Here is a 576716-nt window from a genome sequence, read left to right on the forward strand (position 1 = left end):
TCACTGTAGCTTTGGCTGTGTGTTCAGGAGTGTTTGCCTGCTTTAAGGTGAAGCTCCATCTCTTTGCACTGCTGAGAAATGTTCTTCCAAGACCGTTGTATTTAGCTCAATCTTCCTTCTCATTAACTTTGACCAGCTTCCCTCCCCATGCCATAGTATAAAGCGGAAGGATGAAAGAACAATGCTGCCACTGTCAAGTTTCAGTGTGAGGATGGTGTGTTCAGGGTAATGTGCAGTGTGTGTGTTTTTCACCACACACAACATTTTGCACATAACTAAAAAGATTTATTTTGGTGTCAGCAGACTTGCGCAGCTCCTTCCACATGTTTGCTTTCTCTGCAACATGTCTTGTGGCAAACTGCAGCAGGAACTTATTGAGGTTTTTCTTTTTCTACAACAGTTTTATCTTTGTCAGTCTGACTGTCTTCTATACAGGCCATTTTATGAGATGTTCCACTAACAGATAATTAGCCATTTTTATTACTATTATTATATAGTTTGACATAGCCTGAGTATAAAGAGTGCAATAGAAACGCTATAGAGGGAGTCTACATCTCTTGCCCTTGCTCGATTTATTTAAAATTAACATAACTAGTAAGTCTAGCTAATACCTCATCATACTATGTAATGTATTATCAGAAATACCAATTTTTAGTGCCAACAAACAAACCTCTGAGGCCTTCCAGAGTGAAGAGTAGAAAATTAAGCCTCAGTTTTCTTCCTCTCCACATTTGTGGACTACCTTGTGCAAAAATCCCAATACTTTATGTTGACATTTGTGCTTGTAATGTGACAAAATTTGAAAAAGTTCAAGAAGTATGAATATTTCTGAAAGGCATTCCTTAAATGTTCTTTTCAAGATTTGTGGTTATTTAGTTTTCCTTTTACAAACAACAAAACAGATATGTTTTAGTAATTGTTGATCTCTGGAAAACATAAAACGTTTTATGTTTATGCTTAATGTATGCATTTGTGTAAGTTATACAGACTTAATACTGTAGTGTAATACAGTAAGAATGGGCTTCTCTAGTAGTAGAGCAAACTAGGCACAGCAAAATGTCTGCATACTTCAGAGCATGAAGAAAAAAATTAATCTTCTCGTTAAAAACCCAAGCAACATGTCAATCCCTCTGAGTCCAGACTAGAGCCATGTTAGCCAAGGTTAAGACCGTTTTTGAGCAAGAGAAAGCTTGATTAGCCTGGCACATAAGCTGATTGCCGTTTTACCTACAACAATGAGGGTAATTAAGTGTCACATATTCTAGATGACACAACCGTTGTTGTCGTTCTAAGCCGCCGAAAAGCATCAGGACTTTCAAACAAAGGTGCCAAGACAGAAGAAATATGTCACATGAGGGTTTTAAAAGTGATGCTCTGCATTTATGTTGCTCTGATGGAGCTGACTAATAACATGTGATGGAACAAGGGAGAAGATGCCATCAGAGCAAACTTTAAACACAAGCTGGATGACATGGAAACTGACTGATAGGTTTGTATATGCGCGTTGAAACACGGTTTCCAATAGAAACTAACACAAAGGGACTTGAGGAGAGCAGTAACAGCCCTCTGAGGGTTTGGTCAGACATCTGTGAACAACAATCCCCTCTTCCAGCTTTCCTCAGTGGCGTCCTGTGGTTTGGGATTTCTTCTCGTGTGTGCTGTTAGATTAACATTTTGTGAAGTTGATCCATGTTATGTGAGGATTAACAAAGAACAACGTCTGACTCTTGAGCAGCAGTGCAATGAGACTAAGCTTGTCTAAACAGCAGGCTCGTGACTTTAGCAGCAAAAGTATTTAGGGATGTTTAGATTATTTGACCTTAAGTGGGAGAGTATTCAGTGACAGTTTAATAAATGGGGTTTATTCCCTTCTTGATAGCTAGCATATTGTTATGGGACATGTTTGTTTAAAATATTAATGCAACCAAATCACTAGAGAATATTAGAATAGGGCTAGGCCTAAGAAGTATCTGAGGCAGATTAGCAGAATCTGAAAAGGCAAGTTATAAAGAAATAAGACTTAATCCAACTAAGACCTGACATGGGACTTTAGAAGCTCATGTGGTGTACTGAGCTTTTTAAATTAACATTTTGGTAAGAAAGAACCAGACGATCCAGTTTAATGAAGGTATTTACTATATAATATACTTTATAAATGTGACAACAAACTCCAGTGTGAGAAGATTTTATTGTCAAAAGAAGGAGGTTTGGAGAAAAATATTATTTTGAGGACGAATATTTGTATAATTTAATTGTGTAGACCTGCAGTTTATTGAAGGAAATCATGTTATAATGTTTGAATAACTATAATTTGGAAATGTTTTTTCTACAAGAAATGCCCTTATAAATAATCCTGTTTATAATGAATATAAAATATGAATATGACCATATAATATTATTCCAATCTGTCAGTATGGATTAGGCGAGCAATATTCAAGTAAAGTGGAATTTTTATTAAAATGTAATTGGGTGAGAGATGGAGTCATTGTTGTCCTGAGTGGTTAAGTACAGACATGCAAATGTTCCTGGGCTTCAAAGGTAAGTGGTCAGCCCAGAGCTGTGTGAGAGGGTTCAGCCTGCGATTGTACAGAAAGGGTTTTAATATGTAATTATAATCAATTCTTTCCTCTCCAGCAAGACATTGAATCTAATTAACATCAGCTCCAACGTAAAACTCATTGGGGATAAAGGTCTTTAAGGGGAAGGAATATCAGATTAGACCAAAAAAAAAAAAAAAAACTCAGCTTGTATCTATTTTCCTGATGATTTCTGCAGGAGAGTCTGGATAGCTTGCGATATCACATCAATGCTTCAGCCACTGCACTGGCTCCATGTTTGTAAAATGATAGATTTTCGAATCTTATTACAAGTCCATCAGGCACTAGATGGTCCTGGCTTTAAAAACATTTCAGAGTTGCTTGTCAGGTCCAGAGCCCTCGGGTCATGAGGTCTCTGCTCCTCAGCTTGGGAACCAACTTTCCGAGAACCTCGGATGTGCAGAAAGGGTCTCTTTAAAAACCTAATCTGAAAACTTTACTGCTTACAGCAGTTTTCCCATCAAAGCAAGGGTTTATTTTCATGGTTTCGAGTTTAATTAGTAATGAAGTTGATTTAAAAGCCATGTCAGGTCAGATTTGGTGAAGAGTTATTATGTTGCCACCACTTGCTGACTTCAACAGAAATCTGCTTTACTTGATCGGCATTTTCATGGCTCTTCCCTATTTTGAAGAATTTCTGTGAAAAGTCGACCTGTGTGTCAAGTAACTTTTAACCACGGAGAACAAGAAGTAAAGAATACAGGAAGCAATCAAATGGGGGTGATTTTTTGCTTTGAATAGTTATTGCTTAATGTAGATTCTCCTCCAGTTCCCAAACAAATATGCTCAGAATAAAGGCCAGATTTGTCAAACATTTTCAGTATAAAGTTGTTTTTTGTTGTTTTTACTGTAATGAAAACAGATTTTCCTTTAGGACATTCGATTTAGCATGGAGGGCATTGCATTGAAAGCCACAAAAGGTAATTCCCCAACAATGCATGCACAAACTCACACTAATGGTGAGTTTAGAAACATGCATGGGAGGAAACTGAAGCACAAGAGAGTCTGCACACATGCACATGCAGACTCAATGCAAAAAATGTTGAGCATCAAGTGAAAGAGTCTTCCTAACATACCGTAGTCACTGGACATTTCAATAATGTGAGAGGACAAAAATATTCTAGGAAGATAGGAGTTTGTCTGTGAAGATCTTCAAGTGCTGGCAATAAAACTAAAAAAAACAAAAACAACAACAAACAACCAGACAATAAAACAGGCAAATAAATAAATGAAGCAAGTACAAAAGAGATTTGCTGACATTCTTTGTGTGTTGCTGACACCAACTCACAAAGAGTGATTATAATTAAGATTAGACGTGGTAAGACGATCTTTAATGAAAACTTCAATAATGTTTCATCTATTTGAACAGTTTTCAGAGTCATATTTGTCTTCATTTTCAATTTCAAATAACTGCTTTTAGTTATTCACTGTTCTGAAATATTTCTTCTTAATTATCTTTTCCTTACAGTTTCCTTGTTTCAATAAAGCACTTATTTTCTTGTACATGAGTAGTGCTATAAAACTAAACCAACCATATCTTGCCTACACAGCTTGATTAAGTTAAAATCAGAACAAATCGCAAAAGTGTCTGGCCTGGATGCACTGGACATAAATGTGTGCAGAGTTAATTCAGATCTAATAACATAATCAACTAAAGACCTATAAGTTACTTCAGCTAGGATCAACACAGATGGTATATAGATGTTTATCTTGTCAGAATTAACAAATGCCATTTTTTACTACATTTGGGTTCAGAAATGCATCACTGGTTGGCTGTAATACATCACAATGTCCACTAGATGTAGCAGATGACTGCCTGTAAGCCAGGAGATGCAGGATATTAGAGTCTGATTTGTGTAGAAATAAATTGGACTCGAGAATGTTGACTTGGTTATGTTAAATGGGGAGCCATGCGAACGTATTTGTGCACCTTTTTGGTAACCTTTTTTCCTTTTTGTTTACATTTTGTTACGTCATATCTACTAACTGCATAGTATTTCATTGGGGGCTTATGTAATAGACAAATACACTCATCGTTTTTGGAAATAAAAGTAAGAAAATTGAATTCAGTTCCTTTTACTTTGATAACAGTAAATAAAATCCAGAAACAGAAAAACTTTAGAAGTCGTAGTCAGGTTTGCTAGAAACATTAGGGAATAATCACCATCATAAAACCAAGAAACACTCCAGACAAGTGAGGAAAAAGTTATTGAAAAGTTTAAAGTGGTGGTTAGGTTAAAAAAACAATATAAAACGTTGAACCCTCATCAATCTATGGTAGATACTTCATACCTACTAAAGGCCCACCTGACATTACAGGCCAGAAATGGAGAACTTTAACCACAGAAGCAGCCTGATGTCTTATGGTGTCTCCGGATGACGTGTTGAAATCCACTGTAGCTCAGACGAAACAATGTCACAACCCTACAATTATTATTCGTGGCGGCAGATTCATGAAGTGCTAATGCTTTTTTTCAGCAAGGATAGAGAAGCTGGTCAGAGTCGATGGGAAGGTGAATGAATCTAAATGCTAAGCAATCCTGGAGGACAACCCGTTAGAGGCTGCAAGAGAGTTGAGGTCTCCATTCCCTCATGACAGCGTTCATTCAGCGCAGTCTGGACGGGCTTAGATTGAAGCTTGACCGGGCCTAAATCTAAATGAGAGTCTATTTCATAACTTGAAAATTGCTTTTTACAGACACACTGTATCCAGTCTGGCTGAGTTTGAGTTTTAAAATTATACACAGCTTTGTGTTGGCCTAATAATTAAAACTTCCACCCAAAAAAAACATCATCGTTTGTGGAGTTTGTGGAGCTTTAAGAGTATGAATGCTTTTGCAAGGGATTTTATGTCGAAATACAAAAACAGTACTGCAGACATTAATGCAAGAAGTAAGCAAAGGGGGAAACTAACTGAAAACTTATATGAAAAATAAACTTTAAAACAAAGTTAAAATGGCAAACACAGAAGGAAGCAGCAAGGGAACGGCAAAATTAGAGTTAAAGATGCAGGAAAAATGATTTAGCTGCCCAGCACTGATAAAACTTCCCTTCCCTGCAGCAAGAAAGATGAACAGATTTAACTTCTGAGGCTGCCATTTGTGCATCTTTTTCTTGACTCCAGAGCTGTGCGGTTGGTCCCTCTGGTCTGTGGGGTAATGAATCATTTACACAGGGATTAGGATAAGACTGTGCTCTAACGACCAATTAAAACATTAACTCAAGAGGCCTTTATGTGAAAACCAATATTTTCTTTCCTTGAAAACCACAAAGAGCTGCTGTCCTCACACGGTGTGTGTGTGTGTTTCTGTTTGTTTGGAGTTAAATAGGACTGACTGCAGCCATCTGAGTAATTAAAAGTAGATAAGCAGGATGCGCACCTGCTGGTGAGGAAACTGAAAAGTGATTTACTCCCAATTGAAATACTATGGGGGTAAAAAAAAAAAAAAAAGCTTTGTAAAGATAATTGATGGGAGAAGATTGCCTTACAAATTTCAAAGCTCAGTTCTTCTTTTTAACAACTCAGACAAACGTCACTGTTCTTGCTGGAGGAATGCTTGACGTTGCCAGAGGTTTTTTTTTTCACTGGTGTAACAAGAGTGAAGGGGTTGAACACAAATACACAGCAGACTTTGCTGATTTTTATTTTAGATTTTGTGAAGTCCTTTACCATGCAGCTCATGACTACGCAGTGCATTGTGTTTGTCTCCAGTTGCATTACAGTTTGTAGCATGACAACATGTAAGCGGTAAGAATAGTTTTACAAAAATATTGTCTCTAGTATTAACTTTTCCGAATTTTTTTTTCCTGTAAAAATTGATATGCTTAGCACTCAGTCGTCTTCATGTCTGTAAAAAGCTGTCTGCTTTATTTATCTTTCAATTTGACATGGCTGTCTGCAGCGGTTTGGCCAGCTTTTTGGGAAATGATGCGTACAGAGAGAGAGAGAGAGAGAGAGAGAAAGAGAGAACCTCCAGCTGATGAATCAAGATGCCCACACAGTGATTTTTCCGTGGAGACCAGTGCATGCGAGAAATGCAATGGAAAACACTCATACACAGAAATGTTTCATCCCACACACCCAAACACACCCCGGTACACTATAATCCGTGCTTCGTCATCTGCGGCTCCAATCGATCCAGGCGGGAATGAAAAGAGGGGGAACAAAGCAAAGTAAACGGAGCTCTGTTTTTATTTCTCTGAAAGACAAGCAATGTCAAGATGTTTTGGTCAATACGTTTCAACAACTGTTCGGAGAACAAAAGGCTGTGGAAAAGCCTTGTGATGAATTCGTCCAGCGTTTTGGCACACGCACAAACAAGGAGGCTGCAACTGCGGAAAAGTGAGACATTACTTTAAATTTGCACCAGAATTGTTGTGAAGATAAAATGCAGTCTATCATTTATAACCTTTTGTGCCGCGATGGCATTCGTTGCGTTTAACATTTAGCTTCTCTGATGCCAGACAGAAGAAAGGAACAGTTACACAAAGTGATACGATCTTGGACGGATGGATAGCTGCGATTATAAAGGAATAGAATCATAATGAATGTAGAAGTAAAGACATAGAAAGGCTATCAGAAATAAAGGCTTTGTTGTTTGGTTCCCTATCTCTGGACACACAGATTGTTTGTGGGATATACAGCAGCCGGTACAAGCATTGGCAACCCTTGTCTTGTAAACTGTGTAAAAATACTTCAAATAAATGCATATCATTCTGCAGTAGAGCAATACATCAAACTGTAGCATTTTTGTAAATTGTGTCAAAGAACTTTTAAATAGTAATTCACGACTTCCCGTTCCACTTTTGTATAAATAAGACATGAAGTACAGGCCTAATTCTAACTCACAAAGTTAGATGAAGACCCGTATTTACACATCCAACATGCAGAGGATGGTGAAGAAAGGAATAAAATCTATAAAGCTCTGTGGGAGAACTGCAGAATTAGAGAAAATCTATATTCCAACCAGCTGATAAGGAGGCAAGTCATCAAATAAAGACGCATTTTTCTGTTGCTACAAGCATAAAATATGATCAGTTCTAGTAATGTAGTAATTTGACTGAAATGAAGATCAAGCTTTCCTGCAATAAACATCTAAAGTTGCACTATGCAACTATATAAAAATGTTCTAAAATCTGTTTTTGCATATTTGCTAAAACTGTCACCATGTTGTGACAGTAAAATGTGAGGCAGATAATCTGTGAAAGAACAAACTCCTCCCTCTTCCCTGCGCTGCTATTGTCATCTGAAGAAATGCAATGCTGCCGGTTAAAATCAACCAATCAAAGCCCGGGGGAAGGTCTTAGAGCTGTCAATCACGCTCTTGTACGAGCTCCTCAATGAGTAACAACTTACCATTACAGGAAAACTGTTTATCTGCCATTGTCGGTGGCCATGCTAACTAGCCGGAGCATTCATGGCATGGTCTGCTATCAGGAACACGCTATAGCTTAGAAGTATGTACATGAGCTTGATTGTCAGCGCTAAGACCCTCATCCTGACTCTGATTGGTTGTTTCTGACCGAGTTGTACATTTCTGAAATTTGCACTGGGAGAAGGAGCTTGTATTTTTTTCCCCACATATTATCAGTCTCACCTGTCATGACATGGTGACAGTTTTACCAAATATGTAAAAAAACATATTCTTCATAAAGGTTATGTATCCCAGCTTTAAGGTCTTGTTTCAAATTACATTAATTTGAGGCAAAATGTCTCAAATCCTCTGTTGAATATCGTGCAGGATCTGCGATATTTTTGTTTCTCTTCAGAAATGTTAAGGGAACTTTGATGCAGCACATGGCATCATGAACTCTTCAAACATCAAAACAATTATTTACAGCAGTGGCACTGATTGTCATCCAACAGCTGACTTTGTCAACCACAAATATCTCAACTAACTACTTACCTAAAGTTGTTCATATCTACAGTCTGAGCAATATTCTGAAAAGTTTGAAACATCTGGAACTGTGGCAAGTTGCACCCTGCAAATCTGTTCCCCAAGGGACGCCAATATTTGTTCAGGGTGCTTCGAGCACGATAAAACACATTAAAGTCAGCGCGCGGTATCTCTTAAGTCCTCGCATAATAACTATTAGATATGGGGTAACTGGTGTAGATATGCAACAAGCCGCAGGCTTGAGGAGAGAAGTACCTTTTCACACACATCTCTTCAGGCTCTCAGTGCTCATCAGGGCCTCCATAAATCCAACAGCAGCAGGCGGCGGCAGGAAGCGGTGAGCAAATAGATGCATTTTATTTATGGAGCTAAATCACCAGAGGCAGAAGAAGCACAGCGATATAAACCTGACATGACGGTGACATACAGGAAGAGGCGAGTATTTGTGTGTGTCGGAGCTTAAAGGCTCATGCTGCCGTGTGAATGCTGTAGATAAGCAATGTGACAGGCTGATGATGCACTGGACACAACTTTCCATCTGTAATGCTGGAATAGAGAGAGTTGGATGCAGGCACCGGGAGACAAAAGGAGCAGGTTGGATTAAACTGTAAATCTGATGCGGGCCGTTCATCCTGCCGTCCAGAGGAGACTATAATATCCGCTGAAAGTCGCGGTGATAGATGAACTACAAGCCAGTGGATGCTTAAATCACAGATGAGTTGTTAAACTCATTAGCCTGCGTTAAGACTCTCTGCCCACACAAATTCTCAGCTGCTCAAAGGATTCTCGAGTGCGCGGATGCTAACCGGGCTCTGGGAGAGAGAGAGGAGAGAGGAAGACGCTTCTGGTTCTGTTGGCCAACACGGCCCACCTGCTCGTGTTCACAGTGTCCTGCTACAGTATTGACACTCCCTGATCTGGTTCACATTTTGTCATTTTACAACTACAAAGCCTGAAGGATTTTAAAGTGGATTTTTTTTGTGTGTGTGACAAACACAAATAAGTGTTTCATTTGGAGCAAAGTAAAACCTAGTTTTTAAAAAACGTTTCGTTGGCTTTAGTGGCCTTTATTTGAAAGTAGTTCGACAGGAAACAGGGTAATGAGAGAGGCAAATGTCACCAGGCCGGGAATCGAACCTGCGACCACCGCCACGAGGACTGAAGCCTCAATGCGCGGGTCGTGCTTTGCCCCTGCGCCACAACAGCACCTGTGATACCAGTTTCAAATGTTTTTTTTGTGCCACCAAAAACCTGAAATGTGTGCTGTGAACGTATGATCTGCCCCTTTTACTCTGACACGCCTAAATATTTAGTTATTTAGCCTCTTGTGTAAGAAGAAAAATGGGGTTCATTTTTCAAATATTTTCACCATTTTTTAAATTAATTTCATAATGTCGCAGTTTAGAACTAAAAGTATAATCAGCAAGCTAAATATATACTGAATATATAAATATTTACTAATTTATTTACAAACACAATCTCAAGCTACTTAACAATTACAGTTAATTTCTAAAAGCAACTGGTTGCACTGGATTTTATCTAGGAATATCAGAATACGTGGGGGTGAACACGTATGAAAGCTATGCTGCGTGGTTTCTATTTTTAAATAATAATAATAATAATAATAAAACTTGAATAATTGCTCTTCCACTTTGTAATTATGAGCTGCTTGCATTGATGTACCACAGAAAATCACCCAGAAATACATTAAAAGCTTGTGGTTGTAATGTGACAAGATGTGAAAATGTTCAGTGGGTTTTCTGATTGCATGGTTTTAAAAAAAGGCACTGTATAAAAGAAAACAAAAAAACCAAACAGTTCACTCAGGAGGCTGCCAGCGTGACGGATCTAAACAGCTGCTAAGGTCAAATCCATCAGAGCACAAACGAGACAAACCAGAAGCCCAGAGAATGGACGTTGTTTCCAGAAATGTATTTATAATGAAATAAAATGTCAACATAAAAAAATAAAGCATATAAAATATATAGAAGCACAAACAGTGCCAGCTCTCTCCCGGAGAAGGTCGCCCAGAGTCTCGGTGGGATTTGTTTTAATTCGTACTCCACTGCTCTCCGTGCCTTCAAGGTAATTGGCAATCTCATTCCCACTACGCTTGATTTAGCACCTCTGTAAATGTTTTCAGCATTTAAGAAGTTTGCATTGAGAGCAGAAAGAGCCTTCACACTCTCATCTGCTTCTTAGTAACATTCAGCAAATGGATGAAAACGGCTTTTATAGACCTTTTTAAATTTGGGTCTTCTCTTCTCTTGTACTTACTCATTAATTTGACTAAATCTTTAAAGAAATGTTCGCATTTTACAGTGAATGTTTCTGGAGACCTAAGATTTTTTTTCTTCATTAAACTAATCAATGTAGCTGTCCATGAGAAGGATTCCTGTAATTAAAAAACAAACAAACAAACAAAACACAAGAGTGTACAATGCTGCTCCATTAACACAATAAACGTCAAACAATAATTACTCTTGAAAAAAAAATACCACAATAGACATTTACCAGGAACTGCACTGATTACACTGTATTTACATAACTTTTGTGAGCCAGCTTGTTTGAATTAAAAAAATAACAACATTGGAGCAGATCATGGACAGATAATGTGCATAAAAAAAACACAGAGACATTTAAACCTGACAGATGTTTCGTGAAATGAAACATGTTTCTCTTCACGTTGCTCGCTCTAAAGGAGGAGAGGAAATTCTGACGAGATGGAGGCTTGAAGTGACAGAAAGGTGAATGCTGCACCTTCATTTAAAGCTGTCGTGAAATGGCATCTTGCAGTGCTGTAAAAAAGATTTGAACCCATACGGGTCTAAATATTTCAAAAACTAAAACTAATTTTGTCATCAGACAAAGAAAACCTGAATAAATACAAACTGTTTTCAAGCAACGATTCCATTTATGAACTAAAAAAAGCAATCCAAGCACCACTCACTAGCAAAATAATTGCGCCCTAAGCCTAATAACTGTCTCCTCTTTAAATTGTTTGAATTCAGGCACATTGAGGGATTGCTTCAAGCATAAACTGTCTGTTTAAGGGCATACCAGAGCAGTTCAATCAAATTAGGTCAGGGGTCTTTTCTGACCTCCTGGATGAGTTTTTAATGCCATCTTTGAGTAATTTGGGGAGGTCAGTCACTTCTGGGAAGGTTCACCACTGTTCTATGTTTCTTAATTTGTAAAAACAAACAAAACAAAAAACAATATTTTTGTGGTTCATTGGATCTATCCAGACTGTTTGTCGTATTGCCTGTATTATTTTGTTGGACAGGTTCTATTTAAGACATTTCTTGGTTCTGCAGATCTGGCAGGCTTGGACATGACTCGTTTAAATGAACTCAGCTTTCCATAAGCGCTGTTCGGTTAGCAACAATGTAAGCACGAGTCAACCAAAGTGGGTTACCTTTAAGCCTGGTTTGGATAAAGTTTTTTTTGTACTTTGAAAACATCTTCTTGTATTTAATTGGGTTATCTTTGTCTGGTGGTAAAATGCGTTTGAAGATCTGAATTATTTGAGATAAGCAAAAACAGGGGGAAAAATCTGTAAAACTTCTCACAACAACATGGCATGAGGGTGATTGACAGATTGTGATGTGCAGATTTAAAGTGATGGGCACATCAGCGATAAGGACGGGTCTGCACTGGCAGCCGTCTGCCCTCTGATTCAGTGAGGTTATCATAAAGCAGTCAAAACAGCCACTCAGCCTAAACTCTCATAAGTAACTAAGAGTCCTCCTGGATTCATTTGTAGGAAAATGCAAAAGGGCAAATGTCATTCCAACAGACATTTATAAATGATTTTCAAATCGAGATTTAGGGACTAACACGGCAAACTGTTTGTGTGATTAATTAGATTTGTTTTTCTGCCATCAAACTCTTTGGAAAGGGAAAGAAAAGTGAGTGAATCATTGTTTATATTTCCCCAAGTCACTCATTCCAAAGAACAAATGACTTTTTTCTGCTTCTATAGCTTCAATAAAGTATGAAAACTGTCATAACACATCAGAAGCAAAATACTTCTCCAAGGGGCTTGTAAAACTGAACATTCAACAAAAGCGCCGACGTTTTAACACTTAAAAGAACGGAGGGAAACTGCTGCAGTAAAAGCTTCTTTACCAACAGCTTTTTGGTCGGTCACTAGTTTCATATGAAGGCAAAAATAAAAGAATTATGATTTTAACAGCAGAAAAAGGGACCTGATTTCATTCAGCATGTACAGAACAAAAACCGTGTTCATCACCGGCAGGTGTTTATAACAACTGTTGTGGAAATCTAATAAAATGAGGAACAAATCAAAAATGTTGTGGCACTAAAGGGATATTTCCAGGATGCTGACCTGAACGTTTTTGTCTCCAGAACTAAATTACCCTCAACCTTAAACCTCCCAGGGATTGTTAACCCTAAAAGGTTTCTCCTTGGATCCTTGGGCAGACCAAGGACAAAAAAAGTTTCCTGCATGGACTTACATATATATATATATATATATAAAACCTTGTGATTTATTGTGAGCAATATAACTGATTGGTTCATGTCTTCTATCTATAGCTTTGGCAAAATCATTCCAAGCTTCTCCCAATGGAATAAAACTTAAAAACGCTTTCAAACTAAGAAGAAATTAATTTGCTCCATTAACAGATGTTTAATGAAATTCAACCAACATGTACCAAAAGTCCAGGGGCGTTGTGGAGGTTTTCTCTGCACCTCTGCGAATAAATGCTGTTCGACATTCTCACAACGTCTTCAGTCCCCTGAAAAAGTTTAAACTGGGAGGAATGCAAAAAAACAAAAACAAAAAATGCTGAGAATATTGTTTCAGTCCAAAATACCGAATGGCCTGAATCCAAAATGCTGTTGTGGGTTGGTTCAGGATGGTCCAAAAAGTATGTCTAGCGACCTCCCTAGCAGGGCCATTTTCTGGGGTAAAATTACAAACAAGTCACTTTTACTCCATAGAAGCTGCGGAAAAGAACATGTGCAGAAAAGTAGCACTAGAAAAATGCCTTATTACTCCATCACATACGTGCATTGCATTTCCAGAATGTACAAAGATGATGTCTTTAAGGAATTATTGATTACCAAACATTACTGTTCTATGTAATTTGATCTACAGCTAAGTCAAGTTGCCTCTTTTATAATTTAACTCAGAGAAACCTAAATCAATGAAATAGGTGCTACTGCTACAAAATGTATGAAAATGCTGCAAAAATGTCATAGCACTGACACAATAATATTACTCAACCCCATGTTACATTGTTGTTTTTAAATGATTCTTTGTGCCCTATAAACCTGATATCTAGTTTTGCCATCAGCCTTGGTAGGAACAGCCAGATGTAACTGATTGCATCACATTAGATGGATTTTGGACAACTTTTCTTATTTTAATTCAGCCAAACTAAAAGGTAATTCAAGCATGATGTACTATTCATATTCAACAGCATCTCACTCAGGTTTAACCTCAGTTTTAATTAACTACTCCATGCCAAAACTTAAAATTTTTTTTAAGTCAGTTAAAAACCCAAGTCCTCTCTATCACAAATTCACAACCAGATACTCTCTTTCAGGATCTTCCCTGTTTCATGAATTCATGGTTCCATCAATGATGGCAAGTTGTCCCAAGTCCTGAAGCAGCAAACCAGCTGCAAAACAAGACAACCAGATTTAAATATCGTGTGCATGATGTTCTTTTCTGAAATGCTTTTTTAATGACACACACCTTTTAAGAAACTACTTTTGCCTCGTAAATCCACAGAATATTTTCCAAAAGGTTTCTGGGATCATGAAAATGATATTTTTTTTATTTATTTTTTGCAAATGTGAGACGGATCTTTGTGTTCCTTTCTGCCTGCTGCTGTTTTCCCCTTGGTTGCTGTTCTTATCCTCTCTGTCTCTCTCTGGACTTCTTCAGATGTTGCTTCTTCAAAAGATTTCACTGTTGTTCCAAGTTTTCTGTATTAGAGGAAAATTGCACTGATTGTGGTTCCAAAAACCTTAAATGTGATTTTTTTTAAAAAAATATTTTTGAAACTGATTCATTCATTCCTTTGTTTCTCTTTTGCTCTTGAATTTCTTTAGATCATAATCTGGTGTGTTGGTTTTTCGAGGTCCTTTGGACTACTTCATGTTGTCAGACAGGTGCTAGTTACATGACTTCTTTATTGCACAGGACAAGCAGTAATCAGGCTACCACTAGCCTGGACTTAGTCAATGAAATTAAACTTATTTCATGATTTAACAAGAGCGACAATGATAGCTTCAAATAAGACAATGTTGGTATCGGTAGAATGAATTAAATCACTACTTGGAAACTACATTCTGTATTTTCTCAGGTTACCTTTGTCTGATATTCAATTTTTTTAATTGATCTGAACCATTTCAGCATAACAAAATGCAGATTCCGTTTTACTGCACAGTATAGAAAAACACCCTCCAACCCAATACGTAAGCAAAATCTTTCTTCCATGTTTGTAGCTCTGCAAAAAAGCACTTGTAAAGACACCACTGTATGTGGCGAGACAAGAAAGAGTGTTAGCAGCTTAAGAAAGACGGAAATAAACGGGCATCTTTCTAGAAAATGCTGAAACTCAGTTACCACCTTATATTCTGATCAGAATGTGAATGTGACTGATTTGACCACTCACCAACGCCGCGCATCGCTGTCTTTCAGGGATATCAACAGTTATTTTATTCTATTTTATACAATAGCGTCACTACAAAACGAGCTGATGTGCGTCTGCGTGTTTATTTTCTTGGTTCAGCTGAATTTGTTTGTTTTCTGAAGGCTCTGGTGCTTCGTTTAGCCACAAGGAAACACTCGTGGTTTTTGGCACTTTTAACATAAAAAGGTTTAAAGGATGACTTTGCTTTAACCTCCTACTCCTTCGCAGCACATTGGATGCGGTACATCTTCATACAGGTAACTGTCAGACTAAAAAAAACAAGTGGTTTATTTTTTTTTTTAAGAATAGAATAACAATATTTAGTTATAATAATCAAACAGAGGACAGAAATATAAAAAAAATGAACTGCACATTGATAAATGACTGGAAATACTGCATAGTACAAATGCCCCATAGCTGTTTTTGTCTGTCCTGCTTCACAGGGTACAATGGGCCTCCAGGGACAGACCGCAATGAGACACGCTCATCAGTTCTTTTTCCTCTGACCAAGGAAAACAAAAATCATCCAAAAACATTTCAAAATCTGACTTTAAGTGGTTGCTTCAAGGGCAAAACAAAGTCTGCAGCAATGTCCTGCTTTTCAAGAACAAGCTCAGAATGGCTGGATAAAAATACCACATGGTCTTTGATCCCTGGAAAAAAGAGAGAGGTGTATGTTGGAAAAGTCAGTCTTACTGGATTTTCCTAGTGTTATTCAGGTTCGCTGCTATTTGTGGTTTTGTCCCACTCCATGCTCTCCTCGCTGTGCGTGGGAGAGGGAAGGGCCTCGCCGGCCCCGGCGGGACGCATCCTGAGTCCCTGGAAGCGTCTGCACTCGGGGCAAATCCGGATGTGGCTGCAGCCCCTCGCCACCAGGGCGGCCTCCTGCGCCAGTCTGTGGGAGAGCGGCTCGGGCAGGCCGGTACCTGCGCACAGTTTGCCATTGCTGAGGCTGACGGCGGCGGCTCGCGCTCGACGTTCCTCCAGGGGTAAAGGTCGCGGCCGCATCAAAGACGCCGCCCGCCGGCGCCTCACCTGCAGGCTGTCCCGACACAACACGATCCCGTGCAGCTCCCGCAGCATCTCCTCACACACCGACTGCTGCGTGCGCACACGGGAAGGGGAGAGGAAAATAAGAGAAAAGGGAGGAAAGAGAGAGGAAGAGAAATGGAGAGAGGCCAGACAAGTCACTGACTGACTGACTCGGTAAGGACAGACTGATGGACGTCACGGACACACAGAACACACACAGGTTTCATGGTTATCATTATGACTGGTTAGCAGCAACAAATATTAAGAATCACAACACATTTATACTACATATTAATATGTTAGTATTACTTCTAACATGCACACATGAAGCCACATCAATAATAGTTCTCCACCAGTTTGGGGCCTTTTGACTTTTTTTTTTTTTTTAACATTTAGCATTAAACTAATAGTTCAAAATATTGTATTAAAATTTGATGTGGTAGACAGGACGCACAAATTTATTTTGCAAATATCAAAGGGCAATTTTCTTTAGCATTGTGATATGAAAATTTGAAAGAGAAAAATCCCAAAAGACTTGCAGCTGTCGTTGCGTCAAAAGCATTGAGCGAGGAGGTCTAAATATAAATACAAAATTAATTTTTTTTATATTGTAATTTGTAAAAACTGTTATTCCTCTTCACTTCAGCTTTAAATCCACTTTACAGTATGCTGGTTTCTGTTCTGTCCCCTTAAATCCCAATAAAATACAGAAAAGTTTATGTTTGCTACTTGAAAAAATCTAAGAGGTACAAAGAGTTTTATAAAGTTGTACAGAGCGAATGCAAAGGTTTCTGGGCAAAGGAACAGACATAAAACTGCATACAGGTCTGAATCCATTAATAATTCAAAGCACAAATAATTCACGTTTGGAAATGAATGCTTTCCAAGCCTCTTTCCAGATTAAGCTGCAAATAAGCTTCTAAGGTCAGAAGTATAACTTTGATTTATCCTCTCATACACGAGGAAATGCTTCATCACTGTACACTTTAAAAACATTCCTTAAAAAAGACAGATACCTGTGCTGACAGCCGATTATTAATGCAATGAACTGGGAGCTCAGATGGGAAGAATAGATGCTACACGTTAATGTAAAACCTCACGGCCCTTCCCAAGGGAAGGAAGAAAGTATGTCAAGGTCAAATATGCTTTCCCCACCTCATTTCCTGGGGCCTGTTTTAACATCCAAACAAACTCCAGCACAGCCATGAAGATCGCCACCAGCAGGCCGCACACGAGCACCACGAAGATCCCGCCGATGTTCTCCATACCCAGACCTGAGGAGATGGCAAAGGTCAAGGAAATGAGGGAACAAAGAAGCAAATGGTGACTGATTACACTGAGGATTGCCCTCAAAAGAAAAATGAAACCTTTGGCCCGGTGGTCCTCCTCCTTTGGACACTTGCCACCCTCCCACCAAAACCTCTTGAGAATCTCCAAACGATTGTCCTCCTGAAGTTTGAGGATGGCAAGGTCAAACTCATCGCGGTACACTGACCCTGAAGGACGGAGAAAAGGCAGAACAGGAAAAGTTTCTTACATTGGATGCTTAAAAGTTTCTGAAACCTGCCAAACTTTACGACACAGAACATAATCATATTTTCACACAAGCCTATATCTGTGTGGCTGAAGTTGGTTTGGCAGTTAATTTGAAGATAAAATCAGAGGCAGGCCTTTTGACTGAACAATCCTGCGTCGGTCCACGTTTTTTTCTAAAGGCTCATTGTAGCGACGGCACTCACACCTAGTGGCATAAATTTCAGATTGCAATCAGCTGATTATGCCGCGCCTCTCCTACTCCTTCAGCTGAAAGGGAGAAGGTCCTTTCTGGAACAGTAATATAGCAGATTGCAAAGAGGAGAACTCAATGCATCTTCCACTCGTAGTTTGTACGTCAGAAAACCCTGACAAACTTAATTGATATGCATATTTTTTTTCCTTTTTAACTGTGGTTTCATTATCCCATTCATTTTTTTGCTGCTGCAAAGTGAAACTAGATATTTACATACCATTTAGAAGACAGATAGCAGATATTTTAATTGCCGGCTGAAATTAAATTAGACTTATAAAACTGTAATCGACTAATCACGCTACTTTGCTGATCTGTAAAATCTATAATTTTCACCTTTGACATTTATGTTCGCAGTAAAAGGCGCTCCATTGCTGGCTAAGATTCCCGTCCATCTTTGTTACATTGGCTGCTCTTTGTGCTGTTCTCAGATAGCTGTCCATTTGCAAACAGCTATACAGAGCAAAACTAAAACTTTTAGTTTGAAATGTTTTAAACAAAATGCTAAATTTATCCTCACACAGCTAACTAGAATGGCACTGAAATATGCTACAAGCTGCATTTTCAGCAATTTGTAGCGAAATGGAGAGAAAAGTGTTGTTAGCCTAACAATTTGGCAAATTGAGCTGCATGAGAACTTTGTGAGCAGGAGCAAGGCGTGAGTTTGTGGTCAGACCTTCGTCTGTGTGTGCTTCCAATTCTGAAACCAGAAGTAAAGGCAGATCCTCTCCTTAAGTAGTTTCATCAAACACGTAACATGTTGCTGCGCTGACACAATTTGTCCATGTCCAAATTAGTCGTGATGGATGCATAATGTCTTGTTTATGTATTTAAATGTAAAAGAAATTACAGCCACTGTAAATAGACTGGCGTTCTGCCAGCCAAACAAACTCCTGGACACCATCACCAAGAGACGCCTGATTATGTTACACAGACTGACTGGGAAAACATTATCATCTGTCTCAGGAGGAGTGCACTGTCAGCACAAGTGTTGATTTTTTTACTCTCCTGTAGAACCTTAAACTCGTTAAAAATGCAACTTGAAGCAGCATATTAATGCAGACGTGAAGAAGCTCTTGTTGGGACAAGAATATCTGACATCAAGAAAAACAGAGAACACAGCGTCATGAATTGGTGAGTGAGCAAAGTGTAAAATCACACTACTTTACTGGACTTTGAGTTTAGGCCTGTACTTGAGATTTTATTAGTTTTAACAGGAATGGTATTCAATATCACCGAATTCTTGATCCTACAATACTTTAATTAGTATCTGGTTAAAAAAAATCTTGAGTAGGACATTACTAATAAAAATACTTACAATGATAACACTTATTATGTGTGCATCGAACTTCTCCAAACAGGGTGCAGATTAAAACACTTGCATACCTTTTATAAATAAACTGTTTTTAAGTATTTCTACTTATATATCTTCTGCAGAATTACTGGTACTACTGATACTAGGGTTTGGTTCTTCAAAAGTTTTGCATATGACGGGATGTTTGTACTGTTCTTTTTGAAAATGTGGCACCTTTCATTTATCATCATTAATGTTTTCCTCCTTAACTTGCACTCTTTGCATTCCTGCTTAATGGTTCTAATTTGTATACTGTATTTTAATAGCACCTGCCCGAGGGCTAATGATGGAAATCAGACTCAGATCAGAGTCTGATCTAAAGAGCATCCTGGCTTTAGAGCTCAGTGTGAAACATAAATGTTGAATTGAGAAGGAATTGTTCAGATTTAAGATCAAATACCTCAAATTGATTCCACAGTGCATGTCCAGTGTCAGGTGTAAAACCTAATCCACAGAAAGATTGAATTTTTATCTTGTAAACATCAAAGGATTTCAAATCTTATTTACTAAAGACGTATTCTTTTTCATGCTGCAGGAGATCAAAGTACAAATAAAATCGTATCTAAATTCTCAGAAACATTTCTCTGGAACGATACTTTAAACTCCCTTCCTGTCTCACCTTAGCAAAGAAATTGTTCTGTAAAAGCCCGGCTGAAAGTCTCGCTAGTTTCTCACTTTTTGCATCACTTTGTCCAATAATAGGAGCCAATTGTTTGGCTATGCAGGAGCTTTACTTTTCAATTTAACCCTCCAATGCAACGCTTATGGTCCATTCTTCAACTAATGCTCCTATTCTTCTTTTTCCTTTTCTCGGCTTCACAGTGAATTATACAACACATTTAGGTGAAACTATCAGCCTCAGCCTCTGAAGTTGCCATTTTACGCCAAACCTCTTTCTCCTTTTACTCCACCAATAAATGTCTCTCCCTCTCACCATTCCCCACTCACCCAGTGGCATGCCGATGCCATAGCCCTTGGTGTCGAGCAGTCCTCCAATTTGAGTCAGGTTGCAGTTCCTCTGGCGGTAGTACTCATTCATGGTGCTCTCCAGCAAGTAGGCGTAGTTGGAGTTCAGAACCCGAGCGATGCCCTCCTCTGTGCTCTTCACGAACACGCTGGGCTGCTTAGAGTTCATGAAGTTCCACATGCGTTGGTAGGTCTGGTAGCGAGAGTTCTGCAAGGCGGCACGAGGGCGAGATCGGATCAGAATAAACAAACAGTCGGCTGAAGAAGTCAGGCGGCAAAGGTTTATTAGCTGCAGATAAACATTTTCTGCCTTTGCTGATGTGGAGATGAGTTTTTATTTGTTTTCCTTTTTCATTTTCTTGACTGATGGATTTATTCAAACTCCGATTCAGTGATTCTGCTTCGTCTGCTTTTTTTTTGTTGTGTTTGTTTTTCTCCTTTGGCCGCATACGAGTTTCAATTTGAGCATCTACAGATTTTAGACCAAAGACTTCAAATGATATCGCTGCCTTTCTTACATGTGCTCTTAACCAGTTTTCCCCGAGTTATTCAGGGTCCAGTAAGTGTAAAAGCATCAAGGAGTGTAGGACTAATGTCTCTTTTCTCCTCTATAGCACCGTCCTTCACTGTCACTGCCTTTTTCTGTCTCTCTCTGAGGTCAAATATGCAGCAGATGAAAGAGGTTGGAATGGGATTTGGACAGCTGACTGACCCCTTGAGGAGGAGGATATTGGATGGTGGAGTGGGCAGGTAGGACAGAAATAAAACTTATGGTAAAAGGAGAAAGACAAGCAGGTGATAAGGAGGATCCCAACACTTACTGTCTGACTTATTGATCACAAGAGTTTTGGAAGTCAGAGCAAGCTCAAAGTTAAAATGACAAGTTCACATCTAGTTTTCATGTGCATGTTTCAGATCTTATAGTTAATGTTGGTTATTCATTATTTATTAGATATGTAGATAAGAAAGCAAAGAACAAATAAAATGGATTTTAGAAACAAGAATTCAAATTTGAACTTATTGTGGATTTTCTCGACTGACATCAAGTGAAAATATGCATATAAAAGAAACAAATATACACATCACAATGTATTTTGATAAAACTGAGTGCTCCTTAGCAACATTATCTTTGCAGCTATCAATCGATATGAACTAAATGTTTCAGTATTAGTTTTTTCAATTTGGTTGGTTCTCGCAAAAATACTATTTTTAAGACTAGTAATTAGATTTAAATGGAACTTGAAGATGTAAAATTTGGTGCAGGGGATTTTTGTTCGCCCGTGGCAATGCTAAACTCCTTCGCTGTGAACAGATTCACTGATTTTCCATCAACTTCTAGTTCATCCTTAGTGATTCCTGGGATGTCCTTAATTTCCCATCTATTTTCCTCCAATCTGAGCAATATGATTTGGATATGGCTGAAACTTCTATGTAACTTAATGTTTCAACATGACGATGATACAAAATAGATCAATAAATTAATGGTAAAATTTGGCATGGCATTGAATTTAACTGTACAGAAAGTATCTGAACTTGCCTAAAGCTAAGTTTGTGCCATGAAATCCATCAATTTGGTGTGCTGCAAAAAATCCACCAGTAATTCACACAGGAACTTGTGCACCTAATAATTACTTTTAAAAATCTTTGAAGTTGTAAGTTGTATAAGCTATCCAGTACAAAAAAGGAACCTCTCAAAATTAAAAGCAACCACATCAGGATGAGATTGATGCCTATCTAACCCCTCGACTGGAAATGATGTGTTAAAAAGAAAAGCTACTGTACTATGAGCTCTCACCATAAAGAAAGTCATAGTGGATCCTCCATGCATGGTGCCGTACTCTATCGCTGTCTGATCCGCCAGGTCGTCCACTGACTCTATTGGCACCTCCATCCTTTGAACAGTCAGGAAGGCGGCCAAGTTGGCAGTGTACGAGGAGATGATGATTAATGTAAAGGCCCACCTGTGGAGGAGGGCAGAGATAAAGAACATATGTATCCATCTATGAATATATGCAAAAACAGACTGCTGTATGAAGATAAATTATCGTGGTGAAAGTGAGGGAAGATTAAAATAAACTCCACACCTGAGAGGAGAAAACACGGCAGGAGGTTTCACAGTGGGTGAGGTGCTGGATGGATGAAGGGGGTCGGTGGAAATGGATGGAGAAATGGGGCAATGGTTGGTTAGGATGCAAAAGCAGACATGAAAAGAAAGACAGTGTTTCAAATGTATAAGAGATTTTTGAAAACTGATGTCCTGAAACTCTGGAGTAAACATACCAGAGCTGCCCCAAATCAGAGAAAAATGCTTGAAACAAACAAACAAAAATAAAAACAGAAAGCAACACAAATTATTTCACTTTGTTAGGAAACTAAAGAATTAAGGTTTTTGCTATGTGGGACACAAATAACAAATTGGACAAATTGGATTGTTTAAATGTCATTGCAAAAAGGAGGGAAGTTTATTGTAGATGTAGTTTAACTGTCCTTCAATTCGATTCTGAGCAATTCAGTTCAATTACCCTCATGTCAACAGACAGTTTAAAAGACAAACAGATCCAGCTGCACAGAAATATGCGATTTAATAAAAGTACTTCACACCAACACAACATGCTCATACAGACAAATTAAGATTCAGTGATGAACAGTCCAATTTTTCACAAGTTTTCAAAGACAGTAAGTGTAACATGTCACCACTTTACCAAGAACAGGATGCTACTCAATCATTCAGCATCAATGGAGCTACAGAAATTGTTTGCAAGTGCTCGCTGTGTAATACATGGGATAACAATATCCTACATCTTTATCACCCTAAAACAAAGTAAAAAATGCTTCCCAGCTACGATTTGAAATGGAGGCGTGAAAGTGTGTTCTGTTCTGATGAGTTGGACTTTTTGCCCAAAATTTTGAAAAGTATGTATAAAAACAATACAATATTACCAAAAGAACACCATACCCATGTTGACGCATAGTGGTAGTAGTATCATGCTTTGGGCAAGTTTGGCTTCTTCAGCTGGATTTTGGGACAAAGTTGGAAGGTGTTGGAGGGGTTATTTTGTGAACAGTTCCAAATAGTTAATGTATGTAGAAAACTTTTATGCTTCTGGAAGCTTTTATTGCTTCCAGTGGGACTTCCTGGTTCATTTCTATAATATGTTTGTGCAAATTTATTGTACCTTCTTTCCCGGGTCTTTGTTCTATGCATCTACTTTATGTAGTGCATCACAAAAATATTCCAACATCAAACAATGTTTTTATGTTTTGGTACTTAACAAGTGGAAAGTTTAATTTGTTTTATTTGAATTCTGTTTTATTGGTGTCTATAATAAAACATTCTTCCAGAAGTCAGCTGTTTAGTAAAGCGAGTGCACCTGTGCAGTCAAAGGTGATTTACTTCAGTGTGCTAAATACAAATGCATGCCACACTTTTCAGGTTTTATTTACAAAACATTTACAAAAAACATGAATATTTTTTTCTGCCATTTCACAAATATGCATTCTGTGTTCTGTTACAACAAAAATCCCCCCAAAATCATGAGGTTTGTGGTGATGATGTATCTGTAAAAACAAGATCATGTTAATGGAATCTTAATGGAATAAGACACAGGGGGCATTTATTTGATCCTCTGGTTTTTTCTGAACACTTCAGTTCAGGTCTTAAGTTCTGTTTCAGTATTACGGCCATCATAAAAAAATAATCAGGTGATGGTAAAGCATTTTTGAAGACATGATTGCATTTTAAAAAACGTAGAACTACAACAATTCTTGAAGTGGTGGCAAGGACAGACAAAAGATGAAATGCAATTCATGTTGCAGCAAAAGTAGGTCAGAGCAGAGCTGAATGTGCGTTACATTTGTAGATTTGAAAGCTGGAAAAAATTGCCAGTACTAACCACACTCCGCTGACGCAACGTGTTGACAATGCTCTGGGAGCAATGGTGGATCCCTGCTGCATGAATCCTCCAACAGGGAACCAGAAGCTGTTGCCGAGTGAGTACTGGTTGATCAACAAGTTGCAGCGTCCCTTCAGACAGGGGTGGGGGTTGTACCATTCGTACGGCGTCAGTCTTCAGGGGAAAAAGGAGAAGGTGGAGGTTATATAAACAGTCAGAGTCTGGAGGAATGAATCAGAGTGAATAAACCCAGGCGCTACACAGATATTGAGACATAAAGAGGAGCAAATGACAAGGAGCAAAGAGATTGCAACAACGAAGTGAGCACAAAGTCACCTTGGCTCTCCAGAGAGACAAACAGCTTTCTTTTCAATCCCCACAGTGCAGCTCGCTTTAATCACAGGGAAATCGGCTGTGAATTTTGAATACACAAAGCAACGTGGGACGCACATGAAAAATCGGTTGTGTGCAACACTGAGAGATTAGATTATTTGCAGATATCTTGCTCAAATTTGAACTACTGTGTGATTTGTCTCCAAAACAACTAAATTAGGAAGCTATATGGAAGACCTCTGAGGTTATTTTATAATTCTTGCTGCATATCATTAACCGAGAGCTCTCTAAAGGTTTTATGAGACAGCTGATCTGGGATCACTTAGACTTATCCTGCAGCTTGTTATCCAAAGATAATTTACACTTCTTTTGTTACTAGATCTAACAATAATGGTACAATAATATACATATATCCATTTAACATGTTTGAGCTATATCAAGGTACCATTATCATTAAGATGCTGTTGCTATGTTTGTATTCTCTTATAGTCATTTCCTTTTAGATTTATAAAAAACCCCAATTAGCCTCTTTTTATATTTATTGATGAACTTTCTGTTTGGCTACTGCTGCTGGAAACCGAATTCCCAAGAAATTTGTAAGGTTCAATCTAATCTCATCGTAACACTTCAGCAGCAGATCTACCCGTACTCTCCCTGGCCAGCAGGTGGCAGTGTGGTTCTAACGACCCGTCGCTTAGAGCAGAGCGTTTCCTTTCCCTGTGGTGTTGCAGATCAACCACAAAAACTTTAAAGAAGTGAGGGAACAGACACCTGTTTCCTGTTCTGTGTGTCCCCAAACAACTCTTCTTCTTTTGGTTTTTAATCTCTGTAGTCAACTCTTTGTTCTCCTCTCATACTTTTCTCTCATCCTCCTCTGTAAAGATCAAGCTTACCCTTACCTGGCCACTAGAAAGAGGACGCAGCTGACGGCCAAATAGGCCAGAAGCATGAAGAGCCAGACTCCAGGGGAGAAGGGATCCAGGAAGGAGAAGTAGCCCGGCCGACGTCCCTGAAACACAACAAACACAAATAAGTTACTGATTACATGAATGACAAAAAAAGACTTGAAGCTTCCTCAAATCCAATGACAACTTTCTTTATATATTTAAATATAAAGTAGGATCCCATCTTGTGCTTACAGAGCATTGCAATAGTACTCTAACTCCTCAGATTTAACAACAAATATCTCTGAATGGCCCAGTCAATGTCCAGATGTAAAATCCAGTAGTTAGAGTTTTTAGGCAGATTCATGACCTTCAATAAATTGGTTTGAGTTTAACTTGTTTTGCAAAGAAGAAATGGCAAAGCTGTGCAAAGCTCACTGACACACACCGTGAAAGACTTGCAGCTGTAAATGCAACAACAGTGATGGCACAGTTACTTTGAAAAAGTAACTTTAATCGGATTACTGATTACTCCTTGAAAAGGTAACTTAGTTAGATTACTGACTACTTGATTTGGAAAGTAACTAAGTTACATTAAAAGTAACTTTTTTAGTTACTTTCAGCAGCTGCTAACAACAACGCTGTGAAAATTACATTGATCTTTGCCAATACTTAACTGTAAGCTATTTTATAATGGTAATATCAACAATGTGTCTCCACTTATAAGGTTGAACTGAAGAGGAGATTGTTTAATGGTTACAACAGTACAAACAAAGAAAACTAATATGTGTGGTCCACTGTTGTCTGGAAAACTCTTAAGAAGGATTTTAACCCTCCAGGTTCTGCGTTACGGCCCTGCGTCTGGTGTCAGAGCGCAGCGCACAGAGCTCCTCCTGCAGCTCCACAACTCAGATGGCTGCACAGATTTGTGACACTTATCTTAATATTAATAATTAATATAATTATTGGCAACTACGGACACATTCATTCATGGCTGTTTTCACGTTTATTGCGCTGTTCAAATTAGTCTCGATGTTTGCAGTTTTCAGAGCGCAACGCGAAGCTCGACGTCATTCAGAGGTAATATTTTAACTTGACATTAACAAAGACACAGCGGGACGGATCATCCGGGAAATGATGGGCAGGGAGAGCCTGACTAAAACTACCTTAATGACGGACAAATTCTGGGATTTATTATGAGTCTCTGCTTATTTCCAAGCCCAAATGAGTAAGTAACTTCACGTTCAAAAACGAGCCCAAAAAGGCGCAACCCGCCACTCATTACATTTGCAAGCGACTAAAAAAAATAAAAGAGCCCAAAGCAGCTTACAAAGTACAAAGTAACGCGTTATTGACGTCGGACCACGTCCGGACCACGTCAGTGGTTACTGTACAGTTACTGACATCATTGTGCAACAAAAGGTGATTCTCCGTATTACAAGGATGAACATAAATTCACAGGACTGTTAACAAAAAAACTTTTAAATTCATGTTATTGTAATCACACTTGAAAACTGTACTATTCTCTCTTGAGCTATCCAATAAAATCCCAAAAGCACAATAAAGTTTGTGGCAGCAACATGAAAAAAATGTCAAAACATTCAAAACGAGTATAAATACTAAAACAGTGCAGATGGAGCAAAAAAGTGAACTAATTGGCATTTTCAAGTATCTCTTGAAAATGAACCAGAAGAGTGCCGACTCCCTCGCTTGAGGCCAGTTTAGTTTGCATAACTAACATTAGCTGCTCCCTGCTTTACTTTGGATAAGGCAGAAAAAGGTGACTCCTACCGTAAATAAAGTGATTTCGATGCGATAAGCACAGATTTTCCTGTCCTAAACAGATAACACTGTAATTATGTGTATCTCATTTGCATGTAAACACTCAGATCAATGCTGTATGAAAGCACAAACTCAGCCTCCCATGAAATGTCAACAGAGTGGCACAGAGCTGTAAAGTGATACACCAACAGAGATAAGAGGCTTTGCCTCCCAGAATCTGCTGCTAAAAAACACTTTTGCCTTGCAAAAATATGTATACCTCATGTTAGAGCCACAGACATCTATGTATTTTATTAAAGTTTAATGTGAAAGACCAAAACAAAGCAGTGGAAAATTTGCAAATGGCAGAAAAATGCATTGATTTTCAACATGTACCAATAAAAAGCTGAAAGAATGTGGCTTCCATTTGTATTCAGCTCCCTTGTCTCGGAAAACCTCAAGTAAGATCCAGTGGACCCAACTAGCCCTCAAAAGTTGCTTAATTAGTTAACGGAGCCTGCATACGGCTGTTCTATAAAGCCCTCAAATATTTATGAGGTAAGATCAGCTAAGCTACTTTATGAAGACCAGAAACACACCAGGTCAGGGACAGTTTGCCTTAAAACAAAGTTAAGACATAAGACAATAGTTTTGGACAATTCTTGGGACATTGTTCAGACCATCATTTGTTAACAGGAAGATTATGGCACAACTGCAAATACGCATCATTCAGAGAAGCAGACAGGAGGCCCAGGGTAGCTATAGGAGCTGAACAGATCCACAGCTCAGTGAGGATAATTTGCAAGCAGGATGAGTATTAGTCATGGATGACTAAGGTTTTATATGTATATTAAAAACAGATCACTCTAGAAAATGAGACACCATGTCTCAGTGAGATTTACCTATATGAAAAAAGGTGATATTATAAAATAAACATGCTCTGAAACTTTAAGAGAGGAAAGAAGAAAATCATTGCTGAGGGGAAGGCATGAGGAGCTGTGTCGAAAAACTGCAGTAAGTCATGTAGAGGACAGTGCAAGCATGTGGAAGAGACAAAAAATTGAATTTTTTGGCAAGCAAAACATAGTATGTGCAGGAGCACTGTAAGACAGAGAGATGGTGGCGTCATGCTGTGGGACCACTGAAAAGAAAAATGAGCAAGATGTGCGAAGACAGCACACACATACTCAAAATGTGGCTCAGGTATTGACTTGATAGAAATCAAATGCTCGCCGTTTTTTTCAAATCTATATTCATCAGAAATGATGAAATCCGTGATTTCTTTTTAACCTCTTCGTAATTACTGACTACTTGAACAAAAAGAGACACAAACATAAACTGTTGTTTGTAAGTTATGCATTTGTTGCAGTTTGCCTTACATCGAAGCTACATGATACAGTATAAAGTCCAACCATAAAAACCAAGCGGAGGTCAGAAATATTAAATGAAGTACAGACAACAGGCAGTACTTGGTCTTCCTAGAAGGCAAAATGCTTTACAGGGAGAGGGCTCAGATAATCAACTGAACCATTATGGCTGCATTAAACATAAATTCATTTCCATGACCTATACTTGACTTCCAGCAGGACTGGGGTGAACAGTAGCCACGCTCAGAGGGAAAAAAGGGAAGAAGATTAATAGCTTTGGCTCGAGCAATAAGGCTAGCAGTGCCGAAGCAGCTACAGGGCTGCTATATATCTGTTTGGATTGGTTAGCGGGATATAAAGTAGCTAAAATAAGGTCGGCAGTCAGTGGACCAGTGGGAAGCCAGGGGCTAATTTCTAATGTTTCATTATCCATCGCCAGCAGCTTTTGTCCTCTAAATGAAACCAATTACAGATGAACCGGCATCAGAACGGGTCTGCGTGCATATTCATATGAGTTTGTGAACACTCATACTGCATTTCTCTCCTGCAAATTCACTAAGAGAACATTAGCCGTTTACACACAGTCGCACAATCCACCATCTGCTAACGACCAGGAAATGGAGGTGGCTGTCGGGGCAGGGAGGGCGCTGAGAGAGCGAAGGTGATCAAGAAACTTGACTGCCTGGGCGCTATTAGAAGACAAAGGCATAACACGTCATGTAGAAACTGCTTATTTTCCATTTCAGAAACACTCTGGAGCCCACGTGAACAAGCCTAAATCACTTTTATGGAAATATACTCAATTAAGTGTTCCTACGAGACCTCCCGCAAGCTGGAACAAAATATTGATAGATTTCTGAGGCCCTTCAAAATCAAATTTGAGGCAAAGAGAGGGGGAATTATTTCGTCGGGCGTTTGTTATGCTAAAAGACACATGAAGAGATGGAAAAACTCATTAATGCAACCGTAATCACTTGTGTTTAAGCCTGGTTACGGAAATCAGGGGCAAAGAGTGAGATTCACTAACACTTTGAACAAGATTCAAATCAGTCTGCCAGTCATAATGCGCACCGTTCTATCTGCAAGGGGTAATTGCTTGTGACGATAATGATGATAGGTCTGGAAATAGACGAGCAGAGTGCTGAAGCACACAATGGCCTTCTTGAAGGTAGAGTGCTGCTGAAGGAGAGAAATGCTGCCAAGTCGCCTTCAGTTGGCACCAGAGGTTGTGCTGACGAGAGTCTTCCTGCTTGCTCGTTCGGTTTGGTGCATGCTGAAGAAGCGCTTTGTGAACTGCTGGCCTCTGCGTGCCCGCGTCTTAAGTTCCCACCAAGGTGCTGTTATTACGCTAAAACAGAGCCGAGGAGGTGAGGGACTCCCGTGCTAACAGATGGCAGAGAGAGGGTGCCGGAGAGAGAGGACAGGCGGGAAAGAGAAAGAGATTACAAGGACCAAAGGGAAAACAGCTGGAGATCGTGCTGCTCGGGAAATCTCGAGATTTTTGTGCGCTAAAGTGTTTGCTTTAGGACTCAAACAAAGTTGTGCTTTTCCAGGGCTGAATGGGATCGTCCATAGTGAGGCTGAAGCAGACGCACTAATGAGCACTCTGTGGAAACTGCATAAAATGTTCCTCTTTTCAAAAGCATGTCATGAGTTTTTTCCACAGGAGACATTTTTTCCTTTAAATATGCCATTTTGCGAACATTTAAGCAAACTAGGAGCAGAGAAAGAAACTTTGTACTTTTATAGTTTTGGTTCGCTCTTTGTGCTCTTCCGACTATTTTTTTTTCTCTCCCCTCCAGTTCTGATAAAATAACTCTGCACTCAGCACCAAACAGCAGAGGCATGAGGATAGTGATTGGTTCAAGAAGGCAGCAGGACATTTTGAAGCAGAGTGGTCAAATTTAGTTCAGACTAAAATCGATAAAAGAAGGAGAGCTGGAGAGACTGACGGGAATTTAGAAAGAAACAAATCTCATCTGTTTTGTTGCAATTTCAGCTGCAAAACATCAGAAGACTCACCGATTAATATCAGAGGCACTTGGACGAACTCTGAACAAATGGAAATCTCAAACAGTAGATTTTTAAAGACTGGAATATGTTTGTGATTTGATGTCAGCTGTAAGTAGGGATATGTGGTTTTCAAGTTGTATGAAAGACAGGTGGAAGCATGAAATTATTCAAATAAAACATGAAATGGAGTATTTTGTGGAGTTAACTAATTGGCGGTTGAAATTCAGCTGTTGTGTCTTTACAACAGTGAAGTGTTTGTCTTTTGCTCTGATGTTCACAGTGAAGAAACAACCTGCTAAAGATCCACCTTTAAACCCTCTGCATGCACAGCAGTTCATATCTAAATAGTTATTTTTTTAAAAGACTCAAATTCTGAGTAAAATCAAAGTAAAAAATCATTTATTCATTTCACACTGAAATAAAATAATGATGCAAAACAAGCCATCCAAATTTCTTCAGAGTCACTGCATGTTCTGACTTTTTATTTTTGCACTTTTATGATGTAAAGAACTTTGAACTGCCTTGGTGATGAAACGTGCTATCCAAATAAACATGATTGATTGATTGATTGATATTAAAGTGGATCCAAAGAGGACTCTTATTGTGTTACCATTAATTTTAGAGGCTGCATAAAACTTAAAACTGAGGTACAGGTTTGCCTTCAAACAGAACCCTAAAGAAACATCTTCAGTTCCTGAGAACTACTGCAACCTTTACTTTAGTTGCAGAGAGGCTCCTACAAACCTAAATCAAATATAGAGACGCCTGTAAAAGTTGCCTTTTGCCAACCACAACCTGTATCAGGCAGAATATCTTATTACCAAAGTGTTAACTCGTTATTCTTGGAAGATATATTAGCTAACAAATACTGCATTCCAAACAATGGTTTGCAATGTCAGTGAGAATGTGATAAGGTTAGGGTGGGAAAAATTGAGGTAAAAAAACTTTTGAAGTTGTACAAATACTTGAAAACCACTTTAAAGAAAATCTGATATAATTTATTATTTTACTGTAAAAAAAAAAAATCTATAGCATTTTTGCCAAATTGTCCACCAGTTGTTAGATGATAAGAATCTCGCAGAAATGATTTTTTCAGGTTGCTTAAATCAGCTTCAATCCAAAGCGGAGCTCAACTACTTCATCTGTTTCAGCAGCCCAGTTCAGCAGCACTTCACCGCCTGAAAAATTGTGTTGTCTACCTTTTGCCTCACAAGTACAACCTGTGCTAATGCAAGATCTCACAGGGTGAGGGAGGTTAAAGATACAAAGGCACCTCCAGATGGTCTGGGATTTTGCTCTTTAAACTCTGTTCTTAGAGATGTATGGAAGGAGAATAATATCTTCATTTTATAAGGTTAGTGTGTAACAGATTGTCAGTAGGTGTGTACGTGTGTGTGTCTTTTAAATCTTGTCAGCAGCTGTCTTTGCTGTCAGTCAGCTTCGGCACGGCAGTTTCAGTACGTTCTCGGACGAGCACCTCTGCTCCCCCTGCACAGAGGCAGCAGGTGGTTGACTGCTGACGGGCAAAACACGGCAACCGCAAGCCGTGAGGTAGTAACGGTTCAAGGGGAGATAAACACTCCAAAGAGGCAGGAGGCTGTGGTATTGACAGGAATAGCTGCTTCGGAGCATGAATCAGACTCAGAACGAACCAAATGTGATTTTATAAGGGTTCAGTAAAGCAAGACGTTGCCCCGTCTTCTTACACATAAACATTTGCTGCCATGTATAAACTATTTTTATTAAGGCAGTGAATCATTTTACGCCCGTAAAAATCATTTTACGGGCGTTCATCCCTCCCTTAAGACGATAAGAGGATATGAGGCAAATCAAAGGGTGTGCAAAGATGCAGAGAGAAAAACAAAATCCTTTACGACCTGCTTTCATGAGGAAATCAAAACAAATAAGATAAAAACTGATGCCTTCAACGGTAAGCGTACTCTTGTTTTTCTCTTGGCACACAAATTAGCGAGTTGGACGTTTAACTTTTACTGCCCTTGTTCTCTCGCACCTTCCCATCACCCGTACTCCTCCTCTCTGTGTTCGCCCCGGGGGAGGTGCCTACATGCCAGGAAGGCGACTGAAGATGCTGGTGAGGTTATCCAGTCGAGGTTTTCACCGAGTCATCCGGCCTTTTCGTATTCATACCACACCATCACCCCCGAGGCAACAGAGGGGTTCATCTCCTGAATACTGACTCAATGAAAGAAACTTCCTTTTGTCATTTTACCTCACACTCACCTGCTCGTCTCTCTGCTCTGATTTCTTTGTCCTCTCTCTGCTCAGCTCCTGCCTCTCTTTCCTCCCGTTTCTTCCTCATTCCCTTTTATGTTGTCTTCCTTGCTTTCCCTCCCCGAGCCTCCCTGCCTTGTGTCTTTCACTCGGGGCTCTTTGATGATGTGCACATTGCTAATTGTGTCCAAGCAGATGCTGTCAGATGTTACGCCTGATGAAACGGCCACAGGGGCAATCTCTGGAGAGGACCTGATTTGGCAGAGGTCAAACGGGGTCACTTTCACAGCGGCGTCCTGCTGCCTCCCGAGCTCACCAGGTAGGTCGGCTTCCTGTCAGGCTGGTTTATACAAAAGCGCAAATCTATGTGACCTTGTGTGCCTACAGGCGTTGCAAAAAATGTTTTCACATTAAAAGCTCAAATTTCATGTGTTTTGCAGAGAATGTGTGTCATAGATCAACACAGATTGGCGTGTAAAAGAATATTAGTTTTTCAAACAATTTTGCTTGTAGAAATATTTTTATTTTTGGCTCTAGTGGCTTTTATTTGAAAGTGCTATGACAGGAAAGTAGGATAATGAGAGAGAGATGGAAGACATGTGGCAAAGGTCACCAGACCGGGAATTGAACCTGCGACAGCCGCGGAGGACCAAGGCCTCCCCCATGCGGGCTGTGCTCAATCCCTGTGCCGCCACAGCACACCTGCTTATAGAAATTTTTATTCCGTTTCTTATAAGGTGGCACCAATTCAGTCAATTGCCTCCAGAACAAATCGGTAGAGTCCATTTGTGTGCATTTTATTCTTAGTATCAGTAAAAGTTCAGCTTTCCTGAGAAGGACCCAGAGGTTTGTTAGAAAACATTGAACAGCTTGAACAAGGCAGGAAAGACATTAAATATAGGTGTAGAATACAGTTGTCGGTCTACACTGGAAAGTCTGGGCAAGGAAAGCAATGACTAGAACATCAACTAACTTTGGGGAAGCTGCAGAAATTCACAGCAGAAGTGGGAGAATCTGTAGACCAAAGCTAGCAGAAACACATAAAAACACTTGATGCCACCTACAAAAGAATGCCACAAAAATTTTCCTAAAATACAGAAAGCCATGTATGCTTTCACTTGCCACTTCACCGCTGCGCACCACGTTTTGTTGGTCTATACATAAAATTCCAATGAAATACATAGAAATTTGTGTCTTTGTAATGCGTTTGTAATTTATGCAGTAAATAAAGGTTATGCTGCTGAATCACATGCAGGTTTCATACTCTACATCCTCAATTAACTCCAGTTAAAGTCTAGTTAACCACCACGCTCTCTCCTTTTTTTGCTCACTTACTTCAAGTCTTTTCTTTGCTGACATCTTTGGATCCAAGTTATTTGTTTTATAGATGTTAATGTAAGAGATTTTATTAAAGCTTTATTTTTTCATGACGGTTCTAAAAGGCCTCAGGTGATGTCTGAGCCTATAAATCCAATGCAAATTTCAGTCCTGCAGTCACACGTACGTTACAGGCTCCATATTATGTGATGTATCACATCACATGACAGGCACCTCCATAGTATATGGCACTCACTGACATCGCTCAGGCTGCTGCAAAATTGCCGGGGAGGACAGCTAGAAAACAGAAAGAGGTTGTGCTCTTCCTGCTGCAGACAAGAAGCAGAATTTCAGAAATATATTCAATGTTTTTTTTACATATATAGTGCAGAGTTGCAACCCTCCAGAGTAAACAAGGCAGGAGTATCTCCTCTGGTGAATAAAGACCCTAGCAGGTTTTGTAACGTGGCATTGCTAAATTCACACTCAAGTTTAAGCTGAGCCAAATCAAACAACATATTTTAACAGCACAGTAATCACTAAATATTCTCTAATATAATATGTTTGGTGCTAATATTATCCTAATATGCATTTACAAAAAAGGCATAATATTTATTCTTTTCTAACTTTTTACCATCTCAACTTATCATTATCTGCAATAAAATGTACTTGATCGACATCGTTTTAGTTCGGTATATATAATACATCTGCTTTATATTTATTTTCCTCCTTTACATCCCTTAAAAAGTTTGGTATGCTGAGATGTTATAGTTCTTTGTGCCACATCACATCTGTGAGCTGGTATGTGATCAGAGCTAAACTGATCACATATCAGCTTCTTAAATGAGAGTGCAATAACTTAACCACCAGAAAAAAACTATATTGCAAGTATTATTGGTTCATTTTCAGGTTTTCTGACCACTTTATCATCTACAGGTGGGTGAAATGCATCACCTTAACGTGACACTGGGTCACTCTCAGGAGCTCAGTGAAGTTCAGCATTGATCTGTGGTAGGATGCATCATGTTCAATAACCCCAGTCTTGAAATTTCATCTCTAATAAATATTAGTTAGTGGTGTTAGAATAAAAATGGAAAGGATTTGAAATGACAGGTGGTAGGATGAAGGAAAAACACTGAATGGGGCCAGAAGATTTTGAGGCTCTTTGTGCTAAGAGGCAACTTTTCAGTAGCTAGAGATCTTCTCACATTCAACAGAGCTGATGACAGTGCATAGAGAGGTTCAAGATAGTGGGGTTAAGTAGCTGTGCAGCTACATTCAAGACCTACATCACCAAGCTCAATGCAACGAATCCAGTGGTGGTGTAAAGCATGCTGCTGCTGCTACTGCTGCTGCGCTGTAGAGTGGTGGAGACATGTTTTCTGGAGTGATGAATCACTCCTCTCTGTCTGACAATTCAATGGATGAGTTTGGGTTAGACAGTTCCCTGGAGAACTGCCTGTCTGTCTTGTTTTAAGAATAACATTTTATAGTACGTAGATCAGGCTCTGGACTCCTTAGTTCCAGTGAAAGAAACTCTTCATCCTTCAGTTTGCTGAGATTATTTTGGAGAATTTCAAGTCTCCAACTTTGTGGATATCGTTTGGGGATGGTCTCATCTTGTTCAGACATGACTATCCACCAGTGCAAAAAACAAGCTGCATAAAGGAACACTTTTAAGACGAATTAGAGCAAAGTGAGGCAAACCTTTTCATCTAATAGTGTCTGACCTTAAATTCCTCCTGTGGAAGAATGGTCAAAAATTTACATAAACACATTCCTAAACTTTGCTCTGCAGTGTGTGGAAAACAATTACCTAAAGTGTAATTGAGTTCATTTAATGAGATCTTTTTTGAGTGTATAAGGCAATGGTTGGTTTTATAGTGCCAGATTTCTAACAAGCCGGTCGTATTTAATTTTGTGCTTCTTTCTAGGATCTGTTGTTGGCATAGCATAAATGCTGTTTCTTTACCATCAAAAATCTATACTGGAAAAAACACAGATGTTCAATAATAGAAATAAAGTGGAGAAACAGCATGTGCAGGTGACAGAAACAGGAGACAGAAAGGCAAACACACTGACAAGGACGAGAAATTGAGATTAAATGGTAATTAATAGGTAGCCAGCACTTTCAATTCATCCCATTCACCCTTCCTATTGATCACACTGAAATTTTCATTTAAAGTTTGAAATAAGCGGCAGACCGCCTCTGCAGAAAGCACCGAGCTGCGGATCAATAGCCAGTGGATTAGAACTAAATAAGTGCAGTCACAGAAATTCAAATATCGGATTTCAGAGCATGGCAAGAGACTGCTGGGAATCAGATCTAGAAATGCCCAGGGGCAACCAGAACGTAAAGAGAGAACAGGGAAACAAACGATGCAAACAGAGAGAGTCAAAGGTAGAGGGATGAGGGTCTTTATCACCTCTCATCCCGCTCTATTCTCTTAACCTTTTCAAACGCTGTTATCTCCACTTCTCTTTCACTGACCGTTTTACTCAGAAAATGGGTCAAGTCTGCGCTAGTTTCACTCTATGACTCTGTGCGCCGGGGGCCCTGCGGCAACAGCGGCTCCACGTCGTATCCTCTCGATGTCACCCACCTGCCGGCTTTCCCCCTCTAAGGTCACACACTGCCCCACTGCCCATTTAAGGCCGCAACCTGCTGCAAAGCATTGATCGATTCCCCCCAGCTGTTGGATCGCGCCTGACTCTTTCAGGTACTCGAGAAGTGAACAGGCTGCAGGAAGGAGAGGGATGAATGAGGACGCGCAGGAGGTGGAGATGCAGGATCGAAGAAACACGACTAAATGCCCCTCCGGGATAGCACCGCACCGCGCCGCTAGCTTGCGCACGTGGCTGAACATCTCGGAGCAGATTCTGGCCGGGGCCTCTGGGCCCTTTGGTGTCACCTTGTGTTTTGGTGGAGGACCGGTGATTAATGGGCCACAGTTTCTGGAAACGCTGGCTCGATTCCACCTGCTCTGCTGCTGCTGTTTCGCTCCTCTTTGTGCGTGCGCAGGCCAGCGCTCGTGTGAATAAGATGGCTGAACCATAATCAGAGAGCAAGCAGAAAGCAACAGTGAAACTGCTACATTCATTAAGAAGTTCACACTACAAACCACACCATCTGGTGCTGGCAGAGCGGGCGGACAAAAGAGGCAGAAGGAGGAAACATGAGAACACACAAGAAGGGACGGTAGCTGGTTATTGTTGACAGGTTGATATTGCGAAGAACAAGCGAGAAAGGAATAGATCCAGCAGATGGAGTAAAACAGGAAGAGAAAAAAGCGTCACCTGAGAGGTGAGAAATGCCACGAGGTCTCCAAGCAGCAGAAATTACTTCAGGATTTAGACTGGCAAAAAGAGACACTTGAGAAAAAGAGAATTGAGTGGGTCTTTTACAGCTATTACACATGGCTGACAGCCTGCCGTGTGTGTGGGCGTGCGTGTGTGTGTGGTGGGGGGTAACTCACCAGGTGGACACGGTACATGATGCTGATGCCCAGGGTCATGAAAGGCTTGGAGAAGTCAATCACCTTCTCGCGCTCCGCTGTGATGGTGAGTCCGGCCACTGCCAGGTCAGCTTTCTGAAAGGAGAGTCAGATCACGTCATAAAAACAAACCCAGACACACGTGTAATCCAGTTCTGAGAAATGACATCCTTCTGCGACTAAACTGTTTTAAAAGACGACGAGGATGACTAAAGAATACGACTAATGGTAGCCAAAACCCCCATAATACTCTTTTGTATCCTTTAGACCCTTTGTCCACCAACAGCACTATCTGTGTTGAGGATAATCCAACATTGGCCTTGTGAGTGCGTGTGTGAGTGTGTGTCAGTCGTTGTGAGCATGGAGGGCACCAGAGAGCTCAGGGTAACCATTGTGGCTGGCCAAAGGAGCACTGTCAAGACAAATCACTTGACAAAGCAACGGCTGGCAAAACACACTGCACGAAATAAACACACACATCTACACACGCACACATACGTAGAAATGCTCAGTGCAGCTGAATACTGGAAAGCTTTCTACTAATAATACAGGCCAGCAAAGTGCAACTGCAAGGGATTTTTCATCTCCCTGTGGAGCAAAGAGCGAAAGCAGTAAAGCATTGCTCTTTGTCTGCAGCAGGAGGACTAAGAGGATTGGGGAGATGGAGGAGAATAGCAGGACGAGAGCAAGCGGAGGGGAGCACTGCAGCAGGAACACTTTCTCTTTTTAACAGAATCTGACATACACGGAATTGGATTTAGATTTGATGTAAGAGTGAATTGTAATAGTCAAAGAAACCCTTGGAACAAGTTTGAAATGCCACGTCGAGGAGCGAAGTCGTACCTTAGCTAAAAACGCTCCATTATTCTTGTTTTTACGTCTCCTGGACTCAGAGCCGCCCACACTGAACACTGAGGCCCACAGCGTCTCCTGAAGCCCAATCCCTAGCCAGAGGCTTTGACCCTCTGTCATCAGCTGTCCTATTTTCCCCTCTCTGCTGTTTGAAAGCACTGCTTTCAGCACCGAAAGGAAGGCACATGTAGGGAGCGGCTATCCAGGCAAATTTAACAAAGAAACGTCTTTGAAAAGCAAACAGCAGCTTTAACATCCAATGAAATATTAATGAAAGGCAATAAGATTCCTTTGACTGTCTCCTAATGCAGCTTCTGCTATCACACAATCTAATGTCTGCTGTTAAGCACCCTGGTCTCTGTGTCTAGCTACAGTCATTCATAATATAATCCAGTTAAGAAGACAAAAGGATTTGAATCTGACCTTGGACAAATTAAACTTTTTGTAAGAGCTAAATGTATGCAAACAAGTAGCGCACATTTGCTCCTTTCTTTCCAGCTGTTTTGCCACTGCTATTTGCATGCAATACATGCAAACACAAATACATTCATTAAAGCTGCAGTAGGCAACTTTCATAAAAACATGTTTGTTTTTTTTGCATATGAAAAACATTGAGCTCCCCTGCCTCCTCGTTTCCTGGTCAAAAATGAGAAGCATTGCCTTCTTGTTACTTTTTTATAACACAATATAATTACTCTCTGATAAAGTCAGATGTCATTACAGTTTTGAAGAGTGCAGGTGGAAACTTGGAGCTCTTAGTGAGAAAATATTCCTTCCACTCTGTTTAATCACTTCTGTAATTGTGGGTCACCAGGGGACAACTGTGACCTGAATAAAAAATGGGATTGCTTGGATCTTGATGTGTGTTTTTACAGCTATTTAGAATAATCTGCTTTGTGATATAAATTGAATAGCACAAGCAAATACACAGTGACTTGAACAGCTTTGTGGATTCCCTCCTTTGTTTTTTTAACTGCAGGTTTTTCTAACAAAGCAGAATACACTGCGCTTGGACTCCCCAGGCCTTCTTCTGGGCTAGCACACAGGCTAACACCAGTCAAAGTAATCATCCTCGCTGGGTGAAATATTATTCAGTCAGAACGTTACAGCCAGGGACATGGGAATCTGTTGTCCAGAATATCCTCAGGCTTCTCTCCCTTCCTTCCCTGATGCTGAGCGTGTATTTCATACTGTATCTTCTCAACTTATCTTTTAAACTCGCAGGCGAAGCTGGTCCCACATCTTTTTGCTTTTACGTCTTTCTCTCATATAGCCTCCAACCATACAAGATGAAGCCTTTCTTCTCCCTGTGTCCCGCCCCTCCCCATTCCTCCAGATGAACCTCTGTCCCATGACAAATTCCTCTCAAGCATGCCCTTTTTAATTTCTGCAGCTCTGGGTCTTAGGCTGCCTTCGAAAGACACGTGTTGACTTAAGCTAACCAGTGAAGGTCGGCTTCCCTGGAACAGCTTTCAGTGGGTACGGGTTCTGACTATAACACAGGAAGGCACATCTTGCTTTACATTCTTAATGGCTTTGCCCTCCATTAGCCCACAGAATTAAGACAGATCACCTCTTTGAGTAGACTCACTCATACACTACATCATTTCCTCCTCCTCTGCCCCACCCCTGCCTTCTTTCTCACTTTTTAAAAATTTTTTTACTCGCCTGCTTCACATCTCCTCCTCTCCATCTCATCCCCTCCCTTATCTGGCTGTTAGCAGACACAACATAGCCGTAAGAACGCAGGACCTCACTGCGAGGTTTTACAGCAACAGTGCAGACTGATTCATTGAGGGAGGGAAGGAGGAAGGATGAGAGGCGGCATTTGTTCAGGTCAGTCCAGACAGCTTATGGAAAGGAGCTGACACAAAACGAGCCACCAACGAGCTGCGACCGTTTTTGAAAAATACAATACTTAAGCTGAAAAGGCCAACTGCTCAGTGAAAAAAAACAACAAAACATGCTATGTGAAGTAAAGGAAATTTAGTCACTGTGAACTAAACGAAAGTAGAGCAGTCCAATTTAATTTGTCCGTCTGTGTGTGTGTGTCAGTATCAGTGGGAATTATTCAAGTTGTTGATGTGCATTTATCACCGAATACACTTGATAATTTATCATGCGTCTCAGATGCAGGCCACATGAAAGTCGCTATGCGTTTGCATTTTAACCATGGCAGCCATCTTTTTGGGCACCTCTCAAAAAGATGTGTAAACAAAATTAAATAAATCATTTAAATTAACACTTGAAACTTAATAATACAATAAATGAAACTTAATTTATTGTGGTAGTTGCATATTAATTTAGTGAGGGGGGAAAAACTTAGTTAAGAAATCCGATTTAGTGCAAAAATAACCACCCGAAACAAATCTGAAAAAAATAAAAATGAATAAATAAATAAAGGCAACTTTAGCATTTTTTTTTACTTACAGAAATAGAAATATCCTTTTATTGTCCCACAATGAGGAAATATTTGTGCAGCAGCAGCAAAAGAAAGTCAATTCCTACAAAGATGTGAATATGCAGTATATAAAAACAGAATAAAGAACAACATACTGTACAATAGGGACAAGTTCCTAAGGAATATGAAACTGAGTAGATTAAAAAAATGTGCAAGTGTGGGCATTTGAGCATTAAAAGATAACACAGCATAAACAATGAGTGACAATAAAACTGTGCAGCAGCAGAGATGTGCAGATAGCAGAAGAAATGTTATTCATAATGAGTAAAGCTACCAGGTACTGTACATACCCTGGAGATGAGCTCTCCAACCATTCCAGTCCACGTTCCATTGGCTCCAGGAACGCCGTAGACGCCGTCCCCGACCAGCCGGATGCGATACTTAAACTTGAGGATGTCTGCCAGCTCCTTCAGCATGTCCACGCAGAAGCCTTCGTAGCGGTCATTCCCCTCCAGTTCTTGGTGGTTTGGCCGTAGCATTACGTATGGATTCTCCTGCAAAAGCACAGTTTGCATAGCATTATTATTGATGTTGGAGATGATGAAAAACATCTTCAACTTTAACAGTTTTTCAAATTTAGGAAAAAAAATAAAATCATGCCATGTGTATCTTTAATATTTTATCTGATTGCGTTTCAGATCCAGAACTCCTCAGAAGATTTTACTTCTCTCTGGAGGTCGTGGTTCACATGGGGTTTACCGCCTGCAATGAAAACCGAGATTTTTGGATTTGAAGCAGAGCCAGGTACCAAAACAGGAACACCGGCGTGAGAGCCTTAATCTGCGGTAACCAGCAAAAAGCTGGATAAGAAACAAAAGCATTTCTTCCATCTGATCACACAGACGCACACACACACCTATTTACAACCTGCCTTTTGGAGATCCAAGTCTGTGTTCGACTGCCAGCTTATTTATGTCTTGTTTTGTGAGATAGTTGATGTTGGAAAAAGATTTAAAGAGCAATCCCACGGTGTATTTTAGAGGCCACTTTAGTGCGTTATTTATCAAATAATGCAGTTGTCGAGCTGCTGTGGTTTGGATTTACTATGTCACGATAAAAGAAAAGATATTTGCTGTTGAGCTATCATTTCAATTGACTCATCTGTTCAGCTCATCTGTCATCAACAAGACTTACTAAAAAAACAAAATCTTAAAACTAACGAGCAAACTTCAGATGTATTAACACAATGACTTTGTTTTCCAGTGAGAAAATTCAATAACATTCAGAAAGTTTTGTTTTTTTAAAAAACTGATTGCAGCCATAAAGCCATGTGTGTGAGCCCAAAAAGTGGACTGTGGCTGCATTCAGGAGGGAACAACATAACCACTAATAATGTGGTGCTGAAGTTTGAGGGCCAGAATAAAAGTGAAATTGTTTTGCCATTGCAAAAGCTGTAAATGCTTACATGTGGGGTACATGATCGATTTGCCTCAAGGTTCAATCTATAAAAACAGTTTTATTTATTTTGCAAAAACTTGATGCCCCTCAGGTGGCACGACTTTTACTTGTGAGCGGTCTTGTTCTCGTCAAAGTTAACTGCTTGGTTCCACTTTTAAAGGCAGCAGAGAGCATCGCTTTGACATCGTGGATTGATCGGCTCTGCCTCGTTTTCCCTGCATCGGTGGACAACAGAAACTGCAGCGATGTGATAACCACAAGGATAAAGCAAATGCTAATGGGCTCTGTCTGCATTACACCGCATAAAGCATATGTGCATGTCGATTCAGCTCGTCAAGGCAGGCTCAAAAAGCTTACTTGGGAGACACACTACCGTCTCTGTAGATGTACAGCACCATCTACATTTTTTGGCACCGTAGTAAATATGTGTAACAAAAATTGCAGAGGGAAAATCTGGTGAAATCCAGCGATTAATTTAACAACCGTATTTTCTGGACTATAGGAAACAACACGAAGAAGTTTATGTGATGCTGCGTCCTTGTGGTGGATGCTCCTCCCACCACCACATCGTGTTAGTATTTTTTCTTTATATTACATTACAGTTTATACGTTTAAGTTAGTTATTTCATTTAGACATATATTTTCTAATGGGTGCACACTTTATTTAATGTCTGTCTGAATGGTTTATTTACACTTGTCTTTTGTTTGAGGTGCTGCTGACACAAACCAGCTGGAGGAGGAAACCTGGAGCATACCATTTGTTTTTGAAAGACTGAAGGGGGAAGACTTGTTTCAAGTTGTTTTTATTTAGTTAATTTTGTCACTTAAATATTCACTTATTGTTTCTGCTAAGTAAGAGTTAGTTTTGCTTTATTTATTTCATAGAATGCTTTAGTTAATTTTGTGTTTATTTGTTCTTTTGTTATGTCGTGCCTCCCTCATGTGGTAGATTTAGGTTACTCCACCCCTAGCAGCCTTTTGTTCTTTGTTGGCAGGTCAGTTTTGTTTGTGTTCAGTTAGAATTCAGTTGACCTCAGTTAAATTGGGCCCAAAATTGTTATTTATTCTTTGACTTATTTTTGCATTAAATCTTTATGTTTTGTTTGCTATTTTGGAATAATTAAATTGAATTTTTGCTACTTTGAACAATTTTTTGTCCTCGTTTGAGTCTGGTCCCTCACAGTCCTTGTGGAAAACTGAGAGCAGCGCAGATACCAGCAGCTGATACCCCGGTGCGGTTTATATATTTATGTTTACAGTTTTTTTGTTTGTTTTTTTAAAACTTTGTGGGTGCGGCTTATATTAAGGTGCGCCCTTGATGAGGGGGTATGAGTTTGAAAACATTTCTCCGTCGTGCCTGCTGCTAGCATGTGCTTGTTCTAAATGAAAATCAGCACTTTCTTCTTTTATTTCCAATTTTGACTTCCAATGATTCACTTCCTGCCAAAGAGCCCCCTGGTGGTTGAAGAAAAATCCACAGAAAAGCCGCACCGGGATACAAGCCGCAAGGTTCAAAGCGTGGGAGAAAGGTAGCGGCTTATAGTCCGAAAAATACGGTATATTAATGATCTTCAATGCTGAATTTGATATAGCAATAAATTCTGAATATCTTGCAAATTCATCATTTTCAACAAGATATGATAATCCAATCAATAACATGCAGTATTTGATTGGAATTCATAATCTAAATGAACGACTGACTTTGTCGCAAAACGCTGAACTGTTTACGAAGGCAACATTTTCTGAAGTTTGGATTTTGCTGAAACTTTCTTGACATAACTGTTGGTGTTGCTGTTTCCTAAATTTATGTTTGCCACAACCAGCAAGGATTGAGAAACAAATCACACAAACAGGGGAAATAAAAAATACAACTGGTAAAGATTCAGTAAAAGCATTTTGCTTTCAGTTTTATGTGTTGCACCCACACATGATCTTTTACAGAGTTGATGACAGAGCATTTCTTGGTAGAGCTTCAATCAAGATTATAGCCCAAAGTCTGTGTACACTAAATAATACACACATTTTTATGGTATATACAATATATATAAGTATATCAGAGTATCTGCTGGTGAAGTTGGGGACTGCAGAAAAAATATTTCCAGAAATGTGTCTACATTTTAGAAATAAAAAAGTAAATCCTATTTTCATGCTACATTAATGATGTCTTTTAGAATACAACTTTGCATTTCATTAGTTTATCCTTCATGCTGGATTTCAAACACTGCACAGACTTTCAGTAGCATCAGTTTGAACATGAAAAACAGACATCTTGACTTTGCAGCTCCTTAACAATGGAGCAGTGTCTGTGTTTGTGTGTGTTTAGGTGAAAATGGGAGGAAATATTACCATTTGTATCTCTTATCTTTCTATTCCTGGTTAGACACGCCGAATAAAAATAAACTCTGGAAACATTCAGTAAAGCAAAACCTAGACAGTAACAGAGCGGTCTTAAAACCTTTGTGTTTTCATTTCCATTGATGCCAATAGATTTTGTTAGTGATTTTTTTTTTCTTTTAATCTTTGTTTCAAGTTCATCCTCTGTCTTTAAGAGCGTTGGTAAAAATTGCCATTAAAAGTTGTATGGACCAAACTAACCCAGAGGTTTTAAAAGTTGATCTTAAAACTTTCTTTAAATACTGAAATAAAGTTGTCATAAAACTATTTCTTAGTCAAAGGGTCGCTTAAGTTTAGAATATAACAAAAATAATTTCTTCTTATGTGAAACGTTTACACAGGGGACTGAAGATTGTTCTTTCTGTGAAGAGGAGACCATAAGGAAATTCCTTCTACTTTCTTTAACACACCACAGCCAAATGTAAAGAAGAAAAAAAAACATTGGTTTGAATCTATAAAGCAATGCAAACTTTTAAAACAGTTTCTCAGGCTTTCCTAGCTACTTATTCCCAGGCCGAAAGGAGTCTGGTTCCATACAGATAACTTTAGCAGACGAGGAACATTTTCAGATGTACACAGGCAAGTACACACGTTCATGGAGTCGTAAAGTGCACCGGAGGATGTTCTTCACATTACACTTCACACCCACAATAGAGTTCCTCATCTTAAAACCTCCGCGCAGCCCTTTCTTAATTTCCCCCCCCCGAAGTCTTCTTTTCCCTAAAACAAGCCCTCCAGGGTGCAACAAGATGCCATCTGGGATATTAATTTGTAGCTGTGTTTGAACAGAAGGCAAATTTGATCTAATAGTATTCCCTTAAAATGACAGGCCAATAGGAAATTGGCTGGGGCATAGGAATGGTGAACCTCAAATAAGGCTTTTGCAGAAAAGATTGAGATAAATGAATGCTTAAAAAAACCCAAAGAGAACAGTAGCAGAGCTTGTCTGCATGTGCAAATACATAAGCATATGCCTCAGTGCCTCTGAGCCTGTGTGCCAGAAAATCAGCCTCCTTGTCTGCTTTTATCAGTCAGTGCTGTGTACACTGCTCAATTTTTACCGTTGCATTTGTGACTGGATAAGAAAGCGCTTGGCGACCCAAAGGGAGTCTGTGGGAAGCTAAGGGAGAATATCAGAGGGCAATGTGGTTGATAAAACAAAACAAAAAAACAGCAGAAAATGACTCGTACAGGTGCGACTCGGAGCACGTTTCAAGTATTAAGAACAAAGTGATTGAATTGAGTTTTAGATTTTGAGGCGGTGGGAATTTTAAATAATGGCTGGAATCAAAAACACGTCTGCCAAGGTGAAACCCTGGTGGGATTTAGATTTAAAGTGAGTAACAGCAAAAAGTTCATTTCAAAAATACTTCTGTTTCTTGAACTTTTCCACCTTGAGTGCAGCCATAAACTTTCAAGTATTTGTCTGAGATATTAGATGATGTAAAAGTAAAGTATAATTGTGAAGAATTGGAAAAATGATCAGGTTTTGTTTTTTCAAAATTTCTAAATTCCCTTCGGGGATATCTGATTATCACTGTAACCTCTTATATCTAAAAAGAATCCCAGTTAATTAGCATACAGAGTTCACTTTTAGTCAGTTTAGTCTAAGTATACAGCTCATAAGATCTCATAAGTTCAGTTATGCTCTACTCTGGCCTTTGTTCAAGTCCTGATATATTTAGCTTGTCATAATCATAACACTGCACATCATCCTGAACCAACAGGTGAAATATGATGATAGCAGCATTATGTTATGTAAATGCTTTTCTTAAACTGGACGGGAGAAGTTGGTCAAAATTGACACAAATATAATTGGAGCTAGGTCCTAATAAAAGCTGCAAAGACTTAGGATAAACATAAACATACAGTCATGAGCTGAGTGGGGGAGTTGCGCGAAAAGGGCACTCTGTGGGCCAAAAACTCAGCTGAAGACGGCAGACCAAGCATTTTGGACAGTGCAATGGTTGCCACGGGAGATTAAAGGATCGGCATTAAAAAAATCAAGGCAAGTCTCCAGGTATGTTTTTGATGAGGGAAAAACATGACACAATGTGAAACTAAAAAAGAAATAGATTTTACATAATACTGCCCTGTTAATTGACCCAGCTTGAGCCGTTTTCCAAAGAAGAACGAGGAAAACTATAAACCTCTACATGTAAAAAGCTTTTTCTACCTGTAACTGCTACGTTTTTCCTAGCAAATGTTAAGAAATGAAAAGCATGTATTTCTTCCTTTTTTTCCCCAATTCTGTACTAATTTCTCTTGGTCTGTCACACAAATCACAATAAATGTAATTCATGTTAGTGGTTGTAACATAAAAAATTTGAAAAAGCTCAAGCTGCATGTATCTGTTTGAACGGAATATTACTTTACTATTAGAGGTCTGATTACATACAAGGACCTTATACCTCCTAATACCATTAAATCATTTGCTTGCTAAAACTTTCAAAAATGTTAAAATTAATTATTCTTATTGAAGCATCGCTGTTCACAGGACAAGAATAAAACACATCCACTGCACACAATTTCAACAACACAATCAAAAGAATCTCAGAGGTAAAGATAAGCCCTGTCACTCGCATCAATACCGCCACCAGGCCTGGTAAGGACATTTTTGCAAAGATCTAAACAATGCCTGTCACAAACTCAATCAATGCTCACAAACACATGGCTTGTGGCCTTGCAATAAAGTGATAATCAATTCTGTGGCAGTTTCCGCCCCTAAAGCTATTTGTGAAATTGAAAAGTAAAGGTGACAGCCATGCCAGGGGTGTAAGGAAACTAGCCTCATAAAGGCCGGGCAGATGTGTCTGGAGGGCACACAAAGCCTCAGATTCATAAATACTGCAGAGAACACATCTCCCCTCCGAGCCGGCGCTACAGGTAAGGAATTCTTATGGAGGCCTTCAGCTGAGGCCCGTCTGCCGCCCACAAGCAAGATAACAGTGACATGGCAATCAGACGATGATGAATGAGCTGTGATAGGCACTGAAAATTGCTCCGTGGTGGCTTCCCAAGTTTGGTCTAGGGACTCAATATATCCAAAGTGAAATCAAAGCTCTGTGCTCATCCAATTCTTTTTCTTCTTCTTTTTTTTATATAAACTCCTTCTACAGTGAAAACATTGTTTCAGCTGCAATCAGACCTAACCCAAACACAGACACACACATCCTCAGTCTTACCAGGCACCCTTGTAAAATAAGCCATTTCATCTGAATCCCATTAAGGACCAGCAGAGTGTGCCAATATGCCCTCCCCAAGCCACGGGAATGACGCTGATAAGCGAGCCACTCAGAAAAACACATTAGCACAATTGCCTCTGCTTACAACCCACTTTGTGCCTTATCTGTTTCATCAGCGAGAAGGAGGAGGAGCTGAGTGACTGACAAATCCCCGCGCGTACAGCTGTTTGGAAGCTGTGATGAAAAAAGGCACGAATGACAAAAAAAAAAAAAAAACTGAACGATTTCTTTAAAGGGGAGGAAAAAACCCTCAGAGCATCTTGTAATTAGAAAAAAAAAGATCAATCAATTATGAATGGAGGATTTATTATTGTTAAATAAGTTAATCAAGAAAGTAGATTTTAAATAGTGCTGCATTACTTTTATTGATGCTGAGTGGGTGCAAACTCTACCCAGCTGAATTGGGTCACCCTGCATTAGACGAGAGTGACACAGTGAAAGGTTTCCCTCTCTCTGGGGACATGCTGGATATTTAATATCATTTCAATCAGAACATCATGCAATTAAAAAACTATTGTTCTCTAACAGGTTTCCTTGTTTTTTTTTAATTATTATTCTTACACTTGAATGCTTCAGATCATTGAACAACATTGAGGGATAATCTGAGTAATTTGAAAATGTAGTTTATAAATTACCTCGTTTATTAAGTTGAACCAACTCTACCGTCTTAATCAGGTGTATCAAACTCATTTTCATGTTTGGCAAAAATCTGAATGTTTTTAAAGGGCCAAAATGTATTGATAAAACCCACTAAACAGTTAAAATATCAATAAACAGCTGTTTGTTTCAGTAATCAATGAAACAAAATTTCTTAAAATTAAATAATATTGAGCATCTTTTCACACTGATCAGTCCATCCAAAAATATTTGTTAATGTTTATGTGTGTGTTTTTAAAAAAAATCAAAATCACAAATTTTCTGACGCTAATTTAAAAATATTTGTAAGGAATTTTTTATTAATGTAAGGTGTTAAACTTGACTTTTTAATCAATTGCCGTATCAGTCACAGACTATAACTTTACATCAGGTAAGGCTGAGGCAGCAGTCACTTAAACCCAATGTTTTTGACCAATTTTAAGAAAACATTGCAGTAAAAATCAGAAAAAACTTTGGGAACCGTTGACTTTGTGTGAATTATGCAGACTAACTGATGTAAATTGGAGTCTAAAGGGCCACATAAAAAGCTAAGGCGAGCCAGGTTTGGCCCCCGGGCCTTGAGTTTGACACATGGTCTAAACACTATTTATTCCCAAACCTGTCAACTTAATTGGCCACCCTTGTTCTGTTGCATAAAATAAACACAACCGAGGTTAAGGTCATGAAATAATGGTTGGAAATTCTCCTCTGGGGTTTTTTGATAGAGAGCAGAATTAATTGTTTCTATCACATAAAGTTGTTCTGGTCTTGAAGAGCAAAGCAGCTCCAAAGCGGCACGCCACCACCATGTTTAACTATAGGTATGATACACTTATCCTGAAATGCTGCTAGTTTTACTCTATATGTATCAGGATACACAGCTTTTAAAATGTTCCATGTTTGTCTTTTCTATCCACAGAACATTTTCTCAGAAAATTCTCAAGATGTTTTGGAAAAATTCAGACTGGCCTTTATGTTTTGTTTTGGTCAGAAAGTCTCTCATAGATGTTGTTTTGGTGTAATGTTTTTCTTATTACTGAATCATGAAGACTGACCTTAACTGAACGGAGTGAGACCGGCAGTGCTTTAGATGTTGTAGTGTCTTGACACCAGTTGGGTGAGTTGTCAAACCACACTTTTAGTTATTTCAGTCGACCAGCTGGAAAGGTAGGAAGGTTTTCTACAGTCGGTGCCATTCTGCTTATCGGCATAAGCAGAATGGATGCCAGAATCACAGGTGTCTAAAAGCTTAACAAAAGTTTTTTTCTTCCATAGTTTTCCAGACTGATAGATAGGTAGCTACCGTATTTTTCGGACTATAAGCAGCTACTTTTTTTCCACACTTTGAACCATGCGGCTTATAGCCTGGTGCGGCTTTTCTGTGGATTGTTCTTCTACCGCCAGGAGGCTCTTCAGCAGGAAGTGAATCATTGGAAGCCAAATTGGAAATAAAAGAAGAAAGTGCTAATTTTCAGACGCTAGCAGCAGGCTCGACGGAGAAATGTTTTCAAACTCACATCCCTTCATCATGGAATCAACACGAAGAAGTTCATATGATGCCGCTTTAAGTTGAGGAGTATCGATCTACAGTACAGGAGGGAAACAGCCGCTCGGCGTGAACGAGTCCACGGTTCGGCGTTGGAGTCGCAGGTGCTGCGTCCTTAAAAGCAGATTTATTAAGTCCTTGTGGAAAACCGAGAGCGGTGGAGATACCATAGCCCGGTGCGGCTTATAAATGTACGTTTCCAGTTGTTTTTTTACTTTGTGTTTGCAGCTTATAGTGGGGTGGGCTCTGTAGTTCGGAAAATACAGTATTCTGTTCTCAAGTTTCTTTAGATTCGGGTCTTTTTGTACTTTGTGTTGTCAGACTGGGTCTGTTTATGTGATTTCTTGATTACACAATGTATAGCAGTAATCACAATTTTTTTGTGACCTTAAACAAGTATTTAATTAACCAAATGTTTTGACAGCAGAGTTCAATTTCAAAGAAGTGTTGGGGGGAGGATTACTGTTTCACATAGGGCCAGATGAATAGTTTTCTCCATTAATGAATAAAATCATTTGAAAACAACTTTCTATATTTTTATATGCTTATTAAAATAAATTCCTGTAGAGGAGGCAAATGCTGCAAATATATTTTGTTGACAGTTTTTCATTTAAGTTCAACATTTCTTCTTCTCAGTGATCTGAATCTGAACAACCTTGAATCCTTTTAAGGCATTTCAACCACAACAAACAAGTTTAGGGGAATAATTTGTATCTTTTGAAGTGTTGCAAACACCATCCATCATTTCTTCAGTTCTGTCCAGCCACTAAAACACCATGAGACTAGTAATGATGAAACCTCTCGGTGGGATAATGGGTTTATGCCCCAAGTGATGTTTCCTTTAATGGCCACACCGATTAGTTCTAATGTTACCTGATTACAGCACCTTTTTGTCTGTCTTAGAAAGTCATTAGTAAAATCCAAAAAACCTTTTTTGTTTGTTGCCTAAAGCGAAAGCACAAAGTTTGTTGTGTCTTTAGACAGTTTCATCTGGTAAGTATTTATTTTTTTCCACATTTTTCACAAACCTACGCTAAAATTGGGTTATTATTTCCATTCACAAAAGTCAATAATAACAAAAAACAAAATTTAGTTGAAATTTCTGAAAGTTTTATGTAAAATTTGACATTTCTACCACCTAGAGTCCATCTATTATATCAGCTCTTTAGTGCGTAAACTGTTCCAGGTTTTACCATAACTATTTTTTTTCTTGACCATTTTCCTCATGCTACAGACTTTGCCTCTGCCTATTCTCTGTAAATGTATTGGTTTAGAGTTTTATAATGCTAATACAGAAAACTGAAAAAAATCTGGAAATTTTGAATTAGGAATGTAAATTCTTTAGAATGCATCCATTACAAGTACCATCTCAAAACATTATCAAAAAGTTTCATCACAATGAGATACATTGCCTGGTATGAGATTCCTACTGGATAGTTACTGAATGAAATGGTCTTCCACTTGGCAACAAGTTATTTATCCCCAAATGATGCAATGAGAAACTTCTCATTTCTTAAACAGACGCATCCTAGTTGTGGAAAAGATGTTAGTTTTTTTTTAAGATGGGTCAAATTATTGGTATGGAAAGCAGAGAAAACGTATAAGGAGACCAAAGAAACTACTAAAATTGGGTTAAAAACTGCCCAAAGTTTTTTAATTTTAATCTGAAGCATCTGGTGAACCATCATCTATGTGTTTGAGGGGGGAAAAAAACTGGATGACCACAATCACCACTTAAATGTTTGCAACTTTTTCTTTGGAGCTGAGGCCACTTCAAATGAAACTAAACTAATAGTGGAAAGCTGCTCTGAGGTGTGACAAAAAAATCAAAACTTGAAACTTTTTTGGAAATCACAGATGTGGGAAAAACATGGGCATCCTCCAGGCAAAAGACGAGGGAGACCATCTGGCATGTAGTCAACAGTAAGAATCAGTGATGGAGCAAAAGTGTACAAGGTTTGCAAAGCTTTCACCTCACTGAAGCTGCCATTAACGTTGAAATATATACAGGTTTGGGACCAACATATGCTGCAAGGTATGTGATGTCTTTTCTTTTTTTTCCTTCAGATATCCTGAATGACAATACCAAGCTACATTTAACACATTTTACAACTGGAAAAATCCAGCAGTCATTGAAAACATTTTGTGCACTATAAAATAAAACGTCCAGATGAGGTAGCCTAGAGCTCTTCAGTTTTCACACAAAAAAATAAATAAAATTGGGGGGAAAACTGCAGCAATCTCGGTTACAAACAGACCTGGAATGCACATACTTACCAAAAAACAGCATGTAAGTGTCAGTATTTCATATGAAGTCTTAATCGTTTCAAACATAGCTACTACAAATTGAATGTTTCTTATTTTATTGATATGTTTCACATTGTGCAAATTTATTTTAGAAACGAGGTAATAAAAAGCTTAATCTGCGCAGTACAATTCTGGATTTACTCTCACGGGGGAATCATTTAAAAACTGCAAGAACTTGTAAAGAAGCTATAATGAGTGAAGTTCCTGTTCAATGTGCATTGTTGTGGGCAGCTGATTAAAAATACTTTCAATGGTAGTTTATATCCTTCTGTCTAGTGCAAGTCAGCTCATACCAAATGCAAAACAACTGCTGAAAATAAATTTGAGAAATTCACACAATAACAAAGAAATAAACCGAAGAGAAATTGCATAAATATTAAACACGAGATGTAATGTCAAAGAGACAGAGGCACAAAGCGAATTCCAACAAAGGCTGAAGATGGTTGACGTGGTAAATTATTAGCTTCTGCCGACACACTGTGATATAGCCTCATCTAAGGTACTCGAGTTACAAACAATAGAGCAGCCACAGTTCCTCTGATCCCAGGAGGGCTGAGTTTGGATCTGAAAACACAAAATGGGTTTTTGATATGGTAATATTCTGTCGACAGCAGGATGTCAGCCACATGCAGAACAGCCAGGGACTTGGGCAAACAGAAAAGACACGAACAACCGATGCATGTGTGTCACTCTGTCTATGCATACAGGCCCTTACCAGTATTGTTGTGATTGTAAGAGTTGTGTTGAAGAGGGTGTCTGTCACGTTGATTGATGGAAGAGTTCTCTCCATGGACAGTCCATCTTCAGAGTGCCACAGGCCGATCTGCAAACCGACACACACACGCATACAAACAAAGAATCAGTCACCAAGTCCATCAGCTGGGAAAGGCCAGCAGAAACAATCTGTGCTTAATTTTCTCCCTTCTCACTATCGGAGAATCGGTGTGACCTTCAGACAAGGCGGGAGATCTCTGCGGTGTGAGGCGAGGCGTCAGGGAAACTCGGAAAGAAATGCCGGAGGAAATGAAAATAACGTGCTTGGCTCCTGGAGGCATGTGCACAGGGCATGTGTTCAATCAGAGGCAACAGAATGCATTCATTAAAGCAATTACCCGCAAATCCTGCGGTGCAGCGCCAGACTCTCAGCACAGCTCAAGTGGAACTTAACACCTCTACCTCACAGAGCGTCTTAACTTGCATCCCGGCTCTGTCTGCCATTCATTTACGCAGCTCAGGCTTTTAAATCCAACACACTTTAAGCCATGCTGCTTTTATGTGTATGTTTTTTTAGTTTTATTTACTTAGTCTTTACTTGATCTTTTAATGTTAAGAATAATTTTCCACACAAATCTGTTACAGATTCTGAAGAAATATTGTGTCTTTGTTCAATTGATTAGATTTGCAGTCATGATGTAAAAAAAACTACTTTTTTAAAGTTTTGATCTATTCTGTATTGATAGATAGATGCCATTTCTGTACATGGTTTGTTTCCAACTATGATGGACGCTTATGTGAAGTAGGGTGATTTAAAATTCACCTGTAACTTTCGTAATAATTCATACGATGAAGTGTTAGGGTTCTGTCAGCATTACATACAATAATTATTTATGCAGCTGCTGCAGAAGTTCAGTATCTGTTGCTCACACAGAAACTGTCATTTGAGTTGGCACAATAGATACAAACAAAAGATCAACAAAGCATTGAAACGTGTGACTTTTTATTTTTTTGGTTTTGTGGAACATTTTTATCTCCAGTCAAAATTTCATATGTAAAGACTATTTTCAAACTTTGTGAAATGAAATAATCATTCTCACACTGTTAACACAAAGATAACTGTGGAAGTTATTGCCATACAAAATGCAGCACTTTCAGGACATAACATAAAAAATCATATTGTCTGTAATCTTCCAACAGCTTGAAAAAAAGATCACCTTTGTCTCTGCTTTTTATAGTTAAAAAGAAAACGTTTATCACAATAATCAACACTTGAAGTTTATGAATAAGTGAAGATAATGGACATAAAATATATTATCTAATTTAGACTTGAAGACGGTATCAGATACTCTAATTCTCAAGACTGCTTCTCCATTTACAGGCTTAGAAGGTTTCAGTGTCTGGAGTCGGGCCAGAGAGGGTGTTAAACCACCAATGATTGAAGTGTTATTAAAAAAAAACATGGTCATGGTTTGTTTCACGGCTAAACTGCTGAAAGTGCCGAGAGATTTCGGCCCATTCATGTTGATCTTTGTTGGATTTGGACGCCATTTAACCACTTTTCCAACACTGATGATGAATTCTGATGTGAGCGATATCAAAAAGAGAAGAGGGGAAAAAAAAAAAAAGAAGACAGCTCCCAGAATCAAAGATTTCCTTTGAGAGAGCATGATCAAAAAGATCCTGCCTTCCATTTCCTGTGGTGCACTCGTTGGGGCGAAAAAAACAGCACCTTGCTCACACAAACAGACAACACTGCTCCTCAAACACTTTGCACACCCTGCCACTGATTGCCTCAAGAGGCAAAGAGAAAGAAAGAGAGAGAAAGAGAGGGAGAGGAAATGAGAGAGAAGGTCTGGGAGAGAGAAAATGTGAGCATATTCCGCAGTATGGTCAAAAAAGCGGCCAGTGAAATATGCCGTTCCACAATCAGTGTACACAATCAGCTGCCAGAGCCTGCGGAGGTGGTGGGAGGTGGGGAGTCTTTAGCTTGGCTTGGCGCAGCAGGTGACATGAAAGTCTGAGCATGAGGGTGACTGAGAGGCTAATGGGATGAGGTGGCACCTTGACTCCAGCCAGAGACGAGTAGGTGGAGAGTCAGAGCGATGAGGGAGAGATAGCTGACCCCATGGTAGCCCGCTCGTCACCCTTGTTCGAGATGCGCATTAATAAGAGATCTAATGTTCTTCAGATGCTTCAGTGAAGAGAAGTTATTTCCCAAAGACTGAAAACTTTTCATACTTTAACCATTACTTGAGTCACAGCATCATGCAAAAGCAGTGGCTTGCAAAAAAGTTCATATCCTGAAAAAAAGTTTTCACATTTTGGCGCATCATGACATCAAACTTAAAGTGATGAAACAGCATAAAATTTTAATTCTAGATTTAATTTAATGTTTAGATTCAGCTTTATTTGTGCTCCCGAAGGACAATTCATGTTATAGCAAGAGAAGAAGATGTGAAAAATAAGAGACATGCAATTAAAAGTTTAAAATGATGGGAAAACACAGAGCACTGAAAGAACATGAGCAGCAGCCTGGTCGAGGAAGGGAAAATGCTAACAGCATGTATTCAAAGCTTCTCCTGTGATTACAGCTGCAAATCTATCAGCTTTTCACATCTCAAGACTAAATTTGTTCCTCCATTTTTTCTTTTGCAAGACAGCTGAACATCAGTCAAGTTGGATGAAAAATATCTATGCACAACAATTTTTAAGTTGTGCCACAAATTATTGCTTTGGGTTGAGGTCTGGACTTTAACTTGGCTAATCTAATATACAATTAAGCTTTCATCTGGCCGTTTGTCTTAGCTCCCGCAAAATTTCCACTATCTTGGAACAGTTTTTCGACATCCCCACACCATGATACTCTACAGCCATGTCTTCAGGTGGATGGACGGTACTACTTGGGACACAGAGTGTTTTACAAGTCAGTGGAAACAAGGAATCAAAGTTTGTTTTGATTATTTTTCCTAGAAGAAGAAAGAAAGTGACTAAAGCACCTTCTTTCTTCTATGGGCGACAGTGGAGGAGGAGGTAGGAGTTTGTCCGGTAAACTGTGACTGCAATGTGTGAATGACTGAAAGCGTTTTGGCGTCCTCTGGATTAGATAAAGTGTTACACAGGTACAGGTCATTTACCACTCCACCTGTTTACTGTACAGGGTTGTAGCAAACCGCAAACAGAACCTTTTTTTGGCTTTCTTTCAATAGTTTTCTATTTACGACCAATAACATGTATCCCTCCTGAGTCTTTTTCTTGCCTGAACTTGGGACAGTAGCTCCTCCAGAGTTACCATGGGCTGTTTGATTAATACTGTCCTTGCCCATCCTGTCAGTTTGGTTGAACCGCCACCTGTTGGTGAGTTTGTAGTCCCCATGCTCCTCATTTTCAGATGATGGACGTAACAGTCTCTATAAAGAGTTCAAACTTTGTGATATTTTTATATGAGACTACTTTAACCCTATATTAAATGTATCCAACATGTTCTCCCTGCCATGTTTGTTGGGTTCCCTGATCTTCATGCTGTTTGTTCATCGATGCTCTCTAACAAACCTCAGATGCCTTTGTTGAACAGCAAAGGAGAACTCTATTTTGATTACTTCAGTGGTTAATTGGTTGCACTGGATTTAATTTATTATTATCAGATTGGGATCAAAGGGGGGGGTCAGTATGTACTTGTTAGATGTTTATTTTTTAAAAATCAAATCAAAAATCTAATCAAATTTTATTTGTATAGCACATTTCAGCAGCAAGGCATTTCAAAGTGCTTTACATCATTACAAACACAGAAACACAATGCAAGATAGAATCAACAATCAAAACACAGCATTAAAGTTCCATCAATAAATTTGTAATTGATTACATTTCAAATACAATTTTAAACAGGTGGGTTTTTAGTCGAGATTTAAAAGAAGTCAGTGTTTCAGCTGTTTTACAGTGTTCTGGAAGTTTGTTCCAAATTTGTGGTGCATAGATGCTGAAAGCTGCTTCTCCTCGTTTGGTTCTGGTTCTGGGGATGCAGAGCAGACCAGAACCGGAAGACCTGAGAGGTCTGGAAGGTTGATACAACAACAGCAGATCTTTAATGTATTGTGGTGCTAAGCTGTTCAGTGATTTGTAAACTAACAACAGTATTTTAAAGTCTATTCTTTGAGCTACAGGGAGCCAGTTAAAACTGGTGTTATGTGCTCTATCTTCCTGGTTTTAGTGAGAACGCGAGCAGCAGCATTCTGGATCAGCTGCAGCTGTTTGATTGATTTGTTGGACAGACCTGTGACGCTGTTGCAATAATCAATACGACTGAAGATGAACGCATGGATGAGTTTCTCTAGATCTTGCTGAGACATCAGTCCTTTAATCCTGGAAATGTTCTTCAGGTGATAGAAGGCCGACTTTGTAAAAAGCATTTAAACAACATGGACCCTTTTCCCTCATTGAAGATGGTGCTTACGTTGTGAAAAAATGAGAAAAAGTTTATGGGGCGGTAATACTTTTTGCATCTTTGTGCTGAGGCATCTCGTTCTTTATGAATCAAAAAGCAATAAAGTATGAGGATAAATACTACATATTGGAGCACAAATATGATGAAAGGATGACAGCAAGTAGTCTAAAAGCCGAACTGGCAAACTATAAAACGCTAATTAAGCTGATGAAACATTTATCAGTGAGCCGCACAGTCTGCCATTAATCAAACGGCTCAGATAAAACATCTGTAATCTTCTGTCATTGTCTTTGAAGCACACTCAGCAGTAATGGTGCAGACTTTGTAACTTGTAACGTGAAGCGAATCCTAGTGTGTCACATCAATCTTGGTGAGGCAGAAACAGCAAACCGTCCCATAAAACAAAGGTTATTACAATCACAGCTCCAGCAGAGGCTCTATTTGACTCCTGCTTCTGTCACACAGAGAGGAAGCTGCGTATTTTCAAACAGAAAACCATTTTTACCGGGGTGTCAAACGCTGCAGCTGAGTAAAAGCCTATAGTGTCTCTGACGCAAGCGACAGGTGCTCAAAGGGAGCAGGCGAGAAGGTTGGTGGAGGTGAGTTTGTTTGGGTTGGCGCATGATTAGTGCTTTTCCATTCAATCGATGCACATACTGCGTCACTAAGCTGCATCAGTAGGAACATTTATATCAGAGCAGAATCAGTCTGTGTCAGTTTGTCAATGCCAGGTTTAAATTACAAGGAGGCATGTGGCAGGAAGTTTCTAAGCAGCTGTGTTGATTTTGCTATACTCAGATTTTGTCATATACCAGATGTTTTTCTCCAAGGCAACTCATAAAAAAGACTTAAAAAATAAAATTTCAATCTGTATTAAGATAAGAAACTTTGGCACATAATTAAGAGATAAATCTTTTAAAGGAGTAAAAGTAGAATATGTTCATACGTGCAAAGTAGGTATACATTAGATATTTGATAGCATTATGATAATGGGTATTTTTAGTGTTATTAGTTTAAAATTTAAGAAATTGATGTTCCTGCTCTGATAAAGCTCAACATCATGTTCCACTGCTGTGGAGGTAAGATAAAAGTCAGGCCTGACTAATGCACAGGGAAGACACAACCAGGAGCAGGGGCCAAAGAGAGGCTTACGTCTGCAGATCTGAAATCAAAGAGCCAAACTAAAGAGTTCAAATCCCTTCAACCTCTCACATTTTGTCACCTTCAAGTCAAAAATCGAATTGTAGCATATTCAGAGTTTGTGTGACAGAACACCTGGTTTTCAAAACTTTTAACAAATACAAATCTGCAGAGTAGGATTTTATTCAGCCTTTGGTATAATTCAGTGGTGCCCAAAGTCATTCCTAAAGGGCTAGAGTCTTTCATGGTTTAGATGTTCCTGAATCACATAAATGGCTCAAAGATTTATCTTCAAGCAAGGTAACATGAAGGAAGAAATTCAGGCATTTCAATGAGCTGTTCTTGGTAAAAGGAAACGTCTAAAACTTGCAGGGCTCTGGCCCCTTGGGGACTGGAGCTGGGCATACCTGCTATAAAACTAACTGGTTTCAGAAGACACTTCACTAGAAAGAGACTGTTAGCAAACTGGTGCCAGTTTGTCATAATTCATGTAGAAGAAGGTGCTCTGGTCAGATGAAACTGTTTAACCTACATGGAAGCTCTATGTGAAGGAAACTAAAGCTGATCCCAATGGAAAAAATGGGAGTGGTAGCATTATACTGTGGTGATTCAGATATTCAATAGGGATAGCTGGGAATTTGTGGCACTGATCAAAATATTGTTCTCTAGTCATGAAAAATTAGTAGACACATTCACTCATTTTGGCATTAGAGCATTTCCTTGCTTGAAATTCAAGAGAGAAGTTAGTGATTGGAATATAAGGGACATTAATACTTTTAAAAAGCACAGTAGCCAAAGTTTTGCATGATAGGCAGGTATTTCACTGTACATGCTATTAAAGATGCTAGAACAGCACACTAATGTGATAACATTAACCATAACCGAACATAACACAAAATATCATCTGCAAGGAAAACTCATTGCTTTTGGTTCTAGAAATATGGAAGAAATTTGTTTCAAAAACTTATTTTATAGAAATTATCTGAAAACAGACACAAAATTAAGTGTTTAAGAGGTTTCAAAAACCTAATGGAACAACCACAAAAACAAGAAAAAACTGCAAAAATAAAAAATATCCTGTGTAAGTGCACCACGTCTACGACAAAATTAAAGGTTGCTAAAGGTTGTCACTCCCCAGATCCAAAACCACATTTAAAAATGAGGCTGTTATCTACACAGGAAAAACATGCCTGCCTTGATCGGACATAAAAACCACAATTAAGCTTAAGACACATAAACTAGCTATTGTGCTGTCAAGAAAAGATTGATGTTTGGTTTCTAATAAACCCTTCTATTTGTTTTTATATGTTCAATGCGGCTAGAAAGTCTCAATTTCAGAAAATGTGCTCATTCGTTTGAAAGCTGAGGTTGACAACATGGTATTAAGTGATGCCTTAGGACTGAGAACATAACTTGCCACTAAACAAAGTGCTTAAACTTTGGAATCTCTAAAAAAAAGTGTCATCTTCAGCAGAGAAAAGACAATTACTGTGCATTGAGGAGCCCAATTCAGGCCCGTGTTTAGTACTATTTGGTCTCCAGAGAAACAGACTTGATGAGAGGGGAAAGAAAAGCAGAGGAGCAAAACCGAAACAAAAGAGGAGCAGATATATGTGAGACGAATGTCAGTCACACACTGAGTAGGTGTGGTGAGGCTGGCAAATGGAAAGCAAATCATTGACAAACTATATGGAGGAGTCGGTTAGATAGACAGAACATAGGGTGGAGAAAACCAAAGAAAACAGCAGAACAGAAAGAGAAAGCTTATGGGTAATGCAGATGGGAAATATGTGCAAGGAACAGACACATGCACAAGAAACAGAAAGAGACGGCAAGTGAGACGGAGAGAGTGACAACAAGTGGAACGGTGCGCCCTATGAGGGATTACCCCGGGTTCATTCTGCAACCGGAATTACAGCATGAGGAAAAGATTAAGGCGGTTGACCACTGAAGCGTCAGGATTGGCTGATTTTTTTTCCTCCCCGTCTGTCAGAAAAACATTGTATCCAATACGGTGTAGCAGCATTGTACTGTGACAGGCGCATCCATCATACGTGGGGAAAGCAACAGCTACCATTATCGAGCATAATGTCACATAGCCCACTTACAGTCAAGCCAAGGCATTCAGGTGTCACAGGGACATAAATGAGTTCGAGTCGAGACGGAAATATGCAGCTGCTTAACGCTTGGATGGCTGCTGTCTGTGCAGCTAAAGTAAAGTACCCTCACAAGCCTCTGAGGAAAAACTTTTACTTGTATCATGGCGGCCTCATGGTTTCTGTGTGTGAAGACAACATGCGCCAGTTACCACCAGTTTAATGAACATCTTACCAAGGAAAACAAAACTTACTTTCCCTCAAAGTGAGAGCATTTTTCAAGTGAACCACAGTGTGTATGCAGCTGTTACGTACATTTTCTCTACGGAGCAGTGAGTGGGATAAAGGGCTAACTTTTTAGCAGAAATGCTCTCTGCTGTGACTCATCACCAGCAGCGATGAGACTAATCAGGGTGATGCTGTAGGGAAACTTCAGGAGCTACACAAACACAGGTGGTGGCGTAGGTGGAAAAGGCTGGCCATTACAGAGAGAGGACTGAGGAGAGCACATAGTCGTGACTCTGTTGCCAACGAACAGAAAGAAACTCCAGAGGTTGTAATTCAAGGGCTGGTCAAGAGCGTCCCCATTCCACTCTATGTAACCTCGCTAAATTATCTGACAGCTTCTTGAACCAACAGCAATAAATAAATGTTTCCCTTAACTCTCTCTTTCTCATCTGTCATTAAATGTGACCAACTCCCTGTAATCTCTCTTTAGGCCGTTGCTTTTGTTTTAGGTCTGGGAATATATGGCACTGAGATTCAGTTAACAAGCTTAATGTCTAGTTGGTGTGTAAAGCATGAATTCCTCTTGGTTTTGGTAGTTTTTAGTATTTTTTTGTTTTGGTTGTCATTCTTCTGAGTCCTGTTTTATCTTCCTTTCGCTCACCTTTTCTGCTACTTGAAATCCCTCCCTCTCCATCTACTTTTGCTCTCTGGGTCATTTTCAGATCCTATTGTTGCCATCTACTTATGCCCTGGAGATGGCACAAGGAGATGGGATTTCCTGTGATTTTTCCCCTTTGTGTTATGTCCACCTTTAACATTGTTAAATACCCACTTTGAAATTAACTCGCCTGCCTTCTGCCTAAATTTAGGTCCTAACAAAAGCATGATAGTACTTTGTCACAATAATACACAGATCGATATTACAACAACAACATATCTGTGATGTGTGCAACTCTAATAACAAGGCAAGTAAGTTTGATAATTATTTGACATTATGGTGAACGATGGTGTTAGTCGACGTCTGTCATGAAGCATCAGCTCTGAGTTGAGGGAAAGGTCTTCTGGCTTGCAGAGGCGAATTTCAAAGCGGTGCTTCAAGTGTTGCATTCCCAGCAGAAAACATGATAAACAATGGGTGCCCTGGCAGTAACAGTCCCTGCTCATCACTTGCATAGAGATGGATTGTGTGGTCCAAACAGTTTCTGAAAACATCTGTATGGCTTCATAATCAGCTCGATTCGGACCAGTGTGTGTGACACTGTGTGCAGAACACCAGCAGCAACGAAGTTGCTCTCAGAATAGTATTACAACGATTGTGTGTTTTAATGATCCCAGTCTATGTGCAAACAGGGGCTCGTCGACTATGCAGAAGTCTTAATGATAAAAGACATTTGAAGTTGTGGAAGCAACAACAAACTGTTCTAATTGCAGTTTTGCATGGGAGTGTTTTCTTATTTCTCCCTCCATCAGATTGCAGAAAGCTATTTGAAAACAATCTGAACACTTCCCCACCAAACACCAAAAGATGTTTGTAGAAATTTGCTCCTGTTATTTAATATTTTTTATAGGTTATTTTGCCCCCAAAAATAACTATAAAAAGTAATTTTTAAGCTAATATATTTCGTTCATATTTAATCCAAGAAAAATGTCAAGCTTAAGTTGCCCGTTTGATCAGTCCAAACAACTTTTTAACCTTAGATACCAGTAGACGTCTTCGTTGGGTTCACCATTTATTTTACATCCATATGTTGACAGAAGTTGTCTTTTCAACATACTTCCAGTAAAACATCTTGCTTGGGGCAATGCCCTGCAGCAGATAGTGTTGAGAGGGCAGTTTGGAGTAGTAGGAAGATGGCGGAAATCAAAAAATTAGCTCTAAAAAGAGAGGATAAGCTTCATCAAATTTTAATACGTAAAGAAGAAGCCTCGGTGTTGTACAAATGGTTTACAAAACAGTCAAAATACATGGTAATTTCATGAGATTTTGAAATACTGAAATGTTTTCTCGTCCATTTTAAGTCTGTTTTGCAAAGTGCAACCCAAAACTGATGCAGAATCTGTGTTGCTGGCAGCTTTTGATGCTCCACTTGATGATGATGATGATGATGAATACTTTATTAATCCCCAAGGGGAAATTCAAAGTCCCAGCAGCTTAAGACATTACACACAACATACACTACAGTTCACACAATATATTACAAAAACACTAGATTACCAGATCAACATTACTAAGAGCTAAAAATACTAAAAAACACTAAAATCCTAAGTGCTAAAGAGTGTGGAGGTGAAGTCTGCTGTGTCGATGGCCTAAGCAACTTGAATAACGCACCACTAAAATTTCAGATTTGTGCAGCGATATTCAATAAATTAGAATATTAAACAGCCCAGTCATTCCACTAACTCATGTTTGCAAGGTCAGACACATACATCCACATAGACTGACATGAATGATGATGATTTTCTGCTTACAGCTAATGAAAAGCAAAATTTAAGATTAGAATATCTCATCTGATAAATGAACCTCATCAATGAATATTAAATAATGATCAAAAATCATACATTTTCTCATATGTGGTGACAACTGAAGGTAATAGCAGTCATAATAAAAATTGAAATAAATCTTCCTCCCACCTGCAATTATTGAATTCATCTCCATAAGGCTGTAGTAATTGCTCACATCTGCAGCATGTATATAAGAGTTTGTTTTGGTTCCTGCTGGATCCAGATCTCACCTGTTTAACTACTTGGTCAATTAAAACTCTGTTTTTATTTCAGTTCTTAATTTGGACCTGATCTGGCTAAAGAACATTTATGCCTGCTGCATTAAACAAATCAGTTACCTTCATTGTAGAAATCCAGCATTTTTGTACTGTTTATTAAAGAATAAAGATGTTCAGCTGTAGCAGATGGATTCAGATCTGGCCAAGTTTTGCTCTTGTCATGGAAGTTGGCTCGATCTGACTGTTCTCAGCAGCACAGATGGTAGTTTACATTTATACTAGTGGCACATAAAAGAAATATACATAAATCAGGTAAGATTTTCTCATTTTTGACTCTGCTGGTAAAGACCAGTGATATTAGGCATTGTCTCTGCCAATGGGATTCCTGCTCTCAATGGAAGAAAAACATTAAAACATTAAGATAAGTTATGAAGTGAATGCAACAAGAATTAAAAGATTTCCTCACTTCATCTGCCAGTGGTTTTTATTATTCTTTTATTAAGCCGTTTTGAAATAATTGTAGCTATCAAACAGGAGGTCAAGGCTAAAGCTAAAAATTCACAGGCTGATAATAAAGCTGCTCAAAAGTTATTACACAGGGTTATCTTTATAACCTCTAACCTGGCCTTACACATTACAGATAACAGTGGAAACAGAGAGACGCCAGATGTTGCCTCAGTTCTATATTGCAGATTATTAACTGCAAAGGGATAAAAAGGTCTGCGCCTTTCAGGGCAGGTTTGGTTCTGTACCTAAGAATTAGAAAAAGGGTAAAAGAAAGTTAGCAACTCATCACACCTTTGTGCATTCATGGTGGCCGTGACTTAGGCACAATGCTGCTTTGTAGACTTCAGCTGAACCTGATATTTTCTATTTAACTTAGTCACGGCTCTTGGATCTGCAGATTGCAAGTCAGTCATGTAGAATGATGGGAAATCATTTAAAACGTTAGAAACATAAACAACACCAGCCTGTATTTCTGCTATCAGTTCTAGATGAAGGAGGACTCAAAGCTTCAAAACCTATCGAGGAACCATTGAGAGCTGCATTAGCAGAAACGTTTTTCTTCTTCTGAAGAGTTAGAGATGCAACAGGAGTTAGTTTTTGCTTAACCATAGCACTGAGCAACAGCGTACCAAAACTTTAAAACAATTTGCCCTCCCTAAAAAAGTTGGTACCTGAACTTATCACCCAACTGACCGGGCTAATAGCTAGTGGTGTTGGCTAATAGTTTAATCAAGAGAGTAATTATGCAACACAAGTCACATGTGAGCCCAGCAAATGTTTTGTTAAGTTTGTAACGATTTAAGATGAGTACTGCACATCAAATCGAAACATTGTATTTACTATCGGTAAATTTAAGTTGATCAGTAGACATAAATTGCCTTTAAATAGAAAACACAAATATTTTTAGGAATTTTGCAGATTTTGGGAGAGCAGATAATGCCTAGAAGTAGGAGCAAATGAAACAATGCCTATAGGGTTACAAATCCTCTTTGCTACTTCGACAGCTAAAGTATGGCGCATGGCGAGTCTTAGAAGGCATTCGAGGGTGCACAGTGCTGACAGATAAAAACTAAGACTTAGAGGCAAACTTGTAGGCACAAAGGAACAGAGGCTCTCAGGCAGATACACATAAATTTGCATGTACATGCATATTACACACACACACGCACGCACACGCCGCCAAGGAACACATTCACAGCCTCACCCAGCCTTGAAATCCTTTAAGACTGGGGGATCTGGCAAAACAGCTCATCCATTCTGCTTTTGATCTATTCCCCATCTCCAGCCTGCAAAGTGCAAAGCGAGAAAAACAAAAGAGGAGAGGGGACTGCTCGTCTCTGAGAGACCAAACAAAGGAGAAAATGAGACGCACAGAAAGGATACCGGTGCAGACTGTGGATGTGAGTCTGTGAAATTGACAGATTCAATATGGATTTCAATATGCATTTGTAGATTCACCACAGGGGATATCTTTAGGAGGGCTGATGATTCGAAGGGACTGGATTGATCTCTTATTTGACTTGTTAAAGTTAAATATGCGAACCTTAGAGAAGGCGACAAGGCTCATGTGGCATCGTAACTCAGACTAGCAGAAGAGGCAGTGAACGGACGCATTTAATTTGTTTGGAAAACAGCTTAGTGTTTTCCAAACGTGTCTGTGGATTATGGCCAACTTTACTTTGGTTCAATTTGTGCAAAAGACATTGTTTCAGATCTGTTGTGGGTCTTTCAGATGCAACTTTGCAAACTTATGTTTTTCTGCCATATTTATTTTTAAAAAATTAGGTTTCCCAACAAACCATACTGGTTTGGTTTGCGGTTCTTATGGTGTTTCACTGTCATTTTATGTTCATTTTGGCCAGGAAGCTCCCTGAAGACAGGGAAAACTTGTGGATGGTCTTTCTGCCTGTAGAATGATGAACTGAATTTTGTTTGAAAATGACCCCTAAAGCCAAATTGATCACCAACAACAACTGCTTCTCTGAGATCTGCATTGATGTCTTTCCCTACTGACACAATGTAAAACTTTGCTAGTTTCAAAGACTTTGTCACAATTGCTAACGATTGATAAAAATCAAATGTATTTGATTGGCAGCAGCTAGCTGCAGTGCTCTCTCCGGGTAGGTTTTTCACAGGCACACAAAAGTTTAGGAAATATTTAGAAACTAAAATAAAAAAGTACAAGTTAAATCATTTAATCTGCAAACTTGACAGTGATAGTTGCGCCCCTGCAGCAAATCCATGTTTATCTGCATTTCAGTCTGAGCGTAAATAAAAACCAAGGCAGACATAATTAGTTCATAAAGTCCACGCATGCACATGCTAGACAGATCTAAAATAAAAACAACAACCTTGTCACGTTAGGTCAGACGTTCAAATCAGACATAAAATGCTCCATAGTGGATTGGATTCATGGCTCGTGATCAGTCTTCATACATATTTGGGCAAATTAAATTAAAAAGAGATGAGAGGAAGTCTAATAAAAGTGACTGGAGCCTTTTGCTTGCAGACAAGTTGTGGTTATTTTTTTCAGAATTCATAGCTTCTGTGACCTTCGGGGCTGTCTGCACCACTCAGGACATTGAGCTAATAACAGAGACAGCTATGCGTGCAGTAAACCAGCAGCGACAGAGACGTTCATAAACCAATCTACAGTTTTGTGCCAGATTGTTACAGACTTCAGAGAGGGCGCGAGGCTTTTAAATTCGGAATAAACTGCATACAACACCCGCCGACGAGATATTCCTAGCAAACAAGGTTGACATGGTGATATGATGGAAAAATAAAACCCATCTACAGGGAATAGAGCATCAGAATCCCCACAAAGTTTAAAGCAGCATAAAAAAAGCAAGGACTGATCAGAAGTATAAAAACAAGAATGGATTTTCTTTTCTTTATTGTTATTATATTGAATTCGCACATTTAATTTGAGGGTCTGTGCACAATCTTCACAGCTTACAGTTCTCAGAAAAGCAGAGGAGCGCCTTCAGACCTCACAAAATAATCACTGCGTGGAAATAAAAGAGAGAAAGTGTGTTTAATGGCTGATTTTCAAAACTTAACATGGTCTGACATGCTGCAAGCAACATGCCACAGTTCCAGTGGTTCGAAAAATGAACCACACACAGTTTAACAAAAAGGCACGAGTGGAAATGACACACACACACCCACAAACCACCATGATGTTCAGCTCTGATATGATTTTCTGTATTATTTTCTGTGATACAGATAAAGCGAATGGATGAACCAAAATTGAAATATGAAACTTCTTTCCAGCAAATTTGCAGCCCTTCATTGTGATCCACAAACTGGCTTTGCAACTTTTCAGGGACAAATTTTATGCATGATTCAAATAAAACAGCTGCACTGTATAGTGAAAAATAAAAACAATTTATGTCGTCGCATATTCTTCTCCCCTGTAGGCAGGTAGATAACATTCCCTTATAAGAGACCTGAGTGTAGCAGTGCTCAGACTTTCATCAAACCTTTGGATTCGTCTTTTTTTATGTTCGCAACAGTATGGGTTCTGGCAACTAAACATTTTCTTACACAAATATATTTCGTAAGCATATTTGTACAGTCATTTCGTTGAGGAAAATCACTGAAAACAAACCTCTAAAACTGGCTAATTTTGAGGTAAAATCTGATTGCTTTGAATCAATCTCGTAATCTGTTGATGACAATGACAAATAAATCTTATCTTATCTTAAATAAGTGCAATTACAATCATAAGTCAGTGGCTTTATTGTGAAGTGACATGCATGTGGAGCTATAGACTACATATTTTCACCAACCCATTACTCTTTGCTTCTATAGGGAAAGCTTATAATCACTGATGAAACAATAGTGTCATGGTTGTATGAGCTCATTGTCAACAAAAACATGCTGAAAATATCCTGCTGAAAGGTACGTTTTTGGGCTTTATACCAAGTCAAATTTCAATGAATTCTGCAGCTAAACCAAGAATGATTTGAGCTGCTTTAAGCTGAATAAACACTTCTTTTTTTTACTCTGTATGCAGATTGCACTTAATTAATCATGAAGGAAAAACTTCCACCATGTTTACTGTTGGAATGATGCTTCCATTTTTCAAATACTTTGCTTGTTTCAATAGAGATGTAACAGGGAAATCTCCCACAAAGTTCCATGTTCGTCCCATTAGTGCACTGAAAGCCTTGGAGATCCTGAAAATATTTTTCTGTAAATGTGATTCCCTGGGTGTTTCTTGGTCAGCAGGGGTTTTTGTCCTGGAACTTTATCATGGAAGCCATTGTTGTCCAGTGTCTCTGAGTAAGGTCTGCAGATGCTTTTCTGACCTCCTTATCATTGCCCTTTTAGAGCTATTTTGAAAAGTATGGCACATATTGAAAATGTCTGCTAATGTTTGATACTTTTTTAAATAACTGGCTGTCGCTTTTGTTTCCTGGACTCCAAAAACCTTAGAAATGTCTTAGTAACCCTTCCCAGACTGAAAGATATATACCACTCAGACACTCATCTGAGTGGTATATTTCTGTTTTAGATTTGTTTTTATCCTACTTATTATTATTATTATTATTTTTATTCTACTGCTCAGACATTTTGGGGCTCATGTCCCAAAATGTCTGCATTTGGGACTGATATTATTGTTAAGTTATTAGTTTCTTAGGTACTAACTTATGTAATTATTAAGTTCATTACCATTTTGTTTTCAAATTTTTAACATGTTTATTTCTCTCATAACACAATTTCATTACATAGCTGGTTAGTCACATGGTGCAGGACTAGACATCATCATACAAAGCAAAACTGAGTAAATAAACATAAACTTTACTCCACATAAACCCATTTAATTAATCGCTCACAGAACACCATGAAGACCAAATTAAAGTTCAGTCCCAGAACATACAGCAGTTGCTTCCATTTTTGCAGAGAAACGTTCATCCTGCCTTCAGCATAATTATCAAAACAGACACGTGAAGGAGTGTTGACTTCCATATATAAATTGAGGGAGGTTTACCCACTTTAATAAAATACTTTTTCTTTCCAGCATTAGAGGAGTGTGGATAATTCCTTCCTGAAGAGTCTGGATCCCTTCCAAGCAAGCACAGTAGTGGATGTACCAGCATATGTTTGCTCATTGCTTTGCTGATGTTAGCACGTACCCCCCTCCAGAAACACTGGAGTCTTGTTCCAATTTTGATCTGACGCTCAGGTCAATTTAGTGAAACTCACACTTTTGTAGTTCATTACCAAATCTCAACAGTAATAACAGTCCTGAGACAGTTTTTAATGACTGAACTGGACTGGTTTCTGTGGTGCAACATATATCCTAACCTCACTGGAAGAGACTCGAGTAGCAGCTCTTGTGTATTTAAATCCAGTATGTCTATCAGACCTTGTTAAGACCTAATCATCTGTGCTGAAGCCCGAGGCAAAGAAAGAGATCAAGCCAAGCTGTGGCGTGCTGAGCTACATCACGCTTCTATATTAGGGAAAGGCTCAAGATCTTCTTGAATTTGTTAACCTGCTGAGTTCACACCCCACCTCTACTCCTCTCCTCCAACTACCCTCCGACTCTCCTTCTTTGGTGTACCTGTCTTTTTCATCTGTTCTCTCGCTGCAGCATATAAATTGACCTGAGTACATCTGCATCTACAGCGGCAGCTAGAGTAATGGTGTTCTCACAGACGGTTCAGGAGCAAAGTGAAGGAGAGGGAGAGAGGGGGAAAAAAAGCAACAAAAAAAGAAGCACATTGCTGTAATAAAGGTAGGAGCTGTCCTGACAGGAAATAAATAAATCCAACAGAACTGAACGAGCACATTCACCCTTTAACTGGAGGAAGTCTTGTGTAAATAACATAGCTCAAATCATTTCATGCAAATTGAGGTGATGCCAATTTTCCGTTTGTGCATGTGTGTGTAAGTGTGTGTTCACAACACTGAAAGGCAAAGTGCATGCTAGATGTTCAGCAAACGCCGCATTTCTTTAGATAATAAAAGAAAGTCTTCTTTTGATGAGCTTTTCTACTTGACTTTTTCTCAGAACTTCCAGACACAAGGTCACCTGGAAAGTAAACTTCGCCATGAATGCAGTCTGACAACAAATATTTGGATGCTGAATCATGACAGTGAAAGCGACGCTTAACCCACAGCAGTTTACTGGTCATTTCTTGACAAAAACTCAAGCTGCAGGTGCTCCACAATTTGATAAAAAGTGTAACACCAGAATTTCTAGATGTGTTTTCACAACAGAATACCTAGAACTAATTTATTGTTTAAAAGTATAAATACATAAATTCATTATGTGTTCATAGATGGATGGATGGATGCCTGCCTTGGCAATGTGAGGGTTACGGTTATGAAAAATGCCGACATCCTATCCATATTTTATCTTTTTCTAATCAAGACTACAAAAAAACCCTCTAAAATCAAATTTCCTACTTTGATTTTATTCTGAACTTGTGTTGACTCTGTAAGATCCCACGTTGTAGACTTGAAATAGATAAATAATGCCCAGTATATAAGAAAATGTGCTGCAGCCTGCACTCTCCCCTTAATGCTGCATTTGGACTTGGGTTTTACTTCCCGCTCTATTTCTTGTACAAAGTTAATTTATTAGCAGTACAGTTTAACAATCACATTTCAGCTTGCTGAAACATATGAAAATAGATTATTCTCTCTTAATTGCTAAGATTGTAAAACATTTTTTGAAGCCTAAACGATTGAAATTCTAAGAAAAACAGGAGAGAATGCTTACTGTAAACCCTAAAACAGATTTTATTTATTCTAAATCATATCAAATTTGATATTGTACCAGCATCTACAATAACATGCTGCTCCCAACTGAAGCATCAGCGGCAATAATAGCGCCCTATCTTGTACAATAACAGATCCGTCACAGGGATCACAAGTTCTTTTACTCTGAGATTTTGAGAGTTCACCTCATATTAGAAATAAAATTACAATAATATAACACCCCGTCCTTCATACTCTCCCCTCCCACAGGTGCTACGCAATATCTGTGTGTCCTCCGGCTATGAATCACATTCATGAGAGGTTCAGAAGTTAAGATATCCTTTCTTGCAGCCGTGCATAATGGCACAATGCGAAGAGAACTGTGATGTGCATTCCTTATTGATTTGTTCACGTGTTCTCCAAAACCATCAGTGTGAGGAGGAAACCACCAGAAATACATATGCAGCATAACCAGGTGTAAAGATCACAGCTGAAAGTTTATATCAAAACTCACTCTGCCAGAGACAAAGTGGAAAGCTATAGCTTATTCTAGTTGTACGTCAGTAAACTATTTGGAACTGCTCATTACTGACAGTATAGCATAAGCTTTAAATATTAATATTGTTATTAGCGAGGCATCCATCTACACCCGTCACAATAAACAATTCAATTAATTCAATTAATCGCATGATAAATTAGAAAAACTTCTATTTTCATTTGATTGATCTATCATTTTTCTCTTTTCTATCTCATTTTACCAAAAAACTCAATGATAAAAGTGTTCAGTCTGGTGTTTTGGCCTTAACTATTACATTTTCTGAAAAATAATTTTGTTCACAGAGGCTTTATAATTTATTTTATTTGTTGTTTCAGTTGTTTTCTTTATTTGTGGATATTCCAAATGTTTTCCAGTTCCAGTGTTTAAATGTTCATTAGAATTTAAAGTTGCTTGATCTTTGAGAATGTGTTCTTGCCATTTTTTTTGCCATTGCTACTGTTATATTAGTTGAAAATGTTCTCAAAACAACAACGTAATAGTTTATCGCAATAAGTTCTAGGGCAAGTTATTGTCCATCAAAATTTGTTATGGTGACAGGCCTACACCCATCAATTCGCCAGAGATTGGAGTCAGACAATTGCTCCTTTTAAACAATAATAAAAAAATTTTTTTTTCACCCTATTAAAGGCATCAATGCTAAGAACTTCGTGTGCAGAGTGTACCCCGCCTCTTACCCAATGACCACTGGAAATAGTCCCCCTCTTGCCCTCGCTCCCCTGCAATAAAAAGCTGGTATAGACAATGAATGGGAGGAAAATGTCATCCTCTTATTTTCTGATGCTCAAGCAAATGGGTGCTATAACTTTTATACTTTTTTAAATTCCTAAAGTTTCCCCATAAAAAGTAACTGGGAACACCTTGCACTGTTTCTCAGTACTCTCCATCAGCCATTTAAGCTTTGAAATGGGTCACAAGGGGCGAACGTGACTCGGTGGGATGAGCAGTCGTCCAGCAAATTTAAAGTTATTTCAATTCCAGCTTCCTCCTGCCACATATTGATGTGCTGGAGACGTAACCTCTAGTGGCCGATCAGTCTGTCAGTCATTGTGTGCACGTTTGTGAGCGCAAATGGGTGAATGCGGATGTAGTGTAATGTCAATATGACTATAAAATGCACTATAAATATTGTCCAATCATTAATCGACAAGATATGTTGCCTTTACAATTCAGTTGTTTTATATATTTTACCACTTTCTATAAAATCCACAGTTTTACTCGTTGCACAAGAACATTTTGCTTGCAAGTCTTTACAGTGGGTTACATCACCACCTCTTTATCATTTTAAATCTTTAGCAAATTTTACTTTTCATAAACAATTAATATATATTAAAACATTGGCATTTTTATTTCAGAATACCAATACAAACTTGAATCAGGGTTTACAGTTTTCTAAAAATCCCTTCAGAGTTCAGAAAATCTTCACCCTTCACTGTGCTCCACACTGTTCTCCGCAACAGAGTTTGTCATGAACGTTCAGGCTAGTTGTCATGGTCACCAATGACAGTAGATAAACAGCGCTTACACGAGGTTGATTGACAGTGCTAAGATCTTCCTCCTGGTTCTGATTGGTTGCTTATGGAAGGTAGTAGAAGCAGCACTGGGATGGAGGGTAGAAGCTTGATTTTTTTCCACAGGTCATCTTTCCCATACAATACTGTCATGATTGAGTTATAGTTTAAACAAATATGAAAAAAGTTACATACCGCAGCTTTAAGCAAAGCAAACGTAAAGTTTAGCGGCTGCAGTAAAATGTTTAAACACTTTTCTTTTGGGACTGCTCCGGCAGAGTTTTGCATTTGCCATGTTTGCACTTCTGTTTACGTGAAGGATCTAAATACTTCATCTGTCACCGCATTACTCAAAGAAATGACAACCTCGGGAGATAACTGGCTCAGAAACACTGATTCCAAGTCAGTTAAAGTACGCTTCCTTTGGCACTTCAACTCATTTCAAAGTCTAATAGTCATCACCCTCACAGGCTTAAATAACTCATTATCAATATGGTAGACTTTCTGAGCCAAATCTTTCCCTGTGTACTGACTATTTCAAAGAAGCAATGATTGGGAGCAATTTTCTCTGTCATGCTGCTGTGGGCCTTTGACCTTTTCCTCTTCTGGCCAGTGTCTCCACTTATAGCCTTAAACTGTTTCCTGCTTAGCAGACATGTAGCGAGCATCCAACTGAATCCAAGACTCAGACATTTCTTTCTAAACCCTTCCTCTCTCTCAGGTGGTTTCTGTGCTGAAAGAGTGATTAAGTGCCTCCATTATTAGACTTAATTAATGACTCCTTTCTTACCAAGAACTGGCTGAGAGTTTTCAGAGCGCAGCCGGTCTGCAGCAGGCAGATATGCATATGTGTTAATGTAATGATTTACGGACAAGTACGAAACGAAAAAATAAAATAAAAAACTATGCTGAAAATCTATTAAATCAATAACGATGGTAACCCTTCTAATTTGCGAGTGCATCCTCTTTTGCAGGAAAACATATTGGTCCGTAACAGAGTCCAGCACCTCCGCAGGAAACAGCTTGCCTAATCCAAACTGCAATAATTACTCATTTTACAGCTTCCTCGATTAGTCAGCATGATCCTGTCAATGAGCTTCATGTAGAAAATGAGAGTCCATAGCTAGAGGCCAGGGAGCTGCTGGGAGGCTGGAACGCTTTGTCACCATGGTGGCAAATTTAAACGTGGATTAAAATGTTTGTTAAGTACTAAACAGAAACAAACACAAATTTGTTGGCACAATTTACAGCAAAGTGAGCGTCTCTTGTTGTTTGTTTTATTCATTATATAAATCTGTCCGTCTTGGTTCAGCGTTATATAGAATTGAGAGAAACATGATAATTTTTTTTTTAAAGTGGTATCTTCTTTTAATATTGTGTGACAGAGTCTTTTGCACCAATCACTGCCAAAAAACCGATCTCTGCACTTCACAGAGTGACGCCTGCGTTTGCCAGCCGGTAGTTTGACCCATTCTTCCTGTGCAAACTGCTGAAGCTGTCTCAGGTTTGAAAGGCGGCGTCTAAGCACTGCAATTTTCACATCTTTCCATAGGTGCTCAACAGGATTAAGATTTGGAGTCATGGAGAGCCGCTTAAGGAAGGCCCGATGTTTTTCTCAGCAGTGCTTTTTTAGCTTTGTGTCTTGAGTGCTTATGAGTTTTCATTTTGCCTTGCACCAATTAACGTCACTGAGAGCGGCAAAGTAGCCTCAAAACTAAACTGAGCCTCCTCTGTGTTCCACAATAAAAATATTGTTAGGAACTGAATATAATAACGTTTATTCTCATTGTAAATTAAGGAGTGAAATTGTGAGTTAAAGACATAACAGAAAAGAACTACAAAAGAATACTGGATAAAAAGTATTAGAGTACAACGAAGAGGACATTTTAGAGCCCTAATTAAATGCACTTAAATATTATTTAGGGGTATCAGAGTTAAGAGGCTAAATGCAAAAGCATGCCACCGTTTTAGGATTTTTATTATTCAAAATATATTTAACATTTTTTTAATCTCCTTCTACTGCACAAGTATTTTTAATCCATTGCATAACATCCCAATATATTTGTGGTTTTGGGTTTGAATGCTTTTTGTTAGCCATTGTGTTTAAGGTGCATTGGATAACTGCTTTTAATTGAATTCAGTAGAAATCTGGAGAAATGAAGCTTTGTTTCAATAAGCCATAAATTCACCACCAAATTGTTCCCATCCAAAGAATATGCTATTCACTAATCAAAAGTACTTTGAGCTACATGTATCGTTCCCAATCCACACAAAGACTCAGGATAATTCTTAGGATAATCTGTGTCTTAAAGGCTGTGCAGCCCCCATTTCCTCCAACGTAAACTCAAACAGAGATCAAACAACAGATCAAGCAAATGTGAGATTTACAGTTATGTGTGGAAAATGTCCACAAGCGCTGCGTCAAGACTTACGCATGGTTTCGACAGACACGTGAACCGTTGAAACCTAAAGACAGGCATGCAGATGAGCATGCAGAGGCAAACATCGGCTCATAGAGCAACCAGAACCGAGCGTCAGAACAGATTAAGCGACAGCCGCTGTCACACCGCTGTTCCCCCAACAGCAAACAGAGTGATTTCCTTTGAAGAACGCAGGTAGGCTTTAGAGAAACGTTGGGTCTTTTTATATTCCTGTGAAGAAGAAAGCCGTCTGTGTTCCCCACAAACAGGTTGAGTCACATTAACCATTTGTGTAGCTATCTGGAACGATGCTGTTTTACAGCGTAGCCCTGGTGTTTAGACCATCTGGAGCGCACAGCACCTCAGAAAAGTGTCCATGTTGAAACACGAGCAGATACTTCCTCTTTTATTGCACGCCTTTATCGAGCTCAATACATAGTGCAAGATTCGGAGGATTAAAATCAGCTCCCCATAAATGATGCGATTATTCATTCCAGTGAGAAATAGAGTTGAAGGTCACAATAACACGGGCGTTAATATTAAGCGCGGTGACAGCTAAAGCGGAGCAGATATTACCAAAATATACATGTTTGGCTTTAAATCTTGAGGCTTTTAGTTTTTTAATGCCTCTATTTTCCATCTCATTTATTTGTCAGCCTCTTGTCCTCCTCCCTTCTCTTCTCTCTGGATTATTGCTGGTTACAGGTGCCAGCGGTGTCTTGGCCACAGCACAGACAAAGCCATGCCAAGTTCAGCCTCACTGCTGGCTGACAGGCCTGTCAGTACAGAAGCAGCTGGGAATTTTGATTCACCAGCCAAAAGTGGACAAACAAATATTTTTGCGTGTTCCAGCTTCATTATATCCTACAGATGAGCTTCACTAAGCTTGGCTCCAGGCTTCATGTAATTACTGAAAGTTCAGGTTTCCATTTTTTTTCTAAAACTGTTAATGTAGACAGGAAGGTTTTCTTTTCTTTTTTCGAAACTCACGTGCTGATTTTTGGAATTTCGTGTTGATTGTGTTATGCAGATCGAAGATATTTCCATTTAAAGTAAATTATGCACAAAATAATTGTATTCTATGTTTGAGGAGTGAGGAAATCCTTTCTGCCCTGTAGCGTCTCCCAGAAAATATTTGAGCAAAACTCCATCTGCTGCAAGAGCTCTCTTTGTGCAGCCCAGGAGGGTAGCAGCTGCCACACGCGGTCTCTGGTATACCGTCCTCCTCCTGAGAGTGAACCAGCTGTTGCAGATGTAACCCATAATGTGCAAAGAGTCTGGAGCACGTAACCTCAAGGAAGCCTTAAAACAACCAGCTTGAGAAACACGGCCACTCGCAAACTCTCCAATTTTGAACTTTAGGTGAGGGAGACATAATGTGTGCGATATAAACATAAGTTTAAAGAGTCTATGAGGCAGATTTACATTTGGGGGCAATTTGCCATCTGCTCGCAAATTATAAAGGGTGCCAGTGGGAGCAAAGAGTTCTGCAGGTTAGTTGGAGAAATCGCCCCGCTCTACAAATACAGGCACAGCCAGCTAATTTCAGTAATGATTCTACCTGAACCACCATGAATTAGAACAAGTTGAACCCAGCAGACATGTTGATAATTAAAAATGGCCAAAATGGTAGAAACAGCTTTTCTTCTCGCCACGGGTCACATACACATGAATCTGATTTACTGTGCAGTTATTTAAAACGTGCTTTCTGGCCTAAACCTACAAGGTATATATTGTATATTGACTCTATCAGTTAAATTAAATGTGAGTTCACATACTAATCAGATTAGAGGAGAAAGTATGTCTTACCATCTTCACAGGGACTTTACACTGGGTTTCATTCATTTTGTATTCATTTGTGTAGACTGACCCTGACTGTTACACTTAACCTAACCTAGACTCAGTTCACACCTTAGTCCTAAACTCAACCCACAACCCCAAAAGCAGCACTTCTCCTTATGGGTCCCACAAGCAGCAGTGTGTCCTTACAGCAGTGTATCAAATTCAAGGCCACACACACGCACACCCACAGGCAATTGGTAAGTCGGCAATTAACCTAATATTCAATTAAATTCAGTTTATAGAGCACCAACTCCCAAAAATGTAATTTCAAGATATTTTATGGGACAAAGAGTCAAATTTATCTCAAATTACTTACTATCAAATTCAGTTTAAATTCTGTTCACGACACAATATGTTCCACTCCAGTCTAATCATAAAGTCAAACCCAGCAGAGTCCATTTTTTCCCCCACATTTTGATATATATTGAAAACGTGCATTGCATGATCAATTCCAGCCAATCATATTGTGCAGTTGGTAAAAGTTAGATGTGCAGGGATAACGTAGTAACGAAGGAAAAGCCAGCAAGCCCCTCTAACTGTGAAGCAACAGCGACAAGATAGCGTCCTCAGGTGCAGTATACTGTGTAAAGCAGCTGGTGAGTATCCATATTCATTAATACATTAATAGCTGACAGAATCTCTCTCACACGATTGTGGCTTTCAGAAAATAAAAATAATTGTAGAAATTCTAATTAACCTATCGCAAAAAAAGTTTTAAGCTGATTTAACTTTAGACAACGAGAAAAAATGTGCATGCGTCTTTTTTTCTGTGAACATAAACCTTTGGTTTTAACTGCATGTTTGAATCAGCTGGAAGATGAAATATCTCTGGTTAGAATATAAGCATCACACATGTCATCCTCACTTGGAAAGTTGGAGTCTTTGTTGCCTTTTACAGCTTGATAAAGGAAACAAAAATAATGATTGTCGCACACCAGTAGGAGATAAAGCTTAGCTACTGAAACAAAACTCATAATAATATACTGCATATGCTTCACACTCTGAAAGCCCTGACTAATATTCCCTACAGACCTGGTAGCACATCCAGTGACAGTTCCTCATTAAATAATACAATAATGCATAAACAGCTTACAAGTCAAGCAACAGACAGATCATCAATGGCTGTGTACATAAAGCTTTATTAATCCTATTGTTTCAAAATTAGAAGTCAGAGGTTGGTGAGATGTTGATGTTCATTAGGCTCTTCATGCCATTTTTTTGGCACGAAAAGGTTTTTTTCTTCTTACTGCACATTCTAGTGCCAGATATTGTATATACTGTGATGCTAATATTCTATCTAGACTTCCTGGCATTGCATGGCATCATGTGATGGCATATGAATATTGCTCTTAAATTGGGTTTGTGGGCTGTGAGCCAGATTTTCCTATGTGCCAACGCTCTGCCCCTTCGCTGTCTGCCTGACTGAGGCAGCCCAAACCAACAGCATGTGGGAGGTGTTTTGTTAACAAAGCATCCAACAACCCCGTTCATTGTATCCCCACCGTATAACACCTTGCCTCTTTCCATTACCATTACTGGCATTGCTGTTTTGCAGTAGTTCTGGTTGAAATCATCACATCAGACCTGATAGTGTTATCCTTCTGCTTGAATGGCCCAGTGCCAGACTAAAAAGGGACGTGAGGTGAGACAGACAAGGTTAATAAAAGCGTCGGGCCACTGACTGACGGTTTCACAGGCAGCTGAGAAAAGATGTTGTGCTCTCTTTCAGGGAGGAGCGTTTTCATGAGATCATCCACTGAGAGGGTGAGAACATAGTGAAGCACTGTGAAGCCTTCTCATCCTGTATCTTGTCTAGCAGGTGATACAAAAACAGCTACTTGGAGTGCTCCAGATAAGAAGGCACAAACAAAGCTCTGTGCCATAGCAGGGTGGTGGCAGTTTGTATGATAATTGATGGATAATAACCTGTATAGTGTACATAATGCTGCACAGACAGAAGGGCATCTCAGAAATGCGTGTGGTTTTATAGCTGTCAGGGTGAGAGACAGATATTTCCTTGGAAAATGCAATGTACATATTTTTTTTATGGCCTCATGAAAAGAACAGCACAGATACCGTTTTACATCATCTTTAACCCCTCGGGATGATGTATGAAATCATAAAAATGTGCACTCACACACTCTTTTTACAGCGAGCAAAATTATCTGTCACTTCATGACACAACAGCAGTATTCAAAACAATATCTGATTCTTTTCCCAGGGAACAAATGTGCTACAAATAGTCAATTTTAGTTTTAATGTATGTGAACAATAAAAACAAAATGAAACTGAGAAAAATATCATTTCTCAAAGCAAATGCTTATTTTTTGAGACCAAGAACCAGAAGTTAAGAAGAATTGGACGACTTGGACCAGAAACTCAAAAACCTGCTCTTCTTTAAGTGATCGCAGCATATGATACTTCTTGGTCAAATTGAGAACAAAACTCTGCCGCTTCCAATTTGTTACTGAGTGGATATTCAAAGTTACTTTCATTATCAGTGAGGTGTTTTACAATTAAGTCAGAGGAAGCACAGAGTTGGAAAAAGCCATTTAAATGGAACATGTATTTTCCACCACATGTCAAGCCAGATCTGTGGTTCAGTTAAGGCCTGAGTGAGTGATATTACCAGATGACAAAATGTGTTTTGGAAAGCAAGAGATTACTTACTCCGCAGGAAAAGCAGTCAGTAACGCTAATAGCACAAACTATGCTAACTGTTAATATTTAAATGTAAACATAATAATACTTATTTTGTAGTATTACTAAATCTCTGTTCTAGAATAGCTAATCTCATTTCGAATCAAAATGGTTTCCATCAAAGAAGACCCTGGAGGCGTCGACTATCGACAAGAAAACACAAAAAGCAACAGTGGAATTCAAGTCCAATAGTTTCTGGGATGAATAACCTCTAAACCCAGATCTGTATCCATGTAAACATCTATAGAAATATCTAAAAATGCCATTAGAGATGACATTGTTCAAAGCTCAGAGAGCTTGAGAAGCTGTTTCAGTAAGAGTGGGCTAAACTACTGGCTGGTAAATACATGTGTCTCATTGTGAGAGATCATTTATTGGTGGTGATTGTGACAAAAGCTCCATGCCATTTTCATTTGTTTGATTATGAGATTTAGATTTTTTCCACCACAGAGGTTAAAAATAGTACCAAATCTTTTTTTTCTGTCACAAATTTCTAATTATGTCATTATTTAATGAAACTGAGCTCTTGCAGAAAACGTGGAGACAATTTAGCCCTGACGGTACTGCAGTTGATTGTTTACATTCATCCTGCACAACAGGGCACACTTCTGATGGATATATACTTTAAAAGTAAAACTGCAGGTGAGGCAGATGGGTTTTGACTAAACTGATTAGCAGGCAGCATGTGATGCAGAAAGCATGATATGTAAATCTCTGCGTTATCTTTACAACACACTGCGAATAGCAGATAAGGTTCCTCAATGTGTTGATTTTGATATCATACATATCAAAACACATCCCTGGTAGTGATGAGTGAAAAAGAAAAAACATGTCGGTCAACAAAAATACAAAAAAAAGGAAAATTAGGCAGCAAAACTAACCAGAATACACTATTGTCCATTTGAATGCCTCACAAGATTTGTTGTAACATTCATAAATTATCTCCCCTTCTGGACATGTTACTGAGAAACTGAGTGGGAAAAGGCATAACTTTTGAAGAGGAAGTACATGGAGATTTGTTTTTGCACATGATAAACTATTGTACAGAAGTTTTTAGGATGCAACTGATTGATGTCATGGTAAACTTTGAGTTTAAGGCAAAGTTTCTGCTTCAAACTGCTCAGCATTGGAAAGAACATGCACACTTTTACCATAAGAAATGGCAGAAGAAAATCACTAGCTTGGACAATTTCTAGCCAGTTCAGCCCTGATTGACTGGTTGGAAACTCAAAGATTCTATCTTTTTCCGATGTTTCATTACGCCATAAAAAGTGTGAGCAGTTCACACAACTCGTCAACAAAACTCTTTGGGTTTTTTTAATGACATGGGCTGTGCACATTTACTTTGTTAGCAATCAAATCCAATAAACCTTCAGTGATGTAGTGTATATAGGCATAGTTTACAGAAAGACAAGAAAACAGCATAAAGAATCACAAACTAAAAAGTGTAACATTTATCTAAAGTTTTAGACTCTTCTGTTAAAGCCACGATAACAGCACCAAAAGCCCTCCTTTCTTCAAAGCAGACTTCTCTTTCAATCTAAATTTATTTTCCCCTTTAAGTGTACTTCTTTCACCTTCAAAGAGGCATCCTGAATATTTAATTTTGTCCTCTGGCACATCAGTTCCTCTGCCAGCAGGATAATGGAGATTGTTTGCACCAAGAAATGTCAGCTGAGCAAGTGTTATCACAACTCCCTGTGGTACGATTCAGCGAACTGTACCCAACTACCATAAAGAAAAGTGCAAGATTTGCCAGACGTAGCGCCCTACTGGGAACGGGACTGTGTCTGATCAGCAGTGTGGACAGTAACTGTGATATTAAAGCGAGTGCTTATCAGAAGAGTGATCGGCCAGTCTGTGTTGTTTCACTCAAGCATACAAGGCACATTATACAGCACTTTACATTTTGTATGGGCTTAGGCAAATGATGTCACTAAAGCATTTGAAATTAAACAGTCTTAACCTGTAGCATATAGTTGAAAGTTACTTTACCTGCCTTAGGCCTTCCTTGCTGTTCTGCATGATCCGCAGGGCATAGTTGGACCTCTGACCTTTGCTGTTGAACTCGATGTGTCCTGTTAGGCCTTCCAATTCTACCTATCCAACACAGAGAAAGAAGCTCGTTAGAACGTATTCACCACCACTGTGATATGTGTTGAGTTTATCTATAAAACTCTGTGTCTTAATGCAAAGATGGGATTGTTTATTTATAAGCGGTACACTAAATGAAAAAGGCTAGACCAATTAATTTCTAGTGAGACTACATTTGAACGCACTCTTTAAAATTGTTTACCTAGAATTTTCTTCTTCATTAGCAACAGTACCAACATCAAACATTGGTGGGCAACACGTCAATAAACAGGCGTAAAAAGGCCTGAGGGTAAGTCTTATTTCACTCCTCAGAACCAATTATCCCTATTCAAAACATTTGAATACTCATGTCAAGAGGAAGGTTTGTCCTTGTTATTTATATGTGGAGACAGGGTGAAGGTTCAATGCTGCCTGTCTTTTCAAATTGAGTGGTTTACCCTACAAAAGAACAAATTCACACTGCATAAACAAATACTGTAAACTTACTGTCTTAGTATGTTTTATTCCACCACAAACACTATAATGATTAGTCTGATGTACTGCAGAGGCTGTGTTGTGCACAGATGTTTTCTCATGAGCCTTGTTAACTTCTAGGCGAACTTTACAGCATTTTACATACCTTAACTGAGCACTGCTCTTCCTGACGTCATTAAGTCAATAGGCGAGTTATGAAAAATTGTAAACCCTGAAAGTTAGGGCAAACTTTACCTTCTCTATGCATAAAAGGGTTATGACAATCGTAGACCCATAAACAATGGAGAAACTGTTCCCCAAAGTGGAAAACAGGCCCATGTTAAATCAAAAGAGGGCTGGTATGAAGCACGGACTGTTACAGGTAAAATAAGTGTCAGATAAATCCTAAAAGATTGAACATCTCTGTGGTGTGAGAAGCCTTTGCAAGATAATTGAGGTTTAAGCTGTTTGAACAGATACTTTAGTTGATGTTGCTTATCGACAAGTATAAAGTAAAGCAGTACTCATCTTTCAATCAAGACTGCAGGTTCAGTTCCAGCTTCATGTTGGTTAAGTGTCTTACCAAACTACAAGTTGACTACTGGTGTTTAAATGTGTGCATTTGTGAGTGCAAAGGGTGAATGTGGTTGAAGAGTGAAGGACTTTGAGCTTCCAGTATGACAATATAAATAAAGTATTTTGATGTACCATTGTCTGGTAGAGTAAAAGGAATCAGGAACCATTAGAAGAATTTCAATTTTTCTCAGGCATCTTGCAAAATAGAACCCGGAATTTGTCCATAAAAATGTTTAATTACTTGATTGATGTAAATTAATTGAATAACACAATCATGAAACATCCATAAATTCCTGTAATCTCCTAGTGAAATAATATCAATATTGGAATGATATTATGAATGCGAGTAAGTTTCAGTCTAAAATGTGATTTCACACTCATTTGCTTTCTTTGAGCAAGAAAGACAAACAGATTGATATCAAACACGTGTCAACTTTAAGGATTTTAATCCCATTCAGTCATTTATCTCTATCAAGAAAACCCTTCACTTCGCTGACACCCCGTCTTTATCTCTCCTTCATTGTCCCTCAGAATAATGCAGAGAAACTATAAACTGACTGAGTAAAGGGAGACATTATCCTGCACCATGAAGATCTAAGAGGTAAAACACATATTACATTGTAACAAGAAGTGCAGTAAGAGAGAGCTTCACAAATTTGCATAAAATCAAAGCTACTACTTTGAGCACAGAAGACTTTCCAGAAACTTTGGGGTGTAGGGCCAAAATATTTGCTGATGTTCAACTTACTGAGCAAAAAAAAAAAAGAAAAGAAAGAAAGAAATGGAGCAGTGCACAAAAAAGTTCTAAAGTATTCAGTCGCTGATAGTTTAATACCGAACTTTGAATTGTTACATTTTGCACACAATCTAGCGTCTGGAAAAATCTATAGGCGATATATCAAACGTCACCTAATTAAAGCGCTCACTATGAGGAAGTAGAATGATTTCCATGACCACAGATACAGGCACTAATGTTGCCAGTGCACTCAAGATTAATACCTGTGCACAGGTACAATTACTTGATAAGTTATCAGACTACCGACTGTGCCAGAACCTAAAAAGAAGAATTTTATTTTCTGCATGGATTTAATGTTTGATCAACCACCTAGGTAATAACACGGCCAAATAAAGAAGATAATGTTTTCCTTAAAACTGGAAAGAATTTTTGCCTTAATTTAGCTTTTACCATATTTACTTAAAAACACTGTAGGTCGATTGTCGATGATTGAAGACAACAATCTCTGCCATTTTTATGGTAAAAATATAAAACTCTGTAGAAACAAATGTGGCCTCTTGACTCAATAAAAAGACTGTTAGTCCTATCTTATCTACTGAAAAATAGGTCACTCATTAAGACAATTTGTTGAACACTTATCACAATATCATTGTGTGACAACCAAATTTTCATTATTACTTTCAAATATAAACAAATAAAAATAACAACAGTGATGCAGTTTTTTTCAGCATCGCACACAAGTTTTGAGAGCCTTCACCCTTCATACATTTGGAAAATGCAAAATTTAATGAGTATGTTTTTGGATATTTTTTTTATCATCATCAGAACTAAAGCTGTTGCTTGGTGTTATTGGTGTTGTCATCTCCATTGTAGAAAGAACGCTTTTGATTCAACAACATGACAGCTGTGGTGTTGCAGAGCGGCGACTAATTGCTTTAAAATGTCATCATTATCATGTTTAATCTCGGAAAACGAGTTAAGAAGTTTGCAGTTATTTACTGTGGATGTATCTGACTATTTCTCTTTCTACAAGTCTGTTGCTGTGCTTCATGTGTTGAATGTGAGTTTCAGCCTTGTCTCTTCATTCTTCTGTGGGTCTGTTTGTTGTGCCTTTCTCCAAAGTAAGAAACAACACACCTAATCCAGCTATTTTAAATCAATTACAGGATGAAAACCACTTAATTGGTCTCCTCTCTGCAGCTTTGAAAAGGGCACAAAGAACACAGGCATATAGAGAAACAGGAAGACAAGAAACAATGTGTGCAATTAACAAATACACACATGCAAAAACTTTGAGGTGGCTTATTTGACTCAAAAAAATGCAAAAAATATAAATATATTCCCTAAAATTTCAAACTATACCCTTATAATATGGGTATAGACAGTAGAGGAACTGAGAGTTCCTCTACTGGCAGTTTCATCATTTCCATCAAAGTTAATCTTACCATCCTAAGGTAATTCATGAGGCTTGTGCCGTGCTCCCAGATTTTGGATGACTTGCAGGAGAGCTGAGTAGCGCCGACGTTCTGGCTACGGTTCAACTCCTGGACCGCTGCAACCACTGCATATACCGCATCAAAGAGCAGGGCTGACGAGAGCTGCAGAGGAAGAAGGTGAATCTATTCTTACTACACACACACACACGCCCACCCCAACACATAGAAACCTCCAATAACTCAAAGTGTAACATTTTGGTCAGTGAGGGGTTAAACCGTCTGTAGACTGGAAGTGATATTATTCCATTAGATCATGAGAAAGAGTCTGATATGCTGACAGCGATGAAAACCATCTCTCCCTCTCTCTCTTGCGGTGTTTCCTATTTCTCGGAGAGACTGTCCTTCCTGCTCTCATCACCAATGAAGCTGGCACACCCCGACTATTTCAATTACTGTCTGCCGCTCTCAGCAAGGGCCAAAAACAGTGGGAGAGGCAGCCTTTCCTCTCATCTCCCCTGAACAAACGGCCTCGTCACTGCCGCTCCGTCCGTGCTACATACAGTTAATTAAAACACCTAATGTCTCTCATAAGAAGCTTATTGAGGGGTTGAGCTTCATCGTTCTTCATCTGTTTAATGGAACAGGAGATGAAGTGACCCAAAAGTTGGGGGAGATATCGATAAATGTAAAAGAATGAAAGTAAAAAACATTAAGGGAGTGTGCTTAACTAAAGGAGAACAAGGTTTCAGTAGATCTGACGTATAGTATGGAGATTGTGTTTAATTTTAAGTTTTGGTTTTGCTGTTGCCTTGTTTCATATCTGGCAATATATGTTGGCGTGCTAAAAAAGACCCTAAACAGGTGTTATGTGGAAATAATGTGGATTTGTTTAGAATAACAAGAACTGTCACATTTTTTAAATATTTGTATTGCTTTTGACGCTTGACTGATTTTAGTGGTTGGCCACTGTTAGGGTCAAGGGTATGGTTTCTGGAAAAGAACGGGATTTGACCTCTGAACCTCTGGGGGCAGCAGCCATTTGCTCTAACAACCGAGCCTTTGGAGTACCATATGTGCCAAGTGACCATCTGGGAATTCAACTTCAATCCTCTAATTGTCTGATTATTAGTGGAATTAATCAGAAAGTAGGCCAGCCCGTCACTTCCTCTTTCAGTTTTAAGCATCCTACACCCCTTCATGAATTAATCTTCACAGAGTGTCTGCATCAATGCAGTTTCTTCTGTTTGCAATTGTCAAAATGTTTGCATCTATTTATTCTAACAATCTAAAGTCAATCTAAAGTTGACTTGTTAAACAGGTAACAAAACCATAAATTAATCAGAACATTTTTTTAAAATAATGCCTGACATGCAGTATTTTGACTATTTTCACATATCTGAACTGTAAAATTAAACCTATTTTTCTTGTAGGCTGTATACTCAAGCTTCATTTGAATACTTAAAAAAATGTGTTCATATGAAAATGATTGTATTACATCAATTCTATACATTGCAAAATGTGGAAGCCATTACATAATACTGGGATAATACAGGACAATTTTCTTGAACAATATCTAATATTCTAATCCTAGTGAAAAGAACTGAAACACCATAACAGGTCTCGTTATCTAAATTTGTTAACACTGTAAGTTTTATGCTTATTCAGTCTATAGCTCACAGGTTGCCTATACCCACCTTCACTTAGAAAAGCCTGTATTCTGTTTTTGTCCACATTTTGGCATAAGATGGACTGTCAAAAAACATTTTATTTAGGTATACAGAACTGTTATTTTCCCCTTATTAACATGACATACACCATCTGTCAAAATAAAATAAAAAAAATGTACACATCTGACATAAGATCAGAGTTAGGCTGCTTTATTCCTCACCCCTCTCGGTCTTATTGTCTATTTAAACACAACACCCACTTTGAGTGAAACAAGTGTTATGTCAAAAGGCGCATGCCTTTCCAAAACTTGCGCGCATTGTATGTGGACCCTGTGACGGAGCGGCGACCTGTTCAGGGTGTACCCAGCCTCTTGCCCATTGCTAGCTGGAGCTAGGCACCAGCACTCCTCGTTATCCCACAAGAATAACCGTGTATGATAATGAATGGAGGCATGTGCACCTTTCCTTAAACTGGTATTGTGCCGAAGTAGCTGTTGCCAACTGAACCTGTTTCCTCTGCCATGAAGAGGAAGAGTGCCAAATTTCCACCTTACAATATTTATGCAACGCCCAAATGTTTTTTTTATTTTTATTTTATTTTAACAAAAAGTGGTTGGAATGCATCTTTAAAATCGCTATATCTAACTGGACTGTTATTATAGACTTTTTTAAAAACATTTGACAAAACCTAATTATTTTCTTTTGAACAGTTTTTGATCTTTAAACTTTCAAGCTACCCACCCACATGTTCTCTTTTAAAAATAATGGTGCAGGACTTCAATTTTATGAATGCATTAATGTCTTAGTGAAACACATGTACTGGTAAGGTCATCTGTTAGCGTTTTTTGAAAATGTGCGAGAGTGAATTAAAAGGGTGTAATCACAGTGCATGTCTAACTGGGTTATAATCAGTTTCTTGCTTGGCTGCTGTCAGCTTGTATCCTTGGTGGTTATTTGCTAATTAACTAGAAGTCCTAATTGCCGCAGGCTCACCAAGTATCCAAGTGACCCGCTGTATAAAGAAGACGCTTTTTCAAGCTATGTATGAATTATTCCTAACTTGTTTCACCACACATCTTTAATTAAACTGACGGCTAGTGGGTGCGTGCATAAGACCGGTTTCTTAATATGTATTTTTTTCTTGCTTAAAACATAAAATTATGTTAAAACTAAAGCCCTGAAGCTATTCATCTGCTCTGAATTTTGATCTGAAATTTAATTGAATTTTCTACAATGTCTGAACTTTTTATGATTTTCTATATATTTTCCGCTCATGCTTTTGCTGATTCTTATTTTATTATCTTCACTTTTATTTTCAAAACTGGTGTAAGTGGTTGAGGTATGTCAGCTGCCCACAAATTTTCAATGGGATTTTATGACACCTGCTCCAAAACACAGACTTTGTTGTTGCTAAGCAACTTCGTAATTAACCTGGTGGTATGTTTAAGATCAATCTCCATTTGCAGCTTCAACTTGTTAGGTTCTGAGGTGCTACTTCAATTTTTTCACACAAGGTTCATTCTTTCCTCATGATGCCATTTATTTAGTGAAGTTCACCAATCATCTAAACTTTATTATTTGGAAAGGTTTTAATAAGGATATTGTGTAATGTATACAACCACATGTTTTAAAAATTATTTAAACCAATTCAGGATTAACTAAGTTTATTCTTGAAATGTTATAATGTCTCAGAATGGCATCGTGGACAAGCAGGAAATCCTGTCATTATAGCGCTTTCTTGGTGTCTGAGAACACACATTCACTGTCATAGCTGGCATAGTTTCTGATGTAACACTAAGCTTCTGATTTTACGACCAGGCTTAAAGACAAATGGATGAGAACGCCGGGCCTTCAGGGCCTATTAGAAAGTCAGATAATGCTCATAAATTGTAGTCCCATAAAAAGCAGTTTATGAGGGCAATTTACCATGTTTTATTTGGAGGCTTTAAGAGTGAAAACTCCAATGATCCAGTTCTATAAACTAAGCATAATAGCAATTAAGACACACTGTATTCAACAAATTTTAAATGAATAAGTATATATTTTTAAAAACAAATAGCATTATAGAATATAGTTAATACTAAACTCCTAACATTTTTGATAATTTAGGAGATAATTTAGGACGAGGCATGTTCTGCGATGGGCCGTTAGCAAGGAAGAAACTATTATATAAGTAATAAGGTGGTGCTAAGCAATGCTAATGAGTTGTCTGGGAAACAAGAGCAACACATGATCATTCAGTGTCTTTCCTTGTTAATGTGTGCAACAGAGGTTCAACCCAAGAACTGTTGTCTGTAAAGCTTTAAAAAGTCCTGTGTGGAAATAACACAGCTTAGCATAGTTAGACCGTGACATTCAGAGCAGAAGCCCCAGATGTTCTATGAATGTCCTCTGAATTTATGAGGAACTTAAAATACATAACCATCAAAAATCCTTTAAATAAGATTCAAATTTCATGTGTTTACTTAAAAAACAGATGTAGTCATGTAAGTGCATGCACTTATATGCCAGTTCATTTCCTAAGTCAGCTGAGACGTGTGGAAGAGAAAAAAGGTTCATTTTGTTGCTCAACAGAATCAGGTTGGAAGACAAAATTAATTTTATCCAGCTCAACTCAAAGAGATCTGAAAATGTTTTTGTCATTAATTATAAGATCAATATGATCTTGTGTAACAGCAGATAAGAAAAAGTAAATAGAAAATTATAAAATGTTCAACAAATAAAGTAAAACACAATTAAAAGTTGTAATAAGAACAAATATAAAGATTTGTACACATTTCTGATTATGCTTTGCTTTTGTCCAAAGAGTCAAATGTTTTGTTGGGATCCATTTTTACTCAAGAACTGATCAGACCTAATTCCTAGGCATTCCTTGTGCTGAAGACATCGCTGCCAAAGCTTCCCTTTGCAATAAAGAACTGATCCCTACTACAAAAGCAAGACCTGAATCCCAAATCCTTGACCTCCAACTGAGACACACGAGCTCTGAACATTTTCCTTCCAACCTCCTGGCCTGGAAGAAGATTTATTTCAAAACCTTCAAAATGTTCACTGGAGAACTTTGAAAAAGTGGTCTGTAAACCCCGTGTTTCTGAGTTCCCATAGAGATGAGAAAGTCTCTTGATGAGTCTACCTATGCAATGGCGACATCTCCATTCCTCGACCAAAAGGGTACTTTACCTGGTTTTTCCAACCCAAAGGAATGGAGGTTCTGCCCAGCACCTAACTGGGATTGGCCAGCTCAACCTCGACACCTGCCTGAACATTTTTGGTTTCCAGAAGTTTGATTCCAAACACATAAACAAATATGTTTTCCTTCAAAAGATTACAGTAAATCTTTACTCCGTAACAGAAAACATTGCAACAATTGGGGAAATTTAAAGTTCTGGCAAAGAGGTTGCAGCAGAAGGCGAGCTAGAAGAGCAGTGCAGTGATAAAACATATATTGAGGTTATTTTTCTTTCAAGAAATTGGTTCAGTTTTAACATAAAATAACAAATAATATGTGTTTTTAGCATAGAAGAACAGCAGAGACCATAAACGTTGGAAGTTATAGTGTGATTAATATATAGCTGTATCATTTTTATGATTAAAAGATGGAGGGGATGAAGGGTAAAGTGTTTAATTCATTTCTTCTCAACTAATCTGCTGAGAACTAAGAGGTCACGCTTCATTCTTATGGTCCATCTTTCCTGTATGTGAGATGATTTTATTGGGTCACTAACCGGAGTACCGGCAAAGGGTGCATGGTCACAATTCTCCTGCCAGGAGCGATTGAGGCTTAGCACGAATTCCTGGAAGAAGGGATGCGTTTTATTGAAGACTGAAAACCCGACAATGTTGACCCGCTGGTCAGCCACATCGTCCAGTCGTAGCAAAGTGAATTCCTGTGAGGAGAAAGGAAACAGAGAGGAAACGGTTACTGAAGGCAGGCAGCACACTTTAATTGAAGCGGTTGTTTGCTGCCACCAATTCACCCTCATTTGTTTAAATTACAACAAATGATATATCGAATGGGTGTCAAGGTAAAAAGGGCAAGTGTTCATTAAACAGGTTTACATCCAATTTTATTTGTATGACTCACTTTCCATTAACTTCCATTATTCTGGTTGATTTGACGTGGAACAGCTGCAGCATTTTATGCATTTTCACTATTTAGGCAGACATCGCTGCACAAAATTAAGCATTTTCCACTGCCACATGAATTTCCTCCCGTGGAGGTCACTGTACAAACAGTGCTGAAGATACACTGGGAAGCAAATATGCTGGAATTACCTGCTGATTGATGGAGAGAGACTGTGACAAACTAGAGAGTTGATGGGAAGCTGATAAAGGACACCGAGACCTGCAGATAAATGGGATGGAAATCCATTGCATACCAACGCCTTCAAGGTTGTGAAAAAAATGGGAAATAGAAGCCATTTGTTATTTTGTTCTTTTGCTCTGGGGACAATCTTTGCCTGGGGAAAAGCAGTCAGGGGACAAGGTGAGAAATGAGGGAGTGCAGGAAAAAGAGAACACAGAGGTGTGACAGCAGATGGACGTCTCCTGAAGGTTAATAGAGGTGTCAGAAACCAGTTCCCCCTCAGGTGGCGGCCTTCACCTGTCGTACCTTTTGAGTCGTCCATGTTATGACAGCCGGACCAAGCAAAGTCTAGCTATCTACCTGTTTCCCACCAAGGCCAGGGACTTGGGAGATAAGGGTAGTTTGTGGGGATGGTAAATGTTGGAGAGGAGACTACGATAGAGCTAACACTGTGCAGCGAGAGGTGACATGCGACACTGGAAACAAATTGGAATGGATGAAAGGAGTTGGCTGTTAGCCACTGACATTGTTGTCTGTACAAACCAATAATTCCTCAACTATGACATAAAATCATTGTTTTGTTATTAAATTACTAACATCCACCTTTTATCAGCATAACATCATGTAGTTTTACCACAATAGAGTAAGTTTATCTGCATTGAGTTAAAAGAAAAAGTCTTCTTCAACCTGAGATTTTAGGTCTTATTTCATTGGTAAATATGGAGAACACATGGGGGTTGTTGTCACTCGTAGAGCACAGCTGAACTTTATCTACAGTTCATCAGACTCTACAGAATAAAGAAGACTGAACACTTGAATTGAATCAAATACTTCTTAAAAAGTGGTTTAACAAATATTTATGCCAGCAGATTGTTGCAGCATTTGCAGTTTTTTCTCACTTTTCCCTTTAAGCGGATGCATCTGTTTTTACATCAACCAACAGCAGATATGTCACCCTAAAGGTGAAAAACTGTGAAAAATGTCTGAAATCAGGTATCTTGGTTTCATATTTACATCACAAAAACTCACCTTTATCTCTGAGATGTTTACACTTTTTAGATGCTATATGAAATGTGATGAACAACACATTCTTTTCCATTGATGCAACTTGTTCAGTCTGTCCTGCCTCCATGTGCTTCTTGTCTTTGGTTAGCTGTAATTGATGCGCGAGCTTCAAGAAATGCAACGTGCAGTTATTTAGCTTTCACTTAAAAAGAGATGAGTTCTTATAATGATATTAGATCATCTAATTTGTAGGGATTTTACAGTTTTCAATCAATGCCTTTGAGCTGCCATTACATGCAACTGTGTGCAACAGAAAGCAGAATTTATGGTGCAGAGAGAAAATGAACTCAAACTGGTTCAATAACTGTGCTCAGCTCCCAAGCCTTTAAAATGCTGTGAAATGACCACATACTAGGATGCACCCTAAACTCTTTGTGGTGTTATAATAAATAGCAGAACTTGAAGGGCAACATTAAAAAAAAACAAAGTGAAAAGAGAAAAATTATGAAATGCTAAGATGAAAAATATAAATAAGTAAACCCTGAGAAATCTGAAAACATTACCCAGAAACTCTGCTAAGCATAGAAAGATAATGAAAGCCTACAAAGGTCCGCAATTTCTAATTAGCCGAAAAACATAAACATGAAAAACATAAAAATGACCTTCTCCTCTTTTAGAACTACACAGATGAGGGGGTATTAAGTAAATCACATAAAGGACATTAACAGACAAAGAGTGAATAGGTTCATGAATTAAATAACAGACACGCAGGAAAGGTGGAAAAAAGCTCTTAGACCACAAGAGGACTCGGCATGAGTCACTCCACAGTGGAGTAAGAAGAAGAGACTGAGCTGATACTAACACGGATCAGAGGAGGGCAGGAGGAAGCAGGGAATATTGACTTTGAGTGGGAGGCCTATTATCCCCAGTGCTAACCCCACAGAAACCTGTGAATCCTAAATGTTTAATCATGCTGACAAGCAGCAGAAAATTTCTTGTGTTCATCCAAGGAGATGGTTGGATAGAACTTTATTAAAATGTCAGAGAATGCCGTCCACATGAGAGAAAGGAAAGCCTAGAAAAGATTTAAGATGGAGATCTAAGCCTTTTGAATTGAAGATGAATACATGCAACATGTGAAGGGTGCTTATCTTAGAGAAGCAGGGAATTTCTGGAAATAAAATATAAGGTGTAATTTTAAGCAAAGTGTCTTCATAAACCTGTAATCCGTGTTCATTGGGAAAACTGAACAAAAAGGTGTTCCTTTTGGGGATCATTACAGCAGCCAAATACAAATATTGACATTTACATGATTGAAAGCACCCAGATTCAGTTTGCGTCAATAATAAGAACACTTTCCAGGCTCCCTTTGATTCCCCAGAGTCCTCCCTCCTATGACATCCTGCTGTCACTAAAAGGGTTGTTAGTCTGGTATATTTCTGCCGGGTGAAGTGCACTTGATTTCGGTACTGAACAGATCATTCCCATTTCTGATTGTACCCAACAAAAGGTGAATAGACTTTTACATGAAAAATCGGTGGGCATAGATTTTGGTGAGAAAGTAGCTCTGACCTCTCAATAAAGAAAGATTTTTTTCCCCCCCACTAGGTTTCACTGTGCCTTGAAAAAGTATCAAAGCTTTGGACTTTTTCAAACTTGTTCCCATATTACGACCTTAAACTTCGGTGTATTTAAAGGCATTTCATGAGAAACACAACTGTGTACGAACAAACCCTAAGGACAATTTAGAGACCAATTAACCTAATAGTAATGTTTTTGGTTGTGGGAGGAAGCTCATGCAAACTCCACAAAGAAAGAAGTTGGGATTCAAACCGAGGACCTTCTTGCTGTAAGGCAACAGTGCCACAAACTGTGCAGCTCTACACAGACCCGCTGTCTGTGTAGGTGTGTCGTGCAGTCATAATGCAAACGTACAACTACCAAAACTCAAAATACTACGGATTTTGAAAGACAGACCAACATCAAATAGTATGTGTGTTAGGATCCTGGGTTGTTTTATGGGTTAATTTATTGATTCCAGTTTCATTATTATTCTAAGTTCCTGCTTTCAGTTCATGTTAATCATTAGAGGATGTGGGACTTTTGAGACAGGGTCTTCTTTTCAGCCTGCAACAATAAATCATGAAGTAACTATTAATTACAATAGCTTTAAAATAAACTCTTACTTATGTTATTCTCCAAATCACCAATATTTTGTGAAAAAATTAATTCCACAGAGCAGTTTGAGCCTAAAGGGAAAAAAAAGAGGGCTAAAACAGAGCTTATACGTTCCAGGAGTATCTTCAGGACAACTAAATCCCTGGTTAGACTTCAATCACTTATGTAAACATGTCAGAATACAAGAAAAATCCTTTGATATTGTTTCCTTTAGACTTCCTCCGTGTTAAATGAGCCCTTAAGGGGCCTCTTAAAAGCCTTTTGAGACTGTCCATGTAATTACTGACTAAGTATACTTTCATAGATCATTAAAGTGAAAGCTGTGCAAATGGAGCTATCATTAAGCATGTCCCTGTAGAGGAACTGTATATTGCATATATGCATATTTCAACACGCGTAAGCTTGTATTGCAGTCACAAAATAAGGGGTGTGGCTACAAACATCTAAAAAGAGTTTCAGAACCTGAGATAGAGAAGCAAATGCTAAACAAAATCCAAGGTCACCGAAATATCCTCGAGCTATGCCTGAAAGAAACTAATGTGCTGCATTTGTGGGCTTTCAGGGCTCAGAGCTCGACACACAAGCACATTTAAATTCAAGTGGTGCAGTGCACAAGTACACACACAAGCACATCACATCAGAGGACATTACACTGGTGTGCATTCGTTTTCTATGGACTTAATTATATGCATTCCTTGTCAAATGTGACCTTTACCTTAATATTAAGTCCACACTGGAACTGGCTAAAAAGATTTATGTTCCTGTAGCATGTGTAAAATATGGAGATACAAGAGAAATGGGATTGGACTTTTTTTTATTGTCGCTTCCTGTAGTTAGTTAATTTTCTTTTAAATATATGCACAGCAAGAAGTCTGCCTTAAATAACTTTTATACTGGCTTTTTAGTCTCCGCCATGTGACAGGATCATTTTTATAGTTACTGTATGACTCGCCACCCAGGGGGGCAGTCTGTCATTGGGTGGCACATTTTCTCTCCCTATTCATGTCTGTGTGATCCAGGATATAAGCTTTAGAGGGAATTGAAGGGATAAGTGGAAGGGCAACTTCATCATATGATAACTAAAGTCACAATAGTAAAGTAGCTTTTAAAGACAAGCATATCTGTAAATCTAATTGTGCAATTTTTCCAAATCCTGTCAAGTGAAATTAATACTTACCACCGACATACCTAAGACTTAAATTACACTCTATTAAAAGCTGCTTTGTAAAATACTTCAATATAAAACGGAACTGTCAACATTAAAGTACACTCTTTCCATTTTTGTTATTGTCGTCGCCATAGTGGTCGGTAATTGTAGAAGCATTGTAGTATTTTTAATAATCCCTTCACTCTCTTTTTAACACACAAAAGGCTTTTTGTATTACAGCATGTCTTTGAGGGAAAATACAGTCTCCAACCTAAATTCAATCTTTGTGTTCCTACTGTGTCATAAATCCAACCATAGAAAATACAGCTGAAAGCATATTGTACTTCAGGGGTCTCCCTAGCTCCCATAATCCTTTGTGAGCCCTGAGAACTGCTGAAATCTGCTAAGTCTTGTTAGCAAACTAAAATAAGCAAAATAATGGACATGAGCAATGCTTGCAATGTAAATAAAGGGAAAGAGACGATATATAGGAGTACAGTTCGTTCCCATTGTAGTTAACAAAAACCAGAGGTGGATAGTAAAAACAAACAGCAGATGAACCAACTCTCAACCAATGAACAGGGTATATGAACCGAATAACAATAAGAATACAGAGGGAGGAAAAAATACAGCTGAAAGTTAAATCAATTAAAATAGAGAGGAAGGTGAGACATAAGCTGGCACAAGTCAGAGCTTAAGAAGCAATGGAGGAGTGAAGCAGAGTGACAGAGCAGGGATGAAGGAGGGGTGTGGGAATGACAGCATGGCCAAGGGCCCGTGACACCGGCTGTCACCTGGAGATCAATCAACAGTTTGAACGTGAGCCAACCAAGCAAAAACTGTTGCTTCATCCTCCCAGCTCTTCTCCCTCTGAAAATCAACACAATATGGAAGCCTTAACTTCCATTTCAGCTCCCTTTTCTGTTCTTTAGCAGCCCTTTTATCATTGTAAATGGAATTTCACGTTTGCCCGCCTTCTGGGATGTCTCACTCTTTTCTCATGTCTGCCAGTCATGTGACTGCACACAAACCATACCACTATTAAAGATGTCCAAATATATGACCACTGGTGTTTGGAACAATATAGCCAACTTGAGCAGTGACTAATGAGATCCCACGAGGACTGATTCAGCTGATAGTAGGATCCCAAGTTATAAAGCGTACCTCTCCTTTACCCTGCTGCACTCTTTTCCCATCACACAGAGAGCATTGGTATATTTCCTAGGAGACATTCCTAAAATATACTAAGGGAAGTTCACCCTTTCATGTATTCAATCTCATACATTTCAGTTGCTTAAATGAAAGGGACAAAAACATTGTATGAAAGAAACAATTTTTAATACAATTTGTGAATGAAACGCAACCATATTCCCTGAAACGTGACAATATTTTTAGATGTAATGTTGAGAGGCTTGTATTTAGTATGCACGGTGTGTTTTTAGGAACAAAAGCTGCTTCTATTCACCATATTTTTCATTGTGAATTTCAATGGTCTCTGTATTTCAATGAGCTTGAGTCATCTTAATACTCTCAAGGGAGAAAAAAAACTGTTAAATACATTAAAATTAATGGATTTTGTTGTTGGTGAGAATTATCAGTCATCCGTGTTATATGATGTAAGAAACATGATAATTTCATATTAGTCATAATGACAAGATTCAGTGACGTATGAATCAATATTCTAAATTACCATCCGCCCATCCTTTGTCCTGAGTATTAATTTAGCAAACTCAAACAGTACCACTGAGGCATACTTATTTAGCTTTTCTCATGGTCATCATTGACCATGGTCTGTGTGAATGATATTGAAGCGTGAGTTTCCCCTCTGGGAATTGAGAAAGCGGCTTAGGATAGCACCTGTGAGGGAACTCACTGTCCCCTGCAGGATGTGAGTACTGTCATGGAAGAGGGCATCAGTACATCAGGTGTGAACACTTTGAAATCCTTAGCCAATTCTCCCATTTGCACAACAGCTCTTACATGTTTACATCAATCAGTATAATTGCCTCACACCTCGTCATATTTGTGCGTCAATGTGTGGTACGCATTGCACACTAATCATTCCGGGAGAGAAATGTGATGGTGAGAAAACCTTGATGATGAAATGTTTCACGGACTTTGAGTTAAGATTTAATTTGGTTTATAGGTTGTTTTATTTGAAAGGTTCTCATGTATAATTTTGGCTCACCAGCAGAAGCATAAATAACCCAGCCACTTTGAAAGATTATGTTAAAGTTAATCTATGACCAAAATTTAATATGGTAATATTTAAATGTCTGAAAGAATTACAATGCAGCATAGCTTTAATTCCCCACCTCACCACCTACGTCCAAAACAGCCATACTCATGGGTCAGAGTTTGTGTGAGGAATCACACATCCTCCCATCAAATTTGCTTTTACAGAACAACCTTTGTGTGGAAAGTGACTCTCACCAGTTTACAGCCCTGTTTAGTGTCTACAACACCTTTATAATGAAGCCTCCTTGCCAATGATCGACACCTGTTTGCATAACTTTGCATAACAAAAGTTATGTAAAAAAAAACAACAAAAAAACACACACAAAATGTAAATATTTTTAGCTTATACATTTACTGTTCAGTTATATTTATCCACGCTAAGGATCTGCTATGGACATTACAGATGCTGACAATGCAATTAAACACTAAATTAAAACACTAAATAAACTAAACTTGGAAGCTTGTTTAGAGATCTAAGCAAAATTCCAAAAACGAATCCTCTGTTGACCTCTTCCAGTTATCAGCCTGCATTACATTGCACCATTCCCACCAATATTTTGCATAAAAAACAGAAATTGTTGGAGTGGTTTAAAAGAGACATCTATATCCATTGCTGCATTCTTGGATCTTCAAGCCATTGTTTTCTGCTCTGCAAAATGTGGCTGAGATAAAGACAGAGCTGTCACAGTTGGTAATCGTCAGTGACAATTTGAAAAAGGAAGAAAAATCATCTCTACTCTTTTATCTAGTGTGGCACCACTGTGAGAGAAGACACTGAGTCCAGTAGGCGGTGACGAGTAACATTTCAGTAAATTGCATATTGATTTTCTTAATGATAAAATGCTGATTAATGACGTCCCTTCAGCTTTGCAGAGATGGAAGGTTATAACTTGCTAAAACCTTTCGGCCTGAAGCCGACCCTTGCACAGTTGCAAAATCCATTCCTAGTGGCATGCTGATTATCTGCTAATAGCTGAAATGTTCATGCAGTGTTGTGGGCAATAAGTCATTTCATACTTGTATCAATTGCCGCGTAAATTCAGGCTGAGCTGTAAAGCCTCCTGCAGCCTCTTAATTACAATGTTCTCAGGGAGCGTGGGAGGGGAGGGGAGAGGCGGAGGAGAGAAGGAATATTACCAAATGTCAGACCTGTTATGAACCTGGATGTAATTGAAAAATTGAATAAATGATTTACCATGGGTCTTTCTTTTTTACTTGATGAAATTCATCACACCGCTCTGTATAACTGGACATGAAAACTGAGATTGAAGCTCCATCAATTTCTCACGAGTTGCAGTCGTTTCCGTCTGGATACTTCACAGTGTTGTTGGCGCATGGAGTGAACCCAAGTCGTTTCTCTTGCACAGTGAGATAAATTGCCAGTTACATCATTTCTAGCAGGTCAGCCAGTTAAATTCACTTTGAGGTAATTGTGAAATTAACATATATTAAGCAGAGAGTGTTGGAGCTGACAAACCAACTTTGTCCCAATGCTTTTAGTAGCTGCATATGTTGTTTTTGGAAATAAATTAACATTTTAGATTGTTATATATAGAATTATGTCTGGCCGGTTACAGCAACAGCTGATTTGAGTTGCAGGGACCGTATGGCTGGAATAATTCTTACACTGGCAGAGACACAACACACCATCAAACCTGCAAGCCACCAGTGTTGGTCCTTTCCAGTAAGACACTCATCTTTATGTTTTATGAAGGAACGTCAGTGGAGAAAGCTTCAAAACAGAGATACCGAGGGAAACGTTTTCATATTAACCATGAAGACTTCTTTTAATTTTACTGCACTGCTGTGTCCACATGGAGGAGGTACTTTTCATAAAAATGTGTGGAGGAAAAATTATTAAAAAGCACAAAACACAGCAGGCAATATGAAACTCTGCCTGTTTAAAATTTCTTTTCTAAAATTAGATGTCTTCTATGTCCTTCAATGTAAAGTACAGATTAAAAATAGTTCATAATTCTTGCACTGATATAGAGTAATATTAAATTATTCCAATGCTTATGAATCGGTCATGCTCATAGTGTATCAAATTATATTGTGTATCCTACCTTTTCAGTGAGCGCATCTCTAATTTATGTATAGAATATAAAGCAAAATATTAGCAGTGCAAAAACAGTTTATCTAAATATTAGAAGGCAGGCTTTTAACAATTACACCATCCAAAAGGTTGACCTTATAGTCAAATGTTGAAAGCTGTCTCACATAACACTTTGATAGTATTGTATGCAATTGCATCTATTTCTAAATATTTTAAAGTCATTTGGAAGATAATGCAAGTAAAAAGCATCCGAGCACATTTCCTGCTCTTAAAGGCAAATTAAGTCCGACTACATTTATTCTGTGCTCCGTTTGTAAGGTGCTTTTAGCCTCGCTAGCTAAACTCTGTGGTTGGTAAATGTATAGTGACAGGAGCTCACTGTGATCTTTTGTACTAAAAGGGAGATTTTTTTCTTCCTTTTTCATGTTGTGATTTAAAACTAAGTTGGTTCTCCAACTTAGTTTTCTGCTTTATTATACAACGCAGCGTTCCCCTTAAAGTACGAGAGCACAGAATGCTTGAAGTAGGAGGAAACCTCACACAACCTTAACAACTTGTTGAAGACCAGAATGAGGATGAGGGAGAGACATTGTCCCGTCCAAAAGCTTTCCTAGTCTCATATTTATGTCTTCCTCAGTGATCTTTAGTGCAGAGGGGAGGTGGCAGGGTGTTGTGCAGGTAGTCCTTTTGTGTGGGAGTGGGATGTGGGTGAATGGGTTGGAGGTGGGAAAGTGTTTTTCAAACAGTTTTTACAATTCTGTGATTATTCACCATCTGATTCAACTGCAGTCTCTGAACAAAAAGCAGTGAATAAAATATGACAGGGACATGCTGCTTGCACATCATTATTCATCCAATTGTCCAAGCATTAATCACCTCCTGATGCAATTTACGTAAGAGATGTCCAGTAAACACTTTTCTCCAACTGGTCAACTGGTTTTCTTACATGTAAATACTGATACAGTATCACTCAGATTTTTATTTCTACTTTTGAATGGTGTATAAAAGTACAATATTGTGCTGATTTTGTGTTAAAATGTGTAAAAAAAAAAACAACCCAAAAACCCCTAAAATATACTGTGGTAAAAAATGATTCCAAATCACAAAAGCTTTTCCTTAAAATGCTCTTTCCTTTTGAAGTCCTTTTCAGGGAGTAACAGAGAAAATGTGTGGTTTTCCTCAAAAGCTCCCCTGCACTCTTTCCAATCTTAAAAAGACAAAGTTGCACATATCAAAGGCAGTCATGGCTTGGTTACCAGAGAGGCATTACTCTTTTTTATCTTTCTTTTCAAATTATATCCTTTAATATGTAATTATGAGCAATTCTCACATAAACATTTCAAGAAGCAAGAGGCAACCAGTACAAAATGGTGTCTACAACTTTCAATTACAATTTTCAAAACTTCAAATGCGCCTTTGTCCCAACCCTACCACCAGAGTTAAGAGCGAGGGAAAATTATAGACCTATTGAGCTAACGTGTGTGTTGTTGGGATGTGTGGGACACAGCTGGGGTAAGACACACATGCAGAAACTTCACACAGAAAAACTTCAATTGAGATTTAAAGCCAAAACCTATTTGCTGCAGAGTTAACAACTGTGCCACAATGTGGCCTCAAATTTCAGAGGTACAGTATACATTGTTATACTTTTCCTGTTGATTTTTGATTTATTATAAAACAGTGGCTTGCTTAAACTCTGTCCCTCCCCAAAAAACTCCCCAGGATCTAATTCCATACTTTAGAGATAAACTAAATAGGAAAAAAAAAGAAAAAGAGAAAAGGATTAAGTATAAGAGGGATCGGGTTGGGATGGAGACAGATAGAAAGTTATCACCACAGAAAAGATGTGACATATGAAGTCTGCAAGCCAATTCAACTTTTTATTGCAAACCTGGTAGTAAGCTGACTCAGGCACTAGGATTTGGAGAAAACCACACTGCAACACAATTGTCAAGGCTGAGTCATCCAGACATCAGGCTCTGAGGGAGAGTTAGCTGTAACAAGGCTGACAAAGAGTAATCAATAAACAAGAACTGCTCACACATATTCTGAGTCAAAAATGTGTGATGCCACACTGAATTATTTCCATTTTCTCATGATTCAATTTATTATACAAACATCAAACTAAAATCTGGCAAATCTTTAGCATAAAAAGATACCAAAAGAAGTAGCATGCTTCTCTTATGCTACTAAAAGGATATACATACTTTTAGCATGTATATGCTAAAAGTAGTACGCTCCAAAATATTAATTCAATATTTGGGAGCATAGCCAACGCGAACTGAAAACAGAATTAAGACCAAAAATGCATGCAGACTACCATTCTAAAACAGCGCATCATCTTTCACAACTTTTCCTTCTGTTGGCTGATTGAACCGGTTGAAATTTTATTGAAGGAATCCAAGTCAGCGGGAGAAAGCCCTGATTTGTGAAGCGAGATTAGAATTGAGCAGGAAATCAATGGCGAAGCTACTGCTGTGATGGTGTTCTCAGTATTTTCCTCTAAACATAACAATGGCTATAATGTACAAACACCACATGATGTATCTCCAACAATAAAGGTCTTTGTCCCTGAGTGCAATTGAAAACTACAATCTTGACTTTAGATGTTATTTATAGTAATGCCTTCTTGCTTCTTTTCAGCCTGATGGCTCAGCCATAATGACACCTACCAGCTTCATCCAGCATCTTTACAATGTCTGTCTGCTTATGTTCTGTGTCTGAAAACATGTTCTGCACATATTGTACAAAAGACCTTCCTTCTCCCCGACAGGTATGATGGCCAGACATCCCGATGTTGTGAATACTTGCTTGAACAGATCCACATGGCATCTTTAGGAATCTGAGGTCAGTACCCAAAAATACTTCTCTTTTCTAGATCTTGACTGATTTATTTAGATTTTCTGTGTCGTCACAAAAATAAGCAGTGAACTGTGAAACGTGAACAGAATCATGGAATTTCACAAACAAAATGCAATCCACAGTAAAATGCAGCACTTCACAGCATCTAACAATATATTAAAGTGTTTTGATTCAGTGTGTAAATACTACACACCTTTGGGGTTAATAAATCTTGTTCAATTGGAAAACTTGGAATTAAATAAAATAAAAACAGGAATGTGGAATTTGGAAATAACTTAGGAAATAATAAAATGGAATGCACCAAAATGCATTTGGGGTATAGTTTTAAATACATCCAAAGATAAGTCTTTACTTCACTCTAATGTAGTGAATCATCCGAAGCTCACAAAGCTATAAAAATAAGATGAACTGAAAACATTAACTTAATGTTGCTCTGATAAGATCTGAAACTCTAAATAGGACGTGATAAATCAAGGACAGCTCTTCACTTGCATCTATACATGTATTTGTACCTGAAATTTTAAATACAGACCTTTAGTTTGACAAATGTGCACCAAGGAAACCAAGCAGCATAAGGGGCAAAGTAGAATGTCTATATGCACATCTCTACGTACCTTAACACATAATTTTTAAAAGGATAGAAGATAAAATGAGACTACTGTCAAGTGAATGTAGAGGACAGACAAACAGGATGTAAACATTGGAAATGCTACAGGGTCTGGAAACATTGTTTCTAAGTTAGAGAAAGAAAATTACACAGAACAATAGCTTTGTGTCAATATTGTGGATCAAACTTAATCAATAACTTGAACATCACCTGAATGTACACATTGCTAGTACAAAGCAAAACAAAAGTGTGAAGCTAGCTGTCTGTGGTATTCAAACAGCCCCTTGCTAACACTTTAGATCAAACCACAGCCATAAAAATTATATATTATAATTTTTATGGCTATATATTACTGACACACTCAAAAATGAAAAAGATTTGGAAAGTATTAGAGAAATGTTCTGCCTCGTCAGTATTTCATTGAGCAAATTATAACAGCTTCATAAAAAGCTATAGAAGCCACAGTTGTACTCGACTTATTCAAAGCACCCAGCCATGACTGCTGTTTGCAACAGCAATGTAAATGCAAGAAAATTGATGGTGAATAGTTTGTTTTAAATGCACACTTTAATGGTTGTTTCATTTCCTATGAAACCTGACAAAAACTTGCCTTTAGGACTTTAAAGATTTAAGTTATTGTTTATGTAAAGTGATTACTCAGTAAAAGATTTAAAAGTAACACAAAGTTAAGTAAATTAAGTGACGAAATTAATTGTCTAGAGGCAACAAACAGCTTTCGACTGCTTATGTTTAGATAAATGTTAAGATTATTGAAACAAAGCCAAATCAGATTTCTATTTAGTTTTAAAACTGCAAAGTTAAGCACAAACATCAACAGAGGTCCCTAAAGTTGGAGTCAATTACAGCACCAGAATTATGTGTTTACCTGACTGCAGAAGAGTCTGCGTTTATTTTTAGAACTCTCAATAGCAGGAGCACAATCAGAGCAGACCCTAACAAAGATGACATGTCGTCTCGGCATTAGGAATGAAAAGCGAGGAAACATTATTTGGTGAGACATGCTTGTTGAGACATAATGATAGCATTAGTTTATATTTTGCCTGGATGCAGCTCTCTGTTGTCAGTATTCGTGCAGCTTATTACCTTTTCTATTACTCAGTTGATTGATTCTCAAACTCTGCGTCTAAACAGGGAAATATGAACTTTACATAAGCCGTGGAGGGGAATTAATTAAATCCCAATCATTTTCACAGTCACAGTGGTTGCTCCCCTGAAACTGTTTGAGTGACAAGACTTTTCCTTTTCTTTTTATTTTGGTGACATAAATCTTATGTTCCCCAGTGCATTTAGGGAACAGTAAAATTCAAGTGTTTGTTTCATTTATTTACAGGAACATGTCTGCACATTCACATTTCGGGAAATGTTTTTTTTTTTCTTTCTGAGCAATAAATTCGATGTGAATAAACAATACAATTCAACTGCGCACACCTGGCGAGAAAAGACCCTCTAAAAGAAAAGAGGGAGAAGATTTGGGATGATAAAAGTAAGGAGGGCCAGAAAAAAAAAATGGGTGAAATTATAAAAGGCACTAACTTGCTGTTGATAATTCTTCCTAATTAGAGATGCAAACAATTATTCAACTTAAGATTAATTGTTGGTTAATGATTTATTAGATGAAAATGAGTTCTTTTTAATTAACTAATAGCGTCCATTTAGACGTTTTTCAACATTTTAGTGTGTCCTCCATCCAGAAGAGGGCGCCGCTTGTCATTCTTAAATGAAGCCTGTTGATAAGAGAAATAAAGATGGCCGAGGCAAAGCAAAACAGAAAAGTGAAACAGTCCAAACGGAGTCTGGTGTGAGATGGAAAATGCACTTTACGCAGATCTGTTTTTGAAATATAACAGCGTTAACTTTTCAGCCAAAAATTACTGATATTCTATGAAGACAAATGGTAACATGAGAGAAGAAGACATGACGACGAGAAACAATTGATGTTGTGGGCTGTCATGAGTTAATGCACTTCATGGAGAAAAGTTTTAATATTCCTTCAAGAGCAACCACAAAAAACCTCCTAATAAAAGAAAAAAAGGTGATATTATGCATACTTTGGTTATAACAAGTGATTGACTGAGCCTTTCTGTAATCTTGCACCAGTCTGTCTTTTCCCTCATAAGCAAGGCATTTTCATCCACACAGCCGTAGCTCACTGGACTTGTTTTAAGGACCAGTCTCTGTAAATCTGAGGGACAGTCTTGTGTGAAAATCCCAGTAGATCATCAGTTTGTAAAATACTCAGCGCAGCCTGTCTGGCGCCAACAAACAACCCACATTCCAAGTCACTTATAAATCTCCTTTCCCACATTACCTGTGATACTCTGTTTGAACTTCCGTATTTATGTCGGCCAAAGCTTAAATATATTGAGTTGCTGCCATATGATTTGCTTTTGTGCGATAAGCATTAAACGGGTTCACCAAATAAACCGGCCAGTGAGCACATGTACTTAAATATGAATCTGACTATTTAAAGGGTGTTCAGTTCCTGTCCTTGAGTATCATTGTTTTTATTTTTTTAGATGTGTTTCTGTTTCAATATACATTATTGAAATGAAAATGTCATTAACAGGGATCTGTAGAACTTGATAGTATGCTGGGAAGGCAATGAAACTGTTTGAATTCAGTAAGATGAAGCAATTACATCTAAAATGTGCAGAATATCAGCCTTTGAGGAGGGGATTTGGGGATCCCTGTATGATCAGATCCGATTGTACTGGAATGAATTGGTGTGATATTAATTAAAATCAAACGGAAACAGTTGGGTGGGAATTGCACGTTCTTGTATCCGAAGTGTCTTGAGGCAGGTTTAGTTGTAATCCGGTGCTATATAAATAAAACTAAATTAAACTGGATTTAATTAAAAGTATTTTCAAAACAACACCAAAACGATACAGCTTATTTCCATGAGGAACACATATAGGCAGGCCAAGATGTTACACACTGCTATGAATGAGTGAGGAAAGGGTTGCTGGGTAAAGGGGAGGAGGGAAAGGGCTACGAGTTTATTTATTTAAGTTTTGTCATTTGTGTGTGTGTGACAGCCAGGAAATGTCGGCAGACTTTCAGGCAAGGATGCATGACGACGACGCAGTGACAGGAGGGATCATGGGTGTGTGGAGAGGAAATGGAACATGGAGAACAAAACAAACAGGCGCGGGGTTGAGAATGGAGGAAGGGGGTGGAAAGGACGGCCCCCGCTTTGTAGAGGGGGATAATATGTCAGCCGACGCCACGTGTCAAAGCGTGTTTTTGATTTTTTTGCATGGACTTGATTGTGCGTGAGAGAAAGTGAGCCTGTAAGCCTCACATCAAGGCTCAAAATGACATCACAAAGTGAAAGTGGGCCACACGGGGCGCTGCCAGGCCCAATCTCGTGCTCATCTAACCTTCAAATGACATTAGGCATCCAGTCAACATATGATGAGTCACTCGCAACTTGATGTGATTTTTTCAATCCAACGGAGAGGCTTGGATCGCAGGATACAAATCATTTAGATGAAGGCTGTGGAGTGGAGAAGCTGCGTGCGTGTGTGTGTGAGGGCGGAGGGTGTGTCTGGTGGTGGTGGAGGGTGTAATGATGTGAACAACTTTTTCTCCCAGAGACAAAGTTTTCCTCTCAAAACCCAAAGCTGTAGAAACCCAGTTGAATTTCTCAGTCTTTTAGCTTTTCCTTTTGCCCCCCAAAACTATGTAAGTTATGGATTTATATCTGAACATATTAATCTAACATTAAGTGGTCATTGAGGATCAGATATAGAGATCCCAAGTGATTTATCATATATAACAGAAAATAAAATTTGATACATCCCTAAGAGCTGGCCAAAGTATTTATATCGCTTGAGCATTTTCATATTCTGTCTTTCACAACATTTTATGCATTTTATCAGGGTTTTTTGTTGTTGTGGAGAAACAAAGTAGTGAATGATTATGAAGTAGAATAATTTTTAATTTAAAAAAAAAAAAGAATCTGAAATAAAATCCAGTGCAAGAAAATGCCTTCAGAATTCGGTCTATGGTCTTGAACTTTGTATTTTCCGCCTGCTCACAAATGGATCTGTTCTGTGAAGGCCTCATATTTTTATTACAGAACATTAGAGAACAAACGGCATCATCGAGCCCAAGGATTACACCAGACACAGAGGGAACATTGTGGAGAAGATTACAGCGGGGTTAGATTATGAAATAATAACCCAAGCTTTCATCACATCACAGAGCAATGCTTAATCCATCATCCAAAAATGGAAAGAGTATAGCACACCTGAAAACATACTACGAGATGGATAAATCTGCTTCAAGTATAATTACTAATGGTGCTGCTCTCCAAAAATCTGGCCTTTATGAAAAGGTTGTTGAAACAAAATCAAGGCCAAACCCATAGCAATAGTCCCCTGTGCAGTTTGCCAAAAGCAACTAAGATGAGTACATGTACAAGAAGCCACTTTGTTAATATGAATCTGAAAAGTTTGAGCTACGTGCAAGATGCTTTGTGGGGAAAAACTAACACCCTAAAAACACCATTGTCGCAGCGAGACATGGTCAGAAAGTGAAAAAAATCTGAGATTTGAAACTGAGGCAAAGGTTCACCCTCCAACAAGGTGACATGAATAAAACCAGAGCAAATTTAAAGATGAATTAAGATTCATTAATTTAAACATTAAGATAAAATGTGGCTAACTCTGTGAAATTTTGCAAACAAGAATAGATGAAAAAAAATAGGTTTCTATATGTGCAAACCTGGTAGTGGCAGACTTCAAAGGACTTGAAATTTCAGCAAAGATATTGACTCAGGGTGGCTAAAAAATGCACAAAAAACATTCAGATTTTTATTATTAGGACAAATGTGAAAATAATCCATTGTTCTCTTCCCATTCATAGTTACGTGCTACACTGTGTTGGTCCATCACTTAAAGTCCTAATAAAATACATTGACGTTCTTGGTTCTAATAAGCCAAAGTCGAAAAATGGGGGAAGGAATTCTTCACTTCAATCATCTGTTTGTCTGGAGTTTATCAGCATCATCAAGTAAAAGTAATTTGCAGGTTAAGAATTGCATTTCATTATCCAAGCCCGAAGCCCCTGAAATCACAGAGAGCAGCTAATTTGGTAAAGAGTTCAAAGCAAATCTCAGAGACCATTACAACATGTAACAAGTTGAATTTAACAGCTTTTAAAAAACGATGAGCAGCAAAAAACTATCTTCACTCCAGGGAGCATTGTCTGATGATAATTTGCTCTTTTAATAAGGATCAGAAAAAGATGCTTAACTCTCACCAATCCTCTCCACAGGGACCTCTTCTGAATCCTCACTTGCTTTTTATTTACAATTAAATGTGCAAGCTATAAAAATAAATTTCATGGAAGAAGATGCTGCACAGTACCAGAGTTGTTAGCACTGTTGCTTGCGGCACAAAGGTCCTAGCTCCGAATGCTGGCCCAGGGTCTTTTTGTATGGGCTTTGCATATTCTACCCACTCATGCAAGAGTTCTCTCCAGGTACTGAGGCTTCCTCTCACAGTTCAAACACAGTTAATTGGGATTTCTAAATTGCCTTGAGGTATGAGTGCTTGCATGGTTGTTTGTCCTGAGCATCACTGTAGCCGCGTTACAATCTGTGTTTTTGATGTGCATTTTGAAGTATCACATTGGAAATGTTTGAAGGAAATGGCAAAATTCTAAATAACCTCTTCAATTTTGCAAAAAAATAGTTTTTAAGCTTGCTTGAGGTGGTTTCTGGATTTTCCCAGAAAGAGATAATACGCAAAAGGGGATTTGGAAACACATGTGCCCAAGTTCTGACATCGTGAACTTCCAGCTCCGAGAGTAGGACTCAATTTTTCTGAGATGTGTGGTTCATGCTAGTTTGCAAACTCTACAGCTTATTTATTACAGCCATGAGCAGCATCAACCTCTGAGGAAATATGTACCCTGTTTGATTTGTTCCAAACCAGTACATGGCAACATAACTAATTCACATTTTCATTTTTGCAAAAGTTTTAAAAGTTGGTTCAAAATTCTAGTGCCAATTGGATGGAAACATGGCTTGTGTTGCCATATGAATTATTGGAGACCTTTTGCTCTTTGACCGTTGTACATAGGGCGCCATCTTCCCTGTGATTCTGCACAGACAAGTGGGTGTAGAAAATGGAAGAATGTATGGATAATGGAAACAGGGTGATATAATTGCACATGATGTAGTTTGAAACATGGGAGCACGATGAAAAGAAGGTCAACATTCTGCTCAGTGATGACGGGCGAAACAAATTACCCTTGCTTAACCTTACTTCCTTATCCAGCTCTTCACATCACACTAGTCAGACAAACAACAACAAAAAAAAAAATCAGCTGAAGAAAAATAAGCATTTTCTACTGCTGGAAGTTAAATCTGTTAGTGGGTAAGAGGAAAACCAAGACTCGAGATGGGTGGCCACTTGAAGACACTGATGAGCGTCTTGAGATGATGATTCAGGGGAAACAGATTAGGCAGAGGAGCAGTGTGGCAGATCGTTAGTCAGAGTTGTCAGGACCAGATACAGATGAAGTGTCAGCACAGGAAGACAGGAGTAGTGAATGGCTGGACAAAGTAGGCCGAACAGAATTCAGATATCTGGATAGGGAAGGGAGAGCAAGATGCAAAAAGGATGGAAAATTAAGAATGATTAATGTTTACAGGCCTGAACGATCTGCTAGTCAACTATGAACATCCACAATCAAAAGTTTCTGTAGCTTTACAGCGGTAACAGTCAGTTGCTATGCATCATATTATGACTTATTCTGCTACAAGTCCTTAAATCTTACCTGATCCTCTTTAGAAATTTATGTATTTACCAATAAGTGTAATTTTTCAGATTACAAAAGGCAATTCATATTTTCCTGAAGCAATTTAATGAGGATAAAAGTAATTAATCCTACTAATGATTGAATAAAGCGTACAAATCCTACAGTTCATCACATAGTATGTAGTCAGTTCTGTTTTAAGAAATTTTCAGATATATAAGTTAATTCTTTATGTTAATATATGGAAAATAAATGATTTAATTTATGGCAAACATTCCAAATTGATTTTTTATTCATAAACAAAAATTTGAATTGACAAGTCAAGACACCCTGCTTCCTACTATTTTGTCTAAACTATTTGGCTTCAGTGCTTCTTTCAGCTAAGTGAGGAAAACTTACCTCGCTCCTCACTCTGAGTTGTGATAAGTTGAGGGATTTCTTGCTTGTTCAGTTAGTTTCCAGCTAAGATACAGGCTTAATAAAGCCCAGGAGTTTTCATTTCATAATTCTCAGCCTGTTCTTTGTTGACTCCGTGGTATGTTTTTTCATGTTTCAGCTTCCAGTTCTCCTTTAGCTTCAAGCTTTTTTTTATAAATAGAAATTCATCACCATGAAACAACAATGCAGCATGAGCCCTGAATATCTTAAGATTCAACACCACATAAAATAAATAAGTGGGTACATTTACTTTTACATTTAATTGAAGTTTATTTTTCTTTGAACATAAATGGAGCATTGCAGAACTTCTGTACGTTACATAAAACATTTGAAAATCGAGTGTTTCATTATATTTATCTTCCAAACAGACAAACTCTCCAATATTTAAATTCACAATAAGCATAAGAAATCACAGGTTTTCTAAATATCCATAATATCAACTTTTTCTTTTTACACACCGCTTTTCCCCGCTTCAATTTCTGTTATTGTGGCATGAAAGCAGTGTATAAATCACTCAAGTTATTCCCTTTTCTTTACATGCATCCATGAAATATTGTAAAAATTACAGTTTGAAATGCATAAATAATTTTTTTCCAAAGGGATTCTATATCTACATTAGGAGGCAAACTAAAGGCTGATTTGAAAATAATGTTCAGTCTCTTAATACCAACAGGATAGCATCTTTCCATGCAAACACCTAATATTAGGAACATAAATTTAGAGCACCTTTGAAGCTTAAATAACCAGCAGTTCATTCTTCCTAAAATAGCCTACTCTGAAACGAATGACTACTTTATCATAATTTATCAAAACACAGCGGGACCTCTAATTCACTTTTACCCTCCTGGGATTACAACTACACCCAAAAACTCTTGAAAGCAATTTGGATTGATTAAATGCTCTTTTGATCAGATTACGCAGTGATATGCGGTAACTGTTCAGATCTACGACACGGTTTTAAATGGCCAGCGACTCCAATCTGGAGTTCAGAACTGAACTTTCACTTCTACAAAAATTTAATTAGGTGCCATCTGAAGGTGAAACCGCCTGCCAACACACACTTCATTAAAACAGATCAAGTTCCTGCTTTGATAACACATGGAGATCTGCAAGTTTATTTTAGTATATCTTGTGTTAGCCTGAGATGAGTGGTTTAAAAAAAGGTTATATTGCATCCAGAGGTGTTTGTATTTATGAAAACTAGCGGTATATCTTTCCAACACAGATGAAACATTTTTTTTGCCATAGCCAGCAAATATAAAAGGCTCATAACACTGAGCTTTACAAGTTGATCTTGGATTTCATAACAGAGGAATAATGACAGTTTTCTTTTGAGCAAATGAAAGCATAGAAAATCATGTCACACCGGAATGCTTTAGAAATATAAAGAATGATAAAAAATATTACATAGGGTATTTTCCCCCTGAAATAATAAATAAAAGTATGTTTTATAACAGTTGAAAGTCAATGCTAGATGGACATTTATAAACACAATCTTACCACACAACATTGTAGCTAAAGATGCCAAACTTACACAATTCATCATGCAGATATAGTTGTGTTTATTGTCTCCTAAGATTAAGATCAAATAAGACATATTAGCATGTACTATTCCATTTAACTCTTTAAATATGTTATGTACTACTAATAGATACGATACAAACTGACATTCATTCAAGAATCGAATTTAAATCGTTTTTGTTTTTCAAAATTTTACCTTGCACACAGTTTGTCATGCAAAATCATGAATTTGTGTGAAACAGTTTTTCAGGTAATCTAAAATACATAATGACATATTGATTTTTTTATTATTTGTTTGTTTATTTTATTCAAAAAGTACATTTAAGCTGCAGAGAACTACCAGGAGAAGAGCAAAACACAGAGTAAGTCTGCACCCCAAAAGCAGGTTTTTGTCATGAACGCCACATAAAACCTGTATGTACAGATTCCTAGAACAAAGCAAGATTTGCCTTTCAGGTAAAAAGTATATGGGCTTAATTTAAACAGAACAAAAAGCCAATAGGGTAAAAACATGAAAGTATGCTATAAGATCATCATGTTGGACGCTGCCTGCTCAAAGGGCTTTAAGTTGCATGAAAACATAACAGCTTTTATGAAAAGGATAGCCTGATAAAATATGATGGTGATGTACTTTCATAAGCGGATGGTAAAGCAAACAAAGAATGCAATGTGTTTTGTTCGGAGAAGTACAATTAGTGTTGAAAAACTGAGGGAAGGCACATCCTGAAACTTCCCTTTGTCCTCTTCTGTGTATTTATGTAAGAGCCAGAGCCATTTAAAACACAATAAATAGGATGAGTCACTAATTACAACAACTAAGGAGACAAAAGCTCAGCCGTTTTTAATCTCACAGCTTCTGTATGCAATCCCTGACTGCCAAGGGCACCCAGCTGATCATTAAATAATGTCAGCTAAGGTTATTGTGCTTCACAGAGCAATAGCTGGATTTTTTTTCTTTTTTAGGAAAATGGTGTCACTGAATGGGTGGCTGATGGGTCATTATTTTGAAAGTACAAAGATCTGTGGGCTGTCCTTCAGCAGAAGAAAAGCAAGATTATTTACAATGTGAAAACATGTAAAGTGAGAGAAATAAGCCGACTGAAGGAGAACAGAGAGCTAGAACAGAAGATGGTATTTCAAGGGTTGAGGAGGAAACTAGCATACGCGTAATGAGTCATAAATCAGCTTGATATGAATCCTCTCAGCAGCGCTATTAGAGCAAAGTGTTTTGAACCTCATTAATTTACAAAAAGGAGTAGCTATCTGCTAAGTTTACTGTAGCATCAGATTTTCTCTGAGCCACCATCATCTTTGTCCTCACATCTCACATCTCAACCTAATGCAGATGTTATCCTCGGATCAGTGGTCAGCTTCTATAACTTAACTTCACAATTACAAATATTTTCCAAATGTCTCTCCATCTTAATCTTAATCAGTCTTTTGTTATATAAAATAGAAACATTCGAGAAAACATGCAGAAGGACTTTGTGAAAATCAGTGATAACTATTTGAGTGAGAATGAATTGCTTCAAAAGCATAATTAAGAACTTTCAGTTTTATCTTCAGATCATTCATCTTTTGTTTTGCCTGTTCTTTTTTTTTAACTAAACTCTAATGCACAATTTGAAAATTTTGTAAAACTGGGAGTTTTCATGTGTGAACTCGAACTTTAAGCTGTGTTAAGAGCAGTGCAGCTCTTGCTGGGAAGAACAGAAAATAAAACAAAACACCCATCACCACTGAATAAATACTGTGTTGTAAGCTAAATTGTACCGTGAGATTTTTAGTTTCTTTTGGAAAGCATCTTGTTTTAGTGCCTAATATTATGCAACCTAAGCTAATCTTTGTAAATGGTGTTTGAGTAATAATCTATCAGAAAAAAGGACAGCTTAGACTAGCAGGACTCTCCACTGACACCTTTGAGAACATATTATAAATTTAACAGTGCACTGACATTGACACCAACTTTTGAAGTTTAGCAGTTCACAAAAACTACAGAAATTCATATCATTAAAGATGTTTTCACACCATCAAGTATGCTTTGGGATGAAGCCTATTTTATTCATGCCTCCTGAGCAAAGAAAAAATATGAATCCATATTTATGGACGACACAGGAAGAGACAATTTTATATTTTGTGGATTTGTTCTAAAGGAGAAAGTGTTTTTATTATTTATGAACCCAAGCATTCATACTTAATATTGTTTAAAACAAAGTTAAGTAAAGAATAGCACAATACTTTCACAGGAAAGCTGTGGTAACTCCACAGTTTATATTCCAGTATAAAATGTAATCAGAAAACTGGATGGAATTCAGGACCGACCATATGGTGCAGCGTGTCAAATGTCAAAAGATAAATCAAAACAAGCATCCAGAAAATCTGAGCCCATTAGGACAAATGGTTGTTTATTCTTTTTTTCAATTCACATATCAGATTTGTATTTTGAACCACATGCCCATTCTAGCCAGTCATCCAGTTAAATAAATGACTCGCATGATAAAAACGATACTTATTCCTTTGTTGATTAAATTCTTCAATATCACACACCTGTCTGAGATTCACGACATGTTACAGCTTTCAAGGAGATGTAGCAGGCCAGGCACAAATAAAACTATCATCTGAGGGAAAAATTATTTTTGCTGCTTTCAAACAACTTTTCTCATTTGTCACAATTTAAATGTTCATGTTTCACTTAGTTTAAACTACTGAGTTCACCCCTCTGTGGCAGTATGCTTCTGCGCAGCTGCATAGTCCATGCAGCTGTACAGTGTTAGCATTCAGAACATAACACTGCTGACCTCAAGTCCTCTGAATGCTAAAACATCAGAGACAGAGACCTTTTTCTGAAGTGGATTTGATGTAAACCAACATGAGAAAAATGCCTTTTCGCTCCCTATGGACAAGCACTCAAGTCGTCATCTGAGCCTGTAAAAAATGCAGAGCTGCAACTTGCTTATTCAACCATCAGGACTGACCGACAGGACAGATTAATGGCCAACTTTACACCACTTCGCTGTAAGACAGTTTTTTAAAAGCATGTCATATAAAAGGAACACACTGGTAAGAAGAAGGCATATATTTAATTTTTCCTTAAATTATTTTGTTCAATTTTATTCAAAGTTAAGCTCTTGAATTATGGGGTCTGCTGGTTCATGACATTTTCACATCAAAACTACTGCAGGCGTGACCGTTAATTTTATAAGCTATTCATTCAAATATAAAACAGACAATCAGCAACAATAAAAATGTGAATGATTCAGATAATGTTACCGAATTAGAAAAAAAAGATTCTTGACCAACACTGAACAATTTGTGATCAGTGATGAATTGAGCTTTGAAATATTAGCATTTGATCATGTCCAGGAGAATTTATGTTTATGATTAAACTAATGACTACAAAGACAATGGGATTCTGCTTTAGCTCCAGAAATACAGACAGCATCAAGTCCTTAAGCTTAGTAGGAAATTATCACTGCAGAAAAAACAGAAACAAGCTATGAATATGAAATTATGGCTGTAATCAAGATCATTTTTAGAGGGATTGACGGTAACCTTATGTTACTAAAATCTGAGGATTTAGTCTTAACTATATCAAGCCAGAAAAGAACTAATCTTACTTAGACGACTTTTGGACTGCTGGTTCTTCCTGTTGTGAATGGATAGCCTTCCCTCAACACAGTAAATACTAGACTGCAGGTTCACTGGAGATGGTCAGCTGGCTTCGGCTAAAGAGCGGGTTGGTTGGCCGGGGTAGTCAAGAAAATATATTCACCAAATGTTTTACTTGGAAAAGCTATTAGAAACAGCTTTTGAAAATTGAGTCTTATCAAAAGAAAAGGAAAAGTAATAGTTAATTTTTTAAAGTGTCAGACATAGAGATCCCAACACCGGAGGGATCTCTTAATGTTTACATCCAGTCAGTACAGCCTTCACCCCAATTGTAAGCCAATGCAACTGATGAGTCTGGGAATAAATAGAATCTCTCCTTCCTCCACCCTTTCCCACCAATACTTAGATTTTAGTGCAAACAAGAGAACAATCTTCTCAATTTCCCACACACATTCAAACTTATTGAACTCAAATTTTGCCAGCTGTGTTTCTGAAAAATTGTTAGAAACAATTTCCCTCTATCAAGATGCAGATTTATAGTCTCAGTTTTCTGAAATTAGCTGAAAGATTTATCAAGTGTGGTCTTCTGGTGCTATTCCTTATCTGCATCAAGCTGTGACATGTTGTGCATTGAGAGATGGTTTTAGTCGTACGGTATTTGTTGTAACATGTGTGTTTATGTTGCTTTTCTCTCATGTTGCACCCACCTGCCAAAACTGTCCTCAAAACTGAAGCACACCAGATATTTTGGGACCATTTTCTGTACTTATACAAGTACACAAGCAGTTTCTGAAACACTGAGGTCCCGCTGGCCTGCATCAACAACCATGCTATGTTCAAACTCCCTCTAGTCCTCTTTCCTCTCCATCATCGCCAAGCTGCAACAAATGCTCTTTACAGCCATCTGGATATTTAAATGTAGTAAGTTGCTCTCATGTGATCGGCAGATCTGCCAATAGTGTTAATAAACTGTTGAACAGACTTACTTAATAAAGTGGCTGGTAAATGTAATTGAATAGGAATTGGACTCATTTGTCTGGTTAGGTGCCTCAAGACTGAATCTGTTGTGAATTGATGCTGTATCAATTATTCTTTTATTAAAGAAACAGAGCTCAGTCAACGGATGGAATACACAACATACTATAAATGGGTTGGTATATATCAGGGCAAAGGCAGCAGAGCTGTGAGAAACACAGGCTTGATTATCATAAGATTAGTTACCCAGAAGAGATCATCCAACTAAGATCACTCCCAAAGTTTCCAAAAAACCAAGACGACTTCAAAGAAGCCAGCTTAGTATTTAGACCAAATGAAGAACTCTGATGAAATGTCTTAATAAGTTTACAATTAGAATAGATAATGTGAACAACAGAGCTGCTAAGACTCTGAAATATTTTGGTTTAGAAAGAAATGTTCATTCAACCATGCAAACAAAACCACTACTTTACCAATATTCATAAGAAAATCACAATGAAAAAGAAAGATAACAGTAAAAATCATTCATGTATTCAGTGAGTTTAGTTAACTCTTGTATTCTTAAATGAAGTGTTAACAGCAGCAGCACAAGACGTACTAGCAGCAAAAAACATATTTTTAAATAATTTATTTTAAAGAAGTGGTATTATGTACAGTATATTCCAGAATTGTGCTGTTTCATAGTACAATCAAGTAACTATGTAACCAACAGAAGATAGAAAAATGATCTATACATAAACATACGAAATTTGACGTTGCAATTTGACGTCTTGAAATTGACCCACTTTTAGGTGCAGGTTGTGTACAAAGGAGCCAGAAGTCTAAAACATCTCACTGTGAAACATGTAGCAAGCACAGACGTCTCCAACGGTCATGTCAACGTCCACATGCCTCATTTCTAAGAAAATATTTTTTCCAAAATTACCTCAGTTATCAGGGGTTTCTAAAACGCTTGAAAATTGAATGGGTGTAATAGCACATTGCAACAATCTGATGGATGAATAACCAAATAACAGAAAAAATGATTTTGAATTGAAAATGTTGCTTATTTTGTTGATATATAGTTTTCCACTAAAATGTGATTAATTGAAATTATCTATTGCAGACTACTATTAACTCAATTAAAAATTTAATCAAGCCCCACCACTTATTTATTTATTTATTGCTAAAATGCTCTTCAATGACTGGAGGCACGGTGGCCGCTACAGCAAGTCTCTAATATGCTGTCCAACAAAATGAGGTAGAAAATCAACCTTTTAACTCTGAAATAATGAATCCGTGCCATCAGTCCTCTATATAACCTCTTGCTAATGAAGCATTAATTCAAAGTAGAGTACCAATTAAAGGTTTCTGTTGTAATGCATTACATGAGTGCAGCATTAGATTATTGATGTGCTCCTTTAGGTATGAAATATGTATTATAATTGCCAACATGTCCATGCATTTCCTTACCAGGGAGGTGAAGATGTAAGTGTAGTAGACAGACAACATCCCCAACTCTGATGCCTGCAGGGAAAATGACAAGAAGGGCATAGGGAGAGGAATAAAAAGTGAGAAAAATTAATTATCTACAAAGAGCAGAACAAAATTAAGGAGTCTTTGGCAGAAAAAAAAAAGTGTGAAGTTCAGAGTCAGACACACAAAGGGGCGGAGAAGAACAAAACATAAGGCTCAGAAGAAAAAATAAGGAGGGAGGAAAAAAGTTGAGAGGTCACTGAGTCATGTAACTGGAGCTTCATCTGAGCATGCAGATCAAATCCACATCTTGATAAGCACTGACGCATCATCATCTAACGAAACCTCTCGATGGAGCAATTAATTTCTGAGCTCCATTGGTATGCTGCTCGACACTGTCACACAATCTGATTAAATCAAAGTCGGCGAGGAGCAGCTGCGAAGGGCAGGGCGAACTTTATAAAGATTATTTTCTTAAAACACATGATCTGAACAGAAATTTATTAAGATGGAGACTTTAGTTTAATCAAGCTAGACAGACAAGTAATCTAAAATCCATAAATTTCAACTTCATTTGTAGGTACAAAGGGATTAAATAAAAAAAAAACCCTAATGCACGACTCAGATGTGCCGCATTTGAAGCTTATCCTTGAATATTTCTTTTTTTAAAGCAGAATGTTTTGATATTTTCATGTTCAAAATGTGCATAATGAGCATCTCAAACATGAAAATGATTTGAGGATTTTGTGTCAGTGAAGAATTATTAATGTCTAAGAATGCTCCTGAATTTGTGCTGTTAACATGAGTGCATGTCACTCAGTTATGAATCAAGAATATTCAGACAAGGTGTAAAAAAGAAGATCAGAAAATAAATTTCTAAGAAGTATAACGCTACTAAATATTACAGAAAAGCAGCAAATAAATTTTGTGTAACAGAACTCCAAATAAACTCACCATATCCTCAAACAGCGTACTTTTCTGTGTGCACTGTCATTTTAAAATTACGTCAGCTAAGCTAATTATAGCTTTATGACAGTTATTGGTTGGCATTTACCCTTTAGTTTCACACAAAAAAGCAAAGCTGTAGGATGAAAAACAGTTTTCTTTCTGATGCAGAAAATTATATATAACAATGCGTGACATATTTTCTTTGGGTGACTACCACTTTTAACAACATACTGCAGGGTTCACATCATGATGGATGGTTGCTGCACAGATTTCATAGAGAGAGCGGAACATAAACAAAGCAATCACAGGATGAATAATTAAACCCATTTACTGCCTTTAAATAATGCTTCCTGCTTTTCACAATTCCTTTAGGACAAACCCTAAGGACCATCTGAGATGGGCAGATTTGTAGTGATTCACTTTTGACATGTTTGGCATCTCTGAGCTAAACCACAGATTGGACTTTAAAGGAATCTGCTGCAGGACTGCCTCTTAAAAATATCATATAAAGAGCACTGAGAGTAGTGTATCCAGTCAAACTACAAGCACACATGTTGATGTTTATTTAGGACTTTTGTGACGGACCTACACAAAAGTGCTGCATAATTATAAAGTTAACAGGACATGAACACGTAGTTTTCAGGGATAATAATCTACTACTTCCCCTAAGTAAAAATCTTGTAAAATCAACAGACTTCAGGAGTCACCTATTTAAAAATAGAGTTCACCTAAATGCAATTTATTACAATATAAACAGCTATAAAGGCCTTTGTTTTTTCAGCTGAAACAAGATCTGTGCTTTTATGTAGTCATATTGATTGAACCTGCCAGCTGTATCAATCGACGGATCAGCTGTGACTCACCATATGCCCCCCTCCCCCCCAAAAAAGGTAAACTTTAGGATTTTTTACAGCAGCATAAAATATGACATATTCAGTAGTTTGAAAATAATCCCAATGGACTCACGATCAGCTTGTCCACCAAATCAACTGATAAAGCAGATTGATACAGAGTATATCTGCTTTACTAGTTCACTACTGCCACTTCAAGAATATGCTTGCTTTTCCAACATGTCTTAGGGGATAAGACATCCTACAGGTGAGGAAACCAGTACAGATAACAACATCACAGAGCTGCAGTGATGGGGCAAGAGAAAACCAGGAACAAGTTTCCCCAGGGGGCATTTTGAGTTATTGACATATTTTGAAAGTGTGGATTCTAAGCTTTCTAATGATGTCAAACAAATGGAAAATAAAAAATAAAAAATGGAGGAGATTTGGCCATTTGAATGTTGCCACATTACAAATCAGATTACTGAAAGAACAGCCCTCAAAGCTTCAGAGGAATCATCCCCAAACCTGATGAGATAAAATAGTGGTATTGGAAAAAGGCTGTTCATTTAGAGTATGCAATAACTCCAACCCTCAGCACTGACTGTCAACAGCTATGACTGGGAAGGTGTGCAAACAAAAGTGAGCTTTTGTCTGGTTTATATGTATTTTTAGACATTTTCAGCTTTTGTCCCATTTCCAATAAGGCTGTGAGCTTCTGTCTTGTGAGCCTTTGTCATGGAGTCATCTATGAATAAAACAAGACCTAATACACATTTCTTGAGATTTCCAGAGGCGCTGGTTATGTATATGTTTTCATAAAATATAAAATTTCAAATATAAATGTTAAATACCCCTGTAGTTCTTTACTAGAAGTTTAGAGCATAGCAATAACATTTTAGAGTTATTTGTAATAAAAAAAACATAAATAAAAGAAAAAGATAACAAATAGTGGAGGAATAAAGTTGACTTGAGAATTTTTTTTTCAAAAACAAAAATCCTCTTTTGCACCAGTAAATATAACAATTAAAGCAACAACAAAAACAACTAGTTTGCTAATGAAATGTGATAAAAACAAAAATGTGAACAATGAGCATGCACTCATACCTCCACCTCTTTTTTGTATTGTATTTGTTCACCAAATAAATATCATTTTAAAAATATATATTAAAAAAATACAATAGCTGCAGTGCAAGCAAAGAGAATATAAACAAAGATCAGCTCTCACTGAGCTCCTTTAGTGACAGACCGCTGCATCCTGTGTGCACTAAGAAGAGTTATTGTGGCTCCCTTCTCCCAGAAGCTGTCAGACTCCATAACCATCACTACTCACAACAAACTCAGTGTTTATATGTTTCCATATATTCTGGTATTTGTCCATCTTTGCTCATTCTGAATAAAATTTCTGCTGGTGTCTGCACATCTAAGCTGTTGCACAATTTTTATTCTAACTTACTGACTTATTGTCTTTTGAATGCTAACATACACTTTTTGTACATTTTTATTCACTCCATGGTTTCTATAACTACACAGTTTTTACAACTATACAGTAGTTATGTTGAATTTTTGCCCTTACTGTACAGTATGTTGTTCTTTATTCTGTTTTATATAGTGCATATTCTTATCTTTGTAGAAACTGACTTGCTTTGATTGCTTGGCACTTTGCTTCTGTTGCATTGAAATGTCCCCATTATGGGACAACAGAGGAATTCGTATTCCTACAGTTTGGAATAGAGAGCTGATAAAAAAGAATCAGGTTGTTTGTGTACATCACGTCACTACTCCACGACTCGTTCCTGCGTAAGGGGAAGATAATAATAAATACATGTTAGATTATGTTTACTTTCAGTCCAAAGGTTTGAATGGTTTACATACTTTTAAAGGCACTGTGGGTAAAAAATATACAGCAGAATACAAAGTGAAATTTTGAGGAAGTAACATGAATATATATTGTGTGGAAAATGAGGCAAACTCCAAACAGAAGGAGCAGAGACAAAAACGTAAAAGAGACATGACGGTATGGACTCCTGCTGCTACCAGCACAGTGCTTCTGAATAAAAGAAATGAATAAAATCTTCTCCCTTTAGCCCTCTTTTCTGTCCATTTAATGTTAACTCCTCTCCAGACATCCATTTACTGAGTTTAGGAAACAATGTGGAGCATTTTTCTTTAAAAGGGGAATGACGCTATCACGGCTTCTTCAGAACCCGTGTGTCCATTAAAAGATAGAGGTTCACTTCATGGTGAAATCCTGGGTGTTAGTAATATTCTGAGACAGTAACTACTCATATATTCCATTAGTAAAGAAGCACAAAAAGGTTGCTCATACATAGAGGCAGGAAGTGGACTAACTAATACGGTCTGAAAGCTCTTTTGCTTTATAGCTTTGCATACTGCATTTACATTTTAATGTAAAAAAGGTCCCTTTAGAGTAAGGAACCAACAAATTCATTCAAAGAGCATTTTGTTTCACTTTACATGTGTTTTAACCCTGGCTTTATTCCACATTAGAAAGAGAAAAAAGCCTGATCTATTATGACACAGTCGTCCACAAATCCCCACAGAATTTTTCAAACTTTATTTCTTTGAGTCAATGTCCTCATTTATAATTACTAACTGTAGCTGATTTGTGTAGCACTGGTGTACAGCTCAGTTATTTTTCTAACTTTCTGGGACTAAACCACCAGAAGGTTAATTATTTAATTTTTTTGTCAATCTTGTGATTTAAGACAAAACATACAATTTTGTGGTGAAAATTATATTTACTTTATTTAGAGTGATATTGAAAATAAAGTAAAAACAAAAAAAGCTCTGTGGTTAAAAAAAGGACATGCCTGTTGCAAATAACTTTTTTGGTTACAAAATAAAACGTAAAATTTTTCATACGCCTTGCCATTTCTTTGCATGTTGTAAGAAATATATGTAAAAAGTCAAGTCAAGCATGTAGAGTCACAGATAACATGAACGTTATGCGACATATACTTACCCGTTCTAAAATGATATGTGACATGGTGGCATTGGCGTCCACTATGATGGTGGCCGTCTTGTCATCACGGATCTCTTTCAGGAGGGGGGTCGGGTCCTGGCTATCATCCAACATGCGCACTGACAGGGTTTCCTTGGAGATTAGGAACTGTCTGAGCAGCTGCTCCAAGTTCAACAAGCCTGTCGATGAAGAATACAGAAAACACATATGAGGATCGTATGTCTGAAGATGACAAATATTTAAACATTTCAAACATTAGTTCTGCACTATGTTTCAGATTTATTATCTTTTTCATTCATTCTACTCCTACCTGCTCCAACCAGCTTTCCTTCATTGGCAATGGCAGCTTTTCTTCCAGCTCACTAGTTTAAAGTCAGCCTAAGTACCTTGCTGCTTCACTGTCTTCACTGGGGCGAACAGATGTCACAGTGACATAATGGTGGAACCAAAGGGTACATGAGGGCACCCATAAATGTCAATACACCCTGCACAGTGTTGCAAAGACGACGTCCGAGATGGAAAACTGCCCGAAACAACTATAATAATTGACTGTTTTGCACACAGGACTCTACTTATGGACAATGTCAAAAATTGTCTGCTTTGTCAAAGTCTGCATCTGCACCAAGTTAAATTCTGGTCATTAAATTGGTGTGAATCAAAGGCGACATAACACAAGTCTCAAGAAACTGTGGTGAACTCATTACCCATATGAGGTAAGTGAATGTATCCTAATTAAACTTAACCAAAACAGTCCTGGCAGTCACTCTTACACTAGCAGTTCCTGTGATGTTATTAGTTAATTTTGCATAAATGAGAATAAACAAATTTTTAAGGTGTGCTATGGGAAAAATACAAACTGAACAAGGCTGTCAGGGCCAGATTTGTGGTTGCACTGTTGGTATTTACCTGACCTTGAAATTTGCTCTTCCCATCTGTTTTGTATTCTGGTGCCAACCACAGAGGACATGATGCACAGGTGTGATGTGACTCGCAAACAGGGGGAACCTTTATGTAAATTAAGAAATGCTAATCAAGTTCAATTGTATTCTGATGGAAAATATCCTTCAGCCTCATTGTTATATATGGAAAGTAAAAAAAAAAAAGTGCAGCAATAATAATATGTTGAAATTACTCTTACTGCAAGTGTACAAACATTGTCCCTTTGAAATGTCTTCGGCTTTAGTTTTTTTTGGCCATCCTCAAATGATCCTCAGACAAATTATAATATTTTAAGATAACCTAAGTACATTCAAACTTTTTTCATTTGTTAAGGGATAAAAGCTATCAAAACCGACCTGACTAAAAAGTAATCATTTCGCTTTTCACAGAAACTTTATAAGAACGGTGACTTCCAGACCTGTAGAATCAAGAAATCTAGAAGTCAGGCTAAGAAAGATGAAAGATGACCAAAAGCAACACATCTTAGTCCCCTGTCAAGAAATTCAAGAACAGTTGGGAAACAGCTTTTGACAAATTTTATTATTCTTCAAGATGTTACCAAGCCCTTCAAAAGGCTTTGAAACTCCAAAAGAAAAACAACTGCAGTTAAAGCATTTTTTTTTTTTTTTTTTTACAAAACAGGAAAGGGTTTAACCTTTTCTGGTTCCCTGCTTGGGAACCATCCATCAATAGGTTCAAGAATATCTAAAGCAGTGCAGACCTAACTGGATGTTCTAAAGGAATAAGTCCAAAAGGAAAAACAAAACAAAGCAAACCAAAACATTCACAAAGGGCCCACCTCACAAAACTCCAGAATTTCAGAAAAAGAGCATCATAGCAAGAAACGTATCGGCAGTGTGATGGTCAAGGGCTTTTAAGCTGCCTCAGAACCTTAATGTGTTGGAAAAAGCTTCTTGAATGTGTCAATGGCCAATTTATATATTATGTATAGAGTATTTATCAGCATGTTCATAACAACTAAAGGTGACATAGATACAGTAGTTCACTGTGCTATAAAATGGCAGTATGTCCCTGGAAAATACATAAATTCTGCTTCTCACCAGAAAATCTTTAAGGATAATGGCTGGCTATGAGTTTGTGACTTTAACTTGAAGTTCAAAACCCTGAATTAAAATGTAACGCAAAAAATGTGAACCCAAAAAAAGACATGAATGTCTGGGATCTCAAATGTTTGATGGCAGGATAAGCAGGTGTATACAACAGAATGATGGGTTTGAAAACTGAACATTGTATTCATCTTAAAATTTGTGATGATGTAAATCATACATTGCTTGACAAAAACATTTTAATAATGAACGTATTTCTAAGCAAGCAGATATTTTTTTGAAACTACTTAGTCTGTTTAAGCTGACATTTAAATCGGTGTTTATTAAAGCTGAAGTATAAATGTCACTCGTAAATTAATTGCTTATATTTAAGGAAGCAAACGTGTTGTCATATTAAACCTGCAGGCTGTGATCTGAAAACTGTCTCTTCACACCCATCGTCTGTGTTAACCATCATTAAAACATCTAACAATGACAACACCCTGCTTTCAAGAAACGTATGCTGTGTTTTATGATTAAAAAAGTCATCTGAAGAGCAGTAAAGCACAACATATGTCACAGCTTCACAAGTCTCTCCTTGACAATTTGGCAGATTTCATCACATTCATGCAAAGTTTCCTGATATTGATACAACAAAGTCACTGAAAGGACATGACTTTATAGAAAACTGTTTGCATTACCACAGTTTCCTGCCTCTACACTTTGGCGTCAACAGATATTTATTGTGATTTTCGCCATGGTGACAGCAGAGCAATTTATCCGTCATGGGGAGACCAGTTTTGCTGAGGCGATTTCAAGTTATCAAACTCGTTCCTTCATCTTCTCCAATAAATTAACATCGGCTGGTGGGCTTCTCAGCTACCGACATCATGTCTAAGAGAGTCTATAATTATGTCCCGGTCTGAATGTCTTATGGCCTGTCTGTGTGGCAGTATCTCAGTGTATGTGTGTTTGTTTTTATATAACCTGTATGTGATTACTCCTGAGACATCAGTCCCAGCTGCTGTTGGCTTTCCTGTCTGTGTCTGGAAGCTGTCAATTCAGCTTCCTCTGTTGTATTACACTGAATCACTTTGATGAGCTTGAAATAGCCTCTTTTACGCCGCCTTCCTGGTCTGCCTCCTGTATCCATTGACTACTGTTTTACAGGCCATCAAATACCATTTCGCATTGAGTTTGTGACATTAGATGGTTCCAGAATGCCAGACTGCTCAGCCTATAAGGTACACGCACAATAATAGAGACACTGAGAAGAAAGAACATAAAATGTGCTGGATTCTTGCAAGATGTGTTTCCTGCTAAATAAAACCAAGTGTTAATCAAATGAATGAACCTTATGCCTTTAGATAAAGGGAACATTTATGAGAAAGGTCTTTTTGCAGACACGTTAAAGAAATAATAATAATAATAATAATAAACACTAAAATTGCATGTGCTTTGTTTAAGATAGCTAATATGGTAACACAACATTTCAAAGAACGTCTGTGCATGTCTTCGTATTCTTCTTGTCTTGGACTATATTTTTTGGCTGTACTACAGAAGAAATAGTTCTCAACTTCTCTGACAGATTTATAAATGTTAAGAGTTAAGAATAAGGTCATAAAACCACTTTTTGAATTTAATTTTTATCTGTGTTGAAGTCAAGGTCAAGACTGTAAGGAATTTGAAAGTGGTTTGTACTTTTCTTTAGACTACCTGTTTATTGGAGAAATAATGCAGCTGCTTTATCCTCAGATATAAGAGCAATATCTGCTGCTGTCCCTGAACTACTGCTGTTATTAAAGCCACTATAAATATGAGAAATGGCTTGATCTTGAATAATATTTTCTCCGGTAAGTTGATGAAAATATGATATTCTCTTGCTAGCGTGAAGTGTTATTGTGCATGTACCACAATTTATTAACATGTTGCCAGTTTTTGTTAATTAAGCATGTTTTCTTGCTAGCTGCATGTTAACTGCAGTTAGCTCATTGCTAAGCATGATGGGTTTTAACTTTTTTATTTAAGTCTGCCTAATTCACTGTTTTACAATATCCATTACAGCTTAAATTTTGAAAGTTGATAATTTTGTCAATTTTGTGGCAATTCCAGTTACTGAACTATTTCAACTAGAAAATGTTTAGATTTATTTTCTGTATGATTGACGTGGGTAAGTCACCACGTTATTTATCCTTCATTAGAGACAGCCGCATAAATGGGGACATTGTCATTAACGAAAAACGTGATTGTGGACATCAGTCATTTTTTAAAAATATATTTTTAATTAATCTCTGCCATTTAGGTTACATCTGTAATATATTATTTTTTCCAGAAAACCCTGAGACATTACAATAAATCAATGTTTATGAGGGACTTTAATAAGTGGGGTTACTCATTAAAACTTGCTTTTATTTAGAGCCTTAATTTTTTGTAAAGGTGTTGTAGTAGAGATTAAATCAGTGACACTGGACCAAACTTGAATCAAAAAACCACTTCAGTTTTAGTTTGACTCATATCAATCTCAACAGTTGGTTTATTGCGGAAAACAATACACTTTTGATAAGCGTTGCCACTTCCTAGTCAATTTTGTCCAGCTTGAACACATTAAAACCTTTTAAACCAGATTTTATGTTGCAATTCACTGTAACTTCGTCGACCCCCCCAAACTTGCTCTTAAGAAATCTCCCTGTTTATTGTTCCCCCCAAAAATAAAATGGGATTTCCTCCCTTTGATTATACCATGTCGTGCATTGTTCCTTTAAATATCTTATTGTCCATACCTGGAAATCGTAACATATTTTACTCAATGTTATTATAATATGAGAATCGTATATCAACTCATGCCTATTTGTGACTGTTTAACAACCGTAACTGTGTATGCCTATAATTTTTAGAAAATAGAGATATCTTATATCACTTTAAAATAAAAGAGACTCGTATGTTTGCCAGATGAGATGCTGTACTACTACACCAAAAATCACATTTCATTGCTATAAAACTGTTGAGTTAGAAAACATTATGAATTCCATGAATCTGCTCTGAATGGAAGCAGCAGAAAAGAGAGCTAAACAATAAGACAGAAGGTTGATCTGCGGTTCACACTAAAAATAGTGTTACTCCAGTCATTTGAGTCAGACAACATCAAAAACAGATGCCACAGCTCATTATCAAAAAGGTAAAACACAAGGGGGAGGAAAGTTTGCACAATGCAGTTATTTATTTCTCACAAACTCCTTTTCCAATTCCTGTGAAGCCAAATCAACCCCTCGCTGCTATGCATGCCTCACACTTGACTCCAGCAGTTCAGGCACTCGGCATGTTAATATTAATATGTATGAATAACTAAATCTGATCTAATCAGATTTTCAAGATGAAGTGGTAGAGAAAACTAGCTTACAATTTACATCAGACACTGACAAAATGGGTGGCGTTTAATGGGATGTGATAAATTTTTGTCGGTGGATTGGGAGATAATTAAAGTGCAACTAAAACCTCCAAATCAACTTTTATGCAATCTGTCTAAATAGGTTTTTAAGAATGCTATCTTTATTTTTGTGTGCATTTTTTTTACATTTTCTTGTAAATTAGTTTAATTAGTTTAATTCTGTATTTTGCTTTAAAATGTTGTAAGAATTATGATGGTCGTAGTTCGTCATTTTTACAAACTGAAACCAAATAGTGTTTATAAATTACAACATCAGACAGTGACGTTAATCCATAGCAGCTACGACAAGGAACCTCAAATTAAAACCATCAGGATAGGCATAAAGTTATTCTTTAAGTCTTCCTCATGTCAGATATGATCACGAGCTATGGGTGGCTGATTAAAGCGATGCCTTCACCCTAGAGAATGCATAATATAACAGATGGTCCTGGCAAGAAGAAAAGAGCAAGGCTTTGTGTGTGTTATGTGTGTTAGTGACACCAAACTTCCTCATTGGCATGGACGGCACTTGGCCTCGACTCTCTCAGACACACAGATAAAGGTGAGGCCTGACATTCAACTGAGCCAGCCACTTATTCATCTTTCTCTTGCTGTCACTGCAGGACGCCTGCACACACAGACCAACCCTCCGCCACCCCTAAGTAAATACTGCTGCATCACCAAGGCACGGGCAACGTAAAAGATTTAACATGGGAGCTCTAGACGGCAGGTGACTGTGATTTCCTTGACAGGTGCAGGTGAATAATATATAATAAAGCGCAGTCACGGTCGATGTGTTAACAAAGACCTAAAAGCCCTTTTGACAGTTGTACATTATGTTGAATCATCATGTAGCCTCGAGCTCTAAAGTTTTATGACTCTGGAATACCGTTAGGGCCATTTCAAAGTACAGCAGATAAGTTGAACAGTCAAAATGTGAAATGTAAGTCAGAGTACCGTCCTTGCCAAAGTAATCCAAAAATAACCACAATGTAATACACTTTTTTTTTTTTTTACATCAGGTGAGACCTGAAATGTTTTTGTCACTTTATCACACAGGATTCATATATGGGATCCTCACAAAACCTCTGCATCAATAGGATGCAGAGGTTAAAGGAAAGTGATGAGCATGTACTTCACATGCTCTCAAACGTTTCAAACTGAGACCCCCTTATGTCCAAAGAACATAATTAATTGCACTTCTTTGGCTAAAATATTGTCTTTTCATCATTAGTGAGCTGATGTTTTTTCATACTTCAAACTTGGGACTGAAAGTAAAGTGTAATATACAGTAAATGGCAGTGATTACCAATGCCACAATTCAAGCTTGCTTTTTTGATTTTTAACAGTTAATGTGAAATGCTTGTTTTCCCTTCCGTTTTTGCACTTTCAGAACATGCTTTTTAATAATTCAAGGATTGTGTAGCATTTTCCCTAACATATATTTATTTTACTACCTTAACTCACTGCAAAATGGGACACTTTTATGTAATTTACTCAATTAATTGTCAGAATAGTTGATAGACTACTCGATTACTAAAATAATCATTTACAATAGCCCTACTTCTGTTATGTCAACTTTCCCATCTGGTCCACTTGTTCATCCATACAGTCTGTCTTCATTTCAGCTGGTAGAAAACAAAGAAAGGCTCTCTACAAATAAATACCTGAATATTTGAAATTAATTCAAATAATTAACATACTGGCAGGTTGAAATAAGCTGTAATAAATATTGTGATAGCTGACATGAATTTAGTTGTAATCTAATAGAACGGCTTTAATGCTGCACAGCAATATTCCTTTGTGTGACACATACAGGGACAGCAGAAAATAGAGGTGACTAGGAGTTTAATTGTAAAACAGGGAGCTTTATTCTTATTTGATATGAAGTCAATCATATGTAACAGTTTTTATGCTATGGTAGAATACAAAAAAAAGCCAAAAGGCATTATGCATACAGTTTATTTAAGTCCAAGATTATTCATAATCCTGGTACATTTAGGTTAAATGTAATATTTTAACAAGTTTCTTCTAACTGAACAAAATATTGACCTTTTGAAGTGGCCCAGCCAGAGTCCGAACTTGAATCGGATAATGGACCAATGGGACTTATGGATTAGGGTGATGGCATGGAGGCTTTCCAACCTCAAAGATGTTGGACTCTTCACCAAAGATAACTTGTCAAGATATAAAGCAGCAACATGCAAAAAGCTGTTCAACATGTAAAAAGCATTTGATTACTGTTATGCCATTTTTTCAAGATTTTTCCATTGATCATGTATCATCAATATTGTCTTCAGCTTATCCAAGATAAGCAGGCTGCGGCTTTTGTTTGATTACTTACTACGAAAAGCAAATTGGATATAACTTTGTTAAATTAGAGATTTTTTAGGCTCTGAGATGTGACTGGAATATTTTCACACCTGCATGGGCAAATAGCTTCAGCAGCTTCCACAAATATGCAGAAAGGTTCACACCAGATATGGGTTTTAGCCAACCATTAAAATCCCTGTTCCCAGTTGTGTTTTATAGTCCCTATTCCATCATGAAGGAGGTAGCAGTGCTTAATGCAAAAGGGAAGTTTAAATTATATGAACATGAGCATTTAATAAGAGAGTTTCAGATAAAAATATTTTGCAGACGGCTGATTGTTTAAAGGTGAATGAGAATAAAACTCCACTCAGCCAGCACTACTATTGATGGGACAAAAGAGTGTATTCGGTGTATTTCCATAAAAGTAAATAACAAAATGCAATTTAAGACCATATTTAAAATGTTTAAAGGTATGGCAAAACCAAGGCTTTTTGTGGCTACTTGATACCTCGCAGAAAACATGTAAATAGTTGAAACTGCTTAAACACATGAAAAGAAGGTGACAGAACAAAGGGGTTTTTTTTGTCAAAAATTTGAAGAAATCTTAAACCTACACTAGAGTCTTTGAGCTTCTCCTTGTTCAGCTCAGTGACAGGTGCAGCCATTTATTCATGAATGAAAGAGCAATTCTGTCGCAAACATGGGAAACAATATAATTATCAGCTCTGTGTGCAGAGCTGTGTGCACACCTTGTAGTGTGTGAATAAATCAGCACTTTTCTTGGAGTTTGCTTCAGACTTCACAAAGAGATGAAGCAAATAAAAAAAAACATAAAAGTTAGCAGACATAGTTTCAGCACATCCGGTGCTGCTGAGTTCACATACATCAGTAGTAATGTCTGCCCTGGTGTGCACCAAGCCGTTGGGCACACCTTCCCTCCTGACTGCTCAGCCATTGCTGAAAAATATTCATGAATTGGTCACGCTATATTAGGCTGTCACTGGCTTGGGTGATTAACGATTTCAGCACATGTGGATGAGCCACTGACCGACAGCAGCCCGCCAACCAACCAATTGACTGCAAGAACTCTGGAAAGGAACGCGGCTGCTGGAACAGGATCCAAACTCAAATAGGTGTCAGCTTAAACACCCATAGACTCTGACCTACATTGCTCAAAAATAAACACATAAACACAGACATGCACACACCAACCCAGCCAGGCTGTTATTAGCTCCAGTTTCTGTTGAATGATCACATGACCAGAGTACAATCAAAGCTGCCCTGTCATTTCCTGGACCGTCTCCGGCTTTCTACTGATGTATAATTCCAGGATTGTTACCTTCCCCCACATTTCCTGACCCGAGTCTTTTCACCTCCACACACAAATGCCAAAAGGCATCCTCTCTATTTTCATTTCCGACTTCCCATGGTTTCTCTTATCTACCTCTAATCTCCCTTCATTTTGCTTCTTTTTATTTCATTTCCTTCCCGGTCCACTTCAAGCTTATTGCCACAAAATCAGAAGCTACTCACAGCACCTAACCAATGAAAATGAGAAATATATTGTTAATACACAGACCTGAAAGTCAGAGGGTGCCTAAAAGGTTCATTTATTGTCACAGACTTTTCAGGTGCTCTATTAAGTAGCCCTCTAAGGCAATAAATGCCAAAAGTCTAAGACCTTAATAGATGAAGTGACTGATGGATATTGTAAGAAAAACAAGTACTGATTTACAGATATAGTGCATGGAAGATTATATGAGTGGGTGGCATGACATTTAATTTATTTTACTGTATATTACAGGTAGGGTTGGGCGATGTTGCCAAAGAATAATATCACAATATATTTCTTAAATACCTCGATAACGATATCTCGTATGATTTTCCACATTTTCAGCTTTTTCCTTTATAAAGTCACTACATTAAAAATAATATTTTTAAAGTAGTGTACATACAATACACTACAATATTGTATTGTACATACAAATTCACACAATGCTTAAAGCATCAACAAAAACACAAAATAGAGAAATAGATATGTAAACTCATTTGGCTGACAAAAGACAAAACAGAATGAACAGATGAAACTAGATACAACTAGATACGACATATAAAAACATTTTATTCCAACTGCCAAATGTTATTAGATCACACTAAATCTTGCTAGTATAGGTCAACTAGGACTCCCATAATTATTTCTATTTGCTAAATGTCAAAATCTTTATAGAACTTTCTTCAAATTGAGATGCTTGCAAATGCCATTTCCATGCAACAAACCATTTTGGGAAACTAATTCATGACATTTCGGTTAATGCATGTATTTTAAGGCAATATGTCCAATAAACATCAGTCCTTGTGCGACATCATGGGAAAAAAAATAGCCTTAGTAATAAGGAAGAGAATTGCGGACAAGTCCACAATTCTGGAGACAATTATCAACAATTTAATTAGACATGAAATTTAACCAAAATCAGCTTTGAGCTGATATTGTGAAATTAAAGCCCTGTCACACTCTGTTGTATCAGCTGTTTGTTTTAATTGTGTTGGAAGACATGGTGCTTGCACGTTGCCTTATTTAACACCATACCGTACTATATATATATATATATATAGTACGGTATTATAGTACGGTATATATATATATATATATATATATATATATATATATATATATATATATATATATATATATATATATATATATATAGATAGATAGTATGGTAGTACGTATATATATATATATATAATATATATATATATATTTTTTTCACTACGAAATCGGAAAATACCCAAGCAATATTCTATTGTAGAAAAACCTGTTGGTTTTGTATGCAAATGTTAGTTTTTTTTGCAGCTTGGTGACAAATGGCCTCACAAGAGGTAGTCAGATGGTTGCAACCCACAACTTAGCTCCAAGCTAGTGCTAAATCCTACACACTGTTCAATCGAGCAAACTGTTTTTTTTAATGAAGTAAAGACCAAAAGACATTAAAGGAGGGAGTTAAAAGGCAGAAGAACTGAGTGTGGAGATAGACAGGGTGGGTGTCTCAGAGTAGCTTATTGCCACCTCTGGGCTGTCTGACACATGGCTGATATCTCAAACCTATTTCTTTTCTTCAAAGCCTTCTACTGATTAAAAAAAGGGGCTAGCTGGTGCCACAGGGTCACAGTGTCTTTGTCAAAGGAGTTGTAATTACTGAGCACTGGACCTCAAGAGGGTGGGAACAAACCCAAATTTAATCTTCCTCTCTGTTTACAAAAATAACTTTCATTGGGGAGATTTACAAGCTTTAAGGTCATTTAGTTAAATATCTTTAGAATCTAATAAGGGCCTCTGACAAGAAGGCGGTCAGATCACTGCTGGTTACACCTGCAGCCTCCTTTGTCTTAAAGGTTGGTTTTCTGTCGCAGAATGTGAGAGCGCATGTGGACACATTTAAAGATAGATCAACCTGACACAGCTAAATGTGTTGTCCTAATTTTAAGAATGACAATGCAGCTGGAGCGCGGAAGTGGTTCTGCAGTAAATGTAATTTTAAGTGGGCGGACTGCTGTGAGAAAGTTGTGTGGTGGGGCTGTGTGGAGTGCAGCAGCTGCTTCAGAAGAAAGCATGCCACAGCACTGTGTTTGTTGTCAGATTACAGACGGCGAGCATGCGAGAAGCCTGTGTGTGCTAACATGTGTTAAGGGATAGCAGACATTAGACAAAGAAAGTGTTTGTACTTTGTTGGCAGCTGCAGGGGAGGCAGCTTTGTGAACCTTCTCTGCAGGTGTGTATGTTTATGTATTTTGTCAGGAAGGTGTGAATGTTGCACTCACAGTCAGCCTGGGCACAGATGAGGCAGGAGGCGGTACTGTTAAAGAATGTAAGAAGGCCGGCCACGGCCAAACTGATGTCGGTATTCGTTGGTCTCAAGTCCAGAGTTGTGAAGCGGGGAAACTGCACCTTCAGGATGTCCTCTGGAGCCACTTTGACATACGGTACCTGCACGGAGAAGTTATTGTTAGTTTGCTGTAATTTAGCTATCCACTGTTGAGAGCTGTATTTTTCACCTCTAGCACACGTGTTGATAAAAAGGAGAAAAAAAAATATCTAAAGAAGAACCACAAACAAAATGCAGGGTAAAAATAGTCAGCAAGATGCCGGGTGATGATCAAAAGAATGAATAGCTCAGAAGAAAGATGTTACAGCAAATAGGATAAACTGCAAGCAACAATAACCTCAGGGATCTGTGGTAGTGTGCAAATTCACAATACAGACATTTTTTAAGTTACCAAAGCAGAACTTCAAAACAAGACTGAATGAGGAAACTTATTTTTATTCTCAAATGCAGACAGGATCTTTGAGAACAAATCTTTAGTTAAAAAATAGAAAAATCTCCTTCATAAGAGTAAAAGTAAAACCTTGCGAAATGCTTTTATGAACAATTTAGTAAGACACGAACACAATTTAGCCAAATATGGTGTAATAACAATAGTTTGAAAAAAGAAGAAGCTAGAGGAAGGGGTTTTCATAAGGAAAATACAGAGCTCTCAATAGACAAATAGTCAAAATACATACACAACAGTTATTATATGTATATATACAGTATATATATAATATATTGTATTTCTCTTTTAATAATATCTATACAAGTGGAACATTGCTGAAACAGAGTATATAACATGTACTGCATTGCATGTGTTTTTCCAGAAGACAGGAAAGAGATGAGACACAGTGAGAACAAATATAGGCCACTGAAGCTTTGATTAAAAATCAATAAATACATAATTATTCTATCTAAATCCCACTGGGAGGTAAACAGTCTTCAGTACGACAGTCTGAAGCCTTTTCAATTAGGTTATTTAAGAAAGCTGTGTTCCTTGGTTGCCTTTAATAAATTCATCATACAACTCCCACGGCACAAACAGGCATGTTTAACACTATTCATCTCCCCGGTGAAAACAGAGGTTAAGCACACAACAGTTAACCTTGCAGCCTTAAGCATTCCCTGAGCACAGAAACAAAGCCCCAGTAGCGCTACCTACAAATCCTGCTGAAATGCAAACACTTTTTCAATTTATTTCCCTTAAATAACATCCGTCTCTGCATCAGTAAGATGCATCTGCAAGCAATAGAAAGAAGAAAAAAAAGAGATGCTGACAGTAGGCTACTTTTATTGGGGCATGTGAGGAAACACAGGATGAGGAGGAGTGGACCATGGGGCGGCAGGTGTCATGTCAGTCAGCTGGTGAGGCGTTTCAGCTGTGCACAGTGGGCCTTGAAGGGGATGTAGGAAGACATGCTGAGTCCGAGAGAAGATACAGAAGAGGCAACCTCTTCATCATGGCAGATTGCCTGTCTATGTGTTTCTCTGCACCCATACATTGCGTTCCCCTTCGCACCTATATGCCCACGATGGGTTTTAAATCCCTGCCCATCAGGATGTAATGGAGTCTCTGGGTGTGTGGATGGGTGGAGGAGCAGCCAGCTCTGACAGCCATTCGTTCTTCCAAAGGTGTCTTAAAATCGTGGTAATAACTACACACCACACAGGGGAAATGAGACCCTTTTCAGTTGTGTCCTTATATTCCCTGTTGCATTTCTACAATTTCTCACCATCTCTTGTTCATCTCTTTTCGTTAATACCCCTCACTGTTTACTCTTCTTGTCTCCTTTCCAACGCACTCTTCTCTTCCTTTTCAGCACCGCAGGCTGTGGTGCAACACACCTTCCCACTCACAAACCAGACGCACTTTGGTGGGCTTTTATCAGTGGGGGTTTAGAAGGCTGCCGACACAAACTCCAAGATTCACTTATAAACACAGACAGACACATATAGTCTGTCCTTTTCCATCAGTGCGGTCCTCTGGATTCTTCTGCAAAATACCGCAATATCTCAGGGGAACTACCCGGCTCCAAGTCAAAATTCCTCATCAAACGCCACAGCATGCAGCCGTGACTCATGGAGAAAATACCCGATATAACATCCTAATCCTTTCCCCCATTATAATTTCTGTAAATGTTTTAATGATGCTTCTTTGTTTTTATGAAAAATCACCAAGTTAATGGAAAAAAATACAGTATATATGTATAAACAGACTGCTATTTAGAAGGATCTCAATCTCCAATCTTTGGAAACAACGGTTTGCCAAGTTTCCAATGTGAACGTGCTCCAATGTAGCTAATTTAAAATTGCAAACATGTATCATTTAAACTTCCACATTAACCCAGAATGTGCATTAGCCAATCTCATAGCCGCAGCTCTGTGCATTTAGCCTTCTCAACATGGTGAAAACCCCTTGTTCAAACTGAGTATCAGAATGGGACAGACAGGATTTAAATGACTTTGAAAGTGACATGGTTGATGAGAGTCGGACCAACTGGCTGGTGTGTCTATGTCAGGAACAGCTGATCTACCAGGATTATCTTGTACAACCGTCTCTGTGGCAGACAGAGAACAGTTAACAAAAAGACAGCCGATGCAGAGTGACAGATGTGTAGATGAAAATGTTTATGTTGAAGTAGAATCGGAAGACTAGTTGGAGATTATGAAAGGGCTACAGTAGCTTAAACAACTACTCTTTTAACAAATGTAGACAATATCATCTCTGAACACATAACAACACCTCGAAGCAGACAGCAGCAGCTTTAAACATGAGACAGAAAACAGATTGTGCTGATCAAAATGGTAACAGATTGGGGAAAAAATTTGACAGGTTCACCAAGTCTTGATTTGATGGTCGGGTCAGAAATTGGCATAAACTGTGTCAAACCACGGACCTATCCTGCTTTGCAGGTTCTTCTGGTGGTGAAATGTTGCAGGTTCTGTTTTCGTTCTTTCATCCTATTAATATCAAATGAAAGTTGTTAAAACCACAGCCTGCCTTAGTAGGACATCGTCACAACCTGCTGTTGATTACCATATCTCCATCAATAAATTAAGAGCTCAAGTTAACACTGACTTCCTGCTATGTAATGAATGTAACTGATTTGAGCTGAGATGCAAATGAGTTTACTGCAGACATGTTGCTGGCATCAAAATCTAAATGTGAATAATTGCAAAAATATATAAATATATAAATTATAAGATTATATATGTCTTCTCTGTAATGAAATCAATTGAATACAGGTGGAAAAGGATTTGCAAATCATCATATTCTGTTTTCGTTTATGTTTTACACAACATCCCATCTTCACTGGAAATGGGGTTGTCCAATTCATTGGTTTGACATGAAGATTTGTATGTTCTTGTCAAGGTTGTTCTAAAAAAAATATTAAAAAGTAGAATAAAGAGTCAAAAATCTGAAAGTGTGTTTTAAATGACCTCTGTTCAGTTCAAAGTGACCCAGTTCAGGTTTCATCTGTTACGAGTATTTGAGTCTGAAGAAGGTCATTGACTCCAGATTCTTTGAAAAATAGTAAAATATCTTTTTAGTACAATTTCCCTCTGGGACATCAACAGTCCATGGTGCACAGTCAGATGCTCCTCCAATGCCTATACTGCAAATAGCACAGGTAGGGCGCCCAATACCAAATGAGAGGACATGGAATTAAGTAAAGAGATGATTAAACCTTCAGGTTTTTTGTTTGTTCGTTTATTTGGTTCTGTAGCATTTGTGTCACCCATTAACTCTCAATAAACTCCACTAAAACCCACATCTACTGCAGGACTTGATGACATGCTGGGAGTGTAAATCGCCCATTTCAACCAGTGATGAGCTGGAGATGCTTCTAAACACTGCTGGAGTCAAGAACCATATATTTAACACTACTGAAGTTCATCTATATTTAGCAAGAGGGCTGTAGACTGGAAGTAGTTTAAAACAGGCAAGACAGGATTTTATCTATATATCACTGCCAAACACAATTCCCTTGTCTGCAACACACATGATTAATTGGTTCTTGTACAGTGGCAGTCACTATCTACTTAATGCAACAATGTTGAGCATGAACACTATAAAGAATCTACTCAGAGCAAAAACATCAATCTCCAAAACAATAACAGCAAGTCAGCAGCGACATCAGACTCATTTTGCTCAACTTCTTATCAGAAACCAGCAGCTAGAATCAATCTCTCCGATGACAGATTAAACAAGAAAATAAGATGACAGTAAAATCTCATTCTACATGTGTCTTTGCAGCTTCATGGCTTTCAGTTTAGCTATCCCACTCAACAATATCCTCAAGTAACACTATGAATTTGCCACGAAATAGATGTGACCTGGTAGTTTGCCACCTAACTAACAATAACACAAACATCACATTAAAGAGCATTGGAGGAATATGCTCTTTGTCTGGTTTCTTTTTTCATGCCAGTATCACTAAAAAAAAGTTTCTGTTTTGCTGGTAAAATCTTTTGACTTTACCTCATTTGAAAATAAGGTGTAGGTTTTCAGATATATCATAGCTTGTATTTCCTTCATTCCAAAAATTATCCTGAGATCCTCAATCTTTTTCTGTCTGTTCTCTGGCTTATACCAATATTCCCCCACATCTCTTTTGGCATAATTTATTTTGCTTAAATTATTGCACAAGCAATTAAACATTTACTAAAGTTGCTTAAACATATTTAGACAGAATAAGAGATTATTCAAATTTGTGTAAGCAAGCCGATGAAACAAGTGTAGTAAACAGGCTAGACATTAAAAGTAGACAGACTGCTCTTTTAAAGCCTCTGCTTAGGGCTTTGACACTAATGGTGTGAAACTAATTATATTGGAAAATTATGAGCAGGGAAAAAAAAATCTCTTGCAACAATACAGCCCAAGGTAAATGCTGCACTTTTTAATAATTTGGTAGCTTCACTGTAAACAGAATTTAATACTGCAGTGAGTGCTGTGAAGGACAGATGAGTGTCAGGTGGGTCAGACAGAAAGAAAAATGGAAAAGACAGTAAAGGAGGAACTGACGGTCTGACTGAGAGGAGATGAGAGCGATGGAGTGAGTGACAGAAGAGAGGCTTAGGCGGGGGAATTGTCAACAGAAAAACAAAAACACAACCAGATATATTAGGTGCAAACTGGGAGTGATGAACAGCAACGCAGTCACAATTAGCACTTATTAAGTGTCAGTGAGTTTCGCAGGGCCAAATTTATTCCTGTTGTCAGGGGCACTCTCTTTGTAAGCAGTATAATGGCTGTCAGTTTTTGTGCAAAGGATCCATTTGCCTTGAACAAAATACAGTACTTTGCAAAATTTTAATTCCCCTTGAACCTTTTCCCATTTTACCACTCTACGATCCCAAACCCCTATTTATGTTATTGTCATTGACCGTCACAAAGAAATTAGAGAATAAATGTCTGTACAATGAGCATTTGCAGTCACCCTTTTTACTCTGCTACCCCCAAATATGTTCCAGTGCAGCCATTTGACTTCAATACATAGTCAAATGTGTAATTTAATATACAAATACACCTATTGTATGAAAAATTCTATACTTTGAAAACATACAAAGACATGGCTCATGGTATTTCTGTAGACTTATTCATATTCTTTCACAGCTTTAGTAGCAGACAACTACTGGTATAAAATGTGGCGTTTTTGGAAAATGGCCAAAAAGGAATCAATTGATAACAGAAATCAACAAAAATTGTATTTTTCCACAAGTCCACAGTGTCATTCTTATAATTTGGAGAACCCAAATGTAGGCAAGTGCAGTAGTTTCAAAAAGGTATACTTAATAAATATCAAAACAATCAAAACTACGAGAAACAGAAACACATACTGTAGGTAGGAAAACTCAGGAGGAACAAAACCACAAGTGTGTAATAGAAGAATCCAATGAGGAAAGAATAAGAAAGGAACAATTAGGTGAAGTGGTTACACAAAGCATTGGCAAGCGAGTTAATTAGTAGAATGAATGTCAGCTGTGAGGGGACTGAGTACTGAGAGCCAGAGGGAAACAGCCAAATGAAGCAGAGTTAGCAATGCAAGAGCACCAAGGGGAATAACTGATCAATAGGGAATAATCAGAACTAGAACAAAGCACAAGTAAACGACAAGAAAAACAGAGTTAAATGTAACTCAGTACACCAGAATTGCAACTCAGAAGCCAAATAAAACCAACTACGCGTTGGCATGCATAGAATCATGGCATGTTAAGGAACACAACAAATATGTGGGAGACGGTCTCATGGTCAGATAATAAAGAAATTGAGCTCGTTGACCTACAAACAAAACATAATATGAGGCAGTAAAACCAACATGCATGACACCCCAAAACACCATTAATTCTCAGAAGATGAACCTTTATGCTGTGAAGGCAGCATGAAGATCACAGGTCATATAATCATAAGTCTAGATGTCATTGGCAAAGAACCATTTCTTTGGAAAACAAAGTTTTGCTGGGCAGCAAAAACACAAGCATTTCATGGTTTGAGTGCCAAAATGTTAAATGCACATTCATGACATTAAATATGCATCAGATTTCCAACTATTCAACGAGTCACATCGTTTTGATACCAAGTTGGACAAAGTTGTACACCTTGAAGCAACCCACTGCTAATTCTCTACAACTCTGCCCTCAGTTTTCTCTTTCAGGTCTGTGTTTGAAACTGAAGCTGCTCGGAAAGACTACTTGGATGTGTGCCACTGTCCATTTATATTTGTTTATATCTAAAGATGTGTGTGAGTGTGTGTTTCTTGCAGTGTGACAGAAAGGTTGGCAGGTCTGCAGACAGAGGCTTGACAGGCGTTTAATGAGGAAGCTCCCACAGGACACGGGTTTTGCACACACCTCCACCAAAGCACCACATACACACATGAGTGGCAAAGGAAGAACCTTTTTTTCAGCTGCAAAAAGACCCCAACCCAATTAGATTGGACTTAAGATATGTTTGCCATTACAACACTGAGTCTGAACACTTAAAACGAGGATTCAGGTGAATCACTGGTTTTTCAAACCGACATGTCGACATCAGCTGTTTGCTTTGCCTAAGCTTAGCTCTACCACCAATTTAGCCGTTAGAATTTCAAAACTCACCAAGGTTAGTTAAAAATCTATCAAGGTATTAGTGATGTGTGAGTAAATGTGATATTTTTTTCTCTTCTGCATACTTCAATAAGCTCTAGGTTGCTAATGACAACTTTCCAATTCGTGCAGCAACCTGGACACTGAGAAGGTAACAGGAGGCTGATGGGAGGGTGGGGTTTGAGCAAAAAAAGGGGGCTGGATGTGCAGTGGTGCCATATGGAGAGCTGAGATAATCAGCATCTGCATCTGCCGGCTTGGACTCAGAGGAGCTGCAGAACAAAACAGTTTATTAAAGTATCCCTGGATTTTTATAGGCCTTGGAACGCTTGAGGTGCAGCTGTAGGAAGGTTAGCTTCAGTGTTGCTGTGTTGTGAAGTGACTCATTTACAGCATTACCTGTTGACCTGGCCATCAATTAGTGTACAAAACATGCCTGGCAGAAAAAAACCCCACAATTGTCCTTGAAATCTCTAAGCGCTTATGCCAAGTGGAAAGCAGCCACTCAGTCTGAGTTTACTAAATAGAGGGTTTCTGAAGCCCAGTCCCTTTAGGGTCAAAAAGTGGATATAGCTAATCAGTTTAGAGATCATCATTGAAACAAATCCAGCTGTCAGCAAAGAACAACGTCTGAAGACTGGACTAAAAGTACCAGACTGCAAGCCAGAGAGTTGTGTTGGCGGCTGGGCGTCACAGAGCAGATGTTGTTAGAGACACTGTCCATAAGTCAGAGAGTGGGATGCCAAGGCTGAAATGGTGGAGTGTAGCTGGCAGGGATGGTGTTGTGAGGTTGACAGGGGTAGGAGCACAGGTGGTAGTCTATTATTGCAACCTGATTTGCTTTTGAACCAGGGAGGTTTATGGGGAATTTAGAAGAACCAGCTGTTGGTGTTTAGAATAATAATAATAATAATTAAAAAAAAAGAGGCTAGGTGGGAAAGAGAGAACCAAAATAAGATGCAAGGATAAGGGAGGCAAAGTGTCAGCACCCTGTCATCAATTCCCATCTATTCTGTCTCAGAGCCTCCACCCTGATCTCTATTTGAACTAACACTGAGCCTGAATCAGCTTCCAGGGGTCGGCACAAAGACCGAGCAGTGATAAAGATAAAGTAGGCTGTGGATCCCTTGGTGCCTTTTAAGAAAGTGGAACATTGACCACTAGATCTCTATCTCATCGATCAGGTAGTTTAGAGCAGGAGGAAAAAAGAAAAAAAAAACTTTTTCTCCAGAAGAGCTTGTTCTGTACTCATCTGGTTTATTCAGATTTTTCTTTTTTCTGTGCCATCCTATCTGTGATTTAGAGCAACGAGAATTAAAAAAGAAGGAACTGATTTTATTTGAGGAGCTTAAAATCTTTAAAATCATTCTCTTAATAAATCAGATGATATTTTATCAGTAAATATTTCCTCTCCATTGACAAAAAACCCCACAATAAATAACTTTTCTCAATGGAAAAAAAAAGCTCTGATTATAAGTGTTGTCTCTAATCTCAACAGTGAGATTAATCCTTTTTCTGGGAATCCAGCCAAATACTTGACTTACACCTCCACAACAAAGTGCAGCTCAGGCTCAACAACTTATAAACACAAAGCCAGCAAATGTTTGAGAACAAAAAATGCTGATAGAGCAACGAGAATCTGAATGTTGCAGTGGACTTTCAGACCGCAGAGTAGCAGCAGCTGAGAAACCAATGCAATATGAAGAAGAGGATTATGTATTTTAATGACAACAATCCCAGAAAGCAACTTTAAAAGTTCGGTACTCTTTAAATGCTTGCAAGAATTAATGTTATCCATTCAGTGTGAAGAAAAGCCAATTTACTTTATATCAACCTGGTCAGTAAAAACTACAGCTGTACTCCACCTTAAAAAAAAACCCCTAAAACAAGTTTCACAGAAAATTCCAAATACAGGAATTTATGAGTTAAAAACACCATAATAGAAAATAGTTACTATATACATTGCAGCTACACACAAAGATCCTGTGAGGAATGCAGTGATCAGGAAAGAAAATCTCTCCGCAGGATCAAATTTAAATGACCTGTGAATTGAGCACGACTCTGAAGGAAGCCGTCTGGATTTCAATAAATGTTTTCTTTCTGGCTGAGCCGACGTCTGAAGTCAAACTGTGTATTTTTTATTATCTGCGGTATTTTCACTCTGCACGCTGACAAGCCTGTTAGAAGAGCATCACAGTCAAGTCAAGGTAAGAAATGAATTTGGTCTGCTGGTGTCTGCACCAAGAGTCTGCTGGCAAGCCAGGTCAGATAGGGCTGGTTATTTACTCTGTTATAAAATGTGAAGTAAAACGGCAAAGTCAGCTGCAGGAAGGACAGCTAGTTATTTCTATGGCATCCAGCTTGAGAAGTCAGGCGACAAGTGACAGAAAACACATAACAAAATCCATCCTTAAGAAAAGAAAATGACAACCTAACAACCATTTGATTGTGAGAAGGATACCCCCCACTTCTTTTGAATTAAGGGTTAAAACACATATTGATTTGAAAATTTGATTAATTGACCTCTATGCAGAGGATAATACTGATCTTAAACTTTTTTATTATTAAAAATATCTTCACTGTAAAAGTTGATACCTTGAATCATTGAAGACAGCTTTGTTTCTTTTTGTAGGATGGCAAGTATCAGCTATTCTTTTCATAAATGAATATCCTATCAATGCATTAATCTGACTATAGTTAGAAGTGCATAGACAAATACATGGAAAAGGAAATGTCAAGGTTTGGTTTAGGGCATGATTAACACAATAAAATCTAACCTTTTATGCTAATTTTAGGGAAACTGAAAAGTTCTAAAGGTGGAAATATGTGTGGCTTGATAGAATCAGCTTTGATCTAACTATAAAATATTTACCCCTCAGAGCTGATTTTCTAAAAAATGCTCAGCATAAAGAGTGATACAAAAAAAATACCCAATCAAAAAGGAACCGATATTTTACTAGATGTCTAGTATAGAGAAAGATAATTATTTTTGTGAAAAGGCAACTATTACTCTAAACATTTCCTTTTGTTTGCTTGTTGATAGAAACACTTAGCACATGTGAACAAGTAAATGTGTTGATTTTTGTTATTGACAATTGAAATGTGTTATCTGACTACAACATATATCTTTCAGTAAAAAAACATGTCTAAAAAATGAAGTTGTTGCATCTGCAGAAAGGAAGAAAGTGTATAACAAGTTTCTTGTTATGCAGAAACTTGGTACACAGTTTCTGCATAACAAGTTGCTTCCAACAGACAGTTGCTTCCAACTGTCTGTGACCTTTAGCATTTCAGGAACAATCATCTTTGTCAACTATAGATAGTGGGTCACCATCCAACACATATTATTGGCATGCTAATACCATATGAGCATATCAATGTAGTCATGATATATAGTGAAGCTTACAATTTCACACACGACTCTGAAGGATGTGTAATAACGCTATATTAACGAAGGAGCTGTATTACGCTCCTTTTTCTTTAGGGAGCGTTAACATTGCTCCCTAAACAGCAAAGCATTAATACATCTCCCTAAACGAAGACACAGCAAGCAGCTTCAGAATTAATAAAAAAGATATTTTTTATACTAGAACTGAAGCCAGTGTGGATCTGTTATTACACCAGAGTAGGTTTGGAGACTAATAAGACGAAACCTGCTGCCAAGACAACTTGCACCTAACGGAGAGTCTGAGTTCATTCATTCTGATTTTAAAACCAACTCCTCAGTAAAAAGCTAAAGCATCAGGCAAACCAAGATGAATACAAGAGAGCTATTACCCACTGCAACGCACAGATTCATTGTATGGATGATGGAAGGTCATTAGGGAGAGGCAGAGAGAAAGAGCTTTTTTCAAGCACAGCTCCCCTTATGTTTAGATTAGTTTTCTTAAGAGGACCAGATTGTTACCTGCTATTCATCAGTAACTTAAACGAGTGCAACACAGAAGAAAAATTGTAAAGCAAGACAAAATCGGAACATGAAGGGAAAACTAAAAAGAAAACAAAAAAACATCAGAGAGGAAAGCTAGCGTGAAAATCAACAAAAAATGGTCAACTGGGACTTGTTTCAGGAGAGTAATCGCTGATATTTAGGGGGGATAAAAGCTGACAGCTGGTTTGGAAACTGTCATGGGGAGAAAGAAAATAAGAAAAACAAGAGACATTTCGATATGAAAAAGTGAAGAGTGACGCAACTTCAAAGAGAGCCAAGGTGTTTTTAATAAAAAAAAGTAGTTCATTGAATCCCAGAGCGGATTAAAGTTAATCATTTTAACTTTGTGGGTTAGATGAAAAGCTTTGCTGCAACACATTGTGAAAGACTGTAAAGATTAAACCCGCCTGATTGTGAAGCAAGGAAGCTAAAAGATACTAAATGTGGAAGAAAGTTAAAGATACTTGACTGTATCAGAAATATACAGTCAAGTATCTTGACTGTATCAAGATACAATATCTTGATACAAGGTACTGTATCAGTAATACCCTGCATATTACCCTGGATATCCAGGGTAATATCCTTTAACCCTAGATATTAGAAATACACACTGAAGCAAAGACTTGAAAACATCCGCCTATGTGTAATTAATCTATATAATCTTTCCCTTTGTGAATTGAATTGGTGAAATAAATGAGAATTTACTGGATTTGACCATATAGCAACACTAAATTACTAAAGTAACTTATCAAAGATATTTTAATTCCTTAAGATGCAGATGTGTTTGAGTTTTGACCGCAGAACTTTTGAGTCCGCTAACAGATAAAGATATCAAAAGGAGCATAGTCCAGAAAGAAACAAAAGAACTGCAACTGCTGGCTGAGCAGAGGACAAATTATCAATTACATATAGAGAACAGTGCAGTCACTTTTCAGGCCGTTACCTCTGCTAATATGACACTTAGAGGCTTGTTGCTCAACTTGCTTTCAGTCTGCTGAGAATTGGCAGATATTGTCATTGAGACAATACAATGTACTCACTATCATCAGACGTCTGCCAACCAGTGTATCTTTCAGTCGTCTTACAAGAAACAGAAAACGCCATAGTGTGCAGGTTAGTATGCACCACAAATTTGGAACAAACTTCCAGAAAACTGTAAAACAGCTGAAACACTGACTTTCTTTAAATCTCGACTAAAAACCCACCTGTTTAGGATTGTATTTGAAACGTAATCAATTACAAATTTAATGATGGAACTTGACTTAATGTCATGTTTTGATTGTTGATTCTATGTTGCATTGTGTTTCTGTGTTTGATATGATGTAAAGCACTTTGAAATGCCTTGCTGCTGAAATGTGCTATACAAATAAAATTTGATTGATTGATAGATTAGTAAGACACGAATAGTGGGAAAATTTACTTGTGCGTTATTGTAATTTTGTTAAGATGTACACACAAAAAGGATGAAAAAAATCCAACCAAATGTTTTTGCTCATACAAGATTCACAGGGATATTGTCAATTAAAAGTAACAAGAAAGAAATGAACTGTGGCATATAAAGCATGCCACATATTCAGAGGAACAGTGAAAAGGCTGGTTCAGCTGAAATTGGCTGAACTTTAACACCTAAAATAATTCACTCAGGAAAACATCTAGAAGACAGACTAAAGGCCAGCACAGCCACAAGGAGAATATTTCAACTGGGTTACCTCTAGCCATCACGCCATTCTACTCTATTCTATTTCAAATCATGTGTAAAAGTTGGACAGCAAAATAAAGAGATGTTTTTTGACATCACTTTATATTGATGTCAGAAAACATCAATATAAAGCGATGAATCTGCAGTAAAAAGCTAAAGCAATCAGTCTTTGCAGAATGATTCATTGGTAATGCAGTATACTTCACAGGTCTCCCCCAGTCACGATCATGCAAAAAGAATATTATATAATGAAGCCTAGGCGCAAATTCAAACTGGAAGACTCTTTTATCCCCACCGGGACCCGTTAATTGAAGCGACCTGCCCACAATCGTCGACCTATCAACGCCGGACCAAGCCACGTCACGTCCAATCACCGACCAAGTCCCAGCTGATAAGGACCTTCATCCATGGTGTCCTTCGCTCTCCAGCCGCAAGCCGCCCTGAAGCCACGGCTTTTTATAAAGGAACCAAACCCCCTCATCATCGCCTGGGTCCTAGTCAAGTAGTCGCACGGCACTTTTCAACTAGCCAGCCAAATCAATCAATCAAATTCCTATCGTATAGCATGTCGTAAATGGATTAACATAACTGCGCTTTAAGAGCTCAGGAAACCGTCCGATTCACATTTACCTTGATTGGTTCCTTGTACTCTCAAGCTGCATCAGCCGTTGTCGTAAGAGCTCACGTTCAGCGTTATGAAGTTATCGTTAGAGGCCGTTCAGAGCTGTTTATTCAAGAGACCGGGAGCGGGTCAACGAATAAAAGTAAGTTTTCTCCGCGTTCAAGCAGGATTCGTATATCCGAGCAACTTAAATTCAGGTATGACAATCTAAAGAGTTATCATCACGATAGTTTTTGCGGTTTATTTGTCGTCTCGCTGCCATCCGCTGGTACAAAAAAAAAAAAAAAAAAAAATTAACTCCATAGCGAGTGAAAATAATAGCTTCATTTGTCTCATCTTCCGTATTTCTCGTAGACCGCTCTCAGCTCTATTTAATAAATTTCGAACCAGAAATCTCTCCTCTCATCCCTTACCGGATGCTCGTGGCTGCTGTAGTATTTAAAGATCTCACTCAACAAAGCTTTTTAGCAGCAAGGTGTCTTCAGCGCAAGTGCTTTTATATCATAACAGCTCAAGAACCAAAGTCATGCATAGGGAAGCAACAAACAAAATATATCAAGTCAAGTTCCATCATTAACTTTGTAATTGAGCATGTTTCCAATACATTCTAAACAGGCGGGTTTTAGTCGAGATTAATCAAAGTCGTGTTTCAGCTGTTTTAGGGTCTCCCGGGAGTTGCTCCAATCCGCGGGGTTTAGATGCTGAATGCTCCTTCTCTTTCTGGCCTGGTCCCGGGGTCGTAGAGCGGCTCAAACCGAAAGACCTCATGAGCCTGGGAGGTTGATGCTTTACGGCAGATCCTCATTGTTTCGTGGTGCCAAGTCGTTCAGTGATTTGCAAACTAACAACGGTATTTCAAAGTCAATTCTTTGGACAACAGGGAGCCAGTGTCGGGATCTTAAAACTGGCGTTTCGTGCTCCATCTTCCTGGTTTTAGCGAGAACGCGATCAGTAGTATTTCTGATCAGCTGCAGCGTTCGATTGATTTGTCGGAAAGACCCGCGAAGTCGCGTGGCAGTAACCAATGTAACTGAAGATAAACACATGGATGATGATCTAGATCTGGCGAGTCATTGTTCTTTATTCCAATAAGTGCAAAAAATTTTACATAATTTATATATGGGCATATATATATAAAAATCCCCAGTTCATCTTCAGCATTCTTTTCACGTAATGAGTATCTCTCCTCCGTGTTCGCAGCTTCCCTCAGTGCCAGACGAGCACTGCACGATCCACTGGTGGTGGTTGGTCAACCTCAGGCAAAAGTGCACACTCTTATGCAGCAATCGTGATGCATGTCCTTCCCCTCATCGTCCTTCACACTTTTATTTTCAGGTTCATTCTAGAATGATCTTGTCTTTCGCCCGTTTCCTCTAACGTCACCCTCTGAGTCTGATCCTAGCATCAGCATCCCACCTTCAGTAGCAGGCAGTTATTTTCTCACTCTAGTCTATTCATTCTCCCATCCTCTTTTGCTATCTCACAGCTAGCTTCCTTTCACCAGCTAACATATCTTTTCATAGCATCCACTTTACCTTTGTTCACCTTCATCTACCATCTTCTCGTCTCTTACTTCTATCTCTGCAATCATCTTCTAATTACTCCTCGAGACATAGCCCGTAAGCCCCTAGTTAGCCTAGCCCCTCCTGCCTCTAATTCTGAGCTTCGGCCCCGGCCTCAGCTCTTTTTGGGGGGATTTCATTCTCTATCAGTAATATCACTCCATAGTATCATTATTTCACCTCTACTGGCCTTCACCCATCAGCATTCCACCTTCTCTTGCCCCGCTGTGTCCCCGCTCACCCATAGCAATCACTCTTCTCCCAGCGGCACTTCTCCCTATGCCTCGAACCATTCCCAGCTGTCCTTCAGCCATCTGCCTCTCTCCTCTAATGCCTCGCTGCGCTTCCAGCTTGCTTCTTTTTCTAACCAGCTGCCCCTCATCCCTTGTCCTGTTCCTTCCTCTGCTGGTCCCTTCCATGTCTTCGTTACCTCCTAAGCCCTGCCGCTACCAGCTGGTTTCTTTTTCTAGCCAGCTGCCCCATATCCTTTTCCCTGCTCCATCTCCTCTATTCAATGCATCCCTTTATCTTAAGCCCTGCTCCCTCTATCCTATACCCTGCTTTAGTTAATGCTGGCGTTTTTTAACCAGCATCCCCCCATCATATGCCCTGCTCCCTCTATCCTACACCCCTCTTTAGTTAATGCTGGCGTTTTTCAACCAGCATCCCCTGTCTTATGCCCTGCTCCCCTCATCCTACACCCCTCTTTAGTTAATGCTGGCGTTTTTCAACCAGCATCCCCTGTCTTATGCCCTGCTCCCCTCATCCTACACCCCTCTTTAGTTAATGCTGGCGTTTTTCAACCAGCATCCCCTGTCTTATGCCCTGCTCCCCTCATCCTACACCCTCCTTTAGTTAATGCTGGCATTTTTCAACCAGCATCCCCTGTCTTATGCCCTGCTCCCCTCATCCTTCACCCTCCTTTAGTTAATGCTGGCGTTTTTTAACCAGCATCCCCTGTCTTATGCCCTGCTCCCCTCATCCTACACCCCTCTTTAGTTAATGCTGGCGTTTTTCAACCAGCATCCCCTGTCTTATGCCCTGCTCCCCTCATCCTACAACCCTCTTTAGTTAATGCTGGCGTTTTTTAAACCAGCATCCCCTCTTCTAAGCCCTGCTTCTATCCCTTCATTCTCACCCCACGCATTCCCCGCCGGCTTTCCTATCATCATGCCCTGCCGTGTCCTCTGCCAACTATCGCCAGCCCACGTCCATCCCACTAGTCCCGCAGCATTTCCAGCCGGCTCATCCTCCAGCATCCCTATGCCCTGCGTTCTGCTACTCCATGCCCCGTTGTGTCCTCAGCCGGCCGTCACCTCCCAACATCCCTTCCTCCCTTGTCCTGCCGTATCCCCAGCCGGCTCTCACACCACGTCCCTATGCCCTGTGTTTTGTGTATTCTACCGCCTCTTACCCTGCAGCATTCCCAGCTGGTCTTCACTTCCCGTCCTACTCTCCCTCTCCTTTAACTGTCATGTCACGTCCTTTACGTTATTAACTCGGTAGCCAAAGTCAGCGCAACTTCTTTCCCCCTTTTACTTTCTGCCTTATATTCACGGCCTCGGCCCCGGCCTCGGCCTCTTTTTGGGGGATGACGTTCCTAACAGCATCGGGGATGCTCATCTGAAGCCTATCGCTAACGCTGCGATAACCGTTATCCCCAGCCGGGGCCCGAGCGCCAAAGACTTTAAATTCTGTTTGTCAATAAACTCTTCTAATTGTCTTCTCATCTCCGTCTGAGTCTCTCCAGATTGAAATGAAGCCTAGGCGCAAATTCAAACTGGAAGACTCTTTTATCCCCACCGGGACCCGTTAATTGAAGCGACCTGCCCACAATCGTCGACCTATCAACGCCGGACCAAGCCACGTCACGTCCAATCACCGACCAAGTCCCAGCTGATAAGGACCTTCATCCATGGTGTCCTTCGCTCTCCAGCCGAGCTCAACCCACCACCACCCCTTCTCCTCCATTCGCCCGGTCCTGAGGCCCGCACCCTTCTTCAACCTCCACCACCAGTGCCGGGCCCCGGGGGATGACGTTCCTAACAGCATCGGGGATGCTCATCTGAAGCCTATCGCTAACGCTGCGATAACCGTTATCCCCAGCCGGGGCCCGAGCGCCAAAGACTTTAAATTCTGTTTGTCAATAAACTCTTCTAATTGTCTTCTCATCTCCGTCTGAGTCTCTCCAGATTGAATTGAATATTATTCCTGTAAAAAAAAATTATCTTTAACTATTTTATCCTTTCAGAGTCATGCGTAGAGTGAAACCCGAACCCAGTGGTCGATGGTAGCTATGAGGGCACTCTAAAACAGTCTGAGGTCCATGACAGGGTTTGTCTCCTTGCTCAATTCAGAGATTGTTTCAGCATCTGTGTACAGTAAAATCCAGAGTTCATTCACTTGCCAACCTTAAGAAATCACTCGACTTCAAATGGAAATTAATTCAACCTTGTAAAGACATGAGCCAGAAATAATTTAACCTCCACAGAATTGCTATTTCAAGCAGAAAACAAAACACTGCACTGCAGGAGACTAGAAAGGAGAGGCAAAAAAACAAACAAAATAAAACAAATAGAGCTTCTGTCAGGTGCACCAACACCTTAAGAGTTAAACTAACGTCGCAGTATAATTGCCAAGTAAATTATACTCAAATTGCAAACAGTTTTCTGACTTGATTAAACATTGTCTGTCTGAGTGCCATGGTTCTGCTGACAACATGTGTGCATTATGTTTGCCCATCAGACCTCCGGTCCAGCTCTAAATCCAGCCTGAGCACCGGCGTAACGAAGCTCATCTGGTTAAACTCTATGTACTCCTGCAAGGAGAGATAGTCTCCCCAAGACAGCAGAAAAACCATTAATATTCATGAACTTCCGCTTAGAAAACTGTATTTTGTATTTTCCAGGCACAGTCCCATTTTATAGCACAATCAAGTAACTTTTGTTAGCTTCAATTGTTTTAAAAATACTGTATATATCAAACAAATCTTAGAAAGACAATTAACTTCGCAATTTGGCCTCTCTTTAAAGAAGCTTCTTCTCTTTCCAGCACTCTGCCTTCAGCATGTCATCACAACAACGCTTCTCATTATGATGTTCTTAGGAACATTTGACTGAGAAGTAATTCATATGATAAGCTCAGCAGTCCCAGCAGGTGTTTGTTAATAGCTGCTGCCACTAGTCTGGTGGAGCAAAATGTGGAAGGCTGAGGTGAAGGGTCCTCTGTGAAGCGGATGCTCGGTTAGAGGCCAGCATTTAGGCAACACTGAATGGTTGCCACGGGAGATTAAAGGATTTCTCATGCATAGAAAGAATCAAAGCAATACTTCAAATATGTTTTTGAATAACATTATTACCCGATATAAAGTTTAAATGGATGGATTTTACATAAACCCTCATTTAACTGTAATCAGAAAGATCCTTTCATTCTTAATACTAGATGAAAAAGTAAAAGATGAAGGGATTTAATCAAAGCCTAATTTGATAAACTGTGGCATGCAAACCAAGCTGAAATGGAATGAGGGCTTTATAAAAATGCCTTTTCTAAGAACTAATAAATTTAGATTAAGATATTTAAAAAGCTACTGAGCTAGAATCATAAAAGTCTGTGAAAATCTGCATCTCACATCAGATTTAAAGACTTTTAAAAATCTGAACCACTACATTGGACAATGGTTCGTCAATCACCAGGCTCCTAGAATTACATTCCTCAAATATAAAGCTACTATTTAGCATTTTCCTGGAAATCTCCAATCAAAAGAATTTCTTTTCACACTGTTAAAGGAAACAACGTGATGCACAGTCAACTCCCTCTCTGCGGTGGCAGGAGTTTTCTATTAGTCACCATTAGTGTGAAACCCAGATGGGCTCAGTCCCACTCCTCTGTCTGCATGGCGGAAACCAGGGAGTGATTTATGGAGACTGGAAGATGATGCACTGGTCACCCAGTGAGGTTGTCACAGTCAGTCACAGTATTGCCACCGTTGTCACCGGCAATGACCCGTCAGGGCGCCAGCAGCTTTCATATGGTCACGGTGAATGATTAGGTGCTCTGGGGCAGGTATGCACAACAGTAGGCAATTACATACGGACATGCATGTTCTCACCGGTAGATCCGACTGACAGGACGCCACCTTTTATAAACAAATAATATATCATTAAGAGACTAAAGTTTGGGATCTCAATAGTATTCTGTATTTTCTGCACTTCCAGTGGATTTTTAGTAATGACAATTTATTGTGTACATATGCAACAGCCCAAAAAAGATAATTTTCGATCCCTAGCTATAGATCTCTGACCTGCCAAACTAGAGGTGTTAAGATTAACCGCTTTGTATTAAGTATATGTGGAAGACAATGGTGCATTGGTGAATTAACTTTAAAATGCAGCTATTGTCAGCGTTTGCAAATGTAACCCATGTTATTTTAGCGAATATGAATTATAGCCTGTAATACACTATATTGCCAATAGGTGGCAGTAAATAGCTTCAAAGTAGTCTAAAGCTACAGTGATATGCTACAGGATATGAGCTAGAACAACCAGAAGAAGAAGAAAAAAAACGTTTTGTGGCCACTTTACTGACAAAACTCGGTTTTCTTTTCTATATTTTTCAAGAATTAATTTTCATCTATGGGTAATTTTTGATTCCTGTGTATCTGGATCCGGAAGAAGTTGTTTTTTTAGATTTATTTATTTTTCTTTCTTTCTAGCTTGTGGCTAATCGATAGCTAACGAAGCTAATTATAGCACAGAACTCACCGGAGATTCGCAGCAAGAAAAAGAAATTAAATCTCAAAAAACAACTTCTTCCGGATCCAGATACACAGGAATCAAAAATTACCCATAGATGAAAATTAATTCTTGAAAAATATAGAAAAGAAAACCGAGTTTTGTCAGTAAAGTGACCACAAAACGATTTTTTTTTTCTTCTGGTTGTTCTAGCTCATATCCTGTAGCATATCACTGGAGCTTTAGACTACTTTGAAGCTATTTACTGCCACCTATTGGCAATGTAGTGTATTACAGGCTATAATTCATATTCGCTAAAATAACATGGGTTACATAAATATTACCTACGAGTATTTAAATATAATGTTGGTTTTCTAAAATTGTGTCCCTTGAAAATGGTAAAATATACAGCAACACTGAATTAACAATAACATTAGAATCTGTTTTCTGCTTCGCATGGAGGTTAGGAAAAGTTTCAAGATTTTGCAATTTAGTTTGCACAGTAAAAATGGACATTTAGAGAAACCATGGAAAAACTGATGTCGCAAAAATTTATTTTGTGCCACTGTCCAGAATAAATCTGCATAACATTTACTTGTGGTTAAGAAAAGCATGCAGCTCCAGCCAATAGACTACTCTATGCAGTCAGCACAACATCATTCAATTACGATTTTGGATTTGCTAAAAAAAGAAAGTTGCAACATCCTTATAAGAATGGACAAAGAAATGTGACTTCAGTTTCAAGCGCTCTCAGAATAAAAGTATGCATAGATAAATATAAGAGGAAATAAAAAATAAAAAGGGAAAATTAAGTACACGTATGTGTATTTACAACCATTTTTAATGTAAAGAGAAAAAAAAGGCATATTAAGTTAGTGCAAATATGATTGTTTAGTTTCACAGCAGAGTAGCTGACTACTCAGGCTCTAAAGTGTTTACTGTGTTCATTAAAGAAAACCCTACTGGAAGAAAAATAAGTGGCCTTTTTTTATTGTTGTTGCAAAGAGCGTTTTAAAGCGCTGTTTAGTTTGTGTTTGTGTGGGGTCTGCTGAGATGTTAAAGCTGCACTTTTAAGTGATCTCACACCTGTACAATTCATGGATGCAGAGAAGGTCTTCTCTGCTGACCTGATTGGTCGTTGCATCGTTGTGAAATATTTTTAAGATAATAATAAGAGAAAAAGTTGAAAATCAACATCTTATCCTTCCCAAACACTTAAAAATGGGTGCAGGATCCGTGTTTAAAGTACAAAGTAACGGAAGAGTTTCTCTTTAATCATTAAAAATCTAGAAATACAAATTTTCTAGGCAGTAATTACTGTCCTCCACAGAACAGATTCTAACTCCAAAATATAAAAGTGACATTTTTCAAAATATAGAAGATACTTTTTTTTTTTGTTTTTTCTTTCTCATAGTACTGGTCATGACTTAAAACAGGTTCAGTTTTCTGGTTAGCTTTGCTCTTTCCAATTTACTTTCCCCCCCACCCAAACAGTCCTCAAAAGCATGCTGCACACTATTTGGCTACTGCGCATAGAATAAAGATTTACATTATTTCCCAGTGGACTGCTGATTTCTCTGTTGTGCTACTGAATAAAGCTGAATTTTAATAGTGTTGCAACTCATTAAAGATGACTTTGCCCTTCATGACTGCAGCTCAACGCTTTCTTGCTCAGCAGGGAAACATTTTCTCGATGTTAAATTTTCCTGCATGATGAACCTTCTGTTACGTCTGCCCTGTTCAAGTAGCTCTGTTATTACCAGGGGTTCTCTGTGATTGGTGGTAATGGCAAAGCTGGTGACTCTAATCTAATAAAGAAATCAATTAAAAACACCAAACAGAGCAGTAAATCAATACATGACTGATGGATACCTTTGTGAAAATGACATTGAGATACCAAGGCTCTTTAATTTTCACAGATTCCTACCTCTGTATAATGGTGAAATATCACTGTAGAGTGGATTAAAACCTGGCTATGTTTCTCTCACAAGCTTGATTGTATTCTGTGCAGCAGTCCCTTACCCTGTCACTACTGGTTCCATGCACTAAATAGGGGTGATGTCATTGGTGCATTATCATTATTGACATGATGGCTGCTCTCCATGTTTACTGGCAGCTAATTCGGCCAATTACAGGGAATGCTTAATATTAAGCCACAATCTGTGCAGCCAGTGACAGAATAGGTGAGAAAGAGGTGAATGTGAGGAGAAGTAAATCATTCAGCCGCTTCTAATGTAACAGAAAATCAATAAGGCAATATTGCTCTTCATAAGTATTCATTAATATTAATTAGTATTAATAATAATACAGATCCCTCTCCCCTCTAATTTGAAACACATTGGTCACTGTAGATAGATTTATCAGAGGGAAAAAAAGGCTATGATGATCTTTGCTAAACAGAGGGCCATGACTAAACAATAATCATCCTGATTTTCACACCTTAAGCATGAGCTGGGGAGCCTAACAGTGAGATTAAACAGCTTGGTGTTTATCTGGACACTCTTACCCCTCCACCATCACTGTCAGTGTCACTGTCAAGCAACAAACAGCAACACCACTTTCATTACCTCACAAGAAGCACAAGAGGATGTAGATGTGTGGCTACTTGGCGCATTGAGAGCTAGATGTAGTCCTGGTTAGGTTGTAGAAGTAACATTAGCGTTGGTCTTTCCTTGTAAATTCTCTGTTGACCAAGACATGCAGGTCCATTTGGGCCACACATCATGGATAAGGTGCTACCTGCTTCTCCTTCATGTCACATTCAGGATCCAGAAACAGTGAAGACAAAAACTATTACACCCCTGACGGAATTAGATTTAAAATGATTTTCACTTCAAACTGAAAAAAAAAGGATATTAAGCTGAATATTAATTTTGAAAAAAGTTTTTTTATTTAACTTTCATCAAACAATTTCCCACTACCATATTCAATACAGACCCAAAATGGCAGCAAACCATAGCCAATCACAGTTTACCCATGAAAATGATTTCAGTCCACGATATGATAATCTCCTGTCTAGTGTCCGGGAAATTACATGTCCAAAAAGAATCTGAGCATTTATATCACAAGATTCAGTGTATGATCTTATAGATCTTCCTTCTAATCTCTTAAACTAAATCTAGCTTGATGGTATTTTGAGGTGATAAATGTGTCACATCAACCTATTTCACGCTTTGATACGGCAAGCCATTTTACAGTTCAGAGAAAAGCAGAGAAAACAGACGGCACACATGTCAAAAGGACCTTCTTAGTGATAGCAAACATTTACAGCTCTGTCTGACATGGGAATACTACAAAACGTTCAATAATAAAAAAAAAGAAAGTCAAAGTTGAGGGGAAGTGTAATGGGCTCCAAACTTTAGCTTAAGAAGGTCAATGTGCCAAAGAATGTTTTTCTTCCAAACAATTCAGGACAAAGTTATCCTTTAAAATCAAGTGAAAGTGAGTAGTGGTCCACATTATTTAGGCTGCTAACAGTAGCTGTTTGTAGTAAACACATTAAACAAGGACAACTTAAATAACTCAACACAATATTGTTTTATTTAAGTTAAACATAAAATACCACCTACGATGAGCATTGCATTACTCAGCCTCTTAAAAAACATCTTTACCACTTAGTAGAGTACACGTTTTCTGTTATGACCTTCTTCAAATGCAATTCACTGCCAGACACTGGCGTCTGACAACATTTCCGAGAACTAGTCTTCTCCTCAAGGACAGAGCCTCCATTTCATTGATAATCTTGGATTTGCATGCTGCAACTGTCTTCTCCAAATCCTACCAGAGATATTCAGTAGAGTGCCAGAGAGTCGACTATGACGGTCACTTCCAGGACATTTTCTTGAGCCTTGGTGGGCTTTGAGATGTGCTTAGGATTATTTTTTGTTTGAAACTTCAATGACAATCGTCAGCTTCCTTAGAAATGGTGTGACACTTCTCTTGAGATTTCTGAATTAAATAACTGATGACTTAATCGATCCATCATTTCCTCCGTATTCAGACCAGAGGAAGCAAAGCTTTCCCAAAGTTACAGCCAATTAGAGTCAGGAAGAAGGTTTGCCAATCAAACTCATGTATGGACTGCTTAAGATTGCCTGTTTGCTGCTGCTGTGCTGATGGCAGGGAAACAACTTACTGCTGCAGGAAAACTGTTTATCCGCAGTCATCAGTGGCCATACTTACTAGCCTGTATATTCACAGCAGGCTTTGTTGTGGGGAAAGAGCTGCAGCAAAGGAGAGAGGAAAGGGGAGGGTTGATTGGCAGCACTAAGACCCCCCTCCTGGTTCTGATTGGTTGTTTCTGACCGAGTGGTGTAATTCCGCAGACGGCTGTAGAACCACAAAAACAATTATGAACTTTACAAACAAAAAAAACAAACATATTTGCCATGAGGGCTGAAAGTTTTAGGTAGCACCATATACTTTGACATATCTGCCCAGAAAGTTCTTCAAATTGCAGCACTTAATTCATACTTGACATACAGCGACAGAACAGTTGTTCAAATTTTCTACTCAATTAAAAGTTGACTGTACTTTTTTTTTTAATAAAAAGAGAAGACAAAAATCAAACACTGCTATTTCTATTAGACTGCTCTGATTGAAATTTTACATAACACAAGTGTCATTGAAAAGGGCTTAATGTGTGGTTAAACAAAGCAGGGATTAGAAATAAGTACCAGCAACATAAATACAGGGACTGAGTTATGAATTCAACAGCAGAACTCAAACTGAAGTCCTCAAAGCATCACCAAGAGCAATAAGGATAAAGTATAATACTGCAACCTGACCAATCATAAACTCAGCAATGTGTTTCTATGAAGCTGTCAAGGTATGTATGATAATTAGCTGCATTACTTTCCCTGTGACTGCAGTACAAATAATATTTATCTACTGTTAACTTAAGTAGAGTTGAGTACAGCTCTGGTGTCAGTGCTGCTGAAAATCACTGCTTAATGTCATGTTATACATGAAAAATACAAAGATTAATTTATTCCGACAACAGCAAATCTTATAATCCTGTCACTTTCCCTCAGAAAAGGACATGATTGGCTGAGCTTCCCAGCATTATGTTAATCCTGATGATTACCCCTTTCGTTTACAATAAGAACAGATATGTGAGGATGAAATTTAAGAAAGTGTGGGGAAACTAAACCTTCTGGTCGCATATTAACTCCTCTTTGTTGGATTTTTCTCTTGTGATGTCAACGTTAAATTCGTACAGTGGTAATATGGCAGTCAGTATTTCAAAGCAGCTGGTCCCCTCACTCAGAGCCACCAGAGGTTTTTAGAAACAGAGAGTTCTGGTTTGTCTCCCACTATAGCAGGCTGATGTCTCATTAGACTTCATTGCAGCAAAAGATACTGTTGGGAGGACGTTGGTATTGGAAGCCTGTTTCTACTGCAGTCATATCGGGATCAGATCCACACAGGAAGGAAAGGACAGCTTCTCTGTGGACTAATAGAGTACTGTAAGCTTTATCTTATAGCGTCATATGGGTGAGTCAGGTCACATTTAAGTGACAGAAATGAGATTTAAGACAAAAGTCTCATGAAAAATCTTTACCTGATATGTAGGTGTGAAACTACGTCATTAAATAAACCACAAACCGCAGCTCTGATGCATTCACACCCGTTGAAGGGTGGCCTTGATTTTTTATTTTATTTTTTGCAAGGGATGTTTGTGGATTGTGGGCTGTTGCAATCTTCATGTTAGATACAATTTTTAACAATAGCAACATCAGAGGTGGGGACTCGAGTCACATGACTTGGACTCGAGTCAGACTCGAGTCGTTAAAATCACGACTTGAGACTTGACTTGAAAAAATGCTCAAAGACTCGGACTTGACTTTGACTTTCATGCCATTGACTTGGGACTTGACTCGACTTGAAGCTGTTTACTTGAAAAGACTTGATATTTTTTACTCAAAGTCTTAAAATTTAAAACACATTATTTATAAAGTGGCGTCATTAATTAATTTCACTCATTCCGTATCAATATGCGCAGACCGTCACTATGTTTTTCCTCTCTCCTTATGTATGTATGTGTACGTAGCTGCAGCACAACCAATCAAATTAACAGGATTTGGACGTTTAAAAAAACGCGGCAAAGCTACAGAGCTCAGGGAACGAAATACGAAATAACAGCTGGAATATGCTTCCGCGAGTAATTTCTTTTGGCTACGTAGGTTATGAACTTTCGACTAAAAAACGAACTGCAACTTGTAAAACATGCAAGAAGAGAATATCGGATGGAGATGCCACGACGTCCAACTTTGTCCGGCATTTGAAGCTTCACAGAGATCGGTAGGTGGCTCTTTTCTTTTGCTGTAAGATAGTTGACTTTAGCTAACTTCGTGTTAGCATGTGTACTCCGGGTTAAATTGGTGATGATTTACCATAAATCCGGTCCTTCAAATGCCTCCACAAATAATGTGCACCGTGTTAGCTCAGGAAGCCGGTGGATAGTGAGCGGGGCTCCGGAACAGAAAGCAGATTCTGGACCTGAACACAGGGAACAGAGTCTCTCTGTCCCATCATGATGATGAGCCGGGTCTAGTATCATCTAAGGATGGTTGGTGTATTTGAAGACATCTACGTTGGGAAATTATATTGACAATATATTGTTTACTGCAGTCAGTGCATTAAGTCAACTGTTTTTGACTTAATGCACTGACTGGCGTGACTGTCACATGTCGCACAGAACCCATTTCCAAGTAGTATAGCTTTGCTGGGAAAAAAAAAAAAAAGACCAAATACAGTGACTGTCCCAAATAAATTTTGTGTTTAGAATATCTGTCCCATATTTACGGAGGACTGAAACTAACATACTTAGAAATAAAAGCAGAAAAATAAATGCACCAGACCTTCCTGAGTTTACTTGTGATAACTTCATTTATACTTATTTCATTTTTTGAAAACTATGATTGTTGTAGTGTTGATGTTTATTTATGAATAGAAGGAGTAAACTGAAGTCAAATGTAATTCATGAATGGCTGTAATTTATTTTCTGACATCTGTTTACTTCTGACAGATTTGAAGAATACCAGATGAATAAGAGGATCACAAATGAACCTCAAATACATATTTTAAAAAGAACAAATGGTCTATTATTTGAATTTTATGTATAATTGCAAATTATAAAAAAAAAAATAAAATAAAAACGACTCGAAATGACTTGAAATTAAAGGTTCCTGACTTGAGACTTGACTCGACTTTTGCCTTCTTTACTTGAGACTTGACTCGGACTTGAGGACAGAGACTTGAGACTTACTTGAGACTTGCAACACAGTGACTTGGTCACACCTCTGAGCAACATAGATAGTCATAAAACTGAGTTCAGCACTAACAATTTCAGAGCAAAACATACTTAAATTCCCACAAACATAATTTTTCTCTCTGTGTAATGACAACATTATTACAGAAGGACTACCAGGTCTTCAAAATAAAAGTACTTCCTGTCACATTCATTCAGATTTCTTTCTTTCTTACCAATTCTTTCATTATAATGAGGCTCATTATTGCAATTCAAAGTGTACCATAAAGTGTCTGAATACTACTTAAAATTCACACCAAACATTTCAGACTTTGTAAAAGCAGGAACAATTTCAACACAAAGATGAACAGGTGCTGACTATGCAATTACTTTTAGGTTCCAAAGAAAAAAAAGCATTTATCTGTTTACTCTTATCAAATAAAATTGTATAAGCACCTATTAAAATTCTGATGTTGTGTTACAAAGTAGAAGATAAACTGTATGAGTGTGAAATATTCAAACAGAGAATTTGTTTTTACTTAACAGAACTCAAATAAATTAACTTCGTTAAGAAGCTAACCCATGATTGAACACTAAGGAATCTCTGTTCTGTTGGGAGCTGGTACAACTTCAGTCATTTCAGTTCATCTTTGAATGAATCAGTTCAAGCAGTGAAACATTCCATGACAATTAACAATAGACAGAGGTGTTTTAAAAACATCCACCTCACTTGTTAGACACAACATCTCAAACATGATTCCTCTCTTATGCATTAAAAAGTTTAAGGGAGAGCAAATTCAGATAATGACTTCCACAACCACGACCTTCAGTCACTTTAATCACTTTCACAATTGCTATATTGGGTTCACAGTAAGAGAACTGTGACCTGATTTTAACAAAATACAAATTGTTCTTCACTGTAGGACTGGATATGTATGTGTTTTATACAATTTATGGTTATGATCTGATACAGAAATAGAGAACAACAAACACAATTGCAAAAAATAACAGAGATAGCTAAGCTTTGTGAATCCCCCCCCCAGAATCAAATTTCCTACACTTGCACACTAATGAGGAACTAAAAAATTTCTCAAGAAATTTAAACTGGGCCTGCCAAAGTCTGCCTGTCGGTTGGAACCCAGCATTCTGATGCTAAAAATTAGCATCAATGCTAAAGTAAGCTGCAATGTACTCAATAGCATGCGAAGAGCCACAAGCATGAGGAGAGTCACAAGCATTTTTTTAAACATGCTTGTTTAAGGCCATGCTTTGGTGGCCTTTATTTGAAAGTAGTTCGACAGGAAAGAGGGTAATGAGACAGGGGAAGACATGCGGCAAATGTTGCCAGGCCAGGAATTGAACCTGCGATCACCGCCACGAGGACTAAGGCCTCCACGTGAGTTGTGCTTTGCCCCTGCACTACCACAGCACCCCAGAGTCACAAGCATGTTAACCTACTCTATTCAGTATGTTAAAATTAGTGTATAAGTTAAATTAGCCAATTTGGTAATGTTAGCATAAATGCTGCCAGTAGAATGTGGGGTATAACTATTTCTTACATTGAGTTCCTCCATTCAGTGTGCTAACATGGCTATTAAGTAAACAAAATAGATAAAAGCTTATTTTAGGGAAAAGGCTACTGCTAATATGCACCGCACTGATTTTTACTTTGGCAAAAGTAAAACTCAGAAGTTTACTTCGTGGCACTTGGTTATCGGAAAACACGCTCATCTCTTAGCAACAGATTAACAACAAATAATGTTATTGTTCAAAAAACAAGATTTCTACGGAAGAGGATTAGGGCCACCGAGAAAAAAAAAAAAAAAAGAATTCTGAGTTTAAAGTCAGAATTTTGAGATTAAAGTCAGAAAATCAGAATTCTGAGATTAAAGTCAGAATGCTGACTTTAAAGTCAGGATTCTGAGGATTCAAAAGAGAAGTCATGAAGTCAGAATTCTGACTTTAATCTCAGATTAAAGTCTAATTAATCTAATTAATTGTGTCTAATTTCTGCTTAGACACAAGAAATTCACAGTTAAATTTACACTTGGTAAATTTTGCAAAAGTAAATGAATACATGAATTCACTGATTGTACCTCCACTCTATAGCTTAATATCAAATCTGAAAAAAGTCTGTCAGAGTAAAAGGCCTTTATGTTTAATAAGCATAAAGGCCTTTATGCTTATTAAACAAAGGCCTTTATGCTTGTTAAACATAAAGGCCGTTATGTTTAATGCTTCTTAAACATAAAGGAATTTATGTTTAATAAGCATAAAGGCCTTTATGTTTAAGTTTTAAAGCCTTTATGTTTAATGCTTCTTAAACATAAAGGAATTTATGTTTAATAAGCATAAAGGCCTTTATGTTTAAGTTTAAAAGCCACATATCTAACAATTGTTTTATTCTGTTCAGATAAGGAAACATGCCTTTTGTATCTTACAAATATATCAAAATAGCCCTTAGTTTTTATTTTGACAAAGCAGCAAACAGTTCCATACAGCTACTTTGTTCTCACTACATGTGATTTATTGGAATAAATAAACATCAAACAGAAGTAAAAACATAACTTCTCTTTACATAAGCAACGTCCTCTGGGGACCAAACTGCTCCAAGCTAATAAGAGGAACATCCTAACTGAAATGTCCAGCAGTACTTTGAAATAACTAAGACTAGAGTGGAAACTTATATCATTAAGTGTTTTACCATTTTACCAGCAGCTTGCATTTCATTCCTCCTCATTCTACCAGAAAAAAAACAAAAACCCCCCCGTATAACTGCTAATGAGCAGCTCTATTTTTCAAAGCTCTTATTTGTGGTCAAGCTGTGAGCCCGGGCTACAAGCCCGTAGGGTGCAGGGACTCACCTCTTTCTCTCCACATATATTGCTGATGATGGAGTTTGAAGCTGGACTGGCAGATGGGCCGAGGACTGCCACAACCCCTTTAGACATTATCTGGCACACTGAAAGGAAACAGAGACATATAGAGTAAGAATTTTAGAATTAGGTAGCAGGGAAATGTATCTAATAAAGCTTTTGGTCATATTTGAACAGATACCCATGGAAACTGTTACAACCTCTAAACAAACAGGTAGAGACAGGCTTTTTTTTCGAATGCCTAAAGGGAATTTCCTGCTGTATGAATATGGACAAATACATGTCCCCAGATCTTTGTCAATCCGTTGGAAGCTAATCTTATAGGAAGGATTGATATTAATGCGATATGTGCTCACATATGGAGACAGAAAACATAGAAACGGAAAGCGACACAGATCAACAGAGTGACAGACGCCAAGAAAGGCACAGAGACAGAAATAGCAATATCTGGAGGCTTAAAAGCTGAAATCTGGTATTTGAATATTTGCACATGAATGGAATAATATCCCCAAAAGTGGCACACATCTTGTCTTGTTCTCTGAATTCTACATTTACAAGGACTGATTTAAAGGCTTTACCTTTGGGGTTGAAAACATATCTTTTGACAGAAACATTTTAGTGAAAATGAGTTTTACTCCTCTCTTGTGTACACATGCTTTCATCTTTCAAACTGGAACACAGAATGGTGTTTCTTGTCATCTTATAATCCCTGCTTTATAATTAAAACACTGCTGACTGTGGTGTGGAGCTGGGGGAAAGCACAGAACTGTGCCGCTCTTGTGTGTGCAAGGTGTGTGTAAGTCCTGGTAGTTTTGTGTTGATTACTGGGGCAAAAGAGAAGCAATTATCAGTCATGTGTGTGAAAGTGGGTAAACTTCTTCAGGGGTGAAGAGACAGAGAATCAAATTATTAATAATTGTTCTTTCAGTCACCCGTGGGAACTACAGCATGACACATGACTTAACTGCTCCAGAACAACATGCATATGTATGATCCTCCTCCCTTGGCATGCACACATAAAAGTATCTGCACCTGTCTGTGCAGCTTTATTGAAACATAGAGTGGATTGATTTGGCTGCAGGTCAAGATGCTGCTATTTGTTTTGAAATTATGACTAACTGTACAAACTGGCTCTTGTACTTTTGTTGTATACAACTGATTTAAAAGTTTTTAAAAAAAGACTCCTCTGGTAAAATAAATAATGTCATCGACATGTCAAAATATTTAATATCAAAATAAAATATTGCTTTAACACAGATGTTTTAAAGCATAACACCAGAAAGTATATATACTGTACATACAGTATATATACTCTACACACACATATATACAGTATATATATATACCGCTTATAGAATTATATATAGGGTATTGGTGAATTGAATATTTCTAACATCTATTTTTCATACTTTTTTAATCCTGCTATTATTTATGGGATCAATTTGACCTCAAAGATAAGGTAATCTGCAGCAAACCAAAAGTGCAATAACCAAATCCAACAAGAATGCCATACACAAATATGTGCCATCTTTGTATTTATTGTGTAAGATGTGACCTGCATCCTCAGCAGGACTTTGGAAATTATAGTTTGCATTGTTAGGATGGAGTTTGGCCCCCATGAGAACTCCTGGTTGCAACAAGGTTGATGTCAATGCAACATTCAGCTCAGAAAGGTTATAGTTTAATCAATACAGAGCAGCAAAAAGTTTAGCTTTATGCATTGATTCAGCTCACTTGGAACACCATCTAGGCAATGGCTTAGACCAGGGGTGGGCAACTCCAGGCCTCGAGGGCCGGTCTCCTGCAACTTTTAGAGCATCTCTACTTCAACACACCTGAGTCAAATAATGAGGTCATTAGCAGGACTCTGGAGAACTTGACTGCACTTAGGAGGTGATTCAGCTATTGGATTCAAGTGTGTTGGACCAGGGAGACATCTAAGAGTTGCAGGACACCGGCCCTCGAGGACCAGGATTGCCCACCCCTGGCTTAGACACAGTATTTATGATCTGTGTGGAATCTATCCCATCTCTCTCACAAGTAAACACAATGTTATGAAAAATTAGCAAAAACATTTTGTCTGTGAAAGTTATCACCATTGATTTCTAGGACTAAAATTTGGATATTTTTGTTTTTTGTAAAAAAAAAAAAAAAAGAGAATTTTTATTATGTGAAACTCAATGTTTTTGTTAAAAATGTAGCTTAACATCAACGGTTTTTGTTCATCGATTTAAACCACTGCATTCCAGTGTTGCAAACGCTTTCTCGGCCACAAGTGTATAAAATTCAACACAAAGTCATGCAGACTGCAGCTACAAATGCTTGTGAAAGACGGGTTCATTCTCAGGTGCTCGATGTAATCCATTATGGTACCATGACTGGGTGACATCTGTACAGGAAGTCTAGTTGTGATGTTACTAAATAGTTCACAGTCAACTGGTTTGAAACAAAGTGGAGGTGACTGGCATCATGAGGATGTCAGTCGCAAAGTGGACTGTGTAAATCACAGAGCAGGGTCAGCAGATAATGAAATACATAGTGTGCAGAGCGCCATAAATTTCAACAGACTTAATAGCTACAGATCTCCACACTTCATGTGGTCTTCAGATTAACTCAAGAACAGTGTAATATGACCTTCAATCAAGTGCAACATCTAAGTGGTTTAAAACATGCTGCCACTGGAGATTAGAGCAGTGTAGACATTTTCTCCAGAGTGACTAATTATGTCTCTCTGTCTGACAATCAAATGAACAAAGTTGTGTTTGGCAGTTTCCAGGCAAAAGGCAACTGCCCAACTACTGTATATTGTTTGCTGGACATCCAGTCATGAAGGACGGAACATCGGAGGCTGCTATGAAACTATGACTCAACAATACACTGTATTAACCTTGGTTACAGCAGCAGGAGGAGAAGGGGTTTCAAGAAGGAAACTCTGATGTGACAGACATCCTTAGAATCCCACACCTAAGCCAAAAAATTTTTATTCTGACATGCTAACTGGGAGGGTGACATTGAGAAGTCCGCTCCATGTCCAAGGAGCTAAGGCTCTAGAAATACTCCTTACTGTTAGTGCATCCAGGACCTAAAGGGGCAAACTACGACCCTGGTTTATTTAGAATTCTGCAAAAGGAACCTTGTAGTTACAGGTTCGCGGAGAGTGCCATCAACAAGTAACACCGGCTGCCACCCCACAGAGGGAGAAGAAATAGCAGCCAATTATCGTCCCACAGCTAAGACACACAACTTCACCAAGTCTGGCCGCCTGCAGACAGAACACCGCTGAGGAAGTGCAAACCAGAGCTAAGCTGATCAGACTCACCAGACCCAACAACATTGCTGGAAAATGAATGTTTTTATTAATCTTATGTAATTCTGTAATTTTCTGAGACACTGAGCTTTGAATTTTTATTATCTATAAACAAACATCGCAATTTAAATATTTTACTCCTTTTTTCTATGAATCTATAAGTTTCACTTTCTGAAATGAATGACAAAACAATGCTTTTTTTATTATATTGAACATTTTAGAGCTGTGGGTATAATGTCAAAGGTCACAAATGCACTTTCGTTAGTGATTCTAGTTAGGTTATTTCTTTGTTTAGTCCTTCTAGTTATTCTAGCTCTACGTTCCTTAGTTCTTACTATTGTTAGATCAGCCTTGTTTCTGTTTAGGTTTGTTTTTGTTTTCCCTCATGTCTTTTCTCTTCTAGTGTATCAGGTTTTCTATAGTCTTAGTGTTTCTTTAGTATTAGAAGTATTTTCAGCTCCCTGGTGTTTCATCCCTTTTGTATTCCCCAGTATTCCCCAGTGCCACCTTCTCCCTGACCCTCAGCTAGTTCCTGTGCCAACTACTCACACCTGCAATCAGTTATCTCATCTAGCTAGTTCCATCTCCTCCATTGTTTCATTTGCTACCTCCCAGTATTTAAGCTCCTCTATCTCAGTCCATGGACATGACAGTCCATCTCTTCACTACCCTCCCTGGATTACCTGTTGTTCCCTTTTGTCGCCAGTTTACTTTGTGTTTTTGGATTTTCTTGTACCCTGGCTTATTGGATTTTTGTAAGTTGATTTTCTTCATTAAAACATCCACAACATTCTACGTCTACTGCCTGCTGCGATTGGGTCCCCTTCTACACACATCAAAACACTTCTGAAAGAATGTTTTTTTTAAAAAAAGTGCAATGAACACACTCCTTATCTTTGTGAAAAGTCTTTCTGGAACAGTCTAATGTGATATGGGAGTAAAGGGTAGCTGACATGATTAAACCCAATTTAATCAAGACGATGACATCACTCCAGTACCTATGTGTGTGAAGAGACTCCACCAAATACGTTTTGGTAATATAATCTAAATTTGCATTGATGAGAACCTGAGGAGTAATACAACGGAGAGTATTTATAACCAAATATGTTGTCTTACTCTAATCTTGTTTAGGCTTCATCTCACAATTTTTCTAAAGATATTATTTTGATTACTTGAAAAATGTGTTTGATAAACTTTTTATTTTAAACTGAATATGATAAAATATGTACAATATTAGAAGCACTCCTAAGTGTATCTGTTTATTTGTGCGATGAAGCAAAGCATGCAGTGGTTCTTGCTTGATATTTCCATCTACAATAACTGTGGCCACTGATCCAACCCTAATCCAATTCCTGGCCCTAATCACACACACAAAGGATTTGTACTATAACAATATCTAGGCTACACACAGGAACAGATGCTGCCATACACACAGAAAAACAGGAACATTTAGGCTTGTTAGTCTTTATTCAGACAGAAAACATAAAAGTTTTCTGCTGCTCTAGTAAGTGAATCTGTGTTTCTATGGAAGCAGCTCCACTGAATCTTTCATGTTTGCTCCACCATTTCACACTGAAAATCAATTTCTATGCCTTTTGTTGCAGCTGTTAAGAAAATTTGCCGTTTTCTAATTATACATACTGTGCAGAATTTATTTTTTGAGTGTTTTCAATAAAAATTCAAAAAGGTCAAACAATAAAACTTGAGGTTTGAGGAAACCATTTTCCAGTTATCAGATATGACAAGTAAAAAGAATCACTTAAAACATTTGGTGAGTGTAAATGTTCTCTCATTTGGTTTTATAATTTTCATGGCAATCTTGCTTAAAATAATTGTGCTGTTGATTCAACTTTCACTTTACAGTCCTGTCCCAGAATTTCAGTCAAATCTTATGAAGATGCTGGTTTCCTACATGCTCCAAAAGTAGCTTTGCTCAACAAAATGGATATCTGCAATTGTTGAAATTTACTTTATTTAATCAGAGTTGCATCATGAATAGGTTGTTTTAATAAAATATAAATCCATTTGTGTGACTTTGAATCCTTTTTATTATTTGTATGGTTTTGCAAGTCTCAACATTTTCACAATACTTTGTTTTTTTCCCCGAATACAGAATTGTTTGTTCTTAATATCTACTAAGTGTTGCACAAAAAGAACTTGAATTCATTTATTTAATGTTTTTTTGGAGATAAGTACACTCTCTTCTTACTTATATCCTAACTATATTGTTTCACAATTAACTATTTTGATGCAGAAAACATGCAAAATAAACAACTAAAACTTTACAGTTGCCAATAAATGAGAAAACACAGACTTTAAATTTGTACAACATGCCTTAATTTCAATTTCTATATCTTTGCTCAAAATGCAGTCTAATTAGATTACCTTTACTAGAGGTGAGAACATGAAGTGGGTGGTGAAAAGATGTCAAAGTACTTTAAAGTACATTTAGTTATAGCTTTTAGCTTTATTTTGCTACTTTTCTGGAGCAGTTGGTGACTGGATGCAGCACATTTCACATTGATCACCCTCTCTTTCTTTTCTCAGATTTGACAGAACAAAGAACACATTAGGAGTGCTGTGAAATATTTGCCACTTACAAATTTACTGAGTTTCTTTATTTGTCAAAGTTAAATGTTTCAGATCATCAAACAAATTTTAATGTCAAAGATAACTTTAGGAAATCAAAATACCATTCTCAGATGTAGATTTCATAAAAAAGCAATTTTTTAAAGCTTTTTGTACTTACTGCCAGGGCTGGAAATTCAAAAGAAAAATTTAATAGAACATCTCTGAAAAAAAAAGAAGATTGAAAGACCTCAAAAAGATTCCCTTGATCTAACAAAATTCAAGAACAGATGAGAAGCAGTCAGTGATATCTATCAATTTGAGAAGGAAAGTTACGAAACAAATTGTGAAGCTTTGGGATTTGAGGAAACCACAGTGATACCTGATTATGCACAAATAGAGAGAACATAGAACAGAGGCAAATTTCCAAGGAATTGCTCACATATTGAAGTTACTCCAGAAGAACATCAATGACTCATCAATAACAAAAGAAAAAAGAATATATAAAACTTATGGAATAAACTAACATAGCATTTAGCAGTGTGATACTTAGGGGATGGAAGCATGTATTTGTATCAGAAAATACTGAAAGGGAATATTCAGCCACCTCTTGGATTATACAGCAGGATAAGTCTATCTTTGAGTGGGTCAAAAGAAAAGCAAATTAAGGGTTTTGGAGTGGCCTAGTCAGTCGAAACTTAAATCCTTTTTGTGATGCAGGGCATTCTTGTTTGAAAACCCTGCAATGTGGTTAAAAAAATTTGCAAAGAACAGTGGACCAAAATTCATATCACATATACAGTAAAGGATGTATTTGTGTAATTATTCAGGTCATTTTAGATTAAAATTTGTCTGAAAATCCCAAACATTTAAGTGTGACAAAAAAAGAACAGTAAATATCTAAGGGAACAAATACTATTTCATAGCACTATAAACAAGAACGACAAAACACTACATACATGAAGACATGTTTTATGTTTACTGCACTGATCAAAGACACTTACTTGTCTCCCCCATCTCATATTCACTGTCTCTTAGCAATTCAAAGATGTCCACCTCCAGCTTGCCTGTTGTAGAGCGGTTGCTGCTCCTGTTGATGTTATTTTTGGCCAGCGTGATGGCTAAACGCTCTCCCCTGCTGCACTCCATAGGATCATCAAGAATGGCAGCTGACAAGAACAAAGTAAAAGACAACAAGTAAGAATTGAAAGATATATTCTCTACACTTATACTACAAATCAGATTTTTTTTATTGACTTGAAGGAGTGTGACCTGCCTCACCAGGTGCTCCAGTGGTGCACAGATGTATCAAGCTGGGAACTTTGACATGTTAATTTTGATTTATTAGTTACGTAGATCTTAACGTGTTTACATTTTTTAACACAATTATTCACTTTTTCTTTATTCCCCAAACAAAAGTCCCGAGTCGGAACCTTTGCATTGTATTTCTGGTACGCCTGTGAGTCTGATGCACAAGCGGCATCCGCAAACACCACCAATAGATGATAAAGGCACTTTTCTTGGCCAATCAAGTCTTTGTTTAAAAAAAACAAACAAAAAAAACGATCTGATGGGATGCTGGAAACAACTATTGTGTGCAAGTTTGTAAAAATGAGTTAACCTATTTCTGAAGCTATTCCATCTCAATGCAAAACATGTTGCAGCAAGCAGAGAAGTCACCAACGCAAATGCTGACGTCTACAGTCCACATTTCTAAAGAAGTATTTTTTCAAAGAAATTATATTAGTAATCAAAGGTTCCTGAAACACTTGAAAACTGAATGGCACTTGGCACCAATCTGATAGTTGAATAACCTAAATACCAGATTAAAAACAATCTTTGTTGTGGAGCCCATATGTCTCTTTATTCAATAATTCAACAGCAAAAAGGGATCTTAAATTGAAATGTTGCTTATTTTGTCAACATATGGTTTTTCATTAAAATCCAATTAATTGTGACTCATTTTCCTACATGGAATAATAATTTGTGTCATTGAAAATCTTACAAAAGTATTTCATAAAAAGCATGCTCAGTAATAAGATGGAAGCTACAAATGCACTATCAATCAGTCTTATTAGGAGAATACTGTTTTAAAAACTGTCTGCACGCTAGTCACCTGTGCAGACAGCTTAACTTAACTACCAGTACTAATATCATATTGCCACTTTCTTATGTTATATTATTCTGTTAGCAGTGAGAGAAAAAAAAAAGTTTTTTTGTTGCATGTTGCACATCTTTATTCAAGGTTATCATATGGTAAGAATTTCAAACCAAGTCCAGTTTCTACATTACAACCTGAGTGTTTTAACATTTTTAAAAACACGATGTAGGTAATAATTTTGTTTGCTGCCCTTAGAATCTGCAGCTGTTTAATGCTTTCATGAAATTAGCATCAGTAGCTTGCAGAGTGAGTCTACAACTAAATTAAATCAGTTTACCACTGCAACATAAAACTGAGATCAGGAAAAGTGTTACTCTCACATTTGATTTATTTTCCTTCTGGGTGCAATATTTACTGTACTGTAAAACTGCAATCAGGATAACTAGTTCGTCTCTTGTGTTGGGCTCTTCTAAGCAAGTTATAGAGAGATTATTTGTACTTTGTGCTCTATATATGTGAATAAGTATATATGAATAAGATCGCATAGGGCATTAAAAAGCTAAGGTGATATTTTTGCATGCATGCATGCTGTGATATTTTAATCACGTCATGAATGTATTCACTGACCTTTGACAGTACAGATATTGAACTGGTGGTTAAACATTCATAGCAAACATCCGCCGTGTTCTGGGTTGTTAAGCTTGGGAAGAACCTGAATAACATATGCTTTCATCATTTAAAATGAATTGTCTCATGGTTTTCACTGTGTGTCTGACCCAGAATAAGATTTTTTATGACCTGTGCTGGATCAGTACTTATAAGAGCCCTAACCAGATTTCAATGTTCCCTAAACAAATGTAAAAATAGATCAACTTAAAGATGTCAGGACAACCACTTCCTCAGGAGGTAATAACAGATAACTGCTTGAACGCCAAGACCTCAGCCAAGTAAATAATAAAAACAACATCAAAGCAGCAGCAGATGAGTATCTGTCCTATTTGTTGTACAAAATTCCATGCTTGAACACAGCTGGATTTAAAGAATGTCATTAGGATGCTTGGTAGGCAAGAGGCACGTTTAACATGTGATGTTAAAAAATGTGAATAAGGTGTGTTGGAGCACAGACTTCCTAGAGACGCAGGAATGATCTAGTGATTAGTGGTATACAATACTGTGCTAAAACTATTCATTCGCCCTTACAAATCATTGAATTCTGGTGAACCAATCATTTCAGACATTATCTTCAGTAGGACTTTGCATTGACTTCCTTTCATTTGCCGTTCATTCCTATAGTCTACTTGACCTTTACCTTACACCTTAGTCCTAAACATAACCCAAAAACAGCTCTTATTCTTATGGGGCCTGGGTGTTGGGCCCCATAAGGAGCAGTCAGTCCCCACAGTGTAGAATTCGTTAGGAAAATGGTCCTTACACTGTATCAAAGACCAGGCTGCACACACAAACCAAGCTCTCTCTAAAATCTAGCAACATTACCTTCTGTATTTACACAACAGTCATTTGCTTTTTTCCAGTAAAAAAAGTATCTGGCTCTGCAAACTTTATTAGCAATCTGTGGTGAAAGTTGTTTTTCTGACATGCTGTCCCTCTGGAGCATGTCTAGGAAATCTTGTCTGTAGTGAAAGTGAGAAAAGAGCTAAAAACGTGGTTGGAGAGCAAACAGATATAGAACCGTACACATTGCTTCCCTACAGATTTGGTGAGGAGCTTCGGATTGCAATTTACACAGACAATTTGTATTGTTCTTTTCTGGCATCTTTAGAAATTTGTTTTGCAATCATCCCAGAATGAATTTTTTTAAACCATCGAAGTAGCTGACAAGGATTTCTAAATAGCAAATGTTGCATTAAAATTTGCTCCAGGTATATAAAAAGCTGTTGGCCAGCTTACATGACTAAAAAAAAGATAAATCTTGAAAAAAAGGGGAACTTTTAAATTGTTCACTTCTTCATTACTGTAGAATTTGATTCTTAAATCAAATTTCTTTCTACCTGAGGGAGTAGATGAGGTTTTTCAAGAAAGTTCTGTGGAGAGGTTATTGGTAATTAGTAGGGGGTTAAAATTCATCCTTTTTATTTTCTTAAATTAATAGCGGGTTTCCACCTACATGGTTTTGGCACTTAGACCAGGGGTGTCAAACTCATTTTGGTTTAGGGGCCGCATACAGCTTAATCTGATCTCAAGGGGGCCACACAAGTAAACTCATTGCAAGATTAAATAGAACTAGTAAAAGTGCACTTGTTGATCTTTATATTAAACAAATTTCACTTTTACAAAATATATTATGAAAAGCTCAGAGTTTTTAAGAAAAGCATGTGCAATTTCAACATTACTTTTACATTTATTTAAGTGCATTATGCATAAGAACTAATCACAGTGATTGTACAATGTTGCAAAACATTTATTCACAGGTTTTGGAACTTAAAAACACTGTCCTGCATGACATAATACATCAAACAGATAAAAATTAATAAATGATTTAAAATCAATTTTCCACATATGGGAATCATTTTGAACAAATTGTCTGGCTTCACGCATTTGAAATGTCAGCTGCTTTAAACAAATATTTGATTAAGTACATTTGTCACCTTTCTTGTTGATGCATAAAATGTATGGAAAAACTTACATACATAACATCTATTGCATGCATGAGAAATATTTTAATCAACAAAACTCTTTTGTTGTAAATCTGTTACTGACTAGCACTAACTTTAACAGAATTAATTCAGCAAATATTCAAAGCTGTAATTTTTAATAGTGCAACGTTGACAGTAACATTCCATAGGATTTAGTTTTACTCAGTATTTGCCCCTCAAACTTGGCATCTTTTAGCCTGGACAAGTACACCATCCGTTAAAGTGCTTGTATTTTTCGCCATGCTGAGTTTCATAGTGGCGCCGAATATTGTATTCCTTAAGCACCGAAACCTGCTGCAGGCACACAGGTTTTCCATTCACCTCCGTGAACAAATAAAAAATCCATTTTTCTTGAAAAATCCGACACTCTGTGTCTACCTTTCTCTTTTTGGACAAAGACATTTCGTTGATGAGGTTGCCAGGAAAAAAGTAAAAAGCTGGTAAAGCAATAGAATCGGAGCCGTTTACAGGACCTGAAGCTCAGTGCTGCCATCTGCTGTTAGTTCCGATGCAGTGTTGCATCATGTTGTCCACTCTGAATAAAACACAGCGCCCCTCGTGGATAATATAGGAATTGCAGATTTTAAATTAAACGAAGTACATGTTTTTTCAATAATCATTGTTGAATAATGATAATGCATTTAGCCACCGGGCCGGACTAAATCGTTCGGCGGGCCGGTTCCGGCCCGCGGGCCGTACGTTTGACACCCCTGACTTAGACTATCTAACTTAAAGCAACACAAACTACTCTGTTGACTAAAATCAGTTGAAAATATAGCCTGATAAATTTGCTGAGGCCATTCTAAATGACTGCATAGCCAGTCAGAGGACAAATGTTCATGAAGAAATGTGTTTTAGGGCTTCTTTTGGCAGGAGGAGAGAAACTCATGCAGTATTTGATGGATAATTTTTATTTTATGGCTAATTGGTTTATGGATACAGCTTTGGAATTTACATTCTTGGATTTACAGCTCTAAGACATTACATTTTATGATATGGTTTTAAAAAAAAGACATTTACAAGTTTGAAACTTCCTTGACCTTCTGTTTTCTACACCATCAGTTTTTATACTTCTCTGAATTGGGACCAATGGTTTTTGTGATCTAGGAATATAAATGCCTCAAGTATTTCTGGAGAAGGCTAGCAAAGAGTAAAAACAGACTCTACTGAACCGTCTACTGTTTTCTCTTTTAGCTCAATGTCTGACACACTCTTTCAGCAAATGGCAACTTTAGTAAATGTTTTACCAGATCTTTTACAAATTAGTTCCAGCTAATGTGCTGTAAATACTTTGATGGACTTTGTCCTTAAACAGTTAGAGAAGGTTGGGGTGTCAAATATTTGTTGCCTGATTCAAAATATGTTTTTCTAAAACATCACAATGTGATTAAATCGTTATGCAATAACATTAATACTTATTGTCTCATTCAAGGAACACTAGGACAAGAGATTTCCAATAAAAGTTTGACCTTTCAAAGTCTCCTTTTTAATCTATTTAAAGAAGTGGTCTTGTCTGTAGTGTTTACAGCAATCACATTTAGATTTTTTTCAATACATTCTTTTATCCAGAACTTTTTTTTCATGCTTTCATGCATTGAGATTTTGTTCTATTTAAGTTATGTTCAAGACTAGGGTAAATAAAGTTCCCTTATTTTACAATTAGAGACCTATCCTAACTTTTTCTTTGAATTACTGTAAATAAATTGCTTCATTAACCTCAAGTCACGAAAGCATATAAGAACTCAGTATGTAGTTTAGATATGGGTCAAGTGAGGCCTACACTAAAATGCCTTGTCAGCCATTTAGCAATCCTGGGGTCTTTTATTTTGCTATGTCTGGGAAAATATGCAAAAAATGGCAAACTTTTGGATGTTCAGAAAGAATTGTTACCAGGTGTGTTTTCTTCGTTCTTCCCTGCCACATTCATGTATTTACAGATCACAAAAACACACAAACGCATATAAAGGAGGTAGGCATGGGTGATACCTGTACAGATCTCTACAATTCAGTGTCCCAATACATACAGATAAGTGTTACAGTCCATGTTAACGCCCACCCTAAAGTTAAGTTTATTGATATTATTAGAGTATGCCAAGCAAGAAAATAAATATGATGACATGAAATATCCTAGTTGAGTGGAGGTCTGTAAACAACTGAACATTTCAGCATGAAATCAGCAACAGTGTAATTGCATTTGAGAAAGTTTTCAGTTTTATCCTTTATTTTTACCTCCCAGTTTATTATATTGTACCACTTATGCTTATTGTTGATGGATATTAAGAAAAATACACTTGGCTAAACTGCTTCAGTTGTGATGACTGCACAGAGTTAATTGGCTTATATGCAAACAATTTCATCACAAAACCTTTTATTTCTGGCTTTAACTAACTGAGGGAAATGTTTTCCCAGGACCAGCAAATAGGGCAGAACGTAAGACCTGAAAAAAACTTTAAAGGATTGAGGGCAAAAGTAATTCTACATTGGAGTGTTTGGGGACAATTTAAGGGTGAGCAAATAAGTTCTGGTTCTGCTCTGCATCCCCAGAGCCAAACATGGAGAAGCAGCATTCAGCTTCTATGCACCACAAATCTGGAACAAACTTCCAGGAAACTGCAAAAGAGCTGAAACACTGAGTTCCTTTAAATCTAGACTAAAAACCCGCCGGGTTAGAGTTGCTTTTGAAACATAATTGTTTCTATGACTTTGTAATTTTATGTTTTTATGATGTAAAGCACTTTGAAATGCCTTGTTGCTGAAAGGTGCTACACAAATAAAATTTGATTTGATATTTTGGATGTAAATTATTATGCTAAGACCATTGCTTTTCACTTTATGAGCATATTGTTTAATTTATTTTTAGTTTGCCATTTGAATGTATGTTGTGTAGTTTCATCTAGACTTTAATGTTTTTGCTTTTCATGAGCATTTTTCACATTTTGAGATAATTCCATTGGCACGGTTGTAGTCGAACAGTTATTTTGTAAACATAAAGAGTTCACTTTTTTTGTAAATATAAATGGTATATTAATGCAAAACAGCATTCTGGAATATTTCTACATCGACAGTTCCACTGTAGGAGCTGAATAGGCAGGCACATTTAAGGAAGTGAAAGATATCAGAGCAGCAGCAATTAAACCTGTGGTGAAACTGCACTGAGCGTATCAAAAAAAATTATTCTCAGTCCAACACTTTGGAGAATGATTGTAAACAGCACAATGGGGGAACATTGCTGTCATGGGGACATTGTTGTCATGATATGCTGAAGGCTGAGTGTCAGAAAGGGTAGGAGCTTCTTAAAGAGACATAGGCCTTTTTCAAGGCACCATATTGCAAAGGTGCAATAATTGTAAGTTATTTTGATATATGTAGCATTTTTATAATAAATAAAGGTAACAGTTATTTGATTATGCTACGTGCCTGGAAAATACGTAATACATTCCCTTTAAGTAAAATAGTTGAGGATCTGGCACATAAATCAGAAAAACTGTATAACATCAAAGCCAATTAAGCCAGACTATTTTTTGTATGCTGTTTTTTTTTTTTGCATTTATTATGTTGCTATGGAAGGGCACCTCATTGGTTTTATTCGTTAATATACTTGGTACTTTCTTGTAATTAACAATGAACAATAAATATAAAAATCTATTTATGCATCTTTTTTATGTTCTGTTTTTGTACTTATGTAAATAGGTTTGAATTATGTAAATAGACTGCAAAATGTGTCTCAATAAACAAAACAACTAACTAATAAAAAAAATTTTCAGTTAAATTTTGTAACTGATGATTTTTGTGATGTTACAGATATAACAGTAAAAAAGATTCTGTGATTACAATGTGGGAGAAAATAAAACTAATGAAGACTCAAACAGGATGATTGTTCAATCCGCTTGTGAACTTAGAATGGGTTTAATTTGGGGTTTTTTTGTTTTTTTATCGCCCCGCAAGGGGTCTTTTTGTGGGCTCTAGTGTCCCTTTTTCAAAGTAGGCTGACAGGAAAGGGGGAAGACATGCAGTAAACATCGTCGGGTCCGGGAGTCAAACCCGCGACAGCCGCGTCGAGGCCACGTTGCCTCTGAATGTGGGTTGCGCTAACCCCTCCGCCACCACGGCACGCCCTGAATGGTTTAATTTGGTTTAAGCGGATAAAGTGTCAGAATACAGATAGAGGCATTATACTAAAGCTTCTCGCAGCTTAAAGACACATGGAACAAGAAAATTAAACAGATGCTGGGTGTCTTTAAAAGAGAAGCAACAACAACAGAAGAATAATAAATGCAGCATAAATTCTCATGGTAGTCATTACCTCAAAACACTTTTTGAATATGTGTCACTATTTAGCTTTATTTGTTTTAAATCTGAATGCTGAAAATTTTATATTGCCTATTTATCTGTAAAAAAAAAAAAAAAAAAAGCCCACCACTTAACTAAAAAGTCCAATTTAAAAATGCATTTCCATAAAACATAAAAAGGCTGTAATAGTCATGGCAACAGATTTCACATCTGAAAAAAAGAAATGCCCTCTTTGATCAGTTTAACGAGTTTCTACATGTCATCCTTTCACATAGATTCACAATGAATATTTTATTTAAACTCAAAAGTTAGTCTTCACTTTCTCCAGTGTCATTCAATGTACCATGCATAATCAACTCGCCCAACAATGTAAAAGAAGTAAAAATATCACAGGAAAAATATTTTTTTCACTCAGATTTTATGTATTTATTTAGAATTAATTATCTCGTTTAAAAGATTTTAATAAAGATTTTTGCTAGGAATTGCAGCAGTCCAACCCTTTTTACATTTACTGAGCAGTTTTTTCATACTTGAACTGGTATTTTAATGATTATTCTTTGGTGATGAAGTACAAACGTTGGATGTTAGAAGTGTAATACTGTATGTTTTCTACTTCTGCTGAACAGAGTCGAAGCAGCCGTACAGCTGATTTCAAATGGTGTTAGACAACATGGAGTCAAGAACCAGACTTTTATTCAAATACCTTATCTAGAGGAAAGGATAAGAAGGGGCTACCTTTATGCTGACTTACTAACAAAAAGAGGAATTAGGACTACAAAAATGGTCAAATCTGCATAAATAAGCTTTAATCATTCTCCAGCAAAAAATAAGTACCCTTAACTAGATTTTCCTAAGTTTTCTAGCTGCTGTTAAAGTGGCAGACTAGGGTGGTTCTAAATTTTAAGGAAGTGAAGCCGATAATAAAGCTGTAAACATCAATAATTATTTAATTAAAATACTGTTTGTACTAGTGTCCATGTCTACATTTATTTATGCTGAAGCCAAACGCAAATAGAGAAACCGGTTGTGGTGTTTGAGGTATCTTCTTACAGGAAGAACATCTCAGAGTCATAGCTTGGTCTGCCTGGGCCTCTCAGCATTGACCTGGTGCATTCTCTACCTACATGTGTGATACTACTCCATGTACTGTAGCTTACTCATATGTCCAGAATTTGCTTTAACTAGATGAAGGGGAACAAAAGCATGATGCTGTGGACGCCGTACTTCACAGTTCCTCTAAGCCTTGCAAGCATCCCTCTTTTCCCCTCCAAAAGTAGTGATGGCCAGGAGGCCAAACACTTTTAGGAGTTAAAATGATCTTTAAAAAAATCTGTATCATTATTCTGGCATTTGGAAATGTCCGGTTGTCAGTTTGTTAAGAAAATGGGAGTGCCTTTTTTTTTTTTTTTTTTTAGCTAAGTGAATACATTTTGAGGCTGAACTGTTTGTGTGGGAACTTGAACCCAACAAAACATTGAAATTGGAGTGCTGTGTCATGGTCAAACACACCATTATCAGATAGAAAGTCATTTGGACTTATAGCTCTTCAAAGTAGACCTGACTTGTTCTGTACATTCACATTATATCAATATTTCTGAACTCAGAACTCAATGCTGTCCTGTGAGAGTCCTCATTGTTTAGTAATTTATTTTACTTCATGTAGAAAACAGTTAATTAATCAAACACTTTCTTTACCCATACTAACCTCATTCCTCATTTTACGTGGTGGCTGTGCTGACATTAATTAGTAGAAAAACTAGACAGCTATAAGAGTCGTTTAGACATTAGATTTATACACAGTGTGTGAAGGCGTGCTCAGGAACCCGTGGGATCTCAAAACACCCCTGCACTTGTGCAATTAAGCAGCCAAACGAGGAGCTTCATGTGTGCAATAGTTCATTCACTTGTAGCAGCATGACTGCAAACTTCTCATGCCGATATGACAGCTTATACAGCAGTGTTGAAGATGTATTTTACGTTTCTATGCTATAATCAATCTCAACCTCAAGCCTTGCAGCAGAAAACATCAAGGGGAATGGAGGTGCTATCTTACAAAATTAGAAAACTTGCACAACAAAGACCTGGTGACAACAAAGTGATTTTCTGTTGTCACCAATATAAATTCAGCCAATAGAATCTCATACTACAGTGTGTGATTGGAACCACTAGCGGAACAAGTCAGAGTCGGTCCGGGGGGCGGGGCTAATGACCGGGCCCTTTATACCCAAATAATAAAGCTCATGATAATATAACTTTACAACATAAACATGCCTCCAACAGCGGAGCTTACAAGTTTCACCACCACATAGAGCGACTATGTCATTCTGAAGTCCATCAAACACACATGAAGTCCAACAAACCAAGAGAACAACAAACATCAGGCTACTGGTCACTAATGATGAAACAACACAAATTCAAATCAGTTCAGAACCGCGGATAGCGATCGGATCATTTTGACACATATTCAATTTCAGCTCAGAGCCAGGAGCAGCTAGCAACTGCTGAAGCTACGTTTATTGTTGACGCGTTGAACTGAGCACGCAGCAGCAGCAGCGCGTTGAAGCGGGCAAGCAGTGGCACGCGCCGACCCCGCCGCACACGCAGCGTGTCGCAGCGCCTCGTGCACCAACACATCTACAGCTTTGTAACTCGGCGCGGATCGCGCGCGCCGCCGTCCAGACAAACTGGACGAACTTTAAGATGTTCTTCCAGGCGGATCCAATGTAAACATTAACTATAAACGCCATAAACGCTCGCGCTCAACCCGAACTGTTGAAAGCGACTATAACTCAGCCTTCAGTCCCTGACGTCACCGCTGCACCACCGACAGAGAGAAAAGGGGATGTAAGCTCGGCGGCTGGACTGATACAGTTTACAGTAAGTCTACAGTTAATTCACACTTTGTGAATAATGTCAGAGTTGCTACCTGTAACCAGTCCGGCTCCTTCGCTGTGCTGGCAGTTTTGGCGGGTCTGAATCGTTGCCAACAAAAAAGTCCGATTAATCACCAAGACTACAAACAAAATATGCGTCCAGTTTTTGGCTTTTCCTTGCTGTGTTTTTTTTTCTCCATCCTTTCCACTTTGCCGCTCCATGGAGCTCCACTCATGTTAACTTAGTCCGTAAAAATGATCTAGCTAGTTTGCCGTCTGTTGCCTAGTGACTGATGATGACGTTGGTAAACGGCTGGTGACAAGTTTTACCCAGAATACACTTGGATACAATATTGGCGATCCTCTTGTAATTTTGCGTGTCATAAAGTTAAATGCAAGAGTAAAACTAAGGCCAGTCATGTAGCACAACATTTTATTCAATATTTTACACCCACTATGTCACTAAAATCAGTCGGTCTTTTAAAGTTTTTAGCAACCATGAGTCAACAATGACTGTGGCAGCCTACTATATAATCCTACATACATCTTGTAAGGAGCAATGAAGTCTTGAATCCCTGAAGTCATATTCTGCCTCCCATTGTCCTCACCTCACTAGAACCATTTTGTTAAGTTTCAATCTGAAACCTAATGCTGATGTTAACTCTACTGACCTGTAAGAAACCATTTCACCTAAACCTCTGGTGCCTCTGATAGCTAGCAAATAAAAAAACTGAGCAGTATAAATAAAAACATCAAGGAAAAGTTGTAAAGAAGGGTTACGGTAATTGTTGAAACTGATTAAAACGAAGACTAATATTTTCTCTCAAGGCCTTCGAAAGTTAAAGCAATCAACTTGGGAAGCAAATGCAAAAATGCGTCCTTTGTTTTTCAGTTTTTGTGTATGAACAACCCACAGTTGTTGATGATAAAGAATGAATGCCAAGACGGAGATAAAGGGGGCGACAATTAGAAACCTCTCTTGTTATTGTTGATGGTTTCTGACAGCCTTTTGCTGCTCAGCAGTCTTTTGTTATGAATAGTGAGATAAGAGGGAAATCAAAGAAGAAAACAGATTTTATTCTCACAGCTGTTATGTCAAGTAAAATGAGACTATGGCTCCAATATGTAACAAGTTGAAAATGCATGGTTGCTAAGACTTTACTGTTGAATAAAAAAAAACAACTGATATGCTCTTATTTTTTTATTGTGGAGAAACTAACGTAGAAATTTTAGTGGTGCTTTTATTATGCAGGAAATCCCAAAGACAGATGAGACTATCAGTTGTTAAAAGGAAATGTAAGATTGAACTTTTATTAGTTTTAATTATTGCTGAGTGTGTTGGTTTTTCTGGTTATTAATAATTACTTTACCTACTATTGTGTTGGCTAGAACTATAGTTGTTTTGTTTTAGTCTATAAACTGATTACATTTATTTGAAAGTGTTTATTTTGTTTTAGCCATCTGAGGTGAGTGTAGGATTTGGTTGAGTAAAAAAAGTTATTTTTATGTTACTTTGTAATTAACTATGAATTCTTAAAAACATAAAGAAATCTCAAAAACTAGTATTATTGATATTTCTTGCAATGTTACACAGACACAGAAATGATACAAATTTAAAAGGACACAATTGTAACATATGTGTGAAGTTCTGGTTTTTATAAAGTGCATCTTCTAGAAATTGGGTGTCCAAAAAAAAGGAATAAATATGGAAATATTGCCGTCAGAAAAAGTTCAAAAGAAAAATAATTTTCACTGGTTCACTACGATGGCAGAAATGGAAATTCGCTTTCCGAAGTCTGTCAGAGAAGGACTTCATCATGCTTTGAAGGCTTCAGAGTCTTTGGAAGCCATGACAGGAGTCTGTGAATCTGTTAACTGGCCATGAAAACAATTTTTTTCATAAATACAATCTTTTCACCTATGATAATAACTTGTAGCTGAGTATATATTCAGTTCTTTTAGTGGCTGAGCTTGTAATATGCAGTGGAAGGACATGTAATGAAGGGATAAAAAGAAATTAAAGTCAATCACTTCAGAGAAAATGACAGCAGCAGGTGCAAAGCCTATGCTTCCCATCAATTCTCATGGCAGCTTTAGTGAATTATGACATCCGCTTCTGCCCTGCCTTTTATATAAAAACATATGCTCATACATTAGGAGTCTGTTAAACCACGGTAACCTCATCAGTCTTAGTGCCACAGAATGTATTAATCCAATGTAAAAGACCTTCCAGGCTAAAACAAGTGGGTCAGCGAAAGAAAGGCTGGAAATAAATGTCAAAGGTTCATTTGCATTTGGTCTGATCCATGAGTAAAAATAAGTGACAGTTTTAGTTGAGCCTGACAGAGTCAGACTGGCAGACACAGGAGGAGGAAAGAGATCTAAAGAAAGAGTTACAGACTAAAAGGAATGGAAAAGGGGTGGGAAACTGACAAGAAAAGATCATGACAAAGGGAAAAACTCCGGGCAGACCTGTAGCAACGAGCCAACTGTTTGACAGATCGTGATGGAGACAAGCAGTGCAAAAACGGATTCAGTGTGATGCCAGCGACACAAAGATAATCTTGACGTTGATGGTGAGGAGGAAGAAGAGGATGCTGATGGTTATAATGATGAAAATGGCAGTGGTGGAGAAGGGTAGATTCATTTCTGGATTCAGGGAAAAGACTGGCACGCCAACAGACAGTACATCCTGAGGGAATCCCAGCTCTCAGTGGATGTCATTACCTGTCAGTCAGCATATCTCCCTCAACAGGCCTTGTCCACTAACACAGCCAGTGGCATGCAATTGTCTGGAAGGTCATGTGGGACCAATGGACATTTAGATTAGAGAAAGGAAAGGGATAGATAAGAGCCAAAAAGAAAGAGGGAGCTTTCATTAACACATTTGTAGATGAAGGAAAATTAACTGAATATTGTTTAACTCTTTGTCTTGTACAGATATAGAATGTTATATATGTGCTATAACAGGACTTAAATCTGATGTAACCTCAGACAGAACATAGCAAACTGTTGATAAACAGTGTGCTGAGGCTAAGGAGAGCCCTTGACATGGTGACGTAGCAGCTAAACCTGCAGCAAGCTGACCTTTAGAATATATCTTACAGTAGATGACAGGAGCAAATGCTTTTATAACATCATTGACCGCAAGGTCAATTCAGATTCCAGTCCTCAGATATAACAGGACATTTAGAGCAGCATCAATAAATCAACGGCCTGAAGATTACCTAACTGCAGAAGGTTTAATTCGTGGTCATTTTAAGGACTTAATAACCAAATTTATAAGTCTTATGACCATGTATAGCTTTTTCCATCATATTGATGAACAAAAATGATCTGTTCCTAACCAGAGAACCTGGAAGGACAGTGGACTACTCCTCTTTATTCTTCAGAAAAAGATCAAAAAGGGTTCTTCATCTCTGATAATGGAGTTTCAAACTTTTCAGTTTTTGTTTGAACAATTACACCAATGAGAGCAGGTTACATGACTTCACTGACACACCCACACATCCTGTAGGCTCTTTGGGTCACTGTCATGGGTATAGAGTCATAGACAATGTACATCATGGATTGACAGTCTGACCCGAAAAAAGGATTGTAAGTGTCTCAGGTTAAAAAAATGGCAGAATATTCACATGCTCAAAGTGCTTCTGTGAAGTGTACCATCTTTGTGAGGATCAGCCTGGGTCTGTGCTATGGAGTCCTTAATGTAAGCTTAATCTTACTAAGCCCTGAATCACTAAAATAATGTAAATTAAGGGTAATCAGAAAAGCGTGAACACAATTCCAATTGTCTTTTATCACTTCAGATTTCCAGCGTCTGACTGACTGAGAAGTTATAAAAACATCTTAAGTCAAAGTTAGTGAGACCAAATCAGGCAAGTCAATTAACCCTGGGCTGTAATTACAATGGTCAAGTTCCTCTGTTTCGCAACAATTACCTGTAAGTCGACATGTACTTCCTGACAAGTTGAGTACAGTAATTAAGGCTGCTTGTTATGAATACCCTTTCATTCAGACGCCGCTTGTGAACCTACAAGTGCCTGTTTATTTTATTTTTTTCTGATGTCAACTTGATGGTTAACATTTCACTGCTGTACAAACGTGGAAATCTGATTATCTAATATCTAACTTTACAGTAGTACTTATTCAAATTTTAACTTTGAAAAAATTGCAATGTTGATCGATCCATGTTTTGCCCTTGCATCAATCTGTTTTACTGGCTTGTCTGGTATGCAAAAAATATTCCATTAACTAATCAAGATATTTGTAAACCCATATGCAATTTAGAACTGATGTGTTTCTTGTAAAATATTTTTAAACATTTGAAAGCAGTCTTTGAGTGATTAAATCTGAAAACACAATCAAGGATAAAATGTGATGTGAGTACAATTTCCCAAAACTCAGAAATAAAGTTTAAAGACGAAATTGTACTCAAGTTGTTGTCAAATCCTAGTGATAGCCAGGCATTGCTTAAAACAAATAATATGATTCAAATCATTTAAAATCCATCCAATTCTTCAAATGAACAGCTTGTAGAATTGCACTTTACAGAGACAATTTTATATTTTTAACTTTTGCAAACTGAATGGAGAGGAATTTAAAGACTGTTTCTGTGCATTATGGTTTGTGGGTATTAGTCTGAGAACAGCTCAGTTACTACAGCACTGCAGCATTTCAAATGCTGTGTTTGGTGTCAGTAATTAAGACACTGTTCTTAGTTGCCAGACATTTCCACTTCGGTCTCATTTGTTCAAAAGCTTTGTCTCCAGAAATCTTGTGACATGTGCAGATGTTGCTTGGCAAACCTACGCCTTGTTTCTGAACTCTTAAAAGAGAAGAGGCTTTATTTTCGCCTTTTAAAACAGATTAAAGCTTGAAATAATTCAAAGTTTTTCAGTCTAGAAATTGTACCGCCATGAACTTTTAACAATTTAAAGTTTTTCTGGTTTTACCTTGTCGGTAGCTGTACTGAACTTCTGGGTGTTCACTCCTAGAAAACATTAGAAAGATTGAAAACTTTTAAGGGGGCTCTTTCCTGGAAGCATCACAGTAAGAAAGGCAGAAACCAGCAAGGCAAACAAATCAGGAACTGTCTTCAAGACAGCAATGGCGTTTATAGTGACAGACTCCAAAAAGTTTGAAATGCTGATTTCAATCATTTATGTGCAACAAGAATAGCTTAGATCATGGCAAAAAGAAGTTTTGGAGTTCTGTGGTGAGGAAGCCAAACATTTTTAATTAACTTAATTTTCTAACAATTATCTCTGCTATCACCTCTTCTACTGTTCATCTGTTTTTGTCAACCAGATGTCTGTAATTCTGTTTGCAAGCATATTTTAGACCCAGCCACCCAAACTGAATATGTCAATGTTTTTACAGAGTTTGCAATCAAATAGTATCCCATAAAGTCCAACAACCTTATTACAAATAATTTAGAAAAAGTTCAGCATCTCCAAGGAAATGCAGAGAAAGAAAAAGGCTCTCATCACAGCCTTTTTCCCCCCCAGAGATTTCAAACGGTGAAGATGAATGATGAATATTTTCAACATCTATGTTTTGGCACACAGGTTACAGCACAACAGCTCAGGACTGTCACCGATTTAAAGGTTGAGTGGAGCAAACACACTGCAGCAGCTATTTGTCGATCAGAGCACTTCATTCAAAATCCATTCTACCCTCACATTTTCACAGTCCATGGCTTTTAATATACCACTACTATGAAAGAATCTACGATTAAGGCTGTACAGCGTTAGTCACTGTTTTGGATGGCCTGCTGGACTCTGATGTTGCGGTGGGAGGAAATGTGTGTCCCCAGGCCACAGACGCTCCGGCCAGAGTCAGGGAGCGTAATCCACATCAACGCACCGGCTTTCGGACGGCCAATTGTAAGGCAGACCACAGCTTGAACTGATAGAGAGGTTTCATGGGATACAGTAATGAATAACCTTTCAGACACTGTGTCTCTCCCCCTCAGCTTCTTTATTCCTCACCGTCTAATGCAAACTGGCATGTGCTCCTATGTTCTCATACTGACTGATTGCCGCTGTACATGAAATATCGACTTTTCATCAGAATATGAACGGGACAGGGAGGGACGGAGCAAATGTCGACGGGTGAGAAAGTATTCATCACAATGAAAGTCACAGTAGCACGGCTCTTTAGGTCCTTCAGGACTATCATCGCAGATCTGTGCTGGACATCAATCTGTTACCTCTGACATGGTGCTCTTCTTGTATCCCACCTGCACATTTTAAACCATGACACAGAGGCTGGAAAACTAAGTGCATTATATATGGTTTGAATCACTGCTTTTCTTTATAAAAAAAGAAAAACTATTAGAAAAGCTGTTTTTGTATATCTATCCAATATGCAAAAACAAAAGAAATGTAAGGAGGCAAATACTGTTTCACAACAATGTATTTCAAACTGAATCACCTAAATGTCTTCTGTGGCATTTAGTTTGTGATTTGTGTCGTAGAAATGGGTTCTTACCTATAGGAACACCGTTAAAAGAAAAAAGGAGATCATGTAAAACTTGAATATACTTTTAAATAATGAGAACCAGATTCCAACTGATTGCTTAACCTTTTCGAGTGTGACAGTGTATATTTTAGGAATAGGACAGGGAAAAAAGACGAGGACCCACTAGGATTATCTCTACCACTTGATCAGTGATGCTACAGAAGGAAAAGTAAGCTACTGCTTGAACCTAATCACTTTACTGCGCAGCGAAAAAGTAGCAAACCTGTGATCCAAAAAAATATAGTATCAGTTAACCTCTAAAAGTCATCAACCATTTCTATAAGTGCTTTTTGATGACCTGTATTTGTTTTGTTTTTTTCAGGCTAGATGCTACAATCAGTGACAGGAGACACAAACAGGCCTGGAGTGTCCAAACCTATAAAGAGCTGCTCCTGCCTGAAAACAGCTACTCCTCTTGATAAGGGTGTTCGCTATAATGGCATCTGATATTTTGGTTCTGCTCATCTTGTGTTTTTCCATGTCATACATGCATTCTACACATTGCAGACAAAAACTAAATCACATTATTTATTTCACTGAACTGAAATAAATTAGATTTTGTTTGAAGTTACCGCCTGCCGTTCTCTTCTCTTATTTGTTGTAGTCTTTAAAGCCCAGCTGCAGCAACAGCAGATACTAGCACAAACACAAAATGGACAAAAACTTAAAATGCCTGCAGCAAGGATTCAAAAGAAATCAATATTTAGCATTATGCATAATGAGTTTGAATGGATTAAGCATGGTGTCAAACACAGAGACAAGTGAAACTGTGCAAACAGGATGGTGTGTCAGATTCCAACTGGGCTTCAGGGCAACTTAACGCTTCTCAGGAGGCTTTAGAACGTTTCTTAAAGATTATGAACAGGAGAGGTGGGAACATAGAAATGCTGATATATAAAAAAAAACACGGGAGGAGGTATCACAGGAATAAACAACAACATTTAAAAGTAGTTGGCTGTTGAGAAGAGAGAAGCTGTGTTTCAAGATAATTAGAACCACCAAACCTGGTTTAATAAAACTCTTGGAACAGCAACGGACTTTGAATAAATGTGTGTTCCTGAAACTACCTCTATCTAACCTCTGTACTTCATGATCTTTGCTTAACCTGGGACAATGTTGCTGCATACCCCCCACTGTCTGGTGATTCAGCCAAATTCACTATTACCTTATTATACTACCTATACCGGCTATACATCATCTAGGACTCGTAAAGCTCTAGAGGCCGGCTAATGTGAACACAGCATCTGTAGTTTGTGCACTTCCACAAACAAGGTCTGAATACAGGAACAGCATGCATTTTTTTTCATGCAGTCACAAACTGTTTTCTGGTAAACAGAATAGGAGAGCTAATGCTGACTGAGAGATCCCCAAAGATCTGCCAAGGTAAACAACGCATGATGCTAAAAACAGCCCCTGTTGTGACTGAGTGTGTGCATGTCTACAAGTGATACAAAGTAATAAAGATTCAGGGACAAAACTCTGTGAAACCTGAGGAAAGGTGACAGGAGGAAAACAAGAGGGACAAGCCTCCACTGACCCTGAACAGTCAGGGGGAACTTAGAGAAGTGAAAAAAGGAGAAAAGCCACACAGACACAAGTGCGAGCATGCACAGCGAAACATGGAGTCCTGTCAATTGATTCACTGCAGAGCGAGTTAATAACACAGTTGGCTGGACAGTGGAAATAGTCTGTGTCTGTAGGCTGTTGACTCACTGCAACCCTGTCCTGAAGTCCTTGCTATGTTTATGTTAGTGTGTTTAATTTTGCCCAGACAGTGTTAATAATAGCTAAGTTTGCTACTCTATATGTGTTTTTCTGTACTTTTGGATTGCCACCTGATCTGATCTTCGTTAAAGTAGTCCAAGTTACCTATTTTATTCATTCTTTACTTGAAGAATGATTTTTTTTTTCTGACCCAGACATATTTTGGGTACAATTATCTTATTCATTTTACTGACATGTTTTCCTTGACTGATGTTTTGTGGAGGGAGATGGCAAGGAGGGCTTTCAGTCTCAAAGACTTGGAACTGATTGCAACAGATGAAAAATATCGGTGAAAGCAAGCAGAAAACTGTTCAGCAATTATTAGAAGAAATTAAATGCTTTCACACCAGTAAAGAGTTTAGTCAAAAGGTCACTACTTAGTCTTACCCAATTGATCTTTATGTTTAATTTTTTTCTATATATTTGGCCAATATACACAGGTAGTTGCCGCTTTGCTTACATTTTTGTAGGTTGAAATTTTCACTGATGCAAGATTTTCAAAAACGATGCATAAAAGTCTTATAAAATGAAACATTTTTGGTACCGCAACAATTATTCATCTTGTTAAACATGTTTTGGGTTTTTATGCTTTCCAATGATATCTATTGACTGTCAAAAACAAATCAGTGCAGCCCAGCCAAAAAATAATTCAAAGAAAGAACAGCCCATATGTCTCTTGTTGCTGTGAATACACAAAACAGGGTACGATACTTCTCCAACAGTGACTTTTTGAGGAAGTCATGAACTGCTAATTAAAAGCTCCTTAAAACTGTAATCAACTTAATATAAAGTAAATGTGAAAAAAGTTGCATTAGTCTGTTAGCTTAATTTTTCTGGACCACATTAAAAAGAGTTTTGCTGCAGTCTGTCCTTATAATCACACACAAGTGTCTTAAATTTGTAAACACCATATTTGTATTTCCTCTCAGGGTTATAAAGCCATTAGGCAAGCAGCCCGTTCCTATTATTTTGGAAAGACAAAAGAGGCTGACTTTACCATCTCCACATGGCCATAAAATGAAAAAAGTGCAACATCAAGTGCAACAGAAGTTTGCACAGATAACTAGATGAGTTAGCTGGAAGTATGAGTCCACACTGATGCATACACAAAGTAACAAGCACACGTTCACTAGCATCTGTTTTCCCAGCACTGGTGCTCAAGGCAAAAGCAGAATCAACCGATGGCTTTGCCAAGCGTCTGTAATGGCACAAGGTCTGGCCTGGAAGAAGAAAAGGTTTTGAGGGCTTGCCAAACTCTTCACCGTGATCCATGATCAAAGGTGAGGCATAATGGTGAAGGACTGGCAGAATGTGGTGTCAAGAGAAAAGTGGGCATTCTTCCCATGGAGGAAGGGTGGTCATGATGGTGTGTGCATGTGTATGCTAAACATACTCATACAGGTGAAGAGGGGGTGAAATATCAGTACAGATACAATTATGCTAATAATATGAAATTGCTGAAAATAATTTTGATATGTTGTTATCCGTCTGATAAAATACCAAACAGTTTGAGGAACTAATCTAAGGAAGTGGGAAGTGACAGGAATGTCCAAGGATGGACTTACTCTTCTCAGGAGATCTATGTGGTCCATTATATCAGTAGCCACACGTCTGCTTTCAAAAGGGGATTATGTGTCTGTAATTGCCTCAGTGATTTCTGCAAATCAGTCAGAGATCTAATATTGGAGGAGACTGGGAGAGAGAGGAATCGTGAAAACCTCTGTGAATCTCCTGACAAGTGAAAAGTGGCAGCTAGAGTCTTTTGGCGCACTGGAGGAAACACTTTACTCCCAACAGTTCCACAGTAATAAGCACTGCTATGGAAGAGGAATTGACTAGTCTAAATTAGTGGGGGAAAAACAGCAGAAGTCAGAGGGTTTGTTATTTCTCTTAACGCACCTTAGAGACCAAAGCGAGTCAGAGGAAAAAACAATAAAAAGACAACAACAAAAAAAGAAAAACCCACAGCTGCCAGCTTAGGTCGATGAGACTGAACAGTCTTAGCACAATGCTATTTCTCATCACAACTCTAATCTCAACCATTATTGGTGTTTTTGTGCTGTAATAAAGCAAATCCTCTTCAAACTAAAACGATCCAGCCTTATGTCTTAACTTCAGCATTCATGCCATCAGTTTTCAGCTTTAGCAAAAAACAATCGTCCTTGCACAGAGAGAAATAAAGCAGGAAACTGGAACCAGAAAGAATTCAACAGAATAGGAATATTTCAGTTCCCCGAAAAAAAACTTTTGCAAAACTCCTGCTAAATGTTGAGCACACACACACACACAAAAAAAATCACCAAGAAACATGGTTTTGCATAATGGTGCTCCAAAGAACTGTCATCATAATCCATTCTTCAAAGAACCATTAATTTCTTGTCATGTGCAATGTAATCTTCAGCAAGGCCAGAATGAACCCCTTCTTTTGATATTTAGAAATGTTCCATGAAATAAGCAGTAATCTGCATATATAAATCATTAATAAAGTTTCACTCACCACAGGATGCCAAATGCTTAAAGTGGTTCCTTCTTCTTCTTCCTGGTTAATTCAACCAGTAATTATTTGATGCCATGTGGTACTCATTGACCGTGTATAAAGCTTAAATGTCTTTTCCGAGTGGTTAGTCAATCAGTTATTGTGGAAAAAGACTGATGGCCCTGCCTAGATAACTTGCTGATGCTGTTGTACGCAGTACATTTTCGGTTCTAATATGCACTGTGCAACATCTAGGAGCACTATCAGCAACTCACATACTTTGCTGATATTAGATTAGATTATTATGAAGTTGTTCCATATATTGGACTTCATTTTTTCAAACACAGACATGAAATGAGTCAACATCCTTGGCAATTTAAAAGAAAACATTCTGACAAAAGCTTAAAATTCCCTATTCCACTCATATGAGTTGTGCATTGTGGCTTTAGATTTTATACGTTCCAGTTGCACACAAACAGAAAGTTTACAAAATTGTCTGAGAACATAAGTCAATTTTTACATACCACAGCCACCTCAACAATGTATTGACATCTTTGAGAAGAAAATGAAAAGAAGAAAAAAGAAAAAAATGACAAAACACGCATATGTTAAGAAGTGAGAATTTTGCTAACTGCATTAAGGATGTCTATTTGAGGCAGTTTGATGCTGACCCAATTACTTACTGCCAAGACAAATGAAAAACTGATTCAACTATATTGGTTTGTTCATGTGTGCTGCTCTAGATCTTCTGTTTATTCAGAAAAGACAGAAGCTACTAAGTACCAACAGGAGAGTTTATTTGGTATTAATCTCTTCCACCAACACTTTCATTGTCACATTTTCAGTGTCACAGTAATTTTATTTTGTATTTCCACTTTTACTGTGAATGTGGGAAGAGAAAAAATATATTTGCAGTAATAAAAACCTCTTTAATAGCAGAACACTACTGACTTTAGGAATAAAGTGGGTTTCTGAAGGTCAGTGTCATTAAGGTTTTGTTCTTTCTTTGTCTGCTTCTATTTTGATGGTTTCGTTCCACTTTGTAGCAGGTTGGCTGAACCTCCCTATTTGTGTTTTTCAGGATTTCAATGCTTAAAGTAGCCAAAAAGAAAAAAAGAGTAATACCAGAGAGTGCTTTGATAAAAATATTCATACACCTAGATTTTTGTTTGTCATAACATAGCCAGAAACTTGAATGTGTCTGACAGAAAACAAAGTCTATATTTTTTTCACAGAAATGACATTGAGAAGACTTTTTGGGCATGTCTCTACAAGCTCTGTACATCTAAATAAAAGTTTTGCCATCTTTTTCTTTACAAAATTTCTTAAAACAGATTAGACAGACATCATATGTGAATATCAGCTTCCACGTCTTTCCACAGGTTCCAAATTGTATTTAGATCTGAATGTTGACTGGATTACTCAAAAACAACACTACTCTTTGTTCCAAACCATTTTTTGCAGCTCTGGCTATATGTTTGATATTTGGAGCCCATCGTGTTGTTTGGCTGTGATCCTTAAACCTCAGTCTCAAGTATTTTGCAGCCTCCAAGATATTTTCTTCCGTCATTTGACTTCTTCCCTCCTAAACTCTGACATAAATATAGAGAAATCAAGATCTACAGTAAGTTTATACATTAATTCCCTAAACCAAATTTTCAGCTAATTATTGGTTTAAAAAAAACAGTAGGCTTTGAAGTTCACTCTTTAAAAAATACAATTAGGAAGAACACATAAGCTTTTTAACTTGCAAAAGACTATCAAGCTGATCAGAGATGGAAAGCGTATAGGCCGTACAGTTAAAAAGTGAAGTGTGGATTTCTATTTATGCAAAACATATACAAAACTTGAGCCAGTTTGTGATTACGTGAGCACATCATTGCTGTAGTTTTGTTCTGCACTAATCAAAACCAAGTCAACAAAGCTGTTATTTCTCTGCTCACTGCCAGGAGATAATAGCTCAACACAGGACAAAAGGCATGACATTTATAGCAGTTACAACAACATTTTCATGCATCAGGGCATGAGTTCACATGTTGTCCCTGGCAGCACGTATTCAATAGTTTTGAAACCAAAGGCAGTAACACAGCAGTGGTGCACACAGTCTGCAGGTGGAAAACGATGGCTTAGAATAGGGGAAATAAATCACAATAAGTTTGGGTTGGAATCAATCATGAATAATCAGATCATCTGCTTTAATTTTCTTTAAAGTGCTCTTTCAACAAAGCATGGGCTTGAATGGAGGAGTAGAACCAAGATATGCAGCACAAACACATCTGCTTCGCAGAGAAAATTGATGTCCTTGTCTGTTGGGAGGTGCAAATGTGGGATGAATTAAAAATAAACCGAAAAAAAGGAGAAATACATTCTGTTACCTGAAGACAATGTGGCATAAAGAATTAAAAATGCCCAGGCTCAATCCCATTTCACCCGTTTGCTCTTCTTGCTCTTTTACCCCTATATTATGCACATTTACACTATGGTTTGGGAATATGCAAAGCATTTTCATAACATAGGGGATGCATTATCTGGATCTAAAATTTTTCTTTGGGAAATGCACATATAAGAAATATTTTTAGTAATGTATAAGATTTAGTATTATTTTTAAGTATTCTTAAGAGTCATAAAGCTATATGTTTTCCAAATCAATCATCGTTCACTGGGGACTTTATGAGGTAATACTAGTACATCTCATATTGTGTATAAGATCAATATTTCTTGCCAGTCATTTCAGAAAGTGAAACACATAATCTTAACCAGAGGCAATGTCAGAGACGTCTTAAGTGGGCTAAGGAGTGGACTCGTGTGCAATGGCTCAGAATCCAGTTTCAGTTTTCAGTTTCCAGTCAGTCATGGTTTGGGGTGCCATGTCTTCTGCTGGTGTTGGTCCATTTTGTTTTCTGAAGTCCAAAGTCAATGCAGCCATCCACCAGGAAATTCTAGAGCACTCTATGCTTCCCTTTGTTGACAAACTGTATGGAGCTGCTGATTTTATCTTCTAGTAGGACTTGGCACTTGCTCACACCACCAAAGGTACCAAAAGCTGATTCAGTGACTGTGGTGTTCTTGATTGGCCAGCAAACTCCCCTGAACCTGGACGTCCTAGAAAATCTATAGGCTGTTGTAAAGATGAAAATGAGAGCCACCAGACCCAGCAAGGCAGATGACCTGAAGGCAGCTTTCAAAGCAATCTGTGCTTCCATTACACCTCTGCAGTACCACAGGATGATGGCCTCTGTGTGGTGCATTGGTGCAGTAATTCATGCAAGACGCCTAACTAAGTATTGAGTGCAAAAAAATGTACATACTTTTCAGAAGCCCAACATTTCTGCTTTAAAACTCCATTTTGAAGCTAGCTATCAGAGGCATTCATTGAAATACTGCATCACATTTGTGTTTCCTGATGAGTATGAACTCTCTTTTTCAGATCAACATTTAATATTTCCAATGGGAGTCACTGTTCTCATGTTTATTGCATTTGAAACCACGCCAACCACCAACCTCATTTCAACTGAGGTCCAGACATGCCATTTTTATGACCTTCATTCCATACCACCGCAGCATACGGTAATAATCTTCAAACTCTAATGCCGTTGTCTTTAAACTACGCTCACGGACTCCAGCTCAACAGGAGACAAGCTCCATTACGCATCCACAAACATAACCCTGCAGCTTGTAATTAGTTTGTTAATAATTTAAGTACCAATTTTTTTTTCTGTTTGTGTATAGCAGAGAAGTTGTTGTGCATATAAAGTGCAGGTTCACGGAGGAAAACTAGCTCATATTTGAATTTGTCTTCATGAGCTCCACTGAGGTTACAGTGATTGAAGATGTTCTGTTAGGGTGCGAGATTAAAAGTGCACACATACACGATTGTTATATCACTTATCAGATCTGCTGCATAATTTATGCAGTAAGCTCCACAGTAAAGGAAAAATAAAGTGTGCATAAATGTATAAAATCATTCTGATCTGCCATTTCTGGCATTAAATAAACGATTGGTCCCAGCACCTGTCCCGGTAATTAAAACCTTAGAGATTAGTCATAATCTTGCCTCAATTCATTTAGACCCCATGGGGGAGATTTGTCTCTGCATGTATTTGGACTCCATTCTGCTCCAAATACAAAGCCTCCTCCCAAAAAAAATCCTAAACAAACAATTTTAAATTAGGTGACTGAGTTGTAATAAAGGATGTTTTGCCCGGAGGCACAAATGCTGCTGGATAATTAAGCTTCATTTCCTTCAGATACATCCTCATTATCTGCTATTGTATCTGAACAAAACAATTTAAAAAAAAAAAAGAAATAGGTAGTCATCTCATGTAACAGGTGGTCACCTAAAAAGACAAAGATCTCAAATATTCCCCACAGCTTCAACTCTGTGAAAACACATGTTGGAGTGTCATCAAACTAATGACTCAAACAGCACATGGCTGAGTAATTACAAGCCAGGACAATAATTATGAGGTCTCCTCCCCAGGGTCCTTATTGGGACGTCAGCCTCTGCTTTAACCTTAATTTTCTGAGAAACATTTTTTACCTAAACATTAGCTGATGAGCCCACAACTGGGCATCCTGAGGAAACGCAGGATGCTTTCCTCAGATACAATTCAGTCTTTCCCACCCAACATGCCATCTTGCCTGGGCTTCACAGAAAGTTAAATGAGTTCATAGATGGCATCTGAAATTAGAGCGAATGGGGGCAGAATGAAGCTGACTGGAGGCAAGGGTACAGTGACTCAGCTGCGGTGGCTCTTGCAGCTGGCCTTAATAAGTCACTGAGAGAGAACAACTGAGGGAATTGACAGTGCAGTGCTGCTGACTGGTGGACATTACTTCAGCAAGGCTAATTACACTCCAAGACTCCATTGCACTGAGCCACCCAGGCCATCAGTGCATGGAAGAAGCTGAAAAAAAACCAACAAAAAAACAAAGCTCACACATAAAAACATAAAAATGCTGGACAAATACCACTGAACATACAAAATGATTTTGAAGCACATGTATGCTATATTTCTGTTTAGTTTTGATCTGATATCATTATTTGCTTTAAAATCATAAAAACAGAAATTACTGTATTAGCTTAATTATTCTTAAAATGTATTTCCCAACTCCTAGCTAAACCATGAGTACCTTTTACAAATATTTAGGCCTAGTAGCATTTTATATTCAAGACTTTGTAAAATATGATCCTTCTTACTTTATACTGTCATCTAAGAAACTTGATCTATTCCTTTCATTATTTTGTTGTAATTGCTGCTTTACAGCAACATCTATTCTACTAAAAACAGACCTCAAATAGGATAGGAATAGGATAGTTCCCTGACACTGTACTGGCATGTCACATAAGTTGAGGTTATCCAAGCAGAGTATAGAAAACATGAAGGGAGTTTCACCGAATGAAAAAAATCAAACAAGAACACATACCGATTTGTGCCAGTTTAATCACTTTTCACCCTTCATTTCCCAACACTTGCAGCAGGTCAAACTAGATGGTTGTTTACAGCATGTTTTGGTTCTGCTGGAAGTTTCTTCATGTTACAAGTGAGGTGTTTGTTTTCACTGTCGCCACATGCTTGATCACTCTAAAATGAAAGAGGTACCAGTATGATCATGCACAACTGTTTGTCTTGTGTGTCTGTGTGGCACTGGCATGGACTGGTGACCTATCAAATCTTCCCTCTCATCCAATGGTCACAGGCATTAACAACCTTGCAAAAGGTGTGCAATATTCCAGAGGTTTTTCTATGCATGTTTTTTTTAAAACCTCAAAATAGTTTTGTTAAATCCTGCCGTGGATAGCGATGCTTCATTCAAATAAGTTTTTAATCCTCACACAGTTGGAGGAAATAAGCCAGAAGCAAATAACTTGAAATATGTTTTCTTGAGTAACCAAAGAAGAGTGGCAACCAACAGTTAGAGTGTGTCCTCTCTATTTACGGCACAATGGGGGGCAAAATGACTCTTGTTGTGACTCTTATTAACAGCACGCTTTCCAGTTCTAATATCTATCTCAAAAGACACTGAATCCCAGTCCAACAGCTCAAACGTCATCTGTCCTAAAGGAGCCTGTAAAGATGGCTCAGCATTTGCTGCAGTGGAGGTGAAGCGAATTGAATTCAGCCCACTGAGGATTCTCCATCATCTCCTCCCGCTGAGTGTGGAAAACAGAGCAAAGAGGCACAGGTTGATTTGTCCGACTTCTTCCTGTGGTGCCAGGCAGTTAGCAGCTGCTCCAGGAGTCCGGGTAGTCCTCCAGCTATTTTTTATTTTTTATTATTAATAAGGTGAATACAATAAATAAATAAATATGAGAATTTCAGGTTAACAAGCCTTAGGCAAAAGTAATTGTAGTATGAGTTTGAGGATTTGACTGGGTATGCACTGCTGTGTTTATGTGATAATTCGAAGGTCTTATTACTCTGCACTGCTTAAACATGGCTGTAATTATAGTCTACAATTTATTTAAAATATCAGTTGACTGCAAATGATAAAGGTTAAAATAGATTTTTCAGTATTAATCTGGCAAATTAAATAATTTCATTCTCGGGAGCAAATGTAGGAAATGACTAAATATTTTCAATTCACATCTCAAGCTTTCTAGTAGAAATGTAAAGGTTTTGTACCAAAAACAAAACCTTTATGTTTGTATTGCTTTATTCTGGTGATGATGTTCTTTTGGAAATATAGGAACTCCTGCAATCATGAAGTTTTGCTGTTGCCCTCTTGGTCGCTTCCTTGATCAGTTTCTTTTCATCAAGCCAGCGTTGTCTTACATGTTCTCCTTTTTCGATTAATGTTTCAAATGTGCTTTGGTATTTAATAGGCTTTTTTTGTTTTGAAAAATTAACAGATTTTTTGTATTTAAATAAAAGTCAATTTGTATTCCATTTGGTTATAAACGCAGCATTTATTCATACAAAGTGGTAATGTTGTCTGAATGTAGAAAATTTAAATATACATAATTCTAAAACCAGTGTGATCAATTTACAGTATTTAATCTGCACCCACCGGTTTTCTTATTAGGTTGAATTCAATAAAGGTTATGAAATGGGAGAAAAAAAGAGCCCGTCTCCAGTGAAACCCCCTACCGCCTTATACACAGCTTATAATTGGCTCTTACACTTTGTTATTGAACAGGACAGATGCAAAGCATGTCTGTGTGAGAAAGTGTTTATGGAGTCGAGACAGGGTGCCTGATGAATCCAGCTCTAATGAAGGATCATGTCTGATTTTCCAGTCTATTTGCCCAAGTTTTCCCTCCCTGTATACAGAAAAAACAGACATCAGCTTAAGGCAGTGATCATGTGTGAGCGGAGGAATATTTTCTCCAAATTAGCAAAAGAAGCAGCCTTTGCTGACTGGATCAAATTAAGCAGTAGAAACTACTTCACTTAACGAATGGGGAGTGATGATACCACCAACAAAAACAAGCTGCACCATATGGTGTTGATCTGGGATTTTTGCATAATATTACGGAGTTCAGTCTCTTCCATAAATGCTTTGAGTTAACATTTTTCAATTCAGGATTTTGAAACTATTGACTGTGATTAACAAGCCATACAATCCTGACCAAATATACCAAAACACAGTTTACAGCCACAACCTTTAATGTATTTTATTGCGATTTAATTTAGTAAACATCTGCAAAATAGTGAATAATTGTGAAGTGGAAAGAACATCACACATGGTTCAATTATAGCTGCAAGTTTCTTTGGCATATATACCAGTTTTCTACATCCAAAGACTGAATTTTTTTAATATTATCTTTTGCAAAATACCTTGTGTTCAGTCAGGCTGAGTACAGTGTGTCCTATAATTTCTCTTTTAGGTATCTCCACTATTTCTCTCTTATGTTTAGGTATAAAATCCTTCCAAAATAGACATGCTTAAATGTAAACCTTCTCATTGTAGGTCTAAAGGTTTCTTTAGGGGTGTTGTTCCTCTATATACAGATATCACAGTTTACCCAATCTGTTCTGACCAGCTGCCTGCTGGTCAGCATTATGTTGAAGGAGAAAGCATTCCCTCAGCATGATGCTACCATCACCACCCAGATCACACTATGGGGTATTTTTATTCATCACAAATAATGTTTTACCTGTTGGTCAAAAATACTGATTTTGGCCTTATTTTCTTCTACGTTTGCTATGTAATTTAAAGGTTTTGTGACAAAATAAAGACATTATTAAGCCTTCTTTAAGACCCAATTTAAACATCCCGTCAGTCTTTTGCAGAAGTTAGATTTGTGAAATGCATGATAAAAGACTAAAATTATCAGCCAAAATATTCTCCAAACTGAGCTGTAGATCTAAGCTCCTCCACATTATCATGGTCCTCTTGGTTTCTTTTCTAACTAATGCTTTTCCAACTTGGCCTGTCAGCAAGGTGGGTTTATTCATGGGTTTGCTGCCTCTTTCCTAGACGTTGGACTGGACAGTGCTCTGAGATGTTTCATATTGTTTTACAACCTGGCCCAGTTTTAAACTTCTCCACAACTTTATTCCTGACTTGTCTGCTGTGAACCTTGGTCTTCGTGATGCTTTTTGTTTTCTAATGTGACCTCACTAACCTCTGAGGCCTTCACGACAGCTGGATTTATACTGAGGTTATATGTACAGTAGGTGGGCTGACCAACATTGATTTCATTTAGGAGTATCAGAGTAAATCTGGTTAAACAGAAATTGTCAGTTTTCAGAGCAATGTTTCATTTTCCTGAAATGTTTAAATGACACATTACTTTGTGATGGTCCATCAAAAAAAACATCCCATCAAATTCAGTTTCTCTTTTTTCCATATGCTTAATAAAAATTTTAACCGAATCTGTAAAAGTTCTATAAACTAACATGGACACCTTGGATCACATGTTCAAAGTGACTTATTTATAAATAGAAGTTTGTCATTTTTAATTTTAATCAATGGATTTGCCACCAAAGCAAAGACAACCCAACCACACTGATCTTGCTGCTGGCCACTGAAAGGTCCTGGCGGTAATGTGGAAGAGGTGGGAGGTTGTTTTTGGCACTGTCACATTCAGTGAAGGCCAGACAGTGACATTATGCCAGCCAGGCAGGACTCTTGGGAAAGCCATGCTAAATACCATCTACAAAAGCACAAATGGCAGAGGGGAGTCTGTGGTGATGCTTTGGGGTTACACATTTGTTTGTGTGTCAGCGTGTACTTTGAAATGTGAGCCTTTTGCTGGTTCATATTTATGCCTCGTAATGAAGGTACACTGGCAACAAGCTGGGTGATGTGCAGACGACATTAGAGAGAAAGGAGAAAAAGCAGGCCAGGCAGCTAATTATCTATCAATAATGCAGAAGTAAGGAGAAAAACAACCACTGCTGTAGAGCTGAATTAATACAGTCAGACAGGGGCTGGTGATGAATAGTGAAGGTAAACAAAGGGGTAAAGCTGCTGTTCATGAACCAGCAAACATTCGAAATCCAACAGAATGATTTGTTCTTGGTGTTTTCATATAAGAAAACTCTGGGTTTGAGCTGTTTTCAGAAAGCACAAAGTGGTTTGAAAGCACTGTGTGACAGTCTGCAAACAGTATTACGCAGAAGCAGAGCTGAGAGCTGAGAGCGAGCAGACAGGGAGAAATCTACTGAGTGATAAAAGTGGTCTTTTCAGAAATAATAAAATGTTGATGCTGTTAAGAAGTGACAGTATGTTCTGACTCAGTTCTGTTAACATTTGAAATAATGGAAGGATAAACATTTTTCTTGTACAATAGGAGACTCACAGATCAGAAGAGCTTTGCAACAGCTCTTATACACTAAGGAGTTTGAAAGACAGACTTAGAAAAACTAAGCCATACTTTTATTTGAACAGAACATGTGTTTGAAAAAATCTACTTAGCTTGAGGATGCTGAGCATTACTGACACCAGCTAGCACTCATTAAAGAAATATTAATTTATTTTATTTTCTTAAATCTAGTTTTAAGTAATAAAACAATCATTTAAGCTTTCATATTAAGGTGTTTTCAACTATCTGATACAATTTACAACAGATTTTTAAATTCATTGTGTAAAACAATATTTTTCTTATGACTGTTTGACATTAAATCTGAATAAACATTTTGTATTTTACGTCCTTTGAGATAACCAAAAGCATTACTTTTTGCTTAATCAAATGATGTTGAGGAGCACATTTTTTAAAAATAGTCAAAAATGTATTTATATATTCCTTTTTTGTAGAACAGATTTTTTTATTTACTTGATTAAAACGTTCTAGTGTGCTTTCACAAGATTATCCTAGTAACATTTTGCTCTATTTCTCCTGGTGCAGCTGATCAGGTTTATAACGTGTTCTTGACCCAACATACATTTCAGCTCTGCCTAAACATTATTTATGGAACCGAGACCAGAGTTTTATGATGGCCACTCCGAAATATTGACTTTTTGGTCCTTAGGCCTCTTTGTAACTAAATTGCTGGTATGTCTTGTATTGTCCATTTGGAGACCTGCTTGTGTTCAGGCTTTAACTTCCTGGCTTATGCATCTTTACATGGTATTTTGCTTTTGGTTTAGGGTGGATTTACACATTTCATACCAAAGAAATGTCTATTTCCAGGGCACAGAACCTGGAATCTCTTTCCTGATTCCTAACCTATACTTGCTTGGAAACTTCAGGCATCTGCAAATTGTACATATGGATGAATCATGTGCACTGTAAGTCAAGAAACATCTTTTTTTCTCCAACAGTAAGTCAAACTAACATTCATGTTTTAGGTTGGTTGGAATTTCCACAATTATTTCTATTCCTTTCAACCCATGCTCATGAGCAAAATAACACAACAGTGTTTTTATTGTCTTCCAATTTTAAACATCCCAACATGAGTAAATCTGAGACACACATTTGGATGCGTTTTAAGGCACGACCTGAAACAGACGTCTTACATGTCATGATAGGAAGATTTTGTTTATTTGATTAAACAAAATTGATTATGGCATCAAGAAGAGGATAATGAATATCCTCAAAATGTACATTTTTTGATTCAGTCAGTGTCATTCTGTTAAGTTTAAGTTTTGATTAAAGGAGTTATAATCATCTTGTGATATTTTGTTTTTGTGTGTGACTTTGGGTTTTTCCCGAACTGTTCTTGTAGGTTAAATCTACAAAGCCCCAGAGATGCTGGGCTCAAACTCTGCTCTCTGCAGAATGAAGCTTATTCTGAAAATGCATCTTAATCTTTCCATTACTCTTTCTATAGGCAATGCACATATCTTTCCACTAAAGCCAAATAGAAACATAAATGAGCACTCGCTCAAGCTTTTGCAGATGAAGTCTTAGTCATATTGCATCAGATATTTGTTCTCTACATACGGTCCAGTTCTGAAAATTATGCATTACCTAAACCAATTTATACACGGTCAAGTGCCAATACAGTTCCATCTCAGTAAACACCCCTGGTTGCCTTAATAGTGGGCTTCAGCTTATTTGCATTGTTGGCCCTGGTGCCTTCCATCTTCCTCTTCACAATACCACATTGATCGTCTGTGGGGTTTAGGTCAGGCCAGATTGCCGACCAATCAAACACAATGATGGTCACGTAAGTAGATATTGTGCTTTAGTAAGCAGATGGCAAGGACAGCTAGAAAATGAAATCAGCTTCTCCACAAAGTTGGTCAGCAAGGGAAGTATGCTCAAATATTTTGTGGTGGACAGTAGAGTTTACTCTGGACTTGATGAGACGTTGGACCACGAGATGACAGTGCTCTCTAAATCATCACTGACTGATGAAACTTTATACTGAATGCAACTCTGGTTCTGTGTCTCTCCACTTTTCCTTTAGATTTTTGGACCTTAACTAATGAATGAATTGAAAATGTACTTTTATCTGACAAGATATCTTTGGGCCATAGAGCAACAGTCTAGTACTTTTTCTCAATAGCTCAAATATGAAATATCCAAGTGTGTCTCTAAACCTGATGTGGCTTTACACAAGAAAATAACTGGATGCCCTTGACTGTCTGTTGGGCCGCTGTCAAGCCAGTACACTATGGGATGATTATGTAGACCACAGGATGTTCTACAACATAATATTTTTAGTTAAATATGACTGGATGTACATTGATTATATTCTTATATATTATGATGCTCCTGCATGATTGACTGAAAAATATCCAAAAGATGACTGGACACTGTGAAACCAAGAAAATGGTAACCAATTTTAGTTTTTACAAGGTGCCACATTTACATTGCTCTGTATATTTTACAAAAGTATAATATAAAAAATAATAATAACAAAAAGATTGTGGTTTCCAGGAAACAAAGATGTTTCTGTAGACTTAACACCACTACATTAAACATTCAAAATGAAACTTAAAGGAGATATCTGCTTCATAAAACACCATGTGTGTTAAAGACTATATATTCAACGTCTGAAGTTTCCTCAAACTGAAAAGTTTGTTTTGGCTCCCAAGCTTTGAAAATATATCTCATTAAGTGAAGCGGTTCAGATTCGGAGAGGAAGAGCATGTCACAAAAATCTCACTTTGACACACTTTTCTGACGTCTTCATGAAATTTCTTCAACACGTTCTGAGCAAAATGCAGGAGTACGAGTCTCCCATGTGGCTTTTGAGATATTTTCTTTTAAGCTGTTTTTCCTTTCACAATGAGACAGTTAATGTCTTGTGAGGTGTATGAGAGACTTTTTGAAAGAAGTCTTAAAGTTTATTCTTTAATGTCATCAACAACTCTGTTTGCTGCTCAGTCATTTATCCATCAAGGGAAAGTTTTTGCTGGTCACATGATTAATTAGCCCTCTTAAAAGGTTCTTGCAAAAATATTCATTCACCTTGAAGTTGACTTTTTTTCCATGGTGGAACCACAAATAATGTGTTTTATTGGGATTTTAGGTGACAACAAATGAAAAAAAAAGATCAATGCTTTCAGTTTTATTTATATAAAAAAATTCTAAAAGGTTGGCATTCATTTGTATTCAGCCTCTTACTCTAATACCACCTAACAAAATCCATCATCAACAGCTCAGGTAATTTGATTAGGAAACTATTAATCATGTGCTCCACAAATCTGGTTTTTATGGATGAGTGGCAAGAAGAAACTTACTGCTCACTGAACCAAAGTGGTAAAAAAAAACACCTCACCTCAAGCCAAGTGTATGAAAGCAAACATTTGGAGGAAGGTTCTCCAGTCCAATAGCCAACATCAACATACAAAGCAAAACCAAACAAAACAATATCCCTGGAAATTAAAATCCATGGTGGCTGCAGCATCATGCTGTGGGGATGCATTATCTGTAGCAGGAAGTGGGAAGCTGTTGGGAAGGATAGACGGGGCTAAGAACACATCAATACACCAATACTGGAGGAAAATCTGCTGGAGGCTGCAAAGGACTTCAGACCAGAGCAGAGGTCTATCCTTTAGAAGAAAAAGCAACCATAAACATGCAGCGTGGGCTACAATGAAATGTCTTAGATTAAACATCTATCAGAATGATAGCTCAAGATCAAGACATAAATTAAATTCAGAATCAGTGAAAAGACTTAAAAATGTATGTTGACATTAAGCAATAAGCAATTAATCAATTAAGTGCAGAATAAATTAAAATGAGACCTATAGTTTCCATTTTGATGATTAATAATTTTTGAAGGGCAATTTTGTTTACACAGACTTCATAATCCATGTTATTAATAGCTGTGGTTATGTGTGTTTTTAATTTCTGTTTTATTTATTGTTTTTGGTGTTTGTGTTTTTATTTCGGATATATACAATGTCTTCGGGTGCCGTATAAAATTACGGTTCATTAGTCTTATTTTCATGCCCTTATCAATATATGACATTTAAATAGTCTCGAAATTACAGCGTTACTGTTAATTTCTGACAATTTATAGTTTAGTAAAAAATTGTTATTGTAACAGGCCTAGCTGACATACACCGTCCATCCAGTCTGACTGAACTTTGGCTATGTTGCAAAGAGAACTAAAGAAACTTCAGAATCGATATGTCCAAAGCTGGCAGAGACAAAAACCCAAAGGAGTTGCAGTTGCGATTGCAGCAAAATGCAAGTCTACAAAATATCGACACACTGACCAGAACACAAATTCATACCACTTTTTAAGATTTGTATTTGTAAAAACATTTGAGCACCACATTTGTTTTTTCTTCCACTTTACAATTTATGTCCTACTTGGTGCTAGTCTATCACATAAAATCCCTGATGACTGATGCTAGGAAATAAATAATTACAATTTTGTTTTGCAGCTTACCTATTCTGAAGGAGAGCGGGCCACCAGAGGTGCTTCTCACCCACATGGCTAAGAAGAGCAGAAGCGCCCAGGCTGTGAGCATCTTCTATGACTCCTCATGGGTCCTGCCCCGGGCGTGCCCCTGTCACAGCCACCTAAAAAATACAGAGAGTAACACTGAAGCAATCATGGCATCTGACAGGATGTGAAACAAGCACACTCAGTCTTTTAATGTCCTACTGAGATGCATGTTGGGAATCTGTAGGAGACGCTGCAAAACTGCTGCAAAGAGAACCTGAGGCCTATTGCAGTTGAAATGAGACTGCTGATCTCATTTTCTATTTGTATCAATGGCTGAGTGAATTAGCACAGTTTGTATAGGAGAAGGATGTTAATGGGTTTTTTTTCTTCTTTTTTTGACAGTTAAAATTCCAGTGAGTAAAGTTTATTCTGTTCTTACGAACATGTTTTATGAGATTTAAAAACGTGTCATGACGTGTCAGGTTAAAAAAAGGCCACTTCTCTGAATGAAGTACCCAAGATGGCAAAATGTCAAAGACTGAATGTTTTCTATCTGTTTTGCTGTTTTGTTAATCCAGTGGGTTCAACATTATTGTAAGAATGAAAATTTTAATAAAAAATATGTGGTTGCCGAAACTAAGAAATAATTTGAGACTAATCAATAAGACAATTGCACTGCAGGGAACCATGATAATACCGGGGAGAGTTTATATGCTTTTGAAGTAATTGTCTTTTTAAATTAGAAAGAAAGCTACATGTTCGAAAAAAAAGATCAAATTTTCAGAACATTTGCATCGACACATCAATCCTGTTCACATCACTCAGTTACGGAAACACAAAGAACAAAATTTTATTTATTTAAAATTAACAGAATTCAGAACAACTTTCTCCAAATAACAACAACTTGACTTCTAATCCTCTTTGTTTACTGAGAAAAACCTACATCCATAGGCTGCAGAGTCTAAATCTGGCTTTTCATCCCTTCAAAAGGATGTTTATTTGATTCGGATCTTGTGACAGAAAACGTGCCCTGGAGCAAATAATATGAGCTTTGTGACATGGCCTGAGATGGCGCCAAAAGGGTTTTGCCATGATCAGCAAGACTTAGATTCCAGCCTGACATTCACGGGAACAAAGTGTGGAAGAAACACTGCATTGAGGCATGCTATATAAAAAATTGCAGCCGAATTCGTTTGATCCAAACAGGATCAAATGCATAACTTACTTTAGGAGTTTTATTTTGCCAGATTTTAAATCTTAGGAAAAACTAACTTTGCAGATGAGACAACAACCTTCTGATGTTACGAAAATTATTTCAGTAACTATTACCCGTTTCTTACATCCATTTAAAAAGGTTAAAATAGTTTAGGCTAATCTGGACCATGGGTAATGCAAATTATATGGATATTTCTCATACACAAAAACAGTTTCTGTTGGATGATTGCTCAGCATCTTAAATCTGTGCAACTGATAAGTGGCTGCCAAGAATTCATATCTTCGCAAAATGAAAAGTATGTATAGTGCATTATTTTCTTTGGACTTTTTCAAACTTTTTATTTAGTCCAGTACTTCATTTGATTATTCTCAAACAACTGCTGCATTTGTAGGAAAAGCTGACTTAAATCACTCAAACAAAAAATAATCAGAAAGTGAAAGGATGAATCAGTTGCGTCTACAGACAAAAAGTCAGCCTAAGAAAGTCAAAGACAAATTTGCTCTTTAAGACTTTATTACAAGTAACCAGGGATAACAACTTTTAGTGCAAATATGTTGATTCCCAGAGACTTTAGTCAGCTTGCAGTATTGCATCGACTCCTCAGGGTCAATAATTGGCAGGAAAAAACGAGAGAAAAACCAATCAAATTCAAAAGATAAACTTTAAAAGGCTCTCAGAAGGAGGGGTTTGGTGTGGACTTGACTGGCCTGACCTCAACCAAGCAGAACACCTTAGGGATGAAATAAAGAGGAGACTGCAGGGATTTTCATCCAATAATCAGTGCTTGACCTCACAAATGCTCCCCTGAAAGAATGGCCAGAAATTCCCATAAACACACTCCTACCCTTTTGTGGAAATCCTTCCCAGAAGCGATTAAGCTGTTAAAGCAGTAAATGGTAGGCTAATTCCATATTAAAGATGAGATGTTATTAAAAAAATGTGTTTGACAAAAGGCGGCTGCTTCTTCATTTATTAATAAGGTCAATGTTTCTCTGAATTTTATGTTTAATATCCATTTTGCTTTATTAAATTACAAGTGGTCTCATCTGGCAGTATTGAAATGCCACTATTACACACAGTTGCTAGAGATATTTTTAGTCCCGTTTTCACACATGAAAACTTGCAGATGTCAGTGAGTTGTTTATGACAACAATTAGTGTTTGTATCTGATAAGCATCTGGCATGAATTAATGTGAATCTTAATTATTAAAGGAGTGGGTGGTTAGAGGGAACTGAGCTTTGAGGGTCTAATGTCCAGAAACTGATGATGTGCCATTTTCAAAGACCATGCTAGAAAAACCTTCCTATATTGTACATAGATAACACAAGAAACATCTAGCTTCTTTAGAGCTCTCCAAACAGAGTGAGGCAATTTACTGGAGGAAGATGGACATCTTAAAAGCTCTTGAAACAGAAAGACGGCAAAATCCATTCTGCAAAACTGTGACCTAATCAAGGACCTGAACAAACTGCAGCTCTTCTACAGGATGAAATAAAGTATTAATGTGAATGTTGCGAGTTGTAAGAAAGTCTTAGTGAGTACAAGATAGCATGTTTGTTCAAACATAACATCAAACTTTAGCTGCTAAGTTAATACTAGAAGTTAGAGATCACTATATTTAGTACTCAAACTTTGACCAAAGAAACAGTCATAAATTTAATCTAAATAGGCCATGTTTCATATATTGTGACGTGTTTTATTTTTGTAATCCAAATCCCATAGTTTATCAAAATGTTTTAATCTGTCGATTCTTAATGTTTTGTTTTTTTTAATACAAAGGTGAAAAGTGAGATCCTAGTTAGGTAATATATACCTATATATATTATTTAATATATATTTATTTTGCCAGTGAGGTTTGGAGTGAGGTTATCAACTCACTCCAAAACTCAAGAGGTTGTCAGATAACAGTCGACAGGACCTTTTATGGATACTGAATTTCTTCTTTGTAAACTTGTGGTTCAGCATAATCTCTATCATGTAATGTAGGCTAATGCCAAGATATAACATTATAATAATAATAAAACATAACTGTAGTGATTTTTTCTACAGTAAGTAGACATTTACCATAGTGTCTTGCATCCAATGCTTGTTTATTGGGGAGCCAGGGGACCATACCACCAAATAAATATAGACACTATATCATGTTACAGAAAAAATATGGCATGATATATGGTTTTGGCATGAAGTTAAATAGCATGGTGATTTTTGCAACTGAAACATTACTTGTTTTTATGATTAAAACTGCCTGCATGAATATGAACAGCTCATTAATTTATGTATTTGAATTATTTTAGTATGAACGGAACTGAACCGTAACTAAATTCTATGCACATGCCTATAATCTGAATCTGTTTATACAGAGCCTTAAGATGACATATATTGTCATTTGGTAAAAATTGAACAGATTTATGTGGTAAATATTCATCTGCAAAGTTTTTTAATACTGCATATTAGTTTGTGCTCAACTTTTTATCAATAAAAAGCTAATAAACCAGGATACCAAAAAAGAAAACTTCCCAGATTTTCATACAGACTGAAACTGCTTCATATTTAATAGGAACAACTGATTAGAAAAAACACCGCAAGGTGAACACCTGATAACCTGAGGAGATTAATGTTTTATCTATTACCTAAGATGCTTCAAAGAGGGTGGAGGTGTGATGTGATAGCTGATCAATCCTTGTTTCATAGTACCTTTCAGATTCATTGATCAGACGAGACCAGAGCCTGAAAGCAGAGCTGTCAACATATGAGGAATGTAGAGCAAAGAATATTTGTTGGACTTCTGAGATCAAACAAATGGATGTTTTACTGACTAATTACAAAATAAAATGCCTGCTTCTAGTTTATTACCCACTAATGGCTTTATTACTTTTACAGACTAGTACTATTTACTGCAATTAAGAGAAACAGGAAATAAATTAAAAATCAGATTTACATTCTATTATTGAGACTAATCAGTGTCGATTAAAAGCTTCATCAGCACAGAGTTAAAGACAAAGACCTTGTCAGCTTTTTGACTGAGTGCAAGCTGAACCATTAATAGCTCCTCAATGAAAGACTAAAGCACAAATTCCATTTCGTTCAATACAGAAGTAAAATGAAAGCCAGGTTGAATCATTGCCCTCATTTCTCAGGTCTCTAGAGTCAATTATGTCAATTTCATTTTTAGCTTCTCATCTGAGAAAGGCAAACACAGATTGATCTATTTTCTCGTACTGCACTGAGGCAGAATTAATAAAGATGGAGCTAGGCGGGGCGTTATGAAAAACGAAGAATCACATAAGATGCTAGTTAGTACACATTCACCTCAGTTTTTATCTGTAGATGACAGGCCTCAACTATGACAGCTGCAAACAAAGTCAAAACTGTGCTTTTCCGTTTTTACTTCAAGAAAAATAAAGACACAATGTTCACTCACCCCTTTCATTTACCCTTTTCTGTCCAAAATGGACAGAAAAACAAAACGTTTCAAATTTCTGTTTACTTGACAAATTTCTTAGTGTTACAGAAGTTCATAAAAGATTGTGCATCATTTAGACCCTTTTGCAGTGTTGAACATTTCAACCGAGTTTCTGTCTTTTACGAGGGAAGGTTGCAGAATCAACTGTATAAAACACAGGAAGCAATCTGACAGAAAAAAATAAATATTTAAACATTAAAAAAAGACTTAAAAAGGAGCTGATGGGCAGAACTTCCAAAACACACACATGAACTGATTTGATGATGCCTGATTCCTTCATAATGGCCATTGTTTTAAAGTCTGAATTGTTTTTAATAGAGGTTTTATCTGTCTTCTATACACTTACTCTTGCAGTGTCAGAGGAGTACATGGTGCTATGTTTGGAAGTCATTTATTTGAACTGTGCGAGGAAGCCGGAGTACCCAGAGAGAACCCTCAAATGCACAGCGAGAACATGCAAACTCCATGCAGAAAGACTTCAGCCCGGGATTCAAACCCAGGACATTTCGGATGGATTTTCACTTTGAATAGTAAAACCTTCAATAAATAACTGAGTGGTTAAACCACTACAAACCATTAGCTAAGTAGCTAAGAGTATCAGTGGCTATTCCTGTAGTTTTAACATAAAAATCCAGAAAAAAAGCATTCTTCCCTCATATTTTAAGACGATTTATATGCTTTCAGCTGACAGCATCACTTACTTAGGCACCATGAAAAAAATAAATAAAAAAATCCAACAATCTACTTCAAATATCACATCACACATACATCATAAAGTCCAATTAAATCCAATTATAATTCAGTTTTATCATGTCTGCCTTTCAGCGCATGTCTTTATCTGCTTTTGTGTTTCTCCTTTAATTATAAGATATTTAATGCCAATAAAAAGTGTTTTTATTACAGGATATAACTATTTTCTTCTCCATTTTAGTTCAGTTTACAGTGATGTATAAGCAGACTAAGCTTTTCCTGCTAAATGCCCCAGAAAGATGTCTTACAGCTATTTGCAATATGAAAAGCAAGTCTTCTTCTAATATTAGGAAGAATATTTTCATAATTTAATATCTCTGCCTAAAAAATTAAAAACTTATTAAAATAATAGCAAAGTGGAATACTTTAGAAGCCTTGGCTTGGTTTGACAACCCAGAGAGAAAACGAGTCTGTCCTCTGTCAATGCGGGAACCCAAGAGAGGATCGACGACTGGCAGAGCAGGTTGATCCGACAGTCTGACATGCCTCGTCAAAGCAATTGTTCACACAATCCAAATGCCAAAGCTGTCAATCACTCATCAGACACTCAGTTAATTCAGCTGCGAGTGGACCATTAAAAATGACAGTCTGAACTGAAGGCAAGTCAGACGCATAATGAGACTCATGTATTTGCATATATTCATGTGCTGTTGCATTGGGAGTCACAGAACTGGTACAAAAGCAAGTTGTAGATGGAAATGAGTGATGTATGACCAATGTTTGAGAACGTTTGTCTGCCAAAAGCTGCAGAGTTAATATGGATGCGAAATGTGTATTCCTGTGGTGTGTATTTGCGGTAAGCCTAAAAGGAGTGGCTTATTGAAAGTATTAATACACTCAATAGAGATTGAAGAGCTATTTGAACATGGAAATATCACGTTCGGCCTAATTGTTTGGCTTTCTGCAAAGACTCGAGTGTTTCCCCTTCAGGTTAAATTGGATGGTCACAGCCTGAGTGACTTCTACCAACATCTCCCAGCAGTAAACAAACCTTTTATTAACACTTAATCTCAGCGGTCCTGCTGTCAGGAGCAGTACAAGTGTGATGGAAATGGCCTGATGTTGAGGCAGCCCATGACCTACAAGGAGAATATCTGGAAACACACTGTCCACACGAAGAGCGCTAACTATGACGACAACCCAGCTGTGGTGTTTAATTACAACTGAACAGGAATATATGAAATTAACTACGAATCTGCCCGAATAAACTGCAGTGAATTTACTTTTTTGTTGGTTGCCTTTAGGTGATATTGGTTGTAAAGTGGTGCAACAAAAAAATGAAAAAACTAACTGAAAAATATTTACCATATTGTTCATGCTTAGTTTATTCTCACACCAGAAGTCTTAAGACAGCTTTGTTTTCTGGATAATCAATCAATCCATCCATCCATCCATCCATCCATCCATCCATCCATCCATCCATCCATCCATCCATCCATCCATCCATCCATCCATCCATCCATCCATCCATCCATCCATCCATCCATCCATCACCCTTCGCAGAGGCAGCAGTCTAAGCACGGAGCCCCAGACTTCCCTCTCCTCAGCCCGTTGACTCAGCTCTACCGAGTTAATCCCAACGCAATGAAAGATTACAATTTATTTATTCTATTTTTTTTCATCATTCTCAATTCTACAGGTTTAACTTAAAGTGTATCGCCAGTTTTAAAAATCTTGTGCTTGATGTGTTATTACTTTACTTCTGTGAAGAAAAAAAGTGATGAAGCAACTTGCAGCAGTAACGGGTCATGATTTGGGATTTTTGTACAGTTTGAGTAATAAGTGCATGCTTGGTAGTAAGTTAATATTTGATATGAAACCACGGCAACTACTGGACTTTGCAAGGGTAGATCTTAAAACAAACACACCAACTGTTTTGAACAGTGATTGAAATGTTACAAAAACATTGTTATTAATCTAAACTAACAGCTAAATAAAGCACTATCATACCTTTTACTGAGGTAGAACATAAAACAATAACCTAGAATTGCAACAACTTTAATTATTTGAGCTAGTTTTGGTACGCTATTTTGTAGTTTCCTGAAAAGTTTCTCTATATGAGAAGTCTTTATGGGTTTATGATGTTATTTATAAGCTGTTATGACACATTTAATTAATATGTAGAGTAATTTCATCTGTGCATGAGGGGGATATTTTATGATATATTTTCAGATCAGTCAATATACAATTAGTTTTTGTTTTAAATACCTAAAATTCTGGTATTTAAAACAGAATTTTTAAATACCGTTTAAAAATTATTTTCCCCTTTAATCCAGTTTCCTCTGGAGCTGTTGTACTCATTTTCTCCTTTCACTCCACACACTGTTTTTTATTTTTAAGCAATTACGAGTTATGGTGGTAAAACCTGGAATTGCTGATGCACAAGTTATTCAGCAGGTTGTTGCTAGGTTACCAAAGAGTGCGAGAGTTACTTGATGCCACTCACTTTGCTTTGCTGGGTTGCTGAGGTTGAGCAACTAAAGTCTTTCCTCTGCCTACATTCCCCAGAAGGCTTTGCGGTTCTGGATTAGAGTTCAGTTAAGTTATTGAAAACTCTATCTGACATATTTCCTACCGGTATTTATAATGTGCTTATTGTGATATATACAGTATATTGTAAACGATCCATTGCCCATCCCTACTATGTGTAAAACATTCTCAAATCGTTCCACTTTTGTTTTTCACCCCAAGATATTCTGTCTTTCAGCATCAACTGTTTTCAGACACAACCAGCTGTATGATTGAAAGTCTTCAATTCATGTAGCCTCAACATGACATGCTGTGTCTAATGGACAGTGTTTGCAATTATTCTCTTTCTACAAGTTGTCTATTGCGTTTATCTGTAACACAGGCATCTACTGTACTGCTCATCGTTAAGCTGAATATCTTTATTGTAGAGAAATCAGTCCAATCCCATAGCCTGAAGCTGCAAAAAATCCCAAAAAGATTATTTTAGAAGTGTTGTAAAACTGTGGTTTTAATTCTAAATATAGGCTGCTACAGATCATCCTAGGACTGACGTTTGGTCCATTATGCAGCTGAAAAAAAGCAAAGTAGCTTTTCTTAATATCCCATCTCATTTCACTCCAAGGACAATTAGGCATGCATCAACACACCAGTATGTGTAGTAATTCCATTATATAAAGAAAGAAATAATTATGTCTTGCTAATGTAAGCTCCCACATGGTGGCAAATAATAAGGGGATATATGATATCTATTGGTTGAGGTTAGTAATGGTTTTAATAACACGACTTCATAAATTGTGAGATGATATTGTGCTTAAACTGCGAGCACATGTAGAATTACAGCCCCAGGCTGAGCTGTATTGTCTTTCAAACTCATTATTATACAAGGCAATCATTTCTCCTTTCACATTACATCCTTGCATGTTGCAATGCTTGTGACTGTGTGAGTTGTCATAATAGTGTAAGGACCAGACAATCATCTTATTAGCTTTGACTTTATTGTCTGCAGAGTCGGGAGAGATAGCTGCGTTTACAATCATGGCAGAAAGTTTGAGCAGTGATCCAAAAAAAAAAAAAAAACCAATAACAAAACAAAACATGTTTTTCTGTGCCTCTTTTTTTTGTGGTTAGATTATTGTGCAGGGATAAGAAACCCTGTCTCACTGTGTTTTGGGCGAGACAGTATAGACATATTAACAAGCACATTTGAAGCTGTGCAAGTATGTAGCTGAAATCATTTCCAGTGGACTGATGCCTATAAAGGGAGGAGACATTCTCTAAACTGTCCTCTAATAATGGCCACCTCAAACAAAACTCCTGATGAAAATAATGCCTCAAAGGCAGAAAATGTAAAAAAAAAAAAAAGCTAAATAGATTACAGATCACTGAGATAGTTCAAAGTGAGAGCTTCAGCTGCAATGAACATTTTTGTTACGGAAAGAGATCCCAACAGTGTTGCCACGACTACAGAGGGGCTCGCAAGAAGTGGATGTGAGAGTATTTCAATTAATGGTCCGTTCACAAGAAGACGGTTTTCAATAAAACCTTAACTTTTTGTTTGTGTCAAGCTGCTCGTTTACATGTCACTGACGACTGCAATTGGACACCGGCGCTTTTTGAAACCAGATCTCAGAGTTCAACTTTTCAGAAACAAACCTGCGGAGGCGTAAGGTGCTCCACTGGTGTGAAAACTACACGGCTGCACGATTTGCTGTATGTATAGCATTGCATTACATACAACCTTTTCAGTTCAACACGTCTAACGTGGAAAATGTATCTCAGCCCCTCTGAGAATTTTCAATTTATTTTGGGATTTATTTGCAATAAAAATCACAGATTTTGTGGTGCTACTTTAGAAATATCTACAGTATTTTTTCCTCCTTGAACCCCTTCCAAATCAATATACAGCTAAGAAAAAAGAGTCAGTTTACCTTTGTGAGTAATAAATTGTCTCAGGGTTTTGACGTTGCTCTGGAGGATGAACTGCTCACTCTATCAGTGGTGCAGCTGCACCAGATGTGCTCTTGTTTCTGAAGCACCCTGTCGGCTCACAGATTGCGAGACACATTGAGTTAGAGATGATACGCGGATGGGAGTTTTTATTTAATTGATTTAGTCATCTGTACTCTGTATGACCCTTTAAATTATACGGGCTACTGTCATTAGTTGTACATAATGTCAGAAGTGAAGGGGATTTTTGTGATGTAAAAAAGAGACACCCTCCTACGGTCTTATTTTTTATAAATCAGAAAAACTTGTCATTTTTATACATAATATTTATATCTAATCGGGTTGCTATTTGACGAATAGCTGTTTATATTCAGCAACTCAAGACAAAAGTGATACACTGGCTTAAAGAACACTGGAAATTAGAAACTGTGTGTGAATTCCTCAGACACCAACGTGAACCTGCTGTCGTTTCTAAAAAAAGAAGAAGACCACCAAATTGTAACCGAAGAGAAAAGAGGGGTACACAGCTTTAAACTGGACTATTCCCACAGGTTGATGTCTTGCTTGCAAAAGTGGGACAGCAGACATCATTAAGAAAAAGGCTCAGGACAGTAAAGACTCTTCACTTATATTTAACCACTATTTACACTTTTTAGACCTTTTTATTGGTCTTTGTATGCCAGAAACACACAAAAACCTGCAAATAGAGCCTCTTTTGTCAGTTTAAACAACGGCCATGGCAATAGGCTCAACTATGTCTTCATTTAATCACTGCTATAAAAATCAGAGTTGTCAATTTCTGCAACTTTACACGTTCCATCTTGATTAATAACAAAATTCTTCTACCAAGGACAACTAGTAACAGATAAAATATCTTCTAACATTTTAAGAGGTAGATGAAGAGCATGCAGTGTCACTGACCTGTATTTTTTATTTTTTTGTGTCATGTACTCCTAAATGATATTTTCTTCATTGAGTCCAGCACCGACTTCATGTGTGTGCCTCAGCAATTTCTCTCTGTGACTGTTTTTCTTGGAAACAAACATTGAGCTCATGCAACCAAAGAGCATTATTTGTCCACAGGACAATCTTTCAGAACTACTTGGAAATGTCAACATGTATTTCACTCCAGCCTCGCTTTGGGCTCTTCTGGGTCCTGTGGTGCAACACAGTGATACAAAGAGAGCAATACTTTGCCTTTCTTCAAAATAAGCTGAATGGTCCATAAAACAGAATAAAAAAACATATTTACTAACATAAGACTTCAACATTAAAGAGTTTTCCACAGATCTTTTCTAAAGCAGGAATTTATTATTATTTTTTTCCACCAAAATGTTGGCTAGAATAACTAAAAAATTACTAATAATTTTCAAGGACAATTAACTTTTGAGGGTGAGCCCGATTTAGGCCACAAATAAAACCAAATATGAGCTGTCAAACATTTTATTTCTGAAAAAAATACAAAGAAACTTACTCAAGTAAAATATATTTTCTGTAAAAAGAAAAAGAGTTTGTCAAAGTACTTCAAAAGAAATTTGAAAGCCAGTAATCATTTCCCTTCCACTTCAAAATAGCTTTTTTTACTCTTTTTTTTTTTTTAACTCTCTTTGATTTATCACAAAAAAGTCCATTAACATTTGGGGTTGTCATTTGACATTATGTAAAAAGGTTTCAGTGCGCAGCATCGAGCTGACCTTAATTCACAATTATTTTAAAAACAACCCAGCATTCTGTCACATCTGTATTCCGTGAACATGTTGCAGTGTAATTTCACACAGTTAGGCTCCCAATAAACCGTGCACGATCCACAATCAGCTATGATGAGCCAATGCAATCGGACTTAGCAATTGTACAATTGCTTCTGATTAAAGTTTGAATTTCCTCCAGGTGCCCAGTGAAACTGCACAGAGAGGGTAACCTAACAAGTGGATAATGGAGATCCAGAAATCAGCATTTCTTCAGCAGATAATGGGAAAAGATAGAAAAAGTGAACAAGACATGCTTGCATCTTTTCTCAAATAACTACATTTTATTTTCCCCTGACTTAAACTCAGCCAGTTACCTAGACCCAACAGAATAAGTGTTTTCATATGCATAGGGAGAACTAAAATAGGTTTGTTCCTGATCTGTGTGTATGCTGCATAGTACACAGCATACAAAATGACTCTTAAAGACACTCGTGGGTAAAATGCATTCTCAATCTCACTGTAAAACATTGCATCACCAGGAGCAACGGAGAGAGGAGAAAGTGAGAGAGGCAGAAATGTAAGCCACGGACAAACAGGCACCATGGCCTGAAAAGCTGTTCCTTGGCAGATTTAGGCAGCCCCAGCTCCCAGTTGGCAAAAAGGCACTGGAGGGAAGCAAACTTGATTTCGAAATCAATGTCCCTCCAAATCGCAACAGCTTGTCGCTCTAGTTAAACAGATGTATGGGTCAGACTGCAAGGTGTGTTTGTTGCCCAGGTGTTTATGCCTGTGTGTGGTTTTAGAACCAATGTAGTGCACAAACACTAATGGGGCGTAGAAAAACTAAGACGGGGAAAAAAATGAAGAAAGTCATTGATGCTTAAGATTGAATGGGTAGGAAAGCCACGTGGGGGAAATAATAATGAGCAGAGAATGTCTTGGGATAAGCAACGCTCCACTCAGAGCTTACTGCTGTCAGGAAGACTCGTCTTATTGTGTCTGAATCAAAGAATTTCAGCTGTTGAGTGTTGCTTTGCTGAAACACATTTTATTGGATATCAGACAGTATAAATAATGTTCAAAAAAAGACATGTGAACAGCCAACTGCTAAAAAAAAGAAGACAGTTGATGATACAATTCAGTCCATGTAGTAGATAAACTAAAGTCTCCTAACAAGTCCATAAGTTTCACAACTACAAAGCATGTTCACCCAAAGGAGCGTTTTATATTTTACTAAGATAACCTCAAAAATAATCTGAGTCAAAGAGACTCACCATGATCAATTAGAAGTTACAAAAAGACTTGCATCTGCTTTTTTTTATGTACTGAAAAAAAATCCATAATTCCATAATTAATGGAATTAATAATTATTCCATAATAATTCATGGAAATGTTGCATTGCTTATGAATAATTACCAATTAAGTTATGTTGGTTTGATTAGAGTGAATGTTGATACTTTATAAGAGTTGTAAAGACTTCATAAAAATCAGCATCCCCATCAGAGGAAAAATATATATTTTTGAAAATAGCCTGTCTTTAAATGATCAAAAAAGAGAAATTTTAACATTTTTATGATTATCTCTCCTTTTCCCCAAAATACTTAGTTACCACTAACAAACTGATAGGAATTAATATGTCCATAGGTATAAAAATGTTATTTTATAGGTAGAGAAAATGATAATTTTGGTTAAAATGAGGATACAAACTCAAAGGTGTAATTTGACCCAGCACATATAACTCCATGTTTAAGTGCTATTAGAAAGCTGGTTTATTTTAGTTCTCTTTGCAAACATGTGGCGTTTCCTTTTATCCGACAGCGACACACCTCTTTCTGAACATAATGACTCACAGCTCCTCAATTAAACATGCAGTTTTAGAGTACATACAATAAGAAACCAGAAAGATTAAACAGCTAGGAGTTTATCAACAAATGGTGTACACAAAACATACAGTTACTTTTTTTAAGGACATCAAGTACATCTTTTCAACTGGATAGACGTAGGCATCATTAGCATGACTACAATTACTGTATCTAAATACAGTAGCGCTTTATTTGTGCAGCATGTGGTGAGTTGCTTTGTATGTTTTTGTATTTGTGCAATGTGCTTTAATCCCCATTGCAAGCAAGCAGTCAATTTCTCTTTCACTCTTGCTGCCAATCTCAACCTCTCTCTCTCTCTAGCATGTGCTGAAAGGCCCTAAGGCTTTCTGTGCTCTTCTCCTAATGAGGTATAAGCCAGAGCTCCCTTTAATACCACAATTATAGAGATTTCTATGGGTTTTGGGGTTGTTTTCTTTGTGTTGTGACGGCATCGACATAAAGGACACGCTGCTCTTACAGTGCTCTTAGTCCGGCACTTTTCCAGGGCATGCACATCAAAATTACACCCACTGATGTCAGATGGCTCACAAGGCAGCCTGCTCACACCAGAGCGTCGACTGGCTACGGCACTGCTCATTTTTTGTGAGCAACAGTTCTAAGATTCAGATATTCTATGTTCTTTACTATTACAACTAATTTCTACAAAACATCTAGCTAATTTTCAACTTTTATTCCCACTCTGAAGGTCATTTGCTTCTTATTTAGCTTCTGCAGCCTGAAAAAGATCATTTTGATAAAGCTGTTATTGATGCAACATAATGGAACATAACATTATCAATGCAGCGTAATCAAACTTTCAATTGGATTATTACCTCTACTTTGTTATTGTAATGGGGCAAAGAGAGAGCCATTAACAATGTAATAAACCAAGGTACATAAAATCTAAATCATAAGTTAGTTGCGAATTCTTGCATGAAAGGAGGAAAAGATTATAAAAATCACTGCAGCACTGAATTTGCTCTTGATATTAATAGTATTCTCAAAGTAATTTTCGGTTTTAGAACACTTAATTCAAACACCTTATATGGGTCATATCCTCTTTGCTTTTAATTAAATTTGTACCTTTGAAATAAAACAAATAAATAAATCTTACCCTGCAGCTAAAGGTTATTCTGCTTGCAAAGATATTACCTCGGCAATGTCTGTGGGGAATATTAGCTCCAATGCATCACTGATAGTGCCCCGTCAGAGATTTAAAGGCAAAAGTTTATGGATTGTTACCCGTAAAAGGCTGTAGACTGTTGCCTAATTAATGCAATTAATCAGTTCAGGGCTAATATGGGTGGGCAACCAGTGAAGCGTATCCCTACTAGTATAATGTGTCTCCATAGCAGCATAAAAATGCATAAACACAAAGGATTGCTGTAAATATATGGGATACAGTACCTTGCGAATGTATTTATACTCGTTTAATCCACATTTTGTCATTTAACACAAACTTTAATGCATTTTATTGCTATTTTATATGACAGACAAAGTGGTGCATAATTGCGAACTGAAAGAAAAAGTGGTTTCAAAATTTATTTACAACTAAATTTGCACATAAATTTACAAGTCTATTTGTAAATTTAAATACAAATAAAGTATTTAATTACATTGCACTTAATTAAAACCAGTGCAATGTAATCATTAAGTAAAGTTCACACGGAGAATTTGCTGCATTCTCTAAGTTTCTGCATTTTTTTTTCCAATGATAGCCACGAGAAATATGCTACTTGCAGTTTGCCGCAAGTCACTTAAAAGATGCAGCAGACATGTGGACAATGATTCTCAGTCATGATGAAATCAACACCTAAACATTCGGCCTGCAAAAAATATGCTACATCTAAACTGCTAAAGACTAACAAAGCATATCACCCTGATCTTACCCTCCCAACAGTGAAACTGGATACTATCATGCTGTGGGTTTGGTTTTCTTTGACTACTGAAGATGTTAACTTGTTAGAGTTGATGGGAAGATGGGCAAAGGGAGACCTGAAAGTGATTCGTAGCAGCCAAAGTTTTAAGACCGAGGAGGAGGGCTCACTTCCAACAGGACAATAACCGTAAACATACAATCAGAGCTACAATGGAGGGGATCAAATCAAAGAATATTCATTAGAATGGCCTAGTCAGAGCCCAGAATGAAGTGAACTGAATGAGTCTTTGGAAAGATTACAAAACTACGGTTCACATGTAGTGAACTCCCCTTCGAATGAGAGTAAGACAAAGATAATTTGCAAAGAAAAATGTGTAAAACTGAAACAGAATCTAAAACACTTGTAGCTACGACTGCAGTAAAATGTGAGTCTTTGGTGAATTAACTCAGGAGAGCAAACTGTGTAACTTTGACTACTTTGTGTTGGTGTTGCATAAATTCCTAACAAATCACATTAAAGTTTGTAATGCAAAAGGATTCCAAAGCTTTTATGTAAGATATATTGTGTTAAAATAAATAGCTAGATTGACCCCTTGTCACAAAGATACTAATCTTTATTTGCAAAAAAATAAAATAAAATAAACCCCAGCAGTAAGGAAAGTTGACGATTCTTATATTTTTCTTTGGTGCTTTCTGTAGGCATCATCTTAAACTCTACCACGCAAGTCATCCATCATGGAAGGCTGCACGGCAAACAATCACAGATTGAGCCCACTACCGTGGAAGTGCACAGTTGGGGAGAGAAATGGTTTCTACCTCCAGGGTGGAAGAGGATAATGGAGGTGAACATCAGAAACAGCAAACAGTGTTTAACAGAAACGCTCAGGCTCTGTGCCAAACTTAACAGTCTCTGAAATTATTCTATAGCTGTGTGCAAATCAAGTAAATGCAATCTAAATGAAAAAGAAAATTGATTCAGATTCTGTAAAGAAACCTATTATTTCTCAAGTTTAATTTGGTTCAATTTCCAGTGAAACGCTGCGCCAGCCAAAATGCATGTTGTCATTTGCAGGACATCAAAATATAGTTTTATTTAATATGTGCTTCCGACTTTTTACCAAGTCACAAAATTAACTCATGTTGACTCATCATAAGGAAAAAATTGGCAACACAAAAAGCCTATCACTTTTTTAGACACAACAATTTGATGCAAACCTCTGCTTTTATTCAAACAAATCTCTCATTTCACCTGGAGCCTCTCCATTAATCAATAGCAAACTACAAATATGCCTTTGATGAAAATAGTAGTTAAGCAAAAAGAACATTATATAAAACTTGTATGAACAAATGAAGTCTGAGGACACATGAATGATTAACTAAAAAGGACATTGTATGATAAATGATACTAAACAGAAAAAGAGAAACTGTTTACATTTGGACCACAACTCAATGCATAAAGGAATTATAGCAAATACAATCAGGGGCTGAACATATTTTTGTACTTTTAGAAAAACTAAGCTGTTTACACATTGTGCTACCAAAAACACACAGATAATACAAAGAAATAAAATCAGTTTTAAATGTTTTTTTTAAATGAAAGATAGTGTCTGGTCTGTAAAAGTCGAGCCATGCGGAGAACGGGTTGAGAAACAGTCAGAAAAAAACAAAATGTGTAAAGTATAGAATTATAAAGTGAGGGAAATAAAGAAAAAAACATGAGTAAGTGTAACGGACAAAGTATATCTAACATCCAACTACAGCAGAAAACAAAAGACAATCCTCAAGAGCTTGAAATTACTTTTCATCTGAAAAGCATTCCACGCCTTGTCTCCATGCTGCCTTTTAAGTCTTCTAATTAAGCCGTTGTTACAGCAGAAAGAAGAGCATTTAGATAAAGCAAACCAGCAGGGTTTCTGGTTTTCTCTGATCTCTAGTGTAACCTAGATATGATTCCCATTCTTGCCATAAAAAAAAAAAAAACTGCGTAAAAGTGTGTTTGATACCTTTTGAAGAACAGCCAGGGACTGGACTGATAAGGGAAAACATAGTTTTCACATCTTTAGTTGGGCATTTATAACTTAATTACCTTTTTGTCTTCTCATCTTTCAGTCGTGAGAACAAAGCATGAGCACATATTGGGCTGTGCTGCATTACTTACAAAGACAACGAGGGTGTTTTTAATCAGTCCTTTGGCATTTCACACATTACATTTCTTTATAGTCATAAATAATTTTTCAGCTCCATTTGTTTAGCAATAACCAGCCTGACTTTGTATATGTATATATGACTGAAAACACAATATGTGAAAAAAACAGAATCTGAAAAAGCACTAACATCTAATCTAGAATCATATTCATGGAACCAATGAATATGGAACCAATACCGTGTAAATATATCTTTGTATCCAGACAAGGCAATTCTGCACTCCACCTTGGGGAAAAAAAATCAAAAGCATATAAAGCTGCACTATTTTCCAAAAAATAAAAATAGGACAAACGAACCATGAATCTAACTTCAATTGTTCTTAATACTGATTTATATTTGCTGTATAGATATGGCTGCTCTATAATGTGTCCTCACTGGATTGATGCTTTAGAAACAATTTGAGAAAAAGGGGTAGAAATACACCAATGTCAAACTTTCTCATCAATCCACCAAGAAAGTAAACTCTATGCAAACTTGTGGGGTTTACAGCAGCAATATATTCTGAAGACTGTATATAATTTTGAGGAGCAACGGCGTAATGTAATGTTCGTCTGCAAATGTTGCAATCATTTTCACAGTGATTTACTTCATAGGGATATGTGCTATGGCTGCTGTAGTTCATTGTCGCTGAAACAAGATTACTCTGCCTAATTACTGCTCTGTAGTCAATGACGCACTGAAGGACTAGTGACGGTGCAGCTCAAGAGGAGAAGAGAGGAGAGAACAGGATAAAAGAGGAGAGGCCCATTTCATACATTTGAAGAAATACATTAACCTGTTTCAGGGCCAAAAACATATTGGAAATCTGTTGCCACAAAGCAGAGCAAACCGAAGCGCCGCAGATAACAATAATCACCACCCACTGTCATATCATCATTTATTACCAGTGAGTGCTTTGCGCTTTGACCTTGGAATGTAAATGTAAGCTTTCTTTCTTAGATTTGAGCTGTCTAGAAAAAAATATTTCATCATATAAATGTAGTGCAGTATTTGCACAAAAACCGAGGCACAAAACTGTAACCTTGACACTGCCTTTGTCGACGTCTCCAGTAATTTATACTTACTTCAAATTTATACTTGGTCATTCATACTTGTAAAAAAGGCGATTCAAACCCGTCAACTACATCAATGTATCCGCTTATTAAACTGACACATAAGAGTTTAAAATTCATAGTTTTGCTGCATTGTGTAATTGTCAGGGTTATGGTAACAGAAAATGTGAATCAATTATCTCAAGTTCACTTTATTGAATATGTCGCTGATGTTCACTATAAGAATCATCCATCCATTTTCTTACACCTTTGTCCCTAGTGGGGTCGGGAGGGGTGCTGGTGTCTATCTCCAGCTAACGTTCCGGGCGAGAGGCAGGGGTCACCCTGGACAGGTCGCCAGTCTGTCGCAGGGCAACACAGAGACAGACAGGACAAACAACCATGCACACACACACCTAGGGAGAATTTAGAGAGACCAATTTACCAAACAGCCATGTTTTTGGACTGTGCGAGGAAGCCGGAGTACCTGGAGAGAACCCACACATGCACAGGGGGAACATGCAAACTGCAAAAGACCCCGGGCCGGGAATCGAACCCAGAACCTTCTTGCTGCAAGGCAACAGTGCTACCAACTGCGCCACTGTGCATAAAAATCAGTAAAATGATCATCATAACTCTTAAATACAGACAGCATTGTGCAAAAGTCTTGAAACATCAAAGTAGTTCCACAACTGAACAAGGGCTGGTATTAGAACCAGTTCTTAACCGGTGCTACAAACAACTTTATGTAAAAACACAGCAACATTTCTCCACAAAATGAACTTGAGGCTTATCCAGTTCAGCCAGTTAAGTAAGTCTAAGCTATTATGAGCCCGACACCATGTTTAGAGCTTTTATTTTGAAATGTAGAAGGAAATAGTTCTTGAGTTGTTGCCCTGTTGCATTGACAGAGTCTGCATAAAAAGATGCCAGCCTCACACACAAACCTCGGTTGCAAAAGCAGTGATGAAACGTTCATCAGTTTTAATTAAGTCTGTCAGAATTTTAGTAGTTGGGGGGGAAAAAAAGGGGAACAGGCAAGATGTGAGATGTTTGCAACAATGAGAATACCACAAGTGTCTAATTGCAATCTTCTGAAAGTAAAGTTGACATCTGTTTAGAGCATCCTGTCAACCCTATGAGTCTGGGAAGAATCTCAATACCAAAATTTGACAAGCTTAAAAGGATCAAACATGAACATTTTCATTCTAAACACAGATTCTTTGAAACACTTTGGATACTAATGAAACCTTTTACTACATTTGTGAAAAACACAAAAAGGGATGGTTTATGTGGGGTTTTTTTTAGACATTTGGATCATTCTAGAAATAAACAAGCATATATGCCATAATATACAGGTACAATTCAAATCTGGTCTAGGAACAAACACGTAGTTTTCTCAAAGAGAAACTTGTATATCATGTTTTTGTCTCATCTTGTAAGCTTGATGTATTGGTGTACTTGTATCACAGAGACAGCTTGAGAGATAGTATAAAAACAAAATCAGATTTTACCACCAAGAAGGTAATCTCTAGAGAGCTGTGAGCTGAAAACTTGGCATGAAGCTGAAGGAAAATGCATCTCTCAGCCCTGTCTCATCTGAATTTACCTAAATATTTTATTAAACATGCCATTCAGATAATGTTATCCTGCTGTAAGAAGCTTTTCAGCCTCGAAACTGTGACACTGAATTTTAGTCGGGCACAAGAAATGGACAGAAAGTTGGACCCAAAGTGAAGAAAAACATTTTTGAATGACCTCCAAAAGGTCATTAGCATATATCTTTAAACCATTACAAGACTGCCTGGGTGTTTGGAAGTATAAATATAGCACAGAAAAATGTAAAAAGAGTGAGGGAAAAACTTGCTTAATTCTTGGAATGTAACATTTATTTTAGTCAAAAATTGTTAAAGCAAAATCATTGTGATTGAAGGAGTACACATAATTTAAACCCGTTCATTGTTGGTCGGCAGCTAACCGTGGGTGAAATCGATCATAATGAAATAGTAACGAGAACAGCAGACCTGCCGGCAGGGGAGGAGGCGCTGCAGGTGAAGAGTTCATGGAGGTTTAGAAGTCCAATAACAGAAGAGGAAAAGACCGGGGAATAAGCAAAGCAATGGACTGTGCTTGTGAATGAGATTTGTGGAGCAAACAGAGAATCCGGAGGAATCCAAGGTAGTTTAGTTTGTGCAGGTGGTGAGCCCCAAGACAATAGGGGAAGGAGAGAGGTAAGGAGGTTAGCATCACAAAAACCATGGAGGAAAAGATAAAGACAGGGAGGTGCTGGGGGAAATTGAGGAGGAGGGGATGAGGGGTGGGGTGGTTGAGAAAAGGCAGCCTTTCTCCTGAGACTATTATGAGACACACACACGCACGCACACAAAGACACCTGTGCTGATCCCATTAGGAGACAAAAGCTGGAACAGAAACATTCATGGCTTTAATTTTTAGCTCTTCCTTTGCTGTGACTTTATGACCCTCTCCATGCAAGTGAGCTTGAGTTTATAAAATCTAACTCATAATTGCCTGCGTACGCCTATGTCAAGACAGACTTCAGTAACAGAGAAGCAAATTGATGAGAACTGCTGTCTGATTAATGAAACAACATATGGATTCTCAACGAAATCTGTTCAGCTTGGCATCGCAAACAGATCTTGCTCTGCTTAAATGATTCTTCATAACTTTCCAGCTAAACTGCATTAAAGGCAGAAAATAATTACTATTCACAATGTGAATGCTGAATAAATCATCACGATCCTTTGAGGCATCACATAAAAAGTTCATTTGTTGGAAACAAATAAATTAAGGTCTCAAACATGCAAATGCAGACAGTGTTATTTTAAAGAGCAGAATTTATCTACTTGCTGCTCCAGAGAGATTCATGTAAATCAGAAAACCAGCTCAGGTCTGCCATTCACACAAAGCTACATATGTGTTTCATACAAACCTATTTGTGTTTTGTTCCCTTGCAAAGATGACAGATGTATTTTTTTACTTTTGATTTTTGTGGAAAATTGTGAGCTTAGAGTTACACAGAGGAGAAAGTGAGAAACTGTCAGACCCCCTGACAAGATCGGGAGTACAGTGACATTTTTGTTCAAAGTTAGCTCTGCTCTCATGTCATTGTGTCCTTTCTGAGCAATGCAACACTGAGCTTCTTATAATTCTGGGAATTCTGGTTTTGCTGGTATTCTGTTAGGATGTGAACAAAAGGATCTTAAGCCAAAGTTGAGGTGCTTTTTCACAACAAGCTTAAAGTCATTGAATTTTGCAAAGACTGGATATGGCCCACCCTGAGGGTTGTGCTTGACATTTCTGTGCTTTATTTTTCTAATCATATAAATTAAACTATATAAACTAAATCTTGTTGCTGCTTATGGAAAAAAAAGCACAATACAAACCTTATAAATGTTTGTAATGATGGAATAGATTTGCCTCATTTCCAGAGGTTAATAAACAGAAATCAATTTAATGAAGTTGGTATGGAAGATGAGTCCTCATGTGGAGTGGTGTATAAAAACTAAGGTCGTCAATGCATTAACCCATGTGATTCATCTAAAAAGTTTATCATGTTAATGTTACATAATGTTGATTAATCACATTACCCGTTTTGACCTAAAAGCTTCTCTCCCACGGAGGGTTACAGTCTTGTGCTGCGGTCAACAATGCAGAGTCACAAATGCGAGTGAAAAAAGTTTGGATATTGCAACAGTGAATTATCCTCCCATCGAAGCACCACCAGTTTATAAATAACTTTTCTAATTTGTTGTTTTAAAATGAATTACTTCTTTTAAACTTTCTTGGATATAAAAACTCGGAAAACTGAGAATCTTCTGACATCTTTTATGGTTCTAGGCAATAAACAATTTTTAAAACATTTTTTTGAAGACGCGCATATTCATTTTTCAAGCCCGCAAAGTTAAGCAAAGTAATTAATCTAATAATTTTTTGTAAATCGATTGACATTTTCCACTTATTCAGTCAGAAAAACCTCTCCAATTACGATGCTTGAGAATTTTGGGGAGAGCCATTATTTTGAAATATGTATCAATTTGATCCGCCCATTTGCATTTTGGAGTTGGAGGGAGGAAAAGGACAAATTCTACTTAAGAAGGTGTGTTTGTGTCTCCATATCCTTAATAACATGTGCTTTGACCATTCAGTGTAGAAATTATGTTGATAACTCCAAAAGTGTGTACAAAAGAAATTGAAGAACTCATAGCTTAGTGAATGTGCCCAGATTTGTGTTTTGATTTAAAGTCCACTTACAGAGTAGATCTCATTCAACTCCAGTTTTAGAAAACAGTGGAATGCTTCAAGATATGTTTTAGCAGTGGCAGAAAAAAAAAAAAAAATGAGGTAAAACAAGCAGAAAGTGGGTCACCAAGAGCCATTGGGTTGTCCTTCACTTATTTTCTGCAGCCTGTCTAGCACAGACTGGCCCCTATCAGCACCTATTTAGCAGACTGTCACCAGTGAGAATGAGGCACAGCAATGTTTGGAGAGAAAAAGCTGAGGTTATTGGTGAGGATTGCTGTTGGCTCAAACATGAACACACAGGATTGTGTGCTGGCAGCACCAACACCACTGCAGCCATGAAATAAACACTAGACTATCTTGCTGAGTTTTAAAAATATTAAAGTTGATAGTCATCTGCAGGGAGATAACTATATATCCAGTCATTCAAATTGTTTCAGTCGAGGACATATTGAAATTGGGTCACAGTTCATGCTTTTGCTGCTCATTATTACCGTTTTAATATAAGTACCGTACTCGCTTGCATGTATCTGAGAAACAGCGTTAGCCTTTAAATAGACGGAAATTTCTTTACATCAGTGGCAAAAACAGTTTTTTTTTTTTTTACCCCTCCAGGGGGTCTTTTTGTGGGCTCTAGAGTCCCTTTTCATGAAGTAGGCTGACAGGAAAGGGGGAAGGAGAGAGGGGAAGACATGCGGTAAACGTCGCCGGGTCCGGGAGTCGAACCCGCGACAGCCGCGTCGAGGACTTGAGGCCTCCAAATGTGGGTCGCGCTAACCCCTATGCCACCACGGCACGCCCGGCAAAAACAGTTTTAATCACCTTCCATTCTATTATTTCATTTATTTGAGGGGAAATTAGACATTGGCTCTTAAATCCTAATGAAATTAATACAATTTTGGTAATGATGGGAAGCAATGGTCAATCACAGGTCCATTTAAACCAGATAAGGTAAATCCAAATTAAAAGCAAAAGTTTCTGCTAGGATTACAATGTGGCAGAAGAATGGGTTAAACTGGTGAGTTATATCCGGGAGAGTGAGCTGTTTGGAGTCAAATGTGACCTATTTATACATTCAAATACTAATGAGCATGTGTACAGGCTGGTGGACAGGGCTGAGAACAGAGAAAAGAAACCGCAGGTGAAAGGCTCCATTTTAAAACTCACCGTTTTCCAGGTTTGCAAGACAGATTTCTGTGGGTGCTGTGGTAAAGAAGGACGAACAGATAACTTAATTGAGATGTTGACATAACCTGAGGACGTATATCTAAGGTATCCTCTATTCAGTGTGTCCATTATAGACCTTACATATGATTTTATGACAACAATAATAAGACTTTTACTTTTTTGGCTCAATAATTAGCAACATCTTTGGAAACGTAGTCATCCTGCTTGAACATTTCCTCATTCACGTAACAAGCTTCCCTGCTTTAGAAAATTAACCATTATTAGTTTACCACAATGCAGGGTGACAAAATATCAATTTTGGTCTGAGCCTCTTCCATGTTTTCTTTTTTTTTTTTTTATAATTACTGACCTGTTTGTTGTGTTCTTTCCCCATCTTTATTATGCTGTTTGTTCAGTAATGTTCAAATCACATGGACCCTGAATAAACAACTGTTTATGGTGATAATCTGCACACAATCCACTTTTTAGAGAAGTAATTTTGGAAGTCTGTTAAATGCACATGATTTTATTACCATAAAGGGAACCGACAGACATTCTTAATTTTTGTCAAACAAATTGAAACATGTATTCATTTCATTCCATTTCACAGTCATTTATGACTTTACGTTGCTCTATAAACTAAAATCCAAAATAAAAACAAAAACACATGATAGAAAAACATTCAAAAGAATGAACAGAATGCTTTTGCTAGGAGCTGTATAAAAAAGGGGTTGTGGTTAAACTGCTGGGCTAATTTCCAGAAAATCTGACAATGCAAACAGTTTCTCTGGATTGATATTCCGAATAGATTAAGTGGAAGTTGGAAGTCAAAAAATGCAAAGATATGGGCACTGTTTGGCCTGTAGCAGTCATTTATAAATGCAAAAGAAAAAAAAAACATTTGCATGTTCTTATAGAAGATATGCACTCAGGACAAACTTAAGTCTAAACTGAAGAGCAGTGTTTACACTATTTTGTTATTTAAATTGATCTGCTCAAAAGACTCTTAGTTCAATTGTTAAGAAATTGTTCTTAATCTATCAAGCCTGCTTAAGCAAAGGTTAATATGAAGAAAAATAAATAAAAATAAATACATTATATAATAATCTAGATTTGTGTGAAAAGTTTTGATAAGAAAATTTAGCTTCACTTGTCTTTTTGTGTTCATCTTTTCTTTAGAATCAGGTCTCAGTTAATACTTTCTTTAAATTTAGACACCAGCAGAAAATGGAGGCCACCTTTGCTACATGACTGTTATGATTAGCTTACACTGAGGAGGATCCAAAGTGCAACAGAACAGGAGGTAGATGCAAGATGAGAATAATTTAATACTGATAGTCCAAAAAATACTTACAGAAACCTCAGGAGAGCACGGGAGACAACAAGGGGCAGAGCAAGGGTTGACACAAGGATTCAGCAGGAAACAATGACACAATGAAAACGTGATGGTCACACACTGGGACAATCAAGGAAACAATGCATAGCTGGGATCAATTAGAGGGGAAGGACAAGACCAGAGAAGAGCTCAAGAAAACATCCATCCAACCCTCCCGACCCCATTAGGGGTCGGGAGGGTTGCTGGTGCCTATCTCCTTCTACGTTCCAGGCGGGAGGCGGGGTTCACCCTGGACAGGTCGCCAGTCTGTCGCAGGGCAACACAAAGACATACAGGACAAACAACCATTCACACACACTCACACACCCCTAGGGAGAATTTAGATAGACCAATTAACCTAACAGTCATGTTTTTGGACTGTGGGAGGAAGCCGGAGTACCCGGAGAGAACCCACGCATGCACAGGGAGAACATGCAAACTCCATGCAGAAAGACCCCAGCTGGGAATCGAACCCAGGACCTTCTTGCTGCAAGGCAACAGTGCTACCAACTGTGCCACTGTGCAGCCCTGCTCAAGAAAACAACAAACTCAAATTAAACTCAAAACAATCCAGAACTATTAAAATAACTTCTCTGGATATTTATTCTAATTATAATTTCATCATAAATGTACTTTACACGACAAAGAGAATTGCATTTACCCACGGGAAACTTTAGTCAATCTTGTCTGACAAGCAAACACAAAGGCATTAAAATAGTCCAAAAATAGACAGTATGCTCAGAGATAATTTTATTCATTGTGTGCAGACTAAAATAGTTTCAAATTACTTCTATCCTTAAAGTCGCCTCACCACCATGTACTGAAGCTCATGAATTTAAATGTGAGCTGGAATCAGAACTGAATAATGAACTGAGTTTAGCCCATAAGTTTCAGTGGTTCTTCATTTGAAGAATTTTGCACAAGTGTTATAGCTGATAATATTTTCTGACATATGGCAATAAGAAACGTAGTCAAATCTATCATATTGAAAAATTGTGTTGCATTTTCAACTAAAAAAAATGTTTAAATGGGAAAAATACCAAGGAGCAATAAAGGAAGTATATAAGGACAGAAGGGAAGAAGAGACAAAGGGAAGAAGGAAGTAAGGAAGGCAGGTCACAAAGACAAACGGAAACCAGCAGAAGGGAAAGCTGACCACAAAAGAGTAAGAAATTAAGAGATTAAAAGAATAGATCAAAGACAGATATAATAGATCAAAGTTAGGAAGGTTTGACAAAAAAAGATGGGACAAAAACAGGGAAGAAGGGAGTAACACAGGAAAGGAAGCATGAGAGGAAAGACAGTGGGATGGGGAATAAAGTCTGATAATCCAGGTTATTTTCCATGCTCTCGTTTTCTTTGTTAACACATACAGATCTGAAAAATAATAAAAAATAATTCTAAACTCTTTCAGACTTTTCGAGACTGTGTAGAAACTTTGCAGGATGAAAACTCTTCAGGTTACTCAGGTATCCAGGTTTTCTATATCACACTAATCCAGCCGCTGCAGAGCAAAGACAAATGTATTTTCTGCCCACCCATGAGACCTGCAAGCCAATTTATTAAGGAGTGTATAGTTTTCTTCTACTAAAAGACTTTTATTTGCCTTTTGGACACTTTTCTCCTGTGCCTTTCAGTGCTACTCTACAAAGGCTGTGGTGATTTGGTTGTTGAGTGCATGTTAGATGCTTCCTCAGCACAATCACTTCAGCTAAAATAGCATCTTGTCCTAAAACATTTTTTTTTAGTCAAGCACACAGATCTTTCAGGTACTTGAGGATGTTCTCTTTTTCTACTGATTTTCATTTGAGAAAATAGAAAAAGAAAGAGAAACAAACAAGTTGGTGTGACGTTATGAATTTTATTCGAGTTTCAGTGTTGCTACTAGCAACACTGCAGTCGCATTTGCCTCGTTGCCAAACAAAACGCATCCCAATGCTTTATGGAATGAAACTCTTTATCCCTGCATCAACCAAAGTGGCAAACATACAGCCTTACTAATCAAGATGATAAAAAAGGACCATGGTGAAGGATACCCAGAGTGAAACGATAAGCATCAAACTAATTTCAGTCGCAGAGACTTGGAGTCAGTGAGGGCTCCTGATAGTCGGTCTCATTTGCAGAAAAAATGTTTGATGCGTTCAGTAGTAAACAAGTCAGTGAAGCATCACCAGCAGTCTGCAACTGTCCTCACACCTCAGAGAATAGTAAAGGATAAAACTATTTAACAGGTATAAATCTGCTCAAATATGTCTGATTACTGAACTTTAGAATCTGATTGACATGCCTCTGCTTTTAAGGGTTTTAACAATTAAACAATTAAGGAGTTTCACACTACTACATGTTTACAGTTTTACCTTTCGATTATCTGAGTAAAATATTATTTCTGGCATGGCACCATAAACAAACACAAAGGTGAGCTAAATGTAGTCTTTAACAGGAATTCAGTCTTCATGAGTGTCTCAACTCAATTTTTTTAATTATATGGCTTGTTTGCCTTTAAAAACCTGTTACACAAAAATGTCCTGCTGCTTAACGCGTCTGACAATTTTATGTGGTGCTCAGCAGCCAGCTGTGCTACTAAATATAAAACGTTTTTCATTAGGCTTAAAAATTAACTGCCTCCCAAATGTAAGAAATACAACTTCAGCCAAAAGGGGATGACAGTATTTTATCTCCAGGTATGTTTAATGACAAAAAAATGAAAACCTTTTACATGTGGGTGACAATTTCCTCTGTGTGAAATTAGGCCCTGTCAGAAAGAAGCACGCTTATGAGGTAAAATTAAAACCTTTCAAATCTGGTTCTAAGAAATGGATGAACAGAGAGGAAAAGAATGCTCTCAATGCAGACGCCTTAGCCCTTTTATTGACTATTAAAGTTATTTTCCTATGTGAAGTCTTGGAAATAAAGATGCAGATGTAAAAGGAACCCGCTTTTTATGATGGCATTTCACAGCCCAACCTGGTAGGAATGATTTTTTCTGATTAAACATGCTTGGTCACAGCAGGCATCAGGAATTAAGCATTTCACATTTTCATAATATGCTTTCCATACATTTGAAATTCCTCCATGCAATGTCATACCTCGCCGTTCCTCAGCCTTATCCTATTCCCTTCATCGAGCTAATCAGTTCATCATGTCGCTTACCTTGCTTATCCTCAATAGTAAAGTAATGTCACAAAAGAAAGGTTAAAGTATATGCCCAGGACATATTTTAAGCTAGGTTTCACTATTTCAATGTTCATAATTCATCAGAATTAAAGCTTCTTCAACTATAGCTGAATTAGTGAATAACTACTTATTAGGATTTCTGATTTTTTGTTTAAATCAATGCAAAGATTAATTAATTTGTGAAATAAACTTTAACCGTTTATAAAAACTGATAACTGAAGAACCAAATTTGGTATTAAGCAATATTTATCCACTTCTGATTTGCTAAAAAGAAAAAAAAACTTGCTATGATTAACAATTGCTAAATGGACAGAACTTAAAGCGCTAAATCATTCTGGCCACCAAAAGCTTTTTTATATCACAGCCAAACAGGCACAGATTTATACATTACATACAATTAAGGAGGCAACTTTTTAGCAAAAGTCCTTTCCCAAGAGCACACTGACAGGTGGCAGAGGGGGAAATCTGGAAGCAAACCCACATCTTTCTGATTGTAAGACGACTACTGAGGCAATGCACCACACCTGCCACATCATCAATGGAAGAGTGCACTAATTAATCTGCATACTAATCATTGAAAGGGATTTTTCTATGACTAGGATATACATACATCAATCTATTGTCAATACCCGCTTAACTTTGCGCCTTTAGCGCTATTACCTACCTTTAACACGACATTGGGCAGATGCAGGGGCAAACCCTGGACAGGGAGAAACAGAAGCACACAGCACTAACAACCATTCATAGACGGGCAAACTAAAGAGATCAGGTAAGATAACAATCATCTTTTTAGACTGTGGAAGGGAAGCTGGAGTACCTGGAGACAACCTAAGCATGCATGGGGAGAACATGCTAGCTCTTTAGAAGAAGTCCCTGGGCAGGGATTTGAACCAAGGACAGTCATGCTTCCACTTAACAGTATGGCTAGGATATAAACCTTTGAAATCTTCTTATGTAAAGTAATTAAAACCTAAGAATTATTATGAGCTACAAGGTTATTAACCCAACAAATACTTTACAGCCTAACTATGATGTCTAACTTTTAAGAGAACTTTGGGAAAAAGGATGTTTTCAGTCTGCAGATTCTCTTCTCAGAATGCCTTATTGTCAGCTAAAGAAATATGTTTAACCAAACAGCTACAGTATATGAAGAGGCCTGAGGTCAATCTGAGCAGACAGCCTGTCAGTTTTGGCATAGATCATTGGGTAGGAAGACAGGATAGGCAATCTCTTGTGGAACTAAATTATTAATATTAAATGGGAACAGTCTCATAGATAACTCACTGAGAATAAACTGAAAGAGTCTTCACAGTGAAACTTGAGAAAAACAAATGTTTCAGAAAATAAAGTCGTATGCGGAATTTTCGGAGCTGAACTGGGTGATTACTCTGTTCCTGGTTTTGATCGAACACTGCGTACACCGTGTTTCAAATTATTATGCAAGTGATATTTTCTCAGATTTTCTTAAATGGTCAATGCAAATGATGGTCAGTATAATTTTCAAGTCATGAACTGTTACAGTATAAATCAAATTTTACTGAACAAAGCTCTCCATAAGAACAGTATTTTTTTCAAAAATAAAAACTCAAAATGCACTGTTCCAAATTATTATGCACAGCAGATTTTCTAAACATTTTATGGATTATAACATTCTTTGAATATGCAGCATTAAGTGGTCACATGTACTAAAATCAAAAGCTATTTAAATCAAAAACACCTTAACAGACCGAGTTCCATGTTAACATAGGACCTTCTTTAATATCACCTGCACAATTCTTGATCCATTGAACTTGTGAGTTTGTGGAAAGTTTCTGCTTGAATTTCTTTGCAGGATGTCAGAAAACCTTCCCAGAGCTGCTGTTTTGATATGAACTGCATTCAGATCTTCTGCTTGAGGAAACTCCAAAGGTTCTCAATAGGTCAGAGGTCAGAGGAGGATGGTGACCACACCATGAGTTTCTCCTCTTTTATGCCATAGCAGCCAATGACACAGCAGTATTCCTTGCAGCATTCATTGTCGTGCATGAAGATGATTTTGCTACTGAAGTTACGGCTCTTCTTTTTGAACCATGAAAAAAAGTGATCAGTCAGAAAGTCCATATACTTTGCTGAGGTCATTTTCACACCTTCAGGGACTCTGAAGAGGTCGACCAATGATTCTCTCCACATGATTTCAGCCCAAAAAATGACTCCACCACCTCCTTGTTGACGTCACAGCTGTGTTGGGATGTGGTGGCCATCTACCACCAATCCACTACTGCGTCCATCTGGACCATCCAGGGTTGCACAGCAGTCATCAGTGAGCAAATCTGTTTGAAAATTAATCTATGTATGTCTGGGCCGACTGCGACCGTTTCTGCTTGTGAGCTCTGGTTAGAGGCCCAATAGTAGGTTGATGCACCACAAGCCTCTGGAGGATCCTTCACCTTGAGGCTCCAGAGGCTCCAGCAGCTTCAAATAACTGTTTGCTGCTTTGTAAGGGCATTTTAACAGCTGCTCTCTTAATCCGATGACTTTGTATAACAGAAACCTTCCTCATTTTGCCTTTATCTGTACAAACCCATCTTTGTTCTGAATCAGCCACACATCTCTTCACAGTACGATGATAACGCTTCAGTTTTCTTTAAATATCTAATGTTTTCATACCTTGTCATACGGCACTACACTATCTGATGATTTTCATCAGCAGAGATCCTTTCTCTTTCCATATTGCTTGAAACCTGTGGCCTGCTTAATAATGTGGAACATCCTTCTTAAGTAGATTTCCTTTAATTGAGCTCACCAGACAAACTAATCAACCAGCTCTCTGAAATTAATTATAGTGATTCAAAGAGCCCTGACACACAATACCATCTATGAATTTAATAGCACAGCAAAAAAAAAGATCTTTATGACACTTAAATCCAATTTGCATAATAATTTGGAACACGGTGTAGTTTAGGTAAGAAAGTTTTCTGACAAACCATTAGTGAGTGACAAATTACAATTCTCTTTCTGTTTCTGGGAATTACAGTCAGATACTCCTGAGCCTCACTAATAATTGTAACATATGTTGGTCTGTAGTTACTCATTTATTTTAAAGAAGTTTGGTTTTGTCAAGTTTTGCTAATCACGTTAAATAAAATGAACAACTTCGCTCACAAAATGTAATGAACATGTTTTGTACAGCCCATAGATCTATCATAAACCATAATATGTCACATTTAAGAGAAGACAATTTTATTAAAGAGATGGCATGAAGATGTATTGTTTTTAGAAGCACTCAAAGGTTTCCAAGCACCGCAAGTAATAAGGTTCTTTCCTTTTTAATCCATGCATATTTTGAAATTTCTAGATTAGGAGCCTTTTGAGGTTGTCAAGAATGATCTGAAGAAAAAATTATTAAAACTGGCCAAAAGTCTGAGATATCCATCTGTAAAAGTTTGTGCTTGTTTTGTTTGTTTTGCATCTATTGGTCTATATTAGTAGATTTGGGTTTATATGCAAATGTATCTCATAAACGTGATTCAAATGTTAATTGAGTTATTTTCTCAATTCATGAATTAACTGTAAACTCAAATGGGAAAGAAAACAGCAAAGCAGTGTTAACTTTTTAGAATGTATAAAATAAAATGGAAAATAATAAGATTAACTGGTTCCCAAAGAAGGCAAGATTAATTTGGTTTTCTCCAAATAACTTCCCAGTTGTCTGATAAAACACATAATAAATATTTTTTTAATAATTGAACAAAAATGATTGATTTCTGCAAAATGATTTAGAATTTTTAAGTTCTGAAAAAAAAGACCAAAGTGAGATAATTTTGGAAATACTCAAAACATTATTTGCTGCAGGTGAAAAGTATCTAAAAGAAATAACCTTACAAAGTCTAACATTCTACAAAATCTGACCTAGGACCTGGAGGTTGTATCCAAACCTTCATTTGATCTGTCAGTTGCCTGCCAGCTTTTTAGGAACTGGAGGACTGAAAACTCAGAGGGCAAAAGCGGTTTTGCTGCTGACCAAAACAATAGTCTGAAGGGCAAAATGTCGTCAGTCTTTTTGTGAGTGCAAAAGTACTATTTCATGCCTGTTGAACTATTATGTTTGAAATTTTCTGAGAAATTAAACTAAAAGGATGGGATCTTATGAGCTTAAGCAAAATCTACAAATTTTTCCAGCGAGTTATCTTCTGCATATCTTATAGTTGGTCAAAACTTAAGTTAAGTACATTTTTATATGTCTTAATGTATTTATAGGTCTAACTGCAAGGTGTTATGTTGGTGGTCTGAGCTCTGAATGGCAATTAAAAATGACCCAAAGCTGAATAAAAGTGCACACAGTTGTAATATCCATGTGAACTGTTGATTGCCTTTTTCTCTTTTTGCCATGGCAACAAATTTAAATCTGAGAGAGAATTGTGTTGTATGAATATCAGGAAGACAAAGCAATGCTTAAAGTAATAGTGGCAATTCTGCACAAGTAATTTATTCTCTTGTGCCTCTCCGTTTGTATTACAGCCTAAAATGCCTTGACATTTTAATGCCTCCTTATTTGCATTTCTCCTTTCACAAAGCAATGAAAGCCTACATGTATCTTAGCCACATTTTCCACCATACAAAAACTGAAGGACAGTCCCTTCTCTGGTAACAGCCTCGGCATTACACTAATGGGAGATTGCACCCATTTTGACAAAGAAAATGGACAAAGTTGTTGCTAGGCAACTACTTGTGTCAATTTGGTACATTATGCTGGTAAAATGCATTCCAAGATCAAGATTTTCAGAAGACACATAATCCATGAGATTGTCATAAAGTTTGATCCTTCATGTCTTTAGTTTGGTAAGAGATGATGCATAAGAAAAAAAATCCACCAAACTTCAGACAAAGAATAAAGGTGGTTTTTGCATGTTGCTGCTGAATAGAGATCTTACATTTACAAAAATTAAACTTTTCAGAAATTAAAAATTGCTTTCCTATAAATGCTTGGAAACTTTTTTATATACATTTAATTGCATGTTTATCAATGTAGCCAATGAGAAGACTAAACAATGGAGTTGATTCTCACAAGAAAGCAACTAAAATCCAGGTCGATGTTCCTCTGTGACAATACGTAATTTAAAATTTCCAATTAAAAAAAAAGATTTAAAAGTTTGCATGGGGAATTTAATGAGTTCTAAAAAGTTTGAGGTGCTTTTCTAACTTGTTCTCAGTTTGAAATGTCAGATGTGAAAATGTGGGAATGAGTACGCTAACCAAAACTAAAATCTAAACTTCAGCATTTAAAAGAAAAGTGGAGTTGTTTTGACTTTAAGTTCACAGAGAAATATGTGAAATATTTTTGGAACCTGAACTATTGGGATGAATTCTCAAAAAAATCCCAGTCAGATATTCCATTTTCCAGGTAACAGCTGTGAACAGCTGTCATCTGAACATAACTTTATATGTGATCAAGTACCTGCTACTTTGCTCAAGTAACACTTGGAGAAATCAGTGTTAGTATTTCAGGGCCATCAAAATGTGTTAATATGTGTGTGTGGTTTAAGAACAGCTCTAAGATAACTTTGGGTATGTGAAGTAAGACTGTCTACGGACATTTTACTGGTGCAAATAAATTCTTTTTCACAGAAAGCAGCTGTTGTCGATTGGAATCATCTGAATGTTGATTTGTCCTAAACTGATTATGACCATGAGGGAAAATTTCTGAATCATGAGTCAAAATGCACTTTTCCCTTTTAAAGCAAACATTGTTTTTCTGTTTATTTTTCTTTTCATCTTCTGACTCAGCATTGTTGACCAAAAGGAATGGTGAGTGCCATCGTATAGTTGAATGGTGACATGACTCATAACAGTGCAGGATTGCAACACGAAGAGCCTGACACAGGCTGGGTAGTGACAGATAGATGAAAGATGTGAAGGAAACATTTAAATAATTGAATTTGACATGTTTTGCAGACACCTGTCGGCCTCAGGGTTTGGAGCAGAAACCAAAACAGAAATAGTCATGAAAAACGACTGCTGCCTCACCGATGAACTTTGTCTTAGAAGACAAGCACTGGCATACACATAGCCAGACGTTCAAAATTAGAAGTAGCACCTCATCTTATTATTTTCAACCAAAATGTAAAATGCGTCATTTTTCAGCAGAGCCATGTCCTGAAATACAATCAAAGCTACAGTGGAATGGTTCTGACCGAAGCATTGATTATATAATAAAATAACCCAGTTTAAAGTGTGGACACAATTTCAAATAAAAAAAATTGTGGCAAGACTTGAAACCTGATATTTACAGACACATTAAATTCTGACTGAACCTGAGCTATTGTGAAAGAAATAAAGTACTTTAAGCAAAAGGTGCAAAAAATCTTATGCCAGAGAAATGCACAAAGCAGTTCTGAAATATATACTTGCAAACATGTTTTTGACCCAAGACTGAAAGATAATCTGATAAACCCCTTCTAAGTCATTAGGATCAGCCTTTCAGCTAGATTTGCAAAACCAGAAAGACTCATCAGTGTTTGTTTTGATTTTCAAAAATCACTTTTACTCCAGTAACAAACAGCAACATTGAGGCAGCAGTGCTTTCTGTGAAGCTTTGGTGTTCACTTGCAGCCTGTGTATTTCTTCTCACATCCATGTGGCTTAATCCCACAGCCTTAAAACATTAATATCATGATTAGTTTTAATTGGTTGTTCTAAGTGGATCTTAAAAATAAGCCTCCATAGTTGTGTGTCTCTGAGTTGACTCTGAGATGAACCGTCAATATGGTGTGACGAACCCTGGATCTTACTTAATGGCAGCTGGCTCAGACCCAAGCCTTTATGGAAAATGAATCAAAGCACATCTCTATAACCTGTTTTAGGTAGATTTCTTCAAAGCCGTTGTTGCTCAGTTAATCTTTAAAGATATATAAACTTTTCCTTAGCACCACCCAAGATGACATTGATTTGCTTTAAAAAAAAAAATTAAAATAATGTTTTTTTTCTGGACATGTTCGGATGATTAACAATTAAGAACAATTACAAAGTAGAAACAAATATGACCACAGAGGGAAGTGGTCATATTTTTAATATGACCACTTATTTTTAATGCCTCTTTATCCACACGTATGCTATGTGTTGCTAACCTCTTGGTTTGGTTTCAGTTTTAGAGGAGATTCTCTGCATGTCTATTCTCTAGATGCATAGGTTTACACACAACCTCCATACACGCTCAGATTTTTCTCTCCACTCTAAAGCCAGAGCTTCCAGCTCTTTACTGAAACTCTGACTGGAGCTGATCCAACTTAAACACTGTGGATTTTCCATCTAACACATGCTACCTTTAGCATTACACCTACTGTAAGAATGCTGCATTAATTATTACAATAAGGTTGGCTGTGAAGTGCACTTTTTTCCTAGTATTGCATATGCGAACTCCGGCCAATTAAACAAAATGAAAGAAAAATTAAAAAAATGTTCAACATGCTGTTTTTTTGTTGTTGTATTGCCAACTAAATGCTATGTCGCAGTAGAAAGCCTCTTATTGTGGGACTCTGAAACAGGTGGAACAGCAGATGGACACAGAATGCGATCAATACACGTCAACGGAGCAGGTGTGTTCTGTTTGTCTTTTAGTTTGCGCGCATAAATGTTCCTGCATACTGCAGGCTCAGAAAGTTGCACTGCGGCCCCGTGTCTTTGATCAGTCCCTTCCTCAGGGATTTCAGACATACAGACCCTAACCTTACTTGTAGTTAAAGCAGTGTTAGTTGGGCCTCGCTGAGCTGCGTGGGTTCCTCCTACACAGTGTAGCTTTGAGTCTCTATTTCTTACGGCGTCACATCCACACCTCCTCACAGCTCCCAACACTAAGTGCTTATCAACACCTCGGGATAATGCATGTTACTATCAGTTGCTTTTTACAGAATACTGCTTTAATACAATTACATTTTGTTTGTATTTTTATTTTAAAAGTGAACCAGCAACCCAAGAAAAAGATTATTTAAAAAATGTTACAATCTACTGTTATTTAAAACCAATCTTTTTTTTAAAATGTAAAAGGAATTGAATATTCATACTTATTTTAGTGAAAAACCTTTAGAATAAAGTAGACCAATGTTTTTCCTGCTTTGATATGCTTTTGAAAGTTTTCAGTCAACACTTTATAAGAAATTAGCTGCTGGTTAAAACAGCATCAAGTGTGTGTGTGTGTGTTGTTTTGTTTTTTTTACTGTTCCTTATTAATGTTGAAGCCGGACTCACTTTGTGCAAACCACATGCATTTGCTATGTCTCTTTGAATATGAATTTGTTTAAGAGCTTGACTTTTACATAAATAGAGATGTGCTCCATCACCAAAAATCATTCTCAATAAAGTTTATAATTGAAGGAAGAAGTCTGAGATTTGCTTAAAGCCATCCTGTCTTGCAAAGCAAGTATGGGTATAACTCAGTTTATTCTCTTAAGCACTCCTCCTTAAAGTTACTCATATTTGATTAAAAAAAAAAAAACGCAAGGTAAATTGAAATGAAGCCTAGGCGCAAATTCAAACTGGAAGACTCTTTCATCCCCACCGGGACCCGTTAATTGAAGCGACCTGCCCACAATCGTCGACCTATCAACGCTGGACCAAGCCACGCCACGTCCAATCATCGACCAAGTCCCAGCTGATAAGGACGTTCATTCATGGTGTCCTTCGCTCTCCAGCCGAGCTCAACCCACCACCACCCCTTCTCCTCCATTCGCCCGGTCCTGAGGCCCGCACCCTTCTTCAACCTCCACCACCAGTGCCGGGCCCTGGGGGATGACGTTCCTAACAGCATCGGGGATGCTCATCTGAAGCCTATCGCTAACGCTGCAATCACCGTTATCCCCAGCCGGGGCCCGAGCGCCAAAGACTTTAAATCCTGATTGTCAATAAACTCTTCTAATTGTCTTGTTATCTCCGTCTGAGTCTCTCCAGATTGAATCATATTTAGCCACTTTTTGTTCAGTGTGATTGATCTGATTGGTGCCCACAGGTGGTTTTATTCCTGGACTGAACTAGAAAACTGAAGACTATTCGTACATCCCCGCAAGCAGGACCCATATGCAAGCAAAAGATGATTTTGTCATTGCTTCTCTTTCTGAGGGTGCAGACAGGTAGAAGTGGTCCCTGTAAGATGAGCAAATCACAGTGTGTACTGACAATCCTTCAGAGGTCATTCAGTAGATTTGCTACAATCAGTGGCATTGACAGACATTTTCGGGGGCAGGTGGTCAAGTGGGGGTGAAAAAAATTGCATGGGACATGTAGCTGCCGCCTGCCTTTGTAGTGAGATTATTTTGCAGGCACAGCTTGAATATCACGTAGCTATATACCTACTTTAAATCAACAGCCACATGCTGTCAGATGCAGGTATTTAATAAGGTTTCAACATCGCACTGGTTGGTCTCTTTGCCAACTAAATTGGCAACAACAGAATAAAGTATAGCAATGCAACATCAATCATTTATACTTCTGAGTGCAGCAAGTGTGACATGACAGGATTTATTTAGACAGTTAAGATTAATGAGATTCACTGCATGCTCTGAGAACTGATAACAAGATGGATGATATTGTTTACGTATTAAATAGTCTGATCATCTCACCATAAGTTTTACACACGAAATAAAACATGCCCAAACTAACCTTCAAAACAAAAGATGTCTGAATAGACCAAGACTAAAGCAACATAAAGCATTTACCTTGCAACAAACTAACTCCAGGGCATTTGGAGTTAGTTTGTTGCTACAAAGACTCAATCAAATCTTTTAAATTTTATGACTCAGCCTTGCTTCCTTGAACAAGATAGGATAAGTCCATGGGCTATGCAAAACAGGTTTGTTACATTTTTTGCACAAAATCATTCTCAGATAAAGTATCAAGTACATTTAGTTCTGCCAAAGTTCTGCCTATTTTAATTTCCTTTCAGAATTAGCTGGTTTTGAGCTAGGTCACCATTATGGACTTAGCTTGAAGAGGTCTATTATGCGAATACGCTGATGGCCACACACCACAACTTAATGTTTACAGACGTGGCTGCAGCTAGATTTTTCAAAAAGTTGGACGCAAACTTAAATTGTTGATCTAACGGGAAAAAAAGCATTCTCAACTACGATTCTTATGGCAGTTCAAAACCTTTGAAGGAAAGGTAACAAGAAAATCTGAAGTCATTGCACTGTAGTAAAATCATAGAGGTTGCAGAGTAAAAGGCAGAAAACCCACAAGGCCTGACAGTGTAAGACAGGAGGAGAAAGCGTGCTGCACGCTACATTTTAATTGAGTTACGTTAAGCTGCTGATTTAATCTCTGTCCTGTGTCTGTAATGAGAGTTAGTCATGTGTGAAAAGGCTGTACCTGCACTGTAACACAACTCAGCTTCACTGTAGATAGTGCTCATTAAAAACTGAGTTGGCTTGTGCCTCTGTGTGTGTGTCGCTGTATATAACAGTGTCTGTTTGCACATATTATATATCTGTCTGTATCTTTCTACAGTACATTCCCAAACTCTGCAGGGGTGAACTTGCCTTGTCTACTAAACCTGCTCCCACTGAGATACCATGAAGAGGTATTGTAGCGTGGGATGTACCTGGGGAATTCACAGCAGCTGCTGTCCCATTGCTAGATAACACACTGCTTTGAGGTAGTAACTTGACATACCAGCTCACTCCTTTCTTTTGTCTGACAAATCCACAAAAGCAAAAGATAGTGAACTGATAAGATGATCGTATCAATTCCCATTGTGGGTTTCATTTCAAGAAGGGAGAAGACAATACTTTGAACGATAACACACATTCACTGAGGATAGCATGTTACATCAGCATAAAAATAACCTTGAATAAGTTTCTCTTGATTATCAAAGTTTAGAAGTCAAATCAAATTCACCATTGCGACTGGTGCAGCTAAATGACCAAAGTTGCTGCTACATTTCCTTATTATTTTTGACCAAATCAAAAACGGAACAGAAAAAGCTTACCAAAGCTCTGATAATGAGATCTTAATGTCATTCAGCTACCAAAATGTCCACTAAATGTTGATGTGAGAGCATCAACATTTACAGATACTTCAGATACTTACAGCGATGAAGGGCAACAGAGAATGACAGCTGCGTGTTTTTGTGAAAACATCTGGAATATGATCAACCTAAGCAGAGGTTTGCATGGAGAGGGAAAATAACACCCAATCTTGGTTCAGTTATAGACTCAATGTGAAAATCCCAGCGAGCTGCTGGCAAAAAATCTAGCTTGTGAGTGTTTTATTCTATTTTAGACAATTGTAAAAAGCAGCTTTGGTATTTGGTGAACACAAAGAATAATCCGTAAATCTGGACTGAAAACAACCATAAAAAAGACTGCTCTTACAAAAAAACAAACAAAAAAAAAACAGGAGGCATATTTTCAGCTGATTTTATTAGACTTATTGTTTTCATATAGCTTCTTAGAGCAAACAATAACCATACAGACACAGATTTCCTTTAGCTATTTTTTTTTCAGAGATTAAATATAGATGTTTTAAAATAGTACTGCACATTTTTGCACTAATCTTACTCCATCAGAGTTACATTTTGTAACATATTAATGTTTAAGCTTAATCATCCTTAAACAACAATAGTGTGGAGTATTAGGGCCACAAATCCACTGCTTTGTGTTAATATGTACAAGTTGCAGAACCTTCTGTGCATGCAACTGTTTTCTCTATTATAGGGTCAGCTTGACATAGCCAGTTAACGCTACATCCAAACAGGTGGGGGTACAGAGCTAATCTGTCTACTTAAAGTGAAATAAGATGAAGAAAAAAGATCGACTTCTCAACAGGAAACTTTTGTGATTTATCAGAGATAATAGCAATTCCAGTTTTCATTTTTCTTCTTGTGATCTAACAGTTCAAGTTGAAATGTACTGTTTAGATAATAACTATGCCCATTTTGTCCATTCCTGATTTCATTTAGTATGACATTTTCCTACCCATCATATTTTAAACGGACATCATGTTCCACAGAAGATTTTATATTATACACTATTTTCACTGATTGTGGTTCTGATTGCCATTTGGCTTAGTTGATTTTTATGAAATATAAAGCATCACCACTCCTTATTAAACCAAACAGTCTTGGACAATGTTCAGCAGGTGGAGCTGTTAGACTCATAAAATCACTAACCTCTTTAAGGTTAATAATGCACACATCTGCCAAGAGTCTCAGAGTCTGAAATTTGTCTCACAAGCATTGCGAAGAGGAATTACTCTAAACAAGGAAATGTGGGTGCACTCACTGAGAGGACCCTAAGTTTCTTTATCTTTACAGTCAAAGTTTGGTCTAAAAATGTATTTTACTATTACATGTAATTGGCAAATTACTGGAAAAAAAACTATAATTGCTCAATTTTTCTGTCAGTGCTATACAAATTAGTTTAATTCTGTGATTCTGATTTCTGTAAAGCTCAGACTTCGGGTGAATACTCTGTGATAACTCTAAATACACTTAGCTATAATAGCTAGAGTAAAATATTAGAGTTTCACCAAAACAGTACTGTTTCTGAGTTTTGCTCTTTCTGCACAAAGTCAAAACATTTAAAGGACATTTCCGTAACTGAGAGATAGTTTTTTTTAAGATAGATTTTTTTTTAAGAATATATTTTTTGCAAAAAGAAAAAGGTTGAAAATGAAATATTTAAAGTTAGGTAACATATCTACAAATCAAACACAATGTTGAGAAACACATTACCATTTTTTCTTTCTTTCTTTTGGAGTCTCTTTTTAAAGCTACATTACATTAAAAAATTTCTAAAAAATGCGAAAAAGATAATGCCCCCATAACAGTGTCAAAATGTACCAAACCATTTCATTCTTTCTATATGGGATTCAACTTCAAAGATGTGATGTCAAAGACTTTACCAAAAGCTTTCAAAAATCCAAACAGAGATGTAATGTTTGGATGGGAAAGCCTCTCTAAAAATAATGTGAGTGTACCAAGGATACACTCATCATTGAATACAGGCTCCCTGAGTGTCCCGAGGGATTCTGCAACACAAAGAGGCGAGGGAATCATGCTTGTAGTGATCTTTCCATCTGTCTCACAGGAATTGATTTCTGGAGCATCTGGCTCAATGTGTGTCTACTTTTCAATGACCTGGATCATTTTCTGCCCCATAAAAATATATTCACACATTGGCATGCTGCCTTGTTTGCTTGCACACATGCATACTTAATGACAGGGAAGAATACAAGCAACTGCTGGATGTACTGCCCCTTCTGCAAAAGTATTCATATGTCTTCAATTATTTCTTTCAGAATACATAATGATGTTAGCCTGAAAATGTGGGAAGGACCCACACAGGTCTCGATGAGTACGCATGCTTGCATCCAGCATTGGCTTATTTTGAGTTGCTAGTACCATTGACTTGATATAGGACATATGACACCTGGCACGGGTGCAGTGAATGGTTCTAAAGCATTATTTTCATACTATTATATCCTAGAAATGTAATAGGGTTCTTATTTTGAATTCAGAACATTCTTCATTTAAATACATAAAATGAAAACCTCATGAATAAACAAAATTGCTACAAACATTAGTTTTTGCTATTATGCTGCCACGGTCCTCTGATGAGCCCCTCACTGAGAATCTGTTTGAAAGTTTTTCTAATAATCTTAAAAAGGATATATACTAAAGAGCTAGTTTCCAAAGTACAATGCAAATTCACAAAGCATTTAGACTCAGTATTTCACTACGATATACACATTATTCAAGATTCTGATATTAATCTTAAATATCAGAATGACGTGATATTAAAACTATGATTTCTGTATATGTTAAAATCCATTCTAATTCACTGTTACGTCACTTTTTCTGTCTGCAGATGTAACAAAAACTGTAAAATTAGAGCCCATGTTCTTTTAGAATATCTAATCTTTATACTGAAATCATCATTTTAGTATGAAGCCATCCTGATGGTGCTGTTGACTGAATCATGAAGATTAGTGTTAACTCGTGTTAGAGAGTACTTCAGATGTTAAAGGTGATTGCCTTCTGTTTCCAGTAAAATTGAATTGCCCACTCCAGTTTTAAAACCCTTTGAAAACTTCACCGTGTCAACACTTGACATTGTCTGTTTTTAAAGTAGCTAAAGTAAGGGTAACTCCTGCTTTAGGACTTCACATTTCAGGTGAAAATGGGCATAATGTTTTTCCCCTCAGATTTTTTCACCTCTGTATTTGGTTGTTTTGAAGCAACCCAAATAAGTAAGCCACACCAAAACTACCATTACTCCAGCAGCCCAAACCGGATTACAGGTGTTTTTCTAAATATTGTTCAGTCAATGTTTAGAAAGCTGCCTTTATCCCCTCCATATTATTCCAGACTTAGAAAGTAGGTGCTTTTTTTCCCCTCTTGAACTCCTGTTTTCCCTCACTTGAGATGGGCTGTTGCAAACAAATAAATAGCTCTACATGCAGAGGAGTATATGAGCAAACCCTCCTACATGATGTGATAACATTGTGCTTGAAGTAGGACTTCAATTGGACACCCTGAAACAGCGTGGAACTCAGTATCCCACACAGCACTTCCCAGCTGCCTCAGATCAGCGTTCAACCATTTTCCCCAGTGACCGTGGCTTGGAAGGAGCGCAGTGCATTAATGGCTCTATGCAAACAGAGACTTAAGAGATGATTTGGGTTTTCACAAAAGGAAGCATTCAAAGTGTGCAGTTTGTAAAACCACATGTCCAATTCTTGATTTTCTGATCTTATTTAATAGCTATTCTGATTTTTCCAATTTCAGTTATTGGAAAAATACTTTACAGATATATAACATCATAATTAATAAACCGAAAATCTATTAATTTTCAGTCAATGTGCGTGTGCTCAGGAATGCATTGAGCACATGCATTCCTGTTGCCATGCAGAAGAGCATTACAGTAACATTTATAGTAACTTTTCCACTGCATATCTATAGTAAGACCATGTTTTTATAAACCTCTGCGTTGTGAAGATCCATATAAAGCATTCTTACATTAACCAGCAACTTCACAAGGTACATCGGTTCAGTTGCTTGGTAACACAAACTGTGAATCAAACAATTAAACTGCAGCAACTGAGAGGACAGATGTAGCAAAGACGACTTGGTAAAGTTCAAACTGAACATTAGAATGAGGAAGATAAATAATATAAGTAACTTTGAACATTTTGCAGCTGTTGGAAGTGTTTTAGAAAACTGCTGATTGACTGGCATTTTCACACACTGCCATCCGAGTATAATACATAGAACATAAAATATCCACAGACTGGCAATTGTCTGGGACAAAATTGTCTTGTTGATGTTGGGGGAGGGGCTGGGCAGATTGGTTTCGGATGACTGCAAAGGCAACAGAAGCGCAAATAAACAGTTGCTGCAACCGAGACATGAGGAATATTCTCTCTCAATGTGCTTCAAACCTTGAAGCAGACGGTTTAAAGCACCTGAAGACCAGGCCAGGTGCTTCTCCTGCTAAGACTACTCTGGACTGAAAATAGAACTCACCCAGGCTCATCCAAATTACACACTAACGGATTGGAAAAATGTTGCCTGTTCCAATGACTATCATTTAGATGGTAAGGTTAGTTAGTGGTGTGAACGCCATAAAATCGTAGAGCCATCCATTCTTGTACCAATGGTTGAGACTATGACGATGTTTTCTACTTGACCCCTTAGCGCCAGTTGAACACCAGTTGAATAAAGGCCACAACCTAAACCCATAGCCATCCCTTTATAAACACAATGTACCCATATTCTCATAAGCACTTCCAGCACAATCATACACAAATCACCTCAAACTAGTTTTAAAATTCTTAAAAATGACAATAACTTTCCTGAACTCAAATTGCTTCCACAGCTACAAGATCTCAATCCAGTAGAGCACCTTTGAGATGAAGTCGGATGGGAAATAAGCATTGTAGATGCTCAGCTGACAAATCTGCAATATTTATGTGATGGCAACATATCAGCATAGATACACCAAAATCTCACCATAGATACACCAAAATCTCACCATAGATACACCAAAATCTCAGTGATGCATCACTGTGTTGACTCAAATTCAAGAAGGATTAAGACCTTTCTGATTGTAAAAAAAAAAAGGTCCAACATGGTACTAACAAGGTGTCTGACAAATTGGGTGATGAGTGTATTAATGTGTATAATGTAGAAAGTGCCATTTATTTAGATACTCTTCTGTTACCTTTGTAGCTTTGTGCAGGCTGTTTTGTAAGTTAAATGTGTTGTGTACCTAAAATGTTAGGCCTTAAATTATGTGCTCAATAATTATTCAATTTTTACAAAAATTGAATTAAGACAAAAACATCTGAACATTTGTTTCTATTAGAACTGACTGCATATACAGTCTGATGAAATATAAAACTCCCCTTTTATATTACTATTTGTATTTTGCAGGCACATAGTGTAATTTTATTGCAGTCAAGGAACTATGACATCTTCAGTTGTTATACAAGTGATATATATATGTATGTATATATATATATATATATATATATATATATATATATATATATATATATATATATATATATATATAAATAACATTAAAGAAATTTGACTTCCCTATGTGATGCCTTGAAATTCGCCTTGAAGCTATGCTGAGGACTGCAGCTTCAAGTCAGAGGGTTTGTTGAAGGGTTTCTAAAACATGCATGAAAGAGTCAAACTCTGGTATGTTGATGAGGAAATAACATAAAATGATGTAAAGTTCAAAGAAGTTTAGTTTACATAATAACCGCCCCCCCAGGATTTCCAGAAGTTTTTAATGCAACTCTGTCTGTAAGGATAGATAGGGACATGCTCACCTCTTTTGCATTCTGCTCCTTAATTGCTAATTACCCCACTATAAAACACAAAGTAACAACCAGCTAGTTTCCTGGGGCAATTAGGTATCCTGACAGCTCTGTGTATGGAGGCTCAGTTTATTAAGGAAAGCCAAACGGTGCCTCCAGGGAGGAAAATCACAGCACTATGATGTTTAACTTATGGCTGCTGGCAAAAACAGCCAGGCAAACATTACTGGTGCCAAGGTGCTAAAGGATAACATCCCTCTACTTGTCAATAGATCAGATTTACTTCCAAGACAATGGAGTTATTACATCCAGAGATCTTAGACCTCCCTGAAACCATAAAGCTGCAATTATTTAGTTGGATTTTACAGAAAACATCACAATTAGCCTCCATTGACACCAGCACTTATCCAGTAAAAGTTCTAACCTCTGTTTTCCATTAAAATGTAAGCAGCCATTTCCAGAAGGAGGATATGTGTTGCTTTTACGTTCTTACGGAGTGTAATTTCACACATACATTTTCAAGTGACACCTTAACAACATCCAAAATCAATGTGGATACAGATAAACACATTGTCCATTGATATTACCTATGGTGCTCCTATTGACTCTTCTTATGGTACTTTATTCCACTGGTGTTAAAAAGAATAGGAAAGTACTTCAAAGCTGCAGTAGAAAACTTTTACAAAAACATGTCTTTTACATATTTGCTGCGACTGTCACCATGTCCTGACAGCAATATACGGATAATGTGTGAAAAAAAAAAAAACACATCAGGCTGCACTGCCTCAGGCTGCACTGCACTTTATGTTCTTTATAAAAGTTGCCTACTGCAGCTTTGGGTAGAGAATACTCCCTTTCATTGTGCCGTCCTTGTTTCCATGTTAACACTAGAGGTTGGTATTTATATTTCCAGGAAGTATTCTGGCCTTACTGTCATCTGCAAGATTAACACAGTAAGGCCAGAATAGCGTGGCTAAAGCCGCACTGGAGAAAGTGCATGCATATATTTCATTCCATGTGAATGGTGCTGTAAATGACTGGTGCTCCCTGTCTGTTCAGAACCAGAGATATTAATAAGAAATCTACCCACGGGCCAGTTTCACACAGTGCAGATTAAGAAACGTTCAGTATTGATGTTTGCACTGAAGCTCAGAGGAATAACTGCTGCTAGAAATGGTGGTGTTGCCTTTAGATGATGCTAGCATGTCAGAAAAATAACTTGAAGGATTTTGTGTCTTCATACGAATATAAGAATTTAAGCTATGTGATTGAACAAGGAGTTGGTGCACTTGGTATTCATGCATGTTTATGAGACATGTAGCAGATGGTGCGGAAAAAAAATTAATAAATCAGTGTTTTTACCAGCTGGTCATCAGTGCCACATATGTAAGAGCAGAAGAGTCAACAAGTTGATTATATGCACACTTATGGTAAATGTGTCTACTTACAACTGCCCAGCTGTTTTTCTGAACAATAAGAGTTTTATCAGGCAACATCAATTATCTTGGAACGACTACATTTCTTTTTGATTTATGACATATGTAAATGTGGGTCTCAGTAAATTTGATCATACCGAAAAGTTAATTTGTCTGAGCATTTCAATTACAGATTTATTACACAGAGAGATTTGTTTCAAATGTTAATTTCTCTTCATTTTTATGGTTGTGGCTTAGAGCCGATTTAAAAAAAAAAATTACACAAGTCCAGTAAAAAGGATATTTATTACAGAAATGTTACAACAAATGTGCCTCTACATACTGTACATGCACTTTACACGTTAATGACTGCATTAATGACTGTGATCAGTCTGTGGGACTGCTGATAGATTAAGGAAGCTCCAGTGGCTTTAATTGCAGCTGTCAGCCCATGTGGATTGTTGGGTCTCTCATCTTTATCTTGATAATACCAAACAGATTCTCTATGGGATTCAAGTCAGGTCAGTCTGCTGGCCAATTAAGCACCATTATACTATGGTAATTGAACCTGTTATATGAACTGTTGGCCATGCAGGCAGGTTCCAGATCCTGCTGGAAAATGAAATTAGCATCTCCATAAATCTTGTCAGCAAAGGGAAGGAGTCTAAAATTCCTTGGTAGACGGCTCGCTGACTCTGGACTTGATAAAACACAGTTGGCCGGCACCAGCAAATGATATCGCTCTCCAGACCCTGAGTGACTGTGGGAACTTGACTTGGACCTCTCCAGTTTTCCTCCAGACTCATAGACTTTGATTTACAAATTAAATGCCAGAGGATTTTGGACCATTGAGCAAGAATCCAGTGCTGCTTCTCTTTAGGTTGTGCAAGACACTCCTGACATTGTCTCTCATTAAGCAGTGCCTCAACACAGGGGATGTGACAGTGGGATACAGCTGTGTGTGGTGGCTCTGCAGTCTGCGCCTTGTGAACCTCCTCATGAATAGGCTTTGCCTAATCTTCTCAAGTGGCTATCCCAGTTCCTCATGCAGTTTTTTCTGCCAAACCTTTTTTACATTCAACTTTTTGTTATAATGCTTGAATACTGTAAGAGTAACAAAAAGTTCCTTTACTAGGGGGGGCAGAACACTATGCATGTTTGACCCAAAACTTACAAATCATCTGACCAAGAACATGGTATGGATACATCCTCAAATTAACTTCAATGATAATTATAAAGCCTCATACATTATAAAACTACCTTAAATAAAAGTAACAAAACTATCCAAGGTGGAGACAGAGATGGAGTGAGGTAGATCTCTATTGAGCAAGATCTTAAACATGGATTATCCCACCTTTTTTTTGCAATCAATCATTGTAATTTTGCTTCATGTCATCCAAAACAAAACATATTTGCACTAAATGGTTTAAACCTTCTTTTTTGGGAAATAGTGTGCATTCCTGAGTCTTAAATAAATTAGCAACACAAAGGAGTAGTTCTGTATTCTGGTCTCACATAAACAAACGTAGAGTTTTTTTGTCTTTCTTTTTTTTTCGATTCAACAATTTAACACTCTGTGAATAGACAGCTTCCTAATCAATGACCTTATGTGACCTTTAGCCTCAACCCTCAATTGTCCTTCATAAATATCACTCTGTTATTAATCTATATGAGGTTAACTTTTGATTAAATTACTGAATTAAATATCATTAAATTGCTGAATATTATTGGTAAGTCAATTTCTTTCACTATTCAATAAAATTATTTATTGAATTCAATTATATAGAAATGCAGGAGATTTATAGTCAAATATAATAAATATTTTAAAATATTGAAGGAGGCTCCCAAAGTAGGTTTGCTTGCTATGGATAATTTTAAAAATGTTTTAATTTGTGCAGGAAAGTTAATGTTATACAGGATTAAATGCTCAGAAGACAGACATGTTTTACTTAAAAAAAAATAAAATTATGAAATGCTTAATTGATGTCTCTGATTTTTGGTGCAAGTAACAATGATGTTAATGTGGGTCCTCGTACAGCAGATGCTACTTTATCCTGTGTTATGAGAAAAGTCAAGCACAGTTAAGTATCTTGATACTGAGTGTGCTGCCTTCAAGTAAAGCTTCAGGAAAAAAGTAAGGAAGGGATTCTATGGCATTTCAGTAATATTTATTAATATTAGTTAATGCTTCTGCAAAAATACAGAACTGACCAAACAGGAAAACAGGTTCTTGGTGTGACATAAAATATATATTTTGTTAGCACATAAAAAAAATATACACTATAATTTAGAGCAATACCTTGAAAACTGCTTTGTTGGCAAAATGCAACTCAATGAGTGTTCTTGCCAGCAGACAAACCAACTCATTGAAAAGACGCACTCCTCTTATCTTGAGCATCATCCATTCCTTTGTTTCACCAAGCCAAAGAAACTGGCTCTTTGCTGCACCACCAGAGGTAAATGTCCTCTTTGGCATATCCATTAAAATGCAGCAGTGCAGTGCAGTTAATAAATGGGTACAGAAGACAACAGCAACACCATCTAATGGCATCATAAAGTTCGCAAGGGAAACATAAATAATGGTAGGCTCATTTTTTCATTTATCCACCTTGTCCTAGCTACTACAGCTTTTTCTTTATCCCAGGTTTCTGCCAGGTAGCATGGGAATCAGTTTGAAAAACATTCATGTGCACAGAGGCAGATGAAAAATATACCTATTAGATTCTGTAGAATATAAATTATGTCCAACAAAGTTGTAAAGTTGCTTTGTCACAATAAAAAAATAAAATATGTAACCAACAGGTGAAAAAATAGGCGAACTGAGAATAATGAATAATGAATAGAATAATGCAAACTATTTTCAGCAAGAAAACTATCTGGAATACTGACTTTAAGGGTGTTTTCATACCTAATAGTCTGGTAGACTCGGTTCAATTGGGAATCAAAACTGCAACAAGTTGTTTCATTTTCAGCTGATGCAGTTCGCTTTCACACTGCTCTGTCAAACAAACCTGTTCACCCCCTCGCCTCTGATTCAGGTTTTTAGGTGAACCAGAGTTCACTTTTTTGGTCCACATCAGAGTTCAATTATGCATTCAGACCTCAAAATCCAGTTCAGGAAACTTGATTTCGAATAAAATGTTGCAAGGAGTTACACCTCAGAAAAAAAGTAGTTAATTAAGCCAGATTCAAGACTTTTTTATCCTAAATATCTACATAGTGTGAATTTTATGAATTGAATGTGTACAGAATATGATTCAAGATCATTCAGCAGTGAAGACAGGGACGCTTTCTAAATCTGTCTGCTGATGCAGGACGGACTTCGACATGTTTAGTGATTTTACTGCTCATATTTCAGATAATCCTTCTCCTAATTGTAGATTTCTACTCTCTACTTATGGTTTCAGAGAGGCTCATCTTAGAACTCATTGTTAGACAGTTTAAACCAAAACTCAAGTTCTTCATGGCAGTAACATTGTACTAATATGCATATCGAATAGCTTGAACTGCAATAAATGTTAGCTAATTTCTTAAGTATCATGTATCCAGGCTGACGGCAATATATTCTGTGACACCAGCAGACTGACCTGACACCAGTTTAATGCAGAGCAGGAAGTCTTGGTAGTAAGGTGATGAAGTAATCAAGAAACAACTTATTTAATCACTGCCAAAGCAGCAGGGATTAGCCAAAAGCAACATTTTTTCTTTAAAAAAAAAAATCTAACTATGTTGTAATGGAAATAATGAATGTACTTTTTTTTTATTTACATGTAAAAACAACACACTGACACAGCTTCTGGAGGTCACTTTAAATTTAGATCGTCTCGCCACAGTCTTCTTGATTTTTCATCTTCTCACTGACTGATGAAAAGTAATTTGCTGAATTCAGGAATAAATTATTATGCACCTGCTAAAGCCACAGGTTAAACCTTGTTTTATTAAAGACACAGTTGCAAACAGTGCAACATGTAGGCCAATGTCCCTGGAAAGCTTGGACATTTTCGTAGGTGTGCGATTACTGTAACGGACAGACAAGAAGAATTTTAGCTAAACTGCTCACCAGTTATTTCAGAAAAGCAGGTACAGCATACTAAAACAAACCAATTTGCTGTAGCTGTCATAGGTTGATAATATAATCAATTCTCCAGCAACACTGCCAGGAATATGAAGAACAAACATGGCAAAACCCAGCTTTGTTTGAGATTTATACCTTAGTTTCTTCTGTTCACAGAACAATATCGCCATAATGTAATGACTTATCAATGAAAGTCTTTCCAAATATTCTTTTCTTTTGTGCTTCTCTTAGACTGATGGTATCTTTCCTGCCCACCACTCAATTGTGTTCCAGATAACACAAAGCCTTTACCTGTATTGCATCAGTAAATTCGGTGACTGTAACCTCAGGACACACGGTTATCTGAAACTGAGGTTTATTAAACCTGAGACAATGTTCTAAGGTCCAGACATTGTTGTATCACCATTACATCATCAAATAGCCATTGGTTTAGTATGCCGACAAGCTTAGCATTGTTCCATGTAAGACATAATGTATGCTTGGGCAGGTCAGAGCTGCCACAACAACACAAGAAGATCACGCTGCATATTTGAAAAGTAAACATAACGTTTCGCCCAATTCACTGCATTCTGTAGACTCAGTGACAGATCAGCACTGCTTTCCCTAGAGTCATGGCAGCAGTGTGGCTGCAGACTGCATTAAAGCTTGATCAACTTAAACAAGCTCTGAGAATAATGTTCAAAAATAAGAGGATTAAAGCTCAGCTATGCATTGCCTACTGTATAAAGAAGTCTAGAGCAGTGCAGTAGCTGTTAGGCTCCCAAAGTACTAACTGAGGCATGACAGTGCTCTGTCCAGCAGCACCCCTCTATCATTTTCTTCACTTATTCAACTGAGCAGAAAAGGAAGCAGACAGACTACAGGGACAAACATTTCATCTTACTTCAGTTTTAGCCCTAACACACCCCTAACATGTAAGGATGCCCATCTATAAACCACATACAGTAATTGGTCCAAGCCTACATAAATCCCAGCAAACCTCTCTGCAGCAGAACAACGTTCTTAGTCGATCGGCCCAAACGATAGCCCTTATATGCTCCACTGACCAACCAACCAAGCCACAACAGTAAAGAGTGAAGTCCGTGAAACTATCTTTTGCTGCCAAGCATGAGCCCAAACAATCCCCAAATCTCTGTCTTGATAGTATTGGACTAGGGTCTAAATATACATTACATATATAAAATATTCTGCTAAATCAACCAATCCCATACCAGTACTTGGCATAAACAGTACTCAGTGCTTGTCTATATATTTCTATTCCCTTTTGTGTAGGAGGTGAAATTGATCTCCCATGGCGTAATGGGGGAGTCAGATTGATGGAGGAATGAGGCATTTCAGGTGAGCTACAGACTTGTAGATAGGGCTCCATTTGGGAAACTCACAGGCAGGATAAATCTAGCATGGGGAAAGTAACAAAAAGAGTAAGAGTGCATTCATACAGACAGGGAGACAAAGAGATGGCAGTTTGCTTGCCACAAGCATGGACACTGTTGCTCAGTGTGAGTGAGAAGAGAATCGTTTTGCCAAGAACAAGAACCCTCTCCCATTGTTTGTTTCTCAGTGGGTCCATTTTTTGTGCTCCTTCACAAACTATATCTTTTTTTTTATCGTTTAACCATGTTTAAAGTAAAATACTTTTCTCAGTACATAAGTTTCCACAAGCCTTTCAAAGGAAGTCATTTGACTTGCGTTCATTTGTCAAAGTAAAAGTCTGGTAGAACAATTTTTTATTCTTCTGGCAAACCTGCAATTTTACTAAAGCCACCTGCGATCAACCCAAGGCCTGATGTTTGCAATAAGTTGAGATGAACCCTTTTCTATGGCAGACAAACTAATAAGTTCCAGTTGCACATCAAAACAGTAAAGCTGATCCATATCTAGGCCAGGTCCTGTCTTTATCCTCAGCAAGGTCTCAATTAAGTATAGAAGCAAGGCTGCCATTCAATTGGCATCACCAGGCTTTCCACTGCCAGCAGACAAGGCGGGTAAAATGTCTCGCCCACGGAGGCATTTGTACTGGCAACCCACCTTTTCAGGACAAACTCCTACCCCCTCAACCACTGTTGCCCCAAATGAAAACCGGACATTTTAATGGGTGTGTTTATTTCTATGATTCATGATATTTCTTAGTTTCCTGAAGTAGCTCTAACAAGGATAATAGTGGTGAGGTCTGTGTGGATTGGGCCTGCTTCTATCAAATCATATCAAATTATGATCTAGGGAAGTCTGGGGTGAAGTTATTGTCTTAAAGGTGCCAACTCTGTTATGCTAAATAGAGGGAGTAACATCTCTGTCTGAAGCTGTGTTCAAGTTTGACTCTAAGTCGCTGCTAATACGTCGATTAATGTGTTTCCAACATAAAATGTAACAATACAGAAAGTGTTTCTTCATATATCAGTGGTCTTATTTCTGTCAATCTGTGTAAATTTATTGTGAATAACTTTGAAATGTTTGTTGTTAATATGTTCAAAACACTGACAAGCACTGGAAAGTGTTGTTACACTGGGTATTAGTTGGTTTTCTATTCTAGTCAGAGTGACACTGAACAACTTGAACAATGTCTGATATAGAGAACATAAACCTTTGGGAAAAATGAATTCTCTATAAATAACACTGGAGTCTGCACACAGAAGGTGTTTTTGCTAGAGCGATGGAAAAAAAAGGACCCAATATGTCAGAGGCAGAAAAATGCAGAAAGGTCACAAAGGGTCAAAGAAGCGATACAAAGGCAAAAGTGTCAGACAGATCTGTTTTACTTCTGTTAAACAGACAAACTGTTGAGCCCAAGGACTTTGGTCTGTCATTTTACATAAAAACATTCTGAAACTATAACAAATGATGAATAATCTTGGCAAATAAAAAAACATCATTCAAATCTGAGCTGCCACCAATGCCAATCTGGCACTGTACAACATGTTTTGATTGACTCATTCAGTTTCAAAGCTGGTGCGAAAAGAATATGCAACTATTATGTACAGAATGCGCAGCTGATGTAAGCCACAGAAATGCAGGAATCAAGAAAATTCATAAGCTGTGTGTCACTGAACAGAAGCTATTTCTTTCCTCCTCCATTCATTGCTTCTTGTTAACATTTTGTGGCTGTAATCTTTCATACTACATGCAGAAAGTCAAGATTCTTTATATGGGGATGATTACTGTTTGAGATATAACCAATATCAAAACCATGATTCTAAGTCTGAGACTCTAATCTAGCTTTCATCAATCCATCCATCTTCTACAGTTGGAGGTGGCACTGTTGCCTATCAGTATAAGTGGGGGCTAAACCATGCTCTGATTCATGAAAAACCTTATTACTCACTGCCCAGGACCCGATTTATTTAGGATCAACACTAGCGTTAATTCAGACTTGAACTGAAGATCATAACAAGAATTACCAGGAGTTGATTTATGAATATAATTCTTTAAAATCTCACTAATAATTAAGCCAAAGAAACACACACAAATCAAAAGATTGACAAACAGAAACAAACACTGCTCATTAATCTACAAACCACAGCTGAAGGATAAATATGCATGAGCAAGAAATTTTCGAACTGACATAAAATCTACAATTCATCCAAATCTAGTCAGTCTCCCATTGGTCTAAAATAGAGTGGTATCCTGCCTCAATTCTGATCCTAATTTCGTACTTTAACTTAAGCAGAGGTAATCATTGGGGGACGGGATGGTTTTCTGTTCATGCAGTCGTCCACCTAATTTTCCTCTTGGATTGAGAGCTAGTCAGGTTTCTGCTTCCACAACTGTTTCTGATGGTCAGATGGTCACTGAGACTGGCAGGCTGTCCGTTTGGGATCAGATAGTCTTCATACAGGGTTGTGCATGGGGAATTCTCAACGGAGGGCGCCTGTCCTGATCAGATGTCTGAGCCTAATTGGGCTCCTTTCAGTGGGGAGGAGAAGCAGCTTTAGTCCCCAGATGATGGAGCTGTTTATCACCAAGGCAGAGTTTGGCCACTTTATCCAGTATATATCCATATGTCTTGATCCATAAGTCTTGACTATAGGTAAGGTTCGTAAAACAAAGACAGAGTGGTAAACTGAGAGCTTTGTTTTATGGCTTAGCTCTGATGTTACCATTACAGACCAGAGCGATGTCCATATAACTACAGAGAAGCCAGATATTTATCTCCATCCCACTATCACTTGTAGAAAAGACACCAACATACAACTATGGTACTCATGAGGTAAACAGAGATGATCCAATCCATGTTTTCCCACTTGAGAACTATGTCCTCAATTCTGCAGTGATAGCTGCGCAGGCCTGGCTACAAACTGTCCCAGTGTATGCTCAAGATCTTGACCTGAAGATGGCAACATATCCATATCCTCTGTGAAAATCAAATGTTTCCAAACCAGACAACTTCCTCTCAGTTACTACACCTCAAGATCTTGAACACCACAAACAGAACTGGTGAAAAAAAATAATAAATGCAGCCCTGGTGGAGTGCAACACGCACTGGGAAGATGGACCAATAAAAAGACAAAATACCGCTTTTCTAAAATAATTCCCATTAAATTGATTAATGTTCATGATAATGTTGCATACATAATTTGCATACATACAGAACATATGAAAGATTCTTTAAGATTTAAACAAAATAGAACCACCACATACCATTAAAAACATATTAACTATTATCTGTTTCCATCTGTAATGTTATATTCTTTATGTTTTCTGAAAGGCAACAACAAACAAAATTCCCTAGACAGTTTTTGCTACATATCAAACCTGTTCAGAGAAGTAAACTACAAATACTGTGCAACTTAGGTGAAGCTTATGAAGGTATAAAAAAGTAATGTCCCCATCTGGATGGTTCTGTTTAAAGCAGAATGGATTTACTATTACAAGCTTAAAAATTAAAGCAGAAAGAAAATACACATTTTAATTAAAATTAACTTGTTGAATCTGAAAAACTGATTTATTTACTTTAACAACTAATGAGTAAAAATTGCAAATCATTTTCTAACATGCATTTAAAATAAAACTTTGATACTAATAAATGCCTCAAGGAAACGTTGTCAGAACATGCATTACACAGTAAGAAGTATCACTAAAGAGCTGGTGCACTTAAGATAAAGTAAAACATCAAATTCCAGAGTTAAGCCTCGGCCTCGCAGCACTGACTCGTCTCCCCAAGGATGCGCCTCAGAGCTGGGTTTAGCTTTTTAAATGAAATTCAGTCAGAACAGAAACGACTAGAACAGAGGCAGCTTAAGCATCCTTAATACTCCACTAACCAGGAAGTCTGAACTTCTGGACATCAAACTGTCTCAAAATAGACAGCAATTAACAAGATACTTAGGTAAAATTGCCTGTGAAAAATGAGAAACAGTCAGATTTTAAATGTAAGAATATTTAAATGTATATACTGGATTGACTGTATCTACTAGATTGACTGCCCAGTGTTGCAGTCAGAAGGAAATGTTACTGTTCAAGAAAGTTGTTTCACTTAAAAAGTCAATATGTCGTGTGGAAACCACTTTGTGTTTTTGCGATTGCTCCTCCAGTGGTGGATTTGGCAAATGTTTAAGTATTGCAAAAACTATCCCAGGAAACAACTGCTGTTCACATTGCATTAGTTCTTCTCCATGTAATCGTTACCCTTTTATTCATCACATTCACCTTAAAATATAAGCAAAAAAAAAATTCCTTTCTGCTTTTGTTCTTGCTTTACTTTTCTGGGCATAAGCCCAGAAGTGCAACTAAAATAAACCCCTACGAAGCTATAAACTAACAAAACCCCAAAACAGTCTGCCTCGCATGTGGGCAGATTAGTGCAGAACTGCTATTCTGGGCTGTTGCAGATAAAGTTCACAAATATTTGACTTGTATGAATTTCTTTTCACAGCAGCAAAGTTCAGATGGTAGAAAGAGACTCAAGACAACTCTGCAGATCATTGCAGTTTAGGTTTTTCTCTTTACATTAAACTACTGAAAAAGATTAAATGATTGAGTTGTCTGGCATACTTAGACCTTTCATAATTCTTACAAAATAAATAATTTGTAAGGATTACAAATTATTCTTCTCCACATCTTTAAATGTGGAGAAGATGAACTTTTGTGTATATTAAAACTGGACGTTTTATCTCATGAAAACCCAAACTTCCAAACCATTGATAAAGAAACTAAAAATTATACACAACCTAAAACAAACAAACAAAAAAACTTGTTCTTTTGCTTTGTTCAGGTATAATCTGCTAAAATTACAAACTGATCTATTCAATTATATCAGTTCCACTAGAGCTCTGCTGTGTCACTGAATTACCCTTTGCAAACATTTATGCAAAACATGGTAGAAATAAATCTTTGTGGTAATAACAGTGACATTTATCAAGCTCATTACTATTATCTATGAAACTGATATATGTACAAAAACTGCTTCATTATCTGCCATCTTTGTTCATTATCTAATTAAAATGATGAAGTCTGAATGTACCGACATGTAATCTCGTCCCGCATCAACTGTTTCCAATGTTTCTACAGATTCCAGAGGAGCAAACAGAGACATCTACTGTATGTCCGCCTTTGTAATCTGCTACTTTAAAGGCTTCTCCGGTGTGAGCTATCAAGAGGCTGCTGCATTCACCTCCACAAGCCTCCCTCCCTCCCTGGGAGGCGATCAACCAAGTCTTGATTAATGGGTGCCCAAGCTTTCGCCGAGGCAATCACAGAAAGCTGGGTCAAACAGCAGCAAAGAGGACACTCAGCAATCATCCCTTATTGCATCAATAACCTCAGTCATCGATTAATCAGCATTAAAATTTTAAGAGGGGAAACATGCCTTAACTGTTATGCATCTGTATTGTATATGCCCCACTTTCTTTTGAGAAAAGCCTTTTTTTCCAGAGTTGAGAGCTACTCAGATCGTAGCCCTGTAGTGTTGAGGAACATGGTGATCAGCATGCACAGAGGCAGGCTGGGACTGATGACTTAAAAAAGTGAATCTCTAGTAAGAAGCACAATACTTAAATTGATTTTGTCACTTGATGTTGCAACGGCACAGCACAGATTTCCCCCCTTTTAACTCTCCAGGGAAATGTTACGGGTCATTTGGTCTGACAAAGAGAGGCTTGTCTTTGCCTAAATGGTGCAGTGATGGTGGTGAAGGTGCTGGTGCATCTCAGGCAAGGAGGAAAAGATTGCCCTCATCAATCTAATGCCTCTCCTCCTGAGGTAATCATTTCCGCAGAGCAACATGGCATCTCATTAGGGTGATTCGCTCCCGGTGTCAGTCTGCATCAAACACCTTCACAACAAAAAAATCTGCTGATAGAAAAAAAAAAAAACACACTTTGATGATTGCACAAACCGATGGCACAAGTTTCCTCATTATTATTATTTTATATTCCTAAGCAGCATTCCATTTTGTTAGTCCCCTGAATGTTCTGTATGGGATTCTAATGACTACAGATAAACCGATTTGTTCATGCACAATTCAGTTAATATGGTTACACTGCTCCCTGTGGACATGCATAGGTCAGAATGACTGAATGCCTCTGTAAAGGTACGTCACAGAAAACATGAGAAATAAAGTCAAACTATTAATGGGAATGTATCTAATTACTTTGGGTGTGTTATTTATTTTTTTATGAATAGATATGTGATGTGTCTATCTTGCAAAGCCCTTGAATAGTTGTACAAAATAATGTGAATCTGTTGCCTGTCTAGACCCCATATCTTTAAGTAATATCTTGATGGTCTGCTTTGCATCCTGAATTAGCACAACTCTAAAGGTAATATTGCCAACTAACAGGCAGAAGCAACTTAGCTAGTCATGCATAAGATATATTGTAGATTGTAAATATGATACTATTTTCTGAATTTTTTTGAAAAGGCAAAAGATTACAATTTTAATTATATTTACAATGTGCTTTCTTAGAAACAATACAGCAGGCATCAAAAAACCGAGGGCACTGAGGTCAATATTTTTGCGCATGTGAGCTAGAAATGTATGTCATTATTTTAAGGGTGGTGAGAAAAGATCTAACAAAATACTTCCACTTTAACACTTCAAATGATTTAGCCACTCCACCAAACTAACAATAAAACTGCATTTCCATTACCAAAGATGCTAGAGAAAATGAGAAGCTAAAAGTCACAAAAAAACAAATCCTCACTCTTTGTAATTTTGCTGCTATATTTAGGGAGAATTAGAGCAACTAAAGACAAATCTACCAACTGTTCTGGTGTTAGTTCAGCAACTCTGGTGTGCGTCATTCATAGCTATCTAAACTAACAGAGGGTAGAGGTGTGGGCCCATCCTATGTACCAAAACACTCACAGATGGCCCAGTCCTTGCGCAGGAGTCCCTACCAGCTGCAATCAGAGCAGGAGATGTGCATCCAGAATGCAAATGAATAGTGCATGAGCTAAGCTTCTGCTAGCTGGATTGTTGTTGCTGCTCTTCAATGGGCCATAGGATTAAAACCAAACCTAAGTACTTAAGAAAATTAAACTAAGAAACCAAAGAAAAAGTTCCCCCCTCCAAAAAAAGCTTGGTAATTGTTGGAGTGCCTCTTTAACTCACTCTTGCTGATCCAATTTCCAGACGAAGAACATTGATTAGAAAAAGTTCCAACCCTATTTAGCGTCTTCTAGAGTATTTTTATACTCACTTTTTGCCTCTGCCACAATGTTATTCTAAATCTCTTCCTTATAATATCCATTACAATTACAGGGCTAGTTATGAATATAGCATTTTTTTTTTACATGACATAATGGTATGAACATAAATTGTCTTCTTAAACTTCTACAATTTTCTAGGATATTTTAAAATGCATATGTACAAGGATATTCTCCACAGAAAATTGACATTTAATACCTTCCTTTTCCAGTTTGTAATATTCTATAGAAGTGTTTAGAAACCCCTAAATTCAACATTTAAATTGATGATCTGAGACATAATGGTAAAATATAAAATACAGAAAATATTGTTAATGTTCCCTACAATCTGTACGCCTCGACAAGAACCAGAATATAACAGCTCTCTGTTCTGAACAAAGTGTTAACGTTTTGAGACTTGAGAATGCTATGCTGCAAAAATGAAGTGCACAAAGCATGAGGGATACAAAAAGCCTAATTTTCCAAGCTTTATTTCATTATCTGGGACATCAGTTTGCAAATCTGCAGGCCTGTGTATTCATGTGAACAAAGCTGTGCAAAATGTATGTAATGCTATCATTTACTTGTAAGTCTACTAACACAAGGCACCACAGCACAGCATGTGTTCTATCACTACCAAACACAACCTTTTAAATGACCTATGCTCCAGCATCAGATGAAGTCCAACACACCTTGTTCCAGTTCCATGCTTCACTAACATCTCACTTCTCTGTTTCTCAGGCAAGCCTGAGGTGATAAATGAAATGAGGGCTGGCATGTTCGCTGGACATTTTAATTAGCCAGTCTTTAATTCAACCTGACCCTCTTTCAACTTTGATCAGCAGGCGAGGGCTCTGATAAAGACCTGTCGCTCACATGCAAACACGGGAGTAATTCAACGGTAAATTGTCTTCTCACCATTCACAGATGCTCTCTACCTGTGCTGTCAGGGGAAAGAAGTTCATGCCTCAGTGAAAACTAAAAGCCCAGTGAGAATGGAAATACGCCACGTGAGCTGTGTTCATTCATCCCATCTCTTCCTTCATTAGAGTATGGAATGGGAATGAGCTGAGAACAAATGCATTCTTTGAATATTTTTGATTTAAATTAAATTAAAGTTTTTATAGTGTTACAGTATGTTTAAAGGCAGGTTTTGTATTCAGCCCCAAATGGCATTACTCTTGTGCACCATAGAAACCAAACATGAGCAAACGAATACAACAGAAGTAAAACTTTCTCTTTGTGATCTTTTCATAGAACTGATAACTATAACTATGACATTTACATGTGGGACATATTGTAATTCAGACAAAATTACTCAGGGAGTACAAATCTCATAATACACAAGTAAAAAGTTTATATTTCTAAATCAGCTTCAACCTCGCCTATCGTAATTTAAATGTGTGACAAAAAGCTTTGTACAACACAAAAGATCAAAACAGACTAGATCCTTCTAAGAAGGATCTAGATAGCTAGAAGATCTTAGATTGTCTTTAGACCCACCATGAAGGGAAAAAAGGTGTTCAATATGGGGAAAAAAATCAATTTAATGATGTCAAAAAAGGAGTTAAAGACTCAAACTCCAGTGCAAAATGAATTGAGATAAAACCCAGATTTGAGTCCAACTCAACTGAGGTCAGATGAGTCAAACAAACTTAAGTCAGACAAACTAATCTGAAGACAAAGAACAAAAGCTGCTTAAATACAGGTCACACCGGGGAGATACAACATGCAAAGGAAGAAAACGTTTAAAATGAGCAAAAACAGCATAAAATGAGCAATGACTAACAGTGGTCAGCTTTAACAAATAAAATTCCCACACTGTATATAGTGTGGGAATTCCCACCCACATTGTATATAGCATTACTTTTTCTCGGTCGGCCACAGAACACAGTTTTTCCTCAGAACATCAACTTCTTGTAATGGTTTATCAACATAAACAACATAGCCTTTTCTCTCACCCCTAGTGACTGGTTTCACCCTACTGCATATTCTCTTCTAACTGGTAGATAAAAACATGTTTTTAGTTGCTTTTTGTCAAAGGATCGCTTCAGGTTTTCTTCACTCATGAGTGGATACCCAGTTCCTTCCTACCTGCCTGAACTTGGCCATGTTCCAACTCATTATCATTATATTAGCCAGGCAAAGTGAGCCATCTATCAGGAGGCACCAGCAACAGCATCCAGTCTGGGTGTGATCAGGAATGTGTTTTTTCTTACAATTTTTTAAAAGGACCGGTAGGTGTTCACCAAAGCTAAAGCAATACCATCCTTCACCACACACCACTGGATCCAGCTGTTCTCCATCTTCTCCTCCCGCTATTGCCCTTCATTCTTGTGTTCTGAAAGATGCTGTGACCACTTCACCCAACATAGTCATTCATCAACTTCTTTCTCTACTTTACAGTTTCAAAGAGCTGAAGTATCATATATCTCTTTCCTTTCCCTCAGTTCCTCTCACTAAAACCTCAGCTGGTCTCATTCTCTGAGTTTCTGAGCCCATCCTTCTCTTCTTGCTATTATCTCCCCATTTTTCCACATCCTCTTTTGCTGCTCCGCATAGTGGGTGGTCTTTAATTTTTGTCCCCTCAGGTCTTCTTTTCTTCTTTATCTCTAATTCTCCCCTTGAAAACCATCCATCTTTTTGTCCAATTCTAAACCTCTAATTCTAGAAACCTGTGCCTGAGAAAAATATTCATTGCCACTGAACAGCCACTACATTCACCCACAGAATAGCAAGACATGGCCACTGACTCAAAGAAACATGTCCAGAAGAAACTCCCCCCCGAAAATAACATCAGAAACATCAGTGATTGCAGTAGATTTGTGCTGAACAGCCTAGCAATACATATTATACTTGCAGGACTAGACACCTGCAGATGTTGTGCTCATTCATATAAAACTATAAAATGTGTTGGTGGGAACTTAAGGAGGGCTGGATTTTCTAGGTACACACTTTTAGCACCACTGTAGGCTTTTTGGTCATTGACAGAGGGGTACCATCAAATTTGTCCACATTTGTACTTGTATTGTTGTAATAAAAATCTTATCAGTCTCTACCAGTCTGTAAATGATCACTATGAATGACTAAGCTACTGTGTGGAATCGAATGATGTTTAAACAAAATATGTTTATTTTGAGAATCAAATTATTTAAATTTAAAAAATCAAAACAAAGACTAAAACAAATATATATATATATATATATATATATATATATATATATATATAAACAAGCAACTAATTAAGGTTTATATCCTAAAGAACCAAGGAATGAATGTTCTGCCTAAATGCATACATTTTGAACATAATTTAGGTTTCCTATCATATGAGCTAATTTTAAAGAAAAGGTTTTGCATAGGAAAAAGAGATGATGTCACAGTTGGACACTTTTGGTCCACTGGCCTCCCACTGAACTGCAATGGTAAACTTGAAAAGAGGGCCCCTTTGTTTTGTCTGAAATGAACCTGTTGCCTGACCTCTTTTTTGGGAACCAGATTTGGAGCTCTGCAGTTGCGGTTGTCACAATCCCATGTCTGGTGCTGCCAGCCGCCAGTATCTTGACACACAGCTGTTGTTTGTCCACGAAGGTCACTCTCACACTGCCTGGCGCTCTAACTACTGCCCTTTGAATGTCTCAGTGGTTCCTCCCTTGGACGATGTAAGCAGTCCAAACAGATGCATCCTACTGAACAAAATGTATTACTCTTTAAGGCAAGCTAAATAAAACTGAGGGCCAACTTTGTTTGAAGCTGTCAGTTCATAACGAACAGACTCCTCTATAAGTCTGAATGGATCATAAAAATCCTCCCTTTGTGAAGTTATCTGGTGCTGATAACATTAACAAGAAAATATAAGAAAGAGAGTCACATCGCCTCAACTAGCCACTGAATTATGAACAGAAACCGTTACCGTCCGGTCGGACATACACGGTTCCACATTTTACAAAGATTAAACAGAAAAATGCTTTTGTTTATCAGTCAACCGTGAAAGTAGACATCAAAGGTTTATAACATGTACTTTTATTCTGTTTGTGTAAGTGTGTCTGCAAACAAATATGTTGTGACGTCTGATAAATTTCTGACATGTTCTGACAAAGTCTTATTGTCAAGACAAGATATTGTTAAGATGATGTAAGCTCACTCTAATCTTCAATGTTTAAGACATGCATTGAAATATTCCAAGTAAAAAAAAGAGGAATACTTCAGTTCAAGAATAAACTAAACTATCATGAAAATGTTCGTTATATTAAGAATCTTTCGCTGACATGAATTGTCAGGGTTTAAATAAACAGTTTAGAGCAAAGCCATGAAAACATGTCCTATAAGTTTTAGAAAACAAAATCTGTGGGATTAGAAACTCTTTTGAGCTTTATCAAAAGCTATGATGAAGGTTGTTTTGGACACAGAAGAGTGAAAAGTATGTGCATGAGTGAGTATGTAGACTAGAAAAGTCAGATTTCTGTTGACAGGTCAACTAATAGTAGCTCTTAAGGCTTTGGATTTTAATGAGGGGTAAAGTTCAAAGGGGACTGAATACAAATGCATGCTGCACTCTTGAGGTTTTTGTTGAAAACATTCAAAACCAAGGTATTTTTTCCTTTCGGGATGAAGGTTCTTAGTGCAAAAAGCACTGGAACATTTTAAAGATGTCACCTTTTTTACCTTCAAGTGAATGAAAGCCTTTAATCTTGTATGTTCAGACAAATATACCTCTTCGTCCACATTCAATGCAAAACAAAAGCAGATAAACCTTTTGAGCAAGCAAAACAAACAATTCAAGCATGACTTTATATACTATTTGTTAAACAAATCATTTTGCTGCTTTCTGGTCGGTTTTATTTGTATTTACTTATTTTTTTCCCAGAAAGCAGATGACAGAGCCATCTATTACATGACCCAAAGCTCTATACATCTGTCATACTACAGACTGAAAATCAGCAGGCCAGATGCTGCCGCTGATTATAAACAGAAAAGCACCAAAGGCACCCTGGTCTGTAGCCATTTGTTATTCAGTTGTATTGTATATCAAGCTGTTTGGGATGAAAGCAACTTTTACACATAAAACCAGGTATCTGTATTTCATTAATGCAATTGTGAATATAATAGGTTTATCAGTTATTTTCTAAAATCTCAACCCAACAGTTACTGTCTTTAATCTGTTTAGTCTGAGCTACTTTGTAAATTATGCCTCAGAGTTTTGCTTATTTTGTCTCTCTGACTGTTTTGTATGTATATTGAAAAGAGTTTTGGGTATAAAATCATTTGTTACCCCTTGTCCCCTGCCTATGCTTGTACATCTGGTTTTGCCTCTGATTTAATTTTCCAGTAGAGCTGTCAGACATGTGCAAGGGCTTGTCTGCCACATGGTGTAGAGCAATGAACTATTTCTGTTCTGCCGTAGTCACACAGTATCATCACCATTTGCTGCATAAATATTGAAGCTACTATTTAAACAGTTCTGATCAAACACGAGTCAATCAAACAGCGCAGAGGGTACAAACGGAGGGTGTTTGCGTAAAAGAGGCATAAAACAAAACACTGCAAAAAAATAATAATTAAACAGCTCAAACTGATTCTGAAACTGGTGCATCATGCAGGAAAAATCAAGGAATGTAACCATTTGATCATCTTTAAGGTCTGTGCTGCCTCTATGTCTCTGTTGCTGCACATACAGTACAGACCAAAAGTTTGGACACACCTTCTAATTAAAATGGGTTTTCTTTATTTTCATGACTATATATAAGGCAAGAAATCCCACTTATTAACCTGACAGGGCACACCTATGAAGTGAAAACCATTTCAGGTGACTACCTCTTGAAGCTCATCAAGAAAATGCAGAGTGTGTGCAAAGCAGTAATCACAGCAAAAGGTTGCTACTTTGAAGAAACTAGAATATAAGGGGTATTTTCAGTTGTTTTACACTTTTTTGTTTAGTGCTTATTTCCACGTGTGTTATTCATAGTTTTGATGCCTTCAGTGTGAATCTACAATGTCAATAGTCATGAAAATAAAGGAAACTCATTTTAAAAGGTGTGTCCAAACTTTTGGTCTGTACTTTATATATTTTTACAACTTGTTGCTCTCAACCACTTTTCCCTCAACTGTAGCTCTCTCTGGAGGACTTTTGTATTTGTTTGTACGATAACAATGCTTTACAGAAACAACTGGCATGATGAAAACAAACCATCAGTAAGAGGCAATAAAACTCCTAATTAAGCAGTGTTTGCAAAATCCCATCAGACAGTCAGACATTATTGGAGTAAATTATTGTTGTCTGATGACACTTAAAATCGTTGCACATTTTAACCAACAATTAAAAACATCTTTAAAAAACCCCAGGGCTGTACACTGACAAATGTAAAATAAAACACTCTACACCGTATTGTGCTTTTGACTCGCATGTCTGAGAGTGTTGTGACCAAAGTTTTCAGTAGTTGTGTTGGTGTTGGAGCAGATATTCTAGGTTACAGATGAGAGCTGAATCATTTCGCATTTAAATCTGTCTATAAGGTACAGCTTTCCTCAACTGGTCTGTATTTCTGTCAGCTGCTCGACTTCACACTCTGCGCCGCATCCAAGCTGAGCGGGTTGTAGCGCAGAGGTGGAAGCGAAGCAGAACAAGCCACCGCTGCTCCCCTCATAATAAAATACAAGCAAACATATTGCAGAGCTCTGTGCAGCAGATTCTGGAGCGGTTAAGGGGAAAAGCTAACCAGTCCTGATCACATTAACACTCAATGCTGTGCGGTGGCGCACAGAGTAGCCACTTCATGGACTTCAGCTATGGAGAGATTTTTCAGCAGCAGAACAAAAGTGAGATGTTAATGTTTATCTTAAATGCTTCCTTAAGAATGCTGAGCAGGGCTGTCTGTGTACAGGAAGATTTTAAAGAGGGATAAATGGAGGCCAAAGATGATCTTGGCGTGTCACCTCTAAATAAAAAACCCATGTAAGAAGCAGGAGAGCAAGCAGAGCTGGGATACAAAGTAAGTCGCAGACATTGGACTGAAGGTCATGAAGGTCAAAGGCTGACATAAATATAAATAAACAAAACACAACCTTCTTCTAGTTGGAGCTCTTTATCTTCCTTCTTATGTTATTATTTATTAAAAATATTATCCACATAAGACTTTCTCATCAGTGGTATTAATAGGGTGACCTAATCTGAGGTGCATATAGTATATTTATAAAAATACTTTCATATCTGACAGTTTGGCAAGCGTAGCTCAAAACCTTTTGCAACCACTGATTTAAGGTACGAAATACACAAAGATAAAAGAAACGCAATAAATGATCACAAAAAGAAAATCAATGATGCTTGTTAGGAAGAAACACTGTTGGAATGTCTTGTCTTGTGTTTCCCCCATTTAATAATGTATCTCCTAATATTCAAAAGTACACAGAAGCCAAAGTGACAATGTTAACAATGTACTGACCACAACTTTGATATATTTTTATTGAGAAAGCGCTGCTGAATAACTTCTCAGGATAGCTAGTGATCTTTGTGTTTTCAAATTAATCTTTCCAGGGCTTTGACATATAACGCAGAAAAAATTAAAAAATTCTGCCATGCATCATGGTCAAGAAATGATCTAGAAAAAGTTCTTAGCTAAAAACGGTTACGTTTAATAATTTTATGAGTACCATAAAACATGTAGAAGGAAGAAGAAAAAAGGAATGTCAATGTTTTTCTTTAGAGTTTAAACATTCATCTCATGCCTTTTGGTTGGTTTCAGAACCTTCACCAGTGTCTCAATATAAAGATTTTGCTCGCCATAATCAGTAACAAGTTCAAGGTTAATACTTAAGAGGCACATAAAGGTAAAACAACACATAATAATACACTTTTATATATTTACATTTTATATCGTCAAAGACAGACCTGTGGCCTATTGTCAAAAAAAGTTTTCTTGTATTTATAACTGATAATTGTAGGCCTAAAGAGCATAATTATGTACAGAAGCAACTATGATTAAAACAGTTACAGTTTACTGGTTTGAAAAAGTAAAAATTATTACACCACTCTTGACAGCTTTACTGTAGTAGATTTCTATTCCTCTTTATTTTATTCCTCTTTAGCAACTGGTCAAAACCCAGGCCACACAGAGAGCCAGATGGCAGAAAGGCTGGGATGGGATTCTCAAGCATTTCCAGTTAAGTCTTGCATTGGCCTCGCAAATATTGCTACTGTCTGCCAGAGCCCTTGTACCTGTCCGCCTCAGTAATCTGCCAGGGAGCAGACAAACATCAGTGGGTCTTATCTCTACTTTTCAGGTGCAGCGGAGAAAGAAAGAGGAAAAAGACCCAGAAGCAACAAAGACAGGAGCAGCCTGAGGGGGAAATAAAGTTAATTAAGTATTTTCTTATTCATAAATCTATAACACAGACATGCAACTTACTCTGAAAAGGCTGAGTTCACCAGATATGTGCTGTGTGGCTTTTGTTAAGCAAGTGAAAAACCCTACAGAGAGGGGTGAGAGAGACAACAAGGAAGGCCAGTGAAGATTACTTTAACATTTCCAATAAGGCTCAGCAGCCGGATTTACACAGACACAATCAAGAATGTTCAGGTTGATGCATGCCAAGAGGCTACAGTGCACCATCTGCATCACAGTGATATTCAACACCGAAATCTTATGCAAGATTGCACATGTGGGCAATGAAACTGAAACGGCCTCTTCAAATCACTTTCCCCGAGCCAAAGTCAGCAAAAAGTCACATTTTGTCAGTAGTAGATTTCACAGGGTGCTGATGCCTTGGAGAATTTCACCGCCTCTAAAGCGTAGTGTGTGTTCTGGCATTTTTATTCATGGGGAAACTGGGGCTGCACAGTGGTTTTAAAAACATGAAAAGTGTTTTGCCCCGTGTGTGAATATAAATGTGGCTGTACCGCTACCAGATCTCATGGGCGTTGGTAATATGATTTCAGCAAACCTGTCGCTGTGGAGTGTGTGCACATTGTGGTAAGGCCTCATGCGGTGCAGAGGTTTCTGTTTTTCCCCCACAACTATTAAAAGGCTCAACACACACTCTCTCCAGTAAGAAATGGAATCAGTTTGCTTTATCAACTAAAGGATTTCTGCTAAAATTAATTAGTTTAACACATTTTCACTATATTCTAAAAATATGCATGCGTTATTTATTTATTTTTACTTTTTTTTTTTTTATTAAATGTTTGCTAGGACTAAACAGTTGTTTGTGCTTTGTGATTTTCGTCCTGTAGCCACAAAGGAGGAACTTCCTGAAAACAGTCAGTTGGTATAAAGACAAATCTTTGTCCTCACTTTTTTGTAAAAGAAAAAGGAAGAAAGAAAAAAGAAGAATAAATGCGCTTCAGTAGGTTTCCTGCGGCTTCTTTTTTTGGCAAAAGAAGAAGGGCAGAGAATCAGAGAGGAATTCCAGCTAGAGAAGGACAATGTCAAGTCATAGTTTGTGAAATTGTTGCCTGTTTTTGTGCAGTTGCTATGTATTGTAAAGGGTTTTACTCCAGGCTATGCAAAGCATTGTCGTGTGGATTTTTTTCCTGCTGACTGAAGCCTACCACACACAACAGTTTGCATGTTTATTACGTCCTTAAAGAAAGAAATTAACTCGCTCTTTTGGAAAGCGCTATTGATTATGCACTTAGGAGAGATGAAAAGGAGTAATCCCACCTCAGGAAGCTTTTCCAGAACCTGGGATATTTTTCTGGGGTCGATCTTTACCTCATTCTCACTTCATCTACCATGGTATAAACAGATCATCAGGGTAGAAATGATTCCAGTTTGAACTCGTATATAGTTAGTTTTTTTCGCAAACTTTAACTGGGCTAGATTTTGAACCAGGATGTCCATCGTTTTCATCTGGGGAGAACATAATAAATCCTTTAGTCAAGAAAGAGGAAAAAGACCCAGAAGCAACAAAGACAATATTTTAGGTTTATAAACTGTTCACGTAAGACTGCATTATTCTATCATTTTGAGTTAGAAATTAATGAAACATGCCAATATTGCTACATGTATATGTGCAATGCTCTTTGAGTAAACATGTGGCTTAATTTTATAACCATCTCTCAAATTTCTTCCTTTTCTCAGAGTTTGAAAATATTTGTATTTTGTTCCAGAGCAGTAATCTGACATTGTTGGTGTGAAACAGCGGCTTGTGAACCTGATCAGACCTTCTGTATATCTCTATTATGGCAAAAAAAGAGAGAAAAAAACAGCAAAGGCAAAAGACTGCAGCCTTGAAACAAATTCAAAACACATAATTACAGCTTTTCTTAGCGTTTGGAATGACTTTACAGAAGTTACAAAAACACTGTCAAAGACTCAGTGGGCATCCTTGACTTTAAAAAAAATTAAAGGAGTTTGTAGCCAAAATTAGACAATATTAAAAGAAAAACCTAAGGTTACCCAATCTTCAAAGTTATTAAGAATTGTGTGAGCGGCAAAAGTAAAAAAAAAAAACCACACATGTATGGATATACTATTACAAGGTCAGATAAAGTGTGAGCAAAAGAATGTTCAGGAAATGTCTCCCCTTTAACGAAGACAGTATGGAATAATAGTTCGAGAAAAGCTTTTATCATTTCACGATTTATTAAATAAAAGAATTGTTCTGATGAAAGAAAGCTCCCCATAATTTATCAGTACATTTTCTATTAGGCTAATTAGGATGAGGTATTCTCATAACAGAAGACGAACAGATTCGCTTTCAGAAAAGTTTTTCTTCAATCATTTAATTACAGAGAAAGATTTAAGTGAGGAAAAGATGTACTTTGCATGCGCCTGTCACCTTTTCGTTATTAACCCTCATTACATTGCCTCATCTGTGAGGCAATGTCAGATTTTTTTCAAATTGCTCAGAATTGCTTTTGCAGGAATCCTTCCAGGAGTTGTGCTCTGGAAGGCTCTCATTTATAGATGGTCTGGTAATGAAGCTAACTAATTAAAGAACAAAAGTGGAGGTGTTTGTTTTTCTTGGCTTGGTTCCTTCTCTAGCCCACAATAGCAACAAGTATTTAGGAATCATTTAGAAAACTGGAGAAGAGGGTGGCAATTCAAAAGTCGATCCTGATGTTTACCAGTGATGACTCACATTGTGGCCATTTCCCACTCAAATTAACCTCTTGAACTGAAAAAAGTTCCTTCAGCAGCTTCACCACAAAACAACACAGACAGCTTTGAAAAGCTGCTACCCTAACAGTGGTGCACTACTTTTTGTTTTGAGGAAATTACCTGCAGCTTCAGAAAATAAATTCTCACAGCAGTCAGCTATTAGACTACATAATCCAGATATTTGAACGTTTTTAGGTTGCAATTTATACACAGTTGTGGTTTTTGCTATTGGTTATATCATCAACTGTCCAGAGCGGCATTAGAAAGAGGGCATAATGAAGAGAACAAAACTTAGGAAGTTGTACAGTAAACAACATTTCTATCGCTTTAAAGCCTGTGAAGTCTGTTAGACATTGGCACACCCTGTTTTAATCTGAGAACAGGGAAACCGATAGGCCTAGTTGGTGTGGGACTACATTGCATTTTAGTTCAGCATGAGAATTCTGATTATTTCCTGTATTTTGACTGATTTATAGGAATCTAAAAGAGCATAACTTTAGTGTATTATGAAACAACTTCAAATATTAGCTATAGAATCGTCTTTACTGCACAGCCTTCTCAGAAGGAAGATTTAACTTGTTTAAAACTTTTTCACAACATGTATCTTAAGTAATTGGGTATGATCTCGAGAGAAAAATGTGCAACACTTTACAGTCCCTTGCAAAACAAACATGTCTTCACTGCTCAGTATTCCCAACGCATGAATAATAGAGCAATGAAAAGAGTAAGCAAGTGTCTCAGCAAGAGCAGTGCTCAGAATGGCCACCAATAGCTGACAAGCCACTGTGCTTTCAAACAAAATGCTGTAAGAAAGCCGATGATCCAAGAAGCATCAACAGCTGCTCTGCCTTTGCTGCAATGCAAAGACAGATTTTCTGAAATCTAAATTGGAAAAATTAACTAACACCAAATGAATCTAGAATTAAGAGTCATAAAGTGGCAGGATCGCCTCCAAATTGGTTATGGCTGCAAAACAAGGTAGTTGGAGAAATAACGCTCATTTGCCCTTTTGATGATTTATCCCATTAACCCAGAGATTCACCAGCAAGAATGTTTTAACCTAGTTTCTAATCTAGTTTTTGTTAACCCTCCTATTTTAGTTGAATGTAATTTATCTTGAAAAAGCCCAATATTTTAAGATGACATGACAACAACACTGAATGTTTTCCTATCCCCCCTGCTGTGAGCAGTCATCAATTATTCATGCCAGGAGCAAAGGCATCGTCACGCTGCTACTTAACATAGCAGTCACTGTAAAAACAGCATTTGATATTGTAATGTTTTGTGCTACAATGCTACCGGCAACATTGACTCAGCCTCTGACCCTCCTTCCAACAGCTGATAGAAAAGAAAAAATTTTACAGCTGCCAGTAAAAGCGACTTAACTATTCCAACACCAAGACTGAAATTAAAGAGACATTTTGTTACTTAAAATCAGCAGAGCAGTGTTGCAAACATAAAACTGCGATATCCACTGGTTTTAGAGAAAATACTAATTTCTGTTATTAAACAACCCAACTGAATTAATGACAGCAAAACAGAAAATAATAGAAATTCAAATTCGGTACCAGCTCATTAGATCAGAGCAGAGCCATGTTTCATTTGATAGAACACTTATTGCAATTACAGCACAATGTGACCAGGAACGTTATTAAATGATGAATCTTAAGGCAACATGAGTCACATGAGGACTATTCTCAAGAAAGTCAGAGAACAGCTCTGCCAAAATCTGAATAAAAGCACTTTTACAAAGAGCCAAATTACTCACCCTTTGTCAACAGAATTAACAACAAGGCACATAATCTTCCTATTTTCCATTAATTATTTTTTTCAGACGAACACAAAGACAAACTCTAATTGTTTATCAATTCCACAGCATTAGTGTGTATTGTATGGTGTGTTGCCTTCGCCATAATTTTCTCAACCTTTACCATGCAACATCATGCAACCCAGCAAGTTTTTTTATTTATTTTTTTACATTTTTACATTTTATTCCTCCTACTGAAAGATTATCAACCAAACTGTTGCTTTCACAAAACCTGAACAGACTCGCTTTCCTCTTCCGGTAATTAAACAACTTTTTGTTCCCTTTTCTAAACAGGTCTTTCATCCAAAGGTCAAACATCAATGACTCTGAACACGGACTCCTACGTTTTCCTTAATTTCCTTTGATTTCAGTTTATATCTTGTTGATGCAACTGGGGTTTGTAGTTATAGAAAATTGTGATCAAGACTATTTTGGTCAACAATTCAATGATTATTTATTGAATTTGGAAACAGTGCATTTATTTTTTTCCTTCCTTTGAGCATTCCCTTAAAATAACAGACAGAGCATTTGTCAAAATGGAGGATCTAACACTAAAAGCCATCAGGTAAAAAACAGTGCTGCCCACCATGAGACGTTTCATACAGAGGGGACACCGCTGCTGCTCCTGCTGGTCTCTTTCTGCCATCTTTACTCACACTGATTCTTCAAAACGTGCATTCACTTAAGCACGTAGGTTCTAAAATGTCAGTGCCAAAACTTAATATTAACTTAAAATAAATTTATCTTGAATAATTGCGCAACTTACTTACACATAAAATGAAGGCCTCTTCACTTACTACCATCTTCCACACCAAAAGAGCGTTTGTATCACTAAGAGTTGGCAGAGCTTATTTTGATACATTAACTTATTGAAAAAATTATCCTTTTTTATGTGCACTTACACCAGCCAAAGCCAATCAAGCTGAATAATCAACAGTCTGGCCATCAGCCAATTCCTTTGTACATCTCTACACTAAACTAATCATCCATTCAATACTTTATAGAATCTGTGAGGGACAGTGTTATTTAAGTGTTTAAATGCTAAAACTCATCTCAGTTTGGTCAATGTCCCCAACAAAAAACAAATCCATGTCTTGAAATTTGCAAAATGCAATGTATATCTGACTTCTGGCTTTCAAGATCAACAGAACGCAGTACGGTTGTATGATTGACTGTCTTTGGCAAACCTGTAACTCTCTGGTTAGACTCTGACATAATTTCGGTTTATTAAAGCGGATTTAAATTGCATTCTGAAGCAGCAGGAGGAAACCTTATTGCCAATGTTGCTTTAGCAGCACTTTTAATACTCTTAAAACTTTCATTACTTCCTCTCGCATGCATACAGCTGACAGGCGTCAACGTCAAAACCTAAAGTTCACAGATGGCAGGAAGACCTTGTCCTTAAGCTCATTGTTATTCATCAGTTCCTCTCCCCGCTTCATTCTCTTCATGCCGTCATTGAAAAGAACAGGTGAGTGGCTGCTGATTACAAAACATCCGCTCCTACCTTTGATCTCCTGAGATGTGGGGCTTTAATCCATCTTGCAGCACAGAGGGCTGTCTGATCTAGGTGGTTGTGGTAGTCACTTAGCTTCTCGTCATCTCACGTACACATATAGTGCGAGCCAGCACCTGCAGAGGTGTGTGCATATGTACACACAGTCTGGTTTCTTTGAGGTGAGGTGCTGCTCGCAGGATCCCTGTGAAAAGAAAGAAAGTAAGAGATACAAAATTAGAGTCTGAAAAGAACAGAGAATGTTTCATAAAGCACATAGTTGCTGTCCAAGGCTTGGAAATAGTCATTCATTAAAAATGGATCAGTAAGCATGTCCAAGACTTTGACGTGCACTGTAAAAGCATTAATAAATCCCAGCATTCATAAAAAAAACATGTCTTAGAGCAACTTATATGACAAACTTTAAAATAAATCGTATAATTCCACATGAATCTTTATAGCCGGAGGCTTGCTATTTCTTGTGCAGCATCTTCTTCCGCTGCCTGATCACTAACGCTGAGGACGGTCGTTTATCAACCACAAAGCAAATTCATGATCTGCCTTGTAAACCAGAGTTTTAAAGTTCACAGTGCTGTGTTGCTGATGGCCTGGTTTTTGTGGCATGTCCCTTACTCAGCCAGATTCCCTTCCTGTTTAAACAGCACATCTAACATTTTTCTTATTGTCACTGCACATTCCTCAGAAAGAGCCTCTGAAACTCATCCTTCACCACAACCCTCAGCGGATGGCATTGCAAGACAGTTTCTACAGAAAATGAGAAAGCAAATGTCACTAACAAGATGAGCATTAATCTCATGTCACTGTAGTTTAATGGCGCCTGAACTCAGCAGAGAATTAAAGTTCTCCCTGGAGATCAACCTTGTCAATTAGCACTGGGGTGAAATCATCAGAAGGCGTGTAGAACCTGCTGCGACACATGTTAAGATTCTCTACATGCATAAAACTCCTATCTTTACCTTCTCACTAAATTAATAAAGGGATCTTCTAACGTGCAAATCTTGAGTCACACATGCTTTGCCCGGGCAGCTTGAAAAATGAGGGAGTGATTGAATCTCGCCTTTAATCTATGAATCATTTGAGTATCTGGCCTGCCAAAATATGAGCACTGATCATCTAAACGACCTCAGATTCATTACTGCATTTCCAAAAGTCGCCAGAAATACACTCACCAGGCATCAAGTAGATTCAATGAACAGCTGTCCGGAAAAGTGAGGGGCACTCAAAAATTTAGATTTAAATAGAAAATACTGAATTATTCATTAATGAGGTTATTAGATGTTTAATTTGGATCATATCAAATCTCAAAAAGGGCACAAACAGGAGGCCACTAGGCTTCCTTTCGTCATTACTTGAAGATGCATTGCCTCAAATGTTAAGGACCTCTTCCGTTCAAAGCAATCAAAAGTTTAAGTTCTAGCATTTTCTGCTGGTCATTGTTTTGAGAAAATCTTACAACCACTAACCATCCCGGACAGAACACTCAGCTGGTACTGCAGAACCAAATACATGTAGCTTATAATTAGAGATGCACCAATCCCTCCATATTTCCCCATGTTCATGAAATGCACATGGGGAAACCAACTCCCTCAATTTTTAATCTCTGAACAGATCAACTAAGAGCATGTACTCATATCCTGAAATGCTGTCTTAGTTTAACATTTGATTTAATAAGATGCACCACTTCAAAAATATTCCACTTTTTCCTTGTTGGTCAAAATATTTCCCCCAAAGTTTTGGGGATTGAGAAGATGTTTTTAGCACACGTGAGATAACATTTTATACTAGGCTTCTTTTTATTTTTAACCATGACCACTGGTCAAACGAGGCCTCTAGTGCTATTGAAATTCTCACTTTTGTTGTGACCTTTTGGACAAATAGTCAATAAAAATTTGCTGATGGAAAAAATGTTTCATTTAGAGGCCTGTGCTCATCTCATGGTTGAGTCTTCATGGGAATTATCACATGTGAACTTCTACCACATCAGAATAAAGTGGAAATATAGTTCAGTAGAATCCAATTTAATTTAATCATCCACCCATCCACCCATCCATCCATCCATACCCGCTTGTCATTGCAGGATTGCGGGAAGGCTGCTGCCCATCACCAGCAATCATTGGGTGAAAAGCTGGCTACACCATGGACAGGTCGCCAGTACAGTACAGGGCAAATTTTAATAATCCTAAATTTAAATATGATTTTGTTGTTACATTACTCTAAAACCACTTTCTTATTGTATGTTATATTCAGTGTCAAGAAGAGGATAGGAGTCGTGAAACTTCCTGAAAACCAAAAACACTAGACATTTTGCACATCAGTCCACATATCCATGCCTCTGTTCCTTACTGTTAATTTATACATTGATTTTAGGAGGCGATGTGTGAAAGGTACTACACTGCAAAACCAGAGCACTACTCTTACTGTCCTCAACAGATTGTCTCTTATCCTTAAGATGCAGGTGGGCAGCTGAAACCTGACAAAACGAGCTGGTTCTGTTGTGTCATGTGACAGTCTAGTTTTCTGTCTGAGGTGTAAAGTGCACCAGCAAACTGAGTTTGAAGAACGTCTACAGATTCTCAGATGATCTTGCTACACGTGGAGTACATGTGCTATGACATTGCCTTCAGTAAAGACTCAGTTGTCCATCAAAAGCTCTGTACTGACAGCAGTAATGTAATTCAGGACAAAGAAAATGGAAGAATGAAGAAATGTGAGGAACAGAAAAAAAATCATTTGACAAGAGCAGCATCAAGAATAGGAATATATTTTTTCAGTCCTGGGCATATGATCTGCAACATCTCACTGAAAAAATGAGATGTCAATATTCCAAAACCAAGACATCACTTTAATATCATATGTATGACAAGATGAGCCAGGCTATTAAAGACAATAAACACTGGACTCATTGCATGCCAGCACCAAGGAAGCATCAGATCATCTCTCCCTCCCCCTGGGTGCTTAGATCTCAGTCTGGGTCATCTTCCAACCTGTGCACAAACCCCAAAAATAAATCCTCTCCTCAAAGAGAAGAAGAGAGTTATTGTAACTTCAAAGGAAAATTAGGGATGAAAAAACATCTAAGAAAGAGAGAAGATGGAGGTTCAGTGGTTTGGAAGAGCCTGAACATCATTTCAGGCCAAAGGAGACTGAAACTGGTGGATGAATAACATGAACTAGGTCCAGATGGCATCAGCTGCAGTTTCCTGAGGTGCTCTGCAGACCAACTGTGTGGCATCATGGGATACATGTTCAACCTGAGCCTGAATCTGGGGAAAGTACCACAACTGTGGAAGACCTCCAGTGTAGTACCAGTATCAAAGACTAAACATCCAAAGAACCTCAGCATCTACAGGCCGGTACCTTGGATTTGATTGCTTCTCAACCATCTACGCCTCGTGGTAAGGTCTTTACTGGATCCTTTTTACTGGAAAATCTAGTCAAACCTTATATTCTTTTGAAAAAGAGACTGTACTATCCTTTTGGAATAACAACATAAACATCTAGGCATGATTTAGCTTAAAAATTTCTGCTGAAGTAGATGGGAGAAAAATGTTCTGTTCAGAGAACAGAACATTTTTCAGCTGTAAAGTCCACTTGCCTCTAATAAAGATTTTTTATGGAATGTGTTTTTCAAGATCATTTATAGTAATACCAGAATAAAACGTTAGATGAAATCAATGTCTCTCTTCTAGGCAGTGTGTATAAAAACAACAAGGAAACTTCAGAAGTGCTGACAAACGTAAACTTGAAGTCATAAAGATATTGTTGCTGACTGTTTCCTTCACCATGCTTTGCTCCCCGACCCTGTCTTCCTTACGACTTTTCTCTCAATTATTTTACCTTTCTTGGTCTTAGGTTGCAGGTTGCTGCGTGAAAAGCAAAGACATAGAACTTATTTTCTATAAACATTGCCCAAAGGTCTGAAACCGCTATGCACTACGTTTCTGTCCATTAAAATCAATCTTTGTAACTAACATCAGCAGCAACACTGTATTTGGCTAGTCATAAATGCAGTGTCAACACATCAGATAAACTATATCTTTGCTGTCACAAGGCATCAGAGGAAGCCATTGTGTTTCATGTAATCAAGACTTATAAAGATCTTGAGATTTAATTTACCAAAAACTACAAATAATAAATAAATGGCAAATAAACAAAATATCAACTTAAAAGTATTTTTATGAATACATGATTGCTCAGACTCCTGACTTAATTCAAGACTGATCATTGCACAATGAAACCTGCATGACTAAGCATTCATGTTTTTCTAAAAAAAAAAAAAAAAAAAAACACATTTCATACAGGCATGAAGAACTGCGCTAATATCAAGCTATACAATTCATGGATCCAAAGCTATAAGAGTAATGCTCGCTTAGTTACTTGCAAAAAAATAAGTATAAAACATCATGTCAATACTGCAGTTGTATGCTATTAGAACAGAGTGCAATGTCAAAACTGTTGTTAAATGATGTAATGAAAATGATGTGATAGCTTTTTTTCTCACTGCTGTCTTTCTCATAGGTCACCGCAATGTTTTCACTCTGTGACCTTTTAGGTCTTGAACATTCTCATCAGAATCAGGAGCGGGAATCTACTGCTAGATTCCAGCCGACATCTTGCAGAAATTGATTAAATATAGATTAAACAAGGTGTTGGAAGCAGTCCGTCAGAGATTTTGATTGGTTTTCGTCACACAGTTGCTGCACTTCTGATGATGCGAGTCTCCCTTTCCATCATCAGGCAGGCACATAGTCAGCAACGTCACTCACGTAGGATGTGAAGTTAACATAATGCTCAGACAGTAAACATTGAGACTTATCTGACCTAGGAACATTTTTCTTGTTGAGTCTGTGTAAATTGTATATTCCGTTTCCTGCCATTAGCTGAAAGGAGTGGAACCTGCTGTGGTCTTCTGCTGTAGTCCATTTGTGTCATGGTTTAAAGAGTTAGTATTCAACACACCTTCATCAAAACAAATACTTATTTGAGCTACTGTTATCGTTCTACCACCTTGAACGGATAACCTGGTGTCCTCTGACCTTAAAAAGCCAATTTCAATCACATAACAATTGACTGGATGAGTTATATTTTTCAGACCAGTATATTAGTAGCTCCTGAAATATGCCTGTTCAGCGCCAACAACCATGCGGAGCGAAATTTAATTAAACGTCCTTTCTTCCCAGATCTGATGCGGAGTTTGAACTTTGTACCTTATAAAGTGGCCAGTGAATATATTTACATTTCAAGTGATTACTTCCCCCTGATTACATGTGATTGAAATCACATTACTTGAGATCCATTTGTATTACCATTTTTAGTATAGGTGTTCTGACTTTATCCAGAATAAGAAGAAGTTTCCTAACAACAATCTTCCTATATCTGGCCAAATTCATTCAACCACTGTGGCATTATAACCGTTTTGTAGAAAGTGCAACTCTATTTGGGTCTGAAAACAAAAACAGCTACTCAACTAAGTTAAAAACTGAGCATTCAGAGAGCTAATATATCAAATCTTAATGCACAGTGTTGCAAAGGAATATTAGCCCACCCAGACTGGAGAGCAACTATTAAAACATGAGGAGGAGAATTAAAGTAACCATTAAGAAAGCAACACACAACACAATTGGACTACAGCTCTTTGCATAATGTCCGAACAGTCTAAAGTCAGCAACATGTAATTTGAGAATGAAAACCCCCAAAATAAATGCTCAGAAGAATCAAATGCTTATGTGTTCACTCATGAAGAAAGACAAATGGCTAATTCAATAAACTGGGTGGCTAAAAAAGCTTCAGCTTCTCTGGGAAACGCTTCCACAGGTTTAGGAGTGTTTATGGGAACCTTTCTTATAGCAGCATATTGATGCTGCGAGAATTAATTAATCCCAAAGGTGTTTTGTTGAAATAAGTTCAGGACCTTTGAGGTCCTTGGTGCCATCCCTAAATTTTCCCCACAGATTTTAGTGAATGAAACTGCCTTGCAGTTTATATGATTAAGAAGCATTGCAAGTTTATTTTAGTAGAACTAGATTGAAGCATCTGAAATTAGTTATTTGGGTGGGTGAAATGACACTTTTCGCAAACAATGTAGTCATAGTAAGTCAGTAATATTGATTCTCCTGATGTTATTTACACAACAACGAACATGTGAAAACAGTAAATGTTTTGATGTCATGACGTCACTCGAAAAGGATGATCTTTTACTACTAATATCGGTTACATTTATTCAGCAAGTTGGCTTTTTGACAAGTGAGATCTGAGAAAATCTCACATTAAATATAGATTAAACAAGGTGTTGGAAGCACAGAGTTAAAAAGACACAAATGACAGCTGAAAAACAACACAGTAGATGTACCAAGCTGGCAGAGAGACACTGAAACACTTGCAGCTGTAACTGGTGAGAAAGGTGGCTCTTTTGAGTACTGGATGTGTTGAGCTGATTCCAAATGCATGCCACACTTTACAGATCTTCCATTGCAAAAATACATTTGGAAACTCACAATTTGTGAGATACTTTGTTGGTTTTTCCCATAAAACCTCATAAAATACATCAATGTTTGCAATTGTAATGTGAGTTTTTCCGAGGCACTAGTTATTCATTATACAACCTTTTGGACACGAAAAGAAATAAAAAACAACAACGAAATGCTCAGCAGTGGATGAGTCCGTGGAGTCGGTGTATAGGCGACACAAGCACACCAAGCAATCACATTAATGAAGTGCTACAAGCAGAGCCAATTAGTAAATTGAATACACCCTTGTTAACTGCTATTAGTATAAAAACACTCCCTATTGCTGCCAATAAAAGACACCTATTTGTTTGAACACGTATTTTGGCCACAAATGATAGCTTTAAGTGTTACACAGTCCATCATTTTGTTGTTGGAAATCTTGTAAAAAAAATTTTCTCTGCAAAGGTAAATTATTTTAATTTTCTCTGCTTAAAAAAAAAAAAAGAACGCCGAGTGATCTCTGGTGTTTGGCAGTGTGTGAGCTGTTTCTGGCATGACAAACACTCCACTGCAAGAAAATGTCATGTTGATTGAATAAGTCGCAGTAAGATGGGTGATAATCTTTAAATTACACTGTAAAAACCACCAGACCGGCTTCAGTTAAAAAAATTTAATTGATATGAAGAAATAAGGGATGCGTCAGTAGCATAAGCGTTCATTTAAGACTGCGTGATTGATTAGAACAGTACTGAGAAAAAAGTGGCATGATAGACAGAACTTCATATTTCACAGATAACTGAAACTAATTTATTTATTTTTGTTACCGTAATTGTTAAATTACGAAATAACTGATTTTCTATCGGACATTTATCAAAGCTGTCAACACCAAATTGACTGAAATCTTTTGCAGCATATGCATTTTCTTTAACATAAATGTCTGTTTTATATGTACGGATGTTTGCGGTTGTATTTAAATGTGAAAACATGCATGCACATTGAAGAACGTCATAAAATGTTGTTTATGCCTCATAAATAAAAATCACAAGTGCCTAAACTAGATACATTTTGCTCTCTGCCTCTAAGCTGTAAAAAACCGGTCCTTTTTAAAAACAGCTTGATAAAAATGTTTTCCTCAACAGGTTTACTCTGATTTAAGCCTCAAAATGTTGTGCAAATTTAGTTGCTGCAGGAATACAACACATGCAAATTGATAACTCATCAAGAAAATCAATGTAACACGCACAGGGTGGTGGAGCTATATGGATTTTTCTGTTCTTGCTTTAGCAAAACCACTACTTCCTGTAGCTGATCGTGAAATAAATACAACTGCAAAACAGCAGCTAAGAATCGCTGCAGGTGAAGTGGGAAATTAGTAAACCGGTGTAAGTTTTTCATTACTGTGCATCCAAAAAGCAACAGCAATCCTACTTTTTTACGATTCATTAAAATGATCTTGTACAAGTTTTTAATAATTGAGGGATTCCTTCAAAAATGTGGTACATTCTTACATTTTTAGATTGGTGTGTTAAGGACAAACATGTTTCTTTTATAGATTATTAAAGAATATATATATATAAAGTATATATATATTCCAATTTTTGTGAAATATTTTCTGTTAAGAATCAAATATAAAACTGAACACAAAGATAAAAATAGAATTTAAAATGCATTTTAGCACGCAAAACTTGGAAAACAATTTTGTGTAGTTTGTGCGGACAAAATCCATTTCTTTCAGAGCTGTAGTGTTTACTTTATTTTTTAAAAGAAAATAGGCATGTCTTATAAAATAACATGAAAGCTTAATTAGTTGAAAATTCAAAAGAGGTTTCATTTCCTACACAAATTGCTGTTTTTCATTGAGATTTTGATCAGAGGTTATAAGGACCTAATACCATACTAGCAATAGAAACTGAGTTTATAAACTGTATAAGAAATAAACTTTACCTGTTTTATATCTGTGACGATTGCCAAAATCAATTATCTTCACTAAATCCCACAATAATGAGATTCAGAATTTTGCATCAGTTTTCTCCATCCAATGTTCATTTACATTTCTTCCAATTTTGGTAGAATAACTAAATAACTAGGATTAAAAATTTTGAGTATTTTTTTTCTCAACCACAAAATTTTGTTGGAATTTTTGTAGGCTGCCTCGTTCACTCGTATATTATCTCTTTAACTCTGTCCACAAATTCAGTTTTAATTCAGTTTAAATAGCCACACTTCACAATTAATGTCACGTACGTAAAAGCGTAGAAACTAATTGTGATGTTTCTTTTAAACAGATGCTGAAGGAAGAAGAGATTGATCATTTGAATATACAAAAATAGAAATACATTTGAAGTATGATGCAAATTAGCAGCATTATGTATAATAGGGCAAATTGGTAATTCAACAAATTTACCGTCTCAGACATGTAGATTACTTTAATGATGCTGCTGTTGCTAAACTGGGGCTTTGAAAATAAATGACAAATTTGATTAAAATCCATTCTAGATGATCAGTAGGAGTATTTCAGATTGAGCTTTTTTTTTTTATCAGATTTTATTCAGACCATGACAGCAAGATGGGGAGAAAATGTTTCCAATACAATTCTTGGTATGTGTTGAATTTGCATCGATGGGCATCTGATGAGCTAGGTGAAGGTTTTTTTTCATAATTGTCTAAAAAGGGGTTTCGATTTAACTGAATCTGAACACGGTTGAAGTCCTTCTTGGTCTTGACAAAAAGGACCTTGACATGATGCCGAGAACTTATGACTTCTCAACAGAACCCCACTTCAGGAAATCTAAAATCTCTCTTTAATCGTGACCTCTGTATATAATCTCAAAAGTACATATGTTCTTTTGGCTTGTGCAATGGCCCAAAGTTAAGAGCTGAATCGAATGCACACCACAGGAGACGGAGCAAAGCTGTCAAGCTAGCTGCAAGGCCCACTGAACCCTTCAGAGCTCACAACCTGTCACACTATTTTAAATCCGACATCAGCTACGCTCTTCTCCCATTTTCAGAGGTCACAAAGGGATATCAGAAACATGAAAAATACATAGACTTAACCAAACCCCCCACCAAATAATTTTTTCTCCAATAACCCACACCGCCATGCATATTTTGTTCTTATCGTTGCTAGTTGTTACTTCTGTACGAAGTGTGTACTTTTAGGTGACAGATTATGTACTTGCAAACCTTATAACAATCTGTGATCAAAAACCTTGCAACAAATTGACCTCAATAAATGGACACTGACCCATCGGAGAGCTGTAGCCGGACATGATGGAGTGTAAATCTAAAGAAATGGTGACAGGAAACACATGACTAGACTAAGGTCTGCCAGTCTGGATGGCGGGTTCCTCGGAAAGACATGAAAATTGCAAAGTTTGAGATGCGACAGTGATGGACTGAAAGACGTGGGGGGGGGGGGGAAAAGGAAAGATGAACTGCAAAAAAGCAGGCAGTGGGGGCGGGGCATACTGTGAGCTGGAGAGGCTAAGTAAGTGGCAGACTGCCACGTCGGGCATTGCAGGACAGAACAGACTCATTTAGGCGTCTGCAGTCGATGGTGGTGAATGGCAGTAGTGCTTCCTCTGCTGCTAGTTTCAGGGACGTGCCTGGAGTGTAGAGCAGTCTTCTTCCTGTGGCCTGGGGCCTTAAATCGGTTCTGCACTAGACACACCAAAGAGCAGCTGCGCACATTCTTTTTCCCACTGTTTCTCTACCTCTCTCTTTCTTCTGGCCAACAAATGCCCTGTTTGCTTAGCATGGCCCTCTTGGTGAGATGTAAGAAAACAATGCAGAGTTTGAACTTGGTGGGATTCAACAAAGCAAAAAAAATAAATAAAATTTTAGAAAGACAGAATTTGAAAAAGAGCATCAGGGAGAAATAAAAGTCCATGTGGACTGTAAAAAGGGATCCAGAAAGCATTGTGTTAAAAGTTGGGTATGGAGGTTTCTCACTGAGCTCCAAGTGATGCAATGCTGGAGGCTTACAGAAAAACGGAGATGTACACCTGAGGTAGTTTTGACAAGAAAGGAAGCATTAAATAGAGGCTTATTTTATCCAGACTGGCTAAGTGTTATACTGAGACTAGTAAAGTTAGGCCTTCCCTTTACGCTGTTGCCCTTGCTTCTGTCTAGCGGACGCCCTGCATTACAAAAGCAACATCCCTTTGAATCCTGTTGGGCTTTAACCTTACCCGAGGACAGCAAGTGCCTGCTTTTCCAACAGTTGCTCATGGTAATTTATAATGCATGACCTGAAATGTTGCATTCCTCCCTAAGGACACACACACATATATATGCATAATCGACGACAGGTTTTATGAAAGCAGATGGTACACAGCACTACATCCAGAGGGATGCGTTTTGCAAAGAAATCCTGCTGCTGGCAAGGCTGCAAGCCACAGATATTTCACTGGGTTAAAAAAAGAGAGAGAGAAAATCTTCCAATATTACATCAAGATTCAAATGCCCTTTTCATACCCATCAACATCAGCAGTTGAGTTATAACCACCACCAAAACCAATCTAGTTGTCACCAAATGAAAATAAAAGACTTGTACTTGTTCAGACCCCTACAGGTACGGCTTTGGTGTGGACTTTTATTGCACACATGCAAAGTAAAGCTTCCTTAATATTACTACAAGTACTGTAGTCATCAGTATCTGATGTAATTTATGCAAGCACAGCTTATTGTTATTAATCAATCTAGGAGAAAGTTTTCAAAATGAAAAACTCAGGAGAGATAAATATATCTGGTTTGACTTTATCAATTTATCAAAGTCTTCAAAACTGTCTATTCATGGGGACATCATAAAAAACTATTAGAATGTTACATTTCCAAAAAGCTCTGTGCTGTTACTAATTAGTGTGAGGTGAAATTTGATTGAGTGCTATGGGGGTTTTATATTTTATTCTCATTTGATTGCTCAGACACTTCCTGGTTTTCATTTTGTTGAAAAGCAGCAATTTGTCTGTGATTTTTGAGTCCCATGACCTAAATAATGCTCTTCTTTCATCATTGTACAACATATTTCAAAATGTACCTATTTATTTTCACTGATTCATGTTGAGAAATCATAATTAATTCTATTTATTTCACTTTCTTCTCACCTTGTTCGCTGCCATTTGACACCAACTGACAACATTGATGAGATGCTTGACCATGAGGACGAGCTGACAAGGAGAAAGGATGGTTCTTTGAAGATGCATATGAGACTGATCAGTGACTGCAGGGAATTTTAACTGCAGTTTATGCATGTGTAAAAAGATTTGGTGTCAAAAGCCTTGTATGCTTGCTGGGCTGTCCTACTGCAAATCAAATCAACATAATTATGAATGAATGTGCAAAGATACATGTATGCCTATGCATGTCCCTGTGCCGGTGTGTGGGGGTGTGTGGAGTGCGCACATGTACTCTAGCAAGTGGCAGCTCAAGGACAAGGACGTTGTGCAGATATGCTCTAAAAGCATATACATTAAAATTGCCTGCGCATATCGAAATGGAAAACAAATTGTGAAAGTGGGGTTGTTTGAGTAGTCAGCGACTAACAGCGATCAGTGCAAATCAACTTTAGAATATCAGTGAGAAATGATCAGGATTTCAAACAAATAGTTGCTCATAGAGCTCCTGCAAATGTTAATGAAATTACTTCAGACCTTTCCAGACGCAATAGTCCAAAGTTCTCAGTTTGTTATACTCCTCTTTAAAGATAAAATACTAAAGTTTACCCTTAATTTGATAGATATTTTTGCATTGGCAAGGCTTTAAATATGACACTTTCAAGAAACAGAAAAAAGGGAAGAAAGTAAGGAAGGAATAAACAAAGGAGGGAAGGAATGAAGACAGGAAGGTAGGAACTAAGGCAGGAAGGAGGGAAGGAAGGAAAGAAAGAAAGAAGGACACATGCATGAAAGACAGGAAGGACTCACGAAAGCAGGTGAGTTAAATGACAGTAATAAACATTACTTTTGTAGATATGTAAAAGATGGTACAAGTTTATATTTTTCAATGGTTGGCAGTTTTGGACATTTGATATATCCTGTCCAAACCTCAAACGGTTACCACGGGAGATTAAATGATTTCTCAAACATGCATGGAGGAATCAAAGCAAGATGTGTTTTTTTTTTATATAAAGCTCAAAAAAGTTGATTTCACATAATAAAGCCCGTTTAAATATTTTCCCGAAATCCCGCTTCTCTACATTAAAACTTTCCAATCTAAAAATATACTAATTTGACTGGCGTTGTGAATAATTTGACTGGCGTTGTGAATAATTGAGCTCTTCAGAGAAGAATATTAATCATGATGTTTTTTCTTCCAAGCACAACAAAAGGGAAACGTTATGATTCATAATAATCTAAAGCTGCTTCCTCAACCTTAAAAGGATCATTGGGTTCCACATTAGAATCACAAACAAAGTTTTACGAAGCTGTCCCTTTCCTGCTATGGCAGCTTAATTATGAGCCACATCTGATTAGTAATGGGATACATTGAGGAGGCAACATTCATAACAAAACACACTTAAATTAGAAAAATAACACACAAAAAACTGAGCAAAAATATATTTTTCCTATTTGTTGCCTTATGTCCCTGTATTTGTCAGAAAGTTATTTTATAATGCATGTAGACAATAAATAAATAGTTGTGAGGTACAAGGTCTGCCAGACAGGTACATATTAAAGTTTCCACATTAATGTTTCGTAATTTCTTTCATATTGCAGAAAGATCAATGATCGCTGTGAGAGACAATATTGCCGATGCTGTAGGGAGCAATATTTCATATATTCATTTAATTTTATCACATTTCCATTAAGTTTAGTGTTTTGGAAAATAACGACTTTTTTCACCACAAACAATCATCTTAATTGGGATTTGGACCTGGAGGCTTAAATTTTATGGCCTAGTCATGATGGCGTTATATTGTGGTAAATGAAAATGTGTTTTAAGTGCAATCACCCAGCTGTTGTTTTGTTCCACTGATGACTGGATTTGTTTCATTAGGGTCTGTACTTAATGTGCAATGGAGAATGAGTGATTTGTGTTTTTGACTGCTGAATGAGATAATGAGATCCTTTGATTTAATGGGAAGGATGCAAAATTGGCTCTCCACACTCAAGTACACGCAGAGGAATAAACCAACATAGCAAGCTATGATTTACAAGCGGTGTAGAGAATTTTAGGGTATAGTGAGCTACTTTTCTTTGTTTCTAAGTTTCTCCGCATTCATATAAATATTTTATTTAAAAGCAAATGCTGACTGGTTGAAACTGTAAAGTGATTCCTGCAGGGACTCAACAGTAAGCTTTCAAAAATAAAAAATAAAACAAAACATGCATTATCCCTAAATGTGAGGTCTGCTAACTTTAGATTTATTAACCTATAATCATTTAGTCATCCAGTGTTTTTTGCTTATCCAAGATCATGGATTGAGTGTCAGACCTTTTGCTGAACAACAGTGATCCTAATGTTTGAGCTACAATTGCTGCTGAAATGTTTAGTTACAATAAGGTACAAACTGTCTACCTTTTTCACACCTGAAAAAATGGAGAAAAGGGGAAAAACATTAGCCTTGTTTGTCACCTTCCCAATTACTTAATGAATTTTGACAGTTTGGGGCTGAGCTCGTTTATAGTTGATTCATTTGTAGCTTAGCAGGGAAGATTAAAAATAGTGACCTTGTTTTTGTACAAACATACAGAATAACACACCTGCAAAAAATAATTAGACGCATTTTTTTTGAAAAAGAAATTTCCAGTTTATAAGGAAGAAATTTGATATGAATTTCTGTAAAGAGAAGGAAAAAGAACTGAGGACACTGAAAGTCACATTTTTTAAAAAAGGTACAGAATCATATTTAGATTGATATTAGAAAAGGTCCACACATTTACAGCTACATGCATAAGATCTGGATAAGCCAAGGAAATATGGGGATAAAATCTCCTGGTCAGCTGAATTCATGCTGAACCATTTGGACTTTATTGTTCAGCCCAAGTGGGGGAAGAATGGACTGAACCTCTCCCCAAAAACACTCAGAGAAATTCGCATTTCATGATGTGGTTATTTTTACAGCATATATTACAGCAATCAATAAAACTCTTGTTTTCAGACAAAGAAAGAAAAACTGCAGGAACGTCTCATAGCTCAGTAGATCTTGGCATTACCTACAAAAGCTTTTGTAGAAATCGATAAATACATTCCTGTGTGTTCCTTGTGTCCCCAAATTTTGTACCCGTAACTTCCTTTGTGGACTAAATTGTTTAATTTTATTATTATAATTATTATTATTGTCTGTATGCACAGATTGCTGCCAATACCTGGAGTGAATTTCATTACAAGAAAAAATGACATATTTACAGAGAAAAACGATGACATACTCAGTTTATCTGAGGTTTATTTTAAGTTTATTAGTCAGACAGATCAGACTAATGACTAATGACAGACATGCAGTGCTCACATATGCACAGACCCTGAGAGTAACACTACAGACAAGAGACAAGGGACTCTTGGTATATGTAGCACTTTGGAAACATCATTTTTATGAAGTACTTAGATTAAAAAAATTATAGCAATTAAATTTACTAACTGACCCACAAAATGTGGCACTTTGGCAGTCTCAAAGCTTTTAATCCTTATTGCAATGCCGAATAAATGAGCTATAGGCTGTGACTCTGCCTAGATAAATGCATATCTACAATGGATAGATGTAGGGATGGATGAATTAATTAACAAATTAATGGGAACTTTCAAAATAAATTGAGTTCAACTTCATTGCCTTCCCATTTGATCTTCTCATGTCCCCTTTTTGTCAAACCCATCGTTTCATGACAGCCATCCTCCCTCCTATAGCCTCTCAGTAATTTGGTCAACTAAGTTACATAACATCTGCCAGTAAATGTCTTACTTCTTAGAAAACAAAGTCTGAATTCCCAGAGAACACCTGTAGGTCAAAAGTACCATAAAATGCTTTTAAGTATAATACGCAAAAAAAACAAAACAAACAATTTGTGTTAAAGTATAAATCTATATTCTTCTTTTGTGAAAAAGATCCACCCAAAATGCATTTGAGGGCATTTTCATTTGAAACATTTCTTTAGCAAACCCTGAAAAGAAGGTTGTGCACAAATTGCTAACAGTAAATCAACAGAGTTGTAAAATATTCCTTACGTCTTAAAAGCATCCGACTCATTCAGCCGACAATGTCGAAGCTGTGTTTAATATCCACAGTGACACAGAGCATGAAAAAGGCCAACAGCGTAGAGAATCAATAACGTGGAACCAGGCATCAAGGATAAATTTGATGAACAAGTGATAAAGAGATTGAATATTGAATGCTCTGAATACAGAATAAAGACAGGCTGCAGCATCGACTGTAGTCAATATCATCTTAAATGTTGGAAAACCAAGGAAAAACTTAATAACAGAGACAAATTTGGTGAAAAAGTTCTGGAATAAATAATTATCACCTGTTGTCTAAAAGTATCCACAATCTAACTTGTGAATTCATTCTCCTTAAACATAAAAATTTAATATTTTAGCAAAAAAACAACAATTGAATGGATGGAGTTTGTTTCCAAGTGGAAACGCCTCTCTGACCTTGTGCTGCTCTTGTTCTTAGACATGAGAAGAATACAGTGTTCAACAGCTTTCCAAATTAAAGTAGGGCTTTCTCTATCATCACCCTCTGCCAGACAGTCATCCCTGGATTTAGCCATAGGACATGGCAGATTTAAGGCCGCCGTTAGACCAGCCACACACTGGGCCTCCCAGTGATTTCACCTCAGGGCACGTAGTGATTTTACCACCAAGCTTTTTCCCTCCTCATGTTCACCTTCTCGCCTAAAGAATTGCACAAAGTGCGACAACAGTCCTAAAAGTTCAATAACCGTTGAGTCTCAACTCAATTATGGGATTTTGTAATGCACTGCCATCAAGAAATGAAAATAATTAGGACAGTTTGTCATTATTACATGGCACAGACTTAGAAATAAAGAAAAAAATCCACTCCCAATGCTTACAGGAAACTGGCTGCCCATATATGGCAACTGTGCTTCATTAGAAAACATTCTGCTAACTGGTATTTAATGATCAACTAATTTTGCCTCTATTGTATTGGAATTATAATTGATTTGGTCTGTATGTTATTGGATCTGGACCTGACTGTATGATTAGACTAGAGGTGTGCCGATCGATCGGCCACCGATCATAATCGACCGATTTCAGTGAAAAAGTGTATGATCGGTGATCGCCGATCACTGTCTCTTGTTGCCGATCACCAAAAAAAATCACCTGCATCTCATTTCGCAGCCTGTCTGTGCAGCTCATCTCCTCTTTCCTTCACACGGCAGCAAGCGCGCAGCAACAAATCCTAAACGATGTGGCGAGTAACTATTACGCTCTGACAGAGAATGGGAAAGTTTGCGTGTTCCACCGAAGAAATACCTCAGGGGTGAAGCACGTCAAAATGCATCAACACAACGAATCTAATATGACGTTCCAAAAACAAACATTTGATGGAGTTTGGCTACATCGAGGCTCACTGCAGGCAAAAAAAAAAAGACATCCGGAGCGGCCAGATAGCAGGTAAAGCAGCGCACAACTACCAACACTCATCCGGATTAGCATCACGGTCAGAAAGCTAAACAAATAACCCGAAAAATAATTTAAGTCAACGAGCTGGCGGTGTAAGACACTGGTTCTGCTCCCGCTGTTGGACCGTCGCTGCTGGTAGTAATATTTCACAGACTTCGCTCCACCCGCAGTGACTCTCACACCGAACGTCTGATTAAAGCTGCAACAGGCAACTTAAACAAAGATTTTACATATGTATTAAAACTTTCACTATGTAATAACATGACATAGATAATCTCTGAAAAAAATAATCAACCCCTCCCTGTGTTCTGCAGAATTACTCCACTCAATCACAACCAGCCAATCAGAACCAGCATTAATCAGCTAGCCATGCTCTCAGGAAGTTCTGATTCAGTAATTCAGTATTGTTTATTTTGATGCAACTTGCATTTGACTCTGAATGAATATTTGCTTTTTTCTTGTCATTATTTGATATAGGCAGTGTTGTGAGATTTATTTGACTTATGCATAATTTATGGTACTGAGGACCTACTGTTAAATATTATTTTACAGATTGCAGGTTTTTCAGTTGTCCTTTTGACTGAATAGATGCTGTATTGTGCTCAGATTTATATTATGCAATTAGTATTCTCAGAAACAGTATAGCACACATTTTAAATGTATATTGATTTAAAAGTTAAGAAAGGATACAAGTTATTTGTTCTCTCTTGTAGTGTTTTTCCAACAGCGCTATGGCGACTGCAGCTGTAAAATTTAACCAACATTTCACATGCATATTTTCTTTGTGAAGACATCAGTATAAAGCATCAGCATTCTGAGAACTTGAGCACAGCTAAAAAAAATTGTACTCCAACACATCGGACATGACACATTGCCTCAAGATATCACACATCACATCAACAAACGGGAATTATTGTCCCCTATGTAAGCCACAGCAAATCGAATAAATTTTTTTTAGATCAAATCCTTATATTGCTGACTGAAACAGCTGTGTTGGCTTTTTCAGAGCCTTACTATAGTGATTAAAGAGGATAGCATCCGCACTTCAGGCCAGTTCTCCCTGCATCACCCCTGTCCCTTGTCTCCTCCGCTCCACTTTCCTTTCCTCTGTTACAGCCATTGCGGCTAATCAGCGCCTTGAATTTAATCAGGCTTCATCTGAACTGAAAGTTGGCCCTAAGCAACAATGGTTGAGCGGGGAATTTGTGAATGAAGAACATGGTCGGACTTCTAATTATCAAAGCAGGGAGAGACAGACAGAGCTAACATTGTTGTAATTGGTCAACTTGTGGATGAGAGGGAGCGAGAGTGAGAAAAGAAAAAAAAAACATCAAGTGAGATGAGAAACAGAAAAGGGGATCTGAGAGGAGTATTTGGAGGAAATCAAACCAAGCGATTCAAGATGGTATCCCTCTTATTTAAGTGTAATCTCACACTGAAGCACAAAATGCAATGGAAACCAAATTAAGCCAACATTCTTTACTGCTTCACTGTTTCTCAAATATCAGCAGCAGTCAATTTTCTCCTCCCACAATAATCCGATCTGTATACTATTGTTCCTTTATTAGAGTGCTACGATTTTTAAAACAGTCATTATACAATTAAATGAACTGTAAACCATTTTAGTGTCAAAACCTGCGACGTCTAAAGCACAATTTCCTTTTCAAAATGTCCTCAGTCGTCCACCCACACAGATGTTTGTCAAAACACACGTGGAAACAGAGAGGAAATATAAACCAAAGAAGCAACGTAAACATTTGAATAAATGTGGTAAAGGAAAATCTTCCCAGAGAAAATCCACCAGAGTAATTGCGCTGCATGAGATAACAGTCCGCCTCCTCTCCAATCCTGTTTGATATTTTAAAAAATCAGTCTGCTGAAGCTCGGGAATTTTTCAACCTTGGATGTGGGGGGGGGGGAGTTATGCTGACTGGCCCACAAATGAAATTCATTGGAATCCTAACGTCTTTCAGTCTCTTCATCACACTAGTTGTGATAAATAGTTCCAGTCTGGACATTATAATTCTCAGTATAGATAATTCTTTTTGCCCAAAATGCCCCATATTTCATGATCCTGCATTTCCATAAGCCTAAGTAGATTGGTGCAGTTATTGAAATAGGTCCACTGCAGCTATGTGCTAGCAGCATATCAGACAGTATTGCAAAAAATTTTCTTACACATATATCCAGTCACCAAACATAGAGGTATGCGTAAATAAATGCACACATATCAGCACCGACCCGTTGCTGTTCTTCTTCTGCCCACAAAAGCAGAATAATGGGTTTGACTAATAGTGATGTCTGCAGTGGAGTATAGTTTAGTTTTACAGAGATGATCAATTGTGTGTTTTGAATAAATATCAAGATAAAAATTTTATGTAATTAGTGCATAAAATGAGAGCTAAGTAGGTAGAAGATTTTCTATTTCTTCAATCCTATATTAAAGGACCAGGAATGAAAAAATACCGGTGTTACAATTTAGACTTACTTTTCATGATCCTTTTTTCTTGTGTGAATAACAAAACTGAAGAATGACAGATCTGACATGTCCCACAATAACAAAGTCATTTAGGGTTAGGTTTTTGCTGATACAGTCCCAGTTCAACAATGTACATTGTAATTAAAGTTAATGACATTTAAATATATTTCTTAAGAAATTTTGTAAAATAACCAACAACAGTTGATCAGCATCATATGATCTACATTATTACAAATGATCTCCTTTGTAAATCACTGTGGATGAAATTCCCTGCCAAATGGACAAACATTTATTGCATCTCTCATTCTTATTGTCTGATGAAAGCCGTGTTTTTTTTACCCTCCGCCCCCCAAATTCAATTTCTTTCATTTTTATTGTTCTGGTTTCCATTTTCTCTGTTCCAACCACATTTATTAGCCCAAAAAGAGTGTAATTATAGAGTGGAGATCTATTCTGTCTACTGAGAGGAGAGTCATGAGTCAAGTCCCGCCTTACCAGGTAGTGACAGGTGTGGGAGCTGCAGCAGCCAAAATACTACATGGACTCCTTTGGCTGTCGCTTTTCCTTCTCACTGATCTCAATGATTTCATGTTTTTTATGGATTCCCTTGTGTATGTTAAACTCCACCATTCCGTCCACATTTTCTGCATCCCAGAAATCACAGATATTTTATCTCACTGAATCCAGACAGAGCAATCTCTCCTATACATTTTTGTTGACTGTAACATATTGTAACAGATGCTTGGTCCTAACTAAAGTCTCACCAGAAAAACATCAAACAGTGTATTATCCATATTAACATAAACACCATAATATTCTGGTAATGCATCATCTGACACAGACATTGTTTTATATATACATATATATCTGATGATGTTTTCCCACTGAGCAGTTTCTTCAAGTGCATGGATATTGTTAGCATATTTCAACTGTTTTGACTCAATGATTTTGATAATAACATGCTGTACTTCAAAGCCATTTCAGTTCAGATGTATATGCACAAGTTTTACAAGAAAGAGTTCATTTCTTATAAACTTTTTGCTTTGAGCAACATAAAATTTAATGAGTATTGTTTCAGCTCCTCAGTTTACGTCCAGATAGAAAGCTATAAATGCAGTCTAGTGAATTTGAACTTCATTGTAAAGAGTGAACAAGACTGAGCTTGCAGGAGACAACCCAGATGTCTTACTCCAACTAAATAAATCACATTTTCAATAAAAAGAGCTACGCCTATAAAAAAATATGTAGATTCTTCAATCCAGAGCTATGATCCTGATATCTGAATTTAAATATTCTCAAGTCTAGACTGCTTTCACTAACCCATTTACAGTTCTTATTGGTCCTGTTGTTGTATAAATTAATATTTATGGGTCACCCATATGTCATATGTCATTGCCTTCCTGTGCGACTCCACTCAAAAAAAAGTTCTGCTTCCTGCAAAGTCTGAGCTTGCTCTCCTTCACTTGGATCGCCTCTGGTTTTGACCGGGCCAATCAGCGAACAGAAAGAGAAGAAGTGAATGATGACGTCAATTTTCTGCTCTGTTTTAGAATTTCACTCTGCCTGTAGTTGAAGTGAATGAAGCCATTCAGTCAGTGTTGGTCACACTTCCAAATATTGAATTTACATGAACAGCCATGTGGTTCAGATTGGCTCCGCCCACAAGCTTGGTAAGGTCCAAGCTTGTGATCGCAAGTCTCACAAGCAAAGCCTCGCAGCGCGTTGTTTCTATGTAAACATGACTGGATTAGTGCATCATTTCTACCAGATTTTCACAATATATCAGCTACTACAATGGACAGAGGAACTAACAAGTTCATGTCATCATCTGGGAGGAGGTTACTGGTTTCTCAGTCACAAGCTGGTTGCAAACCTGAGGCCAGCAGGTGTCAGTCAGTTATGGTAGAACCTCAATATGAGAAGCTACAGACTGATAGGAGGAACCAAAGAGCTCTGTAAAGGTAAAGGCAAATCTTCTGAAGTTGGGATATAATTAATTTAATTTCACATAATTACCGCGGTAGAAGCCATTTGTTTGCTAAAATTTTATGAAATATATTTGTTCTATTTGATGTTTGTTGTGAATGACGTAAACTCACAAACGAACGAGGTAATTAGTCCAACGTTTAGAAACTACAGCGGCTGTAATGCGCCACAGCAAAGGTAAACAAAGGTAAAATAACCCGAACAGGTGATCAACTCAAAACCACTTGTGTCAGGATCTGTGTTTTCTGTGTTCATTTAGAGTGTTTTGTGTCCTTGAGTCTCTTCGTTGTCCTGTCCTCCCCTTGATTGTTCCCAGGTGTGTCTCGTTCTGTGATTACCCTCCCGTGTATTTAACTCCACCTGTGTTCCTTGTTCCTCGTCGGGTCCTCGTCAATTTTTCGTCAATGTTAGCGTCTATGTTTCGTCAGTGTTTCCTTGTGCCTGCTTCTTGTTGCTGGACTTATTTATAATTAAAATCATCATCATAGTCATCTTACCTGGGTCTACAGCGTCTGCCTCACCAACCCGCACCACACCTCATGACAGTAGGACCCGACCAGACCGAAAGGTGAGGCTGCTATGATGGACCCAGCTGGAGTGAGGTTACCGCCTAAAGGGCAGAGCGGCCCGTGGCGGAGGTCCGGCAGGGAGGACAGGGAGCTGGCGGAGGCTCTCGCCGACCTGCAGCGGGAGCTTTTCCGGGGAACAAGGCTGGTGTTAGCACCCCCCGGATATGGCCCCCGTCGATACCTCCGTCCGGGAAGCCAGCAACCTGAGCCGCCGGCGGAGCCGGCCCCTCGTCGCTTTCCGGAGCCGCCACCTCCGCTGTCTGCCCGGAGACAGCGACGTGAGCCGCCGGCAGACCCGGCCCCTCGTCGCTTTCCGGAGCCGTCACCTCCGCTGTCAGCCCGGAGACGGCGACGTGAGCCGCCGGCAGACCCGGCCCCTCGTCGCCTTCCGGATCCGTCACCTCCGCTGTCAGCCCGGAGACAGCGACGTGAGCCGCCGGTGGACCCGGCCCCTCGTCGCCTTCCGGAGCTGTCACCTCCGCTGCCGGTTCCCAGGCTCCGCTCCGGCTCGCCCCCGCAGCCGTTTCCAAGGCTTCGCTGCGGCACGCCCCCGCAGCCGGTTCCAAGGCTTCGCTGCGGCTCGCCCCCGCAGCCGGTTCCAAGGCTTCGCTGCGGCTCGCCCCCGCAGCCGGTTCCCGGGCTCCGCTCCGGCTCGCCCCCGCAGCCGGCCCCGAGGCTCCGCTCCGGCTCACCTCCAGCCGGCGCACCCGAGGCCGAATCAGCCGGCGTTCCAGCCGGCGCACCTTCCGAGACTCCCAGTGTTCCTTCCGAGACTCCCAGTGTTCCTTCCGAGACCCAGACTCCCAGTGTTCCTTCCGAGACCCAGACCCCCAGCGTTCCTTCCGAGACTCCCTGCGTTCCGACCCTGACCCTCTGTGTTCCTCCAGAGACTCCCTGCGTTCCGACTCTGACCCTCTGCGTTCCTTCCGAGACTCCCTGCGTTCCGACCCTGACCCTCTGTGTTCCTCCAGAGACTCCCTGCGTTCCGACTCTGACCCTCTGCGTTCCTCCTGAGACCCTGACCCTCTGTGTTCCTCCTGAGACCCAGACCCTCTGTGTTCCTCCTGAGACCCCGACTCCTGAGACCCCGACTCCCTGTGTTCCTCCAGAGACTCCCTGCATTCCGACTCTGACCCTCTGTGTTCCTCCTGAGACCCCGACTCCCTGTGTTCCTCCAGAGACTCCCTGCGTTCCTACCGAGACCCTGACCCTCTGCGTTCCACCCGAGACCCTGACCCTCTGCGTTCCATCCGAGACCGAGACCCCCAGTGTTCCGTCCGAGACCGAGACCCCCAGTGTTCCATCCGAGACCGAGAACCCCAGTGTTCCGACCGAGACCCCCTGTGCTCCGACCGAGACCCCCTGTGCTCCGACCGAGACCCCATGTTCTCCACCAGAGACCCTGCCTCGGGGGGCTCGTCGTCGCCGTCTGTGGGCGGCCCCCAGGGCTCATCATCACCACCTCCAGGGCCGCGGACGGCCGCTGGACCGCCTCCTGGGGTCCCGCCTCCGTGGTTCCCGCCTCCAGCGCCGCGGACGGCCGCCGGACCGCCTCCGTGGTTCCCGCCTCCAGCGCCGCGGACGGCCGCCGGACCGCCTCCGTGGTTCCCGCCTCCAGCGCCGCGGACGGCCGCCGGACCGCCTCCGTGGTTCCCGCCTCTGTGGTTCCCGCCTCCAGCGCCGCGGACGGCCGCCGGACCGCCTCTGTGGTTCCCGCCTCCAGCGCCGCGGTCGACCGCCGGACCACCTCCGTGGTTCCCGCCGCCGCGGACGACCGCCAGACCACCTCCGTGGTTCCCGCCTCCTTTGCCTCCGCCCACCCTGTGGGTAGTTTTTTGTTGTTTTTGGACTCTTGGCCCTCCCTGTGTTTCCGCCCACAACGGTGGGTTGTTTTGTGTTATTTTGGACTCTGGCCCGCCGTCCGGCGCCCCTCCACCCACCCTTGTTGTGTTTTTGTTTTGTGGGCGTCTGGTAGCCGCCCTTGAGGGGGGGGTACTGTCAGGATCTGTGTTTTCTGTGTTCATTTAGAGTGTTTTGTGTCCTTGAGTCTCTTCGTTGTCCTGTCCTCCCCTTGATTGTTCCCAGGTGTGTCTCGTTCTGTGATTACCCTCCCGTGTATTTAACTCCACCTGTGTTCCTTGTTCCTCGTCGGGTCCTCGTCAATTTTTCGTCAATGTTAGCGTCTATGTTTCGTCAGTGTTTCCTTGTGCCTGCTTCTTGTTGCTGGACTTATTTATAATTAAAATCATCATCATATTCATCTTACCTGGGTCTACAGCGTCTGCCTCACCAACCCGCACCACACCTCATGACAACTTGTACCTTTTTACTCTCTCTCTCTCTTTGTAGTTTAAGCACACCTGTTACCGTGGCAACTGCCTGCGCCCCGCAAGACGAGCAAAGATTACGTTAAAAACATAACATTCAGTCCGTTACGATATCAAGTTTCCAGGCTTGATATTTATTTCTCGATTATTAATCAGCGCTTCCCTGAACACAGCGGTGGTTGATTGACTAGCTGTACTTGGTGCTAACGTGGCTAACACGAGTAACAGTTTAGTCCAAAGCCTTTTCTGCTAAAATAAAATCTTTAGTGTATGTCAGATACAGACACATTGCACATTGATCTCTTTAGCTAACATAAGACTGTGTAAAATACAGGCTTCAAGGTGTAGAAGTTGTATCAGTTCTGCCATTATGCTATACTTAGCTAACGGGAAGCTAAGTGTGTTTGTGAGATGGCCGCGCACGTGACCACGTAGAATGGGCATCAGCCAATGAAAAGCGGCCCCTGTGGTAAGGTCCATTGGGTAAAATTTAAAACCTCAACACAGTCCCATCCCCCCAGGAAGCAATTGTTCCTCAATAGCAGAGAACCAGGCCCTCTGTACGAAGCAAAGTGTATTGCAAGGGGCTGGTTTTTAACCACACTAATTTAGATTTCAAATAGTGATATTTATGTTATAAGACTGATTATGTTTTAGAGGATTACAGTTTATAAGTGAAGCTACCAAGGCATGTCCCAAAAAAGGTTGATAACCAGTACTTCTATAATCATATGTAAAATAACATCATCGGGCACATTATTCTTTCTTTTATGTTAATAGCATCGGGACATTAACTGCATTTGTGTTCACAGGTCAACTATATTGTTCAAAGACGGACATCACAACCTTCCTTTTCTTACGCACACGCACACACACACAATTGCCTCTCTTCTCCACTCTCCTCTCTCTTTTATAGTGTCATTCATCCTCCCTCTCTGCCTAAAGTGTGCCCATTAATATCTGTAATACTAGATGCCGTCCATGCTGCTGCTACTGGAGCAAGGCTATCCAGTAGACTGTAGCGGGACTGAACTCACATTCAGATTGTGCTGCAACCTTTTTCCTCGTGGAAAAGAAACAGAACTCAATCATGAGATGAAAAGTAAGAGGACTGCATAGGATACATGGTCAGTGTACCTGGTGTTGTTCATTTGTTGACGCATTTAAATAAATGTGACTTAACAAAGTTCCCCTTTTTTTAATGCAAAAGACATTAGGATAAACTACACTGTATTTTTTTTAATTTTTGACTGTACTGAAGTCGATTTAAATCTGGATAACCAGGGTACAAAGTAAGACAACCAAAGAAAAAAATACTTAAATAAATCATTAGCCACTAGTCAGAGGATGGAAAACTTACTGTGGATACTTAGTGATTACTAGCCAAGTATAAATCTCTGAAGTATAAATCTCTGTGAAGGGCATGAAAATGATTCAAAAGATGAAGCAAAAGCACAATCCAAAAGAGAGCAAAAGAAGTAGGTCAGGAGAGACGAGCAGAGATCAAATCAAGGTAAGACTGGCAGCTGACACTGTGATAAGGACACAGCTATAAATACACATGGACAACACAACTAAACGCTAAAGGAAAAACAAGACACTGAGAACTGGACGGGTCAAACAAAAGTAGTGCTGAAGCATCACAACAAAATGAACAACTTGACATTCCATTGATTTTTTTTCCCACATTAAAAATAAGTAAAGTTCATTTTGCATCCACATGTTGCCATTTCATTCCCATGTATTTAGGCATATCAGTTTTCAGTTTTCTCACAGTAGTAAAGTATTCTTAAAGAATTTGGGAGATAGAGAAAAAAAAACTCAACTGATTTATATAGCTACACTAACCTCATTTCCTAATGAAAGACGATGAGGAGATTATTGATAATAACTTTTAAAAATTAGGTGTAAAGTTGGTACAAAATGTTCCCAATGGGTGCAAAAGCTCCTCCTATGGTTGGTTTAAAACATCTCATAGAAAATGCTTCCTGTTCATACTTGGAAAAAGTTGTGTCCATAAAAGCTGCAAAGACGGATATCACCACTGTGAAGACGCATAATAACCAGCACCTGACAACATACGATATCAACTTCACAATGGATCCAAGAATTACATGAATCCTTGACTTCATGTTTACATTCTTCTTGTTTGGCAATTGCCAGCATTAGAAACTTGAGCTTGAATCCTGAATGTGTTTTATGAAAGGAACAAACCCAGTAAACCTACGCGAACATCTGATCTAGAACCTGATCGTGTCATGGACTGCATATACTTGGGAACATCAAACCCTTCATTAACAATGATTGCATGCCTCACTGAAGCTTTACAATGACGAGGATGTAGAGATTGGTTGATTGCACACTGTGATTTCTTTAACTGCAATTCACTTCTGGAAAAGAGGCATGATTACAATCATTAGTGATCACTCTCATTGAGAGCAGAGTGACCTTCTTATATACCTCGAGCCATTTACATTTTTTTCCTCCCCACATATACTCATTCTGTTCTCTGTGACAGAATGGTTGGTCCTTGCCCATCTTGTACATTTCATTCTTATTTTTCAGCATGCAAAAAGAATTGTTTAGATTAAGACGCACTGTACCAAGATGAACAGATATATACTCTAAAGACAAGATGATTTGTTTTGCCTCTCTTTACTGGACACATTTATTGGAGTCTCCCCAGCAGTAAGTAAATCCACAGACCTGCCTTTTTAAAAGACAGTGCTCTGAAAAAGTATTTGCCCACTTACAGGGCAGGGGAGTTGTGAGCAGCGTGTAAACAAACATGATTGACAGTGATAAGTCCCGCCTCCTGACTCTGATTGGTTGTTCCAAGATAAAACGAGGAGAAGGCAGACCTGAACTTTTCAACAGATTATCTGTCTCATCCTACACTGTCATTAACAAATATATAAAATAATAAAAAAATGAAAATGACATACTGAAACTTTAAATGTTTGAGATCATCAAACAAATGTTTAAAACAAGCTTAACCATAATAAACAGTTTTGAAATCATGATTTGACACACGCACACGCCCACACTGGATACAGTTTCCTTAATTTATTAGTATAACTTCATTTATTTTCCCTTGCTAATGCAGGAGACTCTTTTCTTTAATTTGATCAACATTTGAGAAAGAGACAATGCAAACAGTCAAGCAATTGTTCTTATAATTTGTCCTTTTTAGCAACAGAAGTGGAAGTCTAGCTTCGGCTCCAGATCTTATCGCATACAATAGAAGCATCAGACCTTGACAAAGCTTTCTAGGAAAGAATGTTGAAAGTTAGTTAAGGAAAACCACTACCATTTTAAAATCTCCATAGTAAGAACAAACTTAGCATTTTTATATTGCTATTTGAAGCACACATCAACCATGTCACTACAGTTTTTTTTTTTTCTATTTTTATATATCAACATACATCTTTACACCACCATGCTCTATAGCAGTAGTGGTAGTGCACATGTTGACTGTGTCAGATAAAAAAAAATAAAAAATCAACATGGACCAGCAGGACTGCAAAGAATAATATCACAGTCAGAGATGTGGACACATGTTAGATTGGTTTGTCTCCTGTGTGAAAGCACAAGTCCAACAAAACCTGTTACATCTAGGGAATATCCAACAACAAGACAGATGATGGTGACCTCAGCTGTAAACCAGAGACGACATATCTGAAATATTATGTCAACTCTTATAGTATATAGAGTAGAAACTGAAAAGCTTTAAGTGCCTCGGGGCATAAGACCAGGTGATTTGAGGACGGCCAACGTGGATCGCTGTTTGAAAGGGTCCAACCAACAGACTTTTTCTTCTTGTGGGAAATGTGAGCTGTCATTTTTAATTGCCAAGGACTCGCAAATAGATCCAAGGCTTCATCTATGTTGGAACATGCAGCCTAAATAAGAAGTGGATTCTTTACTCAGTCAGAGATTTTTTATGTAACAGTTTTCTGTCAAAAATTAAAAAAAAGATATTGCTTCAACTATCCATATGAAACGTCAGAAAGTTACATCTAAATACAAAGGAAACAAGATTCTTTTTTTATGCTCATTTGTTTAAATGTTAAAGTTTCTAAAATATTTTATTAACCAAGTATGAATGAAAATTTGAATAAACCTATCAAATTTAGATATAAAGTGTTTTTTACTTTATTTTAACAACCTTTTTTATATTAGCTCGAATACCAACACTTGGCAGTGGCCTGACAGGAATTCTGTCTTAAATGTGATAATCTCTATGGGAAGCTAAAGATAAGACAGATGGTAAGGAAACTTCCCAAGCTTAAACTTTTGGAGCTCATCACTAAGGATAATTAGTGAAAAACAATGTAAAAATGTGGTGAAGGTTTGATTGTTTTATTGCCAAAAAGGGTTTCCATTGGTCATTGAGAATTGTAAGGCTAATTTGATATGCCACATTTTAATAAAACGTAGAAAAATTTTTTTTTGTCAAAATTGATACTTGTTTTATAATGTTATATTATATCAGAAACACACTTCTTGGTTGAACAAACAATTATCTCAAAAGAATGAATCTTTTTGGTCTTACGGCGAATAAAGGGATGTAAATGCTTTTGCTGTTGATATGGCATGAAAAGCTCCTCTTGATTAAAACATACAAAACTATCTTTTTTGGAGAAACAACAGCAGCCTTAAAGTTATCAAAGTTACCCACAGCACAAATGCTGAAGTTTGCCTTAGCAGTTAATTTAGAAACATTATTCCTGATCTTAAGACAAAGGATGTTTTGCAGTCCACCTACTCACAGAAAACATACAAATGATTCCTCAAATGTAAGCTGCATGAAACCTAAATAAGGTTTAGGAGATTTGCCTTTGTATTTCATGGTTATGCATGCATTGAATCCAAAGTGAGTAAAAATATTGAGAACACTGGAACTCCTTCCTGACTCCGTTCCTTATTTAAAAAACCAGAATAAAACATAAAAAACGGCTCATAACTAAGCTTAGGTTAGTATGGAGTACATTTGGGTTGTTGTTTCTTGCCACTGATATATATCTTAAATAGTGCAGTCTAAATCTATGCAGTCCTGACAGGAGTGTCAGCGCTAAATCGCCAATATGTGAAGATCCTGAATGCCAGTGGTGTGGAAAATACTCTGAATTATTTTGAAAATAGCATTTTAAGATCACTGGGAATATTTAAATAGACGGGGTTATACTTCTGCTGTTCAAACCAGTCAAAGTCAATAAATTCTTTCATCTACTAAACTCAGCATTTTATCTTAAAGCACATAAAAAAAATTAGATTGGACAGAAAGAGCAGACTGAAGTGTGCAGAAGAAAAGCAAGGATGAGCATTGACAGGAAGAGAAGGGCGGTTACTATAAATCAACATACTAAATCTTATGTCCAAAAACCTAATATCTTTGCTTTTGAGTTGTGAGAGAAAGATGAGAAAACCAATTTATGGTCTAAAAGAATGTAAAATTAAAGACAAGTCCCATCTGGGTTTTGAGGAGTAGCAGTGTTAAACACTGAGTCTAACTCAAAAACCTCTAAGAGGATCTGGTAGTCTTTCAAATTGGGCTCAAGATTACCGTCCAACATTTACTTATTAATTATCACAATGACAGAGCAATAATTGTTACTGGTAAACAAAACACAGTAAGAGTTGAGAGTGATCTGAAATTTTACCTGTGTTGTTAGAGAAGTCAGAAAACTGTGCGAAGGGAATACATAATGAGTAGTAAAACCAAGTTGCTGTCAGGATGTGACTTCGTCTGGAGAAATAAGTGGATGTTATTAAGTCCTGAATATGAAGGCGAGTAGTTAAAGTTTGACACCCTGGTGTACCTATGTTTGAGACCTTTCCTTTAAAGCAAAAATAAAAATAGCTCATGAGTTGGCAGCGTTTTAAGTACTGGGTGACAGACACTTGGACAACTCACTTCTGCTTTAAAGAAAATCACTAAAGCTTGCATGAGTCGTGACTGCATTTGATCATCTGTGGTTCAAAATTAAAAATTTCAATAACTCTGACAGAACAGATAATCTTTGCAACATCTAAAAACAAAAAGTAGGACCATTTAATATATGGGCTTATCAAATATGGACTAAATCGTGGTGTATTGATTAAAAATTCTTTAAAACGTGGAGATTTATAAAAGCCTTACTCTGTTTTCACACATTTAACAAGAATCTTGTCTTGTTTTCATGGACCCAATATAACTTCTGGTGGCGTCTCATGAGCTTTGTGAATTATTACACTCTTAATACATTTGTGAAAAGAATTGGAATAATTCTAATTAATGTTCAGTTCTTTTAAAATGGATGTTCACAAGTCAATGCCAGACTTTAATCTCTGGAAAAGAATGGGATGTAAACACAAGTATATATTTACCTTACCTTGCATTACATATATGAATATGTTGTATATTGTATTCTAATTTACATGACTGTATGTAGATTTTAATATTTTATTTAATTGTCTAAATCACCTGCGTAATATTATATATAAAATGCATCAGCATGTGATCAACATGTCTAAAAAGGTAGAATTTTTCCTCCCCGATAACTACAGTAATATATTACTAAATATCAGAAAACAGGCACGCTCTAGTTTTGGGAAAAGGAAAAAGAAAACCAGTTGTGTGTACCTCATATGAATTTGATCAAGAGGGTCTTTTCACCCAGCTAATTTAATCACGCTGGGAAAAAGGTGTTGGTACATTCAATCACAAATTGACTGCAAAGTAATCACAAATTGAATTCATTTGGTGATCCACTGTAGTTAGACTCAGATGGAAGATTATTATTGCGCACATTAATTGCAAATTTACAATAGGTATCTTTCCCTGCATGGACATACAATGAGGGTAACCTGCGCTTGTAGGACGAACACACCAGAACATAATCTGACTGCAAATAGACGAATGTTTTTCTACCGTGTTTACTGTGAGCAGTGAAAATCAAACGCAAGGCTTCAACAGAGGACAACTTTTCTTGATTAGTCATAACTTCTGTGTTGGTTGACATTCAAAATCCTGTTATAAAACTACTTTTAGCTAGTACAAATGGTGGCACAAATGACACATTTTAACACCTCTACAGCAGGACTGTATAACTTGTTACAATGTTGTTTCAGATTTTGACAGCCCTAATGCATAACTGTCACACTATAAGAAAAACAGATCGGCATCATATGGATTGGGGAACGGTATATTACATATGCAGAGTCTTTCAACTGTACCTGAATGTTAGTGTCACTATACTAGCTCCCAATCTCAGTGATCCAGTACCGAGCCATCTGTCATTGTCAGTGTAATTAATCTGGTGCTATTAAGTGGATAATGAGATGCTGTCAAGGGTTTCACATCCCAGAGACTTGTTTCCTGTCTTTGTCAGAGCACGGAGAAGAAAGCCTGTGAGAAGGCTGTGCTTTAGCACCGTGGCTGCTGTTGATGCAGAGGAGACTTTTATAAACCAACTCTGAGAATGGTACCCATGCCACAAAAATCAAGCATGCACCGTTTGAGTGGTCCTGGCAATCAAAAATCAAGAGGAGTTTTGTTTTTTGTGACTTATCCCATCTTCTCTTTCGTTTCCACTACCCCCAAAAAAATATGTTAGGCATAATCATAATGTGGCCAGTTTAAACTATACAAAGAGTCATGCAGCGTAGGTATGATTGTGATGACCATTTCACAGTTTCAAGGGAAAGGTGCGAACTCTGCTAAAATTAAACTGACACAGTCTGAGTACCAACTTGCTCTGAGAAAAAAAATCGTTTGCAATCACATGTGAGAATTAAACGCCGCACTAGACAGGCCGCTACTGCTCAGGATGGAAATTGCCCTGCCACATGTAATATCTCATGCAAAAGCATTGCTTTCAAGATTCATGGTATTTGCCTACTTCCTTTCAAGAAGAATTCGCGGTGGAAATGCATCGCTTGCAATAAACTAATCCTTGGCCACCATCACTGAACAACAAACACCTGTTATGTTTTCACTTCATTTTTATTTATTTTTTTTTTCTTGGATGACCAACTATTTTATGTGTTTTCTCATGCTGAGACAGATTATTTTTTTCTACTAAACATATAGCGAGAAAGAGCAAATTGTGGGTTATCCTCGGCGTTCTTCTGTTGCGTATACTACAGTAGTTCTGCCTGCTGCTGCCACTAAATCATTTACCTTCAAACCTGAGACAGGAAGTGTTTACAATGATCGGGTTTGTTTAAGCTATTATTAGAGCAGATGGTCAGCCTACATCAAAATAAAGCAAAAATAGATATATAGCTTTGTACTACTATTGCAGTACATTACATAAAAATACATTTAAAACATTTTTACAAAACTTCTATAATCGCATAAATTTTTCCTATTGTTCAAATCTGCATACATTTTTTCTTTACTTATTAATACTCTTATTATTTTAACATTATACATATATTTTCTTGTATTATTTTTCTTTTTCTTTTCATCAACTTATTTTAATTATCATTTTTGTACAGCACTTTGGCACAGTTTTAAACCTGTTTTTAAAGTGCTATATAAAGAAATTTGACATTGACATAAGGGAAGGCAAAAATGTGGCTTAAAGATGTAAATTTACTTTGGCATAAAAAAAAAAGTTGCAATAATTTTTGGTACACCAAAACATAGTGGTCATGAGCATAAAATAAAAATGTAATGTGAATCAGTGCAAATAGTTTAAAAAGTCCATCTGCAGCCTAGTTGCTATATGTTATGCTATTGATAATGCAGTCTGTTTTATAAGCTTAAAACTTGTATTATAAATGGTTAAAGTAAGAAAAATGTAACACATTTTCCAGAAAAGGCATGCAAATAAATGTAACAAGTTTGGTTCATTAAAATAACATATAATGTCATTAAAATATTCCTAATTGCAGTCTGCAGCACAAGCACAATGCACTGATGTTTTTTTGTTTTTTTTGTGAGTAGGAGGACACTGAAGGTTAAAATGATCTGTGATAGTTACAAACTCTGCAGCTACATTACGGTGTACAAATTATAGTCATCAATGATTAAAACCTTCTGTCACTTGATAATTGATGCAAAAAAGTCTGGCAATACACAAAGAAAATGGTTGGCTGGAACACAGGGTCAATAAATTGCAGTACAGTATCACACATTTTGCAGACCTACTTTAAAGACCTGGCATTAATAAGTATTAAATTAAGCAATTTCCATCTGATTACACAAGCAATTGTGGTTAACGACCAGAGGGAGATCTTCACCTTAGTCTGACAGGTGCGTTGTGGTAAAAAGAAGGCAATTTGGAGGATGTATTTCATTCAGGTTTTGGCTGTGTTCATTTACTATAAAAGAGACAGTCATCTGATCACTTCACCATGTTTAACTTGTTAAAGGGAGTAAGATAAGTACAATTTACAATGTGGTTGTCACATTCCTATTCCTATTGTTCAAATCTGCATACGTTTGAAAACGTTTTGAAAACGTTCAAAAAGCCAGCAACAAAAATAACCAGTCAAACCAGTCAATCTGAAGGCTGCATGCATATGGCTAAATATTAAAATGACTAGTTTACAGTTTCAGGGTAGAAGACTAAGACTGTCAAGAGAACTGGATCAGTGCTCCTTTTCTTCTGCATATAGTGCAGGCACAGAAAGTACAGTATAAACACAATGTAACCACAGTTGAAAGCTGGTGGTCTTCAGAGACTGAAAAGTCCCAGTTGTACTTTCAATGCCTTCTGCTTGCATTTACTAAATAAATACCCAAAATAGCAAAGTAAAGCTAACCCTCAGAATCTTTACAATGACAACAATTTCCCCCCTAAAAGAAATGCTATCTATGTACATGAAGCCCTGCAAAAGAACATTACATTAAAAAAACAAAATAATTTTTCTTTATATGAAAGAAACACTTGTCTAAGTCATATAGACATTAAAAGCCATTTTTAAATTCTGCAATACATTAAACTCCAGGAAACAGATAAACTGAATGACGGTGCCTAATGTGAGCAGAAGTTTAAGCAGATACACAAGTAATCTTGTTGTACCAAGAGAATCCACAGCTAGCATTTGCTGCTAAACATATTACGCTGATCTATCTCACTCTCTATGTCTCTATCTGCTAACAGAGAAGTGATTTGGCTAACCTTCAGTCGCATCAGCAACTTGCAGGAAAATTTAGCACAAGAGGCAGTCGATGTCTGTGCAATCTCAATACAGCTAAATTCTCATTGGGTAGATTGATGGTTGACACTAGAAGCTTGTCTCTGGGTTCTGGAGTCAAGCATCATTACTGCAGCCAAGCACTGCATGTATGTGGTTAATGGCGGTAAAGAGCAGTGTGCATGTAGACCAGCTACTCAATGAGGCTCTACAATTTGTTGGGGAGAGAGAAAAAAAATCCAATGCTTTTCACTGCTCTGTGTAATGACCATCCAAAATGTATATAAACCTCTGACTTGGCTGTTGTCATATTGCCAAAACAAGATTCTTGATTTGTGATGTGACTTTCTAAAACATTTTAAAAACTTGGAGACATACCTGTTTGTCTAAACTCCTGACAAGTCTTGTAATCGGTGACACCAAGTTGACGGGGTTTCTGAAAAACCAAATGCTACTGAATAATTATTTGAGGTACAAAGTAGAAAACAAACGCTTTGGTGCAAGGTGCAACTAACATATAGGAGTTCTTGCAGTTTTTTTTTTTGTTGTAAATTTACTTGATGCATACCATTAAAGGATACTACAGTATGCAATATAATTTAAAAAATGAAAGAGTAGAGATGCTCAAACATGGTCTATTTCTTTTTGTGTGTTTTCATGCTTGTCTAAATTTAAGGTGAACCGCCATGCTGGCAACTGAAAATTGAGATTTACTCAGATCAGTAAATCCTGAGAACTCTGAATTGTTTTCTACAAATGCTTGACAACACTTTCATTCAGTATCAATCTGTCTTTTGTCTCTCAATTTACTGCTACGAAGCCTGTGTACAAAGTTGCACTGCTTGGAAAACTGTGCAAGGAAGCTTTTGCAGCTACCCAAATAAAGAAATGAAAGACACAGAAGTTGTATCATCAGAACTGAGCATTTTAAAGCCCACTAGAAACAATGATCTCTTAAAATGTTCCTATCAGCCAGAACAAAAATTAGACTTCCACAAGTCATTAATTTTTTTAACAAATTAGACTATGCTCTTTTAAGTTTTATAGACATTGCTTTAGTTTTGTGTGTTTTACACGTACAACAATTATTTGAATTACCATCACCCTCTGTTCACAGAATATTGCTTTTTTGATACAAAAATGTCAAAAGAAAAAGTGATTTGTGTGATCTCTAAAAGCAACCTTGCGTATGTGCGGCTATCAGATTTGAAAAAATGTGAACGTTTGAATAACTCCATTAGTATGGCATGATCAGATTATCTGGAAAAAAACCTGTGCTTTTAGTGTCAGTGCAACAGAAAGTTCAAAGGTCTACTGCACAAGCCTTTGAAGGACAACAGGACAGATGAAAACTTACACTTTGAAAAGAGTTCTAGCAGTGAGGTCGAATCATTTTATCTAATCTAACAAGAGACTAAAGACATGTTTTCAAGGTGAATACACCCACCATCCCAACCTGTTTCCATTCTTCTCTTGAGCATCACAGTTATCTTTGATTTCATGGAGTGAGACACACACAGGAAAACTTTTCTGCAGCTGTTAATACAGGGGACCTAAATTACACTTCATTGATCAGTGTGCAGAGCCACGACTTGCTGACTGCACTTAACATTGTAATTACATGTGAAGACCAATTATCTCATTAGAGCGAGCTGACACAAGAGAATATCTAGTGTACTACTCCCCGCTTAACACACAGTTTGTCTAACCTACTCACACAGGCCCTTTTCTGGTGTGTGATTTTACATATCCACATCTCATTTTCAGAACAACCCCCTCTGCATTGTGCCACACCTGGCTGGTTTAGTTGTCGAATCTCAATTGGATTAACGTGACTGTGTGAATGTCAGCGAGCTCCACATAAGCAATTAGCACAGATCTCTAACTGCATTTGTGTGTGTGCAGTCATGCCTGTGCTCAAGCAAAAAAAAAAAAGTCTCAATGAGTCAATGGGCTTCATTTGAAACACGTCACTATTCTCTCAGTGTGATGGATCACAGGCGGGAATAAAATCAGAGTGATCTGTCCGTAAGTACGCCAATTATCTAAAAACGTAATTGTAGTTTTTCATATTACTTGATCAGCAATCACTGTGAATACACCCCCCATCTATTAAACCCCTAAGGCTTGACTTCACTCATCCATGATGAACATTTTCTTTTTTCCATTTAACCTTCCATGTTAGACACCTTTATAACCCTCATTAATGACAAAAAAAACCTGTTGACACTCCACTGCGAGGATTAATTTAATAAAATTCAGACAGACATATTTGCCTGGTATGTGTGTCGTGTGTTGGTTCTTGAATTGTGATGGGGTTCTGGTTCTCAGGACAATACTTATACCAAATAGTGCAGTTGAAGATTTATGAACACATCTTGGGTAAGACACTAACATAACTTCAATAGTAAATCTGCAGTCAGATTAACTATTGAATCAGACTGCAGATTCAACAGTATACTGTATATTTAGCACCTAAAAACAGTTTGTGCACAAGTCAAATCTGCAAAGCATCAAATCGTATCGCAAAGATGAAGTACGTGTCTCAGTGTGTTTACTGCATGTACGTTAATTAGTGTGAAGGGGTGGATGTGGCGCTAGTGTAAAGTGCTTTGAGTTTTCATTGTAACTACAAAAGTCTTAAATAAATACAGTTAATTTTCCCTGAAGACTAAGAAAGCCACTTTTTATTACTTCTGGCAGTAAAAATGTATTTAAGCATAATAATAAAATTACTTTAAATTAAGCATCCGCTGCACCTTATTGTATTATTTAACAATTTGTTTAGAAGCTATCAATCCTAGAAGTGAGGATCACACTCAACCAGAGAATTTACTAATTTATCTTTTTAGCTGAGAATAGATACATGAACCAGTGAAAATCGCTTGATTTTCTTGGAGCATAGGAAACGGATGGTGTGTTTATATCAGAGTAACAGAGAGTGCAGTAGGACAAAACCCTGGAGGATTATTTGATATACATAGACTCTTGCATAGCTCAGGATCAGAAAAGACTTGTTTGCACTGTGAGACAGTCAATGTCAGACTTCTGTTTATCAAATTAATTTTCAACAGCAGACATGAAATATGTTAAAATTGGCTTCCTTCTGCAGTTTGCAAAATATACTCAAAATAAATTATATAATATATATGAAAACTGTGCTTATAAAAATAATTTTAAATTAATTAGGTAGACCTAGCCATGAATAAATATATGTTTCCATTATAAATGGGCTCAGAAGAGGCAATCCTAGTGGGAACTAAAACCAATTAAACTGCTTTAGGAATAAAATGTACACAAACACACTGGTACAAAAAAAAAAAAACATGAACGTGTACCAATAACTAATGTAAGAAGCAAATGCATTTCTTCTCAATTTCCACATGTAAATTGCAAGTCTTTATGATTGTGACACTTCTCCTGAGGTGCAGTCACAAAAATTGGCTTTAGACTCGTGGAGAACAACAAGCCGTTGCACTAAAATTTAAGGGGAAATGTTAGCTGCACTCATTTGGGTGGTGGAGATGTAGTGGAGTGGCTGTTAAGCAGTAAAGGAGCTCTCCATTTGGAGGCTGATAGATGAGGCCATCTTCTTTATTCACAACCTTTCTTGACAAATGAAACAAATCTTTGCATGGAGTCTTTTTGAAAAATGTTCCCATGAGTTCTCTCCTTTTTTCCACCTAGAGTGTCCTAATAGAGCTGACAAACCCTTTCCACACTTTTAATTAATAATAGTGGGTGATCTAATCATAGAGGTGTTCTCCTCTACTTTGTGGTCTGTTCTTTTTTTTATTGAAATAAAAAAAAATAAAAGTGCCCAGAAGGGTTCAAACCCACTGGCTGCACCCTGCGTTAGCTTTTTTCTTCTCACACCAATAACCAAAGAATGTTTGATAATGAGGTTAGAGGGAGATGATGGGGTATCAAACAAAGATTGCAGGGCAGCTGGAAAACAGCGTCTCTGTCAGGTGGCTGTTTGGGTACAGTAAGGTGCAATTACAGAAGGTAAAGTATGAGATGTCAGCAGAGTTGCAGACATGAGTAAGAAATAGACTAATTATGGTAACACCAGAGCAAAGGAGAGCATAAAAGATTACAGCACCGCAAGCCGAAAAAGTCTGAATTGTGATTTTACAGTGAAACATAAAGATACAAAGCTTGAGAAAGGAAATTAAAAAGACTTACACAAAAGCTCAATGGTAAGGAAAATTACATCAATTACTTATATAATATGGTGCAATTCAATGTACTAGACATAAAAGGCATGGTACCCAGAGCTCAGCAAAACAAGCTTGTCAAATTACCTGCTCAGCGCACAGTTTCCAGGCCTTCTCTTATCATGTTTAAGGATCATTACACACATAATTCATGATTTGATAAGGGTTAGACGTTTGGAACCCAATGACCCATTGAAACCCCAATTCCTCTCCAACTTTCAAAAGAAAGCAGAAAGAGTCAGAGCATGACAGATTGAAAGCTGCATGTCTGGTCACAGCAATCTGAATGACAGACCAGACTGCTGATATATTTGATCGTCTGAAAACTCATGGTGCTACAACATAATGGCTCCAAATACTGCTGGGAAGCATTAATCTTGATAAGGCGGAACAACAGAGTCTAAGTGTACTTCCAAGATTTGATATTGGTCACAACTGTTTGACAGCACTGAAGCAGAGATGTGGCGAACTTATCGAAAAAGAGATCAATCTTGTGGCAGAAAGCAAGACAGCTGAAATAATACGATCATTTTGTTTTTGTAAATAGTTTTTTTTTTTCACTTTCAAAGCTTAACCTCTTGTTGCCTGAATTTTACAATTATATGAAAAAACTTTGTGTTTTCTTGTCAAACTGATTCTAAATTAAACTTGTTAATTTGAATACTAAAAGTTACATCACACATCATGGCAATAAAATCAATTAGTGGGTTTCTAGTTTGATCCTGCTCTATTTGCCTCTGTCGTTGTGCCCTTGGGCAAGACACATCCCTCTCCTGGTGGCAGCAGTGCATGACAGCTTTGCCTCTGTCGGACTGCGACAGGGCAGTCGTGGCTACAATTCAGTAGCTCTCCACCATCAGTCACCATCAGTGAATCACTGCATGTAGTGCAAAGCTCCTTAGGGTCCTCGAGGCTTGACAAAATGCGATGCAAAAGCAAGCGATTTACAATTTTTACCATTTAGACAACATTGGCTTGACTCCAGACCATCAGATGGCAGCAAAGTGCTTCCAACGTCATTCTTAATAGGTGTTGAATATGCATCAACGGAGCTTTTTGATGCACTTATGGCCGCTGTATAGTGGGTTGATGTGGATTCATAATTGTCAAACAAGGGATAAATTATATATTCATCTTCCACCCTAATGAGAAGTATTTTATGAAGAGTATAAAATGTCTGTGGTTTAATGATGCTTTATCTAGGCATATTTCTGTTGCAATAATCAATTATCATCATATAGTATAGTACAATACACAATGGAGGAGCTTAATTTAGACCAATATATTAATTAGCTGCTAAATAATCCAATTCTATGAAACAAAAATAAAAAAATCAATCTGGAACCTGAAAGCGAAATTGTAGGTCAGTAGGAAGGCAGTGGCAATGGTCATATCTGTCAAGTGACTTTTACACTGTTGTGGTGCGATAAAAGATGTGACATTTTCAACCTTGATCCAAACCAATAACCTCTGAAAACCCCCATCTTCTTAACAGTAACACTAAATGATTAACAATCAAAATGCAATAAATAAATAAAAAATGGCTAAAAGGTTGAAATTGGGTGCTGGGGACCGTGGTTAACAGTGTTCAGACAAAACGCAGAGAAAGTTGTTCTGCTTCATAAAGTAATAACTTTGCTTTGAATGTCATATTGTTCAGGTCTCCTCTACTCGACTGTCCGTCTGAAGCACAGATGAGTCCTGTCTGAGTAGGTCGTTCCAGCTGCTTCCCTACCTTTCAAAACCCCAACTGGGAATGAGATTTGTAGCAATCTAGTGACAGAGCTGCCACTTTATTGCCACTCACAAGTCAGATGTAGAAATTTAAAGCTGTGCTCTTATTTAAATTTCAAATGCACTACTGTTTTTTTAAAAAGAAAATGCTTCATAAATTAATTTTTACTTGGCTGTTGACTGTTGCTACTTTCTATCCATACTCGTATCAATACTTACAACATGCATTCAAATGAACAGCCTAATGAAACAACAGTTATCTGACAACATTGACCCAAACTATTTAATTAAAGGTGTGAGAATCTGGTGCATTTCTCTGACAGCACACGTTCAGCTCTAGTGGGTTAGATCACCCACTCAGAAAAAGATCATTTTTCTCATCTCTCAGTTTACTTACTTTTTGTCAACTTAACTTTATACGCGCGTTGTAAATGGTATATTTTACCAATTTCTCACACCAACATCTGGTACTTAGTATCAGATCTTTGTTACATTTAAGTCTTAGCCCTGTATGACTTATTTTTGTGTGCTTGAAATAAACCTTTTATTAGTATTTTGACCTTGCCTAGCATTAATAATTTCTTAGTTTTTTTTTTATTATGTCCTCTGAAGACAGATTACGGGTTCAAAGGAGGTTTTTGTTTACTGCAGGAACATAGAAACTTTAATGGGCTTCCATTCCAGTAAAGTGGAGCAATAGTATGAGCTGAAGGAAAACATGACGAATTATGCTCACTGTTTCCCCAGGTTTTCTGTCAAGAAATGTATTGCGCAATGTATTCCCAGCAAATGCAGAGGTGCTTTGTATTCTGTTGGCCACGGCTAGAAAAGAACTTGACATTTAACCATGAGTGCAACTGGCCTGTGTGTGCACATGTGCATCCATTAATAGGGAGCATATTTTCTTATTTATTCCCTGCAGGTCTCGATTAACGTGACACTCAGTTGAACTCCATTACTGTTTTCACAGTGCATTTTTAATAAGTGTGTTTAATGATGGCACACCTACATAATGAATACCACAGCAATTACAATGGCCGCAAATTTATCTGAGAAGTTAATGAAAAAAAATCTGAGTTGTGACAAATGAGCTCCCTTTACTGAAATCACTAATCCTAATGCAGAGCATGTAGAAAGTATTTCAAAGTGATTTCTGAGCCATCGAACCTGCATAACTACATAGTGCTAAACAAATGGGGACAACAGAGCTTCCACCAACTTCCAATAAGCCCAAACCCTGCAAGAAATATGCTTTAGATTGACAAGCAAGTTACAAATCATGGAAAGCAAGAAATAAACTCAAAGCAGATGGAGGAAACTGAAAAAGTAAGTGATCTCGAGCTCAACACCTTTTTTCCCCAACAACTCCTCGTGCTGCTGTTAATTAAAGGAGCTCTTACTCTCACTGAGCAGATCACAAACAACCCAGAATCAAGAAACGCCACACTCTGGAAGAGTCGCATATATCCTGAGATGCTGAGTGCCTCAAAAATATAAGGGGTAAAAGAAAGGTGGTTGAGGAAAAATTTCTCAAGAGAGAGAGAAAGAGAGATGAAGTCAGAAAGAGGAATGGGAAGTGGATGTGACATTGCAAGACAGGACTGTTTGAAAATGTTTGGTAAAGAACAAAGAAAGGAAGTGATTGTAGCAAAACTTGGAGACTTCGAGATCCTGGAGTGAACAAATACAGCAGAAGAGGAAGAGAAGCTTTGAGCTCTCTGTGTCTTGAACATGAGCTAAGTGCCTGAATTAATCAGGCTGAGTCACAAGCTCCAAAGGGGGCATCTGCTAAGTTTAGATCTATTCAGAATGGTGTGCATGCTAGCAGGTTAAAAGATTTGCTCACCTTCATCCCAAAGCCTCATTTCAATTTGAAAGGTTTTTGTTTTTAATACAACATCTCATACATATTAGATATTTCCTCAAGGAAATAATATCAACAGTGAATTTCCTTTTTACCTCCTTGCCCCTTATTATAAATCCTAAAAAAATTTCAGTTGCTTATTTGGAAATTATGAAGCCATGTAACTTCACTGGCAAACTTGGAAAAGTAACTATTTTACACAATGTCTAGCGTCATAATGCATCTGACAACTATTGTTGACCCGTCGAAATAAAATGAAGATAAATATTCATTTAAATTTCATAATTGGTCACATCTTTACTTTGTCACTATATTTAGGAACTATTCAGGCCCCTCGCAGGACTGACAAGAAATTCAAAAACATTTTCAGCTTTTATTTAACATTTTTGAAGATACTAACATGAAATCTCATATCATTCGATTTCCTCCTAACCGGGTCTGACGTTGGCCCCCTCTGGGGCCTCCTCCTGAAACACTCCGAGGCCCCGGACCTTACATACTGGTCCTTCCCTGCTGCAGTCAGAACAGCCCATCTTTATCCCTCTGCACCCAGGCGGCAGATCAGTGGTTTATGCCACTCACAGCACACAAGGTGACTTAAGTTTCATGCAAGTTTCAAGCAAACTTTGGGCTTGACTTCAGGCTCCAAAACATTCTGGTTTATTAACACACATACGCTTATCCACAGAGAGTTAAAAAGAAAAGATGTTGTATTAGCTTTGTGAAAAAACATCCCATTTCTCAGTGGAATATTTTACATTTACCTGAGTTAAACACCAAGTCATAGGTAGAAAAGTTATGAATAAACCTAGGAAATGGGACTGGCCCAGTGATACTATTGTATGTATATGAATTTTGCTACATTCCTCTGGTTTTATTATTCTAATAAATAAAACAAACTTCTGCTGCTTCTTTTACTTTCAGTCAAAAATTATTTACGGTGAGGTGCTCTTTCCAGAGCTCCTGTGATCTCAACAGTGATTACATAAGATTTCATAAGGAGAGACCAGCTTCAATTAACATTAATGAGCTAAAATGAATCATGTTAGCACTGATCACTGGAGGTGATTTACTGGATGGAACCATTAACGCAGACAAAGCCAGAAAGCTCATCATCGGCCTCGCCCCCTGTTCATGCTGTCATATACAACACTATAATGGTTTCCCACAGTCCAAGCCATCACCTCAGAAAGCATTGTGTCACAGTTTGGTGATCACAATTAATTTCTTTTCAGTGGAAAGTCGAGCTGTATATATAAATTTTTTGTTTTGTTTTCATGGCTATAAAGAGTTTTGCAACAGAATCTGTCACCCCAGGCACCTAAGCCACATTGTGCATCAAACAAAAACAGCAGGCAGATGTTTAAATACTCTAGTGTCAAACTTCTGCAAAAAAGGCTTCAATTTCAGAGTGAGAAAAACCTGAAAGTAATGTATGAACTGTCTTAAAAAAAAAAACCTAAACTCTCCCCTAAACTTAGAGGAAGGCACACAGTGATCAAACAATATTTTCACTGCAGGGGTCGGTGACAAACTTTAACCGCCGCTTGTGGCTGAAAACACTTATGCCATGTTTTGCATCAGAATCACACTTAAAAAAATAAATCCTAATGTCAGTATGAAAATTAGCTGTTTGATGTCCACTGGGTATCAATCCACAGGTATGCACACAGGCAGACAAGTACTAAGGCAGCGGGATGTGTTCACCTCTTCCCCCCCACCTTCACTGTTGGGTTTTGTTATCAATGAAGCCCAGCACTTCCAGGGCTCTGTAATTCTCCTCCCCCCCAAAAAATAAACCATTAGTGCATTTGATGTGAGGATTAATCACAGGCTGCTGCATTGGCTTCTCCATGGAAGTTTACCATCACCCCCACATGCAGATTGAGTTCTATTAGCACCAACTAGCTGGTCTGACAGGTCAGAGAAGTAGCACAACTAATCTGTGAAAGAGCACTAAAGCCACTGGAGCGGTAATAAATTGATTCTTTTTAAATAAACCAAACAACTCATTGGTGTGCCTTGATTTTATTGCATCTACAAAGCCAACAGGAATATTATAATCAAGTTTATGAAAGTCCCACTTTTTAAAAGCAACTTCTCAAAGCACTTTATGGAATGACTCTTCACAAAATTATTTGAAACATTCACTTGTATTTATAATAGAGCAGGTAACGTTTGAAAAATAGAAAGAATTTCTTTTTTGAGATACGTCTGGCATGTTTTTAAATAAAAGTTTGCGTGGCTTGTTTGTATATATTTTCAGTTATGATGTCCTACAAATACAACAAGGTTGCATATTAAAGGTAATTTATTTCAGGAGGTCAATTCAAAAGTACAATATTTAAAATCATATATACAGTTGAAATTCCAATAGAAATATTGGAAAATGTTTTAGACATTTCCTTGTTTTAAATCGCCTGAGTCAGATGACTGCAATTCAGCAAACACCTGTTAATCAGCCAAAAAATTTGAATCAACTGGGCTAAAGAAAGTAAACATGCAGGGCAGTGTGCCTGGAGGACCAGCGTTGGGAAACACTAGTCTAGACTGCATGGATCAAATCCCAAACATCACATGAGCTTAAGACATTTTTTTTTTTGTGTGGTTATTTTTAGGAAAGCAGCATTTGATAGAAACAGAGATCAAAACAAAAGTGTTTCAATACTTTCTGCAAATTAACATAATGAGGCTTTCAACTAAAGGAAATGCCTAGATGTTCAATAAATAAAAGGCTGGACAACGGAATAAACAAGCATATTATGCGTGAACTAAATTCCACATCAAGCCACATTTCTGTGGTCTTCATGTATGCACTTATGCTAGAGTGCACTCTCTACCTTAGATCTAGTTCAGTGTGTCTGATGAAGCCAATGAATCAAGGTTTTGATCCAGTGTCAGAGGACCGCAGGCGGTGGCTACTCAAACAAGGATTTCATCATCATTTTTAGTCCACCTGCAGTACTCTCAGTGCTGAAAGCCCAAACCAAAAGCTTTCACTACATAGTTCAACATTTCTGAAGAAGGAGCAATGAGTTCTCACAGTGTAGTATTTGTTGGAAAAGAAGGCCTTAGAAGGTGAGAATTGCTAAAAACACACATTCACACTTTAATAAATAGTTTAATAGCTCGAGTCTGGCTACAGTCAACAAATATTTTAATATTCGAGTGCTCTACTGAGAAATCCATTGATTGAGTAATGGGATACATTTCTGCTTTGGAAGGTTTATTTTCCCCCTGGAAACGCTGTTACTCCCATTTTATCTATCAGAATCATACACACTCCCATTGAAAGGTGGTTTTCCTGGCACACCAAACAGTTGAATCCATACAAGTTTATTTATACATCAATCACTTTTTCATAATTTCTTTCTAAGCAAAATTACCTGTCACATTGAATAAGTGTCTTTACTAGAGATTAGATGTCAGTATGTCTGCAGCAGCTGCTTACAGTCTTTTAATTGTCATAAATTGCAGGAGTCTCAACCAGGTGTGCAGAGGTGAATGATTATCCATGCTGCTGTATCTAAAAGAGTGCAACAGCATGGATAATCCAAAACCTTGTTAATGTTTTTTTTTACTTTGACAATAAATCAGCTTGAAGACGTGAGAAATATTTTATTTGCTCTCTTTTCTGGACATGTAAAAGAAAGAGTGAGCATTGTTAACTTAATCTCCTTTCATAGCTGTTCTCATGCCTGCAATTTAACATCAACTAGTTCAACATTTCTTCAAGTTTATGTTCCAGTAAGTACATGATGATTCATATACTAATTATGTCCATGGAGAATTTCAGCCAGCAACGAAATGTTTCAGCAAGTTGAAACAACAAGTTGTCAACCATGTCTACCTTTCATTATAGACAGCTAATGCAGGTTTGTGTACTCTATGCTCAAATTTCCTTTAATATATTTTCAGAAATCTATCCTTTTCCACAGATTTCTTGATGTGTGAAGGGATACATATCAAATATACTAGACATTCATTTAAAAGAACCCTTAAGCAGCATTCATCACATAATTGCATATAAATCCATTATCTTATAATTATTGGTGGTGTCACATTATGTGCAGGAGAGAGCAGTCTTACTATACAGCCCTGCCATAAACCACAATTTCACTATAATTTAAAGAAAAATGATTAGCCTCAGAATTGTATACTGTCATTTGCATCCTATATTGTTGTTCAGGTGATTTCTGCAATTAGCACAATTAATGCAGTAAGTATTACTAGTACACTTAGCAAACAGTTAGCCAAGTGTATTCCTTCTAGAGTTAAAAGCACCATCTCAACTCTCAGATTTCCAAAAAACTGGTAACATTTCCAAACCTAGCTCGTCCAATCAGACAGAACCAGCCTCCTAATAAAGAATGAACAGAGTCCATGTCTATGCTCCAGCTTAAGAGGACAGCTAATGTGCCTTCATAGTAATTTCATATTTTTAAACGCCACAGCAACCTAAAATAGCTAACTGCTACGACTGCACAATATGTCGTGAATATATTGTCATCGCAGTATCAGTGTGTGCAATATTTACATTGTACCGTTTAAGGGTAATAACTATATATTGTAGGCGTTATGAACATGTGTTTTACATACTGATACAATTACTAGATAGTTGGACTTTCATTAAGGTTTGTTTCTTATTGAAAAGGTGAAAATATGGTAAAACATTATAATGCTTTAAATATGTTTATTTACTTATAAAATGACATAATAAAAAGTAATTATACCCTACTTAACAATGAGTGGAAAACTGTTATTACAGCAATCAAACCTTCCTTATAATTGCCTTTTGCATGTTTCCACTGGTCAACTTTAGGTCAGGACTTAGGCTGAGTGACTCCAAAATGTTTATATTACCAATCAGGATAAACAGGTTTGCAACATTAAAGATTATTTTAAACTTTAATCTGGCAGGGGTATCAATAATTTTGGGTCTAACTATAAAAAGTGTTTTGAACACAATTTTAAACAAATGCAAGGTAAAAATCACTACTCCATAGTGCATCTATGTAAATGCACATCCCAAAGAATCCCGGCTGTGTGAATGGACACAGCAGCTCATAACAGAATAAAGTTTTATATTGCAGCTGTGACTTCACAAACAGAGACTATGCTGCATCTGGGCTTTCTTCATCACGTCACATGTCCCACTTATCTTGTCAAACCGCAGCCACTTAAGTTGTCAAACAACAGCCCACTATAATCTCTGGTCTTGTAAATGCTTCAGTGAAAAGGATTAATCTTCAAGAAAATATTCAGACATTTCTAACCCACAGGAATCCAATTTTAAAATGATTTTGCTAAAAAATAATATTTTTGGGAGTAAATTGTACAAATGCAGGGCAGAGGTTAATCCTGACCAGCTAAAGTTTCCCTTTTTTGGATCTTGCAGATCGCATGATGTGAAACTGTTGTACTCTTTGTGTGCAAACAAAAAAAGACTTGTATTTATTTTTTTTAAATTAACTCTATACTCAGGCATACAATCATGCAGTTTGTACTTGTTCAATTTCTTATTAACACAAAGCAACAAAAACTAAAATATTGAGTGAGCAACAGTTTGATAAAAAATGTCTCGCTGATGTGAGAGGTGAGATGAAAATGGACAGACTGGTAGCAGATGATAGAAAAAGAAGAACTATTTCAAATAACCCAAGCTATGACGAATGCTTCCTCTGAACACATCAAACCTCGATATATGGCCAGAATACCACAACAATAACTCAACAAGGGCCATTCTTGTCAAATGGGAACAGATAATTGAGGCTACCATTAGCACAAGGTTGCCAATATATTTTCTTATTTCTAGTTTTTTATGGCCTTTGTTCAACAGCAGCTTAGACAGGAAGGAGGGCAGAGAGAAAGACGTGCAGCAAAATGGCCCGAGGACGTGACTCTGATCAGGGATAATTGTGTTGACGACTGTAGCCTCTGCTCCAACACTGAGCTACGAGGCGCCCTCAAACTTGCCGAAAATAATTTTAAAAACAATGCCTGGTCCGGTGAATTTCAGCAAGTTCAATATTCAGCTGTCTCAGAACTTCACTAAACAGTGTTAAACCATGTTCCTGTCTTTCATTGCTAGAATGGTTTTAGACTGGTGGTGTAACAGTGTGGGGGATAAGCTGTACTAATATAGGGTTCGATTTTGAGAAAAATTTGTAAGTCGAAATGTGGGACAGACAGACTCCTTCTGAAGAACAAATGCTGAAATCATTCATTTTAAGAGTATGTACACTTCTGCATGTAGCTCATTCAACTTTATTTTTAAAGAATTGTGTTGAGAGTGAGTTGTTTGTTTTTCAGTTGATATTTGTTCCACCATATATGTGAAAAAGTTTGGAAATTATTTATTGTTGTACCACTTTTTAAATAAAACTGGCCTTTTAACAGTGGAGCGTACTTTGAGTCAATGTACAGCTTGTGCACAAGCGGCTCAAAACAAAAAAGTCTAAAGACCCATAAAAGTGAGATTGACTGAAGTTGTGCTCAGAGCTAAATGCCGAGGCCACATCCAGAGTTATCGTGGGAGGCGTAGCTGCGTATTTGTCTATCACTTTGAATGCAAATGAGGCCATTTTCCATACTAAAGGATCACTGACTCCACACTATAAGCAATGTTGCTAGAAGGATGTTTTCTTATTTTTGCCTGTTTCGAGGAAAAATCCATTTAGTATGAATGAGAACTAAAATTAGGCGCACCCTCAGGCTAATTTTAAATGATTCAAGGGTAAGAGACAAGAACAATGGCAAACGATTTAAGGTTTCTGACCACAGCTGACATTTTGGTCCACCACAGAGGCCAAACATTGGGTAAAAGATGGGGGCAAGCAGGAAAGACTCATGAATGACGAGTGAAAGAAAAAGGGCAAGGTTGGAGAGGAGGAGGGGAGATGAAAAGAGAGAAGATAGGGTGCAGCAGGAAACTAACTGCAGCACACACAAATTAGGTGAGAGATGAAGGGGAAAAAAAACCTTGGAGTGAAGATAGAAGCAATTTCAATTATCATCAGCCAACACATTACACCAACTGTGTACGAAAGTCACTTTGTTTGACTTGAAGAGGGGAACAACTCTTGTTCTCTTTGATCCTTTGGTACAGCATGTAATGTAATCACTCGGAGACATCATTCAAGGGTGGCCATAGCAACTGTGTGATTTTCCTTCCCACACTTGAGACCTTTTTCTTTAGCAATCTAAAGAAAAGCTTAACATTGTTGCAATGTTAAGCGTGCGAAGGGACTATTCTTACCGTTCATTTTTGCTGAATCTAATGCACAATATCACAATGAAACTTCAATTTATGCAGCATTATTAAAGCAACGTAAAACACTTAAATGTGTGTAATGCATGAAGAGGCAGTAGGGTATAGACTGCAGGATCGTTTTTGTTTACATGACCAAAACATGAAAACAAAAAAAAAAAGTTTAATGAAATGGGCTGCAAAATAAAACTTAGCAACCATCTGTAAGGTCCTTACAGCTAACAGCTGCGTTGCACTTCCAGACATTAAAATGTAAATAAGCTACTCACATAGCAGATATTTTCACGAATCGCAAACTTGTGAGCAAAACAAAAATTGTTGTTAAAAGACGATATATATACGGACTTAACATAGATTGCCTAACATATAATAGTATTTCATTCAAGCACGTGAGTTCTGGACTTCATTGTGTTTTTTTAAAATTAAGATTACCGCACACAGTTGAGAAAACACACCTGGATGACACCTTAAAAAACTCTGCTGCACTGAACTTGGCGCTGCTCGCACAAACATTAACAGGGATGAGCAGTCATTATCTCTGTGTATTTTTAATTTGGCTTGCTGTGTGTGCATACTGTGTAAACAATATAAGAATCAAATTATTTTATTAAGAAATTAAGGTCACAGAACATAAACCCAACAAGAATTAGCATTTTACTTTTCTACTCGCACAATACTTAAGAGAACCCGACACGTACGTTTGTTTTTCTTCTTTTTGTACGCATAGAGCTCAAGAAAGAACTGCTTTTATTCAGGAGTTGGAAGTGGGCTCTAAAAAATTAAACTAATTCAAGCTAGTTTCACTTGTAATCTGCTTTATTTAGAAGAGAAAATACACTGGGCCTCAACCTTAAAGAAAAAATATATTAATACAAGATTGAGGGTAACTTTCCTTTTGTAATTTGTTTTAAAATTGTACCTCATATAATGAGTACAAATCAACACTCTGAACGGGTTAAGAGCTGCCATTTTCATCTTGGATTATAATTTTTTTGACACTCTTTACAAACATTTTCACTTCTTTAAACATGACCAGATGCATATTCTGTTTGTAAATGCAGATCATAAATTGACATTGTAAGAGGCATTCACAGTCACTGGACATTTAAGCAGCATTTATAAAATGGACTGCTTATATTAAGGCCTCTGTTAGCAGTGACAAAATTATGAATACTCACAAACATTTCCTTGAACTTTGGATTCCTGCACTGTGGATTTTGTTTTACAGAAATTTAGAATAAAACTGGAAAATGAACAAACACTATGTATCTGCCATAATTTTATAACACCTGTTTCTAACTAGATCTAGTTTTTTGTCTAGCACTGCTTTGGTGGAAATCTATTAAAATATGAAGAAGTTACTGATGACAAGAGAATTGGTTTGGAGCTGCTCTTAAATACTAAGAGGTTAAACTTTGAAAAATATTCAGTTTAATCAAATTACTTTTAAGATATTAGCACAAACAGAACATCGTAGACATGAAACAGAATAACTTTGCTGTACTTTATCTAGCTTTCCTACCATCTCCTGAATGTCTTGAAAATTACCTCAATGACACTGAAAATAGCCTATTTTTAGACTTCCTCACACAGAAACAACTTCCACACTGAAGAGTGGCACCAGATAAGTATGATGTGTTAACTATTTGGAAAAAACATATATATTTGAGTTCGTAAAGTGTACATGCTAAAGTTAAAATCTCAGGTTTTCCTGACGTAAAGCCATCTACGACAAATGATTTCGAAATATTTTCCACATACCTGTACAGTAAGCAACAAGAGGCCAAACCCAACCACTTATATTTTGTTAAAGCCTCTTTTCTTTCAGTTATTAAAATTTGATTTTCGTCAGCAGCAGTCTGTTGTGATTTGGCAATACCTGCCCACCTGCCTTCATCAGATGAAAGAAATTTGGATATATCTTCAGCTTTTTATGTATACTAATCTATAATCTACTAATCTGAACCCAAAATTGGCAGCTCAAGACTTTTAAGCCCAACAGAGAAAGGCAGTAAATATTTTGACAAAGTCATGAGAGCCAAAAAACATGACTATCCCAGTGGTGCTGTAAGCATTCATGTGGACAACCGTCCAATTACAGGTGTGAGATGGGGCTAAATGGAGAAAAATGATGTCCAGTCAGGCGAGCAAGACCTTGTCCCTGAGTGGCTGTTTGGCAGTTTGATCTACAGCATGGGTCACCTTGTCCATCTATTTACAGCAAGCCTACAACACAACTAAACCCAATTCACAACACTCAGGTGAAGCTAAGAAGAATCATCCAGGTCGGTGAGAAACAATAGCCTTTTCTAACCTCTCAGTAGTGTCCTTATAACATTTAACCTTCAGCTGAGGGGAAAAAATGATCTCTAATACTTTGGTTTGAGACTGAAGCTTGAGCTAAATCTTTGTTTATTCCCCTCTGGGTGCTGCAGCTGCATGACTTACTATTATCTTCGTAAGCAGAAACTTCGGTTAATTAAGGACACTCTGTTTTGTTTAGCTGTGAGCCTCTGGAAGAGTAAAACAGTTGGAAAAGCAACAAATCAGAAACTTTAACACCTACCGAAGCAACATAATTATCAGCGGCCAAACACTGCCAGCGCCGATTCATCTGGTCTTCAAAATCCAGATGTGGCAACATGACCCTTGTCCCACTAAAAGAGCACTCTGCATGTATAAATTAGCGATATTATGTAAATATATATATTACACTTTTCTTTGGCATTAAGAAGAACCCCTGCTGCTCATCCTCTCTAGCTCGCCAATTAATTTTTGTAAAACTCTGTTCTGTTTCCAGAAGCAGCAAAAACTTGACTGACTTACATATTTTAGTTGCAAATCCTTTACTACATTTTATTCTAATTTATTTTGTCATAAGTTAAATGGTGTCATGTTTAGCTTAACCTAGACACACTGAGTTGGACAGAATTTAAGTGGAGAATTGAACTGTATTTAATCAGTTTGCTCTTCATGTACCTTTGAGGTATCGGAGTATTAGCAGCATATCGATGTGTATCATCTACTAAGGAGAGATACACAATCCTACTGAACACTAACTGAGCTCCACACATCACCTGTAATAAGATAACTCTCTTTTAAAGATGGTCAGTTAGGAAGCTGACTCAGGCTGGCTGGATTAGCAGACAGACTGACTAATTAATCAGATTATATGAGGTAGTTATTTTGCTACTTTATAAAAAGCAGAGTTGCAAAATCTATATTATGCACATAAACACTTCAAAACTACTACTGACTTTAGCAAGTGTTTATTTTATATGTTTGCTTAAGTTCATGTATCAAAATCAAAGCAGTGATAGTAACTTTTGATGAACTTTTATACCAACAAAAAGTATTGATATTCTATTAAGCTTCTTTTTAATAAAACAAATCAATCACTCTACATTACTTTATACATTTTTGTTCTAAATAAACACTAAATCCATGCTAAAGCTACCATGAGAATCTCATACCTTCCAATGCCTACCAAAAGGTAATCAGCGAAACCTTTTCAAAATTAAGTCTTTATAGATCTTAACTGACCTTATTGACAGATGGCTAAATGTGACAAACGGCTTTGTCTAAGCTCAAAAAGCTGTTGATCCTTCCTGCACTGGCATCACAATTAACCTTGTGGTCGTATCACTGTTCATACCAAGCTAGGAGTCTCTTTCCCATTTTTTTTCTTATCACCTAAACTATCCCAACAGTATAATCATCATAACACTGTGCAGAAGGACTTGACATGCCTCTAATTAGATGTCAGAAAAAAGGAGGCGAAGGAACATGTAGGGGGCATACATGCCCTTAGACTACTCCCAAATGAAGACTTATAAGAGGCCATACTTCATACAGACAACCTCATCAACCCTTTTAATTATTTTCTGAAGCTGTTCAACATATTCATCAAGGGGACTATATTTATCTGCCCCTTTAACACTGTATATCTGGGTAGATAAGGTTGTGGAGCAAATAAGTGAGATTATGTTTTTTTTGTGGGGGTGAGGGGGTTTGGTGAGTTTAAACGGGCAGACATGCAGTCTGTGGGTGACATTTCTTTTTTTCGGAGAACAACTGTGATAATCTTTTTACTTTCAGACTTTGAGGAGAGTCTATCCTTTTGCTTAAGCTCACAAAATCTTACACAAAAGATGTACAGAAGAAAAGAATTAAATGTATACAAAGATATATATGAAGCTGCTTTTTCTTGGTAGATGAAGCTTCACCATTAACAAATGTAGTAACACAGATATCCATAAAGACGGAGACAATTTTCATAGATGAATTTTATCACGTCACCTGTTGATACAGCTGGTCCAAAAACAATACATTTTTTTTACAGATAAAAAGAAGATTATTGTCACAGGAACAAAATGGCTTGGCTGAAAGAAAAATTGGCAGTTCGGTTCCTTGTTGAAAGATGCACTAATTTTGCCCAGTATACCAATGACACTTGTTTCTATGGAAACCAATTATTATTATCTTTTTTTTTACTATAATGTTTTACTCTTCCTTGGAGACATGAAAACAATGGGACATACAGTATCAGCCTGATTTGAATGAATAGCTGAGGCCAAACCTTTGACCAGTGTGGGAGGTAGAGGATCGTAAATAAAAGGAATTGAAATAAGAAAGTTTTCCCAAAGTTGTTGCCTGTAAGGAAGTTTTGCAGGGACTCAAGTCTAATGGAACCAAGCTTAGCAATCTGTATCTGGACTGGCAAAAATGTACATTTCCAAACTCACCAGCTCTTTATTTGGGCTTGGCCTGAATTCAATGAAGTCACATAGTAGTCCTCGGAAATAAAATCCAAGCTGTACTGAGAGATAAGACTATGGACTTGAAAAGAACGCTCTCAAGTTCTTCTTGTCCTGTGATGACACATTAATAGTCATCCCTTGTAGAAATGTGTAAAAAGTCCTAGACATGTTCAGTTAATACCCATTTGCACTAGTGAAAAATACCCCACACTAGCAACCAGGGGCGCCGTTTAGGGGGGGAAAGTTATGACAATTCTAAGGGCCCCTGACCAACAGGGGACCCTCCACAATTTATTTATTTATTCTTTGTTCATATAAATAAAAAATAAATAAATTGGGGCCCTGTCAATTACAAAATTAATCATATTGTATTTTTCGAAGATTGTTTTTAGCAGTAAAAATTTTATGTTCCCACTCCCAGACCAAAAAACACACATCCATATTTGTACTAAACTACGGAGCCCTCCAGGGAACACAGGATTTTTTTTTCTTTTGCGTTCCCTCGCAATAATCTACTTATCAGTTATGCGGCATAATTGAATACTGCAAGTCTTTCTTGCGGTGGCCGCCGTATTTTCTGCCTTAATAGAAGGTTATGTAAGGATTTCCCATGTATGTTAATATCTCCTTGTGAAATATCTGACATTTTATATCTTTTTCTTTAGTGTAGAAAGGCACCACACACCTATGATATCAACTGTAAGCGCTGTGGATCACGGCATAAAGTGAGACAATGTCCTGCTTACAGTAAGCAGTGTTTAAATTGCCGTGGAAAGAATCATTTTGCAAAGCAATGCTTTATGAAGAGGAAAGAAGAAAAGAAGAGGAATCGTGTAAACTTAGTAGAGGAAACTGACCTAAGTGACGCATTCTTTATTGGTGTTGTGAATTGTGAAATTGAGTCAGAAAAAGTGCAGTGTGTCGACAGAGATAATAAATGGACAATTCCTTTGTTAATAAATGGAGCCACAGTTCAGTTCAGATTGGACACAGGTGCTAAGGCGAATCTCATTAGCATGTCTGATATAAAAGAAATGCATGTAAAACCTCATATAAAAGAAGCAAAGTCGGGTCTGAAAGACTATAATGGACAATCAATTGAGTGCATTGGCACATGTCAGCTGAATGTGACAGTTAAAGGAACAAAACATCTTGTGTTCTTCTCAGTTGTAAAAGAAGATCGTGAGTCCCTTTGGTCTGTTAAATCATGTGAAGAACTGGGACTGGTGAAAAGAGTGTATCACATAAACACTGAATTGAATGAATCTAATAACCCTGTTGATGCAATGCTTCAGGATTATGAGGATGTTTTTCAAGGGTTAGGTGCTGTACCCTGCACATACAAGATTCAGCTGAGAGAGGGCGCTCAACCTGTTGTGCATGCTGCACGTCGTATTCCAGCACCACTGCGAGAGGGGTTGAAAAATGAGTTGGACCGAATGACTAGGTCATTCAGAAAGTGGAAGAGTCTACAGATTGGGTTAATTCCATAGTGATTACAAAGAAGAATGGAGAATTAAGAATATGCATGGATCCAAAAGATCTAAATGAGAACATTAGGAGAGAACATTATCAAATACCCACTCGAGAGGAAATAATCAGTGAGATGGCTGGAGCAAGATATTTCACCAAGATGGATGCAGCATAAGGGTTCTGGCAAGTAAAGCTGGATGAAAGCAGTACCAAGTAGTGTACCTTTAATACACCTTTTGGAAGATACTGTTTTCTAAGACTTCCTTTTGGGATAAAATCGGCACCAGAAATATTCCACAGAGTGATGGAGCGGATCATAGAAAGCTTGGAAGGAGTGAGAGTCTACATTGATGACATCATTATCTGGGGATCAACAGCTCAAGAACACAATGACGGATTGAAATGAGTCATGGAGAGCATATGGAAAAATGGACTGAAGCTCAATAAAAATAAATGTGAGTTTGGAGTCAAAGAAATTATGTTTCTTGGAGACAAACTATCTGTTCAACCAGATGAAGATAAAATAAAAGCCATCTTGAAGATGCCACCTCCTGTCGACAAAACGGCTGTCCTGCGCATCATGGGGATGATTAATTTTATAGGAAAATTCATTCCCAATTTGAGTGCAAAGATGACAAACATTCGCAGACTCCTGTACAACAATAGTCAATTCCAGTGGACAGAGGTTCATGAACAAGAGTGGAAGGAACTAAAAAAATATCTGACTACAGAACCAGTGCTCATCTTCTACAATCCAACCAAAAAAATAAAACTGTCTACAGATGCCTCAAAAAATGGACTTGGAGCAGTTCTTGTTCAGGCTGAGAATGAACAATGGAAGCCAGTGGCTTATGCGTCCAGAGCCATGACAAAAGCTGAATGCAGATATGCTCAAATAGAAAAAGAATGCTTGGGGCTGGCTTATGGACTACAACGGTTTCATAACTATGTGTAAGGTCTGCCATTTTTTGTAGTGGAAACAGATCACCGACCCTTGGTTGCCATCATAAAAAAACATCTGAACGAGATGTCACCGAGGATTCAGAGACTTATGATGAAGATGCAGAGGTATGAATTTACATTGATCTACACTCCAGGGAAACATCTGATTCTTGCTGATGCTCTGTCTAGAGCCCCTTCAGACAATAGTGTGAGTTCAACTGAAGAGGATATTAAGTGTCATGTGAATTTGGTTGTCCACTGTGTTGCCTGTGTCAGATGGAAAGTTACAGCAAATAGTTGAGGCAACAGCTAAAGACACAGAGTTACAGTCGGTCATACAGAATATGGATGAAGGATGGCCAATAGGCTCATGTTCACAGTTTTTCAATGTTAAAGCTGACCTAAGTATTGTGAATGGACTGTTACTGAAAAACAACAGAATTGTAATTCCACAAGAGTTAAGACAGGACATTCTACAGCGGATTCATGAGGGTCACCTAGGCATTGAAAAATGTAAAAGAAGAGCTAGGGAATCAGTTTTCTGGCCTGGACTAAATAAGGACATTGAGGTGCTAATAAGTAAATGTGAAACATGTCAGACATTTAGAAGCAAACAGAGCAAAGAACCTGTGATTATAACGGACATTCCTACATCACCATGGCGGAAAGTGGGAATGGATTTGTTTCATTTTAAGAGTAAAGACTATTTAGTGATCATTGATTACTATTCAAACTATGCAGAGATGGCTCTGTTAGCTAATATGTCATCAAATTGTGTCATAAGGCATGCTAAATCAATCTTTGCAAGGCATGGCATTCCACATATTGTGGTGAGTGACAATGTTTTAGTAGCAGAGAATGGCAAAAGTTTACGGAACAGTATGATTTTAAGCATGTAACATCAAGTCCACATTATGCACAGTCGAATGGAAAAGCGGAGAAAGGAGTTCATATTCTTAAGCAACTTCTGAAGAAAGCTGCAGATAGTAACTCTGATCCGTATTTAGCTTTATAAAGCTACAGATCATCACCATTGCAATGTGGATTTTCAGCTGCTGAACTTTTGATGAATTGGAAGATTTGTACAACTTTGCCAAGTTATGACAGTAATGAACAAGGTGCAAAGAAATCGTCGAAGTTGGAGTACAGGTTACGAAAGCAGAAAGTAAAACGAAGTCATATTATGATAGATCAGCTAAGATTCTATCCCCATTGTCATACAAGGACCCAGTAAGGATTCAGGATGATGAGGGATGGAATACTAAGGCAACTATTCTGCAGGAAGTAGCTCCACGTTCATTTGAAGTGAAAACTGAACATGGACAAGTTCTGAGACGATATCGGCCCAGTTTGTTGAAAATTCCATTAGAGCCTGTTGACGAGTCGAGTGAAGATTCTAAGGACTCTCAGATTATTCCTACAACTGAAACACATTGCGACATGGACAGTATTAGGGACAATCCACCTGTGTTAAGAAGATCTACCAGAGTGGTGAAAAAACCTGATAGGCTGAGCTTGTAAAAAGAAAAAAAAAGGGGGGGGGGGAATGTCTAAGTTGAAATGTTTGCATCTTGTAATTCATGTTTTATCTGTCTCATACAATGTATGTTATTCTTTGACTTTTGACAGGATTCTTTTGTAACATTCTTACTATTAAAGAAAGGAGGATGTGATGATTGAATGAATTATGCTTATGTCCACTAGGTAGCAATCATGAGTTCATGTGAATGCATAAATGTAAAGAATAGGACAACAGAGTGAGAGAGTCTTGGGTGACACACCTTTACGAAACCTGTGTGAGCAGACGCATGGAAAGAGACTTTAATAAAAGTGTCTGAGCAATACAACACGCCTGGTCATTATCAAACACGAATATAACACATGAAAACAACATTAATGTTTATTCAACATGCAAAGAATATAGAAATGACAAGGGGAGGAGTTGGAGCGAAATTGCTACCGCAGTTGATAAACCCAGTAACTTTTCAGCTGTTCTTCGTTAACGTGACATAAATAGGTTATAATGATTTTCATTCAGTCAGGATTTTACGCTGACACTAGCCACATGCACTGCAGGTAGATTGATTAATGCCTGGTTTTAAAATTAGTTCACTGGACTTGTAGCCATTATTTTGTGCCCATTGTTGGACACCACACGGCAGGAACGAACCCGATCAAACAGTTATACCTAGGATTTCTGTCGGCTAATGTGTGGTCTGTCAGGTTTTGAAAATGGACCGACAATCGGCCGACAGCTCTAAGATTGTGTCGTGTGCGCTGGGCTTTACACTGAGGAAATGAGGAAGGGAGGGTCAGTGGAGAGCACCGGAGTTTAGCCTTTTTTTCCATTCAGTGTCATTAACAGAAAGAGAAAAATGCCGGAAGAGACGATAATGCCGATAATTAAAATGACGTCGATAGTTTTAATTTATCGTACGATTAATTGATTTATCGTTTATCGAGACAGGCCTAGTGATGACAGAAAAGGTTTCACAAAGAAATTATTCTCCTGTCCTTTATAAGGGGAACCATTAATTAATAGGCCAGATCATTTCTAGAATTGAGCTTAGTTTTTTCCTGAAAAGGACCCAATAGCAGGGGTGAAACTTGAAATATATTGCTATGACACAACAAGGAAAGAACCAGTAAGACATGAGAAAATCCCAACAGGGGGATTTCACAATGATGGAAAAAAAAAAACTTGTCAGGAGAAAAAGGAGAGTAATTAGCTGAATATCAAACATCTGTGCGGGGGTATAAACTGAGACAGTGACAACACAAAGAGAACACAAGAGGAAGTGACTCTGGAGAACCACGGATCCATCAAAATACAGGTGAGCACAAGAAACAGAACTCAGGCAAAACTAAATTCAAAGTCTGAAGGATCATGGCTCTAGCAAGGATAACAAACTGCATTACAGTTGTGTGTGCGTATGAGTTCACATTAGTTAGACATCTATCCTAAATGTTTAGTCATATAAACATTTAGGTAGCTTACAGCTACTTTTTGCATGACAAAGCATAAATGGAGACATCGGAACTGTTTAAACTAGATAGTAGATAAACATCAGGGATTTCCTATCGCTGACATAAAAGCACACCTTATGCTATAAGAACAATCATATGTATTGTTCTTATACATATGAGATATGTATATATCTCATATATACATATGAGATATGTATAAGATATATATATATATATGTATATATATATATATATACACAGTACAGACCAAAAGTTTGGACACACTTTCTCATTGAATTCAATGAGAAAGTGTGTCCAAACTTTTGGTCTGTACTGTATATATATATATATATATATATATATATATATATATATATATATATATATATATATATATATATATATATATATATACTGGCTGATATCAGTAAATCCTACCAATGGCTGGAAAAAGCTGGACTCAAGGACAGCACAGAGGCCCTCATCCTGGCCGCCCAGGAACAGGCCCTAAACACCAGAGCAATAGAGGCCCAGATCTACCACACCAGACAAGACCCAAGGTGTAGGTTGTGCAAGGAGGCCCCTGAGACAGTCCAGCACATAACAGCAGGGTGCAAGATACTGGCAGGGAAAGCGTACATGGAACGACATAACCAAGTTACAGGCATAGTGTACAGAAACATCTGTGCAGAATATGGACTGGAAACCCCGAGATCAAAGTGGGAAACACCCCCAAAGGTGGCGGAGAACGCCAGAGCTAAGATCCTGTGGGACTTCCAGATCCAGACAGACAAAATGGTAATGGCGAACCAACCAGACATTGTCGTAGTGGATAAACAACAGAGGAAAGCCGTTGTGATAGATGTAGCAATACCAAGTGACTACAACATCAGGAAAAAGGAGCACGAGAAACTAGAGAAATACCAGGGCCTCAGGGAGGAACTGGAGAGGGCCTGGAAGGTGAAGACCACAGTGGTGCCTGTGGTCATCGGGGCCCTCGGGGCAGTCACCCCCAAACTGGACCAATGGCTACAACAGATCCCAGGAACAACATCAGACATCTCAGTCCAGAAATGTGCAATCCTTGGCACAGCCAAGATACTGCGCAGAACCCTCAAGCTCCCAGGCCTCTGGTAGAGGACCCGAGCTCAGAGGATAAGAACCACCCGCGGTGGGTGAGAAGGGAATTTTTTATTTTTTTTATACACACTGTATATATATAAAATATAACACGCACGCACACACACAAACACACAACTGACATTCAATCAAGTCAGTTGTTAGAAAGCTCAAATGTTGCACAATCGGATGAGCCAACAGCAATGTGACCTTTAATATATCAATTTCAGGGCTTGTATTGAAGGATCATCTGTGTCGCAAAGCACAAAACCAATGGCTGGTGACACATCACAAATGAAAACCATCGCGGCTGACTAATTTATATGAGAACCACCCTTCTCCTCCTCCACTTCCTTCACTGCTCTTCTAATCAATACCAGACTCCACAACAAACACCACATCTGACTTGCAGGCTGAAGAGGCTGCAAGTCAACAGATCAAAATCTATCCCCTCAGCAGATACGGCCAGTACAGGAAGGATAGGAAAATAATTGCCTGCAACAAAATGTCCGCATCAGACACCTTTTTCTTCTATCAACATTAGCTTGTTAGAGTAGATTCAATTAGAGGAGATCTGAGGCAATCTGATCATTGCAGTGAGACTACACTTAACATTTAGTCCAACATAGATGTTTCTAAGCCTTCCAATCTGACTCTCTGCCAACTGGGCCTTCCTTCCTCTCAGTAATCTTTGTTTTCTGCCTGGTATTTTAACCGGGTCCCCTTTCAGGCACGTGGTTAATCATCACAGGTGTTTCAGATAGCAAGGTGATGCAGATGTTTAGCAGAGCAACAGGGTAAAAAATGCAAGCAATTTCAGCATTTTCTGCAGGTGAAGAAGCAGCTGTGTGGGGCAAAGTTAGCACTGTGGCACATGTAGCTTTATGAGATGTGCATGAGGTGAAATATTTCTCAGAACAGATGTGAACAGCCACAAGCTGAGATAAATACTTCTGCAACAAGACAGCAAAACTAAAGGTTCTAAAATGTAAAAGGAGAAACATTTCTCACTTAATAACCTGAAGTTTTATAAAAAGCTGACTTGTTAGACAGTTAATATATTTGGTATATATTGGTAACAGAAAATGGAGAATGAAGAGAACGGCAGACATGGACACACACTAAAAACCTTTTAACTAAAACAACATGTAGAAGTAATCCTTATTGCTTAGATAAATATCAGTGATTTAAGTTTTAAAAAACAACAGATATGATGTTGATAAGAATCAATTAGTGGTTTCTTAATTCTTAATTTGTGACTCTTATGCAGGATATTAAAATATTTATTATCAAGTCAGAACAAACTACTGTCATCATTCAGCTTTCATCAGTAATAATCTTACACTCAAGAATTATTTTAGCATCCAAAAGCAATGTCATTAGCGTCTTTAAAAAATATTTCTAAAACTGATAAAGTGCAATAATCTTATGTTCGAATAAATTTCCAAATGAATCAAATTAAGCTCTTTTTGTTGTCGATTTAGAAATGTCAGTCCTAAGTCTACTATGACTGGATGCTAAACCTGTAAGTGTTTCTATGAATAGTTTATTTATTTTAGAGAAGTTTTTATTAGTGTGTGTCAACCGAGATGGGTGGGGTATTCTATTTTCCATTGTCCAAAAGCACCTAGACTCAAATGTCATGGTACAAAACAGGGCTGGACTGAAACTACAAATGGCATTTTTTGAACATTGCAGCTAAGCATGATTATCTGTAGAATATGCAAAGGTACACAACACACCAGATCAACTGAAAGAGTTCATGGAAACCAAAGGATATAAAGGCAATTCTCAGACACAGTTTCTGCACAAAATTGTAGTTCTGTACATAAACCACACCTACACTAAAGGCTTTTATTATGTGGGCTTTAAGTCTGAATAATGCAAGTCTTGTAGTCATTTCCTATGCTGAGCATGATCACACTTTTGGTTACAATTTCCCTAGATGTAGTGAAGATGTTTTTCTCATAATATTTTTAATAATTGTATTTATTTATTTTTATTTTTTACACACATCCCAAAACATTTTCATTGTACGGCCCATCATCATATCATAGCTTTGCTTTTCTGGCAGCATTGGCCCACGAGCCATATGCCAGATGACCAGTCGACTCCTGGTACAAAGGATCATGGTATGTTGCAAGCAACTAGTGTCAACTCATTTCAGGTACATCTCAGTAAAAGTAGTATTCTTCCTGTGAGCTCAATAGTACGTATTTCAGACATTTAACAGCTATGATTTCAACCATATTTGGGAAAAGGACACTCAGAACAAAGGGACTTCAACAGGCAGTCTGAACTAAATGAGAAGCTTCAAGTAATAAATCTCTCTGATGAGCTAACATGTACAAGTAATTACAAGCATCCGCTTTATCTTTCCCTGCATCTCTGCTGACGAAAGACATTCATCGAATTAAGAGCCTTGTGATATCAGACCGATATGAGAGCAAGGACAGAGTAAAGAGCACTTCTGAAGAGACAATGACTGCTGGATATGTGTAGGTGTGAGTTAATTCAGGGACATGGCGATGGCAAAGTTGCCAAGTTACCTAAGAATACATAATTGACTAAATGAAGACAGACACGTGTGTCTTTCATATTTATAAAGTACTTATAAAGTAACAAGCAACTTCCAACAGAAAGTTGAGATTTAAAGCCTATAGAGATAATGAATCATCCCTGCAGTTCCATTTGTTTTTGTTTTTTTCTTTACTGTGAACTGACCAATCACAGCGCAGCTACAGAGTCACAATATCTTTCTGCTACAGGGCTTATAAAACCATCCTTTTTAGGAGCATGCTTTTTCCAGTCACTGTCCTTATAAATCAAACGATTTTATTAGAATACAAAATTCAATTCTGAAGTAAATACTAGTCAGAGACACAATGGCAGACTCTCCTGCAGCTCAGTCACCTGTAACAACAAGCTTCCAGGACGAAACTGAACCTCTGGGGACTTTAGTTTTAAAATTATTTACTTCTAATCTAATAAGACATCCTTATTGAAAAACCTGGCACATAGATCTTTTATAGTAGACATATTTATTCTTTGATTTAATGTCACTTACCGCTACAGGGTGTTCCCGCCTCTCGCCCAGTGACCGCTGGAGATAGACAACAGCCCCCCCCGGGACCCTGCAAGGACAAGTAGGTAGAGACAATGGATGGATTGATAGATAATGAATATTTGCATTCTTAATGGCAACTTCCATCATTAAAATTAAGGCAGCTGGATAGATGGTGAGCTATTTATTTATAGGCCATTGCAAAAGCACTTAGTCCTTATACATTTTTGCATATTTTGCCACATTAAACAAGCATCAGTTTTACTCAGAGTTTATGCGATAAACCAACACACGACAATGTGCAGTCATAAAATGTAAAGAAAGGAATGCATAGTTTGTCTTTGTTTTTTCCAGCCTGAACCAGGTTTTGTTCCCAGGATTTCCATGTCTTCAGCTCACTTCATCTTCCTCTCATGTCTAACCAGCTTGTGTAGGCCTGGCCATGTACCAGGCTAAAGACAAAAGGAGAAAGAGGAATTTGCTGCAGTGGCCTTGAAACTCTGGAGCATTTTCCATGCAAGAACTCTCAAACTCTCTGTTAAAAGCAGCTCAAAATGCATCTTTTTAAGATGGCCTTCATGTAAGGTCCTGTGCATTAATTTGTTACTCTAGACTTTGTCTTGCTTTTATTACTGGATCTTAGTTTTACAACAGTACACCTCCATCGCTGTTCAATAATTTTATTTTTTTTGTCGCAGCAGTTTATTTGGACTTAAAGTGACACGAGACTTTAAACCAGTCCATTCTCTTCCTTAAATAGGCAGAACTGAGTAAAGTGAAACCTCGTTGTCTGAGAAGGATTTTGTGCAAAAAATATGAGGAGCATGTATTATATAGCCCATAGACATATCCTAACTGGTTCATGTATATCACAAAAAAAAGAACGTAGAATAAAAAACACAACTCGGTTTTTCCTTCCAAACTTCAAGGGGTGCAAATAGCTAAATTAATGGATAAGTTAAATGGCTGTTATCAGCTGTGAATAGAATATATTAGAATTATCGCTCAGTGGGAATAATCAAGTGTACCAGTAGTAAAATAACAGGCAAGCTGAAGCATGCAGATTCATAGGAAGGTAAAAGTCATAGAAAAAAAGAAAAAGAAACGAGACTGTGAGGTGCGGTATGTCCAACAGGTAGATTTAATGTGACCTCAGCTGAAGTGTTGGTGAGTTTGAGGAATCCATATTCTATTTCCATATCATTTCTACCTATAGCCAGTGAAACTATCTGCTTCTGTGAGGTGTTTCCAAACTGTAATTTGATGCAAATAGATGCTAAATTTAAGTTTATTTTTTTAAATAGTTGGTGAAATCCTTGAGCGAGGCCTCCTTTGATTTAGCTTTCATTGCACATTAAGTTACCCAGCCCTTGATTCTGCCTTTTACAGAGAATAAGTTTGTGCATGGCATGACATGCAAAAATGGCTGGGCTAAATTTAGCTCACTTAGATCTTCCTCTATTTAGTGTACTTTTTTTCTGGATGAGAGATGGGCATATTTCACTTTTCATTCATGCTTTCTGCATGAATTTGATCACACAGACAGACATACACACACACATAAATATATACATACACTTACATAAACATATATACATACACACACACTGCTCATGTATTAGAAATGAAGTGGAAACTGGGTTCAAAGGTTAGGTAGGCTCAATATATCTGTAATGTTTTCTTCATCTTCTCTCCCATCTACTGCACTCGTCAAAATGCAATAAATTCACAGATTATGTGGACGCTTTAGGCACCGGATCCGAGTTCCCTGAAGGAGCAAGTCGCCACTCTCTGTTTCAAATCTCTCCAGCAACTCTGTAACCCCTGCGGAGGCAGCTATCTGAATACTGATGTATTTATTCCCCCAGTCAGAGCATGGTGAAGAGCCATAATCCCAAGGCCCCAGCGCAAGGACGTCCTCCTTGAACCATAATCACCCTTACATCTCTTATCAGCCCCAGCCTGGAGTACATGATTAAAAAGTAGCCGGGACATACAGCCTCTTCACCTGGGATATGATGAGTCCCTGCAGCTGCATGTCAATCAAGCTGAAGGGAGCACATGTGAAATGACTCATGGCCTCCACTAGCCAATTAGAATGACAGGAAAGTCATACAGCATATGCTGTACATTTAGAAGTATAAAATGCAAATAGCAAGGTCCTGTAAAACTATGGAGAGTACAATGGGGATCGTGGCAGCTCTGCGACTTTAGAGGAAAGAAGGAGTCTGTGGGAAGTGACTGCAGCTGTTTGAGAGATACTTATTAAATATGACTGAAGAAGCAGATTAAAAAGAGGAAGATAAAAAAAAGAAAGCCAGAAGATAGTGATGTTTTACATTCATCCAAATCATCTGCTTGGTGGATTTTCCTTTATTTAGTGAATGATCCTTTATAGTCAAACTCTTTGTTTCTCTCTGTCCAGTGCTTCTGTTTTAGTGGTTGTCCTGTTCTCTTCTCTCCCACTCAGTTAAAACTGATACTGAACCTGACAGAGGCTGCTCCTACAGGACATTTCTTTCTGTGAAAAGGGAGGAATTATGCATTACAGACTAAAATCAATGTTTATTTATATTAAACATATCAAACACAAGGGTTGTCTCTTCCCAAACTGAAACAAAAAGCAGCAGTTGCTAAAACCTATACAAGAAAATGTAGTCTTTTCTTTAGTCGTGGATTAAAGAAAGAATATTTAACTTATGCAATTGAAGTTCAACCCAGTCCACTTCAAACAGCCTACACTACTCAGTGAGTAAGACAGTAGAGAGTGTTTGTCCTCATAGATTTCTCCTGTTTTTGCTCTTTTGTCACACTTCAATGTTTCATATCACTCAACAAATTTTAACATCATATACAGTTAACCCGAGTAAATACAGTAGCTGTATAAGTGTGACACAAAAACAAAATAAATCTGTAAGGGACCGACACTTTCACAGCACTGTAGGTATGAGTCTTTGGTAAGTTTTTAAGAACCAGGTAACTTTGACACACGCAGTTAATTCACTGTCAGTTCTGTCCTTGCCAACTGGAAGTGAATAGAGTTCCAGTTTCCATATTAATCCACTGAGTGGTAATAAGAGGTTGGTCAGGTAAGACTAAGAAAGCCAGCATATTGAGCACACGGCTTGTTTCTTGAATGCAGAACAATAAAATATCCATTTGGATATGATTCAAAGGACTATTGATGTTTGATGAAATTCACAATCACAAATGAAAGAAGTGCAAGACTGCTGGCAGAGCTGACTGGCACATAATCGGCAAAAGGGGATTGGGAAGGCACGGAGGGCTGCTTCACAAGATGGGGAGCTTATGGAGCGATGTACCCGGATCAATTCTAACAATGTTCATTTTCTGCACGCACCATTGGGAGAGGTAGTGAAATAGAGACAGATTAATATGATTGTCTCTGGGGGCTTAGACCTAAGGAGGGATGCAAAAGCTTCAGCTGAATGAATACTGATGCAATTATAATCTTTCACCGTTTAAAAACAATATACATCTAAATAAGATTTGTTCTGTAAGATTAGGTTTTAAATGCTTAAATAGTGCTCTACAAGCTTACTAATGTTCAACCAGGCCCAAAACGAGTCATAAAACCTTGGAATAGTTTTCCAAGATGGATAACTGTCTTCTGGTTTTGGTCTGCTTTGCAACCCCAGAACCAGAACCAAACACGGAGAAGCAGCATTCAACTTCCTTGCACCACAAATCTGAAACAATCTTACAAAAAACTGCAAAACAGCCGAAACACTGAGTTCCTTAAAATCCGGACTAAAAACCCACCTGTTTAGAGTTGCTTTTTGAAACATTATAAATGAAACATTAATCAACAATCTGACGTGTGACGATCTGACATCTGCCATCTGACAAAATGTAATGCTTCAATTATTGACTGTGTGTTCAATGACTTTGTATTGTTCCATTTTATGACTTAAAGCACTTGGAAGTGCCTTGTTACTTAAATGCGATATGCAAATAAACTTGATTGAACTGAGCACTAAGAGTACTGCAGCTGGTAAACTAAGAATGCAGATATCAGTGCATTGCCTTTCCTTGCATTTAAAGGACTACTCAGGAGTAATATCTGGTAACATATTATATTCCAAGTGTCATAAATTTACACTCTGAATAATGATATTATCTGTAATGAGTTGAATTGAGCTTAATTGGGCTTAGTTGCCACAAATGATGTATATTTTCAGTGGCTGAGACATTCAAGCGACAGGAGTTGTGGAGATCAACGCAAAGTATGATTGTGCAGTGAAAGAAGAACCATAAATTAATTTCAAAATGTGTGTGGCATACAAAGCAACTAACTATGCTTTGATGTCAGCCTTTCCATCACAGCGCTGGCTGTATGATAAGGGTTTTTGTTCCAAATGTACCTCGCTGCCTTAATTTTAAGACCCCAGTTAGTAATCACATCAGTCACATTGGATTTTATTTAGGGGAATCAAAGATACAAATAAATGGAAACTTTTCAGATTTGTATTTGTACCATTTTTTTTTTTTAAAGCATGCGTCTTTTTCTTCACAGTCATGAGCTACCAAGTGTGTTTATCACATAAAATAGAAAAAATACACTGTAGAAGATTTTTAGGTCTACATTTTAAAAAAATACACTGCAAGATCTTATTGTAGTGTAATGAAACAATAATTAAATTATCTCTTCCCATTTCGGACACACAAGCATTCACAAAAGTACATTAACATTTCATGGCCAACTTCTGCCTAGTCAGAAATAGGCAAGCAGGGATGAGCTGCTGTGGAAACAGATCCTTATAAGGGAAAGTCAAATTGCTTACTGTAATTGCCAAGTTGTATTATAAGTGTAATGTTTCTACAGAGGTTTTCTGTTAGATGAATGTAGGTCAGAGATTTTTAAAATAACAAAACAGGTTCTTGAAATTACATTTCAGTCCAACAGGTTCTCCTTTTGCGTTTGTCCAGCAGTCCAACTAAACAGAACTGCCATTTTCTATCCGACAAGCACGTCACACCCACAAAAGTAAAAGTCAAACACTTAGGAAAGCGCCTTAGTATGCACACTGCACTCTGCTGTCTAATTTACTTGCGAGCCTGAAAAATATCATAGAGATGAGAATTACACTCTGGTCAAAATGGCTTATTGGGGAAGTTGGAGACATCAAAAAGCAGCTCTAAACTGAGTAAATGATACTACGAAGTAATCATCTTGAAGGACTAATCCCTGGCAGTTTAAGCCATCTGTGAAATTAAAAGTTAATCATGGGTGATTAGCTTAAAAAAGACAAAACATGCAACATCAGTTCAGTCCATTGGTATATCCTTTATCGGTTTGCAACCCAATGTGCAATTGATTTGTAGCGTTGTGAACTTAGCGTTTGTAGCATAATAATTAGAATGAATCTACAGCAAGTATGCCATTTATCAGCATGAAAATGACACAATGAGAAAATGCACATTTCAGTATTCTCTGTACTTCAGTGAGGGACTGAGGCCATTTCAGGGCCCATTATAGGAGCCGTCTTTGAAATCCACAGAGATGTAAGGCGGCCTAGAGGGTTTCCTGACACTATGTGAATGAATAGCTGCCAGTTGTTCGGATCAATGCAGTAACTTCACTACACTTTTTTTTTTTTTTTTTGGAGAAAACAACCAGTATGCTATATAATTTGTGCATGCTGTTGTGTATTGCTGGATATAAGGACACAAAGAAAAACTTTTCAATAACTTTCTCTTTAGAGGCTGGATGTACAGAAGTCCAGATATTGGATGTGTACTTACCAGCCACCTTATTGTGTACACCTATCAAAAGTGCTTGTTGATGCAAATCACCAATAGCATGATAGTAACTCAATGCATTCAGACATCAAGATGTTATGAGGATGACTTGTTGAAGTTGAATACAAACACCACAATGAGAAGAAAATATGATATAGCGCATACAGTATGTGTTGGTACAAGATCTCCATAAACCAGACAGTTTGTGAGACTGTCTGATTTATGGAGATCTTGTACCAAATGGCTCAAATCTGACAAAATATCCAGTTGTGTGGGGAAAAAAATGTCAGAGGTCACTGGAGAATGGGCGGAGTAGTTCAAGAAGATTGCAAGACAACAGTAGCTCAATCAATCACTTGTTTCAACTAAGGTATCAGAAATACCATCTCCTAAATAGGAAACAGAGGCTACAATTCACACAAGCTTACCAAAACCAAAACTGGACAACATTCTTGCAAAAATCACACCTTTTCCAATGAGTTCCAGTTTCAGCTGTGATATTCAGAGGGTACATTCAGAAACAACCCAGAATATTGGATCCACCTGCCTTGCATCACTGGTTCTGGTTGGCTGTGTTGTGATAATGATGTGTCGGATACGTTTTTGGCATACTTTCGGTTCTTGTGTACCCATAAAACTTAATTTAAACACCATAACTTATCTTAGTAATGCTGCTGCCTGTTTCCTTCACTTCATGACCACAGTGTTCCCATCTTCTGACGGCTACTGCCTTTAAGATGATGCACCATGTCACCATACTCAAATAATCTCGAAAATAGATTCTTGAACATAAGATCCTTGAACTTCAGTGTCTCCACAGTAACCAGCTTTAAATCCAGCAGCGCGCCTTAGGCATGTGATAAAACAGGAGATTCACACCATGGATGTGCAGCCGATTGATCTGCAGTAACTTGTAACACTATTATACCAATAAATAAATAAAAATTAGGGTAAGTGAGCTGTTGAGTGATTAGCAGTATCTCAGCTATTGTGAATTTAGCTTTATTTGAGGTAGTTTTTGAAACCAAGCAGAAATACGTTGCACATATAACTTCTAAATAATTGCTTTGCATTTAATACAGATGTAAAGGTTACTGAGGGGTTTAGCATTGTTGTTGTGAATCATTGTTTTCAAACTCATACATTTTTATTATGCAATTTAGAAAATTGTGTAAATTGAAAAGTGCAATGATTGACAAGTTTTTGCTTGAGAACTAAAATTAAAACAAAGAAAAAACTAAAAGAGCAGAAGCAAGCCTGATCAAAGTCAGGCACCCACAATGTCTGATTTACTAAAATATTTGTATTGATTTATGAACAAGATTAAGTGGAACTGACTTATTAAGTTTGAGCTGCTTTCATTCTCTATAAAAACACAAGCCTATTTTACATTTTGACATTCTATCAATACTACAACCAGTAGGTATTTCTCCCTCACTACAGTCATTAATCAAGGCATTTTTTTCTCTTAATGATGGCATGCTCACACAACATCTCTGACTTTACAAAATATATTTTCACACATGCTTTGTGTCCCTAAATTTAACAGACATCTCCTGAACGTGTTGCATATGAGAATGCAAATGTTTGCAACATTTATCTCAGATGTTTTAAAGAGATGGCACAGGCAGCTCACTAAGTAAATGCTTAAGAAAAAGTCAGGCAGGTAAGCCAGCATATAAAATATCTTTCTAACTGAATGGTTATGGCTGTGCATCATTACTCGAGTCTGCTATTTATAACTGAAGTATGTGACGGAAGTCCTTGCAAAGGTACTTTTGTAAGATCATCAAGCTCCAAGTACATTTGATCTCCCAATCTATTCTGTCTTCTGCAGCTGCACCATAACACAGCAACCTGCAAGTGTTTAGAGCACTTTAAAGAGGAGCAAAGAAACAATCTTGCTTTTAATGCATCAAATTTGAGTATTTTGCAAGGCAGTAGTGAAAGAACTTTATGTTACACTACCAAATCGATTCAACATCTGAACTTCAAACACTTCTGAGTTCATTTGGCTAACCCAGGGTTAACAATCTGCTGAAGCACAGTTCTGGAGTTGCCTTTTGATTTGCACAAATAAAGGAACACTTTGTCCTTTTCTTTTAGAGAGGGATGTGCAAATCAAAAGCCAACTTTAGTGCAACTGAAGAAAGGTTTCCACTCTACAGACACCCTGCATTAAGTATCTGACACAATGCTACTTAAGCATTACAAAGGTCACCTTGGGACCACTTATTGCTTTGGAAAACATTTGACATTCATAAAGTTGAAGACTGTGTAGCCCCTGTGCACACTAGATGGATTACCAGTTGTGATCCGCTGTAAGAACAGTTTGTGAAACACGCAGTCACATGATTAAAGAAGAGGAAATTGATAAGGGCATTTCTGTCATTGTGTGTTGCAATGCAAGAGATCTAAAAATGGGTATGGGCTGCATCACACATACTGCTTGTAAATTAAAGACTCTTCTGTCATCACACAGTTACAGGCACGTGGATCATGGAGACTAATGGTAATCAACCAAGTTCATTTAAGTACTAATTGAGTGTATTTTAGCAGAAATAGAAGATTAGATTTCAACTCATGACTGAAAGGCAGCAAATCTAAAGTAAACTAATGTAGAAAAAATTCTCAATTGTAGTCAGTTGTGACATTGGGGAGTCAGAACTAATTTTTGAGCGAGTATGTAATGGAAAAAATTAAACACAAGCAAGAAAAGGTGTTCTATGAAGTTACAACCCACCTGGTTTCAACTGATTGATCCTTAATGCGTTGTTGCAAAAAGACTGATGGGGATGGCTGAAATTGAGCAGACACATAAGGTATAGCTGGGAGTAAGTCAAACATGAGATTCAGCATAATGTATTCTGTAAGGATGCCAGTGTTGGGTCTACAGTCTTTGACAATGGCAGAAAGCTTGTTGGGACACTTAAAGTAAATTGGCAACATGACATCTTTTTTCAACAGCTGGACAGTTATAAAAGAGGAGATAGCTCAATAAAGAATAAGCTTTAAAGCACTACTTAACAAAAATAAAAAATTATTTAAAAGTGTGCAACAAAAACCCCACAAAAAATAAACTACTATTTCTGTGTAGTAAACATCTATCCCGCCTTTTAATAGAGGATGGTAATAAAGATGCTATTTTTGTTGTAATTAATGACACTCCTTGTATAATGTTTACATCATTAGATGTTTAAAGCAGAGAAACACTTGGAGGAAACTGTTGTTAAAGTTTCCTCCAAGTGTTTCTCTGCTTTATTGGGTGTCAAATTATCCAGACATCTTAGCAGTTTATGTGTCAGGGGTTTTGCAAAACCAACTTGGAGAACAAATGTGAATTTCAAAACTGCCTATTGGTTAAATATTCTACCGTTGCTTAATGGGTAGCAGAAAATGAGATGATTTAACAAATGGAGTCTAATAAAAGCAGTTTAATATAAAAAATTTTATATAAATAAATCCTGGATTGGACATACATACTGACTTTAAGAGAGTTCACTAGTATTCAGCAAGGGTGAGAGGAGTAAGCAAGCAAATAATTTGAACTGACTCAGGTCAGTTTTACTTTGAACCAATTAACCAGTGACATGATGGCTGCGTTAGTTCCAAAGGTCCAAGACCACTTTTTACATCCCAACAAGAATTCTGCAGATATTCCTGACAATGTAGCCAGAGAAGATAGACTGATTGTAGCAGTGAGGACATAAAATGCTGTCAACATCAGCACCCAGAGGAATCACAGAAGATGCGGACAGGACAAAATAATCACTCAAAATTAGCACTTCTACGCTTGTCTGCGTATTGAACTATATTTAGTACTTTATTTGTTACAATAGTTATGCTTTGTGCATTGTTCTGTTAGCATAACTGAATCTCTGCAGACATGCTGAGGTTCTTCTTTTTCTAATGTAGCTGTTGCTTTTAGTACCTGGCAGTTTCTCAATATTTTATGTGGTTTAGGCAGTGCGAAAACATTTAAAAAGGTAAAACCAAAAAACATATGCCAAATCCAATTTGTGCCAGTGAGATGGTTAATCAGGAGTTAGACAAAAATAAAGTCGTAAAATGAAAAGCTTTGTTAAACGCACCTTTCTAATTGTAGATGCATAAAAACGACGTGTAAAAGGCGGTAAAAGTTTAGAGGGTTTGCGTTATTTTTTAACATGTGTGTAAATTTCACCAGAGTCATAAGATCAGTCATGTGTTTGAATAATTTAAAGGATCTTTACATAAATGGCATCTAATCAGGCTTGATTTGACTTGATAAGATTAATTGCCTATTTGGTCTTTAATAAATATATTCTGGCAAGTTGTCTTCAGGTTTCTTTCATCTTAAAGTAGATTTTGTGTGAAATAATTTAGTATACAGTAAATCATCCTCTGACTACATTACATGAGTTAATCTAGATAAGATGTTAAAACTATCACAAAATGTACTTGTGCATGATTTAGGAGGCAGCAACCAATCTGCAAAAATGCAACATAATCGTATAATGGTTGATGAGGAGATCTGTCTAGTTAAGTAACTGTGACTGTTGTCTCTTATCATAACAATCAGTAGCTGGGAATAACTGGGGCTGATGCTTACAGAGTTCATATTAACCCGGCAGCTAATATATTCACTCTGTGCTGCGAAGCACTCATATAGACTTAACATTTATTAAATGGCTGCGACTGAGTGAATTTGGTGCCGACAGCTGTCACATTTTATGATATTAGCAGTAGGCTATTAATTCTTTCACGCCATTTAACCCAAGACATGAAAGCTCCAGCTTTAAAATACTGGCTCTGGCTTTTTAAAAATGCTGATGTTAAGACGGACGTTTGACTTCAATGTTCTGTTTCAAAGCGGCTTCCTCTTTAGCGTTTCTAACTAACAATGCACCGGCAGAGAGCGAGCACATGCGCTAGCTCAGGTAGAAAAGGGAGTCACAATGCGTGCTACATGTACACCGTGTCCATCTGGGTTCTCTGTTTTCCCTTGACCACCACTTGAATCCCTTCAAGTACTTTATCTATGCCAGCTTGCTTTGCACTTATTCTCCTTCTCATTTATCACTGTCTAAACGTTTGACAGGTTGTGCAGTGGATATGGATCATCTTTGACAGACAAATAAACCGCTCACCAAAGGGGCACCGAGCACACAGACGGCTATGCTGTTGCAAGGAAAATGTGCAAAGAGATAAAACCATGAGGAGGCACAAACAGGTATGCTAAAGGCCACGACCTGGCATTACTATGCATTGTCCTCACACCTGAGCCACAGAAAGGTAAAGTGACACAAAAAGCCGATGCGTTCTGCTAAAATATGACTCCCGGAACCTGTTTAACTCTTACCATCCAGAATCAGATTTTGTACAATGATTTTCTCCCATTTTCCGCCTGTGTACTAAACCAAAACATCGCACAGAAAAGGACTTTACCCTCAGAGTACTATAAATCAGTCAAGTTGTACAGATACACCCCAGAAATGTAACTGACTAAATGGCTTGCTTTTGCCGTGTGTGAACCATGCTGGGTGCGTATGCTTCAAAGGCTGAAGGATAGACACACGGCAGCTAGTTAACATTCACAACTTTGGGGAGTTGAGCTCCCATGTCCAATCCATCAATTGATCAAGAACGCAATGAGACCATGAATCTTACTTCGTTTTTCTTGTCAGCACACAGTGCACACGGCCTCTGCTGTAATATTATATTTGCTCACCCTGCCACTGTCACTTAATCGAGATTTTACAAAAAAGAAACATATTTTGAACTTATAACTAAGTAGTTTTTCATGTTTTCTTTTAGTTCCAGTCTTACACCAATTTTTTCCACCAGATAGATTCACATGCTTGTTTGTGAGCATTTTGCTTGTTTGAAACATGAGTTAGACTTAACATTTTAAGTCTAACCATTTTAGGATTGCATCAGAGGGCTTGTCATACCCACTGATTTAATATATATAAAATATACAATAATTTGAATCTATATGCATCCATCATTAAAACTATGTCAGTCTCTCAAAAAAAGTCAATGAGACTCAAAAATATTACAAAACACCAATGGTTAATACTATGTTTGCCAAAATCTTCATCTAAATGTTGGTTGATATCAACCTTTGGCTGAGCTTTCTGCTCCTCCCTGTTAGAGTCTCCTGCTCTTTCATGCTCATCTTTGTCAAGTCATCTTGCAGGTTTAAACTGTACTTTGCAGTGTGCAGCAGAGTGCTGTTTTTCAGCAGTAATCCTATCCCAACGCGACACTGTTTTCAGTGTCTTGTTCCTCGTTCCTGGCATCTTCAAAAAGATACCTGAACATCATTCAATCAATGGTTTCAAATGTTGTATTAACTTCAGCAGATAACATACAAGGGGAAGTCTTTAATTAAACTGTACATTGGGAAATTAGAAAGCTTTTAAAAGATCTAACACTTCAGACAGCAATGGTAACTCTAACCAGAGGTGTGATTTATATGTTCCTATATATATGCTGCTTAGTAAACAAGTTACTCTTTCAGCAAAAGAGGTTTTTGTCGTCCTTTAAAACTGCTATTGCATTAATTGCAATTACTTGTTCTTCAACAATCATGTAACCTTTTACAAATTATGATAATTCAAACTCTTTCAAATGAAACTGCTTGAATTATCATAATCATACATATTCATCCTTATAAAGACTGAATGGTGATGTATCAGGATTTTCCAGAAACGAGGCCAAGAAACATGTCTGCTTTTTTTTTCACTCTGCAAATCTGTAAAAGACCTGAAGTATGTTGTATCTCTCAATATTTTTTTTATTAATATGTTTAAAAAACATTAATAAAACACATCTTTTAGCCAACTCTAAATTAATAACAAATAAATCTAACACCCAAACACAAAATGCTTCCACAGTAAGACCCATAAGGAACACAAATTGCTGGAAAATCTGGCATTTAGTTTAAATTAATTGACATCGTCACTCTGACTTGCTCCATTGTGCTCGATTAAAGTTGCACGGCTCGCTTTGCAAACCTCAGCAAACCAGACGCCGGGTAAACTGAAGCACAGATGCAAGCAAACGGCTGCCAATGGGTCAAGTGTCTGGTAACACTTCACCCAGATCAGAACTGAAACAAAGATATGCTGCCATGTGATTTTCAAACTGCCGGAGGAATTGAGTTTGACCTAGTAGATCTGTACAATCCAACACTGTTTTTAACAACAACCAAGGGCATCGCAAAAAAAAAAAAAAGCAGCCATGAGGCCTCAGCAGTGCCATGAGAGTATAAATCCTACAGTGAAATCTCCACTGCCTAGTATTTTTGACAGATTAACCACTTTAACTCAGCAGATAAGGGTTGTAAAGTTGTGATGCTGGTTTGAAATTGGTTTGACTGATTTTGACTTCCGCTTCCTAATGCATTGAATAGTGATGTAGGGAATTTAAATGAAGCATCTTACATTAGAAACAGATCTCATCCATTGTGCCCATGTGGAAAAGAATAGGAAAATACAGAAAAGATTTCTCAGAGTTGAATATTTTTAGGCAAGGGACCTGTTTTGAGTAAAATGAATATCATCATACTGTCATATTCTGAGAATTTATTAAAACTAGTTAATTGAACAAAACAAAAAAGTTTTCAGAACTAAACTAAGACAAAATAATAACCATTTACACTATACTGATGCAAGAGATGAGATTTTTTTTTTTTTATTAACCTTGATTTTTATTCACAGCTTTAATGCTTCTAGTTGGTCAAGTTCAGATGACCAACTAATCTGAACAATTAGTACAATCATATGCGTTCGTGCTGGAAATCAACATAAACTAGAAATGAATGGGTCTCACACATGAAAAGATGCTGATTTAAGAATTGCTGGGTTTTTTTCCCTAGAATGCTGTGACACCCTGATCTTTAACTCAATATCATTTTTTCTTGATTTATCAATTTCTTCTACTTTTTTTCTTAAACTGACAACAAGCTAAAAGTAAATTTGATGGAATCAAACTAAACTGGTCCGGTTTTCTCTAGGAATAAAGCTTGGTTGGGATCATTTGTATTGAACTGCATTACTTCCAGCCACTTCAGTTTCCACAGGGGTCATTAAAACCTCCAGTCCTGCACTTTTCCTTAAAGCAGCTTTGGTCTGTAAAGTGTGTGCACTTACTGTGATTGTCTTGGGAATAATTTTTGTTAACCTGCAAACCACTGATCCTCTTCTAAGTACCACCAGACATAGTCCACTTGACGCCAGTGATGCTTGTATCATAGTTTGGGAATGATGAATGTTGATAGAAAAGTTGCTAAAGTGGCATGGTGTTTAAATATCTTGTTTCAAACAAATACATTATTGTGTAAAAAACAAAGATTTGTGTATTTATAAAGCAATTATAAATACACTTTACATTTTTTTTAAACTTTTGCTTGTACCACAAACAATTTGCTTACAGTCCACCTAGTTATTTTCTCAAGAAAACTCAATATTTTTTTTTTTTTTAAATCAGTGTTTGGCGTACAGAAGGAGATTTCAGCTTGCTCGATTAATGTTTGTTTTAAAATAATGTAGGTAAAATTCAGACCTTTTTGTCTGATATGACCATGACCAAGCACTGGAAATCAGACTGAAATAAATCTACCTTGGCTAATGTTATTGAGTAGGTGAGGGCGATTGATAGAGTAGATTTTGATAGGAAGCATCTGAAATACTAGCATATCTATCACCAATGTACAATTATCCGAAGTGCTCCAGTCAAAAACCCTCTGCAAGAATTTAAATAGAGCTTCATTACTAAAAATGACCATTGATTAGTAGCAGACTCACTCTAAGAGTAAGGTTGCAATATTAACAGTTCATAGCGTGCGCACATTAAAATGCAGTAAATGCTAACATTGATTCGTTAGTCGTTGTTCTTTTTTTATCTTTAGTGGCAAGATAAAAACATTTCTAGATTTCAAAGTGCATTGAAGATGCATTTTTAAGTTAAAAAACTAATACAGAAGAAAAACAGCCCGCAGAGCATCTGAGGCCTATTTATATTAGTCATGGAAATGGACTCGATTTATCAACCAGAGACTGTTTTTCATCAGGTTGGTTTTTCAAAAACAGCTCAGGGGCGGAATCACCAGAGAGGAGTCCCAAATAAGCTAGGATTTCACTTGTCATCTCACAACATTTCTGTTTTGACAATCTGACCATGCAGAACAGATGTTCCTGCAAAAAAATAATAGCCCTAATTTATTCTTGATTTGATCATCCTACTAAGTTTTTATGCCTAAAATATCTTCTGATTTGCCAAAATGATCTTAAAACTGTGCTTGGAGCAAAAATAAATTCTTGAAATTCATCCAAATCACAAACACTGTTTGAGCCAAAGTCATTATGCTAATACCTTAGTGTTGTTTTATGCATTGTTGTTGACTTCTGTTAATATTAGTACTATCTTTGAGGGTAAGAGCGCCTCCTTGTGAACAAGGCTAGCACCAAGATTTAAGAAAAAAAAGGGTACACCTCAGGAGAAAAGAGGAATACATACTGGTAGTTCATCTTCCTTCTGACTTTTTTGATCAATGTATTGCATCACTTACAATTCATTCTTGGGGAAAAGAAACTGTCTTCATCTTGGTGGCTGTTGAATCACTTGTGCTCGACATGAGGATTCAAACGGAAAGGAAACATTTAGCTGTGTTTTTCTGAAAGAAGAGTGCTAAGAGAAATAAGGCTGGAGAGGGAACGAGACTCAGTATTTGTTGATAATCATTCAGGTTAACATAAGATAGATGCTGCAAAGTTAGAAAGCATAAATGTTTAAAACAGAAGAAAATAGAAGCAGGACAATGGCTTTATATGGATTCTTAATGACCTATCAATATTAAGCAGGGGATGCATTTAAATAAGGGCACTTAGGTGCTCTTCTTAGAAATACATTTTTGAAGCACTTGTGCTTTTGTTTAAGGCTGTTTTATAATTTATTAATTTATATCTTAAGGAATTTCGCATAAAATTATGAAAAACAATCACTGAAAATAAATGGCAATCTCAAAAGCATATCAAATAAACAGAGAAATACACCTTTGGTCCCAGTTAGAAATACAACAAGAGCGCATAAATGTTGCACTGATCGCAGTTTTCTGGTCGATCGTCAATCTTTCAAACAGCCTAACCTGGTGATCCCGCTTGACTGCACATATATAAAAGCAATTGGACACTTATTCAGTACGCAGTATACACAAGTTATACTTTTTTATGTGGCGCTTATGCGCTCTAAGTTACCAGTGCTAATGTGGGTAACTTTCCTCGTGGTCATATCAAACTGCTGCACATGTGTGTCAGTGCTAAAACTGAAAGGATTTATTATGTTTTTTGCCAACTACCATAAGTGAAATGTGTGCCTTTGATTTAAATAGATACAAAAATATCAAAATTAATTACCAATTAATAGTTTGTAACTTTGACTTTCTATACATTTGAAGGTATACTCCAAACAAACCTTGGGGCTGCTCTGTAACCTCTGACTTCCTAATTTCATAAAGAGTTGTTATTTTTCCATCTTGGATACTGAAAAATCTGACTGCTAAGTATGAAGCCAGTCCACTAAAAAAGTAAAAAAAGTTAAAGTTGCAATCAGAAATTTGGTAGCATTCATTAAACCTGTGACAGAAATACTGCTATACAATCTCTACCATTGTGGACATATTACCACTGTGTTTGAAGGCATAAAATAGAAAACACCATGCTGGCCATCCAAATAACGGAAACAGGTGTTCCAGTCACTTATATTGCCACTGGTGTATAAAATCCAGTACCTTGGCATACAGACTATTTTTACAAACATCTGTGAAAGAATGGGTCAACTTCAGTACCTCAAGGATTTCCATTGTGGTACTGTGGCATGATGCCAGCTGTGCAATAAATCCAGTTGTGAAATTTCCTCTGCACCAAATATTTTACAGTCAACCGTAAGTGGCATCATAAAGAAGTGGTCGATAGCCCCAGTCGTCCAAGCCTCCAGTGGCCTTCAGATTAGCTCCAGAACAGTGCATAGAGCGCTTCGGGAGATGAGTTTCTGTTGCAAAGCAGCTGTATCCAAGCCTTACATCACCAGGTGCAATGCAAAGTGTCAGGTTCAAAGCATAGTTGTAATGCACACCCCCACTGGACTCTACAACAGTCACAATTCAGGGGATGAGGCTTTGGTTGCTAGTTGCCAGACTACATTGTCCAAAGCCACTTCTCCTTGCAGGGCTGGCATCTTTCTCTAGCTTTCATTGAGAGAGAGATACAGTAACACAGTGGACAGCTCACCAGTCCATCACACAGGCAACACTGAGACAAACAACCATGCATACCTAACAGTCATGTTTCTGTCAAGCCAGCATGAATGCACATATTCACAAGAAGAACGTGCAAACCCCAGGCCAGGATTCGAACCTAGGACAAAGGAAGTTCCATAAAGACACTGACAAATCTTGGTTGGAACAACATGACCAGTTTGCACAGATTCCTGACCTCAGCCTGAGCCAGGTCTTTTCATCCATCATCAGTGTCTGAAACCACATGTACACGTCTAGAATAAAGGTAAATAATTCTCATCCCCGACATCCTAAACCATGTGGAAAACCTTCCCGCAAGAGTTGAAGCTGTTGAAGCTCCAAAGGACGCACAGACAACATTTCAAACCACATGCATTATGAATGGGTTGTCTTTCAAGTTCATTTGCGACTGAAAGCAGATGATCAAATACTTCCAACAACTCATTGTACTTTGGAATTAGTGTTAACAGTATGAAAATGATTAGCAAATCCCACAGGTTTTCAGATGAAGTAAACAATACGTCAGTAGTAATAATTGCTTAACTTGAATATCTACTAGCAAATTACATCTTGAGACTCTGGCATGTGTTTTTACAATAGTGTTTTTCAGCATGAAAACAGCTTGAGCTGTTTGTGTTTTTAAAATGAGCAATATTTCTACTTTAAAAAAAGGCCTTGAAATGGCTCTCAACAGGTGGAGACAGCAATGGATGAAAGCTATGTTCCTCATTGCAACATATTAAGCAAATAAAACAAATGTTCAAACAAGGACATTTGGATTAGTATAGAATTACTGCTGGAATCAAAAGTGGAAACAAAACAAATGAATCCACACAAAACATTAGAAAATGTAAAAATGTATATTTAATTGTCAAAAAAAATATTAGGGAGATAAAAATGAAAAAACATACCGTTACATCATAATGACTGTATGTGGGTCTGTCGCTCATCATGCTATAAATAACACCAGTAACCTGTAGATGCCACCAACACAGCAAAAAAAAAAAAGGAGCAGACCAAACCACAAGGTGGTGCCAAAAATATATCCTCCCTCCACTTTTTTCATGACAGCATCGCCAGTCAATCCCCCCCCCCCCCCCCCCCCACACACACACACACCTCCTGTGCATCTGTGTTTTGAGAAAAAAAGCCCACTTTCCCAACTGTGCGCAGAGCGTCACATCAACATGCGCCACACATCTGCTGTTCATCACCCACGAAATGAATTTACAGTCCGATCTGTGTCACTTTCTGCCAGCGCCCTCCCAACATCCGTCACGACCGAGACGTCCTCTCTGCCTCCTTCCAACTAATGATTTGTGCTCTCCTGTTGCTGCCGCGCAAAGGACGGCTTCCATTCTGCCCAACATGCAACAATGTGCGCACGGCCAGAGTCCACACAAGACAACTGTAGCAGCTCGGATATAAGGAAACAATCCGAGCAGTTCAACTCTGGCAAGAAACTAACAGCTTCAGTCATCCGTTAATTAGTAATTGCATTATAAATAACTATTCAACTTATCCTGCACGAATAAGCGACGTCTACCAAAATGCTTCAATTGTGTTGAGTCAATCTTAGGCAACTGACATTCTTCTAAACTCCGTGCATTAATAAATTAAAAAGACTCACCTTTGCTGCCTCTTCGCTTGGCTTGAAAATCAATTTCCCTCTCACTTTGGCGCGGGGTTTGTGCGCTTCGGTCCGCAGAACTCAGGCTGAATTGCAAGAAAAGCCTGTAATTGCAGAGTAACTCAATTTCCCCTCCTCAGGTCTCTGGATCTCCCGCAGCTCCCCTCCACCACCGACACTCGCAGGACAGAGAAATGGACAGATTAAATGCGATAGCGATAAGATCAACAGCGGTCCGGGGAAATCTCTTTTTTTTTTGGGAGAGGGGTGGGGGGTGATCAGATCTTTTCCCGCTTTCACGGGACAGAGGCAGAAAATAAGAGCGGAGGGGTTAAAGGGGGGGGAAGAGAGCGGATGGCGGGGGAATCACATCCGAAGGAGTTTGAAAAATATCCCTCTTCTCTTTATCACCGGTAGAAATGAGCCCCTTTTTCCTCACCGGTTAAAGAGTTTTTATTGTTCCACGGGCCCACAATCTGATAGGCCGTAAGAAGTGGAAGGTGTATCTGTGAGGTTGATTGCAACGACGGCACCGGTGATGCTGCGTAACCCGCATCCCACTTCACCCGCTGAGGGAAGAGCGCAGAGAGAAAAAAGCGAGGCAGCTGATCCCTCTCTGCGCGGAGCTCCTGTGATCAAACACTCTGCAGCCTGCCAAAAATAAAAAAGAAGAAGAAGCCTCCTTCTTTTCACATCTTGCGTTGTTGATCCATCCACTGCGGTCCGGTGGAAAGGTTCAGAGCAGACTAAGGTGCGGGTGAGGTCTGTCCTTTCTCCTTCTTCCCCTCTCTCGTTCTCTCTCTCTCTCTTGCGCGAAGAAATTCTCCGTCAGAAAAGGAGATGCTCGGTGCCTTCCTCACGCAGAGACTGGCCGGGCGTGAAAAGGAAAACGCTCCGGACTCTGCATTGATAAACCCATCACAGGAGGTGGACGCGGTCCGCATACGGAATAAGAACACGGGTTTTACGGGGGAGAAAGTTAACCGTGTGACGTGTTGCTGTGACCAGTATGAGTCGTTTATTGGTGTAGAAAGAATATTTCAACACCCAACTTATCCAGCTGCCATTGTTATTTTGTCTGAAAGAGAAAGAAAAGGCGGAGTAGGCACAAGAAATGTGTTGCTTAAGCAATAATTTCATACTGGTTTTCATCTCACTAAAGTGTTACAAAGAAAGCAAATTCAGTTTTCACATCTATTTGATAAAAAATCTCAGCGGGTTATTGGGTGGGCAGTCCGGTCATCCAGTGCCCAGTAAAAGTAAACGGCCTTTAACTTATACACTTCTTGGCATGTAGCGACCACAAATTTCAGCCTAGCTTTTTGGGATTTAATGATAAGCTAACACAAAGTAGTGCGTAATAGAAAAGTGGAAGAAAAATAAAGTTTTTTTGCTTTTTATAAAGAATCTAAGAAGTGTGCTGTGCATTTCTGTATATCCTCCCTTATACAGTACAGACTAAATGTTTGGACACACCTTCTAATTCAATTGGTTTTCTTTATTTTCATGACTATTTATAAGGCAAGAAATCCCACTTATTAACCTGACAGGGCACACCTATGAAGTGAAAACCATTTCAGGTGACTACCTCTTGAAGCTCATCAAGAAAATGCAGAGTGTGTGCAAAGCAGTAATCACAGCAAAAGGTTGCTACTTTGAAGAAACTAGAATATAAGGGGTATTTTCAGTTGTTTTACACTTTTTTGTTTAGTGCATATTTCCACATGTTATTCATAGTTTTGATGCCTTCAGTGTGAATCTACAATGTCAATAGTCATGAAAATAAAGGAAACTCATTGAATTAAAAGGTGTGTCCAAACTTTTGGTCTGTACTGTACTCCAGTACCTAAAAATAAAATCCCATAAAAGTAATTGTATTCAGAAATCTCCTAATTTGTACAAAGGGTCCATCTTAATCTCGGTATAAAAAAAGCTCTTCTGTGACAAACTCAGGGGTTTGGTAGAAGTAAAAGAGCCACATGAAGAGCACAGTAGAAAGGTCCAATCTAAATTTGTAGAGAAGTTTAAAGCAGGTCAGGCTATAGAGATATATCCCAAACACTGAACTTCTCACAGGGTTCTGTTCAGGTCATCATCTGAAAATGTAAGGAGTACAGCACAACCGCTAACCCACCTTTGCCGAGGTTATCAACTTCGGCAAAGATCTAAAAAAAAGAAAATAAACCACTGTGCTTTTCTTTTCTCCTGTGAGAGGTTTTACTGACAAACCGGCCGACCAGATCATGTCTGCACATTTACAGTTAACAATAGTCACCCCATTGTTGCCAATTCAGCAACTTTCTTAATATATTGAGCAACATTTCAGACAAAAAACTGGTATCGGCCAAACTTGGAATCGGACAGTTAGGCTTTTTAAAAGATCGGTAATCGGCTAACGGCCAGAAAACTGCCATCGGTGCGCCCCTATTATTTATGTTTCAATTGCGCAGTCAATTTCCAAACTTAATCCAATTGAGAACCAGCAATAAGACACTCAGATTTTCCTCATCCGAAATCAAAAAGTCTAATCAAATTTTATCTGTATAGCACATTTCAGCAGCAAGGCATTTCAAAGTGCTTTACATCATTAGAAACACAGAAACACAATGCAAGATAGAATCAACAATCAAATCACAGCATTAAGTCAAGTTCCATCAATAAATTTGTAATTGATTACATTTCAAATACAATCCTAAACAGGTGGGTTTCCAATGTGACCAATAAGCTTTTTTTCAGCTCCATTCTTTATTTGACAGTGTAGACAAGAGTATAGGTGTGAGAGAGGGGGAAGAGGTGTGTGTAAAGTCTACAGGCCGGGACTCAAACCAATGGCAGGTCTGTCGAGGACTGAGGACTCTGTACATGGATGAACACTATACCCCTGTCCCACTTCCCTTACTTATGAACTATTATTCAAAGAAAATTTTTACAACTGGTTGATTTAAGGGGGCTTAATACAAGATCATGTCACATTTCATACTTTTATTTGTAATTTATTTGTGCTGGTCTGTCTCATAAAACCCCAACATTTTAATTGAAATTTGTGGTTATAGCATGACAGAAAGTGAACAAGTTAAAACGGTTTAACTACTTTTGCAAAGTGCTGTACCTCACCTCTGCTGTTTGGTTCTTTTTTAAGATCTTAGAGTGGCCGCCAGTTATTTTTGCAGTAAGAAAAAAAATAATAATACAAGGATTGAGCTCTATATGTCCACACTCTGACACACAGATGAGTCACAAACATAGTGGATGAACTGTAAATGTCAATTTAAACACTGAACACTACACTAAAAAGGTGAAGGTTATAAGTCATTAGAGTAGACAGCTCAGAAAAAATCTGTCACCGCGACTCACCAGCCCACCCTCGGTACGCCCACTGATCATGCCATAAAACTGACACGAATCATGACACACCACTCTCATAACAGCTAAGAGAAGAAAAAAAATGCTACATTTACGTTGTTTCACACTAATCTGAATCATAGAACCCACAAATGCTCAGTCATCTGCCAACAAGCACTGGTGAAATTATCATAATACATAATACATCAATGTAAACAACTCAAACATACAAGGGAAAATATTTGTGCTTAAACTCAATTTTTTTTTTTTTTAGCCCTGCTGCCGACTCAATCTTGTGATATTTTCCAGGACTTTTATTCACACTGCTGGTAGCCTTTCTCCCAGTAAAATCCCTGATTTGAAAAATCTATTCAACCCCAGCCTCTTTTCCTATCACTGTAAGCAACAAAGCTATTTTTTGAAAGTTCTTTGAACAAACGCTGCTTGGTAGAACTTCAAACAACCAAGAAATGCGTCTTCACGTTTTAGTAAAAGGGTAAAAAAAAAAAAAAAAAAAAAACACCCCAAAAAAGTTACTCATCTCTCATGAAGCAGCAATCTCAAATTACTCCAAAATAGTAAACGGTTTTTTCATTCATCAGTAATTATAAGTAAAAAAGTGGTTGTCAAGTATTGCATGCCGCATCGTTTGGGATGATGGATCTGCAGCTAATGTCAAAGTGATCTTCTTAATCACAAACCCGTGTCCCTCTGAGCTCTCAGGTATGCGGGGCACTCATGCAATTAAACATAGGAGTGCCTCACCAGACGACTTTGACTTATGAGTCCTTCATCCCAGTCGTCCTGCTTTCACTGCAGAACACGCGGAAATTGTAATGCAACCTTTACATCAGGCACAAATCTCTCAATATGAAAGATGGCTTCAGTGCTTCCTTCAGATAAAAGGAGTGTTAACCATGGACCTGTCTTCAAGCTGTCCTTTCTGTCCAAAATCCTGTGATCTCCTTACCGCTCTGCGATTACATCTTCCTTCTTGTCACTTTGATCATCAAGGTTAATCTAGAAAGTTAAGGCTAAACTTGGGTCCCAGTGTTTTGCCAAAGGAAAATTTGACATGAGGGAGGGATTTGGGAGTGAACAAGGGTGCCATTTATTTAAAATCTGCTCCAAACAGAGCCTGTATGTTCACAGCTAAAAGCAACCTACCATTAACTGCCTTGCTTTATCCACAAAAACTGATGTAAGTGTTTAAAGTTGGTTTTGTTTGAATATTTTCCACATTTCATGCACAAATTTCTCACAATTCTGTCACAACTACCATCTTCTGTTCCTGCTTATTTCTCATTTCTTTTGTTGTGCATTTTCCACTTTCAAGGTACACTGCATTCAGTTTACAGCACTGCCGCTTTGATTATCTTTGCTCCAACCGTGTGATTTTCTTTCATAAACCTCACAATTCTTTATGATTTTACACAAAGGTTTTAGACACACTACAACTGCAAAAGAAAAGTACATCTTTGGCCACACGTGTTGAATTCTAATTATTCTTACAGGTGTTTTAAACTCCTACTCCTTGCCATTCCTTATAGGAGGTGAGGTTATTCTGTTCCACCAGGTGTTTGCTAGTTGCTGCTGCCGCTATTCTGGTGGAGCCGTGTGGGAAAGGTGCAGGGAAACGACTGGGGACTGCAGCTCCAAGGCGGATCTTTGAGTGAATAGGAGGTGAGCAATTATTTGGACACAGAATGGCTGCTATGGGAGATTTAAAGATTTTTCAAACATGTATAAAAGCATGAAGGCAACATTCCAGGTATGTTTTTGATGAGGGAGTAACATTATTATGTGATATAAAACTGAAAAGAGTTAACTTTTTATGATATTTTCCCTTCAAACACAAAAAAATAAGGTGCATTTTTTTTTGTTTTTACAAAATCTCCACATTTATTCACTCCATGTTCACTGCCTTGAGTCTGTACTCAATATAAAAATGGGTCTGTTTCTTCAACACATCCAGTCACTCCTTCAACACTCTAAAGACAGACTTTTGACACTAAAACTTGTTTAGAAGCCATAGTATGTCATTTGCGCAACCTTAGGTCTGATAAAAGATATGAGCTCTGCATAAGAGACGTACATATTTAACCAAAAACAACCTTTTGTGCTTTAGTAGGATGGAAGGAGAGGATGAAGGCACATTTTCGTCACATGAGAACGTAGTGATGAAATCTACCCTCCAACCATCTTCTCGCTCAATAATCTTCATGCTCGGGATTTACTCGCAAAGGAGATCTTGATCTTAACAAGTGTTCTTCCCTAAATAAATAAAGCAACACTGTTAAGCCACTGCAGCGTGCCGGCACTTTAACTGGATTTATTGGCGAATCTTACATCTGTGACAAGGCCAATTGTACAGTTCAGCTGCATTTAGATTACAACCACACCATGATTTTAATCTCTCAGAGTCACCTGGAGGGAGGTTTACATTAAGCCTCAGGAAAAACAGGGATTATTAGCAGCTGCTGTAATGTACACAATCACTTCAACAGGTATACAAAGCTGACGTCAATTATCACAACTGCGTAAGAGTGAACCACATAAGTAAAAAATCACCGATTACAGATAAAAATCTAAATCTGCATGCTCCAAGTGGGACTTAATAAAGGGATTCCCACCATTCATAGCCAATATGTGGCCAGAATGGAAAATTAATAGGATATTTGTATTTCATAATGCAGACTGAGAGCTGATATTAATTTTTAATGTGTTCCAGGCGACAAACAGTGTGCCATGCCAAATATGTATTCAGTAATTTGCTATTTTCCAAACACCGGTTCTAAAGCATTGACAACACCTTGAATATAAAGTTTGTCCTTGGTAAAAAATTTAATCCAAAGGTATGCACTCTATGGTTAGCAGTAAGAAACTCTGGGCCTCATCTTTTAAAAGTTTTGCATGTACAAAACCAGGTGCAAACTCGACAGCATGTGCAAACCTGATATGCACACAAAGTGGATACAGGATTGTGTCAGCAAAATGAGGAGGATGCCTTCATGAGTGTGCAAAAATACTTTGTGTTATTGTCAGCATGAATGACTATATCAATAAGAGTAACGTTTAAAATCTAAACACTTTGATTAATTATTTTTAAAAAGTTTTTCATATTTCCTTAGTTCTAGACAAACATGGCGCTTATAAAGGACTTTGAGTTACTCTTTTTGTTTTTGCTTGTCTCACAAAAAGACATTCCCATTATTTTTATTATGACATTGCTTGAGGTCTTACTTAGCCCAAAGAAAAAAAAAAGGGAAGTAACCTGATTATTCAGTATTCAGTAATCCATAAACTCGCTGTACCGTAGCATCAAACACAAACATCAAATCAGGGAATGGGGGCAGAAACCATGTCAAGTCAGCGTTAAAATGGAAAGAGGAATGAAATAATATCTGAGCAAGTTTGGTTTGTTGTGGAGAAATGCAGTGTCTGAAACTTTATCTGATCTATCTGAACTCAGATTCTTTTTTTTTAAAGAGCTCTAAATCCCCTGGCGTGAGGTAGATGGCAATGATGGGTGGAATAAGGTAAACAGTAGCAGAAAATATGACATGTGGTACAAACAACTTGACAGCAACAGACGATTTAACAATGCATGCTAAAGCACATACTTTCTTTCCTTAGGTGCAATTTAGAGCCATAAGCAAATTTGCCAAAGTGCAATGAATAATCAGCAATGCAAAACAAAATGTGCTCCTAAACATGCTTGGTTCAAGTCATGTCATGTCAGTCTGTCACTGTCTGAGTCTGATTTGATTCAAATGAGCATGACTTCATCTGACCCCACATAAACTTCACATGACAGAGAGGCCTGTAGTAATTAGACAGAATGCAGTCGTGCTGCTGGAGACGTTATTGACAGAGCCTTGAATTCCAAATGAACTGCGACCACGTGTGTGGAGGATGGATGTGAACGAGGCTGCTGACGCTGACATGGCAGGACAAGGGTACAGTCACCTCACTGAGACGCAGCTCTCAATGGACGACACGTTTATGCTGAAGTCAGTGACTGGCTCCATTGCTGCGAGTGTATTGATTAAAGGAAAATGGCAAGGTGTGCTTACATGGAATAAAACCTGCCACTGAATTGCAACATGGATTGTCAGCAATTTCCGTCATTAGCATTCAGGGCCTTATTCTATTGGCAGATGTTCTGGCACCGACTTTTCTTTTTCAGCTGTGAACCTGTTAGGTTTATGCTCAGTAAAAGGGCAAGATTGAAACTTGGACTTACAGTTTAATCACAAAACAACAATATTAGCTAAGTAAGTGATGATGTCTCATATATCATTCAAAGAGTTAATTTCAATCATTTAATTTGAAAAGAGAAGTTATGATTCATAACACAGACTGTAACATACGAAGAGTTAATTTGTGTATGTTTTGATGGCGGCTTACAACTAATGAAAACCCAATACGCAGTTTCTCTGAAAATTTGGATACGTCCAATTTAAAAAAGTTTAATTTAAAGTAATCTCGTGCTCTATGAACTTTGGGGAAACAGGGATCACTGGATCAATCTATAAGAAGGGCAAGCCACAAAGGGGAAAGCCACGGCTTTGAGAGGATATTAAAGAGAAGCTCATCCAGACGATTGGGGGAGATTCACAAGACATGGGCTGCAGCTGAAGTCGCTGCCTCAACACCGACAGACGTATCCAGGATATCAGCTAATGCTGTCGCAATCTTAATGTCAGGCTGCTACTGATATTATGTCAGAAAAGTCTTTCTTGGCCTAGTCAGAAGGCCAAGAAAGACTTGGCTGGATTGTTTTTTAGTCTTTGTCTCAACAGTCTCGAGATTACCTTTTCAAAGTTTTGGTCTTTCTTGGACTCCGTCTTAGAACTAGTCTTGGTCTCAAAACCATTTTTTGAGACTAATTCCAACTGCAACCTTGTGCTAAAGTCTTAATGGGTTACATTTAGATGCTACTAAGATTTTCTGTCTGACTTTAATAATTTGAACACTTAACTGTTTCTCTATATGCTCTGAGGTGCTCAATCAGAAAGAAAAACGCAACGGTAAATAGGTTTTTGTTGAAAATCAATACATAACATTGTGCTACCAGCTAGCTTGATTGGAGCAGAAGGTGGAGAGAGCATAACGTTACATGCAGCAAATGGACAATTAGTTATAGCTACTTTATTTTGGAGGATAACACACCAATAATAAGACAAATAATAGCTAGAGTTACCTTCAGCGACCTCCACCTTAGGGCAAGTTAGGCTGTAGAAACAGCAAACACTGTTTCTCCTCTTATGTCCTGCTGCATGGACCACTACCTAAGAAACCAGGTATAATGTTATGTTTTTATGGAGCGGCACACATCCAACAATGGACCAGATGGGTGTTATGATCCAAAATCAGATCTTATTTGAGGCCGAGGGTGAAGCCCGTCAACATTATGTCAAAAGTGCTTTTACTGAAACAAGATCATGATCAAGATATATAATAATACAGACTAAATAAATACTATTCTGAGATTTACTTAAATTTACTTAGTTTGGGGTGCAGAAGTTGGTAAGGGGCACCACATCATTGTGCCTTCAGCACCCAAATGGCTGGGGCCGGCCCTGGGTGAGAAACACAAGACCCAACAATGCAGACAAGCTGAGAGCCACTATCAAAACAAGCTAAGCTTCCTAAAAACTTCACAGCCACAGAATAATGAACTGAAGAACTCAACTGGACTGAAGTAGTAGTTCATGCAAAAGGAGCCGTGACCACTGATGAGTGGATATACTGTAGCATACATAAACAGACTTTTTAGTTTATATTCAAAATCTTTTTGGAGTTGTGATGTTGTTGTTGGTCTTATGTAATATTCATATTACCTAAGAAACTGCATTTTTGGTTTTCAGTAGCTCTAAGCCACAATCATCAGAATATCAGAAGAAGAAAAACACTTTATATCCCTCTATATATCCCTCTGTGTGTTATGATTTCATAACAAAACATTCTCGTTTTAATCAAAGTAGTTTTCAGTGATATTCTAATAGACTGAGTTACATCTGTTTGAAAACATGTAAAACAAATCATAGTTTGAGGGAGCAATACATTTTTAAAATAAAGATGAAGCCTTTTAACATTTAAGAATCAACATTAATGTATAATAATGTAATGTTCTTTATACTATGGGAATGAGAAAATACTTAGCTAAGTTCACTAATAATTTCACTAATAATAAGTTCACTAATAATTTCACTAATAAGTTCACTAATAATTTAGATGAATTAGAATCAAAACATTTCACTTCTTTAAGCCCACATTTTTTAATTGTATCTTTTTACTAAGATGTTAATATTTCATTATAGCTGACAATGTTTTTTTTCCCATTCTTATAAAACTTTAACGGTTGCACATATTGTGATAAATTTTTAATAATACAGAAAAGTGCTTCCATGGTTGAGGAAAATTTAACGCCTCATACTGTTGTATGTTTGCAGGAGGGGAAACAAAGAAAACCCAGAGGATTATTCTCTTTATGTTCTGGGAGGTGCACCCTTTCTGCGAGAAAGAAATGTCAGTCCTGTACCGCTTCAGTACCGTCGTGGCCTGACAGCGCTGCAGCTCCTTAGAGGAAACGTCACTGCTGAGGAGGGGAGTGGTGAAGAAGTGACTTATCGAAACAAAATCTTTTAAAATGCATCCCCAATATTTCTGAACCTGTGGCACAAGTGGTCAGTTTTCATTTGCAACTCTTCTGTGATTATCAGAGAGCCAAATGGGGATAAAAGATTAACCATCTACACTATCAGGTACTTCATTCGTGACACGTGCGTAAATGTTAGCTCAGAGGATGGCCGTATGTGAGCTCCATAAGCACAGAGAGGAAACTCTTCACCCTGACAGCTGCTGGCGTTAAAGATTGATTTACAACTCTTAGCCACCAGGGGTTTAACACCTCTCCTGCGAGCCATTGCAGATTCAGATGTGGTATGACCAGCTGGTAAATATTCATTAGCTCTGAATCAGGCCAGTGCCGCACCAGTGCAGCAGTGCTGTGTCAGTGTGTCAGGTGGTGTTGTTTGGTGTCCATCTGCATGCGCGCGGACACCCCTTTATTGCCTGCGTGTGCTGCATTACATTCCGTCCCCAAAGGTCCGCCTATATTGTGAATTGACCGGCCAAGTGGTGGTGTTCATTTTGCATCAGCTAACAGGATGGATCCTCCTCTTCCGTCAGACTGACAGCAGGCTAATGGCTCTGGCTCTTTTCCAGTAGATGTGGAGAGACATGAAGGATGAGCGAAAAACAGAGGGCGTGGGTAACAAGAGATAAAGCAGTGAAGAAGAGTAGAGTGACATGAATTCGGAGCAGCTAACCAAGAAATTGTGTCGGAGTAGGTCTACCCCCAAACTCTTAGCTGCTTATGACAGTTCTGAAAGCCGCCATGGAGCGAGATGTCGCCTGGATTAGAACTATGTGTGCTAAAGCTCATGTGTCTCTCAGCTGGAAAGCTGATGTGGAATGAGATGAGGGGAGCAGGGGATTGATTCACTTTCTTTGGACAACTTAAAGTGAACATTAACAGAGCAGCTATATTCCACTCAGCACAAGAGAACAAGCACTTAAATGCTTCTTACTCGTCTTTAAAGACAGGAGGAATGAGCAATAGGGGCTGATGGGAGCATTTAAATAACAGTTTTTGGGGTTTCAAATCACAATTTGTGCTGCCTGACTAGTAAGTGGGTTGCAATATTTAAGTATAGAAGCAAGACACTGCTAGCATTTAGGGAAGGAAAAAAGTTCCTTTGCAAGACAGTTGGATTAATTTATCAGAAGTTTGCATTCACTCTCTATGGGTTAAAATTCCAAAATTAGTTTTATTCAATTCCTTTTTTTTTTAAATCCAGTACATTTTGATTATTTTCTACAATCCACACAAGGTCACAAAACTGCACAGATAGGTTCAAATGTATAAATCCTCCCTGAGTAAGATCTGTTAAATATCACCCATTAAGCAGCATCTCAAACAAGCAAGATTCTGCAGGGTTCTGATGGAACTGGTCTAGTAAAAGGTCGAGAGGACGTAATTTGTAAAATTGATTTTCTTTTCAGATTTTTATCATGTTATAATGTTAATCCCTCATCAAAAATATATCTGGAATGTTGCTCTGATTCTTTAATGCATGTTTGAGAGAATCTCTGTTGGTGTCTAAATGCTTGCTGTCACAAAGTCCCACCCATTTGCCCAAAGCTCCTCCTTGGAGCTGCAGTCCCCTAGCTGAGCTTCTGTCTCACAAAGCACCCCTCTCCCACTCAGCTTTCCTGGAACAATTAAATGCCTGGTAGATCTGCACATCTGAGGAACTTGCCTGAACTACTTCTCAGTCCATCACTCCCAAGAAGCTTTGTTAACGGCATAATGAGAAGCACTGTGTGATGACTTGCTGAAGGGGAAGTGTCGAAAAGATTAGGAGATTCTTAGAGAGGCCAATTTCGTGTGTACAGCATTTTTATAACATGGTAACATGCTATAAAATGGCACCATGTGCCAGGAAAATATATGATACAGCTCCTTTAATTGAAACGGGTTAGTTTTCTGTCAAGCACTCAGCTTTTAAGTGCAGTCGACAAATTTTCAACAGGGCTAAGGTTGAGCCTTTGGAAAGGTCATTCAAGAAAGATTAATGTCAGCCTGCTTTATCCACCCCAAAACTACTTTATGTGAATTTGATATCATTGTTCAGAGGAAACAGCTAAAAATGAAAGCCCAACCTCCTATTTGTTGATTTCAGAGGTGGCATTTTCTTTTGTCATCCACTTTTTGCAAAGGATCAGTACAAGGAGCAAACACAGCAATACAATGTTCTTAAAATTGAAAGTCTTCTTTTGACTGCTTTTAACCCTTCAACTAGTTTAAGCATAGCTAGATATTTGTCTGAGCATAAAATATATTTTTCCAAAAGGCATTTGGCTTCTCATGTTAGCAACTGTCAAGTGCTTTTTTTCTTGGTCGCCACCATCTCAGTCAAGGGTTGATGTTAAACTTGCTGCACTGTCACAAGTAACAGTTGTTTTAGCAGTTTTATTATTTTTCTTCATGCAGGAGCATGCAAAATTTTGTTTCGCTTCCAGAGCTGCACAGTATGTCAAATCACAGTCAGCATGGCAGCAACGTGTACAATAAGGTATTTTTACTAGATTGCTTGGATGCAGTATTTGGAAGGTTGTTTTTCCAATTAAAACTCAATTCATAGAGACTTTATTGATCTCAAAGGAAAATTTAATGTTTTAACACACATTATCCACGGTTCTTCAAGGAGTTGTAGATTTTATTTATTCTTTTCAATGATCTCATTTTCATGAGAATGTCCTTAGATGCTGATAACTGAGGGTAGAAAGAACCTCCAGTGTTTTTTCTCGCAGCAGACCTGAAGAATTTATCTATAATCCATTCCCTAACATTCTTGTATATTCTGTATAATCTGTGCATATAGCTCCCATATTTATATTTATACACAATATCTATATCTCTTGCTATAACCCCTTATAGTCCATACATACATAGTCTTGTACATCTGTAAATAAATATTTATATCTCGTAGAGCACTTCTGGATAGATGCAAACTACAGTACATCTCGTTGCTTGTACTTGTGACAGTGCAATGACAATAAAGTTGAATTCTATTCTATTCAAGAAGGCTCCAAATGTTGCTAAGATTGAGTTTAGGTTCATTTATGTTGTGCATGCTAATAATATACTTGTACATTTGCAAGGACACTCCTTGCCCTTGGTGTCTACAGATAAAATTGATTCAAGAGGTCGAGATGCTTAAGTTCAGAGAGTGGTGGAGACCTTGTGTTTGTGGAAAAAAGAAAATAGTGAGCATTAATAACAACCAGCATCATCACTGAAATCTAAAAGAAAGATATTTAAATCCCATGTGTCCTAACATCATGGAGCAATATTTGTATCATCAATGAGTTTCTTTTTGGTCTTTAACTTCACTTTATGCTCCATCACTTCAGCAAATAAATGCTGAAAATAAATCTTTTTGTCCTAGAACAATACTAGTCTTGATATTTTGGAGATCCACTGACCTCAGAGTTTCCTTGTATTGATTCAACCTTCACCAGTTTTCCTTTTATCCACTTCTCTTGGATTTTACAAATGGTTTATTACAACCACTGTCTAAATCTTTAATAAAATCCCTCGAGGCACTGTTGTGATAGCAAATGTTTCTCTTTTTTTAGTTTTATTCAAGTTATCGCTGCCTTGGCTCATTACTGTGCAAGTCAAGAGGAGGAGAAAAGTCAGTGGTTATTTGGGGAAATTTACCTGCAATCAAAAGATATTCTTTCTTATCTTGATTTTCACCAACTCAGACAATCTACTCTGTCAATCTCCAGTCCCGATTTTATTAAAGGTTAAACAGCAAAGATGGCACAGATTTCTGCTGCCAGCTGAACAGACCACACATCACCAGAGCATAATTATGTAATCAGGAGAGTACATCAAAGCCTCTGGCAAACTGACTTGTCAGCGTGTGACCTCTCTAAAAAGGGACAAATAAAAGCGTCTATTTTGGGATTTCTGCTGATACATAAAACTGGATTTTCTTATTGTCGCTTCATGCTCAGAGAAGAAACGAGAGGCTATTATTTCAATAGGTCAAAATAGCTTAGCTTAACCTTAAAAGCCCATATGCTGTTTAAGCTGTTTGGAGAGGCAAAGCCACCTTTTATCCAATTGTCAAGGTCAAGATGTTAATGCAGAAAGGCTCTCTGTGGTCCAACACTTAATGGCCGCCCCCATGCTTGCCTCCCCATTTTTCCAAACAGTGCCTTTGTGATCCTGCTTGCAATGCAGCTGGATTATCGGGGGCCCTTGACTGAAGTTATTTTCTGCAGCACCCGTGGTGAAACCTCTGTGCCAAGAGGTCAGGGGAAACAGCTCACCTCTGAGGCCTTACCGGGAATTATTAGCGTCCGCTCAATTTTTGCCCTTTTCAAAAGCCAGCTGGATGCTGTCAGATGAGTTAAAACTGATGGCAGGGGAGCATCTTCGATGTTACAAATAACTAGCTCAGGAGCCTCCAGCCCACGGAGAGAATAGCAACAGATGACCAAGCAGAAAGGGCATTTTCGATTCCAGTCAGAGTTTTTTTTTTTTCCTTATCCTCTTTATTTTCTTCTTTGCTCACCATTTAGACTTTGTTTTTTTTCTGCAAGTAGATTCTTTCCTTCCGGATGTTGGAATTAGTGTAGGAGCTTCATTGATCAGCACTGAGCTGAAGCTAAATCATCTGACCCCGTTTTAGTCTATTTCAGCATTGAGGACTCTTAGACAGGCATGCATCAACTCTCCTAATCTAAAGCCGAGATGCATCTGGAGCTGTGAACGCTCACCGAAGTGTCACCTCCCCACCAACACTCTAATGGATGCCAGTCAACCTACTGCAGCTTCCACTCAAAGCATAAAACGCACTCTGAAATATACGCAGCTGGATGGCAAAGTCTGCCGCCTACATATGCTCAGAACAAGAGTAAAGATTTGATGCAAACAGACTTTCCTTCCATAAGCTAGTTATTGAACTTGCATTTTTAAAAACTAAAATAATTAAAATACGATGGGTTGACTTGAATTTACCAAACTGGATTAGAACTGAACTTTGTAGTTTGCTGCAATCTGGTGATGAATTTTAAAAAATCATTACTTTTCTATACGTTTGCTAGCAGACTTTTAAGATGCCAACATGAAGTATGAAGAAGAAGAAACGGGTATCAGACTATTAGTGGTAACAGTCTTTGAAAGTATTCCTATGCGGATTTATTTAAACAACTTAGAGTGTCTTGACGTATTAGAATAAAGTCAAAAAATAAACCAGATTTTATTTTTGATTAAACAGTGATTTCTGTTCATTTTAAAAAGATGGCCCACAGCAAATAAACAGAAAAACACTTTTTCTGAGAGTTTCATTACATAAGACGAATAGAAATAGATTAGTGCCTCCTAAATATGCCATGACCTACACAACCATGCTGAATACTGTTGACAGTTGTTCAGTAGGTAATTATCGACACCCTCCATTGTGAGGGTAAGACACAAACGATCACCATTAAACAAGCTGGTTGTTCACAGAGAGCTGAAACCAAATATATTAATGGAAAGCTGAGGAGGGGGAAGCATAGGGAATCTGAAAGCTTCAAGACTGCAAGCCGCAGTCTTGAGGACTATGAATCAAAAACCAATCAAAAGTTTGTGGGAAAGGAGTGGACTGCATGTGGAGTCAGTCAAGACCCACCACACACACTGTATCCAGACTTGTAATGCCACAAGAGACTTCGCCTGTAGCCTAAATAGACTAAGATATAGATACATTTTGCATTTTACTTGGAAATCAAGGCCCCTTTTACTGAATCCAAGTTTCTCGAGGTCCAGTTTGATGGTTTAGGGAGCCAAATAGTCGGCTGATGTTGATCTACTGTGTTTTACTACGCCCAAAGTCAGTGCAGCTGTTTGCCAGTAAATTTTAGAGCACTTCATGCTTTTCTCTGCTGACAAGCTTTAGTGAGATGCTAATTTCAATTTCTGGCAGGGTTTGGCACCTCCACTGAAGCAAACACTGAAGTGTTTGCTTCAGTGACAATGTGCTTGATTGATACTGTACATCAAATGAACACACTTTTCTGTAATCTTACATTGCTGATTTTAGTATCTTTTAGTTTCACTATATAAAATTCTAGCTTTCTGAGATACTGAATTTTAAAGTAGCATTAATAAATGAAATGCATTCCAGCATGTAAGAGATATAGAAAAAAATTGAATCACTGTAATCATTTACTTGAATATATTCTGTTTTATTAAGATAGAGCTATAAAAAAAACTTGTGCTTTGAGATTTAGATTAAATACCATTTTATTTCTGGTTTTGTTAAACTGCTAAATTAAAACTGTCTCAAAATTTATCCTCATAACCGAAGCCTATAGTTTGCTTTATGCAACCCATAAAAAGGACAGCGTATTAAATTTGTGGCTGCAGACTTTAAAGAGTACTACCAAATGCCTGTTTACATGGCACACACAAAAATGATTACATAATTAAGCAAGCATAGCACGCTCCATGGAATGAAAGAAGAACCATGATTCCTAGATGACTCATTGTGACTCATGACTATGATTGTTCTGGGGGAAATTAAAAAAGGGAGGAGGATACTACACCATTCTGCAAATTATTTTTAGTCAAATGTGAAAATATCACCAGCTGCTTTTACAGAGACTCTGTTAAACTGCTTTGATTCGCTTTACATTTTTGATAAAATGTCCAACTGGCATCATCAAGGCCTTGCCAAGGAAAAGAATAAATGCCATATTGTTCCTTTAACAATACTTGCTTTTCAGTGCTGTGTTCGGATTTGAGTTACTCAAAGCAGGGCAAAATAAGTATTATAAATCACTGCGTACTCATCCAGCATCAGTTAGAATGAGGCAGGCTCCAGTGTGTTTCCCTTCCAAATGCCCAGAGGCCAACACAGAGCGGCTGACTCCAGTGAAATGTCAAACAACCCACTTAGGCTTTTAAGCATCTAACTTTGTTTTCACCGTATGGTTTTCTCCCCCCTCTCCCATGTTCACGCAGTACTGGACATGTAGCCACCGCACTCCGTCCAATCAGCCTGGCAGGATAGAGGCTGCAGCTGTGCACCTCTCCTCCCGGTGCTGGTTACAAAAATCCCCAAGAAACACGACTGCCAGCAGCACTATCGATTTCTAATGTGTCTCCGCGGCGTGTTAAGCCTAGGTGTGCTCCCAGGTCGCAGCTCAGAACGCTCCCACTGGTTTCTCTTTCACAGCAGGATGAACAAGGGAGCCTGACGCCAGCTGGCCTGCCTGCCTAAAGTCTTTTACCCGGATACTCCATCAAAGTGCCGTGTGGTAATTAGACAGGGTTAATGCCAAGCCAAGTCACAGGTGCCTATTTATTATCTGATTGTTTGATTGGTGATCCCAGAGGAATAAATGAAAGAGTTCAGGTATCATTCTAGGATATTTGGTTTCTACGAATCGTTGCCCAATCGGTGGCATGTTTTTACATCACCCCTCTTAGAAAGCCAGTTTATTCCTCCTTCAGAATAGACTGAACACATCCTGTACACATCTCGCCTGGCTCATTGTTCTTCATGGTACACTGATTACAATAAAGGATGGACTAAACACAATTGGTGGAATTGCATTGATCCTCAGTCCAATTCATCGGATACTGGCCTCAGCTCGATGGAGAGCGAGTAGGGCAGCACAGAAATCGATTCTATAAGGTCAGGGTTCCCGTTTGGGAAATAGGTTACAATATAAGTGAGAGTTTTGCAAGTAAATGGAAAAACAAATTAAAGAGAGGCATTAAGGGACGTGAAAAGCATGCATTTACTTGTACCACATAACTTTAAATTACAATGGTACAGATTTGATTGAAATATTTAATCTGTGTGCAAGTATCAGGGCAGCACAGAACAGGAACTATTGTTTCACTATAAGAAGATTCATACTCAAAAGTTGTGATTCATTTTCCTCACAAAGGTGGAAAGAGAAACTTAGAAAATATTTCATGTCTTGCCTTTGACTGTAAATAATTGTTTCTCTCTCTGTTTGGCCTGTGATTAACTTTGACTTATGCAGCAAAGGAACAGCTGTTGGGTAAAAAGAAAAAGGCTCAATCTGCCTGTGAATACAATTATAAGAACGTATACACAATGAACCAATGCAAGAAAATGCACATATTTATCTTAGAAAGCCAGTTTATTCCTCCTTCAGAATAGACTGAACACATCCTGTACACATCTCGCCTGGCTCATTGTTCTTCATGGTACACTGATTACAATAAAGGATGGACTAAACACAATTGGTGGAATTGCATTGATCCTCAGTCCAATTCATCGGATACTGGCCTCAGCTCGATGGAGAGCGAGTAGGGCAGCACAGAAATCGATTCTATAAGGTCAGGGTTCCCGTTTGGGAAATAGGTTACAATATAAGTGAGAGTTTTGCAAGTAAATGGAAAAACAAATTAAAGAGAGGCATTAAGGGACGTGAAAAGCATGCATTTACTTGTACCACATAACTTTAAATTACAATGGTACAGATTTGATTGAAATATTTAATCTGTGTGCAAGTATCAGGGCAGCACAGAACAGGAACTATTGTTTCACTATAAGAAGATTCATACTCAAAAGTTGTGATTCATTTTCCTCACAAAGGTGGAAAGAGAAACTTAGAAAATATTTCATGTCTTGCCTTTGACTGTAAATAATTGTTTCTCTCTCTGTTTGGCCTGTGATTAACTTTGACTTATGCAGCAAAGGAACAGCTGTTGGGTAAAAAGAAAAAGGCTCAATCTGCCTGTGAATACAATTATAAGAACGTATACACAATGAACCAATGCAAGAAAATGCACATATTTATTGTGAAACTGTAAAATGAAAGGGCAGAAACTAAAACCTTTCCTGGTTTTCCTCTCAAAAACAGCTCATTATACACCGACTTGCAATTGTGTTCATAAATCATGACTCAAACTTCATTACATATCACTAACCTTTTATAATTGGAATTGACACAGCAAAGAGGGAAGAAAACATGTAGCTAGTTGTAAATCTTTTTTATTTTCAGTTAAAAATCTTCATGTTCAGCCTCAAATCAGGTATTTTTTAAGTTATTACCTTTTGCTGCAATTGTAGTGAAATTTGTTTTGGCGTCTATCAGCTTTGCACATCTAGAGATTGATATACTTCCCCATTCTTTTCCATAAAGGAGTGCAATCTATGTATAGTATCCACAAAGAGCAATTATGAAGTCTTAAGTCACAGGCACCCAGTTTGATTTAGGTCAGAAAATTATTAGAATTTCCATTCTAATATGTTTTGACATAAACCAGTCGATTGACTGATGGACCCCCAAAGTCCCCAATTATCTACATCACAGCTGTCAAATTCCAGTCCTGGAGGGCCACTGCCCTGCAACTTTTAGATGTGCCTCTGCTGCACCACACCTGAATAGAATAATTAGGTCATTAGCAAGGCTCTGGAGAACTGATCTACACAAGGAGGAGGTAATTAAGCCATTTCATTCCATTGTTTTGTAGCTGTGGCACATCTACAAACAGCAGGACAGTGGCCCTCAAGGACTAGAGTTTGACACCCCTGATCTACAGCCTCTAATAAGTTTCTTTAAGGATCGGCCTGAACACAACTCCTTTTATCCTCTGATCAAATCACAACAGCTTCATTGGCTTTGAAGAAAAGCATCAATCCACCATAAGGCAGTATCTTCTATACTTTACCATGGGGATAGTGTTTTCAGAGTCATGTGCAGTGTTATTTTTAAGCAAGAAATCTGGAATAATAGTCAAAATATTTCATTTTGGTTTGTTAATTTTCAGTCTATTAGTTATATTTTCAACAGATCCCTCCCACCTGAGCTGTAAACCTCTTCACTTCTTCCAATGTTATCATGGGAATATTGACTGCTTCTTTGAATAATACTCTCCTTCCTTACCATTTCAATCAAGTTGGATGGCTATGTCTTGGTAAGTTTACAGTTATGCCATTTCAGATGATGAACTGAACAGTGCTGAGGTATTTATAGCCCGGTCCAGCTACAAAGTTCTCATCATTCTGCTTTGTCCCTTGGTCTTTTGGATTCTGTTTACTAATCTTGTTTAACAAACCTTTGAACAGCGTTCTACTTTATTGCTAGAATAAACTACAGACAGGTAGACAATTTACTAATTAGGATTACCAGTTGAAAGGGAGTATATGCTTGCCAAGTTTAGCAAATTTCTATTAGCATAAAACAACTTTGAAACCCCTATTGTAGAGTGTGTTGCCGTTAAAATAAAAAAATAAATGTTTCTGAAGTTCGTAGTTGTAAACAGTTAAGAGTAAATAATGTGCAACAAATATAAATACTTCTGAAAGAAACTGCGAATCTGAAGAGCAGCCTGTCTTAGAATTTTTAAAAAGATGTTTTCAAGATTTTTCTCTTAAGTTTACCTTAAGTTTGAAATATAAATATCTTATTTTAAGCGTCATGCAACTAGGCTATTATCAATTGCATTTAAAAGAAAAAAAAAAACACAAAAGAAAAAGAAAAGAAAAAAAACACACACAAAATGTTTCTGCAAGAAAGGCTACTTGGAGATACTGGAAGAAAATCGCTGATCAATTTGCAGTCTGACCTAAAATGACTCTCATTATAGACATTCACTGCTATACGAGTAAGAACAGAAGCTCAGGATGTTGCTGGTGAGGATTCTGCTGCAAACACACAGATGAATACTGATGAACAGTGCAGTATATCAAATGAGAAAAATGAAGCACAGTGAACAGGGGAGGTGCTGTATTCCTAACACGCAATTTGCACAGCGAAGACTTGAAGTGCTTGTCATGTTTAGTTTAAACCAAATACGTCACAATCACACTCCATCAGTAATTCTGCAACAATAACCAACTAATTCATACAGTGACACGGGATAAACACTGCTCGCAGCCTGATGTGTAAATATACAACACCTGAGCCATCAGTATGGTAATAGATGCACTGCTGGATACATTAACATATTAATGAGAATTCGGTTTCAGGAAGCAACGGGTATCTGCAAATGCAAGTGCTTGCATGAAACTTCACTTTTAGTCGATGTGCAAGGATGGATTATTATGAAGCAGTTTGTTGGGATCGCTCAAAAAAAAGAGTCTCGTTTGTGTCCCGTCACAGGTGAATTATTATTCCAGCATCCTTATCTTGGAGTTGGGCCCCTTCAGGACAAACATAATGATGTGCTCCACACTACGATCGCTGCTACTCAGCATGGGACGAGCTTAGAAGGAATGCTCAAGTTGATTTCAAATGAACGCCAGAAAACAAGTGGAGACATTTAAATATTAAGAGAAGAGCAATGCCAGCCTGCTGACAATTTCAAACAAGACCAATCTCAGGATAAAACATCTTTTTCCTGCATTACTTGGGGCACTGATGCATAGCAGAGGCAAAAAATAATAATAATCTCATCTCATTTGAGCATGACACAAAGTGCCCTGTTGAATTGTCCAATGTGACTGACACCGCTCTCCTCTCCGTCTTTGCCTTTTCAATTAGCTTGATGACAGGTGCACAAACGAGAATCAATTACCAATCCTTTCATATCCCCTGTGTCTGTATCACAATCTGTCCCTTCCCATTTCTCTCCTATTACTCCCTTAATATATTACCCCTCCTCCACCTCTCCATTTTACCCCATTTTCTTTTTTCTACCTCATCTGGATTTTCACCATCTTCTCTGAACAGGTTCTTTCCCTCTGCCGCCTGCTTCACTGCAGCAGAGTGACAGATTGAGGAAAAACGGAGGAAGCACGTCAAACTGTGTGGATTATTCCAACCCTACTTACAGATACACAATGCATAACCACGGCCAGCTATACCACTACAACAGGTAGCAGTAAACCTGAAGAAAGTAACATTATAGCTGCACAGATCTGTGTCGGCTCCCCTGATCTCCAGCTTTGCCTTGGTGTGAGGCGTCATAACATATTTAGATGTTGCTTGGTTCAATGACTTGGCAAACACTGGAGTGAAATGTGTTTGGAAAATCAAAAAAGCACCGTGGGTTATTTAAAACACTGATGTCACTGCAGGTTTGGGGTGGGTCTTGCTTATAAAGAAGTTCTATGGTGGAAGTTTGCCACCTGCTGGTAATCAACATCACCTTCTCTGGCATCCATTATCAAGTGGCATATTACTCTATTATCAAAGAAGACATTTTAAATACGCATGTATAAAAAAGTTAAATGTTTTTGGTTTTTTTGCAAATATGTATTATATACACACCGTGTTTTTTAAAAACCAGTGCAAATGTATAGTAAAAACCTGGTAAAAATCATTCTGACTGCTGAGTGTTAATCAGAAAGGCGGCTGATTTTAGCAGATAGAGCTCTGTAACCCTGACCTGAAGGTAAAAGTCTAAACTGTTTCTGTTCATGGTGCGAGAGGACAACACAGACCGTAGCTGCCCTTTTCCTGACCGTAGCTCTGTACAAGTCCTGAGAGGAGAGAGCCACACAGTGATGGATGAGCACAGGACAGACTGAATAATGGCTGTGTAAAAGATAACCAGCTGCTCCTATGGTAGGTTGTACTTCTTGAGTGGCCACTGTAAGTACAGTCTCTGCTGGCCTCTTTTCTGAATGGTGTGTGTGTGAGAATCATCTCAGGTCCCGAGAAAGGGTGGTTCCAAGAAGTCGGGGGTGATCCACAGTGTTTTTGAGGATTGTGAGGGGAAAGAGTGCAAATTGTGTTCTCCAAAAGTCCACCATCATCTCCACTGTCTTGAGGGGTTTTGAGTTCCAGGGGGTTCTGACCACACCAGAGGATCACCTGCTTTTACGAGTTCTCTCTCATTAAAGCAACCTGGGCTTCCTGAACACCTCAGAGCTTTATATTGATCTCCTTCATGCAATGATGCATTGACACAGTAATTCATGCAAAAGGAGGTCCAAGGAGACATAAAAGCAAGTCAACATTTTTCTTGTATTAAAATGAATTATTCTATGTAAAAGACCATTTGGATTGTTCATTTACTCAAAATGATAAATAAACAAATGCTTGAAATATATCTGTGTAGTAAACTACATATTTCAGTTTCTGAATTCAATTCAAATTTATTTTGGATTATATCAAGGTAAACCTGCACATTGAACTATTAATTGTAATCTAAAAAAAGATTGCACTTATTCTGTTATTCTGTTCAAATTATGTGGCATAGCAACTTCAATGATGCAATATGCCTTTACAGAGCCAAAGTCAAGTCTACACTGAATAAAAATGCATACCATATTCTGTTTGCCTTAGAATGAAATGTAATAACTTTAAAATTTAATCTGAAGAAAGATAATCTGACACCTCAGATGGGATTGAAGAAACATCTGGACTCTGATATATCAGCTTTGGAGTATGAAGTCCAATATGTACCCAGGAAATTTCAAAAAGGTAAAAAAAAAACAGCATTTGATTTACTATCAGAAAATTATTCATGTGACAATGCAATAAACATAGATTCTCACCTATGAGAAGATGGTGGTGACTGGTCTGTATGAAGTACATCAGTATTAAATACCTACCTAAGATGTAAACAAATGTTCTTACCTTAGCATTCACACCAGAGGAGCCATGCATCCTCCTGTAACTTTTGGTTGTTTTCTCACTTCAACACACCTGAATTAAGTGGTTTAATTACTTCAGTATGTCAGTCAAAGTACTGCACAGGTCTGTTAATGACATTTATTTGATTCAGGTGTGATAAAGCAGGGAAACACGTGCATGGTCAAAACAAAGTCTTCCCTCAGCACAGAATTTTAATATGTGGTCTTTTCCTGGGTCTAACAATATATATTGGGTATTACCAAACAGATTCAACCATGAAACATGCAAAAATAGAAGGAATACTCAGAACTGTAAAAAAAAAAAAAAGAAAGAAAACTCCAGAAAACTAGCATTTAAAGGGGTCATACTTTGAAACTGAACCCGTTTTTTACCCACACTTTAGAATAACTTCATTCCCACGAACACTGGGTTTTATATTTACATAAGAAATAGAACAGGGGAGGGCAAACCTGGTCCTTGAAGGGATGGTGTCCTGCATGTTTTACATAAGCTCCTGCTCCGACACATCTCTAATAGCTGACTCCTGAGCCTGTCACTAATCCTGCAGGAGCCTGCTGATGACCAGCTCAAGTAACTCAGGTGTGTTCACGCAGAGACGTGGGTAAATGTTGAGCAATATGCTGCATTCCAGTTGTATTCGGAACTGGGGAATTCCGACTTCTCAGTCGGAAAAATCACCTGGAACGACCTCCGAAGTTGGATTTTCCACTTGAAAACTGGGAGCAAGTCCGACTACCCGCAGTTAAGACTTGTAGGACTGACTCCGCGTTTGTGGACGCTCCCCACGTCACTAAGCTGCGATGGAAACATGTTTACTTTACAAGACATAGAGTGCGTCTAAAATCAGTGTTACATGTAGCGCCTTCAAATACAAACTAAGCAAATCAAAAGTGGTTGCTTTCAGAAAGTAGAGCTTAAAATCACGTTTGTAAGAGGTACTGTAAACAACTTCCACGGGCGTGTAAAAGCAAACGGCACAGATTTGAATCTTATTGGCGGATGGCAAACCAACTTAAGATGCATTTACCGCCACCTAGCGGACTGGAGTATGGACGTCAATGACGGTGATTGTGGACGTCGCGTCGCCATCTTGAATTTCCGACTTCTTATCTAGAACCTCAAACCCAGCTCTGAGTTTCGACTTCACACGTAAAAGGAAGGCAGCATTACAATGCTAATTGAGTAAGAAAAAAGAGATTAACGCTCTCAAAATACCAACATTGAGTGGGAATATTGCACAAAATCCTCAAACAAACACAACTAAAGCAATGAGTTGCTTCCTATCCACTAAATGAAAAAAAAAATGCTCAATTTTCCCATCTGGGTATTACGACTTGGAACAGTAATTTGGAGATGAAAACAAATTGTTAATTTTCACCACATTTTAGATTAAAGTCTATCTTTCCAGCTTGGATTTGTTCTGGTTTGTTTCATGTAAATGAAAAAGCAAAAAATAAAAGGAAGAATTCTGTTAAATAGATTCAGAGAAAAATCAAAAAGAATAAAAGCTGTTTAAGATATTTGTTATGTCATAAGAAAATGTCGGGAGCTGAAATTTTGAATCAAGAGAACCAATATAGATTTATACAAGGCCTCGGAAAACCATGTTGCTGACTAAGTGGACATAAACTATGATACTGTAGAACATAGTGTTGGCAGATCATTCAAAACAGATGCTTTTTTATAGCAGGTATATTGTTGATTGGCCTGTGTCTATGTTATTCCGAGATGGACTGGCAACCTGTCCATCTCCATGGATGGACAGGTTGCCAGGGTGTACCTGGCTTTCACTTAATGACTGCTGGAGACAGACACCAGCCCCCATGAGACACCACAAGGACAAACAGAGACAATGGATTGATCTAAAAAAAAAAAAAGCAAATCATTGAAATGGTGTAGAAGACTATTGTATGAAGACGTCTGGACATGAAGTAATTTACGTAGTTGTACCTCATACACAATTTACATAAGGATAGCAGATAAAACAGGCAGCCTACTGATACATGATAACTTGTAGACATCTTTTACAACGATGACAAATCCCACTATGAGCTAAGGAAACCATATTATCAATCTGATAAATTAAATAGGCTTAACAGTGTCTGTTAATTTAATATTGTCTCTGTAATTAATAGTTGAAGACCAATAGATGAATAACCTATCTGAATAGTTATTTAGATTAAAATAAGTAATTTTACCAACAAGACATTCCTAAGCATAGCAGTCTCTTTTTAAGAGTTAGGCCAGTCCATCATATTTTATTTTCCTGTTAGTTTCCTGTTTTCTTATGCAGGAAACATCTTTCCTGATGTTTCCTGGATAAGATGTTATGCAAAAAATAATTATATAAATAAAATAGATCAGTAACCTCATACTCCTCAAACTTTTCCACACTTTGTCATTTTATACCACATATTTCTTAAATTAAGATTTCCTGTCTATAATCTTCTCACAGTATAATTGACTCTTGTGTGAAGGCCTAAGAGGTTTGTCAGGGAACCCTAAGTAAAACTGTATCGTAAGCTCATAGGACACATGAGACAGATCAGGATCAAAGTTGCTGAGATTTTTAAGTTAGTGCCAAGTTAGAAAACAATTTCTTAAATTTTTAACATCACAAGTCATGTAGGAGACAGAGCGAACATGTAGAAGAAAGTGCTCTGGTAAGATGAGACTAAAATTAACTTAATTCATACAAAATCCTAAATCCTATCAGCAGAAGAAAGCAAGTACTGCACATCACTAAGCTTCTTCACCATGAAAAATAGTGGTGGCAGCATTATGATGTGGTTTCATGTTTCTTTAGCAGCAATAGGTATGCTGGTCAGAGATTATGGAAATATGGAGATTTATACTAGAAGGTTTGTAATTAGCAAAAAAAAGACTTGATACCAGGGCAAAGGCTCATCCTTCAAAACAAATCCATCAATTCATTTAGAGCATTACAGTAGCCTAGTCAAAGTCTAAACACATGAATGGAACTGAGAATCTGTAGGAAGATGTCAAAACTGGTATTCCCAAATCTCTAGACAGGTAAAGCTGGTAGAGACATACCCCAAAGGTGTTGCGACTATAATTAGAGAAATGTTGTTTTGCAAAGCTGTTTTAGATATGTATTACCTACGTAAAATCAAATACCTATTCTTCCACTTGACAATTATACTCAATGTTCTGCTAGTTTATTCCATAAAATCTGACTAAATTACATTAAGATTTGCTGTTGTACCATGGCAAAATGCAAAAGGGTTCAAATATTATTACCAGGCGCCCTATCACTCCAATATAAGAACCATCTAGAAAACAAGGAAGAAAATATTTTGACTTCTTTTTCAATGTGTCATGGCACCTTTTATTTCGTAACATTATGAATAACCTTCCAACTTGATCATTGTACACTATATGATGAACTTCATGACATTATTAGAAAATGTGGGCAGTCAGATCAGTATCACCAACAGTAGCAGAAGGAAGCAGCATTTCTGTCAGAAGCTGATACAGAGAGAGCATGACCGCTCCTTGTAGGAGAGGGTAACAGAGCAAGATAACCAGAGGCACAACAGGAAGCATGACATATAGAGTGTGGGAAGGGATAAATAAGCATGAGCGCCACTCGGCTGCTTGAAAGAGGAAAGAGATGACACCCAAAAAGGTTCACGGGGGGCAGGGGGGAAGTCACGCACACAAAAGGAGAAAAGAGTAAGAGGGGAAAGAAAGGAATCAGCACAGAAATGCAACAGGACCAGATCAGAGCCTAAAAACTCTTCATTCTAGTTAACACCAGACTTAGAATTTGTGTTAAATTCTAGACTTTAACAATGTTCAGGAGTTTTAATACACTGGATTTCTCCATCACTCGTGCAACTCTGGCCTCTATCAGTCAGGATATAGTGCTACCACTCATCAAGGTACGCTAGAGCACTTGTATACTAGCGTGCACTCAGGCCAACCATGTGTGACCCAACCAGGATAAGCAGCTAAAAAGGTAACACACCATGGCCAAAAGCATGCAAACAATTTGGGAAACACTTAAAAAAAAATAAAAAGAAAGAAAATAAATACATCTTGGGAATAAAACAAAATCTTAATACATTATCTTAAAATTTTCCTTTTCTTGTTTGTGTTTCATATATATATATTCTAAACACACATCTTTGTACATTTTGGTATAAGTTCTCTTTCTTGCAGGGAGTTTAGAGGGGAAAATTTGGTGTTCAATGGTAGAAAGGGGTTGAGGTTTTCGGGGGGCAATCCCACTTCCCTGTTCGCCTTGTGCTGAGAAGGGATGGCATGGCACCACACCAATGAATTCTCCCTTCAAAAACATTTGCTTCACACTTAAGTCTGTTATTCCCTGCGGTGGCTGTGGGTGAAGGAAAAAAAAAAAAAAAAAAAGAAGAGCTCAGCAGTCAAAGGACAAGCTTATACGACGTCCAGAAAGTCCAGGACTCGAGAAGAAAAAACAGACGACGAGTCGGTACTTCTTCCATGGTACCAAAGTCAAAAGCCGCGGCGTTGACATCCACACTATCTTTTATCTGAGTAAAAACAACATTGAATGGAAAATTAGAAAAAGGGAACAGAACAGAAATGGTTCAAAGTGAAGGATTTACGCTTAAACGTGAATACCTTTGTTTCCATCTGTGTCTGTCGATGACCTATCTGTCCTTTGGCGTATTAGATTATTGTACTTGGTCTCAACTTCCTATAAAAAGGGAAGAAAAGGTGTCGCTATGTCAAACTATGTTTGTCTATGACCTACTATTAGACAAGGCTCAAGGCTCCTACACATTTTTCAGGTTGATATTTTGCTACACTCAAATTTACAGTTATCAGTCTACATCGTCTATTTGTTGTTATTTTAATCGAATACTGCATTGTCATCTCATTCAGATGGAGAATAGAGTCTGGAAACACAAAACCTTCTCCATACTTGAACAGACCTGGATAACACTTTTTTCAGACTTTCTAAATCTGTGTAGGAACCCAGGATTAAATGATATGTTGAGGAGCTGGAAATACATAACGATGAGTAATCTTGAGTACCTTTAAATAGCCGAGGCTGGTCTGAAGATGTCTAAGGTGAGACAACACCTGTCTGCTGAAAGTGGAGAGGCTGCCGAACTGTGACGTTGAAGAAAATCTCAAATTGATGCCGGAGTCGGCCGCACAGCCTTGTGAGGTCCTCAGCTGTTTCCCTTGGGTTGATGCCAGGATGTCGTCGTCTGTGCTGCTCTCCCCTTGTCCTCCGTAACCCTCCAGGACTAAACATCCTGCAGGCAGAATCAAAATGATCTACTGCAAAGAATTTCCAAACACATTTTTTAAATGAATTTTCTACTTCCTTGCACATACCATAATCTTCAGGAGAATCAAAGAATCCAGTGTCCCCTGACCCCAGGTCCTGAGCCAGGTCCTCTGCCTTAGAGGTGCTCTTCTCGGAGCCGTTGTGAGCCATCACCTTTGCGCGGTTGTCTGTCGGTGTCCGCAAAGAAGTGGTTCTTAGGAGACGGGCTCCTGTGGAACGTTTGGTTTGTTGTGCTGCCTCCTGGGACATCAGCTGGTTCACCAGGACTTGCTTTAATGCAGCCACTGAAGAAACCAACAAGTAGTAATGACTGGCTTTGTAATTTAAGAGCTCAGAGAGTTAATTTCTTTATGTATCCAAAGGACTTACATGTTTTAAGTGCTTCATCTGCCCTTGAGGGGAACACATCGAACGAGTCTCCATCTCTGTCAACTTCAGATACTTCACACGAAAGCTCTGGGTCCAGAAAACCTTCCTCTTCCTCCACGTCTGCCTTTACTTCCTCAAACGGGTTACCAGCAGGTAGAGAACCTTGCAGGGTACTTCTAGAGGCCGGGCCGCTCTCTTTATCTAAAGATGGATGATTGCAGTTACACAGCTGCAGTGTGGATGGAAATATTTTCCATGATAGGCAGTAGAAATGAGCGGCTTCAGTTACCTGCGGACTGCGTGCTGCCAGTGGATGTGCGGTCTTGTTCTCTGCTCAGTCTGGAAACACCTGCTGTAATGATCTCCACGCCGTCTCGCTCCCCACTAAGACACCCACACAGACAGAACCTTAACTCTGTAACAAGCCGAAACCCTGGTAGCTATCTGATGAGACTGGATTATAAAACGAAAAGGAAGCATACTCAGTCTGAGGTAACGGTATGATGCTGTGAGGTTTGACCTTCATCGTATCGGCTCTTTGGGAGATCAGAGTCTGCCACCTTGTGTAGGAGGAGAAAAATACTTTTCGGTAAGATAAACAACCGTGGTAAAAGTGTCAAATGAATCCATCGCAAGGAAACTGGACTCACATTTTCTGATCTGAGACTGTGGGCGCCATGAGCTCGTAAATCTGTGCAACGTTGTCAGACATGGAGAGAACGAAGAAGGACTTGTTGTCTGGCAGGAGAGAGAGTGATCAGAGGCTTTAAGGTTAGATTGTTTATGTTTCTATCAAAGGAGCTTAAGTGAAAATCTGGACAATAAATTGCAAAGGTATTTACAACCACAAAACATAATGTTTTTGTTGGGTGTTATTTTTTCCTTCTTCAATCTCGTTAAAAACCTGTAGATGTAATTGTATCAAAAGGTGATTCAACCAAGTAGTGACTCAAAGGAGCTGAAATAACTACTTTACTCACTCTGCATCACATTTTGCTCGTCTATAACATGTAATCCCAATAAAATCCTTTAAAGTTCATCTTATGAAGTGACAAAACATAAAAAATACAACAGACATAAACCACCAGATACCGATCTCTTATGATAAGGTTGAGAAGTTACACGGGTTCTAGGACTTTTTCTACGAATTTCAGTAGCGGAGAGTCCGGGGAGATTGTAAACTGACCTGTAGCCACAGAGCGCACCAGAACAGTGCTGAGTTTAATGATGGGGCTGAAGGTGTGTTTTGTATCTGGGGTGCCTGCCAGGATTTTGCTGTGACATTTTAGGATCAGACGCTCGTCTTGTTTCTGTAGCAGAACAAGGATGTCCTCCAGGAGGAGCGTGTACAGCTCTGAAAGGGAAAGACAGAATGCATCCATTCGCTTTCATACATACACATTTTTGTAGTAGAGTTACACTGCGGGTTCTATGAAGAGCATGATAATATTTAAATGTATTAAAAAAAACAATCAGTGCAAACCAATAGTCTTATCCTTGTTCATTTTCCATGATAGAGGGCCCTCGTGAATCAGTGTCTTCTTGGTCAAATCCAGGTTCTGATGGATGCACAGCAGAAAAAAATAAATAAGTGAGATTTAAGGTTTGTGGACCTATTACTCATATGGTTTTATCCAGTGCATGTTTCACAATGCACATGGTGGTGGATGACAAACAAGTGCACCTTTAGCTCAAGGATCACTGGGTTGTCTGTCTGCTTTAGAGAGGAGAGGTCCAATCTTCTCTGGTAGTCCTCTAATTTCTGTAGGAATAAACAGAAAAATAGGATGAGTAAGTGGTTTGCTAAAGATTGCTATATGGAGAGAGGTTGTTACTGCCAGAAAAACTAAAGAACTGTCTCCTTCCTCCAAATAAGGAAACTAAAGGAAACACATGAAGAAAATTTAACATGATAACACATTTCAAAAACCCACCTGTTTGTCCTCAGACTCTTTTAAAGCCTGGTTGACGTGACTAAGGATCTTTCTACAGCAGTCTGCTGCCTGCTTAACTTTGTGCTTCTCCACTGGATCGTCTGAAAAATATTATGATATCAAGCAGTAAGGACTCTGGTTCCTTGGGGAGCTTCTGGACAAATTAATACTTCCTGTGTCCATTAACACAGGAAGTATTAATGGACACATAATTCTTAGAAAATATAATAAAGCACGGGAGGCATTATGCTCCTATAAGAGCTGGTCATATTTTATCATTAAGGCTTTCTCCTCATGTGAGACCCAAACTCGTGCTAAGAATAAAATGATGGCCCAAATAATTGGTGCCCCATTTCCGGAACTGTGAACTCACTCTGCAGGACCATTATAATGATAATCTGTCTTCTAGTCTCAGTACTTCATTAATAGTCGGTGTGTTGCAACAAAATGTCATTTATCACCGCTTTACTGAAACTCAAGAGCTGGTTTTCAATATGAATCACTTTTTATACTGTATCAAAATTTTAAAATAAACATTTCCTTTGTTTTTATGCTGGATTTACCACTTTAGAGAATCCAGAATGAGTACCACATAACCCTGCAAATATATAGTACACCAGTGTTATCTACAGTACATCAGTTGTATTGGTGAACTTTTCATCTTAACAGACAGTAGCTGACTATTCCAATTATAAATTACCAAACATGTTGCTCAATTTTAACCCCATTTTTGTTGCCTAAATATAAACATTTCAGTTAAATTCTTATTAGATCTCAAATATAAAAGCTGCAAACAGTTTTTGGTGCCAAACTTTCTTAATATGAACATTTCTGATTTTACTTGCAAACTAAAAACAGAAACAGCTTTACTAGATATAGAACAGACCACAATGGACATCAATTGACAGGTTTCTAAACAATCTTCTGGTCCAAACTGGCAATTTGTGTTCTTTACTTAATATAATAATCCCAAATTAAACTAATAAAAACTATTCAAAAAAATAAAATTACTGCAATTTGGTTAATTAAATAATTACCAAAGCCAGTTAAAAGAGGAAAAGCAGCCCATAAATCCACAGACTAGAACATAATTAGAACATAAACAAAAAACCTGTGTCAGCATGACTGCACCTGTGTATTTGACAATGTTGTCTAACAACAGGGGGTACTTGGTGAGCCGCAGCATCTCAACAGGAATTATGTCCTTTAGCTGCAATCTTCGACACTGTCTGTTACTCTCTGCCTCCTAAAAATAGACAAATAAAAGTCAGGAGTCCTTACATAGTGAAATATATTTTGGGGGAAAAATACCTGTACAATGTAGTGAGACGCATCACAAGTACCTGAATGAATGAGGTGAACCTCGAGTCTTTCTTCTGCTTGGTCTTGATAATCTCCAGTGCAAATGGCTGGTTACTGCAAAATGTTCCCACTGCCTGCTTGATCTTCTCCTCCTCGGCACCACTGAACTACAGAGCAGAGATGAAGAGGAGCTCAGTTGGTCAGAGGCATTTGTAACGGAAATCTTTTACATGAGCAGCTGACTCCAAGAAAGTGGCCTGACTTATGTCCTTCGACTACGGACAGCTTACGTTTTAATGTGGTACTCGATCGATGCTCAGACCTCGGGGGACTGTTTGCCCTCCTTATCTCCCCACACATGGGATTCAGACGAGCCTGCCACTGGATATTTGACTACCTCACATCAAATATGTCAGGAAAGCCATTGAGATGTGTAGATGTTAGTCAAATCCAGGCCATCTTCTGACATCATTAAGAAACAAGGCTGCATTTGTTCTCCATGGTGGAAACATTCCCTGTTACTAAGATAGGAAAGTTTCCTATTGGGCTAAAGATTGTTTCTGTCTGGAGTTTTTTTTACACTTAACTCAAAGCAGCTGATATTTGTAAAGGTTAAGGCTTTCTAAACATTCATAAATAAAAATCTCCCTTTTTGTTCCTTTTTTAAATCAGAGCTTATGAGTAATACTTAACAAAAGCCTGTTACAGGTTGCAAAATAACCCAAAAGAGACAAGCAGTGCAATAATGCTGTTTTTTTTTTTTATATCAAAGCATTCAGTCAAAGTCCAGATTCTGTGGCAAGACTTGAAACAGTTGTAAACTGCAAACACCATTTTCTTTTCATTTGACAATTATGGCTTACTTTCAATTAGTTTGACACATAAAATGCTCATAACAGACTTTGAAGGCTGTGGTTTGAAAAAAAAAAAAGGCATAATATCAACTGTGAACATTCCCTGTGTCTGTCTGCACAGTTTGTTTCGACTATAACACTCAAGCTGTGACTACAGTTTAAAAAAAACGATACCAGAAGAAACAATTTTGACTCACCCACGAGAGCAAGTCGTCCCCTCTTAGATCTATTACCAACGAATCATTTCTCTTCCGTATGGCTGCCATTTGCTCAAGTATTGAAACTGAAATTCAACAAATGTATCGTTAAAGTGTCTTATTATGAATTATGAATTAAAGTTACAGAGTACAAGAGTTGTTTTATTGAGTGTACCATGCAGCTGCAGGACCTCTTCCAGGTTGGTGAAGATGTTCTTGATGTCAGCAGGAGGAAGGATTGCGTCTTTGGAAAGCCTCTGGTAGAAGACGTCATCCAGAACTTTCAGCATCCCTACATGTGCACGCTCTGTATAAAACAACTCTGTGGACGACATGAAAGTAGTTAACTCAGCAGAAGATTAGATAGTGAGTACACTCTCATAGTGACATGCAAAAGTATTCATATCTCTTGATCTTTTTTTCTTTATTAACTTGAATGCGTTTTATTGGGATTTTATGTTATACTCAAAAACAAGGTTGTTCATAATTGTGAGGTGAAATTACAATGATATAGGGCATTTGCATTTTTTACAAATTAGGACCTGAAAGGTGTATTTATCCTCCCAGGTTCATCACTTGCTAGAACTATTTCTTGCTGCAGGCTTTTTGGGTTTTGTCCACCAGCTTTGCAAATCTACAGACTGACATTTTTGGTTATTCTTTTTTGCAAAAATAGCTCATTATCAGTCAGACGGGATGCTGGGCACTTTAGAAAAATTTATCTAAACCATTCAATTTGTAGATCAACTGTTTGCTTAGGGTTGTTGCTGCTTGAAGGTAAACCTGCTAGCCAGTCTCGAGCCTCCGTTAAGTTTTCATCCAGGATTGCTCAGCATCTGCCTTCATTTAGCTTCCCAGTTTTCCTGTCCCTGCTGAAGAATAGCATCGTCACAGCACAACGCTGCCGCGAGAATGTTTCACTAGCTGTTTTCAAAGTTCACTGTCCTTCTCAGAGAGTGATTTTGAATTTGGACCAAACAGTCAAAATTTGGCCTCATCAGACCAGAGCACCTTGCTGTATTGCTATTAGGAATGACTCTGGTCTGCCAGCAAAGTGTGCAGTAATTACTTTCTCCTAGATAATTTTCCACAAAGGCCAGATTTATTGTGCGCACAACTAATATTTGTCTTGTCGACAAATTCTCCCACTATGGAAGTAGCTCTCTTCAGCTCCTCCAGAGTTCCTAAGGACTTCTTGGCTGCTTCTTTTAATAATTCCAACCAATCAGTTTAGTTCGAACGGTGTATCTCGATGTGCTTGCAAGTGTATGAATCTCTTTCCATTTTCAGATATTGGATTTAACATTGTTCAATTGAAAAGAAACGTTACTTTATCAAATACATTATAAATATGTACTAGATGGCATTTCTATTTTGAAAGCTAAGGAGTTTAGATTAATATTGCTTTCTGTTTTCAGATTCTAGGACAAAATGAATCCTGTCGGTTTTTTACTTTGTTTTGTAGAGTCCAGCTGAGGCTAACCGAGTGAGCCCTTCCCATAAATATGGAAAATGAAGGAAGATAGGTTGCCGACTTAAAAACATAAAGCACATATTGCCTTTATATTTACACACAATATTATTTGGTTTTATAAGAGCCACAGTGGAGGTGCCAAAGAGCCCTGCGGTAGCATGTGAAATCCCAGTAAAATACATTTGTGGTTGTAATAAATTAAACATGAAGAAGACTTATGGACCAATGGCTGCTGTTTGCACTCACCGTTTATAACTTCTTGTCTCTTAATCTCTTGAGGCCTGAGTCCTGCAAGGACTTCTCGTCCCACCAGCTGCTGCCAGTTGTGGGGATCGAGCTCAGAGTCTGTCCCCTGATCATCCTCGCTCTGGACATCTCCAATACCCAGTGCCTCAAGTCTAAGACAAGAATAAGGTAACCTTTCATTTCTCCCTTTACCTTTCAGATTAATCCCAAACACCAAAGTCAAATGGATCTGCTGCACTCACTTTCTAACTGCCTTTGGTGTCCCGTCATGAGCTCTAAATAAGATTTAGTTAAATTAATCAATGACAAAAATGGGAAATTGTCTTCATTCTGATACAGAATGCGTAAAACACACCTGTCACTTTCTCTGTCATCTTCTGGTAACTTCTCCATGGGATAAAGCTCAGTTGAATCAGGGAAAGCTAATCCATCCAGAGGATCAGGCTGAAGACCGTCACTCAGCCTGGAGGGGGCTGATGTTGGAGTCCCACCTGAAACTGAACCGCATACATTAGCTTACCTTGAAGTGTGCTTACGCCGTACACCGACTTAAATAACTTCATTTGTAGTCAACAAAAGGGTCACAGAAGGAGAGAAATTTCAACAGGATGGTTGGTAGAAGTCATCAGACTGGAGTTAAGATTTAGGGTCTGATCGTAAAAGATCCCAGATAAAAACTGTATGCACAATTAGTGGGCCCATAGAGCTGAATCTACAGAAAATTGTGCATGCAGCTGATTACAGGCGGCACGGTGGTACAGACCGTCCTATTTAAATGAGGATTTTGGCTGTAATTGTGGATGGTGTCGGACGACAGAGTGGCCATAAAAGAAAGCTGAAAATAAAACATGAAGTTGGCAATATACTGGTAATATCAATGATACTACATTTCACATGGTAATTATATTGTTAATTTATTTTCCACTGTGACAGTAGCGTGCTTCTGTATACGGTGGTACAAAACACCAGTGAAAATATTTTAAAATCCATCAAAATAAAGCTTTAAACAGCTTTATTCAACTGTGCAACTCAACAACCCCATGTGTGTCATGGTGGTTTTCACTTTGCTTTAACTGCATAAAGATTGCCAGGAGTACAGCTGCATTAATCTGTCCCACGCAGACATCCTTTGCCCACACAGTTTTTGGAACATGCAACACACAAATATAATCTGCACCACCCTTTTGTGGGATATATTTTTTGTGGGCATCCTGACATAATGGTGTTATGCTGCCATAAAGTGATAGTTGTAATCCTGCAGCTCAAAATTGGCACGATACAGTTCCATAATGTTTGGAGTGACTCAACATAAACTGTAAAGTGTAATAGCTGCAACAGAATCATCAGTTGAGAGTTTGCTTGCTGATAATTATGCTTTTTAATTTTGCCTTTGGAACTGCTTTACTCCCTTTCCCAAACACAAATGGAAGTTGTAATAATGAAGTTGAAATCTGTTCATTGGTTCACAATTCCACCAATTTGAAGGGAATTTAATTTGGTATCACACCAAAAGACATCATGAAACAAACAATTTGATATTAATGTTGAGATTGGATTGTTTTTAATTGCACTCTGAACTCTATTTTTGCAGTTGGTGGTGATTTGTGTAGCAAAATGTGAATGATTAACTTTATATCAAGCTTATTCCTATGCTATCTCAAAGACTATATTTCTGCATATATGTTGGTTCACTATCTAAAAGCGTAGACATGAACAGCAGAATGTTGAAACTATGACCACTTTACAAAGTGGCTACAAGGCTATTAAACATATTAAACTTCCCAAAAGTAAAGGCTATTTTATTATGCTAAACTAATAAAATGCGGCAAAACTCAGATCGACAATCTTAATATTCTAATTAAATAGGCCACATTAAAGCTCACCAATATCAGCGTCTCGGTTTGCATCCACACTGTGGGTGGTGTTACTTGGAGATGAGACAGACAAGGAATGAGTGAGTTCGGGGCCCTCACTGGACTGGCTGCCCCTCAGACGACTGTTATCCATTAGCTCAACCGCTCCTAGCGTTGGCTGAGACAGCTGTTTCTGAGGCCTGGGGCGATTTTCCAGGTTTTTGCCTGTTGTGTTAAAAGTTGTAAAAAGAGAAAGAATATATATTGAGTGCCAGTTTTTTGGGTTTTTTTTACAATTCACACCAGATAAATATATTCAGTCTTTAAAGAGTTACATAGCCATTTTTCCCCACTGATGATAATTGAATCATAATAAGCCTTTCCTGTTTTAGGTTTATTAGGTCTACCAAAATTCTTTATTTGTTAAATACCAAAATAACAAGAAAATAATCTCCATCCTTTCTTTACATTCTGAAAATAGCTTAAGTGTCCTTAGCATTTGTTAGAATTGCCTTTGAGCTAGCTGCTTGGGTCAAATGTTTTGGTGATCCTTCCAAAGGCTTCTCACAATAGTTTGCTGTTTTTTTAGCCCATTTCTCCTGACTGAACTGGTGTAGCTAGTTTTATAGGCTGTCATGCATGTACACACCTTTTCAGCTCTGCCCACAAATTTTCTATGGAACTCATATCAGAGCTTTTTGATGACCAGACCAAAAATTGCATGTGTAGTCAGTAATTTGCAATTGTAAATTGGCAGAAAGTTTATAGATATTGTTAGCTTAAAGAGCCATCAGTTCCTGATCTTCGATCGTCATGCTGTTGTCTTGAGATGTCGCTTTAATAAAGACATGCAATGTTTTTCTTTACTTACAATAAAACCTGTATTGTGAAATGCAGCAATCCCTCTTGCAGCAAAACACCTTCCAACAGAACTTCACAATTGAGGCGCTCTTCTCTGGCTTATAAATATCTTCACTTTTCTTCCAAATGTAACAATAATTACTATGGCCAAGTATTTCCACTTTAGTTTTATTAGACCACAAAATATCTCTCCAAAGCATAAGGCCATTGTGCTTTGCAATTTGAAAATATAATCAATTTTTTTCTATGTTACTTTTGGAGTAATGGCTTTTTCCTTTCCAAGTGTCCTTCAGCCCTTGTTGGCACAGGACTTTTTTCACTGTGCATAATGTCTTTCTCTTACCACCTCGAGTCAGCATCTTTACAAGATACTCTGTTTTTGCTCCAAAACCATGTTTTAGGCTTTCACATTAAAACATGGTTCTCTCTGGGACACAGAACCAGTCTTTGTCTCGTATGTTAACCAGACATTTCCATTGTTTTAATAATGCCTGTTTAAGGGATTGGTGCAACACATCTGAGTAGTTTTAAGAACACCACCGATCATTGAGGCTGTTTAGAACAAATGGATTCAGTTTGCAGGCATTGCAGTGTGGAGAAACGGAAGAAGATCATGTGATTTGATAAGTTCGGAGTTATTCTGTCCTAGAGTGACGGTTGCTAAGGTAAGAAGAGAGGCACATTAAGTGATGTACCCATCATGCCTAGCATCTACCTTACAAGCTTGTGGAGGCAGCACTATGATCTGGGGTTGCTGCACATAATCTGCCTGCAGATCATCTGAATATACTGAATGATCAGGTTAGTCCATCAATGGATTTTTATCACAGGCATATTTCCATAATAATAATACCAGAATTTATCATGCTCAAATTATGCAAGAGTAGTTAAAAAAGCATGATACATCATTTTCACACATGGATTGGCCACCGCAAAGTCCAGACCTTAACCATGCTGAGAATCTGTGGGATGTGTTGGAGAAGAATCTGCACACCAATCGGAATCTCACTTTCTATCATCTTTAAAATCTTGTCCAAAAAAATATCAAAAAATCATTGCAACTCTGGCTGAAAATACAAAGCCACACAAATCATAATCTACCAAAGGGTATTGTATTTTTTATGTATGTAAGCTTCCAAATAAAAATATTCTGGCATTTAGCAGTAAAGAAATTATATGTATGATTATATATGGTTTCAACTAGATCAGACAGCCTTCAAAACACGCATACACCCAAAATCAAGCACTTACCTGCTGCTTCGATGCGGCTGGGTCGACGCTGAGGTACAAGATTTAAAAATTTCTTTTTTAATCTGTCATCAACTTCTTTATCTGTTTTAATACTTTTATGCTTAAAGAAAAGGAGGAGACAAAGCGTTACATGCTTGTTAAAGGTAAAGGAGAACGTTTGATATGCCAGAAGCACACGTGGTACCTTCATCTTAGGGAAAAGACGGTTCAGACCCCGTTTGGACTCCAGATTTCGAGGCTCCTTAACCCTCACACCGAGGTGCTTCATGTATGTATAGATAACAAACTGTATTGTAGTGCTAAAGAAAAATAAGAAGAGTTAACATGCAAGTTTGGGATTTGCAGTTTAACAAAAAATGAGGCAACGCTTAATTGTGAATAGCACGTGTATGCATATTGCGACTTGTGCCATATGTCATCCCAGTCCTTGTACAATTTCTAGACAACCCATCTGTGCTGTGCAGTGACCATATGGCATATCAAACAAGAGTGTTTCAATCAGTCACACTTTTGAATAATTTAATATAAACACACTGCATAAATTACATGTTCTCTTTAAAAGTCTGCCCGGACGCCTTATTTGTGGGAGATGCAAATCGGAGCTTTAATGGCACAAAGGAACTTGTCAGAGTTGCTCAGTTGCCGTGGGAGAAACATCACAGACATATGGTCTTAAGTTCACAAATTATTATTTCTGACATAGTTCATTTAACCCAAGTCTGCTTTTAATGCCTGATTTTACAGAATCAAAATGTTTAAAGACAGAAGTCTTTAAACATTCTTTTAGCACAGTCTTTCACTGTGCTAAAAGACTTCTTAAGTTTGAGACTCATTCATTCAAAAAGAAACAATACACCTCTCAAATATTCATTTAATTAAGAAATGTATACTTGTGACAGTATGAGATGTCTTACCATTTGTCTTCCTCTGTGGTCTGAGTAGTTAAACTGAAAGGCAAAAAAAATATGATTGAACAAAAAGAGACATGAGTAGTATATTTCCGCTCAACAACCCCAATGACCTTTCATCAAAATTTATTTATATGGATACATTTCCAGTCAGATGTTTACATGCACTCATCTTTTGCATAAACATCATTCCAATTATGGGCTTTAATTGCTTTAAGGGAGAAACAATTTTACATAAATGAACTGGATGGGTTCTGTCATGAAAGAATTCTTGGGTGTCCATGCATCATTTGACGTAATATATACCACCACTAAATTAAACCACTAAATTAAACAGCAATTCTCAAATATATGCATATATAAATCTAATCTTCTGATAACTAGCGCTAAAGTACTTTAATGTTATTTCAACTTGATTGTTAGGTAAATTGTATTAGTAATTATCAAATATTTGTTGTATCATGTAGCCTTGTAGTTACATTTAGATAATGTTTCTGTGTGTTAAATAACTTTGATTCTATCCTGAGACTTCCCTGAGAAATAGGGGTGACAGCTACTCTCAGCAGCTGTTGCCCTGCAGGACTTCCTACAAGACAGAGGTGTTAATTGCTCCCAGCAGAGTTTTACATGCCTGACAATAAACTCTGCTCTGTGCTTCTTTGTGATACAAAGCCGTTCCTTTGAAGCTATGCAACGTGTCTTATTCGACGCCGTGCCTGGAGAAAGAAAGATTTAGAGTATAGATAACATGTGTCTAGATTAGTGAATGTCATTAGCGCTGCAACCATGCTTTGACCCCACCCCATAGAGTTGCAGCGCCCCGTGTGGCAGGGTTCCTAAAATCAATAAAATAGGGGAGCGGGAGATGTGTTTCCAGAGTAGTTGGAGATTTGTAACTGGAAGCATCTCTCTGTCTGCTCTCCTCGCGAGAAACAAAGAATCTAACTCTCTTGTCTTTCCTGTATTTGTTTAAATTGTCTCTAATAGGTATTTAGACCTGACATTGATATTATTAAGGACTATTAATTTGTTGCAAATGATCAGGATTGCCTGAAGAGGAAGCTGGGAGTTCCTCTTTGAAAGTAGAACAACGATTTGTTTCAGTCTAATTTGGATTGACAGGCTTTCTGCACATTTTTCATGAGGGAGCTAAAGATTAGAGACTGACTCAAATTTACAGAGTTCTCAAACCTATAAGGCAATTTAAAGTATTTATTTTTAAAAATCGCCAGTAATTTATGAGCTCTTTCTACAGAGATCACATTTTGAAGATAAAACCTTTTTAATACAGACTGCATGCGAGAAGTAACGTGGATGAAGGAAAGAAACAGCCTAACTGCGCCTCAGGCAGTCCTAACTTGAACTGGTGGCAGGGTCATGATGAGAGTCTGTCTCTCTCTACTAGAGGTCCTCGTACAAAGCACAAAGGGGACAATATAATATGATTATATTCGGCCAGAATATTGCCAGAGAGTTGACGCTGGTTGCATTCAACCAAAGATTAGTGCTCAAATATTTGAGTTTTTATGTGTGATTTCAAACTCTGTAATGAAAATGAAAAAACAAATTCCAGCTTTTAAGATTTTTCTTTTCTTTTTCAGTTCTGTGATCATTTCAACTAGGAAAAAAGACATCTCAAATACATCATTAAAAGATCTACGTTTACAATTTTTCATGACTGCATGTCAACGTCAGACCGGAAAGTCAACTGAATGAGCGACTCACAGAATATCATCTATTTTAGATATGATGTTTTCAGCGTATGAACGTTCTCGCTCAAGCGTGACACGATCTCGGACTCTCTCTTGGTCCAGTCTGGCCAGCTCAGCTTCAGCCACCGTTAGGCCCATATTGCGCTTCTGCCTGAAATTCAAAGCATATTTTTATCCATGAATCGCTGTAAAAACTATTTGTGCACTGATATCAACAATTCACAGTTTGAACTTTAAAACAGCTTACTTAAGTAGCTGCCACGTTAGAAAGGACTACAACAGTCAGAGCGACCAGGTTTACCTAAAGTCCTCGAGGTGTTTCTCAACGTCAGCTAGCAGAGAGTCCTGCAGTGTTTGAACATGTTGCCTATTTATTTCCTCTGGTATCAGCTCTGTCCGCCGCCGATCTTCAAAGAAAAAAAAGAAAACTCTTTAAATGCGCTAAACATAAGGTTAAGAACTCACACTCAAACAAAAATGATCCAACAAAGCAGAATATTCACCAAGTTTCATAAGCACAATGACATAGTTACCAAGATCAGAGGAAACAGATTCAGGAACAGCAACCTTTAAATTCTGCAACAGAAAATGTTTTTAAGTCAATTAGTTGCAATGATGCCCTATTAACATATCAGTGCCATAATTGATATAAATGAAGTGGTTTTGGCAGAGATTATGGTCATGTTTGGCTAAACATGTGACTGATTCAGAAAAATCTAACTATTAAATATTTAATAACAAACATGTTAGAGTAATTTTAGTAGCATTCAACAACTTTCATGTAAAAATGTAATTCATGTTCAACGTGAGCAACTCACTGCTCCCCGGTCCATAAAAAAATTGTGGAGGTCCATGAAAACCCGTCGGGTCTCTTTGGAGTTGGTCTGCTTGTAGAGCTCGGTATGGAGGTAGCACAACTGAGAAGCGGATCATTAGGATTCACTTAGAGGATGTCAGGTTGCATAAAAACAGATAATAACTGCGCTTATGAGAGTCTCACCACAGGAGCAGGTTCAAACTGAGAGATGACATAGTGCAGAAAGGCTGCGAGGTGAGCAGGGCGAGACTTGAGCTGCTCAATACTGTTAAAGCTGTCACACTGGCCGTTTGTCTGAAACACACGCACGTCCTTCTTTAAACTTCCTTTTACAAGGGTACATTTGCGTACAGATGTCTATAGTACATCTGTAATGTGTGACACTTAAGTTAGAAGCCTGTAAAAAAGCCCACCTGCTCTTGGTCTCGACCAAAATAGTCATCTTCAGCTCCAATAATTTGCGAGATAACGCGAGAAGAGGAGGGACTGCTGAGTGCGGAGGGTGACAGAGAGTCCTGTAAAAAACAAACAAACAAAAAAAAACTATTAAACATATTAGTCTCTCTACATTGAAACTTTTCATACATTCATTATAGGCATGAATCTCCTTTTAACTCCCTTTTCCATGTGAAAATGATTATGTAACACAAAAACTGGTTGCAAAAGTTTGAATCTAATCTGGATTTTCTCTAATCACACAACGTCAAAATTATACGTACAGGATCAAGTCTGCAAAATATATTGCAAATACAACATTCCAATATTAGTCTCAGCAATATTTATATTGCAAAGCACTATTTAAAATACAGCAATTGTTGGCTAATATATGTTAAGGGTCATAAACTTGCATCTCATGTGCTAATGTAATATTTGGCAAGTTGGACAGTATCGTGGCAGTAGATCCTCACACTTGACACTAATGACAATACCCAAAATGCTGAAGGTCACAGAGTGGTGGAAGCACAAATGAGAAGAAGAGAAAAAAGAAAATAGGCATCTATCACATCTGATCTCATTATTGTCAATAAACACTAATATTACTGCAATCGCAAGACTTTCTAATATTGTTCAGCCTTATGTACAACCACAGCCATATTTGGATAAACGGGCATTATCAGTCTGAAGAGAGATACTTTGTACTGCCATTAGCAATGTTCTGGCATAATCCTCATTGGATATTTAACCAATATTCTTTATAAAAATAGGTGAAGGTCCTTTAAACTGGTTGGTTTACTTCTTTACAAAGACCTGATCACAATCAATACATTTTTAAGAGGATTTTTCTCAGGCCTATTCCATAAGCTTAATATTATTTTGATTTATCTTTTCCAAACATAGTTTTGATTTGTGCTACGTATCATTGCCTTGTTGGAAAAACTGATTGTGTCCAAGTTACAAACATCTGACTCAAACTGTCCAACTAACACAAAAGGACGTTGTTTAGGATGCTCAAAAACAACCAGGAACCACAAGGGCTCAGGCCTATCATGAACTAGAGCCTGCTAAAAACACCAGTGTCACTGCCTTCAGTGAAGCCAGACACCATGAACCTAAACCTGTAGGTTGACAACTGAGAAAAAAAAATGCTGCTCAAAAATCAACACATTCAGTTTGCAGTAGTGGACACGGAGGGGCCAAATGCCTTCAAGAGGACAGTTTTAAGGCCGGATGAGACGAAAGCTGGTCTATCTGACTACAGTTTTGAAAGGATTTGGCAAAATTTCCAGTGAGATGAGGATCATGCTGAGGATCTAGCTTTTTGGCAGGGGTGCAGCACATGGCAAAAAGTTGGTTGAACAACGAAAGTAAAGAGCTACATTCAAACTGTCTAATTTCACCTCAAATCTACAGCTAGTTGGGTGAACCTAGTCATTTAAGGTCCCTAAAACAAGTCTACACTGTTTTTTAAACAAGTAAAGCAGGCTAACTGCATATGGATTAGTGATTAGTTCAATTACCAGGTCAGTGGTGTCCTCCGTCTCTGGGGAGTGGCAGGAGTTGAAGCTGTTTCGGGGTGTGCTCTTTGGGCTGGGGTAGGAGAGCTCTTTAGGACAATGGCTTTCTGGAGTCGCTGGTCTAAATATCTGGAAACAAGATGGAAAATAATGAAGCATTTTTAAGTAATCCGTATTTACTAAAGGAATAATAAAATACAGAAATAATACAGTTGCAAAATACTGCAACTGGTTAAAGTTGCAGTATTTTGTATCTTCCAGGCACTTAGTGCCATTTTGTAGCACAATAAAGTGACTGTGTCACCTTCAGTTGTTATTAAAATGTTGCATAAATCAAATATGACTAAAAAGAAATTTGACTAATTTGATGCCTTGAAATTGACCTCGTCTTTATTAGTGTCTTTACTACTTAAAGACACTCCACATTATGCCATTAACAACTGTTCGTAAGAGCAAAACTCGCAGTATGAGAGAATAACATTACAAAATAATACAAAACTCAAACAATTGATTTTACATAACAGCCACCCCTCCAATAATATATTTTATCTGCATTCTGTCAAACCAGCATGTGAAAGAAAAGTCAATGCATGCATTTAAATTACTCTGTAAATATGATGAGCATTTAATCACGATGAATGAAAGTCAGTACTTACGGGAGAGCTGCTCCAGGATAGATCTGTGCTATTGTCTGCTTTAGGGGTGTGTGCGAGATCCGTTTCGTACATGCTACTGTCGTCTGCATCGCCACCTGAAACAGCCTCCTGCAGATCCATGCAAGACTTGTTACAATTTTCAAAAGTCAAAAGCTGGTCACCATCCAAAGAATGTAACGCGTTAATGTGAGAAAACTAATGAGTAAAATGGTAGATTTATTACATTTCCGGAATGTGACTGGCATGCAGCAGACTGACATCCAGAAACACTTTAAATAGCACGAGAGATGCAAAACTCTCTGCCATGCAGACACAAAAGAGTGGCTTCCCACAGAGGAAGCTTAATCCTTTGATGAGATTAGGATGTCTGGAATGATCCCCAAATGTGCTACAAAAAATTATACAGAGATTGCTGGGATATATCTGGTAGATCTATGTCAGTAGATTTCCTGTTTTCTGGGGCAAATATGAAAGTTGGTACCTGTGTTGTTTCAGTGGACTTTAAGAGCTGACCCTGCAGCTGAGGAATGTGTTTTTTAGCTTCCTGGATGTCCTTCAGTAGTTTGGGGGAGGGGTTCCTGCTGTACTCCTCTTTCATTGCCTAGACAACGTGAGGAGAGTAATCAAAACAAAAGACAGGTATAAGGGTACTTATGCACAAATAAGCGAATACGAACATACAAAACTCGCAAAAAATAATCACACAACTTCTTCCGATTCTGTCAAGCGATAATTGCATAAATCTATATAGTGCAAAGTAGAACACAATTATGAAGAGGAAGGAATGGGATACATGGCTTTCACAGTTTTTATTACAACTAAAAATATAAAAAAAAATGTGTCATGCTTTTTAATTTACCCTCTATGAGTCATGGTTCTGCAGAACCACATTTTGTGCATTTCCAGCTTCCAGTCTCACACATGCGTCTCTTCAAACTTCAGTCATTTTTTTGCTCAAACTCATTCAGACTGAGTGGATACTGTCTGTGACCATGAACTTGTAATTCTATATAATTGGATTTAGGCATAGACTTTGACTAGGCCATCCGAGCACATAGAAATACTTTGATTCAAATCACTTTATTGTAACTCTGGCTCTATGCTTAAGGTTCTCGTTCTACTTAAGTGGAAGTAGAACAAGTGATCTTGAGAAATTATTAGGTTGCAACATTTCTAATCGAGGCTTTATACACAAATGGAGCTAAGGGTCAAGTAGAGTAGCTCACTACCAAGGAGACGCCAAGTTTTAAAGTAAAACACAGTAGATAACAGCCATTATTATGCAAACCTGTAGATCCTGCTGTTCTTTTGAGAGCTTCTTTTGCAAGACATCAGACCTCTGGTTGCAGGCACTGCCATTTTCTTCCTGAGGGTTGAAAAGGTGGTAATTGATTAACCTAATTCTGCTTACTCAGTGGAACCAGTGCTATAAATTTACGTGAGGAACACACAAAGGCAGATATGACAAGCATTCCAAAGATTTAACGCATCAATTGAGATATGTTATAATTGCGAGATTGGACATAGATGCAGAATCTGCAGATATTTTAGTCAGCACGGTAATAGAGTGATAATAAATTAGATATCTTTCGTACCCATGATGATTGGAAGGGGGAGAAGCGGTCCTGAGGACTGTAGGGGCGCTCTGTTGCTGGAGAGTTTGGAGAGGATATGCTAACACCCAAGATGTCAGGCTCTGCTTCAGGCAACGGGATCTGGGCTAGTCCTGGAGGGCGCCCCAAAACCGTGAGCGCCACGTAGGAGCCCGCTAGAACAATAAGACAGAAGAATTACACAATCTCATCTTCAGCTTTATTCTGTTTATAAATGTGTTTTTTTTGGTAAAAATATGTCCAGAGGAACTAACATTTGATAAGTTTCACTACTTCTGTGTGGTTAGAATGTGTGACAAGGGTCCCGTTAACCTGGAAGACAACAGCAGCATAATTATTAGAAATGAAAAACAAACAACAACAAAAACTTTAAATGCGAAGCCAAGCCGAAATGTTTGACAATGAAATATTCTCTGAAAGTGAGCAGCAGATGACACCTCATGTCCAGCAGGTGGCAGCATACAGCCACTTTACTGAACCGATATTGTGACACTTGGGTTTATCTTCTGTTTCTTTAAACCACATTACCTTGATGATCCTGTCTCCCGTCTGAACACCTGCCCGCATTGCAGCCCCATCTGGCAAGAACAAAGGAGAAAGAAGCAATGATTTGACTCAAGAGGGAGAACAGAAACACAACAAATAATGATCCTGTCGAAGGAAAATAACAAATACATCTTCCTGGTTAAATTGTTGAAATTTCTATACAACAAATATTTCACATTGTCTTGGCAGACCAGATGAGGCAAAGGGCCTCTTTTAGAAGACCATAATAGTAGTTATATTACAAGTAGGACCTGTTTCACAGCTCCACCCCAAACAAGGGGATTTAGGCAAGAGACGGGTTATTATAGGAGCCACGTCTGACTATACTCAGCAGGGTAAAGCTAGTGTAGTTTGTAAATCCAAAAAAAACAACCAACAAGGCTTGGCAGTGGCCATTAACTGCAGCAAAGGTCCTAAAAAGGCTGTGGGTAAACATTCGACCATTACAAACAGCTATTATCTATTGTTATATTTCCACAGTACTTGCTTACTAAATGTTGTTGGTCTTAGCTTAACCTCACACCTGATAATAAGGAAGGCCAGAGACAAACTTTTTAAATTTTGCATCAGTTCTCTTTACATTGCCCTATCGTCTAATTGCTTTGTTCATATATAAAATAATACATTTATTCTTTGAAGTTGAGTTTCTGTAAATGTAATTAGTACTATACGACTCCCTGCTTTCCAAGATTATAAACACAGGTAAAGGCCTATTTCTCTTATTGAATGGCCACTAGACTAAACAAACAACAAAACTATCTTGCCACCTCAGTGAAGAGTTAGGAAGGTAAATATCCAAAATGCAACGTCAGAGAACTCCCAACAATGAGTGACATTGATGACTGAGTCTCCATTAAACGCTATCTACACGCTAACAAGTTGTCTGGAAGGTATAATTGGAAAAATGCTTTGCTACCCTGTCATCACAAATGTAAACATGGGTATTGTGAAACTAAGACTCTGCTTTTCAGCAACAAACATCCAGGTGAGTTTGGCACTATAGAACAGTCGGGCATGTGTCGAAGCACCACTGTTTGGCAAGATGGAGGACCAGGGTTGCTGTAGGCCTCTTTCTGGTGAATTCTGTCAGAAAACTGAATGTTTGTTGTCACACGTTTTAGCGGAATAATGACTCAAAACCTCTGTCCAAATTGACACAGAAATGGTTCAAAACATAAAAAAGCTGATCTTCATTAATGGATATAATCGCAGATCAAAATTTAAAGAAAAACTTATGAGATGAACTGAAGAGAAGGTGGAGGGCATTGGTTAGTTTATGACTCATCACGGGGCATTTATTCCCACATTTGGACATACACCAAATGTGTGTTTCTTTGAAACACAGAAACACGATCAATTAAAACGCAGTAAATAATCGAAGGCAGTATCGCATAGAGCATGAAACCTAGAAGACACATATTCAACACAAGTACACCGACTCTACATATGTACAGTATATATCTTTATAAATAGGCCTGGGAAGACTGCGTTCTGTATTGTCTAATAAACAGGAGCACATATTACAAAAAGCATTGGTGACCATGCAACAAAAGCCCCAAAAGAGTTCCTTCTTCTTCTTTTTCTGTCCACAACTACACAGCCCATGTGATGTTTTTAGAGACCTGACAACAGTACTGCATCACCCTCTACAGGCACTGCAGTAACGAACTACAAGTACCCAGACAGAAGAAGCTGCAGCTACACTGAAAGTACTGTGCAGAAAATATAGCTTACTGCCCATTGAGTGTGGAATCAGATACATTTCGAGAATCACATCTATCATTCCAGGTATCAATATTTTATACAAGTTCACGAGAAGCTTTGTGAACCTGATGTCTAGGCATAAAAAGGCGCATATATCTTTTCTGTGATGGTTCAGACCAGGAGTTTTCATTGTAACATCTGGTTTTTCTACTTTTTTAAGCGCTACACTCCACATTACCTTCTTTGACCAGCTGCACAAACACAGGGTTGTCACCACTGACAGTAAGCCCAAAGCCATTTTCATCTTTCTGAATGATCACACATCGCTGGACCAGACCTGTAAAGTGAGACAGGACAGAAAACACAATACAGTAAGTACATAAAGACTAGGAAGTAGATAAAAGATGGCACTTTGAAGTTAGAAACACAAACACTGTGGCAGAGAAATACACTACAAGTTGTGTGTTCTCGTTCATAATTTAAAGTGAAATGACCAAAGTTTACTTTAACATTTTAAGCTCAACTAAAAGGAAAGTTGATGTTGTTTGAGTTTCACATCCCTACATGCAAGTAAAAAAAAAAAAAAGAACAGAATTTTTGTTTGTTCCTCCTACGCCATTAGTCACACTGAAAGCAGTCTCAAAGGGAAATTTGTGTAGCCACAATGGTCAAGAGACAGAAGCTATGAAGTTGATAGATGTGAGTAATGCTTTTAAACAGCTGCTGTTAAAACATACATTAAGAATCTTGAAGTGGAAACAGTAAAGATTGCTTGATGCAAATAAATCTTTATGTGTTATGGTAACATAGGAATAGCTCACTTAACTTTTGTGACGTTTTGTTTTAGTCCAACATAAAATATTGTTTTATTATGGAATAAGTTGAAAGAAAATAATAAATAATTTTCTGTTTTATCATGTTTTTAAACAAATAAAATTCGGACATGTTTGGAATGCATGTATTCAGTTTGCAGAAGCAATTTTAGCTACACCTGCAATTCTTCTGGTTTCTGTTTTTATCAACTTTGTCAACATGTAGATCATGACATTTTCCTAATTCTTCTTTGCAAATTAGCTAAGGCTCAGTCAGCTGGGATATATTTTGACATTACTGACACAAGTTTTCATTTAGATTTAGTTCTGGGCTTTGACTTGGACATTCTGCCACATAAAGATGGTTTGATGTAAATCATTGCATTTTAACTTTGGCTGTATGTTTAAGGTAACCGTCCTTCAGAAATGTGAACATTGGCCTCAGTCTCAGGTCATTACTGTTTGGGTCTTAGTGATGATGTTTGTTCACTAACAGAACAGTTTGTGTTATACTGAGGTTACGTTGGCTAAAGGTCTGTTCCTATTTTCTTACCTGGATGGTGCTTGAAAGCAACTGGGTGCACTGGATTTTATTTAGGAATATCACAGTAAAGAAGGAGGCATATAAATGCACATAACACATTTTAGATTTTTCTTTCCACTTTGCATTATTGTACTTTGTGTTGGTCAAGTCAGTAATCATTAAATATAATAAGGTCTGTGACTGTAAGTAAAAGAATGTCACAAAGTTCAAAGGGTTTTAACGCTTTTGCAAAGAACTGTATCCAGAGATCAGAAAGATCAAAATAGGAACGTTACTTGACAGGTTTTTCTTTTCTTGCTTTGTTTATTGACCACAGTGAAAGGAGCTTATCTCGTGTGGATGACAAGAGCCAGACTAACCAGAAAGCTAATGAGAACACAGTTGTTAAAATACAAAATAAAGCACTTATCCTTAAAACAACAAACCTTCATATATCTTTTAAGAAGCAAACGTTAAGCACAATAACTTATTTCTTCCAGTAATGTCTAAAAATGTATGGTCAATTCAACAACAACAATAAAGATGTTCACCAGTAAGAGTTAGATGGGGGGTTGGAAATTGGAGGGGGCAGCAGCTCATATAAGGGCACAGTATGGGGGGGGTGGGTGGCTGGTGGAAAAGAGGGTTAGGTAGATCTGAAAGAGCAGGAGGATGGGAGGAGATGGGAGGGCAGGGAAGCAGATAAAGCCGTTTGGGGAATAGAGCTGGTGTGAATCTGCCTCTAGATCTGATTTTCTCTTTTGCTGAAATTTTCAAAATCTTCAGGTCTCATGAACAATGGCAGTGAAGGATTTGAGAGTGGTCTTGTAATTACTGCTCAGGTTAAACCATCTGAGCTCATGCATTATTCAAAAGTTCAACTCATATGTAATCGGCACCCTTCACTGAAACACATGGGAATATCCTCTAAGGCAGGGGTGTCAAACTCCAGTCCTCAAGGGCCGGTGTCCTGCAACTTTTAGATGTGCCTCTGCTGTACCACACCTGAATAGAATAATTAGGTCATTAGCAAGGCTCTGGGGAACTTATCTACACAAGGAGGAGGTAATTAAGCCATTTCACTCCAGTACCTGTGGCACATCTAAAAACTGCAGGACAGCGGCCCTTGAGGACTGGCGTTTGACACCTATGCTCTAAGGGATAAACTGACCTTTAATGCAGCCGAGGTGCTTTCAGCATCACAATGCCAAAGGAAAAGAACCAAAATCAATAAAGGACGGCTCACAAAATTCAGACACTTTTCCTTATATCTAAAACTGAGGCAAATGAAACCCTTACGTTATTTTTGTTTGCGATGAATCCCTGAGTTTGATTATGATCACTGAAGCAAGAACAGGGAGAAATAAAAACAGACAAAACACACCTACGCTATCCTAATAATGACAGGAATGTGTTATCTTGATCATGCTTTCTAGAAAGCAACTGAAACATCGCCATTGCAGATTGCTCTATCTGACAGCAGCTTTAACAATGTGTTCTGTCAGTGGGCTTTATATAACTTTAGGCTATTGCTATGAGTCATTTGATTAGAAACCTCAAATTAACTGACTGTGTGGGCCATTGCAGTGTTGAAACAAACTCCCAACTGATGTGACAGGCGTGAGAGGGCAGCCGACCAGAGTTACAGCAGCACTGACACCGCAGGGACGACGGCGCTCCATAATGACCCCGTTAGCATGGATTCAGGAAACGAGGCATCACACCAACTGAGAGCTTAGTTTTATACTGGGCATGGGCCAATATGAGAATCTCACGGTGTTACCAACTTGACTAAAGAATACAAGACTTTTAGGTTCACTGAATATTTTGTGATTCAAACCAGAAATAAAACATTGCAGTATATATTATTATAGTAGGAACAATGTTTGCTGTAACATTTGATAGTTCTTACCTGACCAAACCAAAAAAATAAAATGAACACATTTTATTAGTTTTAACTGCTTATTGTGGAAAATATCACATCTTTTTGCCGTTCTGCTTAACACCAGTAAGCTCATAGCTAGCTTAATTAATTAGGATGTCATCTTCTCTAGCATTTCACTGAAAGAACTTTAAACCACAGGAAGGGTATGATTAAAAAAAACTTTAGTAATATTAAAACTGATAAATTTTAAAACATCAATATAATTTGGTGCTGGTAAAAAAGCCTATTTTTCTAAGCATTAACAATTTCTAGTAAAATATTCAATATAGGTTTAACTTATCCAAGATTAAACTATTAAAAACATACAGAATCCATAGAGTGACATGGCTCTTGTACTAAAAATGAAGTATTTACAATCATTCTGTTCACCAGTTTTATTGGTCTGATGAAATATTCAAATTTTAAATGTGATCTATTCATTGCCTGTAAGTGGAAAATCCTACATACCAGAAATAAAGGCTATCAAACATCCCTCTGTGTGTAATTTATCTATATAATGTGTTTTACTTAGAGTTAAACGTTTCTGAGATATTCCTGTAATATTCTACGTTATTGAATGGGTCAGTTTACTAAGTTTTTAAAAGTCACAATTTCAAAATTGCTCAGTTCTTCCATTGAACCAATCTAATGTTTCAAAGTCCCTTCAATAAGAACTGAGATACCATGGACATTACTGCTGTGAGTGTGAAGAATCTTACACGTTCCCATGCCTAGGAGACGACATATAGGTCAAATATAAAATTATTTTAGCTGCATATCTTTCAATAAAATGTTTATTAATCACTCTGTGGCATAATTCTCAACATTTTTGCTTACAAAGTCTGTAAATCGCATGCTTATGTAACTTATCTCTCTGGCTTATGCCTTGATTTGGTGCCCAGCTCCGACTTTGCATCACGCAGGCTGAAATTGACATTTTAGCCTGGCCATTCGTTATTTTCTATCGGCAACTTCACACTGGGACATTAATAATGTCACGCCGGCGATTGCACCATGAAACGTCTTACCACAGGATTCAGGCTTTCCCTCTGCAAGCACACTGTTGTTGCCACTCTTCTCCACCACCAGAGCTTCTGCTCACAGCCCCCACCAGAAGCCAGCAGCACACAAACACGTAAACAAAAATAAACGACAACCAACACATGAAAAGGAAACACAAAACAGGAAAGAGAAAATCATGAGGAAGAAACAATCATGGGAGAAGAAAAACTAAATGAACAAAAGGGCAGCACCCCTCGACTGTCACCCATTGACTTACATGTTAGTCAATGGGTGAGGACATCGGTGTTCTCGTGACAGTTAAGGGGTTAAATGAAAGTCATTAGTTTGGAGAAAAGACCACAGCCAATGAAGGATTTTAAATTTGAAGATATAAATCATAGGAGGCCACATCTGTGTGATGTTGTATCCTATCTGCTGCCCTTTACTACATATCCAAGCCATTTAAAAATTGTGATAAATCAGCTGAAATCAAGAGAACAGTTCATGCAACATGCACATAACACATAGACAAGCACAAACCTACAGCATGCAAACATGCTAAAATGTACAATGAATTCAAAAGTGGTTGTTTTTTTTTTTTAGATAAAGGGGAACAAGTTGATGTAAATTTCAAATAAATATAGCCTCTATCCTCCCTGTCTGTGGTGGTCATTTCAGACGTGGCGGTAACTGCCACTGAAAATCACATAAATGTATTTGCAGTGACACAAAACAACATGTGGTGAAGAGCACATCTTGTGTAACTGTTGAGAAAGAAAAACAGTCCTGTTTGTATGGCTGCATGACACAGAGATAAGCCACCATGTGCTGCAGAGGATTTTCTGTTTTGTTTTGAATACAGAAGCCTTAATCAGATCCTTTGTCGTTCCGCCCCGATTGATAACAAGACCTGAGGGAAAAGTCACAATATTGCACAGGACTGGTTTTGGGACCTCAACAATCTCACCCTGCAAAGGTCTGAGATTGAACTGAGGAAGAGATGGAGAGGCTTTCTGTGTCCTTCATGCATAGTGTAATGAAAAGCAGATTTCCCTAACAGATTTCTTCTGCTTTTTTGTCATGCTAAAATCTTTCAGTTCATCAAACTAAAACTAAAATTAACTCATTTGAATAAGTACAACAGACAGTTATACACTGATGATCTTATTCACTAAGAGACAAACCTGAACTGATGTGAACAAGTAATTGCCCCCTAAACCTAATAAATAGTAGTGTCATCCTTGGATAGAAACAACTGACATGAAGTGTTTGTGATAACTGGCAAAGAGTCTTTCACATGACAAGGAGGAATTTTGGCCCAATCTTATTAGCAAAAGTAATGTAATTCAGCCACAACTGAGAGTTTTCAAGCATGGTTAGATGTTTAAGGTCATAGCACACCACCACAGTGGGATAGCCACTCAGAAGTGGACATACTGATGTGTTTCAGATCAACTTTCTGATGCATAATATAATGATGCTTGTGCTTAAAATGGCACACTGATGCCTAGACAGTGTCTTTCAGAATGTTCTCTGTAGCTACTTCACGACTGAAGCCTGCATGGTCTGGCCTTGGATCTATATGGATACAATCTTGTATCCAATTTTGTACAAAACCTGAACAGAGACAAGTGATTTTCTGCAGTGCTTTAAAAGTTCTTCTGGGTTCTTTGTGACTTCCTGTATTACTAGTTGTTGCGCTCTTGGTCTCATTTCAGTAGGCTGGCAAACTCCTGGCAAGATTCACCACCGTTCCATGTTTTCTCTATTTGTGGAAAATGGCTCTCACTGTGGTTTGTTCGAATCCCACAGCAGACTCAGGGAGGCTTTATATTTTTTCCGCACGCCTCTCGGCCCAGTCAGGAGGAGTCCAGCCCGTGTTCAGACATGTCAAACTGCAGTTTGTTAGAGTCCGGAAGCCTTAGAAATGGCTTTGTAACTCTTTCCAGGCTGATTCATTGACAAGCTCTCCTCTGTTTTTGAATTTCTTCAAATTAGGACAAGATGTGTTACTTTTGAAGATCGCCAGACAGGTCATATTAGATGTTTTTATTATTTTGTTTGTAATCAGGCCTTTGTGTGTTTCAAAAAGTATGTTTAATGAGAGTTAATTCATTATCTAAAAAGATGGGCATGGTTGTTCTGGATTACTTTTCCCCTAAGAAATTTAATCATCATCTGAAAATTGTATTTTACTCTGTCAATCTTTGTCTCAAACAAACAAACAAAAAACTGTCTGTTGAGCTGAAATGTTTAGGAGTAGACAGAATAAAGGGAAAACATTTTTCTTCGCAATGTAGTATTGACCAGTGTAAAATTGAGAAGTCTGACACGGCACATACAACAGCAACTGCAAAATACTCCTGTACTATCTGTTGAAAAAGACAGTACTAGTCACAATATTCAAGACCTTTAATAAAAGCTTTAAAGGTTTAGTCATTCCATCCAGATGATCATTTCAGCTCACACCAAACATGCAAAGGCTTAGGCTACGTGTAGTTGCCAATTCATGGCTCCAGACGGTGGTCAATGTCTTATTTGGCAACCAGTTTTAGAGGTAGTGCAAGAAACTTCCCAATGAGGAGGATGACTGGAAGTACACACTTCGTCTACAACCTCTTTTTACTGTCATGCTTTTTATTAAACACTACGAAAGAGAATGTAGTAGTCAGTTTCTGTGTAAATGCCTGAGATAAAACCAAGTCCGAACAATGTGAGCAGATTGTTAACTACATTTGTGTCAATAGTAAGCAGCTTATTGCCACACCTCCTTAATACTTTATTTAAAAATAAAGCAGGTAAAGATTTTGCAAACCATAGAACAGTATGCAGCCTTAGATTAAGCAAGGAGTGGTATAACTGTAAAGTGAAATAAAGTTCCAGTTCACAGAGCCTTTTCACACAACAGTTCCTCAATAAGGTTGCAAAAATGTCCTTTCACAAGTCGACCTGTGAACAGAGTTTTTGCTGCAATGTCCTCCATATTTCAGGACAAAAAATACTGAATTCCAATCAGATGTGATAAGTCTTTTCAACTGCATGCATCTGCAATATTTGTATTTGTCCAAATCCAAAGTCACACATACATCTTTTTTTTAAAGAGGGTATTACAAATGTCATCACATCAACAAAGCTGTAGCCATTTTTTGTGGGTATTTTTATGTCTCTTCTCTTTGTCCTGATTCTGATGGTTTATTGTGGTCAGAAAAAAATCAGTTTTGATTTCTGAAAAGTTATTTCATTACTATTCAATAACCTAAGCAAAAGTATACATTTTTTGATAGTAGTTGGTCCAACCGAGCAGAAAACCATCCAACTCCAGTCATCTGTTGAGGGATTGGTGCAAAACCAGTTGAGTAAATTGCAAATACCTCATGAGTGTCACTCAAGGAAAGTGAGACATTAGTCAGCAGACAGTGTCAACCACTACAATTATATACTTTTTTCAGTGCACTACATTACATATTGTTTTTCTCATTACTGATGACTTAGTCAACAGATATTGTTTTCTTGAATAGAAAAGGAATTGCACTGGAGGTTATTTCTTTGTTCACATGAACATTTTGTGAAGTCTCCAAACTTAATGTATAGTCATAATTAAATAATGCAAGTACTAATATAAAAAAGGGAAAATATTATAATCTATTTCAGCAAAATATACACACATATATATATTATTTTTTCTCTTCATTATGCAAAAGGAATATAACATATACTATGTTTTACCCTTCCAACACGCTTTCTGGTAAATGATTAACAACAAGTATTTTGCTTGGCAGTCTTGTGTGTGTTAGAAAGAACAAAGAGTGGGAGGAACATTCAGCAGTGGCCACAAGAACAAAGACTGCAGAAGAGTAAACATGAAAAACAGAAAGAAAGGATGTCCCTGAGAATGAGAATGGGAAGTTACCTGTAGGGTCAAACTCATTGGAGGGAAGTGAAGCTTTGTCACTTTTGGGTTTCTTGTCTGGGGGATGGTCCTTACTGAGAATGCTGCTGGTTCTAAAGAAAGAAGAACATAAATGAGATAAGCCTCAACCAACGGTTGTAAACAAAAAAAGTTTCAAAATAATAGATTGTCTTGTGGAGGTATTTACTTCTTGTACTACCCATTTCTTAAACTCTCCCACATTTGTGAAACCATTGAAACCACAAACATTAATGTTAATCTTAATAATTTTATGTGATCAACATAAAAAAGTGCATAACACTAAACATGATACAAGGTTTTTGTAACCTCTTGCACAAAAACAAAGAAAAATGTTGGTGTATATTTGCATTCCAGACCCAACTGACCTGACACTCCTAAATAAAATCAAACACAATCAACTGTTTTAAGAAATCCCAAAATTAAATAGTCTATCCATGCATAAATCTGTCTGTCTTGTGGAGGCAGAAGTTGTTAGAGAACATTAGTGCACATTTATGTGGCATCATGAAGACTAAGGGCCACAGCAGAAATGGCAGTGAGAAAATTGTTGAGAAGTTTACAGCAGGGTTAGGCTACTTCAAATATCTCACGGAGCATTTATCAGTGCATTATCTGAAAATGAAAAAGAGCATGGTACCAATCGAAACACACTAACATGGCTTTCCAGCTAACGTTACAGGCTGAAGAAAGAGAATTAATCAGAAAAGCTGGAAATCAGTCTGAAAAAAAACAGACTGAAACATGGTGAATTATGCTGCTTGTTTTCAGCAGGACTAGCAAAGCTTGTCAGAATCAATGGGTAAGATATGTGAACTAAATGCAAAGCATTTACGGGTTAAAAGCTAAAAAGGCCTTTTCAGTGGGAGTAGGATGCAACCTTAAACAGAGGAAGCGCTACAGTAGCATGGTCTAGACCAAAATGTCCATTCAAAGTCCAGACTATATACAACTGAAAATATGCAGCAAGACCTCAAAGACAGTTCTTACAGAAACTTTCCACCCAGTCTGACTGAGCAATATCTGTTCTGATAAAAATGGGCAAAGACTTCATACTCTAGATATGAAAGATTGACAGAGATATACCCAAAATGATTTGCAGCTGTATTTGCAAGAAAAGGTTGTAAAGTATACATTGAGGTTATAAACATAGGCACACCACAATTTTCAATCTCTTCCATCCATCCATCCATCCATTTTCTGTTCACCCTTGTCCCTAATGGGGTCGGGAGGGTTGCTGGTGCCTATCTCCAGCTACGTTCCAGGCGGGAGGCGGGGTACACCCTGGACAGGTCGCCAGTCTGTCGCAGGGCAACACAAAGACATACAGGACAAACAACCATGCACACACACACACACACCCCTAGGGAGAATTTAGATAGACCAATTAACCTAACAGTCATGTTTTTGGACTGTGGGAGGAAGCCGGAGTACCCGGAGAGAACCCACGCATGCACAGGGAGAACATGCAAACTCCATGCAGAAAGACCCCGGCCGGGAATCGAACCCAGGACCTTCTTGCTGCAAGGCAACAGTGCTACCAACTGCGCCACTGTGCAGCCTTTCAATCTCTTATTTGTAAAAAATGTGTGTAAACCATTTGTCATTTTCACTGAATTCGACACTAACCATGTGTTGCTCTATCACATTAAATCCTAATTAGATAAACCAAAGTTTGTGGCTGTAAAATGTGAAAAAGTTCAGTGGCTAATGTGCTGATAAGCACAAAATTCAGGCGAGCGAATAATGTGAATAATGCTGGTTTATTTCAGCGCTGAGAATGGTGTTACTCAAAGACCTGGCAGTGAATGAATCAGTCTGAGTGTGTCCAATGTATAATGTGACAGTCAGAGAGGATGTGGAGCAGCTCTGCTGAGTGCCCAGAGACGAGTGCCACATAACACACACTCCTCGGCGGAGATGCCACAGGACATAACTCCTGCTTGAACCTATGAGGAGGCTATGTATGGCCGCTTCTGCCTATGCTGGCCCCAACAGTAAAAAAGGCCACTGTTTGGTTCGCAGTGGAAGGCAGTCATGGGCTGCTCATAGAAAAGGAAGCCCTTTGTCCTGCGCTTAGTGTGTATGTGTTCATGAATGAGCGGGGGCTGGCAGGGTATGTTTGGTCCAAATGTTAAAGGCTTCTATGTTGCAACACAGCAAGACAAGTACAACTTTAATCTAAACCTGTGTATGAAAGCTACAGCAGGACAACCCAATTAAAAATTATGAAAGCCTTGACAACACGATTTATTAAGAAAAGTCTTACCTGATCGCTTTCTTGGTAAACCTGCAAAATAAAGACACCAATAATCAGAATATTTATGAAACTTCAACACACAAATGAGTTAATTATGCTGATGTTCAGGATGAAAAACAAGACGGTATCAACATTTACTGAGACTCGTACAGTGGTAAACATGATAATCCTCATCAAACACCAGAGTTCTTGAGCTGCGGATTAAAACCTTTTCCAGGTCAAATCTGCTCTGCCTTTCAGATTTTTGCTTTGTGTGCAGCTGTTGGGAGTTTAATTCCTTAAAGACACGACAACTTTAGGGTTAGGGATTTTATAGATGGCACGTTTGTAAAAAAAAAAAAAAAAAAAAGAAAAAAAATAACTTTTGAGGAAATGGCAAATAAGAAATTATTATCCAGCAGCATTCAATAATTTTTTATGAATTATTCATTATGACAATAAAGGAGCCAAGTTGTTTTAATCTGCATCTTGCAACATAAATATAAAAAATAGTTACTGTTTACAATTCCTTAACACTTACTTTGACAAGAATCTTTACTCTCAGCCACCACAAACACTGAAGTCTGTGCTATTATTTCCACTGTTATCTGATTAATGTATATCTAGACACTGTAAAATTGTGGTTTTTAACATGCGTGTAAATCTTGTGAACCTTAAACTGGGAGCTAGCAAACAGAAGGGTTAATATCGTTAACCTAAGGATGGGCATTTATTGTTATAATTTATCATTTACCATTTCTTGTCACCATAAGAATTTTGATTTAATGTTATCATGATAAATTCTAATTAATGGTGTGTAAAATCCCTCAAAGCTACCCTTATTGCAGGGATTGCTAGTTTATTGTTTTCACTGTTTGTTCAATGTGAGTATAAATAAATAACAATTTTGGAAAAAAAAATTATTACATGCAGTTAGTGTGTGCACTTTAACGATACAAATCATACTTCTTTATGTGACTGATGTCCTGAAGAAGCACATAAAGAGCAAGAGCAGTATTTGTGTTTGTGGCCCTAGGAATGTTTTGCTATGCAGTCACAGTCATGAAGTTACCCACAAAAGTAGTAATAAATAGTTCTTATTTTCACTTTTGTTGTCACAGTAGTACCACAAGATATTGTGATAAACCTTGAAGTCCATATCGCCCACTCCTACTTCCACCAGTGGGGAAGGTCCACAAGCTTCCAATCAGAACACCTCTCCCACGGTTCAGTGTTACTTACTGGCTTCCTACCACAAGGGCTGTTTTCTGGGATACATTTATACCCTGGTAATCTGATTTGACTCGTTGGTAAAGGTTTTTCCCCAAGTAAACCAGTAGAGTGGTACAGCTGCAAAATACAGCACATACACTGAGTTACACTGAGTTACATTTAGAGATCCAGAAAAAAAAGTTTCTAAGGAGAATTGCAATTCATAGTGCTGGCAATTCTAAATCAATCAATCAAAATACTCAAAAATCAATTTTAGTCTGCTTAATTTTTTGTAAAAAATATATTTTGAATAATTCTTTGATATTTTATTTTTAAAAAGCCAGGCATCTAAGCAAATCTAATACTGGTAGTTTAAGTTACAAAATTTTATGCACAAAACTATTTTTGATTAAATATAAACCGATATAAAACTGATTTCTGAATTAAAAATTGTTTATGAATCGAATCATGACCCTAAAACTGGAACTGAATCGCTACACACAGAAAGATTCGCATCTCTAGTAACAATCAGCGCAATATCAGGGTGTGAAATATTGCATTTTGAAAAGATTGCTTGGACAAAATCTGGTAGGATACTATATTCAAGTGTCAGGTTTTTAAGCTCCCTGGATATTGCTAATATATTTGAACAGTTGGACGCACACTCATTGCCCTTAATCCCCTCGACTGAAGTAAATTATTAGTGGCTGAGATGCTTAAGCTCTAGAGGGGTGTTGGGAACATATTTAATGCCAGAAGTGCCAGAAAAATGCGGATAAAACATCATCAATGCTATCATCAGCTTTTAAAAATAGACTCGAAATTAAATATTTTTTTGTCTGATATAACGCACCTCCAGTTTGCAGGATTCCATAAGAAATAAAGGTTTTCTTGATTGTGGGGTCCCGCAGTATTTTAGTGTTTATACAAAGCCTGTCCCCCTTCACCACCTGATTTAATTAATCAAGTGGTGGTCATTTAATAGTTCAGCTGCTTATGTTACTCTAGTGTTCAACATATGTACGTCCTAGCAGAATGTCAGAGACCACTGGAAGGGATTAAAACAGTCCAGCTTCAGACCATAGCACTACGATTATATCACTAAGCCACTGTAACCAATTCATGACAGCACTCTTATGTGTGAATTCATGGGGTAATGTACTGAGTTATGGCCTGTGTGCAGTCCCTGGTGACATGTTAAGTTGTTTCATTTACAAATCACAAAAAACTTAAAAGTTGTTTTGGAAAACAGAAACCACAAGGTGCAGTTTAGACTCACTTTTACTACTTTTTACCCTGAAGAATCAGGAAGCATAAAACCATTGTTAAAAATGTATTATAATGGCCAAATAGTGTCCATTCAGATGCTCTTAATTAATAGTGGCATTTAGATCATATACATGTTATATGCCACGCGAAATAGCTTGTCCAAGTACCTATAAGGGTTCACAGAAAACATTCAGTGGCAATTGCATTGCAATCTTTTAAAATTGAAAACCCTACTAATATAGCACAAAATGGTCCTACAAATGCAGGCTTCCATAATGGGGAGGTCTTGCGACTAACCAGCCCACATTAACTCTCTTTCTCCTTGTGACACTGAGTCTCATTCAGAGCCATGCAGAGGCAGCTGAATGGCCTGTTTATGAAAATGCCTCAGACTGTAATAAGTTCCAGAGCTTCAAGCAGAGGAGAAAAAAAAACAGCTTTAAGTAGTCCCCTCCCTAAGAAACCTCTGAGTTGGAAAGATGGAAAAGTCAGCACATAAACACACACACACATGCATACTGAAACTTTACATGTGAATGCAAAAGTTCAGAGACGGTAAAACTGAGTCAGCAGATGCTGTACTTAGTTGATCACAAAGGAACAATGACTGACATGCAAGCTAGGTGAGACATCAGCCTTTCTATAATATATTTATTAAAAACAGACAAATACAAAATGCACCCAAATAAGATGTGTTTTATAAATGATGTTTTAACAAGCGTTTCCTGGGGAAAACCCAAGATTAATCACAGAAACTGTGACTCTGTTGGTTTAGGAAAGACTTAGTGTGGGACAACTAGAAATGGTAGCTAGTAAAATTGAGCTCTGAAATTCTCTGCATACTGTCTTTACCTGGTTTTCTACATGCTGTCTTTGCATTTGTCTATCAAACTGCCAAATAAATTTGAAATCAGATGTTTACATACGCCATACAAAGAGACAAAAAGAATCTCCCTTTTCCTCACTGTCTGACGTTACGTCAAAGGTTTATGTTTTCCTGCTTTATGTCATGTTCTATTAGGAATAATCTACTCAAACACTGAATGACTATACCCCGATCAGAATGTTACAGTTATGCAAGCTTTTAATAGATTGAATAATAAAGGAATTACCTTGAGGTATACATGTGGATGTCTTAAGGAAACACCTCAAACACGGTGCTACCTTGTGTGAAATCATGAAAAAATAAGAAGAAATCAGCTACGCTATCAGAAAGAGAATTGTGGATTGTTTTTCCTTATCCAGATATCTGATGTAGCCATCTAGGCAAGCAATTGTACACAAGTATAGACACCATCGGAATGCCCAGTGATCACACTCTACAGAAGGAAAAAAAAAAGCTATTTATTCTAACGATATACACATTTCAGAGGAAAATATGTGTATCAACTGTAGAACCAAAGCAAAATACCCGAATGTTCTGGCTGAAGCTGGAAAGACAGCATTATGATCAACAGTGATAGAAACCCTGTAACAACATGAGCTGAAAAGCTGCTCAGAATGGAAGAAACCATCACTTCAGAAGCAACACAGAAAACAAAATTCTCTTTTGTAAAACTAACTGGGAGAACCAATTTTTGAACAGATGTCCGGTTTTCTTATAGAACCGAAGCTGAAATATTTGGCCATAATGATCATAGTTACATTTGGAGGAAAAGGAAAGAATCTTACAAGCTTAACAACACAATTTAAAATGTGAAGTATTTGCTGTGATGATGTTTTGCTAGAGGGTAGACTGGTACACAAATTAGATGGCATCATGAGCAAATAACATTATGTGGCAACATTGAACCAACATCTCTAGACATCTGGCAGGAAGTTCAAGCTTAGGCAGAAAGTTTTTTTTTCCAAATAGACAATAATTCTAGAAATACAAAACAAATTAGCTACAAAGAGGCTGAAATTCAAAGTGTCTTAATTCCATAAAAATGTTGAGATGAAACGGTATCTGAACAAGGTGGCCTACAAACCTGATTCAACACCGGACCTGTCAGAATGAATGGGACTAAATCCAAGCAGACCGCTGAGAGAAGCTTATGACAGGAGAACCAAAATGTTTGCCCCAAGTTATAAAGTAGAAAAGGGAAATATATCAAATGCAATGTAATAACAAAATCTTAAAACAAACAAACAAAAAAAACCTCTTATTATTCTGGCATTTACCAAATACAAAAAACTTTAGTTATCCTTCTGACCTACAACTATAGATAGTGAAACCTGACATTGGGAAAAAAAAGGCTTTTTTTTTTTTTTTACAGTTTACATAAATATCTGCACAATATATCTGGATTAAGGTACTGGCTAAACCCTGGCCAAAATTAATACAAAACTGTAGAAAATCTAGATAACAAGAACAACAGTCTTATGTTTAAATTAATTATAGTAAAAATTGCATCTAAAAAATGTACCATGTAGATCAATAACCAAGTCTGGTCTTGCACTGGTCTCCAGTAAGGCTAAATCTGCTTGGTCTAAACTGCTGTTCCAAGCCACGTCCTATAATGCAAGAAAGAAAAATCATTCATCTTTGAGCATGTCATAGTGAAGAAACCTGATGCACTGGTTGATGGGAACCTTGATCGAAGGCCATTAGAAAACAGTAGCCTATTTAAAAAAAAAAAAAAAAAAAAACATCCATCAGGTTATATGATGCAGAATCTTTGCAGCACAATCATAAGCACACCTTAACCAATCAATGAGCCAAGCAGCAGTACACAGGAGCACTCAGAGAACAGAAGATGGGACGCCAGCTGCACATCGAGCCACATCCACCTGCACTGCATCTTCTGTGTTTGGGAAACACTGATCCCCCTTAAAGTAGGTCATTTGATGTACTGATGTATCTTGCAGACATATAATGGAGAAAAAAAATGACTTGTTATATTCATCTTTAAAGGGCAATGACAAGCATACGGTCTATTTCATACTTTAAGTATTGGAAATTTATTCTACTAATCAGGTATACTTAGAGATGATAGAGACAATACATATGTTTTTATTTTTAGAAATTCAGACAAAATACACAAAACAACCAAAAGGAAATGTTGGCAGCATAACTAAATACTCTGCATCCTTTGCATAGGAGTTCATGTATTAACACAGCCTACCTCCACCTAATCGTGGTTAAGTATTCACAGAGTCACCTATTTGTAGATTTTTTTCATGGAAAGTAACTCTAAATTATTCACAGAAAATCTACTATAATTTTTTTTGCAGATTTTTTCAGTAGAGCATATCCAAATATTGTAAAGAAAATGCAGGTAAGGAAGCTGAAATACCACTGTGCAGTGCTACTTGAAACGCTGTTGAAGCGCCATTGATTTTCCTTGGTGCTGATTGGCTGTACCCCCGTCAGAGGAAACAAGGGAAACTATAGATGTCTGCTTCTGCTGTAGAGCCAAGACAGTTCCCACTGTGCATGTTAATTTATATTAAAGGCAAATGTGATGTTTGAACTGGAAACTAATTCAGACATCTGTGAGCATGCCACCCGTTCAAGCTATTCTAGAGCAGTGTCAATTTTACTGAATGAAGTTTGCCATACACGTGCAAAGGAAGTGAAAGTTTGCTCAGCTGGTACATTACAGCAACAACTCAAATGAACAAAAAATGTAGGCCATCTGTTGCCACAGAGAACACCATATGTGAATTAGGCTGCACATTGCTCACTAGTAAAATCTAGTTAAAAAACTGTACCTATACAGCCATATTTAGTAGATAGACTATGCACTCCGATGAGGCTCGTTTGACAGATTAAAAGTACGTTTTGAAAGAAAAAAAAAAAACATTTAAGAAAGTATTATACATACTTCTCATTTCTGTACTTAAAAGGTTGTTTTTGTCTGATGTGATATTCCAAACTTAAATATGATATCATTAGCTCTAAGCAAAAAAATCATATTAAAAAACGCTGCATTTAATTAATCTACATCGTGTGTTTTACAGTTCTAAGGTAATGCCACATACATTGTTAGATAAAAACCCTAGTCTGATTTGCCACATCAAAACTTAGTTTTGTCCAACTCATTTTGCTTGAGTTCATGGGTCACTGAGAGAACTTAAGCAAACTCCAATTTTCTTTAAAAAACAAACCAAATGTTTCATTGAGCTTATTTATTCCAGCATAACCCAGTCCAGATTTGAACAATTCTTGGCATTGTATATTTTGAAACATAGTTGATTATAGTTGGGACAGAAAACAAAAAAAATAATAAATCGTGAAACAGTGCTTTACTACAATGCAAAATCAGAACCTCGGTTGATCTATGTTTTACTTTAAATATGCACTATTTTTAATTCCCAGTAGGTTTTGGACTAAACAAAAGTTCCTCTTTAGTTATTAATTTGTAACCGACAAAAAGAGAAATAATTCAAGGAAGCAGATTTGCACAAGAGGTAATTGTGACGGTCCCCTATCTTGGTAAGATGCACAGGTGACTTGTATTGAAATCCTCTTTCATTTTTCATTAATGTCATCATACAGATTTTGTAGCTTCTTAGTAAATGAATTGTATATGAAATACCTGTGGGCTTTATACCTATTAGAAAGTAATTAATATATTTAATTGTATAGTTAAAGATTTTCATTTTTATTTTGTTATCTCTATTACTTCACAGTTAGAACGTTGCCATTTCAAATTCTGCCGTACTATAAATGAACTCTCGATCCCTGTTCATACGCTTTGCATGTCCTTGTTAGTAATGTTTAGGCCCTGGCTACAATCTGAGAGGACTGGGATAATGTTATGATATAAAGCTTAACTTAGTGTCTGCTTGTCTGTGCTAATCCTCAGTTGGCTAACTTCAGTCACTCAAAACAAACTTTCCAGGACTTCAAAACAGAATCTACATATTCCAGGTTGAACCACAGTACATGGCAACTGATTAGTGATTATACAACCTGAAAAGGAAACAAAACTAATTTTGCATTGTTATATCATTATGTTCATTATCTACATGATGGATGTTATGCTGTGTAACTCGACTATTATTATTTAGCCAAAAAAAGGATGAAGAGAAAAAACCTGCAGCAAATGCACTTTTGGGAATGCCACTTAGATTACCAGAAAATAAAAACTTCAAGCAATAATTCTTGGAAAAATGCACCATCAATCAAGTTTATTTGTACAGCACAGAACATTTCATCAACAAGGCCGTTTAAACTACAAGTTATTTAATGAAAGGAAAAAGCTGTATTGACTTTCCCAACCTTTGCCATCCAGGGTTTCCCCCCAGAAAACTTGCTAAGCCCGGTGGTCGGGGTGCCGAGGAGGTCCACTGTGTTTTTGTATTAAACGATGTTAAGTAGACAGGAAAAGTAAAAATATTACTGGGTAATTATATGTTACGGGAAGACATCACCAGTGAAACGATATTTAAACCCACAACTACTCTTAAAAACAAGAAATCAAAAAACATAATTAAAATGAATATCAATTATTTGCACTTTTGTTTAATCCAAATTAAGTCAGCAGCTCCATAAAGCCCCCAGGGCTTCAGGGACCATAAATGCTAATATTTTAACACAGACCACAGATACATAAATGTAACATTTGTTTATTGAGATTATCAATGCTGCTAAATTTGATTTAATGGCTTCAGCATACAGAAATTAAAAGATTTTAAATTGTTAAAGAATTTTAAGGAGCTGGGAAGTTCACTTTGTAAAAGTTTAAAGAACAATATTCATAGTTAAATTGTTTTGTTACTATAGCAACAATCTGATGCTGTGAGTTTAGTCTTTGAGTTTGAGCTCTGTTTGCCCACAAATACAAACTAGTAAACTGCAATTACAACTTATTGCTTTTCAGGTTGGCCAATTAAACTACTCTCCTTCTCCCAGATTTCACTAAATCTAACAGATAAACTGTTAGAGGTGCTGATGTTTTCAGCAGCACGAGGGGCCCCCCAAGTCAAATTCTGCTCAAGGCCTCACGGAGCCTTGGACCGGCCTTGCATGATGAGTTAAATCTGCTGCACTGCGCAGAGATGAGCAACAAACAGGAGATTTAATTCAATGGTGCTAATGTGGCTTTAGTAGCTCTTCCATTTCGTGCCTGTTGAGTTCAGTTTATGGGATGAGTTTCTCAAATCTTCGCGGAGCCACGCACATTAACTCTGACTGACTAAGTGGACAAAGCATTTGATATGGTTTGATGCTTCGTAACCAGAAAAATAATACTAAAAATAATAATAAAATAATATAAAATCAGGATGATGCATGACTACGAGGCGAGCGCGAAAGCTCCTCACCGGGCTGAACCTGCATGATGAGGTTAGTGCTGGTTCGTAAACCACTAACGCACCGGCCAACCGGGAACACATACATTAACTTTATCAGCACAGACAGAACCGAGTGCTGGGCAGCGTGTTGAGATGGAAAAGCCGCACAAAATCCTTTGTCCACAAATATAAATCATTCTCACCACTCAACGCACCTCTGAAAGCACCACTCTGCAAATCATTTCTCTGGAAAGAAATATAATTCCTCACAGGGGGTTGACGTAAATATCCATACAGGTCAGCCTGTGTCCAGTTTGAGTGAAAGGAGGCGCACAGGATCCGTGCTGAGGTAAACTTAAGACATCCAGCTGCTGCAGCGCACGAGGCAACGCGCAGAGGCGCCAGCGGTGTGATTGGTCCAGCTTTAAATGCATAAACTATAAACCTATCTTCTATAAACATATATTTTAAGAATAAATCTGCTCCGCCAGTGAAACGCTCAGAGCAACAGAGACGCTTGCAATTTTGCTTAAAATATAAAAATATAAAAAATAGCGTTTTTTAAATTTTTTATTATTATTTTCCTAAAAACATAAACAAGAAAGGCTTAGCCTGGCGGTGGGGCTCGTAAAGCATGGTGGGCCGCCAGGCCTATAATACACTGGGGGAAGCTCTGCAATCACAGTAGTCCAAGCCACCTGCAAACTCCATCTTCTATCTCCAGAACAACATCTTGCTATCAAATGTCCAACAAATTGATCATCTAAGAACAGAATGTGTACAGCTAACCCATAATTAACATTGTTCAGTAACCATTTCAGGGGACTTGTCTTTTACAGACAGCAGCAATTAGAAACTGGTAAATATTTTTGTCAAGCCATTTTAAGTTAAAATGTAAATAAATATAGAGGTTTTCTCTTATAAAAAAATACACCTTGTAAGTTGCCTTTTTATCTTTTGACAGATACTTCAGACATTTCCTATCAGAAAACAAACTTGTAGCTTGAATGAAAATACTACTTTTGAAAATTATGATAATATTAACTATAATTAACTATTTTCTGGATGCTTTTCTTTCTTCACTACCACTTCCCACCACTCTCCATGAGCTCCAACACCTCAGCCAATAAAGAACAACTCACTCAGACCAATACGTTGACCTATTCAACTGGGAAGCAAATTATACAAATACCGAGTATTAATTCATGCCACATTTTTTCCAACATTGTCTCCTGGCCGCAGCAGCGGTGCCCGCAGAGGTCATGTGATTTCTCAAACCCTGTCTTCCCGCCGCCCTAGATATTCTCGGATGTAGGGTTTGCAGCTGGCACTTCCAGGCTCTCCCCCGGACCGGGTTTGCTAGCAGTCCTTTGTGATTTTTTTTTTGCCATTCAATATACTGTAGAGTTCTAAATTAAAACTATATATATGTATGTATATATAAATATATGTACACTGCCTGGCCAAAAAAAAAGTCGCCACCTGGATTTAACTAAGCAAATAGGTACAAGCCTCCTATTGGATAAGTACTGAATAGGCGATTATCTTTCAGTTGGCAACAAGTTATTTAACCCCAGCTGATGCAATGAGTAACTCCTCATTTCTTAAACAACCATGGCAAAAGACACATCCTGTGGTCGTGGAAAAGACGTTAGTCTGTTTAAGAAGGGTCAAATCATTGGCAGAGAAAACATCTAAGGAGATTGCAGAAACTACTAGAATTGGGTTAAGAACTGTCCAACGCATCATTAAAAACTGGAAGGATGGTGGGGAACCATCGTCTTCCAGGAAGAAATGTGGTCGGAAAAAAATCCTGAATGATCGTGATCGGCGATTACTTAAACGTTTGGTCAAATCAAATCGAAGAAAAACAACAGCAGAACTCAGGAGTATGTTTAATTGTGAACGCAAAAGCATTTCCACACGCACAATGCGAAGGGAACTCAAGGGGTTGGGATTGAACAGCTGTGTAGCCGTAAGAAAACCTCTAATCAGTAAGGCTAACCAGAAAAAAAGGCTTCAGTTTGCTAGGGAGCATAAAGATTGGACTCTGGAGGAATGGAAGAGGGTCATGTGGTCTGATGAGTCCAGATTTACCCTGTTCCAGAGTGATGGGCGCATCAGGGTAAGAAGAGAGGCAGGTGAAGTGATGCACCCATCATGCCTAGTGCCTACTGTACAAGCCTGTGGGGGCAGTGCTATGATCTGGGGTTGCTGCAGTTGGTCAGGTCTAGGTTCAGCAACATTGTGTGCCCAAAGAATGAGGTCAGCTGACTACCTGAATATACTGAATGACCAGGTTATTCCATCAATGGATTTTGTCTTCCCAAATGGAACGGGCATATTCCAAGATGACAATGCCAGGATTCATCGGGCTCACATTGTGAAAGAGTGGTTCAGGGAGCATGAGACATCTTTTTCACACATGGATTGGCCACCACAAAGTCCAGACCTTAACCCCATTGAGAATCTTTGGGATGTGCTGGAGAAGGATTTGCGCAGTGGTCAGACTCTCCCATCATCAATACAAGATCTTGGTGAAAGATTAATGCAACACTGGATGGAAATAAATCTTGTGACACTGCAGAAGCTTATTGAAACAATGCCACAGTGAATGCGGGCTGTAATCAAAGCTAAAGGCGGTCCAACAAAATATTAGAGTGTGACCATTTTTTGGTGGCAACTTTTTTTTTGGCCAGGCAGTATATATACTGTATATATATATATACAGTACAGACCAAAAGTTTGGACACACCTTTTAATTCAATGAGTTTCCTTTATTTTCATGACTATTGACATTGTAGATTCACACTGAAGGCATCAAAACTATGAATAACACATGTGGAAATATGCACTAAACAAAAAAGTGTAAAACAACTGAAAATACCCCTTATATTCTAGTTTCTTCAAAGTAGCAACTTTTTGCTGTGATTACTGCTTTGCACACACTCTGCATTTTCTTGATGAGCTTCAAGAGGTAGTCACCTGAAATGGTTTTCACTTCATAGGTGTGCCCTGTCAGGTTAATAAGTGGGATTTCTTGCCTTATATATTGTCATGAAAATAAAGAAAACCCATTGAATTAGAAGGTGTGTCCAAACTTTTGGTCTGTACTGTATATATATATATATATATATATATATATATATATATATATACAGTACAGACCAAAAGTTTGTACTGTATATATATATATATATATATATACAGTACAGACCAGAAGTTTGGACACACTTTCTCATTGAATCCAATGAGAAAGTGTGTCCAAACTTTTGGTCTGAACTGAGTACAGACCAAAAGTTTGGACACACAGTTGTGTCCAAACTTTTGGTCTTTACTGTATATATTTGCAACTCTTTGTAACATTTTGTGCATTTGACTACAGTCCTCTGCAAATTAGTAAAGGTAATATGGCTGGTAGTTAATTGCACAACATGTTTTGTCTATTCCTGTTGCTAGGTAGTGTCACCACATCACATTGTATGACAATAAGGCTTTCTTATTTTATATATTTAGATTGCGATGAAATCTAAACCAACAAATAGACAAGAAAAACCATAGCTAACCATGTATTTCTTTGATTAAAAACTCAATTAATTAAACTACTCGGATCACTGAAATCTTCAGATGCTACATTGCTATCACAATCAAAATGAGGGCCTCTTCCTGCACTGGCCCACTAAATGTGCAGAGAGTGAGTAAGGCATAAAGAAGGCAGAGTCAGAACATAGAAGGCAGAAGGGAGGGGCAGCGCTGGAGCGGGTTTGGGCTTGAATGCTCCATTGAGGTTTGGTGTTTTGATGAAAAACTGTGGCAGAGCTGGGCCAACTGTGGCAAAAGTGGCAGTAAGAAAGGCTGGTAGCAGAGCAGGCCACAGAGAGGAAAAAAAGAAGAAGACGACAGACAGTTCTATGGGCGTAGAACTTGAACACGTTTTCCTGCAAGCTACTGGATCTTTCAAACTGAAACAAAGGAACAGCATGCCAAGTAACAAACTTGTGTAAACTGGGAGGAAACCTGTGAAGCTGTACACTGTTCAATTTTATGTCAATCTAGAGAATAATAAACAACTAATTTATTATAAAAATGTCAAAACAATAATGAGGACAAGTGATAAAGAAAACTCAACCAAAGTTAGCAGACACTGTTCAGCAAACTAAACATGGTTTGGGGCTCTGCATGGTTCAGCTGAACTGCTGAAATCAGTTCTCATTGTCGCAGTTCTGTGACAAAAATCGCATTATTTTCAGCTTTATGTCCTCCGTCCTTTCTTGCCACAACTTCCTTGGTGAAATTTTTGCCCCCCTCTCCTTGTGAAACTATTGTTTGATTGGTCTGAATTTCATGGGATTCAAAACAGCCCCAGCTACTCAACTTCTAGAAGCCAGAAAGCAGATTAGATAGCTATGAGGAGTCGAGGACTTGAGGAAGTAAATACTCAAACCTTAAACTCCCACTGTTCGGTTCTGGTCTGATGCAGAAGGCAAATGTCTCACTCAGACTGCCAGACTTGTACTATCACGAAATTTAAGAAAAACTTAGAAACAAAGTCACGGAACTCCACCCATCTGGAAAGGGTTACCAAGCTATTTTTAAGGTTTGAGACTCCATCAAACCACAGTTAGAGCCACTGTCCACAAATGGAGAAAATGTGGAACAGTGTGTATCCCATAACATCAGGTGTGACACTAACAGAGAATTTAATAAAAGGAACTCCAATGAAACATCCAAACATGGCGGTGGCAGGAGGCACGCAAGACAGAGCTGAATAGCACGTTAGAAGGGGGCTTTGCTGCATCGGTACCTGATGAATGAACAATTCAGCAAAGAAGAGTGGGTCAAAATTCCTCCACGTGCAATCGAAAAGACTCACTACCAATTATAGCAAACACATAGTCGTGCCCACAGTGCGCAACTAGTTTTATTTAGGGAACCATTGCTTTCTCACATTGGTCTGGGTAGCATTTTTCCCAAAATAACTGGCTTTTATATTTTATATTTACTCAAGTTGTCATTGTCTGATGACAATATGCTTGATCATTTGAAACATTTCATGTTTGACAAAAAGTAGAAGAACCCTAAAAGAAAAACTCACTTACTTCTTCACAGCACAGTATTAAGTCAGAAATATTCAGCTTTGACAGAAGCACCCAGGGCTGCAGAGCTTAGACGAAGGTGTGTCTAATCCAACATCACATCTTAAAGCACATCCTGAGATGATAGATTAGACTGGAAAAGTTAGCAAACTGCATTTGGAATCTGTGTGGCTGGTGTGCCGTCCTCAGATTGTTATTTGTGCTGAGCAATGCCTGCTGGCCTGCCAAGTAAATACCTCATGGAACTGACAATCATTGCTTTTTAACCAGCCAGCCATTGACAGCACCTCCTAAAGCTTGCCTGTCCTATGCATGTAATGATACAGTCTGATTTATGCTGGTAGCCAGCCAATGAGAAGATACATGAACACAAAAACAATTATCTAATCTTTATAGCCGAGCAGACACACCAACAGGCAGTCTGCATGATGTCACTATTTTCCACTCTCTGCAAATTTTCTACACTCATCTATCCTGCTACTTTTTTTAAAAAACTTCCGCATTACACAAATATAAAACAAAGTATTTTCTGTACATTTTCACAGTCTTGTCATGTTGTACTCTTCAGTGCAACATAGTTTTAAGGAACAAAGGGATTAAATAAGCGAATGAGACAGAAAAAGCGAGGGAGGTGTGGCGTGTGTTAAAGAAACAAGACCAATAGCTTTTTAGCTCAAGCTACAGCCTCAGGGGGGAATCTGTGCCCTTTCTGCCCCAATAAACCTCATCGGGATTCCTGACATGAGGGCCGGGGGATAGACATTTCTTCACGCTATGCTGTCTGCTGTCCTTGAGCACTGGGAAAGGAAAAAAGGTGTTAACCTGTCCAAACCGCTGATTATTTGTGAGCCCTGCGGCCAGACCTGAAACCAATGCTAATCAATGAGTGACTTCCCTGAGCTAGTCAGGCTTTTTGAAATCCAAACTGTACCAGGTTTTCTCTGCTGCTATTGATTTCTGGTTTCTTTTGGAAAGATTTTAAACGTTTGTAGAGGTGTCTGCCCGACAAACACACACCCCCACACACACGCCCACCTGGAAACACAAATACATGCCCCTTTCACACTGACATTCCTTGCATAGGTGTATGTGTAATGCTTTAGTTACTCTAAGTGGACCTTTTCATAAAATTTTTTATGGCAGTCAGACTATTGTATTGTATATGTATTTATCACTTAACATGGAACAGTTCTGAATTACTACAAACACGTTAACAATCAGGCACAAATCACAGCAGCGGGCTAGCTTAGATTTTGTTAGATGGAGGTATAATCAGAGCACTTGGAACAAGATCAAGATATTTCTTGTCAAAGAGAATTCTATCTTGCAACGTTGTCCAGTAGTTGTACGTGTATTCATATAGTGAGGTACATTAAAGCCATTTCATAAGCCCCAAGGGTGAAGCTGAATGCTCTAAGTTAACACCCTCTACGCTGAAGAAGGAAAGGAAGTAATTCATTATGTGTCCCATAATGAATTGACACGGTTCAACAATAAATCACGCATTTACGAAAGCATTAAAAAGGCCTCCATCACTTTCAAATTATTTATGTGGCAGCATTTTGGATACCTGATGGGAGAAAATGGTGATGTAATAATCTCCAAAACACTGGTTAAATATTCCCCACCAACAACGCTAAAGTTGCGATCCGCCTCGTTGGTAATAACCGTAAGATCACAGTTTTCATGCCAAGGGTATGGAATGGTGAAGGGGTTAAATAAGCAGCCTCCGAGAAGACAGCAGCAGCATTTGGCAAACAAAAAAAGTGCACCCAGTTCATTTGTGAGCAATTTAGATTCTATGACACAGTAGTGGATTAAAAACAGATGATGTGCAAGATTTGCTACTTGGTTGTGTCTGCACCACTCAGCAATGCAACACATCTGTGCAAATAGATTGGCAATGTCACTGATTCTCAAACCTTATAAAGGGTCTGAGTGGCTCAAATGCATGAGGTCATGAAAAGAGGTGAGGAAACCATGATGGAAGAGAGAAGAGAGGAAATAATGGGTTAATCACAATAATCATCTCAATATTAAACATTGTGCCAGATGCATGTCTTCCTAATAACATTCACTTCTTCATCACAATCATAATCAAAGTCACTTCCTCTCTTTGGATCACTTATTTTATTTGGTTTGCTGGATAGCCTTTTGCATTCCCATTGTTAGTGAATTGCTCCAGGGTTTTTTTGGATCATAGTTTACTTGTTTGGTTCAAACAACAGTTCAGAGCTGCCTATTTGGCAAAGTTTACACTTTAAACACATCCAGGTTTTATTTATTTGTTCTTTCAATGTAATTAATTTCAGTAAGAGCCTTTTTGTCCCTCAGTAATAAAACATATTTATATCAACAGGAAACTTGACAGGCAAATGGAAGAAATTACTATAAAATAAAATAATAATTGTACAACTAGATCAAATGGTACGCACTCCCATAAATGACATTAACACTTGTACTAAGTGTGACATTGTCTATAGTTTTCCCAAACAGGATGATTTAAATTATATATTTTTTATATTAACGAGGGCTGAATTGTCTGCTACTTATTGGCTAAGGCCTAATTAAGATTAAAATATTGCAATATTGGGTTTTTTATACTAAGAACAGAATGTGTAAAAGAAAACATAGGAAACACTGAATTTCAAGCATCAGGTATCTGATGTATATATATGTAGATGTTATTTGTCTATAACATCTACATATATAGTTTGAAATTTTACTAGTTAAAGGTGCCAATTTAGGACATGAACCACAATGCTCCTAGTGTGCGCGTTAGCTCCACTCTTAATACTACTACTTAATATGAAGAAAAAATTGCACTCTCTGTCAGTTCTCGTACCAAAATACAATAAACTGGACAATTCCTTCTAGGCGATTAACTTTTTGGACTGGTCAGTTAGTGTATAATTATATGTTTTTAATCTTGTTGTATTTCTGTTTTATTTAAAATAAAAATTGCTACAAAAAAATAAAAATCACAGCATGCATAGGAGGCTCTGATTTCTAAAGATTGACACTGGCCTTTAAAAAAATCCATCTTGGCCAACCTCTAAAATTAGTAAGTGTTATGATGCTTGAGTGTAGTGGCAAACTAGTGACACCTTTTTTGTCATTTTAGACAGAAAATAGCACTCTTTAAATTAATCCAACATGGACAGGTTGAAGAAGGACATTCAGTGACCAAGAACAACACCTACTCTGGAAACTCTCAAGGGAAAAACTATAATTATTTTCATTAGCTCTTAACTATTCATGCTTTACTCCACATAGACTTCCTAAAGGTAATATCACATTAGGAACTGCACTTGAGTTATACATGGATTGTCTTCCATGGCACCCCGGAATCAGCTGACACACTGCAATACTAATAACACTGCTGAGGCAGGTAGTTTCTCACTTTCTAAAGCACCACCTTTCATACAACGTCCTCAATCTCATAACATGAGTCTAAAACATGACACAGATATTATACCTGACTGTGCTTTTTAAAATCCACCGTCCATTTCCAGTTGTTTCAGATAATCCCGCAACACACGACAGCAGCAAAAAAACTTTTAAACACATTTACAGGAAAAGAAATCATCAAATAGAGACAGGCTTATAATGCCGCTCTACAATCAGCAGGACACATGGGCTGAGAGCTAGTGTTGTTACCTATAAGGCACTAGCCAGGTTTAAGGTCATGAACAGTTAAATGGACATGTGAGGACATAACACTTGGACAAGACAAATCTCTCCTTGTTCCTCTTTAGTTTATTGTTGTGATCCAGTCTTTTATGGAGTGAAAGTAATGTCCAGCCCTGAAGCTCTTGTGGCTAACAAGACAGGATTGTAAGAGGTGTCCAGAGGCATCAGCATCACAAAGCTGGGTGATAGACCCCAAACTCCCCAGGCACTTGGTGCCCTTGCTAATGCCCATTCTTCAACATCCCCATCCCTCAGGCAAGGCTTGATTCTTAATTCTCTGCCATTCTAATCCTTTTCCAAGCTTTATAAGCGTTTTTCTTTTCTTTTTTTTTCAGGCATTCAATTTACTGACACAGCTACATTTTCAACAATAATATTCTCATTTTTAAAAATTAGATACGAACACTTTGGCTCAAAATGTTTAGACTTATAAGTCAATTTGCACTTGTTCATAAATATACATAATATTTGTAACAACAAGTGGGAAGAGTATAAAAATAATCTTCCCACTTTCATGTGGGAAGAGCATACTCTTTCCACATGAAAGTGGGAAGAGTATAAGCTTCTGAACCTTTTCAGAAGCTGAAAAGGTCCTCTTTTTCAGCTTAGCCAAATCGAACTTAATTTTAGGATGAACAGCAAAAATATGACAAATGAAGAGAGGTACAGACAATGTACTTATAAGTTGTTTTCAAACACAATATGCTACTCTGCTATTATTAAAATGATAAAAAGCTTTTGATTGCTGGAAGTGTCTCACGCAGGACATTTTTGAAACACTTAGGCCAATTTGTGTGCCTCAGACTTCTATTTAATTCAGGGGATTGTTGTAACCTCCAACATTTGCACATTTTAAGCTACACTTTAAACATGCTACATGTTGCTACAACTAGGGAAAAAAGATCAACATGATCTTTTTTAATGCAAAACATTTTCTATCATGAAGTTTGGACAGTCAGTCTGCTCTGACACATATAGTAAACAACCTCAGATTAGGCCACTCCACTAATACCCCCCAATAAAAAAGTCTTATGTGGATAATGTTTTTAATGAACTAGAACATTTCTGAAAAAATTTAAACAGGGCATGCCAAAGTGTGCCCGTCGATTAGAACCCAGCGTTCTGATGCTAAAAATTACCATCAATGCTAAAGTAAACTACAATGTACTCAGTAGCATGTGAAGAGTCACAAACATGTTGAGTAGCATGGACTTACTCCATTCAGTATGTTAAAATTAGTGTATTAGTTAAAATTAGCCAAAATGCTAATGTTAGCCTAAATGCTGCCAGTGGCCTGTGGGGTATCACAAACACGTTGTCTTACATTGACTTCCTCCATTCAGTGTGCTAAACTTGGTGAATAAATGAAATAATAGCTAAAACCCTTATTTTAGGGAAAAGGTGCTAATGTTAATGTTAATTCACTGCCTTCTGATGCCTTCAGATGTTATATTTGTGGCACTTTGTTTCAAGAAAACACGCTAGTCTCTTAGCAACAGATAAACAACAAATATTGTTATTGTCCAAAAAACATAAGATTTCTCCTGCTCTTTTGAAATACTAATTATCTTATACTACTTACTACTTAACAAGAATTGTGCATTTGGTGAATTTGGCAGAAAAGTGAAAATGTTTTGGGGGTTTTTGTCATTGGTGGTAAATATATTATAAAACATACATTCAAAACAATAGTAAAAATCTGATTTATTCTCCATGCCAGTTCTTTACCATAAAAAAATGCTCATCTCTTAACACCAAATTAGTAAGTAATATTATTGTTTATAAAAAAACATAAGCTTTTTTGAAATACTGCTTAGGCACAAGGAATTTACAGTTGGTACATTTTTGCAGAGCAAAAATCTGATGTTTACTTCGTGGCACTTGGTTACTAGAAGACGAGCTCGTCTCTTAGCAACAGATTAACAACAAATATTGTTATTGTTCAAGATTTCTTCTGCTCTTTTGAATACTATTTATCTAACACCAGTTACTACTTAACAAGAATTGTGCATTTGGTGAATTTGGCAGAAAAGTGAAAATGTTTTTTTTTTTTTGTTATATTACAAAAATTTAAATTTGATTTATACTTTGTGTCAATTCGTTAGCAGAAAAAACACACATCTCTTACCACCAAATTAAAAAGTAATATTGTTTTTTTAAAACATAAGCTCTAATGAAATTCTGCTTATCAGCTTAGACACAAGAAATTTACAATTAGTAAATTTTGCAAAAGTAAAAATCAAATGTTTACTTCGTGGCACTTGGTTACCAGAAGACGAGCTCGTCTCTTAGCAACAGATTAACAACAAATATTGTTATTGTTCAAAAAACATTTTAGCCTTATTTTAACCTTGCTTTGCAAGTGGCCTGAGAGGAATATTGAGGCTTTCATTTTGAAATTTTCAGTAAGCTTCATTTTAAAAGGCCTCACTAATCCCTTGTATTAACGGTGAAAGGATCCGGCAGTTATTTTGATGTGTAGAATAGGTGCCTGCCATGCATTGCATGGAGGCATTGAAATGCCATAGTAATGCTGTCCTATGCATTGCTATGGCAGGCCCCAATAATAAGTTAAGAAAGAAGATAAATAGTTTCAATTAAATTATTTTTTGTGTGTTATATATTTACATGTATGACAATCTTTTGACCTTCATGTTGCGAGTTTGATATCTGTGAATCACTTTGTATTGCAGTTCTGCTTCCTTAATAGGTATTTATTTTGGTGTGACACCCTAAGGTCATCAGAAAGCCCCATTTAGCCCTCTATACAGGGAGGTGTTTTATGTATTTTCCAGGCACAACTGTGCCATTTCATTGCACAACCAAGTAACTTTACCTTCAGTTGTTGTAAAAATGGTTTCTATTTATAAAACAAATTGACTTCATAGCTTAATGCCTTGAAATTGGGCCTATGTCTCTTTAAGAAGCTCCTGCTCTTTCCGGTTCTTCGCAATCAACACTTCATCACAACCAAAGTTTGTCCATTTTGTTGTTTTCAACGGTTCTTAGTAGCGTTAAACTGAGAAGTAGTTGATAAGCTTAGGAGATGTGCAGTTCCACCAGGTGTTTCCTATTTTCTGCTGGCACTAGTCTGAAGGAGCTGAGGCTCATATATCGAATTTAAAATCAACGTTAAAAGAAGGGATGCACCGCTAAATCAGCCGGCTGATAAATGGGCCCTGATTTCCTTAATTTTGGGAGATCGATCATCTGCCAGTACCTGGATGTGAAGCGATCTTATCCACCGATCTTATCGACCTCATCAAAGGTCAAAAAATCCACCAGTCAATTTTTGCTCTGCCATGAGAGAAGTTTGACACACAGACCAGCCCAGCAGGTCATGTCTGCACGTTTGCAGTTAATAATAGTCACCCCACTGTTGCCAACTTAGCGACTTTCTTGCTATATTTAGCAATATCTCAGAGAGAAAAAAATCAGTATGGGCTAAAATCGGAATCAACAGGTCAGGTTTTTAAAAATCAATGATCAGTGATGGGCCAGAAAACTGCAATCAGTCCCTTTTAAATCTATAATTAAAATATAAGTCTAGAGAGTAAGTATTTTAGCATTTAAATGGACTGTGATTTAAAACCTGGAGAAGAAGGAGTATTCTTGCAAGAGAATCCTCTAGACTTCTCAAATACAGTAAAGTCTTTAAATATAAAGACATCTAAATGTGATTTAGGGATGTGCCTAAAAGTTGAAGGAGAGCAACTTTCAGGAATGGACTTGGGCACTTCTCTATGACCTTAAAAATTATTTTAATCTGAACCTCTCATGGCGAATAGAAAAGTACTGACTCGCCAGTGATGTTCCCGACATTCACCGATGACTATTATTGTTTATACAAAGAGGTATTTTTGTTCTGTAGAATAGCACATCCTACTCTCACGTTGAACTAACTGGGCATTTACATACAACAACCTATGTAGACTTTGTGCAATAACATTAACTCAAGACAATTCTCTTGTAAATAAGAAAGAAAACTGTCTGCTTGTGTTCTACAATGGAAACTTGCAGAGCGCAGCAAGCTGTTATTAACGTAGTGCTTTTTAGATGCTACATTTTGCCTACAAAGAGGCAGTTCAGCAGTAGACTGCAGGTTTGTTAGATGAGAGCATAGCCCTGCTCAATGACCAACTTATATTAGCTTCTTAGATTCACTGTTACTCTTTAAAGAGCGGAAAGGCAAAAGGAAAATAGTCCCTAAATTAAGCATGTTCATTTAAAAACTAAAGAATTTAGTAGTGCTTTACGTTACATTTCCTTGCACTTTCCACAACTGTTTTCATATTTTAAAAGTAATAATTAAAAAACTATATATTATTTCAACCTTCTGTTGTAGGTGACACTGTTTACCTGATTACTTGTGCAGTTGAATTTAACTTTTTTCCCCTATCTTTAGCAGAAAGAAACTGACAACATTGTCATAAGTACATCAAATATGCCACTGAATTTAAATAGAGGGTTGGTCACCACACTCATTTGTTAATTCACTTTCCAAATGTTTGTCTACGTATCAATATCATTATTATAAACATAATAATCATTGTATTGTATATTTTAATATGAGAAGCACCGGCAGTAATAATTGTTGCATTTCTGTTTTAAGTAACAACATTTAGATCATGTTATACATTTTAATTGCTGTGGTGTTATAAGTTGTAATACTGTAAGCTCTCATAACCGCTTGTCAAAGCAACACCATCACGCTTGTGTCATTCACCATTTAAACATAGCAATTTTACGATGCCTTTAAAGAACGTGTAATTTATTAGCTAAAAGCATGTTGAATGTCATACTCTGCCGAAGGAATATTGTAACTGAATTCAAAGATGTTTTAATTGAAATCAAATTCCTTTTTCTTTGAAAGAAACATGCAGTTGGTACCTTACGTTGAGCCTTTTTCAGCTCTTGTCTGTAATTTATCTCTACATACTCGTTTTTAATGCATAGCGCAGAGCAGCTGACACAGCTCCTTCAGTATCAGCACTAAGTTGATGGAATGAAAGGATGCTGCATTATCATGGAAGGTTGCCAAAATGGAGGAGATGCATACCAGCAAGCCAAGCTGTCAGAAGCACTCACGAAAACATTTATCACGAGGAAACAAACTACACTGCAGCATGGCAAACATAAACTTCAGCTCTGTTATTGTCAAAAAGAGCTGACATTGTCACTTTGTGGTCCTCATTACTTAACAAACAGTAACTGTTTACAGAAATATACATCCTCCACATCTATTCTGAAAGGATTTTTACTTCTGATGGAAACTTCTAAAAGGTGCAAACATACTGACATTTGGACAGACATTTTTCAGACTTCTATGACAAACAGCTGCAGGAATATGCACTGGACGGACGACCTGCTTGCACTGAAAACCATTGTTTACAACCAGTGATGTCAACAGCACCGGTTTCCGGGAGGACCTCAGTAGGGAGGTGGTGGGAAAACGTGGAGATCAGCAGAACTCTGTGACAAAGACCTAGCAGGCACACTAAACTGAGCCCACCGGCAGAGTGCCTGATACATGTGAGAAGCAAATTGCAGTCAAAGCCGACGCTGCTGCAAACACAGGCTGCGAAGTGTTGCACGTGAAGTGAGAGGAAGCGAAGGAAATGCAGCACTATCAAGTACTTTTCACATACACCCTGATGAGCAGCTGCATCCTACACGAAAGCAACCAAATTGGTTTTGCAACCGAGGCACACACGTAGCTGCACAGAAAGGCCTACTGTAAAATCTGCTCTTTAACTTTAATAATACATTAAAGTTACATATTTTCTTTATGTAGGGTAAAAAAAAATTATTATTGGAGCTGAAAAGTCATGGACCCCAACATACGAACATCACCGATTTCAACATTAATGCACCATTTTAAATCAACACAGGCATGGTCCAGTTAACAGTAACAATGTGTATAAAGATTGAAATATGTTATACAATGTTTACAATTCCAAAACCAGTGAAATTTAGCATCATGTCATTGAAACCAGTCTGGGTAAAGCCGTCTTTTCCAACTGGTGGGTCCTGACCCAGAAGTGTCAGAGGGTCACAGGCCTTTGTCTGGGCAAAAAGTGTCATAAAAACAACAGTGGGGTCTGCATACTGTACACTGCATTAGGTGGTGATAATGTCCTTTAACACGAGCGGACATCATTTTACACTATAGAAGGAGACACTGTTGTTTTAAATAATTTGCCAAGCATGGTGGAACATAGGTATGGCGCTGACTATATCAGAAACTATTTTACTGAGACAGAAAAGGATTGAAATCGTCCTGTTGCCAAGCAGCCGAGAGAGTCAGCTGTTAGAGCTGTTATCATCATTCATCATCACCATTCATACAGATAAATCAAAAAATGTTGCTAAATTCCCCAACTCTGGGATAATAAGTACTTCTATTCTATTTTAAAAACAAGATAAAGTAAGTAGACAAAATTAATGCAAGAGTAGGATTAAAATCCCAGGGCAATGATATACTTGTTTTACCCTATAAACAGCTGAAGAGCAAAGAATGATCCATTTGTAAAAGCGCTAAAAAGAAAAATACTAATTTAAATGTGTTTATTCTTTTTTTTTTTGCTTAAGTCTATGTATTAAATTCAAAATACTAAGAAAATCTTCTTGATAACACTTGTATAGTTAATCAATCATTTTCTGCTAAGTGTTATTGTCTGTTTAAAATAAATAAGTCTACGTTCTACATTTTCCAGTAAATATCAGGAAACCATGAAACTTGGTTGTATTTCTAAAATCAAGGTTATCATACTGTAAGAATCACATACCAACCCATGCTTAGCCAGTCACATAAATACCATCAGACAAACCACACACACACATACACACCCACACACATAAAAATAAAATACCACTACAATTGCAGTTGGTGCCAGCCACTGTTGCCATCATTTCAGTGGGGGAAGGGGGTCAAGTAAAATGGGTTGGGCTTTAGCCTCCAGCTCAAAGCCATGAGGATATTTCACATCCCAACCTGTGCAATAAGCTCCCCTCTGTTCCAAGTCTACAAACACATTCCAGGAAGCTTGGCCTGCTGCTCTGCTTGCAGGTATGTGGGATTCTAGGAGGGAGGAAGGCTTGATGTAATGCACCAGCTTCACTTCTGCTCCACTGTCATACATTTGTCAGATTGGGAACAGTCACCTCCTTATTCCCTATAGGTGCAAAACCCACAGAGGAAGTCATTCCTGTAAAGGCAGCGTGCAGGGATATACAGTACACTGACTGTATCTCCATGCACTGCCATCAAACACGCGCATGGCTCTCTTTTATTCAGCTCCCAAAAAACATGTTATTTAGCCCTTCTGGTTTAACCTTTGATTTTTGGACAGACAGCTGCCAAGATAAAGCGATTACCTCATGCAGCCATGGTTTTATTTAAATCCAGAGATTGCTTTAATAGGTGTAGGAGAGGGTTAGCTTTAAAGGCTTAGGGGTAATAGTGATGTTGAAAGGTGTACATGGATTAGAGAGGACTGTTTCCTAGCACAAACACACTGAAGGCCTCCTCATTGGCAGGAAGTACATTACCCAGGGTTGGCAGAGTTTCCATTAAGGTTTGATGTCCTTCTTCAGTAATATAATTCCATAATTGTAACTGATCATATCAACACAGAGTAATCTGTATTAAAACGTTTACTAAAAACGATGTTACTGTGCACAAATAATTAGACAGTCAGGTTAAAATACCAGAACATTGGTTCTCAGAGTTTTATAATAAGCACTACCTCAATAAATATCGAGTTTTCCCAGCACAACCATAGAGAAGGGCTTTATTACTCAATTGAGGTTAAACACCAATCAATCAGCCAGAGATCAGAATCTGAACATTTTCACTTGAACAATTGATTGGTCATCAACTGTTTAACTAAGGACTCCTGCCATTTTTCCATCTTAAACTGCATCAGCCAACACAGAGGCACTTGTTTTAATTTATTAAGAATCGGTTAAGCTTAGGGGCAGATGCTGTGATGCCAATGATGTCAAGATAATTCTAAGAACTTCCCACTTTCCGCTGGATTAAAAACTACCACATCTATTAAACAACATGCAGCACATTTTTATATTTTGTGCATGTTATAGATTTTGGAAATTAAAAAGAAAACAAAAATGAATCTGTCAAAATCTGGATAAGCAGCCCAGACCTGAAAAAAAAAAATCTGAAGTCAGTATTGGCCTGAGCAGTGCATTTCTTTTGAAACATTGTCATCTCTGTGTGCTGCACCACTGCGTGATTGACTGAAGTATTCAGTTTCATTATGAATTTCCTTTTTACTCTAAACTTAAAATTTCAATGTTCCAACTTGGAGAAATTAACATAAAGGTTAGAATTTGAATAGGAGAATTTTCACCAACCTTGTCCAATAAATCCAATTTGGCTTCCTGGCATAAAATATTCTGTAGCAATTAAAGTAAAAACACTTCTGATGATTTTTTTTTTAATCATATTATGGCTTTCATACATAGAATAAATGTTCCTTTGCGGTGTATGATCTATTTGAGCTGATTGAGCTACCTGTCATGCTTACAAAAATGCATCAAAGTGCATGCTGCTGGTTGATGTGTTTGAAGACCATAAATGATGGGAGTTCTTAGTTCTGATGCGCTAAATGAAACCAATCAAAGAAATAATGGCAGAATCGTATCTTTGGAGTGGTGATTGGTGCTTGGAATTTCTAATTTGGACTTTATTTGTTTGTATTTACATTAGAAGTAACTGATGCCCACTTTTTTTTTTCAAAGTGCCACTGAAAGCTGCCAGAGTACCACCAGTAGCACATGTACCACAGTTTGTGAACCGTGGCCTTAGAAGGCTTAATCAGTGTGTGTCTGTGTGTGTTTGTGCGTTCAGACAGTGGATGATTAGACATTACCTGTCAGTGGAACTGAACTGTGGGTCACTCATTGGGCTTCCGGTTCTAGATTTGCAGCAAATTATATCCCATTAGCATTTTCCAGAGCTTGGTGATCTGGCTTCCTGGAGCGTCTTTCTCCGGCATTCGTCTTTGAGTAGGCAAGGATTATAAGCTGTGCTTCGAATCAACTCCCTTTGGTAAAAAAAAACAGTTAAGTTGTTGCAAGGCACGTCCAAAAATTAAATACGAAAAAAAAAAAAAAACCCGAATAAAAAAAATCTAATAAAACACTGACTGGTTGATCATGTTTACAGGTAATCCTTGTCGAAATGAAACAGCAGCAAGGACCTTACAGTGTAGAGCTTTTTGCCAGCAATAATAAATATAAAAACAGCTCTAGCTGGCACAAGTGGACGTGCATGCATGAACTCCTTGCGAGACTCTTTTTGCATTCACATCCCCAGCTTCCGCCGGTAGGAGACGTGTAAACAATCCAAATGCAGCACCGAACACCTTGGCCCTGCGATGCAGTCCGTCTGCCACCACCCCTTGATCGGCTACGAGTGGCCTCGATGCCTAAATGATCTTTAAAGATGCTGGAAATTCCTGCAGTCCCATCTGGTATTCCCTGTTCCCAGAAATGCCTGCCTGTGGCTGCGGGAACGACTCTCCCGTGATCATGAGAATCGCTCAGTAGCGAGTATCAACGAGCCGTGTTACAAGTTAGCAAAAACAACTGCGGCTATATGTTGAGATTAAAAAACAAAGCGGCTTAAGGTGATCATATTTATGTATATAAAAGAAGAAATACAGTTGTTGTTGTTTTTTTTTTTTTTGGAAATCCTTTCTCACGGTAAACTGGTGGGGTTAAATCTCGCCTGCTACCAGCAAACAAAACAGATGAGCCCTTTCAGCAAAAAAGAAAAAAAAAAAAAAACTTTGCTTCGTGTGTGCTCTTGTTCCGAGTGCAAACTAAGCAAACTCCCGTTCACAACAATGAGCCGAGCCGCGACGGAAAATCATACGTAACAACACCCTCTCGAGTCCAGACTAACTTGTGATATGTCTCCGTGTAGAAAAGTCTCCGGGAGCACAGAGAAAATCCAGCGGAGTCGGTTAGCACAGCGCTACGTTGCTTGACTCCATGTTTCCAGAATCCGGTCGTTTCTCGGCAGAATTCCCGTGGATGGAAAGCAGGTTAGCTCCGCGGCCAGCTAACGGGACGCAAACTATCCACCGCCCCTCTGTAAACAACGACCGAAAGCCTCGGAGAGGGGCCCCCAAAACTTTTGGCAAACGCAAAAGGCGCTGTTTTCCGATGGAAGACGCGGCTAGTGGAAGAGTATAACTTGAGGAAAGGTAGCGAGAAAAAAAAAATCCCACTTTCTGCCGCTAGCAACGCCCTAGCCCGCTACCAGTTGGAGTCCAGTAGCGCTTCCACTGACCACTTCCGCCGGGAGATGGGAAAATGCTTGGTTGCATCACAACGTTAGCAAACATTACTGTTAAACTGCTTACATTCGTGACAACAGGCCCCCCGCTGCTCCTTCCACACGAAACAACAACGTGATATCAATTCTTTTAGTGTATGATGCATTCTTACAGGCCTTGCGCTATCAAGAAAAATCCAGGCTGAGCATGTGTAATGACACTATATTGCATCCCAAAATGGATTTTCTGACGCATTAAATATTGTCCAATAAAAGTATTTAAATTTAAATGGAATCGTTTGCATTTGAAAAGGCATACGTTTCTGAATGTAATATTCAGTGATGGCTAAATAGATAGATAGATAGATAGATAGATAGATAGATAGATAGATAGATAGATAGATAGATAGATAGATAGATAGATAGATAGATAGATAGATAGATAGATAGATTGATTGATTGATTGATTGATTGATTGATTGATTGATCCGTCTAAATGTATTTTTTTGAGAAAAAAATGTTCTTTCCTTGTGTTTAAATCCTTAAAAATGAAAAGTCTTATAGAAAGTTGTGATAAGAGTTGCACTGGGAGAAAGTTACTTTGTTAGAGCAAGAACTCAATTTAGCATCCTGCAATTTAACCACAGGGCTACCATTAAAGTCAAGTTCGCAAACAAGCTAAGCTTTTTTACCCTGAGGCAACTGTTGCCATTGTCAAGGAGCAGATTTGCATGCCACCTTCTTGAAATAGATTCAAAAAGTTTATTAGCATACTCTATTAATAAATATTTTAGACATTAACCACAAGCTAGCTTCATTTTTTAATATTCATTTTAACATAGGAACAATCAAAAATGATACTAATAGTTAATTAAAGTTGAATTAAATAAATAAAGTACAATTTAAAAAATGATTCTCACTAAACTAAGCTGTTCATCTATCTTTATGCAGTCAAATTGTGTCAAATTAACATAATTTCTATGGAGAAATATTGAAATCTACAAATGTAAAATTGAAGCGATTTGCAAAACAAATTTTATTTGTTACATTCTAACAGGTTCTTTCATGATTCTACTTTATCAAGAAGTATTATATTTTTAATAACTGTATCCAAGTGATCACTTTTAAAACATTAAAATTGTGTAGTAAATATAATGTACAGTGCTGTTTAAAGATAACTTATTTTATCTTCAGTATAATTATGCTTGAAAGTTATTCTAAAGGGGACATATTTTCTTTTATAATCCACAATCCTACAATTTACGCACGGATCAAAATTGTTTGTTCCCCTCTGTTAATGACTGATAAAACTCAGACTCCTTAAAAATAAAAATAAAAATATGCAACATCAACATCTATGTATAGGACATGTAAACAATTTTTGAACTGTAACAAAATGTAGCATACAACAATGTTTTTATGTTTCTTTAAAAGAACAAATGACATACCAATGCATGGTGCATTGGATATTACAACAAACATTACATAGAAATAGTTGCTTTGCCCACAAAAGACTTAGAGCAAATAAGGATTAGATAGCTCTGACATTTTTCCTTTCCTCAACATAAAAGGGGGACAACTTCCATCCCCACAGTAAGAATATGTAAAACCTAGTAACAGAACTAAGCGGTAAGATTAAGGGTAAGATTAAATTCATTTTAAGGTTTAGTGGAGCATCCACAGGAGAAAATAGTGTCAAAAACAACTGAATGTTAAATCATGTCTCTTTGTTTAAAAATGCTTGAGCATGCTACTAAGATATGTAGCGACCCTTTCAGCAGCTCGATTTGAGAGATTTTATTTAAAGTTTGACTAACTAAAAATGACTAAAAACAGTCTGACTAAATAAAAATGTCATCTCCTGACCTTGTGTCACTATGACCTCCTCGTCCCACCTAACCGATGACACTTAATTCAGGTGGTGGTTAAACCATTCATGGAGAAATGGAAAGGCCTTTGGTTAGCTGATGCATCATGGACTGATCCTTTTGATTTCAAAAAGATATGATCTAGTATGACTCTATTAGTCACGTAAACAGTAATCAAGCCTGAAGCAGATGTAATTTTTTGTGCTTGCTCAGAAAGAACAAAATCATTATCAAATTCAATGTATTCACAAGCTATGTTTTTGTGTTTTTGGTTATGGCAACAAATTTCAATCACAGAAATGAAATGGTTTTTTATGCTAAACAAATCGGTATGCATCAGCCAAAACCATAAAATTGTGTTTTTTTATTTTATTTGAAATTATAGAATGTTTTTGCATTTTTCAATGCTGACTGAGGGTAATTAAGACATACTCAAAATATATGGTAACTCTTAAAAGCAGACATTGAAGAGTTGCCATATATTGTGATTATTTTGCAAATGTGTTACAGAAGAAAATGTTTAAATTTTTTGAGGCGATCTGCAAGAACATTTCCTCCCAATTGATTTCTAAGTGTGCCTATGAAAAATCTGTTTTTAGAGCTAGAAAGTCATGGCCCTGGCCTGAAATCCAGTGGGAATTGGGAAACTGTGTCCCCATGTGTGCTAACCAGAAAAACACAGAGGTTAGGCAAAGATTAAGGAGTGAAAAGAGATTCATTAAATCTATTATTTGTCAATTAAAACAGTGGCAAAAATGAACTAGTTATGTATTTTAGAAGCTATTTGTCATGGCTATTTGCTAAATCATGAAACATCAGCTGGATTTATTAGGACACATTTTTGTGTCAGTGATTCTAACAGCTTTTGGATCCATTTTCACTAAGCTGGTGCACTGAATTTGCACTCAATTCAAATAATAATAATAATAAAAAACCATTTTTCATCCCAAAAGGAAACTTTATTCATTTCTCTTTTACTCTTTTACTTAAGTCTTATTGATCAATCCCACCTAAAAGACACGTGTTATGCTTTAGTACCTTTTTTTTTTTTTTAATATATCTTGCATTTTAAAAACCACACGGACCTTTCTGAAAGTCTTAAAATCTTGCATAGATAAAACACCCACACACGCACAAAAATAAAACACCTAAATCCAGTAAGAGGAGTAAAAAGGATATTGCCTCACTTATCATTCAAATGTAATTGGAACAACACCATCTTGTGGACGGCTGTGGTAACTTCAGTTCATCTGAATATACGTGATGCCGATTTAGCTACTGACAATGATTTATTCTTAGGTGACATTTTGATGTGGAAAACATACATAAAGATTTTTTTTATTATTATTATTATTTCAATCGGGATTACAAAGACAATTAAATCCATCGTCAATGTTTTCACTTTACAGTCTAGTGTTGGAGCATTTAGATCACAGCACAAGAAAAGAAAAAACATAACACATACAAGGGGTATGTGTGTTAGATAAGGCACAGAGAACTTATTTATGTACTTTCTTCTCTTTACAAACAAATGATCATATTCCTCGTGACAAAGATATTGTGTCAGCAAACATGAAAGCTGATGGCTTGGTACCTTCCTTGGCATGGATTGATGCTGTAAGCTCAAACCTGATCTCCAACATTTTGGCTGACTGAGCTCGTTTTTTCCAAAGATTCAGCAGAGTATGGATGTTAAAAAAGTGCGTAAGTGCCTTAAAAAACAACAAAATTCAGACAAATAGTTAGTTTGCAATAAGGGTCATTTCTGCTGTCAACAAAGACTGAAGGGACTTTCTCGACAATCACACAAACACTCAGTGAAAGTCAGTTATTTGAATATAATGGTACTAGTACCACATACTTTTTCTCTAAACTAGTTACACTGGGCTTTTTTTTTTTTTACTGTATTACAATTAAATGAGGCTTTTATACAACAAATAAAGGTAAAATGTTAATAAGTAATTCAGGATCATTTTAGCTCACACAGAAAGGAAATGAAGTACAACGTCGCAGGATTTTGCATAGATCTATCATATTAGCGCATTCACAATGCAAGTGGGAAAAAAAATGTCTCAAACTGTATTGTGTTTTCAAATAAGCACTGTGTTTCTCTTAGAGCAAACAAAACAAAACAACTGAAAGAAAGCACAGAAAGCTGTCTTAATGTTATTGTCTGACAAAAACTGCTCAACAGCCACCCCTAGGTTTGACTGTCTCGCTTTCTAAATTGTAAACTCCCTGTTTGGAACAGCACCACCACAAATGACTGGGCCATAGTTCACAGCAGCTGAAAGCAACATGTGTTTTTATAAAAGTGCTTTGGTTTTCAGTCCTCTTTATAAACATGTTGTTTGTACCTTTGAAATAACAATCATCATCAGGTGCATAAAAACTAAAATATATATTTTTTTAATGCACACATAGTAGACTTTTCAAAAAGATGGCATAGTGTATTCCATTTATGCGGAAAAAAAAAAAATCTAAATCTGTCAATGCAGAAAGCTGATTTTCCTGTAGACTGAAAAAATCCACTGAGTGTCTGAAGTGAGAAGCTGATATAAAGTCAGGTAAACTGATTTCGTTCGGAGGCCGAAATGTCAGTCAGTGCTTCTTAGCTGCAACCTTCCGCCGTTGGTCTCTCTCCTGGTGCCATCTCTTGCCCCTCCGTATTACAAAGCCAACAATGTCCACCATGAAGGCCCAGGACAGAGCGTACATGGCCACTCCTCCACACTTGATGAGGAATAAGGGTTTCGGCGAGATCAGCTCACAGTACAGCATTGTACCTCCCACAAAGATTCGCATCACAACAAATAGCAGTACAAACAGGACATCCACAGCGTCCCCGAGCGGAGTCTCGTAGCGTCCCGTCTGCTTGAGGAACCAGCGCGTCTGCAGGAGGGGGTTGGTGATTTCGCTGCCGAAGAGAACGGCGCACGATTCGATTCCGGACTCGCCCAGCCACAGGGTCATTATGATTCCCAGAATTGTCATGGTGTGGTGGGCCAGCATGACACGTCCCTCAGTGCGGAAGTACAAGCACCAGGCCATGTCAAAAATGAAGTAGCCCAGACTGATCACCAAGGCACTTATTTGTAAAGGGGTGTTCTTGGTGCCTGACATAACAAAACAGAATCAGACTTCAGCTTTTTAAATACAAAAATGCAATCACTTGGATAAACCTATTTAAGTAAATAAATAAAGCAACAATGAGGTTTTACATTTCTGCAAAAATTCACCATATCTGTTTCCTACCTGGCTCACTGAATGGCCAGGGTCCATCCACATACCCTATGTAAGCTGTGATGCAAACCGCCACCATGCCGTGCACCAAAGTGACGAGGCGACAGTTCCATTCGTCGCTCCTATGTGCATTGAAGAAGCACAAGATGAAGTAGAAAGATGCCCAGCAGCAGAAGCAGAGGAGCGTGAAACCTACAAGCAGCAACATCGTCTCCCCTGAAGACAAAAACAAACAGAAAAGAGCTAGAAATAAACAAGAACTAAAGCAGCTAAATAAGTATTTAGCGTCCTTTGAATCACCTTATAGAATAGGAGAACAATGCAAGGAGGCAGATATCGCCCCCTGTAATATCACTTACAGTAGAGAGAGGCAGAAATGCCATCCGCAGGCTTGGACTGTGCAGCCTTTGTAAATGACCAACAATTAGCCTTTGCTTGAACTATAATAGTACTATAGTCGGCAGGCTGAGGGTCTGGTGGGGTGAGGGGGACGTCTCTTCTTCTGCTGTGACGTTTGTGCTAGGAGGTGAGACCATAGCAGACGGGCAGAACCACCCTCTAAAAGTAGCACAAGACGCACACTAAACTCTGGATGTCTTTGGAGCTAATTTCCAAACAGGCAGCGAGGTTACCGGGTGATGGGCCTCAGACAGGATCCCATGAGGAACACAGACTTTCGCTGCTGCTGTCAAATGCCACGTGAGCTTTAAAAACGCCCTAAGTCGGTGCAAACGAAACTATTTTTGTCTTGTTCAGGCTGCACGGCGGTTCCAAAGTACATGTGTTGATTTTTAAATATTATTTTGGTTTAATTTCTATTCTTATCCTAACAGGTTTTATAAATGTACTTGTCTCTACAAAATATTATTAAAATATGGATAATGGCTGTTACTTACAGTGCCTTGCAAAAATATTCCCACCCTTGAACTTTTTCACATTTTGTCCAAGTTAAAGCCACAAACTTCTATTTATTCCGTTAGGGTTTTATGTGATTGAACTACACAAAGTAAGGCTTAATTGTGAGACAGTTTAGTGTCATAAAGACAAAAGAACACAGCAGACCGGTCAGAGATAAAGTTGTGGAGAAGCATATGGTTCAGTTAGAAAACAATATCCGGTGCTTTGAATATCTCCTAGATAAAGCATCATTCAAAAATGGAGTGCAAGGATGCTGTAGTGGGACAAAGAGAAACAGTTCAGGTGGCAGAATATATTGACAAGATAATTATTATTTAAGCACTCCACAAATTTGGTCTTTGTGGAAGATCGGTAAGAAAAAAACACCACCACCAAGCATGGTGGTAGCAGCATCATGGAGTGGGGAAGCTGGTCTCATAGGACGGTTGGAAGAAAACCTGTTGGAAACAAATTGTGAATGGAGTGGAGTTTTACCTTCCAGTACAACAGTGACTTAAAACAAACAACCAGAGATATGATGGAATTGAATGTGTCTATTCATTTTTTATACATTATAATTGCTTGTGTTTTTCTGTTTCCTGCCCTTTGAGATCTAAAGGTATAAAGGCATTATACATAAAACCTATTATTATTATTATGAATCCCGCTGAGAGTCCGCGATGTGATATGCTGTCCTCATAACATGACCATGTGTACCGTAGCTACAAAGCCAGTGAACAACTAACAAAACGTCTCCACTCACGCAAAGGTTTGCTTTTCTTACCTGGAGAACTTTTATAAGTGGATTTTTGTAACTGAAATATAACAGAAAAAAAATACATTGCTAGATAATACAAACATCTTAATGTTACACTCAAAGATTACGTACCCTACTCTACAATTTAGTAACCAAAGGAAAAACAACAGGCCTAAGTCTATTCCACATGCCATTAATACTTACAAACACAAACGTTTTCCAAGGTGCAAAGCGTATGTACTGCATTCAGCAGTTCTTTACTTTCTAATAACTGCCTAAATTCTTGTTGACAAGGTTACGGAAGAAAAACACGTCAAAGATAGTTCGCTGCTGGAGTTCTCACTCTGTCATGTTTCTGCAAATAGGGGAGAATGATGTAAAAGTTGAGTCACCCCTTGTTGCTAGGAAACAGTAAAAAAATATTGATCATGAGACCAAATGGAAACCATAGATGAAATGAAAAAAACTGGAATTAACATAAACAGTCAACAGAAAAACCCCCACTAATCTAAAGAAACAAGTCCAAAGCACAAACAATGAGGATGAAATAGTGCACACAAAACTGAAGAGGCAAAATCTAATGAAATAAACAATAAAGACATTACAAAAAGAGGAGAATAAATGAAAATCATTAAACACCTAACGATAATTAGGATAATTTTTCAGATGCAAAATTTCAGAATTCTCCATCTATTTGTCAAATTTTTAAGTATAAATACAAAAGTTTCCAATTTATGACCCTGCCTTTTTTATTTTTTAAAAAACAGAGATTAGGTTTTAAGTAAAATATGGTGGATGGATGGACGTAGCATTGTACACCAAGGTGGATGGTCTTCAGACAATGAAACAAGAAATAACGTTTGAACAAACATTAATACTTTTCCACACTGCAAAGGAACTCCATGGGCTGTTTTGTCCTGATACATCCTAATACACATCTAAATGTTAGTAAATATTGAACATTACAGTTTAATGGTCTATTGACTTTTTAAATGCTTAATTTAAATGAAAAATTATGATATCTAATTACTTTTATCGTTCCTCAAAGATTACAGTTCATTCAGTTCATTTTGTGCTTTAATAAATCCACTAAATCAATTTTATTTTAAACAACGGCAATGTACCCAATTAAGTCGATAACTACAGATTGTAAAACTATATACAGAAGACAAAACAACTGGCTGCACAGTGGTGCAGTTCGTGGCACTGTTGGCTTGCAGCAGGAAGGCGATGGGTTCAAATCATGGCCTGGTGTCTTTCTGCATAGTTTGCATGTTTTAGTTTTGCATTCCTCTCACGGTCCAAAAACAAGACTTTTCGATCTCTCAAAATTATCCTTAGGTGTGAGTGTGTAATCCTGTGCGTCTCTGTGTTGCCCTGTGATGGACTGTCGACTAGTCCCCTAACCCTGCGACCACGCAAGGAAAGATTTAGATGATGATAGCATAAATCAACATTATTATGTTTTCCAGGATACAAGTAATAACTGGGAGCCCCTCCTGAATAGAAGACATTCTATATATTTTAACTGCACCTAACAGTATGAACACTTGACATTTTAAGGCGAAAGTGCCGTTTCCATGACAACCTAAAGGAAAACAGGACGTGGCGACAAGTTGAAGCAATATAAATATTTTTGTTTTCTCGTTTGAGTATTTTACAGATGAAACCGTCACGGAAATATGCTGGTAGACAGCTAAAGGCACCGGAACTAAAGCTTATCCACCAGCCATCAGGATGCTCCGACAACCCCACCTGATACCCTGCTAACCGTACCAGGTAGCAAGCTAACTAGTTGTAGCAGGCTATGCTTATATAGAACATTAAAGCATTTTCTTGGGCTTTCACATGCGCTATAAAATAGCATTACCTTATTGGTAAACATCTGTCGGTGTCTGCGCCTAGATGCAGTTTGCCGTTTTCCTCTCTATGTATGTTTTCTAAGGGAAAGAGAAGTGTGACACACTAGCTGCTATTTGTTGTCCTTTATCCGGGCTGCTCCGGCAGCAACAGCCTCCATCAGCATTCTTTGGTTCTCAGAACGCTTATATTGAGTACTATAAATGTAAACATTTTATATTACTCGAAGTAACACAAGGAAGGTGTTCTGAGTAAATAATATCGAACCACGCCGTAGGCGATAACAGGCTCATTAAATACATTAAATATAGCGTTTTCCATTTCTCTTCACGGCCTGATGAGAGAATGTTTAATATATATATATATATTTTTTTTCAGTACAATGGCGACACCTAATAGCCAACACGTGGCGTTACAACTCAACCAGGAAGTGAACAACATTTAATTTTAAAGGGATTTTATGTGAAAGATTAAATCAAACGTAATTGTGAAATAGAAGGGAAATTCTAGATTGTTAATATCTGTTTTTATTTACAAATATAAACCTGGAAATGTGGAGGACAACTGTATTAAGCCCTAAATTAGTACTTTGCATAACATACAATCACTGCAGTTACAGATGCAAATCTTCGGTATGTCTCTTTCACCCTAGCACAGCACATAATAAAAATAAAAAATCCTACTCTTACCACTATTTTCAGTGGTAGTTTTAACTGAAAATAGTAGATTGGACGAGTGAACATTAGTATTCAGGTTTTAGATTTAGATCTCGGCCATTCTAGTATATATCCACCTACCTCTTGTAAGCATTGCTTCTCTCCTTCGAGTATATACTGAAAATTACCCCAAACTCACACAGTCTCTTATGCAGTGCAAAAAGACTTTATTGAAACAATTTATGCAAAACAGTTCTGAAAGATGCAATACCTAAATTGCTTCATTTACTTTTTAGGACTATTTACAACAATTCAGCAACACCTTCCATACAAAAATATGTTTAACAACTTAATCTACAATTACATTGCAAAAACATCAGTGGAAATGTTAAGGCACTTGATTATCACAAAAAGGCCACAGTGACAAATGTTTCACTTATTTGGTTCTTTAGTTAGCAGGAGATGCCAACAAGAAAATTAAAAATTAAAATGTTTATATGGTAGCTAAAGACCATGGTGGAGGTAAGATGATTCAAAACCTTACTTCAACATATTCACTCTTGACAACAGACAGACACAGCTTAAGTTGGTCCCATGAGATCAAGAATGGCTTCTTGAATTATGCACGTAATGACCAAAGATTTAAAATGTATAAATTAAACATTTAAGTGATGATTTCAACAGATAAACAACAAAAACAAAACTATTATATGGCAGTGGAATCTGTATCTCCATCTACCAGAAGGTGGCAGTAAAGATTGCAAAGTTTGTATAAAACGTACAGAGTATTTTTCTTGAAAAGACAACTAAAGAAAGGCCCTTTTTAAAAACAGTTTTTCTGCAAAATTAGTTTTATTTGGCACTTTTTCTAAGAGTGTGAGAAAAGGAATAGGCAAGAGCTGCTCCTTAAACATACAAATGAGGTGGAACAGATGACTGTACAGCAAACAGATGTTGGAAACAGAAATGTTACACCTGCATGAACAGTATGCAAAGTCCTAGGAGTTAGAAATGTCTTAGAATAATTATTTTTTGCTGAGGACTTGTTTAATCTGAGAAAAAGTATGAAAAAAAAATCAAGAAAGCAATATGACATCAGACAAAGCCCTAGGTGATTTTGTTTTACAACCAAAACAAAAATAAAGCCACTGTTGGCAAGGCATTTTTAGCGAACCTGTTTATTGTGACCTAAACAGGTGCTTCAACTGGCCATATATATATATATATATAAATGTGTATATTTGTTTTTCACAGAGCTTTATCGTGAAGATAAATCTACTATCCTTATTGTCCTTCACCAAGATGGAAGACTATTTTTGTCTTCCTCCATTGCGGAAATGTGAGAGATGCAGATGCTCCTCTGCTGGTTTTTCATTCCTTGCAAATGCACTGTTTAGTTTTGTGCACATCGTAGCTTGTTTCAGAGGTCATTGTTGTCTTGTGTTTTCCTCCCCAATAATTCTTCCAAAAAGAGGCACAGAAGTGGTAGTTTTTGGCAAAATAACAATGAGGATATCAATAACGTGTCATTTATTTGTGACGGTTCAGCTACTTGTCCTTCCTTTGTTTGGCGTGACTTGGAACCTGAATAAATCTCCTGTTTCCCCCTGTCATCGTGTCCTAATACATAAAAGATTAATTTACTATCTTTCCATCAAAGGTCCAATATTGCCACGTATAGAACTGGTGGACAAACACTGGCTTAAGAACAATTATTTTTTTCCTCCATTTATAACTTCCCAGAGAAAAAAAGAACACTAGGTCTCCTCGTCCCACAGGCAGAGCTGTTTCTGGGGGACGTAGTAGGTGAAATGGTAGCCCTTGCTGCAGCTCCTGATGCCGCACTTGTATGTGGTCCCTTTGGCCGTGCCGTCCCGGCTGCGGCAGTACTTCAGCAGACATGGGTACCACTCCAGACGGAGGCCGTACGTGCAGAGACACGGCTGCCACAAGTCTTTAGTAGAATGACAGGCCTGAAAGCTGGGCGCCTCCGTCGTCTGAGGCAGGACCTCAAATATTGAGCTGTCTACTCCTGCAACACAAAGGCAAATCTTGTCAACAAGAGCTAAAACAAAAGCATGCCATCAGACTGGTGTCTGGAACAATCTTCTTATTTCACTCAATTAAATTCTGCGAGGATCTGAAGAGTGTGTTTTTTTTTCGAAGAGGGCAGATGGTAGGCTAAGAGATGAGCTTTGTCATGTTAAACAGATGCTTATGCGATTCCCTCTGGATATGATGGTGCTTGTTGAACCATGACCATCAGGAGTGTTTTCTTTCAAACATAGCTGTCAGTGAACAAAAGTGCTGTCATACTGATTCTCTTCAGCATTGACAATCAGGCTTTATTGCTGTTACAAACCCAAATCTGACCTCAAATAGCTGGACATATAAACAACATAAATAATATTGTCAGATATGCAAAGACAAAGTAGAATAAGATAAATGCTTAAATGACAGATCTGATTACCTTTCTGCAGCCAATATTTCACATCTGACTCCCTGGTGTAAATGGCCTCATGAGCTTCGCTGCACATGTTGTGGATGTGGGAGCTGAGCTGCCAGGCCCGGCTGAGATTCACAGCGGAGCTCATCGTCAGCTGCTCAAGCCCTTTTCGCTCCTCTGCCAGGCGAATGACATGAGGATTTTTCTAAAGAGAAACAAATGATTAGATTCTTGAAGCTCAATGTATGGTGAGATGCAGCAGGTGTATAGTGAAAAAAATCATGGTTAAAATCAATTAACTTTGTTAATTGCGTGTTTTTTTATGATTCTCACAAAAGCTTTTTTGAGGGACTACTGTTTTGGGAAAAAAAAAAAGTCCTATACAATGCAACATTGTTTATGGTCTCTCTCAAATTATGGTGAAGTCTACTTACAGGGTTTCTACTTAATTTTCAGAAACACATTTCCAGTAATAACTTTCCAGTGTTTAAACTCCTTCAAATTTAACTAAATATTTCTGGCAAATGTTTCTACAGCAGCCAGGTACTGCATATTTAATTCGAAAAAAACAAAAAAACAAAAGAAGAAACAAGAGGGAACAATGAATGAAGGAAGAAGGGCTTGTAGGCGCAAAACTAAAAGGAAACAACAAAGGATGACACAAGGAAGTAAAGAAGGTCAGAATAAATTAAGGGAGGAGACAAGGAAGCAAAGAAGAAAAGGACAAAACAGAATAAAGAAAACAAGGAGACAAGGGGGTGAGATGATATCCAAGGAATGAAGGACAGAGGTAAGGAATGGACTGTTGATACAATGATGACATAATAAAAGGAAGGATGAACACAAACAAAGAAGACAAAAAAGGACACAATAAAGGAAATAAGATAACACAAGGAATAAATGGAGGGAAACAAAGGAATAAAGCACAACAGAAGGAAGTAAAAAGGATGAATACAAGGTAACACACAAAAAAGGAAGTGAGGACACAAGGCAGTGTACCAGGAAAAAAAAGAAGAACGATTCATAAATAAAAAGGAAAGACAGTACTCAAAGGGAGACAGCATACAGTTTGAAGATACACATATTTTCCATTTTCTCATCTGTTTTTTCAGACCTGAAGAACAATGAAATCTACTTTTCCAGACTGAGTAGGAACCTTGCATTTGCCAAAGACATAAAAATCTACAACTGAGAATGATTTTAAGTGGTTTCTTCTCCAGGTTATAGGTTACTCCTAAACATAGCTCTAGTTTATCCAGTTAGGCGCTTTTTCTGTCCAAATAATTCATTGGTGTGAGTTAAAATGGTTAAACATTACACTGAAAGTTCTGATTCTATGTAATAGAGTAGATCATCCTCTTGCTTGTGCAAAAGGATGATCTACATGTGTTTTTAGTCCACTAGTTTGAAAGAGGACACATTCAGGAAACAAAAAGCTGACAAACTGTAAATTAATGGCTTCGCCTGAGGCGTCTTCCTCTTACTTTATTAAATGTGAGCTGGCTCACAGGACGATTAGATCCGGTGCGTCATACCTGTCTGAGTCGCGCCATGGACTCACTGGGGATGATTTCATTACGGCTGAGGCGAGAGATGAAGCACAGCGCCTGGTACTGGTTCTGCCCTCTCTCCAGCTCACCCAGGATCAGCGCTCGGAATATCTTCACTTCCTGCAAGAGGCCAGGGAGGATGAACGCATAAACAGACGACTTCTGAAGGACACTGCAATAAGTTACTGTTTATATCTGCAGCCCATACAGATTACAGCTAATATTCTTTCCACTGCTGCACTTTTCCAGACACTCAAAGTATTTCAATATGTGGAGTTCAAAGATGTTCAAACAACTGTCTGACTAAAGTAAAGAGGAGTTTATGCTCACTGTGCCAATAAAGCCTCATCTGACAGTTTGTTGATACTTTTATTGTGCGTAGGCCTTCCCAGTGTTGCTACAACGGCGCTCTGGTTATTTGCAGTGTCAAATTAAAGTTGCTGCACAAAGTTCTCTTAAAAAAATAAAATAAAAAAGAGGAGGGAAGGGCAGGGGTATATTTCCTTGGTATTTTATTTGGAACAAAATTTGTAGTAAAATGTAGGTAGCAGGAGCATAAAATAACTCTTAAAAAGTGTCGCTTTTGGCATGTCTATGACAGATCTGGCACCAAACCAGAAGCCATAAAGAGTCCTGATGAGGAGGGGCGTCCAAAGCATGATGGGAAGCTGAGAGAGCAGAGCAGAAGACCTGTCTTTCTATTCATCAGACACCCCACTCCCTCCTCCCTGAAGCTCCACTGCACAGTCCCAAACACCCCTCCTCCACTTTTCACACACTGCTCTGAAGTGAATGAGTCTCTGCAGAGTAGTAGAAATAGATAAACATTCAGAGATGACCCAACAGAGCTCTCCTTAAACTCTTTGATCTTTGCCTTCTAAATTGGGGGTTGGGGGAGTGAGTAACCACAAAAGCAACACATCCTGCCTCACAAGTGTCTTTTTTTTTTTTTTTTTTGCTGCGCAGATTTTGACAGAAAACTTTGCACGGCCACCGGTTACTCAGTCTGAGAGCCACTTTTGCCTGTGAAAGGATCTCCTGGCGGGCGTACAGTACAAGCAGGGGTATTTATTACACAAGACAATCATGCAATACCATTTGACCTTTGGAAAAGAAAAACCACTGAGCAAATATTGATTACATCTCTGCAAGCTGGCCCGGAGACCGCAGAGAACCACAAGAACACAGACAGAGGAAATTAGAAACCTCAGCTCTTTCCATGCGGAGATAATAATAAGACAAAAGCTGAAATGATTAAAGAGGACGTCAAGACTGGAGGAGCCTCGCATATATCACAGTGTGATATAAGGGAGAGGGTGTACAATGCTCACACAGGGGACGAGCAAGTTTCATCACATGTGGGGGAACTCAGAGGCCGCAACATTGGAGACCTCCCATATTGCAGACACATGGGGCTGAACTGCCACACTGTTTGAGTAGGCAGAGTGAAAAATGTTCTATTTGCCCCAGGGTTTTCTGGGTAATTACAGAGAAGCAGGCCAAAGATACCGCTGTAGAACTGACTCCATGCTTAAGTTTAGTATACGAGATCTCCTCCTGCACTTTGATGTTCTGTGTACTGATTAATGATTGCCTACTAGTGCAAGGAAACAATGGTGCTGACTGTGGCCAAACCACCCCCGGACAATAAAAAAAAGGATCTCAAGGAAGAAGCATGGCATTTGGCAACACTTGATTTATTCTTTAACTCAGGGCAGGAAAAAAAACACTGCTGTTGTACCTGTTTGCAACAGCAGTGCAAGGTAGAGGGCGCGTTATATCTTGCTTGTTTAGCTCTAACTAGCTTGAGTGTGGCAATGATTAGGTGTTCAATAGAAGCCTTTGGTTTACTCCAGTACACCCAGGTGATGTCACTTCCTGGAAGTCTCTGCAGAGAAACCGATTTAGAAGACAAAAACAAATACATTCGGGCTCTTATTTTTGTGTGTGAGAAAAGATGCCAAACAATTTTGTTTGGCACCTACATCAATCTCTGCTTGATGTAGGATTTCAGCTGATCCACAGAGGAGTTTCATTTTTGTTTCCAAGGTCTTATTGGTTGATCGGTGTTAAATAGTCATGAACGAGTATATCGATCATATCAATATCTGATCACTACAGATCTGCCTTCAAATTGTCTGGTGAAAGGAATCAGACTATTCTGAACATGACCCACATTGATCGGTGACCAGCTGGTCAAAAATCCTTTTAGTCAAGAAATTGACCATACCCATGTCAACCAGTCTAACTACATTGAATTAAAATGCTCACACTGTGTTATGGAGACTATTGCTTGCACCTCCTCCAAAAGAATACAATGTCTTTTGATCCGCACTCTTCGGTGTGCAAGTTGTTAGTGACAGAAGAGACATTGTAGTTACCTAATTTCAGCATTAGCTGGGTTTAAAAAAGGAAATCAGAAGAAATATAAAGTTGTTAAGTAAAGTTGTTTACATCTGTTGGAGAAAAATGCTGGATTTAAAAAGTGTTGCTAGTGTTTTGGAAATCTCGGAAATGGTACGGACCTACCTTCTCTGGGGCAATGTATGCGCTAACTGTTGTTCAGAGGTATTTGTGAATCATAAATAAAATGTCAAGGTCAGTTTAAAATAGTAAATATAATTTTTGCTGTTGTTTTGGAGCAACAGTAAATGCTGCAGCTGCTCTCACAAATAGGGAGTGACAATGCCTCTGCTGCCAATATAAACAATGAAACAGACTGATGGCCGTAAGCATGCAAATGAGTTAGTTCTAATAATTATTAAAGCAAAATCAAAATCGTTTAAAGTTGTTGTGAAGCTAGTACCAATGAAAACTGGAAGAAAACCTGCTATTTCTATGCCTCTGAACATAAAAAACTGAAAGGAGAAACTGCATTTATTAGTAATTATGAGGTTTTTAATGTAAATTGTTGCATAAGTCAGGTCAAGTTGTAACTGATGAACCTTGCCTTTTTATTTTCAAGCTTTAAAGCAAAAATTCTCTCCATGGTAATATCAACACCCTTTTCAGCATGTCAGTGTTCTTCTTAGACCTTCTAATGAGCCATCATTTGATCCTGGTGGGTAAAACCAGGGAGAGAACTAAAACATGCAGGATGCCGACCCTAGAGGACCGACTTTGGGCACCCCTGCTTTAAAGTGAAAAACAAGTCAAAAAGCAATTTGTCTGGTCTTTCCAAAAGAATATTTAGACTTCAAATAGATTGTGTCATAGTTTACAACAAAATGTCTAAATAAAGCCAAGTATCACGGTAGCCTTCAAAAACGTGCATGAATTTTCTCTGAGAACCTTGTTAGAACTTCAATGCTCGGCTAAAGTTGAGTAGACCAAAACACAGACTTAGAAGGGAAAAAAAAAAAGAATTGACACGTTACAGAGTCATTACTATTAATAAAACTAAAGCAAAATGTAGGAATGAAGAGAACAGCAGCAAATACTGCTTTCATTAGGAGACTGGGCAGTAGGAAGGTGCTATTCACCATATATGTGAAATAAATGATTGTCAGGAAGTGTGGGTATTAAAATAAAAACAGATGTATTGGAACTTTCTAGATCTGGAGCTCTCAAGGCAAAGGAAAAGCATCATTAATGATGTTACTAAAACCATTGCTGCTGAACATCAATCTGAAGAGGGCTATTAGGTCATTTCCATGCAACATTAAGTCCATTATTCTATGGTGAGAAAGATTTTGCACAAGTGGAAAATATTTAAGACAGCTGCCAAACTTCCAAGGGATGGACATCCAAAAACAGTTGTTTTTTAATCTGAACAGGCAGTTCCTTTATTTTAGGATGTTGTGAAGGCCAGATTATTTTCTTGTATTATTTCTTCCAGATATGCAAAACCTTGACCGTGTCTTTCCATGTAAACTACAACTGATATGCATGTCATGCCTTCTGTACATGCCTTTTTTCATGAATGAACAGTACTTATTGACTGTGGTTCCCATAAGTATTGATGAATACAACCTTACGTCATTTAACATAGCAAGGCAACAGTTTACAGTTCTCCAATAGTGTTACCATACAGCAACTGAAATGAGATAAACATTTGAGATAACAATCAGAACTACCACTGTTCTTTTAAAAGGTTTTGTTGGGTCTAGTGGTCTTTATTTGAAAGTAGTTTGACAGGAAACAGGGTAATGAGAGAGGGAGAAGACATGCGGCAAATGTCACCAGGCCGGGAATCGAACCTGTGACCACTGCCACAAGGACTAAGGCCTCAGTATGTGGGTCGTGCTTTGCCCCTACGCCACCACAGCACCCCCAGAGTTCTTTATGTTGAAGGTAGCCATATTGAATATTGAGAAAATTCAAACAAGCCCAGACTAAAATTCTGACTTGAGGAAGAGATTGGGTTGATTATGCCAACTTAAATACCATTCAAAATACATAAAGTTAATAAGTTAATGTATAAAGAGATAATGATCAACATATCAGACAGTAGAGAATAATATTACTTGTTATATTGAACAAGGACTAATTTTATCAACTGTTTAAAGCTAACTTGTATTATAGTAAAATGAACATGTCTACATTGGAAATAAGAAACAAACGGATCCCAGTTAGCTTTGTTTCCATACCTGAAAACACTAAATAACTGCAGGTATTTTTACAGGTATGCAACTTTGTTCACTAGCGCCGCTTTGTGGTAACAGTCTAACATTACAACCAGGTGCTGGTAAAAACAAGACACAAAAAGTACGTACGTTTTTTCTTTCATTGTAATTTCATACTACTATAAATACTATTTAACTTCTAGAGTGGAACCTAAACACTTTGTAATTTAAGTATCCCAACATTGTCCTTAAATATAAAGGCAGGATACCTAATATTTTAATGATATGCCTCCAGATTTTTGCCAAGTACCAAATAAGTTTGAAAAAGTTTTTTTTTTTTTACCACTTCACAAAATGTATCTTTCCAGCTAAACTTTTTAAAAGATCTTGCTGGTTAATGACATAAAATGAGATGAAAACTAAACTTCTTAAACTGACTCCATGTGGGAAGATAAAGTAACATTTAGCACACATGATGTAATCTTGGTAGTCCAGGTGTAGAAATCCTATTAAACCCTTTATTTAACACTCTCAATGTTAACTGTTCACTGAATGATGCATTGTTGAAATAAAAACAAACCATCACTGATTTTCTAACAGTACAGCTGGAATAATAGTGTATCTGAGAGCAGCGGCATTAAGTGTTTGCTTAGACAAAAAACTCTGACGTCAACCTGAAAATCGCCAGTTAGATGTGAAAACATCCTTGTTTCTGCAGGCACACTTAATACATATACACAAGACTGTATATAACACAATTGTGATGTTAAGGAGGGAATTTTATATGCTACAAGGCAGGCAACAACAAAAACACCTGAAGAAAGTAAAGATGCAACTATGAATTGGCAGGTGATCAAAACCATTTAATTTTCAACTTCTGAGACAGACTGGTGACCTATCCAGGGTGAACCCCGCCTCTCGCCTGAGACGTTCGCTGGAGATAGGCACCAGCACCTCCCGACCCCGCAAGGGACAAGGGTGTACAGAAAATGGATGGATGGATGAATTTTCAGCTTGACCAGCCAACCAGCGAACAAATCAGTGAACGGCCCATGCCTAAGCATTAACAGGTGCTAACAACTGTATTCAGTGTTGGAGTTGGTAGAGAGGTGTTTAAAAATGAAGACAGGAGGCTAAAAATGGGACAGCGGCTAGCAGGAAAACAAATGTTGATGGAGGCATGTGGGTTGTTCATCCAACCGACCACTTAACGTAAACAGGGACCTTCTGAATCCAACGTGCTCGAGGGGTCCTGTCATCCCATGCTAACAGAGAGGTGTGTGCAATGTTGGGAAAAGTACAAAAAAGCTGTACAGCGCATCACCCCAATCATGGATAGGCTAATTAGCACCATGAATGTATACCATAATGTTCTGGATTTTATTTAGATTTTAAATCCCGTCAGAAGCAAATGTCTCAGACCAATTCTTAAATGCAAACCAAGAGGTGGTAAAAAGAGGACTGAAGGTGGTTGTTTCCACATTAAATATGGGATATTATTTTGGGTTTGGAACCCAATGCAGAATGTTGCAGGACGGAGAGCAACCACAATGTCTTTGCTGAAGTCGTAATGGAAGTGCTATTTTCTTTAATAAATAAAAGAAAAAAGAAAAAATATAATGTGTTTTAATTTTTTTGTGCTTTTTGTCTTTTTATTTAGGTAAGTTTATGTTACCTAAATAATCCTTAGATGTTATATTTTAAGTTTAATTACACTTTAATGCTAAAAAATAGTTTTATTTGTCCACATGCAAATTTGTAAAATTCAAATTGCCTGTTAAAAGTTAATTATTTATTCAAATGAAAGAAAAATAGCAACAACCTCTAACTTCATTTCCACATTTAAGACTCAAAGCTAAAATGTGAGCTAATGCTTAATGATGTCTTAATATTTGATTTAATTTAATCATGGAATCTGGAAAGTTGCAGGTTCTAATGTGTTCACGGCCAGTCACTCCGCTTTGACACTGAACTACAGTCGGTGCGTCCACCCAGACAGATGGCATTATATCTGATATAAAAATGTAAAAGTAAGTTTGTTCTGTGGCAATTGGCTGACATGGAAATATTGTTTATGTTTGATCTGTAATAGACCTTATGGTAATTTTTCTTTCTGTGATTTCTGTTACAGAGGAACATATCTGACAGGGAAGCAAGAAAAACAATGAAAGAAGATGGCCTTACAGTAGATATTTCATGTGTCTTGTTTTTGTTGACTGTGTTTACTGTCGTTTGCTGCTACATATGCAAAATGCACATTTCTTTTGATCAGTTTAAAAATATGCTACTCAAAGAATTCAAGGTATTCAACATTTTGCTTAACATTATTTTGCTGTTTGATCCCTGAGGGGAAATTGCTTATTTGTTGACAAACTACGCCATTGAAAAGTGTTAAATACTAATAAATACAAATATAACCATGAGCGATATAAAATTAGTAAAACAAAAATGTATGTGCGTAATATTTTAAGTAATTTAATTAAGATAACAAGCATGTACAATATCAGCTTCAAAGTTATCAAAAATGCTAAAGCGCTAAACAAAAAAATTAGCTCTATTAATAATGTATTGTGGCTTAATGGAAACGTGTCCATCAATGGATCTTTTTTTAAAAATTCTGTTAATATTTACTGTAAACAGCAGCATCAGCATTGATTTTCAGACAGTTTTGAAGTTCCCTGCCTCTTGGTTTTTCTAGAAAACTTTTTTTTTTTTAAGATACTTAAAACAAATCTAAAAGTAAGCATTACTCTCAATGAATTACAATTTGCAAATGAATTGTTTAAGACTTCACAGGTGTGATCCTCCATTCCCTTTTATAGTTTCAGCTGTGAGAATATATATCCAGCAGAAAATCTCCAGCTGTAAAGTACATGTATGAACAGCAACTGCAGGAAAAAACATAACAGTCTGAATTGTCCACAATTTTTCTGAAACGTGCCCAGTGTTGTGTAAAAAAAGCCTTTTGAGGAGAATCATATTTCTCTGAGCAAATGGAGAATTTAATCACTTATACTGCAAAAAACCTGCTTTGGCTCAAATGAACCAAGTTTTGGATCAAATCAAATTGACAGAGCGAATAAGAAAAAAATAAATCCAGAAACTGTAAAATTAAAAGCACTCAAGCATTTGCAATGTGACCTACATTGGGTAAAGGACTCACCCCTCAATTATTGTATTTCCTCTAACCTAAAAAAAATTCAAGGCTCGCAGACATAATTTAGAGAAAATAACCAGGTATGGATTAAGAATCAGAAAAAAAATAAAAAAATAATAATCCTTGGCTCGTCTTTAAAAAAAAGTGACCCAATCCCATAATTAAGAGGATGGCATAGCTGTGACTCCTTTTCCCCAACTGGTACAGCATAAATGTCAGCACAGCTATAAATAATCCACATAAGTACAGATTTTGTAACTTTGCTCACTTACACCACGAGTTTTAGTCCATTTGCAGACAAACTACCGCTGGATACCAGCCAAACACAAGTCTGTATTTATGCACCCTTGCAACTGGGACTTACTAAGATGTGTTCCACAGAAAAGAGAGAGAGAGAGACAGAGAGAGAGAGAGGTTTGTTTCAATGGTAGCAACCTTCAGTGGGCCAGATTATTTAAGGAGGTCCACAAAAGCCCATTCACACTGAAAGGGTTCCATTTACAGTGAAACTTCACTGCAAACTACCTAGCCAAACACAATCATGGCAAGAGAAAAATTGGCAAAGATTTGTGCATATCTTTTTGGGTGCTTAACTAAACACACAAGATGACACTTGAGTGGGAGAATGGTTATTCACATGTAGGCACAAAAAGTGTACGGATTGCAGCCCGTGCGGAGGGGGTTCTTCCTGTTTAAAATCCCCTCTAACACCCTGGTGTGTTGATAAGGGCAGCTGAAAAGGACTGCTAGCCAGCCACACATTAATGAGTCATTTGAGATCAATGCGAGTCTGTGAAGGCATTCTAACCCTGGCTGAAATGATTTGTTGACTGACCTTTAAACTTGAACTGTTTTAGCTTTTTTTTTTTGTCATTGTATAAAATATGAAATTTAGGTGCATTTGTCTTCTTTTTCCAAAAATGCAAGTGATGATTTGCCTTTTTTTTTTGTTATTGTTGTTTTGAACACCAACTCCTCATTTTAGAAAAACGACGTAGATTTTCCTTGTGTGATGATAAGTAGGGTCTTTGCCTTGGAGTAAGAGAGGAGCCAGTCAAAAAGCACAGGTGTGGCCAGGGATTAAAGATCAGTTTGGGAGACGGAGTTGGAGACGAGCGCAGACAAAAGGAGCAGGAGAAAAACCGCTGAGCTAAGAAATGCTTGAGTTGAAGTTAATTACAGATGCTCCAAAGGAAGGAATGTGGAGTCACATTTAGGGCTGGTCACACCTGGCTGCCCAAAGAACGAACCAATTAGTAAACAGAGTCAGTGAATGGACAATCAAAACACCGGAGGCCGTGGAAAGAAAGACACACCCTTTGGCTATTCTCCTGAAAAGAATGTTGCAGTGCTCTTAACATCAACTAAGGAAGACAATTATCACTGGCGTCAGACTTCTGTTTTTAGGACACACGAGCTATACGAACTCTCCATAGCCCACCACAGGAAAACTATGAATTCATTTGCACACAGTCTGGATGCAATTAATCAGACAACCAAACAAAGTTCATGGAGACTTTTGTATTCAGGAAATTAGAGGAAGGCAAACAGTGAGTGCTAACAGGGAAGGAAATGAGGCAGATAGATAAGGGATAAACAACAGAGAAGGCTGCAGTGCCATTTCACCTCAAAACGTTACTCCACATTTTTCATATCCAGCTTCAGGACAAAAGATTCCAGTAATATTTATACTAAATGACAAACATTCAAAAGGAATAAGTCTAAACAGACAAAATTAAAAACATAACTATTGATGTATTTCTGCAGAGATTATCCAAATTAGTCTTAAAAGCAAAACTACTAAAATACATTTGTTTTTCTCATTTTTTGACAAACAGACAATAAGTCTGTTTGACAAACAGACTTATTGTAAGTCGAAACACTTACAATAAGTGACTAACGCCCTAAACACCAGGACGGACCAAAAACTGAATAGGCTGTCTACGTATTTGACAAAAGGGGATGTTTGAGGATAATTCAGTTAAAACTGAGGTTTTGGCACCTTAACCCCTTTGTTTGCTTTTGTTGTTCCCAAGAGCATTTCTAAAACTTGAAAGATTGTTTGAAAAGATTACAATTATGTAAACTACAACCCATCACTGCTTTCTCCTTGTCCTTTAACTGTTACTATCTTTGTCCTAGGTGGTAAGCCAATTACTCAAGACCATCATCATTGTTCCTAATCTTCCTTTGCAGCATTGTTAATGAACATCTGGCCTGCTGGTGGGAGGGAAACAAAGGATAAGGACACCAGCTGGAGCAAAAGGGCCATGAGAGGCCAAAGGGAGGCCACATGGGACCAGCCACAACACAACCCTGGAAGAAGATAGTTTGAAAAGACTGAGTCAGCAGGGAGTAAAGGATGAAAAGGGCTTCATTTCATCTGTAAAACATTCCACTTCATTCTCGCAATGTGACACAATGTGTGAGGAGATTAACTTCATTGTACATCGTAAAAAAAATTTAAAAAATACATTTTTATTGAATGGAAGGTACAAATAAGCTTCACTAAAGCTCCACAAAAAAGAAATGATGTTCTCATCACTTACAAAGTATTATCAAGACAACCTAACTAACAAGGAAACAGAAGCTAATTTTATCTTGATCCTTTGTGTCAGAATTTTTTTTCCAGTTTTAAAAAAAAATTTCTTAAGGCATTAAAAAAGGTAGGAAATTTTTTTTGTAAAAATAATTTTTTTTTTTATGTGATCAATTGTAATTTTGTCCAAATACAAAGTTGTTATTTGAAAAATACATCAGTAGTATTGTTCCTTAGGCGTTATTTGATGACACAATATTTTTTTTACTTGCAAGAGTCGTCTACAGTAGAAGGAGGGACCAGGTCGGTTCTCATGCTTTTTTGTCTGTCAGCCATATTGTATTTAACAAAAATAATTTCTTGCATTTGCAGCTGATGGCCAGTAGTTGATGGTATATTTTATGTTGCATTAGTGTCCACTTCAGTGGTCTGTGTGCATTTATAACATAAAAATCCACAGGAAGCACAAGAAAATGGCTTTTAGATAGCTGTCCACTGTAGTGACCACTATGCATGAAAGGGTTAAGGATGGGGGAAAAAAATGCCAGGGAATGCTAGTCAGATCTTCACAACATTGATCTGACTAAGACTAACTTAGAAGACATCCTCAATCACACACTTATTGTACTGGAACCTTTTGGGACAGTTATCTAAATGTTTACGAAAGGTTACAGATTTTCTAACCTCCAGGAAATCTTCCCTGCATGTTGCTGATGTTGTAACATCTAGGGAACTTTTAAGGTTTTCTAAATGTTAGTTATAGGTAGTCTTCAGGGAACATTTAAGAGTATATTCTCCCATTGCTACCAGCAGGTCATAGTGCCAGTGTCGAAACAAATATCCGGGGAACATTTAAGGAATGTGCTCTTGAAGATTCTCTAAATGTTAGGAAAGCTCTAATCTTCAGTGAACACCAATTAACCTTTACGTAATGCTCCCTGAAGATTCCATCTTTAGTGTTTGCTGAGGATAACTTGTAAAATACTGATAATCTAATCAACATTGTGATTACCAGAAAAAAATTATCGCATGCCTTCATTCAAAGACTTGTTTCATTATAGTGTATTTTTGCCCTATATTTTAAAAAGGGGCAGATATCTAAAAAAAAAAACATGGACAAATCAAGACAATCCAATAAGCAATGCATCAAATAAAAAAAATTCAAACACCCTTCCCAAAAACAGCACTTAGACCAAGCCATCCACTGTTTAAAAAGGATTGTGATATGTAAAGCACGTGATTCATTGTCCTGCATCTTTATAATACCAGGTAAATGTTGGATGGCCTTCTAGTGACTCAGTGATGATTCACAATCACTTTTTCTTCTCAACAGAAATGTTGGACATTTTCCTTTGCACTATTGTATATCTGATTCAGAAGCATTTCCTGGAATAGGTGACACTTACCTGCAAGGACTTTAACAAGTTAGTGCAGGTGACAAAGTGAGACAGCGTTTCAGGCTTAAGCATGAAACAAGGTGTGGCAAAAATGTACAAACTTGTGACTGACGTACACGACAAAAACGCTTCATTAACGCCTCTCTTAGAAACCACAAACAATTCTTAAAGTTGATGCATTCCCAAAGGTTCTTCCACACAGGAAATTAACTTTGCTTAGTAAAGGTCAAAGTCCAAGCTCAACAAAAACACACCAACTGAATCAGAAATTAAACACAAACACCTGTGTATCAGTACAGTGAAAGCTAACAAACCTGCCTTTCCACTCGTAACATACGGTTTGCCATGAGGGTGTGTGGAATCTCCAATTCATTTAAGCAGAAAACTCTTTGTTCGTGATAGCTTTGTGCTTTGAAGATGTCCCCAAAGCACATTACAGTGAACTGACCTGAGAGAAACAACTGTAACTGATAGACAAGCCACATTTTTCGGTAGTCAGGAATTGCAAATAAGTTCAACTACTTAAGCCCTCTCACCACAGTACCATTATTTACAAAATCCAGGCCCATTTAGCATGATAATGAGAGATGGTGTCAAGTGGCCTCCAGTCATCTGTTGATGGCCTGACCCATCATCACTACAAAAGGTCATTCCTGCACCGTCTCCATTGATGTGGATTCACTTTCAGCAAAACAAGGGTGATATAAAGGAGTCTTTTTCAGTCTTTTTGTGGGAAAGCCACAAAAATCACTATAAGCTTACATTTTTAAATACTTTATTACATAATAGCTTGTTAGTAAAAAACTAGCAGGTTCACCCAGACTACTAAAACTACACAATTACTTGGAGACAGAAATGTTTTATTATTTATTGACCATTAAGGATCACTTTCAGTATGATAAAGGTTTACTCATATTCAAATATTTAACTCACTCTCCAGCTGAAGCATCACTGCACTGCATACTTCATTTAGTTAAGTTAAGAAGTCATAGATAAGTCTTAGAACAATGGAAGACCTTCAAGGATTGGGGTTGCAATTCAACTGGTATGGGTTCTTGATCCATTTTAAAACTTAAAAATAAAAATGTTAGTGGTAAAGCATATCTATTCTATAAACAGAGATAAAAACAGCACTAAGAGCTGACAAAAGCCTAGTTTTGACTGCTAGTATGGTTCATATTGTGCTCCCACCCCCATTTTTTATAGCCAAGTCAAAATGTTTAAATGCTTAACGAATTGCTGTGAGCTCTTCAGTTGTTAGCTTGTAAGCCAGAAGCAGAACATTTGGTACTTTCAGCGCAGTTCCCAAAGAGGGAGAACAAGTTCAGAGCCATAACAATAAACACTTCTCCAGAAGACATAAAAATCCTCTTTTTGTTGTATTCTGATTTTTTGTGAAGGAGCACAGTCCAGGGAGACTAACACCACAAATCCCTTCAATTATTTAATTTTTTACTTTGCTTGGGCAGGTTTACAGAATCAAGGTATACAAAAGTTTTAAAAAGTTACTCTCAAGACAATTCAGATCTCCGAAATACTTAATCCTCGAATCAAACACGTTTCAGTTGGAAAAATAAGTGTGATTTGGTGGTCCTTTTGTTCCTCTTGCTGATGATTTAACTACAAGCTACTTCCTTCATGACTTGGAAATGCAAATTCGAACTTCTGAAAGCGAAACCTTCTTTGACAATATGTGCTGATTTATCAACATTATAAAAGACGTGATTGATGAAACACTGAGTCCAGCCCCAGACAAAAACAGTGTGTCTTCTTCTGACAAATCGAAGAACTGGCCAAGATTGGCACAAGTTTTTTTTTGTGCCAGTCTGTGCTTGAAGGGGTAGAAACAGACTCCTACTTCAACACTGGAGCCATTTTAATAGGAAAAGTCCTTGAGCCATCAAGTCTTTGCAGTCCCTCACAATCCTGGATTGATTAAACCCATTACTTGGTAATAGACGTAGAACCACGTTGATACAAGCTGGTTTGACATCTGGAGATATAAAAACAATCCATGAAATATGCAAGACACTTCCCTTAGATTAATCTGCGAGACGTGGTTTATGTTCAGCATAAGGTCTTCCACAATCTAAGGCCGTAAATGGTGTCAGTTACAGAAGGGGCGGGGGGAAGCAGATGTGAAGTGAACTGGCAGAAAGCTGTTCAATCAGAAACGCGTTTCTCTTCTGCTGACAAATAAACAGCGTCAACATCGCAAAGGCAAACAGCTATATTTTTCCACAGAATAAGTGACATGTCATTATATTATTGATGTTATGCTCTTATTTAAGAGTTCCTGTGTGGTTTCAAGTTGAAACACAGTGATATCCATTTGCTGTGCTTTACTCAAAACTGACTCAGAAACATTGCGAGCTAGCTAAACCACATCATCTTTTCCATATGTCCAGATGCCTTCAGAACAAGCACAGTGTTCCAGGAGTACAGCTGATCCTTTGGGGGAGATTGTTGCAAGATAAAGCTCTCTTTCAGGTTCAGCAGACCTCTCCTGCATTTAATGTCTATAACATTTACGGGTTTTTTTTCCTTGTCTTGAAGTCTTAAGAAAGTGAAGGAGGATTTCATTTGTAAATGATCCCAATGTTACTCCACATAACCAGTAAATTCTACACGTTCCACATGCCTTCAAATAGTAAATTAACCAGTTCATCTTATCCCTGACAGACTGACAGCAAAGCACCATACTGACTCTGTTTGACATTCCTGTGAAGATGCGCGGATCACGTTCATCCCAACTGTATACTTATGGAAGCTGGAATTGGGAGCTCGTCTGACTTTGCATAAATCTTTGAGATACTGGACAAGAGCTGAATGGAAACCACATGCAGCAGCGGAGAGGGAAGAGGAGAGAAAGAGAGGGAGAGAAGACTCTTCAACTGGAAAAGATAAATCAACCAGCGGAAAAGTAAAGTGATCTAAGAACGTTTTATTGGCTTCATTCAAATAAACATAACCACATGCATGCGGAAGTATGGGCGCAGGCACACGGCCATGCACCAGCCAAGGAAATACTCCTGGTTTGCTGATAAATAATCTACATGTCCGTCTCTCTGTTGCTTTGTCACCAATGATTTGAGATGACGGCCTCCTCTCTTTCAACTCTAAATTAGCTGTTTTGGTTAGCGAAGCAGACATGCAGATCAAAAAGGTCAGACATGCCCACCTAATCCCGGCAAATCTCCCCCCTTCACATCTCGCCAGCTTCTGTGTGACAACAACCATAACAGACACATGCCTTTCTAGCTTTCTGAGCTCTCCGCAGATTTTTATGTGTCTCTTTGTATTCTTCGTCTAAGATGAAACATAACCCCAAAATGCTTCAGCGCTGACCGGGGTGAAGACGCTCGATGAGCTCATCTACTTTTGGAAGAATGGTAAACGTGGCCATTTATAATCTCCTCTTTGACTGGAAACGTGGGCTGCTGAGGTTTCTGTGGGCGTCCACATCTGGGGAGCAACATCTGTCCTGGTTTCTGCTAAAACTCACGCTTTGATGGAGACGGATGAATGAAACTTTCTAACAGAGCTTAGACATGGTTTTAGAGTAATTTCTTCAAGGGGTGGGTTTTATGCTTTGGGGAGATTTCTGTAAAGCCGTAAATATGCGACTCTTCATGCATGCTTTGGGGTAACAATTTAGCCGAAACCAAAACCCTGTAGCGATGGCAGATTTCTTTGAAAAGAACGGAAAGACAAGATAATAGGATGTCAAGGAAAGCTACTAGGGGTTTCTGATTATCTGCCTTCTGCATGGTCCGACGTGAGATTATCATGGTATATATTGTATTAATTCAATTTGGATAATCTTAACTCACAAGACAGGATCAACACCCTCTAAATTATTGGTTGCTTAGTAAAGTGTATTACTCCTTTTTATTGTTTTGCCGTTTAAAATAATAATACAAGTTTGAGATGATATTGGCCAGTACCCGACTGCTTTACAGATACCAACTGTGTTTCTTTTTGTTTGTTTGTTTTTGTCAATAGAGAAAATATTTCATAAATCTTGAACTATATCTGATTTTAAACTACATCTGATTACATGTAGTCCAAATTCCTCATTTCACTTCAGGACTAAGTGGAAAGTCACAAAATAGAAGCCAACATAATTTGGACTTGTCACACGCAGTGCATGGCCATGTTTTCATACAGCGCTTAAAACAACAGGTGAGTTTCGAGACAAATGCAGTAGTGATATAAACTCTCATAAGTGCCCGAAATATTCAGTATTACAAGTGAGATACCCATACTGGATGCTCGGTTGGGGGCTTTGACTTACCCTGTTGGAATTCTGATTTTAGTTTCCAACTGAGAATTTGGAAAAATCATATTTCCATGTTTAAAATGGAAATGTGACGAAGGCATGCAAGTAACTAAATGCCTTCAGTATCCATGTTTGTTCCACGGATATGTTTTTTCTTTTCAATATTCTTCATTTTAATAAGCAAGGGAAAAGTGAAAGTTCATTCAGCCAACTAACAAACAGTGTGCAGCAACATGTGAGGAAGGAGCAATATATCACTTTAACCTTCTGGGATACCAATAAATGGTCTTCAAACTATAAGGCATGTAATAAAATGAAAACACACAGCAGCCTATTTCCTAAAACTAGTAAGTAGTCTAAAGAGGAACCTTGATTAGATTTTGTCTCTGAAGGGGAACTGATTAGGTTGTTAATAGGTTCTGTATTAAGTTAAATGAAAGTTGTCCCCTTTACTAGGTGATAGAGTAAGCAGGACAAGTGTAAGTTTTACAAACTTTAATGAAAACTAATGGCTAAAAATGATTACAGTACATAATACTAAACAAAAGCCATGTTTCAAAATATGATTAAGAATCCAGAACATTGACCGGTCATATACCAAGAGGAATTTATTACATTAATAAAATGTTAACCTCCTCTCACCTGTTTAAAGTCTGCTACAAAAGTGATGAGGGTTCCATCTCCTTGCTTAAATTCCAGCGATATCGAGTCTCTCTCACTGTCCGCCTCCAAAATCTCCTCGGTCACCAACCCGTCTGAGAGCCGGACCCGAACCCGAAGCTCCGACCCGAGTCCCACGGCAACCATCAGCACCAGGGCGCAAAGGCGAGCCAGAGTCCGAACGGAAGGCGCAGAGGTGCAACCCGCAAACATCCCCAAAGACGCAAAACTGAACCGGACGGAGCGAATAATCGTGGCGAAACCTGAAGGTTTGAGTTCATATCCTCCAACTGTCTCCCACACGTTTCTCCCCCTCCACCTCCTTTTGCGCTAAGTTTTTTCCCTCATTTTCAAAGCTAGGGGAGGCTGGAGGTTTGTGGGTCACTGCTCCATATGGTGCCGTTGTGTGCCGATACTTTCCAGAAGTGTGAACACAGTCATGGGTGTCAGAGCCGCTGAGTAAAATCTCCGCTTCTCATTGCTGGTAACCTCCTTCCATTGAAAAAGTTGCTCGCTCCGGTGTTGTTGAGATCATGCGCAGTTCACTCCTCCGACGAACTCTACAACGGTCCCACGTTGCTTCGCACTCTGCTTTGTGTTGATGCCTTTTCTCGCCTTTTTCTCCTCCTTCTGAAATTTATGCAGTTCCGTCACTTCCTGCCCGTAGGTATCCCATTGCTCGTCAACCCTCCAAACCAAACTTTCTGCGGTGTGTGTGTGTTTGTGTGTGGGTGTGTGTGTGTGAGAGAGGTGTTGGTAGTAAACTCTTAAAGTCATACCAACCTCTCAAAACTCTGCCCATCCCCCTTAAAGGGCCTCATGTGATTCTCTGGCACTCCAGCAAGTATACGTAGGATAATAATACCCCAGCAATTATGACAAAGGTGCCACGAGGAGCTGTAAAACACCGAGTTTGTTTCTTTCTTCATCGCTGTTAATGTTCCGATGTAGGCATAAATTAAAGGCAAAAAAATAACGTGCAGCTGGTGGTAGGGGAAAGAAAAACAAACAAAAATAGTTATTCGGTGTATTACAAAGGTTTTCCTAATTTCCTTTTTTTTTTTTTGGTGGGTTTTGTCACCACAAACCTTTTAGATTTTATTTTGTTGGCTAATGAAATCTTAAAAGTGTGGCAAACTGACTCAGAAAGACTGAGTCAGCTTTCACTTTCTAATTACAGCTCCATGCTTTTCACAGTTTTCATAGCCCCAGCTCATTTGGGTTAAACGGAGAACAACTGTACATAGCAATTTTCCAATTTTCCAAAACGGGTTGCACCCCCTTAATTGCATTTAGGCCTGGATTTTGGCTGTGTGTTTAGGGTTGTTGTCATGCTGGAAGGAGAACCTCCACTCCAGTAAGAAGTCTTCAGCAACCTATTCCAACTTTTAACTGCATGTTTCAGCTGTAGATCAGCTCCCGCACACCTGATTCAAATAATTACATTGCAACATCCTCAGCATAGCAGCTAATTACATTTTCTGATGTGTGGCAGAGGAATGGAGTCCCAGAGGAACAGGGTTATGGACCACTGCCCTCATTGGTTAGTGGCAAATTGCAAACAGTACATCTTATGACTTTGTTTCAACAATTACTTTCTTCTTTCCACTCTTCCATAAAGGCCAAATTTGCGGATTGCTGAACATATGTTGAGTTGACAGATTTTCCCTCTTCAGCTGTAGATCTCTGCAGCTCCTCTAAAGTCACCTCCTCATTGCTCCACAGTGGTGTTTAACTAACCTCAAAGAACTTCATAGGACATCTGTATTTATCCTGATGTCTAAATTTCACACACATCCACTTAATAGCTCAAAGAGTTCTGAAGACAAGTGGTTGCACACGATTTTATTGGAAGGGATTAAGAGTAAAGGGATCTAAATCGTTTTCAGAATCTTTATTGGCAAAATAATTGCACATAATTTTCCTTCATAATCGCAATCACACACTCTTAAGTGTTGATCTATAAAACGAATTCCCAATAAAATGCTTTAAAATGTGTGGTAGTGAAAAAATGAAAGGGGTGTTGATATTTTTCTGAAGTACTGTATAGTTGCTAGAAAGATTATAATGCATAAAATGTAAAAACATTTATGTGATTTTTAGCTAAGCATTAATGCATCCAATGGAATTACCATACAATAATTTTATGTACATAAAGTTGGCTTGTTTTCATCTGAAATCTTTTAAATTTCTACTATTTCTATAAACTAAATAAACAAAACAAATGGGCAAAGTAATTCTGAAGCTAACTACTCCTTCAGAAGAAGGCATTTAAAACGCAATTTTCTGCTTTAAGTTTGTATTTTGGCAATATAAAAAAATGCTACAGCCATACAATCATGTCACTTTGGATCAGCTATTTATAATTCAAACTCTCTGGAATTTGGGTTGAAGGATCATAGTGTGCTGCTGCAAGTTTTGCAATAGATAGGCGTCTCTTCAATTTCATGAAACAACTCTTAGTTTTCCAGCTAACAACTTATAAGAAAGGTGCAAAACAAAAACAGATTTCTGCCATTATTAGAAAACACACATTTTAGGAATGCGGTAATAGAGCACACACATTTATTTGATATAAACCATTGCAATTTTGTATTATAATTTACATCAAATACTAAAGTAATTTACAACAAAGTCAGTCCATAACACAGCATTGCATTTGAAACATTGTTAGTAAGTCTGACCTACGTCATCCTTACTGTTAGAAAAATAATGTGTTGTAAAATTTCAAGTGAACACTATTTGATTGATTTTTAAACTTCTATCAAATACTTTTTTTTAATTTGGATACATTAACATGCCTCATTTTGCATCAATATTTTTGTTCATTGTTAGCTGGCTATGGTTTTTACTGTATAATTGCAGACTTCTATGTTGATAATCATCTGATGCAAATGTCACAGCAATTTCAAAACGAGCGTCTGTAGGAACTACTCTAACATTTTTGGATATGACTCTTTTCTGACTAGGCATTTGCGGGAAAAGTCCTCGTTGTTTCATCAACGTAAAGAAGATAAGAGCACTACCTGCCCATGGTCATAACCTTTTAGTCATCCCCACTTCAAAAATGTAAACATGGATAATTGTGTCTGCTTTATCCTATTTTCTCTTTTGTTTATTTTTGACTCTTCTTGCTACTGGAGAAACTGGCTACAGCCCAGTAGTCTACTCTATCTTCACCTGTTGCTGGGAATTGCCAAAGATGAAAACGATCTACCTCACCAGAGTGATTTTAATGTTTTTTTCCCCCCTCCCCTTAAGTCTTCACACTCTTGGCACAAGTTCATAAATAAACTGTCACTGCCTCGCTTGGTGGCTAAGAGGTGTTGTAGAAGTGCATTGATTTCAAACCCCCTCGCCACCTTGGTTAACCACACAGGGATGGACAGAAGGTGTCCACAGTAAATCCCAGTTTAAAGTGTTTTGCAAAAGGGTCTGCAGAATAAGAAGTGTGTGCAACTGAAGGCCAACTAAGGTTCTACACTTACTGGAATGCCCCACTGGAGTTTAAATAAACCCAAAAGTTTAAGTATTGAAGATTCAGCTGTAACATATTATAAATATTGTTGCCTTCAATCAGATCATTTCTACCTCTATCAGGTGATTGGCTGTTTTACAACTGAAAAAAGAAAGTTAAGGCTACTACATACGTAGGCGTACAGTACTCTGCAGGTGGACTCAAAATGTACATCTGCCTGACACGTTTGCGCAAAGGTCAATTTTTATGCTTGTGCACTCGTGCTCCATGTTGCCCAATTCACTGTTTGGCGGGAAACAGTGTTCACATCGAATCGTTTTGTACGTGACACCGAGCTGTCACCTGTTAGTGTGGTTCATAGAGTGACAGTCACGCTGTGCGTCCTTGTAACTACTTGCTTTGAGCAAAGTGTAAATGCCAGTTATTGCCTGGGCACATGAACTGTGATGCAAATAATGCCAGAGGAGAGTCTTTTAAATTTAAATTAAATTAATTGATATATTTTCTCTAGTGTGCATTGATCCCATTTGTAGGGATGGCAAACTAGGGAGCTTCATTCATAGTTTGGTTGAATAACCACTTTGTTTTGTTTTTTATTTTTTAGTGCTAAAAGTCAAATCAACTATCTGTCCTTGTCCGTTAATGCCATGGTTGTAATTGTAGGAAATTAAGAAATTTGTCACGAGAAATGTTGGAAACTGATATGCTCAACTATGAAATCTCAGCTGTCCGCAGACTTTGTGCTTGGTGTCCTTGAGGCTCACAGAATATGAACATCATGCCTGAGTACATTGGAGCCTGTACTTCCCCGTTTTCTTCTTGCACAGTTTTTTAATTTGTCCTTGTAGCTTCCTCAAAGGAAATAGTAACAAACCTCATTAGAGAGCTGCCAATGTTGATAAAAGTTGCTTATCATCTCACCACAAATAGGCAGATTTCCTCTTTACGTCTAACTATTGTCTCTGAGGTGTTGGGGAAACTTTCAGACACTTCATGCACATTTATGTCAAGCACTGCAATCAGGTTGAGCCGAGGCCTTTATTGGTGACCCCAAAAGTGCCAGCACTCTGGAGCCGCTGGAACCCAGTTGCTTCAGCCAAGGGGAAGGCAAACAGAAGACTTTACAGCAGTGCAAACATTGTTAGGTGGAACCGAGAAACCAAGCTGAGTCATGGGTCCTGATAGGTTTGAGGAATGGAGGTAATGCAAACACTCCCCTTTGTTTTGAAGTGTCACTCTCAAGCATTCATCAGTTATGTCTAACAAGCAAACATATGAAGAAGTATGGACCAAGAGAGAGTAATGAAATGCATGTTTCCTTCTTGTAGGTTTTCTCAAACCTTATTACACCTGCAATATAATTCCTATTAGGCAATCAACCAAAGTATTGTGTTGTTTTCCTCTTTAATTGACATAGTGTAGCATGGGTTCAAAATGTCTATTTGTAAGTAAACAACAAGTCTTTTTGTTGCACTTGCATCATTCTAAAATCAGTCTGAAGTGCACACAGCAGTTCAAAGTCCGGTTCTGTGAGACTATTTAACAGAGGTTATTCAGACTGATAGCAAAAACAGACACAAGCTTCAGTATACAGAAGAAGTTTATGATTAACAACCATGTTGTCCTGTGGTAATCACTGGCACAATCTGTAGTGTATGGTTAACCATGTCAGCATTTCGCCTCATTATTTTGTCTGTCACTGAATGAGAAGCAGAACAGTTGTTGTGGAACTCTATTATTAGACAGCGCAAGAGGAAATGAAATACAATTGTTATACAAATGTTTTTTCTATTTACTTAAACAATGAGCAGGCATACCACACTAATAGGAAAGCATATTCCTATTAATGGAATGGAATTAATGGAATATATATTCCATATATATATATATATATATATATATATATATATATATATATATATATATATATATATATATATGGAATATATATTCCATTAATATGGCAAAGCTGAGAAGTGGTTTAGACTCCAGAAGACACTTCCCATGAGAAGGACACCAGAGTTTTGTCTCGTCAGTCTCCTCACATCCTCCATGTGATCATATGGCTCATTCTAATAACACAGCTGCAGAGGCTCATTGACTAAACACATTAATTTCTCCAATCACCTGCAGTTATGATGTATGGAAACAGCTTTAAATCTCTGCTTGTTTAAAAGGGACTGCACTCATTTATCAGTAAATCCGACTTGAGCCTTTAGTTTAGTTTCCTTTTGTGTTCATACACATTTGAAAAAAAAAAAAAAATCTTGATCATGGTGTTTGCAAAGTGATCCTGAACTGGCATTTCCTATCTTGCTGTGAGAAATGTGAAATATTTTCAGCCTTTTATTTGGCACCATTCCTCTTGTTTGGATTTGACCCCAGCTAAGGCGCTAATACTGCATTCCGTACGTGTGCGTGCGTTTGTGCGTACGCACGCGTGTGAGAGCATTTGAAAAGAGAGCTTTAAATTGCTGAATTTGATGGGGAGGGATTTGTGCCACCCAGACAGAAGCTTTCAACAAAACAGCAATTTTTGCTGTAAGCTAAGGAAAAAGAAAATAAAACACAGGACTGATTGTTTTATAACTTAGCAGGCTTGTCATATTTATTACATTTGTTTGAGCTGTCCAAAACAGAAATATTTTTCCTCATGTATCGGACCAAAAGGATTAAAGAAAAATATTGAAAATTTATATTTTTATATTTTGCAAGATTTTCTTGCTATCGCAAACAACTATTCATAAAGGGGTCCAATACAAATTTCCTTTGTGCTGATTTGCCTGAGCAAACTATTCTGGTGCAATCAAAACCTCTCCAAAACCAACAGTCTGATGGTATTTCACCTCTGCAGTGCTGCAGAGTGAGGGCAGAGAGTGGGGAAGAGCCAAGTACTGTGGTTTATCACTGATCTTTCCCTCAAACAGATGCCAGAAGGGTTAGAGTGCGTATGTGTTTTTGAGAGTGTGCGGTGTTTACATTGGGATTGCAGGAGCCGAGGCTGCTTCCCTCTCCCTCTGATGATATTTTCATATCTGTGCCTCACTTTTTTTTCTTCCCTCAGTTTAACTGTCAGTGTGTTGAGGCCAGCAACCAGTTGCTCACTGAGCTCCCTGCTGAAGCCTGAGTCAAGATATCCTCTTACACATTGTGGGGCTCAGGGGCTGCAGCAAACCCTTTTGGAGCACAGGCTTGCATGGTGGAACAAAGACAAAAACTGAAAGATGATTTTGTTACGTAGTAGAGACAGCGAATGAGGTTGTTTTGATGAGATTTCAAATATTTTTTTCCCCACATTGACAGCTAGTACAATGCAAAACTAAAATACATTGAACAAATAACAATTGGATACCCAAGTTTAAACTAACGTTAGATTTTCTCTGATCCATGCAAGCCAAAATGACACAACAAGGCTGAAACACGTACTTACACCCTCACCAATATTTGGATAAAATGCACCATTGCAAGTTGTAGAGAAACCACACCCTTTTTTAAGCCATCAGCAAGCTGGTAAGTTTCCCAGCAAATACCCAGCTTTGAGTAATTCCAGAAATTTTCAATGGAGTTGAGGTTTGGCTTTCCACTGGCTTATTACAAGCCTGCTTTATCCATTTCAAAGCCTGTTCTGATGAGTCTGGGATCACTGTTCTGTTGAAACACCCCATCATGAGCAGGTTTCACTTATCTGACACAAACTGTTTGCCTCAATTTATCTTTGGTTTAGATGTTCTTCTACAACAAACCATTAACCTCTGGGGTTCAATTCTAAGAGACCCTTCAAAACAAACACCATCAAGATTGACTGAAATTTCCCAATGTCCACACGGAGAAGTTAAATGTCTTCTGGTTAAAACTGCAGGAATGACTTCGTTCAACCTTAAGAACAACTGTGAAGGATGGTGGTGGAAGCATGATGCTGAGGGTCTGTTTTACAATGAGATTCATGACAACATATTTTGGGGAAAACCTTATTGCCTCAGTCACACCTGCACTTCACAACAGCAGTTTGTGAGAACTTTAGCTTCGTTCTGAGAAGATTCACATGCAAACTATAGACATTTTATGTGGTATTTGTGACATGTGTAATGTTTCTCATGGCAATTATTCTCTGTCAGGCAGTAGAAATGTACCTGTTTAATTCACACAGTGTTGTGAAAACAAATTTCTCCACAGGTCAGAAAACTCCACAGTCTGGTCTTCAATTGAATCATCAGCAATTGCTTGCATTTGCACAATCAGCCAACGGTTGGAGTCACAAGTCTCTTCCAGCTATTTGGGGGGTTGGAAGATGAAAAGGTTAGGTACCACTGACAAATTTGGGTTTGCTTTTCACCCTTCACAACAATGTTCTCTTCTTGTCTGTTTCATGTAATCTTGTTGTGCGGCCTGTGTGCACACAACTGTTTGTGTGGAAGAGAGCAGTTGAACACCAGCAAACACACTTCATGACACGCAAAGTGCTTAATTTCGGAAGTAGAACTTTTCCTGCACGTTTTGATTTTGTCAGCATACCAGCTTTAGAACTGCACTGAAATTTGACCAGAACCCAATTATACAAGTCACATCAGAGTGAACATGGTGGCATTTGCCTGCGTCAGTGGAAACATCATCAAGCTCCCACATACTCTGACATATTGTGTATATTCTGTGGTCCACTCAGACTCTGCACACTGTTTGCATACCAACTGCGTACATTTCTCATGACAAATTCCTTCATTTCCCACAATCTCTCCACTGTTGGTGCGGTATGAAGTGGCAGTGTGGCTGATGAACATCTTTGCGACTGGTCGTGCCAACTCTCAATCATCCCAGTTCCTTGTCGTTTGATGCAAACATTTACCTTTATGCGGACATGTGCGGCAGACAACCGCTTTGAGTCCACAATGTAAAATGAGCTTGATTATGTGGGGATCTTAACTATTGACAAAATTCAGGTCACTGTGTGGAAAAAATATAGCTGTACAGTAGCACTGTTGGTGGTGTTGCCCTGCAGCAAGGTCTTGGGTTTAATTCCCAATCAGGTAATTTCTGCATGGAGTTTGCAAGATTTTACCATGCATCTATGGGTTTAGTCCAGGTTCTCCAGTTCAGCAAGATGTAGTAAAGTAGCTTCTGATTATGTATAGTTTGGCTACAAAAAATTAAACTTAGTTTTTTAGCTAAAATTTTCGTCATGATTACATTTGACGTCCCATAACTTGATGACGATAGGGTTTTTGGATTCTGTTGTCCAGATGTTCCTTAGTCATTAGGGTAGGGCTGAAAGATAAAAAAGAGCCCTAGCTAACCAATGTCTGCAGTTCCTCAGAAAACATTCTACCATATGGTTCCCCAACCCCGCACAATAACTTGTGAGGAGTGTATTCCGTGGAAATTCCCATAAAGTTAATCACAGAGAGAGAGAGGGAGGGGGGGGGGGGGGGGGGGGGGGGGTTACAAATACACTATCGGGAGGAGAGAAAAAAAAAAAAACTCTTTTCGAATTGTAAAAACAAATAAACATGCTTGGACTTATGGCTAGGAGCTTTTAAAACTCCACAGTGTGAATCTTTCCTGGCAGAGTCCCAGGAGAAGATGAAAGGCAATCCTCCTTTAAACACAGGCGTAGGAAAGTATCATTTATCCTTCCCCATTATGGCAAGCTGAAGCTGTTATGATCTGATAGCTCAGGTGGAGCTACCCCTCTCTTTGTTTCCAGAAGATTCACATACAAATACTTTGAGCCTCTTCTGTATGCTTTGGAGACCAAAAAAAAAGCTTCATTATTGCTTGTCTGAACATGTCTGGAAAATTTTAACAACCCCAGATTTTTTTATATTTTTTTTTTTTACAAGTGACAAATTTATTTTCCTAAAAACAAAATCTTATAGTGTCCCTTCAGTGATTTGTTTAAAACAAACTTTGCTTATTGACTCAGCTTTATTTGTGCTTAATGAAGAGACGATGAAATAAAAACCAAGATGCTCATAGTTGTTGCTCATTGCTTTTTGCATTAGTGGTTGTTGGGAATAGATGGATGTACCCTCTCCCTGCATCAGATGTTGTTAATTAAAGTCTTCGTCCTAAGGAGCTACATGACTCACAACATCTGTTCGGTATGCCGTGAAGACCTCCTTAATATTTAATTAATCATACTCTCAGACTACTGGATTTGGAGGATAAATTACTACTAATTCACAGTGGGGGGATTTTAAAAAGCTCTAGTGTGGAGTCATTCAGAGGTGACTCACAAACCCAGTTTTTTGTCTAACTTTTTTATTGTGTTTTTTTTTTTTTTTAGGTTGCTGAAGTATTTAGCTTCATTGCCTCTCAGCAGCTCCAGATTCTGAATCCTAATTGAGGATTTTCTGTTTTGAGTTTGCAGATTCTCTCCAGGAACTGTGGTAAATGATGTAGATGAATGAATGAATTTAAGTCATTATGAGATATCAAATCTTCTTATCCTATGACTTTTAAAGACAGCTAAACCATTAAAGCTCATGCTCTGTGGTTAGACGTAATCACAAACCTATACTGAATGCAGGGATTAGACTTTGATGGAAAAGTAAAGATTTTAAGGTTACATACCCAAGGAACAAAGTAAATCAGACTGTGAATGTTAGTTTAACAAAGTATGTCCTGAAAAACTTTCAACATAAAGTCATAAACACAAGGAGAAACAAGACAAGTTGTCAACTGTTTGTGTCTACTTAATCAGTATCTAAGATCTCTGTGAGTGATGTTACGTTGCTAATGGTATCAACATATATGAGATGGCCATGAAAAATGCTTTTGGAACTTTATCCTGCTGACATATCCAATAATGACCTATGGCTCATAATTCATTTTAAGCTTTCTGGCACCGAACCACCAGATTGTTAAGAAAAACTTCATGTTCTTTTGTCTAAAAGACTCCATGATGCTGTTCACTCCTAAAGGGTTCCCCAGAGCACATAAAGAGAAGCAAGCCCACAGCAATGCACCAAGTCATAGTGGCCAAGGACTCTTTTCAAAACTTTTTATTCAAAAGCATCGATGTTCCTGTTGAAACACTCCACTGCTTCCAGTCCAGTAATCAGCTGTGTCTCAGTCAGAGACGGATCTCTGACATTTATTCAGCTACATTTACTTGAAAAACATTTTTGGGAAAGTGTCCCTGTTAGAATGGCCCTTAGTGGCTGGTTTACAGAGGAGTCTTGAGGCAGAGAAATAGTGCAGACCAACCAGGTGTTTATTCTTCAACATTTAGACAATCCTGTTTACAACAGCCCTGGGTCTCAGCAGCAACCACACCTACCCAACCTGCAATGTGGCCAACATGCAGGTTTTTATAGTTCCTGGCTGCTCCAATTAACAAACCCACCAAGAAACAGGGTAGGAGAAAATACATGTACACAAACAATCTTGACAAAACAACCAATTCTTCAACACAATATTAACAAATGCTCTTCATTTTTAAGCAGCCATTTCATTTCTAAAAATATCTTTCTATAAATATAAATCCAATCATTAAACTTCTAAAATGCATCGTTCTATTGCTCCCCCTCTTCCATCTGCATTGGTCTCCTCCGGAACCTTTATAAGGTGCTCAGGCCCCTGGGGACTCTTTTAGCCTGAACACCCTGCAGAGGAAGAGACAGAGGTAAGCCACATCTACACAAACATTTCAGTGTATTTCAAACAGTTACAAGACCCATCCATTTGTTTGTTTTATTTTAACAGGACACCATCAGTTCCAGCTGAGATGCCACTGCACAAAAACACACAAACAATAAAATACTTCAATCTGTATCTGTCTCTTATTCAACACACCCTTTTAAGTAGTGATGGTGAGATGAAGCCTCATGAGGCATTGAACCACTTGAGCCAACTGGTTCGAGAAAGGGTTCATTTCTTGAGGCTTCATGTGCACACGAAACCACCTACTGGCCAGGTGTATAATCACAGCCAGCTGTATCTTAACACGTGTGATGCATTGAATTTTTGTCTATTATGGCTCTTGGGAATGACTTCACAAAAGGTGTAGGACGAAATCATTTGTCTACATAAATTATGTATACACATATGTGTATAATAAAATATTGTTTGAATGTATTCTCTGTGTGTAATTATTCCCAAAATAGTAGTGTCATGTGATATGGCATGTTGTGTAATAAAGTTTTTCTGTGACTCTAGAAAAATGGCCTGGGCTTAATCAGGCAGAGGACAGTGAAAGTGCTTGTGGAACTAGGGAGGGGGCAGTGAATAGGCTAATGCTTGTGTAACTTGGATGATTTCATGCATTTTTATTAAGAAACAACAATTTCTCCACAGTTTTTGGTTTCAAACGGTTTCTCTTTTTTTGACACTACATGGATGAGGTGTTATTATTGTACCCCAACTCCTTGGAGCACAATAAACACCTCACCTTTACAGAAAATAAGAAACAGTGAAAAATACAGTTCCTCATAAGCAAACATAATGCATCTGCAAATGTTCAGTTCACCTTACCTTGTTAGGGCTTATCAAATCAAAATGTTCCCACATAGGGGAAATCCTCCTCTTTCTCGCCGGTTCCATCCTTCTCCTATCCTGTCCTCGCGCTCCTAAATCTCCTATCTCTCTATCTCTCTCCTAAACTCTCCAAACACCAAACTAACTGTCTCAAACTAAATAACCACTATCCAAACTCTATCCACTCTCTCAACTGACCGCAACTCGCCTACAACAACCCACATTTTGAATGCAGCCTGTGGGGTTTCTAAAGCTGTCAAACCCCGCGCCAACATCTGAGCCACTTCCCGAAGCAGTCACGTGGTACAGCCAGGCAGCGAGGCTTCGGACGTCATCGTTTTCGGCTCCTCCCCTAAATGAAGCAAGCCTCGATACGCGCTTTACGGAAACGCCCCCTCCATTACTCGACACACGCCTCGAAGCCTCGGCACATCACGTAACATCACTACTTTTAAGTGTTTTCATCCCAGTAATGAAGACCTTCATTACAGTCCCTTTAGGAGTAGTTTTACCGTACTGTACTTTTCAGTTTTACTTGAGTAATTTTAACTGAACATTTACTCAGTATTTACCAAATTACTTAACCTTTTTTACCAAATGCTTCTAACTCTTATTTCAGTCATTTATTGAATGGCTATTTCACTTGAATAACAATATGCTGAAGTAGCGCTATTCTTACTTGACCACATTTTTTTGGAGACCTCTGCCCAATTCTGGTCTCAGTGCACTTCAGCAACACGCCTCCAACACGTTTAAAACGAGAAGAGGCTCTGGAGCACTTACCTGTAACCAGTCAGGCTCCTCTGACCAAAGTAAACATCTGTGGAGTTTAGAAACCCCCCCCAAAAAGACAGTATATGGTTACTCTTGTGAACCTTTTTTGATGACCATGTTGAAAAAGAACTTGTTAGCATGTAGATCTTTAGTAATCTACTTCTGGTCATGAAGATTTGGTGCCACTCTTTGCCTCTGTTTGTAACGGTGAGATCAGGAGATTGTTACCTCTCTTACTGTGAGGATTTGGTTTTTCTGTGTATTAATGTAGGTTTCTGTGTTCTGTTGAGGTGCTGTGTTGTCCCTGCAGCACCTTGATTGTCCCCAGCTGTCCATCATTTCCCCTGATTACCTTCCTTTGTATTTAATCCCACCTGTGTCTGTTTCCTCATTGGGTCTTTGTCTAAGTTGTCTTTGCTGTTAGACAGTTTGTTGTTTTACCAGTGTTTGAGTTCTTGTTACAATGCTCACCTGTGCTACCTGGACTTTGCACTTGCTCTTATATTCATTAAATCATCAAACTAAGTTGCTGCCTCACCTCTCTGCTTCTGGATCCAAACCTACAGCTACTGCAAATTGACACTTACCAGCTTCCTCACTGTTTTTGTTGAGGAAAACGGTGAGGAAGATAAACTTCAGTCAAACAGGGATTTTTATTTCTTTTAAACTTTGTAATTATGGCTGTAACTCTACAACTCTACAGTTTCTCAGTCGTTAAGGACGTAATGATCCTAAATGCTTAATTAGAAGCCAACTTGAGTTCAGCAGCCTTCTAATTAAGCTCTTGGGATTGCGACAACTACAGATATGGGCAATTGTAGAGAAGCAACTATTTTCTTGTTGCAATTTCCTGCCTCATGTAGATCACTACACATACATTCCTTGAATGGTAAGTTAACTCTTATCTGTTTTTAGAAGAACAGATTTGAAGTAAAAAGAACCTTCACGCCAAAGGACTTTAGTCCCTCAGCTGGTAGAATCTCTTCTAACCCTTCTCATAATGGAAGATGCGTGAAGTTTAGAACCGTTCCACGGTGTCACGTGATTATTGAGATTATTGAGGGAGGACATCAAAGCACTTTTTGGAATTGGCCTTTTTTTTATATAACTGTTCTCCATACGTCCATCTGTCTTTAAGCCAGCTCTGCTGGCGTAACAGGCCTCTTATTCATACAGATAAGAAGCCAGTGTAATTGCTGTTGAGTCACGGCACGGCTGCTGATGTTCTGCCAGCACACAATCAAGATCTCTGCTCCAGATTATTGCGCTGTAAACAAACTGGTGAAGGTCTTTCCTTGAGCAAACTGTCTGACATGTTTTAAGCCTCAGTCTGATAGTGCGTTTCAGTTTGCATCACGTGTGTGTTTGCTTTGCTGGTTCTCTGCTGAAGTGGAGAAACGGTTAGCTGTGCCAGTTTCACCCAAGAAACCAGCAAAAACCACCTGTTTTTGCTGGTTTAAGAGGAGGACATTTCAGATGAAGAGAGCAAAATGTTTCTTTTACAGATTTTAAATTAGCATGTAAAACATAAAATAATTTAACTACATGAAAATGTTTTAATCATCTGTAACACAATTAGATGTTGGACTACAATGCAATAACCTCGGGGTTTGCAAATGAAAAATGTTTTTCTCGAACAAAAAATGCCAATGTGTTTCTCAACAACGTTCAAGCTTTTCATAGACAAATATTTTCCCTCATTTTTGGGTTGCTTTGCGCATGTTTTTAATTTTGAGCTTAACACACAATATTTTCCTCTTAATTTGCAAGATAAGAACAGCATGCACTTAATTATCAAGTGATAAATCTCAGCTATTTACTGATTTTTAAACAAGTTCAAAAGCAATTTAAACAGCAACAGCAAGTACTTGATGTTCTTTCTTGGCATGAAAATACGTTGTATGTACAAAACTGCAAACAGCCTGTGCAGGTTTCAGGTTAAGGTCATTCTCTGATAAAATATGTAACAAGAGAAGAAGTAGTTTTTTGTCAGCATGCGGGAGCCAGGGCTGTAAAAGATACAAACGAAATGGTGGTATGCAGGTAAATGACACATGAAATAAACTACGTGAAAGTTTCTTTTTTAATCAGATGCCTCTATGTTTCATTGGATAGCTAAAGAATGTGGTCATGGAAAATCCTATTTTGCAAAAATGTTAAGACGCTAAGATGTACAAAGCTGCTGAATTGCTATAGTGTCAGATCAACGCACTATGGTTATTTTAAACCACTTTATTCTGTAGAGTTCTGTTTGGAGCAACCTGATATTATATTCCAATGTCTCACATGTTCACATTAGGTTAAAATATTGAAGCCTCTGTTTTCAACTTGCCGAGTGAAGCTACAGTATATATTTAATTTGAAGGATATTTTGGGATGGTAAAGGGAATATTGCAGGAACTGTCCCCACCAGCAGAAAACTGTTTTCTTTTGAATTTTGTGCCAGACCATGATGTATATCTGTCCTTAACCAAGTGCTTTTTGGAAACAGCTATAGTTATATACCTGTAATTGAAAGCAATTTAGTGGTAGAGCAAAAGAATAAATAAATAAATGAAATTCAGTTATAATAGAAACTGAATGAGAGGATATATATATATATATATACAGTATATAAAAAGAATCCCAAAGTTAGTTTTCAACTTGAACTGTGGCTTTTGGTGCGGCTATAGTCAGTGTCCTGTTTGACCTTTGTGCTGAGTCTGTGCTGTTGATAAATGAGCATTTCAGGGCGATCGTTCCTGTTGGCATTTGCTTCTTGGTTTGGCCTTTACATAGATTAGTGCAGCAGAGAATCTGTCAGTGTGCAACCTCAAAGCAGTCTCTGTACTTTGAAAAGTCACAGCTTAAGTTTGCCAACTGTGTTGAAGAACAACACAGTGCTGCTGATACAGTGATGATGAAGTGGATGGCATTAAATAATTCTGGACAAATGGAAATCCTTTCATAACATTTGAAACTGCTGAAGAAAAAAGTATCAGTAAATTTTGATATCTCGGTCTTCTTTTGGGGTTTCCAAAGCCTACCGTGACTGGTTTACATAAATGCAGTAATGGCAACTACTGGGCAGGAAATAGAAAAAGACCAATGTAGCGACAAGGACAAGATTTTATTCATTTCATTTACTAAGAGAAAATAATCTTTTCAAGTCAATGTGGTCCTATTGATAACATAAATACCACCACCCCTTGTTAAAACATGAGCTAACTGTAGTTAACATGTTTTTAGCAAACTATGACTACTCCAAGACCTGTAGCATCACAAAATCGCTTAAATTGTCTGAACTTTCTGTTGATTTCCTTTCATAATTGCTTAACTGTGGTTGTTCTGGCCTGATGCTCAGTTTCTCTTGTCTTCTTGTTTCTTAACAAGCTCCTATGATAAATTTTCACTCGCAACATAACACTTACTTTCTCTTGTCTGCCTATTTATGCAATAAATCAAACCTGTCTGACAAAATGATGTTTGCAAAAAGAAACACATTTTGTTCCACATAACCAAGAAAAGATAAGAAACAAAGCGTAGATGTGTATGTAGATGTGAAAGTGGTCATAAAACTATGTCTAGTTCTTCTGATTCCAGCAACAGCAATTGTCCACGAATTAAGAAAAAGTGGAACAAGAATGAACCTTCCCAGGAATGGTCAGGGAAGTTTACTCAAAGAGTGCACCAACAACTAATATAAAAGGCCATAAAAGAATATAGAGCAACAAGTAAAGCACTGCAGATCAAACAACAAAGTGAATGGGCAAAAATGGCTTCCCTGGGAGAATCTTAAAGTTGAAAACTATGCTTTTGTATAGGCAGACTGTATGCTGCCTATACAAACATTATTCGACAGCTAAAAAAGTAAAATTCAAAATAATCTTTTGTTTTGGGATACTTGGTGCAAATACTCCTAAAATTATTTATTTTATAGGTTTTATTTTTAAAACTGTTGCAAAAATCCCCGTAATGATGCGAGTATAAGTCTCCCGGAGTGGAGTGGAGGGTTTCACGAGATTATGTGCAACAAATTAATTACAGCATGGCTGCTGGTGGTTTTGCCAACACCCAGCTGGTTGTTGCATCATTTTAACATTCCTGTCTGGAACACAAGCACAGTCAGAGAAAAAAACTCATAATGTCATGCAGTCCCTTTGGGAATCCCAGAAACTGTAGGAGCCTCCCTGTAGTTTTCCCGAGGTTGTTTGGTTTGTTGCCTTATTGCTATGGTTTTCTTTCACACCGGGCATGTGTATTGGCTGAGATATAAATTATAATTTAACAATCTGGTATGAGCATTTGTTCAAATGTTCCATCATTAGGCAGCGCCTCACTGTTTTATGCCATAAATTCACCATATTTACAATTTTCAAATTAGAACCAAAGTTATTAATGCTGTTTTAGCGCACACTCTTCTAATAATTTTACAAATCTTCCACCTTAGGCTGATAAGAACACACACCACTAAATGCTACGTAGCACAACCTTTGTGTTCATGTGTATCAATTCAGCCAAGAATCTAGAAGATATACTTCATTTCTTTAAACAACAACAAAACTCCTAAAAAGTGCATTGATATTCAGTTGTCTAAATCGATGCTTTGTAGAAGCAGTTTTGATTGTAGTTATAGACGTCAGTTTTTTTTGGCTATGTCTCCACCATCTTTGCACATCTATAGCCTGAAATGCTTACTTACTGAGATCAAAATTGTACTTTTTTCTGCTTTGCAAAACAGTTTAAGCTCAATCAGACTGGATGGAGATCATCTGTGAAAGCAAGCTTTTGTTTTCACCTTCTTTCATATGTTATTTGTGTCAACAGAGGCAAACTGTGCATGTGGTGGTTTAGTTTTATTGACTTTTTTTTTTTTCCCACTCTTTCTTAAAAGGCCAGTTGGAGTGTCAGCAAGCTTATTACGTTTACAGATGACTTCCATTGAAAACTTGTGATGAAAACCTTAGGCTGCTTTGCAATTCTCAGCAACTGCTATGTTCTTCCGTCTTTATGAAGTCGCTTCTTCATTATTGTAACAACACCTCTGAGGCCTTATATTAGATTACATACAGGTTAATAAGTTGATTTAAGTAGGCGAGATTTGAAAACGTTTGGTAACATTTGATTCCACTAAGGGAGGTGAAAGCAAATACATGCCACACTTTTCAGATTTTTAATCAATTTTTTTTTGTTGAAAACCACTTCACTTTGTTTTTTTTTTCTTTTTTTTTCTCCAAAGAGTTTTCGCGGCGCTAGTGGCTCGTACTTTTTGCGACAGTAGGCAGACAGGAAAGAGGGCGAGGCCATGCGGCAAAGGTCACCGGGACCGGGAGTCGAGCCCGCGACGTCCACGTCGAGGACTAAGACCTCCAAATGTGGTGCGTGCTAACCCCCTGCGCCACCACAGCACGCCCCCACTTCACATTTCTGAACACATTTGAACTCTTCTATCATAAAAAAATCAACTAAATTTACTGAAGTTTCACCCGAGGGTGAAAATGTTTTTACATAGCACTCCACACTCCAAGACATTTTGCTCTCTCTCCTCCACAGGGTCTCGAAGTGCTAGTGCAAAAATGTAGAAACACTGTTTATCCTTTACTCTCCCTTGTGACCTTTGACATTTTGCCATTATTAGCAGGGATGTAGCTGTCATCAGTAAATCCAGCTTGTGTCCTCACAGTTTAATGGTCAAACAAGGAGCTTAGCATTCTTAGGAGTGTGGGTGTCAGTTCCTGGATAATTTAGCCATCCCTCCTGCTCGCTCGCCTTTGTTTGTGTGATTTGTTTGGTCAGATGAAAACAGGCCAGTCTTGCCTTTGTCCTGTAACCAGAGAACATTTTGGATGACTGAATCTTTGGAGCCTAAAGTGTCGTATAAATACAGTAACAAAGAGTGCGTTTGAAAATTTGGATACAACAATGGCATTCAAATTACGAGATACCCTGCTTGGTATCATTTGTTGGAAATTTTATCTTGTCTGTGTTACGAATAATCAAAAGTCACAACATGTCAATCATTGTATTATCATTTACAAGAAATTACCTGTGCTGTCACACAAAGTGGGTTTTCCCTTTTTCTTTTCAAGCAACAAACATTTTATCAGTTTCAATCAGCATTCCTGACTGCGCGTTTCTCACATGCTCTTTAATCTGATAAAGTGTGGATGAAACCAGATAAAAAGGATTAAGCGTGATCAAATTACCCTGTTTCTTTTTCAAACTCTCTCCTGGCTCCGAGATCAGGATTTGTGAGACCACCAGTGCAGATTTATAGCTCCATGAAAGTTGTGGGAGGTATGTGACATTTCTGCTCAGAACACTGAAGGTCTGTGGTTTAATTGCAAAAAAAGAAGAAAAAAAATGCACACATAAAGCAGCCTTTTAGCTCAGCATGAGGAAATATAAGAAATAAATAGGTGGAGATAAATAACCAGCGATATCAGAAAAAAACAGGATGAAATTAAACCAACATGTATTAACACGGATGGATATAGATATATAAACACTCATTAAATGTTAAACTATTTCAGATATAATTAATGTATTTCCCTTATATCCACAAACAGAGCAGCTGAAGTATTGTGGCAGTGTGCTGTGATGTGACACCCTCCCTGCAAAACAGCTACAGAGGTTTAAATATGAGGAGATTTAATTAATGTTGATTTCATAAAAAAACACCAGTCAACAAGTTAGAGACAGGCCCAACTCACTGTTGTAAAAAAGAAAAGAAAAAAAGAGATTGAAAGCTGCTTGTATCTCACAAAAAAATCTCTAAAATGAACATGTTCCATCATCTATTTTTAATTAAGCATACCTTAGGCATTAATTATATATGACTCATTTTATTTATAGGTAGCATTGCAATAGACAGGGCAGTAATATGATGAGATAAAACATCATTTGATTACATTACAGCATTCCTTGCATGATAAATCTCAACACTCTGTCATGCAATGTGGTGAAGGTGGTGGCTAATTACCTTTATTGAAGTCCAAAACAAGCCTTTTCTCCTCTTTCATCTGAACAGCCACTGAAGCATGTGGTCTACTGTTTTCTCTGTTGTTGCCTCAAGATTATCTCTTTAGCAGCGTAAGTCGGAATAACACTCAAACTGACAGGCAAATGAACACATTAATCAAAATAGATTGCACATTGATGGGCTGCAAATGTAGTTTAGTCATGCTACATAAATTAAAAAAATTCAGGCAAACCTTCCACCTAAAGTAGAGTACAAACATTGTTGATCCGCGCTGTTTGCCGGTGTGTAGTCATATAATTTCATCAGAACTACACACATTTAGTGGATGTCAGATGTAGCCTAAAGGTAAAGTAATAGCAGAGTAATTTACAACATGCTGCATAAAAAGGCATCCATAAAAACAGCGTGAAGTACCTTTAGGAAAACCACCACCATCCATGTGGCCCACAGGGAAACTGTGGCAGGAAAAGTGGGTGTGGACTGTGGAGTGGGTTTCCATAAGCACACCTTTGGGTTGTCGTCTCTTGGGAAAAAGTAGGGATAAGTTTGACGCATGGGAGGTGTATCAGGCGTTTGCCGTAGAACAGATGAATGAAACACATCAGGTAATGATGGTGGGGTGGGAACATGTGGAAGGTTTTCTACGCGCTACACGAGGCAGCAATCACAGATATAAAAACCAGCCACTAACCTTGTTCCTATAACTTATTATGCTATGCCTGAACTTTTAAATCACCGAGAGCACATGAGTTGTGTATATGACTGTTTTGAAGTTGTTGTATTCTGTTGTAGACTGAGAATGTGTTCAGAGAGGGAAAGATGTGGGACATCAAAGCATAGGTCGTGTTTTTCTGTCAAAACAAGACAGAAAAACTGGTGCCTGCTATTACCTTGAGAAGGTTACATTACTGTCACAGTGTTTATACAGGTAAAAAAAATTCCACCAATGCAGCTCATCCAAATGGCCTTCATCAGAGTCCTGAGGAATACCTCAAAAATGGATCCTATCACATCATCTCTTAAACCGACAAGAACTAAACAAGGTGAGGCAGTGTTTAGTTTCGGCACGCATCGGCTCTCGAACGTCTTCCTGAAGACATGAGATGTGCAGAAATGGCTGGGTACTTTAAAATAGGAATGATAACAAAAGATTTACCAAAGTGACAGTCCATGTCGAACATTTTTGGTTATCTGGAGAAAGGTTTTTAATTAATCCCATTCACAGTAGATGTTTTGTTTATGCTTTAACATTGCATTTGAATCCGGTTCTTGAGGCTGGGTGTACCGGCAACTTTTAGTCGTGTTTCTGCTTCAGCACACCTGAGTCAAATACTGAGGTCATTCGCTAGACTGTGGAGAACTTGACTGCATAATGTAAATGAGCCATTTGATTCTGGTGTGTTGTGCCAGGGACACATCTAAACGTTTCAGGACACCGACCTGCCTCTTCCACCTTTAGTTGCAGAAAATAGCCAAAAGTAGGAGCAGAAAGTGATACAGAACATCAAACTAGGGTATTTGTCAATCCGTAGCTGGGCCATTGTAACTCTTTATCATAATGAGGTCTAAAAAATGACCTTGAAAGACTTCAAATGATCTGAAGAAAATTCTCATGATGATATCTAAAATTTAAACTTTGTTTTAGATGTAAAGCCATAAATAGTCTGGCTCAATCTTATCTTAACGACTTCATAGTTCCTTTTATTTCCAGCACAGCCCTTCACTCCTAGACTGCAGTTTTTATTTGTGGTTCCTGTAGCTTCTAAAATGGGAGGCAGGTCTCAAAGTTATCAGGCTGCTCTCTGGTGGAGCCAACTCCCAAGCTTTATCTGTGAGCCAGACACCCTGTCTGTTTTTAAGACTGAGGCTCAAACTATGTTTTAGCTAAGTTTGGGTTGTCTTAGCTTAGGACCAATTTTCACTTTTCAGTTTGATTTTTCCAGTTTGTTCTCCATTAACAGTTGGGACTATTTTTGTTTTAATTGTAGCTTCAGGTCCCATATTTTTGTTCCATGTATTTTCCTGCCTGTTTAGTTTTAAACTGGATAAGGCAAATTGCTGCTATTGAGTTTTTTTCCTATTAAAGGAGAGTTTAGTTTGGCTCCACAGTCACCCTGTGTTTTCTCAGGATGAAAGTGCAAATCGGAGTAAAGATTGGATGCGATTGGCTGGTTTCTCATTTTTTGTAAAAGCTGCTGACTGACTGCGCTGCATTAAAACTGGATCAAATTTGCATTCGACATAACTTTATAATAATGTTGAAATTAACTGGATTAAACTCGAGATTATGTCTGTTATGAACTAGGATAGTATACAGAGTTGGATTGAGTTTAACTGAATTACATTTTAGAGCAGAGTGTTGTTCTCTACAGGACCAACCCAACACTGTACAGTACTAGGTTTTAAGCAAAATTCTGTAGTCATGGTAAAACTGAGCCCTTCACCATAATCACATATTTGTGACAGTTATAAAACCTTAAGTCTAATTGTTTTAACAATCAATAAAAAAAAATGCAGTTGTGGCCTTAACTCAAACAGCAGCAGAAATGACTAAATTAGAATAAAAATTTAAGTAGATGAATATTTAGTGTGTACACAAATGCTGCTGTTGTAGCTCTTTACTGTGTAACATCTGGTGCAACAGGAGCTCCTAAATAGTTGGAACGTGTTCTTATATCTCCTATATACATTATATTGAACAGACATATACAGGGCTTGGCGACTTGCACTGTTTATAACACACTTCATGCACTGTATTTCACTAAAAAGTAAATGCAAAAGGACAATTAATTAAAAGATGAAAGTATGACATTGTATAATTCTTGGGAAAAACATTAATAATACCAGTAACACCAAGTGAAACTTTATTGCTAGATTTTCATTTAAAATGTGCCACTCTGGTCCATTTTATTTACTTATTTAAACAGCTAAAACTTTGGTAAACTAGAAAACTTGTTCCATATATTGTGAAAGCACATGATAAATTAAAATAAATTACTTTCTGTTTGGAGAAAGCGATCCCCTTAGACTCTTTTGCCAAAAAAAAAATTTAAAAATGCAAATTTATAGAGGCTAGTGCTTTGACGGCATAAATATGCACGGGAGGTCAGCACCTTCCTTCATCATCTGCTGTAAAAATCAAAGTCAAAGTTCAAGAGATGCATTGCCTAAATTTAGTTCAGCATGCTGCAGAGCTGTGTCGCTTTTATCTTAGTCCCCTGCTTCAGCTGTCATCTTCAGTATGCAGCACTGGATGTCTTCACCGGGGCCTCACTCACTTTTCAAGTCTTTCTTCAATCGGCTCATGAAAGACGACTCCTGCAATAAAAAAACAAAAACAAAAAGAATTTAGGCAGACAGGAATTATTTTACCTCAAGGACAAAAGTTTATGTTAAGACTGGGTTTTAGATAAGTAGACACCCACTGCCCAGTTCAGATGGTTCAGTATTGAAAAACCTTGATTCAGGGCCTTGCAAAAGTTCCTGTTTTATTTTTTGCATTTCGTAATATTACAACCACAGAGTTCAACTTTGCACCGCCAAAGTTATTTGGAGGTACAAGAGAAAATTCGACTTTGTGTTCAAAATGTTTTAAAAAACAAAACTTGAAAAGTGTGGCGTCCCCCCTGATTCAAGACTTTGTTGCCATGTTTGCCTGAGGTTATGGCTGCAGGATTTGGGGGATATTTTTCTACCAGGTTTGCACAACAAGAGATAAAAAAACAACACCTAATTCTTTCCAAAATGGCTAGGTCTTAGTCAAATTTGATGAGGAGAATCTGTGAACAAACCCATGAGAAACAAGAAGCCTTCAGGGATACTAAACATGTTGTACTTTGTGTTGGTCCACAAAGTAACACCCAACAAAATACATAAATGGTTCTTTAAATACTTCTGCAAAAAACAAAGTTTCAGAGCCGGGTTGTTAGTGAAGAGTACATTTATAAAATACATCAAAGTTCAAATACGTCAAAGAAGTTATGATTTCAGCTCTTCAACAGAAAAAATCATGACTACAGGGGGAAAAAAAAGAGAAGATTAAATACGTAGCATTTTCACCAGTTTGTTTTCACCAGTGACAAGATTAAATTTAAAGTTTTTTATATCGCATCTGAACTCAAGCATTTCTTATTTCTGTCTTTCATGTAAGTGCTCTGAAAAATTGTATGCTTGCTTTCAAAGTGAAAGATTTAGATTTGCCAGGAAACTCATTTATATGGGATTATGGGAGCAAATTGATCTCTTAAAGCTGAAATGACAAATCAAACATGGGGAAAGTGCAGCACATTCCTGATTATAAATGTTTTCAGAGCGCTCACTGCACTCACTAAAACACACAAAACACAACTAAGAATTCATTTGATTTTATTTTACCCACTTGCTACGGACCATAATTTGTCTCAAAGCCTACTGACATATTTTCAATTTTTTCTTCTTTGCCTCATTGAACAAAAGAGACCTTTATGTTTGCATGTGACGAGAGCCAGTGTTTGAGCCTGTGTTTGTGTGTGTGAATGTTTGAGTGACTTCATCTTGTTACAGAGGAAAACAGACTCTCTACATTATAGTTTCCCAATCAAATCCTCATGCACTGATCTAATCTGTCAGCACATGTAAGCTTTGATTTCTGCTGGTGTGTGTGAAGACTCAAAGTTTTTCACAGCCTTTTGTATGCCATCAGGGAAAAGTAGGAAAATGCTTTTGGTGGTTTTTTTTTAATTATGTTGGCACTATGCAATCTTCCTTTTATACACCGTAACAAGTGGGCATGCTTTATTGTCAGAACTAGGAATTATAATTCAAGTTGTAAAGTAATTATGTTTAATGCTAATGAACTTTGTAATCATGTATAATTTAAAAATCTTAAAAATGCTCGTAAACTCTTATCTTCAACACGACCTTGACCTTGTGTTGTCAATGTTCTGTGTGTGTTTAGACTAGTTGAGCGATGGCAGATTTCACAAGAGTAAGAGAGACATTTTATTGTTTTATTGGATGTAAACAGTAACAGTTTTTGTTCATTTATTCTTGTGTTACTGTAGCATCGAGACTATAACTTGGATGCCCTCGAACAACATAAACACAATGATTCTGACTGCTACAAAACTTGAAACATATAAAAGCGTAGTTTGGGATGTCATGTGTTTCTGCAAATAGATGTCTCTGAATGTTTCACACTGGGACTTTAAAGCAACTATTTAGGGGGAAAAATGTTCTTATTTGTTTTCTGGCAAAGAATGAGGGAAAAAGATTAGTTTCATTGCTTGGGTTTGTATTAAGTATTGCCTGGCTGGAGGACAGGGAGAGTTGGATGTTTATGAGTTTTTTTTTATATCCCATGTAAAAATCATCCCTACTGTTTAATGCGTATCCACTAATCTTTGAATGTTGCTGGACTGGGTGAAATCTAGAACAAACGCATCTCAGGAAAAAGCAGTCAGTGTCCTGACCGTTTTAGAAAAATTTCAATAATTTGGTGTTCATTGTGACTGACAACTGTATCACACAGTGTCTCTCACATTGCTTTCTCTATGTAGCCAAACTGAACTAAATAAGGGGTGTAAAGCAAAAAAAAAAAAAAGACAAATCCTACCTCTGTCAGTGAGTCTTCAAGCTGCTTCAGCTCCTCATAATGGTCTCGAGAGTCTCTCAAAGGCTGAACCATGATTTCTTCAATCTGAGGGAAAAGCTGGTCAAAATACACATGTAGAGTAAACAACAAATTTTTTAAAAAAAGAGAGTGCTGTATTAGCAATTCACATTTGTCCAACACCTTCATGACTGTCTCAAACATGGGGATGAGGACAAACTTGATGAATCCAATCTGAGCTGTGGGTTTGGTAACTTTGTCTCTGTCCATGAAGGGAGCTACTGGAAGACCCTCAGACTTCTCCCTGTCACTCTTAAAACCAAAGAGGTCCCTGCATTAGTATATTGTCATGTTAAGATTAGATCATTCTGGTCAAAGGAAATTCACCTGCATGAAGTATTCCTCCAGTAAACAGTCCACCCACGGCTCAGCAACCTCAGTTGGCCTCACTTCGTTGGAAATATCGCAGCACTTGATCAACACCTTCTGCAACTAAAATAATAAACATAAGCCTGTTCAAACTCAAATTCAACATGTCCAAGAGCTGAGGACTAAAACAAGTGCAGCTGTGAAAATAATCTGTTTTGCTTGTATTTCTAGTTTAAATTTCTCATTCATCAGAAATGCCTTGTTTGTGACTTTGGCCCATTGCAATACATTTCGTCACAAAAGGCCCGATCCATAAGGGTAGCAGTAGAGTAACATTAACAGATGGGGATGTTGTTGGTGAAAATGTTTACATACACACATTACGTGGTCCTCGTTGCTAAAATCAAAGTTGTCCAGTTTCTGCTTGAAGCCTTCAAGAATCTCGCCATGCCTGGCCATGTCAGTGGCCAGAATAAGGGTGATAATAGCCTGAAAACATGAAAGGAAAGTCGAAATCTTTTTTATTATTATTTAGATTTGAAATCAACATACACTGGCATTCAAAAGTAGTCATAGCCAGAGGTGTGACCAAGTCACTGTGTTGCAAGTCTCAAGTAAGTCTCAAGTCTTTGTCCTCAAGTCCGAGTCAAGTCTCAAGTAAAGAAGGCAAAAGTCGAGTCAAGTCTCAAGTCAGGAACCTTTAATTTCAAGTCATTTCGAGTCGTTTTTATTTTTTTATAATTTGCAATTATACATAAAATTCAAATAATAGACCATTTGTTCTTTTTAAAATATGTATTTATCTCAAATGATAGAACATGTGTAGCTGAACACAAAGTATAAAAAACATTTTTAAATTGGACCACTTTATTGCCCAGTTCTGTTAAACTTGATATTCAATAAAAAAAGACGAAAATGCTGACATTTCCACAGCACAATACAAAGAACCATAACAGCAGTTTTTTCCTCTTTTCTCTGACCTGGTCACTGAGTGAACATGTATTTTTATGTGTCCATGTTTTGAGTGACATAAGAAACAAAACAAATATATCAACTGAACAATTAACAGAAATCTGCAATTGAGGATACTGTATTTCAGTTAACTATTCTGCATTGCATTTGCAAAAGACCAAACTGGCCAAAACTCTGTCTGTCATTTGTGCACGATGAGGACGTAAAATGATGCCACCATAGCTGAAGACGCGCTCCACTGGAGCACTGCAAGCAGGCACTGCCAAAACTCTGGTGGCCACATTAAACAGTGAAGGAAGAGTGTGCATGTTCATTGCCCAGAACAAGAGGGCGTTCTGTCCATCAGCAATATGGAGGTAATGACTTAGCTGTAGTGCTGGACTTGTCTGGACATCCTTCTTCTGCCTCTTACAATAAGCAGCAAACAGTCCTCCATCTTCACAGTCCTTTTGATCTTTATCACCAGGAGTCACGTGTTGCTCCAACTTTGCAGGATCTGCAGCATTTTCCAGGATCAGATCTGAGAAAACATCCAAGTAACAGCGGCAAAAGAGCCTGTATTAGAATTTTAGACAATAAATAAATAATACAGAAAAAGAACACCAAATACAGTCTTTACCTTTAACTTTTTGTGTCACTTCTGTCTTCATGTCCTGACTGCCCAACACATGGTGTTCCACCCACAACAGAGAAAACGCTGGATCCAAAGCAGCTGCTTTGAGGTACACTGGATCTGAAAAGGGTGCAGTGATCCCTTCTTCTGCTCTCGCCATTTGTACACTGATAAAAATTCCAAGAAATCTTTTGTTCAAAGATGCCTGGAGACTGCTGACCAGACCATTCAGGAAACGGACTTGCGGCTTCAGTTTCTCAAGGTGGTGATTGAGGGACAGCACGGATGGAACAACAGCACTGATCGTGACTATTTTCTCACCTTGTGTCAAATCAGTTGCTTCTTCAAACGGTTTCAAGATGTCCACCATCTCCTTCAACAAGTTCCACTCTCGTATTGTGAACAACAACTTCTTGTGCCCGGCCTTTTCAAGAATAGCACAGAGTTTTAGATGTTCACATTGAAGAACCGCCTTCACTTGTCTCACTGTTGAATTCCATCTTGTGATTACAGAAGCAGGAATGCTTTTCCGTTCACCAAATTCAGCTTCAAACACATCTTTCAATGTTGTGCTTGTGTGCAGCAGTGAGCTGAGCTTAGATAGCTTTGAAAGGGCAGGAGATGCCACTTTGGTCTCTGTCAGGCCATCTCTCACCACCAGCTGAAGTGTGTGAGCAAAACATTGCAGGCGATGTTTCTTTCCCAAAGAAGCACCGACTGTTTCCTGATCTTCCAAGGGTAAGTCATGCCAGAGCTCTGGGTCGTCAAGATGATGATTATCATCAGGTTCCTCACCTTGGTCAGTGGGAAAGCATACAGTGAATGCTTTTCGCATATTGGCAGCATTGTCACTTATAATGTAATCTAGCTTATCTTTGATGTTGTATTCATCGCATACAGCTTCAAACTTTTCACAGATTCTTTCACCTGTGTGCGAGCCTTTGAAGCGCTCAAAGGCCAACAGTTTTGATTTTACCTCGAGCCTCTCAATTCCTTTTTGTATCCAGTGCACAGTGATGCCAAGGAAACCCCTCATCTTTCGGTCTGACCAAATGTCCACTGTCACTGAAACATGATCAGTCTGGCTCAGCTGGGTTTTTAACATCAAATGTTTCTCAGCAGCAAGATCTTCTATTTTTGATGTCATTGTTCTGCGACATATTGGGCTGTATTTGCTGTCGACTACTGTCAGAAAGTGTCGAAAACTCTTGTTTTCCACAATAGACAGGGGCAGATTGCAACCAATAATTAAATCACGTAGTAAGGCATTTGTAATGGCTTTCTGCTGTGGATGATTCATACTGTACTGCCCAGCACGAGTGTCCAGAAATTGTGATATGGAAGGCTGTTGAGGTTCATTTGTGATCCTCTTATTCATTTGGTATTCTTCAAATCTGTCAGAAGTAAACAGATGTCAGAAAATAAATTACAGCCATTCATGAATTACATTTGACTTCAGTTTACTCCTTCTATTCATAAATAAACATCAACACTACAACAATCATAGTTTTCAAAAAATGAAATAAGTATAAATGAAGTTATCACAAGTAAACTCAGGAAGGTCTGGTGCATTTATTTTTCTGCTTTTATTTCTAAGTATGTTAGTTTCAGTCCTCCGTAAATATGGGACAGATATTCTGCACAAAATTTATTTGGGACAGTCACTGTATTTGGTCTTTTTTTTTTTTTTTCCCAGCAAAGCTATACTACTTGGAAATGGGTTCTGTGCGACATGTGACAGTCACGCCGGTCAGTGCATTAAGTCAAAAACAGTTGACTTAATGCACTGACTGCAGTAAACAATATATTGTCAATATAATTTCCCAACGTAGATGTCTTCAAATACACCAACCATCCTTAGATGATACTAGACCCGGCTCATCATCATGATGGGACAGAGAGACTCTGTTCCCTGTGTTCAGGTCCAGAATCTGCTTTCTGTTCCGGAGCCCCGCTCACTATCCACCGGCTTCCTGAGCTAACACGGTGCACATTATTTGTGGAGGCATTTGAAGGACCGGATTTATGGTAAATCATCACCAATTTAACCCGGAGTACACATGCTAACACGAAGTTAGCTAAAGTCAACTATCTTACAGCAAAAGAAAAGTGCCACCTACCGATCTTTGTGAAGCTTCAAATGCCGGACAAAGTTGGACGTCGTGGCATCTCCATCCGATATTCTCTTCTTGCATGTTTTACAAGTTGCAGTTCGTTTTTTAGTCGAAAGTTCATAACCTACGTAGCCAAAAGAAATTACTCGCGGAAGCATATTCCAGCTGTTATTTCGTATTTCGTTCCCTGAGCTCTGTAGCTTTGCCGCGTTTTTTTAAACGTCCAAATCCTGTTAATTTGATTGGTTGTGCTGCAGCTACGTACACATACATACATAAGGAGAGAGGAAAACCATAGTGACGGTCTGCGCATATTGATACGGAATGAGTGAAATTAATTAATGACGCCACTTTATAAATAATGTGTTTTAAATTTTAAGACTTTGAGTAAAAAATATCAAGTCTTTTCAAGTAAACAGCTTCAAGTCGAGTCAAGTCCCAAGTCAATGGCATGAAAGTCAAAGTCAAGTCCGAGTCTTTGAGCATTTTTTCAAGTCAAGTCTCAAGTCGTGATTTTAACGACTCGAGTCTGACTCGAGTCCAAGTCATGTGACTCGAGTCCCCACCTCTGGTCATAGCTCTTAAATGTTTTCAAATTTTGTCACTTTACAACCACAGGCTTGATTGAATTGGGACCAACCTGAAGTAGAGCATAAGTCTGAAGTGAAAGAAAAGGCATACAAGGTTTACAGAATTGGTATGTACTCTATATTTAACTCATTTTACCTTGGCACAACACAATACATGTTGTACCAAAGTGTGCTAATGTGCTCGTCATGGATTGTCCATGATGGACTCCATGTTCAAGTATAAGGGTGTCGAAATGTGCTCTAGGCACCAGGACATCCTTGGCTGCACTTCGTTGATAGACTTTGTTGTCGTCTCATCTGATCTGCGGCTTCGTGTCTCGGACACTTGGGTGAAGAAAGGGGCAAAGCTGTCCACTGATCACTTCGGTGGTGAGTTGACTTCAATGATGGGAGAGGATGCCCAGAGGTTGGAGTAAACACAAGCATGCAGCATGTATCCTTATAGATTTATTTTGGCTAACTTTTTTGTTGCCAAATACTGGGTTTGTCAGAGAACCCATCATCATGCCACAAAAGTCTATAAGAGTTAAGATAAGTTTCTTTTTTCATGAGTCTGGACAGAAATAAGTACGAACATCTTTGCTGATTCTTTGTGAAATCAGAATCAGAACGATACATAGATGTGACAACAGTGCAAAAGATTCAAGACAAACTCAACATGACCAACATCTCACCTGTCGAATCTTTTTAAATGCCTCTGGATCAACATTTGCAAAGATGTTGCACTCAGGAAGCGAAAGGATCTGAAAGGCCACAGCACAATGATGGTTCTCCAGCGGGGAGATGTCGTTGTAGCGCACTGCCAGCTCTGTGCGAGCGTTGATTTGGTATCTGATAAATGGATGACATAGTAGAATGGATCTGACATGGTTGGACAGTAAGTTCTCATGAAGTTTTTCTGATAAGGTTCTCACCTGCATGAAACTCAGACAAACGTATCAACATGATTTGCTCAGTGGGAATGTTTTCATACCTGAATACTCTCCAGGCTGAACTAGTTTCACAGCTCATCAACAACAATGTTGTGCAGAGTATATCAAAACATAACGAGGGTCAGTGGGCTTCTCCAGTGCTGCATATGTCAACAGTACTACAGACATAGGACTGAGTCTTACGTGTTGTTGTAGCCAGGGTGGTCCAAGTCATGACACACCGCTGTTGTCATTAAAATTCCCAGATCTGTGAGGGTCAGCTTCCCCTGCAGGATAACGAATGATGAAACAAGCCTGTTGCCTGGAAATTCACTGGAAATACTGTTTTTAATTAAATAATCTTACGTCTGGTTTTAGTAAATAAGACTGAGATGTATTCAGTGCTTCATGCCTCTTAAATTTTTTATATGTTTTGCCACAATAAAACAACAAGCTTCAATTTTGCATGCATCATACTTTGTTAAAGTTCAAGATGTATGAATAATTTTGAAAGGCCCAGAACAAATATCTACCATACCTGCAGGTTGCAAAGGTGAATCATGCCGTACATCATCTGACTAACACAGAAGCAGTGACGAAAGTTGTGGAAAGGATTGTTGCGATAGTTTTCCTGTATTGCCAGCTAAAAAATAAAGAACACTCACTGTTTTGGTATTACAGGATATTAAATGAATCTGTGTTTCTAACAGAAATACGTAGCTTAACGTGCATCTGCTTTATTTACCAGCCAGCGTTTGAGTGTGATGGGGTTCATGTTAAATTCCTTCACCAATCCCAAGTCATGGTACATAAACTCCAGACAACTCAACATCTGTCACCACAAATAGAGAAAGAAAAAAAATAACAGCCTTCTTTCTTGGAGGTGAGAGGGATAACATTAAACTGTAATGATAGAAATCACCAAACCTCATTATGTTCCCAGTGCCAAACATCAAACGTTGGCTTCTTCAGTGCCTCAATGGTCTCCTGAGAAAGTGTGTACTGAATGTGGCAGATAAACGAACACGGTCAGAAAATCCACACACACCTTTTGTGAACTTCAAAGGCTGCATTGTGGAGAAAAATACCTTTGGGTAAGTGGGGACATCTCTTCTAGGTGTGACCTTCTTCCCCTCTTCTGAGAAATTGAATTTGCATGAACAGCTTACCCTAAGGTCAGAAGTAGACAAAGTAAATCAATCTTCATTGTTGTTGTTGTTTTAATGTACTCGGTGTGATGCCATGTTTGAAGTCTCACCTACTTCCGCCTCTTGAAGTCATCTCATCTCGAAGTTTCTTCAGATCGTTTTTACATTTTTCGATTTCGACTACTTTCAAACCCTCCACTGAAACAGGACAAATGATAAATTTGAGTTCCCCATTAGAGTTTTGTAGATGCTTCTCTTTTTTGTTGATCACTCACTTTCCACTCTCTTTTCCAACGCTGCCAACCTGTTGGTGACCTCAGACTTCAGCTCACTGATGCGGAAGGCCCTGTCTCAGACAGTTAAGAACAAATGAGAAATCAGCTCTGTTTACAAGTGATTCAGTTTACCTCTGAGGGCTGTCGCGGTTTCAAGAACTTTTTGCAAAATGGCGATGGGAAAGCTTCAGACACAGCAAAAGATGAAGGTGTTACCTGGTGAACTGCTCTGCCACCTGAGACAGCACGCTCTGAAACATGTCCTCCCTGTCTGTGGCATGGATAAAAATCTGATGAGCCATTGAACACCAGTACATTAATTTCCCATACAATTTTCTTAAATTCTTTACCTCCTGGCTGATCAGTAGATAGCGGGACAACTTTGTATAGAAAACTGTTAAGAAATCAGATGTGAACACCTTAGTTAGATTTCTCTCTCCCTTTTCGTATCATCTGTCACTTTGAAGTTCGTTTAGTTCTCCTAAAGGGCTGTTGAATCCATCAAAGGATGCAACCACATCTTAAAAGGGTGGTATTATGTATTTTCTAGGAACATTGTCCTGTCTTATAGCACAATCAAGTAACTATTTTACCTTCAGTTGTCATAAAAATGCTGGATGTATAAATATGACTTAAAAGAGTTTTGACTTCATAACTTGACACCTTGAAATAGGACCTTTATCTCTTTAAGAAGCTCCTGCTCTTTCCAACACTCCACCTCCACATCGTCACAACAACGTTAGTTCATTATCCCATCTACAACTATGAGGAGCGTTGGACAGAGAAGCAGTTCACATGAAAAGCGCTGCAGACTTGTAGTTCCACCAGATGTTTGCTAATTGTTGCTGCCACTAGTCTGGATGAGCTGACTGTGGGAGTCAAAAAGTTGATTTTACATAATAACCCCCTTTTTAAGAAAATGGAATGTGAGGAAATTTAAACAAAGCTGTAATATTTCTACAGTATGTCTGGTAAGTTACTTTGGAGAATTGGTGGGCATTGTGGCATCAATAGAGACCATGGCACCTTCTGGATTTACAACCTTAATGGCAGAGTTCCTGTTGAAAGACAATGAGATTTGAAGAAAAATGTGAGTATTATATGCGAGTATTGCATGCAATGCCTCACAAAAATGTTCATCACCCCTTTTGTTTTACATTTTGCCATATTAAAACCACAAACTTCAGTTTCGTATTTCTTACCACCACCAATCTGAATAGTTTGGTGGGCATTTTTTTTTTATTCAGCCCCTCTAGTTTATGGTTGTAACATAAAACAATTTGAAAAAGGGTGTGCAAACTTTTGCACATACGAAAAAAAGACAAAAAGGTAACATTAACTTGAGAGAAAGCAACAAAGCTCACATTTGTCATTAATCCTCAGTTTTCATCTGTACAGTACGTCAACATTTTGCTACAGAATAGAACAAAATATTATCTAAATTGTCCCACAGTGGGAAAAAGTTTATATATATGTTTGTATATTTACTTGGTATTTCCTTATTTTGGAATGTGAAACCAAACCAAACAACAAACCTGGGAAGGTTGGATGAGGAACACAGAAGTTCCTTGATGTCACGCGGACTACAGTGCCGACTGAAAACTACCTGAAATGTTGTAATTCAACAAAGTCAGATCCAAGGTCAGACAGCAGACGATTTGCACAAAAAGCGTTTATGTTACACAAATTCATAAACATCGAGGTTATACAATTTATTGTGTTTTTTTTAATATCTAAAAAAATCTAAGAAAGTGAAATGAGTTTTGGAATAAGCTTAAGGCAACATTGCTGTGTGGGAACACTTTGACAGAAAACAACAGCGGGAGTGTGAGATTTCCCGGAGCCCTTAAAGATGTCACATGCAAACAAATCAGTCTAGTTTACAAGAGTAAGTCAGCACTTGCAGGCTGTGAAATTGAAGGAATGAACAATGATTTACAGCAAAGATCCAGAAAACTGTAGTTTTCATGGGAGCAGGAGCATTAGCCCCAGCTGTAAGGCAGAAAAACTAAAACACATCGCTGTCCAGATCATGGGCTTGAAGCTCCTGTGGAGACATGGGTCATAGCCAGACCTCCACTTAAGAAACCCTTTACATCACTAGATGAGGAGCGCTTCTGCTTGTTACTATTTTGAACTATAATATGTCAAACCTGAGCCAGAAACCGTATGTTGTAGCTGCTTATAGAAGGCTGAATTGGATTTATTTAAACATTATTCAAGATTTATGTCAAAAACAATTAACATTTATAGCACTATGTTTTAAAAAAATGTTTTCTGGAGTCTTAAGGATGCAGGAGGAGACGTGTGTGTTGTTGGCAGCACCTTCAAGGCTCACTGACATCCTTCAGTGTCTAATTTTAGATCCTAGTTATGGTTCTTAAATCCCCTGGGATACTGTAATTGCTTTTGAACAGGTAACTTATGATTTAAGTTTTGGTTTATCATAGTTTGTTTTTATGTTCATTTTGCTGCAAACTCCCTTTCCATGTTATTGAGAATTAACTCATTTAATTTGAAATAACTGAGCTACAATTTGCCAACAAACTCAAAGATAGGACAAAGATGAGAGAAAAAAAACCCAAATAGCAATATTTGGAAAATAAATCAAGAACTCTGTTGTTTAATTTTTATTCTCTTTGTGTCAAAGTTATGTCACTTATGTTAGCTAGTGCTAATAAATAATAATAAAAAGATCCTCTGACACGTAACAGGTTAAAAAATATATAATGACATTTCAAACATACATGAAAAACTATTTAATAGACATATTTTCAAAAATATCTTTTTTGTTGTTTATAGACATTTATTCTTATTGATTTTGTTTGCATTTGTTCTTGTTATTACATTTGCTGTTCAAGCTTTTTGCCTCTCCCTCTGGTGCTCATTGTCTTTTTGCAGGCATAACAAAATAATAAATCCATAAATAAGCTTGTGAAGTGCAAAGGGTTTGAGTAACAAAGTGTTAGTCTTTTCAGTAGTGAAATGATGCTGTTCCTGATGGTGACAATAACCTTTAATGCTCTTTTATGTGTTTTTATTCTATGCTCCCTGACAATTTCATTCATACATAATCCAGTCTGTTCATATTTGTGGATCCATTTGATATATAGCATTCATCAAGTACAATATTTCAAACTCTTCACTTGAACATGCACAGTTAGTCTCACCTTCTGCACCTTCCCTTCAACATCCAGGTAAATGTTTCTGGGGGGGAAGGATGAGGAACTGGACCCCATGGTGCTTTTTTGTCTCCTCTGCTAAACACCTGAAGAGGTTTTGCTCTGGACACCCAATTAACAACCCCAAAGAGTCAAAATCTCTGTTCTGCTTCTTAGGATCTGCTGGAAATAGGTTGATGTTTTGGTATGCTTTGCACAGCAATTCAAGCAATAAATACAAATCTGACAAAAAAAAAAAAAAAAATTAAGCAATAACAACAAATACAATGTCAACAACTTAACACTTAAATCGTATTTGTAACAACTCAAGAACTTTCAATGAGACAATGGATGTAATAAATTGATAAAACAAAAGTAATAGATACAACGCTGAAAGAAATCAGTGCATGTATTGAACTCACGGTGTCAGCGATCCTCCTTCTCCCCCGTGGAGACTGGAAACAAAGTCCCAGGTGCAGAAGAACCAGCTTACTCGCATCTCACATGACAGCGCGTTTAGACACAAACAACCGCATGCCCACTGACATACAGTAAAGAGGAGAAGGAGGCTGTGAGTGATGAGGCTGGTGACGCCGGACATGTGAAAGCAGTGAATATAAGTAGCACTTGTTGCCATGGGACTGTCACCATGGAGAATAAAGAGACAATCATCAGGTCTGAAAGAGTAAGAGGGGTTTACCTGAATGGTTTCAGACAACGCTAAAGATGTTCAACTATGTTTGCAAATGATTTAGCCTTAGCCAGTTCTTCACTGGAAAATACCTCAAGCTTGATCAAGTTTTATGAAAAGTGCATTTGAAAAGAAAAACATCAACCCCCGCCAGCATGGGAGTATTACCAAACAAGGTTCAGTTTGGTAATAGTGAAACCTGTTCCGCTGAGTTGAAATGTCAATTGGTTTTTGGGAATAATAATAAAAAAAAAAAATCAGCAAGTTAAATAACATCAAAATGGTATAACAGTTGTTAAGACAAGAGACAAAAGATAGCTGTAGCTATCAAATCAAAGTCTGCGTCCATTCAAATCAGTTTGTCTGTCATACAGCTTTTGGTTAGTTGACAGACAAAAAAAAAGGAATTATTTGCTTTTATATTGTGAAGAAAATTCAAATATTTTTAATATTCTAATATTTCTGATGATAAAAACATTGAGAAAATTCAAAATACCTTTATGCTGCAAGTAAGGCTCCATCAGCATGGGAGAAGTCATTTTGGGGAAACAAAATATGCTATTATATTATGGATTACAAAGTAAAAAAAAAAAAAAGGAAAATATATTGTCAGTTAAATAATTTTGCTCCACTCCCTTTTACCATGATTTGAATAAAGTTATAAACATATTTCAAAAAAGTAAAGATTTTAAAATAAAACAGTCTTTCTGCAGGGAATTTCAGATTGACTGACTGGTGTTAACAAGGACATCTGCAGTGGGGCTCAGACAGGTGGCAGGAGGTGAATAATTGGAACTGGGGAGCGTAGATCATCTCCTGTCAACTCAGAGAACACCTTCTCTCCACACACCTGCAGACCCACAAACACACATCCTCTTTGTACTCTGAAGTGATGCATTTCCCCCAGAGTCTAATTACACCCCTACCCAGCTCTCCTGCCACACCAGGGGGAAAGGTGGAACATGACGGGACAGACCGTGTGACCAACGTTCAATAAGTGAGATCACCAGAGATTATAAGAAACTTTCCAAAGCACAACAATGCTAACCCACTTCCACTATCTGACGACGTTTCACGTTGCACACGTGATTATGCACCACTTTTCTGTGTGTTTTTCTTTCTTTGCTGTCATGTGAGGACAGCCGTGCTGCATGTGTATTCATGAGTGCGAGCACCAGTGAACAAATGGTGCATCCATTAATACAAAGACAGCAATGAGCAGATCAAACCGAGCGGATCTGATGAGGTTATGCAACCTCGGGACTCACACCTTCAGCGAGGGAAGATCCATTTTGGGATAAAAGCAATTGATTACATTGGGAAGATTTCCATAACAAAACATGTGCAGCTGGACTTCTGAGGAGAACGCATTATCCTGATTATACTAATAGATCGGGCCTGTTTAACTGCATGAATTTTTACACTTCTACTTCACATGTAAATACACCTCATTTCATTTTTTTTTGGCCCGTTTTGACATTTTATGCTATTTCAATGTTTCTTTAGGTACTTGGCAACATAAAGAAGGGGCAAATAAATCATAGAGTTGCTTAACTGTTCCTCTTATGCATGGATAGAGCTGTCATGTTGGGGCAACACCAGACAAAACTCAAGAATGAAAAATGAAGAAACTAAAGACAGAAGAAAGAACATCTGTAAAAAGCCCCTTAAGGAAATACTAATGAACTGAGTTTGGCAAGACCTGTTGAGCAATAATATAATAACAAATATGAACGAAACCCAAAATTCAAACATCCAAGGATCTCTACCTCAAAGGACACATTTGCGTAGTGTAAGACTTGTAGTTTTCCAGATAACAGATTCTTCCACTTGAGCTTTGGTTCTTGCAGCTCTTCTGGAGTTAAAAGGCCTCTGAGAAGATCGCTCTCCTTTATGCTAGGTGGATGAAAATATCCTGGTAGGCTTTATTCATGCTGTTGGTTTCCTAATGCTCTCTAACAAACTTTTGAAGCTTTTATTGAAGAGGTGGATTCGTGAAATTCAATTACACCCACTGTGAAACATTTAGTGATTGGTTCAGGGGCATTGAATGCAACGTTAGATTTTTATAATACATTTGAAGCATGTGTCATTTTACTTCTACATTACAATTAGTGCTTCGCATTAGCCCATCCATTATCTATACTCGCTAGTCCCTTGGTTGTGGAGGTTGTGGAGGAGCTGGTGCCTGTCTCAAGAGGGGGAATGTGGAATAGTTAAAGGAGTATGAGAGCTTTTGCATGGCACTGTTATTTTTACACCAATCAAGGGGCTTGCTGTGTGGGTTTTACATCTCACCGCCCAAGGCAACACAAACAAGCAAGTGTTGTGAGCCTTGAAAAAATAAGTTATCTGTCAGTTACACCTCAAAGTTGCATTGAGTCACTCTATGTGTTGCTGTAGGAGTCAGCATGAAACAACACTTTGTTCAACTGCATGACCTGCTTGGGAAAATTATGATAAATCTTCTTGATATTGAGCTTTTAATAGCCCAGTTGGTAAATAATTCAGTTTAATAATACTGAAGTTTGTATCTGTTTTCCAATTCAAAATCACATTTACTCAACTTCATCTCATTTGAGTATCATACACCAAATCGAGAATCTTTAAAATGCAACCTGAGATTTATGAGACCTGGACTACTTCATATTGAGGCAGATGTGAAATGTAGTGTGTAAATTGGTCACGCCTAGAGTAATTTTTTTTTTTTTCTAAAATGAAAGCAGATGCTTTAAAACATCTGCATGTTGTTTGGATGGATGGATCACTTTGAAAGCACCAAATATCAAAAGCTTCAAAATTAGCTCCAAAATTCTGGAGCCCTCTAGTGAGTTTTTCTATGAAATGTAAGAAGAGTGCTATTTGCTGTGTTTATTTATTTTACATATACTTGAACTGGATTTCAAGCCTTTGGAGGCAAGTCAACAGATTTACTTTTCTTGCTAGTGACTATTTTGAGGTGCGACTGGGTTGTTGATTCAGGGCAGAAAAAAATCTGCTGGTGTTACTGCTCACTACTGCTCGACAGGGACTCACATGCACAAACATGCACACAACAGGACCCGGGGGCCACAGTGCTAAAGACAAAAGCTCAATTTACAACAGAGTTGGTATACAGAACTCCCTCTTAACACAGCTCTTACAGACAGAGCTGTGAGGAATTGTCCTCTTGGGGATTCCTACTGTTTTGTCCTTTTTGGTCACATTTATTATTTCAGATCATCAAACAAAAGTTTAAATCGTAGCGTAAATACAACATAGTGCTATCAAATTATTATCATTTTTGTAGAAAAAAAACCTTACTTTTGATAAAAAAGGACAAAAACAATAGTTTAAAAATAATACTGACACTATAACAAATCATGTCTCAATCTGAATAAACTTGAAAATGAAAGTCATTGACATTTATTAGCCATAAATTGGACTACCTGCTCAGAGTTTATGTGTTTAGTTGTGCTTCTCTCCTAGATGAAGCCACTAAAGGAGCTACTTGTGCCATTAACTCTTTACTTTTTCTTTAATTAAACAAGCACTTATGGACAAGTTTTGTGGAGTTCATTTATTCTTTCCTTTGTATTTAATTTCTATTTTACTTCTTGTGTACTTTCCTCTGTGCATTGCGCTTTATTCTCTTGATATTCAAGTTTTTTCTCATTAAGATTTGTATATCCTACCATGTCAAACTCAGTGTTCTCCATATTATCTGTGTTAATTATTCTCTTACAGATTTATTTCCACCACCATTTGTTTTTCCATTTAGGACATCCATATCACAAGTTATATATTTTTTTGTATATAAATTAGATTTAGAGAACAAAAAAGTTTAAATCACTGAAAAACATAAAGACAGATAAAACCTGCTCAAAATGTCATTTCTAATACCTTTTGGATCAAATGTAAAGGTTGATAAAAAGCAGACAATCCTGTAAGAGTTACTTTTTATGCAGTGTTGCCCAATCAGTTGAAATGTTTTGGTGACACCTAACGGACTGAAGAAGTATTACAACAACATTCCAAACCAGCCAAATTATTTTAAACTTTCTCAGGATAACAAAAGAAGGCAAACCAAAGTTTAAGATGTTTTTTAACAAACATGTCATTGTGTCATATGTTTGGTTATTTGAAATAAGCTTCAGAAAATAAAGCAGGAGATTTTAATTGCAGGAGCTGCGGTATTTATTGTCACAAAGTACATAAGAAGACACAACATATAATAATATTCTTTTTATCGTTATGTTATAAAGTGACCTAATGTGGAGAAAAAAAACAGAACGTGTGTTTAATGTCTTGAAAGAAAAATAAACAACACAAAGAGCAAACAATTAAAAAACATAAAACTATTGACTTATATATATTTTGTGTGGATGCCACATTACAGGTGGCACATTTAGTGGCACCCTATTTTGTTCTGCAGATTTTACTCAGATTGTTTTTTTAATTGACCTTCGATATGAGTATACTTATTCAGTGCTAGAAAATATCTTAAGAAGCAATTGTTAACAAAATCACCAGTGCCAACTCAAACAACTGTCCTAAAATAAATCTAACTGGAGCCATTTTTTTTCATTTATACTTGGAGAATCTTGAAGAAAGAAATAGTAGAAAAACACCCCCACTGTTATGTATGGTGGAGGATCAGTGATGGTGTGGGACTGTTTTTCTTCCATAACCCCTGAGAACTTTACTAGAGTGAATGGCATCCCATTTAACATAGAGAAAAATATAAAATAAAAATCTGGAGAACTTAAAATCTATGAAGTGAAAAAGACAGTCCAGGATTCTGGATAATGTGCAAAAAGGACGAGCTAAATAAACCTCTTTATGTCTCTGATCTATTCACTATTAGATCACTACTAGATATGCTGTTAGATGAGACCAACAGCAGAGAGGCCTGAGAAATATGTTGGATTGAAACAATTGTTTTACAACATAGGATTTATTTCCCTAACTGAATAATTACACTCAGATTAATCATTTGGCTTTATTGAGCTGCTTAAGGTGAGACGAAAATGCAGCAATAAAATTGAAATTCAGTATAATTTCAATTTTATTGAAATTATATTCAGCCTTATACTGAATTGAAATTCAGTATAAGGCTTTTTATGGATGCCAATAAATATGGCTGGGACTTTGTTTTGTATTTTATTATATTTTTTCTAAATCAAAAACTCACAATATGAAAACAAATAGATCTGCATATACCAGAACACTGAACCGTATTTAAGAGAGAATCTTAAAAATGTTTGTGCATAACCATAAAGAAGTGCATCATAAATACCGACACGAGGAAAAAGAAAAAGAAAGGAAAAAAAAAGAAGTGAACCCATTTGTTAACCTAGAACGTGGAACCCAAACTAAACATGCATTTCACATATCTCAGGGTGAAAACTATTTTCCAAACGGCTGTCAGTGCTGTGAGGAGTTGAGAGTCTGATCGCTGGGGTCTGCGCACTCTGCCTCCACAGGCAGGTGGCTGACTGGGATGCCCACTGGAGGACGGACCCTCCTCACCGGGCTGAAACTGCGGGGGGACGATCCCGGAGAGTTCGCCGGGGAGCGAGCCGGAGAGCAGACAGGACGTATCAGGGGAGCGGGGAGGGGCTGAGGGAGAGGCTGTGCAAGCGGAGACGGGCTGCGGGGGTACCGGCGGGGAGTGGACCAGATCGGTCGCTCAGTTCTGTTGGTGGTCGGGGGGAGGACTGGAACATAGGTGGCAGGGATATTAATTTCTGATTGGACAGCAGTGTTGCCAGAGGACTCTTCCAGATGCTCCAGAGTCTCCTAAAATAATAAAAGAAAAAAACATACATAAATGTGTTTAACTCAATTTTTTTGGGTAAAATTTTAAATCTTTTGCCTATTCTATTCTATTCTATTCTATTCTATTCTATTCTATTTAACAGTAAGGGACTGAATACAACCACAAAATAACATTTTCAGATTATAATAAAAAAACAAAAAACAGCAGTTTTTTGCCTTCAGCTTAACATTTTGTCACTTTGTGTTTGTTCATCCTGTAAAATCCCAATGTGGTATAATGTGAAAAAAAAATTAAAATAGTTCAAATAGTTCAGATTAAAACCTTTACTAAACAAATTTAGTCCTAATTTTCTTCTTATGACTCGATCTGATCCTATTGCTTTTTTTTTCCCCAAAGAATGTCTGAACAATCTGACAATTAAAATTATTTATGTAACTCTTCTTTTAAGTCAAAAGTTACAAAAAAAAACTTGCACATCTCTTAAAAAACAATGAGTAGGAATATGCTGCACTTTATGGGTTATACATTATAAATGTACATTTTTAACTCGACAGGATGCTACCACTGTGCTTGTGGGCATGCTTAGATTTTGCTTTATGCTTTTAGTCAGGTTCAGCCTCAAAGAGAGAAAACATGAAGATGTAGCAATCCTAAATAGAGGTCTTGTAAATAAATGAGTGACTTACATCTTCGTTGAGAACATAAAGAGGCATGGGGCTCCTTCGGCCAAGCGTACTTGGCTTTGGTACCACATCAACTGCAAAAGACAATCCGATTACATGATTTAGGCATAATCAAGAAATGCTGTTATTTGGTACTTTAGTAGTTCTGGTCGTTTCTGCCATTGTGTCCAGGACTGTAGTTTATCATGTACATTTATGATCTGTACTTTTAGTAGTTTAGGTAATTAGGACTTTGACCTCCCTCCTGCATGCCTGCCCGTATTCAGGTCTTCCAAACAAGGCAGCTTCATACCCAACTTGTTGAGCTACAAAATGAAGTTGTCTGTCACAGAACTTCAGTTCATACCTTGAGGAGGGTTTGTTGACTTGGCAAACTAGTGATTTGCAGCAAGGTGAAACATGTCATGATAAAGTTTTCTTATTTTATACTTTTTGGAACATACTGGAAAGGGAAATGTTGGCAGCGTTTTTGGAAATATCCGAGGTAAGGTAAGTGTCTACATTCTAGAGGGGATGAACACAAAGTCATGTTTGTAGCTGCTGACTGAGCTCATTGTGCTGATTGCTAACACAAGTTTAAATTGTAGCTGCTCCTTCACTCTCGCAGTTCAACTTTATCTCTGTTCCTTGTATAAATAAATCATAACCATTCATAGTATCATAGTAACAAGATTTATATTTTGAATTCTGTCTGTAAATAGAAATGGGTAAAAATCAGTTTTAGGAGGACAAGACTTTACAAACACTGGAGATCGGATACTGGTCACAAATTTTTGATTGACACTCTTCTCATTTTAGATATGCTATTTATTTCCTGAATTTATTTACCAGAATATAAAATACTTATTCAGTTTTAAGATATGTATGAACAGAGCAGAATATAGCACCAACAACACATACACATTTGCGTATTTACTGTGCAAGCCAATTTAAGAATAACTGGACTTAACTACAACCACTAGATGGCAGCAGAGTACTTCTACTAAGACCTTTGTTATCTGTTAAATACACACCAACAGTAATTAGTGGTATACATACACCACACTGTGTTGTTAAAGGAGGACTCACTGCTTAAACTAATATAGACTCTAGTCTACAAGGAGTTGGGATTACACTGACTTGTTAGTGATGCTTGGATCAAACCTATTCCCAAATCCAGCATAACATAATTTAAATCTTCCTTACAGCTTAAAAAAGGATCAAGTTAAACTGTTTCTCACCATCATGGCCATTTTCACTTTGCTCCATGTAGATAGGAGCTCTTTGGGGAACAGGTCGATGCTTCTTTCTGCAACATACACCAAAGAAACATCCACTTATGCTAAAAAAAAATAACTTAAACTTTCTGATAAACTCAGACACAGCAAATATCATGGCTTTTTTTTTTCATTTCACAGCTGAGCTACTTGAAATTCTTGTCACATTATTGTTTGCTTTATCAAAGCCTCTCAGAGTAGAAGGAAAAACAGGCTGAGAGGAAAAGTGTTGGAAAAGAAGGGGAGGGAGATAAAAGAACAGCTCCTACTTGGAAGGTTTCCAGCAAGCACACACTGTCACCAGGGTGATTAGGAGGAATATGCCCCCGGTGGACAGGATGATGTATAACGAGCTCCGTCCTAAACCAGAGTGGTAGACAGAGAAAAGGATAACATAGAAAGAAAGGCATTAATAAAAGTGTAGTTAAAGTTCTGCCTTTTAAACATACGGTAGCTGCTGTAATTAAATCCGAAACCTTTCTGGTCAGTTCTTTTGTTGCGTTTCTTTTTGTCTTACTGGGACTCCGATCGGCATGACTTGGATGCGGTGGACAACAGAGGAGTCACTCTGAGATTTTGTGTGGCGCTGCTATGCATGCAGAGGAAGTGTGGAGCATGTCGGAGGGCCTGTAGCAATCTGCTCATGCATCACATAACAGTACAGCAATAATGAAGTCAGAATTACTGAGGCTCACTGAGGCAAAGCGCTCTCCCCACCTGCCTCCTTTTCCGTCTCCCTCCTCACAAATAACTCTTCATTCATTGGATTAAACGGCCCCCGCCCATCATCTCTCCCAGCCTGGTTTGCAGTTCTGCCCTGGCGCCCCATAACAGCCGCTCTGAGGCGCCGCTCTTACGAACACAGCCGGGATTTGCACTGGTCGTCAACAACATTGTTAGGGAGGCCGGGATGCCTGTGTACTGGCTGCCCTGAGTTGATAATTGCTTTGATGGGCCCCTGAAAATGAACGGTTGGTAAACAAAGTACTGAAAGTCCTGAGACACACTTCATTTTTGCATATTTTGCTTCTGTAAAGTAAGGTGGTCTTAAGTCTTTCTTTCAGCTTTCTGTATGTTTTACAAAGACTTTCCTTAAACCTCGACTGCTTTTCCAGTCAGTCATGTACGGTATGTTTTCTTTTCTTTTTTTTTTTTTTTTTTAATTTAGAGATGATAAAAGGCTTCCAAACTCATGGGATGTTCTACTTACCTAAAAATGTACAACTGCAAACCTTTGCTTAAGCTAACTTAAAAACATGAAGTCTAAATATCAATGTGTTATTTAGCTCAAAATATTCCTAAATTGGGATCATCCACAAATGCTTGTGGTTTTAGTTAATGAGCCAACATTTAGAAAACATCCTTAAAATAAACATTAATTTATTTCTACAGCCAGTTTGCAAAAAAAAAAATCTCATGAAAGCTCGCAGTCATGCAGAACTTGTTCAATTTGCTTTAAAATATAACTTTTGTTATATATATGTTGCTATAAACCCCTTCAAATTAAGTAATTAATATACTCTTCATAAAAATAAAATAAAAAAACACGCAAAAGCTGCCGCCTCTCTTCCATACATTTATGATATCTGGGATTTTCCATTTAACTGAACCAGGGAGAGTCAAACATTGATTCTGATCAATTTTGTTGTTGTTGGAAGTCATTTGTAAATATAATGCCAAACCAGCAATTAGTCTCTCCTGAGAAATATAAAAATTTGTTAGTATGAGCAACATTGACAGTGTTAAGCTTAAAATGTTTTGTAAAGGTAGACTTATTATCCCTGATATGTGAATGGGTATATTTACATTTATAGGAACAAATACAATGTAAAATGTTTGAGGGATTTCAGCACAAATGTCATCAAGTAGCAATGGTAGTTTCCAAAAGCATATTTTTCATTCATGTAACATTTCCATTTCTTAGTATTTGCTTATGTCTTCTGTCTCACATTTATTCACCCAAATATTTTTATGTTGTCAAAATTGGACATAGACTGTAAAGAAAACTAGTCAAAAACCAGTCACAAGTCAGAGGTCAAACTTTAAAAGAAGTTGGAAAAGCCTATTAAAAGAACTATTGATCAAGACCAATATAAGAAATTAAAACAAATTGTATATAAATCAATATTCAGTGTTCAATGTAACTGTTCAAAGGTTCTGTACTCAAGCACAATATTTCAGATATTTTCACCTTAAATTTTTTAGAGCTGAAAAAATGTTTTGAGGCAAGACTTTGATGCATTTAGGACAAATTACACAGCTCAACTCAACAGGTTTTGCTTGTCCATCATCTCCTTCCTCTTGTGATCTTGTGTTAGTAAAGCTTCTGGCAGCGTAACATGTCACCTACTGTAGACGGTGAGCCGAACTGGGACGCTCTTCATGCTGCTGATGGAGTTCTCTACTGTGCAGGCATAGATGTCGTCATCGGACATCAGGACGCGTGAGATGGTCAACACCTTCTGGTCGTGTGAAAGCAGAAGGCGTGAGTCATTGGTCAGCACCTTCCCTCCTTTTAGCCAACTGTATGTGGGCTTTGTGCCGTTATCGTGGGAGCAGTGGAGGTGGAAATGCTCGCTGTACTCCAGGACGGAAGAAGCCATCATCTGGATGTAAGGTTTTGACACAGGAACTGAGGAGGATAACAGGACCAAAGTACAAGTACAGCACAAAGACGCAGAACATGGTGAAACAGTTTTATATTTTCGGTCACTTATATAAGTATTTCAAGCCTGTATTTCTTGCAATTTTGATGATTGTGTCTCACGGGGAATGTAAAATATAGTCTATAGTATTGAGATCTACTAATCTATTTCACTGTGTAAAATAAGTGACAAAAAATATTCATTTTTTATGATATTCTATTTTGAGCTGCACTTGTATAGTGGGTTTGAGAGTGAATTTCTTATGATAGGAAACTCACTAACACAGCCCATAGACCCATATTGCAATCACACTGTTTTGACAATGTTATTTTTCATACACACATATACACATAAATATATTATTTAAAAATAAACAGCATGGTATGTTATTTAAAACCAATGTGGTGCACAAAGTTAGTCTGAATACCATCCACAGTCAGCTCAATGTAGTGCTCTCCGGTGAATGTGTCGTCTGTGATGGAGATTTCGACCTCGTACGTCCCTTCATCTGATAGCTGCAGGTTGTGGAGCAGCAGGGAGCCATTCTCGAACACCTGGATTCGGTGGCGATACTCAGGCCTCAGGTTTCCGATGATCTCTGTGCCGATTGACTGAACGACGGTGACAGGCTTTACTTTGTCCTTCTTGACCTGCCACTTGATGACAGGCTTGTCAGCGCTGCTGCTGGAGTAGCTGACCGACAAGAGGGCCTCTCTGCCCACCGTGCCCCTCACCACTTGGGTCTGGCTGGTCACGTTCACGCCAAGTGCCTCACCTGGAGGGCAGGGAGACAGTGGTGAGGTCAAGAACTGATGGAAAAATGTGCAGTTGAGAGAGTATTCAGACCTTGTTCACTTCTTAAATATTTTTTTTCCCACAATAAGTCCACAAAGTTATTCATTTTATTGGCATTTTATGTGACAGGCAATTGCAACATGGTGCTTAATTGTGAAGAGGGGGATAGTAATTTTTTTTCATTTTACTCATAAAATTCCAAAAAGTGTGATCTGTCTTTGCATTGTACTAAGTTTCATTAAATCAACACTTTGCTGAATCACCTTTATGCGGCTACTGCTGCAGATCTTTTGAGATTTTGTCTCTTATTTATTTAGCGACTGAAAGATTTGGGTTATAAAAGAGCTGAAACTTTTCAGATCGAATGGACATTGTCTTTCATAATAATTTGCTATATGTTGTCGCAGATTCTCAGTGAAATAATATAAAAAATGAACATTGTTGGAACTACACCATTTCATTGCCAATATGGCTGAAATGTTTAGGATAATCATCCTGCAGGAATGTGAGCTTTCAGCTTTTCTTCACAAAATAAATCAGTTTTGCTTCAGGATTGTCCATGATCCTGCGATGCATGACAAGCCTGCCTGTCTCTGCAGAGGAAACGGATCACCACAACACCATGTGAGCCAAGGATTTCTATTGGTCCTCCAGAGTCACAGTAGACTTCCTGCTTGCTTCTCTGATTAATGTTCTGCCAACCCCCGAGGAAAGTGACAGGCTTTATCTGTCACTTGTTGATGAGTAGTATAAAAACCAGCTGTGAATAGTTGGGGAAATGTTGTGCAGCAATCTGATCAGATTAACTGAGGGAAGGTGAGAAATAATAAAAACAGAAATGAACACAGAGTTAAACAAGAATTAAACAGGGACTTTTAAAGTAAGTGAAAAACAATTAGAGCCTACCTCGATACAAAATTAGCAGAACACAAGGAAGATGTAAGAAACTCAGTACAAAGAAACTCTGAAGGGAACATTCCTTTGGTGTAGCTGTTTGTTTTTAATCTGTACAATAGAATAATTTATTTTTCTTAAATATTATCCCTTTCTGTTGCCCCTGTTTGGTTTCAGTGTGTCATATTGCATTATAGACCCTGAAGCTGATCTGCAAAGTCCAACATGTAGTCTAAAGATAGCTGCTGATGGTTCATGCCCCCACACTATTTGAAAGAGTCGTTCGCTGTTCAGTTTCTCTGTTGTTATCGACAGAAAATCATCTACATATTTCTTGCCTCGTGGCAAGTTTGGCACACCTACAACGATGAGCAACTGTCATGAACTAATTAGTTGACCTCTCGTATCATGAACAACTTTTTTTCCTTTAAGCTTTTTGGAAGGTGGCCAACGTGAGTGGTGTTAGAAACAAATAATTCAAAAATCAGAGGATGAAAAGGTTATGCAGGGGTGGGGGGAATGCCTTTTAAAAAGATGTGAAACTTTTTAGAAGATCTCTCTTTTTTGATTATAACAACTTCCTCTTCAGTGAGTGAAGCGAAGCGCTCCAGAGACTGACTTAATGACACGCATGCCTGTTTTTATTTGATCCGATACATCTCAATCGCTAATCTGCTTCTCAGCAACTCACTGCTGGAATTTCCCATGACCTCTCAGGGAGAGAGAACAAACCTTGTACTAATTTTGATTTGTGTTCCCCTGTTATTGCCCACCTCCTAGGGGCTTATGGGGCTAAGGCTTTATATTGTAAGTCACATTTTACCTTTACAGCAGAGCCCTGTCTGGGAAACCAAACAAAACAAAGCCATTATGTTCACAGTGGAGGTAGCTATAACTCAGCCATAGCTGGACACATGGAGGTCCATGCATTGGCTGCGAGCCTGATGGAGGGCATCCTACTGTTCGGCTCCAGTGATGGAGAGATCAGCCTGTGAGAGAGGGAGAGTCTGTGACGCTCTTTTACAGAGAAGCAGTTAGCAGGGCATCGCCTCATTGCTGTGGTAACCGTTTGGTCCCCTTGACAAGAGTTGCCAAGGCAATAACACAAAGGGCACGATTGTTGCAATGAGTTTCCTCCCTTGAAAAGAGCGAGCAAGCGAGAGAGAAAGAGAGAGAGAGAGAGGCTTACAGAGAGAAATTCTTTGTCACTGGTGAAGCTGGAGATAGACACAGGATCCAGTGATTCTAACCAAATGTAGCCTGCTTGGGTACATTGGGCCCATGGTACTGTTGTAAAATTTATTTTTCTCGGTTAGTCGTCTGGAACGAGCATTTAAAAATATTAACTGTTCTTAATCATCACTCTTGACCTTGTATTGTCCTCTTCATATACTCTCTTAATGGCCTCTTCAAGTTCCCTTTGGGCACAAAGTGGGAACTCAGCAAACCCATTCAGAGACAAAGCGCACGAACACAAAAGGCAAAATCTCGTAGACTCATTTAACCTCTCGCTTATTTCCATTTGAAGAATGATGTCAGGGATAAAAAAAAAAGAAGTTAACACCCTTCAGGTTTTCCAGGTGACAACTATTTCAAATGTTCTGTTAGTTTGGTTAACTTTCTTGATTGGACGGCAAATATCGGCACCTACCCGTGAAGAGGACGAGGAGGAGGTAGAGGCCGAAGAGCGTCAACAGTGGAGGAATGTCCCTGAAGTTGCTGAATTTGGAGGAGGGCTTCCTCTTTACCTTCATCTTGTGTCCTGGGCAGAGTGTTTCTCCCGCTCAGTGAGCATGGTTTATCCACCCTGGGCACGTCTCTGTGGCACAGCACTCTCTCCACTGCCTGCCTGCCTGCGACGCTGGCCTCTGCCTGGTCACACTGAGCCCCACTCTCCCCACAGCACCCCACTCACAGCCAACAACAGCCAACTGTGTGTGCGTGTGTGTGTGTGTGTTCATGTGACACAGAGACAGTGTGGTTGGAGTAGATCAGCCCTTCTTTTCTTCCTAACTTTGATCTTTAAAAGTAGGGGATGAAAGGAAAACGTGTTTTAAACAGGCCTTATTGTGTTTGTTCGCTTTTGAAGCCTCGTAATCTACAAACAGAATTAAATGTTAATGTTTTTGCTTTGTGACTAGTTTAAATAAATCAGTAACTCTTAAAGGAACACGCAAAGTGCCTTTTTTGGCTGCTTTTGTCTCACTGTTCTGTGCTTATTCACAGCATAAAGCACATTGTATGTAAACATGCAGTTAACCAAAGAAAGTAAATCTCTGAAGGCTATTTTCTGTTCCAGCCTTTGACCAGGTACATCAGTGGTATATTACAGTGCCTCGCTAATGTCCTTCTTCTGCACCTTGAAAATTTCAACATTTTGTCAGATTTCAATCATAAACATTGATATATTTTACCATAATTTCTTTCTTTTTGCTGTAGCCTATACAGGAGACTCAGCAAAACGCTACGTGGTGTGCAAAACGAAAAGAGCACATAACCCTGAACACGGCGTCCCCTCTGTGAGACATGGTAGTGGCAGCATCATCCTTTGAGAAAAATATTGATTAGCATGGACAAGGAAGAAAGATTGAAGGGTGGAGCTAATTACAGGCCAATTCTGAAGAAAACCTGTTAGAGGCAGTAACAGACTTGCTACTGGGGCAAAGGTCAGCCTTTGTCCACCAGGATTATGAATCTGACTAGTATGATGGAATGGTTTGGATGAAATCATATGCATGTGTTAGAAGGTCTAAATCCATAGTTTGAAATTTACAGCTGCTCTCCATCCACTTTTTCTGATCTTGAACTATCTTGCGAAGAATGACCAAGTATTTCAGCTACAAATCTGGGAGAAACATCCTAAAAGACTTTCTGCTGTGATTGCAGTGAAAGCAGGTTCTATGAAGTCTTACGTCAGGGATTTTGAATCCAGAGGTAAAAAAAAGCAACATCTTTTAGATTCTTATTTGATGAAAGTGAAAGTGACATAAATACTTTTTACACATATGTGAAAAGTTCAAAGGGGATGCATACTTTTGCAAGGTACTGCGCCTGTTTATTTATTTTATGACAAAACGAGCAGCAAATTACTGAACCATTATAAACAATGAACTTATACTTACTTTGTCCTCTAGGTGGAGTAGAGGCTGCATCAAGACAGCAACTTCTCATCTGAGAAACAAAGTGAGCAGTAGGGGGGGGGATGCATCAAAAGAACAGTCTAGGCCATGTTTTCACATTAAAGCTGTGCAAAACTGAAGGAAAAACATCAAATGCACTGCTGGGAAAAAAAGACCTAAGAAGCAGCAGATGAGGCAGAAAACTTTAATTGAAAGACTTTAACACCATACAACTTTTGCCCAGTACCAGATGTTTTTTTTTTACTTTTTATTTTTTTAAGTTTGTCGAATTATTTCATTCCAGATATATAAGTCTTTGCATGTGGTCTGATGAGTCAGCAGCCATTATAAGTGATCTATCTCTCCGACTTCCAGACTCTCTCTTTTAATCTGGATATTGTTGGAAACAAAGGTCGCCTCTCTCCAGAGTGGGAATCATGGTTGACGAAGAGCTGCAGGACTGTGGGAGCAGCTACTGTTTTAGTCACCCAAACGTTCAGCCCCCTGTGTACCGTGCCATCAAAGTCGAACCTCTTCCCCTCACCTCTGCCCTCGCTAAAAAGCAGACCTCGCCACTCCTCTCATCCCCTAATGGTCTCTGAGTCAAGTGGGACTCTTCTTCTCCGACATGAAAGGCAGAAAGGGAAACAGACTGAGAGATTCAGACAGTTTTAGCTTAATGTCTCATGACTGAAGCCACTGTTGTTCTCACTAAAGTTATTCGCCAGACGTTTTTGTAAAATCAACCAAACTCAATATAGATTACTATATTGAGTTTGAATATGTCAAGGTTGTTTTTCAAAAGATTTTCTATTTTGCTGTTTTACTCAACATGTCTCTGACGATATGGGGCATAGAGCATATCTCAAAATCTGAGATCTATTATATCTATGTTGTGATTTTCCCACCTACTTAGATTTATTTTTAAAATTCTTTCTTTATATGTATTTAATTGGCCTCATTAGCACCATATGTAAAATACTGCATGGATTTCAGAAAACTATGGCAATCATAAAACATGTGGAAGCATTTTGAGAAGAAGCCAAGGCTCACTCTGTAAAAAATGGATTTTTTTTTGGTCTAAAATCTTTAGTGATTATTTAAAGTGAAATTGCTATAAGAAGCAGCCTGGTAAATGAGTTGCATTAAGATTATTTTCCAAGTCCCAACTATTATGTCTGCCCATGCCATTGCAATTGGGAAACATTGCAATGGCATGTTCTCATATGAGAAGGAAGAAAAGGGAAAGGGAAACAATCTCCCTTTTCAGAAAGAAAGATATTCTTGAAGTCTCATGTAAAGATTCAAACAGGATTATAAGTAGTTAAAGTTCTGGATTCTTGTTCCTCCTGTGATGTCATCGACCCAAATACACACAAAGTAGGGTTGGAGCGTTTCCTCTTCAGTGTGGAAATCCATACGACATTTCTCAGCTGCGCTTTTTTTCTTTGACATTTATTAGTGGAAAAACAAGCAAAGAAAAAATTATGTTGGCAACATTTTTTCTTCCTGATTAACTTATGGTTGTGACAAAGTGTATCCTTCCCCCCCCCCCCCTTAAACTAGGCCTTTCTCTTCACTGTCAGAATTCAATCTACCGCGCAAAGTGGGTGTTGTGCTATGTTTGGAGGTGTGCATAATATTGATTGTTCACCCACAGTCATTAAAGAGACAGCAGAACGTGGCCATGGCACCTCTGGGACTGAGTAGGAGAAAAGAATAGGTCCAAATAAAACCCATAGAGGATGTTTATGAGATTGAGGAGGAGGAGGAGAAGTAATGTCAGCCTGAGAGGGAAGTGTTTGCACTCTGCCATTGCCAAACCACTTCTAACGAGATGTCGGCTGTCCTATCTCTACAGCTGGTGACACAGCCCATCATTTGCGTACGTGTGTCTGCGTGTGTGACAGTGTGTGTGCATGAGAGACGGTGGGAATGAGTGACTCGAGTGTTGATGAGCATGTTAAAGTATGGGCTGTGTTCTTCCTGTGTGAGGAAGCATGTGCAGCTCGGGTTTGTGCAGTGTGCTGCGTGGCTCAGATGTGTGTGGGTGGGCTGAGTGGGTGCACAGGGAGACTGAAGATGCACTATCCTGTTTCTCATAAAGTGAACAAGACTGCCTCGGCAGATAGGGAGAAATGGAGGAACACTTCTGTGGTTTAGCCAGCCTTATTGTAATAAGTCGTCTATTATTGAAAACGGCTCCTTGCGAAGTTATTTATACCGCTTGACCTTTTTCCACATCTGTTGCGTCACAACCTCATGATATTAGAAAAACACAAAGTAGAGAGCAACTGGGAAGGATAGGGAGACATAATATTCAAAACTTTTTTTTCTAAGAGTGAAAATCTGAACAGTATGGCATGTACTTGCACTTACTCACCTATGTAGATATTTTTCCCAAACCACCTGTTCAAACTTCAACATTCGTTCTTCTAGAAATAGATCAGGCTGCTCAATCAAATATGAGTTTTTCAGGTCTGGACTTTGACTAGACCATTCTTAGACATGAACATACTATGATAATTCCCATCATAGTTCTGGATCAATGTTAACATTATTACATTGTAGAAGATCACATTCTTAAGTCTCTTCAAATATAAGATTCCCATCTATCCTCACATAAACTGTTTCTTACTGGTACCTTCACAAGAATGCATTCACACATCATGACGCTGCTACCACCATGTTACAATGTGGAGATGGTGTGTTCAAGCATTGAGTTTGGAATGTAAACCTAAAATTTCCATTGTCCATTGGGTTCAGCTCTGACCAGAGACACTTCTTACACAGCTGTGCTGTTGCTCCAACACGGTTTTTGGCAAATTGCAAACAGAACCAGCTATGGCTGTTTTCTGGCCACCCTTAAAACCAAGTCCATATTTCTGCTGTTCACAGCTGGTAGTTTTCTTGATTCCCAAAGCTATCATGACCATCTTGTGGCTGTCCAATATTTGTTCCATTTTGGGATGTTGGATTGCTGTTTGAGATGTTCAAATTATGAGTTATTGTTTCATAGCCCAAACCTGCTTTCAGCAACTGAATATAATGATCCACATTAGTCTGCATGATGCTGTTTATTCACAAATATTTCCTAACAATCTTCTGCTGTCTTGACAGAACAGCTGTATTTATATAAACTCTCTTTACCAGTTAAGGAAGTTGTGAAGGCAACTCTTGGTCTGCATTTTATTTTGGGGTGTCAGAGTAAACAGGTGCTGAATATATATGCCTTGTCCGTCTTTTCAAACTTTTGTAGAAAAGAAAAAAAAATAATCTTGTAGCATTTACCCTTTACTTCTCTATCATGCACCGTTTGGTGCTGCACATAAAATCTTATTAAACTACATTAAGGTCTGTAGCTGCAATGTGGCAAAATATGGAAAAGTTAATAATTTTGCAAGCCGCTGTTGCCCTATATGTGAGAAGAACAAACATCACTGTGTGGAGAAAACATCAGGAGATATGATTAAAGCATCTGTGCCATTAATTCATGCCGGCTCTCCAACTATGCAAAACATAATTATTATAATAAAGCCGTGTTGACTAGTAAACATTATTGCTACCAAACCTGGGAACTTTGTCTGCAGCTCGAAAAACACACATTTATGTTATAAATTATTCATGAGATTTCTTGCATTAGTGAGCTCCACAGGAGACAGAAAAAAGGTTTCAGCTTCAATAAAACATGCTTCCTCTGATTAAATACTCTGCTACTGTTGCAGAGGAGAACGAGCGGCTGAACTTTTAACAATTTAATGCAAGGGCGAGATGTAGGTGAACATCAAGGGGCCTGTTTGAAACAAACACATCCTCAAGTTTCACTGTATAGTTAGAATGGATTTATTAATGCCACGACTATACACCAAAGTTCAGGTACTACTCAGTTAACTTTTGAAGCACCAGGGCTCTGAAAAAACTTGCAGCACAACACAGGAACAGAACATATAGAACTATTACCGGATAAGGTAAAACTGTACCAAAATGCATCTGGATAAGAGTGTAGATACGGCATGCTTACGGCTCTGGAAGATCAGATTTATAGAAAAATGCTTGTTGTGAAAAGTCTTATCACATGGTCAGAAAGATATAAACAACAAATAGAACATACATAGCTACTTTTCTTTTGCCGATTTGGATGCTTTAATTGTTTTTGTAAGCAAGTCAGAAAACGGTCAAAATACAAGCACATCAAAAAAAAAAAAAAAACAACAAAAAAACGTGGCAAATCAAAAAACAACAGAAGCCACCAGTCACAAAAAGTGATGCATACAAGGTGTATACACAGGATATTTGCACTGATCCATTCAAAAAATAAGCCCTGTTTAGCTTTTGGCAGACATTCATTTTCACATTCACAGATCATCATCTAAAAACTAGCACAGTACCAGAAATTTCACAAGTACATGCAGTGAGTCGCAAATTCTGGGTCATACATATCCGTACTGATGAGGCTGCCGAAGAAGCAGGGAGGGAGTGTTAAAGTTCACAAATATTTCACATAACACACCCTCGAAACTGTTCATTTTCTAAAGCTAACTCATGTTAGGGGGGAGGTGGAGGAAGGGATATGATTTTGTTGGGGTGGGATTAAAAAGGTAAGCCTGCAAACCAGCTTATGCCAGCTTGAGCCACACATCTTTCACTACCTCTTCTTGACTCTTCTCCCTCTCATCATCCAGGTCAGGACAGGGGCGTCACTGCTCCGGCACAGATGTGTCGTCTCTCTCTACTGCCCCCGATCTTCCTGTCTCTAAAAACAGAAATAGGCGAGGCGTAGTCAGGATATGAAGAACCTAGAAAGGACTGTTCCTATATCTATTACCGTCAAGGTTAAAGAGCCTCTCAGACAAAGCGACACACTGATCGTACTGAAGTTGAGAAAAGCTATTGGGAAAAAAAAAAAGTGAGAAAACGTTTGGTGCAAATATGTTTATTACCTCTCCAAACTTTTAGTGTACAGTTTATACTGGAGTTTTCTTGAGGGTGACTGTTGAAATGACTGATGAGAACGTCTCTTGTAGAAAGGGGGTCTACCCCTGCGGGAGGAGCTCAAGACGCTCAGTTTCCCTCCGACAGGTCCATTAATTCTGCTCGGCCGTTTTAGGCTTATACTGTACCTAATGCACCTGCAGCTATAAATACATCTCCTACCTAAAGACACAAAGCATCCAGCAACTGGGTTAGGGAGAATTATTGATGCAGATCCACCATGTTAAACACGCTCACCTGATTAAAACCCGGCCATACTTGGGAAAGAAATGGGTCATACATATTTAAAGTTTTATTTTAAGTTCATGGAGGTTGATTGGAATTACGAGGAGTGAAGGTTGATGGAAAGAATTATCTTTGTAATCTGCATTTCATTTTTTCATTCTTTCCTTTTTTTGTTGTTTTCATTTTTTTTATTTTCTTGCCTGAATGTAGGTCAGTCATCGCCTCACCATATGTAGCTTTAGCTATTCTATGGCCAACATTTTTTGTACCTCTCCATCTAACTATGTGTCATTTCATACTTGCAAGAGTACAACCAACAATCTAAGGTGTTTTTCTATCTTACTCAAACTCTACTTCAGGTAAATGTGAACTTAAAAAAAATATATACCAGCATGAGGACACTTTGAGTTGTTTTGTTTTGATGAGGAACATCCAGAGTCTCAAACAGAGACTCTCCTCAAAAGGAGATGCAGTGTAGCAAAAACCTCCCAGAAGGTAATACACTGTCAAAATAAACTAAGCCTGTAATTCAAAACTAAGACTTGTTGTTTATGTATATGGATGTAATGGTGTGCTAACATACAATATGTATGATAGGAAGACTGGGTGATGCAAAGGTATGAAATGGAGTCTGAACTGACTGACCTGCACCTGGTTGAGGATATGTGAGTCATGCTAATTTTCTTGAAAAATGCAACAGTTTTCATTTCTTTTATGTCATGTTTTCTTTTTTTATTAATGATCGTTTTTGTGTTTCTTTTTTGTTATTGCTATTTTGTTTTGTTTCTCGCAGTTGCCTCGCAGTTCAGGCTCCAGACTTCAGGATTATGATTGTTGTGCCAAGTTCACCCTGATGCTTGGATCAGATCTTGCCTGTCATGCCACTGAGTCAATAAAGACCAACATGCAATGAGAAGAATATCTCACTGTCCACAGTAAGATATACACATAAAAAAAATAAGACATCGGAGTAACCATTTCATTCATCTTAACCCTAACATATCGTCACCTTTCTAAAGGAATGACGGTGGTGATTATATAAAATGTTTGTTTTCAAATTTCTACTCATCGCTCCAAAGACACATCCTGCTTTGGTAAAGATCTGAACAGAACGAGAGATTATAACTGTGATGATTATTGGCTCAGATCATAAAGAGACATTAAGACATTGACATTATCACCCAGATGTTTTGGTAAGGCAAAAGTCTTATTTTAAAATAAATTTACAAAAACAGGAAACCTGTTCTACAGGTTGCTATATTAATCAAATACAAATTAAGTTATGTCTTTAGCAAACATTGGAGGATTATATTATTGGTCAAGCACAAACTGCCTGCACTTTCAGCTCCATGGTTACAAATGTGACGCAATGTTTGTTAAAAGAAACATTTCCGAACTCAAGGTTCAACATCAATTAATAATGTTGGTAATTAATTATCAGTAATGTTGATAATAATTAATATCCATAAAGCAGTAGTATTAATCTTACCGTTTGTGGCAACTCTTCAAATCTAAAGTCCTAGTAGTCTATGTATCTTATATCATTTGAATTTCTTTTGCTTTTATTAAATTTTTTTAGATAAATTTATTTCTCACTAAATTCTATATGTGAGTTCTTGTCTACATTTCTATGCAAATTGTTTCATTTTGTATGTTTGTTGTGATGTGGGATAAACAAAAAATTATATATATAATTTATATATATATATATATATGTATATATATATATATATATATATATATATATACATATATATATATATATATATATATGAACCGGCAGTGTTTCATTGACAAAAATAAATAATAGTAATAATAATAATAAAAACATTTCCTTGGACTTTTGTCACCCACAGAAATGCTGGTTTGTAAAGCTTAAGCTCAACTCGTTGAGTATTTTGTAATGTAATAATTAAAAGTTGTTTTTTTTCCCCCACCTACTCTCTTACATCAAATAGAGACTAGTAAATAGGTGCGAGATGACGGTACTTGACATTTTCCAAGCAAACGGAACCTGAATACCTTCTGCCTCTTGCATCTAGAGGCAGATTAATCTGAGCTCTCGAGGAGAAAAAATGAACTGAGACATTCAGTCATCTGTCGCTATCCCGTGGGGTAATTAAATGAGTCACTCAGTTATGTCTTGCATTAATCACACTTGGGTTAAACCATGAGGGACTTTTAAAAGACAGACTGAATTATGTATAGGATTAAATGGCTGTTGTCATAATGTTTAAGATTATATTAGTGTTCCTTCAATATGTGTTTGTCTCAGAGAAGACATCCTGAGAATATCAGATCATGTTGCTTTATCTAAATATTCTGTCACTGTGATCAAATAAGTAACTTCCCCATCACTTACCTTAAGTTGTCTAGTGTAGTTATGACGTGATGAGAGCCTCTCTTACCATATTTACAATCGCTAACCATAATGCCCTCTTTGCTGCATTATGGGACTTAGTCTTACCCCTTGGCTCTACAACACTGACCTGAGCCCCCCTGGCTGCTGTTGAGCACATCCCCAGTGCTGCTCACCTCCTCCCCTTCGGTTTTGTCCTCTGGCTTCATCTTCTTACGAGTCATGTGGCCGCGGAAGCCAGCCTGGATCTTGGCAGCGGCTCTGTTGGCCTCGGGGTCGTCCAGGGGGATGTCCAAGATGTCCTCCTCCTCCTGGGGTCGGCTGCACTCCTCCTGCTACGAGAGCAAGCGAGTTTACAGCAGTGCGGGGAACGGACTTGAGGATCATGCGATGGTGTTTTCTCTTAATTCCTTTCCATGAAACACTTGTGGGAGTTTTTCCACCAATAACAGATTGTGAGACCATATTTTGCTAGGTTAACTGTAAATGCTTAACAGTTGTATTTTTTTCTTTTTCTTTTTTGCCTGAAGCATGTTCGTTTTAGCAGCTGTGATCCGTGTTCTCAGTCTGTCAACATTCAACTCTTTCCAAGTTTTGATTCTGTTTTTGTCAATGAAACACTGCCGGTTCAAATCTACTAATTTAAAAAAAAAAAAAATTCTGGGTTTTGTTTTCTGTGTTTTTATCTTCAAAGAAGGTGAGGAAAGAGTTCAATCTTTCATCATGAGAAACTAACAGTGCCCAAAATTTGAAGACTGCAGATTGAAGGTACTTTACATCATTCCAAACTGGCCAAATTCACACCCAAAGTCACCTGTCAAAGAAATAAAAATACACCTTCTCTTCAGCATTCCCCCCCATTAAAAAGACGATCCAGCAAAACAAATTGTTGCAGTCCACGACAGCCACTCAGAATCCACTGTCCCAGAGGACAAGCGGAGTGGGCGGGAAGAGAAATTCCTGCTGGTGACAAATTGTCAGTGAAAAAGTGCCACGGATATTGATGAGTTATGTAAACACCTATTCAATTTTTGTGGAGACAACAGATTGTGCGTACGTCGTGCTTTGCGTGTGGTAACGAACTGACATTTCCCACTAAAGAAATGCAGCCCACAGAATGGTCCCACTGCCATCCCGCTATCTCAGTGAAGCAGCGCATCATGTCTCCAGTGAAACCCCTTCTAGTGTGGGAGTGTGACCACCCACCTGTTCGGCCAGCATTCATTAGCCTCTCTGTCTGACTGCTCACAGAGCAGCCAGCATCCAGCTCTTTCACAGGAGAACAGAGACATACACTGCCAAACACATCTATTGTGTAAAGTTGGAACGTTTTCTTTCTTTACAACATATTCACTTCTTTTAAAGAATTTAGCTTTGAAAAAAAAATAATAATACCAGGGAAAAAAAAATAACGCACCGCCTTAAAGGACAAAAAACAACAATTCTAGCTTCTGCATGCAGTTTGACATTCCCAGTAACAAAACCTTGGGGATTGTCTTAAAGTAACAACAGATTCATCCAAACAGCTAAAAGGCGTTTAAAGTTCATCTGAAGCATTTACTCACATTGTGACAGTCCATTTCTTTTGCTCTGGGACGACTTCAGTCTTCAAGTGAGCTGATCTAGTTTAACTCGAGTGCCTGAATAAATTCTGACTTGGGCCAAGGAGGACGCTCTTTAAACGGGTTTCTGATACAATACAGATGCCTGACTGGCTCTCACTAACAGTCGCTGTATGTTCAGTAACAGTCGCTCACGCACAGAGGGAGAGGGAGAGAGAAAGAGAGAAGCAGGGACACACAGAGAGAGAGGGAGAAGAGAAAGAGAGACCTCCTACAAACATAACAGCATGTGTTTCATCCTTTCGGTCTCATTAGGGTTGCTGACCTACTCTGCTCACTTTACCCTTGCAAATGTCTAACAGATCCACAAAGTACAACATCAAAATGGAAATTACACATCACATGAGCAAGCGAAAGATTTAGTTTAACCATCTTTGTGTAAACAGAAAGCCGGTTCTGCACGGAACCTGTATTATTAAAATTTGACAACTTTCTCCATCACGGTAAGAAACTTCACAATTAAGAAAAAAAAAACAAACAAAAAAAACCCAAGTGTCCAGCCTGGACGTACTATTTAAAGTCCAGATGGCAAAAAAAATCTACTAATAGTGTGAAAACAAAAACTGTGCAAGCATCTTGGAACGTTTTTTTTTGCGCTGGGAGGTGTTATAAATTTATTAGAGGCAGAGAGAGCTAACAGTCCTCTCCATCCCTCTGATCCCAGCTGGTACGGCCGCCCACACTCCTCTGCAAGCCTAACAGACAAGACGGGGGGAGAGAGGGAGGACCAGAAAACATCCATTTATCCACGTTGTATGTTAAACAGCAACGCAGTGATGCCAATTAGCTGAGCAGTTCATCATGGTAATTGCGGCACATGCCTTACAGCTCGAAGCTGAGTTGCTCTGATAATTAATCGATCAATATTTAGACATTTTAAACACATTTAAATAGGTGGTAACGAATCCCTATGTAGCTAAGCTGCTTAATTTGTATTGTGAACATCAGTATTTAAAATTGAGTTAGTGAAAAGTGAAAATATAAGTCATAATCAAAAATACGTAGGTGTCACCATAGCTGTCTTAATGTTGCAAAAGTGGCCTCGTTTTAACTTATGTTAGGGGATCTACTTTTTACTCAGTGAGTTAGAAACTGTTCTAAAAGGTACAGCACTGATACAGAGGGTGCCTAGCAACTATCAGCATCACCATCTCCTATTAAATCCATGACGATACGTGGATGGTGAGGGAGTTACCATAGTAACATTCTCGGTACCCCTTCCTACACTCCCTCCCTGTATGTTTGGAGAAGCCTGGTTGGTCCAGACAAACCAGATGGGGGTTTTACCTGTGACAGCACTGAAAATGTTTGAGAAATTGTTTAGTCGTCCTTTTAGAGAGATTACAGAGACCAGTTTCACTCTGGGGGCGCTGCGTTGGCTCCCAGGAGGAGACTTGATCTAATCCAGACTTTTTTCTTTTTTTTTACAAGAAAACAGGCATTGATACAGAGGGATGAAGACCACCTAGTCATTTCTATCATCATGCCAGAAAAGATGGCATTTAAAGTATCAGAGGGAAAATGACACATCATTACAAAGAATGAAATATTTTGGAGACATTTTCAAACATTTCCCTCCAGACAGAGATGTGTTCCTATAAAAGGCCCCAGTTTCTATCAGAGGTTTACAAACACCAAACATTAATATTTATGTCACAATAATGTTGAGCTTTTAATGATTTATTTAAACGATTCTCTATTTGAGAGTGGATACACAGTATATACAGGATTAAACATATGTGGATACACATACAGGATTAAATGGATACACAGTATATACAGGATTAAACATATGTGGATACACATGCAGGATTAAATGGATACACAGTATATACAGGATTAAATATATAATATTGGAGAAAAGGTAAAACAACAACAACAACTACAACAACAAACAGCACTTATGTAGTCATTAGCAACCTCCCGGCATATTCTGCAAGGTTAGTTGATCCATCTTCTGACCCAAAATGGCGGAGTTCATTTAAAATATTTCTTTTCCTGGCTCAAAGCCCATGAACTTTGAATGAGGTCGAGGTGTGGGGCATTCCAGAATCTTCAGGCCTGTAGATATGTTGAAAATATGGAAACATTTATTATTTTTATTGCTTTTATTTTTAATTAATTAGTTATCAAAGTGGTAAGAACAAGGAGCTCTTTCTGGCCTGGAAATTTTCCTGCTTCACAAAGACTGTGTACAACTCATTTACAGTGTCGAAGTCCAAGGCTGCAGAATTGATTTTGGTCATTTTTAAATTTCTGACCAATCATGTGTGAAATCACACTCAAAAAAAGTTCTGCCCAGAATATGTGTCAAAAACAAGCCGAAAGAACTCCTGAAGGGGCGTTGCAAAAACAGAATGGCGTCATTAGTCGGACAATTAGGCGGTTTCAATGCATTAATAAGGGAGGTTTGCTCAAATATTATGGAGGGTAATATAATGATCAGTTTCAGTTCTACTCAAGTTATGGCAGTAAAAGAAAATTGCTTGCAGAAATTGTGCAAATATTAATTTTACTGCATAGGAAAAGTGTGAAATGCATCATAATATAGACTGGACAGTTTCTCAAACAACCAGGATTACCTTGTCGCTGTTGTTTGCGCCTGCTGTGCTCTCCTCCTAAATCCCAGCAGGTCCTTCCTCTTCCTCAGCATCAGCAGGTGTCCCATCAGAATTATCAGAAGGAGTCTCCTCATATTCATTATCCACTTCAGGAGTAAAAATTTCATCTTCTTCTTTAAATGTCACCTGCTTGAAGGACTTCTCAGAGACTGTTGGACTTACACTGCTTTTCTCAGGAGAAACTTGAGTCTCCGTAATTTCCTTCTCTTTCAGAGTTTCAGTTACTTCCCTCTCACCTGGAGTCTCAGTTATTTCCCCTTCACCTTTAGTCTCTGTTATTTCCTTCTCTTTCAGAGTTTCAGTTACTTCCCTCTCACCTTGAGTCTCAGTTATTTCCCTCTCACCTGGAGTCTCAGTTATTTTCCCCTCACCTTGAGTCTCCGTTATTTCCCCTTCACCTTTAGTCTCCGTTATTTCCCCTTCACCTTGAGTCTCCGTTATTTCCCCTTCACCTTTAGTCTCTGTTATTTCCTTCTCTTTCAGAGTTTCAGTTTTATCCCTCTCACCTTGAGTCTCAGTTTTATCCCTCTCACCTGGAGTCTCAGTTATTTTCCCCTCACCTTGAGTCTCCGTTATTTCCTTCTCTTTCAGAGTTTCAGTTACTTCCCTCTCACCTTGAGTCTCCGTTATTTCCCTCTCACCTTGAGTCTCAGTTTTATCCCTCTCACCTTGAGTCTCAGTTATTTCCCTCTCACCTTGAGTCTCAGTTATTTCCCTCTCACCTTGAGTCTCCGTTATTTCCCCTTCACCTTTAGTCTCTGTTATTTCCTTCTCTTTCAGAGTTTCAGTTACTTCACTCTCACCTTGAGTCTCAGTTATTTCCCTCTCACTTTCAGTGTCTGTTATTTCCTTCTCACTTTGAGCTTCATCCTTTGCTTCTTGTTGGGTGTCAGGATGAATTTCATACTGATTTCCAGGTAATTCCTCAAGCTGGGTTGTTATAGTTTCTGTCTCTTCAGCAGAATATGTGTCGTCTTGACAAATTGATGTTTTTGTTTCACCAGGCTTTGAAGCAGAGGCGTCCACAAGAAGAGTCAAATGTAGAACGCTCTGAAGTGATTCTGATTCTACAGTATGCTCTTCTTCTGAGCCAACAGTTTCCTGCTCTCCAAATGCACCAACTGGTTGATCTTCATCCTTATATTCCTGATCCTCCCACCTTTGGGAAGGACTTTCCCCCTCGCTTACATCTGAAGTTTCATCGGCTTGGTCCACCTGAATCAAGCTCAGGTGTAGTAGGTCATCATCTACTTCACTATCTAGTCCGATAATTTGACTAGGTTCAGCTTCGGTAAGCTCATAATCTTTGTCTATCCCGCTCTGTTCATCTGCTTCAGATGTCTGTTCTGTATCTTGTAGTTCAGTTTCTTCATCCTGTGAGCCTTCAGCCGAATCAGTTATATCTGAAATTGGAAGATGTTCGGTGGAAAGAGCTGCATCTTCAACTGAGTGACTTGGCTCTTCTTCAGTTTCGAATTCGCTTGGTTTTCTCCTAAGAAACAACGAAATGGAACATTTTTAGAAACATTACAGATTAAAGCAATGCTTAGAATTTATTAAATGCATCTTTCAAACTCAACTGCAACCTGTGTATGTTCTCTGCTGCTTTTAGTGTCAAGTAGTTCTGTTCCACCATTTCCTCTCAGCCATGACAAAGAAAATCTTCTTTTTTTTCTTCTTCTTGTTTGTCTCACTTAAATGTTTTAGGTCATCAAACAAATTTTGATATTGGGTATAACCTGAGTAAATACTAAATTAAATTTTCTGCTTGAAAAAAATCTATCCAATCGAACCCTACCCTACGTGAAAAGGTGGCCACAGGCATGACTCTCTTGTTAAATCATGAATTAGTTGTGATTAACCATATTTTTTGGTTTAATTTCACAAGCCACATTTACTAAGTGCTAAATTACTAATCAAGAAATCACCTGAGTAGAACATGTCAGCAAAATGTGGCCCAAAAAACAACACATCATGGCCTGTTCTAAAAACAAAGCAGTCAACTGAATAAGACCACTGTTTCCCAAACTTGGTTTATTATGGGGGCACTGCACAAGCTTGTTATTTCTCCATTAACTGCTTAAGTCTGTTGAAGCAGGCCAACCTCTAACAATACTTCATATGCAGAGTTCACATGCTTTGAGTTCCAAGGATTTTGGACAAAATAAAAAAAATAAAAGATAGGTGATGTGTTTCTGTACATATTTCACATCATTAATTGTAATTGGATTATCAAATCAGCTGAATTTGCTAGAAATGCATTGGGATTGCTCTTAAATCTTTGCTCTGAAATCTCAATTACAATACTAGTGTAATTGTATCACACTAGTATGAGTTGGATTGATTTTGTTATATTTCAGTGTAAAGGGATACTGAAACGACAGAACCTATTTGTCTTCAAAAGTACATTGAGAAAACAGTGGTTGTAAAATGGCCTTATATTAACTCACTTAGTAGAGTTGAAAGGTCAATATAAAAATGTAATAAATGACAAATTGAGTAAGGTTTTTTATTGATGAAAATGTAAACTCCAATGCAATTTCATCAGAGCACATTTCTATCTTTTCTCTCATGTTCTTCATCTCCCTCTCCTCTTGATCGTGCTTGCTGCACTTAAAGTGACACTCACTTGGAAACGTGGGCCTCCTCTGTTGCTGTTTCCTTTTCAAGACCAACAGTCTGGAAAAAATAAAAAATAATAATACAATAAACTAACACAGACTCAGTTTTGTTAGCCATGTTAAGAGCTGTAACTTCAAAGAGTGTGTACCTCAGTACTCTTGAAAGCATGGTTATTGTAGAACCTGTCTTCCAGTCTGGCAGCCCACTCAGAAGGGTCCATCCCACTTTCTGTGAAGAAAGAAGGAAACACAGTTTTTCCTTATTTAATGAAATATGAAGTTTCAATAAAGTATTGTCATTTCATTTTCTTATGATCGGTTACCTTCTCTTTCTTTCAGAAGTTTGTCAAAATACTGCGCTGCATATGCAGGGATGTTGTCCGGCTGGTCCCGCAGAATCTCCCGGGTCAGTCCCTCTAAGAGGGCCCCAAATCCCCGAGGTACCCTCAGGTGAGTGTTGGAAAAAGGCACTGACATTTTCCTGAACCACGTGCCTGATTCCAAGCTATGATAACAGCAGAAAAAGGTTTCCGGCTTTTCACAAGTGAAATGTCACCACTAATTTAGCATCTGTAGTTAACGGACTTTCTAAATGTTGTTTGGGTTCGTAATTAAATCGCGCTGTCGAATCAGTTAACTGTTTAAATGTAAACCATCTTTCTTAAAAATCCGTTCTAATACAACGGCTTGTTGTGACCTGGAAGCATTTTAAATCGACCTTTACCGAATCGTTTATAGTTATCTAGCGCCACTACTAGTGCTGTGTCTTGTTGACATCTGTTACTTAGCAACGGTTCCAAGTACGGAGACAAATAAGGGTCATGTTTGACGCAACACATTCCAGCATAGCTCAATAAAAAAAATCTTTATTTCAGACATAACATGATAACACAGGCAAATAGAAATACCTATAAACAGTTTTTGTATTTTTAATAGACTTAGAAAAAAAAAATCAATGATACATTCATAAAAAACATTTTTTAAAATAAATGTGTATAAGAAAAATCAAATAATACTAAAGCGTATATTACAAAAAATGACTTTCACAATTGTATAAGATGAACATAACATAGCTTTGAATGAAAAAATGATTATTGATTATCCCCATTTTCTTTTTTTATTGAAAAAGAGAAAATGAGTAATTTAAGATGTTTTTAAACAATAGGTAACTGCGGTAATCCTGGATTTGTTCAAAGAACACCAAAACAAAACAAAACTTCTCATAATGGAGGATCATATCCACACAAAAACAAGTTGTTTTCTGAATTTTCAAGTCTACTTCTACAAAATTATCATGTACTTCATTTTGATTAGCATAAAAAAATCACGGTTTGCTTAACTTGGGGCTTTCAGGTTTGAAAGAGTAAATACAACTTATCATAAATATTGTGAACTTTTACTAGACATAAAACACTGTATTAACAATGTGCTATACATGTGGATTTCATCTGCTGAAACATTTAATGTATTTACATTTATATTTAATTTACAAGCAGTTAGTTTTTCTTGCAGTTATTCAGTTATCAGATTGGCACAATTTTGTTTAAAGAAAATCTTGATTATTTATACAATCCTGATTTTAAAAAAATATGTATTTGCTCAATTTCCTTATTCAAGAAGTTTTATTTTTAGCTGTTTATCTGCTGTAGCAAAATAGGTCTCCCTGTTTTTTTTATTTTATTTTATTTTTGCACAAGACTAACAAGAACATTTACAACATCTTAACCAGAGAAGATGCATAAGTATCTATTTTCCATCCTCCCTTTGCAGTAAACTTGCACAATAAGCCTCTACTGGGTGCTGAAATAGCTGTGTGTAGGCTAATGTATCCCTGGCACAGAGGTTATGTGAACAAAATGCTGCTTCTACAAAATCCCAAGAAAAGACAACTCAGAATACATGCGGATTGGCACAAACATATTATGTTGTGAGTATTTTAGGGGCTTAATGCAAGCTCTTTTTTTAATGTAAGATTTTGAAACTCCAAATAAGCAGAAAGAGGAATTGGTCTTTCAAAAATGTGTTCAGGGTTTATCTTTTAATTGTACAAAACCATCTTTGAAACGTTTTTTTCTCAAGTATAATTATTTGTCCCTTTAGAATGATCCATGTGAAGATAAAAAGAATGCATTAAAACTTAACTGTATCAACTTATACACTTAATGCATGTTGTCCATATGTAGGCCTGGTGTTGTCAGAGTGAAAAGCATCAGAAAAACAAGAAAGAACCTGTGCTTTGTTGTCCATGACTACTCTCTATTTGCGTTTTATCACCTCTGCATTTTAAGCAGCACTTGATGGAATAGACCTTGCAAAAAGCATTAACAGGAGTATTTGAATCACGGTTTACACAGTTAAATGTAAGTTTCTGAAATGTGATTGGAAAATTTACCGAGGTACGGTGGATGCTTCCTGGACCACATGGTCCAATGAAAGGCAGGCTGAAGTGCTTATGGTCAGGCATATGTGATAACCGCATACTCAGAGTTGGTGCTCATCTTGCGACTGACCTCTCTGGGCTGGGGAACATGCAGTCTGTCAGCTGAACGCGAGGCCTGCAGGTGGCATCTTGGTTCATCTCCCCGCCACTGCACATAAACCAGAAAAAAAAACAACAACCTTGTTTCACAATTAAGTATTGAATCTCTACTAAAAATCCCGCAAATACACACTAAATTAAACGGTATATTTAAAAATCACAACCACTTAATAACAACAAGCTACAAGTTTCATTGACTCAAAAGATTATAGACCTCTGTTTTACAATGTAAAAAAAAAAAAAAATTAACCATGAAAAAACAACTGAAAAACACACAAATAAATCTATATGAGGTGAAGAATACATGAAATAAAAAACTGCAATAACTTGAATGCACAAGTATGCAAATCTTTCAATTGATACTTTGCTGGAAGATTCAGTTGTTTTTTGTTGGACGTCGATAAGCTTACCACATATTGACTTTAAGACACCCAATCTAACTGAAACTGAAAGTCCACAGGCCTCTTCAGGTGAACCCAAACTGTTCTAGGTTTGGCTATAGGCAAACCTTTTTCTTATCACTTGATATATTGTCAAAAAGGTCTTGCTGATTTTCATCTATGCTTGGATTAACTAAAATGGATAAACAATTCATCTTGAACCCTCTGTATTTTCTTGAAGTTTATTTTTTTGTAACGGCGTAACGGATGCAAATTTGCAGACATCAGAAAACTCATACTAAGACAGCTGAAGCTTAATTTATGTACGTAATTGGATATAATGTACGGTTAAGATAAAAATAGTTTTTACCCTTTCCACGTTTAGGTTTAAAATAATCCTAAATTTCTCTACTTTTTTCTTCTTTTTGGAAGTTACATTAACGTTTTGGAGCTGGTTAGCCAGACTTCTGATTTGAATCTGATAGAAAATATGTGGAGGGAAAGAAAGACTAATGTCAAAGAGGCTTTCCAATCTCAGAGACTCAGAGCTCATCACCAAAAGTTGAATCACCAAAATACCTATAGGGAAACATTAAACAAGATGACCACCAAGTATAGTAAGGGTTTGATTCCTGTGATGCAAACACAGATTCTTCACATAATTATTGAGAAGGGCATAAATAATATCTGCATAATCTGTTTTTAAAAATGTGTTCCTAAATTGGCACTCCTTTTATGTTGTTATCCTTTGAGAAATTCTTGTCTCATTTCCTATCAACCATAAACTATTCACTTGACTTAGAACAGTTTTAAATCCAGATGTGATCTGGCTTGTTTTTTTATTGAGGTTTGGTGTTTATCTAGATGGGCTGATTTCTGAAACTGGATAGGGAAGTGCACAAGACAAAGGTATCTAAACGTGTGCGCACGTACGCATTTGGGCAATTGCCCCCATTTTTATTTTTTTTATTTCTCTGAAATATTTCCTTTGGTTGTTTAGTTGAATTTCACAAGATATACATCATGTAGAAATTGTAGAACATTTTTTAAATGATCCTGATCTACTCTTTTTCATCGGAGTATCTGATAGTTTGACACTTTTAAGATCCACTGTATACGAGTCATGCTGTAAAATAACTCATTTATAAATTGACGACTGCACTGAGGTTCTCCATAGCCTAAATGGACAAAAGTCATTGTTTTTTTGTTTTTTTTTGCTTGTCTGTGCTGAAAATGGTTGTGTTTTAATGTACTTAACCAAATCAAAATGCATACAAGCTAAGCTATCAATGTTGCTTAACAACTGATGCAAATTTATGAGCAATTTGTACTGCCAACTAAAAATGTATAATTCTAAAATCCATAAATATTTGGAAATAAAAAAACTAACACACAAAGTAAAACATTTCTTCTGAAATGTCTTGCATGCAGTAAGGTGGATCGAAACAAAAGCAGCAATATCTGTCAAATTCTCTTATGATTCTTGTAGCTAATGACACATCTAATGTAGCAATAAAACAGCTAATATAACAGCACTTTAGCACTAGATAACATAAACTAAGCATATATTTGCAAAAGCCTAATTATCATATAGAGATTATATTTAAAAAGTAAATTAAAAAACTACAAGTTTTTTGGTAAACCCTCCTGTGCAATAAAGATGGAGATGGAATGATAGGTCAGTTCATAGGTTTGAGCTTGTCTTGCTTTGTCTCTCACCTCTCCTGTTCCTAAGTAGCCAACCTTAGTGAGCTCGGGTGTACTGACCCCTCGGACGGTGATCATTATGTCTGCATATGGAACCTCTGTGTCCTCCTCATTGTCTGGGTCAAACAGAACAACGCATTTTACTTGTAAATACTAGCCAACATATGGACTATAATTCAGATGGTTCTGCGTGTTTGTCTTACCGGGCAGAGGAATTCGTAAGGTTATTTTCTCACTTTGTGTTGATAGCGTCCCTGGATGGAGAAGATGGCAAGTGTTAGCTGAAGAGCTCTTTCTGTATGCTTTTTATTTATCTGATATTTTTGGTGTTGTACCTTTTACTGGTAGGAGGACAGCATTTGGGGATTGAGATGAGCTGGAAAAATTGAAAATAATGATGATTTGTAAAATCTAAATCACAGATTTCACTGTTAATCGTGCAGAAATGCGAACAAATATGAGCTTAGACGGCTCACCATGATTTGGACACAACCCGCTCCCCTGGAATGAGAGGCATTGCTGTCACACTACAATCAAATCTGTGCATTTTTCTTGCTTTCATCTAGGATTTACACTTATTTCTTGCAAAAGAATACTACATTGTAATCACCTCTACCCTTCCAGATGGGCTTGTTGCGATTCACGCACAAGAAGATGGCCAAAGCTGCAAGAACCATGGCCACTGTGACGGTTACTGCTGCCAAAACCTTCATTACATTAAACTGTCCTGTTGTCATAAAAACAGATGTATTAGAATTTCTTAAATGTAAAAACAATTTTTTTATCATTTAGAATATTTTTGTTTTTGATACTGCCTCACCTCTGTTTGAAGTCCCTGATTCAGTAGGAAGCGATGCTAAGATAATTAAGATCATTGTATTAAAACATATGGATTAATCAAAAACTGTTCAAATAATTGTTGCAAATATAGAATATTTTGTATCAGACATTAGAAAGGCTTCTCACTATTTTCAAGAAGAATGTTTGGGTTATTTGTCCATTTTGGGACAGTGTCTTGAGCTACAAATACAAGAGAAAGGGTGATTCAGTCCTTGGTTTCTTACACAACTTATGTTATATCTATCTATCTATAGATCTATATATCTATATCTATATCCTATCTCTCTCTATCTATCTATCTATCTATCTATCTATCTATCTATCTATCTATCTATCTATCTATATATATATATTTATATTTATATATATATTTATTTATAGATAGATAGATAGATAGATAGATAGATAGATAGATAGATAGATAGATAGATAGATAGATAGATAGATAGATAGATAGATAGATAGATAGATAGATAGATAGATAGATAGATAGATAGATAGATAGATAGATAGATAGATAGATAGATAGAGCATTGCATACCTTGAAGTTGAAGGAAAACAGTGTGAACTGTTGTTTTTGTGAGTTTAGGGTCGTCTGTGTCTTCTGTGTAGCAACTGTAGTTCTTCTCTGTATCATGAGTAGAAATGTTTGATAGGCAGATGGACACAGTGCAAAAGCTGCCATTCTTTTTAGTTGTGTTACAAGGAGAGATATCAGACTCTGTCCTCCAGGAGCCGTGGACAAATCCAGATGAGCAGTTATAGGTGCAGTTCAGCATGAGACTTTGCCCCTGTCTTACCATCTTGTAATCGGTGGGTGCCTTTGCATTTTCAGAAATCACACTTCCTGCAAAGAGAGGATAATGTAGTTACATTAGAGAAATAGAAGTTATGTTACAATTGAAGATGAAACATTAGGAATAATTGTTTTACCTTTTAGAACTGAAAGGAAGAGTATGATTAAGTAGACTAAGACCTGCATTGCCGCTCCTTTTTTTCTTATTTCTTTGTTCCTTTTATTCAAACAAAAAATACCCTGTGTTCTTGCAGCCTGCTGTTGGTTGCACCTGCACATACCCACATATATGTTTCTCCTCTTGAGTTCGGGTACAGGAAGTGGTGTTCAAAAGGATTCAGGGGTGTGCAAAAATAATGCACAACTTTCCATACATCGCATCTGGCTTCCTGTCAGAAAAATACTGTTAAAAAACAAATATTGTAAACGCATCATGGAACACAATTATGCAGTAATGTTTTTTTTTACTGAAGATAAAGTTTTTCATTTGTGGATTAATACAATGTTCATGCAGTTGACACCAAGCTTTTTAAAGGCCTCACAGCACATGCTAATGCAGGAAGGCTGAGGGTGTCATTTGCTTTTGTAGCTTTGTGTCTGCTCCAGCAATAGCTGTAGTCAACTTTTGATGCTTCTCTACATTTGAATGATGTATTTTTCAATTATTTCCCTAGGAAAACAAAATGTACCTTGTTTGCATCCATTTATTCCATGCAAATAAATTACTTTGATATATTCTATGTCTTAAATCTCCTACTTACAGTGAATGACAGCTCATGGGTAGCATAAATAATTTGCTGTGATCCACTAACAGTAACAACTAGGCTAGCATTTGCACTTGCTCATGCATAATGAAAGTCACAGATACAGTTACAGAACCTAATTGCACATCACTGTCAGCTTGAGTCACCACCTGGGAATCACATTTCGTGCTCATTTCACTTTCAGGCTCTAAACATTTATCCGTGTAGGATTAGACCAAAATGCTGTGCTCTGGATATGGAGAAAACCTGTAACATGCTCTTGTATACAGGATTAGACATCCAGATATGATGTGCTTGGTGAGGGCTATGTATTTGCTATGTGTTTTAGCTCCTGGGGTTATTCTGCTGCTCTTCCAACCTGGAGCTGCTTCAGGTAAGAAAAACAATCTTCATGCTTTTATTATTTCCTAAAGTGCATTTATCAACATAATGACCAATTTCTACATTCTCCCTGTTTTGGTGTGAGAAGTCGCAGAGGGGAGTGCAGATCTTATCCTCAATGATGAAGTGTATGTTGGTGTGTGTCCAGAAGGAAAGTACTTCAACCAGCAGCTTTGTTTGGATTGTCCTTCTGGTCATTTGTAAGTCGTCAGGCATATTTGAAACTATAGGACAGAATTTTATTAGTTTTTTCATATTTTTACATGGGATAGAATAAATTAATAATTAATGATGTTTCACCTACTTCGTTTCTGCTTTATAGCTGCCCTGGAAATGTATCTGCACCAAATCGATGTCCAGCAGGAACATTCAACCTCTACACAGGGAAAATCAGCATCGATGACTGCAAGGTAAAACACTTTTTCACAAACCTTTGATTGCTTAAGCCCAAAAGGTATGATTTACATTCAAATAACCCTTTCCCTACAATTTTACTTGTTATAACACTGAATTAAATATAATCAAGGAGAAATGTTTTCCAAACATTTTGACACCGAAATGTTGTAGTTACAGTTGCAGTGCTTTCAAAAATTTGGATGCTCCTTCAACTTCCCAAACTTTTGTTACTTTACAATCACAAATTCAGATGCATTTTATCAGGATTTAATGTGATAGGTTGTGACCAACACACAGAAGCAGGAAAATTATATATGGTTTTCAAATCTAAAACGTGGGGTCCATTTGTTTTCATAACTTCCATAACTAACCCCCACGTTCTTTAGTAACACTAAACAAAATACTTCGAACGCAGCTGCAATTTGTGTTTTGGTAATACAGTTCAAATAGTTAACATAGAAATTACACAATTACAGGTTATTTTAATTAAAATAAAATAAAATGGCTGTTCTTTATGAGCCTTTATTTTTTGTCTCATATAAGGTCATTAATGTTGCAGATGGCAAATAGTTGAAAACAACAATACTACAATAGTTTGGAATGTTATAGAAAAGCTACTTTATTTTGGCTAAGTGACAAAATTCCCCTGGTTAACTTTAGTGAGCAGAAAACCACACGTGTTTGGAGATTAAAAAGCCAAAATTCAAGGTTGATTCATATTACTTTTGTAAAAGAGCACTGGTGAACAAACGGCTTTGAAAGGTTTGAATAGAAAATCAGTGGCATGATTTGAACTAATGTGCCTCCATTCTGACTGAGCTTTTGCTATTTTGTTCAGATGACTTGATAAACATTTCAGTCTATAGGTGTGCAAAGCTTCTAGAAACATATCCCAAAAAGCAAGCTCCTGTAACTGCAGCAAAAAGGTGGTTATGCCAAGCTTGAACTCAGAAAGCTGAATATAAATCCAAATCTTTCTATATTTATATACTATATACATATTGCCCAAATTCATATTTGTTTAAATTATGTGCTTTTATGTGAGCTCATTGCTATTTGCTGTATGTTGCAGCCTTGTATTCCAGGCCTGATCAGTTCAGAGGACAGAGTGGATTGCCGGCTGTGTCCTGCAGGTTTTTCATGTGACGTCACCAATGGAACACTTTATTTATGCCCAGCAGGACAACATTCACCCGAAGGGGTCCTACAGTGTCTGACCTGCCCTTTCGATTCTGTTTGCAAGTTTGGGCTTCCTTATAAGGTCACCATCAACCATTAAAGACGTGAAAAGAATTGAAAACGCTTCTACAGCTTGCTGCACAAAAAGAAAATTTACTTGTTTTTTTACGGTTTTTATGTGCTCACAGTGTGCACCTGGAAAGGAGCCCGACGTGGATCACACTGAATGTATTGAGTGTTTCCCGGGTTTTTACTCCACTGTTTGTACGGCTTTGTGTCTACAGTGCCCCGCAGGTAGTGCTTCTAGAAAATATTGCTTCTCTTTAGCTATTGCGTCTGTTCTATTTGATAGTTAAATGTCATAAATATGTGCCACAATACCTAAGATTGTGCCTTATGGCTGCTGTAGGAAATTACTGTCCAAACAGTGGGATGTCACAGCCACTACCCTGTCCTTCTGGTTGGACCTCCACACCTGGACAGACTTCCTGCCGTAGATGTAATGATACATCCTTGCTGTGTGGGGGCGCTGTGGCACCACGCTGGAGCCAGTCTGTGTACAAATCTGGTCAAGCCAACACCTGTAGACCGGGAACCTACAAGCCTGTAAAGGAAGATGGAGATTGTATTGCCTGTCCAAAGGGTTAGTGTTAAATATTGCTTTAATATTTTAGTAGGGTTTTTTTTTTTGCTTCCAGAAAGAAACCAAACATGAGTTGGTTCTTGTTTATCTCGTTGTTAGGTCATTATTGTGTGGGAGGTGTAGCTGTACCCTGTCCTGCAGGGAGTTATGGTCCTAAAGAAGGTCTGCAGAGACTGAAAGACTGTGCAATCTGCCCTGCCGGTACAGCTCTATCAAGCTCTCTAAATGTTTTCAACTCCAAAGATTTGGACAAATTCTGTGGACTTTAAACTTTCTAATTGCAGTTTCTCAAGCCGAACTAACTAAATGTTTTCCATCTCTAGAAATATTATCTTACCATACAGGCTGTGTCCTTTACAAAATGTTTTTCTAATCTATAAATACATTTCTCAAGGGTTTTACTGTCTGGAAGGGAGCTCACAGAGACCCTCCTCCCAGTTCATGTGCCCACAGGGCTATTACTGTGAAGAGGGCACCGCCACCCCTCATGGGTCACCTTGTCCTGCTGGTACATCAGGGGAACAACTGGGTCAGACAAGTAGGGCAGCCTGTAAAAGATGCAAAGAGGGACGCTTCTGTCCCGCAGGTTAGTCTTTGTTCTGATAAAACTCACTTCACTGGAGCAACAGATACTGAAATACAAATAAAACATGTCCCAGAAAGTAAATGTTTCTCACTTGAAGAAAACACACACACTCACCCCCATCCACACACAAAGGTAGTTAAAACGTTTCAACAACAGACATTGTAAACAGAGTTCATTTTTAAAATGTGCTGTACTTGTGAAAGACTTCCTCAAAGTTCAATGAGGTTTTTCCAAACGTTTTATGCTTTGTGTTTTACCTTAAACAGGGTCTTCAGGTCCAGGTTTGCCCTGTGCTAGAGGAAGGTTCTGTCCAGCTGGCACAGTGGAGGAAGTGACTTGTCCATCAGGCACCTTCACCCCTCACCAAGGAGCCATAAGTGAGTTTTCAACATGGGCAGTTTCAGTCAGAAGTTCAGATACCATAAGCATGTCATGTTGATTTTGGATTGTATTTAAACTGTGCTTCTTCACAGTGTTGAAGTTATGCACACAGGCTCAAATATTTTCATATAGACCTCATTTAATTGAGTAGTATGCTTTTTGAGGCCATCAATAAGATTGTGGCATTATTCTGATTTGATATTTAACCACTGTTATTAACAAGACTGAAATATTTAATTCAAATATGGAGATTTTATGTTATAAACCTTCCATTTCAAGGGTGGTTAACAATTAAGAGCTGAGGTCAGGGCCTTTCATCAGGCTTAAGGTCAGCTGGTTTGTCCCAAAACCAATCTTAATACGTTTTTGGGATCAAAATATAATTTGTTTCAACTTTTTTAGACTCTGACCTCAATATTGTTGACAATCTGTGGACTATTTTAAAATGAGAGTAGCTACAATATTTAACCAAATTGATGGAGATTTTATGAAAGCTGGACAACAGCTGTGGTAATGGTACATCCTTTACCGTCCCGTGGGGGTGTATGAGAAGATTTCAGTCAATTGTTCTGAACAACAATAGAAGAATATTTCACCCTGGAATAAAAATGGTTCACATAAAATAGTTGAAAACTCCAAATTAATAAGGTATCCACACACATTAGTATTTGTAAACATCAGACCAGAATTGTTCATATATACATATACTTATTTTTGTTGAAAATTACATAAAGAAGTGACACGTTAGCAAACCTTTTGCTGTAAATTAAAAACTTCTTCCACTGTTGTTTGGTTTTTAGGTGCCTATATTTTGCTTACATTTAATTTAATTCAATCTTTGATTTTATTTTCTAAAGTTTTGCAAACTATAATTGAATATTTTTACACTAGTCCAATCTTTTCATGAGGTGAAATGCTCAGTGATTGCATAAATTACTCAGTTGCTAAAGGTTCCCCTGAGAAACCACAATATCTAGATGGAAAACCGCAATGGACAGATGCCAAAGAGGGCAAAAAGAAACAAACTGATTAAAAAGAAAAAAGCTAATGAGAAAAAACACACAACTTAACATAACAAAGTAGGTTTATGTAACAGACCTACACTGACTTCAGTATTCTAACTTTTTCTTCCAGGTGTGAAGGACTGTCTTAAATGTCCACCTGGTTTCTACTGTCCTAAAGGGACCAGCGACCCGATGCCCTGTCCATCAGGGTCCTTCAACCCCTTAGAGGGGCAGGATGAGGTGACTGATTGCAGAGAATGCTACCCGGGGAAGGCCTGCACACAGATAGCTCTAAAGGCTCCAGATGTAGACTGCATGCCTGGGTAAGCAACCTGTTCAGAAACATGAAAATATTTAATCAAGAATTCTTCTGTATACTCATGCTTTGGTACTTTAAGTATGGCGAGAAAGAGCAGTTCTAAGGGTTTGTCTTTGTAGGTTCGTGTGTCCTCCTGGCTCATCAAAACCCAACGCACCAGCCAACGCCTGCCCTCCGGGAGCATTTAGCAATCGCATCAACCTTACTGATCGCTCACAGTGTCAGCTGTGCCCAGCACAATACGCCTGTCTGAGAGGTTACGTTTTCATGTTCAGCAGCTTCTTAAAAGGACTTGCATCAGGAAAAGCAAAATATTTTTTTATGCCTTACAAACATAGATTGGTGACATCTCATTCTAATTTACAGTCTGTTACAAAGTATTCATGCTGCTTGAAATTTTCCACTTTTGTTACAAATGTCAATATATTTTCTTTTGATTTGATGGGATACACATGCATTATAGTGAAGCATAAGAAATAGGATTTAAGCATTTTACCCATAAAAGTCATGGCATTCATTAAAGTACAGCCTCTTTAATTCGGGTACTCCTAAACAAAATTTATCTTTGAATTCAGCATAAATTGAGTTGTTCAATAAAGATCTCAGAGGTCTGTTAGGGAACATTAGTAAATAAACAATTTTATGGAGAACAAGACCTTAATCCAAATGAAAATCTTTGGTAAGACCTGTTTGAATTGACTATAATTCTATCAGTAAAGAAAAAAAATTGGGCAAACAATTTTGAGTCTAATTTTGAAAAGTTGGCCGAGATTTTGCCAAAAGACTTGCAGCTGTGATTGCAGGATTTTTGTGAAACATTTTGACTAGGTATTGTAGACTACTTCACAGTTACGCATTATTTTGTGTTGTTTAAAAATATAAAACTGAAATTCAATTAAATTATATAGGATTTTGTAGAATTTTGCCATGTGACAACATCTGAGAAAGTTTAAGGGGTACAAGGCACTGCAAACGCATCAACAGCAATATTTGAAGATTTAAGAATGGATTATTTATCTTTTCTGCAAAACATAAAATTTTTCTTATTACATTGGCGATTCTTATTTTTTCATTTCTGCTGTTTCAGGAACAGGTGGTATTCAAAGACCGCCTCTTCTTTGTTTTGCTGGACATTATTGTCCCCCTGGAACGATGTTTCCGACACAGTACAAGTGTCCAGTGGGGACATGGAGCAGTCAAAGTGGACTGGAGGCTGAAGCAGAGTGCCAGCCGTGCCCTCGAGGTTGGTACTGCTTGGCTGGGTCTGCAGCGCCATCAGGCCGATGCAACTCTGGACACTACTGCCCTGAAGGTAAACAAGTACAAGTTGAAGGCACGGAAAGAAAAGTTTTTTTTGTTTTTTTTCTGTCTGACTCTGAAAGTTTTTAAGATTGTATGTAAATGACAAACTTGCAAATTGTCGTTTAAATATCTTTACAACATACTGCAAACATTTCACTCATGCTGTAGTCATGAGTCTTTCATTTGGATATAATTATGGGGATGTTGCTTTCTCAGGGACAGCATATGGCACCCAGTACCCTTGCCTTGCAGGCACCTACAGCATCCAAATGGGCAACAGATACAGGGAGGACTGCTTGACTTGTCCCGAAGGTTCATTCTGTCAGCTGGGAACCTCCAAACCCTCACCTTGCCCTCCGTGCGTAAACAGAACATCAGAAATAAGATATGTGCTTTTTGATAAGAGAATGAAGTAGGTGTTAAAACTGTGATTCGGTAACTATGTCTGCTCTGTCACTCTCAGCTCTTCATTTCGCCGCCTGAAAGGAGGGCGAAGGCTGGAGGACTGCTCCCCTTGCCCTGCTGGCTATTTTTGTCCCTACTCAGCCACTATCAACCCGAGAGTCTGCGGAGCTGGCAGCTACTCTGTAAGACCCCATTAAACACAAGCCAGTGTGACTGGGCAACTGACAGCACCAGTGGAAACCAGCGCTGGTGTAGTCCCATCACTCTGGAAACGGTTTTGATTGTCCTATTTTTAGATTACCGGTACATTTACCACCCACATGCAATCGCCTTATATTACTCACCTATACTGTGTACATCTGTAAATGCCAGCTGGAGGGATAGTATAGTGCTTTTGATATATCGTCTTTTCTTCCCTCCCAATTTGAGGCCTTCTTAATGTTCCAGCATTTTCCAGAGTCAAATATTTCTTTTTCGCAAGTTGCCAGTGTGCGTTTTGCTGTCTCCCACCTCCATGCTTGTTGATATCTTTAACTTCAACTCCCTGAATGTTTCTTCTCATTCTCTTGTGTGTAGGATGAGGGCTCTGTGGAGTGCTCTCCGTGCCTACAGGGGCATTACTGCAGTAACGAGACCACCAGCGAGGAGGCCATGCTGAGTGTCATGGTGTGCCCACCTGGTTTCCTCTGCTCTCAGGGTTTGGCCAGAGACCCTCAGAGATCAGCCACGCTCTGCCCTCGAGGTTTCTACTGTCCTGGAGGAGGCATTGTGAGTCTTGGAGTAGGGAAACAAATGACTGTAGTGAATATAAATAAAAGAGCACCACATTTTGAATTAATCTGCCTGCAAATTTAAATACGCAGGACCCAAACCCCATTCCATGCCCTAACGGGACGTACAGTACATCTCCGGGTCTGCGTGACGTATCTCAGTGTGTCCAGTGCCCCAAGGGGAAGTATTGTTACACCCAGCAGCCTCAGGAGCAGCCTATCACCAGGCCTGTAAGAAAAGAACTGAATTTAAGATGAAATGCCTTATTCACTTTACAAACTACTACACGGATGAGGGCAAATTTGTTGGCTTTACTGGCAAAGGTGTGTGAAATAAAAAAAATAAAAAAAATTTGATTGCAGAAGCATGATCTCACGCAGAATTGAAAAATCCTTTAAAAAATGTGTTCTGAGACGGGGTGGGAAGAATTAAAAGTGAAGAAAAATTATTAACAGAGTCACCAATGGTACATCTGCTGGTAAACCAAACAATCCCTTTCAAGTAAAACATAAGTTTCTACATTTCTCTAATTAGTATTCACTGATATATAAAAGTGACACAGTGACCCATTTCCCTTAGCAGATGGAATAAAACAAGAAAACAGGTGTTTTGTGAAGATAAGAGACATAAAGAAAAACCTCTATCTGTTGGAAAAGTACAGCAAAAAGAGGAGTTCTTGGGTCACTGATTCTCCATAGCAGCTGCCGTTTCCAAGGCTGTAAAGTTATGTAAAAAGATGTGTAGGGTGAGCTGAAGAGAAGAAAGCATTAGAGAGGATCCAGTACTCTGATCAGTTTAGAGCTGTGATGTTCAAACTTTTCGCCATATGGGGAAAAACATTTACTGAGAAAGTTTATATTTTTTTCTTTTTTATCTTGCCAATAATGATCTAAAAGTACAATATTTTAATGAAACAATGTTGTCTGATAGGGGAGCTTTTTTTGCCTTTCAAAAAAGCTCTGCAATTTTGTAGTTTGCACCTTTCCAGAATTGTGGTAGTGGGCCAGACAGAATCCTTCTAGCGGCTGCAAACAGGCCAGGGGCCACCCTTTGGAAACCCATGATTTATGAAGATTGAGCATAGAGGAATAGTAAAAGATACCCTAATTTTAATCAGCAAGTTCACATAAATTAAGTTTGGTTGGTAAATTTATCAGTGTGGAGTTATACCACTATGACAATATATATATATTTTTCCTTAAAGTTGCAATAGGTAACCTTTATACAAATATGTGTTTATTTATTTATTTATTTTTACATATTTGTTAAAACTATTAGTATGTCCTGACTCATGACGGTAAAATATTAGATAGATGTGAAAAACATCAAGCTTCTCTGGCTCCCTCCAGTGGTCCTACTGCTATCTGCAGAAATGCACTGTGCTTGATCAGAAACAACCAATCAAAGTCAGGGGAGGGACTTAGCACTCGGGCTCTTGTATGCGCTTCTCACACTGTGCCCCATAGTTCATTCTCCATGTCTTAATGGCGGAGAAACAAGCTTACTTTACAGGAAAAAGTTTTCCGGCCATTGGAGCTTACTAGCCTGTGCATACACGGCAGGCTCCACTGTGGGAGAGTCAAATTTTTAAGGTTAACTCACAACACCCTAGTAGTGCATCTTTAAGGTTTTTTGTACATTTTTACCAGCAATGCCAGCAAATGAATCAAGGTCTATAGTGACTTGTGCATGTATAAGGTTTTTAAAATCTTTATTTGTATTTCACTGTGAATGTTTTGTGTGTATTCTTATACCAAAGACAGAGCCATGTCCTGATGGGCACTATTGCCCCCCAGGGACCGGCCACCCCTACACATACCCCTGTCAGGTTGGCAAGTTCAGGAACAACACGCATGGTCACACTGGAGAAGTCTGCATTTTATGTCCATCTGGGCATTTCTGCAGCAAACTGGGAATGGATCTGCCTTTACTCTGCCCTCAGGTGGGACCTAAAGGGATCCACAATTAGTTGAACGTGTTGGCCTAAATATGTTGTAATTTTCCAATTAACTGAAACATTGCTGTTTCTGATACATCAAAACTCATAATTACTTTTAAAACAATTATATCTTTTGGTATATTTTTCCTCAATGGAGGTTGCCATTTTTTCACCTGCACAATGCATGCTGGGTTGATGACGCGTTTCAGCCCGTTCTGTAATGGAAGCTACACAGTAAACACAGGAAGGCTAACTTTACCTGAGTTGTTGTTTATCATATTGCTTTTGACTGGTGCAAATTTAGACAATGCCACACTGTGTTGCTGTTGACTGTAAATCAAAAAAAATAAAAATAATGAGGTGAGTCTGCGTCGCTTCCCACATAAAAAAGCATACGTCACTTACCCAGGAAGCATTGCACCATAAACAAACGTAAAAAATCTTAACAGCCTACAGTATTATTACTGTATTCTTTTTACATCTAAAATAAATATTTCTCAAATAAAGTCTATTGTTACAACTAATCATGGATCCCTTTAAAACAAATTCACTCTTTTCTCTTCAAAGGCAGAAATGGCAGATTCTTAAATTGCTCTCAGATTATATAAAAACGCAATCGGCATAACATATCATCTCATTCATTACTCATTTCAGGGGTCTTACTGTCCAGACGGCACCTCTGCTCCTAAGCCTTGTCCCGAGGGAACCTACAGCTTGCTCTCTGCTCTCAGAGAGCTCTCACAGTGTGCCCCTTGTGGCGGTGGACAGTATTGCAGCGGTGTTGGACTGACAAAGCCTTCTGGAAGCTGCAAAGAACGTTTCTACTGCAGAGTGGGAGCTAAATCTGCAGTACGATTCTGTTATTGCTGTGAAAGAAGCAGCAGTGCCTAAATGTTTTACTTAACATATTAGGAAATCTTTTTTTTCAGAGTCTGGTTTTTTGCTCCTTTTCACATGTAGTGTTCTGTTTATTTATGTCTAGACTCCAGCTGATGGACCAACGGGAGGTTTATGTCCCCCTGGAGGCTACTGTCCTCTGTCTTCAACCTCTCCCATCCCCTGTCCGTCTGGCACTTTCAGCAACAGCTCTGGCCTCAGCAGCCCTGAGGAGTGTGTTAGTTGTCCGCCTGGGTAATTCAACTCAAACTAAATTGCCATTTTTGAGAGCAAATACATTATTTCCATGTACAATCATGTTCTCACTCTCCCTATCTCAGTTTTTATTGTTTAGGCTCCAACAATACCTCACCTTCAGGACGTTGTTTTCCTGGTTTCTACTGTACTGGGGGATCTTCATCACCAATTCAGAATGAAGTAGAAGAAGGCTTTTATTCCTTGGTAGGAGCAGCCAGGCCAGAGCCATGTCCTTTAGGCACTTTTCAGCCGGTAGGAAGTAATACATACATTTAATCTGATGGTGCTAATTTGAAATTGCGACGCATATTTTAGCTAAAAAAAACAACTTTCCAGCGTCGAGGTGCAGGTTCCTGTGTGGCATGTCAGCGAGGCAGACTGTGCAATCGAACAGGCTTGTCCCAGTCACCAGTCTGCCCCACAGGACACTACTGTCCTCCTGGCTCCTCTGCTGCACGGCCCTGTCCTTCGGTCAGTATTTTCATGTTTTTTCTCTTTGTGATGCTTCTGTCTCACTGCTTCGATGGTACTACAGAAATATAATTTTTTATGAATTCATTGTTTGCCTGATAATTACAAATGCTACTGTGTGAATGAGTAGAGATGAGAACCATTAAAGCTCAACAGTCTCAGCTTACTTAGAGCATTAAGAAATCTGATCAGCATCAAAATTCCTACATTTGCTACCTCTGCACTGCTGTTATCTCATGAAATAACACGTTTTTTGGGCAATCTAAAATGTACCATTGCGTTCATCAACTCTATGCTCTGTGCAATTGCCTAGTATACTGACATTCTGAATGCAGCTTGTGCAAATGATGGTGAATAATAAATTTTTTCCAGGGTACTTACTCTGACCAGCTAAGTGGTGAGGATGTGAAGCATTGTCGACCATGTGAAGCAGGTTCATTCTGCAGCAGAGCTGGCCTCTCCAAACCTCAGGGTCTCTGTGACCCGGGCCACTACTGCACTTCTGGAGCCACCACAAGCTCTCCTGTAAGTTCTGATAAAATATCCAAAACGATTCAGATGTACGCTTTTAAATCAAATCATATGCATCGACTTGGAAACGTGTTCCATAACAAAAATTCAGCTATTCTGTGAAGACATCAGAGGTTTCACTGAGAACATTAGTGAACAAACAGCATCATCAAGACTTTTTTTGATTTAAAGCAGAGTTAAATTAAGAACCAATATCTAAAACTTTACGTTCTTCTTTAAATTGTTTAATCCATGATCCAAAAATTGTAACTGTCTATTTAAGATGGCAGGAGGAAACAGTCAAAGAAGCAGCAAAACACCTATGGTTTGCTCTAGAAGAACTGTACAGATCGTGGCTCTGGAAGAATCATTTCTGAACATGATGACTATTGAGTGAAAGCACAAGAAACCCTGTTTGTAGTTTTCTACAAAATATATAGCAGACACAAATCAATACAGCCTCAGCCATAAAGAAGTGGTTCAGATGATTTAATCCAAAGTATCAGAGGGGATGAATTCACTTGCTTCACTTATTTTTAGCAGTTAAAAATTGTGAAAACCATGTGTTGTCTTTCTCCCCCTTTACAAATACATGTTACACTGTGTTAGCTTATCATGTAGAAATCCTGATATTCCTGATTGTGGTTTTTTGGAGTATGGTCACGTTTAAAAGGCATTGTACATTTACCCAAAGAATATGCTTCAAACATTTTGGTGTCTTGAGTTGTACCTGCTCTTTCCTTCATGTGGGTAAAATGTTTGACAAGCTGTCTGCCAGGTGCTTGTTTGTGCTTATAAATCAGTTTTGCTCTAGTCAGGCAATTTGTCAGCATGGTGCCACGTATGAGTGGGGGAGGGACTGGAGGGAAGGAGAAACAGGATAATTAAAGAGGGAGAAATGTCCTGATTTTGTTTTTTAATGAATCAAGCTGCACACGACTTTCACGTTTAAACACACTTTTACGCAGTTATTTTCATGCCATTAGCATGAATACAAACCCAGAGGAATATTTTGTTCCTTTCTATCTGTTAAATAAATAACTGCAGATCTTCATTTGGAAAAGCCGTAGATGGTGCGTAGGAAATGAGTGACAGGCACCAGCCTCAACTGCCCACATGTCTTACTTTAAAGAACATTTGAGATGAAGCCAACGTCATGTTTTTGACATCCAAGATTATTTAGCTAAACTAAATGTTTGACACCCTGAGGAGGACACCTAGTACTCTTCAGTTTTGTTTGCTGCAAATTAGGAGAGAAATTAAGATTATTTGAGAAGTAGACTGATAGTTGTCTTAATTCCTACAGGTATCTGTTGCTACTGGTGACGTGTGTCCTTCAGGATACTTCTGTCTGCAGGGGACAAAGTTCCCACAGCAACATCCCTGTCCTGTGGGGACCTGGAGTATCTCAGTAGGAGGCCAGAACCTGTCCTCCTGTTGGGCCTGCCCACCCGGATTCTACTGCAACAACACTGGACTCAGTCAGCCTTCAGGATTATGCGACACAGGTGTTTCTTTGTTGATTAGTGATGTGTCCAATTCCAAAAAGAGTACAATGTTATAAAAGTGAAAGATGCATCAATTACGAATTATTTTGATCAGTTTTGTTATAATTTTTGGTGTAATGTTGCTTTATCTAATTTATAGGTTATTACTGTTCAGGAGGAGCAAAGTTTTCAAAGCCATCTGATGGTTTAACTGGGGACATTTGTCCAACTGGACACTATTGTCCCCTAGGGTCAACTTTTCCAATCCCTTGCCCTGATGGGACTTACTCAAACAGTACAGGTATAACACACATTCTTGAAAAAGCAGCTTAGTGGGTATCAAAGATGTACACAAAAATGTACATCTCTTTGTCTTCTTGACTTGTTATTGTGTCTTGTCTCTATGCTGTAACTGCGAAGTAATTTCCCTGCTGGGATGAATAAAGTACTTATATTCTATTCTATTCTATTCTAAAGGGGCAGAAATGTGTGATGAGTGTCCATCGGGGACATACTGTCTTTCTGGAGAGGGCGTCCAGCCATGTCCAGTGGGTCACTACTGTCTTGGTGGGGGAGTGGAAGGCATCTTGCCTTGCCCTCCTGGCACATACAGCCCTCGGTTTGGTCTTCGTCAGGTGGAGCAGTGCCTCATTTGTCCAGCAGGTGGGAGTGTTGTTGCATCATTTTTAGCACTCATTGGTATTCTGCACATAAGAAGTGCTGCTGAAATGGATTTTAATTTATTAAGCTGTAATTTATTTACTGGATGGATTGAAACTAATTGATAAAAATTAAAGGCAATAATTCAAAGTTTAATTGTATTTAATGAACTAAATGAGAAATATATTATGATGTGAAGAGGGTTTGTTATGGACTTCATGCATTACAGCAACGTCATCAATGGTTTCTGCAGGTTTCTTTTGTGATGACTGGGGTCTGTTTGAACCTACTGGACTCTGTCAGTCTGGGTACTACTGCATAGCAGGTATAATGCATGCCTCAAAAAAGTATTCAACCACAATCTGATGGGATTGTGTATTGGAATATTATGTTAAATGGAAAGAATAAATACAAATCTGGAAAGTGTGGCCTGCATTTATTTTAATCCTTCCCTGTTTACCCATCTGTTTTTACAAAACAGCTCAAGCTCAGTTATACTGGATGAACAAAGTGATTTTGATCACATTTTTCTCCCCCAGAATCCCAACATAATATAATAAAACTTTTGGTTACAAAATATGGAATGCCTCAGCAGTATGACAGCATAGCTAGAATCACATGCTCACTATTATTTATTACTCAAACTAAAAGGCCTGTTGCTGTACAAGCACTGTTATGACAAAGTGGAACCAATGAGTGCACCTCACTAAAATGCTTGTCTTTGCAAGGTGTGAACTTTGAGAATCCTGATGGAAACTTCAGCACAGGAATCGGAGGAGCATGTCCGCAGGGAAGTTATTGTCCCGAGGGCACCAGTCTTCCTCTGCCCTGTCCACCTGGGACTTACTCTGACAGGTTTCATTGACCTAAATAGTAAAATCCATTTTTTAAACCAACTTTAGATAGTTTACACTGATGGTCTTGACATTTCCTCCGCTTGCAGACTTTATCTGACAGAAGCCTCTGGTTGCAGTCCATGTCCAGCAGGTCAGTACTGTGGCACCACAGGACTCACTCGTCCATCTGGTCTGTGTCAGGCAGGATCCTATTGTCCAGGTGGAGACACAGCAAGCACGGGTAGGAAGTAGGAATACTGATGTATCTGAGTTTTTTTTTATGTGTCCTTGTCTGAGCAGTGAGGAAAAAGGTGTCTTTATCACCTTTGAGCTTGGAAACATGATGGATTAAAACTATACATTTTCTATTAAATCAATCATTAGAATAGAAATATCTTAAATTACCATCATTTAGGAGAGAAAGAATGGCTGGCAAATACACGAAACTCAAAAGTGTGAGGGTGAATAAGTGATTACAATCTTGCAACTACAACCAGGTTCATCACATTAAAGGCTTGAAGCAGTGATCATTTCAGCATCTTTCCATCACGTTTAATTTAATTTTCCTCTTCAGGCTCTGAAGGAGGACTTTGTCCATCAAGTCATTATTGCCCTGATGGAAGCTTCAGCCCAGTGGCCTGCTCAGCTGGTACCTACAGCAACCTCACAGGTCAGGCGGCATGTTCCCGCTGCCCGGCAGGATATTACTGCCCAGAAAAGACTGACAACTTCACCAAGTTCCCCTGTCCCCCTGGGTTCTACTGTCCTGATGGTACTGTCATCCACAAGGCTATCAGTCATATACATCTTGAGAAACGGCCGGAATAGCAGGCGGAGATATTTTAAGCACTTCTGCATAGTTTTTTATTCAGTAAACCTCCCTCCTCAGCTTTGTTGCTTTGTAAATATCTGAATGAAATTAATGTTTTTTTTATTTATTTATTTTTTTGCTGAATATATAGGAACTAAGCATGCCACCCAGTTTCCTTGTCCTCGTGGATACTACAACCCAGAGCCCATGACTCAGAGTCTGGACAGCTGCCTGCCTTGTCCTCCAGGACACTACTGTGAGAAGGAGCGGCTGACCAAAGTGTCTGGAAAATGCAAGGCTGGTGAGTAATGGTGTCTTTGTTCATTTCTTCCGAGTGCACAGTCACAGTCACGCAGCCTAGTTTCCCAGTGTCAGGACGTTGTCCTCTGTGCCAGCCTGTTTTGGCTTCAGGGCCAGGCAAACCTGTCCGAAGCAGCCTTTAAGACTTTGAAGAAGAGAACAAAGGCTGCGCATGAAGCATGAAACATCACAACCCAACAGAGGCAGCGTCTCAGCTGCAACAAAAGCTTTTGAATAATTTTTCACATATCATTTATTCATGCACAAAGATGCACAGGAGAATCCTCAGTCATATACTACCCACATCTCTAAGGTTGGAACTTGAAGTACGCCTGTCTGGTTTATTAAGTCATCTCCTTTCTCAGCAGTAGCAGTGTCTCATCCTTCTCACCTTGGACTGTGTTGCTTCCTTTCCTGCGACATTGGATTTCATGTTTTAACTCACGCTGAGAAAGTTGTCACATGATGCCTGATTTGTGTCATTTTGTGCTTTTTGTTCCTCTCAGGTTGGTTCTGTGTGTCAGCAGCGTGGAACTCTCAACCCTTTGACCTTGATAATTACACAAATGCCAACTGCCTGTGCCCAGCTACATCCACAGGGGGGCGCTGTCAAGTTGGCTTTTACTGTCCTCTGGGCAGCTCTGAGCCTATACTTTGTCCTCCGGGAGCCTTCTGCAATAAATCAGGTATTTAGATTCTAAAAACCACAACAGCTTTAATCTCTGTGGGGACTGACTGACTTCTAATACATTTCTGTCTCTTTATGCTTTGAAAAAGTATTCCTACCACTTCAAATCTTTTCACATCTTGCCATTTTGTAGTCTCAGACTTTGGGGCATTTTAATGGAGTAAAAAGATTGGGATCCCTATCCTACTGAAAAGTGAACCTTGACCCTATTCTCAAGGCTTTTGCAGCCTGTTAAAGGTTTCCTTTCAGTTTTTGATGATTTTTAGCTTTGTTGATCTTCCCATCATCATAAAGCATCATTCTACACCATGATGCCTTCACCATTGGTTATTGTAGAGATGGTATTTGCAGGGCGATTAGTAGACATGACATGTTGCTTTCTTCCCTCCCTGATCCTCTACCTTCTGTTGAATGTCTAAGCAATTTCCTGACTATCTAATATTCTGCTAAAGCTTGCTTATGTTGTATGATTTTATGATTGAAAGTGCACTTAAAACCGCTTACTACTTGACAAAGACCATTTTGTAAAAGGGAGTATTAATCTCAACTGGGGTTTTCTGGTTACATGAAGGTGAGAATAAAAGTTTTAAATAAAATAAACTTTTTTGTGAAGTGCACAAATATCATGTAAACAGATTCTTCCACAAGAAAACTTTTATAGTTTTGGTTCTTCAGGGAGAATCTGAAAACCTACAAGCTACCATGTGCTTCCATAAACTGTCTACTACACTTTCTCTTTCAGTATTTGTTAGCATAGTATTTGCTGCACTATTGTATCCTCTTTTGTAAATTACTTTGGATTAAAGCTCCTCAGCTCAGCTCCTTTAAAGTTCTGTGACACCTGGGAGGATTATCTGATTAATGTTGTCTCTGCTGAGTCTGTCAGTATACCTGAGAGCCAATATCTTGGTAGGTTTGCAGATGCGGAGTGGAGAAGTGCACCGTAAGATTTTTCACCTCTGACGCCTTAACACGACAGCTTTATTTATATGGCCAGACTGTCTTTTCTAACAAGTCAATTTGTTTCTCCGGAACTTACGACACACTCATATCACATTAAAAATCTTGGTTTTAACAGTAAAATGTGAATTTATGACAAATGCAGTAATTATTTCACTGTGTGATACAGTTTTAAATAAATCTAGCTGCAGTGGTATGTTGTCACCTCTTGACCAACACCCTGCTCTCTAATTTTGTAAGGAAAATCTTACAGCATTCTTCCTTGGTATCAGACTCCAGCTGTTCAGTAGTGCAAGACTTCCTTTGTTGTTATTTTTCATTTCAAAGAGCTTTCCAGTGGTGGCAGCTCTGGACCTCAGGATTGACAGTTTTACACATATCTCCAACAAAGTTACATCTTAAAGCTTTAACACATTAGCAAACTGCATATCTCCCCTTGCCTGCCTCATGCTTTCTGCTTTTAGCTCTTTGTTTTCATCGAGCAGAACAGCCATTCACACAAGTTTGTGCACAAAAATCTCTTTCAGAGTTGTAGCTTTTCTGTAACTTTATTTTATTGAAAGACTTTTATAAATAGACCAATAATTAAAAAGTAATATTTTACTTTTTTTTTTTGTAATGTTTTTATGGAGTTTAAGACATCCGTTTTTTTCCAGAAGTTGTACTTTATACCTCTACCTGCAGACCTGTGTTGTTTAGGAATATGAGCATAATGTGGAGCTGCCATTTTTATTCAAGCAAAGTTTTCTGACTTGGCATTGCATGGGTGCCTGAATTTGTTGCTCCGGAACATAAATAAATCAGTTTCAGTGATGCCTTCATGGCTGTGGCATTAGGCCATGCCCTGTGCACAAATGCATCAACATGCATCATTGATTCTTGAGCAGAGTGCTGATAAGAAGTTTAATGACCCCCCCTCACACTCTGGGCTACAAAACATGCCTCTAAGCAATGGCTTACATTTTGATAGATCAGATTTCTGGATAGTTTCTCACTTCATCTTATTCCAGCTAAAATGAGAAAGTGAGAAAAAGGTGGCAGCAGTGATGAATCTTTGTCACAAGTATTTCTTTTAATGGATGGTTTTCACTGATTAAGCATCTTGCTTTTCACGTAATTAGTTAGTTAACTCATTTTTACATTAAAGACAAACACGTAATGATCAGAGATTAGAGATATGCTGACACTGAGACCCAATATGGTACTATATGAAAGTTGATTAAAGTATATGGTTGAAACCTTAATAACTTCAGAGAAAAGTAAGACAACACTACATTCGAGCAGTATTTCATCATCTACATTGATGTTTTGATCATGCACTTCTTACTCAATCACAGACAATCCAGTTATTGTGGTTTCTGTTTTCCTGACTTGTCCTAATTGGAGCTCCTGTGTTAAAATGCTGCTCCAACAGAGTGCTAACTAGACCCAGAGTTCTTGAACTGTCTTACTTAGGTAATGGTACTCAAGTCGTACTCCTGTAGCTGTATGCAAGAAATTGTAAAATCTACTTTTTACATGTAAATACAGTGATAAACAACGGCCAAAATGAGTTGTTGTTGAAGTAAGCAGTTTTTGTCTTGACACAGAAACTATAAAGAGAGCTTTGTTGTATAAGCCGACAACAACAATACAAGTGCTGTTTTTTTATCTACCTCTGAAATTAGAATGTGCATCTAGCAATGATGCTAGACTAAACTTAACCAATATCCATTTGCAAATTGCAAAAACAGGAGGATGTACTAATTGCCCGGTGACAAGCCAACCACTGCAATACTGGCTAATAGCAGTCTATTTTTTGTGTGTTTTGTATTTAAGCACAAACTGAACATGTTCACATGTACACTTTATATAGTACCATGTGTGAAAATGATTTAATGATAAGATGTGAAGGTTAGGACTAGTGAAATACTTTTAATTTTACCTTTTGCATTTTAACCTCGGGATCTCCTGTCTAATTTAGGAAATTTAAAACTCTAGTTCTGAATGCACAATTAAACCACATAATTCAGAACCTGCAGCATCGGTGGTTAAAACAACAATTCTTCAGACATTTGTTGTCGTTTAAGAAAAGCCCCAACACACTGACATTTTCAAGTCACGTTAAGTTACCATTTTAAAGGTGCAGTAGTTAAAAATATGGTTTTTGCATATTGAAAACTGAAAACTGTCTCCCTGGCATGACGGAATAATGAGTCAGACAATTTGTGAAAAATTTGACTTTATCTGTCTCCTGTCTGTGGCCTTACTGCCATCTGCAGAAATACACCACTCCTGGTCAGAAATAATCAGTCAAGCAGGAAAAATGTTTTTGCACTGTCGATCACACTCACTTTAAGTTGTCTGTCAAGATAGTTGGACTTACTTAGTGTTTAATAACTGATACTAGGTATGAAAAATATGAAAACCATTAAACTGACAACACATCACACATCATGTGCATAGTTCTATACTTGCTTCTAAACATGCATTTCATTTTACACCTAGGCTTATAGCTACAGTCTTTATTAAACCAAAATCTCTTTTCAGCAAAACTGTTTGCTAAAGCGCCATACTAACACTAGCAGGCAAAATCTCTGTGTTAATATAACCTATCGATTAGGATTGGAACGTATTTCAGTTTTGGTAATTTTTTAAAACTAAGTTGTGGTCTCCCACTTGAAAAGAGCAGTGTCCTTGTTTTTCATTTTACAAATTAAAAAAAAATCCTGCCATCAAACCTTTAAATGAGCAATTAGTTGTAGACCACATCATTCCATTAATTTTGTTTTTATTGCCGGTATTTAAAAAAAAGCTGAAAATCTCTGTTTGGTTTGAAAATCTCTGTTTTTAATTGCGTCATTTCAAAATGAGCTGGTTGCATTAAGTCAAAAATAACAATGTTTTCATGTTATCCAAAAAGGTTTAGCTTTGCCAGTGGGGCCGTGCTCTCCTGGGTATTACTGTGTTCAAGGAGCCACTGAGAGCAGACCAACCGATGGGATAACCGGCAACATCTGCCCTCCTGGGACATACTGCGGTGAGACCCACATAAGCAAGCTAAAAACTATGTGAAGTGAAAGTGCACTAGTAGGAAAATAGTGCATTATAACAGGAAATACATTTAACGAGGTGTTGAACAAGGACAATGATACATTTGTATTGCAACAACCATTCCAAATAGTAATGGACCACCCAGGCCAGAAAGATAACACTTTCTTTTTATTGATAAAAATCAGTGTTACATTACTAAATGGGGAGTGCAACCTGGGTGGACACAGTGAAATACATAACTTTTATAAATTGTTCTTTGTAGCCAAATAGAACAGAGAGCAATAGGGTACTTCTGAGGTATTGTTTTTTTTGTTATTATTTTTATCTTGATTTTATCTTTCCACTTTCACTTCTCGAAAGAGAAAGTGGAAAATAAATTGGATGGGCTGTAGACCTGAAACAGTCTAACAGATTTGGGTAGATAAAACTCTTAAATTACCTGTCTGTATCTGTGTGACTCAGTTTATTTCATTGTGTGTTAGCTTGTTAATAAAATGCCAAAGCACATGGAGTTTTGCCCATACATTCAGCCAAGTTTATTTAGCTATAAATTATCTGCCCCTTTTCATTACCCTGCAGTGGCAATTGATGTGCAAATAAGATGAATGAATAGAAGAATGACTGATGACTTTTTGACATCTTTCTTTGTCTAGGGGAAGGATCAGGACAGCCAGAGTTGTGTCCACCTGGAAGCTTCTCCTCTCTGTCTGGTCTGACTAATGAGGCTAGCTGTCAGCCATGTACAGCCGGATTCTACTGTGGAGAAGCGGGACTTAGGACTCCTACTGGATCTTGCAGCCAAGGTCAATCCACACTCTGTTTCATGAGTTTGTTTGTAAAAAAAAAAAAAAAAAAGTTTGCCATCTTTTTTTTTTTTGTTAAAACTCTCATGTTTTACTTTTATATTTTGACTGTGCTCTATTTAACACTTTAGGATATTGGTGTCCTCCTGGTCAGAGTGTTGCAACAGCTCTGCCGTGTCCTTCTGGTCATTTCTGCTTAGAGGGTAGTTTAGCTCCAGAGCCCTGTCCATCAGGAACATATCAGGATAGAGACAAACAGGGATCATGCATGATCTGTGATGCTGGTGAGCGAGACTAAAACTCTTTTTAATCTCAACAAGTTTTATGAATGTTTTTGTTAGGATCGTGAGTTGTTTTGACTATTTAATTCTGGTGTTGGTCTTTTTCTTTGATTAGATCAGTCTTGTTTATGTTTTACTTTAATTCTTCCTGAGTGATTATACTTTATTAGGTTCATTTCTTGTGCGTAGTTATTCTTTATTACTCTAGTTTTAGTTCTGTTTCTTAACTCTAGTTATTCTTTATTATTAGATTCATTTCCTAGTCCCTTGTATACTCTCACTCAATCCCCTGTGCCATTTTCTTTCTCTCTGCTCAGCCTGCCTGCTGCTCTCTCCCTTCACCCCTGCAACCCGTTAGCTCATCATTGCAGGTCTTTTATTCCAGCATTCACCCTCACAGTATTTAAACCCTTCTTTTGCTCACACTGCTTGCTGGTCGTTCCTGTTACACCCTGTTATTCTCCCCGTTTCTTCCCCGTGTCCCTTGCTGGCTTATCCCTTGGATTTATGGTTTTTGTTCTGCTTTGGCTCCTTGTGCCCCCTGTGAGTTTTCGTTTTTTAATCTTTCATTAATGCTTTCTACATGATCCATGCTCTCAACTCCTGTCTGCATTTTGGTCCATCCTCAAACTCACACGTCATGACAGAAAGAAAGAAACTAAGGAACACAAAATAATCAAACTAGAATTAAATAGTCAAAACACCAAAACAACTCAAGAGCTTAACAGTTTTGCCATTTAGCCATTTATCGCTGTTGTCCAACTAAAATGACAACTTTCAAAGGTCTAAAAATGTCTTTGTGAAATCAGATTTTTTATAATAATGCGAGTTTGAATAGATTGTATGCAGTACAGAAAAATGACAGGCAGCGGTACAAACATCTCCACTTTTGATCTGTACTGGCAATTAATTTAAAAATAAGCATTTCTCCTCTTTCAAGGGTACTACTGTGACTTGAGACTGGGTCCTGTCAATGCCTCCTCTCCCAGGCCCTGCCCTAAAGGGCATTACTGTCCTGCAGGTACAGCCCTAGCCAACCAATACCCCTGCCCCATTGGCTCCTTCAACCCAAGTGAGCGAACAAGCAGCCCAGCTGGGTGTGTCCCCTGTCCTGCTGGACTCTACTGTCCTTCCGTTGGACTGTCGGAGCCGACAGGTGAGGTGGACACAGATGTCCTGGCAACAATCCAGCTACCACTGTTTAGATTTATTATGTGTAAACCCTTTATAATATATGATCTGGTGCATTTTAGTTTTACCAACAAACTTTCCACAGCAACAGTTCAACAGTTGAACTGTTAGATTAAAAGTAACTCAATTTGTGTGATTTACTTGATAAAAGAGGTTTCTAATCTTTAGAGGGCTGTATGTATGTATTGAATAAAATTACTGAAAAGATCTGTTATGTTCTTTCATCCATAGGACCTTGTCATGCTGGATATTTCTGCAAGCTTGGGGCGTCTTCTCCTTCCCCTCAGGATGGATTTTCAGGCTCCTTATGCCCACCTGGTCACTTTTGCCCCTCAGGTTATTTGCCAGCCTCTGCTCAATCAGCTTGTAGCTGTTTATGCACTGCACATTGTTAAAGCGTTGTTGTTGTTTTTTAATATAATGCATATAAACATCCGTATGATAAAAGCGCAATGTACACAAATTAATAGAGAAGGACATTATTATCCTTTTGGCCCATTACACTGTATGGCTGTAATGTATTATTCATGCTAATTACCATTTGGAGGCCATTAGCAAGTTCTGACAACACGCATCTTTCGGCTTCTGCTTTCCTGATGTCTTTGAAATAATTCCAACACATGCCCTCTTTCACTTGGCTGACCCATCTCTTAGAAATGCTGCTGCAGGGCAAACCGATTTGTTGTGAGTAAGCCAACGCTGCATCCAACACTTGTTCCTTCATAGGAGTGTCTCACTTGTACACTTGCTCTTATATTTTGATCATACTGTGCGAAACAATGCCATGCTATATAGTTTTGCCAAACAATGTGCATGCATAAT

General features: G+C 37.9%; 9 protein-coding genes across 26 annotated transcripts; all 9 read right to left on the reverse strand.

The window, feature by feature from the left end:
• Window positions 1-10407: 10407 nt before the first annotated feature.
• grik4 (glutamate receptor, ionotropic, kainate 4) lies at window positions 10408-364451 on the reverse strand. 4 transcript variants are annotated; one of them, XM_032545493.1, is made up of 22 exons: window positions 363521-364450; window positions 280900-281092; window positions 207091-207224; window positions 171169-171333; window positions 164278-164375; window positions 134485-134650; window positions 122944-123122; window positions 118177-118230; window positions 90716-90877; window positions 85333-85485; window positions 82024-82128; window positions 53152-53259; window positions 41201-41404; window positions 37580-37693; window positions 25429-25538; window positions 24197-24370; window positions 22388-22432; window positions 22099-22264; window positions 20286-20511; window positions 17565-17693; window positions 17353-17471; window positions 10408-16263 (listed from the first exon to the last, which is right to left on the reverse strand). In XM_032545493.1, the coding sequence occupies exons 3-22, from the start codon at window positions 207170-207172 to the stop codon at window positions 15877-15879; spliced, it is 2946 nt and encodes a 981-aa protein (XP_032401384.1). In that variant the 5' UTR covers window positions 207173-207224; window positions 280900-281092; window positions 363521-364450; the 3' UTR covers window positions 10408-15876. The 4 variants fall into 4 exon arrangements, with proteins under 4 accessions (XP_032401384.1, XP_032401383.1, XP_032401385.1 ...); XM_032545492.1 differs by having other exon boundaries at window positions 10408-16266; window positions 363521-364449; XM_032545496.1 differs by having other exon boundaries at window positions 16153-16382; window positions 363521-364451.
• Window positions 364452-390347: 25896 nt separating this feature from the next.
• Window positions 390348-450979, reverse strand: arhgef12a (Rho guanine nucleotide exchange factor (GEF) 12a). Of its 6 annotated transcripts, none has more exons than XM_032545162.1 (42): window positions 450897-450979; window positions 449397-449570; window positions 423041-423061; window positions 420754-420845; window positions 416870-416935; window positions 412821-412919; window positions 410861-410910; window positions 410587-410644; window positions 410315-410487; window positions 410008-410085; window positions 409201-409320; window positions 408720-408827; window positions 408067-408192; window positions 406522-406623; window positions 406292-406402; window positions 406110-406208; window positions 405825-405867; window positions 405593-405698; window positions 405305-405442; window positions 403586-403618; window positions 402856-402970; window positions 402672-402771; window positions 400590-400784; window positions 399062-399203; window positions 398949-398981; window positions 398707-398858; window positions 397162-397308; window positions 396987-397072; window positions 395977-396102; window positions 395765-395879; window positions 394634-394734; window positions 394384-394461; window positions 394183-394258; window positions 393886-394053; window positions 393350-393437; window positions 393182-393259; window positions 392989-393083; window positions 392700-392900; window positions 392378-392614; window positions 392069-392295; window positions 391652-391727; window positions 390348-391560 (listed from the first exon to the last, which is right to left on the reverse strand). In XM_032545162.1, exons 2-42 carry the CDS (start codon window positions 449426-449428, stop codon window positions 391550-391552), a joined length of 4302 nt encoding a protein of 1433 aa, XP_032401053.1. In that variant the 5' UTR covers window positions 449429-449570; window positions 450897-450979; the 3' UTR covers window positions 390348-391549. The 6 variants fall into 6 exon arrangements, with proteins under 6 accessions (XP_032401053.1, XP_032401052.1, XP_032401051.1 ...); XM_032545161.1 differs by lacking the exon at window positions 450897-450979 and adding an exon at window positions 450434-450801; XM_032545160.1 differs by lacking the exon at window positions 450897-450979 and adding an exon at window positions 449674-450801.
• A 2393-nt stretch (window positions 450980-453372) lies between these two features.
• On the reverse strand, window positions 453373-459783 carry tlcd5a (TLC domain containing 5a). 2 transcript variants are annotated; one of them, XM_032545359.1, is made up of 3 exons: window positions 459444-459783; window positions 455932-456135; window positions 453373-455792 (listed from the first exon to the last, which is right to left on the reverse strand). In XM_032545359.1, the coding sequence occupies exons 2-3, from the start codon at window positions 456125-456127 to the stop codon at window positions 455278-455280; spliced, it is 711 nt and encodes a 236-aa protein (XP_032401250.1). In that variant the 5' UTR covers window positions 456128-456135; window positions 459444-459783; the 3' UTR covers window positions 453373-455277. The 2 variants fall into 2 exon arrangements, with proteins under 2 accessions (XP_032401250.1, XP_032401253.1); XM_032545362.1 differs by lacking the exon at window positions 459444-459783 and adding an exon at window positions 456279-456761.
• A 511-nt stretch (window positions 459784-460294) lies between these two features.
• oafa (OAF homolog a (Drosophila)) lies at window positions 460295-481407 on the reverse strand. The gene is made up of 4 exons (XM_032545358.1): window positions 480668-481407; window positions 464071-464205; window positions 462560-462740; window positions 460295-462121 (listed from the first exon to the last, which is right to left on the reverse strand). Exons 1-4 carry the CDS (start codon window positions 480896-480898, stop codon window positions 461847-461849), a joined length of 822 nt encoding a protein of 273 aa, XP_032401249.1. The 5' UTR covers window positions 480899-481407; the 3' UTR covers window positions 460295-461846.
• Window positions 481408-500217: 18810 nt separating this feature from the next.
• pde9ac (phosphodiesterase 9ac) lies at window positions 500218-516699 on the reverse strand. Of its 3 annotated transcripts, none has more exons than XM_032590249.1 (19): window positions 516536-516699; window positions 516123-516296; window positions 514488-514558; window positions 513933-514010; window positions 513303-513346; window positions 513169-513223; window positions 512953-513023; window positions 512788-512875; window positions 512618-512699; window positions 512457-512531; window positions 512275-512361; window positions 512068-512172; window positions 511734-511816; window positions 511293-511449; window positions 506705-506818; window positions 506348-506452; window positions 506144-506272; window positions 505964-506047; window positions 500218-503688 (listed from the first exon to the last, which is right to left on the reverse strand). In XM_032590249.1, exons 2-19 carry the CDS (start codon window positions 516189-516191, stop codon window positions 503641-503643), a joined length of 1545 nt encoding a protein of 514 aa, XP_032446140.1. In that variant the 5' UTR covers window positions 516192-516296; window positions 516536-516699; the 3' UTR covers window positions 500218-503640. The 3 variants fall into 3 exon arrangements, with proteins under 3 accessions (XP_032446140.1, XP_032446139.1, XP_032446138.1); XM_032590248.1 differs by having other exon boundaries at window positions 505964-506059; window positions 516123-516293; window positions 516536-516697; XM_032590247.1 differs by having other exon boundaries at window positions 505964-506059; window positions 516536-516697.
• Window positions 516700-521932: 5233 nt separating this feature from the next.
• hepacama (hepatic and glial cell adhesion molecule a) lies at window positions 521933-530787 on the reverse strand. The gene is made up of 7 exons (XM_032546095.1): window positions 530490-530787; window positions 527577-527924; window positions 526855-527136; window positions 524774-524864; window positions 524469-524536; window positions 523252-523322; window positions 521933-522585 (listed from the first exon to the last, which is right to left on the reverse strand). Exons 1-7 carry the CDS (start codon window positions 530590-530592, stop codon window positions 522211-522213), a joined length of 1338 nt encoding a protein of 445 aa, XP_032401986.1. The 5' UTR covers window positions 530593-530787; the 3' UTR covers window positions 521933-522210.
• A 4989-nt stretch (window positions 530788-535776) lies between these two features.
• Window positions 535777-541332, reverse strand: LOC116708043 (neurogranin). Of its 3 annotated transcripts, none has more exons than XM_032545802.1 (3): window positions 541099-541332; window positions 539664-539865; window positions 535777-536710 (listed from the first exon to the last, which is right to left on the reverse strand). In XM_032545802.1, exons 1-3 carry the CDS (start codon window positions 541111-541113, stop codon window positions 536655-536657), a joined length of 273 nt encoding a protein of 90 aa, XP_032401693.1. In that variant the 5' UTR covers window positions 541114-541332; the 3' UTR covers window positions 535777-536654. The 3 variants fall into 3 exon arrangements, with proteins under 3 accessions (XP_032401693.1, XP_032401692.1, XP_032401695.1); XM_032545801.1 differs by having other exon boundaries at window positions 539664-539868; window positions 541099-541314; XM_032545804.1 differs by having other exon boundaries at window positions 539710-539865; window positions 541099-541304.
• A 1487-nt stretch (window positions 541333-542819) lies between these two features.
• LOC116708040 (chromatin modification-related protein EAF7) lies at window positions 542820-547173 on the reverse strand. 4 transcript variants are annotated; one of them, XM_032545797.1, is made up of 7 exons: window positions 546721-547173; window positions 546547-546626; window positions 546406-546455; window positions 544499-545268; window positions 544202-544336; window positions 543738-543958; window positions 542820-543216 (listed from the first exon to the last, which is right to left on the reverse strand). In XM_032545797.1, the coding sequence occupies exons 1-6, from the start codon at window positions 546872-546874 to the stop codon at window positions 543774-543776; spliced, it is 1374 nt and encodes a 457-aa protein (XP_032401688.1). In that variant the 5' UTR covers window positions 546875-547173; the 3' UTR covers window positions 542820-543216; window positions 543738-543773. The 4 variants fall into 4 exon arrangements, with proteins under 4 accessions (XP_032401688.1, XP_032401686.1, XP_032401689.1 ...); XM_032545795.1 differs by having other exon boundaries at window positions 544202-545268; window positions 546721-547172; XM_032545798.1 differs by lacking the exon at window positions 544202-544336 and having other exon boundaries at window positions 546721-547171.
• A 74-nt stretch (window positions 547174-547247) lies between these two features.
• On the reverse strand, window positions 547248-552929 carry LOC116708042 (uncharacterized). 2 transcript variants are annotated; one of them, XM_032545800.1, is made up of 10 exons: window positions 552797-552929; window positions 552405-552710; window positions 551990-552043; window positions 551844-551879; window positions 551634-551750; window positions 551500-551524; window positions 551359-551399; window positions 551227-551277; window positions 551084-551139; window positions 547248-548985 (listed from the first exon to the last, which is right to left on the reverse strand). In XM_032545800.1, exons 1-10 carry the CDS (start codon window positions 552843-552845, stop codon window positions 548854-548856), a joined length of 867 nt encoding a protein of 288 aa, XP_032401691.1. In that variant the 5' UTR covers window positions 552846-552929; the 3' UTR covers window positions 547248-548853. The 2 variants fall into 2 exon arrangements, with proteins under 2 accessions (XP_032401691.1, XP_032401690.1); XM_032545799.1 differs by having other exon boundaries at window positions 551036-551139.
• Between the last annotated feature and the right edge of the window lie 23787 nt (window positions 552930-576716).

Source organism: Xiphophorus hellerii, chromosome 18, assembly GCF_003331165.1.
Source record: "Xiphophorus hellerii strain 12219 chromosome 18, Xiphophorus_hellerii-4.1, whole genome shotgun sequence".
Taxonomy (NCBI): Eukaryota; Metazoa; Chordata; class Actinopteri; order Cyprinodontiformes; family Poeciliidae; genus Xiphophorus; species Xiphophorus hellerii.

Excerpts from the sequence above, each read along its gene's own strand:
- grik4 (XM_032545492.1), bottom strand. The coding sequence starts at position 207,172 with ATGCTCACAGCCTGGGCGCTTCTGCTCTTCTTAGCCATGTGGGTGAGA. Across the intron at positions 171,334-207,090 it reads CCCGCTCTCCTTCAGAATAG|CTGCCATTCTTGATGATCCT; the intron begins GTAAGCTGCAAA and ends TGTTCTTGTCAG. Across the intron at positions 22,265-22,387 it reads GCCGTGTTTTCTCCTCTCAG|GTGGGCCTTTACATTAATCA; the intron begins GTGTGGAGTTTA and ends CCTCCTCCACAG.
- arhgef12a (XM_032545162.1), bottom strand. The coding sequence starts at position 449,428 with ATGAGTGACCCACAGTTCAGTTCCACTGACAG. Across the intron at positions 397,309-398,706 it reads GAGACAAGAAGTTATAAACG|AGTTGTTTTATACAGAGCGT; the intron begins GTGAGTGCAAAC and ends TGTCGTCCACAG. Across the intron at positions 393,084-393,181 it reads ATACCGTTACCTCAGACTGA|TGGGGAGCGAGACGGCGTGG; the intron begins GTATGCTTCCTT and ends TGGGTGTCTTAG.
- tlcd5a (XM_032545359.1), bottom strand. The coding sequence starts at position 456,127 with ATGTTGCTGCTTGTAGGTTTCACGCTCCTCTGCTTCTGCTGCTGGGCA. Across the intron at positions 455,793-455,931 it reads CTGGCCATTCAGTGAGCCAG|GCACCAAGAACACCCCTTTA; the intron begins GTAGGAAACAGA and ends TTGTTATGTCAG.
- oafa (XM_032545358.1), bottom strand. The coding sequence starts at position 480,898 with ATGTTTGCGGGTTGCACCTCTGCGCCTTCCGTTCGGACTCTGGCTCGC. Across the intron at positions 464,206-480,667 it reads TTGTAGCAGACTTTAAACAG|GAAGTGAAGATATTCCGAGC; the intron begins GTGAGAGGAGGT and ends GGCCTCTTGCAG. Across the intron at positions 462,122-462,559 it reads GAAATATTGGCTGCAGAAAG|GAGTAGACAGCTCAATATTT; the intron begins GTAATCAGATCT and ends TTTGTGTTGCAG.
- pde9ac (XM_032590248.1), bottom strand. The coding sequence starts at position 516,191 with ATGGGGTCCAGTTCCTCATCCTTCCCCCCCAGAAACATTTACCTGGAT. Across the intron at positions 511,817-512,067 it reads TTCACCTTTGCAACCTGCAG|GGGAAGCTGACCCTCACAGA; the intron begins GTATGGTAGATA and ends GTTATCCTGCAG. Across the intron at positions 511,450-511,733 it reads CACCCTGGCTACAACAACAC|ATACCAAATCAACGCTCGCA; the intron begins GTAAGACTCAGT and ends TCCATTTATCAG.
- hepacama (XM_032546095.1), bottom strand. The coding sequence starts at position 530,592 with ATGAAGGTAAAGAGGAAGCCCTCCTCCAAATTCAGCAACTTCAGGGAC. Across the intron at positions 524,865-526,854 it reads AGTTCGGCTCACCGTCTACA|GACGGAGCTCGTTATACATC; the intron begins GTAGGTGACATG and ends ACTCTGGTTTAG. Across the intron at positions 523,323-524,468 it reads AAGTGAAAATGGCCATGATG|TTGATGTGGTACCAAAGCCA; the intron begins GTGAGAAACAGT and ends TGTCTTTTGCAG.
- LOC116708043 (XM_032545801.1), bottom strand. Across the intron at positions 536,711-539,663 it reads CAGCAGCCAGGGGGGCTCAG|AGACAGGAAGATCGGGGGCA; the intron begins GTCAGTGTTGTA and ends TTCTGTTTTTAG.
- LOC116708040 (XM_032545795.1), bottom strand. The coding sequence starts at position 546,874 with ATGTCAGTGCCTTTTTCCAACACTCACCTGAGGGTACCTCGGGGATTT. Across the intron at positions 545,269-546,405 it reads GAGGAGGCCCACGTTTCCAA|GAGAAAACCAAGCGAATTCG; the intron begins GTGAGTGTCACT and ends GTTGTTTCTTAG. Across the intron at positions 543,959-544,201 it reads GGAAATAACGGAGACTCAAG|TTTCTCCTGAGAAAAGCAGT; the intron begins GTGAAGGGGAAA and ends CGGAGACTCAAG.
- LOC116708042 (XM_032545799.1), bottom strand. The coding sequence starts at position 552,845 with ATGCAGGTCTTAGTCTACTTAATCATACTCTTCCTTTCAGTTCTAAAA. Across the intron at positions 551,525-551,633 it reads GCCCATCTGGAAGGGTAGAG|GGGAGCGGGTTGTGTCCAAA; the intron begins GTGATTACAATG and ends CTCTCATTCCAG. Across the intron at positions 551,140-551,226 it reads CTTACGAATTCCTCTGCCCG|ACAATGAGGAGGACACAGAG; the intron begins GTAAGACAAACA and ends TGTTTGACCCAG.